The sequence below is a fragment of the Phasianus colchicus genome, chromosome 7 (assembly GCF_987193195.1).
Source record: "Phasianus colchicus chromosome 7, bPhaCol1.hap1.1, whole genome shotgun sequence".
Lineage (NCBI taxonomy): Eukaryota > Metazoa > Chordata > Aves > Galliformes > Phasianidae > Phasianus > Phasianus colchicus.
The window spans coordinates 2,890,001-3,405,000 of NC_143442.1; the positions used below are offsets into that span (position 1 = coordinate 2,890,001).

General features: G+C 39.7%; 2 protein-coding genes and 9 long non-coding RNA genes across 16 annotated transcripts; 4 read left to right on the plus strand and 7 right to left on the minus strand.

Annotated features, from left to right (window-relative positions):
- Positions 1 to 16,108: 16,108 nt before the first annotated feature.
- On the plus strand, positions 16,109 to 35,767 carry LOC149917174 (uncharacterized). The gene is made up of 4 exons (XR_016467972.1): positions 16,109 to 16,190; positions 20,206 to 20,299; positions 26,353 to 26,428; positions 35,700 to 35,767. It is a non-coding gene; the product is annotated as an uncharacterized LOC149917174 (long non-coding RNA).
- A 7,284-nt stretch (positions 35,768 to 43,051) lies between these two features.
- On the plus strand, positions 43,052 to 53,146 carry LOC149917175 (uncharacterized). Its single transcript, XR_016467971.1, has 5 exons — positions 43,052 to 43,112; positions 43,706 to 43,814; positions 47,125 to 47,220; positions 52,331 to 52,422; positions 52,919 to 53,146. It is a non-coding gene; the product is annotated as an uncharacterized LOC149917175 (long non-coding RNA).
- A 28,047-nt stretch (positions 53,147 to 81,193) lies between these two features.
- Positions 81,194 to 308,105, plus strand: LOC149917176 (uncharacterized). 2 transcript variants are annotated; one of them, XR_016468106.1, is made up of 5 exons: positions 81,194 to 81,411; positions 241,282 to 241,437; positions 298,693 to 298,883; positions 300,777 to 300,908; positions 306,801 to 308,105. XR_016468106.1 is itself a non-coding variant. In XM_090143500.1 (4 exons), the coding sequence occupies exons 1-4, from the start codon at positions 81,399 to 81,401 to the stop codon at positions 118,940 to 118,942; spliced, it is 315 nt and encodes a 104-aa protein (XP_089999626.1). In that variant the 5' UTR covers positions 81,194 to 81,398; the 3' UTR covers positions 118,943 to 119,272. The 2 variants fall into 2 exon arrangements, 1 of the variants encoding a protein (XP_089999626.1); XM_090143500.1 differs by lacking the exons at positions 241,282 to 241,437; positions 298,693 to 298,883; positions 300,777 to 300,908; positions 306,801 to 308,105 and adding exons at positions 118,002 to 118,134; positions 118,275 to 118,394; positions 118,894 to 119,272.
- On the plus strand, positions 279,162 to 283,568 carry LOC149917177 (uncharacterized). Its single transcript, XR_016467973.1, has 3 exons — positions 279,162 to 279,340; positions 279,718 to 279,789; positions 282,125 to 283,568. It is a non-coding gene; the product is annotated as an uncharacterized LOC149917177 (long non-coding RNA).
- On the minus strand, positions 285,651 to 290,542 carry LOC149917178 (uncharacterized). Of its 2 annotated transcripts, XR_016467975.1 has the most exons (4): positions 290,240 to 290,542; positions 288,637 to 288,734; positions 287,360 to 287,449; positions 285,651 to 287,249 (listed from the first exon to the last, which is right to left on the minus strand). It is a non-coding gene; the product is annotated as an uncharacterized LOC149917178 (long non-coding RNA). The 2 variants fall into 2 exon arrangements; XR_016467974.1 differs by lacking the exon at positions 287,360 to 287,449.
- Positions 303,542 to 346,696, minus strand: LOC149917179 (uncharacterized). 2 transcript variants are annotated; one of them, XM_090143499.1, is made up of 13 exons: positions 346,561 to 346,696; positions 343,926 to 344,037; positions 342,435 to 342,623; positions 336,292 to 336,382; positions 334,309 to 334,367; positions 329,815 to 329,875; positions 328,415 to 328,645; positions 327,285 to 327,432; positions 322,036 to 322,179; positions 314,915 to 315,096; positions 313,237 to 313,381; positions 312,469 to 312,625; positions 303,542 to 304,343 (listed from the first exon to the last, which is right to left on the minus strand). In XM_090143499.1, exons 9-13 carry the CDS (start codon positions 322,141 to 322,143, stop codon positions 304,249 to 304,251), a joined length of 687 nt encoding a protein of 228 aa, XP_089999625.1. In that variant the 5' UTR covers positions 322,144 to 322,179; positions 327,285 to 327,432; positions 328,415 to 328,645; positions 329,815 to 329,875; positions 334,309 to 334,367; positions 336,292 to 336,382; positions 342,435 to 342,623; positions 343,926 to 344,037; positions 346,561 to 346,696; the 3' UTR covers positions 303,542 to 304,248. The 2 variants fall into 2 exon arrangements, with proteins under 2 accessions (XP_089999625.1, XP_089999624.1); XM_090143498.1 differs by lacking the exons at positions 327,285 to 327,432; positions 328,415 to 328,645; positions 329,815 to 329,875; ... (3 more) ...; positions 343,926 to 344,037; positions 346,561 to 346,696 and having other exon boundaries at positions 322,036 to 322,257.
- Positions 346,697 to 373,079: 26,383 nt separating this feature from the next.
- On the minus strand, positions 373,080 to 390,582 carry LOC149917180 (uncharacterized). Its single transcript, XR_016467976.1, has 5 exons — positions 390,512 to 390,582; positions 389,692 to 389,839; positions 376,128 to 376,183; positions 374,486 to 374,656; positions 373,080 to 373,159 (listed from the first exon to the last, which is right to left on the minus strand). It is a non-coding gene; the product is annotated as an uncharacterized LOC149917180 (long non-coding RNA).
- Positions 390,583 to 403,537: 12,955 nt separating this feature from the next.
- Positions 403,538 to 412,804, minus strand: LOC149917181 (uncharacterized). 2 transcript variants are annotated; one of them, XR_016467978.1, is made up of 3 exons: positions 412,679 to 412,804; positions 404,624 to 404,824; positions 403,538 to 403,639 (listed from the first exon to the last, which is right to left on the minus strand). It is a non-coding gene; the product is annotated as an uncharacterized LOC149917181 (long non-coding RNA). The 2 variants fall into 2 exon arrangements; XR_016467977.1 differs by lacking the exon at positions 412,679 to 412,804 and adding an exon at positions 406,532 to 406,735.
- A 12,588-nt stretch (positions 412,805 to 425,392) lies between these two features.
- On the minus strand, positions 425,393 to 427,354 carry LOC149917182 (uncharacterized). The gene is made up of 3 exons (XR_016467979.1): positions 427,248 to 427,354; positions 426,555 to 426,703; positions 425,393 to 425,487 (listed from the first exon to the last, which is right to left on the minus strand). It is a non-coding gene; the product is annotated as an uncharacterized LOC149917182 (long non-coding RNA).
- A 9,023-nt stretch (positions 427,355 to 436,377) lies between these two features.
- Positions 436,378 to 461,350, minus strand: LOC149917183 (uncharacterized). 2 transcript variants are annotated; one of them, XR_016467981.1, is made up of 3 exons: positions 461,139 to 461,350; positions 440,986 to 441,187; positions 436,378 to 436,471 (listed from the first exon to the last, which is right to left on the minus strand). It is a non-coding gene; the product is annotated as an uncharacterized LOC149917183 (long non-coding RNA). The 2 variants fall into 2 exon arrangements; XR_016467982.1 differs by lacking the exon at positions 436,378 to 436,471 and adding an exon at positions 438,550 to 438,637.
- Positions 461,351 to 477,826: 16,476 nt separating this feature from the next.
- On the minus strand, positions 477,827 to 510,959 carry LOC149917184 (uncharacterized). Its single transcript, XR_016467980.1, has 3 exons — positions 510,724 to 510,959; positions 480,266 to 480,479; positions 477,827 to 477,895 (listed from the first exon to the last, which is right to left on the minus strand). It is a non-coding gene; the product is annotated as an uncharacterized LOC149917184 (long non-coding RNA).
- Between the last annotated feature and the right edge of the window lie 4,041 nt (positions 510,960 to 515,000).

Here is a 515,000-nt window from a genome sequence, read left to right on the forward strand (position 1 = left end):
GTGTAGCTCAACTGTAAGGCAGATGAACTTGGGCTTGAGAGCTGCTCGGTGTGGTTTGTATGATTCCCACCAACAAGGGCGGTGGCAGAGGGCTCAAAAGCAGTTTCTTTCACATTGACAAGGCTTTACGATCAAATGATGGCTTTGCCTCTTATAGCTCGTTCCTTCTGGGATAAGAAAATTGAATTTTTAGGATATATAACAAGCAGCACACGTAGCATGAAATCATGGCATTATAGGTCTGTACATATAAAGGACTGGCTGGAGTACAAACTCAAAGGACTGCTGTTGTTCCCTATCCTGAAAATTCAAATTAAACAGAATTTAAAAGAAAACTGTTCTTGTAATACTATACAAATACTCTCAAACTATGCTTAATATTCAGCATTTGTAGAAAACTCTTCCATACAGTTTTTCTTTTATTTTTTTTTCCCCTCTAAATTTTCTCTTGCAGAGAATCCTTAATTGGTTAGACACCTTTGAAGTTCAAGATATGTCATTATCACTAACTGGCATAAAATGCGACATAAAATCCTGAATTTAAAATCCCAAATGTTATAAGTTTGAACTCATCCAAAGTTCTAAAATTAATTAAATTAGGAGAACAGCCAGAATAAGGAGAGTTTATCAGGAATATTTTAATTCAAAGAGCATTCGTTTATATTAGCTCTATATCAACTAACATCTAAATTCTGCAACAAGTGTCTGGATTAGAGGACTGTATTTCTGTCTCAGAAGTATGTGCTTGGTTGTTTTTTTTCTTGAAATCCAATAGGAAACACATCCTGTGAAATAGATATCATAACTATGTGTAAACTGACTTTCCTTCCTTTTGTGTTTTCCTTGTTGTACTCGCATTTTGACTTCTCAATATGATGCAAATTGACATCTTTAGGTTCAGTGCTAAGGAGAACAGGATGCCTTGCATCTTTCAGGGCACAATTCATTTTGCAGTGTCCTACAATGGGGAGGCATCATGCACTTCACATTTTCAAGATTCAAAGGATGACAAAGGAAGCAGCATTTTCCATTTCCAAAATACTCCAGAGCATTGTGACGTGTTTTGTCTATAGGTGGTGCTGCATGAGCCTGGAAAAAGAGCTGTGTTTCCTCCGTGGTTCCCAAATGGTGTTTGCAGGGGTGGGGGCCAGAGTGCAACACTGTAGGACTGGCCCTTGGATCTTATGGGGTCCTTGTTGGGGTCTTACGAGGTTGTGAAACATTTGGGTAGTAGGAGCAGAGCTCAGAAGTTTGGTGCTGAGCTTCAGACATTTCAATCCACGGTTGAATTCCAAGCTGTAAAAGCAAAAGCAGTGGAGAGGAGTGGTCATTATGGCAGTGTGAAGAGCTTTGCAAGGGAGAAGCAAGGCTGGTTGGAGTGGTGCAGCAGTGTCTGTCCCTTGGGTTTGTTCGGAGTTGGGCGTTTCAGTCATCTGTGCAGATTTGCTCATCATTTTCTGATTTTGACCTTGGAGAGAGCAAAGTACAATAAAAGAAGGATATTTTCTTAAGGATCATCATCAAAAGCAAGAAGGGGTGAAATCAGAGGGCTGGGTCAGATACAGCAGTCAGAAACACAGCAGTTTTATGTCAGAAAACATAATTGTGGGATATACAATTGCTGTGCTTCTCTTCTAAACAAATTCATGTGATTTATTGTACTTCATCTGTATGTTGTATTTAATATTTTCATCCCCCTTAAACACTCAGCGGCTTTCCAAGGGTTGGAGAACTACAAGGCCATGTTTTTGACGTTGTGGCTGACCTCATTATTAATCAGAAAACATCTGGGCATTTAAAGATGTGTGTGTATGTTCTGAGAGCTAGGGGTGGTTTGTCAGTCCTTGTACAGACCCTCAGACTGTGCATCTTAGAAAGAGCCCTCACAGACTGTTGTCTCTGGGTTTCACAGGCATTTCTCTATGAGCTCCATCACATACAGATATTTGAGCCCATACCTCAGTGTCTGGCCCAGAATCTGACTATAGGACAAGGGCAGATGATGCCAGTTACTGTCTGTGGTTGTTGATTAAGGAGAAATCTCATGTCCATTGGTTACCTGTGTCTATGAAATCCATGATTGCACTGGATCTGTATTATGCATTCATGCAGTCTCTCCCAGAGTAAAAGTATTTTTTCTTTTGTTTGGAGTTGTTGAGCATTTGCTCAGGTTGACACATCCTACAGGGATTTGTATTAAACTTTCAGATTGCATTTTCAGCAGAGACCCCACAATTTGCTCAGTACACATCAGTGGAGAAGATATGTAATAAAAATCAGACAAGTGTACTTATTTTCCAGAATACAGACACTACCCTACCATTATGCTTTTTACATTTAACAGTATAAACAACAATTTAGTTTGCCCTTAATGTCCTAAATATGCTTAGATCCATCATGGTCAAAATTGAAGGGCAAGGCAAAAGGACAAAGAAAATACGCTAAATGTTCTGCAGAAATAACCCAAAATACACTTCTAATAGCATAAGCACATTGTTTAAAAAATGAGCAAGTAATGGCCCAGGAAAGGGTGTGTATTTATGGTGTCATGCAGAGTGGAAACAAAGCCAGGCTGTTTCTGATGTTGTTTACCCACCAATGGAGAGAAATCTCTTTCCCCCTTGCTATATATACAAGAAGAGAAGAAACACCCTGTGATGGTTGCCTTGAATGGTAGTCCTGCAATTGGGTCAGTGGGTATCAGTGCTGCTGGGAGAGCAGGCAGGAGAGAGCTGGAGCCTTCTGATGTACAAGGCAAGATGCATGTTCACAAGTTGAACCTCCAAAAAGGCAGACTTTTTGGTCTGTGTGTGAATGTTTGTCTGCACAGAGAAGATATTGCAGAGTAAGACTGAGCAAGCTTGAAGTTGAACACGAGGTGGACTCAAGGATCCTTATCAGTCCCTTCCAACTTGGGATGGTCTATTCTATGACTTATGCTACACTCACTTCCTAGGTAGACTGGATGATCTTGTAGGTCCTTTCCAACCTTGTGGTTCTATGATTCTATGACTTTTGTTTGGCACTTCCAGTGCTTATTGTGAGATAGATTAGTTTGGTTGGCAGCAGGGCTGTGTCCATGCTGGTAACAAGTCTGGGGAGCTGTTTTTCAGATGATTATTTGTATTAGAGCATTCCTTGTTATTCAAGCACCACAGAAATAATAAATAAGCAGGTTGAATATGAGCAACAAGGGGGGCTTAAAACCAAAGCTATTTTTGCCAGCTCAAAGCAGAACAAAAAGCTAGGGCTGCAGGTCTTGCTATATTTCCTTCTCCTTGATGCCCAGAGGAGCAGGGGCTCCTTCAGAGGGATTGAGCAGATGTGTAGAGATGGGGCATGGCAGCTGAGAGAGGTAAGAGCAAGCAGCGAGGAAATCTTTGGCATCAGATACCTATTTTACCACTTATCTCTGCACAACTTCTCCACTTTTTAAGCAAATTATTACATTCTCAGTGACGTTTTACTCCAGTTTTTATTTCAGGCGTCAAATACACATCATTGCTAAATACTGTTTTTATTCCTATGGTTTCCATTTGTCATGTCAGTCTTAGGTCTCCTGTTATAATTTGCATTGTAACTACTCTGGCTATGCTACGTATTCTTCCTGCTGCTTAATTTTAAGTATAGAATACTTCCCCACACAAATAATATTTTTATTGTTGATTGCTGTGAGCTAGCTAAAATGCAGATGACTTTGGCTAAGTTACATTTTTAGTATAGCTGCTTTTTATCAAATGATGAAATAGTGGTTGTACCTCTTCATAACGATGAAACCCAAAGTCCTATATAAATCCCACCTCAATAAAAAGTCAGTAAAAGTTTTTGGTCTGTAAAATATTTGCAATCTTACCTTGGCTTAGACGTCTGCTAGAATGTGGTGAAATTGAACAGCCATTTTGTGTTCTTCATAAGCATCAAAATATGGTAGTAACCTAAGGAAAAGTGTTTAAGTGTTTCCTCTTATCTTTAGATGTACTTTTAAATGTAATGCAGGAGTATGGATGCATTTTATAATATCTTTTATAAAAGGTTTGAAGTTTGTATAGTTAACGTATCAAGAAATGTGTAAATTATAAAAGAAAAAAAAACCTGCATCTTTTTTTTTTTTTTTTTTTTCCCTGGGAAGTGGAGCAGTTAATATTCAACATGAAATGTCTAATCTTTAAATACATTATAATCTAACTGCTTAGGATAATTTTTGCTTTAATACCTTAAGAGTCTGCAAAGCCTGAAGGATGGGATTATTAAAATGGAATTTTAATGTCAAAATTATCAGAGAAGAGAACATATTGCTAGTGTTCATAAAAAAATGTATTCAATTTCTGTTTGATTTGTTCAAATAAGAGATGAGAATATATTTGATTATAGCTGGTAAGTATTCTGAAAGTTGATCAGATGACTGCAGGTCATTGCAACATAAGTGCTGTCAACTAGAGGGGGATTAGTACATTTAAGACATTGAAATATGTGGTAACATATAAACATACCTGAGCTAATGAATCAGCTACAAGCTTCCGTGAAGATGCTGCAAGGGGAAAAAGATTCGGGAATAAAAATCATACAGTTACTACACTGCCCCAATGCTACAAAAAAAAAAAGAAAGAAAGAAAGAAACCAACCAACCAAGCAAAACAAACAAACAAAAAAAGAAAATCCTTAATGTAATCTTGCAAGTCTATACAAAAATGTTTAACTTATTTAAAATCTGAAGTGAAAGTTTTCATTTTTCATCTCTGTCTTGAAAGGACTGTCGTGCTAGTGCTCAACAGTACAAGCCAAGCTTCCTTGCAGCTCTGAAAAGTAATGAACATATTCAAAGACTTTCCCAAATTCAGAAATAAACTTCCATATTAGACTACCAGTAAATCTTCTGCAGATGGCCAGGTCAACCTGGAGGCTGCAGCTCCAAACTACCCTGCCTTGCCTTCAGTTGGGATCTGTTCTCTTTTTCTGTCTGTTGGGAAGGAACATCGATTGGAGGATCTAACTCAAGGATAAGAGGAAAGGATTCATGTTGTGGAAAGGAACACCAAAGTGCTTTAGAACCAGATGCTTTCAGTGACTTGGAAACCTAACCATATCAAGCAGCTGTGGTGATGTTTTTCCTTCTTGGAAGAGCTGAAGTTGATTGATGTAGTATTGCGCAAGGTAAAAACTGTTGTAGGAATACCTGCTGTATTTGTAGGCTTCTCATGCAATAAGCTAGACAGCAAATTTGATGTACTTCAAAACAGAAAGCAAGAGTGAGGAATGCCTGGTGTTTTTTTGTTTGGTTGGTTGGTTGGTTTTGTTTTTGTTTTTTTTGTAGAAGCATGGGAAAAGAGAAAAGCAGTACTGGAAAAAAAGGAACATGGAAGTTTGTCCGCAAGGGAAAGGCACTGTCACTTTGGTTTTGTTTTTATCTCAGCGGTATGAAAGAATGCTTAAGAGAGTCTAAAAGATGATTTTATAATTATTAATTAAGGTATCAAAGTCACTTTCATATTCATAAATCCTCTTCTGTTTGTCATGAGCAGCTATGCAGAGTTTTCAAAAGAGCATTCAGAGAAAACGACCATTTAGCAATAAATATATTATGAATTTACGCACATAAAAAAGACAAAATAATTTTGTGAATCCATTTTTTTTTCCTTAAAAAGTTGTATCATGAGTAATACACCCGGATCATCCATTTTTTACATTGAAAAGGATTTATTTTGTGAAGAGACAATCTATCCATCTGCCTTACAACGATTAATTGAAGACTAACCAAACGATGACAGAAAAGTACCAATAACCCAGAAGTTCAAACGTCTTTGGATAAAGTATTGAAACAATTTCAGATAACACCTGAGTTTGTGAAAAATAAAAAACATAAAAGATCAGCATCTGTTCATGGATTATTCATGAATCAGAATGTTAAAATGCCTTCAATAAATACAGTCTTCAGTGAACAGTTTCTGTGGTTCTGCTGCAAAGTAAGACTCATGCAAAAGAAATCTTAACTTTAAGACTTTCATGCAGTATAGATTCATTACTGCTGAAATTATCCTCTGGTGCCCAAATTGCCTCATACAAAATATTCGACTCAAAAAGAAGTCAATAACAAGACAGCATTTGACTGTACCAATTTAGGTTTTACATTTTATTTTTGCTTTGTTTTTGTGTGGTCCCTTCCCCCCACCAAATTATATATATTTAGCGTGCATCTGTAACTGTTTGTTAGTTTGTGAAGAAGGATTATCCCTGTAGTAATACCAACTTTTCTTTCTACTTTAGCAAATACTTACCAAGCAAGGTTCGTACGTAACAACTCACAGCTATTAATAAAAACTATAATAAGAAATCAATAGTCATTCAAACTTACAACTATAATTTTTACACAACTGAGAAAGAGGTAGGAATCTATCCTATGGTTCAGCATAAAGACGTGAAAACACAGTAGGTATCATTTTCAGAACAATACACATTTTTAATTTATGAATGTTCTTTTATATATTTGTATATACAGTCACTTTTTTTTTTTACTTTTTTTTTTTTCCTCCAGTGCTACATAATTATAACTTGCAAAATGTAAATATTTATGAATTCACAGGATGTTCGCTGGAAGAGGAGAATGTTATACTTGCAGATTTTTCTTGTACTTGCAGGATTCATATAATATTATTTGCCATCATGATGTACTGAAAAATGGGAAAAAAAAAATAATAATAATTCTACATTTGACTTTTTCTAAAAAATACCATCTGGTGTTATTTTTTGAGAGCTGGAGATTAGCTCTGTAATTGCTTATAGTTAAAGATAGACATTACTACATTTATTGACAATTTTATTCTCTACAATAATCTTACATTTAAACAGTGACTTTGTTCCTGAAGGATGCCAAAGTGATTAAACTGATATTCAAACTCTTTGGATCGCATCACCCACAAGTGAAATGCAGCCATCTCTGGGGTGAAATATTACAGCTGTTTAACAGCGCTCAACAGCACTGTATAACAGCTTTGGAAATGAAAAATACCTTATTCAAATGAAAACAGGGACATTTAGGTAGGCAGAATAATTATCCAAGTTGGTATTTGGCCAGGATGTCAGTGCTCACAAGTCTACGCTCAGAGGAGCTTACGCTGAATCCTTAATAACCGCGGTTAGTTGGGGTATGGCGCTGATGTTGGGCATTACCCAAAGGAACCCCCATGGCACTGCTTAGGGCAGACCAAGACCTGAGAGCAGCTTTGGAGCACAGACCATGGAACACACTGCTTGGTTCACTCGCATTGCTCTTCCCTAACTGGGTTTTGTGCACCAGCCCTTCTGAACCTCTCCTCACACAGATCTCCCTTGTGCTACCTGTGCAGATTTGGAGGCTGTAAGTGAACCTGTTGCTTACCAAAATGGACCGTGGAGATATTTTCATGTGACCAAACTGCATGGGATTGTGCAGCAGCTTTTCCTTTGCCAAATTTCATCACACTTCAAACTGTCCCCTCAGCACAGCAGTCAGTGCCTTTCCAGAGACCTTTATTGGCTTTCGTACCTATCAGAAGATGGCAACTGCAATCTCCTCACCGCATTGCTCTACTGTTCTGGGCTGACTGCTCTACGTTTTAGTTGGTGTTTCCAAGCTCGACAAATATTGCAGCAGAGATTTGCTTCCACCATGTTCTGATAAAACTGTCCACGTCATTACACTTTCCTCATCCTCATACATTTGTTGACTGTGAATTGAATAGGCAGCACTTGAAATGTGAATTGCAGCCATCAATCTCAGCATAACAGCGTGTGTAGCTGAAGTCCATCGTCAGCACAGAAAGAAAACGCTTGTCAAAGTCAGAAAGTAAGCAACTCTTTGGTAAGTCATCTGCCTCCATGCAAACTTCTGTGCTCGTATATGCCAAAAGCTTTCCTCACCCACAGCTGCCAACCACAGTATATTTCAGCAACGTTCTTCTGTTTGTCATCTACGGTGCTTATTGATGTGCAATTACATTAAGACACGTGCAGCCAAGCTGCACTCCTTCTCGTTGCGTTGTTGTCAGAGATGAACAAAGTATCACACCTGTGGGTCGCTTCAGTTCATGTGAGAGAACCCTTCTGTGAATATCCCCTTGCTGGATACGTACACGAAGGAGCAGTTTGGAATGATGGGTCCTCACTGTGTCACCAGACTAATTCCTCTCTGCTCCTGGCTTTGTGAGTTATGCATTTGAGGTGGGGAGAGCGCTCTATGGGAAATGATTGGGTGCTGAAACTGGATGCCATTATAATGGGAGTTAGTGGTTTTAACAAAGACATTTGTTAATCAAACCTTTTGAGTAAAGGCTTTTAATTCATAACTTCTGTTTGATCAACACTTGAGATTTTCCCTGGGAAAGAAATGTGAAAAATTTCCCAACTTAAAAAAGTTTGAGAAATTAAATTAAATCCTGGTTCAGTTTTTTGTAGTAGTTCTGGAAATGGAAATGGAAATCTGTATGATTTTCATTAGTGGGAATTGGGAGGAGATGGCATTGGTCTTCCATTTCATCTTCTAACATTCAAAATTATGGAAAGAATGATTTTTTTTTTTATCATATAGAATTATTAAGATATATTCAATTAATTCAATTAATTCATGGAAAAAGATCCATTAATTGATGGATAATACTTGAGCCTTTGTACAGAATTTCAGTTGAAAATGATTGTGCTAAAAGTTGCAATGACCATCTTCTGCTAGTACCTTCCTTTTCCATCTGGAATGCTTGAAGTCTTTCAAGTCCAAATGAAGATCTTTTGTCTCTCAGAATATGCATCCTATATACATCATATTTAAAGTCTTTAAGCACTGAACTTGCTTCTGTGCTAGTTTGATTAATCCCATTTTATATATATATATATATATATGTATGTATGTAATATCATCAAGAATTAGGAAATACATAGCAGTAATGTCCTGAGAACTAGGGAAACCTCTCATTTCTGAGCACCTCACAGTATGTAATGATAACTGCATGAGATAACTAACCTGTAACATGGAGACTGTGCTTTTTCTTGAGGTTGCTTAGCAAGGCAGTGACGTTTCTGGGACTGTTGAGAAGTCTCAATTTTTGCTGCAGTGATTGGCATCATGCAATCAGCCAGTTCTCTGGAATACTCAGCTACTTGGTGTTCTTCAGAGAAAATTCTGTAGGTTTCTTGATGTGTTATTGTTTTCCCCTCTTTTCTACTTCCACACACAGCATCAACCCATTTTCCTGTATAGCTTCTTTCAGAATTGCTTCAGAAACTTATAGAATCATACAATCACAGAATGGCTTGGGTTGAAAAGGACCATAATGACCATCCAGTTCCAACCCCCTGCTGTGTGCAGGGTCCCCAACCAGCAGCCCAGGCTGCCCAGAGCCACATCCAGCCTGGCCTTGAATGCCTGCAGGGATGGGGCATCCACAGCCTCCTTGGGCAACCTGTTCCAGTGCCTCACCACCCTCTGTGTGAAAAACTTCAGATTTTATTTTTGCTTGAAAGCAAGAAAGAATGTATATTTCCATTTTGCAAGGAAAAACATATATATATATGTTTATATATATATATATGTTTATATATATATATATATATATATATATGTTTTTCCTTGCAAAAATGGAATCCTACGTTATGATTTTGTGACGAACCAACCACATTGTTTTTTATCTATCAGGTATGGCAATAACGTGGATACCCTTGGCTTCCTTAGTTAATGGCACATCCATAAACATGAAGACCTCAAACTTCAAACACAAAGATTTTGAGAACAAAAAGGCACAATCATCTCTAAGCCAAAACACGAAGATCTGTTTGATAACATGAATCCATTCTCTTTGCTGCTGAAACAGCAGTTGCACGAATTTAGGATTTATGATTAAACACTTCAAAGGATATCAAAACTGAAACTTTTCTCTCACTCTTCCTTTCTTCCTCGTGCTTTTTAAGGAAAATACTTCAAACATTTCTTTGCGATATGTTCTTCCACATAACCTCACTTCATACTCATATTTCAGAGCAGAGTTTTCCAGTCTTGAACTGATCCTTACCATACCCCTTGGTACTGTCTTTTTTCACCTCTTATGCCAACTTCCTAGAGTTCTTTGTTGTGATAAAATAACAATTTTTCATACATCACAGAAGTACAGAAGGACATAATGAAGTTATCCACTGAAGACTGACTCTGAGTCAGTTCTTACTGCAGTTGGAATTCTTGCACATTCATCCTAGAAATTTTCTTGAGGCTGCAGGAAGGCTCTGCAATGCCAAGCACTGAAAAGCAGAATGTAAGCCTCCACGTTCACCAGGGATTGTTTTCTGAGAATGATAAAGAGACTTTTATAATGTTCATTTTACGCCCATTTAGAATGAGTATTTTGGAGATGCAAAAGTAAATGATAATTTTAGGGCAAATGAAATATGTCATTCCACTCAAAATGACTGTTCTCATTTATGATGGGAGAGTTTTTTTGAAAGCTTTTTTCTACATACATTTGAATAATATTTTGAACAAGTTGTCATTCTAAATTGAAAGAAAAAAATCTTTGTGTTTGTTATAGAAATGGTTTGGACTTGATAAAAAGACTTCAGAAAAGCCTGGGGTAAGACTTCAGAAAAACCAATTTTTTAAGAAAAATGGTTATATTTCCCAGTTGATGTATTGTATATTTTGATGAAAATTGTGAACAGAAGATGTGTCTGAAATTTAGGATCATGTTACGCTATTTATCTTTAGTAGATATTAGTGTTTTGACTGTAGGTTGTTAAAAACTTATGCTGTAGTTGGCCTTTTGTCGAGAAGCCTTTTCTTGGTGCATTAGAAGGAGAAGGCTCCTTTTGAAGGAGCAGAGTTGAATGGTTGGGCATTCACTAGTCCCTTTGGGGAGCAGACCTGCATTTCAGGGAGGTGTTATAGCATATAAACATTTAAAGAGCAAAGTATTTCCTCTAGAAATCACAAAATCACCATAAGTCCTGGGTTGGAAGGGACCAGGATCATGAATCTCCAACTCTCCCCCACTACATGCAGGGCAACCAACCTCCCCATTTAATATCAGCCCAGGCTGCCCAGGGCCCCATCCAACCTGGCCTTGAACACCTCCAGGGATAGAAGGGGCATCCACAGCCTCTCTGTGCAGCTGTTCCAGCACCTCACCACTCTCATAGTAAAGAACTTCCCCCTGACATCCAACCTAAATCTTCCCTCCTTCAACTTAAAACCATTTCTCCTTGTCCTGCTGTTATCTACCCATTCAAAGAGTTGATTTCCCTCCTGTTTATAAGCTCCCTTTAGGTTAAAATGAGCCCTTTTAAACGATATCATTCATACCCTTATGAATGCATCTAAAAAGTTTTCATCTCAGTAATTACTTTCTAATCAAATATCCTAAAAGAGATGAAGGTTACCCTTCAGGTGACAAGCAGAGTTTTTAAGAAGTTGTTATAATTGAGAAGCTGATGCATCAGGAGAACATTTTTACAATCAGTTTTTACCAATGTCGAAGAAGGAAATCAAAGATGTTTTAGGAAACGTTTTCAGAAGTTAAGCAAATTTCCCATAAGATTGAGTGCTAGTTGTTTTATTCTTTCACCTGCTTTCTGTTGGCAAGTTTTGGATGAATTAGATGAACTTAGTCTTGAAAAATGAGCAAATGATGGAATTAGATCTAGGTAAATTCCCATTTGTGTGGAAAACTGTTCGCTGTAATCAACTTCAATTCACTTAAACCACCCTTGCAATTCTGTTTCCAGTCCTCTTGAGGAAAATGTACAAGTTTATATTCTCGAGTGCCAAAATGTTTATTAGTTTGTTTAAATGGATAAAGGTAGAACAGGACTGCATTAGGAAAGCAATTATAAACCCAAATATAGCACCATGATGGACTTGATGAACCAGCAGATCCCTTTTGGCACTGAGAAGAGGTTCTAGGTGGAGTAAGGGCAGTGAATACCAGGTTTGTTTTTGAAGAGAGGTATTTACGTGAATGTAAATAGAAATGTTGTGTCCAGCAGTTGCACTTAGAGACGCCGTACAGATAGAAGTGGTGCTGGGGGGTCTGTCCACTGTTGGCATGGTGTAGGTGTAATCTGGCAGAACACACAAACGTTTCTGTTACTGCAGTATCTGCACTACTCCACAGGGAGCTGTCTGTAAACTTGGAATTATCCAGACATGGTTATTCTGTTGCCTTAGGGTTTCTAGTTACAGCAAGTAGTTCTCAGAACAGTGAATGTGCTAGAGATGTTTAAGGGATGTGCTAGGTTGGTGTTAGTTGCTGAACTGAAGCCCAAATTTGAACTCTGAAATGATTTTCTAATGCGTTGCATCCCTACAAATCTGGACAGGGCGACTGTTGTCAACTGAAATAAATGTGTGTGTAGTAGAAAAGCAAAATGCTGATGTAGTTACAAAGTATGCCTCTAGTTTAAATGGCACCACATAGCCTCCTGTACCTGCTGGGATGCAATATTGCTGTCAGTTCAGAAATGCAGACAACTGTTTCCTTCCCTGCAGGTGCACGACATGTGGGCAATCTCTAAGTACCTGTGGGGAGATCCAGATGGCTCATATCTTGCTACCTTGCTGCACCTCTACCTTCTTGCTAAGTCTTTTTAGGCTTTAAATACTCATTGACACTCTTTAGTGGGTAGAAATATTGTGTGCATTGCAGCTTTCCCATTGTGCCCTGCCTTTCTCTATGGGCAAAGAACGTGAAGCTGATTGTTCAGATCTTTTAGTTGTTGTAAATAATTAAGACTTAAGGGCTTGAAGATGGACATCATTGTGCTTTCTGCAGTGGGGGTAAATATCTCTAGATATTTCTGTGCTAGCATTCTTTCTGAAATAACTGTGTCTTCTCATTTTAATTACATGCTGACGACACCTGAATGTGTGCTCTCTGTTTTGGGACATGAATGTAGTTGTCTGTGTTCTAAACAGTTCCAAACCTGACCAATAAGTATTTAGAAATTCAGTTTAAAACAAAGTTCTAATCTAGACTTTTCATTTGTATATCACAGCTGAGTTAGCTAATCAAAGTTATAATGGCAATGAGTTTTTCAATGAAGATTTCTATTTTATATTTTCTACCAGAAGATTTCAGATTACTCCTCCAGCTAATGTCCAAAGCAAATCCTTGCAGATCTCTGTTACAACTTACTGGGAAACCTGATTACTTCTCTGTCTTCTCAGCTCAAAGGATTGCTCAGAGTCTTCCAAGCCAGCCAGAAATTTCTCAAGTCTGTTCAGTGTGAGTATATACTATAGTTGCTTGGTGTAAATACAATTGCCCGTTAAAAGAGGGCCAGAAAAACAGGTGTAGTTTCTAATTAGTTATTTTCATAAATAAGCTATTGTGACATCTCAGAATATTTTTACTGCATAGGAAATGTGTACAGTGTCTGTACATTTAAGTGATTTTTTCACAGTTTGTCTAGATGGATCAGTGCAGTTGAACCTGCAGCTGGGCAGAGCACTGCTAAGCTCAGGGTTGTTCAGTGCAGGGCCTTATGGGGGAACTGAGCAATGCTAAATATATGGGTTTAATATTATGACTTTGCTTTTGACCCCTACCTTACTCAAAGGCTGTTTACTGTAGAGTTACAGTCTGAGCAGCTCTGGAGTGCAAAAAATTAATACAAGAAGAGAAGTTTGCATAAAATGAGATTTTCCAGGGTGCCCCGTCACTGCTGATGGCTCATTACAGTGTTCAATAGTATTTCTTTCATACAGGGATAGGATATACTGGATATTATTAAAGTGTGGCTGATTTGGGAGACTCTGGAGAAAGACTTGTGCAGCGGTTACAGGTAAAATCATATACAAACACTGAAATCTCTGTCATCTGCTGAGGGATCTGTTTGCATCTGTGTTTGTGTAGCATCCTCTCTTCAGTGAGACTTCACATCGGTTTCCACTCTACATCAAAATCAGCTAAAATGAGTGTCTGTTTAACTCATTATTTCTATCATTGGCTGGAGTTGGCTTTATTCGCGTGGTGCTGGCTTTGAAAACAAAAATCCAGCCCAGAATCACTGCGTTCCCGTCCGTGGTTTAAGGAATTACATATTCTGCCTTTTGAGAGCATGAAATTATAGTTGTGTAAAATCACCTAGCAGTTCTTTATCACGAGTTGCGTTTTATTACCAGTTTTCAGATAGAGCCATGAGGTTACACCTAAAAAGGTCGCAGTGCAAATACATGTGCAGAATTTAAACGAGAACTTACTCTTTCTCCAATAAACACACACCGGATACAAAGGAAAAATTGGAACACTTTCAGAATACAGCTCGGGCCAGCATGGCCCTCATTGGGGACCCTTTCAAAGATTAGTTTCTGATGTCCATAGAAACATATTGTGCGAGGCTGTTTTTAGATAATGCGCTGTTTCTGTGCATCGCCATCTCCTGTGGAAGCATTCCGGCTGCACAGGTCTGATTGCTGGATTTTTCAGTGTCCTGTGAGAGCTGCAAAACCTCAGCAGCCCAAGCAGGCTGGCTCCCTTTGTAAAGTGAGCCTGGAAAGCTTTATTTCCTTCTGGGAAAGCAAGCCTATCTGAATATTGCCCAGATTTCAAATGACCTGCCCCAGTGCTAAACAAAGATTCAAAGGAAGAGGAAAGGAGAAATGTTTCCAGAAGTGAAACCTCAGGTGATCTGCTTTCTATTCTCAGCTCCGACACTCACTTTTTTGTCAGCCTTGATAAGTCATTTAGCTGCGCCTTTTTCCTTGTCTTTATAATAGGGATAACAGGAGTATTGTAAAGCCAAAATCAATATTGCCAGTAAAACGCTGAGGGTCACACTCATACAGGAGGCCCACACAAGTGTGTGTGCTTGTGTGTGTGCAGCTTAAGGCATGAAATACCATCAGTAAACCCTCTGCTGGGACTGAGTGTCCTTAGCCCAGATGGCTGTGGGCAGACAGCGATCTTCAGCAGCAGGATTTGCTTTAACAATGTGCACAGAACCCTTTTGGGGTGATTTATGCTGAGTGGTTTTGGGCAAGAATGGCTTCTGACCCTGACTTGCAGTACTCCTGCTTTTCCTGGTCACTGAGTGGGACGTGGAAGAGCTGTTTCAGAAAGGATGCTAGCACAATCTTGTCTTGTTAGTAAATATTAATGAAAATCAGCTGGACAAGAGGTGAGAATAATCTCACTTTTTTTCCTGCTTTATTCTTTGGTTCAATAGATGGGGATGTTTGGGTATGATTGTTATTAGCCAGCATTGTGGAGATGGGGAAGGAAAACGCTCAGAGTAGCATATTCAGCTTTTATAGTTATGGTGATATCCTGCAGGTGGTGGGCCTTCTCCACCAGGCTTCAGTGGCCAACTTTAGACCCGTGGTTGAATGTTTTCAAGAGTGAAACTTCCTTCAAATTTGACTCGGAGACTCATTTCCAAAAGCACAAACCTGTGGCTGTGAGAATCTCTTTTATAATCTGTCTGTTTGAGTTTCTCAAAGCTGAGTGACTGCATTATTGGGACGACTTGTCATTCCTGATTACATTTGCATGTTGGTTTAAACATAACAGTACATGCCAGAGCTTTCTAACTGGATGTGATGCAGCATCAAAGTGAATGTTTCATGCTTTGGGAACTTTAAAAAGTCATCGAAGGGAGAAAAGTGAGATGACAATGGGAGGAATGACAGAAATTTGGGCTTGGTACTACTCTAATCAAGGTAAATAGTAAAGCATGTTGACTGAGTTTGACACAAGACAGGGCTGTAATGACTGACAAGGTAGCGGATGTTTTATGATTTATCAGCCCTAAACTTCTGAGGAACGGGATGTCCTTCTATTGTTTTATTTTATTTTTAACATTGTGCACTGCATTGCCTGTTTCTTGTAAATACATAGAAAAATAATAATTGCTCTCTGTTTTATTTATAAAAATACTGGTGGAGGTATTCATTATAAATGACATTCAATTTGAATTATCCTCCCTTTTTGTTCAGGAATGTTTTCTACAAACAATGTAAATAAATGGAAGGAGAAAGCTTATTCTATTTTAGAAGGTAGGACGTAGGGACACAGGAGACTATAAACCCACAGTATCTGATAATGTGCAAAAGATCCTTAACTAAAATTGCCAAATGTCTTTTGATGGTGTTGCACAGGGTCCTGTGCAAACCTTGATGAGAAGCAGAAGATGACTACCCACCCCACAGCCTGGGAGATCCAGCCAGCCTATGTAAGCAGCAGGTGAGCTGTGGTTAAAGAGAAGGTATAGAGAAGGAAAGACTCCTGGAGACAGTCATTTTCACTGATTGCGAGTTATTTTGCTTTTCTACAGGTTTTTTTATACATGTGCTTGCTGGTATTTTGTTAGTGAATACTCTTCCCAAGATTCTTATTATCTGTTTGACTTAATAAAAATGTATCTTCTTCCCTAATCTGGGGAAAATAGAATTTACTGGTTATACATATTCATGATCCTTGAGGTCTCTTCCAACCCTGGCCATTCTGTGATTCTATACGTCCTTGAATACAAATACTTTTATTCTTCAATTACCCAGAAGTCACTCCCTACTTGTACCCCAAAGTTCTCCATTAGACCAAGTGTTTTCATATCTCAGTTATAAACAATGTGTATGATGGAATAGTAAATAAGAGGAGTAATTAGCTACCGTATTTCATGACAGGAACAAAATAAGTTTCATATCATGTTCACAGAACAGAGGAAACGTACCTTGAAACTAAGTGAAACAGAGCTGGCAAATTTTTGTTCTTATAGACAAAACCTAACCGAATTAACCTGAAGTAAATGAACTATGAAAAAGTAAAAAAGAAAGAATAGCTTCTTGGTTTTGGGTTGCCTGTGGTCTCTGAGTTTATGTGCAAAGTTTGAATACAGAGGGAGTCTCAAATCTTCATATACAAACTTTATAATGGAAATGCTGTCAAATTCTTAAGTACAGCGAGGCAAATGGCGCAGCTATAACATGTTAAAACAATACGAAAATGCTCTGAACATAGGGTGAAGGCTAGCTGTCTTGACACTGAATGTAGAAAGGTAAATGATTGGAACTTTAATTACTTTGATCCGTCATGCCTTGTAGCTGTATGTCAGCTAAGCCAAGAAAATTGACACAGAACAAAGGCCATGACTGTTTCAACATCTTAAGTCATTTCTTATGGTTGATTAATAAGTCTATTGAATGAAACATGTGATGAGAATTGAGAAAAACATCAAGTGTGTGATTTTTACAAACACACACTTCCCATGTACGTGACTTTTCTTCAGCGGATCTATTGGTTCCAACCATGGAGCAGTAAAAGGAGGCATACTGCTCTTACCGTGAGTGCTGTGCCTGAGAATGAAGGTCTATAGGCAGTGTATGCATGCACTTTAATAGGATGTTGTCCATGTCTAGGTTACATCTATGTTTGTGTAAATCCTCACTTAACTCCTGGAATAGTTCTGTTTCATTGGCCTCTTATTATTTATGGGCTAGCCTAAATTCCTGCTAGATTGGATGTCCACGGCCACCCAACAGTTTCTCTGATAAAATGGCAAAGTCCCGAAGATACCATAAAGCCTGTAGTATACAATAAAATACACTTCATGGGGATCTTGATGTGTAGTTTACTGTCATTTCCTTCCCTAATCCAGTCTGCTTTCTGAGGCCCTAACAGCATTTTGATCACCTAGTACAGAAGTCCAATGGAACAGCTCATGTTTATGATTCGTATTCATGTGGTCTCTTTCATTACTGAAGGATGCTACTGATTTGTCAGAATGAGGCAACAACTATGAACTTCTCACCCAGAATAATAACTTGGACCTAAAGATTTTGTTTTAATTTCCTCTTTGCACAAATTATTTCCTTCAGTGCTGATTTCAGAGGCGCTTTGATGGATATGTTAGTAAGCTTGGCATCAATAAAAATGGCTTCCAAAAATAAGATCCAGTTGCTGCAGGTATGGTGCAAGAATTTGGCCTGTGTAGCATAGCCTAAAACCAACTGCATAACTGATGTTTCAGATAGGTCATGTGATTATGTAAGGAAAAATAAAAGTATTTCCTTGAAAAACATGCAAATCATATTTTACAGCAATTGCCCCAGGAATTATATGAAAAGGGAGGAAATGTGCATGCTGCAACTGTGTGGCCATGACATTGATTTCCATGGGAGCCATTAGACACCATGGTGTCCCATGCCATGCCAGGATGGGTACTGAGTCTCACTCTCTCCACCCACGTGAACCTTCCAATGCCTTTGCAGAAAGTAACTGCCCAGTTCTCATTTTGAAGTATATGTTGAATTACAGAATCAGCATTCAAGTTTCGATATATATTTTTTTTTAATGTCTGCAACATTTCTTGTATTTGGAGCTAATTTTTAAAGCCAGTCCTTCAAGATGCAGTTGAAATAGCCTGCACTGGATTTCTCACAACTCATTTGATGCTATTTTCCAGTCAGCACATCTAGTTCAAGACCCCTCTCTTCCATCATTTGAAGCTCTGGAACATTAAACACTGTCTTGTGTTGTAGTTTGAATACAAGATTACTTAAATAGCAGTGAATATCTCAACAACATATCTGCTCTACAAAGGGAGCACACATTTGGATGCTGCCTGAAATGCTAATATTTTACAGGGAATTATATGGAGCTGTTCATTAACTACTTATTCTTGCCTTTGTGCGATATTGTACAAAATATGTTTCTAAGCTCTAGTTCAGCAACTAAACCAGTGATTTTATTTGAAGAGCAGCACTAAAGAGCCAGCTTTTAAAACATTTAGCTCTGATTTTGCATTTTAAAAGTATGCTAATATTATAAAGGATCAAATTGCTCGAATACTTCTATGAAATCAGATATTTTTTGTTAAAGTTTACATAGGAAAGTAAAATTGGGTTTAAATAGAATGCAGTCAATTAATTCTTTTGAATTTATTTATAGATTTGAGTAAATTCCCTGTCCCATGAAAGTTAATAGGAGTCCGTTTGCTTTGATTGAAAAGGTCCAGATATCATCTCCTGAGTTTGGCACATCTTTGGTGTGTGTCTTAGTGCAAAATTTGTCTGATGTGACTACATGATTGCTTTATATATATATATTTTTTTTACAATGGAATGCATTTTAAGTACAGTATTATGAAAGGGTATGTGTGCACATGTCTTTCATATCAGTTTGATATTTGTATGTGTTGTTACTGTTAGAGCAGCCTATTATTACCCAGGCAAATAGGCAGTAAGTATGGTATAAGGTAGAGTAAGGGAGTAAAATACCCACGTGAGTTCTTTACATAGGCTTCCTTCCCAGTCAGTAATAGTAGAGCAAGCTGATAAAAGGTAGATATTTTGCATTTAAATAGCCCATAGTAAATACATGTATAATAGGGGTAGTTTTGTTACGCACAAGTATGCTTGCAATCTACCTGTATTGAAAGAGATCTTTGTGACCTACTCTGATTTTCATTTTCTCTAACTGTAGAAAGTTGATGCAGTTTATACATTGCTAATATCAGTGCTTTTATTTCTAATACTTTACTAATATCATAGAATCCTTAGAGTTGGAAGGGACCTCTGAGGACCATCTAGTCCAACTCCCCTGCAATGCACAGGGACACCACAGCTAGGTCAAGTTGCCCAGAGCTTGATCCAGCCTTGAAAGTCTCCAAGGACAGGGCATCAGCCACATGCCTAGACAACCTATTCCACTGCCTCACCACCCTTATCATAAAAGATTTTTTGCTTATATCTAACCTAAATCCACCCTCTTTGAGCTTGAAACCACTTCCCCTTGTTCTATCACCTCAGATGCTCTTATCGTACATTGCTAACAACTGATAATGGCTGCCCATTCTCATCCTGAAAAAAATAAGAATAGGAAAGAAGGAGCCAAACTGTATCATGTAGATTCCTGTATGATGAAGCAAAAAGCACTGGGAACAGCACACTGCACTAAAGCTCAGGAAAATGTCAACTATATTCCCAGTTGTTATGCTGGCCTGCTGTCTGCCCTTGAGCAAGTTACATCATGAGTCCATATCTTGGTGTGATCACACAGTGCAATGCTTAGCATCCTTGAAGAAGTGTTTTAAGATTGACAAATGAAAACCTACTATTTAATGCACTATCCAATGTAATTATTATTGAGTTACCAGTTACTGTTATTGAGTTATTAACTTGGCAAAAAATGTGTCTAGAACAAAAAGGGCAGCAAGATAAAAGCAAATGCTGATAACTTGTCTGTTCTTCCCTCTGTGTAGACACTGGACGGTAAAGGAAACGAATCCTTCATATATTGTGTGAGCCCAGCAGGGAAACAGAAATGCTTTCCAAGAAGAGAAAAGAAAGAAGAATGTAAGTAAGAAAGGAACTAATCCTTCATATTTATCTAAGAACTCCTGAACCCCATTTTGATAGGTGTATTCTTTCTTGGGCAAATGACTTAATTGGAATTTATGTTATATGATCTATACAAATATTGTTTCAGATCTCTTGACTTTTCCAAATGAAAATTGAGTTTTCCGACACCTTTCTCCACAAAATAATAAGCCTATTTTTAGTGCCATGAATGCCTAATAAAGAATGTTTTGTCCACCTGTAGGAAAGTTTGTTATTCAAAACAATATTGTATATGGCACCAGTTTGTCCCTGTTACAATATAAACCTTGCTAAAAAGTATTAAGTGACATTGAAGACAAGAAAACTGGAAACTGTAAAGAGTAGAAGGCATTTGAAAACATCATCTGTTATAAATACTTACAGCTGTTAAATATACCTGGATGTTGGAATTGGAATGCAGCTGTGATATTCTTGTTATTACTTTCATTTTTGATGGCACAATAATAAGAAATGAGGTGTCTTTAGTTTAAAGCAGCTGTAATTTTTTCTTTTGAAAATGATATGAAGATTTCTTGAAGGGCAGAAGTAGTTTAATAAACCACACTGTAATACATGCTGTATATATGTGTATATATATATATATATATATGTATTTAAAGCCTTCTTTGTGGCTCCAGCTAAGACTCAACCTTATAGGAGTAAATGCAGTGATTCACATATGTTGAGTGTTTTTATTAAGAAATTGTTTTGATTATAGCTGAAACTGATTCCTCAAGCCAAGTGTCTGTACAAAGAGAAAGCATTAACTGTAGGGATAGAATTGATTAGTGAACATTCCTGTCTGGTAGCATAAGTAAAGATATGTAGGGAGGTGGAAAAGAAAGACATGAATCAGCGATCACAGAAGACAGGGCAATAGAGACCTGAGAGGTCACCTAATGCATCCCTGCCTCAAGGTAAGATCAACAATACCTATGTCAGTCTTGACAGATGTTTGTTTAATTCTTCTTAAATGCCTGCAGTAATAGAGATTTCCTCAGCATATTATTTCAGTTGGTAACTATCCTCACAATTCAGAAGTTTTCCCCAACTCCTGAGCTAAATTTTCTTTCTACAGCATAGTTTTCTCTTATTCTCCTAGTGAATATGGAGAAGAACACACTTCATTGATGTCAAGGAAAACTTTCACCTTGTGTGAAGATTGCTACCATGTTTTTCCTGGTGAAAGAAATCCGTTCCTTGTAAGCCTCTCTTATTTCTTGAACATTCAGAGTATAATCAGAGGCTTTAAAAAGCAAAAATTCCTCCTCTTTCTACAGACACAGTTCCGTTTTCTGCCCTGTTTTACTCAAAATCAAGCATCTAGAGTTTGTGAAAGGATATGCACACCTTTACCTGTAGAATTAGCTGTGAATGAGTATTGGTTACAGTAAAGCACATCTTAAGTCACTTTTGGACCCTAATTTTGAGAACTGAACAATAACATTGAAGGATCACATCCCATTTTTTTTTCCCCTCGGTGCTATCCCATCAAAGCAGCACATTGATCTCACAGATGCTCTTTTACTCTTTCTTCTGAATCATTTTGTGTTTGCAGTTGCTTTTGTGTTGCTTGTAGAAAATCAGCACATCTGAGGGGGCTGCATCTGGTAAGGAGGGCATGGATGCAGCAGGTGAGACCTGTGCTAGCCAAGGTATCAGAATCTGCTGCTCAACAAGAGAAGTGTTTGGGGGCAAAGAACCAGCCAAGGTACTGCTGTTCTCTGTTTTCCTTTTTTTCCTCCAGTGGCACCTTGGAATGGGATTATTATATCATGGGGAACTTTCATTACTTTATTGTTGCTGTCTTTTCAACAGCTGCAAGTATGTGCTGCCTCAGATTGGGCTTCACTGATTGAAAACTGGTTGGCCAACAAGATGAGTGCTATCAGTGGGAGACAAGAACTGATTTACAGCTCATTTACTAATTACCTATGAGGATTAGCAAAAGATTCTTATCAGTGATTTTATTTTTCATTATCTATTTTGTACTCAGCTGTAGAACACTGCAGCCAAAGATGACAGAGTAGAACACTGCACTTGACTTAACTAATTCAGCTGCAGGAAACTTAGGTTCAGCATGAGCAAGCAGTAGATTATAAGTTACACTGATATTGGTCTATGTTCATTAGTCTAAGCTGAAAGCCAGAGTTTATTGGCACAACTATTTTTCTAGCATCTAAACAAATAATTCTGTGTATCTGAAAGGCCTTTCAGTAATACACAGCAGATCACTGAAGAAATGGATTACCCAGCTAATGCTGGAAAGATGTTTTCTTTTTAATATCTGTGAAATTCTACACAAGAAATCCATGCTGAGTGATTTACAGTAAAAGCAGGAAAAAATATGTTGTTTTCCTTTAGCTATCCTTCTTTGAAATCATAGAAATGTAGAATGGTTTGGGTTGGAAGGGACCTTATCTAGTTCCAACCCCCATTATAGTCAAGGACTCCTCCCTCTAGACCAGGTTGCTCACAGCTCCATCCAGCCTGGCCTCAAGTGCTTCCAGGGAGGGGGCATCCACAACCTCAAGGAGCAACCTGTTCCAGTGTCTCACCACCCTCAACAGTAAATAATTTCTTCCTAATATCCAGTCTAAATCTACCCTCTTCCAATTTTTCAACTCTATTTCCCATTGTCCTGCTTACCTGTCACAGCTTGATTTTTATCAAAATTCCTGGAGCTTCAGAAGCCTTCAATAGACTTGCCACCAGGGAAACAAACATACATGCATAACATAACTTGGCATCATGATGCAGAAAGCCCAGCTGTCACGTTTCCTATGTTCTGCTCATATCTCATGAATTGTTTCCTAAATTCACCTTATCTGTGTATTTTAGCTTAATCAGCACAATGTTACTGAACAACATGCCTGAGATTGAAAGAAACAAGGTTTTCCTCAGACAAGATGTGGCTGGTAGGTCACCTGCACATCCCAAACAAGTGTGGTCACTGCCCAGGTTTTCCATTTTAAATCATTCATATTGCTGACTTGGGCAGAGAAACTGCCACTAACATGCATGATGGTGTGTGTAAAGAAGGGCTGCTCTGGCCAGGACCCATACCATTTGGTCAGAATTGGAAGGTTCTGAGATGCAGTTAGTTGGGCAATGATAGATACTCAGTCCAGCTCTGTCTGCATTCCCTTTGTGGTAATTAAATCTTACGAGCCAAAGTCAAAGCTTATCATGATGGAATCAGGATCTCATGACTAAGACAGTGCATCTTGAAAATGTCAAAAAGCATATGAAGAAAATCCTGTCATCTTGGTCTATAGTTTTCAGTTGCTCTTAGTTTAAGCCTGTCCCAATCTATGCATTCATTAAACCCCCATATATGTGAATGGAGCATGGGGTGAGTGTGGGTGGTAACTTTTTGTGAGGTGCTTATGGGACATTCAGAATTGCAGAAAACAGTCTTTTCAGGATGACACAGCCAACATTCCTAACTCCTTAGATTTCAAAAGGGCTCTGCTAATTTGGGATATCAGGAGCTTGAGCAAGCGTCCTTTTTCCATTTGAGATTTTTGCAGGACAGATTTTCATCTTCTTGTTCAGCAGATGTTGCTCTCCCCATCCCTGAAAGCATCCTAACTATCCTTCTCACACATATATATAATATATATATGTAGTGGTCTGTCCGCTATGTGTTAATGATGATCTAGCAACAGCAGGCGGGTTCCAAATGGAATTAAGAGTGTGTGTGAAAAAAAGCCTGGAAGAGAGACCTAGAAATTTCTCCTTATTGGTGAATATTAGGCAAGGATGAAGTAGTTAAAAAATTAACCTCTTTTTCTATCTGTCCATCAAAATATCTATCGGAAGGCAGAATAGAGATACATAAAAGAGCAGTTTGGGAACTTTGGAAGGGTATATATTTTGTTTGCTTTTCTCTCTTCCTATAGAAAGATGAAAGAGGTTTCGTTTAAAGCAGTGGCATTATTATGAAATTGCTATAGGGTTTAAAATACACTTTTCCCCCTACAGTCATTATTTCTTGTAGGTTTCTATGTTGATATGAGGAGTCAAACCATGTCCCTTTCTAGGCCTCACTGTATATTTCCCCTTCAGTCCTACATTAAAGATTGAAATATTCAGCTGTACATATTGTCCTGTAAAGAATATTAACTTTTAATAACTGTGAAACTACAAGCTGCCAAAGGTGGAATGGTCCTGCTGGGGTGGCATGTTGATAACAACGTGAAGACAATAAAGGTAATAAATTTCACTTACAAAAAAGAAAACGTTGTGTAAAGTGAGTCATTCCTGCAAACACTGCAAATAGATCATAGTGAGCTTCACTGTAAGACAAATGAAAGTACTTTTAACTAATTTCACCAAAACTACTGTAATACATTGATAATTATCTTTAGATGAGAAGGCTACTTTCTGAAGGCCAGGTTGGATGGAGCCCTGGGCAGCCTTGTCTAGTACTAATTGTGGAGGTTGGTGGCCCTGCCTGTGACAGGGGAGTTGGAGCTTCATGATCCTTGAGGTCCCTTCCAACCCGGGCCATTCTGTGATTCTGTGAAGGAGAAAATTCTGTCTAATCATGTGACGGTCCCAGATATTCTGCAGGCTGCTTTAGTATATTTACTGCCAAGCATTTTCACAATTCAAATCTCTTACCTACATCATGCCATCTCCATAATTATGGATGGATTCTAAACAATCCATAAGTAACTCTGTGAATGGTTAAGGACAAAACCAACTCTGATGGTTCAGTTCAGTTGCAGAAATTCTACCGCAAGGAAACTTTGGGACATCCAAATTTCAGCAGCCTTGTTTAGCTTGAAAGATAGCAAAGGCTGTGTTTTGGGTGAGGGCTGTGTGGGACAAGCAGGAAAAGGACAAGATGCAGTGATTCTCACCATTTCAGCTCCTGAGAAATTCACTAACCACTAGATGACCCCTGTACACACTGAGATACACAAGGGTGAGAGAGATGGAAATCTCAGCTGCCCCATCCTCAGACATTCTCATGGGACACTGTATAATCAATGAAAATTATATAAAGGAATATTATATAATCAAATAATATTAAGATGCTATAATAATGAAATAAGCAAGAGAGTTAGGCACAGCAAGACAAAGAGAATAAATAGGATGCTCACCCATGTTGTGGGCTTGCTCAGGAAACTCCAGCAGAGTGGATCTTCCAAAGAGAGAGAGAGAGATCCTTCCCCTCTGGTAGTCAGCTCTTAAATGGGTCTAGGAGAGGTGGAGCCAGGCTCCACCCCTTCCTGCAGCACAGGTGAATTGCCTTCACCTGTGCTCCCAGGGCTGACTCATTGCTCGCCTCAGGTGATCAATCAGAGGTTCAGGCCATGACTCAGCAGTTCCCATACAGACACAATAGATTGTCTTCATGGAAACAGGAGCAATATTCAGGCCATTGCATTGAAACCATTTTTTTTTTTTTTTTTTCTTCAGTATCCGATCTTAATTATGGACTAAATAAGGTCCTTCTAACCTGTTTTCTAAAAGAATTATTTTTGCTGTTTATTTAAAATTTTATTTCCATTTCTATTTCTGTTGCTGACCTATAACAGCCCTGTACACAAAGGAACATTGAATTGATTTTCAGCTAATTACTTGGCTTTCATTTGTAGTGTTTGTTTTTATTTAAAAACTTGCTAAAATTTACCTTCAATATCAACGGCAACGGAAAATTTTTCTGTTTCTTTGGAATTAATCTCTTCCTATTCTTAATAGAAACGTCGATACTTCAGTGGTTTTTTCCCCTAGAAAACTAGAAAGCAGAGGGAGACTCTATGTAACTCACCTACGCTTTCAAATGTCATCTTATTTTAGGACATATCTTCTCTTGGATCATACTGTATACTAATATATAATATGCTCTTTAAGGAAAGAAGACTCCAAATAATTTTCTTAGAAGAGTGCTAATACTTTTCATTTTAAACAAAAGTAGGGGTTTTATTTATATTACTTACTTATGAAGGGTAATTATCTAGTGATATATATTGCATAGATAGCTGGCTCAATACATTGCATTTCTGCTGTTACAGGTTGGCCTGTCATTGGTGAATTCGTATGTCATGGGCAACATGAATTCCTCTGAACCTAGAAAGCTTTCATTTGAAGGTATGATTCCCATTACCCCGTTTCTTTCTTTCTTTTTTTTTTCTTCCCCACAATTTCTCTGAAATAATCAGTCAAAAACCTTTGTAGTTTTATTTCTTCTGGTGAAAAGTATTCTTTCATTAGTATAGTTTATATTTCTGATTCATATGTTTTCAGTATTTTTTAAAATACATATATCTTTCATGTCAGTTCTTAAAAAGCAGATCAGAAACTTTATTTATTTTATTTATTTAGTGAGGTGGGTATGTCTGTTGCTGTTTTCATTTTCCCATTACTACTGTACTTATTACTACTTAATTTTAGTCAAGCGCATAGCATAGAACAGAGAGGAAAAGAAATATTTTTGTCTGAAGACATTGGAGTAAATCACAGCTCTTGAGACAAAATGTCATGAATATCTATGTAGAAAAGACAAGACTTAGATTTTACGAGAAAGAGATAGAGAGAAAAGTGCAAGGACTCAATTTATCTACATCTGAATGATAAAAGACTGACTGAACCCTTCTGGTATTGAAATCTATGCTTTTAGAGAGAGTATTTTTAATTTTTTAAGATAGTATTTTGGTCCCTAAACCATTTATAATTCATAAGGTCAGAAGAGACCATAGCCATGATATAGTTTGACCTCTGCAGTACAGACTATAGGGCTCCCTAAATTAATTCCCACTCAAAAAGAGTATATCTTTTAGAAACATAACTTATTTTCATTTGAACTTGTACTGATGAAGTACCCACAACTCCAGTAAGCTGTTAAAAGATTTTGCTACTTCAGCTCAAAAAACACATAGATTTTGGCCTAATCCACACAAGGATGTCTTGAAATTCTGTGGCTCTTGCCTCACCTTTCTTGGCTACTTAAGCATTTATTATGAATATCCTAGTGCTCATGTAAATATCTATGGACTGGTTGAGTCACGCCTTCATTTTCTTTGTTAAACTCAGTCTGCATCACTTCTTCTGACTCTTCCCACGTTTTCCTACTGGGATGATTTTTTGTATTCCTTTGCTAATATACGTTACAAAAATATATTTTCAATCCTTTGTGATTTTTATTAATTGAAGATAAGACAGCAAATGATAACTGTGCAGGTGGTATGCATAGACAGGGTATCCAAGATACTGGCATTTTTAAGAACACAGCATCCACTGCTTCATAATGCAGTTTGCTAATGGCTTACTTTCTAGTGTTTATGAAACAATTTCTAGTTGAGAAGTTCAGTCTGATTACTGGTATTGCATACACTTCAGGAACTAGAAAATAATAGTTTCTTCTTAGTCACTCGTCTCAGTCCTTCAACACAAGCTACTGCTATTGGCTTTAGATGTGGGGCAGAGGTGTTTTTCCTTTTTCTCATACTATGGAGATGGGAATTAAAGTTTTGTAACTAAGATGATTGGAATACATTTATTTGTGGATCACACACATTCAAATTTTCCTTGTCTCTTGGAGAAATGGCTAAATTATAAAGGAAATTGTTCAACTTTTTTGTGTCAGCACTGGAATAGGATGTCCTGTTTGTTTTTTTTTCTGATAGGCAATGAGGGTTTTTAGGCCTCCATCTTGTTTATAGTCCTTTGCAAAGAGGAGGGCATTGAGTATATTCATGAACTGAAAGGAAATCTGAAATATAAGGTAACTGAACAGCTGACTCGCTGGGACTCTATCACCACCCCAGATACCTCGCTAAGCTGGATAATTTGTCCATCACAAGACAAGTCCGACTTAGGAGGGGATTAGTGTAGCTAATGCTATAGACACTACTAGCTGAAACATCTTCTGTGTAATCACTGTATTGTTGTTTTTTTTTTTCCTTCTCTTTATCAACACATCCAAAAGGTTCAACTCTCTCTGTGTTGTCCTCACAGAGCTTTCTGATGGGCTGTGCAGGTTCTACAGCAACTGGAAATAACTTAGAAAAGACATACACACAACGAATGACAGCACCTGCCACAGTTCTCACATTTCTGTGAAAAAAAAATGTGGGAAATAATAGTGCTTTCCTACCTGTTTCTTGAATGGTTTCATTGGGAAATGGATATTTATGTGACATCATATCTGAAAGACATTTGACTATTTGATTCATAAGTGTAGCCCACACATGGGTCAGTCCTGCAGCTGGAAAACTGTGTCTGAGGAGTTCTACACTTTATATCAGTGTTTTTTTCCTTTTTACATGCAGGATACCTCTGACACACTGTTCTCTTTAGTGAGTTTCCAGCAATATGTCCATCACTGTAGTAGCACGACAGCTCTTATTCCACTGCACTAGACAAAAAACTTGTAAGAAAAGAGATGTATATGTCTGTGTGCGTGCTGCTGATGTTCAGCACTTGTGCTTCTCAAAAACACCTTGAGTTAATATTATGCTATACATAACCACTCATTCTTATTCTGTATGAGTGAGTCTTTGTTCCCTGAATTTGCCGTGGGCATTCTGGTGTTTCAACTTTATCTCTGACGTATCACTAAGATCATGTTCTTTTGCTGGCAGATTTAAAAAAAAAAAAACCAACTCACAATCCAAAAGCAGAAAACGTATGTAACTCCCTCATTCATATTAACGTAATCATCTGAATTACATTTTTAATAGACGTCAAGAATTTTGCCATTTCCAGTTTTATAACGTTTTAGTAGGTTGCTTGTTCATTTTAACTATGCTTTGTAAACTAATACTCTTTGTTTTTGACAAAAAATAGCAAATATATTGTTCTGACAGTGCTTTCTGGATGCTACCTAGTGCTCATAGTTTTCTCCTTTAGATTTCCCTTGCATTCTTTTGGATTTCTTTGAAGTGAGCGGAAGGTTTTAATGTTGACCCAAACTGAATTGGTTACAGGAGATAAGAAAAAACATTTTAATAGCGCATAGACAAAGATGATAAAGACAATTTCAAGCATATAGGAAAAGCAGAGAAGGAAAAAGAAATCAAGCAATTTCTGCTCGGGTCTGGTAGATGACTGATTTCACACGCTTTTCAGCATAGGAATGTGAATGTTCATGAAAACTTGATCAAGAGCCATATCCAAAAGAGCATTTGCATATCTGAAATAGAGATTTTAAAGGCCTATATCCAAGATCGTCATCCAGAACTTCATTTGTTCAGACGTGCTTGAGCCTGAAAGCATCACTGAACTTTAGCAAGTCCTTTGTGGGGAAAAAGAGAAGTCAACTGTGAGAAGCTGACCCAGTCACAGTCAGCCATGGGGAATGGTGTTATGCCCCTCCTTCTGCTGCCAACAAGGCTGAAGTCACAACAGTCCCAGGAGTACATCCACAGCTGCCACTCGTGAGACAGCATGGCTCATAATTACCTGCGTGGTAGAAAATCATTGCGTGGTGTGTTACTGTCATGAAATGGTAAGGAAGCCTGGAAACGTATTGTAAAATCAGGAGGAGAAAAGGGTCCCAATAGTTCTATTAAAAAACTTGAAGAGGTTGTATTCAGCACTTACTGGTGATGTTGAGTAAGTAGAGCAGACTCCAGAAGCTAAGGGGTTTGTGTAAGACAATTCAAAGTGCTCTGGTGTCTAAGGAAGCAGCGGAGTGGATAGGATATATTCAATAAAACATTTGCTATAGAATGTACTCATCTAAAGTGCCAGTGGTTTCAGACTAGATTTGAATAAGCTGCTGTTATGAAGACAAGTGTTTAAAGTAACACATAAACTGTCCTGTGTCTGTTTATGTAGTCTAAATGTTCATTTCCAATCTGACCCAGTTTAATTTTTTCATTAGAGGTTTGAACAATCCTGGGTTGAATAGTGTAGCCCACAGACAGGGGACTGTGAAGAGACAATTTAACCAAGAAATCTACAGCAGTCTTACTGCTTTGTTTCACATGGATTTAAAACTCTTCTGCTTGCCCTATGGTGAGCACAAAGCAGATTCTGTCCAGGGGTGGTCATTTATTCTCTGAAGCAGCAAATCTCCAACAATTACTTGGGTTGTTTTGCTCTGTCTTGATATAACCAAGAGAGGAAGACATGCATTTAAAAAGGGGCCACACTTCTTTTTCCTTCTGTATAATTTCTTTCTCATTTGTCAGGGTAAGTATGGTTTGGGTTTAAAAGAATATTTATGTGTAGGCAAGACGGCCACTGATTTCTAATAATCTTCTTTCTCAAAATGGAGAACTAAAATGAGGAAAAGGGATATATTACAATATAAAAAAATTCTATCGGAGCTTTGTATCTTCAGTACGGCAATACATGCTCAACTTCTATGAGGCCATGTCTGCCATCTTGCCTCTCCTGACAGCATTACATGCTTGTCTTTTAGCATAAATTCTGAAAACTTGTGAAATCTGGTACTTGTGCATCTTTGCCTCCGCTGCTAAGTCTTTATTGTCTCATCTCTCAGAATACACATCATCCAATTTCAGAAGCAGGCTTTGCATCCGTTGTTTGGAAGAAGGATGGACAGTTTTGATTGCGTTTTGCGTTATGAACAACCAACTTACTATAGAAATAGCTGGACTTATTGCAGTAAAAATCTCCTTTATGCTGAGGGCACTATTTGCATGAAAAGAAGCCTTCTGTACGTAATGTGAAAGTTTCTGCGACTGAGAACTGCACAGTAGTAGTAGTAGTTAGGGCTTTATTACTTAGTTCTAATTTGTATTGATGGCCTAAAAAAAGTAGCATGCTTTGCAGTTCTATGAAAGAAAAGATTATAAATGGAGATTAATTATAATTTTGCTAGCTCAGTACTTGTAAAACTAAAGCAATTTATATTCTTTCTCTTAATGATCTCCATTCCTGATTGCAGTAATGTAATCTAATTGTGATTATGATAGTATCTGAATTATGTGGGCCTCTATGTGATTGGAACTACTCTTTGCATTAAAAAGTAATTTTGGAGTAATGATGAAAAGTTACTGTGGAAAATTGGCAAGTAATATATTTTACTCTGTATCTTAAGTTTCTGCTTTCATTTTTGATTATATCTTATAGCAAGGATAAGTATGATACTATATCAAGGATTTATTACATCAAAGACTTATCAATGATAACTATGAGTATCAAGGATGAGCATGATATTATTGGAATAGCACAGATATGGTTGAGGCAAGAAATTGAGGTTTTTGAGATACTGGTCTGGGGTTTGTGGAGAAAAAGGGGAGACAGAGGAGGAGCCATATCTGTATTCCTGGGAGATGAGAGGAATGCTGCAAGTGTTTGGACTGGCATGGCAGTGTCAATTCTGATGAAAGTTAAGCACAATAAAGGTAGTCAGGTGGTTTTCTGAATGATTTTTTTAACTTTTAGATCTTTGCTTTCAGATGAGAGAGGCCTTCAAGAAAGCCAGAACTTTGATAATGATGGCTTTTAATTACTCTGTTATTGACTGCAATAAATATGGTGAAACTAAGGAAGGAATACTCACATCTCTAAAGCTAACATATGATTGCTTCTAGTTCCTCGATTCAATAAAGTGTGCTTTATTGAATTGTCTTTCAGAAACTATTTGAATTAATTCAAGGATTTGAGCCAAGGGTAATAAAGGGTGTTGAACTGAAGAGGTATGAAAGATCTAGTGATCTCAACATCATTTGATTTGAAATATTTTTTGAGCCTTATGGCAGGCTGACTTTGAGGGAATGCAAAGTGCGCTGAGGAATTTTTATCAGGATTTTATTATAATGTATGGTAAATCTACTGAGGAAAATTGGAATATATTTCAGAAACAGTTGGAGGACATTTGAAATTCATCCTGGTTTAAGTCTAAAGAAGGATAAAGGTAACAATGCCCAATGTGGCTAAGTAGGGTTGTGTAGTAGAGAGTAAGATAAGCAATAAGCACAAGGTGTTAAAAAAAAAAAAAAAAAAAGTACAAAATCTGGTAAGGTGAAGCAGTTGAAAGGCTATATAAGATAGGCAGAAGCAAACTAAAAGACTAATTAAAGAGCAAAAAAAGGGAATGCTGAATGCTAACCGCAGACAAAAATATTTGAGATGATAATAATATTCTGTAAATGTATTCCAGAGAGTTGAAAGGAGAAATAGATCCACAAATCACGATAGTCTGGACAAAGAGATAACGGATTTGTTTAGCAGGTTTTATTTTTGTGTACGAGTACGCAGAGGCAGATGGATGGATGGATGGGCAGATGGAGAGCTGTTGAACAAAGGAGGAACATTTTGCTTTACATTGCAACATGTGTATCTTCACCTGAGGAACTGACAAGAGTGACAAATATCGCAAAATTCATGTCATGATCTGTTAATGTGACCCAATTGGCAGCACTCGGTACAAAAGACAATCCAGTTTCAGAGAGTTAATCAAACTTCAAAGAAAAACAGAGCTATTGATAGCATTCATTTTGGGCAACACCCACAAACCTGGCAGGGTAACCTGTGCCTCTAAAGAAAGCGTGAACAGGAGGTGTGAAGAAAGCTAAGGATGTATCTCAAGTATTTGAGGTATCATTAGATCTAGTAACCGCTCGAGATTGGTGTGTTGGCCCCTGGCACTGGCAAGACTATATTTTAGCCAGGATTTTGCCACAAATTGTCCCTTGGTTACTCACTGAGTCTCCAGTGAGTCCTTTGCTCTGTCCTTGCACCGTACTTTCGACTTGAGTCACCCAACCAAAGCCAGTGTGCACTGTTGCACTGTCAGGTGGGTCTGAAAGGGCTCTGCTATGCCTGCGAGCTGTGTGCTGCTATATTTGCTTGGCCATTACCTTCTCAATTTGTTGGAATGCAGACAGTTAAAAAATAACAGTAAAAAAATTACAGAGAAAGATTCCTTACGACAAGCTGCAAATCTTCATCGTCTTTTTCAGCTTCAAGAGGGGGATCCTAGCATTTCCATCACGAGTTACAAAGAGTCACACGTTACTTTTGTTGCATATTTAAGATTTCTCCTAGCTGTTTGCCTCTGCTAATAATTTTCATAGCAAAATTTGGGCTAACCTTATGGCTTTGGCCTGGCTGGCAATAATAAAAACATAGAAGAATTGTTTTCTTCGGGCTGTCTATTTCCTTTCAGAAATGTTTTTTGAATATCCAGTATTATTGTGAATTCCCCAATGATGCAGTGATTTTTGCTCCCCCTGCTGTCTCTACAGCAGCAAATTAACCAATCCTTTTGCCCACCGTGAATGTGTATTGGTAATGTGTATGAACAGGGTATTTTTGCTAAAAACAGACTTCCAGGAGTGAAAAGAGAATGGAGCTATGCTGTATTTAAAAAGCCAGTCCAGGGAATATTCTATATTTTAGTCCCCAAAAAGTTCTGAGCAAAAAGTTGACAAAAATTGATCAGGTGGAACGATTAGTTGCTCTTCTTTGAAGATTACTCCAATAAATAAATAAATAAAATAAAATAAAAGGAGTCATGTTACTAACACTTTTTGGGTCTGAGAATGCATACCTTGGAATTGCTCAGTATTCCTGCAGTGAAATTACTGCTTTATTAAGAGCCCTTTCAGAGGTGTAGGTTCACTTTGCTTTCCAGCGAGTTAATCTGCTGACACTTTCCTTCAAAATTAATTGTATTTCGTTGGTCAGGTTCTGAAAAGACAAGGGCGACCTGTTTATGAGGGCGTGAAGTTTGTCACAGTGGTTGTGCAACTGTGGAGGAAACGCATCCTAGGTGTGGGGACAGCAGAGGTGTGGGCTTCGTTTAACATCTCTGCTTCTTAAACAATAAATGAAAAACAACAAATCTGGGCTAAAAAGCTTCCATAGGGAGCAGGCTGGCAGGAAGATGCCTCTCGTGGAGGGCCAGTCTCTGAGCTGTGCTGCCCTCCCCAGGTGTCAGAGCTGGGGGCCCTGTGCCCCCGCCAAAGAAGTTCCTCGGGTGCCTGTGAGCCATGGAGCGCTTTGTGATAGGCTGCAGAGCCTGCCGGCTGTCAGCCCGCTCCCTTAAGGGAACTTGACAGATCTTAAAAAAAAATCAATTTTAAGCTCACATGCCCCAGTGGGTGCCAAAGCCACTTCAGAGAGGCTGAAAGATGGCTGAGTCGACAGGATTTGACTTCCAGAGGTAGAAAGGTGACAAACTCCATCATGAGAAAGGGGCAGCTCAGGGCCTCCGAGGCCGAACCTGCTCCCAGGATCCGGGGCCTGGCATTGTATTGAACCTATTTATCTCTTTCATGGGCCCAAGGTACCACAGGGAAAGAAAAGTTGTTCAAAAAACGCTGGCAGAATTCAAGGGTGTAAATGATGAATTACTTTTCATCAGCTGAAAGGAAACATACTCCGGAACAATACTGAAAGGGAGCAGGAGCATCTGACCTCCTGCTTCAGAGCAGCCAATATCTTCATTCAAGAAGACAACCATGAAATTACACAGAAAATGGGATTGTCATGAACAGCCCCTTGAAATCTCAGTATACAGTCATTACTGCATGGGAAAAAGCCTTCATCCACACATCATAACTTGTAACAGACAAGGGGGGGGCTGGGGCTGGAAAACCCTGAAAACAGGCCTTGGAGTTACCAGTCAGAATGTAGAAAATATTTGTTGATTCAAACTTTTCCCCTCTAGTCTCCCAGATCACTGTAAATAGACATAACAATGTATGAGCTTCATAGCAATGCTGGCTTTCTGGCCTCAGACGGCTCATTGGAGCTGTTTTGTAAATCAAAAGAAAGGAAGAGCAAGGGAAAGCCAATCTATCGCTTTATTTATATTATCAGTCTTTGGTGAATGATTTATCATTTAAGTGCTTTGAGAAGAGAGTCCAGAAACCGTTGTCCAATTAGTGCTGCCCTCTTAAACCACGAACTATAAATATTCGTAATTATCAGAATCACAAGACAATGTTCATCAGGGGCTTCATATTCAGAGTAACAACTTATTTTCTAGGTTTGCCCAGAAAAGTTTATATTTATCCAAATTAGTCAAGCAAGAGGCTGCTGGTTTATTTGAGAGTGAAACAAATCACAGAGAATGAGAAGCCAGGAGTACAGGGATAAAATATAAAAAATAACATGTTTAACTGTTTATTTCTTCACTCTTGCACAAGATTTCTACACTGACTTTAATTAAGCTTGCCCTGGGCTAGTGGGCTTGGGGAGAATTTTTTTTTTTCTTTTTTCTTTTTTAATTCCTCATTAGACTGTTTTTTTCCTTGGCTCTCGTTGCTCTAATGACTAGTCCCATTAAATAGGTCAATGGGTTTCTTTTATTTCAAGTTTTATACAGTCTCATATTTGACAGAATCTTAAACACTGAACACCCAAGGTCTTTCTAGGCATATTTCTTCTTTCCTGTTGATGTAGATACATTTATTGCTCTTTTCCCTTTTCTCCACAGCAGCTGACCTTTCATTTCAACATACCTGCAGGAAGCCCTAGAAAGCCTGGGCCTGCCACATGCAAAACTACTTACTGGGTAAGTGCTTGGCTGAGCTTTGCAACCTGCTGGCAGCAGCAAGGAGGAAGATAAACATGGGAGGTGCTCTCTGCATCCTTGCACCACCTTCCTGCCTTTTCTTTGATGGGGCAACAATGTTGGCAGGACCAAGGGTAATGCAAGTGGCCACCCCGTATAGTTGGCTATGGAGACAGTCAATTTGAAGAGTCAAGGAGACTGATGCAAGCACAAGCAGCACATAAAAAGGCTGTTGTATCAGGGCAGGGCTTGTCTTGGAGGCTAGTGCAGAGCCTCCTGCCTAGGGGGCTGTACTGGTCCTTTGCAGGTCTCAGAGACTCAAATCAATGTGAAGAGAAACATGAAAGAAGTTGCCTTATGAGAGCTTCAAAAAGACTATTTACCTAGTAGAAAACAAATAATATAGAAAAAAATCTTCTCTTTCTAGTGGAGGGAAGAAAAGCTGTGTATTAATGAGATAAGTTTAATCAGTGTCAGTCTTGGGAATGAGAATGTGTTGCATGTGATTTTCCCTGATGGTCAGTCTGTGCTCCAACATTGCATGTAAGATGATCCTACCTCCATGTTTGTGTCTTCAAAGAAAAAAACCAACAAAAGCACAAACAAAAGGGCTATTTGTACTGTACAAATAGCTGCATGCATGTGGTTGGAAGCAGTCACTTCAAGGTGCTGTGGATATTTCGAGAACTGCTTTACCCTGTTTTTCTGAACAGAAATCTATGTGGAGCACCTTCTAAGACATCAGTGCCATAGGTTTTGCTGTGATAGAGCAGTGTCTCTTTGCTTGTGAATAATTCATACCTATAAGAGCGATGGAACTTATCTGAAGGCTTTCCAGCTTACATGAGTTGCTGCATCATGAGCAAGTTGATCCAGCAAACATTATGAGCTGAGAGTTAATTAACTCTGCTACCAACTCACCACCAGGTCCTTGATATGCATTTTTTCATATGGTCTTTTAGTAAGGTACACCATTCTTGAACCAAACCATACTACACAAAGTATTTAATGTCATTAATGCATCAGGTAGAAACATGGAAGGCAAGCATGAGATACCAGGGAAATGTTATGGTCTTTGTTGTATATGATTGCCGTGCAGGACACAAGGGGATTGAGAAATAGTTCAAGATATAAAATCAAACTCTGATCTTTCAGTACAATTTGAACAGTACAGTTTGAACTAAACATGTATGAGAGCCTCAACTCGTATGTCCTACATCTGTAATCAAATGGTTTAAATTGTGAATGAATTGGCTCATCTGCTGGCTCTGTAAGGAGCCCATGTAGACCCTCCTTCCCAGCCCTGTGCCTCAAGCAGTGTGCCTTAAGCATGAGTAGATGAATCTTACAATCTAGCTTCAATTTGTAGAGTAATTAGGACCTTGACTGTGACAACCTTTTAGCCTGTCAGCAGTCGTGGTTTAGCTCATAGTTAAAATGCCAGTGGCAGCAATATTGCAGCTATTCTAAATATATCCATATTTTAAGTAGATGAAGTGATATGTGGTTTTGATTGCCCTTTCCTCTTTTAGAACTGTGCAGTGATGAAACCAGCTTTCCTGCAGTGGGAAATTAGGGAACACCCCAAAATATAACCAAAGAGTGGCAGCAGTGTATGGTCAATACGAACCTGTCTATCCCACAGCAAAGGATAGGTTTTATTCAGATTTAAAAGATTAGGTGGGTACAATTAATCAAGCAATTTGACCACAGAACATTCTTTCATGCTTCAACAACATGACCTCAAACTATACAAACTCTGCAGCTGAAATCTAGCCTCATATACTGAGCTTTTAGATTTTGTAACCTGCGTGTGTTTCAGCACAATGTTAAGGAGCTATCGTTATTCTAATTATAATTAAGTCACTTGAAATAAATTTGGAAATAGTAAACTGTAAAAATATCTAAATAGGGAGCTGGTCCATTGATTTTATGGCTAAGTCATCACCTTATGTAGAAATGATTCTCACAAGCTACAATTGATAAACACTGCTTTTAATTCACCAGTGAAAAAATGCTTGAAAACAAAAACTGATGTAAATACCTCTGATTTTCAGCACAGTATCCCATGCAAGTGCAGCACATGGGCCAGTGTGAGGGAAAATTGAACTTTTGGCATACAGATCAGTACTGTAGATGAAGGAACTTCATCTCACTGGTAAACATAGTTGTTCCTTATGGGGAGGGGAGTCTTCTATCCTGACTAGAGTTTCTAAAGTATGAGGCACCAGAGGGGTAATTAGTGAGGTTTTCAAAACTGTCTGGGCTCTGGATGCCAATTGAGTTTCTAGGTGATTTTTGAAAACGATGCCTCGAACCCATCTGCATCCCTTGGCACCCAGATACCTTCAAAATGTCAGGTTTAGATGTCTGCCTCCATTGGTGATGGATACAGTCTGTAGCACAACTAATTGTGACTGACAGCACAAAAGGACAGGTGCAAAATTAAAGCGCAAGTCTAGAGGTTTGGTCCCATGTAGTTGATGGACATTTAGTATACTTTTAATGTCTTGCTTTCACTGGCTCCTTAATTAAATATATATATATATTTTAGATAGAGTAGCAGAAATCAACTTCTTTGACTGATATGAATCCTGTTTACTCTCCAACTCTGAACTCAGCAGGTTAAGTAATTGGGAGACAGAAAAGTTCCTATACTTCTATTTCCAGCTGGTGGTACACAAAAGGCAGGAAGTTATCTCATTAATGGGGCACCAGCTTTATGCAAATTATAGTAACAAAAAGGCTTCCCTTCATACTTTTCATAAATTACCTAATAAAGTAGGAATAAATGGCCATATTCAAGAGCCTTTGTTGTATTTTTAGCACAAGACTCTTTCTGTTACTGCAAATATGACTAAATGCGCCTTGTTCAAAAGGGATGTTTATGAAATAAGGCCACTCAAAAGCTTTTATTCCTTAACAGCCTTCAGTTACTTTTATGGCACAAAATTAACATAATTAGTCACAGAGAATAGATGACATAAGCAGCGTGCCATGCACAAAAGGGGAAACCAGTATCTAAGGAAGGTATTTTGAGAGATCAAAAATTTTCAAAGTGCTCAATACTAGAAGGTCCTTTTTATTTGTGCACAGCCTTAAGATACTTTCTTACTCCGTGAAATTCACATAATGAGATGCAGCAGACAGATGACATTAGCGATGAGCCATTAGAAAGAGGTCAGTTTCCTCTGAAAGATAGTCACTGTTCCTGCTCGTCATTAATTTGCAGCTTCAAAGCAGTGAGCATATGATAGTCTGGCATGTTAAGCAAGTTGCAGTTATCTTTAAATAACCATTTTTTTCCAGTTATTAGAAGCTAAAGTTTTTAAACTTCTGACTGAAAGCAAAATTAAAGCACGCAGCAGTGTAAAAAGGCTGTGGAGAGATTAGAAAAAGGAAATCAAATATGTTTTATAAATGAAGTTAGCTTTTCCCTGGGGAAAGGCTGTCTTAACTTTATGAAATTTTGGGTTGTATGTAGACCTCATAGAATTGATTGGTGGATAAGAGTAAAGTAGCTGCGTTTAGCTGCTACATACTTGTTGATTAATGTGCTGATCTAAAGGGCACGAATGTGCAACTACATAAATGATGCTGAAGATGAGAAACAAAGATATCAGAGAAGCTTGAGTGAGGTGAGAAAAGATAAAATGATCTACTGATCACTTGGTGTGAAGTTTGGGTACATCTCTGGTTTGGCAGTGGAATATATTTGGATATTAAAAAGGGCTTGAGAGATTTGAATAATGTCTTTGCTATAAGTGATTAGGAAATACGCAGAAGCATGGTGCAGTAGGCAACTCCAGTGCACACCACTGAAATCTTGTTATAAAAAGTCTTGTCACATCTCCAAATAATGTCACATGTCCAAGCGGGTGCTAAAAAACGCTCTTGTTTTATAATAAATATCCTTTCATTTCTAGTCTTCCCTTCATACTTAATGCTGGAGCTATGTCATGGGTGAAGCCTCAGAAGGATCCCAGTTTAAGCATTCCAGTCTCATTGTTTAAGCTCAGACTTAGTCATGGTGCCTTAGCAATGCAGAACAGAGGACAGCATTGCTAATGGTTTTACGCTTTGCCAGCGTTAGTAGAATTAACACAAGTATAAGGAAATAATAAAGTAGTAACTTGCCCTATACACCCTATTCTCATTATCATTAAGAGAGCCCTTTGGCTTAATTCAGCATGCATCAATGTAACCCTAGCTTAAGAAATGCATATGTCACCCAAATTAGGATTCACTTATTTGGTTTCTCTCCATTCTCTCCCAAGAGGGGTCCCAGCCCATGCCTACACTACTCAACCCAGTTCCCCATGTGCATATTTGGTACATGCTTACCCATCCTCTACATCTTTAGCACAGTCCATGACACAGCTCTGAACAGAACCATCTTCCACTATACAGACACCCTCCTCTGCTCCTAAGGAGACCAGGAAGCTATCAAGGTGGTATCCGTGCCACGTTCCTTGCCCTTGGAACCAAGCAACTAAACAGTTAGTTTATTAATTATAAACTAATTGGTATACAGACCCAGAGATCCACATGTGGCCAGCTGCCCATTAGTGGCATTGGCATTTTGCAGCCCATGGCTGGGGAGGTCTCAGCCTAGTACTTCTGACTGAAGTAGGATGGGATGGAGCTAGGTTAGAGCTCCTATGGAAAATCAGCTTACTGCACAAGCCTGGGGGCTATCATTCATCTGTGGTGTTTTAATTTAGACTGGACTTTCATTCTGTGCTGTGATTTACTTGGAATGAAGCAGGGTTCACTGAGCAAAGAGAAGTACAGGATGTTGTACAGTCTGACTATGGGCTAGGCTGTTTTGAGTCTCATTTGGGATTACCAGTGATGCTATTTTTTTTTTTTTTTCAGATAGTTGAGTCAGGTCATAGATGTATTATGACCAGTTGCATAGCATACACATGCAAATTTTGGATGCAGAGTTGAATCCATGTATAAATTTTCTTGAGGATACCCCAGTTTGATGTCCCAGCCTAGTTTGCCAGGAGCACTTCAGGGCAAAATTTGTGGAGCTCCAGCTGAATTAAACTGGTGCTTCCATTTGTGTGTGTATCTAATGCCAACACAGCTTCAAAATGACTGATTTCCCAACAGAGTTATTAACAATATGGGATTACCAGTATTTTTAAGAAGAACGGATTTACATCAGAGCCCTGTTTTCTGAGCAAACTTAAAGCAGAGACTTCCCTCTCTGGTCAGCACCAGGGGACTTACTGAAAGTTCAAACCTTCCCACTGCAAGGGGAAATTGGACCAGCTGAGAAATTAGGAACCAGCTTGTCGAATAGACACACACACAGTTAAGACTGTAAAATAAAGAGAAGATTAACAAACAAAATATTCCTCCCCCCTCCCTCTTTCTCTTGCAAGGCATTGCAGATCTACATTTGAGACAGTGTTCTCTCTCAGTTTGTAAGAGCCATCCTTTCATCTTCTGTGCTGTGCTTTTTAATAGTTATTTAGGTATGGGGCAATAGCATATGAAAGAATCTGTTTATAAAGAGCAAGGGGAGAGACTGGACAGATGGTGTTACATTAATCCTAACCCCTGGCCCCTACTTGCTTGGTTAATTGAGACATATCACCAGTCGTTTCCAAGTGCAGGAAATCTTCTTTCCTTTCTTAGGATGATAAACAGAACAGTATTCAAACCTCGATAAGTGGTACTGAGTTTCAGTATTTTGGCCAAAATTTTATTTGATTATTGTATTTTATTTTTTTTTTGTGGATGAAAAAGTTAAATTTTAAGGAAAAACCTGAAATCCAAAACATTTTGCTTCAGAAAGTAAATATTTTGATTTTGAATTTTATTTTATTTTTTCCCATATGAAGACGTTAGCCCTGTGAGTTATGCCCTGCAGTGATTCTGTGACTCCCATCCTCCTGTTTAAACAAACAAAAGCACATAGAGAAACATAGAGAAAAAACGTCATAGAGAAACAGCTTCTCACATCTCCTTGGGCAGAGATGTTACAAAGTCCTTTATGTTACTTTTGTAGGTGCTCAGCACCTCACACATTTATTACTAATAGGTCATAATGACTGCCAAAACCAGAATCCTCCTTGTTCTCTTCTTGGCTCCCAACCTGTAGCAGGTTATCAATAAGTTGGGACTAGGACCTGCATAAGGTTCATAATATGAATTAGTGTGTTGGCCTGCCTACCTTTATATGGTGCGATGCCACAAATGTTTGTAAAGAAAAGAGAAAGCCAGGAGAGCTAAAACTTATTTACCAATGTGCCATTTATCAACAGACCCTTGGTAAAGATTACACATGCGCCAGGATTTCACCACACATCTTCACACAATTTCAGAAATTACTGATATCTTTATGTCCAGAAAGTGAAACAGTTACTATCAGTTGTTGTTCTCAACTTGTCTGTGCCAAAATTGGTGAAACTGATACCAGCAAGTTTTCAATCTATTTTAAGATATGTTGCATGCACAATATCAAGTGGTAATGCGGAGGTGGAAGCTTATTATACCAAATCAAAAAAATATGGTTGGATGGGTTAGGAGAAGGGGAAATGCAAGCGTTCAACTCATGGTGAAATGAAGAGCACTGAAAGCTGATGAAATGCCACTGTTATTCTGCCAAATCAGTGAACAGGTATGCACATGGGCAACAAATACCAGTGCAGGGATGTGTAAGATGCAAACCTGTTCCAAAAAATGATGTACTTTGGAACGAAGGATAGGCTACAAGATCAGTTTGATGTGAATGTGGAGGAGATGGAGAAGGACTTTTCTACTATTTGAAATATTAATATTTATTACGGGCCTTTTATTAAGTTTCTTCAAGGAAAAATATAGGGTTGTTTTTTATTCATTCATACTTTTTTTTTCCTGCTATATACGTCTATGAATTCTACTGTTCCATTTCATATTCCTTATATAAAACTCAAGTAATATATCAGTATACAACCGATTCCCAAATGAAAATTTTCATCAAGAACAACTTATTAATTTTCCATTTGGCTAATTTGTTCTAACTGGACATAGTGTAACCACAAAGGTATCTTCCAAAAAGATGGATAGAATTTGTCTTGGTTCTTCATTCGAGTATCTGAAGTGCATAAGAATTAACATTTGGGCACCCTGAAAGCATTTTACAGTATATTATTTTGGTTTTCCTTTTCTTTACTTTCTTCTCCATGGAAAGAAAAAACTCCTGGTTTGGTCTGTATTTTTTTTTTTCTCAGTGAAATATAGAAAGTATCCACAGACATTCTGTTCTTTTTCAGACAATATTTTCTTTGAAAAAATATTATACACCAAATCCCAGCATGCTACTGATAAAGAGTTCAGGTTAGTACTTGACATTAAACAGTGGGAAAGGCTTTGTGAGAACACTTAGTTGACCTAATAATACTCCCACTTACATCAGTGGGAGTAAATTTAATCAGTGCTGAGAGTATTTCAAAGTCTCATACCTAAAATGTCAAAAGGTGCTATTTCAGAACGTTGCATTTGAATCTGATTATGCAATTATTTATTGTTTGGTATTTTGTTTATTTTTTGACAGTGAAGATGCTGTATGTAAGTTATAACCAAAAAGATACACCGAAGTGGAGATTTTACTGGGATGAGGGTGGTGAGGCACTGGAACAGGTTGCCCAAGGAGGCTGTGGATGCCCCATTCCTGCAGGCATTCAAGACCAGGCTGGATGTGGCTCTGGGCAGCCTGGGCTGCTGGTTGGTGACCTGCACACAGCAGGGGGTTGGAACTGGATGAGCACTGTGGTCCTTTTCAACCCAGGCCATTCTATGATTCTATGATTCTGTGGGATTGATGCAGTGATACTGGATATCATCAGGTGCTCAAATGAAAAGATTTTAATTTCTGTAATTTTCAAGTTTCTTTATCAGCCACTGTTGATAATTTTCTATTATTAATACAGTGACAGCAAAAGCAATTTTGGAAGAGAGACAGAGTGGGGAAGTGCTGTGGGGAAAAATGGAAGGCTTCAGGATGTTTTCCGAGATTCTTGTAGTAAATGGAAACCAATGGTAAGGAAAGAAATACAACGAAAGAAGATATTAGCAATTTCTACATGTCACATTTCAGAATGGATTATTTCTGCTTTAACTAATAAGAATCTATAGAACGGAATGAGAGAATTATGAATTGGATGTTCTTGTTAAGGTCTAGTTCAGTTTAATTAAAACACGAACTCTAAAGCAATATATATGTACATGTGTCTGTAGGCACGTAGTCTGGTTTATCTATCAACATGCATACAAACCAATATATGCAACACAGACACCCTTGTTCATTATACCTAACTTTAGCTCGAAACATAAAGCTTTATACATTATTTTAAACACGTTTTTAACACATGTTAATAATATTCATGCTGTTGCTTTGAAAAATCTGCGAGATGTAGTTAATGAAGAGAAACTGCAGCATAAATTGCATGTAAAATATGCAATCCACAACAACATATTTTTTCTCAGGCTACAGTTTTTTACATTAAACATCTTTTAGCTTGTTTAAATTTATTTGCTTTTGTTTATAAAGAGCATCATCAACCACCACTGCTTGAAACAAGTAGTAAACCAGGCAGTCTTCTTTCTTTAATAAGATTCTTTGGTTAAAAATAGATTTTAAGTATATCTCATGTTAAAAGATGTAAATCCTAATGAAATTGCAGAAAATGTTTTTCATTTTCAATGCTTTTTTTTTTCCCATGAAGCCAAACAGTATTCCTTTTTTCTTTTTTTTTTTCCCCTGAAGTTTCAGGAAAGTATTCATAGCTTCTTTCTGCATCTGACAGCAGATAATCCATTGTGTATTTCCTGACCTGTGGTTTACTAAATGCATGTCATCTGGAAGTCCATTTCAGACACTTGCACTTGCTCCAGTAGAGCACAAGATCATTTTATGCAGAACACGATGTTCCCTGTTCTGTATTTATTCCTGATCCATACTGGTTATTCCTAACTAAGTATAAAGCTTGCACTTTTCCTTCTATGCTTAAATGTGATTCTGTAGTTTCTGCCATTTGACAACATGTTTTGAGACCTAATTCTAGTGCCTAATGTACTGGATGTTCGTCTTTGCTTGGTGTCAGATTCATATGTTGTGCATATAGAGGAAATATTTGTATGAGCCAGTGCTCAATAGTCAGTCTAAGCATTCATGGTTTAAGAAATTAGACCACCTAACAATTGCTTAGCTTTATTAGTGTTGTTATTATTTGGGGAACTATCAAGACTATAATTTAGGACAGAGTCCTGTTGTCATAAAACCCTATAAAAACACACATGAAAACAGAAAACCCTGATACAAATAATCTGATGAAAAAATAGACGCAGTTACAGAGTGTGACAAGGTACAAGTGGTGATTTATATACTATCTCAATCACCCAATCAGTCGTATTAGCACTGTATGCAGCTTAACAGTTCTCAATCATTTTAAAATGTGTCAATAAATGAGTTTGTGTGCACCTCTGAAGCCATTCTTCATAGAGCTGACTTCCTAATGCCACCATGGAAGTCTCAGATATTGAAAAATAGGCAAAGGGAGCCTTGGACTGGACAAGACATAAGTGCACACAAGTGTAGGTGTGACACAGGATTGTGTCTCAGGACTGTGACAGATAAAGAGGCAGTGGATAATACAGAAGGAGAGGTACAGTGCTGCAAAGATAAAGCTGAAAAAAGGTATAAATATAGGCAGAAATGAGCGACCTACATGTAGGATTTATGCTGGTCCCACAGAAAAGGAGAAAATGGCAGTCCCACTGTTGATTATTTCCCCTTTTCACTGAATTGACTTGGAAGTCAATTTACCAAAGGTAGGAAAACACAAATTCTGTTGTCATTTTTTTTTTTTTTAATGTGAATGTTAATTTAGATATTATTGTTCTACTTTGCATGTCTGTATTAGCATATGAGCCCAATCTTTTGATTTTCCAAATTGGTGTTTTTAACCCCTCTGAGCTGGTGAAAGAACGGAAACCAAATGAATAATTTTACATTTGAGCTGACGCCTATGAGAGATAAAGAAGCAAGAGTTGATTCTGCGTTTTCAAATTGCTTCTTTCAATGGGAGCCCCTTTGAACTGCTTTTCTATTGCCAACTAAGGTTTCTCTTTCAGGGGTTTGCTTCTTTGTACTAAAACTACTCAGGTGAGCAACAAACTGCAGTGTCATGCAGTTGCAAATTTTTTTGCTTCTGCAACTAAAACCAGGACTGTTTTGTTCCTTTCTCCTGCTGTATTTAATGCTCCACTGCCTGATTTATTTGTGTTGGGAGAAACCTGAAGCTTAGTGGTGTAGGATAGAAAAAGTAGAGGGAACTTACCTACAGAATTGTAGGCTTTTGCTGAAGGTCTTCAGAAGAAACACAAGGCAGATTTGAATTGGAAGCGTGGTCTGCATTAAGCAGATTATTAAAAAAAGTTTGAATTTATGCTAGGAAGGGGCTATTTAAGTTGACGTAGATACCCTTAGCTTAGAGAAAATGAGCCTTCATAAGTTTATGTGAGTTGCTGTTCAGCAACATGTCCAGCAAGGCAATTTGCTGTCTCCAGAGGTACAGCTGACTTTAAGATTTGCAGTCGGACTCTAGGCCCTACACCTCACTCAGCAGGATCAAATTTGAGCAGTTTTGGCTGTTTGTACAGTTTTTGTGTTATAGTATAACATCCTCAGCTTCCTAAGGATTGCTGTCTGAAGGAAAGAAAATAATTCTTATTTTTAAAATCTGAATTAAAGGAGGGAACGGGCACTGAGAGCCACAGCTAGAAGTCATTTATAATGGAAAAAATTGCACATGCTCTCCCACCTGTAGGCTGTGGCTTAGCAGTACCTGCTGAGTTGTGAGCACGTATATATTCCATGGAATTCCCAATATGTATCTCCTGATTAAGGTACGTATGTAAAGGGGAAGGCCACCCTGAATCAGGCTGGGGAGACATGCAGCCCAAGCCAGAGTGTTGTGCTTTCCCCCTCGTGGTGACTTGTCCAAGCTGGGGGAAGGGATGTGCTTCTGCAGCAGAAAACATAGGGAGCGAAGGAAGAATCCTATTAATGCTGGCTGCTCTAATGCAAAACCAGATTTCATTTTTAGACTTCTATTTTCTACTTTAATTATATAAATCTGAACATACTTTTGAGATTATGAAATAAGAGCTGAGAAGCCAGTTATTTTTCATCATTTATTTTTAAAGCAAATTTATCTTTGAATTGTCATCTGTTAAAATTCCTGGGAAGCATACCACAAATGAGTACAATATGAACATGATTTTCCACGCCAGCCCAATTCAAATAAGTGATGTAAAGATTTTTTTTTATTTTATTTTTTTTTTTCAGGATTCCTTAGAACAATTCCACTGAATGGAAAGTGTGACCAGACCACCTGAGTGATACCTGGCTCATCCTCCATGTTAGATGTGCTCACATATATTCGTAAGTAGACACAAAACTAATGCTTAGCTCAGCCATGTATTGGCAACATACACTCATTAAATCTTCAGTATAACAGATTCAGAAACCTTGAAATACTCTGTAGAACGGAAGAGCTATGAAACAAAGGAAAGAACTAAGAAGTTATTTCTTGGAGATGACAGGGAGGAGGCTCCTAAATGCTTCCTTTCCTTTCTGATAGCCATCTCCCATTTAATGTCCTAAACTTAAAATTTTGTTTCTTCTATTTGGATTTCCAGAAAGTATTACTATCATATTGTATTAATATTGGAGAGGGTTGAGGGAGAGACTGTGAAATTTTAGAAGTATACTTTATGTTCCTTTCTTACCATTTTGGGTGAGCAAACTGCTGCCCTTTATACTGCAATTTTGAGAAGCTTCTGTAGCACTTACCCCCTTTCAGCATAACAGTTGCATTTCTTTCATAGCTCCTCTCCCCAGCAATCATTAGGGATGATTGGTACACTTTCTAAACTCAAGCTTATTGGCAGTATAGCTACCATCTGTTTTATGCTTGCTGATAGTTTCTGTATGTTTCTCTCGATAGTTACAGGATTCTGCTCTCTGTTAAAGCCCTCCAATCTCTTTATCCTTTGCTATGTCACAAAGAGAGAAAGTTGTGACCCTTAAGTCCTGGTCACCGTATGTCACAACATATAATGTTCTGACTGCCATTTGTAGGTCAACTCAGTATTTTGAACAAGATTGTTTGGTCTCCCCCATCCTGAAAATTTTGGAAATTCCAACTGGTTACTTAACTTTGAACTCAACAGATACTTTATTTAAGAATGGCCACATTTCTCCTTCATGTCCAGTTTGCTTCCTTCTGCCAGAGTGCTTTGGAGCAGTTGGTGGCATTTGTTTAACACCACATTTATCGTGATCAGGCATTGATTGTTAATATAGACACACAGCACTTTTACTCTACAAATCTTAGATTACATCTATGCCAAATATCTTAATTTCTTTTTTTGAAATATACTTTTTGCATTAATAAGGCACACCTACCTGTGTCTCACCTGGCCAAGGACATTTCAATGCAGACTCTGTACCCTGTTGTTTTCTAGCCCCAGCCAAACCATTCTTCCTCCTGTGGATTTTCTTTAACTTGAGTCTGTGCAATAATGTCATCTTTCTAATCAGGCAGCTAAAAGTGCTTTCTCTCTGTGTGGATTGAATGATTGCAACTGTAAATTAAAACCTATTTCTTCCTTTGTAGCTTAAATATTTGGCATCTAAAATATGCCAAAAAGTGATTACTTTTGGGGGTCCAGTGAAGGAATCCAACTGTGATATAAAGAGAAAGGAATATGAGAAAAACAAGCATTTATCACTTTGCAATTTACATACCAAGTTTAGCCCAGCTATGATTTAAAACAGCACATAGAGCTCCTAAATTGATCTTTGAACAGCAAAGTTGAGCTTAACGGCAGAAATGTCATAAGTATTGTTAGGAAATAGAATAAAATTACAACATTCACTGCTGATATCTCCTTGAAGTTTATTAACTCCTTGGTGCTAAGAAATATAATTTGATGTCACCAACTGTTGCAGTGTATTTTTGCACATGTTCTGATGGACTGAGTCATCCATGTCCATCTCCAGCAGGTCACAGTGACAACTTAGCACTTTGATTAAAGGTTGCACTCTTTATTTAGTCACTTTTTTTCTACTTGGAAGTCTCTTCTGGTTAATACATATTTTGAAGCCAGAACCTGTGCTCGCAGGACTCTGTTGTTAACCAACCTTCTGGGACAGAATTGAGTTCCTAAAAGTCTAAACCCAAGTACAATTATGAATCGCATAGAGAAAGGAAATTGGAAGGAGGAACTAAAGATATTTTACTCTTATGAATCAGTACACAAATATAGATTTATAGTCTGCATATGTGTTTTGTTTTCACTGATGGTTGTAACTAAGGACACCTGTAAGTCAGGGGAAAAGGGAAAGAAAGAAAAATGAATGGAAGAAAAATGTAATAATATGCGGCATTTTGGAGCTGATTTGGAATCTGTTATGTGAGACTTAAAAATTAGTTGTTCTTCTTCCTGGAAAACCTGTATCATTTTGCTGGTGCGCTTTAGTGTAAAGTATGAAATATAATGATTTTTTTTTTTAAAGATTCTTTCAGTGTTTCCAGCGGAAATGTTGAGCTAAGTGTAGAATTTGTGGGATCAGTTGGCTTATAAATAATGATCCTTTATGCTGGCATTGGGAAATCCGTGTTCCCACAGCTAGTTCAATAAAGCAATTAATATCAATGAATGCTGAAGAAAGCAAATCTCCATTCACTTTTGTCTGGATTAGTTAACATAAGAAAAATCCCATCCCTCTCCTAGAATATTTAGCTTGCTCCTAGGAAGACATGCTAATGAAAGGTAAATACAGTGATACAGCTTGACATATGTTTGCCATTCTTTCCAGCTCCTCATGTCCCACACTTTCCCTCTTATAAAACAATTAACATTTTTCTGTGGAAATCTTCGCTGTAGCAATTTTGTTTCCTGTATCCCTCTGTGCCAAACCTGTCTTGTCATTAGCCCTCAGCATTCCTGCTGGTGTTTCTAGGTTAGTTCCTGCTCAGCTGAATTTCATTACGGAGGGGCTTCACCTCCCAAACTCACAGATAATGTGTCTTAGGCACACGGGTCTGCTGAGTAAAACCTCCCTCTTTCCTTGGCACTGCCTTCAATCCAAGGGCACGTGTTTCTCGTCTGACAGGGCATATTTCTGTAGCCCGTGTAAAGTTGTCTACTAAAGGAAAAGGAAGGTCTGTTGAGGGAATGGGTGTGGTTTCTCTGACCTCATCCAACAGCAATGAATTTGTGCGTTCAGCCTCTGTAGATCAAATTTTTTGATAAAACGGAGTCATAAAACAGCCCTGAACTTTTCCTGCATTTGGCTGCGTTATCTGAGATCTCACACACAAGCAGTAAAAAGCTTAAAAGATTTTTATCTCGTAGCAGCCAAGAAGTGTGGTAATAAGGTAAAGGTTGAGAAGCATTGTTGGCATAAGAAATCCCCTGCTTATGCTGGATTTATAACACACCCAGTTTAGTAAGAATTGGCGCTGCTGAGCATTTTCTGACAGTGTTGGGATAATATATTGCAAAAGGCAGCACAGCCAAGTCTCACACCTGAGAAGTAAGGCGCACTTCATTCTGCCGATGGAGGAACCTAAATCAAACCTTAACTTTACTACAATGCAATTACACCTCTCTTAGGAGCCCCAACTGTACAGAGCTGAGGTATAAAACTTGTGATTTTGGTATTCTGTAAGAGTTTATTAACCCCTTAAGTATTAGTATATGCTCTGATTTTGGAGGGATAGCCTTTTAAAGTTTACTAGGCACGTTTCAAAGGAAAGTAATAGTTTCTGGTGGGTGATGCTATGGGTGTGAGGCCAAAGCAGGTTTTCAGTGAAGCTTAATTTTCAGAGAGTAAATAAAACAATATGTGGACCTTTGGACTGCATTTCCTCTCGTTAGTGTGTGCTGTGAGACCTACCCCAGCTTCAGTAAGAAATGCTGCTTGGTGAGAGAATGTACTTTCCATGTCTGTATCTGTGAAAGTCTGATATTGCTCTTTAACATTCCCTTAGCTTATCTGTGAGCTTCCATACCTTGCCACAATCACCTCTCCTTTCTCCTTGCAGTAGGATTAATAAAAAAGATGTATTGTTATAATGAATGTATGCTAAAGCTATACAGGCAGAAGAAAATAAAAACTTTTGTGTGTGCAGATGTGTGAGCTGCACCAAAAAGGGAGTGTTCAATATGAACTCGTGCATGCTTGTATTCTGTATGCTATTTCTGTTCATCATATATACTCTTTTTCTAACAGATCAGATTTCACAGCCTTTAGTTCTTGTGATTTTACTTAGCTCATTTTCTTTCCATATTTCATACTGTGTTACTATTCTCGTGTATGCTGTTTTGTACCTCCAGTGTTTTCTAAGCAGAAGAGAAAAAACAGAGAAGTTGAGTTCATGTGTCAGAGAAAAAACGTAGTTGGAAAAGAAATAGAAGTAGACATATTAAGGCTGCAACAAGAGTTAAACTGAAAAACGGACAGTTTTTCTTGTAATGTGGGGGTATCATTGATATGGAGACTACTGATACAGCATTTTACATTTTTATTTCTTTGGTTTCTATAAAATTGATATTTTTTTGTTGTTATGCATCACTATTGCATGATAAGGAGCATAAGATAAAAGAACCAAAACAATATTTTGCTTCCGGTTTGGTCAAACCTAATAAAAATTTCAGTTTGTCATTTCGAAGAGAAATATTTCATTTTATATCAGCTTGACAGTCATCTGTGCCAGCTTGTGTAGATACTTTTAAAGACTTATAGCTGAAGTTCCTCAGACTTTCCTTTTCTGGTAAATGCTAAATTATGATGTTGTTTATAACCTTGTCTGATGATCATCCCAACAGGTTGAGTTACTTTAATATATCACGGAGATTCTGTTATTTTAGGGTAACTTAGCAGTTGGTGTCTGAAATGTTGGTCTGCAGGAAAAGACTGAGTCATGAAACTGGATTCAGATTTTCAGCTTTTTGCTCCTGACAGCTCCAGGGAGAGCCAGAAGAGTGGCCTCTTCTCCCCACTGTACACAATACTAAGCACACTGCTGTCCACTATGGGCAAGAGAGGTCTCCTATACTGCCTGGGAAGTGTTGCTGTTTGCATGGCTCTTAAATCAGCTCTATCTGCAAAGTACTGGGACATTTTCAACAGACAACACCAGCACTCCCCAAAAAGCTTCCCAGTGTTCAAAAACTGGAAATTTGGTATTAAATAGGGCAACGGAACCTAGTAGCCTTTTAATACTTCATTGAACAGTGAATTATAATGTAATGTATATTTTGCCACTTCTATGTTTTGGCTATAGTTTCATAAGACGTTGGATCTCTTTTTTCATAGCCATGAGGCACTGCACTTCCAACACTGCTGAATGTCATGGAACAGGTTTGGCTGAAGTGCAGACAGCAACAATACAGCATGTACCATTTCTCCCTGCCCTGCAAAAGCACTGTTGAAATCTGCAACTACTGGCTGATGTCATTTTTTTTTTGCTTTCAAACAGAAAATAAAAAAGTTACAAAACTAGTCAGCACCAGAAGAAAGTATACGGCTGCACCAGAGGAATTTTGGACGTTTACCAATGTTGCTTTTCAGGTAAAAATATGTCTTCTTTTTCAGGTAAAAACAAACTAACCTTCAGATAATACAGGTAGCAGCAAACTTTGGCTGTTCTGTAATTCCCAAACGCTTATCCCCACATACACTTCCTGTTCTCTGACTCTTGTCAGCTGGAAAAGTCATTATCTGTATGGAGAGCTTTGCATCTGTCAGCTGGGAAAGTGATTACTTAAACTGATAGCAATAGCAGTTGTTTTAGCTTAAAATGTCTTGCTGTGTTTTTGGGAGGTTTTCTTTCTTTTTCTTTCTTTTTTCTTAATTGTTTAGTCGGTTTTTCTTATTAATTTTGTGAACATCAAACATCTAAACAATATCAACAATTCTGTTTCCTGCTAGGCAACCATCAGAAATAAACTTTCTCTGATAAAGCACATGAGAATGACATTTGTAGAGGGTGTTCTTTGAATTTTTACTATGACCTTCAAACATAAGTGTTTATTTGCACCCCTTTCTTTTGTCCCTTCTCTTTAAGCTGCTTCATCCCCATTGCTCTTCTGTCCTACACGTGAGAGGCCAGCACTGGTGGTGTAAATTCTGCCCTGGGGTCCTACTGCTTGTTCTCCAGGTACCATGGATTCAAAGCTGACAGGATCTGGAGCCATCCTGAGTATGTTGAGCAGACTGAAAAATGATGTTTTGTTAAAGGAAAAATGGAAGTGTAGCCAGTAACCATCCCTCTTCAAAGTCATCCTTTTTTCTGATCATGTGAATTGCCTTTAATTGCTATGAAGAACATAATAAATATTTTGTTCTTCTGAAAAGTTGTTGTTCGATGTCTCAAACTTTTCTTTATAAAAATTGAGGCCAGCTCCAAAATACTCAGAAGTATGACTTCACTGAATGCTCTTAAAATCCATATTTAGTTCCCAAATAAGTAGCCTAATTTTCCGTAACACTGTGTAATCAGTAAGTCTCATTGACCTCACTAAGAGTGTCTGCCTTCTCAGCATTTCCAAAAATGAAAGCAATTTTTTGTAGTCAAATATACTCAGAGAGCCCTAAGTTTTGAAAGAAAGTACTTTCTGAAGAATACTGAAGTTTCTCTGTTCCTTTTTTTTTTTTTTTTTTTTTTTGAGAGAGAGAGAGAGATGTAGCCAGGATGAAGAATTGCATGTGTTTGCCTTCAGATGCTTATATGTTACTGTATTCAAAGCTGATATTAATCTTTTATTAGATTTGAATTACATGAGAGGATTGAGATGTTGTGGGCTGTGCAGAAACAAAAGAACAGCTGTGGATATGGCTGGAAAATGTAGAAATTCCTATCTCCTCATTTCAGGTGATTTTGGAGTTTAAATGGTGCTTGGATTGGTGTAACCTCATTTTGGACTTGAATGCTGTCTGCACTATTACCTCAAATCCTAATTTTGTCATTTTGACTCTTATCTTGTACTTCTTTATGACTTGAAACAACTTGTTGTCATTCTGCTATCAAACAAACGATTTGTTATTCTTAGATCTGCTATACAAATAAGGCCATGAGGACTGTTAACTGTGTGTTTATCCTGTGAAATATCACAAGCTGTTACGAGTATTTTATTAAACACGAAGCTTCTCAATAAATCTTATATTTAATTTGTAACAAAATTTAACTGTGAAAAGTTCAGAATACACTCCTGTAACACCCTTTTTCCAGGCAGGAGATGTGACATTTACCTCTTCTTGTAATCTTACGGAGACAGAATTGTATTTAAACCTATATGCTACAGTCTTCTGTTTCACTAGTGATGGTCAAACTTCACTTTTTTCTTTCCCCATCACCAGCATTTCTCATTATTTATGGTCCACTTAAGATTTTTTTAGAGTGACTTGTGCATTTGCCTTGAAACTTGAAGACAGAATAGATGAACCTGCAATGCAATGCTTTATGAGGAAAGGTAACGTGCTAGGAAGGAAAACCCATTGGAAATTTGCAGCCCTAAGGCTGAGAAATATTTTAAAATGCTGACAAAGTTCCCTTTCCACCTCTGCAGAGCTGTGCAGCCTTCCAGAGTGTTTTTCTGGAGGCCTCAGATCTGGAAAAGCTGTAGTTTGCTCCTCACTGAAATCCCTATGTGCATCATCAAGAGGTGGCAGCATTACCTTTACTGCCCTCAGCTGAGCAGTTCCTACCTCCTAGCTGGGAGGAAGAGGGACCCCGATGCCCAAAGTCACTGCCATGAGTACAGGTATCATATGGAATGTGTCAGTGGAACTGCATGACTGTAAAACATGGTGATGCAGGCTGGGAGGTTATCTATTCTGGCATCTCCTGATTCGTATTTTATATTTTCAGTACCTTCTTGAACCTCATTTTACCACCCCTCCAAGTGTCGAGGTTTCCACAGTTTTGTTAGGGAAAACAGTGCTATAATAACTTCAACATAGATTAAAACAACCAGTAATTCCCTTCCATTTTAGCTGCTTTCTTTCATTTTATAATCTGAAGAAAGTTGTATACAACTATCCATTAAATGATAATACCTTCTTTTTCTTCCTCTGATTTTTTTTTTTCTTAGTTCAAGTATTTTTATGGTAATATATACAGACAATCCCTGCATATTGCTGTATACATTTTCCTAACGAGTCCACTATTCTATAGAATCACAGAATTGTAGGGGTTGGAAAGGACCTCCAGAGATCATTGAGTCCAACCCCCCTGCCAAAGCAGGATGCAGATGCAGCCTTGCATCTTTTCTATATTTTACACTCACCCAATGCATTACATAGTGATACCATGCCAGGATATTTCTGCTAGTGTAAAGTAGTTTGCACAGATAAAAATGCTGTTGTAAGAGCTGGAAGTTCTGTCGTGCTATGGAAAATGAGAACCTGTAGGACCTGCAGCATAATGAATGTACCCACTTATTTCATATGTAGAGTTCGTCATAAAGACCAGTTTCATAGGTGCTATCTACACATGTACTGCTTGCAAAATAAGTTCTCTATGATTTAATTTTGTTTAAACTCATGCTGTTCTATCATGCAGGAATCACCTGCTGATCAGCAAGGAGACAGGCACCAAGTAGCTCATCTCCAACTGATGTGATAGCTGTACCCTATCCAGTCATCAGTTGAAACCCACTGGAGTTTCAAATGGCCTGGAGTTGGGTTTATTAAGCCCATTATCATCAAGGTATGCTGGATTATATATAGAATTCAAATTTTTCTCTAATAAGATACTCTTTATGTGTCAAGAGTTATTAAATATTTCCATGTTATGAGAAGACTGTGAATGTTTTTGTTTACCAGCACTTTGATTAGCAGGCTTATGGGCAGTTGTACGGATACTACAGGTGAGATACAGCTTATTTATACTATTTTTAGAAGAGTTTTGATTGGATATTGAAATGTTTTCAGTTCTGTGATTTAAAGAAAATATTTCTTTTGCTGGACTTCATACTCACAGGGAATTAGCATAAAATTTTGTTTCAATAGTATGAACAATTAATTTGGTGAAACATTACTTTTCACATCACTGATTCCTCTGCCATTTTCCTTAGAAGTGCACCAACTGTTAAACTTAAAAATAATCACAGAATCACAGAATTGCCAGGATTGGAAGGGACCTCAAGGATCATGAATCTCCAACCCCCCTGCCACACGCAGGGCCACCAACCATCCCACCTAATGCTAGACCAGATAAGCCATTAACAACTATAATAATAAGTTGTTAATAAGCCATTAACAACTTCAGTGAGTGGAATCTATGCCCGTATGACAACTGATAGCAATTTCAGCATCCTCCTTGTTTTCAAAGAACATTTCTGATGTAAAATAAGATTGTAGAACTCATAAAGTATTGGAAATTCATTGTAGAGTGTAATTATCTGACTTCTAATAATTACCAAGAAATGCGTGTATGGACTTGAAATTTATATTGCTAATTGAATAAATAAGAACAAAAACTTTCAAATAAAAACATAAAAAAGAAATTTTAATTATATTTACAAACCAATTACTGATACTTAAATTAGAAAGTTTGGCAACTTATCAGTAGGGATCCTCAACTACCAACAGAAGCTGTGACTCTGGGTATTCACAGAAGTAGGGAGGAATTTTATCTTAGAACAAGAATGATAAATTGAGTTTTCTCTGTCTCATAAATAGAAATAGGCTCACAAACATAAAATGTAATGATATTCTGTACAAATTTGCTTTCGTTACTACTTTTCCACCGTTTTATATATCTAGTGCATCTGAAATCATCTATCCTTTTAGGAAGATAATGAACCAAACAATAGCAGACTGTATTGTGAATTAACTAAAAGGGAAGCAGTGCACAGCTACTTCATAATGAAGGACAGAAAGATTACAGGATTTACTTACATAGGTGGTTTTAATTAGTGATAAGCAAACTGGACAAAAAGGATGGTCTTTTTCAGATACATTTGTATTCCAGCACTTAATAGTTTGTCTGCAGGAGAGAAACCACATTTCATGATTGTTCACCACTACCCAGTGACCCCCATAGGGCAGTATGAGCTGAAAACCATGTGTTTCAGTGGATGTGGTATGGGAGAGATGCAAATGCTACGTTGTGAAGTGATCACAGCATCTCATACATCTTATTAATAAGAACAGAATTCAGTTGCCCAAATGAAAATTGCTCTTGACCAGACAAGGAGACTAAATGAGATTGTGCTTTATATCAGTTAAAATACAAATTGCCCCGCGATCATTATGAATTTTTAGAAGATAACTTCTGTTTCATGTGGCATCAGTGTTCTTGGCATCTCTCACCATGGTATGCAGTCCTGGAATCAGGCCAGATTAACCAGCCAAGTATCATTGCCTTTTGATCCAAAAGCACAGGAGAGTAGAAAAATAATTCTCCAATGTCAAAATCTATTTTCTTACTTTTTGCAGTAGTTAACATTTTGTGATATATATGCTCAAGCCCATAATCTTATAATGAAACACGGTATGTTTTATGAGGCTACCAGGACATATGTGGGAAAGAAATATGATGCATCTTTAAACTTTGTAACAACGAAGATTATTTATGCTTTGTGTGATGTTTGAAGTTAATATTTTGAAATCTTGCTATGGTTGTGCTGTGTAAAATGCGTGTTGCTGCTGCTTAGGTAACGTATCATCGTGTCTCATGAACATAGATTCCAAAAACTTGAGAAGTTCATCATCTCTAGCTCATCTATAAGAAGACTGTGAGTCTTCTGAGTTTGTTCACCATTGTGGGGAGATATTTTGAAACAGTTCTTGTTTTGTTGCTTTGTGGTGTAATCAAGTGAGGTCTACAGAAATTAAGGGAACTGTCCAATCTACAAATGCAAAAGAGATTATTATTTATTGTTTTCTCATTAAACCCAATATATTATTCTTTTATATTTAAGCTTCTTGATATTTCTCTTATTCTGGAATTCACAGGCTGTTTTGCTTGTCAGAAAATTTATTTCTTAAAAAATATATTACTAAATTTGTTTATGAAAGTTTTAATTCAGCAAAAGAAAAACGTTTATGAAGTTGAATTGTTCTTTGAACATTTAACAGTAAAATTTGGTATTTTTTCAATGACATTTGGCTGCCTTAAATCTGAATAACTTCTTATACTTCTTGTAAGCTCATTGCTGATGATCATTGTTTCAGAAATTGTTAATAGGCTGAAGATTAATTGGTTAGAAAAAGATTAGTTCTCACACAAGCAAGTTTAGGTTTCATCTAGAGGTGAAACCAAAAGAGGGGAAAGTCTAAATCAATACTATCCGAGGTTCAGCTGGAACTATTTTGAGTGAGGATGATGTTATGTGAGTTTTTTGTTTTTCATACTGAAATACACTTAGAATGGTCATTAAAGCCCTGTGGTGGCCATTGTCATTATTGTAGCTAAGATAGGAGATGGTGGATATTACCCTATAGCTTTGGCGTTGCTTTATTTGCAAGATTTTCAACTTGGCTGAATAATTACTGAAGTCTTTGTGTTAGCTTCTAAATTTAAAGCTCTTTTTATTGTTGATATTACAAGAACTTGAATTTTTAAACTAACTTTAAATGTGTCTCATTCACATTTCACAGTCAAGCAAAAATGCAAAGAGTCTAAGTGACTTCCCACAAGTAATGCATAAAGTTAATGATGAAAATCTGGGCTGGATGCATTTAGGAATATGGTGGGATCTGTGCAGATAGGTACGAACTTATAGGGCTTGTGACCTAACTCATGAAATCCATATAATTTCCTCATAGAAAGTTGAGCAAAATCGTTTTGAAAGATTAAGGCATGCTAAGTTCTTGCACAGGAGCGTGAGCTGTTCAGTTCTCCAGAGAATAAAGAAAAAGACAATAGTTCAAATTAAAAAAAAGTTTAAATTGCAGTTCAGTTGAATGAAATATATGTATGAAATACATACATTTATTCATGTATATATTTAAAAGTTTCTGTAGCCAGGTCTTCAGGTGATCATGGGAGGTACAGATGTTGAACACAGGTCCATGGTAGAACCTTCCAATGTTGTTGACCATTGCAAACACATGTTGTGGAGGCATGTGCCTGAAGGCAGTAAATTGGTCCTATATAAGACCTTACACAGTATAACTGAAGTCTAGATGATTACCAAAGCCTTCCAAAACTTCATTTTCAGCCATTGTCACCACAGCAAATGCATTTTTAGTTCTAAATGGTTGAGAAGAAATTTGAGTGTTGAGTTGAAGTCAGGCTGCAACTTGTGAACACTTTCTCGTCTTTCTTTGCTTTTCATTGAGTATCAGGTGTTGTTCAGGTGCAAGAAGGTTGCCATCAGAATGGACCACTGGTTCACTATAAACTGCCATGCACTTATCTAACCACTCTGAAGGTTATTACATCTTAAAGTAAATAGAACCTTAAACCATGAGGTATTCTTGAACGCTCTGGAAGTTTCCTGTAACTGAAAATACTGACTGCAGGAGTAAAAGCCTGCTGAATTCTCAGTGACAGATCAAATGTAGAGCAATGTAGTGTGTGTTGTGATAAAATAATATGGGCGTATAGTAATGCATAATGGCACATGACAGGTAAATAAATAAATTCAAGATGTAAAATAATTGGGAGGCTCTCTTTCTTCCCGTGAAGATCATCAATATACAGTAAGTGTTTTAAAGACCAGCATTTAAATTATTAAGACCGCCAGTTTAATGAAAACATAACAGCTCATTTTAATAATTCATGACAACAATTCGACACAAAGCACACCAAATATTTTTAGCATGTGTCTCAAGAATAGCTGTGTGCAGATATCCCCAGTATCAAAATATGCAGTGCTACACACAGTAGTTTCTTATCTGCTAGGTCTGGCAAAGGGAATAAACATTTTTTTCCTGATGAGAAAATCAAAGTTGTATGCCATTTCAGTGAAGTCAAGTTGACACCTGCAGAGAAGCAAGTCATGACATTTTAGCTGACTGCTTTCTTTTTCTCCCTGTTGTTGTGTTTAGTTTCCTCATTTTATTTACCCTGACAGACAAAAGAAACCTAGATGAATATGTTTAGAATTTGGTGTCCTTTCTCAATTTTTTTTCCCTCCCCACTGTTAAATAAGTAGTTCATACATACTGGGCTGTGACAGTTCTACAGGGAAGAAAACACTTGAACATATTTATATGAAAACACTGCATCCCTCCTTTCTCTTGATATCCCTCCCACCCCCACCCTGATTTCTCAAACCTAGGTACATTTATCAAGATAATAAGCTTCAGATTTTGTAATAAGAGATCTATTTTCTTGTCATCCTGGTGCAGTCTTGACTGACTGAGCTGGTAAGATTCTTTAAAAAAATATGAATTTAGGATCAATAATATTTACAGCCTCATTTATAAAGCAGAAGTCAAAGGCATGTATAATGCCATATTTATTAAGAGAACTTTCTCCAGGGACTTTATTGGCTAGCCTCTAATCCTACTTCTACTTTTTAACATCTCATTCTCTATCAAAAACCACAAAAAAAAAGTTGCAGGTGTTCATAAATGTAAAGTAGTGCATAAGAAAGTTCACAAATTTTATGTATTATGACCTAATATTGTAGTCTACAGCACTCATCAACTGGGCTTTTCCTGGCATTAGCGTATTTTTGTTAACTGTGGATACCATTAAAGAATATGTTAAAGTTATTGCAACAGAATTGAAATACCTTTTATTACATCAATATAAGTTCCATTTACTGTGCAATAAGACAGTGCTTAATAATTTTATATTGCAAGCATAATTATGATATCAAATTAGTAATTTTCACAAAGTACTTGCATTAGACACTCATATGATACGATACTGTATATTGCACTTCTCAACATGCCTCAGAATGCACATTCCTTTTAATGGAGAAAAAACTGAGATGTGGTAGAAGGAAGCACCTCATAACTCCATCGAGCAATTTCATAAGGACACTTACCTTCCTCTGGGGTACAGATATTACCTTGATTGTTTTATAACTAGATTCCACTGCACTGTTGATAATGCTAGAAAATTATGAACTCTAAAAATTATGTCATCTTCCTCTTTGACGATAATGTCAGAGGTCCCCAAACTACTGCCCTGCTATTCTGAGCAGCCTCTCAGTTTGGCTAGTTCCAGTGGCACCACTAAGGCTGTTCCCAACAGAGAAGTTTGTGGACAGGATTAAAAACTCCAATCCAAAAACTCTGAAAATGTGAACTAGTGGAGCTGCAGAATGCACTTGTGATGTGGAAAAAGGGATCAATTTGTATCCCACTGAAGTGCAATTCCTTCCAAGGTAGAGCACAGCACACTTGGCAGTGCTGAGCCACATCAGTTTTAAGGCAGGAGCTGGAGACTCATGCATCCAGGTAATGGAGCATGTGGAGTCTGTGCTTTTTTTCCCTTCTCCTGAGCATTTTTGCATGCAATTTATTTTTTATTCAGGTGCTGACAACTTTTGCAATGTAAATTTGTTCAAAGATTTGGCTTTTATCTTTTAAAATAAATGACAGAGTGCTATGAAGATTCACTACCAATTTAATAAACCTTTAGGAGTCTGCCTTAAATACAAGTTTTCTGTACTAGAAAGCTCATCAATATCTAGACAGCCATGCAAACAGCTAGGAGGCCAGTCCATTAATGAAATGTTAATGACTGAATTAGACCTGTAATAACAGAAGTAGAATGTACTGCTGTGAGTCCATTAACATCAGCAGACCCTGCTGGGAACAAGTAAACACAACATACAAAGGAAAAACTTGTGCTAATAAACAGTTTTTGTGCTGTAAAGGTGCTGGGAAGCATGAGTTGTAAATCCCACTCACTGCTGTGCTAGTGTCATTTTTTTTTTTTTTTTTTTACAAAGTTTATCCCAGCAACATAGCTTGATACACATTTCCCTATATGATGATAAAATATGTTTAACAGCACTCATGCAAAGTCCATGCCCTGATGGTAAGACAAAACCTGCTGCCAGACGTCCAAATAAACATGTCTATTGTGTCACGTTCTCTGGATATGTTCAGTGGTAATGGCAGCTTTGCATTCAGCCCAGGTGGGTAGCAGGGAGTGGTAGTTATCACCTGATGGATGGTTGACCCAAGTGAAATAGAATTTATGGACCCTAACACTGGCCCTTGTGGGCTTCACAGAAAACGCCACTGTTGGAACTAATTAGTGGTGCTGTTAAACTTTTATACTGTGCCTTCAAAGTAGATCATGCTTTGCAGAGGGTTTTAACCCTAACAAAGGAGATATGAATAGTAACATTGCTAGCAGCTTAGTTGATGACCTTGTAACATATGGTGTAAGTGTTCTTGGCTGCAAAAGTGGACTCAGGATACAGAAAGTAATGACTTCTTGGAATGAGAGCTTCCTCTTCCCAAAAATATCACTCACCTTTTTCAATAGAAGTGAAGTGAAAATAGTTGCTTTCTCATCTGGTCCTGAAAACCTCAGTAATTTCCCGCAAGGCAAAAAAGCAAACCATTTGCCACATCTTCCCACTGTGCAAAAGCTGCATGTCAAGCTGAATCGTGGCAGCTTTTATAATGTAGTTGTCAATAAAAATTACACACAAAAAGGAAAATATGTGTCCACAGTATGTCGTACAAAATACAAATTAATAACCCCCAAACTGCTATTACAATATTCGGTCTTTTATTGAACTCAGTTTGGTTCCCTCTTTTTAACTTCCTCAGATGTGCAGCATCAGTTCCAGCTTGCCACATTACTCAGCAGAAAGCCAAAGGGGGGAAATACTAAGATTTTTTTCCCTTGAGCTTTGTGGATGTTGCTGCTGTTTCTTCTCCCCTGAAGCTGTTGTAGCATCCAGTATTTTTGATCCCGTGTTTATCCCATTCATGTGACTGCTAACAAGGTTCTCCACTGCCCTCATTCCCTTTCTGACATCTGATGGCTGTGGAGGGTCCAGAATGACCTAACAGTTGGGGTACAGCAGTTTCTTCTCCATCCATCTCTGATAATACATTCTGGTGTAATTGCCTTCATGTCAACCACATACCTTTTAATTTTAGGTGTTTTTTTGCTTATCTTTTCTTTCTCAAGATTTATACTTCTTTTTTTAGTTGAATTTTTTCTTATACTACAATAACATTATTGTGGTGTTTTGTGGTCATGATGCAACTAGTAATAAAGGAAATAGGGAAATCAGAGAAATATATTTGGGAATTGTATTTGAGAATGATACTTGTGATGCTGATGCTGTGGGTGTGCTGCATGGATACTCACCTCAAGGCCGTGGTGCTCCCTATGCAGCTTTGAGCACATCAACTACATTCTGTGTTTCAGGTCTTCATCCTTAAATTAGGGATGATAACATCAGCCTGTCTTGTGGAGAGAAGGTGGGAGAGAAGGTGCTGCTAGGCTTTGGAACTGCAAGCATTTGTGACCCTTTTAAAATATTTTTTTAAATTAATTTTTCCTTTTCAGAAAAAGCAACTTTGTTGGTTTTGTAAGTTAAGTTGCACTTACTTTGCTTGTCAGCATGACACTATTTTTTTGTATTTTGATGCTTTGTTTTGTTTTGTTTTTTAATGTGCATCCTGAAGCCTTTCAAGCTTCCTTCCTACATTTTCACCTGCTATCAGACTTTCAAGGAGTTAAATTTTGTACAGTATTCACAATTGTGAACATGGTAGCAGATCTAACATTCAGATCATACAATGAAATTGTCTTTGAAGAGAAAGTCAAAGACAAGTAGCAACATCTGACACAAAAAAGAGCATTTGTTGAATCAGAGCTGATGAATTAATCTTCAGTCCTGAGACCTTGAGCACACAGTTTCCATTCTGTGTACCTGGTAAGGAAAGAGAAACACATGGCAGATTTTGTAGTTGATGATTGTAAGGTGAAAATCAAAATATTAACTAGAGATAAGCTTTTCAAGTAGTACACTCACCATAAAGCATGTTGATGCAAGTTATTCAAAATACTGATGTAACTATAGCATGAGTTATTAAAAAAACAGTGACTTCATTTCATATTGGTCAAGCTGGCATTTTTCCTGAGTTTGGTGCAAACTTAATACAGATGCAAATGGGGAACCAATAGTAGGGCCTCAATGAATGATAGAATCTTTTTTTCTTTTTCTTTTTTTTACAAGACTTCAGATGTGGTGAGTCTTCCTTCATTTTAAGAATGATAATTTCAATAACTGCACATTTTACCCATTGCATCAGAATGCCAGGGTGAAAGGATGAGTGCTGTTGCAGTGACCAGAACTGGAAATGAAAACCTCTCGAATGAGAAGTCCCAGTTCTGTGGACTGACAGAAATGATCTTACCAGCATTGGTGACCAATTCAGACCAAAACTCAGTTCTGCAGAGCTACCTGGCTCCATTGCAACATCTTACTTCATTTCTCACCTCTAATGGAGTAATGTAATTTTCTAAATCCACTTACAGCTGAAAGTGGGCTGGTAATGACTGAACATAAATTATTACATTACAAAACTGCATTATTACAGGTTGTTTATAATTAGATTGGGCAAAGGTCTTCTCCTTTCCTGTACATAGTTCTTGTGTCCTGATGCTGCAGATAGCCTAGAGTGCCTTGGAATAGCCTGCCCAGTAAGCCAACCTGTGTAGTTAATGTGCAAAGAGATTGGGGACCAAGGCTTTCCTCTGCCTGCCTTGAAGTCCTTTGGAGTGCATCAGGACCCCAACACTGAGTGAGAATGGTTGCATTTAGGCTAATTTTTGAGACTTCAGAAGCTGGAATGATTTCAGCAAATATATGTCTGGTTTTTGCTGTCTCCTATCATACAGTGAGGTTTGCTGAAGTGTTAGCTATTGCTTTAAATTCTTCTTGTCTTGAGTCATTCCATCCTGTATGTAATTCAAACAGGTTTTTGTATAATTATTTCTCTTAATAATTACCGTTATACAATTGCTATAGCTGCCAGTTTTCTTTCTCTTCTGCCAGGGAATAGAAGAAATTCATTACGCATTTGTGTAACTTAGGATCTTTGCTTCATGCTTAAAATGCATGGAATATTTTTCATTTTCTGTTTGAGGCAGTACCTCATCTGGGATCACATCTCACAGTGTAAGCTTACACTGTATAAATGGACACCTTATATTGCAACTAGGTATAATCTATAGTAAGAAAGCAAAGGAGGTCAAGAGAAATGAATTTTTTAAGGCGATGGGGGCCAGTAATACTAATGGCTGCAGGTAGAGGCATGCTGCATCTGGACAGTAATGCAGAAAGCCTTTTTGTATGGTCATTTTTTTCCCTTTTTAAATAAATTTGATTTGACCATCATTATAGCCCTTTGTTGTTGTCTTTTGATGAGGATTCTAGGAAATTGGCTTGCTGGCATGCATGGCTTACCGGCAGGGAGAGCAAACTGGAATTTGCAAGCACAAGTGTTCCTACCAGAGATCTAATTCAAGAAGTTACGTTCTCCAATTGAGAGAAGAAAAAAGTTTTTTTAGGGTTTTTTGTGTATGCCTTTGTTGATTTCTCTCCAGGTGGGAGCAGGCAGAGCAGGCTGGAGGAGAGATGCATGTGCTCATCCCCAGCACACCTGGTTCCCTGCTGAGGTCTGCCTTGGAGCTGCCACTAGGAAAGGTAGGAAATGAGCATGCACAGAGGTTGATGTGGAGAGAAGAAAACTTTCTGGTACCAAACCCAACCTGTCTGCAAACTGTCTAGGAAGGAAGGGGAGTTGTCATCCCAAGAGGTTGCTTGTGAACTGTGGAAATGTGGCACAGAGGGACACGGTCAGTAGGCGTGATGGGGGGGATTGGGGTTGTGCTTGGGGATCCTGGAAGATCCACTCTGATTCTGTGAAAGATTCTCAAGGAATACGTAGCCTTTAGCACATAATTGGTTTATGCTAACTTCATTATGTGCTTTCTTAAAGTACATCCACGATAAAACCATACCTAGAGTTTGTAATCGAATGCTGTGTGTTCCATAGTACTTAGGATAAAGAGGGATAAGATATTTTAATCTCAGTTGCCATGCTGAATGTTGTTCTGAGGGACATCATAAACTAGAAAGGAGGGGAAAAACAAAAGAGAGAAACAGAAAAACACTTGAAAATTCTTAAGAGTTTGTATGCATGAACATGAGTTTCTTTCTGAGAATATGGGTTCAAAGGTTACATTATGGCACAAACAGTTTACAACTGCAGCTACAAGGGAGCAGACCAGCCCTGTATGTCCATGGTGTGCATTTGGCACATGGGAGCTTGGACACCTCACTGCTCTGCCTTGTAATATTTTGACTTTAAGTGAGCAAACAGGCTGAGTATACAGATGCATTTGATTACTAACAATCATTAAAATGTGAGCAGCACCATGATTTATTAGCATAGTTGTTGACTGTGATTCCAAGAAAAGGTAATTGTTTCAGAATAATACCCACAATTAATTTCACATGTGTGAAGTCCATTAACTCCAGCTACAGGCCATGGGATACGTGTAAATGTTCTCAGGCATGGGCTGAGTTTTGAGAGGGAAGGATGGACCTCTGGTGATGATGGCTGATTTCAGAGGAATCTGAGTATGGGGTGACTTGTGGTGTTTTTTCCTTTGTCTCTGACTTCCTCTACACCCTATCTAATTATTCAGTTCTTCCGAAGTGAAAAAGCTCAGCAGTGAAATTAAACGTTGCTAACATGCAAACATCAGAGATCCTAAGATGCTCAGACTATGGTAACTAGCATTTGTAACTATAAGAATGCAAGTTTTAGCATATAATTATAATTTATCCTTAGTCAAGTATATGTTTTTACTTGTTTGTCCAATGACACTATAGCAGTGATAAGATATCCAACTATTGTAAGAAATTTGTATGTCTTAGCTCGTGCTATACCATGAAATGCTAACAAACATGGTGTGCCAGAAAGCCAGTAGTATCCATTCTCAGCAAGCACATCGATATATGTTATGACTTGTAATACGATTAATTTTGAACAGAATTAATCCTTACTCAATCATTAAACAATGAGAAATATTGAGTTGTTTATCTTAAGGATTAGGAAAATTCTTTTGGAAAGAGACAAACATTTGTCCCTGCTGGAAGCTCCTTCAGCTGTAATGCATCATTGTGCCTGACCAGCCCTAGAAACCTTGGAAAGACAAAATATGTACAAGCTGGTTGTTAAGCATATGTGATATGTTTTGCCTTGTCACCTGGCAACGAAAAGGTTTTTCTAAACAAATTGCATAGATTGCCAAAATTCCAACTTTTTGAAACACGTAAGCTGCTTATTTATTTATTTATTTATTTATTTATTTATTTATTTATTTATTTATTTGCTTTCCCCTTTGTCAAATGCAGCCCAAGGTACGTCTTCCTCAGGAGAGCAAATGTTATCGTTTCTGCTGGAGGAAGAAATAAATTTAATTAATTTCTTCTTGCATACTGCATGTAGGAGCGTTGGGACTGTAAAAAGACTGAAAATGCACTGCCTTCAGATCTAACTCATCATCTGTTCCTACACATGTTTTAAAGCAAAACAAACAAATTAAAAAGCCCACCTCGATTGACCTAAATTAAAAGATGAAAAACTTCTAAAATAATAGACAATTTCTGGGATCTATGCATTGTTTAGGTGCAAAATATCTACAAGTATTTAGCAAGGAAGCGATCAGCTCGTTGGCTGCCACGTCCCTAAGTGTTTAAGGCAAGGGAAAGAAATGTGGAGATGTTCTTTCTTAAGCTTGAATTAAAGCTTTTAAGCAGAATAACTGCAGTAGAAAAGCCACATTGCTACACTCTAGCAAACTTTAATAACCTAATACATTTGGTTACCTCCTTAATCCTTCGCTTATGTTTTCTATACATCTGCTGCTATCTGATTACCAATATATTTATCTTTACCATTGGTACCTCCCTTCCCTGAGCGAGATGGTGTCAGTGACGTTCCAAGGCAGCGCTGATGGGATCACAGCTCATTACTGCATGGAAGGTGATTGAGATTTGGGCGCACAATGGGGTGTGACACCATTGAGCAGAGCGGGCTGCGAGGGGAGGCAACTCGTTATAAATGGCAATGCCACGCAGAGCTGGGGAGTCAGCAATGATGAGTGGACCTCTTAGCATTATCCTCGATAGGAGGAAACAAAAGTGACACCCGGGAAATAACGACGGATGGCTTAGGTGCGATTCAAACACAACTGTGCTGATGCCAAGTTAGCAGTGTGGTCATCGGAGCGAATGCTAAAAGCAATGGGTTGCCACTGGATGTGCATGCCACAAAACGGCCATGAGCACTGGTATCGGCACAGGAAAGTGTTCAGATTTTTACTACCTTAATGATGAAATAGAATGTGTTCTTGTTTCTTGTGCCAACGAGGAGAGCAAATAAAAAGAAAGGGCTTTAAAATGATAAAACAATAGTAGCCTCCTTGCTGAATGATGTGGCACTTTGTAATAATGCGGTACGGTTTGAGACGATCTGTATTTTTTCAAAGGCAAACATCAAATAGAAGGAAAAAGGTTATGTCACCTTCACCCTCACAGTACTGTCATTTATATGCTATCAGCTCATTAAATTCACATTAAGATACTCCATGGGACTTTAGGAGCTATTAATGCACCTAAAATGGCATAACAAAATCTCAGTTCACTTTAAGAGAGATGGCATTGCGACATTTTGTATTTCATCACTGAATTATTATAGTCTCAGATGCATTCTGCTGTGATGGTAATGGAAGGAGGAATACTAGAGAGGAAAGCTGTCCATTTGTTTATCCCCAGGGAGAGAAAAAAGAAAGTTTGATAAAAAACTACAGTGAAAGTAAAGCATTAACAATTTAACCCCTGTAGCAATGCTGAAGAACATGCAGGATTTTCATATTCTGCTCATCGGGATGTTTAAGAAAGAAAAAAATAAGAATTGGAATATAGAAAGTTGCTTTGGGTAGTGGAAGGTGCAGCAAATATACTGCATGAATGCCAGCATGCAGCAGTCTTTTATAATTTTATAGGTGAAGTATTGCAGGACGGACATAAAATACCTTCATTTGAATTATCATGAAAAAAAATGTGGTTATTGTAATCAAATTCGGTTTTCCTGTTAGGTTTTTCTTTTTTTCTTTTCCTCTCTATCATCGGCATCCATACCCAAGCGTGCTGCTATAGGTAAATCTGCAGACTTGTATGTATAAATCCCATTGAGATGGTTGTTTGGACACTATGCTCAGTAAAGAGCAAAGAAACTGAAGTTTCTCTGAGTTACTTTCAGAGGAATAAAATATATTAATACCAAATAAAAACTATGCTGTTTAATCTATGGGAGATATATATATATATATATGTATATATATTTATGTATAAATGTATATATATGTATAGGCTCTGGAAAGACAGCTTGATCTGAGAATGCTTTTTCTACAGAGTACATCTTTGTAGCTGGAACTATATATTTTATACATGTACATTTTTATATGTATATACTATATACATATAATATGAATTGGAGGATAAGGAATAAATTAAATTCAGTTTTTAATACGGGCCTGTATGTACTAATGTACTTGTAAGTATGTATGAATGGTTAAAAGAAAAAGTGAGTTGAAGTAGGCTCAGTGACTTTTTGTATCCTATTTTCCTGATATCTGTTTAGAATTATTTAAAAAACATTGTAATTCCTTAGAATTCCTTCCCTCTCTAATCAACAGAAAAATGCCATAACTCGAGAGCTTAGCCTCATGCACAATAAGAAGCCATCAGAGCAAAATGACAATTTGTGAGTCTGAAACATTTTAGAGCCTTCAAAATGCACAGGGAGTGAAATTCTTTCCTGCGTGGAGAGCCAGGACAAGTGTGACTTAAGCCTTCAAAATAGCTCTTAACTCCAATTATCTGATGTATGGGCCTTTGGTGGAACAGCAGTGAATTTCTTCAGTGGAGAGGAGCTCAGAGATGTAGGAAGAGTCGTTGCCAAAGAAAGCTCAGGTTTTGAAAGTAAGGAGGAGGGGAGCACCAGCACAGAGAATAATCACTTAATAAATGCACGCCGAGCACCTGCTAAATTTAACACAGCATTTTACTACATTCCGTGCTTCAGAGCGTAATCTCTTTAGCACAGGGATTCTGCTGCTTATTAGATAGTTCACCTGTTGAAAAGCATTAGATAGACACCAATTTTATCATCAGTAACACTGTTCTTGAATGGCCAGTCTGAAGGCTGAATCCTGATTGCATGGAACATATGGTTTTCTAGCAGAAAAAGAGCTGTGTGGCACATAAAGCCTTGCTTTTTGTGCAGCACTCACTGGCCTTGTCCTGATGATGTGGGATGCTGATGTGAGAGCTGGGCTGCCTGGCTGATTCCCATTACTGGCTGCTGGAAAACGGGATTTAATAGGGAAATTTGTTCATTCTGGGACAAGTGTTTAAGAGGTCTAATGAAGGTTTGCAGTAATAGCGTTATTGTTGAAGAACACTGAATTTTAAACTACCTTCAGGCATCGGTAAAGTGGAAGCCATGAAGAGAAGCACAGTGTAAATATGGAAACTTAACATTTAGAATAATAAAAGAGAGAGAGATCAGTAGTATTTGTGCAATTAGTCTGGGGATGACACAGGTGCAGGGGGTCTCCTCAGTAAGCAGAGGGAAGATGCCAAACCCGATTAAAGCAATGTGTTTACTGATCAATTAATCTGATAAGGGTGGCCATCACTCTATGTATATCAAGCATTCTGTTCAAGCCTCAACATGCAAACTAATTGGGTTAGAGAAAAAAACAACCATATTTAAGCTTGATTGTATATTTATTTCTGTAGAAAAGCAGCTACCGTGTGAGTAACTAAATTTATATTTATCATATTACCAGAAACATAGTGACATATTTTGGAGTTATAAGTAACTTAGCATGCATAAGATCTCTATTCACGCTCAGTTCATCCCCAAGTGTATTCTCCATTGTAAAAAACGGAGATTTAAGCCTTGAGATTGTGCCTGATTTAATCCAAACACTGCAAGAATCCAGTGCATTTGCACCAACGCTCTCATAGCTCAAGCTGTAAGTCATGCTAATATCTGTAACCATGGCATTATAGGCAGTCACCAGGAAAATCCACAAAGACTTGACCACCTATGCAGAAATACAGTCTTATAACCCATTCTTACATTTACCCTTTTTTTTTTTTTCCTAAAATGTATCTCCTATTGCTCTTTCAATGGTATTGTAGTTGACTTGGAGCCAATCATGCCATCAGTGGGTGAACCAAAGCCTGTCTCCATCTCCGAGCTTAGATGGAGGATTTCTTCTGATCCATGCAGCTTTAACTCCAGACTAGATCTTCCTTCTAGAAGTATATATGTATCTTGGTGGGGGATGTCCTACGGCCAAGGAGCTTCACCACACGAGATTCAAAGCAGAAAAAGCCTCCATTGCCATTGGGAAGAGTGTGGGAGAAATCTTTGTCATGTTCGTTTTCCATCTGCATCCCAGCATAGCAGTCAGGTTACTAAGAATCACATTTGGTCCAAATTTAATGGGAGTTGGCTAATACTGTCTCTTTCAAAGTAGATGTCACAGCAAAATAGACTCAGCTGAGAGCACACAGCTGAGAGCTGTGGATGAGGACCCAGGGGCCAGCACTTGCCTTCTGCCCTGTCACCTTTCAAAAAGCAAATAAGTGGGCCAGTTTATCTGCTGCGTATTATAAGCTTCATCTGCAAGATGGAAATAAAATAAGTGTTGACATCATTACCATCCACCAGAGAGTCTGATTTTGCATTGAAAGCACTATGTAACCTTTTAGTAAATTTGCCAAAAGATCCAGTAACTCTGATGTTTAATAGCATTCAGGGATATCTAAAATTTATAATCTTCTCATCAGCTCCAAATAATTCATGTTATTTGTTTACTGTAAGTCTATCACAAAGCAGATTATTTTTCATATCTCCAGCAGCTACCAAAGCCCTGTAAGTGCCTTGCACCACGGCTTACTGATCCTTAATGTTTGTTTTATAAGGTGAAGCAGAGTCTATCCTTTATCCTTGCATAGACACCTAAACGAGAAATCTCCTTAAGCTAGTAAAGAGCTTAATTCTGCACTTTAGTTTTTCATCGCATCTTATGACATATAGTAGATAATCATTGTTGCCACTAATGGCTTGTCTACAGCACTAATCCTTTCACAAGAATTAACTGAAGCGCTTGAAGTAAATATTGCTTTGGTTATAGATCTACCTATGGCTCAGTATCTCACTTTTATGCAGCGTGTCAAGAAAATAACCGTGACTTTGTAAATTGCTCTTCCAGCTGCTCAGACCTGCCCGCCTCCGTGACGTTTGCAGGAGGGCTCAGCAGTTCCCACCTCCTGCTCCAAAGCTCCTTGGCCAAAAGTTACACTTGGACCTAGAGAGGCTGCTTTGCAGAATCCGTCCCAGTATCCCACTCACAGAAGCTTTTAATTTCCTCGCTACCAGTTCGAGGGGGATGGGAATAGAATAAATTGAGAGCAGAATAAATTTACGCTCTGTTAAAGAAACTGACAGGCTACAATGTTAGTGTACAGTGATATTATTCTAAGTACCCACGATGCTGTTTTTGGCACCAACACTCTGCTCCAGTGTGTAGGAGAGATCCTGACCTGCCTTCCTTCTATGATTCCGTGATTCCTCTTGTGGCTGCACATGAGGTACTGTATCAATAAGAAAATTATTTGCGTTATCTCAGTCAATTAAGGAGTGTATTTTGAAATAACGAGGTGAAATCTAGAGCTGCAAAGTGTGGTACGTACTTCAACCAAAACAATATTATATCCTATAGAGATATAAGGGAATCCCTGGGCAGCCTGGTCTAGTATTAAATGTGGAGGCTGGTGGCCCTGCATGTGGCAGGGGGGTTGGAGATTCCTGATCCTTGAGGTCCCTTTCAACCATTCTGTGATTCTGTGATACATTTTTACTTGCTTAAATGTTAAACATCAGCTCTAGTGTTTAGTTTAATAGTAAGTAGTTAAATACGGCGTAGAAATATAGAATTAAAAAAGACAATCTCATAGTGAACCACAAGTGCATTTCTTAAATCAGAAAGGAAAAAAGAAAAAAAAACAAACAAACTGTGTTTTTTGTTTGTTTGTTTGTTTTGTTTTCCATGCAGAAAATAAATACAAAGGGGGGTTCTAACTCATCTGGACATAGAGGGGAGAGCCACATTTGGAGAGTTCTCTCATGGACAGCAGGCTTCAGTTCAATGTGGTAATTGGGAGTGATCAGTCTTCAGTCTTGTGCCCTTATCTAAGTAAGAAGATCCTGAATATTCTGCACCTGGAAAACTCTCTGTGAGAGAAATCCACACTGTCACAGCATTTCTGCCACAGAGACAGGTCTTTTCTGTTGCTGCCGCCAGCCCCTACCAGCAGTCACCTCCTGCCTGCGTCTGCTCCCTGCTTTGGCAAAGAGGGATTGCTGCTGTCAGTGGTGAGATGTGATACGGTGTTGGAGCCAAATCCCCCACCGGATCCTCCATCACCAAGGCATGGGAAAAGCAAAAGGTTCCCTGACACATTTTCCAGTGTTTCTGTTTTAACTGAGCACAGCTTCTAAGATGGTGCATTAATATCTGTAACTGTTTTGATTGCTAGCATAAGGCATTTAGCATAATGGCAGTGACTATTGCTAGGGGTTTGAGTATGTGATTGAATTACTGTGGCCTGACAAATTAACAGACATCAGCTGAGCCCCAGAAACCAATCTGGTGCACTCTCATAGCCTGTGGCAATGGGAAGGTAAAATACATTATCTTTAACTTGAAAGAAAGAAGTCTAATCTAACTTGTTTTCTCCTTGAGATGGCCCAAGAATGTACAAATTGGGCAGAGCACCTCAGCAGATTCCTAGCAATTCCTCAGGCTGCAGCAGCTCCTGAGTCTCAGCCGTGGTTCTCAGTATTAGGTCTGTAGATTTGCCAGCACCGTGCCTAGGCTGCCTTGAGGACCTGAACAGCTGATGTCAAATCAAGAAGGATATCTGCGTGCTGCCTTCTGCAGGGTTGATGTGTCAAGGAAAGGGCCATCAGGAGAGGTGCTGTAAGGAAATGAGTGCAAATAAACAGAAGGAAGGTAATGCCAACTGGAACACCACTGCCTGTTAATACCACCTCTTTCCATACAGCACCTCCGAAGAGTTGAGACATCTGTCAGCTTTGAGATTCCCATCAAATTCTCACTTCTTCATTTTTTTCCATTTTCTAAAGCACAGTCCTATATGAGAGGAAGTCTATTGTGAGCAAAATTAGGAAAGATTTGTTAAGATCTGAGGTGAATTTCTGAGGGTGCAGTTCTCCTACATTTGCTTGCTTTCAAAGAAGGTTGATACGCATGTTGTGTTGCACTCAGACACACTTAATTTTGTGTGGGACATATAAAGTAGACTTTAGGGATGACAACGTTGTATATTTGCCTGTTTGATATTACTCACAGTGAACAGGCTTTTGGGAAACTCACACTACCATGACCTACAAGAAATGTGGAGGTGCTCATGCACATGTAGTGGAGAGAAAATATTAATGTAATGGCTGCTTAAAAATGCCTGTTTGTAAGTTAATTGGTAAAAACGTATGTTAGGCCCATAGTACAACTTTCTCCCCTCATAGGACATCACACAGATCTTCTCTGTGATTTAACAATTTGTTTGTCATGTAGTGATTTACTTCTATGAGGTCCAATTTCTTTCTACTAACTTAAACTCTTGGAATGCATACAGGGATGTGGGGGAGGTATATGATATGGTGGTCTGCAGTCTCTGGAAGGTTGGAGAAGATATGGACTTCTGTCCTTGAACTCTTAAACCCAGAGAAAGGACTACAGGGGCATAAGGGGAAGATCGACCACTTGGACTAAGATCTTATGTGAAAACAATTTACAGATAGCAGAAAAGTAATGTCCAGGCTCAGGAGAGGTTAAAGTACAGTCAGAACCAAGGCTTTGATGAAATGCAACAGAATGCACACAAGGTAGAATAATGATCCACATGCTCAAGTGCACAAAGAGAAATGGTTCCATAAGTAAAAAGTCGCCGCCTTACTGGACACAAAAGCGCTTTCAGAGTGAGTATGAAAAAGCTTTTAAATTTTCATCCTAATGTTTAACAGCAGTAAAAAAGACTAATGAGGATTACAAATCAAGAAAATAAAATAGAGAAATTGGAACAAAACAAAACAAACAAAAAAAGACTAGTTGGAGAAAACTGTGTTATAAATCTGTATAAATTAGCAGTTGACCAAGCTAGCCATGGATCTAAGAGTGGTTTCAGGTCTTGGCAGTTGCGCTCCTTGCTTGATCAGATTTCAAAGCAGAAATGTTTATCCCTTACATCACCAGTCCTGGTCTATAGTTACTTATCTGAGCTTGGAGTAAGCCATGAAGAACCAAACCTGCTGTTCGTTCTCAAATCAAATTACAAGTAGGAAATTGTACGAAATAGCACAGATGAGTGACTGTGTGACAGCCCTGAGTGACTCATCCCGTGATATTTTTGAGATGCCGTTTTCTCAATCAGAATGTTTCAGTGTATGGGAAAGATGGCCTGGAACATATTTATCAAAACCCATTCAATGAGCAGGCATCATATTTCCAGAATTTTAAACCATGCTTATATGTTTTTGAAAAATAATTGTTCATTTCAGTACCTGACCCAGATACATATGAACAGATATTAGCTCAGGTTTGGTCCAAGAGTGAATATAAGTGGTGCAGCCAAAAAAAGTGTAATTCAGAGCTTTTGGCCACAGGCCAGAGTCCTATACATATATATATATATATATACTGTACCATCCACTCTTATAAGCATCCTTCTGATCGGATAAAGCATAAACCTGAAAAATGTTTAAATTGATGAGGTGAGCAGTGCCACTTACTACATAAAGTGTTTCCTTGGCAAGCCGGCCTGGTGGAAAGATTTGGGGCAAGTCAGGTCACCCCGGCTGTTTCTCATTTTACTCATAAAGTAGGGATATTTAGTTATACTTTTCCTTACTGTGAAGTCTGGATGTATGCTGCTGAGTTGGATATGCTTGTTCTTGTAGGTAGGGCTTTAAATCTAGTTTGTAGTGAAGGAAAACATATAACAGAAAAAAATCCAACCAGTTATGTACACTAATAATTATTCTTATAAATATTGTTGGAGAGGTGGAGGAGAGTTGGCCAACAAGACTATGCAGGAATACTTCACTATATTCTTAGATCTGCCTAGCAATTTTGCATGAGTTGTTTTGCAATAGGAGTTAAAATCTGTATTATACAAAGCTTGCTGTCTGGTCCAACCTTCCAGCAGTATTTGCTTGATAAGAACTTAGACTCTCACTAGTAGTGGGAGAAACTAATCCTGAGCATATCTGTTGTGTAGGAACTGCCCCAAGAGCATCCAGCAACTTCTCATCCAGACAGCAAGGTTTGAAGTGGATCTGCCAGTGCACTGACCTTGACTTTGCCCTTATTCCAAGTATATGTATTGCTAGATGTCAACAATCTAAACAGAACTAAAACCCTAAGCAACCGAAATATAAACAATCAAAACAACAAATGCATTTGTTGTATTAGCTGACAGCACCCATAATGTCACTGGACAAATATGTAAATACTGACCTAAATCTCTTTGCTAGAGACTTTGGATTCACTTTAAATGTTGGAATAGACAGCAGCCTAACTAGCCTGCAGCCCAACCAGAAACCTCTATGCCCACGCAGCCTCGGGTGCAGAGCTGTGCCATGGTCCCTCTTCCTGAGAGCTCAGGCCTATGGGTATACTATGGGATGCAGGGATCTGTGACAGAAAGAGGATTTAATTCTTGTGAATTTGGCACTATTCATTAGTTGTCAATTAATTGAAAACAAACCTGTAATATTTTTGGCTGAGCAGAAAAAAGTAGACAACTAAATATGCAGAATACTGAAGTACTGACCCCAATCCATCAATTAGTTGGACATTAATTGCATTTTTTCCCACTGACTTCAGGAGCTATGGATCAAACCAAATGTGGTAGACTGCATGAAATCAGATTTCTGTTGCTGAAGCCAAGGACTTTCATAGGTGTTTCCTGGAGCAGGTAATTAGTCACTTTAACCTTCCTTTTCATTTTAATGGTTAAGGGCAGGAAAAAAGGTGGCGATGCTTAGTCATGTTGGCCAAAATGGGACAATCCATCCTCACCAGTCCTGAGGGACAGAACTCAGATTGGTACCTCCATGGAAACTGATCAAATATTCTAAAAAGTTTATTATCCATCTAGTAGAAGGGTTTGGTTTTTGTTTGCTAAGGACTAGACAATTCTTAATATTGAAAATTTCCTGTGTTAATAACTCTAACCATAACTCTTTGCAAGTTGATAACTCCAATTCTGGAGCATGGCTTCGTTGCTAAAGTGTTTTTTACCTCAAGATAGGCAAGGCTTCTCTACTGCTGGAGTGCTGTGATCTGGCTTATACACAATGCTAGGTATCTGTAGTATTTCCAGATGCTTAATTCAGATTGATTTCAGCAGGAGCTATGAAGCTTGCTGCCTTGTGGGATCCCTGGTGTAATTTAATATGTGTAGAAAGGCAATAATGCTATTTACCTGTCTCAGTGAAATTTGATATGTATAAAACTAAACTTTAAATCATCTTTACCAGCATTTCTGACACTTTTCAAGTTTTTTTGAAAAATGTTTCCTGTTGCTGCACTTTCTGTTGAGGGATGTGTAAGGAGTTACCTCTACTGCGGAAGCATCAGGAAGAGCCTACCTAAATATTGTGATGTGATATTTTTTGCTTGACATCATTTTTAATGATAATCTGGATGATAAATATCACAGTTTCTCCTAATGGAGGGAGATCCTAAATCACAGTTTCTCCTAATACAAGTGGAGGGAGATCCTAAATGCAAGGCAACCTCTGCCTGTTTTGCATGAGGGTGCACTTTCCTACAGTAATTTGCACTTTTTGCATATTCCTATGTTAATCCCCATTGCATCAGAGCTATAGATATAGGACAAACACAGTATTCAGAAAGTGAGTATTACACAGTCCGATGTTAGGAACTTTACTGTCAGTTATGTGAAATAGCCTTAGTTTTCCTTATTTTTTTTTTTTTTTGCATCACTACATTAACCAAAACCAGCACTTAAACACGTTCTCATCCATTGAAATGACACATGCTTACTAGAAACAAATTGCTACACAATAGAAGAAGTGAGAAATCAAATATTATAACATTGCCCATATTTGGCTTTTAATGTAACAGCAGAAGTGCAGTAAGTCACTGCTATTCTACAATACTAAAAATATCATTTTAAATACAGTAGTTATCTGCTGATGTGTAATTTCTTCTAAAATAGTGAATAACCAAGGAAATTTTTCATTTGCAATGCAATTTAATTCTGAATTTTGTTTGATTGTAGTTGAGGTTAACTTTGATGTTTTCAACATGAATTATTTCAAAGACCGTTTATTCAGCTAATTTTGAAGGCAAAAACACACAGAAACTTTTATCCCAGTTGGTAAGCAGCTATCCCTTAGTTTTATTCAAGTTTTCACATAAAAATGTCAGTCGGGAATAAAACTGACAAATATATTCAATCAAAGATGGAATATTTTTTCCTCTTAAGTTGCAAATGGCTTCATTAAAATAAAAGCACCACCTTAGGGATTGCATAAAGCAGAATATTGGTACCTAAATGGTATTTATGACTTGGCTAAATGTAAAGTGAATTAAAATTTAAAGGATTGTAGTCAGGTAGGCCACAGACATTCATAGAGGAATGTCCATTAGGAAGATGAAAGAACCTGCTGTCCCCAGCGACAGCAATATGTTGGTTCGCAGTCAGGCGTACCTATGCATTCAGTGGCACCGTAAATGAGCGCATCATGGCTGAGCCCCAAGGTACTCGTGTGGTGCTTCCTTCAGGCAAAGGGAACAAAGTAAACCTCCTGTAAACATCTATCCTTGTGTATACATCTGTCTACGTGTGAAGGAGACGGAGTGCGTTTGGGTTGTGTAACGTGTTTGCTCACAGCTACGGTACGGGTCGCGGTCCTGCATTTCCCGACTTCTTGCCTTTAAGAAGCATGAAATAATTTGCTCAGTTCTTTTGATTTGTTGAATTGAATTCTAGCCTTAGCGGTCAGTGTTTTACACCGCAGTCAGCAGATGATTGACTGGAGTTCTTGGAAGACTTGTTTTCTTCCCATCCTTTTGGTTTCTTCATGGAATAGCCATTGTTCGAGTTATTGCGCGGTGGGGAGCTGGTCAGGAAATAGCTGCTCATTACTCAAAGTGTTTGTGACCAAACAATAAAATATTCTTCAAGATGTGTGCTTCTAATTTACAAATGCAATTCAATGAGAACCAAGATTTCCAGTTACAGTTTTAAAAAGTGTTGAAAAACATATTCAGTCATCTTTAATCGAATGCCATTGTATGACACCTATCTGTGCACTCTTCTGGCCATCTTACTGGGGCATTTTGCTTCAGGCATTGGGCTTGTTTATCTGAAAAACCACTTACATCCTAGAATCAGTCAAATAATCAGTCCTGATATTTATTCACCCAGCATCAGCCCCTTGAATATAGTGTGCTCAGGATCTTGACAATTATTTGTGTTGAGAAATAGATATCGTGCATTTCGCTGCCTTTTAAAAAGATGTGGCAAATTTGCATAGCATTAATTTACATAATTTTATTTATTTCCTATTGCTTCTTCCCAGCTACTCCCTATTGTAATGTGGTTCCTGGCCCTGTACGTTGCCTTCTCTGCTGCAAGTTCCTGGAGCTTGCACACACAAACCAGTGTGTAATTTGCACAGCCATTTGTGTCACCTCGCTCTGTGGCCCTGCATGTTTAACTTAGCATATTATAATACCACAAAGCTTTAAATCCAAAGGAATGTGAGATGGGATATATCTATTTATTAGAATATTAGCATTTCTAACATGACACGTTATACAATGCTTTGAACCACATGGTGCATATTCCTTTATTTAAATAGTACCTCCGAGTCTGAATATCTCCTTTCCAATTTGGACAGATTAGCTAAGTGGTTAAGTGGCGTCCTTTTATTATCCATCTGCTCTGTGCCTTACTTGTATCTTTGATAAATAGGTGAATAGATGGATGTTTTTTTTCAAAGTAGGTGTCTTTATAGCTGCGCTGTTATTTTTGTTTTTATATGCTTCATTTCCCACTTTTTAGAAAATTTCAGAAAGTCTTTTGGGGGGGAAAAAAGAAAAAAAAAAAGAAGGATGAATAGTAAAAAGTAAGCAAGCAATAGCAAAAAGTAAGTTTCAGTTCCAGAGTAATGTTTTAAGATTTTTTTTCCTGTCTTTCTACAATTCTGGGAGTTCTCAGAGAGGTTCCAGTGGGTAAAAGCAGATGCATCACCAGAAAGCAAAACTTCTTCAAGGCAGGTGATTCAGCGTGGTTACTGAACGCTGTACATTAGGAGCAAATGAGCGTAAGGAAAAGGAAGAAAATCAAAGCCGCTTTATTTACAATGGTAACTTCTATAACACTGCACTTTTTTTGACAGTTTTCAGTTGGTTTGAAGGAAGATAACCATAGAACTGTTGCAGAGATTTCGGCATAATATGCTATGTAAAAATAGTGTATATGAGAAATACGTCTTTAATACGAGGTGCAAAAATATAATGAAACCGGATGCCTTTAACTGTGCTAATTGCACTTTGCCATTATGGGGATCTGACTCATAAAAGCACCAGACTGACACCATCCGAAATCACACCAAAAATGCAAACAGCACATTTGGAATTAGCTTTTGGAAAGGTTAAATACTCCTAAGGAAGGGAAAGCCCACGTATCACAGTGAGGGATGTGCAGAGTACTCTTGGAGCAGAGAGCTCTTAAGATTCATCTTAAAGGTTGAGCTTGGACAGTCAAAGACATGGAGAACATACATGATGTGATGTTTAGTCAAATGCGGGTAATCCTTGGTTTAGGAATGCTATACCAGAAATGCAGTGGATGATATAGTCGTGCTACAAGCAGATTGTATGAAGACGTGTAAAAATCTGTATTATTTGTTTGAACGAGCTCATTATGGGGAATTTGTTCTTAGAAGAGTGAATCACTGAAGCTTTTGGTTTCATTTTCTTTTAATTGAAAAATTATTTTTGCTTCTAAGTAGCTCAGTGTTAGCAGAAAACAATGAGAAATGCATGGAATAAAATAATATTTTGTACTTTTTTGTTTGTTTTAACTAACAATTGTAATTGTAGTCCTCTACAGCTGTATAAACACCTGAAGGCCGTTTGCTGATGGCTGTTAGAATGAAACACGTGGCTGGTAAAGCCTGGAGCTCAATACTGAACTCGGGGAGGGGGTGGGTTTGGGTTGGGTGAAGCTCAGCTGAGGGAGTGATTACTGATGTGCAGCACCTGGGGCTGGAGGTAGGCGGTCACCTCCCACAGTTCCTTCTGCCTGGCCCCAAGAAGAGAGGCTGTATGGTCTTTCTGGATAGCTGGGAAACTCTGCTATGTGTTACTTCAGTTCCCCCAATGCTTGAGTAATGGGGTTCTGCAGAGCCACCGTCAGCTCCTATGCATCACTTGCAGCTCCATGGCCTATGAAGGTAAGTACAGTGTGGATTTTTTTCTTTTTTAGTTCTTTGATGGTTTTGGCATATTAGGTGGAGTTTAGTGTGGTTTTTGTTGGTTTTGGGGTTTTTCTCGGTCTGTGATCTGGTGGGTTTATATCAAGTATTGGTGGTAAAAGTGAAGAGTGATGAAGCTGTTCTGGTCTTGTGTCAGAGTTCTGTGGTGGCTTTGTCCTGGTGTTGTTGTTGTTGTGATCCTTGGACTTCTTAAATTCAGTAGATCCAGGTTTTCTGGAATAAAAGTGGAGGCAGTTGTAAGTGGAGAGAATCTGCAATGGCCATGGGAGGCAGAAATAACAGTCTGGCGTAAGCTTCAGTCTTGCTTCTTATATCTAAGCTTTGTTTTGGCTGAGTAAGTGCCATACTGAGTTATAGCAAATTCTGTGCATGTCTCTAAGTGCATGTTCTTAAGAAGTTTCTCTTCTATCACTGTTTAGTCTTTCTTCTTGGGTTACTCCTCCATGCTGCTGTGTGCCCTTGGGATGTCCTTGTCCTTAATGGCTGCTTGGAGCTCCTAAATGCTTTCTAGGGGCTTCTCCATGATGTTTCCCTTTGGAAGGACGCTTCTTAATTGTGGGCTGATGTTTGCTAACAGAGATGTTGAAGTATCAATGAATCCAATGAAAAGAGTGACTTTTCAGGTATTCTTGTAGTTCATAATGTAGGTGCGAATGGGCAGTTAAAGGTGCAAATGGGCTCAGGAGAGTTTTAATATGAAGTTAAAGATCTGAAAAGACTCGTCTCTCTAGCAAGATCAGGTTTGTTTGCCTTGGACTAAAATAAAGAATTAGCCTGCTTGTTCTTGTTTTCTTGTGGTAGACGTGGCTTCAACGTGGATGAGTATATTGATGTATCTGGTTTTGCGAGATGTGACATAAGTGATAATGTATTGGTGGATCAAATATAGGCAAGAATTTGCACAGCTTGTGGTGACTGTGATTTTAAATGCATTAGTGTTTGTTACTGCTAATCGTTTCAAAGAAGACGACGTTAAAATCAAATGGCTTAAGAAAAAACTGAAAAGTAATTGGTTTAAAATAGTGGTCTAACAGTGAGATACGCTTCCTAGATTAGATTTTGTCAGCAACAACCAGAACAAGCACTGTGCTGTGACAGAGGCAGGAAAGCTGCAACAATATAGAAGATGTGATGCTTGATAGCAGGAGCAATGACTTCTGGGTCAGGGTGTTACTGTTTTCTTGAATATGATGCAGTGGAAGCTTTCAGAAAGCAACAGGAGGCTACGAGAGCTCTGAACAACTGGTTTAGTTTTCAGTGCCTACTGTTTTGTGCCTCTGCCAGACTAAATGGGCTATTTTGGAAGGGTTCAACTAGTCCTGGTGCAAACCAGGTAGTAAGTCTGAGTGCTTAGAACAGGGTTTTTGTGATGTTAAGTGTTTAGATTGCTGAGCATTGACTGGGGACTTGAGGGGCATGGGTTAGTGAGAACTGTGGATACACTTCTTGCGTTCAAATGGGTAAGCATGTGAACCTGTGGGTCCCTGAAATTGGCATCAGCTGCTCTGTGTGGTGGTAAAGAGATGCACCTGGGCTGCTACTGCAGAATAACCAGCTAACCTGTATTGCCTTTGGTTCCAGTTGGTGTGGTGACCTGCTGGGCTGACTGAAGCCCAGGTCTTTTGTTCTGGACTTCAGGATGCTGAAGGTCTGTGGCAGATCTATTTTGTAGAGGGCACATATTTACCTGGAATCTCCCCAGTTGGGGAGTTGCTGCACTGCACCGAATTCAAAAAGAAAACTGATTGCAGCAGTTGTGGCTGTGAAAATCATTTCTTTTAATCATTTATACCTGCCCAAGCTTTTTCTTAAGTATAGGGCAGTCAAGAGAGTTCACTGAGATTCTTGGCTGCTGCTTGTCCATGCTAACAGTCTGAGTAATCTATTTATTATAGCAGCACATTTCTGATCCTTCTTATAAGTATCCTGGACAAAATGTGCCAGCTAAACTGTACCCAGCAAGAATGGGGGAAGAAGGAAAGAGGAAGGAAAAAAAAAAACCCTCAAAACCTGACCTGACTGTTATGGGAGATGATGATTATAATTCTTCACTTGCAAATTTCCCATTTATGTTCAGCAGCTTCCCACAGTCTCTCACTGTCACATTCATTCAAAAGCCAGAATGGCATTGATGGCGTTCAGCGTTTTGGCTCGTTCTTCCCAGTTCTGCCTGGAGACTGGGTGTACAGTATGTAACGGAAACCTTCCACCAAAGTTCTGCCCTCCCAGTCATCCCTTTTCAATTGAAAACTCCGCTTAGACTTTCCTCATCCTCCTTTTGTTCTCAATCAAATCTGTTTTGAAAACAAAACAAAACACTTGAAACGGCGCTTTTGGAGCTTCCCCTTTGCTAAGCTGTTCCTCCTTCAGATTATTATTATTATTTTTAAAAAGCGAGGCAGCTCAGAAATCATCTTTTGAAGCTCCCTTCACCTATTTATCTTTAAAGCAATGCAAAGTGTGGCTATAAAATCGTTTGGAATTAATTCGTTTTGTTTGCAGCTGCTTATCATCCAGCTCAGGAATATTTCAGGGATGTTCATGTTACTTTTCAGGGAGAACTGTGCCGTTTTCTAGATGTTATCATTATGGCCTTTTAGTAAAGAATTACTGCCACTATTACAGCAACTACAAGGAGATACACTCCCACTCAGGACTGTGATAAGATGTCTCACATCCTCCTCCTTGCAATGGCTTCCTTAGTATCCCACTTCTCCAGTGGAGACATGTTTGCAGCAATGATAACAATTTTCAAAAAGAAACTAATAAAATGTGCACTTTTTTTTTCTGAGGATTGTGATTTCCTCCCAACAAAACTGTCACTGAAGCTAGTAACCACATTTACTAGAAATGATTAGAGATGTGTGACAAATTTACAGCATAATGCACAGCGAAACTGGAAACATTTTTCTTTTCATCAGCTATATGAAAAGCAAGGGGGGGGCTGGAACATGTTTCTCTCCCTTTCTGCCTGACAGAATATTCTGAATTTTAAGATGTGGGAGTATAACTTCTGAATAATGTTTCTGTTAAAGCATTAGCCAAGTTTTTAATAGAGAAAGCACATTCTCGATGGTAATCAGATGTCGGTGGCCACTGGCTAGCATCATTAATCAACAAGGATGAGAGATCTTGGCTTATCACAACAAAGAGGTGGAAACAAATACTGTTGGTTTGGGGTTGTTTTTGTTTTTAATGATAATTTTTAAGTAAGAATTTGTGAATGAGAGAGGAAACGTTTGCTTCCATGGGGACAGGTTGGGCTTAAAACTAAAAGTGCAGACAGATAAATCTAGAAATGTGTAAAGGTTTATATTTAGGCTGTAAGTCACTGAATTGGTAACTGTTTAGGCCAGCTTGAAGCGTAAAAGAAAAGTAGTACATGGCTGTGTCTGTGTCACATGCTAGATTTGGTCAGCTTAAGGAGTTCTGAAAGTATTATCTTCTGTCTCTGTTTCTGATTTAAAAATAAAACTACTATGGTTTGTTTTGTTTTAACTCAGTGGCTGCTATCCAGGTAATCAGAAGGGATCAGTGTTCTAACCTTGGTACTGTCTTCTGCTCTTGAGTGTTGTTGAAGATGGAAAGGTAGATGAAAGATTTCACACTTGTTGCTTCTCATTCTATGCAGTCCTATTCACTTACAGAAAATAAAAAATGAATTTGGAAATAGTTATGAGATGCAGTTCTCTTGTTTAGAAACGTTCAACCCTTGACCCAGCCAAACTCTGTGCACTCTGAGTGCAGTAAAACAGCACATTATATGGCATAGGATGCTTCTGGCACCTCTGAAAGGTGCATCCCTGCCTGTGCAGATCTTACTCTTCAATGATGGTAGGTAGTTGTTTGGTTTTTTTTCTATTTCTGTTTGCCATTTGAATCAAGTGTGGGAAATTAGGCTAAGCCTAATGGAGGCTTTGAGCATCATCTGCTTAGGACAGTGGATTTGAATTCTTTACGTTGCCTTTTAGTGTCTCTTCTTCATTAGTCAAGCAGTGCACAATGTGAATATGTAGCTGAAATCTCAACTTTGGCTTCATAATGTGGACCTGCATGCTTTGTCTGTGTAAAGGTGAGGGCCTCTGTGTTCCATGTGCGGAAAGGAAATGTGAATGGCGGATAGAAAAAGAAAGCTTGAAGTTCCTCCAGAAACAAAGAGTTCTGAGCTTTGTTTGTTCTCTAGCTGTGATTGTTATCCTCTAGTTTATGATGAAGTATTAACTATCATTCTGCTTGGATCCAGGAAAAAAAGAACAGCAGTAACTGTTTGATACCTGAGTAGTGCTTTTAAGGGCGAGCACTGTATGGAGTAATTATTTGGCTATCACATGCAAACTACAAGTTTTAAAAGAATAGTATTTGAAACTGAGATTCAAGGAAAAAAAAACCCACCAGATTTAATGTTGGAAATGAATAGACTTATCTCATGTATTCAATATAAAAGCCTGAGCAGAGTTAATGAAACACTGCCTTTCATAAGGAAAGGTACGTCCTACATTTGGGTGAGGTTATCAGCAACACAATGGAAAAAAGATTAGGGGTAAAGTATGTACAGGCTTCCAATCTACTGTGAGTTAGTACGAAAATAATGTCTGGAAGTAATTTAAATCCCATGGTAGTATTTAGGTAGAGGACAAGCTATTGAACTTGAGTTTTAAGGAGCACATTGACCTATTGGATGTTGGTTGGTGGGAATGTAAAGGTGTTGAATAACTTTGGGAACATACAGCATGCGAATACAAAACTAGATTATTAAATACCAGACCTTCCATAGAGGTGCAGTGCTTTGTTGTTTTCCAGGAATTATTTTTAATTCTCATATTTATACTTTAAGATATTTTTCAACAAATATTAAGTATCGTGGCGATGCAAGATGCTATCGTGACTTAAAATCTTGGCACAAATAGTGGAGTATTACGACTGCATTTTCTGCTTAAGATTTTTCTTTCACTAGATTTTCTGGGGTTTAACTGCCATAGGAAAAGTTCTGTGCTTTTCTGTGAGCTTAGGGATGTTTTGTGTCATTGGGAGGTTTATGGTGATAATGTTAGCTTTGATTTGAACAAGCCAGAATGTATCTAAGTGTAGGTACTGCATGATTTTATTCTTATAGGTTTATACAGGTAATGAAAAGGACACGAGGGATGGTGATGATAAAATGAAAGAGTGTGTATGACAGTTGAACATCTACCATTTTGTTGGCTTAGGGACACAGAAGGAACTTCAGCATTTATCTTCAGGACTGAAAGCAAAGAAATGCCCAGCTTTCCCAAAGGTGCTCTAGTCATGACATAAGGATGCCTGATGTGGCGTCTTTAATGTGCTCCCATCAACACCATTTCACTGGTGTTCAAATGCTAGATTATTCCTGACTCAATTTCCCTTCCTGAAAACCATGTTACTGTTCCTCATCTGTTGTAGTAAGTTGTTGTATTTACCAGGGAATGTGTGTACAGAATTATTTTTGAACCATGAATGAAAGATGCTCCAGAGTGCAAAGAATTATTGCATTGTTTTTATTCATGACTTGAGCTGGGTTTTAGTTAGTTGTGTGCCTTTGTATGCTGCGTACTGGGTTTTTATAGCAGTGTCTATGTTCTCTGGGTACCTAAGCAGAGATTTTCATTTCAATAGTACATAATTCAGATGCTGGATTCATACCAAATTCACCTCCTCTGCACATTTTAACTGCATTATTAATAATAATATGGTTGATTGCTGATGCTATATATTTGTTTTCTAAAGAGCTTGTTGAGAAGCTGGGCGTGTTAATAAGGTATGGTGTGTTTCTCCTGTGTTCTCAGCAAGGCTCCTGCCTGTAGCATGCAACTGGCACTGCCCATATTCTCTTTTCAGTGCTTCTAGGCAGAGTGCGCAGGCATTTCCAATTCACTAGATCGTTCACAAGTTACCTCCAACCCAACCTTGTCATTGCAATTCGTCACACTTGCAGTGTATGCTTTTATCTGCTGTATTTTGCTGAAGTCTCATCACATCAGGCCAGTGCTGCAGGGTACTAGACAACAACGAAGATCTCGAGTGCAGTTGAAAAGGTAGCTCTATGAAAGAGAAAAATAATGGCTGTGATCACTGCTAGATATCCTCTTTCCACAGATCCTGCAGCCTTTTTGCCATTCCAAGCTCCAGTTAAGTTGTATGACTACCCTCCCCATTGCCAGTATACCTGGCATCATCTTCACCATGGTGGGGAGGGAGAGTAGAAACCCTGACAGAGTATCTCTGGAGGGAATATTGGGCACTGTTTCAATGGGAGTCATTTTAGGGGAGTCTTTCTCTCTAATCACCTTTTAGCTTGCTGATCGTGGGAATTAGGATGGAGTCATGATTGAACATCAGGCTGTGCAGCACTCATGGCTTTACCAAAAAAATCTGGGCTGTCCTTGGGCAAATCATCAAAGGTTGCTTTATCTCATGTTGGAAGCAATGAGGTTACGCTAATACCAAAATTAAAAAGGTGAGAACAGAATCGGTCTCCTTTGCTTCAGTGGGAAAATATTGGTGGGAGGTGGATGGTTGGACTGGATGGTCTTGGAGGTCTTTTCCAACCTTGGTGATTCAAAGAAAAAGTCATAGTTTTCTCATGCCTCTCACATTCTAAGTTCACTTTTAGAACTTGAGTTTGTTCTTTGTGTTTTTTGTGCAGTCCCTAACATGAAGATTCCTTGGTCCCAGCTACGGTTTTGGGTTCATAGACACTGCATGGTGATTTCTATAGAGAGACGATGCTGCGTTGTTAGGTACCTTCCTTGAAGAACGAAGGTTAAATTGCTGCTTCTACTGATATTTGTGGTTGTGTGCTCCTTTATAGAGCTAGGTAAATTTTCACTTTCTGTAAGCATGAGTTACAGTTGGTCGTGATATATATGTGTATACATCCTTATGAATTTTGGTACAAAACTTAAACAAGTGGGGAAAAAGAGCAAAAACAAGAAAGCTGCAATTCCAGGTGAATTCAAAGGTGAGCAGAGCTTCACTGAGCTTCTCTTTCTCAGTTTGTCGTTTTATTAACATAGAACGTTTCCTCAGATATACTGTAATAAATTCATGCTAGTACTATGCATGTTTTCTTGGGAGAAAGAGATGAAGCTGCTGCCCCACAAAGGTGTATGGAGGGCATCACAGAGGAGTGTGGAGCTCCTCTGCCCTTCATCTTGCTGCCTTTTTAGATTGGTCGTGGTAGTTGGTGAAGCTTTTGACAGAGTCTTGTGTCCTACTGGGAGAAAAATGAATGCAGGGACCTACGCTTGGGTATGGCTCCAGCATTGTTTTGTTAGCAGACAACACAAGTGTAGTGATATTTCCCAATCTCAGCCTGTGGAGGGCAGCATTAATCCTAATCCCAGATCACCCAGCATACACACAAACTATCAGACAGGAGATAAGTCTGAGGAATGCTGCATCATCTTTTGAAGATGAGACCATTTTACTTGGGATTTTGGTTAGATCCTGATAGGCAGAGGTGGGAATGTTGATGTTACAAACTCGATTGTTGCTATTATCTCTTGTCTCCTCAAAAGGAGGAAGGGTGGTCTGAGATGCTTCATAGGCTGTGCTCGTGCTCTGCTTTAAGCTGTAGCACTGAGGCTCCTCTGCTGCATTTGTTCTGCCCAACTCGTGTTTTAAGCATCCTTCCTCTTGTTTAATAGCGTTGCTGTAATAATAAGATTAGGTCTGGACTTTTCATTGCTGCCTCTCAAGTTTCAGTTAACGTGTTCTCAGATTGCAGGAAGCATATTTGAGCAGATGCCTATAAATAAGCTCCATTGCTGTCCTTCCTTCTGAAAAACATTAAAGGATTGGAAATGACGATGCCATTGAAGTCTTGGAATCAGTTTGCCTAAGCGATGTAGGACCTCATTTCAGATAATATTCTGAAGATGCATTTCTGTTTTTAAGAAGATTTGGTCAACAATTGACAGGAAGAAAAGGCTAAATAGTAATGAGAAAGTACTGCAATTGCACTTTTTTCAAGACTGGTGCTGTAAGTGATTACATGCATGATTGCAAACCATACGTTGGCTCCACAAATGCAGTCTGACCTACCTGTATATTTTCAATAAGAAGTGATGTCTCCTATTTCTAGGAGAAGGAAAAAAATCTGCTGTTTTAAGCTATATACAAATGATAAAAGCGAAGACATCAAAGTGTGCAGCCTTTCAACTCATGCTCAATTAGAATAAAAGTTTGGTAGCTGTTTTAAACATTTATGGCTAACTAACTGTGACAGCGTCTCAGCTCTGCAAATGGGATGATTTTGGATTGACTTTTGATCTGACTGACAGTTCCTTATATACTTTGGTGTTGGTTTATAGCACACGAGTCCGCATTTGAATCCACATGTGACTAATTAGGAGCTGTTTATGGTCTGTATGTACACATTCACACAAGAAGAAAAGGTTTTTTTTAACTGGAGCCACGTTATTAATGGAAAAGTTAATTTAACAAGGTGCGTGACCTGCTATGTTTAATGCATCTATAACAAAGATTAAAAAAGAAAAAAAAAAATGTGTGTTTTAGCATAAACCAGTATTAATAGTAAGTGTGTATGCCGAGAGGAAGATGCACTTAAAATCCTTCTATATCTATGGCTATTACACTGTGAAGTGTCATTCAGGCTGTTTTACTGTATGAGTATCTCAGTGAGAAACTTAATTTGAGTGTAACTTCTGGCCTTTCTGATAAAAAACAAACACGTATGTCTACACCCATCTCTTCATCTACCTTTGTCGTAAGGGCTCTTGACAACACGAGTGCTCCTATCCTGTGTTTGTGCTGCCCAACACCCCTGGGGTTTGCAAAGAGGCTGCAAAGAGAAGCACTAAAACGAATACGAACATAATAAGGTTTTGGTGATAAAATAATGCTTCCGTGTCACAGAAAACGAAGCTGTCAGCATTCCTTTGTAGGCCTCTCTCAGGCTTAAGAAAGGGTCCTTGACAGTTTCAGCATTGCCTTTAAATATCTTATTGAAATGTAGATTAAGACTGTACATCTTATAATGGTCGGAAAGCCTTTTCATTTTAAGTCTTGTAGAAAAGCAAGTATTAAGTAAGTATTAACTTCAGCAGCTATATTTTAGCATTTTTCTCAGGTTGATCCTTCCTAGACCTAATATTTAGATTTATTTAAAGAGGCAGTAGATTACCTGCCAGTACAGTAGTACGGCATTGTGTGCTGTTCTGAGTCACCATGAAGTCAGATTAGTTCTGTCTTTTTATTAGTGCCATCTTTCATGTTTTACAAAAGCATTGTGTGCACACTGATACTATCATCAGCGATGTGTCAGTGTTCTAGGTTAATGTGTACTGTTTTCAAACATACTGTAGTTTAATGTTAGCTTATTGGAAGTGGAAATGACGTTGAAATTTTCTTCTGTGAGCCGGGCTTTTTCAAAATATTTTGTAATTCAAAACTGATCTTTAACTTTTAACTGCTTCTTCTGATGAAATGTGAAATAGTGTTTTGTGTTTTATCAATCAAGATTTCTTTTAAATTACTCTGAATTTCAGTTTTTGAGTGCTAACTTTGGACTCGTTTGGTCTAAATTGGGAGGAACTTATCTTTCAGAAGGCTCTTAACTTAAGAAAGTCAGTTTCTAGCAGTTGTTGGTCTCTTGCTGTGAAATGGCCAAAGCTGAAAGTACCAAGAATCCCAAATCATTCCCACATCTCAAACATGCAGGTACAAATCTCCACCAGGGCTTAAGATAATGGCTAAGCTCATAGGAATATCATCTCAAAGGTAACGACCTGGATGTGATGAGGTAGACTTGTTGCTGTTGTTTCTTATATAACCCATACTATGTATATAATGAGCTTGATTTTGCAAAGCTTAGCTGTTACAAGGACAACTTTCAGCTGCACGGATGTGATGTAGTTAATTGGAAGCCAATAAATGTACTGTTTATACACACTGACCTTTCAGAATGGGTTCCTGCTTTAAACAAGTGCAAGAAATATAGTGCTTTAATGATGGTAGATTCATGTTTGCTGAAAGCATATCAATAAATATTTGAATGTAGAAGAAAATAGTCTGGCTCACATGAGATGGGAATGAGATAGCATGAGAAAATGATTCACGAATGAAAAAGATGTAGTGTGAGGAGTAATGACATGGGTGCTTTGTGAAGTCTGATAGTGGTAGTTAAGCTTCTGAATAGCCAGCATATAAAGTACTTAAGGTGTCCAAAAAGTACTGCTAGTTACTTCAGTGGTCTCTGTGAATGCTGAAATGTTCAAATACTCCAGGATATTTTTATTTCTAAATGGTGGATTGTCTTTTCTAGGACTTCTAGTATGAGTTGGTTGGTGTATAAGGAAATCATTGAATGGCTCTACAGAGGTTTAATGTGTGCTAGACTTAATATTTGAAGCCAACTGAATTTTTTTTGATTTCTTACTCTCTTCTTCTTTCTTGTTCCTCCACTCCTATTATTCTGCTATGATACATAGTATTTAATGCTTCATATCTGAAAAAGTAGGAAGTAAAGCATTTATACACCTGGTTTTACAAATAACTGATCTGGAGAAGTAGACAAAACTGTCCTGATTATTTTTGGAGTGGGGTATTTTACTGTTCTTAAACCGATGTTTAATGATAAGAGGGACTGCAGAACTTCCAGTGTTGATTAAATAACAGTAACTTGTGTGATTATTTTGAGATGACACGGAGAGCATCTCACCTGCACTTAGTCACAGAATTGCACTCAGCCCTCTGGTTGCATTCAGATGCTGCTTTTTGTGCAGTTTTCTGCACAACAATGAGAAGAATGTTCAGCTCAGCAAGTTGTTAGGATTCATGGAAAAAGTTTTTTTCCTCTTCGGCCTCCAAAATCAAGTTAAAGTATCCATCTAAAATGGCATAATGCTGGAATAACTCCAACAAAAATCTGGTTTTACATTCATAAATAAAGACTTTTGTCCTCCTGATCTTACTCTGAGGTTAAAATGAAATTGAAAAGTAGAAATGAAGCTTGCTTAGAAATGTGATGTTGTACTTGATTGCAAGCCAAAACCATGAAAAATAATTGAATTTCCCTTTTTGTAATTTAAAAAAAAAAAAAAAACAAACCCAACTTAAATCACACAAAGTTCATTCAAGCTGAATCCAGGGATTTCCATCAACCAAATGTGAGAAATTCTTGAGGAACTCTGGAATTTTAGCAAATTTTAGATGAACCTGAAATTTATTTGATTGCAGTATTCATAATCAAGATTTTGTCTTGATTTATCTCAACATAACTGATTATTCACTGGGATCAAATGAGATTTATGCTTAATTTTTTTGAGTTATGTACTGAACATGGTCAAAAGATGTTGCAGCCATTACAAAAGTAGGGAACTTTTCTACATTGCGTTGATGATGTCTGTTTTAAGAAACAGTTGTTTTTGTGCCCTTGTGAGGGCTTTCCAGCCCTTAATCTCTACTTTCTTTTGGTCTGGGGTTATATCTCAAAGCATTATGATGGTCTTGCCTGATTTTATGCATTTGCATTCTGGTGGGATGGATGGTAACATTGAAGAAAAACAACTCCCAAACAATCAGCGTGTTTGCTCTTTGTAGCTATTCAATACTTCTTTGTGCTCTTGTGCTCCCTCTACTGACTCTGAACCTAGGAATGAGGTGCCCAACAAGTACATAGAGAAGACCATGTGTGGGTGCAGGGACAGGAGTTAAGAGATAACGTGTCTTGATTTGGTGTTAAAGCCTCGATTGCAGCCTGGTAAAATTGGAACCCAAATTGTGGATATCTTGTGTCTGGTCGGAAGGGAAGCAGAATACCTCAGTCTCTTCCAGAGGGGAAGTCTGTCTGTAAGTTGGTATTAATAATTAACCTTGTGATCTTTGAGGAGGATGAGGAATACAGAAGCTGTTGAGAGAAGTGCACGTAAAGAACACCCCTATCTTTGCAGCTGTTTGACAGGACTCAACTCCAGGAAATTCTTTAATACAGTTGAAGTTTGGGTGTTAATACAGTTTTTTTTTCCACTGCTGTGATGGAAAAGCTTCAAATTTTAAAGCATATGAGGATGAATTAAGTATTAGCTAACTTGTAGACCTGATCTTTTCTCAGTCAACGACCTTACACAAAAGGTACATGTTGAACAGACCAATTCATCATCTTATCTGAATGCAGTTCTGGTATTTTCCTCAATGTAGTCAAAAGTGTGGAAGAATTCATATCTTCAATTCTGATAAAGGGAGGCAGAGTTTAAGGTATCTTCCATCTGAGTAATTCACTTCACTCGTGACAAAGCATTTCAGTAAGGTGAGAAATCAAGCAGTTCTGCTTTCTTGCTTCCTTTTTCCTTGGATTTTCATATGTTTGCTTTCCCTTTGGTCAGTGATGGGTGATGGACCCTCCTTAGAGTAAGGGCACTCCCCTAGAGGGGAGATGGTCAGTCTATCCTTAGACCATTGGTGCCATATCTGAACTTCCACTCACTGCCATGACAGCTTTCTACAGATGATCTATTTTTCTGTTCAATTTATTCCGATCAATTTATTAAAACCCAAGTTCATAACCTGTCAGATCATGCAAAACTCCACTTTTGCTTTGCAGATCAGTTTGCTGAGATGCGTTGGTGCAGGAGGCATGTGGGTTGGATTTGCTCTTCTTGACATTACCTCTCTTATACTGTCTGTACCTGGTGACTGCCTGTAAATGAATCAGTCACTTGGGGTACTACCCTCTTCAACAAAGAGGGATACTGAATTCTGATATAAAGCATTTAGGGGCTGAGCTGACTGAAAACAACTGTCTTAATGAGAAGCTGCTGTCAAGGCTCACATTGCAAATTTGGAAGATTTTGTCCTCTCCTGTGTCCTGTAACATGGAGGACCCACTGAGCATCTGAAATGGCACTAGAACCTTGCTGGACAGCTGAATTAAGCTTTATATTTCTTCCTTGCAATTAAAGAAATCCCACCTTAGTGTGGGACCTGTTTCTCTTCCTTGACTATTGAGGACATTGTGCATATGCAGCTTGAGACATGAATACATCTGGCTAGGTAAGGCAAATGTCATCACTTCAATCTGTTTTCCTGTGGTTGATGTGTTATGCTTATTTTTATGTAGATGTTGTTCCTTTTCTTAAATTTTAAAGTCAATGTAAGAAGTACGGAATGAACTTTAGCTCTTTCTGATGATTCATTTTCTTGGTTGTTTTGGGATGTTCAAGCACCAAATCATTGGTCATGATTTTTATTTCTAAATGCACTCCAAACATTCATGTGATGGATATACATGGCTATGGCTGACAGTAACCACAAGTTATACAATTATTGGATTTCTGTCATACTGCCTTGATATGAGTGTTAAAATATCCCTAATGTCGTAACAGAATCAAATTCTCTCTCTATATATATATGAGTATTTGAAGCATGACCTCCTAAATGACTTTAACATTGAAGTCAGTTTTGCTTGGAAATTTCAAAACATTCAGCATGCACCTTCAATTTTAATATAGGAAATATTCAAAGGCTGAAGCTAGGTGATACAAATGGATTTAGAATATGAAGTTTATCTGAGACATCATAGAAAAATGTGAGAGAGGAAGTCTAATCTGCACTCTGAATTCTCAAGGTTTATTTTCCTAATTTGGGCTCACTGCAAGTTTCAGTCATCCTCAGTCCTGCCATGCTGGGACTGGGGCTGCCCAGAGTGGTGTTTCTTCAACCACAGGTGAATGTTCAATGCAGTGGCTGTATGGGCTCTGATCAGCTTTGCATGTGAATCTCTTGCTTGAGAATTTGCCAGACAAAAAGTCTTCCTAGATTGCTTTCTCTTTTTCCCACTTCTCCTGAGACCTGCAGGGGTTACTTCAAACTGGAGCCAAGACTGGACTCACGACTGCATCTTTGAATTAGATCACCAGGCATGAACGGAGCAAAACTTTAACTCCTAGTGCTTCACAATGTTCGCAGGATTTTTGTATTACTGGAAGATTGAAACTCTTGTTAATATTCATTTACATTTTTCTAATGTTTACTGCCTGGCTTTGAGCTGAATTAGTGATTTATTAGACCACAAAGTATTACCCAAATTTTTCTTGCTTCTGATGTGAAACAGCAGTAATAGGCAAGCTTTTAGATGGTGAGATCCTGCACACCTGGAAAGAAAAATCTTCTGTGAAGTGGGGGACTGAAGTATTCAGGTTTAAAACAACTCAGCTGGGATGCCTGAATATGTGCTCCAGTAGATGGATTTGGGACATCTCAGTCTTATTTTTCAAGTGATAGCATTCTCAGTTCTGTTTTCATTCTCCTCTCAGTTCAAACTGGGATGCAGAGAGGTATCAAAAAGGAAAAGGGTGGAAATAAGTGACAGAGTAACTTTGTATTGATTATTGCACTGGAATATAAATACATTTTATTAGTGCATAGATTGAAGCAAGCTTTTTTCCCCTTGTTAGTAGATGAGATTGTTCTCCTTGATACACCTTAATGGGTTTATTTTAGTATTACTGAGAAATCCCAGTTTTATTTTCTTTTAGAAGAATATAATTAAGCTGTGATGTTCCTATGTGTTCAGGTAGGTAGGTATGTTTTTTTAATTCTTGTATACTTTTGCAAGTATTAATACAGGAAAAAAAGGGGGTTCCTTATTGTTTTTTCCCTCCATTAATAATCTGTCTCATAAATAATAAGGAAATCCTCGATAATCTGCAGTTTCTCAGCTATAAGGTGCCAAAGAAGTCAGTGTGTTGTCCCAAGGGAGCAGATGAAAAGGAAAACGAGTGTGTTTCTGTTTATTTTCTTGGCTCATTGCTTTATGGATATGCGGGACCTAAGAAATAAATGGTGGTCAGAAATGAACGAACACGTTTATTAGGGCAGTTAGAAAAAGATGCTGTTTTTTCTATTTGCCAGGGTCCTTCTGAATAGTATGTTTGGCAGCTACCAAATGACATGGCCTGCACTGAGCTGATTTTGACGAAGCCTCTGGGATGTGTTAAAAAGTAAACCGGAGCAAATCATGTACTGGAAAGCATAACTCAATCAAGGAAAAATGTATGATTAAGGGCGACATGGGCAAGGAAAGCTTTGTCAGAGCTCAGGGTAAATATTTGTATCAGTGTGAAGTGAAAGCTTCACATTGCTGATGTCAAGCAGCTGGAATTTTCATTGTTTATAAACTTTTGTTGTTACAGTTGGGTTTTGGCAGAAAAGGTAGCAAAGAGTGAACAGTTTCCCAGCAAGCAAGTCTGAATTTTGATAAGGCAGTTTGAACGGGTAGAAATACTGCATCTTTACATTCCTGTGTCTCACAGCATCATGTGTGACCACCAGTTGCTCTGACACGCGGTTGACTTGCCCTGTTGGAGTTGTCCAAGCACACTGCAAAGCTGAAGAGATGCTGCAGATGACTGCTATTCCTGCGAGAAAGCAACGAGTAACTATCAGCTCACGAGACTTAAATAGCTGTTTTAACAACCGCAGCTCTGTCTTGTTCAGAGTCCAGAGTTCATTTGTCTTCAGAGCGTTGCCAGTATGAGTCAAATATTTTAAAGAGGAAAATATATGACTTATTTGGGGATTGAACCCAATTCTTTGGATTCTGCCCAGAAGCCCTAAGATGATAAACTAATGCGCTACCTTCCCCCACTCCCTAACCCTAATGTACTTAAACTGCAGAATGTATTTTGCAAAGTACAACACTTTATTCTGCAAGTTGTTTTATTAGAGCATTCCAGGGATTTGAGATTTAGTAGTTAATCTGTAGTGATTTCTTTCTCGGGGTAGAATTTTGGATTCTGGTCCTCTGTAATGTGAATTTGAGTTGATTTTGGTGGGAGCTCCCAGTATTGGATATATTTTGGTAAACTGCAGGTCAGCTGCTGTGGATGGAAGTTTTTAACATTGGTGGTTGTTACGGTGCCATTTGTCATTAGGGGCATGATCTCAACTGCCACTTCAGGTTTTGTCTCTAACCCAGAAATGGGAAGTAAGGTATTGCAGAAGCAACCTGGGGGAGAAAAAGCATTGCAAGAAAAATAGGAAAAGCTCTGAGAATGGTAATTAAATTCCCAAGGAAGGAACTATTGCACTCTACAAGAAGATAGGTTCTGTTGAAGAACTGGCTGGGGGGGTGACTGGAAAGTGTGTGCTCCTCTGCACATGTATGTGGAGATGCTTCAATTTAAAGAGCTCTGTATTTTAGTCAGAGCAAACCAGGGGCTATCCCTGCCAATGAAAAACGGTGCTCGGCAAGAACCTAACAACATTACCCAGCTGCACTAAGAATAGAAATCAAGCCCCTGCTGGTATAATTAAGAAATCTTCACTTCCAGTCCCTGGGCTTTAGAGACCTGGATCACTCACTAATTCCAATTTAGAGAGCTTTTTTGATAAGAGCTTTTGTAAACTAGGAAATAAGCTGAGAGTGAAAACTTTTCATTGCAAGTATTTTAGTTACGCAGTCAGGCTGTTCAGTGTTATTGAATGTTTGGTCTGTCCTGGAGGGAAATCAGATATCAGCACTGAATTGAAGAAATACAGTGTACTCATCTTCCTAAGGTTTTTTTTTTTTTGGGGGGGGGGGGGGGGGGTGAAATGTGGCACTCATCCACAGTCTGTTGTCTTACATTTGGAGAAGACATCAGTTTCATTCATAAATGTGTAGCCTGGCTTGGCAGTAACCTCCTGAGTCTCCTGGCTGCTTGGAGCTGTGGATAATGTAGGGGCAGAAACTCAGCCTGGGCACGGATGGATGTTTGGGTGAAATTAAATTAAAACCTTTCTGCAGCATGGACTCTGTAGTTGATTTTGATCTCGTTTGTGTTGGTCTGGGAGCTGCTGAGGGAGTTGCTCTGGTTGGCAGTAATGGGAGGGTTCAGTGTCTCACCTGTTTATCTCTAAATAGGGTAGGTAGACTAGTGATATCTATATATTGTTTCCCTCTCTACGTGGGAAGAAGTCTGTCAGCCGTAGAAACGCTGAGAAGCTTGACTGAACATCCACTTCTTTAACACAGGTGGATATTGATTTACTTTCATGTAGCTTCTCTTTGACTCATCTCTTGTTCTTGTTTGTTTCTTAACATTCTTCCTTCTCACCAGGCTCTCTTCTTCAGTTTCTTTGAAACAGCATGCAAATTTCGTACTACTTCTGTGTGATTCAAACCTTGTAACCCACACATTCCAGGAGGTTTAAAGACACGGGTGAGATCACCCGCCCACTCATTACTTATTATTTTATGCATGGTAATGGAACAGGTCAAGTATATGCCTTGTAAAAGGGTGCATCATAACTATTACACTGCTCAGAAGATGGAACAGCATATTCTGTTTCTAATGCTGCCACTGACATCGAGTTGCTTTTCTACTTGCTTTCTCACCTGGGACACAATTATGATGATTTTGGACGTATGAATTTTGAGTGTGTTGGACCAAGTGAGATGACGATGCTTATCAAAAGATTTTGATGGAGAATTTTTGTGCTTGTCTGCTGTTTTCCACACATTGAGTGTAAGAGCTCTTTGCCTTCTATGACAGACCTTAACAACACTGACAATCTATTCATGGAAGGGTTTTTAGTTAATGATCTCTTATGCTATTGTGCCTCACTGTATTTTCTGCTCGCCTCTGCTTTCTCCAATCATGGACTGAGCCTTAGTCACCCCCCCATTGCTTGTACCATTTCTGTGCCTATTTATTTTATTTTTTAAAACAACAGCTGTAGTAGTAGATCATGGTCTGAATTTTCCTGCTTTACAGAAGTTTTTTGGTGGCGTTCTTGCTGATGTAAGTCAGATTGTCTTTGCTGTCTAGGATGAGATGATGCTCATGAGTTTGGGCTCTCCTCCTTTCTTCCTTCTGAGAGTTGGTGTTCATTCTGACATATTTGTCTTTACAAACAATACTGCGATAGGAATCCAAGCATAGGAAGTTCCTCTAAAGGAAGAGGGTTTCTGCTTCTCAACAAACCCGGAGTTGCTACTGTCAGAAGTCTGAGTATCAAACAGAGCTCGGTGCTTTAATCTAGCACTGGGCATTCTTGGAGTCTGAGTTAGCCGATGAACACAGTGTGCAATAAATGTCTATCTTCCTCCTTTCTTGATTTCTCCCCCTGCTTTAGAGGCATGCAGCATATTTGCAGAGCTCTTTGTATAAGTACTTTAACCAGGTGGCAGAAGATGAATGATGGTGGTTCCAGCAGATTTCTTCTAATCTTCTTGGGATTTGGGGACACTGAGATTTGTGTGTAGATATGTGCCACTTGTACCATGATAAGAGATTTGATCGTACAGTGGGGAGGCTGCTCCCCAACCCATGTGCAAAAAACCTGAGCAGATGACTTCCTGCAGCCCGATGTTTGTTTTGATCAACTTTATTCCCTGGGGAAATAAGTCGTCTCTGCAGAAGAGCTGCACCCTGGGCAGATAAGCAGGAGCTGGGCTCTGTGGGACCTGATGAGGTTCTGAGGATGGCCCAGGCTTCAGGTTCTGCTGCAATTTACTTGGGTGTGCAGCCCCCCTCCATGAGATCTGCTACCTTGCCTCAAATGCACATGGTGCACTCTGCAGATACACTATTATATGCCACCAATAACAAAGTTTGAATTAGTCTTGAAAGGTTTCATTTCAGCAAACTGAATATTGGGAGGATTGCATTCGATGCTTTCAGAGTCCGGCTACTGCTTTTGCAAGTTACAATCCCAATCATGTCTGAAGCATTTTTTTTTCCTTCAGAAGAGTAAAAACACAACTTAGGCAAACTTGTTTTTAATGGAATGATGAAACTACTGAACTGCAAACAGCAATAAAAACGGCAGATGCTGTCCGATGATACGAAGCCGGTGCAAACGAAAGCCAGAGAGAGGCAGAATCCTCAAACTAATTCCAGGGAAAAGCAAGCTTTGAAAATACCAACTAACACGAAATGTACTCTGACAACGCAGTCAATTTTACCCACTTTTGCATTTACACAAAATGTAAGCGTATATCTTGAATTTCCAGCAAAGATAGGAATAAAGCCGAAGCCAGGCGTTAGAGCAGCGCAGAACCAGCTCTGCAGAGGGGACTGTAGGTGGAGCTCGGCTCTGCGATTCCTCACTGCTGCTCCACAATGAAGCGATTGTTTCCCGTCTCCTCTCATCAATTCCTCCTTCCCTCTCTGTGCTTTCTGGTCGCATGTTCTATTTATTTTAATGTATACCTTTGTGAAAAGCCTGTCTCTGAGTGGTTAGATATCCCGTTGATATGTGGCCTTCTGGGGGGGGAGCTGGGGGAAGGAGTGCAGTCTATTCCCATGACATCCGTGGGCTTTGGAGAGCCAAAAAAACCTTCTCGGGAACACCTAATCCTTGGGCTTGCTCCAAGGACCACAATCTCTCTGTACAACTGACATGGGCCGCTTGGGACACTTGAGGGCTTTAGGTGTGTCTCTCTGAAGTCAGCCACAGCCAAGCATGAGGCAAATGTGCCCAGACCAAAGAAAATAAATTATGTGGGCTCCAATTTTCAGCAGTTATGAAGTATTAAATTACACATCTGAAGTATTCACTCTGGGATTAACCCTTTGGAACTCACACTGCGTTGTGGTGATTCCTCCTGGTGCTGGCATTTTGAAGGCACGTGGGTCATCAATCACTGGACTGCTGACTGAAATATATGTTGTAATTAACAGTTAATACTAAAAAGGGAGAGAGGGAGCAATGGAAAGAGCTGGTACCTGTGCAAGTGGAGGTGTGAGGAGCAGCTCTGGTGCTTTGCTGGGTGTGTTCTGGGAGGACTCTGTGCCATTGCAGTTTTAGGGGAAAAAACCCTAATTTTTTAGACTTCATTTGGAACTACAAACACAACTTGCAGCACATCATTAGCATATGCTTTAGCACAATTAGCATTGTCCTGGTGGCTGCCTCTTCAGTCAGGTTTGGAGAAGTGGTTGCAAACCAATGCGATTTTGCTGAGTTTCTTGCGAAAATCTACTTAGAAGGCATCAGCTCTTAGTAAGAGATACAAAAAGTACATCCTGCCCTGCCTCCCTCAAGTATTTCTGGTTCCCCACAACCATCTGTAGCATCAAAAATCTGGTACATTATGTTGCTGCAACTTAGTGTAAACCCCACTCTGGAAAAACAAACCACTGACTTTTATCTGTGTATTTTCAAAGGTATTTTCTGAAGCAAATAATTGGCTTTTGGAAATGTTAATAAACAAATAGTTATTCAGAAGGAGACTTTGGGCATTTTCACATCCTCCCCTCTTCCTGCACTGATTAAAATTTGGAGTCTTCCTGCAAGCCAACCCCTAACTAAAATTTGTAGTTGGCCTAGGAGCTGCTCCTTCACTGAGATCATTGAACCCGGTGCTGTCATGCTATCTCCTGACATATATTGTTTTCTCAAAGATTAAAAAAAAAAGTGAAGTACAACCACTTGAAAATCGTGCAAAAAAAAAAAAAAAAAAGCTGGTGTGTTTTGTGAGCCTGTAGGACAGTTCTGGGAGATGCAAGCTTCAGGATTTAAATATTGCTTGTAATAAGCCACCCTATTGTTCTCTGTCCTGCTTTGCCAGGGCTGTGGGTGGCTGTCATGGGTTCTCTTGGGGAAGGGGTGGATGATGGGGGCCTGTGGGGTGCTGGGCTGGAACCTCCCACCAGGAGCTGGGAAGGGAATGGAAGAACAACAAGCAATCTCTTGGAGGTTGGCTTTGGGGTTTCAGAAATCACTTTGGCCCAATCTTCAGTCTCTCCTGTGGTAAGGAGAGAACTTGGGTATCAGGCCTACAACGCTCTGTGTCGTGTGTGCATGAATACCATGTATGTATTTTGGAGATGACAAGTTGACGCAGCTTGTATTAGGGATGAGTATCTCTGGCTTGAGAGTGTCTTTCCAAAGTTCTGTATTCCCCCTTTCCCTACCTTGCTGACTTAGTAGATCTCAAGTACAAGTTGGTTTTCCATCTCTGTATTTTTAGGAGAGCTTTCACAAAAGCGTAGGCTTGGTGTTTGAGGGGGAGGCAGTTGCGAGTTATCAGTAAGAGATATCAGGAAAAATGGAAGGAGGTATAAACAGGATATTTTTGTATATTTTTAAAATGACCTTGCCAGTAAAGATTTCTTCTGTAGTACTATCTCCAGGTCTTTAAAGTCTGTTGCATTAGAAGAGAGGGAGAACAAATTAGGGAATGTGTGTAGAGGGAGATTCTCTTTAGCCACTGGACCGGTGCCCAGCTGGTGGTTGCTGCAGGGTGATGGAAGTGTGTGGGGTCACACAGTGCTCTGCTGGTGGGCAGAGACTTGTGAAGGAAACATCCCTGCTGCTGCCCCTAGGTAACATCGCTGTCTTTCCTTAAACCATCAGCAATTCAAGGCTTTAAGCTTAAATGTCTTGTCTGGAATACAGTGCTGAAGTTTGCGTGAATGCACCTCTCTCTTCACTCCTCCCTCCAGCCCTCAAGAGCACGAGCAAAGCCTATTCTTAGGCTTAACTCTGAATGTGTTTCCTTCTGCGGGTTTAAGTCAGGCCCTTAATACTCCTTATGTCATTTTTGTGGTCAATTTTTTCTCCTCTCGTGCTCATAAAGTTCAGAGATCTATGTGGTGTACATGCTGAAGTCAGGTCTCTATTTATACCCATAAGCCCCCTCAAATTGGAATTTATCCTTGAAGACCCAGGAACTGCAGGAATTTGCCTTGTTATACTTTATTGCAAGGACATAAATTGCTTCCAGTAATCACACTTTTCTATGCAATGGTGTTGTAGCTGGTGGTGTTTTTCTTTTTTTTCCAGGTAGCAATAAGGTGAGGAGGTGTTTGTTTTTTCTCACCTGATTCTTCATTGATACGTGACACCTTGCTGACATCGAAAAAGTGACAGTAGAGAAATAGTTGCTTTTAAGATCAAACCTAAAGCATTTTTGGCGTGTCTGAAAATCAGGGGTTTTGCCTGCTCAAGAGAAAAGAGGATTTGGGAAGTGTGGAATAGAGCTATACGCAAGGGCTTTAGTGTGGATTAGAGCACCAAAGCATTTTGGCACGTTTGGGTCTGGGCCAGCGCATCACTGAGATGAGGCCAGATGAAAAACTTGGATCTAGCTTCTTTTCCCAACACTCTCAGATTGATGCTTGGGTCACTGGTTTGGTTCCAGCTCTAGAGGAAGCTGGTTTTCTTGTGTTCTGGTTGTGAATACCTTGAACGTATGAATTTTCTAGCATACATATTTAAGACACTCGGTTGATTTTTCTGAAGCTTTCCTGTGCTCTGCTTTTGAACCCAGTCAAGCTCTCTTGTAGAATTTAGAGTCAAGTGGAAAGTGAGAAAGCTGGATTGTAATCAGAGAAACCCTGCGAATGTATGAACTGGGAGGTAAGGGGTAAGGTGCCTCCTGTGACTTATTAGATCCAAAACAGCACTGAGGATATTTGCTCTCCTGTTCTAGGGAAACCAGATCCAAGTGGTTTCTTTGCTCTGTTCCCTCTGTAAAGTAGCTATGAGGAAAACTGCAGACAAGTCTCAGCCAGAAAATCCATCTGGTATGAGAAGAAGGGGCCAAAGTACAGCTCTTTGAACGCTCAAGTCTGCCTTCTGTCTTGACTAAACTGTCTCCTATCCTGTCTGTTGATGCGGTCTCCCGTTCACTGGTGCTCTTCACATCAACTTTACTATAGCACCTTCGCTATCCACACGCAAAGTAAACCTGTGTTCAGATTTTGAAGGATTGAGCATAGCACTCAGTGACCTCGCATCCTGCTCACTTTCCTCCTCACGCTTCTCCTGTAGCAGCCCCATGTCTGTACGATGGCAGGGCAGTGATGGGCCGTCAGGGCTCAAGTCTGGGGAGCGGAGGAGGCTCTGACACACCTGTTCTTACAGATGATGCTTTAATTCATGGGTGGTTCCAAAATCTTCCCCAAAATATTTAATATTCACTTTAGTTTGCAACTTTCAACTAACTTGAGAAGAGGAAAATGTAGTTTGTAGTTGAGCTTGGTGTTCAAGCAGGGAGAGAACATCCCATGTGACAAGTTGAAGTGAGAAGATAATTTTGAAACAGTGAAGATAAAGCATTTATTCCTTTGTGGAATAGAATTCTCTATTCATGTGGACTTATAGACAAGTTCACAAAATATAACACTTGCAAAAACAAACAAAACCTATATATATATTCATTCCTTGGATCAACAATATATATATATCTTCTTTCCAACCAGAGCGAAGTCTGGCAATGGCAGCCACCTCTAGCTAGTTACAAGGGGATGCTCTCAGGCAGTTTCAGGGCAGCAAGAAAAAGTGTGCTCAAAGGTAGGATCAGGCACAGCTGCAACAATATATCCCTGAGGGCATCTAATGTGCATGGAGTAGAAGTTAATGGATGTGTCTAGAGATGGTTTAAACCTCTCCTTTTGCTTTTCTGTGATCCAGCTGTGAAGAAGATCACTCTAATTTTTACGTGGCCAAAAATGCATCCACAAGTTGCAGCGGGAATCACTTCTGTGTCTTTTCTGTGACTATATTCTTTCAAATGCTTCACAAAGCAAGGTTTGGCTTGGGTGTTACCCAGCACCCAGTTGGTGATAGTGTTCTGCAGCCATCCTTCCTCTTTGTGCTGTGTGCCAGATGGAGGCAGGCATGCTGGGGATGCCACACAGCAGAGAATTCACACCTATCTTTGTGGGGAGATGGGCAATGGGAGGGCAGGAGGAGCTGGAGCTTGGGATAGCAGGAGGCTTGAAGTTACAATGGGCACATTGTGGGCTGCCATCTGTGCCAGGCTATCCAAAGGCTCAGAGCATGGGGTTTAAGAAGCATCTGGGCAAGTCTCAGTCATATGATCTGACTTTTGGATGGGCTTTTGCGGAGCCAGGAGCTGGACTTGATGATCCTTATAGGTCCCTTACAACTCAAGGTACTCAGTGATTCAATGTACTGAAGGTGAAGGTAGTGTGGGACTCTGGGCTGTGTCAACTACATCCCCTTGAGAGCCGCTGCCATTGCTGCAGTGACACTTGTGATTTGCAAACCATGCTGGGTTTAAAAGCAGAACTTGTACTGTATTGGTTTTTTTTTTTTAAGAACAGAACTCATTTAAAAAAGACAGTTTCTCTAAGGTTTCTTTAGCCCCATTAACACAGCTGTTAAGAACATAACCACCAGACTGTGTTTATTTTTTTGTGGGAATTCTTGGCAATCACTCAAGAGATGCTATTTCCCCCCATTTATTTATTTATTTATTTGCTTCTCCCTCCACTAGAGGCAGAAATTCAACTTTCCCTCTGTTGATCCGAGTAGGAAAGCTGCCATCAGGGCTTTCTGCTCAAGTTGGCCATGGGTGTAGCAAAAACAACTATTTGTTTCATATTAGCAGAGGGCTGAATCTGGTGTTTTGGATGACTTGATGTGGTTCTCTTCATGAGAGAAGAGGCAGATTAGGGTTTTAGGCTCTGAGTGTTAAGATGTGTCTGGTCTTTGATTCTAGTGCATTCGGCTGCTATCTGCGCCTGCCTCTCTGAAGTTGTAATGCAAGGTATTCATGCAAACAGCAATGCAACTTCTATTCTTCTACTGTTTCCTGGAATAGCACATGAGAATTAGGTGTCTCTGTTTGCTGAGCTTCTGGAGGAGCCACACGTAAATATCAATAAACCCAAAACCACATAAAACCCGTCCATCTATCCCTTGGTAGAGAAGCACAAGCATTAAAAGTGAAATTCTGGTTTTTCTGATTACTGTAGTTCTAATCAGTAAGGATCTTTCTTTCCTTATAGAACTTTTCTATACATAAAAATAAACTTTTAAAACCTGAATGCTCTCCTTTCCTCATTTTTTTGCCAGTTTTGACTCCATTCAATGTGTCACCCAGAATCGGAAGCAAAAAATGTTCAGTTTTTCTTTAAGTACGGTGTATTGGGTGGACAGAAACGTTCTCTTGTAAATGTGTTAATTCTTCTCTCAGTATTTCTTGTGGTTTTTTTTTACAGCATGAAGTATGTTTACTTCTAGACTTGAATGCACGATATTGTGTCAGTAAGAGGAAAGAACAAACTGACAGCAGATGCTTGAAAAATAAAATGCATGCTTCTTTTTTAGTTACCTAAGGACAATTAGTAAGGTTACTGTTAACTTGACCTAAAATAACATTTTTCTGATGTTAAAGAAAACAAAACAATCCTGCTATTATAAAATGTTGTGTTAAAAGTTACTCATGTTGTTTTTTACAGTTTCTCTGGGAGAGAAATTGCAGTAGTGATGAGAGCTTAATTTCATTTCTATTTCCATTATCTTATATATTCTTAAGTGGAGAAACTAGTGTTCTAGCTAATAAATTTGTCTCTTGCTCATGGAAGGAATGGACACCTAAAAAAGATGGATTCAGCACAAAGATACTGTTTCCCCATTTTTAATCAGGTGTTGGGAACAGGATTTCCCACATGCGTTACTGTCTTCATTAGTAAGTATGGATTTAGGACTGCTGTGAAAGGTTAGGCTAAATTGTCTATTGCAGTTCAGCAGCTTGAAGAACCTTAGGAAATAAAAGTCTTTTAACCTTCGTACAGCAGTGATATGACTTAATGGTGCTGTTATCACCTTATAATAACGCAACTGCATGTGAAGTAAGTTGTCCATAGGCCGCTGTCTCCTGCAGAGATGATGGCTGGCAGTAACGCGGCCCAATGGGCAATCTTGAGAGAAACTGCCTGAGATCTTAAAAAGGGCCGGTCAATTAATTTGTTCCAGCCCTGCGGGTCAGGAGAGTGATAAAATCGCTGCTGTTTACAGCTGATCATCTTGTATTAAATATAATTATTTTAAGCATTCAGCTCCTTTTTCCATGCGGTGTGCTGGGGCAGGGAATGTCCAGTCTCTGTGGCTAGCTGGGGCTTTGCACTTGCTGCTCATAAGAATAAGGCATCTTGTCCTTGTAATCTTGGGTTATTGGATCTTGTGTGGGCATCAGTTCCCATGCTGTTCTGTTTTCCTCTTGGTGTTTTCCTCCATCTTGCCGTTTACCTGCTTGCTGTTTCGCCCACGGTTACTGGTGGCATTGCGGTGGTGCTGATTTTATGTCCACGCAGCTCTAGAGTTCCCTTACCATATGGTCATCCTGATGTTACCATTTGCCTCAATCATCCTTTTTGTAGCTGCATGAACATCTTAATTGATCTCATGAGCTACGTTAAAGATTTATAACAGACGTCAGTGTAGTTCATTTCACAAGCACGTGGAATGCGTTTCCATTTGATTGGGGCGTTCACACCTCTTGCATATAAAAATGTGTATAAAGTACATTCTTCTGTCTGTGTGGAAAGATAACGGTCATCTCGAAGGATATGAGACACCTTGCTTGACCCTAACCCTGGACAAAAGGATAAGATGTGGACTCCTGTGTTGTTGCTTCACTCTATTAAAATAACACTTAGGAATTCTTCACTTCTTCCCTTCTAGTGGAAATAGAACTCTTTCTGAGTAAGATTCAAAACCATGTGTTGATAATATTGTTAAGCTAAAATGCATATATCAGAATGGCAATGGTGCCAGGAGCTGCTTTTGGCCAGGCCTGTGTTTCTTGGTATATGCAGTAGAGGCATGTGCAATTAATGATGTTGGCAAAAGGAGCACTGTAGGAAAAGCACAAAATAAGAGGTTTGATGGTTTCTGCAAAGTACTGTGCCCATTTTTTCATGCAGAAAATGAGTAAATCATTACTTTAAATATGATTGGAGCATAACATAGCACTTTGTGATGGGGCTTGTCAGAGAGCGTTTAGAAAAAGCTGCATGTTTGAAGATAAATTTGATCACGGAGAAAAGAAAATGTTTAGGGGTAGATAGGAAAATGAGAGAAAGCATCCTTTGTGCCATTAGAAGGGTGTTTGGAGATCCAGATTTATCTCGCTGAGAATTTGTTCACCATTAATCTGACAAGATATCAAACTATAGTGCTGTTGTTGGAAATCATCTTTGGACAGAGGCTATTTTCACTGGCTGAAGCCTGTGTTACCTCCTTTCTCACCTGTGTGATTGTGATCTTGAGCTCAAGTCTGTGACTACTTTTGGCTTAAGTTTTGATTTCAGAAAAAGGTGAGTGGCAATCCAATGCCCATGTCTACCTGTGATTTCTGGGATGGACCTTTGTGTAATGGCATGCAGCCCAAGTCTTGCTGAGTATTGGCCATGCTGCTCATCAAAATCAGATGCAGAATCCTCTTAAAACTGTAGAGAAATTAGTTGCACGTAACTGATTTACCTAGCCACTCCATTGTTCACATCCCTCACCAGTGTTTGACTCCTTTGTTCTCATAATGTGGATATGCTTAAATGCTTGCCCTGTATTCATGGATTACATGCTGTTTCTTTTTTTTTTCCCATCTCCAGCAGAATCCAGCAGTAGGTTGTTTCTAATCTGAAGTATCTGTGACACTTTGCTCTCAAGTACCTTTAAGAAGCCAAGGACTCTTTAGTGGCAAGATGGAAGTACTGAACATGTTTGGGTCATGTTCAGGTTCTGGATGAATATCTTAAACCCTGTGCTACCACAACTATTGTAAAATAGAACAAAAATCTTTGTATTGAAGGAACCATAATCTTGGTTCTAGATTTCTAGTTAGCCTTAAGTCTATTCAGATATGTTAGGAAAAGCTATAGGAAGCTGTGAGGTTTTTTTCCTAACAGGTGGACTTAACCTCAGATGTTCGTTTAGGGTAGCAAGATGGGGGGAAGGCAGGAAGGAACTGGGTATTTTCCTTTTTCTAGGGAGTACAGAATAATTTATACAACAATCTGGAGATAGATACAGCTTTCTTTCCTCAGTCCCCCATACTTCAGTTTTTAAAGTTTTGCAGAGTTAAATAATGAGAGTGAAATTATTGGACCTGAGGAGCCCAATAAAAACAGATCTTTCTTGACTGTAGGAAAGCCAAGATATCCCTGGTTCTTCAGTCTTGCATCTCTTCATCTCCAAACATCTTTACACAGCATGTGGTCAGTTCTTTGGGGAAGGCAAGAACAGACTAATTCTATGGGTTGTTATGTAGGAAAGGACCTGTCCAGCCAAGACCAAGTCTTTCATATGCAGGTTTCTATACCGTTTAGAAGATAACAAAGGAAAAATCTTCCCAGTTGGTGGCAAATAAAATAAATGAAATGAAACTTAATAATTGAGAGTATCAATGAAATTGCAGGAGCTAGCATGTAATTAGATTTTGTGTCCTCCTTGGCAAACCAAGAGTGATTGTACGTTATCCACCTTTGTAGCCTTCCCTTCGTGGAAGCTGCATGTAGGACTGGCAGCTGAGCACTGGTTCTTGAAACCAGAGTGAACCTCAGCACTAGGCCTGTGTTTGTACATAACATTGGAACAGCTGGTTTGGATTTTAAAAATTCTGTTTTTATTAGAACGCTGACTCTTGTTTATCGTTATTGATTTTATTGGGTTATTATTGACTGACTACACCCCATGGGCCTATTAGTGAAGTGCTAGTAAAGCATTAAAGGAAGACTTAGGCTTTTCAGTGCTTTGTACTTACAACATTTGCTTTTATCAGTGATTTTTAGCCAGCTGCTTAGCTAGAGATGTGGGTCGTTTCACCCACCAGATATTGGAAAGGGGACAAGAAAGGAAATGATGCTGTTCAACATATAGAAGAATAGAACTTTATAAGATTTATTGTTTTGTTGGAATAATTCTAGTTCTTTTGCATCCTTCTTGTCTAGTTAAGGCTTCTGGCTAATGTTGGATAGCGAGCAAACTTATCGGTCTTGTTTGCAAATTAATAAGAATAATCTACCATAATTTTGTCATTTAATCTTTCCATGTGGAAAAGGAAGATTTATTTTCTCACTCCTATGAATCAAATGATGCATGTTTCTCTGCTAAAGCCCAGACGAGAGTTGAGTGGAGTTGTACGTTGGTCTACATTCTATTTTAACTAAAGCTTTAGGAATCTGATTGCTCTCTCTTAATACAGTGCATCTTCATATAGCACTCCTGACTGTCTTACTGATCCAAATCATCTTTCACCTTAGTAGACATTTCTTTTCCTTGCTCCATAGAAATGAAATCTCCATTTACCTGCATACCCCAGTGGAGAGGTGTGGGGTGGTCCTACATAAGTTTAATGGTATAAGCAGAGGAAACATTAAGCAAACGATTGATTCCACTGTTTCATTTCTAAAGACTCAACTGCTGCAAATGATCAGCAGATGGGATGGCAAAGAGGTCTGTCCCAGTGACACCCTCTTTCCTATTAATGGTAGCCAACTGCTGCTGCTGACTAAGAATGTCTGTTAGGGGACAGCAGCAGTGGGATGACAATGAGAGACTTTTGTAGCTCTGTAAGAGCAAGAAGGTCACCATATATTAATTATGAGAGTAATACTTTTCTTTGACAAACCTACTGCTGTGAGTTGGACTGGCTTCCCCTGTAAGCTGTCATAAAGTAAAAATGATGGCAAAGGGATGGCTCTGCAATGTACTGTCAACCAGTGAGTCAACTTTATTCTGTTTGTGAACAGTACATCTTTGGAGGGGATTATTTAAAAAGAAAAAGACAAAAAAACCTCTGGCATCGAATATACAAAAACCACAGGTAGGTGAGCCATAGCATTAGTCAGGTGTTCATCAATTTTGAAAACATAACTTAAAAGTTTACTGTGCTGTCTCACTCAGAAAGCAAGTAAATAACTCGCCAGTAAGATCTGATTTTACCTCTATAGAGAACACTGAGGGCGTTAAGGATAGCGTGATCAGGATGTAAGTGATGCTGAAAGTCATCTAGTTGTCTGAATTGTATGCAGAAGAAAGACTCACATTATAACTGCAAATCAAAAGTAAGGCTTTTTTTTTTTTACTTTTTTTGGAAAGATTTCAGTGCAAGTTGAGTTCACAAAGGAATCTGTTCTCTACTTTCAGCCAATCTAACATGTGAATGTGTCATTAAATGCAGGAAGTATACTCATAACTTTGTTCAGATACGCACACCATTTTATTTTAAAAGCAATCTAATTTTGTCTTTGAATTTCACGATGGGTGCAGCAGATAGCAGCCAGGAATCAACAGTTAGTATTTAATTTGCTGGTACAATCAAACAGCTAGATGCTCTTACAATTGACTGTGCCCACAATTTTGTGCTTGACTGCAGGTGCAAAATCGCGGATGCAAAATCAGAGCACAACTTGATGGTTTAAAAATTTGGTCCATTACCGTTTGAAAGCCTTTAACTTCTATCTGTCAGGAGAATAATGTATTTGGGGTTTTTTCTGCAAAGCGGGAGTTGTTCACCGAAATTTACTCTCAGGAATAAATAATCCTTCTGTAAACAGATGCTATATTTACGCTCCAAGACTGAAAGACAAATAAACGGTGGTATTACTTCAAATAAAATATTTCTGTAGCATTGAACAGGTGTCTAGCCCCCCTAAAATCTACCTTGCTGTCATTTATTATGTATAAAATATTGAGTTTATTCTTTCTTTTAGTTTTTAATGTAGTCTGCACACCTTATTTATATAAGTCCTGTAGCAGAAATATGCGTAATACAAGACTTCTTAAAAACAGCCACTCTTAAAAATTCCAATCCACATAGTATTTGTACTTTAATTTTCTTTCTGATAAAATACACGAATCTTTTTAAGATATTGTTAGACATTATGTGAACCTATACCTTGTCCAGTAGCAGTGATCTTTCAGAAAGATTGCTGCCCCGTATGTGGTAGGGAGCCCTTAGACTTCTGACAAAATCAGATGTACTCATGTTTGGCCAAATTCAGCAAAGCCATACTTCTATGCTGGCCAAGCAACACAGCTCTGACAGCTTCCTTATAACAGCAATAACAATGATAAGCACTTCAATTGTGTATTGGAGGAATGACAAATAATCTGTCTCACCTCAGATCGAGAAGTTAGCTGCTTTAAATCTAAATTGCACTAACTAGTTATTTCTGGAGTGGCCTACTTCAGTAAAGGAAATAGTCAGAAAACTTTTTGTTAAACTAAGATTAGTACTATATTTTTTCATAACTATCAAACCCAAGCACTGTCTGCTCTTTCCAGTTTTTATCTCCATTACTGAAGTATGCTGGGTGCATGCAGCAAGAGGCCAAATCACTGGTCTAACTGTTCATTGAAATGTGACTAATAACCTCTCCTTTATGCCAAGGGACACTATGCTGGAAGATAGACCAGAGATGGTTGGCACACTTAATGCCTTGATATTGTGTTAAGTATTACAATACACCTGGGGTGATGTATGACAACATTTGATTAGAGTTCTTTTAAAAGATAAAAAATAATTGGGGAGCTAAGATCAAGTTTGTACGCTTTGTGCCTTGTTTCATTCATTATTGCATTCATTGGTGCAAATTCTTTTTTCAAAACTTAAGGTTGTGGTGTTTTGGAAAGGGCAGTAGGATACCTCAGTCCTTCTCCCTTCCTGTCAAAATGTTCCTAGGAATGGAGAACAGGAGGTAGGGAGGGCAAAGAAAGTCGAAACCTGTTGCTGTAATAGTTCTCAGAAGCATGCTGGAGGGTAGAATTAAGGCTGAAAAAGACCTGTAAGGTCAAGCCTTGTCCCAACCATGCCCACTGACCACGTCCCTTAGTGCCACATCCCCATGGTTCTGGAACACCTCTGCAGATGGTGACCCCACCAGTTTTCTGGTCAGCCTGTGCCAATGCACTGCTGCTCTTTCTTTTTGACCGACTTCTAGGCCATGGCTGTTGAAATGGTGTCAACAAGAGTCCTGCATTAGTGGAAGATGTTGAACCTTTCTGTTTTGTTTCGATTAATACAAACCAGAAATCATTTTGAATCCCACACAGCTCCTGAGGCTTGACTCCTAATGAACACCAGTATTTTCTCAACAAATTCCTTGTAATACTGACACTTTTACCTAAAACAAATAGAACACCAATTCTACTTCTTTAGGACCAGGACTTCTTTCAAAGTAAATAATGTCACAGCTGCTTCTAACCAAATGCATGAATGAAAATACATTTGCATATTCATGATCTTCCCAGGGTCCAGCTCTTGTCCTATTAATCCTATTCCTATCAGTAATGCTCATTGGCAGATTCTCTCTGGAAGTAGCCAGTCCTGGAGTTCAAGCTCTTGGAAGTCTTATTATTCCCTTCATGTTATCCATAGCTATTTTTTCTCCAATATTCCTTTTACCTTTATCAAAATCGCTGAAGTTTTCTGTGGAGACCGTACAACTTTTATTAGGGGAAAATCACTGCTGTTCACTTAGAAATTCCTCTGCAGCTTTTCTGCATCTTTTTTTACTTTCCTCTTTCTAACGTTTCTCTTATTTCATGTATTATTATTACTTTTCCCTCTGTTTCCTTTTCCTAGTTGCTTGCTTTCTTCTAGATGTTATTCCTCCCTGTTTCTTGATTAATTCCTCTTCCTCACATTATTTTTCTGCTCGCTCCTCTCCGTTCCTTGCCAGTTCTAACAGTCCATGATTTCAGATGGAAAATTTGTCACCAGAGCCCCTCCTCCACTAACGTTAATGGCCACTCTAGAAAGCCTGCCCTGCCCTCCGTCATCTAATTTCAGGCACTGAGGGGGCAGACAAAACAGATGGTTGGCACAGGGAAGGATGATTCACCGCTTGAAATCACGGTGCAACATTTCTGAAATTGGTGAGAGAGAAGGAGGTCTGACATTTGACAGAGCCATGTAAAAATTGCCCGATCCAGACAAAGTTCAGGCTAATCACTTGACTGTTATTTTCCAGATGCACCAATCGTATGAACTATAATTGTAAGGACAACAACGTGTATTGACAATACCTTGTTTTCCAAACGTGCTGTAGTTGTCCTTAACAAAAATGTTTCTTGCAGGATGCTCAGGTCAGACTGATGTAATGAACTGTGAGTGCTCTGCCATTTGTTTCAGCCTTGAGTTGTTTTGCTTTGGTTAATTCATCTACTTCCTGGCTCTGGAAGGCTGTACGTTTCCAGGTACACCATACATTTGACCAATTTGGTGCTGATTTCTTTATGAATTGATAAGCTCTAAAAGAAAAATAAAGACAAGGCAGAATTGAGCAAGGAAAACTGTAGAAATCAGCTTCTCTGAATGAATCTGACCAGCATTTTGTACATTACTGTGATTATGGAGATGTGTGTGTAAAGATAGTAAGACCCTACTGTAATGGTAGCAGGTATTAAGGCTAGGTAGATTCTGTGAGGTGTGCATGAAATTGTGGAGGTGTGCATGGCATTGGCCTCATTGACTTGTTGGTAGGTGCATCCCTCACCCGATTGCTGGTGTCTATTTGGATGTAAGTGCCTTCAGCTATGCTTTGGACTGAGCTGAAGCAACAGAGTCTTCATACAAAGCTTTTAGTCAGTAAATGGACACAGATCTTGAATGCCACGGTGGAAATGTGTAATGACACACAAAAAAAAACCTCCTAACTATGTGAACTAAAAAGTGTCTTAGGAACTAGAAATCCTTGCTTGTCCCTGATGGCAATTAGTGTACTGCAGCTTTAAGCATCCAGCTTAATGAGTGAAGTTGCTTATAATTAGTCTCGCTAATTTTTATGAATTTTGGGGGTAGCTTTCCAAATGTTCTCAGCCTTCTGCTGTTCCTAGTGCTCTGAGCACGTCTGCAAAATCTTGCTATTTGTTTAGATATCAAAGTGGTAACTGAAATATTCTTAAATGTCAGTGCAGTTTTTGTTTAACGCTTGCAAATTAGGCCTTTGTTTTATTGTTCACTTTATCATTCTAAAGCTGAGACTGAAGGAGGAAAGCAGACGTAGATAATTGAAAAGTGCAAATTAAGTTACTCTGAATTAAGCTCCTTTTGAATTCCATGGGTTAGGGTGAACCCTGACTAGAATGGTGTAGGTACATAAGAGAACTGGCTAAAAATCTAGATCTGCTCTTATGTTTTCTCAGCTCAAAGCTCACTTCTGTTATCTCAAATAACACCTGGAGAATTCCAAACACAAAGGGTGAAGTTCCCATGGGGTTCAGATGTCTTGGTTTTCCTGCATCATCTAGGATGGAGTGCGTGGTTTTATTATTTTCTAAGAGGCACTGTTAGTATTTTCTAATGAACTTGTTGCTCCTGACTGGGATGGCTAATTTCTGATACCCTTGTATGATCTTAGCGTGCAAAAGCCTGCTATGGCAGTGAGACCTTGTCAATATAATCAATCAAAGCTGAGAAGGCACTTCAGGTTGACGTAAGGCAGATACCTGATTTTGACCATCAGCATTGTTTTCTGCACTGCATGAATTCCATTGACTTGCTCTCCTTGACAGTGGCAGGCACGTATGTGTATGAGCAGATGCAAAAATGTCAGGCCCATCCTCCTGGAGCTGGGTTCCAGCCTGCGTGTCTCAACTCTGAGCATCTTTGATAAACTCATGTCCTCTTGGCAGCAATGAGAATTAGCTTTCTTAGGGTGAGGAGCACGAGGACCCTGTCCAGGATACGAACCAACTTCAGCACCTTGGAAGAAATCACTACTTTTTACTTAACTCTTTTTGGCCTGAGAATGTCTTTGGAATTTAGGTAATTCAAGTTGGGGTGTTTTTATTAGGACTGCAGATTCCTCTTTATTTTAGGGTAATTGATGGGAAAGATGGAGAAATAATAATAAAAAAAATATTGACTTTCATGAATTTAAATCTTATTAAAGTGATGCTGGTCCAAAGTCACCAAAATAACTCATACTTTATATATACATATACACGTGTGTCGGTGTGTAACTTGCCTTGGGTCATTTCTTAAAAATGTAGGCTCCTGTCTCCTAAAATAAGCCATCTTTCTGCTTATGGGAAAGCCATAGCCATGCAGGTGTTTGTCCTTTCTAGCCAGTCCAAAACTTCAAAGGCTGGATCAGACTTCACATGAAATGTGGCTTAATGACTTCATCTCGCACTGGATTCTGGGAAACCTCTCTTCTCTGATGCTCTTAAATGTGATAATAAATACAAGGAGTTTTTCTTTTCTCACATTTTGCCTTTCTGAAGAGCCTCGGAGTAATACTGCATACTTATCCACCTTCCTCCCCTCTGTTTTTGCAGAGAACTAGTTTGGTTGAGATACTGATACAGTTGGGCTTGACAATGTTGAGCTGAAATTCAGTCTCATTTAATTTCCAAGAATTATCAAAAGTGCATTAAAAACATGTATACTTCTCCAGGTTATTGCTTGTTGCCCTATCACTTATATTCCTGTTGAACAATAGGTTCTTCTGTCATAATAGGTAAATGCTGATACAGGCTTATTTGCCATTCAAATCTTTATGCTTAAAGGAATTGCTGTGTAACTTCAAAAAAAACTAAAACTAAAAAAAAAATTAAAATCCCCTTCTTTCCCAGTAGATCATGGAAGAATATAAAATAGCAAAAACAAATTCAGTATGATTTGGGGAATATTTGCATGTCAGTAGGAACTCTTATCTTTGGAAACGATCTGTACAGAAGTCTTGCCGTAAGAACTTATGCGAGGTGCTCGTGACTAAGCAGGAAAAACAGGGCTTGATAGCTCTTTTTATGGCTGTTATATGTACCAGGCAATCAGGTGGAGGGGGGAACTGCAGTCCAAGGAGGGAGAGGTGAAAATTAAAAAATTAGAACACACCGACAGCAAAAAGTGACCTGAATGTATTCTTTTTCTTGTTAGAGCAACGTCTTATGTTTGTTAATTTTTTCCTGATTAATTGTGGACAACTCCACACAGACTAGCTGTGGCTTTTTCATTAGTCATCAAAATGCCTTTTTTTTAAAAAAAAAAAGTATTCATTTAAAGTTTAAAGTGATGTTTAATGTGGAGAAATGGTTTTTCATAAGAAAACTTATGAAAAAGCAGATAGTAAATCCTGTTTTTTTCTGAAAATTGGTCAAGAATTTCCACCTGTGTGTAACTTGAGAAGAAAAAAAACTGTTTGCCAATAAAGGAAGATGACCTTTTGTGCTGACTCTGGGGAAAGCGTGTGTCCCTCACCATGGGGTTTGTAAGCCCTGTACCACCCAGCAGCTTCACTCTGTGGCTCTGCCAAAACGTGTTGCTGGACACCAGTGCCTTGCCAGAGATCTGCTAATGGGTGTGGGGCCAAGGTCAGGTTGGATGGGGCCATGGGCAGCCTGGTCTGGTGTTAAATGTGGAGGTTGGTGGCACTGTCTGTAATGGGGGTGGGTAGGAATTTCATGATCCTTGAGGTCCCTTCCAACCTGGGCCATTCTGTGATCATACGTGGGCAGAAGGGCTCTCCTTCAAATGTGCAGACTGACCTTTAGTTTCTGAGGTTAGGGGTATTCCACGGTAGGGCTGAAGCTGCTTTCCCACTTCCTGAATTGTTGTTCAATCACATACAGGAACATTTAGTCCTGGTTTAGATCTTGGAGATTGTGCTGAGCTGAAATGCCCACAGAAGTCTAACTGGAGAACAAGGCAAAGCAATAGCACTGCGGTGAGACCAGTTCACACTGCAGCACCTTTGTCTTTTTCTTCCTTTTGGAAGCTGGGTTTTCCACAGTAAACTCAAACATGTATTTTGCATCCCTATCTCAGGCAGGGTGCTGTTTTTAGCTGTAAATGTGCTTTTTCCTCTGTACAGACTCTGAGCTATGGGCACGTCAGCGTTGTGAATGCCCTTATCTCTGCTGCTCCCTGAATGAGGAAGGTAGAGCCCTGCAAAGACATGTTGTCTGTTTTGGGTCGTTGATGCCTGACAACAAACTGTTTCATAAGTAAGTTCAGTCTGGAAAATATTATTTATTCACTGAAATCATGTCTGAATTACCCAAAAGTCAAATTAAGGAACTGGAAAAGCATCTGCTGTGTGGAAGGATGTTTGTTTGTCCCTCGTTTTGTGTTTCTGGTTTACCAGGATGATCAGTAGAGCATCTGTCTGGGAGGAGGTCTGTTTGCAGAACTGGGATGCAAAAATCTCGAGCCGAGGGAGTATTACAAAGAAATGGCACGCCTTTCAAATGAAGGCTACAAATAGGTTTGCAACTTTCTTCTGTCTTTGGTAAATTACCCAAGTGAGGCGAAATCGCATTCCTAAAGACAGTCCCCTGGCATCCTTCAATAAACAGATTTTGCCCTGTGTATAAAATGTTGAGCTCAGTGCTTTATGAAGTAAAGGTCATCTGAACATAGATGTTGCAATAAAGGGCTGCCTGTAAGTGCTTCCACTGAGCGTGAACAGCAGCAATATTGCCTTCAAAACTCTGTGCTAATTGATTAAACTCCCGACAAACTAATTTTAATGAACCATACCAGGTTAACTTTGTTCTTCCTTTTTACAATACCAAAGGTTTGTTAATGGTATGCGTATGGTCCCAGTTATTTATTACTGAAAAATATTAAGGCATTAAATAAATGTATACATTATAGAGTCTGATACATTATGTGTATCTATCAATATATATAGCATAGGAATTTTCTGACAAAATGTACCTGCTTTCAGCTGATAGAATAACCTTTTCTTTTATTGTCCTCAGCATTCACACGTTCACCCTCAAGCTGCTCCTGGATCTGGCATTGCTCTAGGAGCTTGTAGCAGGCAGTCACTGCACATACTGCAGGCACATGCAGACCTTCTGTGCTTCTCATTTAAGGCTGTGTGTAATGTTTCTTGAGGGTGAGGAGCATCCCTGGGTTTTTACGTAGCATATGTGTATATGTATGTATAAATGTATATGTACATATATATTTAAGTAGGATTAAGCTGCCTGGTAATGAGTTATCTACCCTGCTACTGACTTCCCTCAGACATTTAATGTCCTTTCATATCTTGTAGAGTGAAAGCTGTGTGTGCTTTGAATAGTTCTGTATCAATTCCTTATTTCCATTCTGTAATGGTAAAGTTCAGAGAATTTTTATGTGTACCGGTGGATTTTAGCTATAAAACGTCCACGTAATGGTTGGAAAACTGATACTTTTGTCAGCGTCAGCCCATTTCTCAATAGCTATTCATTTGAAGTTCAGGTGAAAATGGGATAAGTGGCATGTCAAAGATTGGGGTGGCTGCTGAGCTGCGTGAAGGTGCCACTGTTTCTTAGTATGACTGAACACTTCTCTATCCACATCTAGCTAGTTTTCTCCATTAAACTTGATCTAATATGTCACTACAGCAGGGCAATCCTACCTTATGTTTGGAGCAGTGTGCCTTGCAATCTACGCATGCTGCTCCAATTTCCAAAATGGTCGTTCTAGGGTGACTAAGCAGTTGGGAGCAGGGTTTGTTTGCAGGCACAGGGATCACTTTACTGGGGTTTGACCCTCTGCTCTGGTGCACACATTAGGTGGTTCAGAAAACCATGTGTCCACCAAGCACTCCAGGTGGGCTGTAGGTCTGCACCTCAGTGTACTGCTGCAAGTGAGCTGTCACCAGTGTCTGGCTTGCATTATTCCTAAGTCTCTGCTGCTAGAATGCTTTAGGGAATCTGTTGCTTATAGCAAAAAAATAAACTTGTTCTAGGACTACATTGTCACCTGGGCTTGAATCTAGCAGCAATAAAAAGGAGGATGAGGAGTGAGGGAACTCTTCAGCACAGTGTTAGCTCTATTCTGCTGTGGATAGTTGGAAGGCTCTGAAGATGCTCGAGCAGTTTTGAAACATGATACGTGGACAAGATAATCTCCGTACTTTGCTATCAGATGTGGCCTCTTTTTCCTGCAAACAGGTTACAGCCAACTTGTTTCTTGAGAGCTGGAATTAAGAAAATGTTTTGATTTATTAGAATAGTCCCGTTTACTTAGGTGTTGCAAATTTGGGGCAAAGGCCACCAACTGTCTTTAAATTAGAGACTGTAGTAGGTGATGATTGTGCAATATGGACTTGGAGCTTAGTACGTGAGCATTAAATTTATTTTTGGTATCCTCTAAGCGTGGATCTCACTTGCCAAATAGGCTAATCTGCTAATTCAGTGTTCTCCTAGCTGCTCTCAGAACAAAACCAACTTTCAAACGTTTTCCATTTGCAATTTTAATCAAAGGACAAGCAGTGATACAAGAAATGAAGCAATGTGGGTGAAGTAGAACAAAATCATTTAGTGGGCTACTGGAGGAACAATTAAAAATGTTTCCATGTGCCAAAACAAAAAACAAAAAAGCCAAATTCCACTTTCTTGAACAGCATATCAGGAAATGAATGAAATCATAAAGCATTGGATAGAAATCAGAGTGTCTTTTTCTATTTATTAAAGAATTTAATGTATCTGAAGACCTGGCCAAAAAAAGTTCCAGTACTGAAAGCATGATATAATATTATGTGTTATTAACGCTGTTCTTCATGTTAACTGGCACAGAGAAAGGAGTGGAAATCAGTGCTGATGGTGCTAAGATCCACTGATCTGAGACAAAAGTATTTTTTGGTAGAAACACTGAGATGGGGAAGAGTTGAACCTGAACTTCATGGCCAAGTTGGAGGAGAGTAAGGCAGTGGGATTTGGGGCTGTTGTGGAATAGTAATTCATGAGTCAACTTCAGCCTCAGGTGTTTTGTTTCTTTTATTTCCCCCTCAATCAGGTTTATAGAATGCTCTGAAACTAGCTTCATTTTCCATCTATTTATTATTACTTTTTTAAAATTTCTCCTTACAGAAATATCATATGAAACCCTCTAGCTCTCCTCTCCAGGCTCAATTAGTGCTTTCAGTTTGCATTAGATTTGAGTATGCATCTGACCCTCCTGCGGGGTTCCATGGCCCCATGTAGTGTAGCCCTCCTGGCCCTCCCTCCCACCAGCAGAACTGTGCTCCCTGCAGGTCCCTTCCCAGTCCCACAAGGCATGGTCGGCATCTCCTCTTGTTTTTAATCTCCACTAATTGCAAACTGCTTCTGTAGAATGGAATATTTCCATTGTGAGGGACCTTCTGATATCATCTTATCCAGCTGTCGGACCAGGCAGTGCCCTGATGTATCAATGCTACCTTTTAATCCTACTGTGTAGGATTTGCTGTTCTGACAAACCTGCTTTGTAGGGAATGGGGCGTGAAAGAGTGGTAAAATATTAATCAGCTGTATTTCTGGTGAATATCACTGTTATGGGTTTTTATAGTTGTAAATAAACCAAACGGTTTATAACAAAACCCTGTGGTTTCTTTATGTCTAGCTATCTCTTGTGTTATTTCTTTTTCTCTTTTTCTGGTCATCTTTTTCTTACTAGAAAACCAACTTTCTATGGTGTGGTCTGGAAAAATGAGTTCAGATGTGGGCTGTTAGGAAGAAGAATGAAGTAGTTGCTGAAAATTCTTCATCCTTCTTCGATAGGGGATGAGGAGGTGTATTATGATTTATATAAAAAAAACCTTTTAGATATAGGCTTATCACCAGAGAAGGAAAAGACCTTTAAATTAGGGAGGAATTCAGCCCACTCAATTCAAGCTATGAGAAGGCTTAGCTTCTGTTTCCCTTATATGAGTGATAATGCTTACCTGCCTGGTTTTTTGCTAGTGAAAAGAAGGTCATTCTTGAATCTAGATATGTTGTTTGTTTTAGCTTTTTTTTTTTTAAATCGTTATCAGGGTGATCCTGATCCTTTATCAGGATAGCAGAAAGGTGTAGAAGCTTGGGATTATTAAGGATGGTCTCAAGGCTGCTTTAAGTTTTAGGCTGCTTTAAGTTTTTTGCTGCTAATTCAAACTGGATGGGGAAAAGTTTTATCAAACTTTTTTCTCCTTGCTCCATTTTTTCTCTGTGCCCAACTCAGGGAGACCAGTGTATGTAAGTGTGTATCAATACTTGAAACAGCTAGATGAATGTTAAAAGCTCCTGGGCAGTTTCTTATCTGCAAAGTGTTACAAAGATGTAGAAGCCCTTATAAGCAGCCTTTAATGGTGAGTTTGGACTTACAGGCCCTGAGTTACCCTTTGACTTACCATCTCCTCCCAGGTGATCATTAGTTCTCAGGAAATGCCCTGCAAATTCCTTGCTATTATTTAAGTAAAGATATTTTGCAGTTAAAAAAGTCAGTGTTCCTCTAGCACACTTGTCCTTCCAAGGTGTGTGGCAAAACAAAACAAAATCTTCTTTATAGCACCCTGGTTACCCCTCTGTGTGCTGGACTGCAGTGGAGCTTCACAGCCTGTGCAGTTCTTCAGTTCGTTTTATTTTTTTAAAATGGAAAAGCATATATACCTAATATTGCATGCATAATAGATGGGAATGGTTCCAAAACAATCTGTTGCATAATTACCTAATTAATACAATCTGTAATAATTAAAAATCCTTTGGAGAATTTGTGAAAACATTTTACTGTGTGTGTGTCATAGATAATCCTTAGACTCAACGTCTCATCTGTTTACTTTTATATGAAATATAGAACTCTGATTCTGTCAGTATCAGCTCTATGGCTGGTGGTAGTGCCTGTTTATACACTTGGGAGGTTTTTCCACTGCTGTGTTTGCGTGAGCACCTCTGTGTAGCTTTGCACATCGTGGTATCAGGAGGGATTTCTTAGCCCTAGGTTGTCAGCAGACTGCTTGGCAAAGCAGTACCCACTTCAGCAAAAATAGGAGGCACAGATTGAACAGCCAGGAAACTCTAGTCCTCTCTGTTAATGGTCTTCTGCCTTCTAACCAGTGCCCATCCTACAACATTCAGCAGGGTAATGCAGCTGAATATAAAATCTTGTGTCCTGGAGAAGCCAAATGTCTGCAGCTGATGCTACAGGCAGACCGTTTGCCTTCATTTTTCTTCATCTGTGACACCTAAACTGAAACACTTTTGATTTGTTAAATGCAGTTGAAAAGTCTGGGTCTGCAATACAGCTGAAAAGGCTGCCTTGATACTAATGATTGAGGTATGCCAGGCTTGGTAGCATTGAATTTGCAATTGCCAATCACTGATGGTTCAAAAACCAGGCAGCAAACTCCTCTGAAAACAAGACTCGTGGCCTTAAAACGAATGCTGATTCCTTGTCAGCAGGAGAAATTTTCTTTGAATAAATGATTAAGCGTAGTGGACAGCATTAAGTGTGTGGTCAATGCAGGAGATGCTCAATGAATAATTATTAGAAAATAAAGGATTTCTGCTTTGTTTGAAGTGTGGGGTTGCATCAAATTGATTCTTAATTGTGAAATCCATTTTTCACCTCGAAAGCGCCACTTAATAGTTGTGTCAGCTTGGTTTGTTATTTAACTTTGTAATAGGACTGACACTGGAAGACATCTACAGTACCTGAAAACCTTCACCTTGCTGATGCTTTTGGTCTTCATAAGGCTGATGGAACAAATTAATTTATCAATACTGTAAACTAGATGATGTTAGGGGATGCTGGAGTGGCATTTGGCCTGACCATGGTGCCTGAAGCCTTGCCCAGACCTGGTAATGAACAGGGCCTCACCAAGACAGATGGGTGAGATAGATTTTGCACATGTAATCCTTCAGATGAAAACTAGTGACCAAATCTGGGGTTAGGAATGGGTTCAGCTTCACCTGGGCTCCTTCCCTCTGAGGTTCAAGGAGTTTAGAAAGCAAATGGGTCCGCTCTGAACTTAATTACTTCAATGGGGGAGGTTTCCTTGTTGAGTGTTTATCCTCTATTCTCTACCTTGCCATGTTAAATCTTGCTAACTTGCTGTCTTGTTTATGATTAAGCTTTGTTAAATGATTATACTCTATCAATAAGTATATTCCCTCTTCTCTCTTACGAGTAAAGTGAAGTTTACATCTATGGCAAGTATGTGATGTTTCTTTTCTGGAGAGCACCTGTAATTTGGAGCCATAATTTAATTTGGAGTCTTTCTGATGGCAATTACATTCTACAAGAAAACACTGTGTTCCAATTTCCTTGTAATGAATCACAGAATGGCCAGGGTTGGAAGGGACCTCAAGGATCCTGAAGCTCCAACCCCCCTGCCACATGCAGGGCCACCAACCTTCCCACCTAATGCTAGACCAGGCTGCTCGGGGCCCCATCCAATCTGGTCTTGAACACTTGCAGGGATGGGGCATCCACAGCCTCTCTGGGCAGCTGTTCCAGTACCTCACCACTCTCTCTGTAAAGAATTTCCCCCTGATGTCCAACCTAAATCTCCCTTCCCTCAACTTAAAACCATTTCCCCTTGTCCTGCAGAAGAAGAGTGTGAGCCTCTCTTTTGGACTTAAATTAAGTACACAGGGCCAGAATATCAGCCCTGTGCATACTATTTATTCCTCCAAAGCACAGCACTGCTGTGGCCACCTCTGCTCTATATGAGTGCTGCTAGAAACCCCCCCTCACTCAACATGTTGCAGTGACTAACTTGGCTTGCTCTAAGGTCAGGAGGATTCATGCAAGTTAAAGAGCGGTTGTGTTTTCCCCAGATAGATTGTGTACCTAAGATATCTAATTCAGGATGCAGATGTTAAATAACTTCTTTATTTTTCATAACTCAGGTTCCTAAAATACTTTCATTTTTTTAAACTCTGTTTTGCAATCACTGTGAATCATATGAGCTGCCTAAGGATATACATTTTGCGAATCAAACTAGATTATTATTAGGCTTAGCTATTTCAGTGTGAGCAAGGAAGAGGAAAAGCTATTCTGTGTACATGTTGCAGACCAGTTGCAGTTCATTTGAACGACTTTTCATATACACATTGAGGAAAGGAGTGACTACCTAGAATAGTTTCATGTGTGCAGAATGGTTTGTATCAGTGATAACTTTGAGAAAGCTAGAATGAAGCTTTTGGTCCAGGATTTCCTGTAAATAGAATTAAAAACAGAACAAACAACAACGAAGAACACAACAAAACACAAAACATACTTGGGGCTTAAATGTAAATGAATACAGACATTCAGTGATCTTGGTTGTTTGATGGGTTTGTTTCTTTTCCCTCACTGGCAGGAAATTTCTTGAGGGAAATTATGCCAGCAAATTACCATTTCCAGTTATTTAATATATATTCCTGGAGGTATTCTTTTCCAGAGAGAGCACTTCTGAGAATGACAGCAACATGCCTGGGACTGCTCCAGCTGCCTGGCAGTGAGGTGTGCTCAGTATCACTTGCTGTTCAGTGGTTGTGGTAGGGCACCTGTGTTTTGTTTGATGTGTTATACCTTTGAAGTTTGGCCTCTTTGACTTCTTACAAAGATAATGTGCCTGCCAGGCACTTCTTGGTAGCCTGCCACAGCTCAAATGCTAACCTGTAAGTTCTCCTGAAGTCACTATTCAGGTGTCACGTAACACTTTCATTAATTCTTTTGATAGCCGTAATATGTTTGTGATTAATGTTGTTCTTCCTACACCCTTGTTGTTATTTTCACATGCCTCTACAAACAGTTACACTAATTCAAAATGAACACCGGTTGTGTAAATCATTTGTGACCTGGTGGTATAAGGGAATGTAGCACATCATCCGAAAGGCTACGGTATGTTTTGTGACATCATCGTGACATGATGTAAAACATCATGTGACAGCTCTTATTGCACAGGTGTCATTACATTTTGCGTCAATACACTGAAAATACCTTTTGTCGTTTTGCTAATTGCCTTGTATTCCTGCCTGGTAACCTTCAGCTCCATCACCTTGATGAAATGGAGAGGTACAAATGCAGTGGCGCTTCTACCTTTGTGCCCGATTTTACTGGGGAACAGAAGTATGGAATGGCTGAGGTTGGCAGAATCTGCTTGAGTTCATTCAACCCAAGCAGGAGATGCTCAGAGCAGGGTGCCCAGGACTACGTCCAGGCAGCTTTTGAAAGCCTCCAAAGAAGATGCTGCTACAGTCTCTGGGCGATCTGTGCCAGTGCTCCATTACCCACGCAGCACTGAAATGCTTCCTGATGGTAGGATAGAACCTTCTGTGTTCCAGCCTTTCCATGTAGGAGAGGTGTTCCAGTTCCCTGATTGTCTCGGCAGCCCTGTTCTGTACTAGTTAAAGCTGTAATTCATGGCAGGTTGGAATCCTATGCTGTGTTTGACTGTTGTAGTACAATTACAGGCTCTCTTTTGACTTTCTTAATTCAATTGTACAAGCAATTATTGGAAGTACTCTACTCTGAAGTATGCATTGTATCCACCAAAGGAAGTGCTTCTATAATGTACAAAGAAACCCTCAGCCCCTCAAAAGCCTGGATTTCTACCTTTCTACAAAATTCAAAAACATTATCTACTGTAAGTTGTGAAAGAGGACATTCTCATGTCATTCATTACATGTCCAGACTATTACTTAGAGTGAAGCAATGGGAGTGTTACACGTGGATCAAATATTGCTTGCAATTAACCAATGCTAGCATTATGTCATTGTTGACAATTTACAACTGCAGTTCTTTTACACAGTGCTCTGTGATTATACTTAAGAAATTTGTGATAAGCTTTACCGGCCTCACTGATAATTGCATTTAAACTTTCTAGCAGCCAAGCATGAGGAATAAGAGTTAGTAGAATTTTACAAGTGTTAGGAAATTGGTCAAGGAATTATCATTGATATGCTTATGATTTGTCTTGTTCCTCGCATTCTCCTTTGTGTAAGAGGACTTCAATTCTGCATTATGATAAAAGCTAGCAGGTGTTTAGCAAGCTATGACCAATCACACTTTTCCCTTCAACTCTGACTAGAATAAAAATTGAAGACAGCTTAGGAACTCGTACTGCTCTGATGGGGGCGTTTATGGGAATCGTGGTTTTAGGATTGAGGACTTTGATTCCAGCTTGAAGCAGAAGTTTCTTATGCTTTTAGGTAAACAGTCTATTCTTTCTGCAGGCAGGCTATGAGATGGGGTGGTGGTTTACCCACATATTGCAGGAAAAATTTATTTTGTTTACTTTTAGTAGTACCAATTCAAGTTCTGCTGTTTAACAGTTAAACAGGTCCAGTGAACCTTCAGCTTGGGCAGCTCAGTGCTGGCATCCTACATTGCAGATAAACTTCCACAAGCAAAGTTTAATTTAAGACACGGCTCTCTCTGAAAATGAAAGCTTTGCTTGCAGTACTTAGGAGGTATTTTTCATGTGTTCATTCATATGTGTCTAATTTCATTCCTGTTAAATTTACTGGGAATTTAACCACAGCCATCAGTTGGAGTTGAGTTAGTTCAGTGCTGATCGCTTCAAATTGTCTGATCAGAATGTCTTTGATGCCTTTATTGAAAACATTAAGAGAATTAATACCTCCCAGAATCTCAACGTGAGAAAAACTGATGGGGATGGAAATGGTGGGAAAGCCAGGGATAGCATGTCAGAAGCTCAAGAAATCTTTAATAGAAATTGTAGCACAGAAACCTCAAGGAAATCGCATGCAAATAACTCATGGGCAGCATTTATGTAGAAAAAGCATTTTTGGAGGGGAAGTTACAACCTCTTTCACACGATCAATGTAACAAAGATAATTTTCACCCCCCCTCCTTCACAAACAAACACCTTTTGCACTCCCTCCGGGCTTGCTTTCTCTCTTTCCCAGCGATGAAATATATCTATCCCTTTCTTGTGGTCTTCTCCAGCACACTGAAGTTACCCAGCATCTCTGGGACATTCCCACCCATATCAGAGGATCCTTCCCATGTCCGCAGTACAGAGTTTCATTCTTAAAAATCAAGCCATTTAAGGTTTACATGTCCACAAACAGGGAAGCAGTTCAAAGAATAACATAAAAAATAGAAAACAGGATTTTCATCGTCAGCAGTTTTAAGCAGTGGCAGAAGTTTTGCTGAACCACTGAAAGGAACTAACTCTAACAAGAGGAAGATGAGCAGAAAAATGCATTGCAGTAATCAAATCACATTGTAATAAAAACATTTAGAAGAATCTTTGTCAGTTAAGCAAGAAAATGTCTTTTTCTGGAAACACTGCTTAGATGAGGAAATACAGAAAGTGCTGGTACTGTGCTCAGCTTTGGAATGCCTAGTGTCAAAAACGATCCCAGGTTTGCTGAAATATTCAATTATCAATAGATACGTTGTTGTAATTAAAAATGAGTATTTCTGTCAATTATTAGTTATCTATCTTTCTCTGGATTCAGTCGAGCCTTAATATAAGTTTCCTGAGCCTAAATTTCAAAACATTTGAAAACAAGATTACCATACTAGAATTAAAAAAATTAAAAATAGGTTAACTGTTCAGTAAAGAAAACGTGGTAGGAAATACTGGTGAAACTGGAATAACGCAATTTTCGGTGTGGCTGGAGGTATGCTAAAAGACAAAGTGAAATCTTGGCGCCAGATAGGACAGAAACCAAGCACAGGACATTAGACAGTCCAGTCAAACTGCACGGTTCGCAGAACTGAAGGCAGCTGCAGTCTCTAATAACATGAGTACAGTCAAAAAGACCCTGCAACAGAATTAATAAGGAGATCATTATGGGCTCTGACCAAGGCAGTCTCCATACTGACCTAATCGAAATCCAGAATGGACATTATGATAATGTGGATGATGAACTAATTAGCCTGGAGCTGGGTTGCCTCTGCTTGTTCTAGCATCTCAGTTTAGAGTGGCACATTAAGACCAAAAAGGGAGCATATGGCAGAAGGTGATGTGGTTCTTTACCATGGGAAGATAGCACAGACTTGAAGAAAACTGGTCTCTGTTGGCAGCAGCTCATTGTAGCTATACAGACTAATTTTTCCTTTTGGTCTGCATATTCCAATTGAAAGGGAATGACCAGTCCTCCAAAGAAGAAATTATTAATCTAACATAGGCTGGCTGCAGGGATGTCATTTAAAAACTGTGATCTTAGAGACTTTTCTCTTTACCTTTTCTAAATCTCTCCTTGCCTGGCATCCCTGCAGCTTTGCCCTGGGCTTCTCAGAGCTCAGGTGTCAGCCTCACAGTGGTCACCCAGTTCCCATGTCTGCATCCGTGAGTAAAGGTCCCTGGGAAAATAGGGATGGAGTGACAGTTTTCAAGCAGGCAGCTGCCAGTCTTCTCTGTTCCTTTCTTCTTGCGTATGAACATTGTGGCTGGGGCTGGAGATATGAAGCTCTCACCAAGGTGGTGGGGGTATGGGGAAAATTTTATTCCTAACTCTTCATATGATGTCAGTCATTATATCATATAATGGAATAGGTGATGGAAGTACGCTGTTGGGAGAGCTACCAAAAGGAGTTGAAGAGGTGGCCTTTGGGTCCTTCTGTCTGTTTGTGGATCCACCCACGAGGACCAAAGTGATGTGTACATCAGAGATTTAAAGAGTTCAGAGGTGGGTTGTTAGCATAAGTCCCATATGCAGGGAGATTTAAAGGACCATGAGAGCTTAAAAAAAGAAAATAAATAGACGACAATGTGATAGAAGTGGACCTTAGGGTAATATAGATGATTCTTCTTGGCTTGTTTTAGATAGCTAGAGGGAAAAATGATGCATCCTTGAACTGGTCTAGGATACAAAGCCATCAAGTAATTTTTTAGAATCTATGCTTTCTACTAAAGGGAGTATTTGTGGATATATTCTACCATAATCCAGTGATTGGGAATTTCTTGTCTTAAAGCTGAGACGAATGTGTCTGTCTTAATGGTGGTTAGTGAATGTCACAGTTATTACAACATTTGACTGTTTCTATAATTAAAGTTGATAATTTTTGTTTCTAATATTTCATCTTTCTTTAGCTCTGGTTCAGTATTCATTTGGTGAATATTTTGCTTATGTACTTAAAGATCTGCCAAGTACTTGAGATCCTACTGAATGATGTCCCACCTCACCTGCTTGCATGTTGTTGATGCATGCGATTGATATTGGGGAACAATGAATTAATCTACTGGTAGGTTCTGCAAAGCTTAGTTTTTCATTGTAGATTTCACTAGTGACTGGGAAAAGGAACAGAGGAATGGCTGCAAACAAATGCTGGAATATTTTCTTGAGAGAAGAAAAATGCAACTGGTGTAGGAACTAGAAAAGGAGATGTGTGAGGGAATTAGGATTGTTCAGGCTGGAGAGGAGGAGGCTGAGAGGATTCCTTACTCTCTATAAGTATCTGAAAGGACGTTGCAGTTAGGATGGTGTTGGCTTGTTTTCTCAGGTTAGAAGTGACAGACCATGAGGAAATCACCCCTTGTTGTCCCAGGGGAGATTTAAATTGGATATTGGGAAGAACATCATGGAAGGGGTGATTTGGCATTGGGACAGGCTACCTAGGGAAGGGGTGAAGTTGCTAACCCTCAGGGTATTTAAGGGACACGTAGATGGATGTGGTGCTGAGTGATGTAGTTTAATGGTGGACTTGTAGTGGATGTGGCTGGATTTGATGATCTTAAGAGCTTTTTGCATCCTAGATGACTCTGTGATAATTGCTCAAAATGTCATTCTTTAAATGTGATTCTCCTCTGGAATGGCAGATGTTCCTTGCTTTGCAGATTGCCCATACCAATAGCCTCTTGCATCAAGCAGTACTGCTGACTCTTGTGATTTACTGCGAACCACATGATTCTGCTTGTTTTTCCCTTGTGGTTTTGGAAGAAAGTTTGAGAATAAGTGCCCTGAGATTGAACAAAAACAAGAAGTAGGAAAATAAAGGCACATAACTTATCAGTTCAGAAGAAGTCCTTATGCTCTGCCATGCAAGCTTGTGGTTTGGGATGGGAGGTGGAGGGTTGGCACAGGCTCTATGAGCACTGTCAATACTGAGCACCCCATACAGATGAATCCGCATTGCAGCTGCCGTCAAACTGAAAATGAAGGATGCAAGAACCAGGATGGTTGTAGAGATCTGATCTTTTAAATGGGTGGTGAAGAACAAGAAGCACAAAGAAAGGTTCCAGGCTGTGCAGTACACACACATCCCAGGGCCTTGGCTTTAGTTGGGAAATAGGAAAGGTTTTAATTTAAAATTTGATTTAAGGGAGAGAGTCTTTTTCATTAGCGTTACAGTTACTCACTCAATTGGGAGCTATTGGAAGAAATTAAAGTAGATTTGGCAATCTGTATGCTTCAAGTGGGAATGGGGTCTGTCTGTTCATCCACCTTTCTGCATCATCGCGTGAATTCAGTGGTACCTAATGTTATGTTTTCCCTTTGCTGTTGCAAAATCTGTGCAACCTGCTCAAAGGAAAAAGTTACCTTTAATACAATCAGGCAATCAATCTCTCTAGTTTTTTTTTGTGCTGTTTTTATTTTTTTATGCTTTTTTTTCCCCACTCGCTCATAAGTGAAAAAAAGCCACCCTGGAAAAGATTCGTACTGTCTTTGTTTTCAAAAACATTTTGCAGGAGGGAAGAGGGGGAAGCAGGCAAAAAGAAAGCAAGCCAGGCAAACGCTGACAAAAACAAGAGGAAAAGTGCTTTGGAGAAGTGTGTTTCATGCATAGCCTTGTTGTTGATATGCAGTTACCTTCTTTCTCATAGAGCTTAGCATAAAGTTTTGAAGGTTTTTTTTTTTAATATATTTTTTCCCTTTTGTCAAAAAAAATTATGAAAGTGTCACTTTTCCTTTGCGGTTAATTCAGGAGAGATCCTCAATTCGAGCAGGGCACATTTTCATGCAAATACAGCGGCACAGTTTCCAGCCCCCTAATAGCTTCTTACAAATGATGTGCCATTACAACGAGGTTTATTTAAACAAATTTAATACATCTTTAATCAAGCTGGAGAGCATTTTCAAAGGTCACGCTCCAAATCAGGATCACTGTTCAGAGCTTATCAAAGTATTAGCTTAAGGGGGAGGGAGAATTATTTCTTGGACAAGTAATTTTAGGCAAATCTTTATTTACATTTTTATTCAGTTATTAAATTTTATTCCTTTCCCTCCTCCTCCTAGTCTCCATTTATGAACCTATAAGAAAGTCTGTAAATGGAGCCATAAGCATATCACAGCAGCTACTATTTCCAGGGGCTATTCCTTTGAATCTAGAGGGCCTATAAAAGCATGGATGAAGTCACTTTTTTAAGCACAGGCTGTGTGTGCCCATTTCCTTCAGCAAGCTTTTGCCTGAGGATCTGATATTAGGACAAATATATAGTTAGCTATATTTTAAATTAACAGAAGTTAAAAACAAATTTTGGGCATAATGTATTTAAGGATGCTGTATATTCCTGATGGGAAAGGAGGATTGTTGGTGCAAGTCCCATTAAAACTAATGGGAGCTGCACTAATGTGCTGAGGGAATCAATCCCAATTCACACCTCAGGTATCGTTCTTTAGGTGGAGATCTTTAAATAGATGGCAAATGTTTTAACTTGGACATGAGCGGGCTTTGCTTGGAGGGATGGTTGGTGTGTCAGCTCCTTACCACCTGTTCTGCTATGTGCTCTCAAGTTAGTTCTCTTAGAGCTCATGCTTGTGTTCGTAAAACTCAGTCCTTTGGCCCTTGCTTTATAGGAGTAACTAATGAGGCACCAGGATTAAAGAGAAGTGAACTCTATAAGTGCACAGACAGAAATACTCCTGAGATTTTTAATGCTCATTAGACTGAGGCACGTTCAAACTTTGCAATACAGGGAAGTAAAACTAAGCATCTGAGAAAATAATGAAAAGAGCTTGTGTGGGCTCTGTTAATTCTGCGTTTGAGGCTCACCTTGCAGTGAACGTTTGATAATAGGGTTTAAAAAGAAAAAATGTCAGCCTAATGAGAAGGCACTTCTAGAAGGCTGGTTCTGCAGGTCACTGGTGTGGTTGGCTGGTGTGAAGCATTTTGTACCCAAGTCTTCAATCCTCAGCAAGGAAATAGTTGCATCTAGCACCTGTGGCATTGTTTGCTTGACCAACCTCATCTCCTTCTAGCTTGGCCAATCTCATCTCCTTCTACGACTGGGTGACCAGACTGGTAGATGAGAGAAAGCCCTTTGTTGGATAAGGAACTGGCTGGAGGGCTGTGCCCAACGGGTGGTGGTCAATGGAGTGAAGTCCAGCTGGTGACCCATTTCAAGTGGTGTCCCCCAGGGGTCAGTGCTGGGGCCCATCCTGTTTAATGTCTTTATTGATGACTTAGATGAAGGGATTGAGTGTACCCTGAGTAAGTTTGCAGATGACACCAAGTTGGGAGGTGGTGTTGACCTGCCTGAGGGTAGGGAGGCCCTGCAGAGGGATCTAGATAAGCTGGATCACTGGGCTGAGTTGAATGGGATGAGGTTCAACAAGGCCAAGTGTTGGGTCCTGCACTTTGGCCACAACAGCCCCATGCAGTGCTACGGGCTTGGGGATGAGTGGTTGGATGACTGTGAAGAGGGAATGGACACGGGGGTGTTGGTTGATGCTCAGCTGAACATGAGCCGACAGTGTGCCCAGGTGGCCAAGAGGGCCAATGGCATCCTGGCCTGCATTACAAACAGTGCAGCCAGCAGGAGCAGGGAGGTGATCATCCACCTGTACTCAGCACTGGTGAGGCCGCACCTCGAGTGATGTGTTCAGTTTTGGGCCCCTCACTACAAGAAAGATATTGAGGCTCTGGAATGAGTCCAGAGAAGGCAACGAAACTGGTGAGGGGTCTGGAGCACAAGTCTTATGAGGAGCGGCTGAGGGAGCTGGGATTGTTTAGTCTGGAGAAGAGGAGGCTCAGGGGAGACCTCATCGCACTCTACAACTTCCTGAAGGGAGGTTGTGATGAAAAAGGGTCTGGCCTCTTCTCATAGGCAAATAGTAGGACCTGAGGAAATGGCCAGAAGTTGTAGGTTTAGGTTGGACATTAGGAGAAACTTTTTTTCCAGATGGTGGTCAGGCACTGGAATGGCTGCACAGGGAGGTGGTGGAGTCGCCGTCCCTGGCAGTGTTCAAGGGGTGCCTGGATGAGGAGCTACGAGATATGGTTTAGTAGCTTGTGGTACTAATAGGAATGGGAAGGCAGTTGGACTAGATGATCTTGCAGGTTGTTTCCAACCTTGTGATTCTATGATTCTATGGCATTCCTGTGGTTCCAGAAATACGCAAAGCAAACAAAGCCTTTTGATGTCACACAATTTTCACTGATGTATGAACATGTATATTGCTGTTCTGCTAAAAGCCTCAGCAGACATTCACATCTGGCACCCTAAGTGTCAGTATGGGTGCAACTAGTGATAAGGCATGAGGCAGTGGCCTTCAGCTGTTCCAGAGGGTGTTCAGGTTGGGTATTAGGAACAATTTATTGTCTGGAAGAGTTGTGATGCACTGAGACTGGCTGCCTAGGAAGGTGGTAGAGTCCCTGTCCCTGGAGGTGTTCAAGAACCATGGGGATGTAGCACTGAGGGACGTGGTCAATGCTATGGTGGGGGTGCGTTGGGTTGGACTTGGTGGCTTTAGAGATATTTTCCAACCTTAGTGATTGTTGCTTCTTGACAGGGTCTTTTGGTGATACACAGGAAACTGTTTGGTACCACTGGGCCTTTTGAATTGCAGTAACTCAGAAGTCACTATCAGTACGGGCTGAGAAATAACAGTCCAGAGGTTTGTGTGCAGCTAAGCATCACAAAACAAATGTTGCTTCATGTTTGGGAGCTGAAAAAAGTAGGCTTCAGTGAAAAGGGAAAGGAAATGATAGTATGTGAATTTTTTGACAAAAATGAATGAACAAATAAACCTGATGCAGAGGCAAAGTAAGACACTGACCTGGAGGAGGTCAGTGACAGAACGGCCAAATTCTTGCAGCAGACTGTTGGTTGCACACTGTAGGCAACCAGCCTCTAAAAATCAGAATCAAACAGAAGTTTGGTCAGCTGAGGGTGAGGAAATGCATTATCATATCCCAAAAACAGATGTTTGAGAAATGCAGGGTGTATGCTGCTTTTTTTTTTTTCCCTCTATTATTATTTTTTTTTTCCTGTGGACTCCAATATGATGGTTACCCCTTCTTTGCCCATGTAAATTTTAATTCTGAATTCATTCTTAAGTGACAGTGTTCGAACTATGAGCGCACACCTATGAAAAGGTAAAAACTCAGAACTAATTTACTTCCCACTTCGTCTTGGGAAATGTACAGTGGAAATGTATTTGTTAAATGACTGGAAATTCTGTTTAAAGAGAGTTAGTGGTATGAAATTTTCTGTTAAATTATATTTTTAAAAGGAAGTCAGATTAGAAAGTTAGGAGCTTTTAATATGTTGTGATATTATCCAAATGTAATGGAGCAATTGGAACAATATGAATTTCTTCTTATATTATAGAGAACAAGAGAAGCATGCCCAGCTAGGGAAAGGGCATTTTTCTAACAGCTCTCAACTCCAGGTTAAGATGAGAATTTTTTCTCCAGCTCTTTTTTTTTTCCTACTAAGTTATTTGAAATCCTTAAGAATAAAGGTAGGCTCTATTCAGCTAATGGAAACTGTAAAGTGGTTTTTGCTTTCTGTATTAACGATGTTAGAATTCTGTGATTTGGGTTTGAAGGTAGATTGTATATAGCTGAAGTGAAATGTTGGGCACACACTTGATGCCAATGAGTTGTGTTTTCCCAGTGGGTATACGTAAGTCTGGCAACATTGCTGAGATTTTCTTTCTTTTTTTTTGTGCTGCATAACAAAGTATGATGTGAATTAACTAAATGCTATTTTGATCTTGTATCTTGCTGCTGTTAAACAAGTAGCGGTTTGAGAAGGAAAACAAACCAAACAGGACTGTTGACACTGTAAACCCTAAGGGTTCCTTGAAACATACACTTAGTTGAAACAGCAAATAGGTCAGCTGCTAAGCAAACTGCATCCAGAGCCTTCCAGGGTGTTCACGACCTATCAGACAGTAGATAATTTTGGCCAGACAGCATCTCGATATATTTGAGAGCCAAGAAGGCTCTTCTTTAAGAAATAACCAAAGTAGCAGAGACGTAATCCTCCATATTTGTGTTCTGAGGATAGTCCTCTGTCATGTAGCGTGATGAGGGCTGTGTGAGTGCTGTAATACTGTCATTTTTCTCTAATATTCTGTCAAAGCAATGCTTATCATTAACTGAAAGCACCAAATATCGTAGCTGAGACAATTTTTATTGTAATGTTAAAAAAAAAAAAGAAAAAGAGAAAAGCAAGAGTGAAACATAAAGAACAGAACAGGCATTCTTTACGTTTGCGATGTTAAATTCACACAGCTGGAAATTGGGAAATTTGAAGAATGAAAATAAATTTATCAGCGCTAACCGGAGTGTGTTGCACACCATGAAAAAAAAACAAAATGGATGTTTAACCAGAAAGAAAGCAATGGTGCTGTGAATATATAAATTTTCATCAAGGTACTAAGTACGTGCATAATAAAAAATCATGCTGATTTCCTGAAAACAAGCAAAACACCTCTGAAATAACGATATTGATCTTGCACTGACATTTTTTATTATTATTATTAGTGCCTTCATGTATCTACTTGGTTTGGAAGTTCCAGTTAGTAGCCTATCCTATAATGGAAATTTCAGGATTTTCCCCTGATTTTCATATATTTTGTTGTAAAAATGGCTGCCATTGCATTTACTCTTGCAGCACACACTTGCAGAAATGAGATAGTGACTCAAGGATCTAAAACCAAGTTTCAATACACAGCATGTAATTAAAAGAAACCAAGACACCTTAATCATGGTTATAGTATTAAATAGTACTATATTAATAGAAATCTTTCACAAGGTGCAGGAGGCTGTGCTTACTCTTTAATCTTCAGCTACTGGTTGTGTTCTGAATTGCCACTTTATCTTACTGGGAAACTGCCTTCATGTTCAACATATCTCTAGGAGCACCTGTCCTTAGAAAAGGGGAGTTCCTGCTTTTTCTGCAAGGGCACAGAGCAGCGTGGGTATCTGTTCTACCATGTATTAATTGGGGTAGGATTGGTTGTGTGATATACATAGCTCTACAGAGTAGGACAGGTCTAAATAAAAGACAGATTATTTTCTTGCTGTAGTCCTACCTGTGGTCTTAAGCATCTTCCCCTGGCCCAAGCCCAGTTTTACAGCAATCCACAGTGTTTTCTGAGCAGGAGCTAAGATCCCACCCCAGACTTAACACACCAAAATCTCTTTATAGCTGCATTTGGGGAGATGGTTTAGTTTACCACGAGCTCATCCAAATAGAGCAGCCCAATACCCCTTACCATTTAAAATATCTGGGGATTTCAGATCTCTGCCCACAGCTTTGCTCGCCCCATCCCTGCACTATTATCTTCACAAAGCTGCTGCCTATTTTTCCTCTCCTTCTCAATGCATTTTGAATTACTGGGTGTTGGTTGTGCTTGTGGTTTTTTGTTTGTTTGATCTCCTGTCCGGGAAGCATAGGCAAGTTGCCATTCTGGTGATAAGTATTGCATTTTCAGGATTCTTAAGAGCCTTTTTTTTTTTTTTTCTTGCAAATCTCTCTGGCATTATTTAATCTCCCATTTGGACTTTCTAACATCATATTTAACATTTGTTTGATGCTGTGCTGCTGAGGGGACGTGTCCTCTATTTATGCAAACCCTTCTGCTGTCCTTCAGCTGGAAAGTGTTTCCTCTGTAGGTTCGTGAAGCCCCATGGGCAAACTGTGTGCTGGCATGCAGCTGAAGGGAGGTAGATGGCAAGAGGCGTGATTCCCTTTTTGCCTGTCAGCCAGAAAAACAACAACAACAAACCCACAAACAAACAGATAATCAGTTGATGTCTTTACTGCCTTCAAATCAGTAGCAACTTGCTGTCTCTGTGGTGTGAATGCTTGCTGAAGGTGCCATGCTGAGACAGAGGATGCTAATAGGCGGGAGCAGGCCCACTTTTTATCCACGTTCTGGCATCAGTGATAAAGTAAGGGAAAACATGGCCTGAACATCCTGGAAACTGGCCGATGAAGCCTTCAGGAATTACTGAACGAGGAAGAATTGCCCTTTGGTGTAACCAGCCTTCTCAACCAGATTCTTGGGCACACCTCGCACGTAGGCATGGGCATGGCTGCGATGGCGCAAAGAGGTGAAAAGCAGGCATCCCGAAACCCAGCGAGGAGCAAAGGGAAATGAGGTGATAGGGAACAAGAAGAATTAGATGGAATGAGGTTTTTTTCAAACGTGTTTTCACTGCACAGAGATTAGAGAAGACAACCCAGAAAAGAGGAGTGAACTGTCGGCGGTTGCCCTCTCTAGGAGCTGGCATCCAACGCGGTCTGAGTCATGCTTTGCTCGGGGAAATGGTCCCTGTTGTTACTGTATATGGAGAAACAGGCTCCGTTTCCCACATTTTAAATCAATCTCAGGTTTAAGTGAAGGTGCAGGCTTAAAAGTTATTACAGCTCCACTGTTTCCCCTGATAAATTACATGAATAACATTTGAGACAATGCATTGTTAAATATTTATGTCTAGTACTATGGAACCAGAAAAAGCACAAGAACCCCTAGAAGAATAAATATATTTACCTAAATAAATTACTAAGACAAATATACTCCTATGTGCTCTGTACCAATAAACAGTAGGTATTCACTAAATTGTGGAATATAAATGGCTCATTTCCTCTAAATGTACACTGAAAGATCTATAACATGTTACACGTTTCCTGTGCTTTGCATATATATTTCAATATTCATCATGAAAAGGCTTGCTTATGTGTCAATATACATTACTTTGCATACATTAAGAAAATATTTTTTTTTAATTTTACTGTTACAGATGTGCTCCACTGGCTGGGGGGGGGGGTTGAAAGTGAGGGCCTTATTTTGTGATTAACCCTTTCCTGGCTCGTCCTTTTTCTTCTTTATCAACGTGACATTTGCACAAAATGAATTGCTTGCTTAGACACAGCTAACTAAATAAAAGCAGGCCAGAGCTGATAGTATGAAAAATGGATTTTCATTACTGTTTCATTGATTCTTGTAAATAAGGGCCTGAGGCCTGCTCCAAAAAGGCTGCAAACAGTAATAATTTAATCTGAGGTGACATAGACCAAAATGTATGTGGACAAAAATCATCCTTGAATATTAAACAACAGCCTGAAGACAGAGAAAAGTGTTGCAGGCGAATTTAAATGTATGCAGATCGGTGGGTAACATATTTAAAAACAGAAATTAAAGATTCCTGTCATAAATCACATTTGCTGCCATGGATATGCCTTGTTATGCTGGCGTTTAAGAAAACCTGAAAGGTTAAGGCAGTTGGTGCATTAAATCGTACAAGGATAATTAATACTTTTCTTGTGGCTATTTATAAGAAATGGAAAATATAGTTAGATCAGCTGTGGCACTGTAGTAATTTGAGGGGGAAGAAATGAAAGTATGAGTCAATAGTTTTAACTGGACAAATGTCAAAAGCTTAATGATGCAGTATCCTAATTTGGAGGCTGTCTGAAAGTTATATATGAAGAAAATAAGATAAAATAGTTCATTCTTCTACTTGCACATATGATTTGTTTGGCTTTCAAACCTCCGACCTGTTTAATAAAAATAATAATAAAGAACATATCTTTGGTTGCAGTTGAAAAAAGAAACCAAATCTGTTTCATGGAAGCGAAGTGCAATTCAGGTCTCGAGTCCAGAATCCTAACTTTGTTGTTTTTTTTTTTATATAGATCTTCTAATTAAAAAGGCCACTCTGTTTTGCCACCAAATAGCCTGAAACTATATGTAAGAACATTGTTTCAGTTGTGGTAGCTTGACTTACTGCTATAGTACCAACTCAGGATGGCTCATAGCAAGACTAATGTAGAAAATATGTTCTTCCTTCAACCTGCTAAAGCATTACTTCTTTTTTTCTTCTTTTTTCCTTAACTTGGGGTTACATTCAAAGAAACCCTTCCGAGTACTGCAACTCCACAGAGGAAAACGTTCCTGCATCACTCATTGAGCTCAGGTTTATGATCAACCTATTATTTAAAGTTCTTATTTTCCTTTTTTTTTTTTTCCCCCCCCCTCTTTGCTTTCATGAATAAAAACAATAAACTTTCGTGGTATCAAACATTATTAAAGAGTCTCAGAGCAACAAGACAGAAGGTTTATATGCTCAAACTCTCTCGATATGAAAGAGTTGCATATTTTCAGATGTCACTGCCATTCATCTCCTCTCTCTTTCTCTCCTTCTGCTTCCCTTAAGCTAGGAATAAAGGTCCTATTTGAAAAAATCTCAGCAACATGTAATAACTTTTCACCTGTTTTCATGAAAGTTAAACATTTGGGGACCCAATTTGCCTCACTATTATTTTTTTATTTGAAATGAAAACAGGAAGTGTTTCTTTAGAGTGAGGCAGATTATCCACAAAAGATATTTTCCGTCTGAAAATGATATTGGGGGGTGGAGGGGAGAATATTTCTCATATCTCACTGAATTTCTGATCTCTTTTGAGAACATTTAAAGTATCCCTGTAAATTATTATCATTATTATTTTTATAATTTTACCCTGTTTTCAATTTGCAAATATCCAGAAAAATTACCATGGCTGCATGCAGATCTTTGGAAACAAAGATTAGCAGTTTTGTTTTTTTTTTTTTTTTCTTCACAGTTCTAGCTGGAACACGCTGTCTTTGGCAAGTTTCTGTTTGCAACAAACAAAATGTGATACTTTATAGGTTATAATATTCATCATTGCACCGATGTGTCATTGGTATGCGGTGTCACACCCTGCTACTTTCTGGACAGTGTTCCCAATTTGATTATGACAAACCTTTTCTTAAAAACTGCACTTCTGAGAAAAAGGAAAAAAAAAAAAAAGAGAAATTAACCTGGTCTGAAATAAAGGGAAAAATCTGATTTCCTTTCAGAGGAGTATTGGATGGAGGAAGGCTTTGGCTTGCTCACTTCGTAGGAATCATCTGGAAAATAAACCAAGTTGGAAGGGGACAAAAAGAAAGAGTGCAACTTCAGAAATTTCATAATCAGAAAATCTCTTCAAAAGCTTCCATCAAAATAGGAGAGAGATGGAATAGCAGTATTCCTTTGGTTACAGCACGGACTTTGTGTAATAGTATTCTTTTTGTTTCGATGTGTATATTTTATTTCTGGAATATCTAAATATCAGAAGCTGAGCTGGATGTGAACTTCTTTAGTTAATGCCTTAAAAAAAGGAACAGTGTAATGATCTGTTGAATGAAACAACTTCTGTCCTCTTACAGCCTACTAATTCATGAACCATATCTTGATGGCTGAGTAATCTCTTACACTGTAGGCAATCAACAATTGCTTGTGTAGGTCAGAGCTTTGTGGGTTTACTTATATTTTTAAATAAAAGCAAATTGTTTCACAGCCACTCTATCAATAAAAGCAGTATAACTTTTTATCTTTGGTACAAAGCTTTACATACAATGACTATAAACTGTGTGCAAAGTTATTCTGACAGCGGTATGTACAGCAGAAGGAAAATGTCTCAGACATTATACTGCGATCTGAAGAAGCACTAAAGAGAGCTAAAAAGGGAAGATGTTAAGGCTCATGTTCACAGAGCAAAGCATTTTTTTTTTTTCCCTCTTTAAAATGTTTTAAACCAGTAGGCAAATAGCAAAAAGTCATGAAATCCAAAAAACCAGCAAATTCCATCCTAGAGTTTTAAGAAGTAGATGGGACGAAACTGTGGTTATCTTCACTTTGCCTAGACATCTGCTGGTGTATTTTAAGCTGCTGCCGATCAGTAGAGCTGAGCAAATAACTTGTAACTATTAATGTTTTCCTTGAATTTATACTACTTTTTCTGCTTGTGAAACACGTGAAGAAGATCATGACGTTTCAAAATGTCTTTGTTATTCCGAATTATTTATGATTTTTTCCATGGCATATTTTTTCCTGTGGGGGGTATTCGCTCTTGTGCATGCACAAGGACGAAGCAGTACTGAGACCCCACTTCAATCTTTGAAATATGTCTTCTGCAGAGGATAGGTTTTCTTGCAGAGAGTTGTGTATTTGATCAGATTGATGCTCATTTTCCTATTCAAACAGAAGATAAGTTGTAATGCAGCAGTGCCATGTAAACAGCTGGGTATGAGTCCAGCAGCTGTAAAGGGACTGCGTGCAAATCAGGCTGTTTCTATAAATAATATACAGTTCTTAGAAATAAAACCTAAAAATGTAGAGCAGCAAATTAAGCTGTTGTTTCTAATACCTTAGCTCTCAGCAAACACCGAAACTACCTGTGAGCTACAGGTTTTTCTACCTAATGGCTGCACATCTTTTCTCCTCAAAGTCCAAACAGAAGATTTGTCATTGTCAGTTACATGAGAAAGTACATGTTGTACTTTTTTGTTTGTTTTTCATACAAATGCTTCTTTCCATCATGTGGCTGGAAGGTTTCCAGACTGATTGACAGGCTGTCAATTTTGGGCAAGGAAATAACAAACCCAAGTGGTGCTTTGAACCTTTCCTTTGTAACGTGGATAGTCTGAGTAGTATGCAGAAGATGACAACACTAGAAATGCAAAAACTCTGTGCGTGATAACCCTTTCCAAAGCTTTAGTTGAAGAAATGGAGGAGAACCTTTGGCCCTGAATTCCACACTGCCAGTCCCCAAGTCCTTTAATGGAGGAGCTGCCGCTGCTGAAACCATTGGGTTCATACAAGGGTAAAAGGGGCCAAGGGATGCATGGGACAGGAAGAATTTCTCTTGTCCAGAAGACTTTAGGTCAGGCATGATTTTGACCATGTCAGTTTCTCTCTTTGCTTAGGCTAACTCAGGCCTCAGTTTTTCATGCCAAACCTCCAAGGCTTACACCTCTCCCTTTAATCCTTTTTGGCTGTTTCTCCCTCATATGAGAGGACTGCTTAATTGGTTATTTCTTCCCCAGGCCAAATGTTGTGAGCTTTCTCTGCTCCCCTAAGCAACAGAGATGTTACTTCAATGTCCACTCCCATTAGATGACTCCCATTACTAGTTCCACCTCAAACATGATTCATAAAGTTTAAAGCCAGAAGGAATGATTAGATCATCTAGTCTGACCTCCTGTACATCACAGGCCATTAAATTTCACTGAGTTACCTCTGGATGGAGCCCAGTAAGTTTTGTTTGTCAGAGGAATATCTTGGAGAAACCACCCAATCATCATTTGAAGTGATCAGGAGCTGGAATGCCCCTGTATCTTCTTGGTGGATTATTCTTTTAGTGAATGGCAATCAATTGTTAAGAAATGACTCAGAAGAGCGTTGAAACAGTCTGGTAATTTCTGAACACTAAGTGGCATGCTTCACCTAATGGTTGATAAACTTCTGGAGTGCATGTCTTTCTCAGGATGTCCATGGAGACATGATAAATTGTATGTCAGAGGATGGTTTTGGCTTAAAAATTGCTATTTTTTCATGACATTCTTACAGTAGTTTTTTTTCAAATGATGCAATAGACCAAATCCAGGGAAATGCCTTGAATTTAGGATTGTACTGTATGTATGAGTGGGTATATTGTCCTACTTCTGTGTAAGAGATTGCTGTGCGAAGATCAGCCCAAGGGTTCCATAACACATCTTTAGTAGTGGGCAAAGTAGATGGTTGTGGGAACGTACAAGAACAGGCCGGAGTCTCCTAGGAATGCCCTCACCAATCCTCAGTTTCGAAGGAAAGTTATCATAATCACTGTATCATCACATATGATTTACTTATGGCTACTGATTATTGGATGAGTGCTCCACTAATTCATCTCATCTGATTTAAAACTTGCATTTTGGCTTCTGCACCTTCCTGATGAGTTTTGTGCTTTGGTTATGCTCAGTGTGTATAAAGTACTTGAAATTGTTTCATACAGAAAATAATGTAAAAAATGGAGATATCTTAAGGGTACATTTGACACTACTATAAACTCTTTGTTTACTGATATTTCACTTAACTAAATATTATCCCTGTCCTGGATTTCATCCAAAGAGAGCTTCAACATATGACCAAAAAATTCTCTTAAATGTTGGTCTTACGTTTACCGCTTCGTTTGAAATGAAACAATTTGATGTTTAAAACACACATTCCGAATAAAACTCACAGAACAAAGCCAGAAAAAATATTTAATTGTCATCTATAAATATACCAGCTAGCAATGAAGATAGTATAATACATTTTTTTCCAGAGAGGAAGAGGGGGATTGTTACACTTTGGTCTCACCCCTCATTCTAGACCTTTACAATATTAGTGAAAATATGTGTTAAATAACCAACCACACCAGCAATAAACTCTATTTATATTTTATATGAAATAATATTCTGGGCCGTGGTACTTCGAATGGTTCACAGAAGCACAAGAAGTCATTAACCTAATCTGCAACATAACATGATGTAAATCATACAAGATGTCATGCATTTTTAGAGGAAGTATTATTTTGAGTGAGTACAGACATAGCTATTTGGCATGATGTCTTGAAGGGGATGGGAGTGTTATGACCCAGAAAATGTGCAGCATTTATTGCTTTGACTCAGGATGTCATGAAGCTTCACATAAAAATGGAAGTTTCAAAACAACAACTTGAGAGGGAAAAAAAAGTTAAATACCAGGAATGTCTTTGTCTAGCTCTAGATTTGGGCTGTGTTGAAGTGAGCATTCCAGTAAGTCATATTCATGTCTTTTTAAAGAGTTACTTCAAAGAAGGCTTGTACAAAATAAAATTTTCTTCTTTATTGAGAGAAAGAGTAGCACTTCTAGTACTATTAGGTTTATTTTTGTTTTTGTTCTTCTACTTAAGTGAGGAACAAGAGAAGGAAAATCTGAGTAATGACTTAAAGAACAGCATATGTGATTCATTTCTTGTCATCACAGCTGTCTACACAAGGTCTAGAAGTCTACCTACTCTTGTAGATGCTTTGGTAATGCAAATCCAGCCCCTGTAAAGCAAAATCTGGAGCTTGCTGTAATTGTGGGGAGGCTTTGTTGATATTCAGGTGTTTGGATGCAATCAGTAGATTTACTCCTACAAATAAGAATGCTGTAGTATCTTTCACATGATCAAATCGAGTAATATTTTTCATAGAAAGAAAGTAAAAAGATGCTGCATGCCTGGAGTGTCAGCTCAGAGAAATGGAGCAATTGTAAACAAGTCCCTGGCTGCATCCCAGATGGAAACAAGATACTTGCAACCTCAGAATCGTAAATGACACACATTATAATATAATTTTTTTTGGAATAGTTACGAATCATTGGGTTTGTGTTCACCTGGGAACTCTTAACAACAACAACAACAACAACAACAAAAGACCTTAGAAGACTTTTATGTTCAGAGAAAAAGTTCTGATAACTTCTGCGAGCTTTACACTTGGTGATTCCACTTACTCCATCGTTGTAGTAATATTGGAAATCAATGTTGTGTAGTGATAGCATGGAGGCAATAGTCCTATTGATTCACAGTGATTGCAACAAGGTGGGGAACTTGGGTACAAGTCATGTCCCTTAGAATTCTCTGTGTGCAAATACATCAACAGTTGAACTTAGAAATATTTGTCATTCTGCTCTGCTTAGATTGTGAACGATAGGTTGATCAATTCACTAATAACTGACACGAGCTTCTGCCAATCTCCTTAATGAATTTTTTTTTTCTTCCTGTTTGGAGGCAGTTTACAAAATCCTGGTATAGCTAGACTTGTGACATGAAGGGAAAAGTTGGTGCCATGTTGTTCTAAGACAAAAGCAGTGGAGATGTAGTCCTTGTGTCCATTGGCAGCCCACTTCTGTAGGCTTAAGTGGTTTCCGTAGTTTAGGGCTCTTAGCGTAATGTGCAAGTGCTCAGCTAAATGGAACCTATGATCTCCTTCGAGGTTCATCCATCATTATTCAGAACCTCTGCTTTGTGCCGTCATGCGGGCAAATGCTTTCATGTATTTATTCATCTCATTGTAAGAATTTCTGTAAGCATATGCAGACCACTGAGGCTAGCAGTGATTAAAGCCATGCAGTCTTGAGCAGATGTAGACACTTTAGTTCGCCCTATTCATTTTGCTGAAAGAGTATAAATCAAGTATTTTCGGCACCAGGAAGAGAGCTCATCTGTTGGTGAAGATCACTGCTCTCCCCAAAATGTCCTTCTTAATTGTTTGCTTTTTATAACATTTGCCTGTATCACGACTCCTTTGTACGTAACAGAGCAGTAAAATGGATGCTGAACTTTTCTCACACTTTGCACGACTGCAGTAAAAGCTTGCTTGTAGGGAGGTAATGGGAAGGATCTGTGATTCCTGGAAAAGAAGTCATATCATTTTAAGAATTTGTAATCTTTCCAAATCAGTGGAGCTGTGGGGGGAGAACGTGAGAGGAATCATCATCCATGTAGAGAAAGAATTCAGCCAAAATAATTTTAATTTTAATAGGTGATAAAATCCGAGCTGAAACTAGCCTGCAACAAGCACAGCCGCTGTTTACAGCAGCACACTTTTAACCGCAGCTATAAAATATATTTTTTGTCTAAGGAGCATTTCTCTACTTGGTTAATTTTTGTGCGCCTTTCATTTACACAGTAGGTCATCCTCCCAGACAAGATTTCTGCTGGCCCTGAAGCTCCAAAGGAGCATTTGATTCTCGGCTTGGACCTTGTCCTCTACCTCTGTTCCTTACCGGCCCAATTAGCCTTATGCTACAGAGTTGTCAGTAGCCTAACTACCTTGGAGCCATCAGATAAAAGTTTCTCTTTCCCGACTAGTCTATTCATCAGGAATCCAGCACAGCCAAGGTTTGTATAACCTGCTATGACAAACCCTCCCACTCAATTGATTTCTGGTCCCTAATGAACCATAGGCTGATGGACAATTACTCATCTTGCTGAGACATATGGGGACTTTTAAAGGCAGGGTACTTGGGAGCTTGTAAAACTATGTGCTTTCTTATTTAACATTAGCTATAATTTTTGACACTGGAAGGATTTTAACAGTGACTGTTAAACATCATCCAGACGATCTCAGTAATGGCAAAAGCTAGTTTTTAAAACTCTCAGGCCCTTCATTATGTACTTGCTGGTAAACACATAACAATGATACATGCAGACAAAGTTCCAAGCCCCCCAAAATACACTGCTGTGGAATTTGACATTAATAGCTCAGAACAGTTCAGTGCTGCTGATGGGAACTGTAGTGTGTTTTACTATAACTCAGATGGATACAATTAAGAGTATGATTATTGCCGTTACTGTATTGTGCTATGACTGCTATGAAGTGTTTCAACAGCCCCAGTGCTTTCAAGTCACGCCGAGTGCTTGAGCTGAATCTTAGCACTGGTATGTTGATGAGGATACTGACTGAAATATAAAAAAAAAAATAATAATAATTTATGCCTGTACTTAAGCGTGCTAATAATTAGCTAAATTTGTTATCCCCAGGGTCATAAAACTCTTCTGGGAAATAAATTATTAAAATCGCTTGGTTTGTTAAATGTAAGGTACGCGATATGTGCTGTTTTCTAATGTAATGGCTTGAAAAATGGCTGTCTGATTTTTAAGTCGGTTGAAACTTGTTGATCATTTATGGTACAATAATGTGAATAGGAAATACGCCACTCATCCCTCTGATTTCAATTCTGGTGCAAGCAGTTGGCCTATGAAGCGTTAAGAGAAGGGTTGAAGTGTGTATCTGTAGAAGTAGCTGTGTTCTGCAATGTAAAATGAATAAAGTGATGACAGCGACAAACACCTCAAGGTTTTTGGTAGGTCTTCAGTACTCTTTTGAATCTGCTATAGGAACAGAAATATCAGCTCACGCTCTCTTCAGAGAAGTGGATTAGATGCTCCAATATAAGTAATTTTGGAGAATGTTATCATTCATTTTAACTGTTGGTGATAGGTGGATGGTTGGACTGGATGATCTCGTAGGTCTTTTCCAACCTTGGTGATGATTCTATGAGTTCTATAAATGGCAGAGATGATGGAAAAGCGTTTTTCTTTCATTTTCCCATTTTTTCCATTTTAATTTCTTACCTCCCATCTTTATCTTCCTCCTGTCTGCCATGGTTTCTGTAGAGTTTGAAGTGGATTTCCTTATGGCCTCACTCTCTCTCTTGAAATCCCTTACACTTTATTCCCATTTTCATTTGGCAGCATACCTGCAGAGCTGAAGTAGCTATTGCTTAAGACTGGGCACGTTCTTCTGCTGTAGAGTGTTTGGTCTTGAAGATTCTGTGTTCCCATTTAAAAAGCCATTACAGCTATTGCTATATTTAAATTATGTATAGGACCCCCTATAGATGGATACTGGTAAATATAAATAGATAAGTTGATGACTCTTCTCCAACCACACAAATTCTAAACTAAGACATAAGGAGAAATATCACAGTTAATGGAAGCAGAGTGGAAGAGGAGAGCAAAAAAAAAAGCAATACTTTTCTTTAGATTGGTATTGAACATATCTTGGAAACAGACATAAAAAATATCTTAAAGCCACTGCTTCAACAGCCTGTTGTAATCTTTTTTGTACATTTAACAAAACCTGCCTTAAAACTAACGAACCTAAAACCTTCTGCTTTTTGTTGTTCCAGCCTTTTACTCCTCTAATACATAACTTTGTGTCTCCTTTTCATCTGGGTCAATCCATGGTGAATTGTACACTCGCCTCATGCTGACAATGTCTTTAACAGGTGATCCCCATCCATGGTGCCATTACATATACTGATGCTCTTTGAAACCCGGATGCTGTTTGTGGGTTGAATTAATACCCCTCAGTGAACTGTTACTCCTAACCTTTTCAGAGGTGCTTTTTCCAAGGCAAGCACTTTAAGTCTTGACTTTGCTTGGCTGCCAACAGCAGCCCTCCCCTCACCCTGCACCCTTGCACCATTATTTCTCATTCTCCCTCTAGGGTTGCACACATGAGTATGCTGACATAGGCTCCAAGGATGGCAAGGTGTGGGCAAGAGGAAGGCTCTTTTAGGGCTGAAAACTACAAAACTGCACAAGGGATGGACATTACTGGCTTACACACACATATGAAGAAGCAAGCAAAAACTCTGCCCAAAATGCAAACTAATTTTTAGGCATTTAGAATGTTTCATTAATATTTATAAGGGGGTTTTGATGTGGACTTTTTTTCATCCTGATCTTGCTATTTTTTCATAAACTTTTAAATTTCTGTCTTTTGTCTGGGCTCTGAAATTGAAGCACTGAAATGGCAAGGCAGAGAGCAGGCGGAAATGGAAATTTCTCTTCGAAGTTTTCTAGCTCAGACCTCAAAAGTTGGAAGATGTTATTTAAAAACACACTGCTGTTCATATCAGCTCTTCCAGCTTTTTCAAGTGTGTCACTTGCTAGTTCGTCCCTTTGAAACTGTCTTTTTTTTTTTTCTTCTTTTTTTAATTATTATGATTGGGACCTGGAGCGTAAATGGCAATTGCAGTTCTAGTAGTCCTCCCTGATATTCTCAGATCATGTTGTATCATGAGGAATGACTGGTAGTGTCCTGAGTGACAATGGTGTCTGGCCCTTCGTGTGTGACAGCTCCCATCTAACAATCTGTGTGGGGTATGGAGATGATGTCACCTCCAGTCCTCAGACTGGGATCAACTCAACTCATCGCTTCATTTCTTTTTGTTTTGTTGCTTTAAATCTCTCTGGTTCTGATGACTCTGAAAACAGAAATGATTTTAGCAACTGGTTTATTACAGGTGAGGCAGTTTCTTCTGATTTTAGGGTTGTTTTATGTTTTTAAATCTGTCAAGAGGTGTAGGTAGGTAATAACGGAGAGCCTGCGGCTGGAAATGAGGACAGCCTCTATCACTTTGCTCTGCTGCTTAATAGCAAAGGCCGTGGTGTTATTGATGGCTGTGATACCTTTTGCTTCTGCTGGAGTATGCCAAGGTGCTTTGCTCAGTCTTGAAATAGTGTGAGGAAGTCTGTACCCAGCCCTGAGGAACACTTTGCTGCCAGCAGACTGGTTGTGGCTCATCTTTGCCCATTGTTTGGCACCAGGCTTGGGTGGAAAGTGTAGGAAAGGGGAGCTGGTATCAGTGACCAGTCCTGTGGGAGGATGGAGCTGCAGGATGGTGTATCCTCAGTATAACTGATTGGAGGGCAAAGAGAAGGCAAGGACTGCTTCCCCTGGGAAAAATGGAGCATCTCTTAGGCTGTTTCATCTTACCAAGGGTCCTCTATCTGGTGGTGAGGAGGCTACCTGTATTTCTCTCCCCCGGCTCATGCAAGGACGTGTGACATTCTTTAAAAGGAAATGCTTTCACTGAAAGCAGGCTTAGAGACCGCCTGCAAAACAGCAAAGAGAAAATCAGATGTAGTTTGAAAATACAGGCAACAAGAGCCTGCTGTTTATTTTTGTTGTTGTTTATTTTTTTTCCATCTCTTTTCAAAGGTTGAATATCTGCACTGCCAGGTCAGGTTGTGATGCGTGTGCTGAAAATGAAATACATTCATGAAAATCAAATTTGTTAAAAAAAAAAAAAAAGTTTTTTTTTTTCTTCTTCTCTTGTGTGCACAAAGAGAAAAGTGCTTTGGGGAGCAGATAAATTGTGAGGGAAACTAATTTCATGTAACCATATTTAAAAATGACTGCCATTACAAATATATTTTGAGGTTATTTCTGTCATATGGACTGTAGTTATTTGTTTTTAAATGTAAAACAGTGAAAATTTCTCTGAAAACTGAAGTTCAAACCATCCTAATGGGAATTTTGTATCTATGGAAAGCTGAATTATTAGGGAGAGCTGGATGGCAGCTGACCTGAAGCCTGGGGCACTGAGGCAGAAGATGCCAGAAGGCCAGTCATGGTGATTTACTCTTGTTAAGGGGTATGGAGAGGATTAAAATGCAAATTGCACGTGTATTGTGGAGATGGAAGCTCAAAAGTACCTGAGAGAGAGAGATCTTTGCCTAGGTATTTACTAAATTGATATTGAAGAGTTCCACTGTACATTTCTAGATCAGCATAATTTTCCTCCTTCTCCCATCTGACACAGTCTCAACACTTACTCTGTCTCAGCTGTGGCTCCCTTCCTCTCATTCCTCCACCATCTGCTCCACATGCTTTCCCATAAATTCCTGACTTGGATTCTGTTTCCCAGCTCCCAGCTTATCTATCCACTGGAGCCATCATAAAACCAGCTGAGAACTTTGTGTCAAATGAAGGAGCTTCTAAGGTCTGTGGAAGTGTCAGAGCTGAATTTTTTTTGTTTATTTTGTATTCTTTGTGGTATGGGGGGACAAGAGAGACAGATAGCAGACGTTAAGATGATGCTATCAGACAGATAGCAGAAGTTAAGATGATGAATATTTTCGTGTTTTGAATATTTTTCCCAGAGTAAAACTTTTCTTTTTGAAGTTTTAGGTAGGAAAAAATAAAAATAGTAATGAAAACATTACTAACTGTTCACTCCTATTACAGTTAAAATTGATCCTGTTTTACTTTCCTGGCCACTCTTTCTTTTTATGAAAAACAAAACTATGGAGGCACGTTTTGAGAAAATATAAAGAATAGGTTTGTTTCTGCTACTCCATTAGTAAAGAGGATGGACACAGTGATATGGTTAGGAACCGAGGTGTTTCTGATCACATTGTGCATCTCTGTTTCACAAGAGCTCAGAAATTGACATAAGTAGAGTTCCTGACCTCTCTGAGCTCAGTTTTTATGGAGGCTGTTTTGGCAGTGATCCCATTTTCGTGTGGGAGAAACACCTCTAACTCTGAATGTTGAAATTTGTTCTATTCTGCTCGGAAACGGTGCGTATGATGGAGGAATCCACCACTATCTGCAAGTTGTTGTTTGTTTAGACACTACTTCGGGAAAATGAAAAGCAAGGCTGATTTCACTGGAAATAAGTCACACCTAATTTATAGTATCTGGGTCATTCTCCTTATAAAGAGCGCGTTGTTAGAGAAATATCTTTTCTCCTTTGCAGAAAAGAAAGTATTGAAGCAGTAAAGCTAAAATTGAGTCTAATTAAGACAAAATTGAACTTCACAACTTTGCGTGACCCGGTAACCACCTTCACCACAGTGGGTGGCCTGGACATCCCAATTGTGGTGAATGAAGCCACCCTAAAGAATTGATAAGGAGGGTGGAGAAACAGCTACCCTGCTGAATTAGAGAATATTAAACAGGCCAAGATAATACAGAGCATCACAGTGATTTAGGTCGTGTTTGGGCTTTGCAATGCTAATAGCTCATTTGCCATGATGAGGGTTGGAGAAGGAATAGGAGCTGAACACAGAGGCAAGGAGGCTTAAGAGGACTTGACTCTTTCTCAGAGCCCTGTGAAGAACCTCCTTGCTAGACTTGGTGTCCCCAAGAGGATAGAAGCTACGATTGACCCTGTGATTCTGTGATCACTGTTAGGGCATAGCGCAAGCGCCTCCGTGTTTCGAGGCAGATGCAAGTGTGAGCTGGTTTATTAAATTCAACAGCAGTCCTATTTTTATGATTCAGTAAGTTTGGGACTAATAAAAAGCTTTTATAAATAAAAATTATATCTACTTAAATAAATACGTGACTATGCTGGGAGGTGATGGGGATGATGTGCACAGAGTGCAGTATAGACCTCCTTGCTGAGGGGAGCCAGGTCAATAAGTGAGTTATATCAACATTATTTAACTTTTAAAATAGCAGTAGACTTTTTGTTTTCTGAGATGTGAAAATCTTTAGGTTTGTGTATCTAAGAATAAGTCAACTGAAGGAATAAACAAACTCTCCCTGAATAATCTTTATATCAAAAGCTTCAGTCTGTCCTTATTTCAACTCTACAAACAATATGTGTGCATCCCACCATGCCCAGAAGGTCATGAAAAAGGCGTGTTTTGCCCAGATAAAATGAGCTATCAGATACTGAAAAAAATATATTCAGGAATTGATCTTTTGTGGGCTTCTGTGAGCAAGAAACAAGGTTATATTAATTTTAGAACCCTCTGAGCTTTGGGCACTGACTTTCATTGGCTCAGATGTTAATATTTTATGTGAGCCTAAAGCATGGCCAATTAAAGTGAGATCAGAAACATCCACAAGTATATTCAAAGAGAAGTATTAGAGTTTTAGACAGTGCCATAAATTCATACGCCAAAAAGCTGCAGTGGAATAATGGTAAGGGTCTGGTGAGTAAAGAAATAAATAAAAGCTGGGAATGTCATTTCTGTAGTTCAAGCAAGTCTCGCAGTATGAAAGCAAGCCTTGTTATAAATCCTTTAAAATAAATTGCCACGCATGAACAGTTGATTTACAGACTGTGTGATGCTGGCATGGTACTGGAGGATGAACCCTGAAATAGACCTTGAGTCTGGGCATGGAGTTCAGTTACTCTGCTTCAGGGATGCCATCTTTTCTTAGTCCCTGATTAGTAGTGGCTGTGGAAATGGTAGGATTCTAATCAACTAGTCACCTGTCCCAAAATAGGACTCTTATTTTTTAGAAAACAAACAAAAACCCACCATTCAGCAGATTTCTGACAATTCCTTTTTGCTTTCTTGAGACATACAGGAGTTAACCCAAACATACTGCAAACACACCAAAGGGCTTGGGTGACCAACTTCACCACAACGCAGTCTTTAATATATTTATTCTTGCAGTAGTGCTGTGAAAGGTTCTGGGAAATTCTGGTTTCAGTGGAAAAGGCATTTATGATCGTGTCCACTTCTTATGTTGCCTGCTAGTATATTCCCTTACTGGCAATGCTTCCACCTCTCCTTCACTCGAGGCAATCTCCTCCATTCATGAGGTCTTAGCAATGTCCATCTAGCCGTGACTCCGTCCCAAACAAATGCAAACATTTTCGTGTCTTTCCATCAAGAATACCTTTACATCTGTCCAACTAAAAAATGTTATCTATTGCTCGTGGTCCTTAAGGCAGTTGTGTGACTGATGTGCAGATTCCCCTCTGCATTCCACTTAGCTAGAACTTCCTAATTGTGTGATAAAGGACAACTTGGAGACTTGAGATTGGAATAAATCTGTAACAGTAAAAAGAATTTACCCTTTGCAGTTCTGTGTGACCTAACTACACCCAGAACTTACTTTCATTTGGAGGCTTTTGCACTTGGATTTTTTCTTGATCGGTTGGTTGGTTGATTTCCTTTTTTTGTTTCATGGGATGAAAACCTCTGGCCGCTGAGTGTCAAAGAACCAGGGACAGTTAAATCAGTTAAAATAAGAACTAGACGTGTTTTTTTCCCCTTCCCCTTCTCCTTCTTTCTCCTTTTCTCTTTCCTCTCCCCTTCCCTTATTTTTTCCTTCTCATCCCAGTTTTCTTTTCACTTTTTCATTCTTCGTACCAAACTCCTCTGAGGTTTATAGCTGTTTTGAAAACTTTTTCCTGTTTCTTTTACAAATTATCGCATGCTTGAGCCCTTTTGTGGTTGTGATCTGGGTCTGGAAAGAAAAAAAATGCAACATGGTGCTTAAAGAAATGCCTGGTATTTGTTGATAAATATCATGGGAACGCTTCCCTTCAAATTTTCAGCCATTTAAAATATTTTATATTTTTGCATCCATGGTCAGCTTAGCCTCATGTTGCTGGTAATTATAGTTAGACGTTGGTGAATATTGAATATTACCTTCACTTGCATATTTATTGGTTCATTACCATTTCTGTATGAGTTAGTGTGGAGTTAAGGGATCTCTTAAGCCTCATGAAAGCTAAAATTATGTTCGTATAAAATTATATTTACCTTTGTTACAGAAAAAGAAACACCGGCTCCTGGTTACTGGTGTGCCCTGGGAGCAGATTTGCTGAAATTTTCACAACGCAATCTCCTAGACCTGCTCATCTGAGGCTTTTTGTAGTAGAAAACCTTGATTTGCTTGTTTGACTTGGAAGGGTTTTTCGAGAAACTTTTGAGATTGTTTCACCCAAAGTGGGCATTTTAAACTATATACAGGTGATACAAATTGCTTCCACATTTTTCTTCTAGGTTTTGGTTTCCTTAGATTCAAAGTCAGTAGTGCAAAGGTAGGAAGGTCTCATAGTCTCCTGGGCTTCTCATCTATCCATGCAAAAATGGCATTAGTTGCAAGAGTGAATATACTTTATGTATTTTATGCAGCCAAATGAAAAACTCAGTTACTAACAACCTGAGTCAATTCCCAGTAGTTGATTTAGGGCTGAAGGGCTTGTGTCCCATCACCACTCCCTTGAGCTATGCAGTGCCTAGGGAAGATCTGTTGTATTTTTCGTTCCCCCATCTGGTCATCTGAGCAGAGAAAGGAGGGCAGAGCAATGATGTGGCATTCACATCTGTTTTATATATCAAACCAAAGCTGTGAGGTTCAATTTTAGTTTAGGTTTTTATCTCAAGCCATGCTACAAGACCTTCAGTAGAGAATAAACGCAGTTTGTGAGTTGATGGAGCATGAAGAGGTTTTGAGTCCCTTGCTCTTCAGATATGGAGATTTTCTCTTCATTTGCAGCATTTTGCTTATCTGTTGCCTTTATGAGCCTCCCATAAGGTCTAAACCTGGCCTGGATTCCTCTGAACTTCCAAATCAACTGAGTTTTGCACAGACAGTTCAGCTCAGGAATTCACCTTCTCTCAAGGACCCAAGGAGACTTTAGCTACAGGTTCTATTCTATCTTTGCCATGCACAGCTATGGGAAGAACACAGTAGAGTCATTCCTGATGTGTTAATAACCAAAGAAAAGGATTCAAAGAAAACACATGAACATGCCTACTACTTGCCTCTTTGTAAATGCCTATCACCATGTAAACCACCACTTCAGCTTCTTTGGTCTCATAGGTTATAATTTCCTGTTATCAGGGTGAGGATGTTTTAAACAGCTTTTTGTAGATGATTAGGTATTTGCTGATCATTCAGGACAATTTACAAAGATAAATATATGTTAAATGGGTTTCTTGTTAAAACCAATGTAGAAGTAACCCCTCGAGGCCAGACAGTAATTACTCCTAATAACAAATTAGAGCATTACCTACTTCTTTTCCGTTTTTCATTTTGAAGGGGAAATTACCTTACAGAACTGAATGTATTCAAAACTGCAGATTCATATTTTTTTCTGATAAAGCCACACACACACACACACAAGAAAATTCAAGGGGTTTAAAATGCTTAGAGAAAAGGATGGTCTCAAAGACATTTATTTTTGCAGTAACTCCATGTACCTTTGACCTTGCCATGGCCATCCATACTTCTGCTCACTCCCTGGCAGTGGAACAGTTGGGGTTGGGCTGTGGGTCACGAAGTCTCACTGTGGGTCCTGTACTCAGTTGTTTCTGCCTGTGATTGCATGTTTGCATACAGGGTATGAGTGACAAACCTGTCTTCTTAAAGCAGAGTTAGCGATTAATTCAGTCTCAATAAATGGGCCAAGACTGTCAGGGATATTTAGACAGTATTACTTCACTGATTTCACTCATATCAGCAGGAATTAAGTATCTAGATTCCAACTTGTCCAACTTTTTTTTTGTCCATTAGAAAAAGAGAAAAGATTTTACAACAATTGTTAACTGGTGTGATCTTTGCTTAAGACTTACTACTCCCAGTTCCTTTCTCCTTCATACATTCCATAGATGTGTGCTTGAGTTCTATCCTTGTTCCTCCTAAGATTTTGTCTTCTCTTGAAGAGGAGTCTTATTTTAAACGCTATGATGGATTCTTTCCTAATTCTTTTGCTTGATCCTTTAGGTCCAAACTAAAAGGCAGACTTGCTTAGAAATGGCTCAGCCATTGGCTCTTAATTTTCCCTAAAGTGTTTGCAGTATAGAGGTTGCATTCCACTTTCTTCATTTTTTGTTGCTTTTCTTATATTATCCTATTACACTTACTAAATATTTTCTGGTTATGGACATCATAATTATCAAGACAGTGTAAAATATTCTCAAATAATTCCACGAGAGCTTCTATGAGCTTCCTTGCCCAGGGTTTAGCTGTTAACGTGGGGGCTCTAGGGGATACAAGGATGGCAGCTCATGTGGTCTTTTCCATCAATGAGTCAGTGTGTATGAAAAAGGACTTCTGAAGTCTTTGGTGCTTTTTGACTTTTCGAATAAACATCTAGGACTTAATGACTGGGACATGTTTTGTAGCTTTCATACGTCTCTAATTTATACTGAAATAAGGGGTAGTAAACGCTTCATGGTAAATCAGGGCAGTGTGTTTGACACAATTCCTCCCAAGTAAAGATGGCTTTGGCTCATCTAATTCATTTATGTATGACAACTACTTCAGATGTTTTTCAGGGCTCCATAGAATTTGTATGAGTAAGACATTTTTACATGAATTTCTGTCTTTTCACTTAAAAAGCATTTTCTATCTGGGTCTTGCCATCTGTTTGCATATCTGTCTTGCTAGACACTCACTTTAAGCAAATCACTGTGCCTTCTGAACCCAATCGTACCTTTGTAACTCAGTCAGAATTCATCCCCAGTTTGGCCAGAAGCTGGCAAAAATCTGCATGCCTGGAGAACTAATACTCAGTCCATCAGTGCACACTAAGATGCACTAAGATGTTACGTATGGAAAGAAAATTGGCTTGTAATACATAAACACCATGCTAGATCCATCTTCATCAACTAAGATTCAGCTTTATCAGCTGTTCGTAGTTAAATTTTTAACAGAGCTGAGATCTTTCTGTAAGCAGTGCCCCGTGGTTCATGGGCTCTCCACGTTGATAATGTAACACATTATGCTTATTGGGCAGTAAAATAAATGGTCATTTCTGACACACGTTGGTCATCGGTAGCAGAGCACTTGCAGTGTTCTCATTATATCTCATGTATGATTGCTCGTGGAAAAGTCTATATGGCAGTTCATAGGTATATGCTTTTTAGTGATGTCTCGGTATGGAAATGGAGATTTTGGAAAAAAATATTTGTGCTAGAGTTGGAAATGCACATTTCCTTCTCATGAAGTCTTCAGTTTAACGGCAAGATCCTCAGAAGTAATTTTCTCCTTTCTGAAACGCTCGTGTTTTGAAATATGCTTGCTAAAGCACTGAGGAATACATCTGTGTATCTGGTAAATTCTTCCTAGAGTAACTGCAGCTTAACCTGTATTAATGGATCGGAGTCTTCTGATCAGAAAGTCCAGATGAGTGTGTGTCGTGAGTAACACAATTAGTTATTTTCTCAGTTTGTCTTCAAATGTACCATTTTGTTTGGGAATATTGCAGATATATGTCACTCATTATTGATAGATTTGTCTGACTTCCTGTCAAATCTATGTACATTGACAAAAATCTATTTTGTTGTTTTTGTCACAGAAATCTATACTGGCATTTTTCCCCATGGAGATTTGGCTAGTCATTGTCAGCATGAGGTGCCAGCTAGAGCTTTTACTGTTTTTATTGTGCCAGCTGCTTTCTTGGCTTCGAATCTTTTGGTTCAGATTGTAAATGGGGGCGAGACATCCGTATCTAGCCAGCGTGCTTGATGGAATATGACAGGGACTTGATTTTTCATTTCTTGCTGCCTTTCTTAGTATTAGCAGAAGATGACATGGATGGCTTTATCTTCTGACCAGCAGAGATTGGTGGTGAAGGAATGGGGAAAGAGAGCGCATGCGCATACATGGGCCATGGGAAATGTTAACATGTGAGTTTAAAGCTAGCAATTCCTACTGTTTTTCTGTAAGGATCTCTGAGGAGATCTTGGAGTTCATAAAAAAAAAAAATAATTTCCAAACATTTTGGCTGATGTTAAATCAAAATCATCATGTTCTTTTCGTAACAGTTTTGGCCTATGCTATTATAACTGAGCACACACCCTCTGAGAAATCAGGTCTTTTTGAGGTGTCTGAAGTTTGTTTAGAGGCATCCAGAACCATCAACTGGCTTGAAAATTTAGGATTGAGTTAATAAACGGTTCGTGTTTTAAGCCAATTTTTTTGCTGTTTTGAAGCACTGGCAACTTTTGCAATTTTAACACAAATCTTGTGATATTTGGTGTTTTCCCCAAAGCCCCAAGTGCTGGAGTAAGGTTGTTAATCTGAACTTTTAGACCTTTTAAAAGTGTGTTTCCAACCCATGTGTTTACTAGAAAAAAAACTTAAATTGCCTATCTAGTACAACAAAACAATTACAGCCAATCAGATTCTTGAACTACCGCAGTTTTAAACCCAATCTTCTGACTTTCTGGATTTGTGACTTTCAAATATGGAAAGCTAGCATTCCATTTGCATTAAACTCATTTTAGATGGCAGCCTTGTGACAGCCATCCAAACCATCGAACTGGGCCGTATATTACAATACAAATCTATATGATGGCAGAACCAAAGGATCATTTTAACGCGCTGTTGCAGGGATGAGATGTTGCAGGGAGGTTTTCTTCAGTGACATCTTCTTACAAGCTGAAATGGGAGCCATCCAATGGCAGTGGGATGGATGGGAACGGACCTCTAAAAGCTGTTGGCTTCACATATGGGGGTATGGCATCCAGGTGTGACTAGAATTAAGACCCCAAATCATAACAAGCCATTGCAAGAAAAAGATTTTATTTTCTCTACTGGGCTTCCTTACATCCTCCACCCTATCAGCCTTGCTGCCCTCAGCAGGAAAGCTTGCAGGAAGGCCAGGAGCAGTGTGGCCATATCAGCACAAACTTCAGTTTGAGCCAGTTACCTAAGAAGACACCCAGGGTCCCCCACAGGCTTGTAAAGCTCACACTGAAGCCTGCTGTTGCCACTGCTTTTCTGCTGTTGGTACCCGAGGTAGCTTGATTAAAGCTGACTTGGATATGTAGATACATGCTGTAATCATTCTCTAAATGGTTGCAAATTTGGCCTTACTGATCTTTTAAATCCCAGCATTTTCAGAGTGCCAGCTCACTGTAAATCACAGGCGTTCTCCATTTTCTTTATTTGATTCCAGAAAGCTGTCTCTATACTAAAAACAAGTCTTTGAAAAATGCTTGCATATCCTGCTGTCCTCTTGTACTTGGGGTGATTGCATAATTAACCTGGCCAAGTATCAACCATACAAGAGTTGAATGCATCCCAAGTTCAACTGGGGAGGTTTTTACCATAAGAATGTGCCTGTCCTGAGACTAAAACACAGGTTAGATTTCCAAGTTTCTGAATATTGCTCAATGAAAGGAGAATATGTTGCCCATGAGAAAAAAATAAATAAATCAAACGGTGGTGTAATCTATAATCAAAAGCCCTAATGGGCACAAAGCGTTTTAGAACAAAGGTTTGCTGAATCTGCAAGGATATTAAAAGTGTTAAAGCCTGAACAAAGCAATGTTCCTATTTACTAAGTATAAGGAAGTTACTAGAGCACAGATAAAAAGCTCATAGGGCAGACAAAGCTCTCTGAATCCTTTTTCTTTTCCTGCAGTCAGATATGAACATATGATACATGAATATTTATCAGAACTGCAGATAACTAGTGACTACTGTTGGATTTAAACTCAGCAAACCATGGCTTGCAGTTTGCATTCGCAAAGGCTTCGTGCAAGTTGTTGTTGGTTGGTTTTTTGTTGTTTTTTTTTTTGGTATCTTTTGGTATCTTTTTGTATTCCACATATGCAGGCTTGTCTCCCCTAAGCTGTCTTTTGCTTCGAACTGAATGAACCTAAAAATACAGCGAAGAACTTTGATAGCAAACATCCAGTGTATATCAACTAAAGGCTGATGGGGTTTTCTCCATTCAGGGTTGACACAACTGACTCTCAAGCTGTCTGCAGTCAGATTCAGAAATGTCCAGACTTAGCCCAGGTTTCCTTTTAACTCTGTTCAGGTTATGTCGAAACAGTCGTGAACCTCCCAGAGCTTCATCTTGCCTCGGTTTTGTAACAGCGTCTGCGAGCCGGTGATGCAATGGCAGTTTCATGCTGGTATAGTTGCAACTCAATTGTCTGCTACCAGCAATTTTGAGCAGCAGAAAATTGGAGTTTCTGCAGAGAGAAAAAGCTGTTTTATTCACATTCCTATCTGCAGGTAGAGCGATAGATGGTAATTTCCTACGTAGCTCTGTGCTGTCCTCTTCCCTTGTATTCTTGCGCATGTTGTAGACTCCAAACAGGGAGCAGATTAACAGAAGGGAGCATTAGAGAATGCAAGATGGTGTGGGTGTGAGGTTAAAGCAAGTGAGCAGAAGTTGGTTGTCTGCATGGCTTTGCAGGGCTGCTCTCATTAAGGATTAGCGAGAAGTCTTCAGCAAATCCTACTAATGTAAGAAAGTCTGTTGTGGGCCAAACCAAAATTCCCTCTAGCCCAGTACCCTGTCTCTGACAGTGGCTAGTTTGGGAAGCTGTATAAGAATAGGACGTTGGTATGCCTTCCTGGCTTTTGGTAACTTGTGTCTCAGGGACTTTCTGAGTTTGTGGCTGGTTGGGGATGGGCTGCATTTTCTGACTGATTTTCCATGAGCTTGTGTAATCACTTCTTGAATTCACCGATGTTTTTTGCTGTTCTGTTTCTTAATCGGGATTTACTCAAGTGTAACACAGGTTAATCATCTTCCTGCAATCTCCTCGTGTCCCTCTGAGCAAAAAAAAAAAGCAGAAATGTGAAACAAAAGCCAGTTCTGTTATAGAAATGAGTCTGTCTCGTTAAGCCAGGTTGGATCTTGATCTGGAGCTGAACTTGTGATGACTTCTTATTCATCTAATTATACTAAATATTAATTTTCATTTCATCTGGTTGGTTTTTTTTTGCATGCATTTGTGTGTTTTTCTTTTTTTTTCTTTTCTTTTTTTTTTTTTTTTCAGTTATTACTTTGTAATGTAGGACAGGGTGTCCACAACTACACTGTTAAGGGGATAGAAAGATCACCAATGTGGAATTTATTATTTTTATTGAAGGGCAAGGTGGACAAGAACTGCAGTTTTGAATTCAACCCTTTATGAGCCGTGTAGCTGGGGATGGAAAGGTAGTTTTCTATCTCTGATTTGGAAAGCATTACCACAGTTTATACTACGAATGTGATTAAAAAAAAAGAGCGAGTCTATTTTCTGCTTTGGTTTCCAGCGTGACTGAAATCTCTCAGGAACTCAAGGTATATCTCTACTGAGGGCTTTAAAGCAAATAAAGCGATTTTGGCTTGGGTGGGATGTAAGCCTTATGTAACAACAGACAGGGATGCATATAGTGGTATTCAAGAGTGATAAAACAGGCTCAGAGATGGCAAAGAGGAAAAAGAAGGCATAAGACAAGGGGAAATTACAGAGCATAGGCGAGGATTTACTCAGAGCTGAAACTCAGGAGGGAGGTATGCATGGGAAATGTTGCAGCAAAGGTAATAGGCAGATTTGCAGTGCTAGGAAATGTGAGAGGGTAAGGAGATATGCTGCATAATGTAAGAAAAGTTGGCCGGGTTGTGGAGGGGAGAGGCTTTTATTCACAGTCTTAAACTAAGATAAGGGTCATCTGATTCATCGTGACCTGACTAGAACCAACTCGGAGAGCTGGACAGCTTCCATGTGAGTCATTTTCCTGCGTCCTGAGCCATTATTATTCTTATTAAACCCAAAAACTACGCTGCGTTCACATGATAAGATTTTGGGAGAAAGAAATAAGAGAAGCAAGAAGACTTAAGAGTTAAGAGATCCAGTTTGTTTACTCTTCCTTCTCTCCCTGCCCCAGACTGAAAGAGGATCGGCCGTCCATCGGGGACCCCAATCCTCCTGTGGGTGGGATGGGGCAGAGCAGGAGCAGCACCTCAGCACTGAGGTGGGGTCAGATCACGTAAATGCAGCAGAGCTTTCTTGTTGTCCTGGGCAGCTCTCCAGAGGCCTGGATGCCAAACTGAGCTCGGAGAAGCACCCAAATACGCAGATGTTTTATATGAACATGATTTTAGAGCGGTGAGCTTCACAGAGGCGCAGAGCTGGGTTGGAAAACTTTCTTGTGACTCAGCACTTCACTCATGTGAGAACAGAAGCACACACACACACAAAAAAAAAAAAAAAAAAAAAAAAAAAAACATGATCAAAAAAACCCTCAAAAAAACAAAAAACAGCAAAAAAAAACCCATCACCCAAACCAGTGTTTTTCAAAACTCAGGGGAAAAAAAATTTCTGGTAAAAGCTTTGGTTGGTGGTTGTTTGACAAAGCTGGGTGTGCAGTCAGATTTCTTTAGATCTGGCATCTCTAGAATGAATTGGTGGCACCAGTGCTGTCATAAGGTTGACATCTGCCATGGTCGCCACTGGGAGGAGCAGACACCCCAGGTCAGCAACTGTGCTGAATCTCCCGGAGCTTTTTCCCCTTGGGATTTGCATCTGCTTGGAAGCTGGTTAGGGATACCCTGGGGATGTGATGTACCACCTGGGAATTGGGAGACTGTCACCCCAGGACCCTGTTCAGGTGGCTCCTCTTGGCAGCTCCTTGGGAAGGGGTTCATCAGCTGAGGACTCACCAGGGAGCACAGGAACCATCCAGGTCTCAGCACAATTCTTGTGCTTCTCCTTGGCTGCTGTGGCAGTGTTGAAGACCTGGATGGGGGTTGTAAAAGGTTGCTACAGCAAGGCTGGGAAAGGAGTGGGAGATTTTCTTCCCCTTATCTGCACGTGTTTCCCCTAGATCCAGAACTGGTTTTATCAGTTCTGCTGTGACGCATCCTCATCCTCCCCCACTTTATATCCCACCTGATAGCAGTGATTTTGAGATCCCCCTGTACAGGAAAGAGGAAGGCCTTCTGCAGAGCTCGCAGAGTCTCAGAGCACCCAAATTCAGCGCCGAGCAAGGGTGACTAAGACGCATCTAAGGTAAATAAATGTGACATGCACCCAGCTGGCTGCGTGGGAGCCCTGCAGATCAGACTTTGGAGACAGAGATCTTTCCTCCTCTGCAAAGCCAGTAGATATTTAATGCCTTTATTTCCTACAAAAATATCTTTGTGTCAAACATTCCCCCTTCCCTGACTCGTGTTTTGCACTGCTGTGGTCAGGCAGCTTGCTGCTGTCACCAGTTGAAGTCTGAATTCCCTTTGCGTAGTCAGAAATGCTTCACAGACTTTCACAGACTTTCACCAGTACTACCCATATTCATTTGCAAACCAAACCCAGCTGTACATCCAGTCTCACTCTGGAAGCAATGCACTATTTTCACAAACACTGGACCCATGGTTTGCAAATTATGATTTAAAACATGTGAGAGGTAAATGGAAAGATGGAGGGAGATGATGTGCCTCTGTCAGAGGAGGTGTGCAAACCCATGGTGTATCCAGGCTTCACAGGGTTAATAGTCCCAATTTACTAATGCCAGTGCTGAATTCATAGTCATAAGACGCTTCCTCATCTGAATGTAGTCACTAAATTGGGGTTAGTTAATTGCTCTATAAAATTTCAGCGATGAACCGCATGAGAAATATGTTACACAGTGTAATCTCCAGAAGATCTCAGAGTGTGGTCACACCTAAATTAGTAAGAGTCTCATTCACCTACCTTTTCTTTAGCATATGCTGGAAAGACATATGTTGCAACATCAAGATGATTTCTCCCAGACGTTTATTTTTAAGCTTTGAGTTAGCCAGAGAATTATCAACGCTCCATCCATTAAGTGTGGGTGTGCAGCACAGAGTACATCTCTGCCACTTCTCCATCTGTGTTATGAAGTTACTGAGTCTATTTCAGAGTGCACATGCCCTACAGCTCACCTTAGCTGAAGTTCTCTCATGCATCTTGGGGTGTGATAGGCCAAAGCACAGGTCAAGCTCCTTGTTGTGACTGTTTCTGCACAAACATATATTTAGTGTTTTACTCAGGGAAAAGGGAATATTTGCAGGGAAATAACTGGGAAAATGAGGAAAGATCCATAATTTTATTTTCCACAGCACACAGCAAGCTTTAGGTTAAAGCAACTAAGGTTAGTGAAACCTAAGATGCATCAGTGTGCAACTATTTGTAGGATTTAGCCTTACCACTTTGAATCCATCTACCAAAAAGATAATTGTTTGTTGTTCAGAGAGTACGAGCTATATACAATAAGGAGATCTTTGTAAAAGGAGACTGACGCAGGTGACTGTATGACATTGATACATTTCTTCTACATTGAAAGAACTACTATATTTGATACAACAGCTCAGACTCCACAAATATAGAGATGGTATAGCTTACAAATGCATTATATGTGTGTTCTGACGTAGCTGTTCAAACATGCTTTCTTGGTGCACAGTCTTTCTTTCATAAATCCTTTTCTTTCCCTATGGTAATTCACTTTGGGCCAGATTTTGCCTTTTTTATTCATATTGTATAGTAGCTTGTTTTATGCCTAACCTCCCTGAAATAACGAAGACAGAATGAAGCTTAGGTTTACTTGATACAGGTGAACGCTTTGTCTCAGTTTAAAAGTGAGGCAGTGATTGTCCAGAGCTTGATTTTGAACTGAAATGAAGCAGACAGTGTAAATACCCACAGTGTATCTTACCAAGCTGACTTCTGTGTGAATAAAAGTTGGAACTGACATAAAGTCATGCATGCAGTGCATCCGAGGTAAGGATGCTGCTCATATTCTTAAAGCAATTACCAAACAATTTAATGTTTTTTCCTACACCAATACCAGAGAAATTTGTTCTGTTTGTCCTTTAAATATTGAAGTATTACTTGAATATGCTATAAATTCTAGACTAGCTAAAGTGCTTGAATTGCTATGGTCTTTAACTTGCATTCATTATACCTTCTATGATATATAGCTTCATTTTATGCAGACCATATGCAGTTAAAAATAACTGGAGTTGCTGTATTTTATATATGCCTTTGTAAGCATTTCCAACTGCAAAGGGATTTTTTTTTATAAATGCAGAAAAACCCCAACAAGCTTTATGTTTTCATTTCACCTCTTCCCTTTTTATTTTTTATAGAAATGCTACAAAGGGGAACTTTTGATAAGTATTACCAGCAAAGCCCAGTGTTGCAACACAGTCAACTGCTGCAGAGTTTCTATTTAAGGTTACCTGGCATAGTCAGCTTGGCCAGATGTACTTCTGCTATTGGATAATTTGATTTGCTGACAGTGTGCACTGCCTTAAAACAAAAAAACAACACACACACATACAAAAAAAGGAAGTGCCCAGCCTAGGTGACTTACATCCAAATCACACATATTCTTTTAGTTAAGATGAAATGTGAGACTGAATTTAGCCTTTAATTACATTTCCTTTCTTACCTCCAACAAACAAATTTTTATAACCTTTCCAATGAAGAGAGTCATATTTTGTGAATTAATTGCTTGGAAGCTTACCAGGAGCAAAAGTTATTTAGGAAACGTTCTATTATTTGTATTAATCAACTATCATTCTCTAGGTTTCTGAATATTCCATATGATGAATGATCCTTTTCAAACAGTTTTGTGTAGAAGTTTATTTTTATTTTAGAGATTTTATCTGAGTTGCTATCTGGGAAATGGAAATTATACTTGTGAAGAAGAAAACACAGTATAAAGATAGGATCCATCACACTGTATTTGAGGGATATACACTTGAGCTCTTACAGTATCATCTTAAGGACTTAAATCAACTCCAAATCTTATTTTTATAAGAATCTGTCCAGTGCAAGCCCTAGTATAAATCAGCAGTGGAAAGAGAACTGTTTTGTGTGTGTTTGAAGACATTAAATTGTATTGCTTAAGCGAAGCATTAAAAATAAGTATTACTTAAATTATCTTCCCTAATAAGATATGTCTGTCGTTTTTTCATTTAGTGCTGGCTCTGAGGAGACTGCATTATTCTGTCAGGATTAAAATATGAAAAACCTGTCCACATTTGAGCATGTGCTTAAACAAGCAAGACTAAATATTAAATCTGAGTCCTCTGTACTCTGAGAAGTACTTTAACAAGTGGGAAGTTGTTCGGCTTAGATAGTTCATCCATTTTCCAGAGCCTTTTAAAGCTGCATAATATATTGAACGTCAGAATGCTATAAAATATCTTTAACTTTTGATATCTATGTGTAGATAGCGATATAAATTCTGCCATGAATTGGAATGAGCAGATGACTTGATCTAAACAAAGATGTGGTATGCATCTATATGGTTACTATGACATTTTTGGCTTAGCACGGTGGGGGTAAGATTCTGTTTTTTCATAGTCAAGGCTTCCAAATTATCACCATAGGAAATCAGTGTTGCTAAAAGTAGTCAGTGTCATGATTTAGCAGTCAGAGTTGATGGTTTGTCCGAGTATCAGGATATTAAGGATTGCCCAATTCCTGTCCCAGAGGACAATGCACATCACTTTACCCACTGAAGGCTGCATCTTGATGTTTGTATCTGATGGGGAATTCATGTTGCCACTCCATGGACTGCCATTTTGGACTCTGTCCCCTAGTGGTGACATCACATGTTGTTGTTGGTAAGGATGTGATCCAGGAAACTGTCACCTTCAGTCCCATATTAATTCAGTAGATCCTGACAAATTTCAAACGGTTGCATTTGATTTGTCCGTGAATAAAATCAGTAACGTGTTAATAGTTGCATTTCTATAAAAAAGGCACTAAAAAATGGCTGCTTCTGGATAACCAAAGTGAAAGAAGACACACAGTCCGTGGGCACATTCCTCACTGACCCTGCACATCACCCGCTTCCAAAGTCAGAAATCAGACATCCTTCATGTTTCACAATCCCGTCCACCCTCTGTTACCAGGAAAGCAAACCCTCTGTTTTTAAAATCACTTAGTGTGGCAAAAGTGTATAATAAAACACAGCGGAGTGCAGGAGGCTGGCAGGAAGCTCTTTATCCTTTTACAGCAACTGCCTGTTTGGCTGGGCAGCAGCATTGCTGGACAGCTTGAAACATTCTTACACGCAGAGGCTCTTTGGCTTCGTTTCGGAGCAGACCAGAACCCTTGGGTTTTTCAGAGCTGCAGCCTCCTTACAGCATTCGGAACCACAGCACGCAGTTCAGATGCAAGGCCTGTGCTTCACAGATTGTGGTTTCTGATATTGTTACCTTTGGGACGCTGAGCTCTTTTCAATCTCTAAAGAAATGAGGCTTGAGCATCCTCGTTACTTAAGAATATGTCTGAATACCTCTTTATGCTTCTTTTTTTTTTCTTTTTTTTTCTTTTTTGCCCCATGCTGTCTGTTCGCACCCCACCTCCACACACTTTTCTTTTTTTTTTTTGTCCCAGACAACAAACAGGAAAACCACAAGCCTTCATCAGCAAGCTGTGCCTTCCTCTCCCAAGCCAAAACGCTGGAGCTCAGCACACGGATCACATGTTCAACCCCTCATCTGCAGTACGGTTCTGATAAAGTGCAGTGGGCTGAAACCATGGGGATGGCTCCCCAAGGGCACAAGGCCTGTCCCTGTGGCTGGGACGAGGGAGAGTCCAAACGCAGTGCTTTAAAGATAGGGGAGGGGGAGCATGCAGAGCCTCAGCAGGGAATAGCAGGCAGGAGTTACCTTGCACACAGTTGTGAGGAGTTTATTACAAAAGTAGGAATGAAGTTTGTTGAAAAAATAAATAGGACTGAGTGGATTTGATGATGGAGGAATCCACCGAGGCTCTATAAGAAGTATCTGGCTGTTCATGACGGCCCACATGTATGTGTTGTCCTGGTGTGGCTTAGTATCTGTTTTCTTTGGGTATTTGTAGAACTATCTATCTGACAGCTAATTTCAGTGCATTAGTTCTAGGTGGTGGTGATCAGACGTGGAAGGAAGAGTCAGAGAGGATAAGGCCACACAACAAAACAGTGTCTTGGCCAAAACTACAGTGTGAGCCTGGCTGGTCTTCTGTCACGTGCTTCAACTTCTGTTTGAAAATTATTCCTGTTCGCCTTCTTTCAGCCAGAAAGCCCACCACCCCTCTTACAATCACCATGCACTGCAGCATGTCTTTGGGACTCTCCAGCACTGGGGTGTTTCGTGCTATGCCTTAGGATGCCTTGGTCTGCTCTACACGCCAAGGCAGGCAGAGCCATTTTTTTAATTCATTCTTGATTTTTTCCATATTCTGTTCATGGTGCATTACCTTCCCTCTCCTGCGTTCAGGGACTGTGACTGTGCCTGGCTCCTGCTACAAGAGCTGGGTAATGGAGAAGTTTCATCACCTCTCCCCAAACTACACAGCCATGCAGAACCCATGCTCAATCTTTCTTCTGTCAACACGAAAAACATACTGTTATGATTATAACATGAAGACAAGGATTCTGTTTTGTCTCAGAGTGGAAAGGTTTACCAAGGGTTAAAACAATCTAACCTCTTCTTTTTTTTTTCTTTTTTTCCTTTTTTTTCTCCTTTTTTTCTTTCTCTCTCTCTCTCTCTCTCTTTTTTTTTTTAATCCATAATGGCAAATGTTATTTATATTAAAGGGAAAACCAGCATAGCGTTGCCAGATCGAGCTCACTTTTCTTTGCCAGCTAAAACACAAAGCAGAGTTACTGCATTTTTCGTACCTGCAAAACAATCTGAACACAGCGTTCTGTCATCCTTTGAAATGGCAAATGGAAGTCATTTAAACCAGATGAGTGACTGAGTGGGGAATTACTGCACCTACAGCACAGGATATACAGTACCGTGCACCTATTTCAGGAGTGCTAGGGTGGGTGGCCGGAAGAAAGGAACTTTTTTCCTCATTTAACCTGCAATTTGACAACATCTGCAAAGAATTATCCCCAGTACTGGCATTGTAATTGTTGTATCTAACATCAATCACCGAGTAGGAGAGGTTGCTTTAAATAGATGTTAGCTGTATTACAGTTTTAAAACATGAAAGAAAAAAAAAAAAGAAAAAGAAAATGAAAGGAACGAAATATGTAAATTGGTAAAGAAATTAATTACTGGAAACTCTGACACTAATTTATTGTTTAAGTAAGAAATGCAACTGGCCAGTGTGGGTGACTGTTTCAGTTTGACCTTGTATGCTTTGGCAAGCGTTAGGAAACAGAGGCCATTTTATTCCAATTTATAAAAGTTGTAACCCCTTTTCTCAAGTCTCTGTGAATGTACAGAAGAAGGACGGGATTAGAAGGACAGCAAGTAGGAAAGGTTCCATCAAGTGCAATTCTTTAAAACAAAGTTCTTCCTTCCCAGCTCTTTCACTGGGATTTCTGTCTTTGACTTCATCAGAAATATGATTGCAAGGAACAAAGTATGCACGTTTTTGGAAAGCAAAAATTGTAATTCCAAGCATGCTCCAGATTTCCAATAGCAGCTCAGCAACTACAAGAGTAAATTCGTATTCACAAGTTATCAAATTTCCAGCGTGCATCCAATTTTGTATTGGGTTTTGATTCATATTTGTGGCTAGATGTGAATCAGATCCAGTATTTGTTTCTCAGAAATGTCATGGAAAAGGAAATCATTGGGTGCACTGGTATTCACAGCCAAATACAACGCGCAGTACCACTATCCAGTGTGAGAGCCAGATGAATGATTACGATGGTCATGGGAATTGTACTTAACCTGGGAAAATGTTTTAGAGACAGAGAGAAGAGAAGCCTTGTGCTGTAGTTTCTCCAAAAACTACCACGCTCTATATGTATACGTACACGTTCAGCCTGAAATGTTACACCATATTTTTAGAAGTTAGGCAATAATTTTTTTTTTTTTTTTTCCCTTTTTTCTTTTTTTTCTTTTCCATTTTATGTCTCTCTGTCTTTACTGAGCCGTTACAAAGAAGGCACTGATAGGGCTTCTTGAATTTCTTTTATCAAACTCAGGCTGGTCATTACACTCTACCTGAAGAGCTGCCTGTAGGCACATCTCCCAGCTGAATCTCACATTTATGTATTTACACAATAGGTGACCTCTACAAACTGTCGCTCATAAGGAACCCATCTTCAGCAGGACCATAAAACTTTTTACATGCATGTATAGAGGAAGAAACTCTTAATGATGGTTCTTCCTGTAACGTCTCATCTCCTGTATTTTAATTTCATATCATGGAAGATAGAATAGCGTTCCTATATATAGTTACTGTTGCCTCTATATCCAGTAACGTTGAATATTGGTTAAAGATGATGAATTATTGTATGACAAATTATATTATTTCTTTTGGTTCAGTCCCATGCAGATTTCTTTCTATTCACATGAAAGCTCTGTAAGATTTCTCCTCTTTTCCTTGAATAGGATTTACCTTTAAGTTAAACTATTTTTTTGTCTTGGATTTCCTACCTGAAACATTACCCTAGTTGCTCATGGGGTGTTTTTCTGTCGCTCCAGTCTGTGGTACTATAAGCTAGTTTTCTGGTTTAACCTAAGCAAACATTTTGAATTTCCTAATGACTTTTCCTGCTATTTGATTTGTTTCCTGAAATGAAAGTCAACAAGCCTGTATACATATAGTTATCATGTACAACTATATGTAGGGAAACAGTTGTTTTATGCTGGTCAGCAGTAAGCTTATCTGTTGTGAAGATCTGTAGTAGATCCTTAGTAGAGTTTGACTTAGTTGGCATGTACTGATATGTGTGCCTCTACCCTGCAGAGACCAGCCCTGCTGCATCTCTGCTAGCACAGAAAGTCCTTTCCCCACATGGGCTAAAGGGACCTTATAGAAGGAGGACAGTCTCCTTTCTCCAGATGACAAGAAGCATCTTGGGAAGAGACTGGAAATGAGGATAGGGTGGGAGTGCATCAGAAGGATGAATATGATGGCCATGACATAGTGGAGCCATCCATCAGTATCAGTTCAAAACAGAGGTATCCAGAGAGCTGTGGACAAACAAATGCTGATAACACCGCAAAAGACCTTGAAGTAGACTTACTTATTCCTAAGTCCCATTTATCTACTCAGGGAACATAAATATTGGGATGTTCTCAGAGTATCTAGGAACTTCACCACCTTCTGGTATTTTTATGTACTGGAGAGGACTCTCCACGAAGGTATAAGCAGCTTTGGGCAGAAGCCCTGGAGCAGCATGGGCTACGTCCCAAGCCTCTGACCCAGCAGCACCACTGTTCTTGTCCCTGCATGGTCACTTGGGGGGAATTTCCTTTCCTGAGAGCAGCACCAGTTCCTGTACATCTCTTTCTCAAGTGGCTCTAAACTTTCGAAGAACACAGTTGCACGTATAACCTGACTGTAGTGCCGATAAGTGATTTATTTTCTATACTATCATCATAATTCATAAAAATTCTCTCCCTCCTGAGGGAACATTTTATCATCTGATAAGGGGCAAAAGCAAGCCAAAAATATAGGGCCTTAACTAAATGATAAATACAGAATGACATAAGCTATAAAACATAAAAGGGTGAGTGTGTGTAATACATGCCAAGGATGGCTGAGGATCAATTTAAACTAAACGTTTTCTGTTAACATGAGAATTTTTTGTAAACTGGAGAAAATGAGAAGGAAGAAGGGAACGATTTATGGTGTAATGTGTGGGAGGCATGTGGTGTTAAAACAGCTAAGACTGGGGCATGTTTGTTCTACTGTCTCAGGAGTAGTTTGTCCCATCCTTACTCTCTTTCTGGCAAGCTTGCTGATGCCTTTTGTTGGACACATTTGAAAGTTGAGGTTTGATGTATCTGTATTTCCTTTTTTGGATGAACTTGGAAGTGGAAAGCATTATTCAGTGAATCAAACATCCACCTGACATCGCCTCGAGGATTAAATCTATCCACTAACATCCCTTTCTGGTGCTCACGTCAGTGCCTTGCTGGATTTATTTTCCATTCCTGTTTTCTGTGGGATGCTCACCTTCTCGGGCTGCTCCAATGGCACCATCGTTACTCATGGTGTTGAGCAATATCTGTCTGACTCCTCGAAGAGCCTCATCCTCTGGCAGCAGTGTTGTACATCCAAGGGAGGTAGAACCTGGCCATTTATCGCTCGGGATTTTCCAGCAAATTCATCATCATGCTTTAGGCTTGCAGTCCCCTCCCACCCCCAAATAAAATTCATTTTCTGATCCATGACCTCATTCCACATATAATATTTCAGCCCAGCTGCGTGATTGGGTCCCGCATTTGCAAAACTGTAGTTTCCTGGCCAGCTCAGTGCCTTGCTTGGTTGTTTTGTTTTCTTTTTTTTTTTTTTACTATTTTCTTTTCAGGCTCATCACTACTTTGGCTACTTACATGGATACACTGAGGCATATCACCAGGGCACAGACTCGAAGCCAGGAGAAGAAATCATGCGACCTCTGTGAGGCCGTTTCTCCAGAGCTTCCCAGTGGGGAGCACAGATCACTAATCACTGCAGGTCTATTTATGAGTTTGGAGAGCTTTCCAAGTTCTAAAAACTTGCTGAGTTTATTTCAGGTATGTGTATTTCCAGGCCTGTAAACGTTCAGTTTTAATGTAGCTGCATCAGAGAAGAAAGTGAAAATACTGCCATGTAAACAGAGAGCAGTAATTCAGCCCCACATCTCCCCTTTTAAGTGAGTGCATGGGCACATGAAGAGCGAGCGATTCTTAGATATATAGCCCACCTAGGTAAAGCACTTTCAAATGTACTTCATTTATTTATTCTAGACCATTTTTGGCCCAAAATCATCAAAAATTACTGTCTCTAGTTTCATTCTGCCCTTTTGAAATTGTCCAGATTTTGTGCTAAGAGTCTAAAGCCACAGCAAAGAAGCAGGCCAAGAGGGAAAGCTTTTGAAGAGTTCCCACAGCTGTGAAAACACGGGCCTCAGGCTGTGTGTAGAGTTACTTCAAACAGCTGCTTCAGGTGACTAAACACCTTGAGTCTCATTCATCAAGTGTTGTTTATACTGGCTGACAGACCAGACTTGGAGAATTAACTCTGAGAAAAAAGATGTACTACATACCAAGTATGGGAAAGGAACTGAGTTCCCTAAATAAGAAAGAAAGGGGGAAAAAAAGGAGGGGGGGGGGAGGGAGGAAAGGGGGGAGAAGGAGTTGCTTTAAAATAAAACAGATGAGGACTAATTTTATTTCACGTTAATAGGCCTTTTGATGCCCTTTGCACGTTTAAAATCAGAGGAGAAACAATATTGATGGTTTACCACTTCATAACCATGCAAATAAAAGCAATACGAACGAACGATCCCTGTACACTGGCAAAAAGCTCAGCTAGCCTGATGTAAAATCTTCATGTTAATTAGTAGCCCTGAAGAACCTATTAAAATAAGACCTTCCTAACCATCCTTCACAAAGAATATCAAGCAAAAACTCCCTGTGCTGCTGCCTCCACGCTCCCATTTAGCGTCAGATTGTGCAGATTCCACCCGTAGGTTTGGTGCAGGACTTATCACTCAGCTTGAGATAATATTCTTTCATCTCATATCCATATGAGAAGGTGACATGATAAGATATTTGCAATCGTGTAACCGCTTTGCATGGATCAAAAGAGGAATGAAAGAAAATGACACGAGTCAGTGTCAAGTGAAGTGCTACTAGTTAAGTAAGCTTTAAATATTGAAAGGGATTTTTAATATTTCCTTTTAATCTTGAAATCTGTCACTTGGTGATTTTATATAACGTTGGAGTTGTTACTAACAACATTTTCCATGGTTTCATTCAGCCCAAATGCAAAAACCCACCCCATCTCGGTCATGGCAAATGTTGTAATTTCTACTGGCAATTTCTCATCCGCAACGCGGGCAGATTTCAGAGGGAAGGATGTGTTTTTCAGGCACTGGGATTCTGTTGGGATCCTGGTGTTTGAACGCTGGCACCAGAACATAGGCCAACAGGGAGATTTTACTGTTTTTCTTGTTTTTTTTCTTAACAAGCAGTCAGACTGCGAGGGTGAATATTCCTTGAGACAAAAATAGCGTTCAAAGGAAGAATTTAGCAGCAGAATATTATTTTTAAAGGAGATTGTTTCAGATGCTGTTTCCCTGACAAACTTGGTCAATAGTTCGGCAGATACTTAAGCTTTTGGATTTGCATATGCATGTAGAGGCGCTGAAGAAAAATACCAGGTGGCTGACTTCTTAGTGCTTCTGAAAAACAGAAAGTTGGTGGCAGTAGATTTGCATCTTGCTTTCTGGGAAAGTTGCTCTGCGAGAGGATTGCAGAAAACAGAAGAGCTGCAGGCTTAACATCCTATGCGAGCTATACTGGTGAAATAGATTCTCTCTTTACTTGGGATATGTTGTTCGTGGACCTCTCCATTGATTTGTACCTAGGTTGAAAGAAGCAGGGCTAATTGGATTAAGAAGAAAACCTAAGTAATCCAGTGTATATCCAAAATAAGAAGATCAAATGACTGGAAGAATATCTTATTCTTTCCACTCTTGAAACAGTAATATCACTTGAAAGGATTAAAAATTAAGTTGTTTATGTCCCTGGCTAACATGGTTTGGGACGGTTTGTAACACAGCAATATTGGGTTTGTGGATGAAACCTGTGTTAGGTAAGAATTTGGGGATGTTTCATCCGGAACTTAAAAAAGGCATGGAAAGTGCAAGGTGGTTTGAATGGAAGGGATGCTACAAGGTGCTGCAGCTGTGGCTGAGAGAGGGCATGGCTGGGACCAAGCTATTTGCAAACCAGCAGCTGGAGGTGGGCAGGAGTGGCTGGAAACCTCAGTAAATGAGCAGCTAAGCCCCCTTCCAAGCCAGTATGGGTCTAGTGCCTTGGTGCCCCTTGCTGTGCCAGCTCTGCTGTGGTGTTATGGCCAAGCATCAGGGGCTTCCCACTCTAGACTTGCATCTGTGCAGACTTGCTCTGTGTAGGCAGAGGGCATTTAGGCAAAGCTGCGGCTTAAATCGTAAAGGTTAACGTATAGCTGTGATGTTATATGAAATGTATCAGATGAATATTGGTTCTTTTTGCAAGGCTCCAGGGGGAAATTAAATTGATTTGTGACGTTTATTTTTGATAAATTACTTTTTGGGTCCAAACAAAATATATATATATATTTCTGTTTTGCTCATAGTTTTGAACTGTGCAGCTCCTTGTAACTTGGAAAGGAGGACTTTTGGCAAACCTTGGTGGCTCAGCTCGTATTAAAATGTAACAATCCTATACACTTTAATCAAAGTTGGGCCAGTTTGTGCACGGAGATGCTGTGCGTGTGGCCCTGCTGCCTCCGCTTCACCATCCGCACTCCTCCTCTTGTCCATTAGTGAGTCTCTTGTACAGTGTTCCTGCATGCTGGAGGAGCCCCAACCCCAAGCCTTTGGAAAGAGAGCGGGCATGCCAACACATTGCCCAGGTGCCACTGTTTTATTAGGTGAGTGCCTCTCCTTCCCATCAGTGCTGCTCTCCCTGCCAGGCTTCGAGTGCCGCCATCCCGTCTCCTCATCCGGACGGGGCTGCCAGAAGCCACTTATGCTCCTGTCCCTTGCTGAGAGTTGAACTCCCTCCAGGTCCCTTGATTTCTCCCCTCCTCCCTCTTCCAGCTTGATTTTTCTTTCCTTTTTTTTTTTTTTTTCTTTCCCCCCCAGTCTTTGGTCTCCCTCTCTTGATGTTGCGATCATCAAGGTGGGTTGGGGTGAGATGTCAGCATTGATATGCAGAGGTATTTCTCCTGGTGTGCAGAGCGTAGCCAAACTCAGGACACTGAGATAATATAAAGGTTGTTTGTTCCTTAATTAAAACTGAAATTGCACTGAAAAAGCAAGAGTGCCTTCCAGGCTCAAAAAACACTGCTCCATTTTACCATTGCCGTGAATTGCAGTCATGGCTTTTCTATGAATCTGAACCATGACATTTGCCTAAAAGAGGGAATAGCCTGCCCACTGGAGTGAAATTAAAAGAAACCAGTGATAACAAGAATCATCATTAGTCACAACTGAGTAAATGTGATATAATTTTATAGCGTGTGGCTGAACATTTTGCAGTGGCAAGAAAAAAAGGTATCTCTTCTTCGGACAACTCAGAGGTAGCGATAATCTGATAGGTAGTAAATAATCAGCCAGAAGGAATTAATGACCTCCCACCCTTTATTAACATTACAAGAGTCCTGGCATCATTTTAGAGCAATTCAGATCGAATTCAAGGAGATTTTTTTCCCATGTTTCATGAGGCTGAGGCTGGCTTGCCGACCGAACAAAGAAAACACAGTAATAAATTATCTAGACTATACCTGGGCTCATGAGAGGCCACAGTCAGCTTCCTAGCTTGGTATTTTTTTCACATAAATTCTAATTTATTTTGTACTTTAAAAGTTTGTTTTGGCTGGGGTCGAAATTTAATTTGTTCTTCAAAGAAACGTAACAATGGAAATACAAAGAGGAAGCTTTTGTTCTCTCCCTGGGAGTTCTGAAAGGTAATAATTATGAAATGATAAGATTCTAAATGAAAATGTCATTCGCAAAGGTTGAGGTTGAAAACAGCACAGACCTGTGCAAAGCGAGAAAAGTCACATTTGATTCATGAACACAAATACAACCAGTGTGATTTAATTTTAAATCGCCTAATGATTTATTGTCTAAATATTTTATAATTTTGAAAGGGAATTCTTCAAAGCACGGGTGTCTGAGGACGTAACGCGGCGTTGGAGAAACAATGCTCTTATATTGTTAATAGTAATAGTGGAAAGATTAATAAAATATCATAAACACAGACTGAACAACAGTAATTTGTACAGGTTCTAACCTATTCAAAATACCTGGAATTTCCCATGAATAATATGTACTGGGCTCTCCCTTTAAAACCAGGCACATGTTGTGCAGTGAAAATGTTGTAGTTAGGAGAAAGTGACTATTACTTCTCAAGAGATGGATCTGATAATGTTTGTGATGAATTGAAGGGTAAATCTGCTAGAGAAGGCTGAAGTCGCCAAGGGTCGCCAGAAATGCCTGGTTTAAAGAGAAGAACATGGTCAAATTAGACTTTCTTCCTCCATGCCCTCTTCTGGGGGAGCGGCTGTAAAACCCATTGAACACTTCATGAGGATTAAATAACCTTTGAGAAAACGCCAGTTATTTCATTTACTGAGCACAAAACACAAAAATGAAACCTGAGCACATCTGTGCCAGTGGTAGTCCATGGCTTCCCAAACTGGCTTAACCTTCTCCTTTTGAGCTTTTCTTTAATCCCTTGCTCTGATTTCGTTTATGCACATTTATTTTTAAGTGTTTGTGCCCTGCGTGGAGGTTCATACCAGTGACTCCTACTGTCCTGCAGTGATACAGTGTTCCCATACAGGTATTAAGTATTTTCACTTGGCAAGGTTTCCAGGGAGGGTATGTTGCTAGAGGATGTGAAGTCAGATGTGAAGGAGGAAAAGACACGGTGGTCTGCATTTCCTTGCTGACAAATCTTTCTCTCCACTGATTGCTATCTGCATCTCATTTCATTTTTTTTCCCTTTGAAAGAGATCAGACAATATTATCAACTCCTTTTCATTTGCTTACTTCCTCTGAAGTCAGGGGGTAGCTGGCTGCCCAGCTCTCCTCCCAGTGCTTCAGCCTTTTTTTGGCTGACACACATTTGTTTTGTCAGTCGATGCTGTGCAATCAATCAGTTGGGCCGAACAAGCGATCCTTATTCCTGAGCTGTTTGCGAGCTAAGATTTTGGGATATCTGGCTCACATTTGAAGTTTCTTATTCAATATCCAATGTAAGATGTCCTGATAAGTGGGCAAAGAAAGCTTCAGTTTCTGTTGCTGAGCTGGCTGAATAAGGAATCTAGAGATAGGTTTCCAGTGAGAACATTCTTAGTTCTCTCAGTTCTGAATTAAGTCCAAATCGTAAGCTAACAGAAACCACTAGTTGTTTGTGCATCAGCTTTTATTCCAAATCTTTTTCTTCCTTATACTGAAGGTTAACAAAGTTTCGCAGAAACACCATACCTTTGTATTACTTAGAAGCTGGAGTTTTAAATAAGTTGTGTTGTGGGATGCTGGCTGTTCACCTTAAGTTTGGTTACAATTCATGAAAATGAATGAGTCATAGAATCAGTCGGATTGGAAAAGAACTTAAAGATCGAGTCCAGCCACGACCGCAAAAACACTTAGGAACACCTGAACTAAATCTGCTCTTACGGTATTTTCAGGCAGTACTGACAAAACAAACAAAAGGTAACACAGATACTCATCTGCATAAGAGCATTTATGCTTTTTGTATTCAATTCTTAGAAATATTCTAAAAGCAATTTACTAGTAGGACATATCATAGAAAATATTTCAGAGCGTATACTCAATAAGAGAGAGAATTTTGTAGAAGTTGTATCAGATACCCACTTTTTAAAGGTTTTCCAGTCCAACCTCATTACTGGAAAACTCTGCACTATGACAGCGTCCTATGTCTCTTGTGAAAAATTTATTGGATGTACAGTGAACTGACCACAAATGACCACTGATAAGAAGTACAAACACAGAAGACAGAAAGGTTAGAATTCGCATTTCATTTTGCTTTCTCTTTCAAATTTTTAAGCTACTTTAATCACAGTTATTACTTCACGGATCATCAATCTCTCTCTTTTCACCCATAAAGAGGACAGTCTCTCTTGAGCCCAGGTCAACAAGTAGGCAATGGTTAACCCTTCTTTTGCACATTAGAACATGCACGTTAAAAGACTTCTGCTGGTTAAAATGGTGGAGTCTATACTGGTGGATCTTACTGTTATTCCCAGTTGGAATTTAAAAATAAGAAGCAGCATAACTTCTCCTACTGCATGTGCTTTAGATCTTTTTTGCGTCGGTTATCAGGTCAACAGCCATTCAGCTCGTCAAAGCAAAGTGTTGTGCAACATATGTACGTATTCTGGTACAGCCATTCCCTTCTAAACTGAAAGCTAGTGGCAGATTTATGAATGCACAATTCTCTTGCAGTCTGAAGAGTGTAACTTAGGAAATACCTCTGCAAGACTTTTCTCTGTGCTAGGATGTTGGTCCTCCAGAAAAATAATCATCATGATCATTTGTACCCAAAAGAAGATTTTTAGTGGGGACAGAAATTTTGCATGAGTTTTTCTTTTATTTCACGGAAGAAGAGAAAATCTACTAACCCTCTGTAGGTCAATAGGAGAATTTCTTATTGACACCACTGCATTTTGCAGGAGATTACAGAAGTGGAAGTTTTTATGTGGACTGTAGGAAATATTGCTCCGAGGAAAGGAGCAACTTCGCATTCAGATGTAGTCATATTAACTCATAAGTATCTGACGCATTTAAATAATGCAGTAAATCTATTTCTACATGTGAAGAGTAAATAAATACTAGGGAAAAAGTCTTTGCAAGAGAAGATGCTAAAGCAGACATATAGGTATTGTATTTTTACACTGGTTTTAAAACCAGCCCAAGGCATTCTCCCACACTTTTTTTCAACATTATCTCCACCTGTAATAATAAAACATGTCTTCCAATTACTGCGCTTTCTATTATCTCATGTCTGTATCTAATTTATTTGCTATCCAGGCTTACTTTTCCTGTGTTAAAGGGCTCTTTCTTTTTTTTTTTTTTTTTTTTGGAAATGCAATCCAAGGATCCAAGGTTTGATTTAGTAGGTGGAAATCACCTAGCCCCCCAAAATGTTATTTTCTTGCTGGAAAAAGAAAAGAAAAATTATAGAGCTGTTTAAAACAGGATGTGTACCAAACTAGAAAACGAGACTTCATTTAAATGGTGTGTTTTAAAATTCATATACATGGTAAGACAGAATTGCTACTTTAGAAATATGCAATTGTAAAAGCCCAAAGAGTAGAATAAGTTTTAATGACCTTCAAAGCGTAATAGTCCCACTACGATTTCTGAAATATTAAAGTATGCAGATTGCAAAGTAACTTATAATTTTAGTGTGTATGTTCTCAAATTTAATGGGACTACATGTGCTCCAAGTTAAACTCGTGTATATATACATATATGTATGTATATATTTATAAAAACTGGATAATAATTCGCACATATAAGAATATAAATTTGTCAAAATGGACACATCCGTTTTTTGTACCAGTGTTGCACGTTGTTCTTGCATATGTCCTTTCATTGTATAGAGTGAAAACAAAAGACTCATAACTAGCAGGAGCCTCAGTGGTTTCTATATGTTTCTTTGGTCTAAAGCTCACTTGCAGGCCCTGTTTAAGAGCTCTGTGGTGTTACACCCAGATGCAATATTCATCGCTTTGCATCCATGTCAACAGGAGTCTTTCCATTGTTTTCCATGGATATTGGAGCAGGCCCTTATTATTCTTCTAAGGCTCCGTTTCCTTTGTTGTGATCCAAAAAACATGCGATTATCAGGACAGAGGAGATAGTGTATGTGAGTGAGTGATTTATGCTTTGCTTGTTTCTGTTGCCTACAGAACATGGATTTGTTACAAGATGAACTCTGATTTCAGGAAATTACCCACATTGTCAGCAAATTTGCTTGTCCTTCTTTAGCATTATGAACAGCCCATTTTTCATGTTTTTAGAAATATTTTAATGCTGGACTTTGATATATTATTACCACATGGTCATATCACAATAAACTTTCCACTGCACACACACAGACTTGAAGATTCTTAAAAAAATAGTATCAAAGGAGCAATACCCTCGGGTCCCCGCGGAGATCCAAAGGAAAGCTCTCCCTAGAGCTGGCTCAGTTTTACTTTTCCCATAGATAATTACAGTACACAGGAGTCAGAGGTTTCAGTCTCAAATTTACCCTGAAAAATGAGGAATTTGGGAAAAGCAACATACAGAGGGCTTAGGCGGAGAGATAAATATTCAGAGGAGGAAGTGCCAAACTGCAAAAAAAAAAAAAAAAAAAGGCAAATAATGTCATAAAAACTCAAAAGCATCTGTGTGCTTTTTCTAAAAGCAACATGAATTGACATCACGGGGAATTTCATATAGTAGGCACTTAAGTCCCTGATTTGTTTCATCAAAGGACAAATACACATGAGAGAAGCAGCATTTAGGGTCTACTGTATACTTTGTGGATAATTTTTAATTACCCGAAGGGAAATGAACCTGTCCTTGAGAAGGAGGGGTTTATCATTTCCATTGGCAAAAGCAATAGAGGTTTACCTGTGAGTTCAGTCTAAGCAGGCAGGAGTAGAAGGTGGTCTAAGAGCAGAAGAGTTAGTCATGATCCAAATCAAATGGCTGAGTGTGTAATTTCTGTAATTTCTTTTTTTTTTTCTTGCAGAATATTGGCTGAGTTGATTTGGATCAATGTTGAGAACAGAGTTCTGTCTGGAGCTAAGGGCTTTGTTTTCTGCTATTAACTGCAGGAAAGACTAGCATGCTCTTATGAACTTAACTTTCTTTTCTATCCAATCAAGGTATCAGCTCGAGAATCTAAAAGCAAACAAACAAATGAAGAAAAAAAACCAATATGTTGTATCAAAATTGAAACTCCTCTCTTTGAGACTAGTGAATGATGAACCCTGTGGAGCTGGTAGGAGAGGTTATCTTTGGAGATGTTCCAAACTCAGTTGCAGGAGGCCTTGAGTGACCACCTCGGAGTTGGCCCTTTTTAGAGCAGAGCTTGGGCCAGTTGACTCCAAAGATGTCTCCCAGGCTTAATTTTTGTGTGATTCCATGATGAAATGAGCTATGCCAAACATAGGCATTTGTACCTGAAGTTTGTGTTGATCATTCCAAGCGTTTACTGACTTCTAGCAATTGACAAAAATATGAGACAGAATATGACTCATATTTTCACTTCTGAAATGTGACCTAAGGAGAACTTTTCAGCAATTGTAAATTAACCTAATAGAAGCACATTGTATTAAAGCTTTTGCTTCCTAATGGCTCTTTATAAATACTAGAAAATACTGGAGTGCAGCAGAGAATGACTGAGGCAAAAGAAATTAACATAGTATGCTGACTGTTGCAATCAAAGAGGATCTCACAATCTCCCATAGCATGCAATCTCTGGGTTTACTTCTGAGGAGGAGTTTACCAAGAATCCTTCTTGCCATGTTTTTCTTCCATGTAACTTCCCATGCCTTTAGTGTTTCCACTCAGCAGAAACCAAGGGACCAACCATTCTGGCAGTTACTATCTCCCTAAAACTCTAAAGCCCTCATCCACCACGTTTCTCCATCTCATGTGTAATGGGGATAAGCTTAAATCAACTCATTGCATTAATTCTTTTAGACCAGATCTGCATATTTTTCTGTTTCTTTGGTGTCACGAAGCAAATTTGCTTTGTTACGATCACACAGGTCTCTCATCTTCCTGTGTTCCTTTATTATGAGATAGAATAATGATTTTGAAATGTCACAAAAACTGCATGAAGTCCAAAGACAACTGACATCGCTGTTGTAGTTCTAGACTGTAGCATGTGAGCAGATTTTATTTATCATCACCCAACCACATTCTTGCTAGTTGCTATCACTTGCAAATGGACAACTCATTCAGGTAACATTTCTTGAGAAGTTCTGGATATTTTAGTTCTAACTTGTAAGTAGAAGCCTCCTCCTCCTCGTGGTTTCTTTGTACTCCTGGTTCTGTTGCTTGATGTGGCCAAGTCTAGGGTTGTGGAACAGGGGAAGGCTGACAGGATTTGACCACATCATTTTATCTGATTCAACCCAGCTCAAGAACCCCATTAAGCTAGAACTTGTACCCAGCATTAACAGGAGCGTTATTACTCTGTCTTCTCCCCAGGAGCAGCTTCTGCTTTCTGCAAGCAAGGGCAACTTAGGCAGAGTCTTTAGAACCTTTTCTTAACAATTCCCCCTTTGAATCTTTATTGCGGGCTCGGTAGCCTCCCTTTATTTGTGCTGAGCTGCCTTTGCCATATACTTGCTACTTAAAAGATCTAAATCTTTCAGCGTGATGCCAGTGCTGTTGATCCTGCTGCATGGATTAGCTGGTTAAAAGTGCCTTCTTGGCTGTGCAGGTTGGTGTATCGTATCCATTTCTTCAACGTTAGAAACACCACCCATTGACAGCAGGCCTCATCAACAAGTACAGTCAGAAAATGGCCAGGAATGTCAAATATTTATCCCTTTTAAAAAATTTAATATGTTCTCCTGGGGCCTGATTACAGAATTTTTTAATGCTTACAAATTTCTTTAGTGCAACAGTACTAGTTTGTTTCCAAGGAAACAAATGTACTTATACTACACTGCACACATTCTTAATCATTAAATTCTATAATCTCCCTGGCTCGTTCTTTCTTTTTCTCTCTCTCTCTCCCCCTTTCTCTTTGAATGGGCTACTTCTAAATTTATTGGTCTTTTTTTTTTTTTGCGATGGAGTCTCCAGATACAATTTAACTGCAGGTAGATTTTCAGATATCTTCTCACCAAAGGATTGTTTCAAATTACTGAAAAAAAAAAAAAATAATCCCTAATTGTCAAGAGCTTTTATGAAATCATCTTAATCAAGATAAATATGTATTCTTCATTCTTCTGCTATTTAATGTGCAAATTCATTTTTCTGAAGCCGATCTTCAGCGTGGTTTGATGTGCGATGTCTGGCTACAAGTGATATTTAGAAATCAGTCTTAAACATGTATGTATTTTTTAATTCACGATCTGCAGATTAGGTATGTTTACACAACAGAGTTTCTGTGGAGGAAAGCGTATGCAAACCTATAAAGTACATTACAGATATTCGTATTTACATATAAGGCATCGACTTTGAATTTTTCATTCAGAATATACTAAATATTAACTGAGAACTAATAGGAGCTCACTGGAGGGACGACACATTTTTAAAGTGACATTTTAGCATTCAAACCATTCATATTCTTCAATGTGAATGTAATTTTTATCTAAATGATTTCAGAGGAAAATTGATTCATTTGACTATAGTGCTCCTAAGATCAGTGGGAAGCTCATCATCTTAATATTGAATCTGTAAATCCTTTCCACTAGGGATGATTAACAGCTTTGTCAAGTGTTTATTTTACTTTAAGAAGAATATGTAATTTCCTGGCATAACTCAGACAGATTTCAGTCTATTTCTTCTTTTGCATGTCACATTCATGCTGTAGGTTAGCATGATCTAGCCTACCTCTATTAGACTTCTATTTTGAGCAGTAAAAGGATCGCCTAATAAGTTTTCATAGTTTAATGAGCGTACATCAGATTGCCCTATGATTCATTTATAGTTGATAAATAAAAAACCCTCAGCAGTCCTGATAAGAAGTAATAACGGGGAATTACTTCCAGATGGCACTTTTGCTATACTACACGTGTGGTCTCAGCTACCCATGGGATATAAACCTTGTATTAGCACAGCGACGTGCTGCTCACATGACTGCTGGCTGGGAAGCAGTGGTGAACCCTTCCCAGTGGCAGGATGAGGGTGGGCAGGAGGGTTGTGTGGAAGACTTTAGCTGTGCAGTGACATTTGCATGCTCAGCTCTGCACACGGATTCCAGGGGCAGGCATAAACAAAAGCTAATGCGAGACAATGCCCTATCCGCAGCCCTATTGTTGCAGTTTAATTAAGATGCCTTGGTTGGCCGAGCTGATCATTTGTAGATTCTTCATCGTATACTGTGTTAGGCAGTAAAAGGTTGTTGGAATGTACACTTCTCCTCCAAAAAAAAAAGGGGAAAAAGAGATACGCATTCGGACCTACATAATTTCCCATCCCTAACAAGCTCTAATATCATTTTTGGAATTCATTTGCAAACTTTTCCTCCCGTAGCAGCTCATACAACATGTACATCTCTGTTTTGGCCACAACTTCAATGCTGACTAAGGTACTATGTAACAAAAAGAATGAGAAAACGTATATAAAGAGATTCCTAAAAAGCTTTCCAAATCGGAATTACTCAGTTTTGTAGGAGATGGGGGGAAAATCGTGTCCTTGTGTTCCTCTGCTCTGGTGAAATCTCAGCTTTTTGCAGGAGCGAGGTGGGAAACATTTTGACTTCAGAGTGGTCAATAATGAGCTGTGTAGGGTTTGCGGACCAGCAGAGCACCAGGCTTCAGGGGGAATGAAAAAAGAAAAGTTTGCTCAAATCCATGGGTTGCTCTTCCAAGATGAAATTAATTACAGCCAAAACCGACGGCAAATGCTTCTGCTTTAAAAATAAATATTGTGAGCGTGATTGCCTTCAGAATGGGATTGACATAAATCTATTCTGTTTCTGAAACGGTATCATCAAGTTTTGTTTGGTTTTGGTGTTTTTTTGCAGCAAGTGCTGCGTGCTCTTTTCTCTCCAATTTCCTGGTCAAAGTCTAAAATAGAAATTGCAGATTAGAAAATCCTTTGAGAATGGGGTTCAGCAAGTGAAACTGTTTGAAGGTAAGTTTCATACTAGTTTGACTGAATTTAATGAGCCATTGTTAGGAACCAAGCAAGCAAGTATTCTAGTGAGGCAGGAGGTATACACAAGCTGTCTTTTTAAGAAAGCATTGTAAATCTGATAACAAAGAGAGCCTGAATTTCTCCTTGAATTACCATGTTGACAAAAAGTATACTGCATGCCCTGCTAGCAAACGAGATACGTTTTGCTAGTAAAGAAAATTAGACCTTAAATTTAACTCTATCAATCCTAATGTCTAGGGCAAGGGAAAAGCCAGAGTCATGCTGAAACACAAGCTGTTGCACCAGCGCGGAGCGAAGCACAGGCTGTGTGCGAGCCCTTGTTCTGAAACAGAACATTTTGTGCAACTTTGCTGTACGATTAACGAATGTGTTTTAACAGGAACTAAAGAGCACGGGGGGAAGGAAAACGTGTAGCAAGCTGTGTCGTTAACCAGTAGGGATTAAACAATTTGCGTTGTTACCTAGGAGGCATCAAGGTAAAGGTCTCCTGTTTGGCGGGGCTGTGCTCGCTAACCTTGGGCTGCCTGTTCCAAATGTGTGGCTTTGCTTCAACCTGAAAAGGGGTTTTTAATATTTAAAATTATTAGTTTATGGTATCCGTGTAATTTCTTCAGCCATAGGGCTTTAATTTCTTTGATGTGCATCTCTGTTCCAGCTGGTACTCCTACCACTCCTGCTGTCTCTTAGCCCTAAGTAAGGTTTCTCTCTTTGTTAGAGCTGGTGCCACTGATTTGTCTCTTGCTCGGAGAAGGGTTTTTATCCATTTTAAAAGTGATGCTGCTGAGATAACTTTCCTTTGCCCCGAGAAGAAGATTTTTTATTCATATTTGTGCGTTTTCATTTTTGGGTGATTTTATTTATTTTTTTTCCTCTTTTATAAAGAAGTATCTTTACGGAGACATGAACTTCTCTCAGGTTGTCTGTGGGTTCCCTTCATCTGGGGGAAAGAGCAGATCTCTCCCTTGCTGAGGAATGTAGCAGCACAAGGGGGCACATGCAGTGTTACCCTAAAGAGGGGTGGGAGGTTAGGATGGAGAGTTTTCTCATTCAGGATGTTTTGTCAGAGAAGACCATTCCCCTAGAATTATTCCAACGATGTTTCCTTCGTACATGTACTTGAGCCAACAGTTTCTTTGTGAATCTGGCTTATTATTTGTTATTTGAAATAAATGTGTTGAGTTTGCTTCCTAGACTTGCCTTCTTAGACCATTCCTCTCTGCGTCCCCTTTTAATGGCTATCATATGCTCAGTGCTTCACCATTTTCTGGAATTGTGTCTAAAAAAGGAAAATGCTTTTAATTGTATGGATTGCTAAAGGCACCTTCCGAATTCATCTGATCTAGGCTGGTGAATTGGGCTGTCGGATCCCATCAGAAATATTTATTTTATGTAGCATTTTCCACATTGACACATCCCAAAGCACTTTGTGTTAAATGTAATTAAAAAATAAAATAAAAATTGGGAAGAAAAAAAAAAAAACACCCTGAAAATTAACGAAATACAATAGCATTATATTTAAAGCATCCTGTAGATAGAAGATAACTTTGAAAAATAGAAACCTTCTTAGCGTGGAATGCTGGATAAGAGACTGGACACCGAGGAGAAGGGTTTCACAGGATCATGTAATGTCTGCTGTTGCATTAAAAATGTTTATTTACTATTAAAAACTAGCAAGGCGTTCCATCAAAAGCCAAATTAACTTGTAACTTGGTATAACTGAAGGCCCTGCTGCCATCTATTCTGTCTACATGCTGGGAAAGTCTTTGTCTTTTTAACAGTTTTCTTCTTTGGAGTCAGTCAGAATTATGAACTATCTGGAATATCTTATATTGCCCGCAGACTAGACAAAGTGCTGTCACACAGACCAGCAAATAAAGCTTTACACTAAGCAAACGCTCTGCTGAATAAAATATGAACAAGTTATTTTGCATAATAAATAGCAAGTGAAAATATAAATTGAACAGTAGTGCTAATAAATAAGTGAGATCATCTAAAGCCAGTTTTCAGAAACAAAAGTTTGTGCCTCCATCCTTTAAGTACATACGCATGTATGTATGGGAGGGATGAAAGAGTGGCAGCATCTGAATTTTCTTCAGTGCCTCTGTGGTGTCTCTCTCACTTGGCATCATTGGGAGGAGTAAGCTACAAGAATTTTTGATAGAGATTTTTTTGTCTGTCTTCACATTTTGCTGCAAATGGATCAGGGTGGGATTTTTTGTTTTGTTTCTTTTCAATTATTGCTGCTTTTATTTTTTCAACTAAGAGTAAATCCCTACGATTTCTACTATCTTTATAGCATGAAGAAGGTGGGTAGCTTTTCAGCCTTGTGAATACAGAACAAACCAGAAAAGAAACCCTTAATACTCCTTGCAAAGCCAAAAGCTTGCATTCAGTTTCTACTTTCCCCAAACAAGCCGTATCCTCTTGCGTAGATGCTGAGAGTCTGTCCTGTGCATCTGCATAGAAGCAAATGAAGAGAATGTTGGGTAGGCAGCTGCCTGGTGTCAGTGCTTTGGGCATGTTTCCAGATAGGGTGTTTTCAACCACTTCTAGCATTTGTTTCAAGGTTTATATCCTCTATCATTCCTACCAAAAGTAGGTGAAGATATTTATGTGGCTCAGTGGGAAACAGGTCCTTAAATGTTGACTACAGGTCTATGGGGCATAGGGGCTTTGCAGTACCCTGGTTGGAAACACCAGTTGGAACAAACACAAACAAGGGTTCATATTTTCAAAAAGAGGTTTGGGGAAGTCATGTGTCACCTATCACCACTGGCTACCACCAAAACAGCAACAAAAATCTGAAGATGTTGGCAAATTTTCAGCTACCTCATTTCATCTTCCTCTTTTTGTTTCCAGTTATGGGAAAGCGTCTTCTGATTTTTTGGAACAGAGTCAGAAATCTGCTTCGTCTCTCCTCTTAGCTCACTGTTCCTCCCCTGAGACTGTGGTGAAGGAGAGACTGGGACCAGGCTGGGGTCTTCCTTTGGGGTGTGCCAGGTAGGGCAGCCCACATCTTGTCCTCATGCCTGTGAAGCTCTCACCAGGTTAATGGTGCTATCTCCAAAGATGGAGACAGTGGAGAGTGGAGGAAATCTCAATCTGTTCCCAAGTTTCCCCTCATAAACAATCTGTCTGTTGACACCCACAAGACATATGAACCCATGTTCAAGACGTTTTACCATTTTGTATCGATTAATTTATGCTTATGTTATTCTTATCTACTTTTTTTTTTTCCTATAACTAGTGCTTTTAATTAAAAATGGAGCTTCAAATTTTTTCCTTTGATCATCACCACCACCTCTCCCTCTTCTTAGTGCTCATTCCTCCCATATCTTCAATGGGTACTCGTTCTTTCCACACATCCTACATCTCCCACCTGACATCTCTTACTTTTTCCAGTCCATCCCAATGCAACAATTGAGGAATTGTCGATGTCTTCTGTTCTGTCTTAAGTAATGCATCTGTTCCTCAGGGGAACACACTTGCCCACCCAGCAGTTATTGTCGTGGATATCAATAGATAATTTAGCATCCAAATCCCCCAAGTGTTTGAATTTCTGCTTGGAATCCATGGTTTGCTCTACCAATCATATCTATGCCTATTCGTATTGCAGATAAGTGATACTGAAAGCACAGTAGTAAAGTGGCTACTGCATAATTCTTGGTTTTCTGAGAAATCATTCTATGAAACAACACTCTGGGCCTGCATGCTTGGAGCATTACCTAGACAGATGTTCCAGGTTTCCCCAGAGCTTCGTGAACTCGTTCATTTCTATATAACTTAAACATTGAAAATTTACAATAGGGACAAATACGTCGAAACTAATAAAAATTAAGAAACTCTGCTGTCAGCAACCATTTTTTGAAGTCGAGGATTCTTCTTTTGTAAACTGATAGCTGTAAATGAACACACTAATAAAAGATATTACTTATTTGTAGGTAACTCGTTATGAGGGAACAAGGTCTGTATTTGTCACATCAGTTATTCTCAACACTCAGGCATGTATTTTTTTCTCAACCTCTACATGTGCTAAACAAGAATAACAAATCCTGTTAAATGAATGGATGCCTACTGTGGATGCTTTTGCTGAAACCTTCTTGGCTTACCTATTGGTGTTGGGTGGCACCACATTTTGTTAAAGACCTGTGAAGTGTTTCCTAAGATGTTACATATTGTATTTATTTTTTTTTAGACAGTAAGCTTTACAAAATCTTCTTGGCTTTGCATAGGTGATAACAGAAAAGCAGAATAATGAGATAAAACCTCTTCTTTTTTTTTTTTTTAATTGAAGAACAAATTATTTCATAGTTTCTCATTAGTTATTCTCATGGATTGTAATGACAAGGTGCCAACTTTCACACTTGAAACAGGTTAATTAATCAGGTAGTAATGAAATTGGGTGATACCTGCGTGTTGGTATGCCACAGCTCCTAATAATGTGCTCAAATGTCTACAAACCTTGAAAGGATGTTTTCAAATTCAGCTATTCTCAGCACTGCATAAATAAATGCATATTTCCCAGTAGGCAGACTATTTTTAAAGTCACACTTTACCATTAGTAAGTTTTAAGATCATGAAGGAGCACCAGGAAAGCTGGAAGACCTCACAGTTGGTATATTTATTTTCTTTCTATCCACTGGCCATATGTGTTAAATATTTGTAATGCTATTTTCTTTCCCCCATCAAATACATATAAAAAAAATCTTAAAAATCCTGATCTTTGATAAAATCAATGCAAGCAAGTAGAAGAAATATTAATAATATAGCAGAAGGAAGTAAAAATGTTTGGGGAGAGGGGCAAAAAGAAGGGAGAAAAAAGAAGTTTCAGGCTTCTTAAGAACCAACATAAATATCAGTATGAAATATATAATTTGAGAAATATCTTGATAATATTTTAAGGAATCCTATAGAAGGAAGCTTAGCTTATATCCAGCTGTACTGGAAAGTATAAAAAGAAATAAATTGGTTGCATTTAATTTCTGTGTTTGAAGTTCAGAGATGCGAATGGTCAAATTTTCCACAACAAATAAATTATTCCACAATTTTTTTTATTTTTTTTTCTTGTATTGTGATATGCCCACAGAGCTATTCTGATTTCTAGGGATCTTTTTATTATTTTTAAATATTTACTGGCTGGCTTATGCAAACAAGCGTTGGGCTTATTCACGCAGTGATCATTTCTGCTAGTCATTGTTTATCATACACAATTTGTCATCAAAATCACATGGGCATTGTATTCATTCCTTAACAGGATACTTGACTGTTTTTGAATGGAGAACAGCTCAGATGGAAAGTGAGGGAAGAATAACAAATACAGTCTTTCCTCTTATGAATTTTTTAGCAAATAAACAGTTGGACCAAATTTCAAAGGTCTTGCAAATATTTGTATGAATGAAGCAATAAAGCAGTCAGGGCTCATCTGAACACTTGCAGAGAGCAAACAACAGCACCCTACCGAAAACAGCAGAACATATTTCCAAAATGTATTTGTAGAAGTTGTTTTCAATGAGTATTTTGGATTGGTTGACCACACAGGTCCCAGTATTTATTCACAGTAAGCAGACTACTGAACTTGAAGGCAACTTCCTAGCAAATAAGTTTGAATATGAACGAAATTGGTGGGTTTTTTTGTTTGTTTGTTTGTTTTCTAGTTATTATTTTTAAACAGTATTCAGGTTAATTTCTGGGATGCTTTTTGTGTCTTAGATGCAGAAGATTCGTGCAGAATTCTATTGACTGATGAGAAACTCTTCTATGGAAAACACCAGTAACTTTTCTCGCTTGCTCCAGTGCTCTCTACTGATAGTGTTCTGATCCCTATTTTGCTTTGTTTTGGTGAGGATCTCCGTTTTGCTTGTTTTCAACCAGTGGGACCATCTGTTGGGAAAGATCTTCTTTTCTGGGATAGAATGCAGTGCAGTTGGAACTGTGGGGTACTCAGCAAGTAACTGAAAAATGCAGTAAGTAAATGGAAGCTTATTTTAAACAAGAAAAAAAGAAAAAGAAAAAAAAAGAAGATCTCAGGACTAGGTGGTCTAAAAAGATTAAACTTCCCTCCACAACGGTATGCAGAATAATGACTCAACAACCACTGCATCTCGGCCCTGCGTCTCCCACTCTTTATTTTACACATTACAATTGCAAGGCATGATCTTCATTCATGACTTATTGTGGGTGACAGGCCATAATCCTCATTCATGATCAGCTATAGTTAAAAAAAAAAAAAAGCACAAAACAAAAGCCCTTCATGCTACTTAGACAGAACATGGCATTATGCAGAGTTTTCCTTGTCTTAAGAGCAATACAGAGATGTAAGAAATGCTGCAGCACAGATGCTTTTAAAGCATTTGTTTAAAAAGATGCAGCTTCCCTAAGTTGTTGTTCTGGGGAAGAGAAAAAGCAGGGTAGAATTGCAAACGTGTATATCATTACTGCAACTGCATTCCATTTATTTTCCTTTGCAAAATAAATTACATAAATGGGGTTTGTATTGTAGGCTATTCTTCATTCAGAGATTGGGATAATTAGGTTTCAAATACGGTGATGTTTTAAAACACATTTAATTTAGTAAAATTGGTAAGGAAGCTACTGCAATTAAAAATAAAGGACAAAAGTTTCTTTTGCCTTCTTGGGTAATTTGGGATGAATTTAGACTATGGCATTAGAAGTACAAAAGGTAACTAAAAATGCCATTAAATGAAATGTTCCAAGTCCAAGCAATTTCCTTCTTAACAGAAAGTAAAATGCAAACAGAGATTACTAAAACCCTGCTGTGTTTAATTTAAGTGTATGTAAGCCTTTTACTCACAGTTATTTTGTCTGGAGATAATCATGTAGATCCTCAGTGGTCAGAGCTGTGAAGCGTGTGTTGTCAAAAGTTGCTCACTCTTTGATTCCCTCTTGCTTCTGTCAGCCATGGTTCACATCATGCAAGCTCAGCTCATTCATCTTCCGACAGGGTGGGATTCTCCCATTTCTGTCTCCATCAATTTGTTCCTGTCGCCTCTGGATTGCTTGCAGAAATACTGAAAGAAGTGTGTGAGTTGTGTGTAAATTATTATTATTATTTATACGGCTAGCAGTAACGGACTGTAGGCATGGAGCATATTATCCCTTGCAGCAACAAGCAGTGGTTTGTTTTCAAACTAAAGGGAGAATTCAGCATCCATCGTAGACTCATTATTCTACAGAAATGAAAGAGTGGAAGATGCATTAGATACAGAGCCATATGGTGACAAAGGCTGTGTTCTGGAGAGGTTTGATATGGGCATCTGAGGAGCAATTACGTGCAGCAAAAATGGGGGGCCAGTACCTGCACTGCCATCCTCTCTAGGGCAAGGAAGTCCATGGGGAGTTTGCTGGCAAAAAGGGGTGCTGTGTTGGAATTCGTTTTGTCACAGAGGTTTTTGCATCGATGCTTTGTATCAGTACCTTGAATCAGGTTGAAAAGCACTCCAAGAGAAGAGAGGGGTTTTTGTTACCTAGTGCTGAAAATTTCTTGATTGTTAACATGTTATGATGCAGACACTGTTTAGACAGTCACTATTCCTTAGGGAATAGAAATTGCATTTATTGAGAAGCAGTGGAAGTACAGTGGATGCAGAATGGTTTGCATTTGCCAGTAGTGGGATGTTGAATAATTACAGGGATGAACAAAAAGCTGTGATAGAGCAAAGCCTGATGTGCTTCTCCACCAACAAAGGCAGAATTGCTGTACCCAGAGGTCAGGATTCAGACAAAGCCAACTGAAACCAGGAGATTTCACAGCACACAGTGTCCCGTGCCCTCGGGGAGCACCCCAGACCCATCAGCTGCTTGTGGCTTGTCACTGTAACTTACTTTGCCCTTCATTTTCAGAGCATTTCAGCATTTCCTCTCCTGCAGCTGTCCATGGGTTTTGCTGCTAAGTACAAAAAATGACATCAGTTTTGGAGTTGAGCTCCTCTAAGGATGGAATGAAAAGAGAGCACCAAGTGGTGATCAAGCAGGTGGTTTTCCAACACGTTTGCATTTCATGTAATAAAGCCTCATTCCTTTACTCACACAAAGCACTTTGTACATTCCTGTAATCATCATCAAGTGAGTGAAACACAAATTACTCATCTGAGTAATACCTTAGAGCAGCAGATGAAGTCTATTGAAAGTGAGCCTTCCTGTATATATTTATTTCCACTCCTATCTGTGCTGTGCTAGTTGTTTTGCAGACTGAAAAGGAAGAACCTTTCAGTGTCTCACCAAGTCATGTTTTGCAGAGGGATGGGGAGATGGTGCAGGGATGCAATATGCCTTATCTTGGCACAGCTGAAACTGTGGGTCTGTGTGATGTGTTGTGGTGGTGTCAGTATGTAACATGCAATAGTATGAGCACAGTTGGTTTTGTAGGCTTTTCGTATTTTTAAGCTGTACCTTCTTGTAAAGGGCATGTTTTTATTATTAGTAGTATTACCATGTTGATGTATCAGAGGATGCTCTGATAGTAAAAAGATTTTCACATCTTCTTTTCTTCTTGTTGTACTTGGCATGTGGAGTAGCTCTGACACATCCAGTTCTTTCATGGTGAGAGTAACCAGAGACTGATGGCGATTCCCTCTGTTCAGGAGGTGCCAGGAGTCCTGCTCTGACTCTTCTGTAACGTGCTCTGGAAATTCACTGCAGGTAAAAAATTAAGAAAACGAAAAAGGGAATTGGTATACAAATGACAAACAAGGTCTGTATCAGATTAAGTGGGTATAATGCATTCCTAAATCACAGGATCATAGAATGGCTTGCGTTGGAAGAGATTTAAGGATCAGAAGTTTCAACCCCCCTGCCACCAATGCCCTTTTTTTTTCCTACAAGTATTTTATTTTTTTCATATTTTATTATATTTTTAGCTTGTCTTTGAATGGACCAGGACTTCTTAGCTGTACCTAATCCTGTTTCCACCAACTTCATGCTGTTTCAGACAGGAGACTTTTCTCAGCAACAGTAATTTGTCCTGTAGTAATGCAAGTGACAGCAAAGCTGAGCTCCCTGGCATGAGGAGGCACCAGACATATGCAATAGCTGCTTGTTAACTAAGGAGCATCAGAATTTGATGTGAAATCTGTTGAGGAACTCTCATGTCTTAATACCACTGATGTCCTATACGAAGATGGTTTTATCTGCTGTCTAGAAGCCTTTGTAGAAAATCCTATTGACGTAATGACTGCAAGCAAGTGCTCCTTTGTTTTTCGTGTGTGTGTGTGTGCAAGGGGAAGGACAGGCAAGTAAAATAGTTTCTTTCATAAATCATTACGTGGTTATGAACAGGAAAGATTTTGGTGCCTGTGCTGGTATGTTGTCACGATAACTTTGCAGGGAAGACTTTCATTGTGTGTCAATGAAAGGAATGTATTGCTAGCCAATTAAAAAGAAATCATGAATGCTTTCAAAGTGTACAGAATATTTGCCAACCTTTTAATATTAAGCAGACTAGCAAGGTGGGAGATATGATTTTATATGGTGCAAACTTTACACTATTATTTTTGTCTGTCCGTCATGGTCATCTGAGCCCTGTTTCTACATTTTTATGATGTATTTTATTTTTGTAGAGATTTGACAGGAAAGCTAGTATCTGAATTCAATTATCTGCTAGAGAATGCAAGCCACTTGCGTGTTTCAGGAAGATTTTGGATTGCTATCAAGATATGTCCTAACCATAAACTACTGGGTTACTGAAAAACTAAACTTGGAGGAGAGTTAAAGCTTAAGGTTAGGAAATGATCACAAGTACAAGTGACTACCTTTAATCATAGCCTAGCTTGCCAGAAAGAATTTCCTTGGTAGAATGTCTTTTCTGTACAGAACTACAGAAGATTATAGGCTCTTTTACTTAAGCAAAGTCTTGTTGTTGTTTCCCAACATAAAATATTATTATCTACCTGAGAAGGACTGTCTGCATGAAAATACAAATGCTGTACTATAGAAATATTGCTTTTCATTAGATCACATATCATTACGCACGTTAGGCTTATTTGTGTTAGCCTAAAAAAAAGAAAAAAAGAAAAACAACACTGTATATTTCTGGAAATGAGGTTTTATGGAATGATATGAATTATGGTTATGTGCAGACGCTGGGAAGAAAACTTTCTGAGAAACTGAAAACAAAGTTGAAGTTTGCGAAAAGCACCAGTCTGGAATTATAACAGTCCTTTCCCTGCTTCCCCAGTCATTCCCTCTTAGTCTCCATTTGGAAAATCCTCGTGATGAAGGAAGTCATAGCGATGGCTTCCCTTGTCATGCCAGGAAGTCTAGCAGATGTCATGTGAAGAACTCGTTCCTCTTTAATTCAAGTGGGGATTACAGTCAGCTCTGGATGCTTTGCAAGCTACCTTTGCTCTGTATCAGAAACAAATATCTCCCTCTCATCACAGACACCTCAGGATAGCTAAGCTGCTAAATATCCTTAGAATTAGGTGAGTTTATGTCCAATTCTGCTCCTTCCCAGATATTCCCTGTCAAAATATTCTTTGCCAGTCCTCAATTATCACTTTGCTCAAATCGTCGTTTTCTGAATCAGAGAATTGCTTGGATCCCTATTGAATAGCTGGTTCAGTTGCTCATTGTGAACAATTTTCTGGTAAACGTTTCTTATATTTAGGAAGCAGCCCTGATTCCTCTGAATGCCTTAGTCATTTTTAGACACTTCACCAGCATTAGCTGTAGGTGTTCATATATTTTTCATTTTGACGGTTTCCTATTCAGCCTTGATTCTTCATGCTTGCTACAGGTCTCCTAAGACACATGATATCTCCCCCTTTCTTCTTGATTAGATTGTTGAAGCTTATTTTTTTTTTTTTTTTTTTTTTAAGAGGGTAGTAATTAATAGTGCTTAGTGAATAATCAAATGAAAAGGCAATTAATGAATAATGCACACCCTACGCGGATGTTCAGACATCGATCATCTGTTCCTTTTGTGCAGTCTTCTGAGTTCACATGCATTTTCATTCATAAACTTGTGGTCACACGTGGATGCTGGGTTTGGATGTTGCTTGCCAATGAATGGCAGAAGAGCAAAATCAGTGTATTTCTTCACACACGTGCACACAATTTGGCCGTTTCATTGTTCCAGCTTTTCTTGCTAGGCTTTTGTGACTCAGTTTTTCTGTCCCCATCATCACCTCTAGAAGCTTGGAGTGAAGAAATTCATTTTACAGTGTGTTGTGCAGCCACTGGCTATCTGAATGTGCAGTCCTGGTGCTCCAAGGAACTTTGTGGTCGCTGGTAAACCTGAAAAATAGCACTGGGGCCAGAGTTGCCTCAGAGCCTCTGAACATGCCTTTGGTTTGCCTTTTTTGCCTTGAATAGATGAATTTTCAATGGCCCGTGAGTCCCTGCCTTGTGATGCAAGGAAACTTTGAAGCTGTTGTCCGTTTGTTGTTGTTATATTTAATTTCCACTTATGTGCAGCAAGGTGGAGAACTGGAAAGGTTCAGAAATAGGTACTGAAAAAATGATGCCACGCTGAATTTTTCATAGTTGATCTTGCAGGGTAGGGTTTAGCAATGCTGTCTTGGCTCCTCCAGCTCTTTCCTTGCTTCTCTCTAGAGAAGCAGCTCTGTAGATGGGTTGAAATGTGTCCTCTGGTGCATGGTTTGCAGAATGACTTCTGAATTTAGGAATGTGGCCACCAAGGACAATTGATGCCCAGAATTTGAGCTCCTAATGCACTGTTTTTGCTCTCTTGAATGTGACACAACAGAAAACAAAGCTTGTCCCTTTAGCTCAGATGAGTTCTAAGACTTTTGAATAAAGTTGTATATAGCTCTTCACTCTTGAATGATTTTATGAAAAATATATTGCAAAGCTTTAAAATCCAAATAAAAATACTTCAGAACTTTATTAGTTGTGACTAATCCACGTAGCTTGGAACATAGATTATAGTGAATTATGAATAGACAATTTATAGGTTTTGTTTATTTATCATGCTCATCTAAATGAACAGTATTTTACAAATACAATAAAAACATAATGAACAAATGGAGGAAGTTTGTTCATTTTAACTGACAAATATAATTTTTGTGTTGCCAATGCTGTTCACTCATTTACTTCTGTCGGCCTGAAGTTACGTGTGTATTTATGTGAGTATATACATGTATTTATGAAGTAGACATGCACACAGATACATATACATACTTTTTTTTTCTTTTTTTTTTCTTTTTTACTGTTGTAATTCATATCTAGTGAGCTTCAGTTTATTGTAAGGTTACCAAAGACAAACTTTTCCATTTCCTCTATTATCCAAACAGAATGGTTTATGGTCAGCCTGGTCAGGATCAAATTCAAAAGGCCTCAGAGTTCAAAGGAATGGCGATGACTCAAGCAAACCATTTTTGTAATTTGTAAATTCCATTTCTACAAAAATAAATTGGCTAGAGTTCGTAATGGGTAAGGCAAGATTTTGCAAGGACGAGAGAAAGGAGTGCTGAGAGTTTTGATTCAGGACGGAGAGCACATGTTTGTAAATCAGTTCATTTTACAAAGATTTTGAGGTTGGTTTGTTATTTTCATTGTTTTTTTTTGTTGTTTGTTTTTCTTTTCTTTTCCCCTTCTTATTACTTAATGCATAAATACATGTTTTGCATGTACTTGTTCCACTGCAGGGAGGGTATATAGTCTCTGATCCATGTCCCAGCTGAATAATCAGGGGTCTTTTCATTGGGTTTTATAGGGAGAGTCATACACATGGAGGAGAAAGAGCTGTATGGAGATGCTAAGACTTGTTATTTTTGTGAAAACATACATATTTGGGAAATGTTCCTGGGCAGGACCGAGGCAATAAGTCATTTCCCACTGAGACAAGCCCACCACATTTACCTGCGGGCTTGGCCAATGTATGAACCACCCCAGTGCCCACAGCCACACATGCACAGATGTTTTTTCCTACAGTGGAAAAGAAAGAAAAAAACCCACCTTATTCTTGTTTGTCTAAAACGAGATGATAAATTGTTCTTTTGTTTTCTGTGGCTGGTCTCAGACTTGGAATAGGGAGTCTACTGTATGAATGCACCTTTATCTTGAAAAGATAAAATCAGGATGCTGTAGAAGGAAGAGTAATCTTGGAGTAAATTCTCAGGAGATCGCCTACCAACCAAAGGAAAGCTCCTTCTGGAATGAAATCCTTTCTGAGATCCACATGACTCTTTCAGCCTTCCTGTTGAGCATGAAGAGGTGATACGTGTGCATTGCTTTAAATGAGAAGGATTCAAGATCTGATATTTAATATGAAGGAGTGGTGTCATGTCTTGGGGGTTGCATATTGGGCAAAGAGCAGAAGAAGGGATCTGATTGTGCCATTTAAGGGGGCTGTGCATTCTGCACTGTGTGATGTGCTCGGCAGGTGAATTTGGGGGAGCAAGCAGCCCATTCCTACAGCACTGAAGTCCTGGCTGGACAAAGGTCAGACCCCACACAGTCACACAGACTGAAATGCACGTTTCCAAGGGTTAAACATTGGCATATACAAACTGTGTGTGCCAGAGGTGGGTGCAATCTGAGTGGGGAAGGAGCATGGAGGACCACCATTTTGAAGATCCCAAAATTTGCTTGTGGATCAATCGAGGCACCTCTGCCTATCTAGCTTGTGAGAGCTTGTCATGTTGATTGATGATTGCTGTTGTAACGTATCAGATTGCACTTGGTATGTTGGTATGATATATTCTTCTGGAAGCAAATCTCCTTAAGGTGTTACTCGTTCAGAGCTTCTTTAAAAGTTGCACAATCAAGCCATCTGCGATAGACGAGGATTTTAAACATGTTTATCAGATATTTGTGGATTTAGTATCGTTGCATTGCGTAGTTTATAACAATGATTTACATACCAGGAAAATTAAAGGAGCCTCACAGCGCTGACACTGTTAGAAATAATATAAATGGCATTCTATCAGTTGTTGTCTCAGCAATTTTAGACTTGCTTAGAAACCATGCAAGAAGACAAAAAGAAAATATTCTTAAAAAAAAAAAAAATGCTATCTTTGAGTTAAGAAGCATTAGGATGCTGTTGAAAAATATTTCTGAAATTTCCACAGCTTATCTGCTAGTGTCTTATTACTCTATTTTGCTAAATATTTTTTTTCTTTAATAATAAAAAGAAATGATTTCAGCCCAAGTTGTTTTGCTTTCCACTAAGCCTCATGCATGGGGTTTGTCAGGCTTAATTTTCTCAGGATAGGTTAGACGTTGCTGAGATTCAACTCAAAAGTTGACTTATCTCCATTTTTTTCATCTTAACACCTAATGACTACATTATAAATCTGCTCAGGATAAGAAAAAAGTGTGAAATATGCCTTCTAATTTATAATGCAGATTTTTGCATAGCAGGATCAAAACTGTTATCCTGTTGTGAATGTAACATCAGAGTAAAATAACAAGCATTTTACCAGTTAACAGGCAGGCTAATGTGACAAAAGCATTTTTACATTCATTTACAGAGTGACTATCACCCTAAAGAACTCTTGGGAGATAAATGAAACAAAACAAAACAAAATAAAACTTTAATCATTTCCATAACAAAAATTAAACAACTGTGGCATACACCGGGTGGTTTAGAAGGAAGAAGAAAAGGAGAAGGGATAAAGACAGAAGGATTACTAAAAAAACTACACTGAAATTCAACAAAGGCTGTCGTGTTAAGAAAACAATGGTGAAAAATTACTCATTTCTCAGGAGAACAATTGTAATGAGAATTGGAAACTGGTGCTGAACCAATTCTCTTCACAATCTTCAGATCTTAATCATGTGATCCTCTTAGGATGCCAGAATCTAGTTTTCCTAAAGGCCTGTATAAGCATGTTCAGTGGAAAATCTATCTACCAGCAGGTGTCTTTTAACTTTATTTTGTCTTCAACATCAAACAAAGATTAGAAGAATGGCATGAATTAGTTGATAAGTATTAGGAAAGCAGGTGAAAAGCAGGAGGATTGTGTCACAGTAAGGTTTCCAGCTTATCCACAGGCTGCAGCATTTAATTAGGGAGTTGGCCCTATCTTTGCAATGAGGGACGTAGCTCATTCGAAGCTCATCCTAATAAAAAATGACCCAAAATGAAACTGTATACATATAACTTTGAGTTTGGGATGCAAGGCTAAGTCATAATGAGCTTAATGAATTAATTGCATGAAGGTCTGCAGTGGGTATCTAGGAGTGTAACTGATGAGTTCCAAAGCAAACAGTTTTGCTGGGAGCATCAGGTCACTGTGATTATTTCAGGAAGAGCACGGCTCCAGCAGCTCATTCTGGGGCATTTTTCCTTGAAGAAGCAAACAAATGACAATTTTTTTCTGTCTGTGTATCCAGCAGAAGGAAAAAGGAACACCGTGCTATTCTTCTTGTCCTCCAGACCTTATGAATATTCCTCTCTCTATCCCCTTTCTGTTGACAAGTTGGGTACTTTCATCGAGAAAGTGAATCAATAAGGTGGACTTAAACACAATATTTGTTTTGGCTAATAGCACAAAAAAGCAGCTCTGTTCCACGTAAAACTTGTAAAGATTGTTTTACCAGAAAACTGGCCTTGGAATATAAACAAAATATATTAAAAGGAGATGGCAGGACATAAATATATGACTGAAACCATAACTGCCAAGTCTAACAGCGGGATATAGCAGCTTAGTGTACAAATTGTTTCGAACTATAGAAGCGCAATGGTGAGCCTGTTTTATTTTTGGAAGCAGGATATTTTCATTGGGTACTGGATATCTTTGGGTGCATGGATTTGAAAGGACTGAAGAGTTGAAAAACGAGAATAAAATCCATATGCTGTCATCTCGCTGTAAAAGAAAAGATGTAAATAACCACGACTCGGTATCTGGAGGAGCGAACACATGATTGTTATGCTTTGGTTGTAGAGAATAGCAAAGGTGAAGGGGTTTGGCACCCACCACACTGGAGCTTGCCTAGGAGGAAAGAGCACAAATGCAGTATGCTGACCAATTTCCAAGAGAAGTTGATCACGATTAACACATGCAATGCAACAGCAAGCGTGAGCAACAGCAGAACGAAGCTTTTCCTTAAGAACACGTGTTTAATCAAGACATTTCTGCACCAGCCATCCATTTGCATAAATAGCCATTATCCTCCGAGGTGCTCTGCTGCAGAGGGCCAGCTTGTGGTCAGGGCGGCTCTCCTGGCTCTCTTTCTGAGTGTGATCAATGAACTCAATTACAACCCCATTCTGGGGACTTTCAGCCTTAGTTTAAAATGATGCATAGTCACCGCCATCCCTGACACTTCTCCCAAAATCTCTTCAATAAATAAGAGGATACTGGAGAGCTCTGATTTTGTTTCTTTTTTTCTTTTTTCCTTTTTTTTTTTTTTTTTGTTAACAGCTCTTCTGGGTCCCCAGTTGATTTTCTTCGCAAGGTTAGTTGCTAATACATTCCTAGCACCCATGCATTATTAATGCTCACTGCTCTCCAAGGTGGCAGTGACAAATAGGGAGCAAAATTCACTGACTGGTGGGGAATGTACTTTTTAGTCATGCTTGAATTTTTCAATCCATTCTGCTCGTTGAGGATTTTTCAGTGGAGGTACTGTAGCAAAATATGATTTTTTTTTTAATTTATTTTTTTTCCCAAACCTAAGAAGCACTCTAGTAACCAGTGGAAAGCTTATGAGTCAGGGCTTTTCCCAGGAGGCTTTGAGGGGGAGTAGTGCAAAAAGTACCTTTGATGTTTCCAGTAGCATGGAAGTCATTGTTTTTCCTCCCATGTAGTAAGTGGCAGTTTTGACTGCAAATCGACTATGCATGCAGTCAAGTAAATTATAATATTTTAACTAGGCTGTGCATGCCAGCTGTAGCATTCCCAGAAATAATACCAAGTGTGTATCATGAGAAACATTGATTTTTAATGTGCAGATTTGTTTCTTCAGATATATAACTCTATTCATTTTGCAATATAAAGAAGCAATCTGTGAAATACATTCTTAGACTGTTATCGGTTACTATAAATCTCACTAGTAGTGCTAGCACACTTGTTTAATTCAGAATTACTTCATTTAAAGTACAATTTTGTGCATGTGGTGGAGGTGCTGAAGATTTGGCAAATACCTCTTTAATATAACAAATAGCTGACTGTAAATATTAGGCTAATTCTTCCTAAGACTTAATAGAGGGATAACTCACTGGGCAGAATAATGAATTCTTTGCTAACGGCTGTACATAAGGGATTAACACCTCCATGCTGCTATCCAGAAAAGCACTAAAAATATGTATACGTCTATTTTGGTGATTCTTGATATTTGTTCAGCTCTGAGCTGTATGCATAGTCTAAATCGGGCATCCTTGGTGCAAGGTTTACTTTAGGACAAGAGTCAAGAATCAATCCTAGGTTAGAGCCAAGGAGGGCACGGCATAGTGAAGAGCTCATAGCTACATCTCTTAGTCCTTCCTCAGACAGCCGTGGGCCTTTTTAATAGTAAAAAACAGATTGTTTCTCAGAGCTGTTAGCCTCTGGTCCCAAATCACCAGTGTGGCAGCTGGGAGTAATCCAAAGCTCCCACTTCCTTTGCAGGTCTCACCATGTCCTTCTTCCTGATGGTTATGAGAGGCCAGGATTGGGATACAACGCAATAAAATCTGACATCTTCTGCAGTATGGCAACGTTCTTTGGGGGCATATATGATATCTGTAGGGTTTGATTTTTTCCCCACTGTGATAATGGAGTATTGGGATTAACCTCCCAGTCTTTGCCTTGACTCCTTCTTTCTCTGCAATCTTGTTTGCAAACTGGCTTTTCTCTTCACTGTTGACCTAAAACTGCTAGCTGATTTATGTGTGCAATTATAATAACCAAACAGGGCCCTTACTGATGGGTAGCACTTGAGGCTACCTTGGCTTTCTGTTTGCTGTCTGAGCTGCTGCACCTACACTGAGGTCTGCAGCTGTGAGTTTATGCAAAAGAAAGGGCTGTTATGGGGTGAGTGGGAGCTGAAATTATGTCACTTAGGAGGATCCATGAGGAACTGGAGACCAGTTATTTTGAAATATGAGCAGGAAAAGGGTTATATTTTTTAGTACTGATTCACAAAGATAAAAATGAATTTGAGGTGTGAAGAAAAACCCTGCGTTCTCCTATTCTTATACACATTCTTATGCAAACACATTTTAATACTTATCATAAAGGCTTTTCCCAGGAGGGGATTTTCTCTTGGTCCAACATTCCTCAACATTTCCTTCTCCAAGCCATGTTCTCTTGAGTTTCCCACTCTCTCATCTATCAGGTTCCTGGTCAGCCCCACTAAACCACACTTCCCACTCCATCACATCTTTCCCATAGTGCAGAGATCATGGGGAACTACAGCAGCTGGTAAGACTGAGAGGAGGCATGAAATATGAGGAGTGCAAGGGATGCAGTCAATGAAAGTTTTCTATACGGTCTTTAGAATGAGGGAAAATTCTTTTCTCTCCCATGCAGAGCAATTTGGCTTCAAGATCTCTTCCCTAATGATGACTTTTTTCCTTCTGTGATACTTTCTAGTATTCAGTTCAAAGCCATCTGCACGTTGAAACCCAGATTCGGGACAATCATAGTGCATTATTTCCAGCAGGGATCCGTATGAAATAGTTAAGACCTGTAAAAACAAAAAGATTCACCACTTCAGCAGATCTCCCATCACAGCAGTTTTGAAGAAAAACAAAATAAGACAAGGAGATGGGAGGAAAATGCAAAGTATGGAAAGTGAGGATGACAGAGAACAAGCCTGTGGAAATGAGAGGTGATAGCTCAGGGAATGTTATATTAGAAAGGGATGGAAGTGTCAGAAAGGAACCAGAGAGCAGCAGATTGGTTTAAAAAAAAAAAAAAAAAAAAAGTGTGTTCAGGAGATGTTGATGGAATCCATCCAACATCTGAACGACTCAATGAATAGCAGACTGTTGAAACTAGATGAGACGCTAACTAATTTAGTTCAGGCTGTCAATAATTTAAATCAGAATGTTGCTGTATTCAATGCTAATATGAAGACTGATTTCAGAAGCTTAAGGTTTTAAGAAGCTGAAATGAAGCTGTGCCGTCGTTTTCCAGTTGTTACTGTTCAGAAACTGTTGGGAAAATGCTATTGATTCTTTATTACTATTGTCTGTGATTTTTAGTACTTAAAGATGTTGCTTACATTTTTAAGTGATGAACCTGCGTTCATCACTTTGAAGGGTGCCATGTAAGGTGGGAAAGGGCACAGCTTTAGTATTGCAATACCCCAGTGTTGCATATACTGTTTGGTATAACTCCTCAATTCCATACATCATTCCTGTGAGGGGAAAAAAAATTGAAAGTCCTGTCTTTGGCAAATTCCCTAGCTGCTTCCTTCCAATCTGCAGTGTCAGAAAACTCAAATACTTAACGAATCCTCTCATGTCTGTTGGCTTCATTTAGCAAACGTCTGTTCAGCTATCATGGATTAGAGTAAAATATTTATTAAAAAAAAAAAAAAAAACACCAAACCACGTTTTCCTCATTTTGGAGATATAGCAAATATGAGTTTGAGAAATTCAAAGATAGGTTATTATTATTTTTTTTTTAACAGTAATTTATGTTAGAAGGACATGAAGTAATGTAAACGTGACAGAAAACAGTTTGTGGATGGGAGATTTTAGGAGAAAAGCAACTTTCTCCCGGGGTAAATGTCTACCAATACAGAACAAAAGCTACACAGAAAGCATTTTTAGGCTCTAAGTTGTATGTGTGGTCAAAGCAAAAAAAAAGAAAAACTTTGTCCAGTAGTGAGCAAAAATTGCAGCATTGCTGTGCCAGTTCAGCACAAACTCTGCAACTGTAAGGTTTTGTTCTCAGTATCTTCATAATGCATGAATTTTCTCAAAGTTTCTTCCAGGGCACAAGTCTGTTGAGTTTCTTTTTAGTGTCCGTCTAAGCTGGATTTAGAAGATAGATTTAGAAGATATAGCAGAGAGATGACAAATACATAAAATACTGCAAGTATAAAGCAGCAGGAAAAAGCTCAAACTAGGGGCTACAAAATAGGTGCATTAGAAAACTGTATTTTGTGCTTTCTGGGCAATAGCACGCAGTATAGACAGCCTCCAGAGCCACTGGACTGCAGTGCAAGGCTCCGTGGTGAAATTCTACTCTGATGAAGTCAGCTGGGGTTGTGCTTACCTTGTAGGGCAATGTTTCACCATCAGGTTTGCTCCCACCCAGACGTCACGTTTCCCAGCAGAAAGTCAGGATGTGAACGTGGAGCAAGATTTTCTTACTTACACAGAGCCATGTGGATGTGTGAGGGGGTTTGTTTAATGACCCAGAGAACTAAACATTTAAACGAGACACTTGGAAACCAAGGGCTTTGTGGAAGCACAAAGCTGAAAGGGAAGAGAAGAAACATTTGCCTGTTTGTAGAGCCATAAGCTGCTACTTTTGGCTTTTCTCTGATGCACTTGGTCTCTGCTTTCAAAATAATGTTTTATCTCCTTCGTGCATCCACCTATGATAAGGTGTTTTCCTAGCGCCTGCGTCAGTGGTTTTCAGAGATACATCACACATACGTTGGATGAGGAAGGAGCTCCTTTTGGAGCACTTTTCTGGACACACATTATGCACAGGAAGAAAATACCCTTAGGAAGAATGCATAACATATTGAGTACTTTGACTTTTTCGTGTGTCTGCTGTATGTACCACTGGGACCTGCTGTTCCCATCCATATGCCAGGACTGGGGACTCGGTGCCCATTAGGTGCTCCTCATGGCTCTTGTCGCTCACAATTTACTTGTAAGATCCAGGCTGCTTTTATTTTATTTTATTTTTATATTTCCGGTGCATGAAAGCCTGCTACGTGTTTTCTCACAGGTAAAAAATAAAATAAGAGATGAGCTGACACCATTGACAGCTGTGCCTGCGTGTTCAGCTCGTGAGTCAAGAGCTCAGACAAAGGTTTGCTAAGGGACGTGGGTTATGGTGACAGGATGAGGAAAACCCCAAATTCAAACCAGTTGTGGGCTGAGTCACCAGCACAGGAACACGAGAGCCTCTTTCCTCTAAGACCTTGTTTGTACAAGAGGTGATAGTTTGGAGACACCAAAGTCACCCAAAAGGCAGTGCAAACAAAGGACGGGCTGCTTAGTTTGCTTTGTAGAGCCAGTAAAGTATCAATGGTCAGTGATAAATATAACTTCTCTTTTTTTTTTGGGGTGGGGGGGGAGGGGGGAAGGAGGGGAGAGGGGCAGTTTGTTCTTTGTTTTCCCTTCTGCTGGCTGTAATAAAGTTTTGCCAGCCTGGCTTAATCTCTTTTATGAAGAGCAATTTATCTTACTCCTTCTGTCTTCATCACATCACAGGGACAGGTGAAAGAGCTGAATTTCCAAAGGCAGCAGTGATGCGCACCATGTCTCATAGGGCATGACCTATTCCTAGCTCTGAATTTCTCATTTTTACCAGCACATACATAGCTGTGGCCCTATTTTTCAAAGGCACTTTACTATAAACATACAATTATTTAAACAGTTTATATTTAATACAACTTTACACTGACAAATCTCTTGAAATCCTTTGTATCCATATATCAAAAAAGTCTGCCAAAAGAAAATCTATAGTATCAGCCTACAGTGTTATAGCTTCCAGTAGAAGATAATGCTATATCCTATGGAAGAATTCCTACGGTGATTTGAAAGGCTGCTGTGCAGTGCTACAAATACTGTTCTATTGATGATCAGATTAAAAAATAAAGGTATGGATTAATAATGGGATGGTTGAGATATGGACCATGTTTTTGCCTAGGTGAATTCAGTGGTTAGGGGATTATTCAATCATCTTCTTCATTTTCTTCCTTTAAGCCATGAATTTTTGGTTACAAAACACTGAACATGTTTACTGGGAATTACCATTTCTTGGTCTTGCCTACTGGAGGTTGTTCTGGGCTCATATATTATTTAGCCAAGTTCTATTCAAGATGTGTTACACTGTTGATAATTCAAGAATTACATACTCAGAATTTCCTTTCAAAGCTGAGTTATTTGCAGAAACACTGTCAGTTCTCTCCTGTCCCCTCCTAATTTTTTCTTTTTCAGTCACATTGAAAAGTTAAAAAAAAAAAAAAAAAAAAAAAAAAGCATTGTAAAATTTTCAGTCTCCGACATAAAACTCTAAAAAGTAATCTGTTTGCTTTTACTAGAAGAGAAAAAAGTAATTACTGAAGGCTCCTTCTAACTTCAGGTAACACGAACTGTTGCATCTGTATTGTGTGTATGAGCTGAATCATCTTGAACCCAAATTAAATTTCCATTCATGTCTTGCAAAACTCAGTGAAGACCAAAGACGTGCTAATCCTGGCCAGATATCTGGCATGCCAAGTTCCATTTGGGAGATATTTTTTTCAGATGTGGAATACACTCCTGTGAACCAGGATTTATAACAGAAATGCTGACAGACAGTATTGGTGATACTGTTCTAATTTATTTGTGTTGAATGGTTTTTTCATCTCTTTCCCTTTTAATGATCTAAGTCTTTTTGCATCTGGCAATATGTTTCCTCACTGTTTACCTTTCCTGCCAAAGCAGTATCATCCATCTATGACTATGCTTTTCTTGGTTTCTTGCTCTCTGTCTATAATATTTGGAGCCAATTTTCCATTTATTCTAGGACTCCTGTGCCTCTGATGTTGCCATTAACTTCTAAAGTGGAACCTTGTCAAAAATGCTTTCAAGATGCAATTTTTTTCATTATGAAATATGTGGTTATGTTCTGGTATATTTTTATCATAAATGCTGAAACATCCTACGTCTACATTTAACTGGCATTTGCCATTAAAAAACAAACAAACAAACAAACAAAAAAACCACAAGGCTGTTCTGACAGATGCTGAATGAGAACTTTGTGCTGCCTGTGTTGAGGAACACCTTTGGGCACTGGTGCCACTGACTGGTGCTCAGCACCACCTTGTGCTGCTGTACCAATCATTGCTGACACTAAAGGAATAAGTCAGGGAAATTGACTCTTCTATTTACCTACCCCCAAAATGACCCAATGATGATGTAATTCAGCAACATTTCAACCGAAGGCTTTGGTGAAGAGGCAGCAGGACTTAAGGGATATCTCCTGGAAGGGGACTAGGGCAATGAGAAACTACTTCCAGCCAAGAAGGGGAATGAGGATGAGGCAAGGGAAACCTCTCTCCATGAGTGCCTTTCTGGAGCTTGCTTCTCCTGCCCTAGCTCTAGACTCAAAACACTGCTTTCCTCCAGCATTTCACATGGTGGATCTCAAAGGATCCCACACCTGTGCCTCCCCAGGGTTTTTCTGCCTTTCTGACTGGATGGAATAAGTTGTAGGGATCTCCAACAGCATCTACATGCTCAAAGAGTTTTCCATGCACCTGTGCTTTCAGGCAGCATGTTGCTGTTTTCCAGTACAGCTAGGACAAATGGCCATGTTCAGGATCTGGCATGCTGAGGAACTGCTTATTTTCCTTCAGGTTGAATAAACTGCAGCATCCTAAAGGAAAAGCATGAATTACAGGTAGCTAAATAGCCTGAATAAGTCTTGTTTTCAGACTCTTGGACCAAAATTGAGACCTAGCATTTCAAATAGGGCTTTTTCAGCTTTCGGTTTGCATGAGCTGTATTGTTTTTTTTTCTGGTTATTCTCAAGTATTGGCCTCTTCTTGTTGGACACAACTCTCATAGACAAGCCCTTAATTTAACAGCTCATTCACACTACCTCATTTAAATAAAGATTATAAGGGAAACTGTAATCCTACTGATTTGCAAATTGAACTGTTTTGTAGATATTATTTAAACACTGCCACTATAACTGTCTTTCATGAGAAACATGGTACAGTGAGAGAGATCAAAGATTCATAAGGAAGCTCTTTTTCTGAATGCTGATGCTCCTGGCTTCTTTAACTAATTGAAAATTTTTCTTTACAAGAACAGACCTTCAAGCACTCTGGCTGCTGCCATAAGCCTTATCATTACAGAGTTGTTACTTCCTCCTTTAAGGGACTAAGCTGGAGATTAATGGAAGCCTGTGCTGGCACTTTAGAATGAACTTTGTCTATTTTCAGTATGCTATACAAACGCTAAGACACAGGTGATTATCAATGGCCTTAGACTGAAAATAAATGAATGCATTTTCAGCTCAGAGGCAGTGCTATATGATTTCATGGGATGCCACAGTACTGAATTGCATTTTTCCCTAACTAAGGATGACGAAAGGGAACTGTACTGGCTTGATTTTTGAAGTGCAAGCTTTGAATGGGGTTACTCCCAAGGCTGACACGTTTGCCAAGGAGAGAAATTCCAGCTCTGACGTTGGCACAGTTTGCCCCTTGGATGTCCAAAGAGTTCTGCTGTCTTCTAGAGCTACTTCTGTGGTGCTGGAGTGCTGTGCATGAACACCATATCCCTCTGGTTTGCTATTACAGATCACAACTCTAGACTGCAAATAGCTCAAATTTCTTTAAGAATGTGACTCGTCTTTTTCCTGCTGGATTGGAAGGTGGACTTCCAACTTGACGCTTCACAAGAGATGCGTGTTGTTGAGCAAAGCCTATCAGCCATCAAGCTTGCCTAGTTGTTTTCTAGAATCAGAAAAGAGGCGGTGAATTACTGTGATTTTAAATAGAAAACCAGCTTATATGTGGCCTATGTGTTTTATGGTACAATGGGATATTTGTAAAGCAATGTATTTGTAGATTTGGATTATAACCATGGAATCCTTTTGACTTCAGCTGACAGAATGCTGACAGAATGAATATCAGTAGCTAGCTGTGCTGTATAGGATAAACTCAATGGTAGGAACTCATCAATGATCATGTATTATACATTGCCATCTGAAGTCAAAAAGTGCCCACAGCCATAAGTGAGAGGCTGATTTGGCATTAAGTGTGTCTTCCTAGCACCATCAAACAGTGGATAGGCCTTCAGGTGGTAGGCACTGTCCTACTAGGAACTGACTACCAGCTTAGGTGCTAAAACCTCTCTGTTACATTTAGTAGCTTGTAACTTGTCAAAACCTTTGCATATCATGTACTGCAGGATTTATTAAGAAGTGTTACGTTCTTAGAAATTGCTGAGAAATGAAAAGGAGAAAAATTCCGAGGAAAATAAATTGAAGATTTATTACTGATTTTGACCTTTATTTGTCTATAGCTGTATTAGAATTGAAAGTCTGATTTTCCAAACTGCTTTGGAAAGAGGTGCCCACTTTACAGCTGCATTTTGCTGATTTTCAACTCTGCATCACTGATGCTCTTCAAACCTTCTGTAGTTGAACTGCACCATGCTGCTCATTACTATTCTGTGTGAGCCAATGTCTGAGCTCCCCTGACCCCCCACTCTACATTTTGGGGAGATTTGAGCTAAATCAGCCTCCTTCCAGGTGAATGGTCTTTGAATTCCAGGCATGAGTGAACATCACCCTTAGCAATGTTCTAACTCTTCCCTGGTTAGTGGGGAAGCAGGTGTGAGGAAACCCACTTGTAACCTTTCACACGTTGCTTAATTAGGCTAGAGGACTTGATTAAGAAAAGTACATTTGCCTGAATTCACATCTTGTGCAACAGAAACTGAAGCCGTTTTCTTGGCAGCAGAGCTTTTTCTTGGGAATGCAATGGGATGTTAATAGCCATGTTCAACAGCAAACTTGTGAGTGGGCCTCTCTGGCAAGAAAGAGCCACAGAGATTATGTGACACTGTGTGCCACTGAGGAAGGTGTATGCAGAAATAAACACGTATTCCTTACGTGAGGCTTTTATCTATTTATAACCCCTCCCACACAGAGCTGCCCCAGCCAAACTCCCTGGGCACCTTGCTGTGTGTAGAGAGAGGCAGAGCCGCCAGGAAGGGCAGAGCATCTCGTTAATTCAATATATCCTTGTTCTAGTCTAGTTAACCAAGTATCTCAGGAGCACTGTGCAGTAAATGAAAACAGACGTTTGAGTCAGGCAGAGTAACCGGGATTTTTTTTTTTTCTTCCCCCCCACCTCCCCCCCCCATGCTGTGACTGTAATTTTCCAGCTCAATTAAAGGTTGGAAACTTAAGCAAGGAATCATAATTGCAGCAAAGGAGGAAAAACATAACAGGCAAATTCCCATCCTTTGGGGAACGCAGGGCTGTGTGCTTCTACTGCAGCAAAGGGACATCTCAGGAACATGATGGGGACATCAGGGCCCAGCCTGAGCTGCTCAGCCCCTGGGTACCCAGAGCTGGGAGAGGCAACTTCCTCTGCTCAGGAAGATGCTCATTAGAAAGGTGTTACCATACACGCAGACAGCGGAGGCCTCGGCTGAGCAGATGTCTTTCCCCAGTTGCCAGAGTACCATGCTGTACAGCAGTGATACACCTTCTTGCTGGATTTATTAGTGAACTGATTAACAATGCAACACTTGACTCAGTGCTTCCTCCTGAGCTTTTTTTCCCTCAGCAGAACTTTTTGTGCTGTGCGCAAGTAGGAAGTTGGATGCCGTGGTGTTCCTTCCAAAGGAAGACAATTTGTCAGCCAGTTAAGGATGATTTTGGGGTGTCTGGTTCTGATCCGTGTCCCTCTATCCACCTCTCAGAGGTAGTGCTGCTCATGGGGCTATGTATCTGTAGTTCCCCATTAGCTACCTACACTTGCCAAGAAAGAAAACCTCCCCAGAATTCTTATTTGCTTCCTAAGTTCCTGCCAGCAGAGGTTTGTTTTTCAGATAAATGGTTGCTATACAGCTCATTCTCACAAATTACAACTCCTGACTTCCTCGTTGGCTGAGAATGGGTGGAGGATACTAACGAAACTGATAATAAGATGCCAGTGGGTGGATGTGGAGGCAACATCTGTACGTCTGATCTCATGTGCTGATCTCGTGTACTGGCAGGGACGTGCATGACACTTTGTTATTCCAGAAGTATCTCAAGGACATAAAATTCCGACAGCTGGAACCTGGTCTGGAGCGTCTGCGTTATAAAATTGCTCTCTCCTGCAGCTATGTTGGGGCTTTCTGGCATTAGCAGAAGAGGAAAAAATGTCCTTACTTTTTCTTCAGTTAGCTTACTATGCAGCATGGGTGTATGTGGTGCTTGAGAAGGATGTGTGCACGCGTGTCTGTATGCATACAAATATGTGTGCATATAGGTTCCATGTTTTAGTGCAGCTGGGTGGTGTGGACTGTTACCTGAGAGTAAGACAAGCAAGAGTTTCCTTCATGCGGATGAAACACTATTCCACCTGGAACAAAAACACTGCCAAGAAGGAAAACATACTGCTGGCCATGTGAGTTAGATGGCCCCCATCCATGGGTATGGTTCAATGGCTTTGCACTATTCCAGCACCTGGAAAAGCAACTTGACAATCTTCCTTGAGCGTCTTCCTGCCTAAAGGGAAGAAAAAGGCCTTGGAGTGCATGAGCAGTAAACAACGTGGATTTCTAAAGCAGAAATCTTGACAAAAGCACCTTGTATTTATGTAGAGTGCAGAGTGAAAACGCAATGGCTGTAATACATTTGTGTTTTAGTAGTGCTTTTTCGTGCCTCATTGCTCAATATTAACTTGAAAAAATCACTTTGGTTGAAAGCTCCGAGACTGAGTGCGCACACAAAAACAACAGTACTGAAGGGTGGTAATAGCAAAGATACACAGGGAGCTGAGGTAGATCTGATGTTACTTAAGGTTTTAATTTTCTGGACACTGCCGTGGTGACATTTGCCAAAAACACAAACGCAAGTGTATAAAAGAATTAGCAAAATAAAAAAGACAATCTAGAGAAACAACTTCGCTGCTTTTAGCTCTTATTCTTCTACACTTTGTAATTTGGAAAACAGTGATGTCACTGGAAGCATTAACAGCAGTAGTTATAGTGCTGCAGTTCATGCAAGCTGTTATGCTGCTTGTTCAACTAGAGGCTTTAACTGGGAATTTCCACAAACATTTATTTTAGCTTTTTTGGTTTTTTTTTGGCATTTTCCAATGGCTCCTCAGGGGCTGTCAGGAATGAGGCCTTGCAGTGGCCCCTGCCATCATCTCACAGAGCTGGGACACCAAGGGATGGGTGGGCAGGAGCTGGGAAATGGGCCTCTGGAGGGGAAGGCTAAAGCATTGCTGCTTCTCCACAGGGAACAAGGAGCTCTCCTAGCTGCTCAGGGGAGAGCTGGCCATACTCATGGCCCTTGCAACTGGGAGGGATGTTTCTGACCTTCCCATATGGGAATCAGAAAGCTGCCTTGACCCAAACCCCATGGTAACTTCCAGAGCAAGAGGGAAGAAGTTATTAATAGGAAAATACTGAGCTCTCTGCAATTACTTTGTTCCTCTGAGGTGCCAGTGACAGATACTATGTGGGATTTTGTGCGTGAGATGGTGGTTTTGTGATGGAAAAAAAAAACTGGGGAGTTATTTAAATATAGGCCATGCTGTGAAAAAAGTTTGAGAAGCCAGCACTGAATCAGCCTTCCAAAGCCATGCTGTCCCCTCACTTATTCCTGCTGAGAAGCGTTCCCAGCTCAGGATGGAAGGAGTTGATTGATGGGTGGCTCCTGTGTACTTGGCATCAGTGGGCCTGAGCTGCTAGCTGTACTGGCAAGGGTTAAGCAGACAAAGAATCTGACCCTATCTCTTCCAAACAGGCAATTCTGGTAAAAAATATGCTTGCCCTTAATTCCTGGGGAGCCTGGAAGTCTTTGTTGTTCATTCATTGGGAATTTAACACACATAAAGAGTCCCATGATAGCACAGATTTTGGGGTGGAGACAAACCATTTGGTTTGTCTTTAGCAGGAGACCAAAACTTGGAGCTCTCTCCTGTTCTCGCACTCTCTTCCCATCAGCTGAACCACAGATGCTTTTTCGGCAACAACCTCATTTACCTCGATTGCTTATTCCTTTCTTATTTCTTTCAAATGTCAACAAAATAATAACCATTCTAATCATAACAAACTGTGATCCAGTGCACCAAATCAAAGAGCGAAGTCTGGCTCTGTACACAAAGTAAAGGTCTAAGACCACGTTGTGCTTTAGTTGCACTATCTAGGTTCTCGCAAAATGCTTTAATATCCTTTTTGTGTTGTTTTTTTTTTTTTTCTTCTTTCATGTCGCTTTTTTTCTTTCCTTTTCTTCCACTTTTTTTTTTTCAGTTTCGTATAATTAACATGGAAGTGACTGTTTTGTTTGAATAGTGTTTGGCTTTTAGAAGAAAAAATGGATACACTTAGCCTGCTGTGACAGAAAGGAGCTGAATTGGTATTTAAACGAGGACAATTTCTGCAGATCTTTTTGACTGTTAGATGAGACATAGTTTAATTTTCATTGCTCTCAATTAGTCCTGGAGGAAGAAGCCCTCTTTAAAGGCAAGGCTGATAATGAAACTCAGGGCCTTCTAATTCTGTCACATAGGGCTACTCTTGTCGAGGAGCTGCTCCCCAGTTTTTGAAAGACTCTCGTTTGACTCCCTAAGCTATAATAGAAAAAACTGAAAACCTCATAAGCCAGGAGCTAGTCCAAGGAAATTACGTAAATCATTAAGAGTGGAATAAATTGTTTCCTGTGATCTGCAGACAGCCAAGAGGCTGTTCTTGCTGGCGTGGCTCTGGTGCTCTGCCATCATGGTGACGTCCCCTGCATGACAGGTACCTGCTGTCCCCACACCAGCACAGGGAACCAACAGGAAACTGGGGAAAACCCATAGAGGAGACACAGATATCTGGCATTTGTCCTCCTTTGGAGACAGATTAGCCTGCTTGATTAAATTGGTGTGGGAGCTTTTATTCAGCGCCATAACGCAGTGTGGCCCATGGTTGTGGAGGTGTCTGAGGCAGGGAGTGGGTATGTGGGTATCCAGGCCTGTTTTGTGGCAGCATTGCACTTTGTGAAAGGAGCCATCAAGGATTAGGATCTGGAAGTGTCCCACATTTGCTGCTGTACTATTGTGATGTGCATTTATAGGTTCCTGCAGCCTTATGAATTCTTACATTTTATCACGGCTAACCAGCTTTTCCATTCTAGGTAGTAGATAATAAGTAACTCCTACATCAAATAGCACAGGGAAATATTGAGTAAAACCAGCAAAAGAGTATCAGTTAAATCACAGAATCAAAGTTTTTAGATGTCAACAAACAACCAGAAAGTCTACATTATGTAGTGGCCAGAAAAAAAATTGCTGTAAGGAATGTATCAGTTCCTCTTGAGCTGTCCATCTACATCAGATCAATAGCCCTTCCAAGCATGGGACATTCAGACTTTCAGCTTGAGAAATTGAAGTTCTCAAAATAAGTCAGGGTTGTAACACAAGTCCATCATTGCGTGTCACAGAAATGAAATGAGTTGTCTCCTGTTCGATTGATGACTGACATAAAGCTGGGAGGAAGAAAGGGGAAAATAAACGAGACGTGTGGGTTTTTTTTGAAAAGTTGTTACAAACTCTTTATGTCAGAAAGTTTAAACTAAGGGCTCTGCTTTCTTTTCCATGTACATGCCTCATTCCTGTCACCGATAAAAGGAGTTACATGGTGGGGAGTGGGAGGAGGGATGTGCTGGGTCCTGCAATCCTGCTGCTACCAAGAGTATGAGATATAAGGAAAAAATGTAGATCAAGCATCTCTTAGATTACAAACAATCAAACAGATGGTCAGGTTATGGTGACTCTGGGAGTATGTAATGGGTGGCTTATGATACTTTTAATTTAGCATCAGGTGAGGACAAATGAGTAAATTGGAAGTTGAAATAAATAGGCTTGAGTATAGCAGGAAGAAGCCCCCATCTGAATCTGCTTGTGTGTTGAAGCTCTTACCCAGTATCTAAGCTGCAAGTCTGGAATTGAATGCACATTTACAATCCCAATAGGAACCAGGTATAGAATTTGGCTTGAGATGGAAGTTCGAGCTTCAGTGTGTCTTAAAACAAGGAGACTGCAATCCAGGTCCTACAGATGTTCAACTGACATTCAAATCAGAATGGTGAAATTAATATAGCCTCTCCTGTCAGCTCTGCTCTGTAAAATAATACATATGAAGAATGATCTGCAAACTTTATTATTTTTTTTTAAGTTTTACCAGTTAAAAAGGCCCCTACAGTGCCTGCAAACAAGCTAACAAAATCAATGCCTGATGCAGTTCCTAACTGAGCTGCTTGTTGATGTTAAAGGAAATAACTTTGTTATCCGAAGTACAAGTGCTCCTCTATTATCCAGGCTTTCAAAGTGATTGAGCCTAAAATGTATTCGACTAGTGTATATAGATACCCCTGCTACCTTGGAGACCAGGCAGTTTCAATACATTAAATATAGAAACTACAGTTTCCATTGCCTAGAGCAATAAAAATGGAGACAGAAACAATGGTGATGCTTAGGTACATGCTGAGAAATACTGAAACTGTGTTTCTAAATTTCTCAGAAAGCGATGATCCCTTGTTTTCCTTTGATGTTCTTGTTGTTTTCTTTTTATTTACTTTTGTTATTTTATGGAGGGGAAAAAAAAAAAAAAGAGTTTTGATTCTCATAGAGAAGTAAGAGCAACCTGCTTGCTAGAGCAGGATGCTGAAAAGCAAGGGCTTGTTCTGCTGGGATCCTGCATGATGAAGTCTTCAGGGATGTTGTTGAATTTCTTTGAGTATATTGGTCAGTAGGTTGGGCGAGCTGTTGCAGCATCTGTCTATGAAGAGTTCCAAAACATCTGAATCAAAACACACCAGTTTGACCCAGACTAAATATAAGGTTTGCATCAATAGATGTGTAGGCAGTATCAGCCTACCCCAGAGATGTAAAAGCAAGGAAGAGATTTTCTTGTGTGGAGAAAGTATGTTTCTAAAATGTGATGTACACCTGAAAAGTAAAACATTCAAAATAAGTAAATTCAAAATACAATGTAAAATATTCCAAAGAGTGCTAAATTTGATAGCCTTAATTTAGCCAGAGGTTTGCTGGATTTCATACACCAAAACATTGGTCAGGTGCTAGAATGGGCTGCCCAGGGAGGTGGTGGAGTCACTGTCCCTAGAGGTGTTCAGGAAATGTTTAGACGTTGTGGTTTAGTGGGGAAATACTGGTGGTAGGTGAGTGATTGAACTGTGTGGTCTTGGAAGTCCTTTCCAACCTTGGTGATTCTATGATTCTATGATTTGAGATTACGTAGAAGTGAAAAAACAACTTTATGTACTGTATTAGAAGATGTATTATGAATGACAGTCCTACAGAGGATGAAGTTGATGTAGTCCGTTCTATTCACTTAATTAATTGAAAACGGATTGCAGTGAGGCTAGAGGAAAAGCATCTAGATATTTTAGTTTGCCTTGTTAAAAATTTTGAGTCCAGTTGATGTGATATTTTACTGAGAATTTGAAATAAATTTCTCCTTTTTAATTTGAAAGGAAGATGCCTACACGGGGATAGGCAAACATCTCAGGAAGAGCAGACATTCTTTGGGGCAAACAACCTTTTGTTTCACTCCCATTTTGTTTATAACTCTACTTTAACTTTGAAAACATATTGTACGTTCTTGCAAGATTTATCACATGCATGTGTTTTTTAAGTATATTCTAAAAAAGGATTTTAAACATCATAAAAGTTCATTATAGGTGTAGTACCAACTTTCAGTGGGAATACATTGTGTGTTTGTTCACTTGTTTTTTCCTTATATGAGGTCACACAGGAAATAATGCCTTGTGGGTGACACAGAAATACGAAGGAAGGGACTTCAATCTTGTCATTTTCTTGTGGAGCAGAATGATAGCTCAGCTCTCCTTGGACAATTAACTCCTACAACGTGGACATGGTGGTGATGGCTTGGCAGTTGGATTGGATGATCTTAGAGGTCTTTCCCAATCTTAATCATTCTGTGATGCCTAGGTCTAGCCTTAAAGATACTTAAACTACTCACAGCTTTGCACGTTGATATAAATAATAATAAAATCAGTCCCTGTGTTAAGACCAATGCACGTTTTCTAGTCCTTGTGTTAGCTCTGATGTGGGATACTCAAGGTCTTATTGTGTCCCATTCAGTACCTGGCAGAGTGATTACTGCTTATGAAGTTTGGGTGCTGGCACAACACACTGCACCACTGTCAAGGAATAGAGGTTCAAATCATTTTGCTTAAAAACAAAGATGTTCTTGTGGTTTTCTCTTGCTTGCCATGATCTGCTGCTTGTTTCTGAGCTGTTCAGCCACTGATTTTCTGCATTTGACTTCAGACACTGCAGAAGCAGAACAGCTGGGAAATCAGTGGAGCAGCATAACAGAGTGGTTACAATAGGAAAAAAAAAAAAAAAATCTTACTGAAAGAAAACTGTCCAAGGCAGCCCCATGGTGCCCTTTCACACGGAGACAGTGTCCTGGGGAGCCTCCTGGGAAATAGCAAGATGTATTTTTTCCTGATAACAATGTAAAGAAGCACAGAAGTACACATGGCATCTCGCCACGTTGCTTTCGAAAAGCAATACGATGAGACTGTGCACTTTGCCATCACTTTAATAATAATATGTTCCATTCTAGATAGAAAAAAAAAAAAAGGAACCTCATACAAAAAATGGCCAATGTCTCATAGAGGACTTGTTTGTTAAGCACTGATGAGATCCTGTGTACAGTCATGCTGCCCTGAGGAGCTTATAATACCAGAGCCTGAGCCTCCAACATTTCCTAAGTACTGCTGTGAATAGCCTAGTGGGACTGCAGTAATTGAGGTAACTGTGTTACTTCTGGACTAGATCATGCAACTCTTACATCAGGCATTAAGCACTTACAAAAGCAGCCCCATTCACTTAACTGATGTCTTCTAGGCTAGAAAAATGTATTGTAATCACAAAGTTACTTACCCTTGAAAACTCAGGATACTCAGCTCCCCAGAGCAGAGGGAATGAACAATATTCAAGATAGCAGAGGTATCTATAGGAACTGTATAAAGCTGATGTCTTTTGGTAATTTTGCTCCCACTTCTGGATGATCAAGCCCAGTTTTGCAGACGACTGACAAAAGACAGTGCTACTGTGTGTGCAAGTAGGGTTTAGCTCCAACACGCAGTCATCCCTCAGTGATATGGCACTCAGACCTGGACGTGCCTATGGAACACCTCTTGCTTTAACCAATGCATGGACCCAGAAGCTGACCAGGACTGCTTCATCCTGACCAACAGGCTATTTCCCATATTAAAAATCAGCTTCTTGGCAGAGGAGGGCTGACTGTGGAAATCCATTAAGATTGCCTGTGTGCTGATGAAATCCTGGCACTGTGCTAAATGCTTGGGTGTTCTCTTTTTTTGAGAGAAATGTCACATTTGTGGTTCCACCACAATCACAGACTTGTATATCCTTGTAGTAGACAGTGCTGTTTATATCGTTTAGATGTCTAGATGTTGTACAAGGGGACATAGTTTAGTAGGGAAATATTTTTGTTAGGTGGACAATTGGACAAGACCATCTTGGAGGTCTTTTCCAACCTTGGTGATTCTGTGATTCTATTAGAAAATTGTTGTAAGCACCAAGAAGATGCCTTGGGCAGAATTCACCTATAGATTCAGTCATATTTCTGTTTAATCAAGCAACACAATGTGATCTCCACGGTGCGAACCTGAAGGGACTTCTTTGGGGTTTTTTTTTTTTTGGAACCACGGGTATTTATTAATGCTTATCTACTGAGGTAAACTGGATTGAAGTGATTCATCGCAGCTGTTAGATGAGGGCACCTTTATTGGCAATTGGAATTTTGCATAGGCCAGTCGAGAGAAAGTCTTCAGAAAGTCATTAATTCTATCATCTTTTCTCAGGAACTTAGTTGTTTCCTTAGGAAACCTGAAGGTTTTTCCGGACAGTTTGCTTGCACAGTCCATTTCCCAGCAACTGCTATTGCTTTGCATCCAAGGTTCTGCTTGTTCCTCCCTGTTACCAGTACTGAGGACAGACTTTGTTGGCCTGAATATCCTTTCACCTTCTGGCTGTGCTGCCTCCAGCTCTTGGAGGTCTTCAGGACCCAAGCCCTGAGCAGTAGGGTCAGTGCCCAGCACTGGGGCAGGAGGAGCAGCCAGAGAGATCCTGGTCCCCCTTCCCACCTGGTTTGTTCCTACGTAGTCTTATGATTATTTCACTTGTGTAAGTGAGATGTATTGGTCACTTGAAAAGCTAGATTTTAATGCTTTGCTTACTGGATGGAACGTTAGCCAGAATCCATGGGAGTTTGGACCCTTAAATCTTGAAATGCACTGCAAATTATTCATGTGAGAGCCAAGCATGGACAACCCTGGCGATTTGTCTCTGGCTGCTGTGTTTAAAGGTTCTTTGTATGTATGTCAGTGTAAAATACTTAATTCTTTCATAGAAACCTCTTTTTCTGGAAGACATATCATCCTCCAGTGGATCAATTTGTCTAAGGGAATGTAATCTATATTTACTTTGCAGTAGGTACTGTAGCTCTCCACTCTTCTTTCAGCTGATTCAGCTCCTATTCAGCTTGCTTTGACCTCAGAAATATTCCCTGCTAACTGTCCTCCTGTTCACTCCAATTTGTACTGCCTAAATGCTTACTGCTGAGTGTCCCTCTGGCCATTTTGAAAGGTGTTTCATCACACTACAATAAACGTGAAATACTGATGCACTCAAAACAGCAAAAAAAGAGAAAAAAGAAGCAGCTGTATATTGACATGGGACTAGACGGGGGCATTTATTACACTTTACTTTCATACCATTGTCTACCTTTGGCAAAGGAAGACTCTAAGTGTCCCTGGTGGTCCACGCCGATCAATACTGCACGGGAGTTAAATTAGACCTCAAGTCAAGCACATATCTACCTTGGCTGAGATACCTCCAACCTGAAGTCCCTGGAAAATTTACATTTTTCCACTAAGTTAACCAATAACAGAGTCAAATGAGTGAGAAAAAAGCAGCTGTCTAGCCTACATCTTGCATCATTACCAAAGGGATGTTGTCCAAACAGCAGCTACGGTGCCTTTTGAGCAAGGCAAACAGACTGATGCCTAAGCAGGGCAGTAGTTATTAGGCACATTAAGTAGCAATGATAGAAAAAGAGTCAGTAGGCATGTAGTAATATTTGTTAAAGGCATTTTCTATGCCTATTGTTATCCTGAAGCCGTGCGCTCTTTTTTTTTTTCCCTCTCTTCTTATTCCCACAGCAACTAAGCTGGCTTTTATTGCTAGCACACATGCACAGAGATCTTAGTACCATTAATAAAAATTAAATTTTCTTGTCAGTGTAGAGAACGCTCACTCAACTGAGGTCCCTAATTCAGAGACCTAAAAAGAAAAGAAAAAAAAAAAAGGACCCCGAGTTGACTTACTGGTTTTATACTCAAGCTACAGTAAACACTCAAGAGTTGAGGCACATATGAGGGTGTAACCCTGTGGGTTCAGAACTAACATTTGCAAAGTGATCTCTTTAGTTGTAAAACAGATTAAGCTGATTCAAGGTCTCGGTTGCTGGAGATATGGACAAACCCCACCAAAAATATCCTTGAAAAAAACTTGTTTTACACAGTCATCTCCAATAAGAGGTCCACATTTGTTAGATTCCCAGTTAGGAACGCTGGTCTTTCTCTGTCCCTTTAAAATAATATCATAAAATTGGAGAATCCTTAGAGTTGGAAGGGATCTTGAAAGGTCATCTAGTCCAACTCCCTGAAATGAGCAGGGCTGTTCACAGTTACATCAGGTGCTCAGAGCCTGGTCCAGCCTTGCCTTGAAAGTCTCCAGGGATGGATAATCCACCACATCTCTAGGCAACATGTTCCAGTGCCTCACGACCTTCACTTTTTCCTTATATCCAACCTAAATCTACCTTAAAATATGTCCGTGTACTATTAAGCTAATAGCTTAACTGGCTGTGGTAGCTTTGAATGTAAATAGAAACATAAGAAAACAAATAATTAATGAATAAGAACTCAGGAAAACAAAACCAAGCCAACAAGTCGTCTTTTTTTTTGCACATAAGCTCTATTGCTAGTGCCTCTATATTTTTTCATCTTGTGAGCCAGGTATTCCATCCAGCGTGAGCTAAAGCAGGGTAGAGGGGCTTAATCTTTGCGAAATTGACGGCTTAATTATTTTAATAATTTGAAATGTATTCCTCAGATGTCAGCCCGTGTTCAAACTTGGACATTGTGCATAAGCGCATCGCTGTCTTTTAAAAAGCTGTGCTTGGTTTATTGCCAGAAGAGCTCTTTCCAACCTATTTGATGGTGGAAAAAATTATTTTGAAATATGAAGCAGGTAAACCTTAACCTGCCAGATGTCGTCTTCGTGTAAGCAATTTAAATTCAATTTGTGGCAGAAAATGCAGGCAACTTGTGGATCAATAGGCTGCATTCAGCAGAGCTGACATCCAACACCAGATCCATAGCCAACCTGGCTGGGCTCTTATTGCTCATACCTGAGGGACTTTCCCTGGCTTTTATCACACGGTACAATCTCCCAGGATTACAGGTACTTAAGGCTAATTAGGTCTGCTCTGTTGCCCTCCATTTGAATGCCCTCTGTTTCCCTAACAGCCAGTTTACTTTCCCAGTTCAGGGAGATAATTGTGGTGGCACACTCCGGCGAGGTAAAATGATAGCCTTGCACACACACACCCCACATGCTTTCCCTTGCAGGAGCAGGGAGGTGATGAGATAATAGCCAGAACAATGGCTGCTACCAGTTTACCTTAGTCACTCTCCGTGCTTTTATCAGATGTCTGCCTTCAGAGGTGTAATTATGTGATTAGGAAGAAGGGGCTGTAAACAAACAGGACTTCACCCCTCCCCACCCATGGGAAGAGGCCCATAAATCTCCTTCTCTTCCTGGGGTACCTCCAATTCTCCATCACCTGGAAGGCGATGCAAACCTCTGCTGTGCGTGCACATCAATACTTCTCTCCCCTGTTTTTGTTTTGTTTTTCCCCAGTGTTAACAGCATACAAATTATCAACACAAAAACTGTTCTCTGTGCACACTGAAGTAAGGTTCAGAATGGAATATGATAGTTGCTCGGATTTGCAATAATTATCATTATATGTAGGGTTAAGTGCTGGAAAAGCGGAATTCTTATTTGCCGTTTAACAATTCCCTCTTCTGTCTGTGAGCTCTGATTCTCCCATTATTGTTTCCTACAAATATCCCAGATACTTATAAATATTCTATTGCAATGAATTTTATATGACCCTTCAGTTCTAACAGCGGAAGCTGCATTTTGAACTTAACCTAAAATCCAGTGCAGTAAAGCCAATTTTTGAATGTAACCTTTCTACCAAGTGGTAAAGACAGTAATAAAGTCACTCATCACCATTCAAGTCCCTCTTGACATATGATTAATCCATCCAACCCCCCATCCAAAAATCCAGAGGCAGCAAATTTGCCTTTCCTGCATGCACAATGCACAGATACTGAGCATCATCCAGCACTCCCCAACTGGGTGCCACCACAGAAATATGCATAGTAAGAATACGCAGCATTATTTTTGGGAAGGCCCCACAGTGGGCTGTATGTGTGGAAGTCCTCTGCTTTATTTTCTTTTCTGTGTTTCTGTGCCTCATCTCTCACTCTATGGCATCACGGAAGGAAAAGTAAGAAATTAGAGTCCAGGTCAGTTTTAGCTACAGATGGACACTCTTCTTTCTTTGCCGTTGAATCATAGAATCGTTGCATATCCTGAGTTGGAAGGGGCTCACAAAGCTCTCTGAGTCCAACTCCTGTCCCCACACAGTCCCACCCAAATGCTATGGCTGGGGTTGGTGTCCCAGCACTCCCTGAGCTCTGGCTGCCCTGGGAGTTGTGCCATGCCCACTGCCCTCTGGGGCACAGCCTCTCCCTACCCCCTCTTGACCCTCCTGTGACACAGCTCTGTGCTTTTTCCTCGGGTCCTTCCCCAAACATATTTGATGTCCATCTCCTCATTTATGTGTAGTCTCTTTATAAGGTGTTCCTGGATTCTCAGCTATGTTCCTTACTGCCTTGTGGTGTGCAGCACCTTTCCTTTTATTCAGTTAACGCTGCCAGGAGAAGCACTGGCTCTTCTTGCCATGCCAGTGTATGCCATCCCCCACTGGGTTAGCAAATTGCCCCTGAGGCAATCTGTGCTGTCCTGTGCAGGCTGCATCCTTTCCTTCTACCCTTATCATCAGGCTAGGAGACCTTAACACCTTGGAAAAAAAAAGAAACAACAAAAAATCCACCCTTTTCTTCAAACATCAGGCTCTGGATGTCAGATAAATCTGTATGCTGACAGCTATGCTTTGCAAGGACGTGTAAATAAGATTAATATGTGCCTCTCATTACAGCCCTGGGGTAAGCAAAGTAGAAAACAGTCACTTTGGGGTGATTATAGGCTTGAGCTACAGAGATCTCTATCTGCGTTTTAGAGACATCCACACATAAGACTCCTGGAACTAAGATTAAACTAACAACAACAAGTCCTTTTTGAGACTGTGGCATTTTCCAATAAATGATGCCATCATCCTGGGGAAACGGTAAGGTAGCAGATGTCAAAACATGAGCTTAAATAAAGTTTTAAGCAAGACGTAGTATTTAAACTGGGCTTTGACCTTTGTGCGCACTCAGGAAAAAAAGCAGACAAGCTCTCAGAAAACCTGAACTCAAGCTGCTGTAGGCAGGTTCACTGCAGTCCTGAATGTAGCCCTACAAACTGCAGCCATATCTTCCAGCATCAACCAAAGGATGCTAAATGCCACAGTTGTGTCTCTCTTCTCATAACCAGCCTAAACTGAAACTCTGAATTTCCCAAAGCACCAAGCAAAGAAGTTACGACTCTAGGAAAGGGTGAAAAAAGGGTAAGAATTAGAAATAGTCTGTAATTTTACTTATTTATTGTTAAAGACAAAAATCCAATGTTACTGTAGCTCCAGTCTAAAAATACTTATATCATAGAATCACAGAATGGCCTGGGTTGAAAGGGACCACAGTGCTCATCCAGTTCCAACCCCCTGCTGTGTGCAGGTTGCCAACCAGCAGACCAGGCTGCCCAGAGCCACATCCAGCCTGGCCTTGAATGCCTGCAGGGATGGGGCATCCACAGCCTCCTTGGGCAACCTGTTCAGTGCCTCAGCACCCTCTGAGTGAAGAACTCCTCCTATATGGTGTTTCCATCAATAATCATTGCCTGTCCCTCTCTGTATCTCTCGAGACTACCAATCACTGTGGCAACTACCTATTGATATTACATGAAAATATGCTTGAGTAAACTGTAAGTTGGATCTATTGAGAGTAATGCAGTCTTGCCATGTGCTTCCTTTCAGAATAATCCTTCAGTATATGGCACTATCCAAACTCATTACTGGAAATCAAATTAAGTTTGTCACTGTTGTATCCACAGTTAGGAATTTACTGAGATATCCTTCTATGAAACATTACCTCTCATTTTTGTATTGATCAGAAATGTTGAAGTATAGAAAGATTAAGATAAACATTTTCCCACAAAACTGGGAAATCAAGTGACCGAATCAAAGCATTTTCAATGTAGTTGAGTGGTTTACATTTCTCAGAATGATCAAAGAAAGGGGAACTTGGCATTTCTATTCAGAAGGGTCCTTGGGGACGAGGGACAAGAACACACAGTGTTTTCTTTTGGAAATTGGCTTAAATGACTTGCTAGCCTTCACTTAGGAGATCTGCACAGGCAGGAACCGATTTTGTCTCTCAGTCTTTAGTAAATGTCAATGCAAATTCTGAGCGTATTCAGAGGTCTATGGTTTGAGGATGTTTGGGTGAATTTTCAAGAGAACAGCAAAACAGTGCAAACCAGGCACTGCAAATGCTAGCTATATACCTGTAGGACCCAACATTGTAAGTTAATGTTGGGGGGAGGAGAGTGGGAGAATTAAAAAAGAAATGTAAACCTTTTTTTTTTTTTTTTTTTTAAATAAGGAAATATTTTAGGAAAACAAACTGTCTTCTATTAGACCAAATCAGATAGCTGAATAAAGAGAAAAGGCTTTGGGTATGTAAAACTTCATCACTTGTCAACTGCGTTCTGACCATGTTGTATACTTGGCGCAGTAAGAGCACTGTCATTGCTATAAAGATCTAACGTGCAAAAGAAAAAGGAGGAAAGAAAAAAAAAAAAAGAAAAAAAAAAGCTTATTTTCCCTACCAACAATCTGAACAAATAGTTGAATTGTTTATACTGAATTCTTCCAAAAATTAGCCCTGACATAAGCGCTCAAGATTCAGCCCGAGCAATTACAAATCTGCAGAGTTGTAAGTGACAGAAAACAGGGTTTTATCCTGGAAGGCGTTAGGCATCCTTACGTACACATGCAGGGAGAGAGAAAAAAAAAGAAAAGGAGAGGCAGAGAGAACATATGTTGTAGACAATCCCGCCTCCCATAAAATCGCTGTTGAGTCAAGTAACCTGTTTAAAAACAATGTATTCCTCTAACTACAGCCACCTGGCTTGTAATTATATTCCTCATTAGAAACTGCTACGGGTCTTGAGTGATTAGTTATTGTTTATAAACTGTTCCACTGTAGACCACCTGTTTTCATATACTGCTGCACCTTCTTCTTGCCATGCTGCATCATATCTATTAATAGAAAAGCACCTGTTTCCTGACAGTGCAAAACCAGAGAGGAACACGTCTCCGTAAGCAGCTGGGGGAAAGGTCTTGCTGAAGGACGGCCCGGTCTGTTTGTTGCTATGAGGATGCCTCCGGTCCCAGTTCTAGAGCTTGATGAGGTTACCCCACCTCGCATGACGCTGTGCTGGTGGAGAACATTTATAATTAGCCCTCAGGAGAGTGCGGAGTCCGGATAAATAAAGCACAGATCGTGGCACTAATTGCCAAAGAGTTAAATGATTCTGTGTAGAAAACACCCATCGGACAGGGAAGGTGAGGGGCACGACGTGCAGATGCAGGAGGTGAGGCATGAAGGCCGCATTGCCTTAAATAAACCCACGGATCGCTGCGGCCCCAATGGCAAAGGCAGAGAGGAGACACTGAATTTCTTAAGGCGATTCAGTCATGTAGACAACAAACTCATGCTGCAGTTGAAATATTTCGAGCCAAATTCTGCTCTGAGTCACGCTGACTTCGGCTGATTTACCCCCAAGCCCAAACAGTGTAACGGAGAGCAGGGTTTGGGCCCTAAATTGTTAAGCTATAAATAATTATCCCGCCAATAGATTTCACAACTTACCACAAGCGGCAGTTAGTACTTTATTTTTAAAGGACATTTGCCCAGCATTGAACTGAAAGCTCCCTGAGAGACCACTCTGTTTCATCAAGGGGAAAGGTGCCCCTTGCTGTGGGTGTCTGGAGCACTTTGCATCTTAAATCCATGGGTAGGAGCTTGTGGTGACCCAGGGTGATGTGTTGGGAAATGCTGCTGGGAGAGGGAGATGCAAACTTTCTGGCCCCTTAGCAGCGCTTTCTCTGTACTGCTTTAGACACTTCTGGCCACATCTCCTCCAGTTTAATGTTTGCTGTGGTTGTTTGCAACAGCACAGCCTGTGGCAATGGGCGTCCCCACCATCCAGATATGTTTTGGGAGTCCCCAGCCTCCCCATGTGCTGTTTCTTTATTCTCACAAGCCAGGCCAGAAGCTGACTGTGCAAGGGAAACTTAAGTGTTCCCCAGAAACACAAAAATCATTTTCCCTATGGTAGTTTTGGGATTCGCTGATCACCCTTAAGGACTCATTGTTACTCACGGGCATTTGGTTTTGCTTACTCATTTATTGGGTAACTGATAGTTTCCAGTTTGAGATGGCACACCCTGATAGAATGGAGGATAACATAGCCAGGAAAGTTTTTTCTTAATAAGACACAGTGGTATGATGAACAACCTCGTCATCACCCTGTGTTCCCACACAGCAAATGTTAAGCACCTGTGCATAGCAGCAAATCATCGGTTGTTTATTCATAACTGAACATGTTCTCAGACCTAATTCTCTGCATTTATCCATCTCACATACATTTTTTGGAGTTACTTCACACCTTAAGACACCAGAATTATGCAAATGGATTGAGGAGAACGTGTTTCTCTGATGAACATTTAAACCCTAGCATTACTCCCCATCAGTACTGCAAGGATCCCCCAGAACCTGTCCTCCAGCAAAACCTCAGAGCGTGCAGCATGAAGCCTGTCCACCCAAAGTCCCCAGGGCACATTCAGCCAGTGAAAGACTTACATACGTCTGGCGAAATGAATGACAAACTATTGCATACTTTAGAGATTCAGCTGTGGGACTGAGATGTTTCTGGATATCATCACAGTCCACTTTTCTGTTGTTTTTTCAGCTGTAGGTGTGTTGGAACATGTAGACTATGAGAGAGGGGGGGGAATGTTAATGGGGCCCTGGCTGGCTTCACTTTGATGGGGACCTCATTGACAAAAACCTAAAAACATCTGAGGTCCCTATTTTTAAAGTGATGATATTTGGCCTCCATCAAAGATCATCATCTTTTGAGTACTGAAGGCCCTATGTAAAACTGACCACATTCCTATCCTTTCCTAAATTCAAACAGAAGTAAACAAACAGACAAATAAAACAGCCCTTGAAGCATAATTCCCAGTCATAAATGCTTTTTCACACAGTTTTTATCTATTTCCTATTCCAAACATGGAGATAAAATGTTATAATGTCAACATTATTATCCTGGAACAGTTGCTAAAAAATGTAATAATAATAGTTATCTCTTTATTGCCCTATTCCAGCTTTTCTACTAGCATTTTGGTAGATATTTATACACTTTGGTATCTAGCAATAAGAGCACGTTAAAAAAACCAAAACCCAACAAAAGACTGAAGGGTTACAGAGAAGCACAAAGGGGTCTCTTTTTAAAGTGACTAACCCAGTTGATTTCAGTAAGAGTTTGGAACATAATCAAAAGTTCTCAGTTGTGAAGAACTGGCAATAGGGTCTGCAGGAAGCACAGATCTTCCTTGCCCAGTGGGTTACTGCATGTTTGGAGAAATCAGAACTTTTCTGAGCTGGTGCAACCTCTCTCTTTGAAATCTTTTGCTTGCTTTTTCTTTTTTAAAGGTGTTAAAGAAATATGACTGTAATTAACAACTGACAAAAATATCTGGGTTTGAACTGAAGTGGGAAATCACAGAGGTTACTTATTTCCTCATGCTTTTACCATTTGTTCTCTTTTCTCAAGGAAGTTGAAAGACCCGAGGTTCAAACTTAATAAGGCCCCATGCCGTTTCTAAGAGTATTTACAACGTGCAAAAAATAAGCCAGCACATTTCTTATATTTAAATTTGTTTTCAGTCATCTGAGCTATTACACAGTATGCCATCCCTAAACCTTTTGTGACAAGCAGTAAATGTTTCTCAGACAAGGGAAAGAATGATGTGTTCAACTACTCTAGCTGCTTGAGTCCAGGAAAGTGACAAAACATTGGTATGCGAGCAATCCCCACATCCCAATTTGCTTCAACATCACAAAAAGCAGGCTGCTTCCAGCTCATGGTTTGTGCCACAAATGTGTACGTTTGGGGTCAGTCCATGGAGTGCCCCATGAGTGGGTGGCAGGAGCTCCTCTGACAGCTGGAGCTTTGGATTACTATGGAACAGGCAATTAGATGGTGATTATTACCTACAATTACTCAGCATTTTCTATTATCTGTCCTAAGCCCCTTTGGTCCAGTGGGAAGTTTACAGTTTCTGGCAGTGCGGATGGAACTGGATTCTTTTGGTGCTGGTTTTATAAAACTTGCTCAAGAAACTATCATCTACCATGATTAAAATCTGATGTCTGAAGTCTTGGTGTGCTGTGGACAAACTAAACCGGCCCAGATCCCTGAGTCCCTGGATGCAGCAGTCATAGATGCTAAGCAAACTCATCAGCGCAGAGTTTGTGTGTGAGATAACCAAGCAAGTCAATATGAGTTCTTGTAATGTGTCCTCATACATCCCAAGGAAACAGCATTACAGCAGCCTTCCTGGTGAAATTATCTTTTGGATGACTTCTAGTTCTGGAGAATCTTGATCTTTTTAAGCAAATACATGTGGAAGGAAAACATGAAGGTCTGGGTGACACTTGTTAGTGTCCTTAATCATCCTTTGGATGGCGTAATGGAGGAAACTAGCATTTTTCTCTATTATTCCTTTAACAAACAAATGCTAGCACCTACAAACACCAAATACACCCATGTCCATCACAGAGCTGCTGGAATGCAGTGAGACATTTCACTCAGCACTCTACTGAGTCACTGTAAAAATAACCCCGCCAAGAACAGCTGACCAACACTCACTTTTATGTCCATCTCTTAAAAAAAAAAAAAAAAAAAAAGATTAAAAAATACTTTTTAATGAAAATTTGTAGATTGAGAAAGGTTCTTAGATGGAAGATCCAAGTCATTATTAAAGAAAAACAAAACAGTTACTTGTGCACATGGCTCACCATGGAAACCATGGAAAAAACATGAAGATGAATCATTTTCAAACTGAGTGGGCACAGAGTGGTGTTCAGGGTCCTGTTTGGCAGCCTGAGCTAAGAAGAGCTGCTCACCATCCACGCATAACAACCAACAGAGAACAAGGTGCTGGTCTTGCCGAGGCCAAGGTCGCATTGCCAGAGACATGGCATCCAAAAGACGTGCGGTAGGGTAATAAGGGGCTAAATGGACTTGTCCTCAGCTCCAGGGCTGCCAACAGTGATTATTTTTTCTCATAATATCATATTTTCTAATGGACAAAGTGAACCTCCAGCCACTGGGCAGTTACGCAGCTGCAACTAGACTGCGTTTAAGTTGATTTATTTGAGAAGCATAAAAAAATAATCTCTAGAAAGCTTCTAATCGGCACTTTCGGTGTTTGCTTTCGTCCACTTTTTCTGGGCTTGTCTTTACTCTTGGTATTTTGGCCAAGAAAGTTTCTGAACAAATCTGCTTGCAAGAGTTTCTTTAGAAGCTGCTTACATTTTCTTTTGACAATAAGGCAGTTTAATGTCTCATTTTTGTTGTTCTAGGGAAAGAAAACAACCTTCCACATTCCTGCTACATCTTCCTTCAGTCAACCACCTTCATTCTTTTAATCTTTGTATATTCATTTAATTGTCTTAGTATCTGAGAGAATCATTCAGCTTGAAACTTCCATCTTGAATGCCACCTGGAAAGATTTTGAGATCAAAGAGATGTGGATGCAGATAAGCATCCAAAATATTGTATCTTCTATCACTCATATGACTTCTTGTGGATAGAGATTCTCCAGCCGTGGTGTGATTCCAGACTGGAAACTGTTTTCTAAAGTGGCTCAATATGCTTTGATATTTATCATCTCAGTTACTTCCAGCTATGTGCAGTATTGGCCAGATCAAGATGTGTGCAGGGGTCCATGGAGCTGCAGGTATCAGACTCAGATAAAACAATCGCTACATGACTCTGGAGCATAACTACCAGATTGTTTATATTCTTTCAGATATCCAACTCTACAAACTTACTTGCAGGTTTTATATAATTTGATCAGGTGGTAAATGTTATACAGAGACAAATAGCTGTCTCAATATCCAGGCATAGGTCAAAGCCAAGAGGTTCTACCTTCCATCACCAAGACCAAGCTGCTGTCCTTGCTTGTTCTGTGACACTAGAAAACCTGTGTCTGTGTCCGAACCCCAGGAATTCTGCAGCAGAAGGTTAAATACTCTGGTTGCATTTAATGCTAATCTCTCTCTGCAGAGCTGTATTTGTTTTAATTTAATTTATTCACTGATATCACAAAGAAGTTTTGGATCCAGTGCGTATTTACCATTATTCTGATTTAAAGTCTAATCCTCCACATCTGGATGACACATTGTTTTATACTTTAATTATTGAATAGACAATTTCTTTTGCTAGATGAAAACTAAGGCAAAAGTTTAAAAATTACAAGAGGATGATTTTAAAATACGGTTGACATAGACTTTCTGTAAGTGTTGCTTACATACAGAAAATGAGAGATACCATCCCTTCTGTGCTGGGATATCTCTCATTGAGTGCAAGGGAAAGGAGGTACAGATGTTGATTAAAAGGCAGCTTGGACTATACCAAGGATAAAGAAAAATTAAATCTCTGTATACTGAAATCAATTTTATTTTATTTTTTTTCTCTATGGATTTGTGATCTGGGTTGTTTTCTTTGATGCTTATCAGGGTTGCACTCACCCTCTACCTTTTTCCTCAGCTGGGATTTGGTGTCCTCCCATGTTAGCTTGTTTTTATGTGAAATATAACCGTTTGTTTTGTTGTTGTTTTTTATTTTTTTACCAAAGAGGGAAGTTGTTAAGCAGAGAGGAAAAAGCTTACAACTATTTTCCCTCTGCTTAGGAAAATAGATCAAACAGTTTAATCAATAAAAAGAATAAAAGAGGTTAGGATCTTTCAGAAGCAATTCATTCAGTCAAAACTGGATGGAATTTAATCATAATTTATTCCTCCCAGATGTAAGGCCATGCTGTGACATGCCATTTAGCCCTGTGTTCTCTCTCTGCTCATGGACAGCAGCAAATGCTTTCAGTAGAGGGCTGACTTAAATTCAGGCATCCAGGAATGTTCCCCATTCACCCCTGATCCTACAGAGTTTATCCATATAGCTGCTTTTTATAGAATCTTGTGGACCATTTTGTGAGTTTTCCAAGTTGTTTTGTGAAATCCCTTTGTCTCCACAGCTCAATTATGAACCATTCAAAGACATTATTTTCATTTCTGGGTACAGTATTCAGTGAGAATGCGAGTAGAAATGGAAGAGCAGTAGTGGAAAGTGGAGAAGTACAAGTGGAAATAGGGACTTTTGTATTCTGATTCCATTGTACCTGTCTGGAAAGCACCTGAAGGCAGGGAGCTGAGCTAATAAAGCCCTATATGTCCCATATGCTCACTTCCATGACAGGTCTCACAAACAATTCAGAGGTAAAATTGTCGCTACATCTGTTTGACCTTTCATGTTGCTGGGGTGGATGAGTGACTGAAATGATGTTGGTCTCAGGGATTGTCTTTTGGCCTCCCATTTGGTTATGGTTTTGTATTTATCTTTTTTTTTTACACATCTTCCTGAGATATATGGAAGAGCGGCAGCCTCCATTTCCAGCTCCTCTGATTTTGAGTCTGTACCATGTCATGGTGCTCTTTCCATCTTGTCAAGGATATGCAGTTAAGTAGTGCTTATTAAAGGAGCAAGAATAACCTTTGCTATCAAGCTGTGAGCTGAAAAAACCCTCGGGTTTGTGGAAGAGACATCTTATTGTAGGTGGTAGCGTGAGTTCTGAATTTCTGCAAGCTCCTCTACATGTGAGTAATTTACTTTGAAGTCCCTTTAAGCATATCCCGATACGAATTAAAACTGGAAACAGCTGAGTTCCAGCATTTATAGATAAAGTCAGTATTCATTTAGAACACATAAACATGGTAAAATAAACATAAATCAGTTTTGGACATTTGCTTTACCGCATCAGCTGCTTCCAACTCTCTTGATGTTTTAAGCCAGAATATCCAAGTGAGCATTTGTTCCAGCAGGTCCTAATGGATGATAACTTGCAAAGCTTCGGTTGGTCACTGTGGTGTGAAAGACACCTAACTTCCCTGTTAATGTGCATCCTGTGCCCAACAAAAAACAGTGCTTACTAAGAACACAGCAATCGTTGAGATGTATTTCAATGCTGTGACATTTTCAGCTGGAGAAAAACTACTTTTGCTAATTTAAAATAATATTTACTCCTTCCTACTGTCTCTTTAGAAATGAATGTGAATTCCTCTTTCATATTAACATTTTGAGTATTGCCAGCTGCTGCCAACAAAAGAGACCCTTCAGCTTTGCTTCCTGAAAGGTCTTGGAACTCCAAAGTTGCTGAGCCCATGCCCTCTCTGTATAGGAGAAAACCATTTCCTCTAAATTATATATGCATTTTTACAGGCTGCAGTCTTTATGGAGACTTCTCCCAGTTATGCCCCAAATTATCTGGTCCATTAAAAAAAATTCACATTAGACATTCCTTACTTATCTCCATGAGATTATATGATGCATGCTACAATTTTCCTGAAGGTGAACGCATTTCTGATTGGTTTATTAATTTGTGTTTATTGTAGGTACTGTGGTATAATGTTTTATCTTAATTAGTATTTTTATGCCCACTATATTAAGCACGTATGTGGCCAGTTTTTTATGCTGCATGTCTTTCCAGTGCAACTAAGGTTTAGTGTTTTCCTTCAAGAAGGAAAATTTATAATCGAATTAAAAGTAATTACATACACATTTTGCTTCAAAACCAAACTATATTGTATTCGAATGAGACAATACTTGAGTTTCAAATCCATAAGTTTCTTGGTAAGACTCCTGTTAACATCTGTATGATATCAACTAACCTTAAATTCTTCAGATAAAATATGTTTTGTTTTTCTTTGCAGAAATAAAGCCTAATCTTTGGCATTCATTGCAAACAGTGTTTCACCCACTTCTTTTTAATAAGAGATTTTTTTTGTTACTAGAAGGCTGGTAGAGAGGCAAAAAAATGTATATTCTTTCAGAGTAAATCTTTTGTGTTTTAGGTGTGGGATAGGATTTTGTTCCCCACTGTAACAAAAATATAGAAATACTCCAGAAATATTATGAGCCCCCTAAAAGCAGGTCTGGCAGGACTAGCAAAGCATTAAAGCTCTGCTTTTTTTTTCTTTTTTTGGTTGGCACCAGACATTCAGCCTTTGTGCTCATTGGTTCGCAGTGGTAGACACCCATATAATTAAAAGGCCACAAAGTAGTGCTAGCTTTTGTAACTTTATTCAGGAAATGCTTTTCAGCTTCAACATACATCAGTTGTTGTTTTTTGTTGTTGTTGTGCTTTGTTTTGTATTGTATTTTTCTTCTGTTATTTATTCCTGATCTGGAGAGATGTAAGATGTGTTTTAATCTGATGTTTTCATTCTGGGAATGCCTAGAAAATCATGTTGCTTGTCACTATATGCTGTTCACCTTCTAACCTGCAACCTGCAACCTGTTGGCTATGCATCCTTGCAATAACATCTTAAGCTTGGATAATTCCAAGCAGTTAATTGTCCAAATGAGAAGTATTTCAGCATTTTATCCTTAAACAACTTCTAGTTTTGTCATCTGCTGCTTGAGGTTGGTGTTACTGCATTTGAATTCAGCAAAGGTTGATGCAGGAGCACTTTGGTTTGTAAGCCAGCAGTTCTGTTGAAACGAGGAGTGAGCTGTAAATTACCCACCACTGAGTTGCTGAGTCACTTGAACACTTCAGACTGCTCTAAATGCAAGATCCAGTGGGGCTGCTGAATTATCCCAGGCTGTTTTTCAGAAGACCTTGTGTCATGATCTCATTCTGAATATGATTTTTTTCCCTGATAAGTATTTAATTTGAGATTTCAGTAGTTAAGAGAATTGAACAGAGACATTTTAAGTGCTTCTTTGTCTATCATTAGAGACACCAAGTGACACAGGAAAGGATAATGAACATAGAAAGAGCCCCCAAAGCACTTTTAGATCGTTTCTTGAGAGTCAGCAGGCCGATATTGACTTTGATTAAGCACTCTCTCTGGTCCCATTAGTTTGGCAAACTGTGAAACAAAAGTGAGCTTCCTTTCCAAGTTGGTTTCACATAAACTCTTTTACAACTTCAGTTCTGAACTTCTGTAGAGCATCTCTAGTTTGCTTTTGTTGTTGTTGCTTCTTTTTGCTGCAAGAAAGCGTTCTTTTTAGTTGTAAAGAATTCATAATCTCAGACTAACAGTTTTTCATGGTATTGAGGCGTGGCACAACAGTCTCATATTATTGTATGTCTCAAAAGTGCAGAAATGTGTTTCCTTCTGTTCCTCTACACAGCATGAGTGTGTATGGTTTTCGTTTAATTGGCAGATTTTAAGTCAACGGATTAAGTTTAGACAGAAATTTCTGAGGTTGGTGAATATTGTACTTATCACAACAGCTCTACATATGCCTTCTTGCTGTCTGCCAGTTGCCAGCAGGTCTCTCCCACACCTTTGCTGTGAGTTGTAACCCTGCCAATCATGAGGGGTCATGGGAAATTTGAAAGATTTGTGACCATAAGGCCTTCAAATGTGTATTTGACCTTCTTTTCTCTTAACGAGTCCATAAGACAGCAAATTCTTGTCCATTTGGACTGTTATTCAGCTTAGCGTGAGGAAAGAAAGATATTGTGACAAGCCTTGAGCCATTGGTTGCTGTAAACCTCTTTGGTCCATAACGTGGTCCCCAAAGGCACCCAGGTAATGATTTGTTGTAACTTCCAGCCATTTCTCGTTGCTTACAGGTTGAGAAAATCATCACAATTACCCTTCATTATTTTTGTTTCTAGCACACAAGAAGATATATGGGACACATAAATGAACAAAAAGGGGGTGTGGAGGGGGAAAGAAAGGAATAATTCACTCGTTCTTAACATCCTTCAAGCCAATTAGCAGTAGATCCCAAGAATAGACATCTGACAGATTGGCTGTAGTTGGCAGCTTTTTCTGTGGCAGTTTGCTGCCACTCTCCTGCTTCACCTGGGAAGTCTCAGAAGAGGTTACATCGCTGAGCTGCCATTGTAGCAGTCCAAGATCACATCCATCATAGCTTCTGTTCAAGTTAATTCCGTGCAGGAAATACTGTACATATTATGTCACATATGCTTGGCACTATGTGCCACCAGAAATACATATTAATACGTTGCTAAATATTTTATAATCAAACAGTATATTATCATAAATAAAAGTGGAAAGTAGGTTATTTCCTATCCCAGTATTAGAATTTCTCAGATCATTGTAAGGGCAGATTAATTAGCCCAGCTGAGGCACTCAGTCCAAGGTACAGTTAGGTATTTTTTATCTCAGTTACCTTCTGTCAAACCTTAAAGGTAGTCCACATTAAAGTTTATATCTCCGTGTATATATAGACAAAAACACACACACCTACAATCACACGTGTGTGCACACATGAACACAGTGACACGTACGCAGGCTGGGCACACAGAGAGTATAGATTTCTACATGAATTTGACATTGATTTCTGGGGTAAACAAATGGTTTTAAGTCTTTACTTGCCCACAGCTAGATCATAATATTCTGCATTTCAAAGTGTCCAAGTACCTTTAAAGTGATGGCTGCAGAGTCCCCCAAGGCATAAAGCAGATAAAACCTTCTTTTAAAAGTATTTTGCTCACCTTTGTAAAAAAAGGAACTTGGGGTTTATTGAGTGCAGGAAAGCCTCATTCCCATAGTAACCAATGCACGGCTGATATTGATCAGTGGAGTCAAAGGCAAAACCTACTGACAGGAATAAAGAGTGACTATTTCTTATCCTCATATGTATTCTTCCTAGAGTTCCTGGAGGTAACTGATCCCACAGGCATGTTGTGCTCCCCGGGAGTGAGAATGCTCCTGGTTGTGTCAATGGCACACAATAAATAGGGATTTGCACCCAAAGATGCTCAGTGCCTCTGTTTCTGACTAGATCCCAGCAAAGTTTCCTGTGATTTTAGAAAGATTTTGCTCAAGCAAGGTGTGTGCAGAGCTGCTACCTCCACACAGTCTGTTTGGAGGCCTTTGAAATCTCTTCCCCATTTTTTTTTTTTATTTCCCACCTCAATTAATGAGACCTCAAAGGTTTTTTAAGTTCCCGTTCTTTGTTCACCATACTTGTGGCAGGTCCAAAATCTGATAAATTAACATTTGCAATCATGTCTGATCTCTCTTTAATGATTTCATTAGGTGTTAAATACGAAGCTTAGCATCTTTTTTCATGTTAAGGCATTCCTTTTTGAACTGCAGAGCTTCCCGGAGAAGATCTTTGAAACCCAGAGCTCATGAATTATTAGCATTCACCACAATACATATACATACCTTAAATCCTCATCACGATTAGATCATTCCCAGAATTGACAAGTCTATAAAGATGAAGAAAGGGGACCTGTGAGAGCTGTGCAAGGAGAGATATTTTGTAAAACATGATATCACATAATAAAGAATAAATTCTCTCAAGCCTGATAGTTTTACAAGGTTTTACATACTCCTAGGCAGGTAATAATCTTCCTTAGGTTTTCTGGACTTGCAAGGAGCTTTAACATTTATTTTTTTTTCCCTGACAAAACTGTTAGATAACAACTGAGCCAAAATTAAATAACCCCAAAAGTCTTCCTCTCTAATCCCTTCTGTGCATGCTTAATGTTTCATTCTCCCACTTCAATTATGCCATCTGCATTATGTCTTTCGCTCCCCACTCAAAAAGTTGTTAAAATGAAAAGTGTCACAGCTCCATTATGCAGGCCTATACCTGTGCTGGCAGCATGCTCTTCTTCTCACCTCATATTGCCTTTTGCCTGGGAAAGAGATCCCCGTGGTGCATATGAAACTGGAAACTGAAATGAAATTAAGTTGATATGCAGGAGCTGGAGTATAGGTTACGACAAGCGAGCAAAATGCATAAATCTGGGGAGAATTCTGAACTTAGTTAGTTCTTTGGGTCAAAAGTGATCAAGCCTGAGTGGCCAGCCCTCGTCATGTACACCAGCATCCCAGCTTCGCAAAAATAAACGGTGGGACTGGACTCTGAGGCCTTAGTAACAAAGATAGCCTGGGTTTTACAGGTGCGAGGAACACACAGCTGTCATCAGCTCCAAATACACAGTCAGAAGTCAGATTATAGGCATCAGTTTTAACATACTGGTTGTAGACCGTTTCATTTCCTGTTGTAATCCGTCTCCGTACAAGGTGTCATCACGACTTTTCCTAAGAACTCAGCTGAGAAGCAGATCCAGTAGATATTTTTGAGAGAACATATTGGATTTCCACTGGAATCAATTCTTCAAAGCAATAATGAGTAACACGTTTTTATATATTCCCGAAACGTTCTCCACTTTCAGGGGACTCGCTCAAGAAGGATTGCCTTGATGAGTTTATGATTGTTTGGAGGATATAGGTGTATTAAATTAGAAATAATTTAACAACAAGGTTTGGAAAGATGTTTCAGATTTGCACCTTTTAAAAGCACCTGTGTAGACAGTAGTTTGGTTCTCTGCTTCATGTCTTTTCATAAAAACCTGTTTTCCATTTATTTCTAGTTTACAACTGTAATACATCATACGTTAGCCTGGCACCACAGATGATTTGAAAATTTGGGAAAAAAAATGCACAATATATATTTATATACATGGGTGTACTTCAGGTTAAATCATGCACCAAAGTGCAAAAGGATTTTTCACTGACTTACTTACAGAGCAGTACCCTGGAGACAATTTCATGTTTAATTTAGAATGCCTGCAATATAGGAAATTGTAGAAAACAGGCTGTTGTTCACAGCGTTTACCACCACTATCTTTTCAACAAAAGATGTCACCCAGGTGTTTAGTTTGCAGGATTTTCTGACTGTGCTTGAATCCTTGGCTGGATATTTCCCCTTCAAACCTATTATCAACAGGCTTTCCCTTCAACCACATTACCAGTAGATCCATTACCCTCTGAGTAGCGATCACTACATAAGAGGACCTCAGGAGCATTTGCACTAGCACAAAAGTCTGTCCAGGGGACCTTCAGTGCCATTTTCTTTAAGTGATCTGTAGTCATTAGGAAGGTCTTGAGGCACAGCTGGGATGAGAAAAAAGGTCTTCTTTGCAATTCAGTGCTACCATTAAATGCTCGTTTTCATTTCTGGAGCCCAGAGAAGTTTTAAGTTAGCATGGAAGCAACCTTCAGAAGTAGATGTAAACTCCCACAAGCTTTTTGAAAAACAGTTTGAAATGGTTTGAAAAGCCATCAGAATGGTTTCTGTAATTCTAAAGTTTTAATTAAATGATAGGTGTTCATTAATTTATCTGCTTACCACAGAATAAAGTTAAACTTAGGTGTTGTTTAGTTTTAAGAATAATTGAAACATTTCCCATCTAGTTCTGTCTCTTCAATGCAGAAATCAAAAGCTGAACATCCAGAAGACTGAGCACAGTTGCTGGAGCACTGGTAGTTTATATAACAATCCATTGTCTTTCCAAAGTAGTATCTCCAGGAGATACTAAAGACCTTCCAGCACTCCTAGAGATGCAGAAAATTAATTGCAAAACCCTCAGACGGATTGATCAGAGCAGTGGCATGCGTATTTGCAGCCAAATGTGGGTTTGCAAACCATGCTGGAAATTCTGTATGGGGAAAAGAAGGGCAGAAGGGATCTCTGGGAACTGCAGCTCATTTCCCAGACTGACTGTGTCAAGTACAGTGGGGTAGCATTGGGAGCTTATGAAAGATGGGATGGGAAGAATCCTTACACACCAGCAATGGCCCATAAAGAGAAATAACAGCTGGGGTGCTTGTGGTTAAAAGTTTTTGCTTGTTGTAAGAAGTGTCTGTGACGTTATTAAAGCGAGGTGGTTGGACTGTGTCTTTTTCGTTGCATCCTTCAGAGGTAATTAGTGCCACATCACAACTTACCTGCTAGTGGGTTCAACTGATTGATTTGGTGACCTCATATGAAATAGATTATTCAAGATCACAGCAAAGAAAAACAAATTATTTTCTCTTCTTTCTGTTGCAGTCTGCTTGAAAGCTAATTTTCAACTCCATCCTTTCATGTGCTTTACGGGAGATTAAAATGAAATTAGTTCAGGAAGGATACTGCTCAAGATCATTTTAAGATTTTCCAAAGCTCACCAGCTTGTTGACCTGTAAACCACCTTTAGCTGGACAGATGGTAAGTAACGAATTGATCTCAGCCAATAAAAATCTGTCAGAACAATCTGCTGTTGGCAGGTGTCAGATAATTATCTCAATGAATAGATAAGCAAAGTAATAAGCAAATTAGAAGCATCCATTGTAAGTAACAGGAGGAATTTTATTTATTTATTATGTCCAGGCCCTTGATCATTTGTTGGAAAAACAGAAAAAGCCCATGCTGTGTCAGGAAAATCACTGAAATGTTGTACAGGGTTATAGGTGGTGTCACCAGCTCTAAAGATTTTGGTTTTCAGCCTTGTGATTCCTCTTTACTGCTTAAAATTTCTGAAAAAAGACTTGGCTGAGATGCAGCAGGAGCCCATTGCTGAGCAGTTTTATGATATATTGTTGTAGTTGCAGTTATTGCTTACACAACATGCTGTCAGAAACTTGCATGGGAACCAGGACCCCTCTGCCCTTGGCACACTGATAAAAAGACAGTCCCTGTCCCAAAACTCACAGCCTGAATTATAAGACAACAAAAGATAAATTGAGGATCATTGGGCCAAAGAGAAAAGTGCTGTGCTTAGAAAGGCGGGCTTGGAGCATGTTGCCTGCAGTAGGATTGGAGAGAGCCACAAGACAATGTTCTACCACCAAGGCCAGAGGACCCACTATTAAGAAATGATACGAATAAACAAATACTGAGATGGCTTGCTAAGATGTTGGTGATTCCAGCTTGGTTGGCAATGCATTTCCACTTGAGACACACAAGCTAAGCCTAACTGTTATACCTAGGTGGGAACAGTGCAGAAGGGGTGCTGAGGTTTAGCAGGCTACAGAGGCTTGCTTATTGTTACTGATTTGTTCCATGAGGAGATTTGGAATGGTCTGCATTCAGGAAGATTTAGGCTTTTTGTGAGATGTTGGGTTGTTATACTATAGGCATACATATGGATGTATATATAGCACAACAACTTGGATAGAAAAGGATATGGATCCTTTTTTCCATCCATTTGTATACATAGAAATATATGCACATATATATAAATATACATATAAATATATCAATAATTACAGTATATACAGTATGCAAATATGTTGTTAGCTCAAGCTCCTGGACCTGAGTCCTGGAGGCCAGCATGTGATGACTGCTGTTCCTCTACATCTCCTGCTGTTGAGTGGTGTGCAGGTCTAGGATGTGCCAGAGGCAAGTGATGACTTGGAATGCCTGCTTCTGCAGTGTGCATGCCTCACCCAGCCTGTTCCTTCCTGTGCACAGCTTTGTAAGAGCTCCTAATTGTTCTGTGATATCCGAATGTGAATTTCTGTTGCCCTATAGATATCAAGAGGAGACTAGAATTTTGAACGCATCTTAATTGCACATTAATGAGATTGACTTCTAGTATGCATTCCTTTAGGAGAAGTTTGATGGCAGTGTAACTTGCATGAGTGCTGAGAGGACAGGCCAGATTCGTTCCTCCTCTCTTGTGTTTTTCTGTAGAGGCAAATGTGGAGCCTGATGTCTTTCCTTTACCAGTGATGACCCCCAGCAGGGACAGAGCAAGAGATGGACCATGTGGGTGTTGTGCTAACCACACTGAAAGGCTATTTTGCCAACAAGCATTTGGGGTTAGATTGGGGCTCTTCCCAGCATTTGCAAAGAGTGAGGAAGGAGATAGCCTGCCTTTCCACCCTCACGGAGGGGGTTTGCTTTTCCCTGTTAACAGGAATTCAGGAAGATGTGGCCAATGTAGAATGCTTATACACCAGGGAACACATATCTGCTGCATGCAGTGCATCTAGTGTTACCCATCACCACAGAGATCTTCTTCCACACCACTCAGCCTTCGGCCAGGGGCTTTAGCTGCACAAGAATTATCCCTTATAAATGAGAATTAATTACTCTATTAGCTCAGGCATCTAGTCCTTATTAGTCCTGATCCTGCAAGGCAGAATCATAAGGACCAGCACTACACTTGGTGGTCGGGTTTGGGTGGCCATGGGAAATTTAGATTTGAACGTTCAGGTTTACCACGGGTTAACCTAACAGTCTGAATACTAAATACAGCACACTTTGTTTTCTTCCTCTAGGAGCCACAAGTCTATAACCACTTAGACACCTGATATCCCCTTTTAAAGGGGTTTAGAAGTCTATCCTGCCTTAATATTTTGGGATATTCTACTAGAGACTGGGACATTCAAGGGGATTGGATGTCTTGATGTCTTCTGTAGTGAGATTGCAGGGCCAGACTTTACCAAATTATTGGTGATGAGAGCCATCACACCTTGACATTTTTCATGCTGACAGGGTATTTTTAAGACCGTTTTGTAGGTAAATGGGGAACAAAATGTGATTCATGTCAAAAAGGAAAAAAAAGGAGAAATCAGAGATCACTCAAAACAGTTGCATAAAAATAATAAATGGAGAACAGCAGCTGGAGAAAAGCTTATTTTGATTAACTATTGAGCCTATGTCTTCATTCTTAAAAGAGGAGAAGAGAGTAGTTCAGAACTAAGGGCTCCATGCAGCTCAGTTGTGAGATATGGATCTGGCCCATGTCACATAAGAGAAATATTTTATATAGGAAGAGTTGGACAGTTTTGTCCCCATCCTTTTTAGTCCCAAAGAACAAGCACTGTCAGTGTTCCTAATTGACAGCCTTTTGTGTAGGAAAACAAATTGTAATTTATTTTATGGACCATCCATTTCATGTTTGGAATAATCTGTCTGTGAACCTGGTTTTGTTTTTTTTCTGAAACAAGTTCTTAGATCAAGATCACTTTAGTAAAAATGATAACTAAAAGTGACACACAGAATCAAAATATTCTGCTATGTGTTTCAATTTAGTCAGGGCAATGCCATCACACAGGCAATTCCAAAATAATGTTTAGACAAAAAGTTCAAAGCTCCTTTCAACTTGCTGTGGATTTTACTACGTATTCTTAATAAACCCTCTTCATCTGCTACTGTTGAAATATAAGCTTTCAAACAATGTAAACCTAGCAAAAGCCTTTATGTTTTTTTACTTCCTTCTTTCCTTACCAGCACTGCTATTATCACATGGTGTGTTCCACATGATAAGCCATTCATTAAAGCATCACCTACTGTTTTTTTCCTCCTCAGTACCAGCTAGAACATGATCTGTCTCTGCAGGAAGACATTGGACCTCTGACCTCTTCTGTAGCTATTCCAGGCAAATATAATAAACAGGGTTCACTGAGTTTGTGTAAATCTCTGATTATGTTTACTCTGAAATCCAAGTGTTCATCTCAGGCAGAAAAATTAAGTCTGATTTTCAAATATTATGTACAAACTCTAGCTACTAAGCATTCCATAATGAGCACTTTGGCAATTTAAAGCAAATTAGGGTTCCCACTAGGCAGAGAAGATATACAATATAGTCAAGTAAAGATTGTATGTTGTTTGATGAAAAATAGGTATGCAGAAAAACATGATACAGATTTCTGGCTCTAGATGAATTAAGAGAGTGCTAGTGCACTTCATTACTGAAACTCTGCATTATTCCTCACTTCTAAAAGCTTAGTTTCAGTTTACTAATAATTTCTCAAACGTAGCTTGAGTAAACATCACCCTAGAGAACCTCCTGTTGTGGCAGTACTACCCTTCTGCTGTGATAACTGGGATATTTGGGTGTTGCTGTACAGAAAACAACGGATATATAATCCTTACGTAGTAAAATTCAGCTCTGTTTAGTGATTTGGTGACCCACATTCACCGAGAACTGGTGAAAAGCACTGAAAATGCCTTTACACCTGGTGGGAATTCCACTATCATGGGTCTTTGCTCAGATCATTTGCCTTTGTCAATACAAGGCAGTGCATTCCACCAAACTTGTAATATTACAGGGAAATACTTCAGGCTTCCCAAAGCAGTGGCTAGGGCACCAAGCATGCTGGAGCTGGGTATTCAATAAGCTCAGTCAATTTCTGGATTTGCCTTTGGAAGAGGAAAAGGGATGTCTGGGAATCCAGAAATTGAATGAAAATTGGTGATACTGTTAATAAGATCATCTTTCTGGCCTATTTGTGAAATAAAAACCATCCCAGGTAGATCTTTTCAATTCTGCTTTACAATTTCTGGCTTTGCTAGATTTTTTTTCCCCTCATTTTGCAGTTAATTATTTGTATTTGGAGTTTATATGTATTTAGTACAAAGGAATTATGTCATCTTATGGAAAGAAGGGATTGGGTCTACTAGAGACATTTTCTGTGTAAGATGGAAGAAAAAAGAATGAGTTAATGCTCTGGAAGAAGATAGTAGACATAATTGTGCATTGTTTAAGAACACTGAAATTAGGGCTTACCTGGTTTCTCTTGGTTTTACTTTTCACCTAAGAAGGTGTACTTTCACTTGAAAAGCAATGAAGCTGACCGTGGAAAAAAAATACTACATTATATTTACTTAAGAAAAAAATTGTAACATTCTGAAAATTCTACTGTAATAATAATCTTGGCAAGCAGATTTTAAGTCCTTCATTGCTATTGTAATTGAGTAGAAATCACAGAATGGTCTGGATCATTACCAGTGGCTGGATAAGGGTTTTAGCATCTTTTATCTCCTTTCACTCTGGCTAAAATGTGATCCTCACTAGCAAGTTAAACAGCAATTTAGCAGATTGCTCTCTACATTCTGAAGTTCCCTTTTAGTTTGATTTCATTTCTCCAGTCCTTTTCCTTCAAGGGTGACTAAGCAAGCAGTATACTCAAGTTCTTGCAACTCACTGTTTTCTCTTTCCCAGTGGGATTACTATGTGGTATTACTGATTTAAAGTTTTAAGTGGCTTTATGAAATTTACTTTAGAAAAGCTGAGCGTGAAAGAACATAGTTAGAACCTGAGCAAAAGCAACTAATGATATTAACTGATCGAATTTCCTTGAATTTCAAAGAGTATTGGTCATAACGTTGTCACGATTGATGTTTCCAGTGCAGCAGACAGAGGGAAAAAAAGGGGATTTTAAGAGCTTTATGATACATATAGAATGATCTGAGTACCTGTAGTAAGGATGTGGAGCATCTATGTGCCTCTTGCAGAAGTACTATGGTAAAAGGAATGAGTTATCATTACCAAATGAAGGCATTTCAACAGGTTTTTGGTTTTCATTTATTTTTGTATCGCTCAGTAAAAGCTTTCTGAAATTTCCACACAACGTTGCTTAGAAAAGGAAGTAAATTAAATACTTATTGTAGAGATAAGATCAGAGTCTGCTTCTGTCACCTTTAAGGAGTTTATTCATTAGAAGGGTAAGCCCTGTAATGGTGTTGTTTTGTGTGAGTATGGGTGGGAGAAGCTGAATCATTATTAATTGCAAATTGATCAGTTGCCTTTTTTTTTTTTTTTTTTTTTAATTTAATGAATTATTCATGAACAGATCCCAAACTTCTGTGAATATATTCAGTATTCACCTAACAGTTGGGATGAACAACTTTCAGAAACTAGTGATTGACAGTGAACCTTCTGGTACACTATTTAAACAATATTGATTCATGGGCATGTTAATATATTTGTCTTTATCTTGAATCTCTATAAAATCATATCCGTTGGCAAATGGACACAAATATCTGGTTGTGTGACCCCTCAGCCCTGGATAAAACATGTTGTACTTCATCTCACTGTAACATCTGCCCTTAAAAATTATAATGCAGTTCATAAAGATGTGTTCAACCAAGTTAGCTCCTCACATATGATCTACAACAAATGCTTTGCCATACTGTGGATGGAAAAATTACACTCTTGTCTTACTACGTAACAAGAGCATTAAACACTGTATTTCTTGCTGTTTGCTTTTCAGAGTTTTCAAACCTATATGGACTTTCTGAATTCTTTTCCTCCAGTATTTTCTTTCATTAGGAAATACCAATTCAGTGAGAAATGAGGACTCCATGAACGAAATGCTGACTCAAACTGTCATTTATGCTGATAGCTAAGTGTATTTTATCCCTATATCATCCATTATATGATATCCTCTGTTACAGTCAGTCTTATTCCTACATTTATTTCTGCAGAACTTTATAGAGGTCTTTTTCCGGCCCACCACCTTTCAGATCCTTATATTGATTGAGAAACAAAGCAGGTCAGAGTACCCTCTGCCCCGAGGTGTTGTCTCAGTATGTGCTGGAATTGATGTCAGAGCAACAGACTGAAAATGTCCTCAGAAAACGTGAATGTCAACACCAAAGGAGGGTTACTACAGGCAGACTGGCACTTTATCCCCAGAAACTCGACTCTGTCTCAATACAGAGTTCATTACAGCCTCAAGGCCCTGTAGCAACTTCCTATGTGGAAAGATCATATATGTGTAGGAACATTGGGTATGACTCTATGGCCAAGGTCCAAATGTTCAGGGATGGGACACGGTGGGAAGTCTGCTCCCACTCTGCCTGAAGGAATGATTTACTTCCCATTCAGCTTTAAACATGCCTTTTTGTTTTCCAGATAATTACAGAAATAATGGATAGTGATTAATAATGCTGATTGAATAGGATGTTCTACCTATGTCTCACATACTAGGAAGATTTTAGAGGGAAAGCAACCTGATTGTTTGAGGCTATTTGCATCTGAATATATGACTTCTTTAACTTATGAATACTGCAGTACTCTTCAACTTCCTTACCATATGAAACTATTAATTCACAATCTGATGGAGTGAGATGTGTGTGAAACTTTGGCAGAGCAGTCAAAGCCCATAAATAGCAAATACCTCTAACGCAGAAGTGCTCAAGAAAATGGAGGCTCACCCAGTGGAGTGGACCTTGATGAAGGCCACGCGTAGGAAGGGGTGGATCAGAGAAGGCTGCTGCCAGTTTTCTTGTCCTTTTGCTGGTTTTTGCAGACCCAAATTGCAGAGTTTCTCCTTAGAAAGGGAACTGCACTTCATCAGAGTGAACAATGAGTGCACTGGGGGTCTTAGGAACAGGTATTGCAGACCTTTGGAAAACCCTGTAGTCCACAACAGTGCCTAACACAGGAGAAATATATATTGTAAGTGGATAGATGGAAAATTGTGTTCCAACCTGTAATTGCCATGGGGCTACCAACCTTGCAGTTTTGGCTCTTCTGACCAAGAGCTAAGGGGGTCCCATCAGTGGGGTCAAGAAGAATGTGATCCGTCCATGTGTGTGCCATTGGCAGTGACCAAGAAATCAGTGGGCTAAGCAAAAGCTTATGTGAGATGAATTATATGATGCTGAAGACAAAGGGAGAATCCAAAACAGTAATAGCAAAGGACACTGGATGGATTAGGGAAGAGAGACCTACAGGGAGAATGTGGGAACCCCATGAACCCTCATGGCTCTATTTAGAGCTTGCTATTTACCTCTAATTTCCCGATTCTTTTCAAATTGTTTCATTAGAATTAAAATAACCAATCCTCTCATTTTGCTAAATCCCATTTTAAGTGTTCCTCTTATCATGTCATGCACTACAGCCATTTTTGATCTCATTCTAAGCCTTGAAATAACTAGGCATGCCTCATAACAGTAAGCATGGCTTTGGCTTAAAAGAGAAGGCCTACAGTACCTGTGCTAAGTGTCACAATGCTAACAAAATATGAATGAAAAGTCATTTACTCCTTCCCCATTATTGTTTGTCAAATGCATGCATCCACAGTAAAGCTCTAGCAAAATGCCTTTAATTGTATTTTGCATTGAGCACTTCTTATTTTGAACCTGCAGCTCTTTTTCAGTTCTCATTCATGATACATAATCATCATCATCATCATAATCATAAATACGAACGGAAAATATGTCTGAATAGTAAATTTTGGCCTACTGGGACTGTCAATCGTGGATGGGCTCTTGATTGATCAGAATATTACACAATGGCATGGTGTAATTCTTTAGTGTGATGTTGTAAAATGGAGTATTGCTTCTGTTATTTTATCCAGTTTGCTTTTATATGACAGGGTTTATTGTGCGTTATGTTGTAGCTCATTCCTCTGTTCACAATGCCTACTGATGTGTAATTATGACTTGTCTGAACTGTAAGAAGGAGCAGTAAGTGAAAGAAAATCTGCAAGCACACTTGATTTATGAGCCCTGATACTATATTACAGTCCTAATCTGCCTGCTTAACTTAGCTTCAGGCAAACTTACTGTATAACATGCTTACGATTAGCACTGCAGCAAGTTGTAGAAGATTTACTCTGTTGGAGCTATGAGACTTTTTTAAAAATGATTTAGTCGCTATTTCAGTTACAGGTATGGCAATAAATTACTTCACATATAAAGACTCTGTGTCAAGGAACAGCCCTTGCAAAAAGGCTTTTTATGCGGTAACAAAGAACAGTGCTCGGAGTGTTTTCCTCATACAAAACATCTTAATGTTATTGGTCATTTTTTTTATGATGAAACTTCTTACACATTCTTCTCACATTCATACAATTTGTTTTATTATACTGCAGCTTTTGTAGCTCAGTACAATCTGCTTATTATAAGAATGTCTATTTGGATCCAGTGAATCTCATATTTTCAATAGTGTCCAAAAATAGAAATTACTATGAATGTGCAAATGAAAAGAAGGCCATAAAGCAATGACTTAATGTCAGGAAGAAAAGATGTAAGGAGATTTGCATTTTTTTTTAATCACCATTCATGAAGACAGATGCATTCGTTCAGTCTGCTTGAAACTATAGCATATTCAGAGCAGCTACTTTTGGTAAACCAGAACGCTACATTCTTATCCTCGAATAATAAAGATCAGTGTTGATCATTCAGGGCTGAGTCTTGGTCTCGCTGAAATCATTGCATGGCTTGCCATTTGACTTCCCCGGAATCCCTATTATACAGCATTCTCTATAGCAAATAAGCAAGAGATCTAAAGCTTGACCCAGGGAAATACTCCCTTTGGTTACATGGGCGGTTATCATTCACTCTTTTGCTGAACAGGACTGCGTGCCTTTAAGTAAGGATAGGTGTTCATGCAGAGATTTTGGAGTTGATCATTAGAGTGGAATTTTTCCCAGGCATAAAAGAAATAAAAAAAGGAAAATAATAGGTAGTTTGTGCCATAGTAAGGTCCACATCAGATCAAAAATAAAATGTACATCTCAAAAGAATGGTAAATGTTAATAAAAGTAGCTGCATGGGAAGAGCCCCCAGAAAACTACTTCCAACCAGACTTGGCTTTGTTTTTAAGTCTTTATTCGGTTTCTATTCACTAAAGCAGACATTGTGAATGCTTAATGTTATTTTTCTCCTTTAAAAATAGCTACTCACACCTATCTAAGGCTGTTATGATTACCAGTGAAATGTGGACTGTTTGAAAGAGACCATACATTAGTTATTTCTCTGTTTCTGCATTGCAGTAGCAAAATGTGAAGGTCTCTGAAGGGTACAGTGGGACTGAAATCGTATATGTGGAGATTTTTGTTTTCTATCTTGTTCCAAAATATGTTTCTATTGCATACTATAGAGTCCCCATCCAGCGAGGATGTGGCTTTCCTACAGCCAGATGTACAGCTGTAATCCTGAGCACAAACACAAAGCTGGAGGTGGGGTTTGGTGATTCCCACTCACCCACTTCTGTCATCTGCACTGACACCATTTGGTAAAACATGCCATTTGCAAGGGCAGAATGCACAGTCTGGGGCTGGAGGTAGCAGTCATCATATTACAGACATCATCCACAAGTATGTGCTGATGATATTGACTGAACAAAAGGTTTATGAGGCAGAAGATGTATTTTTTTCTAAATGCTCCTGTGCTACCTATAACCTAATTAACTTTACTTTAGCCAGCTGAGTATACCTGGCAACAAAATATATCATGTGGCAATTAGTTTTCCTCCTTCTGGCTTAGTACACTTAAGTTGTTTATTGAAAAGGTTAAATATTGATTGAAAACGGATAATAGAACCATATTACAGTTGTATGCTAAATGGCAGAAGTTGCCTGTAAAACATTTCCAGTTACCCCACAGTAATACAGTTACAGAATGGCAATCTGCTGCTAAGCACCCAGGCAAAAAATCAGAAACAAATATAAATCACCCACTATGCAGCCATTCTTATCAGTACACTGAATTCACACAAACATGTTTGGAAGTTCAGTCATTAATTATCATGATGTTGAAATAATATAATAAAAATAATAATTGCTTGTGAAGTGATCTGTTGACTCCCTCCTCTCTCGGCGGAGGCTCCTCTCTGTCTCTCCCTCTCTCCTACCATACCATGTGAAGCCGCACAGACAAAGTATCAAGTGATCACATAGCATGAACTGCAGCCCGAGGCAAAGCTTGTTATTTTACTTGAAACGGTGATGCATTTAGGACCCAGAAACTGTCAATAATTTTTTCTGACTTCCAGGGGATAAAAATCCCAATTACGGTAACTTTCCTGTGAAGCTATAGAGTGTAGTGCCACCACATTAATACTGCGATACATCCTTAACACCTATCAGCTCTGTTGTTTTATTTGTGCTGTAGACAAAAGCTATGCAGATCTGCAAGGTTACGTTGATTCGGTCTAATTGTTGCTTGCTTTAAAAAGTGGAAAGTAGATATTCCAAGAAGGCCGGTCATAGTGGGGTCTGGGGACAGAAACGCAATGTGACTTGGCATGCTTCAGCCAGTTGACTTTGATAAGACTGTTAATGTAGATTCAAAGATCTTTGGTTTTGTTTTGTTCTTTTTTTTTTCCTTTTTTTCCCCCCCCCCCCCCCTATAAAACATGAAAACAAGACTGTTTCCAAAGGAATGATCTGAGAAATTGGGTTTTAGGATCAGCCCCTATGATTCAGCTGCTTCTGGAGCTCTGTGGTGCGAGAGATGAATCCAGAGTCATGCATAAAGAAATATCAGTCCTCATGCAGGAGATTAAAAAATATAGAGAAAGTGTGAAAGAATGAACCACTACTTGGTCTTCAGTGAGGAGGACCACCAGGAGACTTGGCAGCTGCATTGTGTCAGTAGGAAACCATGTGGGTGCTGGGGACACCATTGGGTGGTTGAGGCTTCCAATCCCTTGGGTGATGTTTCTGTCCTGCTACCTGCGAGGAGATGGCCCTCTCTCCACACCTCACAGAGGGATGCATGCCAGCATTATTCCTGGTGCACTCCCACCACGCGTTCCCATCTGTCCCACTGCTGGGTAGTGAGAAAGTGATGATATAACTCAATTTAATGCCATGATAATGTAACCACGCCAGAGAGAGACACCCACTTTGTACTTCTGCACTCCTTCAGCTGGTGAATACATCTCTGACTCTCAACTCTCTCTATCTGAGGTCTGATCCTTTTTTTTTTTTTTTTTTCTTTTCTTTTTTTTCCACTCTCATAGCAGGAACAGGCATGTGCCGAATTATTGGTATTTAATAGCCTGGTGCCAGTATGTGTTTTAGAAAGGAAAAGATGCATAGGCTAGACTATACGATAGCTAACAAATGTGTTTGTTACTGACAGAATAAGAAATGCCATGCTGCAAGGCTAAAAATGAAAAGCCTGAGGTCTCCCCCTCTAGTTAACATAGCTCTGTTATTTCAGGTCAGGGGCAAAGGAAATGTAAAGACGTTAAGGAAGAGTCTGAGTGAGCACAGAGGTGAGTCTGCAGCATTACCAGTACTAGATTAGTTCTGCTCATTGCATTGCTTGCTTCCTAAGGAAACCCTGGGTTGGAATTGCTATAAAAATATGTTTTACCTGATAGTATTTTACAAAGATGTCTTATGTGTTACTCTGTGGTTTCCGAGTATCACTACTAAATGCAAAACTGCATGTTGTTTCCCTCCTTCTAGTAGTTATAGTGCTACAGATGTGTGCTCTCAGACTGTAAGGAAAGTATTGCTTATAGGGGTAAACAATAACTCAGCAATGAATATGACTATAAGCCCTACTTCTATATTTTAGTATTCAGTTTGTTTATTTATATTTCTTTTTATGGTTCTCTAGTTTGTCTTTGGATCTGATTTACCTGATATATTAAGATAACATACAAATAGCTCCACATTGTTTGTGTGACATCAGCTGTTCATCTGATTCAGTGGCAGATTTGTGTATTTACAAAAGGTTACCAAATTGCACACTCTAATTACCTTTGGAGGCAAGAGTAAAGTAGCTTGTCTAATTCAATATTTCTGTATTTTTTTTTCTCTGCAGTTCAGTATCAGGGTTTAATAGAAATAATAATCAGACATCTCAGCTAGCGTTATAAAAAATCCTGGTGATGTGAGAGATGCACAAAACAGGCACTGGTTGTACAGTCAGGTGCTGAAATCCTAATATAAATAAGGAGAGACAAGAGAACATGTAAGATGTATGAGTGTTGATACACAGGTCAAGGTTTTTGTTTGTTCAGGAAATTATTTTAACAATTTTTTACACCTATTATGAAAGCTTGGCATTTGGGGAGGCACTTAGTTCTGTGCATTTTAATTTTTCACAAGAAGCATAACAGCTTCAGAAATACTAGAATTGCTGTGTATTTTGTATTTCATATGATTGTAAAAGAAATGCCTTCACTGTGGTTAATTATTAATCTTTCCTTGTGTATAATGGCATTATCTTAAAAAAAAAAAAAAAAAAAAAAAAAGGAAAAAAGGAAGAAAAGAAAAAGGAATGGCATGTTTTTCTATGTTATCTCCTTGGTTGGTTGCTTTTGGTAATGAGGATCCAAAATGAACCTTTGCAATTTATACATTATCATGCTTAAACCTCAACGTTGTGCAAAATACTTCAAAAGCTTCCTTTGATCAAAATATAATGCCACTGAAATATGTTGGGCAACATGTACCCTACCTACGCACATCATGTCAAATGAACTGCAGCATTCCAATATGGTGCCACATGTGCATGGAAGCCCGTAGCGCTTGGAACAGGTGCTGCCAGAACGCGTTTGACAGAGACAGCAACAGGAAGGTCATCTGTGAAAACAAACACCCGAAATATCAGCGGAAGGTTTCCTCTGCACATTTTAGGGGGGAATAAGGGCTAAAAGGGTGCTGTGTTTGTTTGTATTTTTCCTGGAATGCATAGGCAGTGCGATGCTTTGGGGATAATGTTGAGATGGACGTGGTGAAGGAGAGGAAAGGGGAGCTTGAAAAGAGATAAATGAGACTGGGGCAGCTTCATCTCTGTAAATTTCGCAGCATTTGCATAGAACTAGATGATGATCTGACTCTTCTTGCGTGGAAATATGCTTCTTCCCAGGTAACAGGGTTAGAAATACAGAGTACAGATCAGAGCCTGACGGTACAGTGGTGTTGCTTAGGCCCTTTTATGAAGGCAAAGGTATTTTGTATGTTAGCATTGCGTTTTATACTTCCTCCCATGTTTTGTGAAAAGAAAGCCTTCCTCCCACTTTGGTTGGGTCTCCGTCAATCTGTCCTCCGTGATGCTCGTGGCCTTTGTCTGACATTTATGGTCCTGTGTTTATCATTGTAAGCAGAGACCCACTTTGCTCCCTCTCCTCTCCCCCGCTCCTAAAATGGCATCTGAAGCTGTTAAAATTATAATTAACTGGACTGCGTTTATCTGGGATTGATTCCCATGAAAGGGCTTCAGCAGGTTTTCCTACAAATGCATGCGGCACAATAATGCATCACAACACATTATATCTTATTTGTATTTAAAAGTCAGATATTTTGTTCTGGATAAACTTCAGAAATGCTCTTCAATTCTCAGTGAGGCAAGCATTTCAATTTTCTGCAGTATTAGCAGCAGTAACTAATGATGGCTAATTTTTGCCTGTAGTATTTCCCTCAATCTGCTTGTGCACTTTCAGTTAGTCTGGCAGCAGCAGCATTTGTACATTTTCTGGTCACTAAACACTCAAGTACAATTGTAAGTGATCAGTTTACAGTTGGCCAACAAAAGAGCTGCAGGAATGTCTAAAAGAAAAAGAAATGTGAATAAATACGCTTGCGTATATCCCATATTATGTGGGCAAACACGCAGCTCCTGCAAGAGAGGAGGACGGAGGGCAACTTAAATCTGTTTTAGCTACAAGAATATATTTTGAAAAACAGGATCATGCATTTATCCTACAGTGCCAGGGTGCGGGATCAATCCTAACCGTGCAGCTCTTGAAAATGCATTATTGTGTTTCTTTGTGTTGAATGCAGATCCTCTCCTTCACCCTTTTTTTGTCTTCAGTTCTTTATTTTTAAAAATGCATGCAATCTATAGGTTTGAGAGAGATACTGGCTCGGGTTATACTACAGTATAGCACCCTCTTACTTTCAGATTTGAAAGCTATCTTGTTCAAAGAGAATATTTTAGATGGGGAGATAACATTTTCATAATGCATTACAAAAAACACACCGTCATAAAACTGGGAGTCTTTTTACTGATAATGCTTCTAAAGTGGGAGACTTCAGTATAATTTGTTAATCTTCACAGCCCGTGGACTACACAGATCAACCAAACAGAACTGGCAAAGAAGTATTTTTTAAATGAAGAGGCAGCTCACTTGTGCCCTTATTAATTATTGTTTCCCAGCAAAATTTAATTTATTGCCTCGTATTTTGGATGGTGTTGTTTATGACAGAGTGGCAAGAAGAGTTTAAATTAAATCAGAACTCTATGGAGACAGTTCAACAGCTCATGTCACAGGGAAGCTTTCGTTAGAAATCTCACATCCTGCAAAAGATATTTCTCTGTTTTTCTGTGAAGAGGTGTCATCGTTCGTGACACTGTTCTGCAGACATAATGCCAAAGAAACAGGGGGATGCACCATGGGATTTGCATGCTTTATACTGAGATCATCTGAGGTGCAGGAAACCTGCACAGCTTTGTGCCTCAATCAGAGCAAAGAAATATGCACTAGAAGGGAAATCCGTCAAGAAGTATCAAAATATTAAAGGCTGAATTATGGCATATGCAGAGCATGCCTTGCAGGGCACGGAGGAAAGTGGTGAACAGAGGTGCAGTGTTAGATCATCCGGGGCTGGAGGCACTGCTATGTGCAGAGGTGGGCAGATATCCTCTGGGGAACTTGGAGATGCACTTAGGAGCTGCATCTCCTGAAAAGGATGCTGCTGCTGAGCATCTCCTCACCATGCTTGGTACCAGAGGCAGAATCTGAGTCCTGAATGTGTTATCATTTGCTTGTTGCTGAGGGGAGTGCTTTAAATGTCAGTTGTTTTTATTCTTTTTTATCAGGGTACAGAATACCCTTTTGCCCTGCCCTCTTGCTCCTGTCCATGGGCATTAGGAGATGCCAAGGTGGGCTCCTGCCCCTGCTCTTGCCAGCCATGGTCTCATGGATTGTGAACAGGCCCTGCTCTCCCTGATGACCTCCTGTTGTGGGGAAGTGCAGGGAAATCAGCCTGACTGCATGCATTTATAAAGGCAGGAGGCAGAGCATTCTACTCTCAGCATCTGTTGTTTTCAGTAAAGGCCACTGCATCTGATCCATAGTGTCAAGAGCAGAACCTCAACTGGTAACCTCAGGTAGATCACCGGACCAGAACTGCAGCTGTGTCTGATAGGTGGCCCTGCTGTCCTTTCCCACCTCTTGGCGTTGCTGATGAGATTGCAGCCAAAGGTGAAAATTCAGCTACTTTAAGCACTACACACACACACACGTCCGGGCAATAAAGCATCCGTAGTTTTAACATACTTTTAAAGAACTGTAACATTATAGATGACATTAGAAACAATACAAGTAAGGTTTAGAGGCAGATTTTCATCTATTTCAAGAAGATGGCTGATTTGGGGAGCTTTGGGAGCTCCTTCCTGCTTTGACGCAAATAGTCACAAGGGGAAATGGCTTTAAATTGAAAGAGGAGAGATGTATGTTATGTGTTAGGAAGAAATGTTTCACTCAGAAGATGTTGAGGGACTGGAACAGGCAGCTCAGAGGGGTTGTGGATCCCCCATCTATGGAGGTACTCATGGGATCCTGGGCAGCTTGATCTAGTGTTTGCCAACCCTGCCCTCAGCAGGGACATTGGAACTAGGTGATCTTTAAGGTCTTCTTCAACCTAAGCCTTTGTATAATTCGATGATTCTATGACACAAACACTGGCAGAGCTGGGAGATCATCCAGACCTCCTGACTCCCAACCCACTGCCTTCACCCGCGGCTGCAGGATTCTTTCTAAAGTGTGGTTTCACAAACGAACTGTTCATTTTGGGTATAATGTGGCATCTATATGTGGATATATTTACGTGCATTGTTCAAAGAATTCCAGCCCAGTCAGCATGTTTGGAGTGAAACAAAAAGTTGTGCCTAATCCGATGACAGAAGGTCTCTGTTGAAATCCAGATTCAGTGAGTCACCAAGAGGATAGTGCTTCTCTCAGCAGCAGCAGCTCACCCCTATCCTATCTGCTGAAAACGTGGCACTGCGACAACATGTGAACCATTAGTTTTATTTATTAAGTTAATAGCTATTTTACTGTGTCAGATTCTATGACCTGCTTTCATTCACGCCTCTCGGAAACGTGTACAAGCTTTGTGCTGCTGGTAATTGTATGCAACTTGCAAATCAGGACCCGTATCCCGGTCAACTTCAGAGTTGCTAAACTATGATTTGGTTTTCTCTGAGTTCTTCTGGAAAAGAAAGTCTCTGGGGAGCCATAAGTAAGAGGAGAGCTCAGATTTATTTTGGATAAATGTACAGAAGTCTGTGTGCTTATCTAGAGCTCTTGGTTCTCAAAGCCCATCAGAGTAGGCTTTCTTCTGATATTGTCAGTGTTTCAGTACAACTCATTGAATATAAATATGTATATATATAGAGAGAGAGAGAACAGAATGGATTATTGTATTTCATCATATTGAATTCTGAATTTGAGTTGGTAACACAAAATCAGGATAAAAGAAGACAAAAATCATGAAAACATCCGAACTTCAGTCTAGCTGGACTCTAGAACTGACTGAAGTTCAAGAGATATCCAGCACTTTACAGGTTAGATGACAATTCTAGCTCACTTGGAAAGGATGAGGACATTTGCAGACGAATTTGTGGTTGTGATAAAATTCCTTGGCCAAGAGGCTGGAGCAGCTTACCATTAATAAACTTAGGGGAGGGAAAGCCCTGCACAGATCCAAGCTCAGATTTCCCTCTCTGCCTCCAAGCCAAGAAGGAAAGTGATCTTTCCCAGGTTTACCAGATGACAAAATGCCTAATCCTCATTTCTACTTATCCCAATGGATAAAAACAGGTCAGATCTATGAAAGCATGTGTCACTAGCAAAGGTTTGCTCTGTATTGCATATGGTGCTTCATGCTGGGACCTAGATCAATGAAAAGATGAAGTCTATAATGGAGAGATCTTCTAGGCTGACAAGTTACAAATGGGGCTTATTTCACTGATGCATCTTCAAGCATCTTTTGTAGTAAGTGATAGTTAATAAAACGATGCAAATATCTTGATAAAATGTTGTTATTGGAAATAGACTCAGATTTGAAATTACTGCAGTCTGTTTTCACTGTCCCTGGGCTAAGAGAATACCAGAATAAAATACATATAATATATGCATTTGCTCCCTAAGGAAAAGAAATTAATTACAAACCGATATTTAAAATTAGAGCAAATATTTTTAAAAGAAGTTAAAATTTCCTTTTATCTGTTGTGTAATTATAGATCAGCACTTTCAACTATAGACTGACTATAGTGTAGTACATGTAAATAGATTGACAATTAGAACAAAGGGAAACGCTAATATTTGGTGATTGTACAAATGAGGTCATGGCTGTTCTTTGTGGTTTACCCCAGTACAAGTGTGGTGCATTTACCTTCTAATAATTTCAGGGGCAGTGATACGTAGATGGCTCTATATTGCAGTCTTTCTTACACTGTTATTTGGAATTTTGAAGTCTAATCATTTGAAAGTTGTTCTTTTTTTGTTTATTATTCTTTCTCTCATCTCCACTGTAGTTTTATGCTTGATGGCTGATTTACACATAAATTCTTTCTGCTATGTTGAAAGTCACACGGGATCTAGCCCTTAGGGGAAATATTCATAAGGTATTTGGTAAAATATTGGTTTCTATTCCTCTGATTTTTCCACAGCAGAAAAACTATCATGTGGTTATGGTCATTTTATTTCTCTCTGTTAAGTATCTGATATATGTGAAAAACATACAAGATCTTGCATTATAACTCAGTGGATAAATGTTTTTAAAAACACCTGAGGACATGAACTGCATTCATATATATATATATATAAAACCTTAATCAGATTTCTGAAAAAAAATATATATATATATATATATATATATGTATAAACAATCATAAGGTAACATCTAACCAGATAAACCTGGAGCTGTCTGGGTATTTTTTCTTTAATTGACAGAGCACTGTTCAGTTCTGGGAGGAAGATAAAATGAGCTAAATAAGAGCAACACTGAAATTTCCTTGTATTGAATGTCTGATAAGTGAGATACTGAGCTCTGGTTTAGGATGGCATTTAAGCACAGTATGTAACATAAACAGAATTGCTTGGGAGGCACACATGCAAAAAGATAATATTTCTGTTTGAGTTACTAGTCTGAAATCAGGGATTCGGATCACTGTCAGAAAATATGAGATATCTAATGGATGCTTTAGTTCACTAGAGATCTCATCCAAGCAGACTAGGATTTTCCTAAAGCTGGAAACTTCCAGATGTTTCACATCCAAATAAATTTTGCTGAGCAGCAAAAAAGCTGATACATATTTAATGGAAATGAAACTCCTTTTTTTCCCCAGTAGTGTCTATTTTCCCTTCCTTCCTTCCTTCCTTCCTTCCTTCCTTCCTTCCTTCCTTCCTTCCTTCCTTCCTTCCTTCCTTCCTTCCTTCCTTCCTTCCTTCCTTCCTTCCTTCCTTCCTTCCTTCCTTCCTTCCTTCCTTCCTTCCTCCCTCCCTCCCTCCCTCCCTCCCTCCCTCCCTCCCTCCCTCCCTCCCTTTATTTGATGAGTAGGGAGAGGGGTGAAGGTGAGCAGATAGGAAGAAGATATAGGGAAAAAAAAATACAAATCAGGTCATGTTCTGCCTATTACATTCAGGCTGCAAATATATTTGCAGTGAGTTGTAGTTTGAAAGTAATCTGGCACATAGACACCAATAAATGTTAGGTTTCCATTGGCTTCCACCTGTTAAGGACTTACAAGACAGCAGTACCCTTTTTAAAGCCATTAATAATGCAGAAGGTCAATATCTAAACAGATATATTGAATTACACACTGTATCATTATAATAGCAAGAGTTTTGTATTGCAGGTGATTTTTCTCCCTACCACTTGACATTTTAAACTAGTCACAGTGCTTTCTTTAGATTTTAATACTGTTTGGAACAGTGTTGTTTCATATATCCAGATGGTTGGACTCCTCACAGTGGGTAGAAGTATACAATCCAAAGGTAAAGGTAATGCCTTATTCAGTGGTGTGGGCTTCTGTGTTGGTTTGGTTTGGTTTTGTTTTTTTTTTTTTGGTTGTTTAATACTAAAATCAAATTGCAGTGCTATGAAATCCACTGTCAGTGTCTCCCATGGACGTTTTACATTTGCATAAAGTAAAATCAGGACAAACCAAGCCACCACCAGCATCCCAGCCTTGTTTCTGCAGAATATGTTGTCACTACAGAATGTGGTGATTTCATCTCATGTGTGCTAGCTTTCTGAAATTAGTGGCTGATCTCAGGGCACTGTGGAGCTGAATCTTTGTTGTCTGAGATCTGAAAAAGAACGTTTATGTAAAGGTTTCATTCAAACCCCATTGCCCTTAGTGGTAATTTAATCCGATCCTAAATGCAGATCACATAAACTTGACTTACACAACCAGGGACTGGCTCCTTAGTTGTCTTCAAAAGAATAATGATGCATAAAACCTGAAATTTAGAAAACAAATCAAATTAGATTAAATCCTCTTCTCTTCTTATATTCAAAACCGTAATTTCAGTATGAAGGTCCTTCAAAATTAACTCATTTTCCTGTTCAGCTAACTTATTTGGTTTAATTAGCAGCAAACACTCTGTTGATTCTGGTCCAACAAAGGAAAATTCCATAGTTCGAACCTCTCTGAAGGAAAATCTCATTTATTTAAATATAGGAATTACAGTTGCAAAACGAAGCAATTTTCCCCAGTAATCTCTGAGCCAAAAAAAGTCCTTATTTTAAGTTAAACTACCTTGAGTGGAAGATTATTTTTCCCAAACTAGTATGCCTGCTCGCCAGGAATAGACACAGAAATTTCCTTTGGAAACTACCCTCTAACTGGGTAGCAAAAAAATCCACAGTGATGATGATTATTATTCATAATATTAATAGTATTAATAAGGAGAAGTAGCAATTCAGATCTTGCTAAGCAGGAAAAAGATTGGATCTAAAAATACACAGGGACATTGCCTGCCCGTTTTTGAAAGGCACGGAGAGCTGGCAATAGGAAGGAGAATGCTGCAGCTTCAGCCTGATTCTGTAATTCAGCTCATGGATCAAAGCAGATCTTACAGGCAGATTCCTCATGCGAAAAGCTGGATTGCACAGAAATTTCTTGTTTCTCTTGATGTGATCTGCTCAGCCAATCCCGTATGTGACGTCCAAATTCGCAGCCACAACTTGCAGCGAGCGGCTAGCTCAACTGTACGATGTGACACTTTCTCAGATTCCTACTGACGTTCGGATATTGCCAAAAATATCATGTCCAACTTAGCACAAAGCTCCACAGGCACAGAAATATTTATTATAAAACATTTGTGTTCGGAGAAAGGAGAGTGGGCTCCAGGAGCGCGGGGTTTTATGTTCCAGATTTCACTGTCAAAGATTATGCGGCCTCGCAAAACGTGCGCTGAGCCTCTCCGGCCAAATCTTTTCTCCTTAATATTTGATGTTTGCTTAGTTTTGTTTGTTTGCTGGGTTTTATTGCTGTCAGTGTTATTTCTGGTGACTACATGACTCAGAGGGGCTAGAAATAAAATTAGAGACTTTCACCTCCAGGTCAACAGTTTCATTCTGGCCCAGGATTCAGGGACCTACGTAAAATAACTCATTGATCTCACTCCAGTTCCCAGTTGGCAAGTATGCATATCGCAAACTGTATCGTTAAAAAGGGCAATAAATTATCATCCTCTGCAGCAGCCCCGGCAGTGAGCTCAGTGTTTGAATTGGCGGTGCTGCCGGACCGCTCGGCGGCCAGGAGATGCATTTCTCCTGAGCCTAGAGCACTGGGAGCTGAGGGGGCTGGAGATAGTTTACCCTTCCCACTCCCCATGCTCTCGGCTCAGAAGCTGCACAGAGGACTGCATGTCGTGGCATAGCACCTTCCCAGAGAGATAAGAAATCCTTCAGCCAGGTAGATGGAACATGATTTCATACGCACTCGTCGCCTTGCTTTGTCTTCCAAAGGATGCAGTCTTTGGAGAATCAGAGAACCATTAAGGTTAGACCAGGTTGGATGGGGCCCTGGGCATCCTGGTCTTGTATTAAATGTGGAGGTTGGCGGCCCTGCGCGCAGCAGAGGGGTTGGAGCTTGATGATCCTTGAGTTCCCTTCCAACCCAAGCCATTCTATAATTCTATGACAAGACCACTAAGATCATCAAGTCCAACCAAGTCTTAGTCCAGCAAGTTCTTTCCCTTCCCAGTAAACACTGTTGGCATTTCTCTATAGCCACAAAGGTGCTGGATAAATCGTCTGATTCATGGAGCCAAAGACGCTGGAACACAAAGGGTTGAGTAGCTCCATTTTCAACATTACCTGTTTGACCTGCTGCTTCCAAATGCATGGTTCTCAAATAACAGCTCTCTTTCTCACTGAAATCCGAGCCTGGTTCTCTTTCCTCAAATAAAACGCAAAAATTACATTGCTATGATCTACAGCAGTAACAAATGCTCTTGATTCTATAGGAAAACAACAACAACAACAACAAAACCCCTCCAAAACGATTATATTTCATTTTGGCATTATTATTGATCATAACAGGTGTTTTGAACTGAAGACCCCCATGGCTTCCAGGCGTCTGTATGAACTATCAGTTTAAACTACAACAGAGACGTCACCAGCGCTCACTAAAAAGCTATCTAACCCTTTTGTAGATCCCCAGATACTTGTAATCCTCCATTCTTCAGCCCATTGCAAAAGCAGGAGCATTTACCCTCAGATCTTAGCAGCACAGCTCATTGCTGGATTAATTTATTTCTCTTCCCTATCAATTCTCTGGGTTTACAACCACTTTCCCGTCGTCTTTGGAGCCGGCGTGCTCTGCTCTGCCATGGTACAGGTATGACTAAGTACTGTCTGCTCCCATTGAATATGGTATCATTTGTCTTACGTGATGCAGGCTGGCTGCACGACACGACAGCACACAGTGACAGTAATTTGCACTGATCTGCCCCCACTGCTAGTCCTGCTGCTACAAATAGCAATTGATTATAATGCTGTAGTGTTATTGACTGTCACTATGAACACAAGCTTTATTTCATTTTTAAAGTAACACGCCGCAGATTTACTTAGCAGACATGGAGCAATAACAACAACAACAAAAAGAACAAAACCAAAACAACTCAAGGCAAGGAGGAGGCAGAGGCAGCAGTACATAAAACATGGGAAAAAATAGTTAACTTCCTTAGTTGATTACGGTACCGCAGATGAACAGCAAAGCTGTAGCTGCTATGAAGGGATGAATGCATCCATATTTCAGAGGAGCGGTCCCAATTTGCATCACTTGAGGGTCTTGGCTCAAGCATTTGGGTCGTGGAAACCTCCCAGTTCTGCCAGAATGTGGGGGAGGGGGGAGAGAGCCAGCCTTTAAAAATCATTGCTATTATGGTCAAACCCAGAATGCGCTGATGCAGCAAAATGCATTATCACTGATACGGATTTGCCCCATCCTCTGATTCTCCCTCCCTTTGGTTCAGGATTCAGTTTTTGATCCAGGTTGTTAAAACTGATCCTATTTCATTCATTCCATACGTACGTTCTCTTTCTGAATCCTATGTTCTTAGAGCATTAATCTGTGGGATTGTCCCTTGAGTCCGTTTCAAATGGGCACAGAAATTTAGTTCAGGTAATTATCCTTTCTTTTCAAGTGAATTAAGAATCCGAGGATTCCTGCTTATCAGACAAAGTGTAGATTTTCTTCCTTAATACTTGTCACCTGCAAGACAAGTCGCACAGGTAAATCTCAAACTGTGCCTTTGTGCCCAATCTAAAGTGGATTTTGGATGTCTCTGTGGAGTAATACTCCAAGGACATTATAGTTCAGAGAAAATGGTAATGTCTACGTATAAAACGTGAATTACTTTAATAGGCTTTGGCAGCACAACTCTCAACAAGACGATCCACCCCTGCTAATCTACTGCTTACGGTTCCTCTCTCTCTCTCTTTCTTAAAGTCTGAATATGATTTCTGTAAGCTGCAATTTATAATGCTAACGTTTTACCTTCATTAAAGAAGGGGAGACAGCTTCTAACTGACTGTATTGAGCTGTTGAATAGCATCTTATGTCGAAATTCTGATTTAGCGATACTTACAGTACATCTGCTTTGCATATCTTTGCCCTTTAAGGCGATATTTGTGACATAGCAAAGCACACAGCTTGCAGAGTGGCTGGTAAGTCTCCTATCTGTGGGTTTTGAGCCGCATGCGTGTACAAAGTCAAGTTTCTTCCCTTCTCTGTTCGGGTATGAAGAAGTATGAAGTCTTTACTCTGAAAGACTAATTTATTAGGAATGATTAGTGTGTTGGTAGCGATGCTCCTCATAACAAGGCTGGCTGTGGGAGATTTATCTTATTTGGTGCTTTAGATTCCACTTATATATTAATGGATCCTTATTTAAAGGAAAATGTCTAATGTCAGTTGTCTGTCTGACTGAATGGGAAATGAGAGACTAGGGTTGGACTGGCACCTCAAATAGTTCGCAAATCCTGCTTTGGCTTGCTTTGGGTTTGAGGTTTTGGTTTATTTGTTGGTCTGGGGTTCTTTTCTGGCTTTTTGTCTTTGCAGGGTTTGATATCTGATTAAGATCACATAGCAATTTTGTGGTGCACTGTAATGAACAGGAAACCGAGTCTTCATTCCTTGGCTGTTTCTGTATTCCTGTGGCCATGGGGTTCATATCTGTGCAGGTCACAGGATCTTACAGAAGATGTATTGGTTCCCATCCCAATCTGGGGTGCAAATCTTCATGTATAAATTATAACATATAAAAACTTTCAGGGCCTGTTTTTAAATAATTACATTTTGCTACAGTAATGACCATTGGTAGAGTGCAGAAAAGACGTGTATGAGTTTGAGTTTTTCTGGAGGTCTTTCTCTTATACATGCATTTCAAACTGATATTTTTTTTAGAAAAAAGAAAATTACAGGTATCACTTGTTCTACTATTCCACAGCTCAAATTAAAGCTTTAGCAGCTCTATATTTATCAATTAGCATTATTTCGCTATCCCTGTCTGACTCTCTGTATTGTTGTAACTCCATCAAATAGTCATTTGCTTTTTTATGGTAATAATCCCTTCAAATTCACTCCTTTCATCTGGATCCCTGTATGTTATTTGTTGTTTTACTAAATCCCTATTACAGAGGCCTAGGAGTTCCAACGGTCTGATGAATAATTAGAAATGTTTTATCCCTGAGCTTCAAAAGGGTGCTAGAAATAATGATAAGCAAACATTTTATATAGCATTTCGTATTGATCCAATCCTGGCTTTATGTTGTTTGTAATTTAGATTGCAAAGAAGAGGGAGATCTTGGTTACCTTTTCCACTGGCATAAAGAGGGCAGATGTTGAAGTTGCTGCAGCTTTCATCTTCCTTGCCTCTCCATCCCTGGCACTGGGATGCTCAGTGCATCCCAGGCTTGTGATGGCTCTCAAAAGGGTGTAATTAATCACTAGTCAATCAAAATGATCTTCATTAGCCTATCAGCGTCCTCTACCGTCATCTCTTTCCTGCAAAGGCACCTTCAGGCCTGCACCACTGGATCAAATTGGAGAAGAAAGCTCAGATTTTGGAAAGAGAAATTTGCTAATTTAGTCAAGACTAGTGTGTTGGTTCAGTCTTATTCCCAAGAAAATGTTGAGAGCCGTAGCACTGGAGCTGTCCTTCAGGGGAATAGACTCTCACCACAAAGTTTTTACACATAAGGCAAGGAGAGAGAGCTGTGTCTTGAAAGCCTACAAAACTAATTGGAACACACCCAATGTCATTACTTTTGACAGCATTTTGAGAAATACCCAATCACTTTGTCATCAATTTTCAATTTTGTCAAGAGAAAGTAGCTTTTCATTGGCAAACAACCTGCTGTCCCCACACTATTTGTGAAAGTGTCCTGGCAGAGAGTAGTGTCATCTCCAAGAACATTTTTCAGGCTCACTTTATCTGTAAAACTTTTATCAAGGAGTTTTTTTTAAATCCTAGGAAACTGTGTTAAAATGAAGGGATCTCAACCTGAAGATACTGAATGTTTATGGCCCACTACAACAAAGGACATAAATATATGATTCACTTTAAACTTGTAAGCTATCCTACTGGGTCTCCACTAAAACCAGTGCGAGTTTTAGTGATAAGGAATTTTATCTACTGGCTTCAAAGGGGCTGTGAAAGTTTAATGCTGAAAAAGAATGAATTAATAGAAAAAGAGGAAGACAATAAAAGAACATATTTGCAATCAATATGGTGAGGACTCGTGTGAAAAGCAATGAACAATGTGGAGATCAGGGGTAGCAAAACATTACCTCTCTACCAATCTGCTGCTTTTGTCTTCCTTCCCTCTGCAGTGAAGTCTCCATCCTTTCTCTTTTTAAGAACAAAAGGCAATGTGGCATCACTGCTGGGAAGCCATATTTTTTGCCTATTTCCATATTTTTATAAAGTCGTTGCTTTTGCCAGGAGATCTCTAATTTGCTCATGTTTCCCCACCTTCACATTGTGAAGTCATGCTATGAAGAAAAATGTCAAAAAGAAACTGGCCTGGTTAGATGTGGCTTTCAGGGTGTCTGCAGCACGTGGGCTTCTGTGAACTGCTGAAAACATATTGTGCAGCACAGCAGGGAGATGGTGGCATGTTACTGGAAAGCATCCCTCATGGCTGGCAGCCTTGGGTGGTGCTCAGCCCAGGGAAAGAACCGCAGTGCATCTCTGTATGCAAGTCCACCATCCAGTACAACAAAGGAGAACTTTCCTTTACTGGAAAAGATCTTTCTGCAGAACTCACGTTACAGAAGATGTGCCAAGTTGAGTTTTTTTTGGTTGTGCTCTATTGTTTCAGTGAGTAATGAAAGTGGGCTATTTGTTCTCCTGGGCATGCCATGCACAAGGTCTAATGCCAACATCTTGCCTTGTCTCATTCTTCTCTTCTTCCATCCTAGAAGAATCATTTTGTCTGCATGGTTGTTTTTGAAAGAGGCATATACTGCTTTATGCTGAGATCCTGCCATCAGAAAATCAGCCCCATTGCCTTAGAGTCCCAAAATAGAATAGATCACATGCATCACTGCCACTCTTCCTGTCAGTCAACCGTTCACTATGCTTATAGAGCACTTTCTGCTCATGCCACAAAGTGCCTCATGCTACCCAGGTCCTTTCAAACAGCCCCAGGAAGATCCAGAACTCACAAATGTCATCTGTATTTGGCATCTGCTTGGCATGGCCACTGTCCTTGGTGAGGGTGACTTGCTAGGTGTAAGGTCTTTCATGCTCCACATTCTCCTGTCATTTACACCAAAAATCACCACCTCCCTATAATTAATTGTTGCAAGCCTCATCCTTCACACCAGGTGACTTGGGGCTCTGTAAGAACCAAATGACTTGTCAAAATCACAGTCCACAGCATCCACAACGTTTCAGTTTGGATTCAAATCCCATTTCCCTTAAAAAATAGAACTTTAAAAAAGTTACTGTTAGGAAACACTGTAAACTCACCAAATTATATTTTAAATATAATTTGACTGCAAAGTGAGCACTGCAAAAGCTTACTTGTATTTTTGATTAACATGCAAATGATGTGTGCTTCTAACTTTCATCACTGCTTAAATGCTATAGAGGCATCGTAAATAACCTGCCTATTCAAGTTTTATCTTGTCCACTTTACATTGCACTGCTCTTGTACAGGAAATGGACTGTATTTAATATTGATGGCTCTGTACGTGTCATTTAATCGTCCGTATTGATTGGATTTCATCAGAGTGTGGGACTTGGACAGAGGCTTTGATTATACTGTAAGGAGTCTTTGCAGTTTTCTGTTACTCAACACCATATCAATGCACCTTCTGGTGTGATATCACTTTCACAATCAATACCTGGGAAGAAAATAAAAAGGAGGCCTCTAGGAAAGGAAAGGGAAAAAAAAAAAAAAAAAAAAAGCTGAATTGGCTTCTAATTCCCTTTTTGCACATAGATTAAACCTCTCCAATTCAAAGGATGTTTACTGTGTGGTTTAACGTTAAGAAGCAGGGTGGGGGGAGGGAAAAAACCTGAAAGGGTCTCCGTGGGTTGTTTGTTTAATTTCTACATCATATTTTATTTATAAGCTTCAACTCCTCCTTCAAATGTCCCTAGCTGACATCTGATAGAGGATAATTTCTAACAGTTACATTTCATTGTTTCTGTTAACTGCTCCTCATGATCTAATAACTGTGCTATAAACACATTATTTGACCAAACTGATACTCTGAGAGGACTTTCTCCTTTTCAAAACTTGTTCTGCTCAGAATGGGCCATCTGAAAGCTTTCAAACTTCCTTCATTTGCCACTGTCCCACAGGGACTCAACCTAAACTCTCACCCCAGAGCCGTGTCAGTATGTGTGCCTACATCCCAGCTTCCCAAGGCCAACCATAGCAGAGAGGCAGCATGAAACAGTAATCCCTTGAACAGTATTAATATGCAGCAGATGGGTATTTCATAGTGCTGGTGAGAGGGTTTCCCCATCTGGGCATCCTCAGTTTAAATGGATGTGCTGATATTCTCATAAATTCAGAGCTTCAGCAGATGACAGAAAACATCATTCGGAGTTGTATCAAAGTAGAGAGAACATAAAACCTTGCTCCAAATGGTTGTTTGTACTCCGGTTCTGCACATTCATTGTCCTGTGATGAAATGCACGGACAATTTATGTTCTCTGACAGTGTTTCTCATCTTTTCCAGACTGGTGATCCCTTTTCAGAGATACTGCTGATATTTAAGAATAATGATAATATCAAGACTTTTTTTCTAGGAAAGTTGGGACTATAACATATATTAAGTGTGACAAGGCTTGTCTCAATAAGGTCCCTATGGGTGTGAGTGGGTGTGCTCTGGGAGAATGGGAAAGTACAGACTGGACCTTGACATACAGAATGGTTGAGCGGGAGAAATTATTGTAATAGTGGTTTAGATTGCAGTGACATTTTCATCCTGTGGTACAGACTCTCAGTGCATTTTCTTGGTTCTTCCAGGTTAGTGGCAAGTAGATATTTAAGAGTATATATTTTAAATAATTACTTTTCCTGGAGAGATCAGATCATTTCTGTTCACAGGAGGTGAAGCTGAAGCTCTAGCTTTGTACAAAAATACCACTGTTTGACTCTTTAAAGCATGGCAAAGGGATTTCTTTTCAACAGAACAAACAGTAACAAGCTGAATTGCCATATAATGCTAAAAAATAATGCTTCTTTTGCAAAATTATGTTCATCAAAGAGTGTCACAAAGCCAGGTCTGTACAAATGAGTTGCTCTACCTGCCTGTTGTACACATCCAGGGATACCTAGGAAAGAGATGGATGCAGAAACTAACTGAAGACGACAGAAGGGATAGTCCATGTCCCTTTGTTCCATCAAATGATCTCAGGAGTCCTTTCAGTTATAAAAGCAAGAGAATACAGTTATCCCCTTTACTGGAGTTATGTTTGAAGTCTCAGGGTTGGTGGCATTGGCCATGTGCCAGAGGAGAGAAAGCAGTGTACTGTGGGGCAATCTGATCTCACTGTGGAGGAGATCATCAGGGAATTCTGCCTAAAATGACAGGTATTTACCCAAAAGTGTACAGACGGATGCAAGCATCTGAGCTGCTAGACTTGAAGGATCTTCAGTCTAGAAAACAAAACTATGGTGTTAGCAAAGTACAGTGCCTGAACAGATGTACCTTACTCATAGAAAATGCCTGTAGGTTTTCTCCTCCCAAAGCCAGAAGTAACTTCTAGCCCTGAGCAGATCTCCAGTATGAATAGTCACTGAAATTTTAAAATGGTTTTTCTCTGCTTTTCTTTGATTGTACTTCTGTAGTTGGATAACCTTAAAACAACAGCGTTAATGGAGATGTCAAACACAAGTAGAACCTGTATGTTGATTTCCTAAACATGAAAATTTGCATAAGAAGTGTAAAGAGTTACACCACTTATGGAATGGGACAATATTGAGTGTGCTCTGTTCAATTCCATCCGAGTGCAGTAGTTTGAATTCTCAGTGCTGAATTTTCACAATGAACTTTCTTGGGAGTAAGTTCTTTTTGTGGTTATGAAAGTTATAGAAACTGGGTCAGTCCATTCACAGAAGAGCGATTAGATCAGCTAGAGTAAAAATGTTTTATTGCATGTCTTTATCAACATGCATGGTTCTTGTCAGAAAGATGCCACCATTGTCAAGTACAGCTCATTATTAACACTGTCCAATTCAAGTCCGGTGGAATTTGATGCATGGGAAACAAACAACTTGGCAATTTTAGAGAATAACTCCGTAACAGTATTAAATACAAATTTGAGGTAGGAGAAAGCACTGAAAACTCTAATTTATAACCTTCTACATTAAATGACGCCCACTGAAGTGAGATCTTTGCATTTCACATACTTCTGCCATCTGTTGGATCAGACTTCAACCATGGCACCATTTTGTCCTGAACTGCCCACTGCAGTTGAGGTATGTTCTCATGCTGGTTTCTGTTCAGAGGTTGCTGAGACCACAAGCCCATGCCAGATAGCCTTGCCAGTAATTACCGGATGGCAATGACAATCAGTCAGAACCAACCTGTGCTACATTCCAATTGGTGACCTAAAGGCAAAAAGCTTTAATTCCCATTAATAACACTTTGAGCCTCTCTGACCCACCCCCAGGATGTGATTAAGAGCCTGTTAAATTCACCCAGTAGCTTTGGATCATATTGTTTGCATTTTGCATTATTGTTGCATACTGTTTGATAATCTGATTATTTTATTTGATTACTTTAAGGTGTGTTTTTCTGTTTTGTGTTCAAGAATGCACCGTGTTAAGATTCTCTCCTCACCTAGGAAATATCTTTGTTTTGCTTGTTGTTTTGTTTTTTTTTTTTCTCAGCGGGTGAGCAAACTGCTTTCCTTTTTGTATTTGCTCAAAATAACAAACCGTCAAAAGCTTGGAAACTGGTAATTTGGCAATTTTAGACAATCGCCTCATAACCACATTTTAGTACACCTTTGAAGCGGTAGAAGTTCAAAGGCTTTGAAAAGACGACTATTGCTTTGCCTGTTGCTATGAGTCATTTGAAGTAATTGGTCCTGTCTGATGTATGTTTTGAACTGAGGAAGTAGTGCTTTATTACCACAATCAGATACAGGTTTTTAGCTAAGGAAGTGGAGTTTTCCTCACAGATGTAGATGTCTGCTTGATAAGGCAGAAAACAGACAGATGTGCCTCTTTGCGCTGGGGAAGAGGTGTGGAGAAGGAGCAAATACAAGAGCTGAGAAAATTCCATGAGAGTGGTTTTGGAAACCTTCCCAGTAAGAAAATTTCTCACAAGCAAGGAAACTCATATTTTAAAGAGATACTTAAATTCTTATATATCAGATAAAAGTGACCATCATAGGTTTTTCAAGTGCTTAGACTGCAGCTATAATGAAGATGCCTGAACCTTTTTTTAAATACAGAATCATAAGGTATCGCTGTCATTACACATTAAGTTGGCTTAGGATTATATGGCTAAAGATTAAAAATTGGGGTTGATGTTTATCTGTTATCATGGATAATGCATGGCATCCAGTAAGGAGATGTGGTTCTCTCTGCTAAGTATTTTACTAAAACTGAAAAAAAAAAAAAAAAAAAAATGAGAGTGCAAGCACCAGATCTCCACTGCCCGCCTCTCAGATGTGCATAAGAGCATCCTGCAAAGCTAGAGCTTCCTTCTGCTTCCATGGGGAAGGGCTGAGTTGTTATCCCAACCTGGGGCTTGCCAGCTCCTGGAGGCAGAAGCCTTGCGCTCAGATGTGCTGGAGTTCAGTCCATCCATCTGTGCCACAGACACGAGTGCAGGAATTGTTTTTGGCGTGAGGGAGGATTTTCTCTTTCAATCCCCCATTGTATTGCCTCCACTGGCTATGCTGGGTCTGCAGCACTCACCAGAGTCACCATGCAGTTTAAAATGTGTCTCCACATCCAGGGGATGTTCCATTACTGATCAGAAGAAGCAGTGGTCTGAGCACAACAGGCTGATGATGTGAATGTTGATGCTTTTTCATGACAGAAAGAAAAAAAAAAAAAAAGCTAATTGTTATCTCCTGGTAAAAGAAACCCTAAGAAATCCTAAGGCAGAATCTTCTTCCACTGCTGCATTGCAGTGGTCAGAGAAAAACAGTAAAACAGTGGCATGTAATAGTGATGTATGATATTTATTTCAATTTGTGAGTGCTGCTGAGAACAGTCTAAGGAAAAGAACCCTCATTTCGAAGGGAAAGGAGATACTGGGTAAGCTGCTGTATGCTGTTGAGGGGAAATCCAGTTGATGAAGACGTGCAGATGCAGATATGTTATAGCACCTTTGTTTTTATCTTGCTGATGGCGACAAAATACAGAGGTGGTTGAGTCTTACCAGCTTCAACAGGTCAAAGTCTCTCATTGGTTTTACTATGTTGAGTTTACCTAATGTCACAAGAATCAAAGTAAATGCCTGTTAGGCAGGACTGGGTTGCTGCTTAGCCAACAAATAACGCTGTCTAGTGTTTTGTATCTGCTCTCTGCACCCACAATGGGAATTCCCTCTTCTCCTGTTTTGCCTTAGCCATGCATGCACAGCCTTCCCCACTGCAGTTCCAACAGCCCTGGAAACACGAAAGAGAGTTTGGAAAGAACATGTGTGTGGCAGAGATGTGGAAGGAGGGTTGGAATGTGGGCCAAGCCTAATGTCCACTGGAGTCAGTGGAAGGTGGTCTTTTGGGTCTTGATGGGGTTTGGATGGGGCCCTATGTTGAGTGTCTGTCCGGACTATTGGAATAAACTGTTGGTCTCAGTCTGTGTTTTGCCCACACATATATTCAGATATAAATATTTGAAGATCTTTCCTCCTTTAAATTAATTTTCTGTTTTGTAGTAGATCAATGCAGAGGGAACAAAATGATCCTAGTAGAGATTGTGAAGAGATGGGTGCTGATAGCTTTGATGATGTCTCCAGACTTTTTTGACTATTGAAAACATCGCATTTCTGTTTAATCTAATGTAATTGGGTTTGGTGGTCTGATCTCATCCCCCATTTGTGCCCATCACAAGGCTGTCACATGTTCCAGTAGAATATGAATATTCTTAGGATCACGGAAATTGCCAAATCAGATTATGCCTACAGCAGGTTAACCCACTATCCTGCCCTCTGTTACAGTCAAATACAAGCAGAGAAATCTGGCTTTGGAGCAGTGGTGGCTATTTCTTTATATGCTTAATATATGTGTTTTGTCCTTTCATTTTATTTATTTGCTTTATTTCATTAGGAAAGGGCAGTGAACATGGTTAAGTAGGCAGAAATGAAAATAGTTTGGCAGCACTGTTTCAGAAGTTCCAGTTCCAGTTTACCCCCATTTTGCCTGGCAAGGCACGAGTATCTTCTGAAAAGGAAAACCTCACCAATAACCAATAGAATAAATTCATGAAAAGAAAAGATCCTTGGTCCCTGCCAACCTCAACAAACTAGAATATTAATGAAATATGGAACTTTACCTTTCTTACAGAATAAGCTTGACATCCGAATCTGGACACCAAACCTACCAGAACTCTCCTTAGCCCACAGAAATCCTTGTATTATAAAAATAGCATCACATTTCAGCCTTGAGTATGTTACACAGCAACAGTTCCTGTTGAGAGCATCTCTCGGCATCCAGCTCAATGATTTAAAAAGAAAAATCCTATGTAGTCCTGATTAATGGAGAGGCCTAGATACACGGGTGGCTCTGGAAAGCATCTCATAATATTTGACAGAGAAGATTGTTTTACTCTGAAGGGATTTCATCATTGTTTATGAAATTATGTGACTAACACAGCATCACTTCAAATGCACTGTTATTTTTATACTAGCATTACAGCTGGTCTAATAATTTGGATAATACATTTATTTTGGCAATAACTCATCAAATTTATTGAGTTCTTATCAACATGTTCATTTATCAATATTCCTTATGAGAATTCTTATCAATATTTTTCCATATTTGTTTTCCTTAAAACATTCCTCAGAATTAAAGTTGCATTCCACTTGTATTAATGCAAAACAAAAGGAGTTGATTGATTTGAAATGGTGACATCATTCTACTCCAGCCTGGGAAGGTTTACACTTGGCTTAAATTTAAGCAGAGGAGCAGCCCCGCTGCCTTCAAGGAGAGCATGTCTAGGTTAGCATTTCCCCATTTAGGATATAGGTAGAGCCAGTACAACATTGATCCCCACATATAGAGGCCTTGGGCTTGTGTGAGCATACATATGTGCTCCTCTTCTTCCCATGCTCGTTTCTATCTCTTCTCTTCTACATTACTTCCCTCTAAAAACGCCACCTCCTTTCCTCATTCTTTCGTGTTTTCACCAAAAACTGTTCATTACAATGGAGGAGAAAAGCACAGGAGGATTTGGGCTTCTACACTATGAGTATATGCATGTACTTCAGCTTTGAGTTGCCATTAATTGTCTTGAAAGCAATGCATTAATAGGAACAAGCCTGTAGAAGTCTCCTCATTTGCCTCCCTTGAGTCACTCACTAAGCCCAGCCCCTGCTTCTACCAACGTGTAAAATTGTCACCAGAGATCACTCAGACAGATCTAGATGTAAATAGATAAGCTCCACTGAAATACAGCAGAAGCTGCACAAACCTCAGCACGCTAACATCTGTCACAGCTACTTCACATTTAGATTTTCAGAAACTTGTGTTATAGCTCAGCCATCACATTTGGTTATCCTATCACCTTAAATACCTAAAAAGATTTTGGAGGCATATATCTATCGTCTTACAGATACATAAAGTCATGTATTTAAATTGATGTGAGTGCTGCTGGTTGAGCCCTGATCTAACTCATACATAAGCATGGGTTAAACTTCACCACACGAGCAAACCCAGCATTGGGAGCAGGGCTTATGAATGCTGCTTTGTACCTCTAAATGTTGAAAATAGGTCTGGCTTAAAAATATCCATCAGTTGAACCAGCATGACACAATGCAAAGCATGCATGCAGTCCACTGATAGAGAGCCTGATGCAGGGAAAACGTGTGCAGAGCATTGCTTTTAGTGAACACGATGGCCATCAGAAGGGTTAATGGGAACTGCTGAATCACAGTCTGAACCTCTGATCACCTGAGGTGAGCAATGAGTCAGCCAGGGGAGCACAGGTGAAGGCAATTCACCTGTGCTGCCAGAAAAGGTGGAGCCTGGCTCCACTCTCCTAGACCCATTTAAGAGCTGACTACCAGTGGGGAAGGATCTCTTCTGGAGATCACTCTTCTGGAGTTTCATAGTGAGCCCAGGATATGGGTAAGCACTCTATCTATTCTCTTTTGGTATAATAGCTGCTTAGCCAAACTCTTTTGCTTATTTCATAATTATAACATCTGTACATTCATTGATTATACAATGCCATTCATAACATTGCTCAAATACCCAAGTTTGTTTTAGTCTTTGCTTGTGCCACCTCTCTCTGTGATGATGCCGTGTCATGAGATGTGTGGCTCTTCCTTTCCCTCTCTTCCTTTCTCTCAAAGAGATGCGTTAGCAGGGAATAGAGCTGAGATATGGGAGCAAATAGCAAGCCATGCTCATTGATAAAATAAGGAAAACACGTTTAGCATTTACAGTTTCTTCAGTCATCAGCTACATAAAAGGCGTTTTGAAAAAAGAAGCCTAAATGCATATTTAACCAATTGACCAGAATGGCACTGAAGGAATTTTAACATATTTTGAAAAATTGCCTAAATACATATTTACCCAATAGACTGGAACAGCTCCTTCAGAGTCTCTCTGGTCTCTTGGGTACGTAATACATGTTTTTAAAAACTGCCTGACTATATATTTACTCAATAGACCAGAACAGCTATTAAGTAAATAATACACATTATATAACTATGTCGATGATTTTTTTTTTGTGTGTGTGTGTGGCTTTTTAACAATGATATTTTAAACAAATGCAAAGAAAGAAGACAAAGAGGTAAATGTAGGGTATTTACTAAGATGGTAAAAGACCATGGATGTGAAGTTAGCATATGTATGTCACACGACAGCAAATATCTTCAGTTGCTAGTGTGCTATTGTGTGTGTTTTTAAAGTACAAGGCATTGTCAAGTACATCAGAGCCTGAGGTGCTTAATATAGAAGATAGAGCAGCAGTTGGGAGTTGGAAAGGTCTGGCAGGAGAGAGGGAGAGGAAGAAAGGGAAGATATGAATCATAAATTCCAAGGAAGAATGGGTAAATCAAGCAGTTAATTTTGAGAAAGCCTAAAGATAGCACATGAAACACTGAAAATATATATTAAAAAAAAAAAAGAGGAAAAAAGCCCAACATCATAGCATGAGAGACCTGTGTACCCCAGTACAGTGCACAGGAGGACTGTCTCACTGAGTACAAATGGTCTCCCCCACTTCATAACCACCTTAAAAGAAAATTATCAGTTCAATTTGTTGACCCTTTGAAGGGTCTGAGACTGATAAAAGTTTCTGGGATGACTTTTCATTAATTCTCCATACATTTCTAAAAACATTAAAATAATTGCAATTGATCACATTCTGATTTTTTTTTTTTTTTCCCCCCCCCAGTGAAATAATTTACTTCTGAATATAAACATGAACACTTAGTGATTTCTTTTGGATCTGACTGCATTTTGAACTGTTTTGATATCACAGAGGAATGGATCTGTCTCGTTCCCACTCTGTCCCCCTGCACAGAGAGGGAAAAACAGCAGAAATTTTCAGAGAGAAATAACATTATTTGAAAGCAACACACTCATTTTGGCATTGAAGAAACACACTTCTGTACTTAATTTTTCTTTTCTTTTCTTTTCTTTTTTTTTCCAAGTTCAAAAGTTCTGAATGAATGAGACAGTAAGGAGGGCTTCCTATACTTTGCACAGAGCTCCAGGTTGGCAAAGGATGAAAAATGGCCAGGAAGTGGTGGAAAGCAGTGAAGCCAACTTTTGTTACAGGCATATTTTTTCCATATACAAAGATTCTACTTCCTGGCCAGGCCTCGTTTCTCACTGAAATCTCTCTGCCATCCATACACATTGAAAATATCATGTTCCCTGGTTGGTCAGCAGACACAGATTTGTTGGCACTGGACACAGTCTGGGTTGGGTACCTGAGGTCCCACAGTGGTGCTGGGTTGATGCTCTCCCTGGCTCTAGGTGATGGTAAAAAAAACTCAGCAGTGAACGAGATGCTCTGGGGCACTTTACCTTTATTTCTGCTTCAACTTTGATAGCCAGGCCCATAAAAGAAGTTCATAACACCACCGCGACTCATCAGTTCAGTATCACTGGCGGTGCAGTCAGCAAGAGGTTTTTGGCTATTTTGCTATTTTACCTCATTAAACCCTTAACTACATCAGCCAAAGCTCACCTCTTCATTTATTTAATGAGCTACTGAGTGTTATTAATAACATAACCCTGGACAGCAAGCGGCAGCTCTCAGCCAGGAGCCTGCTGGCCGTGCTGACCCTGTGGCTTTCCCAGAGGACTGAGACCCTTCTCGTGCTTCATTCCACCACTCAGGCTGCCTGGTTTGACCACACATTCTCCTGTACGTACCCCTACAGGGTGCGTTCCCCCCACTGCACACAAGCATCTTGTTGGAAAGGGACAAACAAAGGATAATACTGGACAAAAATCCAAACCCACCTTCTGTTTTCCATTATTTCATGTTGCATTTGCTACTAAACAACCATCAGATAATTTTTTTTTTTTTTACTTATTACCAAACTCATCCAGGCTTTGACTCAGCAGCTGATGGGTGTAAGCATCAATATCCCATTGCTATCCCTATACTTTACAGCTCTCATTTCCTGAGTGCTGTTAAGTGAAAATCTGCTGTGCTAGAGACAGTAACATGAAGGTAGCATTAATCAGTGCATCTGTCATCTCTGTAAAGTTTAGAATAAACGTATATTTACATCTGTATCTCACTATTTGTTTTTAAAATCAGGCATTACTTTGGTTGCATCGTTTCCAAACTCACCATTCACTATTTAGCAGCCTTCCTGCAAGACACAAAATCCATTGTGCAATAATTTCTAGCAGACTGCAGGAGTGTAAAAGTAGACAGTGCTTCCTTCAAAAAATGGAATCATCTTTCGCAGATGTAGATGTGTACTTGTTATGCCAAGATGAGACAGATGTGGCTCTATTCACTCAGGGACAGGTGCGGAGGAAGAAGAGATAAAACATTTGTAGAAAGTGTAAGCAACTGCATTGCTGTTGTTAAATAAATAAACATTCTGCCAAAAAAAAAAAAAAGTTTATTTGCTTATTTTTTTTTTCCAGAATGTTTATTTTAAGCTGCAACTTAGCTGTGATTTATTCAGATTTCTGTTCCTGCATTGATTTAGATTTATAATATGCGTTCTATATAAAAACATCTGTTTGTATGTAACTGGGGGAAGGTACCTTGGCACACACATGAAGAGCACATATGCACATGCAAACACGCAGCTAGTGTGTAGAAAATAGACATAGAGGTACATGCACAAAGGTGAAGGGTGGAAAAGTATCTTCATTAATTTAATGAGGCTTTGTGCATGTGTGTGAAGGGCTGGGAGAGAGAAGAGAAGCAGATGCTGGTGTTGTCTCCTGTGGATTAAGCCAGTTCAAGCTCTGGATTGCAGGACTGAAGTAGGTAACTGTTGAAGAGCCTCATTGGCCTTTGACCAAATGGACACTTACAGGAAAGCTCTGTACAGAGTCTTCCTCACTTACCCCATGGGAAATGTGTGAAATGGTTTGGAGCATATGAAAGAGCTTGAAACTGGATAAAAGTTGGCTCCTGTTATCAGTCCAGAAGTGGCTGGGGAAAGAGGGTCTGCAGGCAGATTGCTGGGGTTGAGGCTTGGGCTTTAGCAGAGAGAGGAGGTAACTCAGTTGTTGATTCACTTGTTAAATATATTGCTGCTTAAGTATATTGGTTGCTTGTGTGTTGTTTTGTTTTTTTCTTGTTCTTTTTGTTTGTTTGTGTGTTTTCATTAATGTTGTTATTTCTTACTGGCCTTCAGTCCAGCTCTCTGCAAATTTGCCACGGAAAGAGCTAAACTGAAACGCATTTGGCAGCACCTCATCCAAACAAGGTGGGAATGAATTGCAGAAAACTCCCCAGTAAAAAGCAAAAGACACCTTAAAGTTGTAATGATGGACAGTCCACATTGCAGACCTGTCCTCCAACAATAATAAATCCCCACGCATGAGTGCAGACAGCAAATGCTACCACGTTTCCCTTGGAGAATCCTATATTTTCCTCATCTTTGAATGTTGGGTTTAGATGATTTTTATGGTCCCTTCCAATGCAAGCCTTTCTAGAATTCTGTGATCTTGGAGACATCAATGAGGGTTTTGTGATGAATGGAAGAGCATAAAGTCAGGTCATCAGGGAGATGTTTGTCCAGGGCTTTTGCTGCATCACCTGGGCCCATGCATTGCCTGCAAAAGAGTTCTTTTGAGGTATTGATTGCTAAGGTCTGCGTTGCCTATTTGGTGCCCTGCTTTGTGCTCGTTTGTGGCCAGGTTCGTTAGCTAGACAGCTTGTAGTGTGCCAAGGACTTTGTTTCTCCTAGGAACAGCAAGTGAGAATGAATGCAGACGAGAAGAGAGGAGAGCCATGAAGCCTGGATGGAGCTGGATTGCTTTTCTCTGAAATATTTAAGCGAGTCAGGGGAGGGAGGAGAGCTGGGGATGATGGAGATGGTGATGGAAGGAGGAGTGAGGATCTGCAGCTGTAAGGAGAACCAGGAGGAGGGGGAGCAAAAGAGAAGAATGGTGTGAGTTGGGGGGGGGAGGGGGGGGAAGAAAGAAAAAAGGAAAAAAGGAGAAGAAAAAAAACAGGAATCAGGGTGGGAAACAGCAGCTGGGTGAGAGAAGGAAGATGGAAAAGATGATTTTTTTTCATTTAAAATACATTTCTTCAATCATAACACTGCAGGAGAGTGGGAATTTGCAGCTGGGCAAATTGTGCCAGAATTGTGGTCCCTGGTCAGAGGGAAGGGAATAAGCACGGGGCTCCAGGCAGCACTTTGTGCTCAGAGCAGGGAGAACTGCATGGGGTGGGCAGGGCAAAACACACCTGTGTCCCACTTCTGTGCAGCACAACTGCAAAAGGGTTTGTTTCTGTGTCAGAGCACGGAGCAGGAAGCACATCTCTAAAGTCAAGTGACTTTTCTATTTCTACAGCCTTGTCAGCTTAAAGGTTTCTTCTTTCTCTCTCTTTTTTTTTTCCCTCTTTCTTATTTCTCAGCAAGAAGGGCCAAAAGAAAAATAGCAAGTTTGTTCACCATGTGAGGTTTTTTTTTATGCTAGCTGTTATAGCTTGACCAATGAAACCAACTTCACAAAAATATTTCCCTTTGTAGGATGAACATTCAAAGACTTCACTGGTCCACGTCCAAATGTGAGATGCTATTTTGTTTGAATGCCAAGGATTGTACAAAAAAAAACCACAGTTACAGAGGGCATAATATTAATTCTCATGAAGTCTTGAGGAGCAGCAGTCACGTACTGTTCAGTGAGACTCAATGAAATTTCCCTTTTTGCATATTTCCATCACTATGTGTATGGGTCTTCCATGTATGTCAGCAGGAGTAGGGGAAAGCAGACTTCTTGTTTGCTCCCCAGGGAAGCTGGACATGCAAACTGTGTTGCAATGATACTATTACTTCCTGTACATTTGTATTTTCTACACCCAAGCACTGATTTGCTCCTTATTTAAGCAACATTTTCTTGATAAATTAAAAAAGCAGCAATAGCCATTACTGCAGGCTATATACAGCCTCTAATATCACTTAAGCATATTACAGAATATAATATCTGGTACTTAACGACTAACTTGCATATGAAAGCTCACATAATGTCTCATAAAACCCTTAAAATGGCTTCAGTTTAAGAGTCTCTTTAAAAAAAAAAACACCTTCAGGGAATATTGTAAATGAAGTAGCACTCCAGCCTTAGAAAAAAAAAAATCACACACTTGCAGAAATTTTTAATATAAATTGAACACATTAAAAATTAATTTTGCATGACCATTTCGCATTGCAGTGCCAATGCATAGTTAAGATAAGGCCTTAACTCTTCTTTGTTTAAAGTAACATGGAAACGTGTCTCGCTCTTCGTTATCTGTCCATAATTAAAATTTTCATTAATCAGAAATTGGAACCCCATCCTCTTTAATGACAGCCCTGGCTGGAGATCAATGAGACCCTACCTGTTTCACTGAGGAAACTTGGTGTAAACTTTTAGCAAGCTCATTTAAAAAAAGGCATGACCTTACAATTAGATATGGCTGTGCAGAGTTGCGTGCATGTTTATGTCTTAGGTTAGTCAGGGAGAAGAATTTGGTTTGCTGGTCTGTTTTATGACAATTTGCTCACAGTAAACTTGTAGATTCTCCAGTAACGTCAATCGTCATCTTTGTAGATTCATCTGACGTAAGTGCTGGCATCAAAAATGCTATACCAAGAGACAGTCTGAAGATACTACACTTCAGTAGGACGTATATACAGAAGAGAACTTTGTCAATTTTCCTCTTCTTCTGCAGTTTTTTGGTTAGACTCATGGCCATGGTTTCATGGCGAGGAGTTCCCCTGTGAGGTGTGCTGAGCTCTGTGCTCCATACAAGTGGTGACTGCTCCTAATGGCTGAGAAACACCCTAATCTTTGAGATGTCACTGTGTCACGGCAGGCAACAGGATGTTCCCTGGTTGGCCTTTATTGAGAGATTTGCTTGTTTTAATACCCAAAAAGTGTGATAACTTACTCCTTTCTTATCTTATTTACCTGAAGGACTTAAGTTTACAACCACATTCTGAAAGCTTATGTGTTATAAAAACTAAAGAATATTACAAAATTATAATTCCTGACATTCATCTATGTCAGGGATTAAAATCTTAGTGAATGTTCATCAATTCCATTGGAGGTGTAGAAGCAAAATAATTTGCAATGTGGATTTCATCACTCCTATGGCTTCATCGCTCTTATGGCTTCTTGGTCAATAGTGCCTTGTTTATATATTTCTTTGCAAGTTTAAATACAGTATTTAATTCAAACTCAGGATCCTTAAGGCTGGAAAAGACCTCTAAAATCCCAAGTCCAACCAGCCCCACCATGTCCACTGTCCATGTCCCTCAGTGCCACATTTGCACAATTCTTGAACAGCTCCAGGGATGGGAATCCACCACCTTCCTGGGCTGGCTTTGCCAGTGTCCCACCACTCTTTCAGAGAATAAACATTTCCCACTATCCAAATGTCACTTGGCTAGTGGATGTACCTTCAGAAGAAGTGCACAATAGAAGTGCTTCCTCCTCCCTTCCCAATTTCATCTCTTTATGTGTTTTATGCCTATAGATTATGAGAACCTATGAGGTAGAGTGATAAGGCTGGAGGGCCATCCTCACCACACTTCATGGCAACATGGTCCAGCACCTGGGACACAGGGTGCTGAAAGACTCTGTGGTTTTAATTGACCTCTTCATCAAACGTACCCATCTACTCTCAGAGCTGATTTCAGGTTGGATTTGCGTGTATCTGCAGAACTGCCACAGATGTACGTGGCAGGAAGTTCAATGTGAAAATTGTCACGTTGTTCTTTATGGGAAAGATTCTTTCTACTGCAACACTGCAAGAGAATAAAAAGAAATTATCTTTCACTGCAAGTCAATTTGTGGGACATAATGGCACAATTTAGAAAGGAATATTGCAGACAGTAAGACCACTTGGATTAGAAGTCTTGAATCAGTTTGCAGGGCTATATATTTCTGTAGCGTTGTGTTTTGTTGTGTGGGGAATTTAATAAGAGATGTAAATCTAAAAACCATGATGGTATTTCCATAAAATATAAAAGATTCATGTATTATAAATAGATACGATAAATAAATTATTTATGTGAACGTATATCTGTGTGTGATTGTGTGTATGTAGGCACACATTCACTTTTCTTTTTGAACTAATTAGTGGTGAAGTCATCTATCGTGCGTTGCCCTGTGACCTGTGCAAGAGCTTTAATGGCATTTCCTGCAAAGAGCTGAAGGTAGAGCCTGCTTTGTGCTGAGCAGCTCCAACTCATTCAGGTGGGGAATACAACAAGCCACAAGCAGAACAAAGCTATCCAAAGTGCCGAGGCAGCCCTGAGCATCACGATGGCAAACCTGAGCCCCAGGTATGACACACAAGGCATTGCATGGGTTCCTAACATCACCATTCTAGCAATCTGCTGCATGTTCCTCTGCATCTTTCGGCGGCAGCCGCACTGTGACAACGTTTTTGCTGCTCTGATTGACAATGTTCTGCACAGTGTGCCAGCTCCCCAAAAGCACGTGCGCTGCTCATTAGGATTAAGTCACACAAACTATCTGGTAGGCACTTAAGGCTATAGATTTCTCCTTGGTAACCTGTTCATCTAAAGATATCCAGCTATACAGCCTCCTATTTTTAGGATGGGTGGGACTTGTCTAAATAAAGGCATGAGCAAAACAAAATTGGAGGAGGGCTCCAGAACATTAGAGAAAAATCCTGTGTGACTTCAGTTATGTTATTAACTTTTCCACTTTTGCTGCAGAAGTTGTTTCTGTCAATATTTTACTTTAGCTGTGCTGAATGGGAGGAAGGAGCAGGGTCCAAGCAGATGGCTGTCAGCAAACTGATGATGGCAGTTGAGAATTAGTGTCCAAATACAGTATTTAAAACTTGCTACAGTACATAGTTTCCTGCGTACGCATGCCAAAATAAATCTGGTTTGGAGAACCTTTCGGGATCTTTATTTTATTTTTATTTGGAGCTTATTCTATTAAGAACAACTAAGCAGCAGCATACCTTCGCCTTGCAGGAGGGTGACTCCATCAGATATCAGATACTGAATCAGATGAACCAGAAAGCCCTCCCCAGCGTTTCCTCGCTCCAGCTATTGACTATCTAAGCATCTCTAAGCGTTAAGATGAATGATAATTGAGCAGTAGTATTAATTTGCACCCGTTTTTTTCCCCTTGCTCACTCCCCCATCCACAGGCACTGTAAAAACCTCTCCTTGTGCCTGCTGCTTTTTTTCCTCCTCCAGGCAGCCCTCCTGTATTAAGGGATGGGTACCATCGCTTTAGGAATATCTGACTTTAAATTTCCAGGATGCTGAGCAGAAAACTTCCAGCACCTGAAGCACCTCTGCCTGTAGCAGATGAGTGCTGCAAAAGGCAGTGGCTATTTTAGCTTCAGGTCTGCGTGTGACTAATATGTTGTTGTAGATACCTGGCTGCATTGAGGTCAGAGCAGGGGCAAGCTGTCTCTTCTGCAGTGAATTAGAGGCTTACATTCATTATCTTCCAATACCTCATTAAAACAGCTTTAATGTGGTGAACATTTGATGGTAGACAAAAGCTTTAATCTTGCGAATATCAAACACACCTGTGTTACATTTCCTCTTGCGAGCAGTTAGCAGAAACAGGTTAACAAGCTATTTTAACTCCTTAATCTGCTGAATTTGCGTGGAAACCAGACTTTCACCAGTCACCTGAGTTTGAACTCCAAAAAAAAAAAAAAAGCAGCCCGCTAACACCCCTAATTTATCAAGCTCTTTTTTCAGACTCTGACTGCTCTAGACACTTTTAATCATCTGTTTAATTTTGCACCTTTTTTTTTATCCTGATATATTATATGCAGGTTATACTTAAGGCCCAGATTTGCCCTATTTTTCTTCCTCATCTGACCTAGATTCAAATTTACACACTGTGAAATAGCTAATAAATCCCCATTAAGGTTGTAAAAGGTGAAGGTTCAACCAATGTGCAAGTCATCAAGTTCTAATGTAAAACTGAATGAGCCTTGATATTAGCAGCAGCCTCAAAAAGTGAGGCTGAAAGGCTCTACAGGTTTCCAGCTTTTTTTTATGGGAGGCCATGCTTAAATCACCTAATCCGAGACAGCTCTGCTAAGCCCATACGACAACAGTGACAACAACAGACCCCAATAACAGCAAGGAAAAAATAACAGCTTCTCCGAACACGAGATGCTGGTGATTTTAATTTGTACCACCAACACACTTTTTATTTTCCAGGCATTCCATATATTTTACTGCAAGTAAATACGGTTCAATAAATATTTCCTAATAAATGCTACGACCTCTAAATACAAACATTCACGCAAAGCCATCGTAAAACTTTTCTTTTGTGTATCAATCCGTGTTTCTGAAACAGAGGTGTTTTTAGTTTGCTGTTGGAGGCTCAGAAAAGTACTTTGTCAGTCCAACTTGAGAGCACTTTTTGTCTTACTAGCCATAGAAAGTATTACAGTGATTTACAGAGACATGCTGAAAGTAAATTATGTTGTAAACGCCTGTCCCTTGGGCCGACAAAGAATCACAGGGAAAAAATGCAAAAAGTTTGAAATTCCCAACAGCAAAGGTTGACAGGAAAATATGGTGTTGTTTTTCTATGAGTAAAAGTAACTTTTATGTTGTGTTTTCCCATGAGAAATTATAAACTTTCAAAGGAATTTTAGTCTCTTGTATGCACACATAAGAGCAATTTATCTGGTACTGCCCCAGTGAAAACACTGTTAAGACTTTAAAGCTGTTAGAACTATGGCTGAACTTCATCTAGACTGCTACTACTTATTTGTTCTTGCTGCCTCTTCTTGTCAAAACATTTACTCAGACTTCGAAGAGTTGCAAGTTGGCAACGTGTTAATAATATTAGAATGCATTTGTGTCGGCCATGTGGCTGCAATATTTGAGTAAATTCATCACTTATTTAATGAATAATGAATTCACGAGAGTAGCTATGGAGACGTAGAACCATATGTAGTAAATTAAATGGGAACTTGTCAACGTACAGTAACAGCGAATGTCACCAAAGTAGTTTTGTCTGTTTTATAGCAGCGGTGATGCACTTACATTGAGATTGGTGTGTGTACTTTTCCTTACTACGTATAGTTCACTCACATTTTTTCACACCTAAGTTGTAACAGTGCTTTCCAACAGGTGTGACGACAAAGTGAGAATTTACACGAGTTTCTCTTTAGGAGCAAGGGTGGAAGAACGTCAAGATATTCAGCCTGCAAGTAATTAACATTTTGAAAAGATAGTTACACAACTGCAGAGGTTTGTTTATTTTTTTTTGAAAAAGTCACAAAAGAGGTGAATGGATATTACTCAGATCAGTTCTCAGCTGCCCTAGAACACAGTGGAAACTCCAGATATCAAGGATGTCTTCCAAAACAATCAGCAGGGAAAAATCAGGCCTAAAGAATAGCAACAGTTCTGCAAGAAATTAATAGGAAATTATGAAAATAGGGTAGTGAATAATTTCAGAAAGTTGTGCCCACATTTCTGTTTGTATTCAGAGCTGTTAGCAGTTTTTTGGACATCACATCAGGTCTCGCTGGTGCTGTGTGCCCCACTTGCAATGTTCAGTGGTTAGCAGCACATCTAAGAGTTGGAGGAAGTTTCCAGCTGGGGATTTATAAGGAGGGATTTCAGGTTGGCTGATCTTCAGCTTCCAACTCTGATAGTATCCAAAGATCTTAGAGAATCCACATTCATAGGCTCCACCAACAAAGCTGTGAGAAAAACAATGTGTAACTAAACTGCGTTCATGGAGCCCTAAGTTTGGAGCTGTGTAATGCTAGCAAGCATACCATATTTGTGTGCATGGCTAAATTTAACTAACCTGGAAAATATCTATGGTGCAACCCAAGTAGCTGTAGAACTTGAGATCTTGAAGAGTTGACCAGACAACTTTGTATTCTGCGCTGATGTTCTATTTTTGGTGTAGAAAGAGAGAACTTCCTGTTTATCTAGCCAAAGGCTGTTTGTGTTTATAGGAGGCATAGCTTCATTGCTATTCATCCAGTTCCAACCCCCTGCTGTGTGCAGGTCACCAACCAGCAGCCCAGGCTGCCCAGAGCCACATCCAGCCTGGCCTTGAATGCCTGCAGGGATGGGGCATCCACAGCCTCCTTGGGCAACCTGTTCTGGTGCATCACCACCTTCTGTGTGAAAAACTTCCTCCTAATATCCAACCTAAACCTCCCCTGTCTCAGTTTAAAACCACTCCCCTTTCTCCTATCACTATCTACCCTCATAAACAGCTGTAAGAAGCTGTTAGAAGACTGCAACCAGCAAATATCTAGCTTGTAATGGGTTCTGCTTAGGACATCCTTGAGGCTGCAGAAATTTTAAATGCTCTAAAACACCCGGAGATGTTTCAAACCATATAGTTCCAATCTCGTCTCTTGTTGGAGAGTCTTATGCCTAAAAAGTAGTTCCTGAAGAGCTAGTTTGTGCCACTGAGCCCAGTGAGACTACTGTCATGACTGTATTATCCACTTACTGCCCCTCTGTGCACAGTAACCCAGACCTCATCCTCCTAAAGACACAAGTCAGGCAATGGATCCATTTTTACAAACTTAGCTCCTGGGATCTTCTATCTAAGATTCATTACAATGGGTTCTTGAAATTACGTGTCACACCTACAAAACTTTCCCTTTATTTTTTCAGCTGTTGAGTTGTGTTACATCTCCTCATGTCACGTCATGTTGAATAGCATTATTGCCTTCAGAAATGACGGGATAGAGCGTGACTTAATGTGTTTTGAATGATGTGACACTATGTGACATATGTCATAAAATCATTGTCAGCCATCAAAAACAGTGACAGATCAAATTCAAACAAATCTTACTATATACTTTTAGTGGCTACCCAATCAAGTAAAAACAAGTATTTCAAATTGTGAGCCAAAAGCGTGGGAGTGTGACTCATTTTCGGTCAGTCCTTATATGCTTAACTTGTTTTACATTTCTTCCACATTTCTTCACAGTGTTTTATCCTTTTGGTGGGGAGGAAACTTGTCTAGTTCATTTATATTATTCAAATATTGTTCATATTTGTCAGTCCATTATTTCTAAAAAGGTTTTGTAGTCGTTTCCATGAATCATCTCCATTTACCTTATCTTTCCCGATGCCTTTGAGTTATTACTGTGTTATGAAAGTAGCAATATTGTGGAAAAGGTTGAATTTGTCATCTTGCAATGCAGCAAACAGAACTATCAAGGAAAAGGAAACAATTTTCTGTTATTCTACATCTGACGAATACGATATCTATTCAAAAATACCATACTAGTTTGTTTCCACCCTATAGATCTGCTCATTGAATGTTAATAATAAGAGATGTAAGACAGGAGGGAGAAAATTAAAAATAGCTTTGCAAATGAATTGCTTCATCTTCAGACATCTCCCATCTTCAGGATGGGAATAAGCCCAAACTAAGCTTTTCAAGACTGGAGTTGGGACAACTGGCAATATCCAGCAAGTTAGACCATTGTATTACCATTGCACTATTTGCAGATTCAAAGGCTGAAACTTTTCAGAGGGGAAAGGCATCGTCATACAAGTGAAGAGATGTGAAAGATTGTGTGGGTGCCATCCACCGTTGTGATCACATAAGGGAACCCTGAAATGTCATAAAATTCGACTTTGATCTGTTGTCACTACTGTTGGTTGTATGGAAAATTAACACATTTAATTAACTGCCTGACCAAAGCAGCTGTTACCTTACATAAAGCCTTGAACACTGATGCCCAGCATATCCCACTAGGTGTTTGAATGTGCCAGTGGCATAAGACTGATTATATTTTTACTGAATGACACAGCATGATTCCTCTTGCAACACGTTCAAGTCAAGACCATCTTTAAATTCTTCATTGCCCATTGATGCTCCAGACCAAGTTGCTTAATAATGCTGTTGTTCAGCCAACAGGATACACCACACATCAAAACGTGTTTGGGCCAAACCTGCTCCTTTAGCTGCTTTTGTTCTACAAGCCTTCCTGCTGCCTACACCATGGGTACATTTGGCTTGTGATTCCCATCACTGGTAGTAGAAATACTATTTTATTTATATTCAATTTCTATCATTTATGGCAGATTGTGCCCTAAATTTTTAAAAATTATCTTGGCCACAAAATTTCAAATTAGAAGTAAACTATCCAAGTCAGAGGCAACTTGAAGTTCAGTTATTTTCACCAAAGTTATTTTCATAACAGTATTCATCCTGTGCAGCAAACATCACATTTTTATACATAGTTTTCCGATGTTTGGAAGTACTTTTCTGCTCTACATTTCTGTGTATAAATCCCATTATTTGTATATAAATATATAGAGAGTAAGCCTTTTCCACGTATATGAAATATTTCTGAGTTATTATGTTATTTAATTAATGAGAAGGATATGCTGCACATAACGGAACATTTTCTAAATGCCATTGTCAAGTTATAAATCAAGTTTTGAAATACAGCAACCTCTGGACATGGAGAATTCTCTCTCAGTACTTTTACTACTGATTACCACTCCATTCCCCTTTTGTAGTAATTGAACAGATCAGTACGATGGGAAACAGAGGTGTAACGATAAAGAATCAGCACGATAGGAAGGTGCTATATAGGAAGGTGCTATATAGGAAGGTGCTATATAGGAAGGGAAGTGCTATATAGGAAGGGAAGTGCTATATAGGAAGGGAAGTGCTATATAGGAAGGGAAGAAGATTGCTCACCTGTATCAGAAGATTCCAGGTTCAAAGAGGAAAGCTCCACCAGGAAGGGATCTCTAGAAAGAGATCCTGCCCAGTTGCAGTCAGCCCTTAAATGGGGTCTAAGAGAGGTGCACCCTTCCAGTCATAAAGGTGAACTGCCTTCACCTGTGCTCCCAGGGCTGACCAGGTCCTTTCCTCAGGTGCTCAATCAGTGGTTCAGGCTGTGACACAGCAGTTCCCATACACCTTTCTATGCTGTAATAGCCACTATGTGTTGTAGCAAGCTAAGAGTGTACACTGTGCACAGAAGAGGGCAGTTTCTCAGGCAGAAACAAAGTGGCACAGCCTCACCGATTTCAGAAGAGATATTCAGGCTTAATATGTGGCCATTAAATAATATCTAACTTGCATACAGTATTTTCTTCCACAGGTTTCAAATCATTGCAAGAGAAATAGACCCCAGTCCTGCAAACATTTATGTGTGCGTAACTGTGCATAGGGGAATAATCCCATTAAATCAATGGGATTACTCGTGTGCATAAAGTTAAGCATGTGTGTAAGTGCTTGCTGGAGCTGGGCCTGAGAGAAATGACAGGGTTTTTGAGCCACTCATACAGCGGGTGTGAATGTTCCTATTCTGGTTGTGTAGCTTCAAACACTCCCCTCAAAGTCAAGTGATATTGTGAAGGAAAAAATTGCCCTTTTTTCCATCGACTCAGGACATTTTAAGAATCTGTAAACAATCTACTGTCATAACACAAGCACAGCTTATAGAGAGGTCTCAATAAAGCTGAACAAATCAGTTATGGGCTGAATTCACTGACAATTTGGGTGCCTACAAGGTCTTATGACATATCCTTTTGTATTTGCAAGTTTATATAAATGGACTTGAATCTAAAGGTCGTAAGCTATGTGTACATGTGAATCATGCTTTATTTCTTGATAATCTTGATAGTCAAGTGGAAGTATAATTGAAAACTAAAAGAAGCAAACAAATAGAAATAGCAATTATGAAATCAGGGGGAAAAAAAAGCGGTCCTGTTTGTACATAAAGAGAAACCAATTCAGCCTAAGTCAGGGGACACAAAAGTTCGCTGTGTAGGCAGGAGATGACTGAGTCAGAAATATTTTGGGAAAAGAGCAAAGAGAATGCAGTGCTGTGCCTAAAAAGTCCCGTTATCCATCCGGGGAACAGCTAAGAACTTAGGAACAGAAATGGAGAGAACTTCTTTTCTACAGTTCCTCTTTCAAAGAGTCACAGAATGGTTTGGGTTGGAAGGGCCCTCTAAGATAATCTAGTTACAATCACCTGCCTCAATTCTCAACCAGAATTTAAACAGTTCTTAGAGCTGGTCAGAGGTAGATAAACCCAAGCAAGGATGTATCTGCTCATCATACTCATAGCTCCATAACTGCTACATATTAGGTGAGTACCCCCCAGAGATCAAGAGCAGGTGATTAAAACTGGAGAAATTCAATTTATCCTTTCAGTATTTTGTTTGTCGAATAAACCAGTGATTTACAGTATATTGACTCAGACCCTCGTGCTGCAGAATAGACCCTTGAAAACAGCCAGTCTTTGAAATAAACACAGAAATATTAATATATAAATTATTAGTATTAAATATCAAATATAAACATATACGAAATAGCAAATGTGAGTAAGTGACAGTACAAAGCATAGGGACTAAAACTAGCGTGACCCCTATATATTACAGAAATAAAAGTAGAAAACTGTGTGTGGTCTCCCTCTGATGCCATACTCAGGATTTTTATTGCAAACACCTTTCTTTAAACACCCATTCAACATGCATCCATCTGTCAGGCAATGTTTTCCACAGCAGTGTTAATGTGCATGTGCCCCCATCCACTTTGGTAGTTCACACCTTTAACTAGGGCTGGAACCAGAGTGAAATAAATAGGCTTGCACAGTTTGAGTATGAAAGGCTCAAAAACGTGAGAGACGCTCCATCACAAAGAAGGAATAAAACAAAAAACAAAGGACTGAGGAAGGGCAGAATGCAGGTTTGAAAGGCAGTGGGCTTTAAAACCTTTCTTGCAGATACCTCTTCCAGAAAGTAAGAATGACTGATCGCTCGGAAGCAGAATAGAAAGTAGTACCCAATGAACACATGCATTGGCTGAAAGAAGAACCCTTTGCTCAGCTCAGCTGTACCTTAGCTTGTTTGAAAGACATCTGGTTTTAGATTGCGTGTCCAGAAAGGCTTAAGAAGGCTTCTGCTTAAAAAGACTTCAGTTAGTTTTAGCAAGAGCTCCTCAAAGAATGCATCAATCTAAGCTCTAGGTTTCCCTACAGCATTTTACCTTTCTTCTTCAGAAAAAAAAAATAAATCAGTGAGATATGAAACTTGAAAAAATACACTATGAAAGTTACCGCCTTAATGAAATATTAAAAATGCATCAGGAATACAGTTCTGGCATTAAAAATAAACAATAACATTTCCTCCTCGTTACGGTTCACTTCAATTCTTTAAAAATTAATTATTACCTCTTTAAATATTTGATTAAATTAGATTTGGGTGGGTTATCACTATCCACAAAATACATGTTGTTGTGTATAAATTTGCTTTCTTCAGTTTCTGACATGTATGGGCGTGTTGTATGGCTGTATGATTATTAGAAAACTAAATCCAGCAACTCTGTTGTGGCAGTTTGCAAAACATATACTGCAAAGTATGCACTGAATCCTGTCACTTTGGATGAAAACGCAGTATTATGTTAGAAATCTCTAATAAAAGAGGAAAAGTAAAGCAGCAAAATTACATTATACTTGGAACTTTCACATCGTATCTTATCACGTTGGTATATCTCACGTGGTAGAAAGGCCACATTATTTTTAATAATGGTTAATTAGGATTTGGGGATAATAGCCTAGAAATCATAAGAAATTGCTAGACACATAAAGCCTATTCTGCTCTCAGTGCATGAGGATTTATAACTACGTAGATAGCAAGGAGAGAATAAACCCTGTAGCATGTCCTAGGAGAGGTAAGACAATTATTTCCCAAGTATTTTGATAAAAGCAAATTAGTATGTCCAACTGGATAAATAAGAAATGCTGTTGGGTGACTGCAGTGGCTGATATAGAGTTATAAAATATTAATTTAAGTGAAACATATATTATAAAGGTAGTCTGTAATAATAATAATAACAATAAATCTTTCTTTTCTCTCCTTTCGCCTATATTTTACACAGAGATTTAGGGCTACTGGGATGATGGCTTGGCAGTCCAGTTCCCCTTTATGACCAAACAACCGAACAATAGCAAAAGGTTTCTCAATCATTTTCCTTTTTCCCTGTTGGAGGAGAGGATTTTAGAATTAAGAGAAAGATTGTTGGTCCTTGGCCTCCATACCAGTATTGCTAACAAGAAAACACAGAGGGAAAGGGTTTTTCTTGGCACTGGGGATGAGGACGTGTACCAGCAAAGAGCAGTGTTGCGACTCAGTTCAATCTGCCTGGATCAGAGAGGAGTCAGCAGGGATTTTGGTCTGTGAGACCAAAAGAGACCCAAACTAAGTTTAAATACGTGATTTAGGAGATAAAAAAAAAAAAAAAAAAAGGATTCAATGCTACATGTGCTAACACCTCAGTAACTCAAATTTTACTCATTAAACTTCCCTTTATAAAGATAGATTATGCATAAGCTTCATTTTAGGAGGCTTAGGCTAGATATTAGGAGGAAATTCTTCACTCAGAGGGTGGTGATGCACAGGTTGCCCAAGGAGGCTGTGGATGCCCCATCCCTGCAGGCATTCAAGGCCAGGCTGGATGTGGCTCTGGGCAGCCTGGGCTGCTGGTTGGGGACCCTGCACACAGCAGGGGGTTGGAACTGGATGAGCATTTTAGCCCAGGCCATTCTGTGATTCATAACTGAAACAGCCAAAAAAGTGCATGTTTTCAGAAAGATTAGCTGAAGCAAAACTTTATATGAAACCAAAAGTTCTTTCTGTTTTGTGCTGCTTTAAGAGAGAAAGGAGTGAGTTATAGAACCAAACAGAATACAAGAATGTCTGTCTTTAGGAATGTAAATTCTTTTTTCAACTACATTGAGAATATTCAACTTAATCCTTGGGAAGCCAACATTAAAAAAAAATGAAAAAATTCTCCTTTAAAATTAATATCACAATATCACAATGCCAACATCTGTCTCCTGATGTTATACATGTCAGATGCCTGCTTTGAAATGGTAATTGACTTTGTAGTAAAAATAAAGAGTAGGTGTCTTCAGACAAGTGTTCTTCCACATCCTTCATTGAGATTCCATTGGTTATGCAGAGTTCAGACTTCAGTGTATAAATGCCTGTTGAATTGGTACAGTGGATAGGATTTCATGTCACAATATTCATCCTCTCATTCATTAAAATGCACAAGTAAACATTGCCATTTCTCTCTGTAGGAGAATGCCTATCAGGATATATACTTTATGCCATATATATGTCTGATAACAACTCAGCTTCATGCACTGCTTCAAACAGCTTTACCTTGTACTTATTTTTTCAAACTGAGATGCCTAACTTTGCAGAAAGACTGAGCTTTTGGCATGAAATGCACCCATCTATCCAAGCAGCACAGTCTTCTCAGCCTAAAATAGATCTAGAGTGGACTGAAGAGGCTGCACAAGGCATTCATCTGCCCTTTGCTGTGAAGTAGAGACACCCAAATAATAACAGCAAAATCCGGAGGAATATCAACCATCTTGTGGAGAATGAGAAAGAAAGTGCCTGGAAAACCAGCCTGCAGATTGAACTCTCTTCCTGCTTCAGAGCCATCCTTGGGTGCTTCAGTTCAACAGCTATATACAGCTCTGAAGCACTCAGAGTCATAGGGAAGGAAGCTGGGCACAGGCAACAGCAAAGGAAAATCATTTTCCATCATTATATATGTAATAATCCGAGCTTCATTTGCATACTTTGATTTTCCTGTTTGGTAAAGTTTGGTCCCTGAAGCACTCAGTCAGGTCACTTGAGGGGCGTTGGGAAGTAGCACGGAGAGGTAATGGGGAGAGCTGGCCCTCAGCCAAGGAACCTGCCCAAAATTGGAAATAAGTTGTTCTTGTTTTTTGGGGGGGAAAAAAGGGAAGAAAAAAAATAAAATTAAATTTAAAAAAAAGACAGTTTTGGATGGGAAGGCTGTTTCCACAGCCAAGAGGAATTATTTGAGTTGGCTAATGTAACACGGCCAGTTGAGCCTTTGCCTTTCATATCCTTACTTGCCTGCCTCCCTTCTCCTCGGGGCAGTCTGAAGGAAGGGAAGGAACAGACAGATGTTCCTGGCCTCTGCTTCTGGGATGTGAGAGCACATCCAAGAGATTTGTCATTCTCCAGAGGCACCCAGGTGGGAACTGGGACTCACTGCTGGGTCATGAGGGTCTCGTTGTCAAACTGGGAAGTTGTTGATGAAATCCCAGAACTTTTCCAACTGCAAAATAAATGGGAAAAATAAAACAAAATAAATAAATAAATAACGGATTTATGTGAAGGGAGGAAGGTATTCATCTTTGCCATTTTTGTTGCTTTTTGTTGCTCTTAGGAAGGCAGGCTGGTCCAGACAAGAAGGAGGTGGCTTCTGGCCATTCATCTTCTTCCCTTCTTAAGGTAAAAGAATTAAAAGGGAAAAAAGAATTTTTAGTCAACAGTTTTCACAAAAGACTAGGATCCTGTCCTTCAAACCCCAAATGGGATGCCAGGCAGGTCCCTAAGGGATACCAATGTTTCAGTGGCCCAAGGTCATTGGAGGTTCGGGTTAAGGGAATAGGAGGCAACAAGTTGGCATCAGTTTGTGCTGGCCTTTGGGTCTCTTTGTCTTCTGCAGCCCAAGAGTACTTACATCCACATAGTAATGATGAAGATTCATTTGTAATAATGAAAACCTCATGTATTTTGGAGTGACTTATTCACTCAAGCCACACAGACCGTGCAAGATAAAGTCAAATCATACAATCTAATGAAAAGTAGGTACTGGCATTATTCCATCTATCATAGAACTGTCCTCAGACTGGAAATAAAAGGTCACAGCATTCTGCTCCTCAAGGGTAAGCACCAGTACTTAAGGAAAAGGAAATTAATTGTTTAGTTTTGGTGATATCAAAGCTATAGGTCATTCGCAAAGAGACATCTTTCCAATTTTTAGGGGACAGTGCAAAGTTGAATGTCATAAGTGCTTGGGAACCATCAGCAAATATAACTTGCTACAAAACAAGAACATGGTTGACATTAATGGCTCAGGATAGAGCAGATTCTGTATTTTTTTCCTCCACCTTTCCTCTCTTCCTGTTGTCATGTGAAGCAAGCTCCCAGCCTGAACACATCACATAATTCCTCTTTGGTTGTCTCGTTGCAGCTCATATGTCCTTCATTCTCACACCATATTTAAAATCACAACATAATTCAGTTTTTGTAGGAACACTTTTACTCCCCTGTATTCATCCCAGAGAAGGAAGAATTTTTTAATGATTTTTTTCTTCTCTTGCAATTCTCATTCTTATGCCCTCTTCTCTCTACAGTGACCATTGGTCTTCCTCTGGTCTACTCAAAAAAAGAATAAATGATAACATGTTGCTGCTGTTGCTGTATTTCCTCGTTATTGATACATCTCCTTTATAGAGGTGTTCTTCTTTTGGACCTCTTTTTCAAACGATGTGGCCCGCTATCAACAGGTTATATTCAAGAGCAAAAACATAGTTAAGACTTCAGACCTTAAAGTTACCAGTCTTTAATAGGATTGCAGAAAAGAAATTGTGTTTCATGATATAAGAGACGTAGGCCATTTAAAAACATGTGAAAAAGGTAAAAAAAGGTCTTTTTGTGCAATAATTCTGCGTGGGTCATACCCCATGATGTTCAAGAGCTTTTCTGTCTTATGCATTCCCAAATAAGTTAATGTATTCACTTAGATCTCCATGCTTGCTGTCCCTTCTGTCCTTTCAGCAGAATCTCCTCCTCCACTTTCCAATCACCAAATCTAATCTCAGTTATTTCTGCTTCACCTCCATCAAGCACATCCACAACCTCAAGTCCCCAAAACCAATGAGAAGAACTTTCTCTGTCCTAAGGATTAAAGTATTTTAGTATTTATTTTTTAATCTATTTCTGTACGCTTGAAATTTGGAGCTCTTGTTGGGATATCGCTCAGTGCTATAATTAATTACCTTGTTTACTTTATGCAGAAATTTTCTTTTATTGGATAGTAGTAGTCAGCAATTGGAAGTGAACTCGGAGATCTAACTCGGTGTCTTCTGGAAGTGATCTAACTGTTGGATCAGTGTGTCCCTGGCACATTTGTAGAACAAATTCATATGTCAGTTTCCACAAAGTACTGGTAGTGTCTTAGCTTGCCAGCTCTTCCGTTCTCCTGCAAATGAAACAAAAGTCGAACTTTAAATCCATCCTCTGCAGCCTGTTCCAAGATTGAAATTCAAATGCACAGATCAGAGGCCACCTCTTTAACGTTAGTTTTGGTTAATCAAGAGCTTAGATGGACGTGCTTTTTTAGATGTGAATTGGTATTGTGGGAACCTGACAAAATCATATCATTTTGAAAATTTTCAAACGTGCCAGTGATGTTTTGAGAAGTATTGATCTCTTGTGGTTTCCATAATTTAAAACACCTTCTGGATCAGGTAAACTCAACAGACTGGCACACCCAGTTGAGCCAAGTTTTCACGTTTTATATCTTATATACTGAATAAAGAGAAAAAAAAACGAAAATGTTCAAAACAGATTTGCTTAGCAAGCCCCACATTCATTGCTGTAGTGCCTGCAGAAACTTCACCAAAAACAGTGGACCAGCAGTTCTCTTTTAATCAACCCCTTAATTTGCATCCTGTAAAGGGTTTCAGATTTTGACTGATCTGAAAGCCCTGCCCCAACAGGGCTGATATAAGATATTTCACAGTGTATTATAAATAATATTTTTAAACTCAAATAAAAATTACTAAATAGGCTTATTACAGAGTCATTCTGCTTTTTCATATACCTACAGCGAAAATGAATAATATTTTAATGCAGGAAAACCAGGTGACAACATATTTGAATTCTGTATAAGATAATGAGCTGTATTTTCATTTGAGATGTGTCAAAATAAAATACCACTGGGAGAAAGTGTGTCTTACTGAATCCTTTATAATAGGCAACATAACCAGCAATGTGTGAAACCAGAGAAATTCAAAACCGCATACTAAGAATCACCTTTAAAAGGTGGCGAGAATCTTTTAAATTCTTTCCAGCTCTTCTTTTTGGGATAGATCACAGAGAGGAGAACCCTCACAAAGATTTTAGTGTCCATTATGGGAACAATTCTTCCACGGCAGATATTGATGTTTTTGTTAATGAAATGCCCACCTGATGGTGCAAACCCTGAGCTGAGCTGTCTGAGATTTGGACAGTGCGCAAACAGACAGACCTTGAAACTCGCTCTAATAAAACCAACAGTTTTCTTTTTTCTCTTTTTAGGTATTTCAATCACTGCTGAGTCTCCGTGGCAAAAAAAAAAGAAAGAAAAAAGAAAGAAAAAAGAAAGAAAAAAAAATATGTTCTTTTTTGCACATGAACATATAAATGAATGAAACACGAACGTGCCTCACTGCTCTTCCCAGGGTGGATAAATGACCATCATACGTCACTCTGAAATGGAAAAGTCCTAGGTACCTACAGAGTCATAGAAAGGCTTGAGAAAACCTTAAAGATCACTCAGTTCCAACCTCTGCCTTGGGAGGGACACCTCCCATCAAACCAGACTGCTCAGGGCCCCATCCAACCTGGCCTTGAGCAACTCCTGGTATAAGGCACCCAAAGCTTCTCTGGGCCACCTATGCCAGGGCCTTGCTATCCTCTGCATATACAATTTCCTCCTTACATCTGATCTAAAATTACCTTCTTTCAGTTTAAAACCGTTACTTCTTATAAAATGTTTCCACGTTTATTATAAGCCCCCTGTAAGTACTGAAAGTCTTCCTTCTCTTTTGACATGAGTCTGTTCAGAGCAAAAAAAAAAAACAAAAAAAAAGGGCCTTGGACACAGACTCTGTTGCCTTGTAGCATTGCACTGCCCTCCCTCAATGGCAGCCTCACATCATGTTAGAGATGTTCCATCATCCTCCTGCACTTCTCATCTCTCTCCAAACTCAGATGGGTGACAGATGCTTTTTCCCCTCCACCCCATTTTTTTTTCAACAGGATAAAAATAAGTGATTTAAGGGAGTCTTTCTCTAGTATCCAACCAGCTAGCCCTGCCTAATATTTGCAGTCTAAATAATCGCCATATGTGGCAGTGAAATACAAGTTTGTGGGCATTTTTTTATATTTTTTATTTTTTTTTTAAATAGAAGTTAATCCAGCTTTGAGCTGGATTAATTCCCAATGAGGCTTGGGGACAGACAGCTGTTTCTCTTCTTTTGCATGGGAGTATTGCCCTCAAAAATCCACCTATACTGATCAGCTTCCCTGATGCACACAAGTTGTGCCTATTTTTGAACTCTTGGTCACATTCAGGGACAGCATTGCAATAATCTCTGCTTCTCCAAAAACTAAATAATAGGAAAAAATAAAAAAGTTGTGACATTTGGAAATCTTTTGTTGACTATTTAGCCATGGAATAAGAAAGGCTGCAAAGCTCCCATCTCATCTGGAGAGTTGGGAAGGAGGAATATTTGCAAAGGACACACTGGACAGGAAAATCGGTATTAGTCTGTAGGGGAACAGCAGAGCCAGATAAATCCTGTGCTGATTCTTAAGACTGAAATCGCACAGAGACATTTTTAAGGAAACAAGCCTTAGAGTGCTTATTTACCCTGCAGCAAGCATTGGTGAAAATAGCAACAGGAAAGAAGAGGGGCAAAAGACTAAACCAGATGCTATTCTGAATGAGTAACTTGCATTTTCCAACTTGCTAGTACTAAAAATTGAGTGACTGCTCTACCAGAGTTACACATGCTTCTGTATTATTCCTTGGCCTGAGTACTCCCCAAACCATATCTTCATCCAAGCAAATTATATTTTGCCCAACAGACATGGAGGGTGTATAGCATCCAATCAGCTAAGTTTGGTCAGAGAATGTTATTTCCAAAGTAAGGCTAAAAATCATACCTGAGGCTTGAAGGTAGAAGCATTTGCTTGGCAAGATTTAAATATCTGTCTCTGCTGTTTTGTTTTCTCAAACAGATTATGTAAGCAAGTCGACTTATACCTAAAATGTGTCTCAGTTTGTGTTTGTTCTGCTTTTTTATTGCCACATTTGAAAATTAATAATTCAATGTTCTAATATTAGCTGTCATCTTAGCTGTGATAAAATTAATAATTCATCAAACCGATATCAAACAAATGGCACCTTTTTATGCTGGATGAGAAATATACTTTGCTACATTGTGCAGAGCTAAATTTGGTGAGATTCTCCACTTTATTTCAAATGAAATCATATTTTACCAATTAGTGTATCATTTTATCATCTCTATTCACTTTAAATTATCTGGAAGAAGACTTGTAGCAGCATAGTTTGCTTTTTTTTTTGGCAACCTGTTTTTTTTTTTTTTTTTTTCCAGATGAGCCACAAGACAAGAACAGTGTTTTCTGACCAAGCAATTCAATCATTTATATGCCCTTTCCTTCCAATAATGTGCTCCCAGGGAAAGTATCCACCATACCTGCAGTGCTCTGGCCAAATTCCAGTTCGGGTAATTATGTTCTGCCTGTCTAAACTCTGCCTGGAGTTTCATTTGGAGGAAGCATTGTTTGCTCCCTGCTCATTGTTGTGGGCACACGGATCAGGTGCTGGGCTCATCTCTGCAGGGGCTGGCTGGGCTCCAGCCCTGGATGAAGCGAGATGCAAGAGCAGAGCAGCTTGTGCTAAATTTGCAAAGCGTCAGGAGATCTTTGGAGTGAGAGGTGCTGTGTAAATGGGAGGTCACCGGTGCTATCTGGGGTGCAAATGCATCCCTGCTCAGAAGCTTTACGGGGAAAAAAAAACCCAACCAACCGACCAAAAAAAAAAAAAAAAATCAGAAAAAGCTCTCTTGAAAATATTTCACGTGTATCCTGACACATGTTTGAAATTCATTTTGCTACAGCATGTGTCTTCCCCAAAGGGTGGATTCGTAGCTTAAAGGGTGTTCAGGAAAATGTCCTCAAAAGAGGGACAGCATCAGAGGCTAGAGCATGGAAAGGCACAAGACAAGAGGTTGGGTACTGCAGAGCCTGCTCCTCTGAAATACTAATGTGCCCTTGGGCAGATGTGGCCTGCAGGTGTGGGGACAAATGGAAGACAATTACTCACCACCAGCAGCCCTCATCTTGCAATAATGGATGTTCCCAGCTTCCCAGGCCGCCTGTGGAAAACACCCCCTTATGTGTCCTCACTTATGCTGCCATTACACATTCAAAACTGGCCCAATCCCTTGCATCTGAGCTGCAACATCCCAAGGGTGCCAGGTGATGCCCTCAGCAGAGGCCTGAGCCCATCCGTAGTGCTACCAAGGCCTGGAAGAGCAGCCACCTCTTGGTGGCTAAGCCATGGTTGGGGAATTTTATAGACATGACAGGTGCCCATCAAAACAAGCAGTATGGTGACACATGAAAACACCAAACTAATTTCCAGCTAGAAGAATACTGATATTATATGCTGCCAGGATGTATTGGGAACAGCTGCAAACCAACATCCGAAATAATCTTCCCCACTGCATCCCATTTGTTGCAATGTTAAAATTACTGACCCCTCACTTTATTAGCTAGTACCCAGCCTTCCCACAAGTTCACCTCCACATTCTTCCATCCTTTCTTCATGTTTGCATTGCAGTATTGCATTACTTATATCACGTTACACATCTGCTTTAGTTCCCATCCTGCTTCTTTTGGCATATCTGTGCACTGCCATTACTCACCTGCCTCCTCCTAACGCCGTGATCGAGCTCCTGCGACCAACTTTTTCTCACTTCATCTTTCTTTCCTTTTCTTTTCACTGCTACCCGGCTATCATCTGGAAACCTGATTGGGTGGTGGGGGCTCGTGATCAGTCACTTAAGCAACCTTAAAGGGACAGAATTTCTAATGGAAATTGAATCCAAAAGGTTGGATTCCGTTGGGAAATTTCAAATTGACAAATTTTCTGAATGGATCTCTCCTAACCTTGCTGTATATAATATATGCATTTATTGAGCTTAATTTTTGGTTAGTATCAAAATGTATTGATCTGCAAGATAAATATTGACTTGACCTCGCTTTCTCTCAGTCTATATTTACTTCTTGAGTCAATAAGTCTAGAAACTGATCTGACAGGAGTCAATAATGGTTTAAAATTCTCAAAATAGCAGCTTTGCTCTAAGGTTGCAATTCCTTACTTTACAGTTACTGCCTTAAATACATAACCACTCAGGAGAAGTTAACACTTTACTGCACAAAGCCACTGGGGAAACACGCAGATGCCAGGAGACCTTGAAGAGACTTCAGGCCAACTGTGCCATTTCAGCACTGGCCAAGCTGGATTTCAAATATTTTAATAGTGACCTACTGCAGTCCATCTTTTGCCCCGTGGATCCTAAAAATGTGAGCTTATTTCTGGAGGTTACGCCTGCATATCACTGATTGGATTTGTCAGGGCTAAACTGTCTTCAGCCTTGGGAAAATGCAAAGCTTGCTAATGGGTAAAGGTTGTCATCATGAACATGCCCTCTCTGCCTTAATTTCTCTGCTTTGTGAGCTGGTAATTAGCCTAGAAAGATTTTTAGAGTCAAATGGGATCGTATTCTTTCAATTTCTTACAGTGTGGTAGGCATGTCTCCAGTCCATGTCTTCATCCAGATTTTTCTTATGCTGTAGCAGTGCTCTTCAGGATTCTGAAGTTCAGCTTCCAGGTCCTGGGGCTCCTGTCTGAGTAACTTCATTAGTAGATAGTTTGATCACTCCTCTTATTTGAGTCCAGTGCTACTTTAATACCTGAGAAAATACTGTAATGTGATGTAAGGAAAACTGTAAGCATCAGTTATTATCCCATTCATTAGATATTTTCCACTTCATTAAAGATAAGCCAAGGAATGAAAATGGAGAGAAACCCCTCCCTAAAAAAAGAAATTAAAGATCACCATAAAATATAAGGAAGCAACAGGGTGGGTCATGTATGTTTAAATATACTTGAAAAGTTGAAAGGGTTGGAAAGCAGAAGGTGGAGGGTGAAGTCCAAAAATTTGTTATAGGAAATTTTCTTTAAGACTTATTTTCCCCAGATCTTAATACAGGTCGTTTTTAGAGAAGATAGTGTGCAGGGCAACAGGTTCTAATTAAAGCAGTCTTATCCTAATATTCACATATCGACATATTTTGCTAGGGAGTGAAGCAGGAAGAGAAGCATATGATATACATATAATATACATAGGTATGACTGAATGGGAAAGAAAGCAGTTACTTTTCATTCTCTCTGCTAATGTTACACAGAAAGGACTAGCAATGGCAGGAAAACAGGTTTCCAAATTGAAGAGGGGAAAAGGAAGAGCAGCGTTCCCACTTACAAAGAGTCAGAACCCCATGCTAAGAGGCCAAAATTCCTCACGGCAGAGAAAAACAGCCACGCCAGAATATTAACAAGCCAGGAATCACTGCACAAATAGTGTGAGATATTGTTTCCATTCCCTGGTCTCAAGGAACAAGAGGAAGGTTCAAGCATCCTGCAGGCATTCTGTCCTGCCGTTACCTTTAATGAAACACAGAGTCAGCCATGGAGATTCCCCAGTCTTCAGACTAGAGCTCCTGTTCTGGGCTGTGCAAATAGTTAATGGAGTCAGACATGGAGCAATTACTGCTGGGAATACAGAGAGGGGTGGAAAGAGATGCCCTGGCTGCCACGGTTGGGCAGCCCTGCTGCAAAAGGGGAGTAATGGTTTGCCGTTCCTAGCTGGGATGAGAAGTCCTTTCCTAGAACTGAAATCTCATTCCTGGTGGAAACGGAGGGATGGATTTCTATGAAAAGAATGTTGTGATTTTGAGAATCGGTGTTCTCTGCTGTGAAATCACTCTGCTGAAAAGTTTTCAGCCAGCTTCAGTGATTTTAATTAAATAGCAACGGCCGTGTGTTGAAATTCGCAGTCGCCGTCCCCGTTTGCTCGTGGATGTTGAAAAATAACCTTAAAAAAAAAAAAAAAAAAGTTTACTCTTTACTCAGCAACTTGAACAGATTTCAACTAATTTTGTAGTTGGGTGGAATGCGCTCAAAGACAGAAATTTTCTTGACTGAGATCATCAGAGCCCCGAGCTGAAGCAATTGTGCAACTGAGAAAAGTATTCAGGCTTATTTCACAAGAATTATTTACTCTTTATGCTATTAATTCACACCTACAAGGAAAAAAAAAACAAAAAACAAAAGGTTCAGAGAAACTCCCTGTCTCCCCTGATAACTTCAAGATGCTCATCTGAACCGGGGCCTGAATTTCTCCAGTGCTCATCCAAAACCATTTAACCCAGCAGTCCTCGATTTGTGCCTCTGCACCCGCGTGGAGATGCTTACAGAGGGGAGAAACTGATTTTCCTTCTCCGTGTTCTTTCTAATAAACAAAAAGCAGCTCGCAGCCTTCCTCTTTTGTGTGAGTGAAAACAACCCCTTTTTATTAGCGATATTTTTTTAAATATTAGAAAAAGGGACAATATGCTAAAAATATGCAGCGAACAAATATCATCTGTACAGACTGGAAGAGAACCTTCATAAATTAACCTTATTAGTGCATTACTGTAAGTGAATGCCAAAAAAGCTCCTAATTTGCATTAAGATAGATTTTTCAGGTTGGCTGCATGATTTAATTAAAGAAAAGATTAAGAATCATTAAACAAGCTGCTCTACCTTGCAATAACAGAATTCATATCTGATTCAGGTTAACGAAAACACAGATGGTGATTCAGTAACTGTTGAGTTGCTGTAACAGAATGAAAATGATCCCATTAGTTCTCTGGAAATGTGAGGGAATTTGAAAATTAGCATGCAGATACATTGTATGGTGCTAGACAGCTTGGTCTGCTTGGATCATCACTGATTACTCTTTGTTTGGGTTGGCAACACTGAACTTAATAAATGAAAAAATGTTCCAGTATACCACAGTTGGAAACTGTTCAAGGTTGAAATAGGTGTGCAGACTTTCAAGAAGAGAGAGTTAAGTAAACAAATGTCAATCAATTTGGGGCTGGCAATGTTTTTTCCTTCCAGAATGTCTGTTCTTGAGAAGGAAGTGTCATCAAAATTGAAATCCTTTCCTTGATACATATGTTCGTGTGGTATTTATTATTACAAAGGTATTTTAAATGCATACCGTTCATTTACAAAGAAACGTTTTGACACCAAAAGAGGAGAAGAGCTCAGAGAAGAATGGATCAGGTTATGTGTATTATTGACGAAGAAGTCAAACTGTTGCCGCAAAAGAAGGTTATAACAGAAGGAGATGTAAAATATAGGTAGAAACCCTTCTAAATATTTCAGTGAATTCAATAAGGCACATAAAATGATCACTGTCAGCCCATCTGGGGAAGCAGCGCCTAGGCAAGTGCAGGAGTCATTTCACTCAGCACATGAAATTTGCGAGGCACTCTCACAGAGATAACTGCATTATGTAGTTTATAATACCTGAATCACAGCAACCTTACGACTCCAAGCACGAGATTTTGATGACGAATCTTGCTGAGAGCAGTGCACATAGGAAGATCAGCACTGCGTTTCCCAATGCATGCAGCCACTCATTTTGTTGCATTATCTGCTCGACAGCGAAATAGGAATGTGTCTTGTCTTTTCCAGAGGTTTTTTTTTTTTTTTTTTTTTTTTTTCCCTTTTCTTTTTGACTTCTTAATTTTATTGCGAGTGACTTCAAGGCCAAAAGGTTGTGGGTAGGGTGTTACAACAGAAAAGGAGGTTGTAACACTCAGACTTTTAGGTTAAAATGTTCTCTGCTTATCACGTGTTAAGATCTTTCAGAAATGATGTAATGCACCAGGGACTGTGGTGCTACATTTGCAAACCACCTTTTTTTTTAATCATTAATTGACATCATATAATAATGTCCAGCTCACTACTCCCAAAGTGATGGTAATTAATCTTGTGGGAAAAAAAAAAAAAAAAAAAGACATTTCTAGCTTTTAACATGGAAAGGTCATAAACAGGTTGTCTTAGGTTTGACTGGATTTTAACCATCTGATCAAACTTTTCTTTCTTTAGGTTGTTTTTTTTTTAACACATTACCTTGTTTGTTTTTTTTTTTAACACATTTTTCATATAACAGAGAGATCCTCAGCAACTTGGCAATGTTTGAAAGCACATGTTATTACAAACAAGTGTGTCTTAGTTACAGAGGAAACCTTTTCTGTTCTTCCATGCCCAGCACTTTTTTAAGTGGCTTTAGAAACTCTCTGCTATGTGATATATTGCAAAACATCTTTTTTTTTTTTAATTCTCTCATTACAGAGTAATAGTACGGTCTCAAACAAGGTAAATCAGAAGGAAAATTATCATTAAATATTTTCTCAGTACTCCAGCTTGTTCTATAGCAGCTACGTGTTCTGCTTCTTTACTGATCGTACTGTTTGGATTTTTTATCTGCTTGCAGCTCCAGCTCCTTTCTTGGCTCTCTGAACAAGAATGAGAAGGAGAAAGACTGTGAACTGTGCACAGAGTCTTCCCTGTGAAACTGTACAATCGAGGAAGATGTTAAGGGATAGTAATGCTGCGCATGCCAAGGCGGCGTTGGTCGAAAAGGATTGGATTACTGACTAAAGAGAATAGATCAGGATATTAACTGCCAGATATCAAATGATCTCAGGATATTTTGGTAGTTGCTGCTGCAAAACGGAGCAGACCTTTTAAATATTCTGTGTTATTTCCATGAAAGCCAGACGGAGCAAAAGAGGATATTTGGTTTGGTATTTGATTTATATTAGTGCATTTTTGTTTGGATGAGAACTGTGAGAACCCGGTGGTTTTGGTTCATGGGAGATCTGGCGCATCACTTTTTTGGTTTTGATTCAAGCGGGTTCACATCCCCCGAGTTTCACTTTGACTTTTGAGTTTGAACAAATCCAAAAATTTCAAAACAAAACCCTGATGGAACTGCTAGCTTTCACATCGTTTCCACCCAAAATTGTAAACTCTGCCCCCTCTGCAAATGGAAGATCATATTCAAAGAAATACGCATTCCAAATTGCATTAACAGAAGTTATTTTTAAGTCGAGAGGAAGATGACCCAAATTCTTCAGATTTCTCCAGAACGTGGGGCCCAAAAGTCCAACTAACCTTCTCAGAAATCCAGATTGCAATGAAGGTAATCACGCACGCGGAAAATATCGTCCCAAGGGTTTGAGTTTTCTTTCTTGAGAAAACACAAATACATCGTCCCTATCTCTACCATTAATTTGCATTGGGCATTTCAGCTGTGGGTTAAGTACAGCAGACTTTCTTTCTGGACACAGCTCTGGTCAGAAGATGCCATTCCCCTAAAAGAAGGTTTTCTCACATTCTGTGGGGTCATCTAAAATGGAAGCTTCAGCAGAGACATTTGGATGCTTGACAGGACCTTCTTGTAAATGATGTGTCCTTGGCCAGTACGAGAAAACCTCCCAAGTGAATATATCACAGAAAATCAGGCGTACAGTTCTGGCCCTTGTTAAGAAAAATAGATAATGAAAAGCAGAGAAACCTCTGAACATTCAGAAATAACTTTCATAAATATCCTCAAAGGAGATGATTATATATTCCAAATCAAATACCTCAGAGACATAGAGACATACGTATTCCAGTAGGCTCCCTTTTTAAAAGTATTATTCGCCATTTTCAATTTATGCTTCCACTAAATCTTATTTATCATCATGCTTTTCTCAGCTGATTAAATCCAGATAACAGTAACTTTTTTTTTTTTTTTTTTTTTTTCCCCCAATACTGGATTTACATACATCTTCAAAAATATTCAATACTTTTCTACTGAAAGTTTATTATGGACATCAATTAACTTACAGTTCTTTGGTATAAAGTAATAGCATTGCATTTACTTCTCTCTCTCACTCCGAGTCTCCCATTTGCTTTTTCCTTCCTGCTTTTGGAAGATTTGACTTGGTGTCTTTAGGATGTTTGGTACTTCCAAGCAAGAAATTATAGAACCTAGCAGCTTTAACCAGGTTAATGCTGCACATCTAGCACTGGACACAGAGCTGACATTTCACAGGAGGCTGGAATGTTCTCCATTATCTCTGTGGAAGCACTTTGTAACTTGGATGGGATCCAGTTAAGGAGCCAAAAACAATACTGTGGAAATTACCTGTCCAGTCAAGTCTATAAAAAGTGAGTCACAGATAACATAAGCTAAAGCCAATAATTCCTTCAAATAATCCATGAACGTACTCTAAGTTGAAAATGAAATAATTCAGAGTAATGAGGACATATTAACCTTTCAACGTGAATAAATAACAAAAACCATAGATATGTCTGTCTGAAAAATGATCAGCTTTTGATACTGGAGCCAGTCTGATTCGCCATGTGTCTGGGACCTTGCACATGGCAAACATGCATGCAACTTTACACCGCATCCTGAAACACCCTTGGGGGCAAACTATGGGACCTGAGAAGCTCCCAGCAGCACCACTGGATCAGACCTCAGTATGTGTTCCCATGACACTCCAAGTAGGCAAAAGAGGCCCGTTTTCCCAAGTTTGTAAACAGAATGCAACTTGCTTCAAGCAAAAACGGTGAGAAAATTTCAGAGAATTTTTTCAAGCATCACGCCTTGTCACTCGTGGGATCTGGGAAAGTAACTGTGTTGCAATAAAGTGGACCTTAGGCTCTTTATGAAACAGGATGGAATGTTTATATTTGACTATTATGGTGATGGCTGTTATTGAAAACAAAGAATGAAAGAAAGCAAAGATAGATAAACATATTAATTACGTGTCAAACCACAGGATACCTCTTAGGACACTGTGATGGGAAGACTCAAATACTGCAGCTAACTTTGCTTATTTGCAGTGTATTTCATTTTGGGCTTTATATTAATCTTTAGGGAGAAATGAATTTCAGAATTAGTATTTGATGTGGTGACTTTCTGAATTTCCTCCTCATGTTTAAAGTGAGGGTGATATCCATCCAGCAGAGAAGCGAAGTGGTGACAGCACCTATGATCCTCACTTACATGAACCCCCATGCTTAGATGGGCTCTGGGAACAAGTGTCCCTATGTCTAACCTGCACTGGAAGCTATTGAGCTATGGAGGGACAAGTATTTCCCTGCCTTCATACCCTACTGAGAGAATTTTAAATTCACTCAGCTCATTCCCTGTAATTTCTCTCAGTGGCCCAATAAAAAGCATCATTTTCTGTTTCTCAAAATCAAAATTCAGAGGCAGAAATGCAGCCACATTAGAAGGGCAGAAATACCTTTTAGACTCCGTGTTCCAGCATATAGAAGAAGACCTCCAATTAAAGCTACTCTCTGGTCAAGCTGGCGCTTCTGTTTTAATTGCACCCTCCTGTCACCTTGGGTATTATTTTTATTTTTTCAGCGCATGTGAATGTCTCAGAGCTCCCCAAATGAAATTGGGGCTGTCAAGTGATGTGATGCTGTGTCACCATGTAGCTGATGGCCAAGAGCCAGCTCTGCCAGCACTCTGCTTTGTACTGTCCGGGGGAGAGAGCTGATTCTTCAGCAGCGTCTAATCAGTTTAAAACAAATCTGGAAGATGTTACTAGTAGACGAGATGAGATCCAGACCACAGCAGCCTCTGCATACAAAGAAGTGAAGGATTTCTTCTGAGAACAAAATTAAAGAGGTGGAAAGAACACTTGGCAGTTTCAACACGATAATGACTGAGAATAAGAAGGAGTGTACTACTGGTTGAGGAAATGGGACTACTGGTACCTTGAGAAAGTACACAGAGATATCAAGATCTCAGATCTGGTCAGCACTGGAAAATTTCCCATAAATTCATCAACTCCTGCTTAATTCTTGAAAAGAAACCAAGGCCAAAGAAGTTAGAAGGTAAAGATGACACATTTATCTAATAAATCACAGGAGGTATTAAAGAATTTACGCTTTGGATTTGTGTAACATCTTCCATCTGAGTTCCTCAAACGACTTCAGAAGCTGTGTGCTTTCTGCCCCATCACAGATAACACAAAGGTCCCCATTTATCTTACCAGTGCCTCATCTAGAAACCTCACAGAGGCCTGGATCACACAGACATACTCACAAATGAGAAACTCCTAAGATTTTCTTCGGGCTGTTTTTCAGGAAAAGTTCATTTCCTTTGGACACCTTGCAGTAAAGGTGTGACACAAAGAAGTGATGGCAGAAAACCAAATATTTTCCTGCCTGCAGGCACCTGACCTGGCTCAGACATCAGTATGCAATGTAACATGACCAAGACCCACGTTTTAGTTCTTGCAGGAGTTGACTGAGAAAGCAAGTATGAAACATAAGTACCTAGAAGGAGAATGGAAATAGAAAAGTGGCAAAGGAGCTGCTGGCACCTCTCACTGTTATGGGAAGAAATGAGAGAAGGAGGCATCTCTGGAGACACATTTCCCAAACATAAAGACTTAAAGCAGAAAACAGAAAGTAACTGCTAACTTCCATTTGAAACAATCACAGATAGGTTCTATAGATCAGCTATTACCAGGAGGGAAAAAAAAAAAGAGTTGTGTATCTATAGGAAAAGCTTCTACCTTCAGCATGCTGTAATTATGAGACTGCATTTATTCTCTGCTTGTGACAGAGAGGAACAACAGCTCCGAGCAGAAAGGAAATGCTTTCCTTATTGTGGAGGCAGAGCACCAGGATGTATCCCTCCTCCTCTTGAGAAAAAAACACCTCTTCAGACATTTTGCAGCATTTCGTCCCATCGTTTGCCTTCTCTCAGAGATCTATTCCCTTATTTCCTTCACTTTATTATTACCCACATTGTTGATCACATAGGCAATGGCTCAAGTGAGTGAAAGGGAGCAGAGTTTATCCCTCAGCCTGCAGGGCTGCATCTATTAAAGCTTGCCAACTTCAGTTGAGCAAAACGTGGTGAAACATTCTTTCACCTTACATGGGAATTAACCCAAGATCTGAGCCGAGAGAAATTCTCCCACTTCTCTGTAAAATTCTGTAATTCATCTCTTTCACTTTCCATGAGGATTTTTCTCACGGTCTGTGAAGCAGGTCAGATTACCTTAGATATTCTGTCAGTAGCTGAGCGGATCGGGTATTATAAGCTCTAATTTATGGTCTCCTGTAACATACTGTATTATAAAATACTGAAAGATTACAGATCCACTTCAGTTAAACCCCTAAATGTCTGCTTGCTTAGCCAAGCGTGGCCATGGAGGCTTTTAGTCCTGCGGGGACCCTGGGCTGACATCTCCTGGGAAGTGCAGGGCACAGAGCTTAAGCTATCCCCGTCCACCCACTGAGGACCTGAGGCACACTGTGCTGTTTTGGACTCTTGGATTTTTCACCTTCTCTTGTTCTACCCTACACTGCACACTCAAGCCCGCTCCACCAACCCCGATGGCCAGAAGATCCAAAATTTGAAGGTTCTATTCCTGCAGTACTAAATATCAGTGTCCTAGCATCTCTGTACAGTCTTTCTTTAGCACAGGGCATTGCAGTGTATGTTAAGAATTGCTTACTGCACCATGCTTTATGAATTTCTTTTGGCCTCTTGACTTCATCCATTCTTACTTTCACATTACTCATCTCTTTTTTTCTCTTTTTCTCTTTTTCTGCTCTCTTACTCTTTCCTCACTTTATTGCCCCATCAAGGACAATGGGCAGGACATGGCTATTGAGAAGATCTGAAAGTTTTTGTCCCCTTCTACTTCCCAGGCTGCTTTCACCACAATATCTCAGCAGGGCTCCCAGCCTTTTCCACTGCTTTGGTCCTTGCCTGTCCCAGGCACAAGATGTGGCCCCTCAAGTATAAAATATCCTCTAGCATTTTTGTTTCAAAACACAGCATCAAATCAGCTCCGAGTCCCAGAAGCTGCTGTAGTGGCTGCAGGCAGAAGGGGGAAAGAGGACAAAGTGCCAAAGCTCCCCTGGGAAGCGCACATGGGGAGCTCAGCTCTGTTCTCAGCAGAATCTTCCCATAATAGCATCTAACACCATCACTGACACTAATTACTGAGAAAGCAAGGGAGGAGCAGGCACATGCTGGGGCAGGAGAACCCTTGGCTGCTCTCTTCTTCTGTTCCCACCTCAAAACAGCCTTGGCTGAAGGCACGAGGCCACGCCAGCTGCAGGCTTACCTTGGGAAGCAGCAGAGAGGATGCTCCAAGCTTGGCTGCGTCTCTTCGTTTGGATTAACACATCTTCCTCATCTCTGGGAGATGGTCTCAAAGAACAACTGAGTTCATGATGAGGAGCTGATGGATTCTGCATACAGTTCCCTGTGTGACGACCTGCCTGCAAATAAAAACCTGAGTCTGCAGCATCTTGTACCAGCACAAAACATACAACTGCACAGAAATCCTTTTCATAATCAGGAGGAAAAAGAGAGAGAGGGAAAAAAAAAAAAAAAAAGCAGCCCAAATTCTTAAACATATTCAGACTCAGCTGGAATTCGGACCAAGAGATGGACTAGCTCTTACTTATCCCTGAGGCACATTCACCCCTCCATATAATTAAGCTCTTGGGCTGTTTTGTTAGTGTTGAGAAGCAGGCTTTGCCAAAAGTCATCTGGCTTTCTCGCTTAAAACAGTGACAGGTTTTTTCCCCTCCTTGCTAAAGAAACCTTTCAATTTCATTGCTTGTGTGCTTTAGGTATAATTTTTTTTTTCTTCACCTTTCACAGTGTTTTTTCCTACCCATAGAATTACACAAAAATGGTCATCAGTGCTCCTGCTGAGAAGACCAGCCACTGCACACTGCAGAGAATAACTTTAATATTTATAAAAAATAAAGACCATACTTCTTTTAAAGATCTTGCTCTAAACAAACTGAATTATTCATGCACAGAATTGTACAGCATTAGAACACCTGTTTTCAATCATGCATAATGTAAAATCACTCATTACCTCACAAGAGCCTCTACATCTCCAGCAATCAAATGGCATTGAAACAGCGGAACAGGTGCTTGGCAGGTGGATGCAAACAGATGTTTTGGGCTTGCTTGTCTTTTCTTGTACAGGTGTGGTGATCTTGTTTTTAGCGGCGTAATTGCTATTTAAATAGGTGATATTTAATTCTTACGTGATTCAATATTTATTTTTGCTTCTTCAGTTCCTTTTTCCACTCTGTGAACTGTGTAGGCTCCAGGCAGCCCATGCGATGTGCAAAAGCTCTGAGCTGTGAGGTGGGGTGATGGCACTGCATTACAGTTACTCTGACTTTCAGCCCACGGGTCCCTTGCCCACCACTTTTACCCCTTCTCTGCAAAATCTGTGCTTAATCACTGCAAAGACCACCTCGCTCTCAGCTATCTGATAGTGGACAGGGGCCAGGGTATGTTTCCTGAAGGAAATCTGAACAGTGGGTATAGGAGACAGAATATTTTCAGGCAGTGAACCAGTAGTGGTCCAAAAGTACTTTGGTTCAATGTCATTCAAGCAGTCGTTACTAGTTGGCCAGAACAGACACACTCCTAGGCTTACTTTGGATTTCACCAGTGGCAAATCATTACAAACATCTTTAAACTTGACAGTCAATGATGAATAAAACATGGGGAGAGTTTATTACACTACCAAGTCACCTGTACCTGTTCCTGCTTTTTGTTGTCCAGCATCTTAGGGAAGTAAAGATAAACATCAGATGCAGTGAGCTGCATCAGTGCTTCATGCACGTGGGTTAAAAGCAGAACAGGTTTTCATGGTTAGCATACAGTGCTAATCCATATGTAGGGGGACAAATGGTGTAGCATGGACCTGAGCAGTAAAATTTTTGGACTAAAACATGCCACCATAAGATTAGCCCTAATAACACCTACAGAGCATTACTACTAAAGAGTTGTTTCTTCCTTCTGTTAACTTGAATTCCTAAATAAATAGAGAGAAAATGTTAATCAGAGCTTCTGTATTTCTTTTCTCTCCTCCTTGTGATCTAGCTGACTGTGGATAGGGCAGTGAGCAATCTGATACTGCTACCAGAGATGCTCTCTCTTAGACAGTCTGATATGTTGGAAGCACAAATACATACAAAGCAGTTATGTATGTACACGTTTTAGGTACTAAACATGATAATAACTGTGCTCACAGAATATGGCCAGCATCAGTTCTTACGCCAGCACAAAGAAAACAATCTATACAGATAAACAAATTCAATAATTTCACCTCGGTATACCTAAATAATTAACTTGATTGTATTTTTCAGCATCAGATACATCATTTTTTTTCTTTGAATATAAGCATCTCATTATTTCCAAGCAAAAATAGCAAAAGAATCTGGGAAATTAGGGGATTCATTCTGGTTTTACCTCTAAGAAACAGGTGCTCAGACGCTGGAGTAATAAATAGGAGCAGTTAATGAATCTGTCTTGAACCAAGTATGACAGAATTTAAATGACACAATTACCTTAACAAGTAGGATACCAAGGCTGATAACTATGCCCATATTTGTATGTGTATCTGTATACATACAGCTCACACTTGCATGGATAAGAAGTACATCTAGCATTAATTTATGTGTTTATTCATGTGTAGCTTTTCAAATATGTAGAAACCAGAGGGAAAAATATCTACTAGTACAAGATAGCTTTACCTATTCATCCTGAGGACATGCATTGCCACAGGAACTCCTCCAGAAGCAGCAGGTGCTTGCAGTGAGCCTTCACACCAGCATCTCCTGGGCTCCTCTTGTTTAGGCTCCAGAAATCCTCCCTTCTGCACATGTCCTGAGAGACTGTGAAATTCCTCTCTTTCTGGGTCAGAAACGTGTGATTTCTAATGTAACAGAGGTTACTTTAAGTGAAAGAAAGGCACAGAGAAAACGAGGGTTGAATCAGTGGACACAGGATGAAATTGAAGCTCAACAAACGCTTCCCAGATTCCATTTGGGAATCATTTCTGACCATTTCTTTGGTAGGAAATGTAAACACATTTCACAGAACAGGTCCACCAGCACTCTTTCTTTGACCTCCCACCCAGCCCCAGGTGCTGGAGCTCATCCTCATCCCAGGATGAGTGCGTTTTGAACCTTTCCACAAAGGGCTGTTTGATGTGGAGTGCTGCCTTCAGGAAATGGAGCCGCCCTAATCCTCACTGTAAGAACTTTTGACCACTTTTCGCTGCAGGACCATTTCCCACAACCTTGTCTCCATGACTGGGCTTCAAAGGATGCTGTGCTGTTCTTCCCTTTAACATCCTCACCAGCCATGCTGCTTGGATTGGGAGGGGGAGCTGCACTTTTTTTTCTGCATTATCTTTCAGTTCATGCCTCATGTTTTGTTTCTGTCTCAGCTGATGGCAGAGGCAGCATGGATTGGTCTCTCCAGGATGCTCCTGATCAATTTTCTTTTCACGTGAAGTATAAATTATTAACAGCTGCCAGGCACACTGAACCAATTCACTCCCCAAAAGCTTTCCCACCAAATTTTCCCCACGTTTCGTAAAAATTCTGCACAAGTTAATAAATACCTTCAAGCTTTTTCCCAAAAAAGATTGATAGAGATATAAAATCAAAGTAGGATCAGTTTGGGTGGGCATAGAAGTCTTAAGCCACTGTCAGAAAATATTCTAGCTGGGGTTACACGGGATTTTTTTCTCTGTAATTTTAGATACTGGGTGTTGTGGGGAGCTCAGGCAGCATCTGGGAGAGGTGTAACCTTTTGTGCATGCACTGCTGGACCCCATGCACTCAAATCCCCATTGCTTGAAGGAGTGACGTGATTGCAAACCTCGGTGGTCTCCTGCCTTGTGCTCCCAACTCCATGCACAAAGTATCAGCTTTGCAGTGGGATGGATCAAGCCCTGTGGATTTCCCACACTGCAACACCATCACTCCGCTACAACATGTGGGGAAAAGAAATTCTGTGATCTATGTAACTGCTTAGATATGGCCTGTATTCCTGAAACATGGTTTCCTCCTCCCGGAGAGCACAGAAGATATAGCACTGCAAAATTTGGGCAACATCCCAGTATTGATTCTCCCCTTTCACATAGATTCTGCACCTCCCTAAATACGGCTTCCCTGCAGGGAACAAACCTGGCATTGCAAACAGGTATCCCAGTTACCAGGTGTGCATATGTATGCTTGCATGTGCACACATACGCAATTAAAATATACGTACATAAAATGGAAGGAGGCACTGAACACCGTGCCCAGCACAAGCCCTGCAGCCTGAGCTCGGTGGGTTTTCACCCAGCAGCTCCACTTTCAGCCGACAGCTGCAGATCCCAGGTGGTCTGACATTTGAGATAGGGCTGCAGGGAGAGTGGAAGGTGTTTGAGAGAGAAGGGGGCTGTGAACAGCACCGAGCCCTCATCCAGATGGAACCGTTCACCAAATAACCTGAGATACTCTATTACCGTCCATATGTCTCCCAGGTCTCCAAAGGCCATACTCCATTGATTTATTAGAAATCTGCTTTTTTCGGCATGGGTTCTTTCCAAAACAGAGTATAATGTGGGATTTAGTATCATCCGAAATGCTCTTTCTTAAAAATCAGTTCCTCACTTTGGAAACGTTTCACCAGACTAGAAAGTAAATATTTTGGGATGGGAGCCCTCTCCTCATGTACCCTTTTAACAAGTTTCTTCCTGCCACAGCAAAGAATAAAACATTTTCTAGGGCATTTCTGTGATAAATAAATGACTGAAGGCACAGTACCAATGGAGCAAAAGCCACCATATGGATAGAACCACGCTCACAGTCTGCCTTGAGCCTATTTCTTCCTTAGCATATAAGCCTGGCAGAATTATTTTATTGTTTTAGCACTGCAAACAGTTGTTATTAGTGTATCTTATTTATAGTCGGTTCTTTGCAGCACTGTAGTAATATAGAAAAATATCAGTTATTTCATCACACTGGTGAATTTAATGAACCTGAAGGTGTGTGTTATTTTAGCACTTGCTGCAGCTCCTGTGAAAACCCAATGGTGCTAAAATCTGTAAACCTGTCACTGCTTAAGTAATAACCTTGTTAAAAGCATCTTCATTTAACTTATTTCAGCTTTTGCAGAATGCAGGTTTTATTTTATCAGTGCAGGGAATAGGTGTTTCCAACCAAACCACTTATTGTAAATATATTTAATTGTAGTTCATTAATTTATTCACAGTGTTATTGCTTTTATTTTAACACTTAGTTTAAATTAAGCGTTGTCTGGAATTGAGTTCCCATTTTCGATTTTTTTAAACAAACTCTTAATTTATATGAAATATCTTTGGTTAGAACAGTAAATTTTATTCTGCAATATGGAGAATGCTCTTTGCATTCATTAATATCCCTTTATGCTGCAAGAAATGAACTTCCTTTCTTAACGCTACAGACAGGAAAACAAAATGAGATTTTTTTTTTAATCTTACCACTGTGAAATTGGACTTATTTCTTTCATTTAAAAATATAGAGAAAATGAAGCATTGACAGCATATGTTCCAAATTATCAGTTGATCCCCACAAATGCGCATCGACAGTTATTGAAATTTTGTCAATTAAAAAAAAAAAAAAGGCAACTCCCTGCTACTTCACATCGTTCCTCAAAAGTGAAGTGTAATTTGCACCATCACTTCTTTATAGCATCAGTGATACTTCCTTCATTATTACACTGTGGCGTTGTTTGTGACAAATGATAAAAGCATCAGGTTCCCAGTAAATTTTTACAAGGTCGGCAATTATCCATCCATTAATACTCTTTCTTTTAGACCTGCAATGCTACCGTGTGCTGCTTGGCACACTGTGCATCCCAGAGAACAAATCCTCAGAATCTGATATGGCCACCCTGAAGGCAAAGATTGCAGTAGAAACTCAACTTTGTTGGCTACTTTGAAATAATTACTGGAGTTACTTAACCAGAATGCTTCCATTCAATTGCCATTTTGGGGAGGGATGTGTTATTCTTTTTTGTTCCATACTTTTGCTCTCCTGCTCAATGTGGTTCTGTTTCAGTGTTTATTGATTTGTACTTTGGTGTAGGGCTATGACTAATATAAATCAGAGCACCAGCATCCAAGAGCATGCAACGCCCCTTGTTTGCACTGCACATGAAGATGACCTGGCCATGTAAGTGCTTCTGGCAGCAGAAGTTTCTGGCCTATCAGCCTTGATTTTAGCTTGCAAACAAGTCAAAAGTGTTGTTTAATGTCATCCCTTCTCCTAATTTTGGTGTTGAAACCCCTATGAGGGATGGCAGTGCATAGTGCTAGTAACTCTGGCTGTGCTACATACGCAGCAAGAGCGATGCAATAGGAGGCATTTACTCCTGACCTGAAAATTAGGGAGCAAGGATGGATGAGAAAGGCAACCCTTGAGGTGGGATTAAAGAATAAAAGTGGGATTGCAGCAATATCCCAGAGAAAAGGCACACTGTGCATGCTGTGGGGTCACCACTAAATTGTCGTTCTTGTTGCAAACCCAAAGAGTGCAAACGTGCCCCAAGAAGAGAGAAGGGGATAAGGAGATAAGCCAAGCCGCCAGCCCTGTGTCTGACTGTTGGACTGGGATTCAGGGCAGGAGTTAGGATGCTTCACATCCCAACAGCTGCACTCTGTCTTCAGGATCTGAGAAACTGGACAAGACAACTGAAAAGGAATCCAGTTGTTTAAGCTTCGGCTGGGATTGTGTTTATATTTGTTTTGCTTGTAACCTTTCGTTTCCAGCCTTGCAACTAAAAGCTTGACCTTGTCTTGCTTAATAAACCTCGTGCAGAAGCTTTATTTTGTCATATAGCCTGTTCCATGCCAAGGGGAAGATGGGTGGGTGGGATCAGTGGGGCTGCAGTGCAGTAACACGTCCCATGGGCACTCATCCTGCCCTGTGCTGCAGCCCGACCACTGAATGAGGCTAGAGCCATGGCACCTCCTGGCCAACACATCCTCTGCCCGTGGGTGTGCTTAAGTCTGGAGTTCCAGGGGCTTCACCACCACGAGTGTGGTTTGGGGGCTCGCAGCAGGCCACCATGCTTAGCTCTGCTCTGTTCCCCTCCAGCCATACGTGCAGGGTTGGGTTATGAGATCCCACCTGCCCTGACTTTAGCTGGGTGTGCTGCTAAAGAAACCTTAAAGAAGACCTGCCAGTTCCAAGCATCTCCTTACAGATCTTCTGTTGACATTGGAAGCTACTGCAATTCAAATTGGAAAAAAGAAAAGACAAATCCAACTTTCACGCAGCACTGATGAGCCAGCATTGACTACAGCCACGGTTGGGAGGGAGAATGGAGAATGGCAGTACTGGTATTGCATGTCTGAACCCTGAGCACTAGGGCAGTCCAGCTGCCAAGCTGGAAGGGGAACTTCCCTTTCCAAAAGGCAGCATAAAACGGCCTAGCAATGGGTTTAATACACATCTACATTGTGTTGACCTGAGTTACTTCATAGCTAACGCTCCAACTATTCATCTCTAGACAAGATAATTCCAGGTAGGGTTTCATGTTAATGACCTTGTCTTCACATTATACAAAACCATCTCACTGTAGTTCTCTACCCACTGCTAGTACCAAACCAGAGCTAAGTCAACATAATATTTATGACCATCGTGCTAAAAATGTGAGATTCAATTTTAAATTACTGAGCAGAAATCAGAATTTAGTAAGATTTCTCGTTAAACCAGAATCCCACACATTGACACAACAGTAAAGCAATTTGACCCACATAACTTTTTTTGTTTCTTAAGTTCTACTATTACAGACCAATTATACATTCTTTAAAGAAATGTTATTAATTATTGAAATATTAAAAGCTGGAGTCATTGTTTTTCTCCACTTAGCATGCCTTTTAAGAGAGATTATATAGAGAGAATCTTTTGATAGTCTTAAAATATTCACCAGTGCTAGAACAATTTAATGAAATTCACATTTATTTCAAGGATTTTTTTAATTAAATCTATTGGTTGTTGGTATCCGTAAACCCTTAAGAATAAACACCTGCAGTGTTTTATTATGTAAAAAGGTAGTTTAATTGCATCATATTTATCACAGACAAATCAAGCCCTATTCAGAAGATAATAATGACACAGTAATTGGACCAGTAATTGGTTCAGGATGATTCAATATTGTACTAATAATCATAAATACTACTGTCTCCTGCTTTGGTACAAGGCTGACACTATATTATAGATTGGATTTGGTGCAATAAATATTCGTGAACTGGGTCCAGTAGTGCCTAGGTCTTTAGTTCTACTGCGTTAGTAAATAACAGGTATCAAATAATAGTACATCCTACACGAGCAATCATTCCTCACACGTGGCACAGAGTACGATGTGCTCTTTTCTGCCTCCAAAAATGGCTGGAATAAGCATCTGTACAGTAAAGAATCTCCTTGCATTAAGCATCAACATTTGCCTCGAGATGTTTCCACTCCAGGCAAACCTGGTCACACTCAGAGCCAGTTGTAAAGTAGACTCATTTGGTTTAAATCTTGCTTTCTTTGGCTTTTTGCCTGTTTGTTCCTATTTATTCTTATTAATAACAATGGGATAAAGGGCACTCTCCAAGGGACCGAACTGCAAAACGAACGCTGAGCATTTAGCATCAAAGAAGACATAGGAGAACAGATAAAGTAACCCAAAACTGATCACTCCTAAGCTCCACAGTAGGTCAGGGAATAAGTATGGTGCACAGAAACCAGTACCACTAGTGCTTTCTTGGAGATTATCTCCTTTTCATGCATTTGCAGTATTTTCTTTGTTTGGCAGCTCTGGAATACAAGTACCCCATGAGAGGCATTGCTCTTGTCCCTGCTGCTGCAGCCTCTCAGGGCTATATGTTTCCAGTATGAATGGTTTGTTTTTGGAAAACAGGATTATTTTGTGCACGAGAATACCACCTGAAAGTAACTACACCATCACAATGCTAATTGGTTGCTCCTTATTACAGTCTGTCACGTCAGCTATTAGGCCTGAGCTTCCCAAACACAGGTAGCCCTGAATGAAAGGACTCAGATTCATCCTTAGGCAGACAAAGATGAAAGGGATGGCAATTTTTCAATATGCTTCTTCCCTGGCTTTCACCTGGAGCTTCAACCAGAGTTAACATCAGACTGCCCTGATGTGATCCTGCTTAGTATTGTGCCACTTCAAGTACCCTATCGTGTCAAGAAAAGCCCTATTCATTCCAGTTGTACAATATAAGTTGTCTTACTGGTACCCAACTGTAATCTACTTTCTTTTTTTTTTTTCTTCTCTGTTTTTATTTGTGTGGGTAAAGTTATATGCCAGTTTTATTATTTTCTTTCTCGCCTTGACTTGTGGAGAGGGGGAAGAAATCGAATCAATCAAACACAATACCATTATGGCAAAGGGCGGATGGTAGGAGGTGACATTCCCGTACCAATTGCTTGTTTATGGTGCCTTGATACAGTATAACGTGGCACACAAAGCCACTCACATGCCACTTAATGATAACTGTGAAAATCACGCCTGTCACCGCCGCATTCAGGGGAGGCTTGGCGGACCCTCAGCACTGCTCCTTCGCCAGGGCTGCGAGCTTTCAGAGGGAGCCAAAAGGGAGTGGAGCCTCATTATCCCCGAAACAATGATCCTTATTCACTACACAGAGAAACTTGCTTTTCATTGACGTATTATACAGCTCGGAGCTGGAATAGAGATAACGTATCCCCTTTATCACTGGAACAAAAGATTGGGGGTCTTTGCTCCTTTGCTTGGAATAATGCCCTCGGCAACCCAAACTAGTGTGTTGTTTTTTGTGGTTTTTTTCTTTTTGAGAATTTACCTCTTTTCCTTGAATTGCTTTGCATTCAAGAGATGGTGCAGCAAGGCCCAGGTACAGACAGCAGCCAGGCTGAGTACAGGATTGAGATTTCATCTCTCTGTCCGTCATGTCGCTCGCTGACACTGGCCCTCCCAACCAGAATACCTGAAGGGTGGAGGAAGGGAGGGAGATGTGGAGTGCAGACAACCAAAGAGACATCTCATATTGCAAAAGGTACTTAGGGAAGCCTCTTAAGATTATATAGTGAAGGAGACATAGCATAGGCACTAAGGCTGAAAGCAGTCTGTAAAATGAAATGCCATTGCTGAAAGGCATCAGGGGACCGGTTCACTCATAATGGAGTCAAAGTAATGGAGCCCAAACACACCCCAAGACAGTGGCAACTCTGGGAAGGCATACAACACCCAGTCATCCCTTTCCATTTCTTTTTTTCCTCCTCAAAGCTCCATCACAAAGTCAGTTTTTCACTTAGCCTAACTCTCTCTTACCTTTGCCTGTCGCGGGGAGGAGGAAAGGTGAGAAGACAGGAGAGCTATCACTGTGCACAGCCAGGCAGGCAGGCAGCAGAGGTAGCAGCAGAGGTAGAGGAACAGAATGTGTTGAAAGCATCATGATCCAGTGCCAGGAAATAACAGTTAGCATATCCCTGAATGACATTTACAGGAAACCTATGTTTCCTTTTCAGGGCCATAAGCTTCAACAAACTGGTGTGTTCAGTCAGCCCTTCCCCATGTACAGTATGGATGCCACAATTTTCTCAGCATATGCTCAGCTGCGTCCTTCTGATGGCATCCATGTTGGCGCTTTTCCATCTATAGGCATGGAGGGATGTCTTCATCTTCTGCAGGAGTCTGGGGCTACTGCCAAAGGCAGGCTTCCAAGCACCGCAGGCAAGGAGAGGGGAGCGTTTTGGTTCCTGAATAAGGATTAGGCTTTGCAACACCTGAGCAGTGAAAATCCTGTGGAGCTTTGGTGGCCAGAGCCAGGAACCGCCGCAGCTCTGCTGAATATTGCTGAGTCGAGCCCCATTTAACCAAGGTGAGCGTGTGCTGCACAGCAAATTGTAGAAAATTTAGGAAGCAAATGGCAAATAGGCAGCCCCATGAAATGTCCGTATAAATGCCTCAATGGCTTTGGCTCTGATACATTTCTAATGTGGAAGAGAGAACAATTTCATTAGCTTAACTCACTCCCCGTTCTCACCTAAGGAAAAATTGGGCCACCAGTGCTCCTAGTCCTAGAGCTGATTTAGTTGTGTGGAGCCAGGAACCCTTTGATCTTTTGTTATATGCTCCTGAGGAGCCCAGTAGTGCACCATCCTGAGCAACAATACTAGTTAAATCCCTTTATAATTTGCTTTGTTTTTAATCACAAGCAGAAAAGGGGGGAAAAAAAATCACCTCTCCCTTTTTTTGCCCTGGAGCTTATCTACTTGTCTTTTCACAGTATGGGCCAAAATGTGCTCTTCTTTCTTGAGAAAGGAGGATTGCAGTGACATAAACAGGAAACCCAGACTTAAGGGCAGGATTTTGTCTACACACTCCTTTTATCCACTGTACATTTATTGCACCTAATACATTTAGGAGAAGAGAATGGAATTTACTTAGATATTAAATGGCCTTAGAAATCATTCCCAACAAGGAATAAAGCATTTCCTTTACAGAAAATCACACTATAGAGTAAGTGCTTAAGTTAATTTAAAGAGAAAATTAGGAAAACAAAGGCGGAGTGCCGGAGATGTGGATAGGCATGCACCAGCTCACACCTCTGTGAGTTAGAGATGCAGAAATCCTCCCTCCCCTCCTGCCTGACCCATGTGCTTTGCTGAACTGAAAGGTAACCGTATTGATCGGCGGCCATAAAAGCCCAGCAAACACAAAGCAGCCAGAGGTGATAGAGATGTGAATTAAAAGCTCTGTTATGGCTCTCCACCTGATCAGGAGAAACCTATTTAGCTCGGCCCCTCGAAAGAAGTTGTCTTCCACTTTTGAGCCATTTTTCTTCTCCTCTTGCTTTTTCCAAAGAAATGATGATGGTGCACGGCTAATTAACAACAAAGAATAATTGAACTAAGACTCTAACTATCTACCTTTAAATCAAAGGAAGGAGGCAACCAATAGTAAAATTTAATCTGTCCTCTGGGGCAGGAGACAGCTTACAGGTTCAAGTCAGATAGCAAATGTAGCTAAATGGCAGTCAGAAAAGATCATGTGACTGGGGGCTAAAAACTAATTAATCTCCATAAAGCTGTAAGTGAGGTAGGTAAGATGACTTGAAATCTGATTACATTATTGCATTTAAGGAGGGAAAATGCAGCATGTATTTTTCATGTTGATTTTAACCACCTGAGCCCTTAATGACATTTTGTACCTTGAAAGAAAAACTCATATTTCATCCATATTTAAAAAGATCTACAAAGACGCTGTTGTCGGGAGCAGAGACTTTACAAATTTAGCCTAAATAATGGTGCAGAGTGCATTTCTAAACTTTTTTTCCCCCCTGTCAGCCAGGCAAAGATCCCAAGTTAACTATGGGAAGACACAGTGCCAAGCACGGAACAAAAACTATAATAAGCCTTAGAGCAAGGATAATTTTACTGTATGCTCCATTACAAGGAAAAGAAAAAGGTGCTGCATTCTAACTGACTGCTGAGGATGCACGTGCTTTGCTCCTTTGATTTGTAAACAACCTGTGATGCTAAATTCTGAATTAGTGGGAACAGAGCACTGCTTAGGATTTCTATTATTTATAACCGGCTACAAAGCAAGGAATACACAAACAAGCACCAAAAATAAGACTGCAGGCAGATGGCAGACCTCAGTTCCATGCATCCAGTCCAAATACACACTGAGCAGACCCACTTACCCTACCCTATGAACCTTGATGTGCATTTTTCAGGCTTCAGTCATAGCTATGGGCATAATCTTTGTCTCTTGTGTAGCAGCAGCCATAGTAATAACACAGAGTGGGATACACCACGCACACATACCCCAAAGATAGAGGCTTTCTCAGAGTCAATTAGGGGTTCCTGCGTGGCATTAGCAGCAGCACCTGAATAGGGACAGCTTTATGCAATGAAAAAGTGTACTTTTAAAATGTTTGTAATATACTTGATATATACTGCCATACAAGTATATAGTGGCAATAAATAAATAGCATTTAAGTTTATAGGTATAATAATGGCATTTTGCACTAATGCAACACCTTTGATCCCAGAATTTCCAAGTCCTTTGCGAGGATTAATTAATTAAGCTTCAACACGCCCCTGCACAAGATGTTATTAAAATACCTTTATGGCTTACAAATTCCACAAAAGATGTGCTTGTATTTCATGTCATATCGTGCCTCCCATCCAAGGCAATTACTTTTCTCCTCACTTGGTTCTGCATTGCATGGGAAATGATGCTCACATGGGCAGCAAGATTCCCCTGCGGTTCACGTCTGCCCCTCCACCCTTCCCTTTAAACAGCTCCCTTGCTATGCTTATCATTTTCTCCTAAAGCCTCAGACTTTCTCTGTTCACTTCCCATGTAGTTTTTTCGCTATGACCAATCTTCCTCACCCACTCTGAGATTTTGCAAGTTGCTCTTTAAAGTTAAGCAGACATTTTTCCCACATGGTGAAATTGTCGTGTGGCTGAAAAATGTTCTCACACACACACCTTTTCTCTCAGGAGCCAAATCGTTACACGCCTTACATCTTCATTCCTGTTTTTGCCAGAAGCCAACATGAGTTCCAGTTCAGAACCTACTTGCAAGAGACTTAAGGTAGAGCAACTTGGCAGCCAGACTTGTTGGATGAAAATGTGTGTTTGCAAAGTCTGGCACAGATGGAGGCACCTCTTGCATGAACCCTTAGTCTCTGGGGAAAAGACAGCACACAGGAATTAGCTCTCAAACCTAATCCTCTGCTTATCACTCTTATCTAGAGCTGGCTATGAATCCTTCCCTGCACTCCGATTTGTAAGAAACTCCCACGCAGAGCAAAGTTTGGCTTCTTAACTTACTAGACTTCAGAAAAGCCAAACAGACACTTGAATTTAATTTCTGTTGGGCAACTCTCAAGAGAAATCAACTCTCTTCTCTCTCTTTCTTCCTGCTTCCAGAAGTAGGCTCTCAGGTACCTGATGAGGAGGAAAATCTCACAGTGCTGCTCTATAAGCACGTCAGTTCACAATTCTCTACCTGATTTGTTATGTGCTGAAACTGCTTGTGTCTTCTTGATCATCAGTCAAACCTGACCAGAATTTGGCCAATGAGTTCAATTTGTGGATGGTATAACTGCACACGTGCATGGACAACCTCACTTCATACACATTGTGCCCTAGAAAACATCCAAGAAAATGCTCAGATGGTTTTAATGTTTCACTAAATAAATGCCAGCAGAGACCTCATGTTGACTCTATCCATTTGTATTTTCCCCTACAAGGTAAAAGACCACATCACTTCTTTTTGTAGTTATGGGACTCTTCGTGATAGGGACTCATATGTCACAGATAAGCTTCAAACTCTCCATAATTTTACCCCTAAGCATCAACAACAACCAGTCCCCATCTATGTATCATTATTATCCAAATTCCTTAATGCACCGAGATGGACCTCTTGGAGATCCAACAGATACAAACACAGAATGACCCTCCACAGTGCCATAGGTCTGATGTTCCCTGGCTGCAGGTAGTTTGGACACACATTGACATGGGTCACTTCTACGATGCCACTGATGATGCCACAGGCCTTCACCAAGTGAAGAGTTTTTCACTTTTCCTTATTGATACAATTTGTGGTAGTTGCCATAAGTCTTGGAATTTTCTTTATCTGAACTCTATATTTTTTGCCATTCAAACAGCTCACGAGAGGCCAATTTTAAGCATCCTGTACTATTAGTTCTTGCATGGCTTTTCTATAGTGCTGTGATATACAATTTTGTGCCAGCCACTTTTGGGAAATGTACTGACTGACCACCATTGAGTGGAGCCTTTGCTGTTCCTTGACAAGGTACTTTACAGCTTTCTTTTTGGAGGAAATAAGATCATTCCTTTTATGGCCAAAGGAGAGGGAATCCCCATGCCAAACTTCAGATTCCTGACATAATTTTCCACCTACTCAGCTGTAACTGTGTCCCAGCACAAGCACATTCCCACACATTCGAGGACATTGAAGTTTTCATGGACCCCTGGAGAGCAGAACCTACCAGGAGAACACATTTTCCTTAAATAAAAAGGATCCTTTAGAAACAAATAGCAATCTTACCTTTTCGGGTCACAGATAATGCAGCTGAGTCCAGTTGGACTGAAAAAGTATTTGTCCCATACAGATGTTGATACCACAGCTCAGTGTGCTTCAATAATTACATGAAGGTACTGAAGAACCAAAATACCTTGGCTGAATTTAGGCTTACCTGCAAAAAAACCATATCATGTCATTTAAGATGCCATAATGTCTCATGCTTTCTATTATTTTTTTTTCATTTTACCCTCTTACAAATCTACAGTTTCTACCCATAACTTTTAAAGCCTGGAGAGATTCAAGCATTTTTTAGGTAGAAGTGTTGTATTGTAATCAAAGGATTGGCCCATGGACTGGGCAGTCCTTGCTTTTAGATACTTGAGACCAGAAACTGGATACAAATCTATCTGAAGGTTCTTTATTACGAAGGATGGCAAGGAAATTCTGGTTTAATATAAGAGCCAATTCAACTATTAATCATGATTATAGACAATTCCCAGTGTGGCCTGATATCATTTAATTTCCAAAAAAAAACAGAGGAAGTGGCAGCACTGCCATGTAATAATATCAACCCCCTCCCCCCAAAAAAGAAAAAAAGGCTTTATAACCTTTTCTGTGCATAGGTCATAAATTACCAATCAGACATGTAGATCCCGTTTAATATTTTAAAGTCTTGTTGTATATACACTTCTTCCTTGTTCATGCTTTGTCTTTACAAATACACTTGGTCATAATGAAAATAAACCTGCTGAAGTCTCTGTGGCCTGAGACAAGCTATAACACATTTCTGCACCACGGGGTGGGCTCATGGGATACCTACTGAGAAAATGCATCCCCTCTGCGCATGCCCAGACTATTAAAATGAATTGACATGTTAATGCTGACAGGAAAAGAGCACAAGAGAGCTTGCTAAATTACTGCTCAGTCAGGCACTAGGAATTCCTGAGTGGCCAACTCCTGAGCAAAACCTGCAGCAAGGAGACGAGGGGGGAAAAAAAGAGAGGAAGAAAGGAGAAGGGGCAGGGGGGGAAAGCAGAAAAAAAAGTGGGTGGAAAAAGAAACTTTATTGTCAAACGCAACAAACCAAACAAACACTGAGGGGTTGTCATGTTAGCGACGCACCTACTCATAAATCATATGGATTTTAATCATACCTGCCACCTCAGCTTGCTTCTCCCCTGAGAAATTGTTTTCTTTTTGCTCCCTCCTTCACTCGCTTTCAATTATCTGGAAGCTGTTTCTCGTGTTTATTTATTTATCTAAAGTTCATATACAGTATGCATGCAGAAATTTCCTCTGGGGGACCAAGCCTAGGCAGATCATACAGGGATGCGGTGGAGCGTAGCAGCTAACAGCTCAGATGAATGTACTCAGTCTCAGAAAACCTGCTTTGGACCACGGTGACAAGAGAAGGGGAGGACAGAAAGTAATTAGTGTGTGTACAATGATGGATTATGGCTTAATATTCAGGCATTTCACCTTTTGACTGTTATAGGTAGGCCCACAAGCTGACAAAGAAAGTCCACATTCTTGCCAATAAGGGGGAAAAAAAAAAAAAGAAAAAGAAAAAAGAAAAATAAAACACTCTTTTAAACAAGCCCCGACTTCTGTTTGGTGAGAAAATCGCAATTAGTTGTTTTATTTGCGTTTCAGACCTTTTATAGTTTTGAAAACATCATATATATGCTCATATATACAAGGGGAACCTGAGGGACAGCTGCTTGGCACATTTCTGACAAGCTGGCATAATATTGTTTTTATGTCTCACAGCTTCTATATGTAACTTTAGTACGAAAGAGCAACTCAGTCTCTCCAATTTTAAGGAGGGAGTGAACTGCCAGTGACCTTTCCTCAGCTCTGGGAGGTGAACGTGTAGCACAGATCCATCAAGACATGAAGATCTTATAGACAACTTAAAAAAAAAAAAAAAAAAAAAAAAGCCATCAGTTTTTTTAAGCCAGACCAAAGGAAAAACAGACAAGAAGAGTTCAACAGTGAGCTGCAACTACAGGTGAAATCGAGTTTTAACTCAAAAATGAGTTTAGAGCAGGGTGCAAACAGGAGATCTGCATGTGGTCTACAGCAGCTTTTTTAGGGATGCTTGAATCTACATTCGCTATGCAAGTTTTACTCAGTTAAAGGACCATCTAGACAGCTCTCCCATTTGGAACACTTGTAGAAATAAAATGGTAAAGAGATTCAGCTGCCCGTGCTTTGAGGTGGAGGGTGAGCATAGCATTCCCAAAATCCCCAGCTCCTTTCCCAAATCCAAGGAGCCCACACTTGCAAGTTCTCTGTTCCTTTGCAAACTCTGCTAAAACCAAATAGACCTTGAGAGCAATCCAATCTTTTTGTGTAAAGAGAAGGTATACCAAGGGCAAAGCATCCCATTCACAAGGTGAGGATTCACAAGCATTTCTGTCTGTGTTGTCCTTAAATAAACGTGTGCAGGACCCACATGATACACCATAAGCACCAAATAATGGCCAAAACATATCCCACTGACATCATGCTCCACAAATAATGATGTTACCGTATAACATTATTATCTGACCTGGATCATGGCCGTGGCCTGGCAAGGAGCCCATTTCTTGACCTTTGTCTCTCAGATGTACCTAACCAGAACACAAAACAGGTGGTTTCTTGTGAGCAAAACTTATTTTTGAAAAACCGTGTGCTTTCTGCCTGCAGCTTCTCCGACCTAAAGATCAAAGCCCTACGGCGTGTACAGTTCACTCCTCTGAAATGCCAGCTTCCTTGTTATAAATGACATGTTGCAGATTTGGTGTAACTTTCGTTTCATTTCATATTTTAATTTGCAATCTCAGATATCAAAGAAAGCTAAACTGACAAAAGACAGCTTGTAAACCTATTCAAGTGGAGTTTTCAATGGTTTACATAAATCAACCCATAATCTACTTTATTTAAATCTCTGAGTGTATAAAAGGCTGCAGTTTGTCAGAGTAAGATAAAATGCATATATTAATGAGAATGTAGAGGAGCAACATGAAGCAACATTAAACAGTACACAGCAGTAGGACATAAGCAGACTCAAGTCTCTGTTAGTTACTATGAGTCACAGAATCACAGAATGGCCAGGATTGGAAGGAATCTCAAGGATCATGAATCTCCAACTCCCCTGTCACATGCAGGGCCACCAACCTCCATATTTAATACTAGACCAGGACTAGTAGACTAATACTAGACTAGACTTGCAGTGAATCCTCGTGTCTGGTTGGGTTCCACCCACCAGGGAGGCGATGGTTGGTCTAAAGGACTTGTGCTGGAACAGGCTGCTCAGAGAGGCTGTGGATGCCCCGTCCCTGGAGGAGTTCAAGGCCAGGTCGGATGGGGCTCTGGACAGCCTAGTCTAGTATTAAATGTGGAGGCTGGTGCCCCTGTGTCAGCACAGTGACTGCTCACAAACCAGGTACCCAGAACCATTCGGGATTTCCATCCAACAAACTGGTGTTTCTCCAATCTGGTTGGTATTTTCTATATGCTCTTCCACCACTTCACTCCAAAACCAAGCACGTCACAAATTTGTGATGGTTTTATACCTAGGGATCTACAGGGAAATGTGAGTTATTCCTTTCTTTTCAGTTCCCCAAGATTTTGCAAAAGGTTAATCTCTGGTAAATGGTCCAAATAAACAACCTTGTGTTGTTAGCAATACAATTATACTGTGTAGGACCTGTGTGAGGTAAATGGATCTAGATATAACACTAATATATTACTCTCGGTTTCATGTTACTCAGATGACAGGAGTAAGTGCCAAAGTTTTGACAGATCTTAATTTAAAACAAACAAACAGATAAACAAAACAAACAAAAAACCAAACAAAATCCCTGAGCTCTTCAGTTAGCTTCACTTCCTCGCAACCTTGCAGTAATGTGAGTTTTCCTTATGCAATTGGGGGAAAAAATGAATAGTTACCATGGAAATTGCCACAAATCTTTTTATTTCAGACTCCTCCAACAGAGGAGCATGTTTATGAAGATACACATAGAATCCACTCATCGTTTACTTTGGCAGTGAGATAAGTATGATTTTTTTCCCCAAGTTTTACGAGGTATTTCACAATAATTTGCTCCGCTCTTGTTCTCATTACAAAAGCAATATTAGAATGATAATGACTTACATGCTCTGTCATACTATACTACCCTGACCTTTTCAGTATGCTGCCTTTTGAAAGCTTGACAGGGCCACCTCTCCTGCACACACTAACATGGCAGAGAACTGTGACCGGGGAACGGGAAGGAAAGAGAAGTGGATGACAGCATCAGACAATTTGCCAAATTCTTTTAAGCTTTAAATAACCTTTCTCTAACTCATCATTTTTTTGTATTTAAGCAGATTTCCTGTCTCTCACCAGCACTGCATGTCCCTGGAATTGCACTGGTCATTCAGTGCAATGACTTATCCGCAGTAGGTGCTCCGCAGAGCGAGAGGTCTCAACCCACGCCCTGCTGCTTGCATATCAGTTTGGCCCTCTGAATTATTCATCAGCTCAGAAACAAAATCAGAACTTGGTCCCGAATGACCAGACATCTCTTTTCTCAGCATACACAACCTTTATTTTGTTGTTTCTTTTTTTTTTTTTCCAAATGTGCATCGTAGCGACCAAGCCTGTCCCTTTAGACATGTGCTGTGCTTACTTTTGTAGGATAGGAAATTTTCTTCAGCTGCATTCCCTGCTGCAAATTCCCCTGTGAAAGATCAGGAGAATGAAGGCAGCTCCACACAATGGGGCCAACTCATTGCACAGGCATGGAGTCACTGGGGGACATGCTCACACAGAGCACGTTCCTCCTGCTTCCTCACTTGCTGGAGCAGAAAGCATCAAAAAAATGTCCCAAAAGAGAGCTATTTCAAATCTTCTGCCTCTTGTGTACAGTTATTAGTGGGACAAGGCTGCATCATTCCTTGAAATCAGTATGGAAGAAGGCAGGAGTTTTTACACAACTGGAAACCTTGAGATGCGGGAAATAGTCCCAGAGATTTTAGGATGGATTTGGTAGGTAGTGCTCCTCTTGGTCATCACTCTTTACTGTTACCAGCCCAGGCTTTGATTTGCAGTGCTGGTAGCCATCCAAACAACACTTGTGTTGCTGCTAATCTCTATTTTTGGAATTGCTGTGGTTCAAACGGAATCTTTTAGAATTCAGCTGACTTCCCTCAGACATTCCCTGATACAGAACACTCCCTATCTTTCTGCAGCAGAGGTGGAGATTGAGAGGTGTTCAGCCTGTAATACCTCCATCTCACATCTGTCCTCTCCAACACTCCTTGCAGGTGTGCTGAAACGACCTATAAACCCTGACAATATACCTTCAATTTCCCTCAATTTCTCTGAAGCAAGCTGCCCATTATGTTAGATCTGCCTACATCATAGTCCTCCATGACACTGCTTTGCTTGGGCTTCAGGGCTCCCACTACTTTTCTGAGGCCCTATCCCACCATTTTCCCAAATTCCCTCAGAGGGTGACTAAAGAGTTAATTACCTCTAAGACTACTGCTTGAGGATTATTTGGCACACTGGATGCTGCACTGGACAGAACATGGGAATGGATGAACCACAGCTGCAGAAGAGTGGTCTGGAAACTGGTGAAGGACCACCAGCACCCACAAGGAACCCTCCTCTTCTGATTACCCAGATATGTAGTACGTATGTCAAGCAAGCTGGAGCAGAGCCCTGATGTCCACCTTCTGACCACACAGCCTGGCATTGCTCAGCACCAAGGGCTGATCTTCTTGGGAACACCACATTGGTTGTGTCAGTCCTCATAGCATAACAGTCCTCAGATCCCTGCAGGTGCTTATCACCACCTTTTGGATAGTGCCATTAAAGTTTCTCTAACTGATTTTGAGGACTTTCTGTGGCTGTTGAGAAGGATAACATTTCACCATGGCTTTGAATTCTTCTAATCTTAGCAAAAGAGCCAATCCCTTCAGTCTCCTAAGGGCTACTGTTGCTCTTCATCACATGCTCTTCTTCACACATACTTTTCGCTTCCTTCAATGAGTAGCTACTTTTTCTCGCACACACACAGAACAATATATTTTGATACAGCACTAATTCCTTATTGAATTTTCATTTCACACGGGAGTGCAGAAACCAGGGGCAACCCGGTGTGCAAGAGACCCTGTCCACAAAGAATAAAGATGAACAACAAAGATACCAAAGATATGGTGATGGCAAGCAGCTGGCACCTTCTGAAACACCAGCCTCAGGCACAAGGAGCTCGAGAGAGAACTGAGTCATCCCAGGCCCATCTCAGGGAAGCAAGACTTCACAGTATCTTTTAATCAGGATACATGAGTTCTGAGTCAGCTAAAAGCAACACTCAGATCCAATCCGGGATGGTTTTATTTGCATAAGTCATAATGTAAACAGCAAATAGATCTGCAGGATTTCAGTTGACTTGTCAAAGAAAATAGATCTTTGTTGAAGTAAGCATTAAATGGTAACCGATATGGAAAACACATTGAACCACTCACAGGACAGACATTTTTGATCCTCCGAGCAGCTTTCCTGTATTTAGTCATAGCGTAGAAATGCCTAGTTATAACAGTTCTATTTCCATAAAAAGTTTTTTTTTTTAAATGAAACAAGCATACTTTGGTACACCACCTCCCTCGTCCCACACAGCAAAGGCAATACACCTCCCTTGCAACTAATGGCCTTGCAGGAGCATCTCTATCTACAGCTAACGAAGAGGGTAATAATATGGATTTCACCCCAGTGCTCCAGGTATGTGGGAGAAAAACTGTAACAGTCCATCTCCACTCTTATCTCTTCCTTCTCTGAGTTATGAAACAGAAAATGATAAATAATTTAAAAACAAACAACAAAAACAAAACCCACTCATTCCTCTCCAGAGGCTGAAAGAGCACAAATGTAGGTAGCAGCATGATGGCAACAAATCCCACAGGACCCCTCATCCCAGCCATGGACTGACTATATGTGCATCTCAATGACATATGCAGCAGTCACTGCTCTTCTTCATACCTGAGACTGGGAAAACATCTCTGGCCCCCTGCTCACCTTCTCCCAGGATGCTGCATCATGCACTGGATCTTTTGTTGAGTAGAGCCAAAGAGCTGCTGCAGGAAAAAATGGCACAGGAAATAAGGTCAGCATCCATGGTACTTCCTAAAAGGATCCCTGTGTGACTCCTACTACCAGTATCCCACATCCAGCTTCTTTCCCTTTGCTGTTCTCTTCTTCACGAGTTTCTTTTCACTTTCCTCAGTGTTTACTGTACTTTGAATAGTTATGTGGCTACCATCCATAGGAGAACCATGGGAACTGGCAGGCAATGAATGACTGGCATGTAAAAGTTTTTTGGTTTTTTTTTTTTCCTTCTTCTTCTACTTTTCCTTCTTGAAAACAACCTTGGCGAGCCATCAGATGAAAAAAATCTATTCTTCTGCCAGCTCCTACCCAGTGCCAGTGTCGGGCTATTTAAAGCTCTCTGAGAAGTGGTATGGGGGAAGGTTGCATCAAACCAGTGTAACAAGTTGCATCTTTTCCCTCCATATTGAAAATAAGAAGACGCTGAGCTCTCTTTTCTACCCAGACTTGACTCAAGTTAAACATCCAAGCCTCTGACATAAATGTACACTGTAGGAATCCATAATAAAGTACCACAGTTAAAACTAGCAACTGCATTTTCAATGTGAGAGCATAATCCTTATTGTTACTGGGGAGTCTGGATCCTGCCACAACAGAGGTTTTTTTGTTATATTACATGCCTACCAACCAAGACCTTTTATTTTATAGCTCCCTATGGTAGGGAGAGGAGAAAGAGTGGATTTAAGTTTCCAGGGAGCTGTCGGCCTTTGTAATAAGGTACATGGCTCACTGCTAGTTCACAAAGGGGGTTAGCACTAGAACTGCGGTGAACTATTCATCCTGCCAGCAAGCTCAGGTGAACACAGTGCTCGGAGCCAAATGGGAACGCTCAGTCCCATTCACCCAGTAGCTATATAATGTACCACAAGCTGAAAGCCGTTCATTGAGCCAGCAGGAAATTCAGATGTTAGCAAGAACTGGAACTAGAGCTGCTGTGATGGATGGCAACATCCAGACCCTGGGAAGCGTGTAGTAGTGCTGGGTTGCGTGTGTGTGTGTGCCATAGCATGGGAGTGCATCGCTTTTGAGATCAGTGAGCAAGTCTGGGAGTCAGAGCACTGAGGTGTTCCTCCTCTACTTCTCCCTGGGAAACTGTGAGCAAAAAATGATGGGTTTGATTTATTTCCCATTGTCAGCTACGAGGAAAGGAATGAAACTAAGAGTAGAATGAAAAGAAAAAAAAAAACCCACAAAACAAAAGACTTAACTCTAGGAGGAAAAAGGCCTGTTCCCAGGGGAGAAATGTGATACTCCCCAGCTTGCCCACTATCAGCACTCCAAGACCCATTCCCAGCTGCTCCGCATTCTTGGGTTTCATCACTCAACTCTGAGTTACAGGGGAGCATTAGCACTGGCCACTCTGATCCTGTGGCTCTGCTGGTGCTGCCCATCAGGGTGATGCTCAGCCAACACCAAAAAGATATGACCCGGAGAGGCTGCTGCTCACAATGGAGATAGCACTGGAACCCTCTTGGTTCCAGAATGCACAGAATAAAGTCACTTCTTGCAAGGTGAAATTATGTCCAAAATGAACAAATAGGAAGCTTTAGCATTTTTCATCCTTTTTTTTTTTTTTTTCCCTTTAATTTTTTTTTTTTCCTGAAATGACATTCCAGGAAATCCTTCTGAGTCTACAGAGCACTTCAGTTCAATGGGTGTGGGAGGAGAATGGGTCCATTGGTAGCCCTGAGATATACACTAGGAGCCCTGGGTGACATAGCAAGACTGCTGCAGCCCACTGAAATCTCCCGTGCTGAAGTTCCACTTCTCTCTGGACACCTTTGCTTCAGTTATGGCTCTTAATATAACATTAAAAACCACAGAATCATTAAGATTGGAAAATACCTGTAGGATCAAGTCCAACCGCAATCCACTCCCACCATGTCCACTCACCACGTCCCTCACTGTCACATCTCTGTGGTTCTGGAATACCTCCAAGGACAGCGATTCCACCACCTCCCTGGGCAGCCTGTGCCAATAATACCTACAAGGCGTGTAAGATATTAGCAATTAGAGATACAGCACCCTGATCTGTATTTTTATCTTTATCATTTGATGAAATCAAATAACTTATTAGTAGGAGAAACTGAGGCATGGTTGCATTAAAAGCCTTCTGAAAAAAAAAGGGGATAATCACTTGGCTATCAATAGTGGTCATCAAGTACAAGCTGGTGACATTCCCAGTGCTCCTTTCAACACACCCATCTCAAACTGGGCCCGGCATCACACCTTTGCTGCATACACCTAACATGGAGCTCTGAGTGCAAATACTGTCCATACTGGCCCAGAATGCTGCCAAAGCTCTGAGATTTCCCCTAGGAAATCTCACAAAACACACCATAGCTTCAGCACCAGCCCTCTAGAGACTCAGCTTCAAGGGCTGGTGTCAATACAGACAGCAGGGATGGGGCTCATCCACTCTCAGCCATCATGGCCTAGTCCTGCCACCAGCTCACACTTAGCAAGAAGGGCACAGAAAGGTTATTACAGTGACCCTGAGCAAGCAGAGAGCATGGAGATGTGGTTCTGATCCACACTCCCAGCCTGCAGAGTAGGATTTCCATAATGATCAACTCCTCTATGCCTTGGAAAACTCACTTTTTGTGCAACAACTGCAGACGATTCCCCCGTACACCCTTAAAAATCTGGCTAGCTAACAGATCTGAAAACCCAACACCTGTGTGTCAGCACGAACAGCTGTACACTTGCCACTGCTCCTCAAGCTGCAGAGGATGCCACATGCCAGTTGCTTTACTTAGAGCAAGTGGGGAGGCCAATCCATCGGAGAGAGAACACAGCATAATTAAGAAGCAACATGCTCTCTTGCTCCTGCTGCCCTAATTTTATTTTCCCCCTCTCCCCCACTTACTCTGTTTAAACAACTCCATCAATGTTAGGATGCTGATCTCCGTGCTTGCAGGACTGTGAATTTAAGAGGCAGGAGTTCTCACAGCACTCATCAGCTGGTGTGTTAGGATAGAGATGCTTCTTCCAGTTCAACTACATTTTTGCCTTTTTTTTTTTTTTTCTTTTTTCTTTCTTTTTTTTTCTCTCTCTTCCCTGAGAAATATCCTCACTAAGAAAACTTTTCTTGGAATAAATGATGGGAGACACGAAGTGTGCAGAATCCAAACACAGGCATTCCGCACGCTGTGTGACGGCAACAACCGATTACATCCACCCCGAAACATTCGCAGGCAGTCATGTTTGTTTTCATTGCATTCCAGATATCAGTTGCAATCAGTCTATATATATTTCTTTCTCTCCTGTGTGTGCGTGTGTGTGTTCCCTTTATATACAGAACCAAAGGAACGTTTTGCTAAATCAAGCAAAATCTTCAAAAGCCTTCAAAACCTGCGTTCTGAGCTTGTAAAAAATGCAAGGAGAAAAAAAAAAGAGGGATTTTAAAATGGAGTTAAATGACTCAGGGTCCAGTTGGAGCCATAATGTGAATTTATTATTATGAATAATTTGCCTTGGTATTCCTAATTTGGCAAGTAAAGAGTGCAGCGCCGCTTCACAGCCATAGTACCTTTGTGCTCTTAATCCACCAGAGGCTACCTATACTTGTCTGTCTGTACATTGGATCACTGCTAGTGGAGGTCTGAAAAGCATCTCCAGCAATCTTTAATTCATGTGATTAAAAATTCAAAAGAAGCCCTTGTACCAGCTGTTAAACTATGTTAGTAAGCTGTAATTCAGAGTTCAAATCCCAGCAAATTGAAGGTTAGGTTAACAGGATCATTCAGTGGAACTGCATTATGTCGTAGCAACGAGAAACAGTAGGTGGACTGTTTTATACAGGCTCATTTGCAGAAGATAAACTAAGGATGAGCAAACTCATAGCACTGCAAACCTTGCCCTGGATTTATTCTCCCCCCCCCCCCCCCCTCCCTTCTCTTTCTGAGGCATGATTTTTTTTCTTAAAGTCTGGCAGATGAAACCAACTGTGGGTTTTGTTTAATCTTTGCACAGATAGAGGCAGAATAAAATCAGCATGAAGTGTTTTGTTTAAGATTATCTGGAATCCGAGAAATGTGTTTTTCATCTCTGAGACTAATTAGTTTAAGTATAACAAAGGTGAAATGAGTCTGATGGTCTGAAGTCTACTGTTCGTTCTCCCTCAGTAAACAGTGAAAAAGTAGAAGAGAAAAGAAATCCACCTTATTTAGAAGAGTTTGGTGTGATTTATTCTTTGCTCAGTTTCGTCCCAGCGTAAACTTACAGGAAGTCTGGAAGAATCAACCTTAAGTGCATGTAAGGCCAAAAGTATTATTCACAATTATTATTTATTATTAGCATTACAATAGTCATTAGTTTTCAGCTGCAAGTGAGAAGCTATTGTGGAAAGTGCTGTGTATAAAATGACAGTATTTGCTCTCCAGTGCTTACAGCCTTCCCAGCTTTACAGAGCTTGCAGGGAGAAGGTGAGAAACAGGATGTAATATCATCTTTAGTTTGCAGATGGGGAATTATGGCACAAAGTGTCTTTCCCAAAACCACACAGGAAGCATGCAAAACTAGAAGCTGAATCCTGATCTCTTGAAGGCTTTAACCAAAATACCATCCTTCCTGTCTATTGAAAGACTCTACTTACTATATAGTGGGCTGTAGAGCAGACCTTTAATGAGCCCACACTCAGAAACTAGATGTGATCCCATGCCCATAATACACATGAAAAACTGAAGCCCTTATAAAACACACTGATAATATCATTATACTTGTGATTCTGGTGACTTTGATAAGGTAGGTTTAGTGCAATAGAGAGCAATTCTGAAAAGGGAAGTCAATGGGAAAGGCTAGGAAGGACTGACGGTTTGCTCGAAGTGGCAGCAAAGGCAAAAGGGAAAAATGGCCTGTTGGGGTTGTTGCTAGGATAATATCAGAGGATAATAAAATATTTAGGAAAACTGGCTTTCACATTTGGAAAAAAGAAGCCAAATGAAAAACAGCGCTGAGTATGAGTGCATCTAGATGCTGGGAGAAGAAACCTTGAGCTCAAGAAACAGGTGAAGAGAAGCTTAGGGAAGAATGGAGAATTTTAGTAACAAAGCACAGGAGTTTGCACAGGTAGCAAAGGAATACATATCTGTAGCTAGGAATTTCACCTCCTTGTTGCTGGTAAGAGACCCACTAGTGAAAGCCTCAACAGATTTTGCATGCAGTTCTTCCAGTGATCTATTCACAGGTCTGAAGGGAGAACTCATGCATCTTTTGGCCATGACACTTACAAACATGAAATTCATTCTCATTTCCTACTTAAGAGAATATTTCTTCTGAAATTACTAAAATTCCTTTTCTAAAATCCTTAATTCCTATTTAAAGGAAATAAATATACATTTTAAGTGATTAACATGCGTTTGCCTGTATGTGATCAACCTGTGGCTGGTTTCTTCCCTTTAAATCCCTATTAACAAATCATTCCTGCTGTGGGTCAGATGTCATGACTAAACACATGGCACTCCCCAAACCCTTTTAATGTTTCAAGAAATAATGTTTAAAAATAACATTGTCTGACCAAGGACTGTGTAAAAGTTGTGAAGGACTTGGCCTCGTAATTTAGAGTCATCATCATCAGCAGGCTTTCACTTGGATAGCACCTTTCATTCAAAGATCTCAGAACACTTAATTTAATTAAGCCTTTCAACAATGCCATAATGCAGCCAAATGTTATAATAACTGCTTGTAGAGGTTTGAATCTGAGACAAAGAGAGGTTAAATGAGTCTCCCAAGGTCCCAGAACAAATTAATAACATCGCCAAGAGGAGGCTGCAAAGCCAGACCCGCAGCCCTCTCCTTCACCATCAGCTCCTTTCCTCCTCTTTCACCCCAACACATGGACATGAACACTGGGGATTTCTGAGGACAGTGGTCTCATCTTCCTAGGAAGCAGTCTGTGTGACATTGAGCAGTGTTTCAGGCTCGTGATGAGGACCACATCCCTTATTTAGGCTGTTTGGAGCCCTGCTTTCACTCCCCAAACAGCGAGCCACATTTCTGGGCAGGGTTAGCTGCACCATATAATGGGTGATAGTAACAGGAATATTTCCCCCCAAAACAAGATTAGGATAAGTTTGTCACTGCTTCCCTCCACACCAGCACTTCCTCTGGGCTACCTGAGGAAGTGGGATTGTTTGCAGCTTTCCCATGGCTACAATCTGCACTATATTCACGGTGCACCGAGCGGTCAATTTTGCAGCCAGTGAAGACTAAAGCTGGGTGAGCTCTTACCACCTGATCTGTACTGAAGGACAGGGCTCAGCAGGAGGAACACCTCATCCTCACCACCGCACAGCATGCTCTGATGTTTTCTAGGAGGTCCCTTGCACAAGCTGCCTCATCCTGATTCCCTGAGCCTGGGAGATCTGAAGCACATACAGGCTGCAGTGGTATGGCTCCAGGCCATACAGCACGCACTAAGCACTACCATATGTCACAGAGGCAGCTAGACAAAATCTTCCCTGAAATGTGAAGAGGAGTGCTGGATACACGCGAAACTTCGCTAGTTTCAAACCAAACAGCAAAGGTTTTGTAAAACAAAACCGGTTTACTGCTGAGCTTCAGCAGCTGCTTTCAAATTTACAAATACATTTACATTCTGCAGAACGTAAATGAGAAGTGATGGCTTTCTGAGCTGGCTGCCAGGACCCCGAGGTGGGGATTTGCCTTTTCCCAGGTGCTGCTGCAGAGTTTGATGCCCTACAATATGCAGGTGGAGTGGCATGGGACGTTCGCTCAGCCCACAAAGAAGGCCTGGAGCTCCTTGGCATGAATGGCCACAGACTTTACAGGAAGGATTTGGTCATTATTACATTCAGTATTTTCCCATCATGGAGGGGCTCCAGAATTAAATATTTGACCCTCTGGTTTTGGGAACTGTCGGCAAGAGATGCACCAGGCCCACACACGCGTGCAGGATGCGTGGGGTCCCGTCAGAAAGGCCTCATCACGCACGCCTTCTACTCTATAATCTCATGAACACAAATATTTAGTGTCCATCCCAGCCCCAGATTTATAAAAGGCCATCTGTTAACTGCTTTCACTGGTTCCCAATTAAGCTATCTCCATAGTGGGATTGATGCCACTCACGGATGACACGATACCTTCAATTTGAGGATAAGATAGTTATTTGGACTGATGTCCTTATGGAAAGTCCTTGTGTAATTGAACAATGGTGAAAACAAGCAGGGTTGGGCAGAATTACAAGCAGGGCCTGCCTGTGCTGCAGACAGTACCCATTACACCAGTAACATCTAACTAAAGCACAACCCCAAGAGCCATATGATGCTTAAGAACACGGACTTTTGCTTTCTAAAACCATCCCCCCTGTCTTTACTATTGAGAAGTTCAAAATGTGAAGTTGAAGGCTGAAAAATAAAAAGACAGAAAACAATCCCAATTGTATTTTTAAAATCTAATTATTTTATGCATGATTTCAGAACACTGGGAGCTGGATACAGCATGGTAAATTATACAAATTCCTACAAAATTATGTGAGTTTAAACTACCTTGGAATAGTTTAAGCTTATCTACGTTAATTAAATGAATTAAAAATTTGTGACTTGATACATTAAAAAATTTTAAATATATGATCTAAAAAATATAAAAAATACATAACCTTTTATCTCAGAGGTTGAATGGGCTCAATTCTCTGCATGTGCAAATGAGTGCCATTCTGTTGCTTTCATCACCATACTTTCGCTCACCTACATTTCATAGAATTGAACAGATGGATACTTCTGGGGTGCAAGCTTACTTTTAAATTCTTTCTCCATGAAAGACAGAAATCATCGAATCATAGAATCATAGAATGGCCTGGCTTGAAAAGGATCACAATGCTCATCTAGTTTCAACCCCCTGCTATGTGCAGAGTTGCCAACCAGCACACCAGGCTGCCCAGAGCCACATCCAGCCTGGCCATGAATGCCTTCAGGGATGGAGCATCCACAACCTCCTTGGGCAAGCTGTTCCAGTGCATCACTACCCTCTAAATGAAAATAATCTGGTGGGAACATTCTACTGGTGGGAGAGCTCACCTTGGCATTACTCCATCATCCATCCTTAGTAATGGCACATGGACACGACGACTCAAGTAGAGCAAAGCACACAGATGGAATCTGGCTTGGCTCAAGGCCTTGATGGAGAACTCCAATGTTTTCCTCCTTGTTCAAAGCGTCACGAAGCTCACCTTTGAAGTTTCTTTTTACGAACTGAAGTTCACTGCCCTAATTGGTGCACACATAACACGTTTTTAGTCACGAGATAAACAATTTACTACAGCATCAAGAAAACACTGGGTCAAAACTTTATTAGGTACGTATGATAAACCCACTCCTCTGCTTGTTTCGATGGTAAAATAAACTCCCAGCATGGACGGTGGAGATGGAGCACAGCAATTTGTTTCAGCTCAGGCTCTGTGTCCTGCTCCCACCCGCACCACTTGGCGAAAGCATGGCCTGCGCTCCTACAGGTGTTACATTTTTTACTCCCCCAGTGACCAGTAACAGTGCTATTGGATGAACATAATATATCTCAAAACAATGTGCTGGCATCGCTGAGAACGTACATATAAGGCCACTGAGGTCCACACAGCAAGGATTGCACAATAACCCATTAAAATAAACATTTGCAACCACAGATAGCTGGCCTGAAATCCCTGCTCTGATACAAATAACATCTGGACAACTTTTGTATGCATCTTCCAGCATAAAACACCCTTGAGAAAAAATAGAAGGCAAGCTAAAAGACAAAGGACCACTAAAGATTTTATTGTGCTATGGGTGTGGTGCCATAAATTTTAGGAGATTCAGGCAAGAGTTGCCAAGCCTGAATTTAAACAGCATGTTGTTTTTAAAAGTTGTAACATTAGTGACGAACAAGTCAGTATTCTTACATAATTAATCCAGTGTGAAATAGAGTGACTGGAAGACATCCAGTGGTTTAAAAATAACTCAATCATTTATAAGATCCACAGCACTATAGGATTTAACATTAAGGCACAGGAAGTGAAGGCATCTTGGTACAGAGCATGCTGTTTTAATTCCACAAAAGCTTTGTGAATTCGGCTTAACGGAGCTCCCTGTACAACAGCCCCGCGCCGCGCAGAAGCGAGGGAGGTTCCTCTCAAGTGATCACAGGTTTAACGTCTGGGTTTTTGTCAGCAGGATTTGATTTCATTTTTCCTCTCTCCACCATTTGGAGATGTCTTTGGCTGGAGATACCATAAAAGAGATGAAAATGGCATATATATATATAAATAAATATATATATATATATAATATATAAATAAATAAAATATATATATATATATATTTTTAATGGTAACGCTTAACTGGAAAGACAGGGAGGAACAAAAAGCTACACAGGGAGCTAAGGAATGTCTTCAGAAGGTAATCATGGTATGAATTTGAATGGACTACAGCCTTTAGTGTCATTTGTGAGTGGTGTTTTCAACTGGCAAGCTGCACTAATAGGTGCATATGGGAGACACAGCATGAGAAGGGCTGCATGTAAAGACATATACATACCGCCAGGTGAAATCCTCAGCCATTGCTGACCAGAAGTCATCATTTATGTTTGCAAACTGAGGGCTCGGTTCTGCAAGTCATTCTGACACAAATCCCCACCCAGCAAAACCACCTGCAAGAGTCAGACAAGGTGACAATCAGTGTTTCTGCAAGCTGGAAGAAAGCATCATGGCTAATTATACTGCAGCCCACCCCTTACATCTACAAAACTGGGGGTGAACGGTCCATACAGAGCTGCTTCTGGCTTTGCTATTTTCCAAAATTTCCAACTAAAACTGGTGGCAGTGCCATGTGGCCCCTCAGCCCACCATTAGGGTGCCAGGCCAATGGCATCTCATCGCTCACTGCTTTGTTCTGCTCGGTGAAAGCACTCACGATGACACAGTTTGCCCCAAAGAACATTAGGATTCTTGATAAAGGGAAGTAAAGAATACAGCAGGTGGATATAAGGTGCCTCTTCCTCGGCAGTGCATTTCCCCTTTGCCTGGTTTGACATAGAGGATGAGAGCAGATACATCAAAATTGTAATCTCGAATGATCAAAATAAATCACATACAATTGATTTTGACTAATGTAAAACTAACTGAATACATTTCTGGAAACAGTACTTATGAATTAATAATAGTGATTAAGATGAATTAAACACACAGACTAAATTCTGCTCTACAACATGCTGACTTCCATGGAAACTGTGCATACAGATAGGGTCTGAGTATAGCAAGTTAATTCAGAATTATTTTTATCTGTTGAATCAAAGTAGTATGTTAAAAAGAATTTATGTGACTAAATAACATGCTAAACTTACCAATGTTTATTAAGCTTTGAATATTGTATTCTCAAATTATCAGTATATCTGCTTAAAAATGCAGAAAGTAGCTTTGTGAAATCCACCACTGCCAGACTGCAGAGTCTTAAGGTACAAGAAATGTGACCGAAAACAGTATTATCGTTTCATTGGATAAGGATAGATTTAAAGAATCGTTAATCTCATTCCCATTCAGTTCTTGGACCCATTCACCATTTGCAAGAACGAAATCAGATCCACAAATGCCACTTCTGCTCATGGCATCTGTCTCGAGATGGACCCAGCAACTGTAATACAGTTTTTCTCTTGAAATACAGTTATAATGGTGTTACATATTTTTTTCTATAAGCTTGTCTTTTTCATAAAAGCATATTAGCTATATTCCACGGATGTACACACATTTTTATGATTGTACATTTTACACACTCAATTGCTATGCTTACATACGTATCTGTTTTTCCTATGTTTGTGTCCATTTGCTTCTGTAACCATTTCGTAAGTTCTTTATGGCAAACTTGTTCTTGGACAGAAATTCTGTGAAACTTGGACTAAGGGAAGTGTACTCCACTGAAATGCACCATGTGGTATCGCCTATGAGGATTTAAAGATGTACACTTAGGAAAGATTGATTCAGTCAAGTTCAAATCCATCAGGTGCTTAAGATGGTGAGTAAGAACTGCAAGGAATATGGATAACTGAAAGGCAGCATGTGTCAGGTTAAACTCTCATTGCCTGGTATCAGTTCAGATTAATTCTGATGAGAACATGAGTAAAGAATGTGTAGGTGATCAGAGGAGAGCCTGTACTGCTGGAGAAGATTAAAGTAGTGAGGTACACTAAGATCAATTAAATGAAGGCTGAGATGCAACTTTTGTCTATGAATAAGCCAGTGGGGGTTAAAAGAAGCTGTGAGATTTGCTATTTAACACAAATATGAATGGATATCATCTGGTTGTTAATGAGCTTCAGGAGAAGCTTGACAAAGGGATGTGACCATGAGAACTCTCCAGCAGCCATCCCACAAGAGCATGGGGACAGGGGAAGTAAGAAAACAACAACCTCAGAGGCTGGTTAATATGGAGCTTGCTCAGTTCTCAAATGGAATTTGGGCAAGAAGTTCAGTGCTCAGAGGATCCCTGCTAGTACTGTGCTGTGAAAATGAAAGGAAAGGGAACAGGTGAAAGGGAAAAGGCAAAAGGGAAAAGGCAAAAAGGAGAAAGGAAAAAGGAAAAAGGGAAAAGAAAGAAGGAAAAAGGGAAAAGGAAAAAGGGAAAAGGAAATCATCTCTAAATGTTTAATACTTAGAAAAAAAAAAAAAAATAGGAAGATTTACCAAAAGTGATGATTTTAAACAATTCCCATCAAAATATTCCCCCAAATAATTTGATCACTATTAAATGGTTTTGCAGTAGAAAACTCTCTCTTACATTGTTTTTCTAATGGCTCAAGGCAGAAGCAGGCAGGATGTTTGGAAGGGACTTGAACATTTATGCCTCACTGCCACTGCTTGACCTCCTCCAGAGAAGGGAGGGCATGCTTGGGTTAGTCTTCATGTTTGTGGTGATTAAACAGCTCCTGGTCTCACCTCTTGCTGAATCCTAATGAAATATGATATGTTGTCTGTTTGCTAGATATTAACAGGAAAATATTCTGTTTTCCCATCCAAAGATGTTTGCCAAAAGAGAAATCACAGTTCTCCTTTCTAATGCGGATCTTGTAAGGTCTAGCACTAGGCAAGGACACTCAGGCACTGAAATAGTTTCTTGGAGACACTGATGGCTCTTCTGAATATGATAAGTTTAAGTAAATATCTGCTGCCAGGTTTCTTACCTTAGACCAGCTGCATACACCAGATGCTCTAGTTAGTTGACCGTATCAGAATTTTTCTGTAGAAATTTCTTTTGTAGAAGAAAATATCCTTTCCAGGAAAAGGCTGCTGGGAAAGCTATAGTTGGTTTGAAGTGTTTTCTCCCTGTGTTGTTAAAATACAGCGTTAGTTAAAAAAGTTTTAATCAATTTCATTTTTATCAGCAATTTGAAAAATCATTGTGATTTACTAAAAATATGGTATTTTTGGAAATCCTTTTGCATGAAGAATGTTGTGGTTTCGAATTTTCATCCAAGAGCTGGATTAATTTCTTTTCTGAAAACATAAAATATGTGATGGGAAGGGATTTCCATTTTCTACCCAGCCATGACATTTAGTGGTATTATTAAAATTAGTTATTTTCATTCCTTTTATGTAGAACCATTCATAAATATTGTACGTCGTAGCAAGTTGAACTTGGGCCTACACACAAGCTAGTCTATACAGAGTAAGGCAGTCAAAATCAGAATCTGACTTTTGCAAAGTATGTATGTGTGTGTGTATATATATATATGTATATACACATACAATGAATTTGTATGAAAATATAATTACAGGACAGGTCAGAATATGTTAAAAATCAATTTTTAATGATCAAAGAACCAAACTAAAATAATTCAAGGCATATAAATATTCCAGCTTTCAGAATTGCTATCAAGTAACATAAAGAAAATCATACAATCAAAACTTGGCCCTCACTCTTCAGGATGCTGAAGGCCATCCAGCCCAGTCATTAGGTGGATATAAGCTATATATAACATGGGAGTTTGCAGCTAATTGGTAGAGGTCAATTACAAATTAATCCAGCATCCTGGTAAAATAATCTTCAATTTTCAGGACTCTGATTTTTATTATTCCTTCAACATGTGAAAGGAAAAAAGAATTTTCAATTGCATTGACGTGGACCTTGTAAATAAACAGCATAAAGGAATGGTTTGGAAATGAAATTCTTAACATTGCCAATATGACCTAGAGAAGGGACACTGGTTTTGGTACAGGTTTTGGTGTTTATATCATTCACTGGACCTACTATAGATCAGGAGCTAGCAAGCTTCGTGCCCAGCAACAAAGAGGTTGAGAAAACTGCTGAAGATCAATCAGCTTTAGATGGCCAACCAACTTTCTGGAGTTGTGAACAGTGCAGAAAAGCAGTTTGTTCATAGGGAAGGTATAAATCTGGCAGCAGTTCTCCAGGTAACAATGTCAATAGTTCCCAGAATATAGAGAAAATATTTTTGCCAGACACTATAATGCCCCTTACATTTGCGATAGAAAGATACATCAAATGATTTGAGCTGTAGCATCCCTGATTCATAGAATCATAGCATGGCCTGCGTTGAAAAGGACCACAATGCTCATCCAGTTTCAATCCCCCTGCTACATGGAGGGTCACCAAACACTAGACCAGCTGCCCAGAGCCACATCCAGCCTGGCCTTGAATGCCTGCAGGGTTGGGGCATCCACAGCCTCCTTGGGCAACCTGTTCCAGTGCTTCACCACCCTCTGTGTGAAAAACTTCCTCCTAATATCTATAGAACTTCCTCCTAATATCTAAATTCAGATTCAATCTGTAACATCCCCGTACATACGTATTTTAAATGTCCTAACCTTTGCTGCAACCTAAATGAGGAAAAAGAAAAAAAAAATAAAAATCAGTCCCATCACTTACAGATCATGAACCTTTAGAGAAGATACCTACTGAAAAATGGTGACATTATGCTCTTTTCAAATGGATGCTGTGGCTTTTAGAGATGCTCTTGCTACAATCCGTTTCTGTGAACTGCATGTTAGAAGGCTTTACCACTCCATCATAGATAAGTGCTACGATTGGGCTGGGAACACATGCCTTGGTGCCACAGCATCTTTTGGACTGCATCGCCTAGATGCAAGGGAGAATAGCTGCAGCTAAGCTTAAAGTTAGGTAAGAAGGAATGATAGGATTGCTCCTGCCTGGAAGTGAAAATCTGAGAGCTCTGAGCACAGAAATGGGAAACAAATTTGTCCTGTGAACAGGAGGCCCTGAGATTTGCAATCCCATCCAACCACCTACTGACAGCAATGTTTCAAACCTACCTCTTTGTCTCTGTGTATTCCTGTGTTTCTCTGATATAATGCAAACATTCTTTGTATATAATCCAAATCCAAGCAATAAAATCACATATTTGGCTCATATTTAAAAATTGCCCAGAAAAGCCATGTTACTCTTTTTAAAAGTAATAACTTTTTAAAAAGTAGAATTGCATTATTATTCTTTGACTTATTCATAGTTAATAATCAGAAGAGATCGTTTCAACTCCAAAGCTGACATTTTTGCACTCTCTGTTTTCAGTAATATTAAAGTGCAGTCCAGCCCACACAACTTAGATGAAATATTTCAGGCAATATCAGCTTTTTGGCAGCCATTGGATTTGTGTACCCATCAAAACTGCATCTTCTGAGAAGAGAAAGAATTAAGAAAAAGTCATTTACTCAGTTAATTCTGTAACTATCGATTTCAGTGTAAACCCCTTCCTCTTTATAAGATTAATTTTGTTCTTCCCATGTCCCACAGAAAAATCTTGTGCCCAGAGAAAAGCTGCTATGAAAGGGATACAAATGAATCTACTTAGATAATTGTAATTCCAGTCAGACACTGGCACCATGTAGTTCATGTTTTATCATAAGGGACCAATTTCTAAGATTCAGCCATCAGTCTAAAGAGTACAGCACAGCACTTAGACCCCAATACTGCAACAAAGACAGAGGTGACTGTAGTCAAGGAGAGTATACCTGGGTCTTTACTCGAGATCTTCAAACAAGTTGGAGTTTTTTGTGATGTCACAATAACACCATCTGCAAAAGCCTCGTGGTTCTAACATTCAACATATATTTATCTATAAAATGAGGACTTTCGGCCCTTCAGCCCATCAGTGGTGGGTTTGGAGGGATAAAAAAGAAAGAGAACATGGAATCCTGAATGCTGCCATTGATGACATCTACCCTACATTTGAGAAGCAACATCAAATAAAAACCACACCAGTTTCATATGTTTTGTAGTGGAATCACCACAAAAGGATTTCCCCCCTCCTCTTTTTTTCTAATCAAAGACTGATTAATTAATTCTCATTATCTCCATCTCTGTCACAAAGATAGCATGGTGACGCTGTCAGAAAGCTGTTGTAATTTGCCTCGGGCATGGCTGTAATTTGGTGGTGGTTGAAGTGATCACTTGTTATTTTAGTAGGTCCCATCATCCCCACGCCCACAGAAAAATGCTTACAGGCAGGAGACGTGTACCCAAGTACGACAGAAATAGGTGACAAAAGCAGAATGAGCCTCACCCTGAGCAACCCTCAAAAGAGTAGAGCAAATAAACCATGGCCGCCTACTTCCACAACAGCACCAAAGGCAGTTTCAGACCAAGTTAGGACAGAAATCAGTCTGAAAAACAAAAAAAATCCTCTTTCAAAGATCATTGAGGGAAAACTTGTGTGCAGCAACTACTACTGGGGCAGAGGGAAGACTGAAAAAAAGCCTCTCCTAGAAGACTTGCAGAGCAGCAGCCTGCTAAATGTGACCACATCAGGAAACAGTCCTTACCGCAGCTTCATCAGGGTGACTTGAGACAACACCATAAATGTGGGAGACCAGTAGGACCAAGTGTTACTGGCAGCGTGCAGTACAAACTGAAAGCATCCATAGACAATTGAAACCACATTGCATGAATCCTCCTCAAATCACAAGGTTAATGCAGATCCAGCTTTCAACTCAGTGAGCTACATAAACCAGATGAGGTACAGCGAACAATGGCTCATGCGGGTGTCCCAGTTTCCACCAACAATGTTAGCCACATTGGTGGTGACTCAATTTGTTTCCATCATATGCTCTTTAGAGTCGCCTCTGGCGGCTTGAATTTTCATACTCCTTTTCCAAATGAACATTATCCAATTGCAGCAAGAGGAGTTGGCACCCAGCAAAAGGCATGTGAAGCTCCATTTTCATAACATACTAAATGACACAGGGTTTAAGGGTTGCTCCTCTTTCTCTTGACCCTTATGGCTCAGATTAGGAGTTCAGCTCAGAACATGATATCTTCCTATGCCGTCATACAGTAAAGCAAAAGGAGTCAGCAATATCCAAATAACCATATATAACATTAAAAAAAAAACAGCCAGGTTTGGAAAAAATGAATGGTTATCCTATGTGTATATTACCTGCCTTTTATATGGCCTTGTACTACATCTTCTTTAGAGAAGAAAAACAGGAGAAATAACATAAATCTACATCTGACCTCAGCAAAAAGATCGTCTTTCTCAGTGTAACATACTGCAACATGAAGTTTGCTCTCCCAGCATTATTTGTTTAATAGAAATATTTTCCATACCACCTGGTTCTGGCAGAAAGTCAGAATTTGCATTTATATGAGGTAGTTTATCAAATACAACATACAGAAGTCTGTTAAGTACACATTGCATTTTGTTTGTGAGAAAATCTGTTTGTATTTAATGTAGTTTTTAAATTAACCTTAATGAAAGCTTCTGAAAATTGTTGTTCTAAGCATTTGAAATATGCAACAAGAACTAGTGGAAGACATAAACATGTTTTCCATTATATGTTATCAGATAGTCCAAAATTACTACAAAAAAGAACGTGGGACTATGTTAAATTAGAAAGATAAGCAAGCATTTAGTTAAAAGGCAAAGGTCTTTAGAAGAGTAAAGCATCTGACAGTTAACCCCAAAGTCTTACTATCTCCTACTAAGAGGAGTACAGCACTTGCAGAATACAGTAGGGTGTTTTAACCACATCCACAGCTCAGATGAAACACAGGGCATGTTTCACAGAAATTCCATGCTGGGTGTTTGTTCCAGCCAATATTTATAGAGTAGTTGTATTCCCATGGTCATTTTGAAGATCTTACTAAAAGAGTATCGAATATGATTTGCCCACAGCTCTATCTTTTGGAAAGAACCAACCTAAAAACCCAACCTTTATAAATGGCCTTACTATACATAATCCCTTTAATTATCAAAATACTATTTTCTGTTGTCCTCTGCTGTTTGCTGATTTAATTTTCTCCCGTAGCATAAGACAGCCTGCTTTCAGTTGATAGTTACACTGGTGGCTTCACAAAGAACATAACATGTGAAGGAAAAATCTTTGACATTATGACTTTCTTTCCAGCCTTTCCTCATATATCAGATTAAATCCTTTATAAAAGAATAAGGGGATAATGTGGAAACTTGCCAAACAGGGACAGGTATCAACAGGGCATTTAACCTATGTGATCAGTGAGATTAGAGGGAAGCAGTACCTAAGTACCTTCATGATGAGTTGTTGGGACAAAAATCATTCAAATAATAGCAATAAAAAGTATCACTGGTAGTGATCAAGTAAGGGAAGGAAAATCTGACTAATGACTTTGTTTTACTATTCTGGTAACCCTTTGCATAAAGAAAACTCAGTAAAATCAGGTTTTAATCAGGGTGATATTTTTCTGGAAACTCTTTCTTCCCAACACATTCTGGCACTTAACCAGTGTTTGAATAACATTCCCACAGTAAGTTTTGAGTCAAACTTCTTTTTCGCGAGCAACTGCTCTGGAAAACAGGAAAATCGAAGAGCTTTTCTCAGAAAGTCATTACTTTTCTGAGAGAGATATAAAAAGGCAAATACTCAGTTAGCTGGTTATATAGTCACAGATTACAAAACAAAAAATGTTAAGTTCTACAAGAATCCATCCATTAAGAACCTAGCCATAAGTAGAAGGTCTCGTTGACATGTTGCTGTGAAGGTGACCGAGATGTGTCATCATTAAAGACCATTTGCACACACTGAGATTCAGACTAAGTCTGCATCTATCCACACAGATCACCTCCAGCAAGCATCTGAGATTTCTCCCTGACTCTGTTTAGTTTATATCCTCTCACTGTTGTGTTGGAAAATTGGGGTATTTTTGGTTTTATTTTGGAGCATAATAGAGGCAGGGCAATCTAGCTGTCATCTGGGTGGAGGAATACTGGAAATCCCGTTTTGGATCACGTTCTCAGTCTCTAGTTTAAAGAGAATGATTTCCTATAACTGAACTACAGATCACTGTGCTTGTAGGGTGGTCACAGAACACCAGCTCTGCTTTGCATTAGAAGTGGAATTTGTAATAGCTGAGGAGGAAAAAGAAGGAAGAACTGAAAAGTTGCAATATGAAAATTTTGCAGGAGGGACTATTCCTAAACACTATGCAGTCTCATTGACTACATCGACTCATTGATTTCCAAGATTTCTAGGGTCCTTTCCTGCCAGATCAGACTAAATGCAGAACATTTGGGAGAGTCAGCCTCCCATAACCCTTCACCCCTTGGCTTCCCTCATATTTCTGTGAGATTGTTAACCTACAGCCATGAGAAGCCTAATGAGTTCTTTGATTACCTTACCCTACAACTTGCAATTTTAATGTAAAGGGCATAGAAACTCTAAAATTTCAAATTTTTCATGTTTGTGGCTTCATAAATGGGAACTGGGAAGGTTTAAGAACTTGACTGCATTTTCTGTATTTGCAGTCCATAGATGGGATGGGGGATGTTGACTTCTCGGGTGTTGCGAGGAACAGAGCTGTTGTAGGAATGCTGAGAAGCCAGTCTGGGTGAGGGGAAGACCTCAGAACAATAGTAGAGAGCTCGAGGACATCTTCCATTAATAAGAAAGTTCTTGGTGTACATAATAGCTACACTTATGAAAGTTTTCTCAGCCTTTCCTTAATAGCTAAAGGAGAGTCTTTTTAGGTTTTTTATTTTGAGAGATGGAATGAACAGAATGTGCACAGTCTTTGGACATGATGGTGAGAGAGATGGAACTGCGCATTTGTGCCTAGGCCAAAAAATAATTAAGGCAATAATACACTGCAAAGGAGTATGTTATGAAACTCCTTAAGGAGGACTTTTAGCCAGATACAACTGATGACAAATATTTTTTTGCGTTAATAACCCTAACAGGCAGTATTGTAAATACCTATAAGAATTTATAAATGGTATTTTAGGGCATCATTCTGGTTATTTTTAACATGTTAATATATTACACATTTGGTTTAAGAAGATACTGAACGCTATCTGATGGCAGACTGGGAAAAATAGCATGAGTGGAGGTTTAGGGCAACTTTGGAAAGATCTGGGGTTGCATCATGAAAGCCAAATAATGTAAGTTTATTGTAATGGGATAAATATACCTTTGAAAAACACTAGAGCTACAGGGTCATGGCCCATGACACAGAAGGGATGCAGAGGGTCTCTGGAGCAGGAAACTATTTGGCAACCTTTCTGCCTTAGCTGGCTGGGAGCAGTGAGAAGCTAATTTAGTCAGTGGGTAGGAGAAGCAGCTCTCAGAAAAAGAGTTGGGAAACCAAAGGCGGCCGCACTGAACTATCAAGAAATGCATTTTGAAAGTTATTATGTAACATTACGGTCAAAACTGAAGATAAGAGGCTGATGCATCACAGCATTAGTGAAGTCAGTGTTAATATGTTTGCATAGATAAGGAAGATTTGGCGTAGTATACAGGCATAAAAATGAGGAGCCAACATTAGCTGAAACTGAGCTGAAAGCACCATTGCCAAGAGATGTAATTCTTGTCTTCATCTTCTGGAATATCAAGGTTTCTATAGTTTACAAACATATGGGTTTTCAAAGCTATTACAACTGTGACATCGATTTAGAAGCTACAAATAGGCAAGAGGTTAAGATTAGAGCTGGCCAGGAATTTTTGTACAAAACAGAATTTTGCTTTTTAGCCAGGATTAGTTAAGATAACTGAGCTTTACAACATCATACTGCCAGGTGAAAAAATGACTCACTTGACAAGCTCAGTGCAGCTGGGATGAATACTTTTGAATTGTGTTTTCACATAAACATTCATAAAGCGTTGTCATTGTTAAGGAAAAGATGCACTAAGGAGAATTGTACCTTCAAATTGTTCAGGCAAGGGAGGGCACTTCGGGATCCACTGCTTTCCTTGGATTTCACAAAGCGTTGAGGTGGATTTGGCTTCTCTGTACAATAGGACAGCTTAACCCTTTATGTCATTCCCAGGGTCTGGAATAACCTGTGCTTTTGAAAAAGGTCATCAATATTAAAGAACAAATGTTGTACATCAAAACGTATCTAAAATTAGCATCAGAAAAAAAAAAACAAAACCAAATAAAATCTTGCTTCATCGGAAATTTCTCCTTTGGACATGAAACCAGTAGCCAAATACCATAATAAAAAGGAGCAAAAGAAACAAGCAGATAATATATGAGCAGACAAAAGGAAAAAAATAAATGATACCACGCAGTGGACGTTTTTGCACAAAAAAGCTCTGTCACAGAAAGCGTAAAACCAGACAGAGAAGCAGTGCAATCCTTTACCCAATCACTACGTGCTCAATCAAAGAATTCTGAACTTCAGCGGAATTCACTTAGACACTGGGGATTAAATGGGCAGAAACCTAGATTACAAATCAAAGAGCACCGAATCGCGCTTGTATATGTTCTGCTTATGAAAGCTGCTTAATGATTAAAGTCATCTATGCTTAAAAAAAGAAATAAAAAACACGAAAAAGCAAAACTGTTGAGGTCTGAGAGCATGTTTCTGGATTGACAGGTCATAGGTTAAATCCAGATGAGGGTCACTCAAGCCTGTTGTTAGTCTAAATGAGTACAACATTAATGCCGAAAAATCCTTGCGATGAGCTCGCCACCTGTCTGCTGCAGAAATCCAACCAATCCAGGCTCAGTCCAAACTTGATGTGTACTTGCATTTACAGTACTTGCGTGCTGCTAACTAGAGAGAATGAAGTTAGTAATCTGGCTTTTGATTTCAATCACTTTGTCTATCCTTAACGTACTTTTGTCTACTGCCATATAAAAAGGCTCTATTTTTCACTGCAGATACGACAGGATGCTCGTACTTCAGGACTTTTATTTCAATGAGATTTTAAATGTTGGAAAACAGACAGGGAACTTCCTTTAAAAGAAAAACCTTTTTTAGAAGATGCTCATCTTGAATCAAAACAAGAGAAATCTGGAAAAGGCAAAGGAGAATTTGGGCAGTCATTGATAGGCTGATAACACTGACATTTAGGTCCTGATCCCAAATCAAAAAAATACCCTATTGATACAGAGCTAAGCCTTGAAAAACATCAGAGGGTTAAAGCAACCAACACTTAATGGAAAGAGGAATAGATCACTTGCTACACATATTCCATTATATTTTTAAAACTCGTAGGGTTGATGTGAGCTTGTTATCATTCATTAAAAGATAAAAATTGCTGCAAAAGGTACATACTTTGCAAGTATATAGCAGCTAATCTCAGACCTCTAATAGATTTAACCTTGTATATTCATAGATATTTAAAGTGTTATGGTTTGAAGGTCATCTCCTCTGTCTTACAGTGAAAGGAAAGCAAAGAAAGGAATAAAAATTAGACAGAATTAATTCTTCAAAAAGTTTTTACAAATCAAAACCCTGCAGTTTCACACAGAGAACAAAAGAAGCATATTAAACACCAAAGTTTATCAAGACAAATTAGGTCCCAGTTTCAAATTTTCTTTAATCTTTTGCATCTGAACTTTTTTTTGCCTCATGCTGTTTTCCCTAGTTAAATGTTAAAATGAATTCTAGCCAATACCATTGACTTCCTCCCTTAAAAATATTGAGACACATAATAAAAAATTAATTACTTCCCCTAATTTCCGTGTGATTCTTTAAAAAGATGTAAAATTCATTTAAAGTAAGTGGTGACTTTGTCTTTGAAGATCACGACAATTAACATGGATCAAAGCTTAGGTTCTGTAACGATGATAGCTTATTAGCATAATGAAATTAACTTAGAGACAAGAATCTTTAATAGGTACAACAAAAACGCTTTAATAATACTTGAAGAAAATTATGTATTTGCTAGAAGTACAACAGTTTCAGACTTTCTATCCAATTAATAAGTTGTTAATTAACTCCTTTTCCAAACAATGTGCACTTTAAGTTAACATCTGCCCATTGGATAACACTTTCCTATGGTATTTTTTTTTAATATGTTGTAGGACTGCCTCACTCTTTTACTGGGAATTCCTTGTAGGACTATTCCTATACGAGGGAAACAGGACCCAAATTTAGTAATACGCTTTCTGTATCTAGCCATTTAAATAAAGGAGAAGGCTTATTTCAAAGATGAGGAGAAGGAGTGGGTAATTCCTTAATTATGGCTGCATTGTTTGTGGCAGTGCTTAGTTTCAGATTTCTTTGCATTTTCAATAGAAATTATTTTCTGCAGTTTATATGTCTCCGTAAAATGGCTCTCTGCTGACTAGTGCCATATATGGACTTGACTTGGGAGCAATTTTCATATTTTTTCAAATATCTATTTATAGCTCTGTGTTACGAGATTTTACAGCCTTATTTATAAGATTGTAAATCAATAACTATTGTTTTTAAAGATATGGAGAAGGAGGGTTGCTCACAAAAAAAAAAAATTAAAACAGAGCCGCATGTATAAAAATAGTATTTTCATAGTCTTTGCTTTGTAGTGTTGAATAATAAGGGCTTTCAGGACTTTAATTTTTAATTACAATGACACATTTTTGTTTTAGGAGCTTCTGCCTGCATAGTGGCTTGGGGATCAAGAATTTCACAGAGCATTTTGCTTTTTGCAAGTGGATTTGGAGAACATGCTGGACTGTGCAGAATGGATAGGGCTCAAAGCCTCAGCACGAAATGTTCAGGCCAGCGATGGAACAATTAAATAGGTCTTATTTGAAACAAATGAGTTATTATATTCTATCAGGTCAAGGATCCATGTTTTAATAAATCCCTAATTATAGTAACTTTTCATTTAATCTGGCAAATTCTAAGCAAATTAAGAATTTATGAGTTGGAATCGGCAATAAAAAATATGCCCGTCTCCTCATCCACTCAAGGCCACACAGGTTGATCTCATTTTGAGTAACAAGGAAGCCAGGAATGTATCTCCTAACCAGGGCACTGTGACATTTTGTTTTTGCAGAAAAAAAAACAAATCTGGAAATTCTTATTTCCCTCTTTTCAGAGATAACAAGCAAACAAAAGCAGCACAAGAATAAGAACATTTCTGAGGTCATCCTATACCTTGGAGAACTCTTCTACCACAAACCTAAGAGTACGTAGGCCTTTTTGTGCAACATCCAGCCAAAATTCTTCTATCCAGCTGCTGCTGGCTATGGTTATGTTTTCCATTTCTGATCCAGCACAGCTCTGTACAGTCAAACACTACAGTCACCTCTGAAATGAGATCAAAATGACAGAGAGCAGAGTGTAGGTAAGATCTGGGGTGCACCGTGAGTACCAATGGTGTCCACACAGCACCGAGGCAGTATGGAGAGTCACGTAGCCCTCTCCAAAAAATGCCTTCATGTGGCATTTTTACCATTGGAATTAAAAGGTTGATTACCACTTTGAGTACATCTCCTTTAGCCACAGCCACACCTTAGCTCCTTTGGAACAACATCCTCATGAGTGATAACTAACCAACACTCAGCACATGAACATGGTGAGCAGCACTATCCACCAAGACCATCATCTTTAGGGTGGAAATGAGATACAATTATTAACTCACAGGGAAAGTGCATAATCATGAAATTAAGCTGAGAAAACCACTGTTTTCTCCACATAGATAGACAATACTACTCTGCTGTTGTCTCTTTGATGGGCACAAATACATAAAGTTCTGGTTATTACAACTATAACTAGTTTTTGATTGCTTACTTAACTTCTTGCAGAAGTTTATTTTGTCATAAATCAGAATAGATCTCACTCCATTTTTTCTTTTTTAAATTTATCCTAAAATGTCAAAGGCTAAAAAAACCTTGTTTGGAAAATAAAACTAAAAGAAGAGCAAGAGCTGTGCAGTGCAGCATCTCTAGAAATTTGGAAGTGGCTGCCCATGGGCTCCTGAAAGCCACATGCTATTCACTAATAACAAGTTAACAACTGGAACATCATGAGAGGTGGGAGATGTGACCATCATTTTGCTCAACCATTCCCAGGTATACCTTGTTCCTGGAGCAATTTCGACACTGAAATTGCTTCTGGACCAGTAATACAAAGCCCTCTCTAACTGGTGGGTTCCTCTTGGAGTATGCTAACTCAACACTGGGAGAATTTGGAACCGTTTCTTTGAGAAGTCCCCATCACTGACTGGTGCAAGTGGCTGAGCTCTATAGAAACTAAATCCACAGGCTCACAGGAGAATCTGCCTGGAAAAAAAAAAAAAAAAAAAAAAATAGAAAAAAAAGACATTTCCTTTTAATGACTTGCTTTTGGCAAATCAGGATTTTGGGGGGTAAAATGCTTCCAGATTGTAAATCCATCAGGTAATTCCTCATTTGCAAGTTCCTTGGTATCATATTCCAAGAAATATGATACTACCTTGGCTGGGAAGTACAGTCAAAAGAGCATCGTCACCTACTTCTTTGCTTTCCTGCAAGCTTCCATAGCCTACCAATTTTTCCTTGGATTACTCCCAAGCAAGAAAAGGTCTCTCTCCTTGCTTATGAAACTCAGGGTCTTAACTGCACAAGATGCCATGAGTACAAGCCAGAAACATTAGAGGTTCCTTTAAATAAGACATTACATTCTTTATGAGAGTAAAAAAAAGCAGCTCATCTTTGAAATGTACTTATTCTTCCAAATTTTGAGCCAAAGTTCAGAGTTAGGTTATAGATAAGGTATTTCTAGAGCTTTACTGGTGCTTGACATAATGCCAGAAGACACTAAATTCTCATTTTTAAGTGAATGACCACTGCATTGAGCTGCCAACCAAGAGCTTCCTTTAAAGTAAAAAAAAAAAAATGACGCTGATAAATGCATCAGTTTAAAGATAATCAATACAACGCTTCCATTGCTTATGAATGGTTTTCTTTTTGGTCAGTATTATATTTTTTCACCCAGCTTCTGCTTCTAGTGAGGTCCTCCTGTATTTTTCTTGATTTTGAAATAGAATACACTATGATTAAATCACGAGTATACATGCAACATATTCAGTCAGCATAATGCCCTGGAAATAATTGATTTGGTGGGTAAGATGGTGGTGCAGCATGTTTCTCAAATGATATGACAGTTTTCTTTACCAATACTATTCCAAACTATATCTATAGAATAAAATACTATATATTTTAGGTCTATTTTTAATTGATTATTCCCTCTGAAATAACACCCTTCCCTGTTCACGTGGTTTTAGTTCCAACCTTACGTGATGTCTCTGTTTTGTCCTGGGTTTGGATTTCCCTGGATGGCCCTGTTGCTGTTCCTTTCTATTTTCAGAATTATTTATGTTTCACAATTTTCTTTGTATGCAATTCTCATTGCATGGATAACATAAGTACAGGCTTCCTTGTCTGCAGCCTCACTAAGGCTAAGCAAAAAATCTTCTCCCCTTCTTTCCCATTCCCCACCCTGCTGCAGTCAGTCCCATCACTGCAGACATTCACTGCATCATTGTTGAGAGGCATCAACAGAAATCACAATTATGAGGTGGGAAAGCACAAGCAGGTGAACAAGAAACGTATCATCTCTGTACTATGCCTCTTGTGGGAGTATTTTTTATGTCTTTTTTTTTTGTGTGTGTTTTTTTTTTTTTTTTCATGTCATAAAGGTAGAAGACACAGTAGTTGAACCACAAAAGACAGCGACCTGAGGACCACATACCACTAAAACAACATAAAGTCGTAATATAAGAATTTTCACCTTTTTCAATTCCTGTTGCTTCAAAACCAAATTTACTTCTAGATTTGGATAATCACCCACTGAACTCCACCTTTTAAAACACATGGCTCAGTCATTACCTTTACTTCCATCAGCAAGTTGAACTTCAGTCTCAAGGTAGGACAGTAGAGGCAAACTGGCCTGAAGCAAAGGATGTGCACAGCACTGGAGTGACCCCCAGTTATTTTGATTGTGCTTACTGCTTGCATTTGTACTCTCTCCATATGCTGTTGTACACAACTAAAACTTCACCAAGTCAAAGATCTTACACAGCTTTAGGAAAATTACATCACGTGTTAAGAAAAATCCAAATCTAGAACCTAAGGCACGGTGGAAGTGCTGTACATAAAAATTGTTGAAAAATCAGAAAAGAGAGCATAAATATGAAAGTAAGATTCTGGTGCTGAAGCAAAGCTGCAAATGTCTCAGAATTACAGTTTAAATTTTGGGTGGTCCTGTGTGGAGCCAGGAGTTGGACTCAACAGTCCTTGTGAGCTCCTTCCAACTCAGGATTCAATGAATGTATGATCTAGCACTAGCAAAGGCTGTCCAGAGAGATTATGGAGTCTGCTCCCTGGAGATCTTTATAGGCTGTCTGGGCATGGTCCTGGCCACCCTGCTCGAGCAGGGCTTGGATCAGAGGGACTTAAAGGTCTCAGCCATCCTGAGATTCTGAACAGGCTCTCTAGAAATACTGCCTGTTTCCTTTCCTTGCCTCATTTATAAACCTTCAGGAATCACTCTGAGCAGAGAATAACTTCATTAGTTGGTCCTATGCAGTGGATATTACTCGTTATTTGTTAGACCAGCAACAAAAAGCAGAGAAGAGTGTGCTCCATATGCACCCCTGCTCATGCATTACAATCCAGTAACACAATCCACAATATGACAGCACCCCTTTTGGACCTCATTATTGACATTCACACCACAGTTAACTGTTTTTAGATATATATATATATATTTTAAAATAAGAAATTGTTTGCTTATTTTGTACCTATCTCTAGATTTACAGAATTCCATCAATTGTTGCCTTACTTACATTGACCTCACTCTAATTGTTGGGATCCTAAATTTGGCACAGATGCTATTACTGTGAATTTAACTTCAGATAGCAAGAAATTCAGGACTGCCATATGCTGTCTTTTATGAGCTTGCAATTTGTAACAAATATCCATGGCTAATGTTCTTGACCCAGGTAAGCCCATGATTACAGAAAGCAAAAAGTTGACTAAGTTTTATTGCTGCACTTTTACTAATACTGTCAACAACAAATGCATAGGAACTCCCATGCCTGTGTGTTGATCTGAAAGACTGCTTAGTTCCTCTCAGCAATGTCTGCAACCAATGCCATCTGGGGATTCTGAAGAGATTGCCAAATTCTTCCAGATTCATATATATTTGTATCAATGCTGATAGGATGGTTGGCTTTAATATTCAATACTGTTCAGACATCTTTATGTTTTGTAGCTTGGATCATTTTTCTTGGCTGTTTTTCTTTCTTTTTAAAGTCAATTAGGTCAAAGCTATCTAGCAAGTATTTACTTGCTAGAATTCAAACACATTTATTAACGACATAGTTTCAAGTATTTTAAACAATTGCTATATAACAGTAGGGAATACCTATTCATAAGTAACTCAATCTTTATTAATCCTCAAGGATATGAAGCAGATATTAGTTAACATCCAAATTAATTTTCAAAACTACAACCAGTCAGATAGCAAATTTAAAACTGAAAAATTTACCTCCAAAAGGATGTAAGGGAGCCAATTGTATGGTGCAATTAGCTATTCCCCATAACACAGAGAGGATTTATCTCTGCACAGAGGCACTGAACTGTGGCTCACATGCACTGTGGGGTCTAGCAAAGCTTGTGACACTCACAGTGATGTGAAAGTGTGGGAGATACAAAGTGGCATGGGTTGCAAGGCCTTGTTGAGGTTTAAAAAGAGGGCAATCTTGCTTAAGCAATTTGTTGCCATACTGAAATCTATAGCTAGAGCCCCACTGGGGAGAATGTCCACTCCAAGGAAGGAGGGACTCAAGGTGACAGCAGAGGTCCTGGTCTTCAACTGGAAGCAAATATTAGGTGAGATGGGGAGAAGCCACCTTTCTTCAAGAATGTTGAAACTTATTCAAAAGGCAATGAGCACTTTCTTAGAGAATTTTCAATCAGGTAATTAAAAATCATTAAATCATAGAATGGTTTGTGTTGCAAGGGACCATTAAAGGTTGTCTAGTCCAACTCTCCTGCAACGTAGAGGGACAGCTCTAGCTCCATCTGGATGCTCAGAGCCTGGTCCAGTCAAATGCCCAACAGCAAATAGCAAATTAGGAGGCCTGAAACCCACTCAGTGTTAATCCATTGACATCCAAGAGTGCAGGAGGTGACTTACCCAGGGCAGCCGAAGGTCACATCCCATCTGCAAATAAAATCAAGCATATTAGCCACTAGAATTCACACTGGCAACTAAAGTAAAAGTGTTAAAACTCTTCACTATGAACAGTTGTCCATGCAGCAATTGAATATTGGCAAAGCAGAAAAATAACAATGGGGAGAAATTTTAAGTATCTGTTAGAGAGTAAGAGATTGAAGGTGAGCAGATTGAGTAACCTGTTTATTCAGTGCTGAATAATATTTTTCATGTAAAATACCACTGAAAATAACCTAAGCAACAGCAAAGGAAGACTGGTTCTTCATCATTAACTTTTTGTGAGCCTTGCATCAGCAGATCCACTGCTGCTTTTTTTTGAGTGTGTTGAATGTTATGGAAGGGGTGGATGCTCATCTCACTGTACAGCTAGCCAAACTCACCTCATAATGTACAATGAAGCAAAACTAGTGTGAGGCAAGAATGAAGTTTTCTGGGTATTAATCTCCCATCTCCTTCCCACATAGTCATTTTCACTCTGCATGGTAAAAGCAATGCATGACAATGTGAGAAATGAGCCTGAGTCCTCACACACAACCACTGAGCAACGGAGTCCCTCACCTGATCTGAGGGTACAACCCACAGAAGGTCTTTCATTTATCTTCTGAATATTTTTTTTTCTCGGAGTCAGATATTAGCACCATAGTTTTGAAAAATACTGGAAAAGAGTTACCAGGGAAGAGTTACCAGTATGGCACCAGAGACATGGCTCCCCTGGAAAGGCATCACTGCAGCTGTATTCAGGCATCCTCCACTGAACTGCACCATCCAGCAGTTGGGTATAGACTCCTTAATGCTGATTCAGATAACCACTTACTCTAATTTTAATATATTTTGTTTTGTTTCATTGTAAGTTCATTTATTTATTTATTTATTTATTTACTACCACGGTATTGTTTTCAATTCAAGATATTTATGTTCAGTTAATTTATTTTCTTGTGAAATCAGCAGTCAACTGTAGCAGAATTAGCTAATGGATGAGGGATGTTTATGCTGTTCAGTGCTAACACAGTTTGGAGTTAATACAAGAGGAGTTTATGCAGGTGTCTATCACCATAGCTATGGTTTAGAAACTGCTTTCTGATTTTAGATAAAACAAACAGCAAAACACCTAGATCTTTATCTGGAGCTCTGCAATCTGGAAAGCTTAATAAAAAGAGGAAACTCCCTCATTAAATTCCACTGTTTTAGTTTTACTGCATTATTCTAAAGCAAATTCTACAGCCTCTCCTCAAGGCCCAATTATTCTTTTTTACAGATTCTTCCATCTCTAGAGCAAAAATGTATAAGTTCTCTTACATTTTTGATGGTGGGGAGATAAAAATGAATTTGATGTCCCTCTACAGCTGACAGAGTCATGTAAACCAAAATCTCAACTCTGCATTTTGCCTGCAACATTTTTCTTCACCTTTGGAGAGCACCTTTTGGCAATTTTCTACAGGTGCACATGGGAGATACCAAGAAGGAACAACAGTGAGCTCAGCTTAGGGAAAAGCAACCAGAGAAGTGCTACGCCTGCAGGACCAGGAGAAATCCCACTTTCCACAAGAAAGAGCTTTATGCATTTCATAGCCCTTGATGGAAGACACACATGCAAGAGCAGAAGAAGAAAACATTGAAACTACTGCTTTATCCTGCCTCCTGGACTGATGAGTGAAGCTGCTGCCAGTTTAATATGGGCTCAGATTCCAGAAAATATCTTGGAAGAAAGGGTAGCAGAGATTTCCATCAACTGTCCCCATTTCAGGTAAATGTTCCTTTGACCCAAGTGAGCATTTCATCTGAAGAAGGAGCTCCAATATATAGATTGCAGGGGAGAGATTTTGTTCCCTTGCTTTCAGGCAGAAGTAGACAAATCAGAGATACGTGAAAAAATACAAAAACTTTTATGATCTACGATGTAGTTTATAAACTTATTAAATTTCATTGTACCCAAGACAAGTGGGAAGCAACAGGGAGAACTACATCTGAGTTTATTAGCTGATAATTTTAGCCATTAGCATAACCCTGTGAGAAAGGCAGCATGGTCTCAGGTTGCATCAGGTGAATTATTCCCAGGATGAAGCAGTAGTGTCATGGTAGAGAGGGCTGGGAGAGCTTGCTCTGAAATAGAGAGGATGGTGAATTCAGTTGAGTTGAAGCTTCAGGAGAAGAGGATCACTGCTTGCTAGTTAATGCATCAGTCTGTTAATAATACAAAGGAGAAAACATTCCAGCTAAAGAGCAAGCTGAAAAGGAAACAGGAGGAAAAAGGAAAAAACAAAATCAAGTGGTATAAATTAGTCATACATAGATTTCCCATGTAAATTAAAAAGTCTTTAAATAACAGAGAATTGCATGAATCATGGAGTCAGGAAACCTCAATTATATCAGTAAGCAATTAGTTAAGTTTTTGAAAAGGAATAAGGAAAATGCAGAAGAGATGGGGGGGGGGACCTAAAAACCCAGAAGTTCCCTGACAGTAGAATTCCTATATCTCTACCTGGCCTACTTCTCTTAGTCAAACAATAAGAGTCTCCCATGGGCAGGAATCACATCTTTAACCAGGAAAGCAGAAAAGAATGAAAGTGTAATGAATCTGAAGCACCAAAAAGTTAAAGTTGCTGGTGAAGAAGCAGCAGCAATAAGTTTGTAAAAGATCCTGTGTTCCCAGCAACTCAGTGCCTATGTAGTGAGGCAGCTAATGAAACAGGAATGGGAGTGCTGCACTCATGAGTCACTCTGTTTGGAAACCTTTACGTACTAAAAAAAAAAAAAAGAAAAAGAAAAAGAAAGGAGGAAAAAAAAAAAAGCCATGTGTTAGAAGTATCTTAGCCAAACATGTTCTTTCTCTTAAGCATACAACAAAACACAACTGTCCTCACGGTAAATATCCTCCGTTTTATTACTTGAGATCACTTTTCAGTGCTGTAATCGTGTCATTAGGTTTGCAATTGGCTCCAAAAGAAGCAGCCATCTAAATATAAACTTCTTGCTTCCCAGTTCACTTTGTCTGTGTTACTTTGAGGAGGACAACCAGAACTCAGAGGGTCTGAGCCTACCAGTGACATTGGTGGGAGTAGACTCAATTCTCCTTGTCAATGTCATGTCTAAAGAGACTAATTTTCTTCTCCACATTGCAGTTTTTAACACGTTCAGGCAGTTCAGATCTTTTTCTATTAACTGAATTAAAGATCTGCAGCAGAAAAAAAAATATTGTGGCAAGTCTATGCGAACAGCTGATGTACCACCAGCATTTTGATTGGTAACATTAGTTGTTGGTATCAACAAATATTTTCTTTTGCACCCTACAAAAGGTAGGAGAAAAAAAAAATGAATTATTTTGCTTATAACTATAGAAGAATTTGAATAGTAGACCACTGAAATCATTCTTAAACAAGTCTTTATAGGGTCACTACTGTTACTCCTAGGATCATATTGCTTCTTAACCTTTACTCTAAGATTTTGTACCTTACTGTGCAATATCCTTGAGGATAACAGCTCAGAAGCTTGGTTTCAGCCTGTTACAGATAGAACAGAGACATAGCATGGGAATTCCAGTTGTTTTGTTTTCATAAGTTTTTGCAATATGTAATGGTTTATTTTCACTACCTCTGGAGCCAGGAAAGTTGCATCTGTCATGAGTAACTTCTGCAAAAAATATGATGGTAGAGACTGAAGAATAACAAAAATGCTTTCACACTGAGAGGCCTCTCCCTATAATAACAGCATTCATCAATAATTGTAATAGCAAGTGGCAGCAAGACTTAAGTGTCCTTAAACTACCTTTGTGCCTCTACACAGTTACACTGTCCCATCCTATAAAAAAGGCTAGAGACTCCCACATGATAAGACAGGTCTGGGCCAAATAGATGGAAGCAGTAGGAAGACCATCTCCCAGGTGGTTCAGATAAATATCTAGACCAAAACAACAACAACAACAACAACAAAACAACTGGGAATAGGTAACCTGCCCATAGAGCAGATCAGTGCAGCATAGCCCTGAAAGATGCTCAAAGCTGCTTTTAGGCATAGGCTCCACATCTCATGTTGGTCTGCCACGGCCTGCATAGATTGACTGACCAGAACTCCTACAGCCCCTGTGTAATTTTTAGTATCTCTTAGGAAGGAAACCATAGATATAAGACAATACATCAAAAACTTTGCAGATTATTTTCTAACTCTCAGTTACATCTCTACATTTGTCACATTTCCTGAGGTCAAACCGGTGGTAGCTTTAATTGTACTTACAAGGAATACTCTAAAAAATGGGCACAGAATTCTAAACCCAATGTTTACTTCATTATTTTGCAACTTTGGGAGTGGGCCAACATCATTGCAAGATTTGGCATGCATTTACCTGGAAAGAATGAGAAGGTCCATATTTCATTTCAGCTTTGCAAGGTCTCCTCCTCCCTGCACCCCCTTTCCAAACAAAAACAGGGCAAGCAGAGGAATTAGTCAAAGGGCAAAGCTGATTGCTCTGACGTTGGTGTCGATCAGCATGGCTCAGCAGGCTCCTGGGGAACAATCCCTGAAAGCAAGGTTGGCTCCATACTGCATACTTTGTAGGCAACCATCTCTGTAAATGTGGGGGCATAGAGGATATTTTTGCCCTCTTTTCCAGCTAAGCCCAGTTTGCTATGTAAGAGATGCATTACCTTGGGCACAGAAGTGTGAACTCTGAAGGCTAAGCTGATAACCCTACCTGCAACCTGGTGCCCTCATAAAGATCTAATGAAGGATCACGTTTAACTCCTCTATTAGAACTTTAGTACAGAAAATCATCCTCATATATCAGTTACTTTGAGAACAGAGCTCATAGATGCCTTAGTTTTTACACATAAGTTTGTCAGGCAACTAACAGAGTTCTTAAAAAAATTACACAGTGCTTTAAAGTAAAATATTTTAACAGCCTTGAAAAATGGATGGAAATAGAGATTACCACCAGCTCCGTCCCACCAGAGCTGTGTCCCTTAGGGAGTCCCAGATATGGAGACGCTGCTTCTTCATGTTTGGGACTGCCTCAGGAAGGATTTAGCTACCTCCACATAAAGCAAGGCTTTCACAGACAGAAATGATTGATGTCTTTTCTTTTACGGCCCTCACCTCCCTGTTTCTGGGTTAAAGTGAGGGCTCCACAGGGTTGAGTTCCTCCAGAAAATCACAATAAAATCATGTCTCTTAGCACATGGAGTAGGACTTTGTGAAGAAGACAGTCACCATGCCTTGGGGACTGAAAGCCAAAGGTTGCCCACCAAAGTGCCCCTTCTCTTTTGGGATGCTTTAGGAGTTCAACAGAAGCATTTTGCTGCTCAGCTTCCTGGAGCTGTGCTTTTTGCCATGGGATATCTAACTTTCTCCATGCACCCTGCAGAGTCTCGCTACCTTCCATCTCAAAGCACAGCAATGTACAGGGGAAAAAACAGCCCAGCACAGAGGAGAAGAGGTGGGGACAGCAGAAAGAAGCAGCCCCAAGCTGGGCTGGGAGCAGCTGGGAAGGAGCCAGATGGGCAATGAAAGGGGCACAGCCAGCTCCTCAAAAAAATAGGCTTTTAATTGTAGGGCATATTGTAAGACACCCGTGACATAAAGTTGAATTATTTTCATTTTTTGCTCAAACAGCAAAAATGTAAATGCTGCTGTTTGCGCAGAGAATTTTTTTTTTTTAAGTTGTTGTTGCAAGACAGCACTTAAAAGGAGGCTAATATTAATCATCTCCACGTAAGGCAAGTTTAAAGGAACACATCAGCCATTTCCTGGGAGCAGCTGATGGGCAGTGGCCTGTTGTGCTGGCTGGTGTTTCTTCTGAGCGGGTATCAAATGGGTCCACGTGGCAGGAACAGAAGAGAGCTCCAGATGGGAGAGCAGTTCCCATCTTTTGCAAAGTAAATCTGCTGTTTGAGGCTATATTATATGACTGAAATTTTATACATATGACTTTGTTGGAGCTGAGATCTCTTCCTTTGAAAATGTGCTACAATAATAATTGCATTTACCAGTTGCCAGTCCTTCTCGCAAAACATTTTTTTTTTTGTTGTTCCGATTGTGAAATTAATTGTCTCTAGCTAATGTAATTAAAAACAAACACTTCTGATTTCAGAGGAGGGAAAGGGGAGAGAAAGAAGAAGAAGAAGAAAAAAAAAAAACAATAACAAAACCAAAAACACACAACTGCAGTCCTGGTTTTCTATTGACAACAAGAAAGCTCTGCCATCCCTGAACTGTTTAATTATTGAAATGAACTGTAACAGTACACTGGATTGTTGCCGAGGTCAGCAAGCAGTGCTGGATGTCAAGAGGAAAGCAGCAGCTCTGAGAGCCCTGCAATGCCCCAGGCTCCGTCTGAAAGCCCACACACTTTTTCTCAGGCATTCAGCCCCAGATAGGTAGCCTGATAGCACGGCCGATTTGCTGGTGTTACAGAAGTCCGACGGTGCTTGCTTGTTTTAAGACAAGCCAAACTATGCTCTGGTGACCACCGTGACGCTGTGATTCCCATGCCCTATCGCATTCCTCTTTCTCAGATCCCAGGCATTTTTTTTTTCCCCTACGTGCAGTCCAGGATGTAGACAAATGAATTCCAAGTGACCTATGTGGGGGTGGACTCTTTGGAAACAAACAACAAAAATAAGATATCTCCTGTCCTCACTTTTTCATTTGCTTGTTCCCTGGATACAGTTTGTTCGTGGCAATGAAACACACATTGTGTCTCTGGAGCGAGATCCAGCAGCAACATCTTTACCACCCCCTATTTTTTTTTTCTTCCCTTCTCCCTTTTTCTATTCTTTTCCTATTTCAGTCCTTACAAAAGGAATCTTGTTTTACGTTATCTGCTCCTTTAGATGCCAGGTTGCCCTTTAAAGCGTATCATACCAAGGATTTCTATTCATATAAATGCTTTTTTTTTTTTTTTTCTAGAAAAGTTTAGGAAACTTCAAGTTTTGAAAAAATGCATGTGCATATCTGCACTGGCAGCAGGATCTGCTTGCAAATAATCACTGTGTATCCAGGGAAAGGGAAAAAACTTCTTTTGAAACTTTCGACGTGGAGAAAATTCTGTCGATAGAAAAATTGCTAGAAAGAAATAAAACTGCAGTTGGGGGAACAGACAATAAACATTTCAGATTGCTTTATGGCTCACTATTACAGGCAACTATCTTGCTTAAGTAGGCATAACATTTTTCACAGTATATATTTAAGGTTTTATTATGGTTTGGATGAACAGCAGGAAACCATCGCTCTTGAAGGGAGGGGGGAAATAATTTTTACCAGCCCAGAGGTCTGGCAGGTAGCAAAAGGCACTTTGTAAGCAGGACATGGGTGCGTGATTCAATGCAATGCCCTGCGTTGTGTCCAGCCATGTGGGCTGCTTGCAATGTAGGATGCATGCATGGGAGTGATGAGGTAGAATGGATCCTGGGGACCAGCACCACTCATACTGGGTTAGTTGCATTAGGGCTTTTACTGGGGCACCAATGGAGAACACCGCCCTGCAAGCAGCCTAACATTAGGGGCAAGCATCGGAGCATTTGGGGCCACTGCAGGCTCCTCTGGAGCAGCACTCCAGGACAGTAAGTTACGCAGAGACATCCACCTCCAGGCTGCCAAATCCTGACAGCTCAAAACAATGGAACAAAGAGTAACAGGAAAAGAACAGTCCACACCAACGCATCCAGCATTGTCCTGGATTCCCTTCGGCTTGCTTACAATGAGTGACGTCCTTCGGTCTGGGGTGCACCACTTCTGCCAGGATCGACCCCAGCCCATGCCCCAAATTTGGGAACCATGCCACAGCCAACAGCGACCCATGTATAAATCATTATGCAAGACAAATTGAAGTCACTTGATTTTTATCATTATTATTCCCCACACAGCAACAGCTTGCCCCTCTCCCCAGTTTACTTCTGCCTCCATTTATCCCACCATGGCCACCAGTAATCCAGACCCTTCAGAGCACAGGATGGGGACAAAAACCTTCCAATAAGCAGAGTTTCCCTGGCAAAGCCAGGCAGAGCCATGAGGAGCTAATCTCTGTGTACGTTATGTGAACTGAAGTAAGTAATTTTGCAGCTTATTCCCCTAGGTAGTCAGTGACCACTGTACGTCCCTGCTATTTAATTTGGCAGTTAACCTTCTGAGGGCTAGTAGTCATTTTAGATTAACCTTTGTATCTTAAAAATTAGTAAGCAATTTCCTTCGGGTTATTATTATTATTTTTTTAATTGTTAATTTTTCCACCTATTTCCAATGGTCATCTCATCTCCCACATTTGTTTGCCCTTTTCAATGCATCACTTTGTGAATCAGAGTTGGTGGAGGGTAGGGGGACAGATTGCTAAGAAATTGGAAAACATTTTAAAAGAAGTAAGATGAAGCATTTGTGCCATAGCTTACAATTATAATAAAATAAATCTAGAAACCATTTCATGTATGAGAGCATGTAAATTAGAAAAAAATATTCCTTTCTATAATGGATAACCATCTTAGGAACAGTAGAATGTGAGTAATTTGTCAGTTTTTCTTTTAATTAAAACTGTGAAGATAGTTCATGCACTGTTTGATTCAGCATCAGCATTTTGGATGGGGGCTAAAACTGATTTCCTCTTAAATCTGTGGGTTTCTCAGGACAACTAGTGAAGTGTGCCTTCATATTAAGCTCTTGAACCCAAGAGAGGTTGGCTTGTTCCAAGGCCAGTAAATCAACAGATATTGGAGTAATAGCTCTAATAAGGGACTTCTAACACTTCTGTAAATGCTCTTTTTACCAAAACAGCATCCATTTTTCCTCTCAGACAACCTGTTTTAATTCATTGCATCATTACCAAGCTGGTCCACTGTAAAATGAATTAAAATCATGCTAGTTAGAACAGATTCATTCTAGGTATTTTTCTCAATGCAATCCATGGAACATTTAACAATTTTTTCTTTTTTTTTTTTTTTTTTTGACAAGCAAGAAATCTGCCTGACTGAACTCTGAATCATATTTCTTTTTATCATTGCTACCTTGAATCTTCCTTGGGAGATGATTTAAACCAGTGTGAATTGAGGGTGGTCTATTCCCACCTTGCGGTGGGCAGGCACACGGTACCCGTGCCCATTCCAGAACTGTATCAAAATCTGCCTAACCAAAATACAGTACTGGTGTAAGTCCAAGTGGAGAGGAGCAATGTGTTCCTTCTGCAGAAATATGAATGCATGAATGTATATTTTTTTGCTGAGAAGAAGAGGATGAGCACAGAATATCGTATGGGTTGGGTATCAAAGTTTGCATCCCTCTGATTCTGTGTTAGACTCATCTCCCACATCTCCCTCACCATAGCTTCACCAATCAGGGGGCAGAACTCACTGTTATGGTTCCAGGAAACTCTCATCCCCTGCAGTATTCAGCTTTAAGTTTTAGATCCTGCTACCTTGCCTGTTTTCATAAATACCCACAGCACTCAATAAAATTAAAACATCAATGAACAAAACAGATCCATATGAAGTTTTCCCCACAGATTAGGAAAGGAGAGGAAGAACATCTGGTAGAGGAGCGTCGTGTTGCTAAATATGTTCAAGTTCCATTCTGATAGGTGAGTATAGCCATCACCTAACTTCTTTAATGTACCTGAATGCTCCTTGGATCAAAGCCTGGGGGATGTGAAGGAAAAGGCTGAAGACTGAAAAAGTGCAGCCAAAAAAAAAAAAAAAGGAAACATTCAAATGTATACTGTAAGCACCATGGTAGTCCCCTTTGTGAGAAAGAGCTCTTACTTGATTCCCTGGGAATTACTTGAAGACAAACATGGTGAGAATTACTTAGGAGAGAATTTGAGGGGAAGCACACCATGAATAAGAGGAGCAGATGCATCTTGAGAGTTCAGAATTCTTCCTGCCTCTAACTTTATATGCCCTTTACGCAATCTTCCACTAATTCTTCTACACTGATAGTCTATAGAACTTAATTACACAAAGTTTTTAAAAAATCCTTATATAAAATGCATAATGCCTGATATCTGAGTCACAAGCACAGTTAATGTAATCTAACACATATTGCGGGAACCTACTGCACACAGATATTACCAATTAGCACATGATTTTAACAATCAACATTCATGCAATTAATAGAACACTTCATATTCCTTCTAATTTTGAGCTCTGCATGAGCATATGTTATCATGACGGAATGTGGGATCATTTATTTATACTGGAAGCAAGGCTCCACACAGAAAGCTGAGATGCTGAAAGTTAGCTTAGAAGGGAAAAGGGTTCAGTTTTGCATTGAGAAATAAATACTTGCAGTCTGATTTTAGAGAGTCGAGCTGCATACTTACCTTCTCCTCGATTCTAAAATTCTGAAGGAGAAACTGTGCTTTGATTGCAGCCAGGGAACACAACCAGCAGTGAATCAACAAGCAAGTGAACACTTCTCCCTAGGAGTGGAGAGCACAGTGTCATCAAGATCCATGAGAAAGAAATAACCATATTGTCATGTTGTATTACTTAGATATTTTTGCATTTAGAGATTATAGTAGCTGAACATCTTGTTTTCCTTAGTATGTTTTTTGTAATATTTTACTGTGATTAGGGGGGAATTATTATTCTTATATGCCAGATGAAGAGCAAAGGTATAAAGAGATTAAGTCATATCCCCAGAGTATTTAGGCACCCATTCCCATCAAATTCCATAGGATTAAGGCATTTAATACCTTTAGAGTCTGGTCCCATCTCCTTTCCTCACTGCAGAGGAAGCAGGGAGCTGAATCCCTGTTTCTAGCACCCTGCTAATTGCCAGCCTACCTGACTTGTCTGCTGGTTCTAACATAAGCTAACATAAGCAAAAAGCAATAAAAACTTACTTTAATTACTGAAATCATAGATGCATTACTAGCTCATTAGGGAGAAAAGCTGTTTAGTACAGAGGTGCTTTTTTTACACGTAGGTTGAAAAGAATCACAGTGCTGTTGCTGCTGCGTTCCCAGTCTGTCACCACGAAGAACTTCAAAACACAGAGGTTGCACGAGTCTTCCCTCCTGAATATCCTCATATCTGCAGCTTCTTGCAGAAAAGTCTCACATGTTCCCCACCAGTGAAAACATTCATGCAGCCTTCACACCCAGCAGCTCACCCTGTGAGCTTCAAACCAAGGGTATGCCAAGGCCACACCTGACCTGCACCTCGTTTAGGAAGCTGCCTGCTCTAATCTGCCTTTCTAAAAATCTTAAATAATCCAACAAGACTGACATACAGCCCTCTTCCACTTGCAGGTGATGCATCTGACAGCAGAAGTGACCACACTGCACAGTGGCTGCCTGCTCCTCGCCTGTCCAATGGGCAACTGACAGCATTGAGCCCAAAGCCCTTGGGCCTTTACTTCAGGAACTGCTCTAAGCCTCTGCCTCAGGAGGTTGTTGCTGCGGGGAATTTTCCTCCAGCAGCAGGAACCGAAGCAGCTGCAAGAGCTGCAGATGTAGGCTCTAAATCATCGTGTCTTTCCCTCTTTCAGGACAAGCTCCTGAGAGAATTTGGTTTACCACACATCTGACGTGCGTTTATGTGTTGCGGAATGGGAGTAAGGCAGTGATTCTCAGGGCATAACTATTGTGAAAAACATCAGAGGAGTTTTCATCTCCCTCTTCGCTTTCCCCCCTCCCCCCTCAAGGTAGCATTCCCACAGCATCACCTTTGGGCTAGCTGCTGTTCCAAACCAAAACATATCATGGTAATCTATAAGTGGCCAAAGAAATGAGAGATTTCACCTGTGGCTGCAGTGTTCCTATACTTATCTCAAGGGCTCTTCAACCAAATTTAGGTAAGCAAGGAGGAAAGGGTTCTGAACATCAGTATCCAAGTGTCTCGACTGCATGCCTTGAAACAAATGTGCTGTGAATGCAGTCTCAGTTTTCATGATGATAACAGAGGATACACAACTGTAAAGAAATAAGAGAGGGGGAAAAAAAACTCAGTTTGCCTGAGGTAACTTCAGTCCAGGTAATTGGAGCCTCACTGGTGTCCCTGTCAGAGTGGGAAACTAAGGGTAAAGGCTTTCATACTGACTAAATATCAAGAGATACTCCCCTTTTTGTTGTTGTTGATATCAATAGTAAATGTGCAGGTTTTTTTTAACCATTATTTTTACTGAAGGCTTTACTGCACAAAGAATCCAGGGGGAACAGAAAATCATATAATTGTGCAGGTTGGGGAATTCTCTAAAAATACGTAACCATGACACCCTTGTCATTGCCAATCAAGTAATCTTGAAAAAAAAGTAAAGTAATTAGCCTTTGAGAAGAGCATAAAGCTAATTAAAAATGACAACTTAGTCATCTCCACAAACAGCACAGAACCAGTCAGTAGTTCTTAGCTCAGTGTGATGCAATACCTTCACCTGCCAAAGGGGCCTTTCTTCAAGCACATCAAAAGAAACTACTGTCATAGGATAACATTTTTCCTTTGTTCTAAAATTTGGATTTGCTTCATCTACCATACGGTATGTCTTTCAGTTCTGTGCGTGTGTGTGTGTTTTACTGTCTTTTACTAAGACTTTTGCCACCTATCAGTAATTTTTATAATCTAAATGACATTTAGGAGCATACAAAGTCATATAAAATGAGACTATAAAATGTGAAGCATGAGCATATGCATTGTCTGAAAGACTTACAAGTTACAATTAATAACTTCATCCTCATAACAAAGTTGGTTCTTCAAGACTTTCTAAAAAATAGCCAAAATCAAAAAGAAACCCCCAGCCCTTCATTTATGCAAATATTTGGGGCAGATATTTCTGTACTCTCATAGATGTTAATAGCAATGGTTTAATTAATATTTTGGGAACAAGAGTGAATATTTTTCTGTTGTCATAAAAAATGCTTGAGGAGAACACATTTTCAGAAAGTTATCACAGTTGCTAACACTTTTCTGTACAGATATCTTGCAGGTATAGAAGACAACAAATGCCTATCCTTCCAAACCCTAGGATTCTAAGTATTTTCTAACATACGCATACAATGTAAATACATATAATTACATATATTTTCTACAGCCAGTAGTCCATGCTGCCTTATTGCTTAAAGCCCATCTGCACTGAAGGATTAAGGTGTGCTAACAGAATCACAGAATCACAGAATTGCCAGGGTTGGAAGGGACCTCAAGGATCATGAATCTCCAACCCCCCTGCCACATGCAGGGCCACCAATCATCCCACCTAATGCTAGACCAGGCTGCCCAGGGCCCCATCCAATCTGGCCTTGAACACCTCCAGGGATGGGGCATCCACAACCTCTCTGGGCAGCTGTTCCAGTACCTCACCACTCTCTCTGTAAAGAATTTCCCCCTGACGTCCAACCTAAATCTCCCTTCCCTCAGCTTAAAACCATTTCCCCTTGTCCTGCTGTCACTCACCCTTTCAAAGAGTTGATTCCCCTCCTCTCTGTAGGCTCCCTTTAGGTACTGAAAGGCTGCAAAAAAAAAAAATACAGGTTTGATCCTCAGAATAGGAACTGATGGGCAGAGGAAAAGAGGTTTTGATCAGATTTTCCCTGCTAGTGTTTGACTATAGTTTAAGTTCCAGCTTGCTAGAATAGAATAATGATTTAGGGAAGCCCTTAGGCTGCAGAAACACAATGCACTGGAAACAACCTGCAAAACAGAATAATAGTGACTCAGAGCAAGAGCTGAAAACTTAAGCTCCTTTGACTTACCGGACGTAAGAGGACATGAGTTGGTAAAATAGTTACAGATGTGTATCTAGATCAAATAAAAAGACCTTGCAGCCATACAGAAAAAATGTATCTGCTTGTGCTTCCACTCCTATGAAAGCCTGAAGCAGAAATAAAACGTTTGCTTATATTTTGAACAAATGTTGGATAAAACAAAATTCTGAGCAGTGTTGAACCAGATAAGGACCTTGATCCTGCTCTGTAATGAATCGTAAGGCGCAGTTCAGAGAGGCCAGCTCTGACTTAGGAAAGCAAGTCTCCTTAAGCTTCCTCTGCAGTCAGAGGGGATCATCCATCTTCAGCTGTTGCAAAGAGGCATCATTCTATTCGAGTACATGGAAACAGACCAACATACACAGGCTGACTATCCCAGGCTGTTATCCCAAATGTACAAACCTGCACTTCTTAATATGTAATTCTTTACATGCCAAATGTAACGGCATTGGAGAATCTTTCTGAGCTTCGATTTGCAATCTTCTCATTGAAAACATTTCGCCTGTCAAATGGGCCCTCTGGCTGAGGTCTGTATTTGGTGCAATTCTGAATGATTCTAAGGTGTTTTTTTTCAATTTTCTATTTATTTTAAAGAAGATTTTATATATATTAAACAAGTTTTTACAGCTCCTCAAGGAATCAGCCTTTTCAATAAGCTTACTGGACAAGCAGGTGGTTTGGTCTCTGGTTTTCTTTGGTGCTATAGAGCATAGGGAAGATAAGGGAAGTGTTGTTTTCTCTTCCTTTTTTTGCTTTCCCCAAGCAAAAATTAAATTTTTACAGGAATGAAGTAGTGATCTACAACACCTGCAAAGAGAAAGCGTCTACTTGATCTTTTGACATTACACTTGTTTCTGAAGGGAAGGTGGGAATGGAAATAAGATATCTGTGTAGTAAAGAGAGGAGAAAAGAGTAAAATCTCCACTTGTTCTTGTACCTCTCACCAGGCCTACAGACCTTAAACTTAATTCCAAGTTTAACCTGCACAAATAAATGGAAAAAATACACTGTGAGGAACAAGTCTACACTGGCAGTGGAGTGGGTTTGATGACGCAACAGTTCTTTTTCCATCTCTGATTTCTTTGATACTATTTATAAAAGGGAAGCAAAAATGATGGGCCACTCCAAATAAATCATTAGCATAAACCAAGAGCAAGCATCAAAATTGGCAAATGCCTCTTTAAGACTTGTGTGGATCATGGAGCCAGGGAAAAGACTAATAACACACCTCTCTGAAGGTCCTGGGCTATGTTTATTTCCCATATTTATTTAAAAGAAAATCAAAATACTTTTAAGCAAGTCAGCTGGTTCCAAATTTAGGAACAATTGAACAAAGAGGAATCTGCTAATTCCAGATGGAGTGCATATAGTCCCTTGGCACTTATTACTTACCAAATGTTTCAGAAAGCAAACACATGACCTAAAGGATTTTGTGAGTGTGGGGTCCTCAAAAATGCTCTTAACAAGTCATGTCTTTCCAACCATATTTACTTTACCCACACACAAAAACCCACTTAGTTTTTCCATTTTTTTTCGGGGGGGGAGGGGATGTGGGGAAAGAGCAGACAATGCTCCCTTTAAAGACTATTTACGTACAATCCAGTTATTCTACAAGGCCAGGGGCTCTGTAGGTGTCTCCTTTGAAAGGCTTCAGCTGTGGAGCATCTGCTCCCCGTGCACGAAGGCCACCTTTCCCTGCACTGTGGCTGGTGGAGGTGTTAGCTAATGCAGGAGCCCTCCCATGCAGTGGTGTGGGAAACAGGCACCCACAGCCAGCTCCTTGTCTCAGAGAGCCAGCACAGGTTTTGTTTGATTTTTCTTACATCTGGTCCTTTTCATGCACCCACTTGTATCCCGTCGTCCTGCAAACAGATGCTGTAGGAAACTGAGTCTGATAAACACAATTAGGATTTTATTTTTTTTTTTAATGAGTATTGTGTTTCATTATTATAATTGTTTCACCCCCATGTTAAATACTTTGGGGGAAGTATAAATTAGAAAAAAAAAAAAAGAATTTGAAACAATTTTGCCCAAAATAAAATAATCCTGTGGAGATACTTCCCTTTGCAGCAGTGGTCCAGCCCCAGCAGCACACCAAACCTTCCCATCTTCTGCTGTACATATGGGAGCATTTCCTACAATGGGTCTGTCCTTTTTAGCTGGTGGGACAAGTCCATTCCCACCAAAGGGGCAGAAACCAAGAGACCAGGGTGTGAAATAAAACTCGGGCTTATCGTTTTCTATTACTATTATTAGATTTGACATCAGGATAATATGGATAATATACTGATTTTTATATAGGCATATATAAAAATATATGCATATTTTTTAAAAAGTGAATCCCCTCTTCTGCAATGCCAAAAACAAACAAACAAAAAAAACCTACATTTAAGAAAATGAATTGAGATTAAGAGAGATCTAAAAAAGATTTTTTACTGTATTAAAAACAGATAAGTATAGTTTAGTTACAGGTTTTGTGTGAGATCTATTTCCTTAAGGCTTCTCTTTTTTTTTTTTTTAATAGAATCATAAAGGTTGGAAAAGACCACTCAGATCATCCATTCCTACTGTTAACCCATAAATATCTAAGGGGAGGCAGGAGGCAAATGGATGAGGTCAGGCTCTTCTTGATGGTGCATAGTGATAAGACAAGGATTAATGGCCTCTATGGTTGGACCTGATGATCTTGACAGTCTGTTCCAACCTGAGCAATTCTGTGTTTCCATGATTCCAATATTTGAACATAGGAAGTTTCACACCAACATGTGGAAGAACTTATTTACAGTAAAGGTGATGAAGCACTGGAACAGGCTGCCCAGAGAGGCTGTGGATCTCCTATGGAGATATTCAAGACCTGCCTGGATGCCTTACTGTGCAACCTATTGCAGGGATGTTAGTCTCAATGATCTCCTAAGGTCCCTTCCAACCTCTGTCGTTCTGTGATTACATTAAATTACGTGATTACACACGTAATTTAGTTACACATTTGAATGAGGTCTATTTCCTTAAGGCTTATCTTTTTTATTTTTTTTCTGTAGAATCATAAAGGTTGGAAAAGACCACCAAGATCATCTCATCCAATGTTAAACACATTGACCCATTCTCTTTTCACTCTGTCTCTTGTTTTAAAAACCCTCATTTACTCTGCAACCCTCTCACCAGGATCTGAATAAATGCCATATTTTCACAACTGTGGACTCAGACCAGAAAGAACCTGAGGACAAACGCCCTTATTTCAGTGCAGTGCCAGCCCCACATGGGCTGCCTAGTGACAGAAATGTGTGCACCCAAACCACGCTACCGCAATCCCCAAAGTTTTTGCACCGCCACCACTTCTCTGCAAATCCTTAAGCTGCACCAGCTGACTCCACCGAACAAATTATTTTACATTTTTTAACTGAAATGCTTTTTGTTTTTATTTTAATGAATCCCCTAACTCCGAGTTTAATTAAACTCATGTTTTTTAATTAATTACCAACAAATGCAAATAAGGGAACCTACACAAACATGCATTCACCGTTCACAGATAGATACAGTTGCTGGTTTTTTTTTTTTTAATCCTCAAGAGTCAGGATTTGAAAATCTTTAAGTCTTGAGGGTCACAACCCCCAAATTATTTTCAGTTGGGGATTTATGAGAGTATCTTCCTAGTGAATGGCAGGGAGCTCAATTGCTTAAAGGAACATAAAGCAAACTGCAGTTTCATTAGCTTAACCGAGTGTTCTAGTTAAACAACGGTACAAGTCAGCAGAATTAGGCTTCTGTGTAAGTTATTAGAAGAGAAGTGTAGAATGTAGGAACTTCTCCATCAGAATTGTGTACAGTTAATAGTCCTAAATGCTGACAAACGCAAATGCAGGCTTATTAAGTACTCTCTCTGGTTATCCAAGTTCAGATACAACGGAAATCCTAAAAGGAGGAAAGCAGAGTTCAAGCAACAAAACCCAAAGCTCTGAAAGCCAGGAAACACAAATTTAAGGCATGGAATATGCTCATGCTTAAAGCTTGGAAATTGCAAGCACCTCCTGGTACTTGCAGTGGCTGCCAGTGCCTGAGGACATTTCACAGGGGGTTTACCTTCTTTCCTGTATAAGAATCATTATTTTCAGCATGAAATATTTCAAAATCTCACGAAATATTACTCTGAAGAGCTTCTCTGATGACTTTTTAAACTTAAAATGCCATAAAAGCAGCCTGTCCTGTTTCCAGAGCTAATACGTAGGATTATTTAAATTGCTACAGCGAGAAGCCAGGAATCTTTGTTTCTGTTCCCTTCTAGGTCTGACATGGATGAATTTGGCCGTGGCCACTCGTCCCATTTAGACCTCACAGCCCCAGAATGACTTCAGTTCACATACAGCGTTCTCCAGCTTGCTTAACCCTGAGCTGGGCAATGAGTTCTGACCTTGCTGGAACACAGCCCAGAGCCCAGCTCAGCATCCCATCCCTGGCACCAAGCACAGCCAGCAAGAGGCCCCTGGGCACTGTGCTTTCACCTAAAAGCAGCAGGCAATGCTGGTTTTCCTGCAAGGCAAAATAATTTTTTATGTGCAGCAAAGCCACATACCTATGGAAACTGTGTTCTGCAACATACCCTTCATGTTTCCACTTCTTTTTATTTATATGAAATGATATTCAGAGTTTTTATATGTGTATACCCATACACTCTGTGTCAGTCACTTCTACTTATCCCCGTTCCATCCTCCTCCCCAAAATATCAGGCAGATTTCTCCGCCATTTACTGTGGAGCAGGTCAAGTGTTTTTTTGACACCAAAGTATCTGCACTTCCTTAAAAGGCTTTACTGCCCCACAGGATGCAGTGTGTGAATGCACTCGTTTTTGGTGCTTCTTTCCCCACCAAGAGAAAAAATAATATCTTAGAGGCATGCGTATGTCATACAGCTTTGGGGCAAGTGGGAATTTTTCTGACTCTGTGTCCCCTCTGCATCCCCAGATGAAAAATGGGAATCAGTCACCCTTAATGAACTTATGCAAAAAAATGTAATTATGTTAAGCTTATCTAACTGATGTATTTTGAGGAGGTTAACTGAAAGATGTCAGACGTGCAAAGTTATTTGTTGTGTTTAAAGATACTTGTGCTCTCATCCTTGGGAAAATTCTTCACGTTCCCTGTCCTGCTGCACTTAGCAATGATCCTATCTTGATTGCGTTCCAGTTACCCCGTGTCAAAAATAATCAGGAAGAGGAATGATAAAGCGCGAGAGCGTTCTGAGGAAGGCTGCAATCCCAGAGACACCTCCTTCCCCTGCTTGCCCAGAACACATGCAAAACAAAACAAAACAACAAGAAGAGATCTGTGTCCACCCACCTCCTGAGCAGTACGATGGTCTGAGTACAAGAGGATGGAGTGCACAGAGCATTGCTCCAGGCACACAGAACCTGGGCTCCCACCCAGCCGTGCCTCGGCGAGGTGGGATTTTCCTTCCTTAAGAAATATTGCAAACAGAAGATTCCCATGTTTGAAAGGTCAGAGGAAAAAATATAATGCACTCATGAAGAGACAACCTCATTAATCCTGTTGTTCTTGGCCCAGTCAATAGAAGAAACATAAATGCTGTCAGCACTGCGCCGCTAGATAAAGGATAGAAAGTGGGAATGAAATGTTTTACTGCGAGGACTGTTCTGATGGTTTGAGAACATTTCTGGAAATAACCTGAGCTGAGAAAATGTTTCCTAGGAGGAATACATGCTGTGGGAAACTGGGTGGAAGATAAAGTTTGGTCAGTGACCTTCTCACTATCCTCTAATCACGCAGCATGCTGCTCAAAGAGAGAAAAGGGAAAAAGAAGGGGATATTGTGCAGGCTGAGATGCTGTACCTTCCTGGCACTACATGAAGTGAAGTGGAAAACACAGTGGTATCATAAATCTCTATTTCATGCTCTCGGATACTGTAGTGAAATAATAATCGACTGTAGCTTGCAGGGGAAAAAAAAAAAAGCATTACTTTTGTTTTAGGGCACTGTAAGAGCACACAAAATGCAATACACCTTCAGTGAGCATAAAAACAAATGACAAAGTTGCCAAAAGGGGAACACGGGAATCTGCATAACATTACAAATGGAGAGAGAGCATCACATCTCCCCAAAAGCAACAGTGACAGAGGGGACCTCTTCCATACAGGTGGCTTCAGGAGCCGTCCGTGGCCAAAAGCTCTGCTTAAATACACACACAAGTGCATCAGCAGCGTTTGGCTGCTGTCTGTGTGCAGAGTGAGTAAATATTAGCATACATGGGTACTCTTGGGAAGATTAGGAAGCCATCAAATACAGCTATCCGCAGCGCTCTGCACACTGAGAGAGCATTAGAAAACTCCTTGCTTTGGCTATTTGCAGGGAATATCACTTTTCTTTTCTTTTTTTTTTCTTTCTTTTTCCTTATCTCTTTTTCCTTATCTCTTTTTCCTTAAAAAAAAAAAAAAAAAAAAAAATTCCTGTAATTAGTATGTCTAAAAAACAGTCGTTTCAGGACTGGTGCTAAAGAAATGCCAAGACTGTTCTGGTTTCTGTATCAAGCCTTTGAAAAACACAGTGCGGTCCTCTTGAAGCAGCACCATTGGGGTAAAGCCACAGTACAGAAGTTGGGTAAATATTTTCCTTGTGCTCATCAGTAGCTGGCTGTTGACAAACATCCTCCTAGAGTGGTAATGCAGGATAATGCTGTCATTACCAGGGAATAAACACTGCGGTTGTAGCACGTCTCCATTGCTCTCTCAAAATAGAGGGCATGCAGAGAATTATACAAGATCTCCCAAATATTTCACCAATCAGCACTGAAATAATTGCAGAAGTGACTGGTGAGGTAGTTCAGAAAAAAAGCAGGATGAATCAATGCTCAAAGTAGAGATAAATCTTCCAATTTTCATTTTTATTTATCTTTTTTTGGGTGTTCTTAGAAAAAAAAAAGGAAATGGACTGGACAGAACAAGATTTCTGTCTGTCTTCTTCACTTGCTGGTTTCCTATCAGACATGAAACAGAACGGGTGCAATAAGCTATTCTCTTATTTTTCTTCCATCCATCTGGAAACAAGAACTAGCAGAAGTCTGACAAGAAAGCCTGATCTCCAGCCAGATTTCTAGAAATGTTAATAGGAGTTCCTTATTCAAAAGTCACCTTCAGAACTTTTGAGTTTCTTTTCCTGATAGTTCAGATGTCTCATCATTGACCACAATTATTTCTGGAAAGGGACCAAAACATGTCCTTCAGGATTCTCCTCCTACCATATATAATGAAATATACAGCTCTGTAGAAATGTATCTATATATCATGCATTTACATGATAATGCTGGTTACTCGAGATGAGATTAAGAATAAAACCTTTTGAAAAGATGATAGACAGTAACATAGGAACAAGATGAATATTTCACTCATGGGCTTTGCTCAGAAGAGTTTGAGATGGAGAGAACATTTCTTCTGCTTAAGAATCAGCTTGGAGCTTTCTGGATGCCAACCAGAGAGGTCTCATAGATACCCCAGTGATGGGGAGCATCACTGTAACTCATGCGTGGCTTGATGAGTTGGATGGGACCTTTAAAAGCCATCTAGTCCAACTTCCCTGCAATGAACAGTAGAAACAGCTCAATCACAGAATCACAGAATCACAAAATTGCCAGGGTTGGAAGGGACCTCAAGGATCATGAATCTCCAACCCCCCTGCCACATGCAGGGCCACCACCATTCCACCTAATGCTAGACCAGACTGCCCAGGGCCCCATCCAATCTGGCTTTGAACACCTCCAGGGACGGGGCATCCACAACCTCCCTGGGCAGCCTGTTCCAGTACCTCACCACTCTCTCCGTAAAGAATTTCCCCCTGACATCCAACCTAAATCTCCCTTCCCTCAGCTTAAAACCATTTCCCCTTGTCCTGCTGTCAATCGGGGTGCTCAGAACCTGGTCCAGCCTGACCTTGAGATTCTACATGGATGGAGCATCCATGGAGGTGTATCCATGGTCGGGGCATCCAAAGACTTGCCTGGGGATGATGTTCCCAATCCCTCAGAAGCTGGAGATGGTGATTCAGACAGAACTTGCTGTGAGCAGGAGCTCAGAAAAAACAGCAAAGACCATAGAGGCTCAGACAGATCTCTACAACCAGAGCATTCATTCCATCACTTCTACTGGGTGAACTTCAGGACCAGGTGGGACCTACTGATGCTCTGAGCAATGCCACATCACAGCACCAGCTGAATTTTCCTTCTCCATTTTGTACAGTGCAACTTAATGGCCCTATCGACATCTTCTGTGATATACGTCCTATGATCAGTGCAATTACTGCATGTCATCACCACTGTAAATTTACCCAGCCTGAAACCATTTTAAACTTAAACTGCATACTTAAGAACTACTATCCACCTCCTCTTTGTAAATTAGCTATATGATTTATCTGTGGGAACCATTTCAAAAAGTATACATTCAGAAATACATATACCACATGATGTCTTTTCCATATGGCATCTCATAATTATTTTGCTGTGTGTGAACATGATGAAAACAGTTTCATAATTCTCTAAGGGTTAGGGTAAATTATTTCAATTAGACATATTTCAGAGCAAACATTACCTTAGGGTTTATTAATAATAGTACCTGAGAAGGAACAGCTGCCTTTTAAGCAGTGAGAGCTGTCAGCTTCTCACTGCCCCCCCTGTAGCACCCCTTTTGTGACTCTAAAAAAATGGCAGATTTTCTCATGCTTTACCTAAACAGAGAACTTGGCAGCAGAGACCTGGTTGTAATCCTCAGCAAGGGAGCTGGTGGGTGGATTTTTTCCCTATAAACTCTTGTATAAACCACACCAGTCTCCTGGTATTTATTTTGTGTAATGCTGGAAATCATACACAGATCCAACAGGCCATGTAAAAGAGTTTTGTAACTTCCTGAAATCCTTTCAGACGAAATCTTTTCTCCAACAGTGGTCCCAGGTCATGGGGATATCATCACCAGTTTTTAAGGGCAAGGTTCCTCAGCCGTTTGTAAGAGCAGAACTTTGAAACTAGGCAATGAAAATCTAAATTAGATCAGCTAATTATTAGGAATTGCTAATGGAATTATTAAAAAAGGAAATCAAGTTGTTGAGGTATACAGACTATTTTGTAAGCACTGAGCTTAGAAGCAGCCTGTATCACAGTTTTTAGTGCCCGTTCCTCATCTAGCTGTTTTTATGTATTAATATCATGGTATGGTGTGCACTGATTTTGAACTACAGCTTCTGTGGTTAAGCCTCCCTGCAATTAATACTGCTGTGTTTAAAGGCAAATGCCTAAGAATCACTTAGGTGCATTCAACTCCCTAAAAACCTGAAGGTGAAGTGTGCTGAGAATCGATTCCTGTCTCTCCTCACCCCACTCTGCTTGCAGGGCTGAGGAAACTGACCTTAAATACACAGTCATTACAGCTGGGTTGAAGAAAGGGACAGAGTCTTCAGGGTGATAAATAATATGGATACAATCGTGGAGAGGGCTGGTGTGACTGACTCCTTGCTACAAACTGTGGGCTAGAATAAAATCTGCCATGGAGCTGTAGGTCTGAGTGGGAAGTAGGCAATTAGCTCCCACCAGCTCTGCTTATCCATGAGCACGCGTGAAGGAGAGCTGGAGGCACCCAGTCTGGATTGAAAAAACTGAAACTGAGAACTCTCTAATATTGTCTGTGAAGACCTTTTAGAGTAAATATACTGAGAAATCAACCCTCACCATCAGGTGTGGGTCCTCCATCCCTGGAACTGCTCAAGGTCCCATTGGATGGGAATTTGGGCAAACGCATCTAGTGAGAGGACATCCCTGCCCATGGCAGGGGGTGAAACTAAATGGTCTTTAAGATCCCTTCTCATCCAACCCTTCTATCGTTCTATGATGGTCAGTCTTTGAATCCTGCAGTCCTTGGGTAGCTATGAACTGAGATGGAGCAGGCATCTAATTTATATCGTGTATCATTGCCATCACCTTCAGATACATATTTACTTTTATATAAATACCAAAAAAGGTACAAAGGGAATATACATACACACATAACTGTTGGTATAATAAACACATACACTGTCCATGATTGCTTGAAAGCCAATACCAGGATATCTGAACTGCTTAGTTATCACCAGGCCAAACACGAGAGTTACACTACACCATTATCACATTTAAATCTTTGCATCTTAGCTGTAAGAGGCAAAAAAAAAAGCATTTCTAAAGAGAAAAAATTGATTGGTAGAAGGCATTCAAGCTATAAAGTATTTCCTTTTGGTTCAGGTCCTAGTATTTTTGCCTGGCTCAGCTTCAGGCAGCTCTATAACTCTGCAGAATGAATTCCAAAGGGCCTCTTGCCTATATCTTTGTGCAAGAACACTCACACTTAGCCATGAAATTGTCACAAGAGAAACTGCTTGCTTCCCTGTTTTCCATGGCATTTTGATTTCCCTGAGACTTCCCAAAGAGGAACCTTGCATGGTCCCCACCCCACAAAGACATTCAGTATTGGCTGCCACCAGCTGAAAGCCCAGGCATTTTTCTCTCACCCACTTGTTCTGCTCCTGTGCATAAAAATCCAAAGGAAGAGAATGACTGAGAACCCAGAGCCTCTGATCCCTGTAATATTTTGAAAAACAAGCCAGTTGTTTCACATTGGGTCTACTATTTCATTTGGGGAAAAACATATTCTCAGTGCTGGAAGCATCTAATCTCTTTCTGCATGTCATGCAAAGAAAGGACTGCTATTCTAAGACCTCTAAACTGTGCTGTCCTCTCTGTTTAATCCCATTATTTATTATTCTCCCCATAACTAGACAAACATAATTACAGTTCATATGGTTTTACACTTTTCAAAATACCACACTTTGCTGAGTTCAATTCTTGGAACAAGTGTGCTGAAGAAATGATGCTTACTTGTTGGTACTCTCTGCGAGACCTTTCCTTCCTTAAGCGTTTGCAAATCCATTGGTTTACTTCAATCCAATTCAATGGAGATAAAAGCCCTGGAGATAATTAAATTCCTGTAACTCTTGCTAATATTGGCAGCTGGAGACAGGTAGGAGACTAAAAGGAGTGCCTCTGCTGCAGGAAGACTACAACATGAGGCTCTACAGCACCATTTATGTTGGTTTGGCCATAGCCAATAGGTACACGTGGGGTTCTGCACAGCACCCAGCCTCTCATACAAGCAGCAGCTCAGGGAAAATGGAGGCATCGTTTGAAAGCTGCATGAGGGGATGGGAAGTAGTGCAAGAAGGTGAAAAACTAGTGAGAGTCAGGAGATGGAGGACCCAAATTCAAAGGAAATGAAGCTTCAGTAATTCTATGTCTGAGGAAAAAATGTTTATGCTGTTGTCCTCATTTCCACAATGTCTTATTCTCAAAGCATTGTTTCAGTCATTTCTACACTGCAGTAAATTGAGAGCAACCAAACTGACAGGACTGCCTGATACCCAGTGTGCAGAATTTTGTATCCAGTTCTACACCCAGGCACAACATCTTGCCAACTGCTTATTGCTTTTGGACCTTGAAGATTACAGCAGCAATGCAGCAAGGGCTTATATTGCCATTCATTTGTACTGCAACTTCTTGCATACTGCAGGGCTCATGCTATTCTTATACCTGTTTGCACAATTAAATCCTGTGTACACTTCTGTTCAACAATTATGCAATATTCTCTATTGGCAATGGGACTAGAGTGGGAGTTAAGAGACAGACTTCCACCTGGTAGTAAAAGGTTGTGGGACTACAGAAAGTTGTGTGGTTTTTTTCTCCCCTCTGTCCATTTTTCCTCTTCCACACTTTGCCTCACTTATTAGTTCAAACTAAAAGTCATTGAGCGGAAAGGCCTAATTTCACCAGATGTTCGCATGAGCCTAGCATTAGGTGGGATGGTTGGTGGCCCTGCATGTGGCAGGGGGGTTGGAGATTCATGATCCTTGAGGTCCCTTCCAACCCTGGCAATTCTGTGATTCTGTGAGCCTAACACACTGGGAGCCCTTTCTTAGTTGAAGTCCGGATGGCCTATAGCAAAGTAGATAATAACAAGACTCACACATTGGTTTTCTTATATCTGCATGACAACATCACCATTGAAATGGGAATACTTGACTATGCTGTAAGAATACATTTTCACTTGTGTGTTTAGCTGTAACAGGCCCACTAACATACAAACACGGGAACTTAAAAGTGCCTCCATGAGAATTAATGGACAGTCTGACAAAGATCAGATTTGTCTTCTGCCAAGAAATGAATAATCTTAAAGCATCAGAGATTTTGCCATGCCTGCCTAGTTCTGAGTGCCATGCCCAGTCAGTGAACACATCTCTAACCCTGCCCCAAGGGAGAGACCAGACTTCTCCCAAATGTTTTCTACCACCTACAAGCCTGTCTCAAGACCCATCCACAAAGTTCCTTTGCTTTTTGAAGAAAAGAAATTTTCCTTGACAGAGGTGATTATCAGGCATTAAAGGCTAATCTTAGGTTTACTAATTCACAATTTTATTGTATTTCTTAACTAGTCAAAAGCAAATCCCTCTTGCTCATACCTTGTTATGTTAATATTGCATGCTACCATCACTGCTATTTTATCGTTTATCAGGAAAAAAAAAAAAATCTCAAGCAGAGATGTTAACATGACCCAAGGTGGTAAGGTCATGCACTTCAATGTGTTTTTCAGGTTATTTTATTTAATCCCAATGGGCTTTTATTTTGTCTGTCAATTTGTATAATAAAGTTGTTTTATGAGATTGAGCTTGCTCATATGTTGTTAGTGCACTTAATTAAACTCAGAAATGCTTAATCCCTTCTAGGGCCCTGATTCTATTTTGAAACATAGTGTTGTGTGGGCTCTTATTCAGAGAAAGTCCATGTAATTTGACACAAATTACAAAGGTCTCCCTGAAGTGTTTCCTTGTATGTTGGATGAAGGGAAGAAGAAGGATGTGGACGAGCATCAGCTGTTGAACTTCCATTTTGAAGGGAAGGACAGTAAGAAACACTTGGACCCAGTTCTAACACCGCTGCAGTCTGGAGGCACTGCTTGATTTGGGACCATCCGTACCCAAAAGCAGTAATAAATAATACATAAGGGGCTGCAGCTGCCTCCCCATTAAACATTGGCCTACCAGCCCTCTGCCACAACATGAGCCCACACACCTCCAGATCCATGGCAAATCCCCATAACTACAAGGCTTGACTGCCCCCCAATACAACCTGAGCTACAGACACCCAAGATATATCATTTTCTGCCCGTTCTGCAGTAGTTCTCTTACCTCTACCATCTCCAGATGTCACTCCACAAGGTACATGGTAAGACTTGACGCAGACCCATTTCCAGCCCTCTTGTTTGTCTAATCCACTGGTTGCTACGTTTCCCAGTAAAGGTGCTGACATTTGTTTGAGGCTATGACTGAATCAGACCTGTGAGGTATAAATAACAACGAGTATTAAGTAATTTCTCTTACAAGAAATAACTGTAAGCAATTTTCCCAACATTTCTTAGTTATGCCCAGATTTCTATGGTGCAGTGACTCATATAAAACAAGCCCAATTATCTTAGAATTAGGCAACTAGAAATATTCAAACAAGCATCAAGCTAGCATGACTGTGTAAGAAAGGCTGAAAGGGTGGCATAGTCAGAATTGAGATCTGATGTTCCACTTCAGCTAAACATTAGGTAAAAGGTAAGACACATATTACAGTTGTTCCACACCTGAAAACATGGATTATTGTTGGAAATCACTTACTAAAGGTTTATTGTACTGTGGCCATCGAAATCAGACAGAAAACTCTTACAAACTCAGCCTTAACATAGTTCCATTTTTTAACAAATGCAGCAAAAAAATTGTGGAAAATAACCCAACGAAAATTAAGCAGAATGTTCTTATTTTCACAGGAAGATTTGGTTTTAGCTTTTGGGAGGAGATTGAATTCGGCTGACATTTTCATACAACCAGTACATCCTTTCGTCACTGCTGAACTGAGCGAGTTCAAAGTCGCTGAACAGAAATAACTGGCGGGCCAGTTGTGGATCTGACATTCAGAATTAGGCAGATGGTAAGCACGAAAATACAGTCTGGGTTAAATACTGACCACATTTGCCAGAAGCACAGACAGAGAAACCCTATCCACGTCCAGATCATAGGCGGAGCACATCCAGATCTACCAAAACATTAAGAGCAGAATTCAGTATAAATTATTCCGTCTTAATAGTACATGGACATCTGACAGTATTTTTCTTTCATGCACTTTTCCTTCAAAAGGATGGAATTTCGTTCTGTGCTGGACACTTTGGCCAAGTGCTTTTCCCAAATGGATGCAATCTCCTTTCTGATCTGAGTGCCTAACACCAGTCTCCTACCATCTCGTCCAGACACTCTGCCCCGCTGCGCTGACGGCTAGGAGGTGATATTTAAAGCCATGCCAATTGAGCACAACAGGGGATAGGCAGAGCAGAAGCAACAGAAGGAGGATTTTGCAAGAGCTCTCTAGGTCACGTTAAACTCCTTCTCTGGCCACATCAAGTGTCCAGCCCGTATGCCTGAAAATCTTGCTTTAAGCTGTTGTTATTTATTTGGAAATTTACTGTGGCTGTGGTTTAACTCCGCATTTCAGAGCTATCCTTTAATTGATACAGTGCTCTTCATCCTTCATAAACAATAATCAAAGGCGCCAATACCTTGGAGGACAGAGTGGCAGGTGATCAATACCAGAGGATGACCAGGTCTCTGTAGGAACGTTATTTATACATCAAAATTTATACCAAAGAAGAGAAAGCAAGTCTGTAAAAGCTGTATTTCTTCATTAAAAGACTCGTACCTTTGGCTAAGCTTCAGTAAAAGCCTCGCAGACAAACTTCTTTGTTTCTGGCAGAAATAAATATTTATTACTGAACTGGGAAAAATACTCTTACAAAGTCTAACTATTTTAATAAAAAATTTAATATGTTTATTTCTTCCAGACAGCAGATAAAAAGCTGTCAGACAAATAATGGTTTAAATTACAGTGAGATGTTTTCTTTACCTAATCTTTCTTTTTCTTCTTCCTTCAAATCTATGCAGCATGCTCTGAATTTTTATTTTTAGTAAGAAATGTCAAGGAAACACTTTATAGTAAGTGGCTGTTCACTATTAATTCTTTTGTTATTAAACTTGGGAACATTAATTAGCATTAATCGCTTTGGCACTAATATAGATTTCCCACAATAAATTCTTTACACACATATACAGACCCTATAATCTAATCAAGCAATTTTCTCCTACCTACTTGGAAGGGAGAAAAAGAGCAAGGCTGTTCTCGTTATTTCTACTTTTTTTTTTTTTTTTTTTCAATTCTGAGAAGGAGGTGGTGCAGGAGAAATGGAACCTGTACACAGAGAACAGAGAAAATAACTATTGCCACACTCAGTGTATGTACTGCTCAGTCAGTAGCTGCATGCTATAGGTGACATCACTGACATTTTGATAAGGAAAATAGATTTATGCAGCTCACAGTCATCAAGCAACTCTATTTCTTTGCAAAAGCTGAGATGATAATAAAACATTGCTTTTTTCTTAAGAAAGAAAATAACATCTCAAATAGTTTAGTAGTAAATAGCACGGTGATTTCTAATGTTATTGTGATGCAGCCCAAATTTCCAGCATCGTAAGTGAATGCTGCTCTTTAGACAAACATAACAGAAATTTATCAAAAAGTCTTCGTCATGAAGAAGGAATTCAAAGTTAGAAATGCTACTTGCTGTGAACAAGGTGATCACAGGAGTATGTCCTGCTCTGTCAGGCTATGGAGTTTTACACAGCAGAAAACTGAGCTGCTGAGCTCTTGTCAAACAAGCCATGATCACATCTACTAATTTTCACACTGGCAGGTACTTTCTTTAAAGCACTGCAGAGAACTTTGCAAAATAAGGTTGTCATTACTTCTCAGATGCCCTAACTTGAATAAACATGATGAATGAATATGCTGTATTTCTCAGAACAAACAAGCTGCAAGCATGGAAGCTACAGTGTGACTGATTAAGTATGTATGTTGCTTGCCAAATCTCTGCAGATCAACGCAGGACTTAAATCTCACTTTCACTTTTAGACTTATAATTATTCTCAGAATAAAGTTTCCATAATGAACACTTAAAACCATTTATTTCAGATATTGATTTACAACTGGAGGCCTTACATTAATACCTTTCTTGGTCGCTGCAGGCCTTCACCACTAATCAGGCTCTGAGCAGGTAGAGGAGAGAAAAACTACTCCATGATACCCTTCATAGGTATAAGGTCCAGACATAGCATCTGAAAGTCCAAATTCATTCATCCAATATCCAGCAGCAAAGCATTACAGCCCCAAACCAGCAGCTCCTGAAGTCCTTTCCTCTCACTTCATGTTAGATTAAATTTATTTAGCCCTTCCTTGCAAAACTTGAACAAATCAGATTGAACTTCTCTTCCTATCGAGCTCCCACTCTTCCTGTCTGAACCTTTGAGCTCTTCAATGTATTTCCTTTTATTCCCAAGAACTCAGCTGTCTTTTGCTATCCTTTAAAATCATTCAAGGAAAGCACATTTTGATATAAAATTCAGTCTTTAGAAAAATGTTTTTTTCCCTTTTTTTCCTCTAAATTAATTAATTAATTAATTTAAAAAAAAAAAAAAATCACGGAACCAACAATCCCAACTTCATCAATTTGTACATCCTGCTTCCTCAACCTAAACCTTACTATTACCCTCACATATTGCAAACTGCTGCTTTCAGTAGGCAGCTCAGAAGTATTACATATATATATATATATATTTAAGGAAACAGCAAGCTGGAAAGATGCAGAGAAGACATGCTGGTTGTAGGTCATCTACCAGCAACACCGTGTGGATGCACTGAGTTCACACACCTTCCTTCCCATTTTAAGAGGCAGAAAGGTTGAGACCTGAGTCTCTGTGGCCTTCCACAGCAGACGAGACCATCCTTGCTGATGGAAATATTTCAAAATTATGTTTGCCAGTATTTCAGTAGTTCCCACAGGTAGACAGGAGCTGTATGGAGAACACAAATGCAGCATACAAGCATTCTGATCTGGGAAAATCATGGGTTTCACTTACAAAATAAATACTTGCAATCCACTTGGCTGAATTCTTAGCATCTCCTGGTTTACTCCAGGTGAGGATCTCATCTTTGTAAGCACAGAGCTTTTCAGAACAACATTTATTATATAAAGACATTGACTGTATTTTACATTGTGGAATACACATAAAACCACCATAAGGACAAGTAAATTCCTTGCTCGAAGAACCTATAGCTGTAACAGTTCCATCTAAAAACACCCATCTACGCAGTGGATAAACTGCATCAAGTTCCCCACAGGTAGCATGCTAAAGCATAGATCTAAGCAAAGGTAGCAGAACAACATGTCCCTTTTTCATTTCCCTCCATCCATTCTGCCAGGAAGGCAGCAAATCTCTCAAGAAGCCTTTGTCTCTCAAATGGGCATCATCCTACCAGCAATTCCACAGCACAACGCCATGGAATAAGCAATGCTACCTGCAACATTCATCACTTCATAACATTTCAGTGCTGAATTTCTTTTGGTACCCATCAGAGAATGGATTGGATTTTCCTCTTCCTAGGACATCATGGACTTATCAGTATTGACAGAACCAGGTTAACAGCAATCAAATAACACTATGAATTCCTGCCCCTAGCATGAATGAGCGTATAATTGCTTTCCCACCTCTCTTTTTTTTTTTTTTTTTTTTCCCTTGAGCTTAAAATTCACAGATTTTGGGTTGCAATACAAGTTACTGTAAAAATTCACAAATTCTGAAAAACATCAGGTTGCAATACAAGTTATTGTGAACCACGCCGTAATGGTGCATCCCTCTTTGCACCCTATCCAAGGCCTGCAAAAAAATGCCATTGCAAACAGGTAAATTCTGCTCAGTGATGTCTTTCAGCTGCACAAAAGCAGTGCTCATAGAAAAGGCAAGCTGAGGTTGCATAGCATATCTCTGTAATAAGAAAAAAAAACACCTTAGATTCTGAAAAACGCAGAGCTTTTCAGTTTATGCCAGAATTAGGGAGAGCTACCCTGAGCCCTATATTAGTCTAACAGCAATAACAAAAAGTCCAAACACGAGAGGCTGTCAAAATTTCCAGCGTTGTACTTCCTCATTTTCAAGCAATTCCGATACAATTCACAAGCTTAAGGTTTACCTTCTGGCAAAAAGACAGTAAATAAATAAATAAATCCAAACCTTCTCAGCTTCTACAATAGGAGAGACAAAATGCCTGTGACTTAGCCAACCTGTCACAAGTTATAAGCATAAACACCACAATTTTATATCTTCAGGAGGAACTTCAAATACGCAGAACAGCCTCTGGTTTTAATCTTATTTCTTTCCCTTAATGATTGACCTACATAAGCAACCAAATCCTTGACACTTTGTAGTGGTGCAATATATGTTTCCCTTACATGTTCTTCAGTCCAAAGTCATTAACCAATAATTACAAAAGACTGAGGACTGGAATATTACTGTGGTTGCTGCAGTATTTCGGAAGAAAAAAGAAAAAAAAAAAAAAAGGAGGAAAAAAGATTAAAAAAGAACAACCTGGTGGAGATTTCAATCCATAAGCAGCACTGAGCTTGCCAGTTCTTTACTGCAGCATTTGACAAGGCTGTGAGCCAGAGATTAAGGCACGTCTCCCGAGGAAGGAAAAGAACAGGAGCTTCCACACTTCATTAAGGATACGTTTTATTTGCAAACTGCCAGCCCACGGAGTGGCACTGACTTTTGGGTCATGGAAAAGGTTGCAGTTGTGCACTTGAACTGTGCCAAGCTGAGCTAGATAATACCCTTAAAAAAGCAAATCACAGAAAAAATGATAAGAAAAATAGGGAAATCTATGATTGCAAATGACCTAAAATAGGACTTGAAAAGTACCTTGTGCTCCAGTCAGGTTTTTCCTCCTCAAAAATTGTACAAAAGCAGGAAAAGTGCCCAAAACAACAGGGAGCTGTTAGCTACAAAATACATATTCATGCTGTATTTTTTATAATTTAAGCATACATTCTCAGATTTATTTCACATAGATTGCTTTAAAAATGTTAATGTCCCTATAGAGTCGAGCCTTATCATTACTTGATCCTTTGCCAAAGACTGTACTGGCACTCCATAACCGTATACATTTTTTTTACTAAGCTATTGTTGCTTTTTCCTGGCTTGTTTTTCAAAATCTGAATAGAAATGCATAGCTTGTACTGTTCAAAGTATAAATCATAAATCACTCATCGTAAAGGGCCAATTCTTGGAGTCTTTATTTGGTATTTGCACTGGCAATTTCCCAATCATTTTCAAATGGAGTTGTATTTGAGTACAGGCATGGATGCCAGTAAAGGTAAGTTTTCTTTGCTCCAGGAAAAAGAGGCTTAAGAATAAACCTTTGTGTTCAGTCCCAGATCTTCTTTGCACTAACATCAATAGTATCGTTTGCAATGAAATGTGTTCAATACCACAGAAGTGCCCAGAGGAACTTTACTGTGAAATTTGACTAAAAATAGGTCTTGAATTCACATGTGTGCATTAAGAGTGATCGCCAGCAGACTTCTGAGCTGCCCAGACTGGACATGCAGTTGATATGTTTGCAGTCATCACATGCATCATCACAGCTATTGCCCACTGAGTCAAGTACTGCAAGAGTTTTTCACACACTCAGAACCCAGAGGAAGAAAGAATAAACAATTATGATGCCTTTATGTTGTTTTGGCATACCCACTTCTTTTGTAAGGATATAAATAATGACAGGAGCTGGATCTGGAAGAGTCTGGATTTGAACAGCTCACAAATATAAAGGAATCTAAAAAGGAATTGAAGGCCTACAACAGATGCTGATGTTAACCTACAACTACAACTCTCTCAACAACATTCCTCCCACCTGGCATTGGATGGAGGTCCTTGGGTGCAATCTTTACTCCAGTAGAGTCTCTTTGCAGCTGGATGAGTGCAGCAAGTAGTACTGGCAGAAGTGAAGGTGCAGGTACAACATAATCTGAGATTGTGGCTGTGTACCTTCATCAATACCTAAAGAAAATAAAAGTAATTAATTTTTTTCTTAATCTGTAACTGAACTAAAGCCATTTATGGGCACAAAATGCTCCTGCGTTCTCTGTTTTTCTTCATTACCAATGAAAATATGAACTTAATGAAATAAAAATACATAAAGTAGCAAGAATTGTTGAAGTATTGAAGGCACAATGATCTCAGTAAAATTTGTCTTTCTTCTTCTTTTAAATGGATGCTGATCCTAGAGTACTCAGTTTTATTTCACATACCTATAGAAGGGTCTATCTTACTCAACTATAGCTGAGTGCTGGTTCCCCTGTTGAAATTCCTGGTCCTCCACAGTTTTCAGCCCCTAATGAGCATTAGTACCACTACTTTCACTCTAACACAAGATGTCATGATGTCTTGACAACCATAATTAGCAGCTTGGTCTAAGCAAAGATGACAATCTTGGGTAAGCATCATTAATGAGATCAATAAATCTACTTTGTTCCATTCCCAGAGCCATATCTCCTCTCCTTCCTGTTTTGCTATTCATGGTCATACAGCAAGGGAAAAATCAACAGCTGTAAAGAATTTCCTATTTTTTATCTTCTTCTTTTAGGATAACCGAGTGTGTGAACTTTGGAGGAACAGTCGAACTATTTCTTAAGCTGAGAGTAAATCTCAGTTCTGATTCAAGTTTCATGATTAAAATTATCAGCCAAAACACAGCATTCATCTAGGGAAGAAGAATGTCGTTACTTACAAGAGAGAACATTTGAACTGTTGGCCAACTTTGCTTTATTCCTATAAATTTTCTTCACTTGCCATGTTCCTTTTGCAAGAGAAAAAAAAACAAGCTATAAACATTAGTTAGCTTTGTGGTGAGGTGTTGTTCTGCCAACCTGAGGTTAGAAGTGGAGCTGAGATCCCAAGAGCTACTCTTTGTATTATAGTATTGTATTTTTGATGCGGTAGTTAGAAGTCAATTACTGTTTCCATTATAAACCCTGTTTTCCAAGGGTTTATACCTCAACCATTTTCATTTCCATCATGCTGAACTTGGCAAACAAGCAGTATGAATACACAATTTTTAAATAGACTAAATGAGGCTGGCTCATTTTTAGATACAGAGTAGTCAGAAACTCTATGTCAGATGATTTTTATTCATTGAATTTAACAAACTATAGTTTCACTTTAAAAATTGGATTTTGTCAGTGAGTTGTCTCTGTGGTTGGGCCTGATACTTTTTACACCTTCGAAGGAAAACAACTGCATTAAAAATATACATATAAAAGCCTGCTGACAAAACACCCTCTTTAAGATCTGGTTTTCTTGGCATTTCAGATGCCAAGACTCCCACACCATATGTTTCATTGGAAACCATTGTGTATCAAGACCCTTATGGCTCAAAGGTGGATTTTATCCCAGTAAGTTTTCCTCCTTTTGGAAAACTAGATCAAGGCAACAACTCAAGGGTCAAAGTCATCAGTGATTACATCTCTGGAGACTTCAGGAATCTTTGGAGTTGAAGTGAGCAGAGGAACCATCCCTGCAGGTCTCCCCACTATGACTCAAAGCTGACAGTGGCAGGAGAGACAGATGGAGGGCTGTCCACAGGCCAGGTGAGAGCCAGAACACAGTGTACCCTGTAAAGACCAAAATCCAGATGGCCACTGGCTGTTCAAGTCCTCCATCTGGGGCTGCATGTCACTCGGTAATTTCACTCAGCAGATACTAATTGCTTAAAAGCTATTTCAGCTTAGAAAATTCACTTTGCCAAGGCCACAACAAATATTTTCTTTGACTTCAATTTCCATGCATTCCTTCCACCTGATTTTTTTTTTTTCTCTTAATTGAAGATAGTTGGAATCACAGAGTAGTAACACAAAAGTTTCACAATTCAGCTTTAGCACAGACTCACATGCAATTCACCCCTGTGAATGTCTATTTCTATAAAAAAAGGTTTGTTTCTTACAAAGAACTCAAACTTGATTTTTACTCTAAATGTTTCTGTTATTTTTTCCAACACATCTTCCCTGTAGACCAAAACCAAAAATGAACCAGCTACTTATTTTTTAAGATGAACAATATCACCCTGAACTTCTGAAGTATCATCTCACAGACATTTCAAACATTTTCTAACACATATATTTTTTTAGAGCATTCCAGTAAGATATGCAAGTTTACCTTAATTTTTCTTTTGTTTTGGAAAATAAATTACAGTAAAACTGTGATTCACCAAAATCTCACAGAAGATCGGGGTCAGAAGCAGGAATAGCACAAACAGGCCATGGGACAGACTTCCTGCAGGTTGCTTTCCCAGCACAGAAAATAAGCAAAATCCAAATTTTGCTGACGATGATGGATTACGATAAGCTTTAGATCAAAATCTTATTTCTCACCTACTTTGGAGTGAGAAAGAATCTAGGCTGATGTTTGTGAGATCGCCCAACATCGCTACCTCTCTGCACATAACCATCACACCAAGGTGAGGTGCCATGTTTGCTAAGCAAAACACTGAGCTTTGTCACTGTTGCCATTTCCATTGCATTTTTAGGTCGACACGTTTTTTTTCTCCTGTGTAATAGATAGGCCATAACACAAAGGTGGAATACCCAATATTGGGTTACCATCTTCCCTTTTACAGTCTATCTGCAATCACCTCAACCCGCTTGCTCTGAGTGCATGCTCAGATCATGTTTTTGTGAACACTGACAAGAACAACTTTCTTGAAAGCTATCAAAGCCATCCTCATTATCCTTTATGGGCTGTGTAGAAAATGTCACCACTATTAGACATTTAACTGGAGTGCAGCAGAATGGTTTTGCTGGCCCCCTCCAGTTCTTCGGGTAAAAGCTCTGTTCATAATCAGTTTCTGCTTTTTTTAATGACCCTCAAGAGGTCCCTTCTGGTACACTTCAGTTCCCTTTCTAGCGTCCCATTGATTTTACAGACTTTAGGAACTTGCTCTTAACCTTCTGCTTTTTCCTGGATTGCTGCTGAATGATTAGGCACTACACAGCCTTTTGTTACCCTGAGCACCAAGAGATATCTGGAGAATTAAAACACCAGCTTCAATAACATTTGCTAGAGAAAGAGAGCACTCTTCTCTCAGGGCTATTCACCCTATTTATGTGCATGAATTTTTTTTTTTTTTTTGAAAGAATGACTTCAGATTTTTTTTTAAATTATTATTATTGTAAGAAACAAAAAAGATAACAGAGCTATCTTCTTGAACAGAAGAATAAAATTCACTCAAGAGTTCACATTTGTACCATGAATTCTAGCAGCAGAAGTAGATGAATTTAGTGTTGGGAAAGGGAGGGCAGAGTGTAAGCGTAGAAAGTAAAGGGGTTTTCTTAAAAAAAAAAAAAAAAAAAAAAAAGGATTTTAAAGGCTTTTCCAAACAAAGTCTTTCCACTTATCTGATTTGATTCACATGGAACCACATCATTGTGAGAAGTACATGCTTGGGGGGGTGTGGTTTCTCTTTTTTTTTTGAAGTTAGAGTGGTTGGAGAGATACCTCTCTTAAGACACTCAGGTAAATTCAAGGAGAAAGAGCTTGGTGCAAGGGCATGCTCTTAATCACAGCACAGCAGAGATGCAAAGCTGTGATTAAAAGTGGTGTTCCTCCAAAAGATCTGCCCCTTCTCACATGCTCTTGCTTCAACCAGGGTCCTGCTACAGAAAGGACTGCTTGCCCTTGTGTGATTTTAGGGCCGCTTCAACACTGTGTGGTGCCCGGGAAATGCATAAAAATACATTTAATTAAAAAAAAAAAAAAAAAAAAAAAAAAGATAAAGGACGGAGCTCTGGGTCTATGAAACATCCCCAAATTCTTCCTGGAGGGTGAAGTTCAGGCATTTGCACCAACAGGTTCGGAGCAGCGTGCAGGGATGGCTGCAGCCCAATTACCACCCGCTCAGCTCTCGCTGCCTCTCTGAAGGATGCTGGGGGGAGAAAACAACCTTAAACCCAAAACAGAAATGGCATTCTTCTGCTTGTTGTCGAGACGCCAGCTGAAAAGGAATCATTATAAAGAGGTTGATGTTTTCGGGGGGAGACAGAGGACTCACCCGAATGATCCCAGTTAAGGGCCTTAACAGAGAGGCGGCTTAACTCCGCTTTGGAAGTGGTGAGCCGCCCTGCTTGGCTGAGCTTGGATTGTGTTACTGCAGGAACATGGCACAAACAGGGATACCCCCTCCTTTTAAAAACTGCTCGCTCCCAAAATAGCAACACAATTTAGCAATATTTTGTATCAAGACAATTACACTGTAGCATTATTGTAGTCTTAGTACCTCATTAAAACAAAAAAATGTTAAATCCTTGTTTTGTTGAACACAAGAGATGAATAGTAAATATTGATTTAGAATGAATGCAAACATTTCCCTAGGAGTGGATAATTACAGCCTTTCTATGCAAAACACTTATATTTGAAGAAGCACTTCACTTACTTTGCCATGTGGTATACATTCTTTAGTACATTTTAAATTATACGTTGTCCTGGACAGTGTCTGCTCTATAATTTCTTGTGTCTCTACACCAGAGTCAGTATGTAATTTTAAACTGCAAACTTTCTGCCAACTAGGAGAGGAGAACAGGCTTAACTCTTTCCCGGAGCCGCGCTCAGGAGCAGCCCAGGCTGCGCATGCAGACGCGAGGCCGGTTTGCTCAGGGCTGGAGCAGCACTGAACGAGTTTGGTTTAGCTGGAATCCCACAAAGATGCTACTCCCAGCAGCCTTCGTTTTTCACACGACATTTTCTGATTACGTACGAGGCCTGATGTGCTCTCATTTCCAGCCAGATCAAATGGAGTCCAAAAGTTTGAACAAACCGGAGAATTTGCAAATGAAGAGCTGAGCTTTGGAAGAGAGCATCTAGGTTGAAAGCTCCCAAACACATATTTGAAGCAAATTATTTATCCTACTTATTTTGGCATTCAGACGCTCGTTTGCAGACGGAATGGGACGCACTCGGCTCTTTCTAAGAAGAGTCAGACGTGCACATGATGCTTCATGAGAGCAGAATTTACGCACAAAGCCCCTGCCATGCATTTTAAACCATATAGGTTTATTAGGTTGCAAGGCTGGGACGTAAATTCATATGCAGCTTAATCAGGCTACATGAACGCGAACACAATATGCCCCTGCAGTAACTCGGGAGATTAATCCTCATGACTTGTGCATTTTGTTATCTTATGCAACCACAAGCACCCCTAGTGCACACATTTTATGGGCCAAGTTTTCCAAACCTGGGACCTTGCACCTAAATTATTTCCATCAGTATTCACATCCTCCTCTTCCCTTCCCCAGAACAGAGAAAGGCCTCCGTGGGTATTTAAACACTTCCCAACCCACACAGCATTTACAGATATGCTTACATCCCCTTGATACATCACACCAGGAGGGGCTCATGAGTTTTCATGAGTCCCACAGCAGACTCTGGTTAATTTGATGCAGTAATGAGCATTGCAACGGCACTTGAAGGGAGAGCAAAGAGGATCTGATTGTGATTCCAGACATGGGCCACGAATTGCATCAACTAACCTAGCACCAGCACTGTGAACAAGAGCACAGTGCTCTGTTTGGAAGCCATTATACTTGCCGTATACTCTGATTACCTCCAGTATTTTCAGTAAACCTGAACTACAGACTACAGCTCCAACACTTGTATACACACTTGAGTTTGCTCACAAAGCAGATTCCAATGTGAACTGTCCTGGATTTTCAGCCTGGAAACCCGTGGAGTATCTCTTACTGTATATTAGATTTAAATGTAGAATTAAAAAGATTTGAGTAAAGCTTGCATTAAGAGGAAGAAAATAGAGAAATGAATAAGAAAATGGAATTCGATATTTCAAAATACATCCATTGTCCAGGGGAAGGAAAAAAAAAAAAAAAAGAAAACAGGCAAGAATGAGAAAGAAAGACTAAAAGTATATCAAAATATGGAACGTGATAATCAAAACAGAGAAAGTTTGCTGGAATGAGGTGTTAATGCCCCATATTTTCCTAAAGATACTTGTGATGAGGCCCACCTTCACCCATTGCCAAACCCCTCCATGTAGAGATTCTACTCAGCAGCCAATTGCGCTGAGGTACGTTTCACCAACGCGTGCCTCCTAAGTCAGCTTTGTACTTCCAGAGAAGCTTAATGGAGCATTAAGGCAAGAGACTTCAGTCCTGTGGGCAAAGCTATGTGTCTACAAGGAAAATATTCAGCCTCCCCACTTGGCACCTATCCCTGTGTTATTTGGAGGTAGCCACAGCCCTGCAACAGCACCCAGGATAGTCCCGCTCAGAGCGACTGAAAAAAATCTCCCACTGGAATTTACTGGCTTTAAAATTAGCTTTTCCCCTTGCCCCTTATTCCGAGGATTTGCATAACCATAGGGGAAAAGACAACATGAGATAAAAATAAATTTGGCCGCCGCAGATCAGAAATCAAGGGGAAAGTGTCAGGGCAGTGTTTTGCTTTGGGTTTTAGTGGAGACAAAATAACTTAAACTACTAGGAAAGATAACGTATGAGTAAGAAAATTCCCCAAGCAATCAGAGGATGTGTTTTCAGCTTTTTTACATTTCGGTTTTATTTTCTCACAGCAAAGAGAGAGGATGAGATTGAAGTCCCATAACCACGCTGGCGCAATCTGCGCACCCTACCTGGATCATCAGGGATTGTAAATCATCATTTTATAAGAATTTAACTTTTCTGCTTCCAACACAATCAAACGCAGTGGTGAGGGGGCCACTCATCATGACAAAAAATATACTTCAGAGTCTTTCTTGAAGTGCCAACTCCAATAAGTTCTCCGAGTGAAATTAAATGTACGCTGTTCTTCCAAACCACAGTTTCCCCCTGGGATGGACGAATCTCAAGTGGGGGCTGAAAGGCCAGTTGTACCAGAGCCATGGGTTACACCCATTTTTGCAGGTTTTTTTAACTACTGCATGTAGCATAACTTGTATTCCAGCCCATTCGGTGACTGTGCTTTCCAGCATTGGTAATAAAAAAAGAAGCCTTCATAGTTTCCACATTCCGGCACTAATGAGTGGGCCAGTCCATATCTTCCCTTGGTTTCTCATAGTTTGGTGTTTGTTTGCTTTAAAGCCTTCTCCGTGAAGCAAACGGCAGAAAAGAAAGAAAAATCTTATGTGTGGCGTAAGGAACGGTTGGTGCTGAGTCTGAGAACAGCAACCAAGAGTCATTTTCAAATAGAAATTAAAGTGGAAAAGCCCTATTAGCTCGTACACTCCATCGTCCTGCCAACACGATGTTGCTCCATGGAGTGACTTTTTTTTGGAGGCTCAGCATTGAGCGCTTTGCTCCCACCACCACGGTGCTCCCAACCTGAAACCCCACCACCTGGGATGTGCTCTGCATCCCAGCATCCCCAAACCACCTAGGACTGAGGGCTGAACATCCCCATTCTGCACACTGCTGGGTATCAGCGGAACCCCACCCCTGGCTGAGGAGCCAGTACTGCCCCATCAGCCAAAGCAAACATCGTGCCATGCAAATGGATAACAAAAAGCAGAGCAGAGGCTAAATGTAATGCCCTCCTGGAGAGAGAAAGTATGAAGACAAAGCTCTTTTCTTTTTCTCCTTTTTTTTTTTTTTTTTTTCCCCTTCCCCTTCTTCTTAGAAGGGAGAAGAAATATTTCTTGGCTTTTCTCTGTAAAATATAGTGCTGGCAAGGAAGAGGAAACAATCCTGGGCACTGGCTTCAGCAGATATCGATCTCTCTACTCACTGAAGTGGATATTGACCTCTGGCAACCTCGCCCCCAGTCAGAGAGTGGGGTCAGGGAACGCTCTCAAAGATGGGAAGAGACATTTTCACCTCTTTTCATTCCTGCCATCCCTCTCAGGAGCTTAAATCCTGGAGAACACACACATTCTGGCAAAACAGGGGGGTGAGTGAATGCTTCAGCAGGGCAGGCAAAATGGAAGGGAAGGGTGGAGTGAGGTCAAGATTTCCCATCTCAGTTCCCACACCATCTCCAGAAAGCTGGTGGTCTAGGAGAGCACTAAGGAGGGTAAAGGCCCCTACCCATGGTGTAAGTCAAATATGGAAGCAGAACAAAATAGTACAAGCACAAATGGGCTCACGCTATTTAAAAGAAAAAGGAATGATGCTTTATCAATACTGGCACTCAAGAAAGATACCTTTTTGTGAATGCTGCCTTGTGCTTGGGTCTGCAGTATCCTTATCCAAGCTCATCCATCCTCCGTTTATTTTGTGGCCAACATCTCCATGATGCTCCTGATCTCAGTGTGCAGAAGGGTTTGGGACAGCATGCAGCTGATTTGTACACACTGTGGGCTCTGCTCAGGACTCTTCTATGTCCACATTGGAGCTGCTGAGGCCTGAAAACAGTCCAAGCAAATAGCCCAAACACTCTTTCTCTGTATGCAGAGAATTTTGGAGTAAAGTGCCCTCAATTACGCTGGCTGAGAAGGGGCAACCATCTTAACATCCCCAGTAGGAGCACAGGGACCCAGCAGGCAGGCTGGTTGAGCCCGAATCTTGGTACTGGATGATAATCAGGGGCAGAAGAAACAAATCTGCATTTCCTCCACACAGAGAATACTAGCAGAGCTGGTGGGGACCGCGCTTTCCATCCGAAAGTGTTAACAAGCAGTGAAAGAACTGAAGCGCATCTAATTAAAAATGCATACCAAGGCATAAAGACAGAGTATAAGAGTAAACAAATGGCAGAGACCAGATTTGTTTGCAATAAATGAAGAGGAAAACACCACACAATGCAAACTCATCCAGCACGGAAACGGAGGGAGGCGAGCAGGCGAAGGCAACATGCTGCAAAACATCTTGAAACAAAGTACAATGCAACAAAAAAGCAAGGCATGCAGGGCACGGTAGTGATGGAGGGGCAAAGGCACAGTCCATGGTAGGAATACATTTGCCACTGCAGACATGGCATTGCCCCATCCCTAGAGGTGCTCAAGGCCAGGTTGGACGGAGCCATGGGCAGCCTGAGCTGGTAGGGGGCACACAGCCCATGGCAAGGGGTTGGAATTATATGATCTTTATGGTCCCTTCCTACCCAAGCCATCCCATAATAGGATTGCATGCAACATGGATAGGCTGAGGAATGGTGCCAAGCAGAGTTCCAGCTCAGCATATGAGCAGGCCACCATGGGACATAGCACACAACACCACCTTCTAAGGGAACGAAAGTACATTTGGAGATTTGTGCTGACGTACCCAGGGAGAGGCAGACAGACAGGGCTTTGGGTTGAGGTCTCTCTGTCTTGTTGAAGGGCTCACAGCTGCCACAGTGAGAACAGCACACTCCTTACCCTGAGTTCTCAGAAATAAGGTGGGCCAATTGCAGTCAGGCAACGCTGACACCCAGCACTGCTAGCACATTAATCATGGCTCAAAGTCCAGCAGCAATGGCATGCCTTGTGTTGTCACACCTTCACTGCAAGGGCAGCAGTGCTGTTTGTAGCCCAGCAGGAGTTCACCATCATCTTGCCTTGCTGCAGGAGGACCTTCCTCTTTCCCATGATTATCTTTTCCTTAATTCCTGTTGCATGATAGTGCAACTGCATGATAGTGATCACACCATTTCTCAGAAGCCGCTGTTTCTTGATGGCTGCAGATGAGCCCTGTCATCTGTTTGGTTTTTCAAAGCACGATAGGCCACTGTGCTCATCCCCATGGGATCTCCAGCCACGCACAGTTCCCATCCAAATGGGGATAAAAGTTCAATTTTATTTCACAGTTTTGTCTTCTCTACCACAAATCTTTTCTGACAGTGTTTTCTGACTGCTAAACTGACCCGTTTTGAGCAATTGATCTAAAACATCTGTCTGAGGGGTTGAAAGCAACGCAGAGAGGACACTGCAGCTCTCCTCCAAAGGTGTGGAAGAGACAAGCACCAAAATATTAGTTGATAGGAGGAAACTTTTAGGCAAATGAGTGCCCTATACCACATGCATCTTTCCCCTGAAAGTTTTGCCAACTGCCATGCAAACCAGGAAGTCATGCTTCCAAATATTTAAGGCTGCATTTCTCTTAATTTCTATCTTATCTTTCGTAAGACTTACATTTTCAAATGTCAACCTACATATGGGAATGTTTAATCTCAAGGATGCCGATCCATCAGGAAACTTCTAAAATCTTCTCCAAAAATTGTTTGGGTTTTTTTCTTCCTATTTTTTTTTTTTTTCATAGAATCATCAAAGTTGGAAAAGAGTACTAAGATCCCCAAGCCCAACACCAACCCATCCCCACCATGTCCATTGACCACATCCCTCAGTGCCACATCCCCACAGTTCTGGAACAGCTCCAGGGATAGTGACTCCACTATAGGGCAGGCTATGCCAGTGCTTTCCCCTTTTTTTCTTAACGTTTTGCCCACAGCTTGGTGAGGGGACCCATACAAACTTCAGGAGTTGGGAAAAAATGCACATCCTGACCTGTTTCAGTTTTCCAAGAAACACAATAAACTGAGAAAAGAGCAAGCTTCATTAAGAATGTATTTTAATTGTAAAAAATTGTGTGCAATGACTGCATAGAATATTAGTTCTGCAGTAAGTCTGAATACCATTCCCAATGCTTGGCATTACATACATTTTTTTGCTTAAATTCCACTGCTTACACTTTTGCCATGTCCCTGTATTTATTTTTGTTATGCACGTTCCCTACTGCCAATGTAAATCCATTTAATGTTAGGCACACAACAGTTTTCAATACCTTTCTGCTATTTGGCTGCACAATTAGCTTCCTAAAATATGATTTATTTTAGTTGAGCTAAGTTTTGGCAAGGAAGTGGGGGCATGAGAGGGGGATTTTTAGTGCAGGCACAAATTTACTACTGGGAACACTGCTATGAATGGCATGGAGGCCAACATCAGAAATCCATCTTACTCACCAAAAGGCTAAATCTACTGGGGATTAAGCACGGCCTCTCTTCACCCTCCCCTTCTGCAAACCTCGGGCCCCCCTTCAGCACTCACCAGCTTGTGGTGGGCCTGGGACTTGGTGTTTCCTTCAGAAAAAGGGACTATTGCAGAACAACACCAGTTCTGGGTGCGCTGGATGGCATCCAGGGCAAATTGGTTCATGTCTTAATAACGTCACATCTTTCTAGGTCATTAATAAATAAAGAGGTTTGAAGGGGGGATAAAAGGACTTTTTTTTTTTTCTTTACTAAATTGAACTATACTGTATAGCCTCTACATAATTTGCACTGATCTGTGTTATCTTAATATGCTGTGTTCTTTGGCCCCCAGCTCATATATGCGCTTAAGAATATGCCTAGTTTTAAGGCCAAATGTGGCTCTCATTTAAATAAAAAAACATTTCCCAGCCTCTCTGGAGGACTGTACATGCCAATGCCTGTAGATATTTAGGCACCTGTGCACTCTGACTCCGGGAAATAACCATAGTGAGGCCAGTGGCAACCAAACGCACCAGACCCTGAGTGCTGCAGATGCTACTTTACACACTGTTATTCCATACATGGTTACTTCTGCTCTTTGGAAGGCGTTTCAGTCTGGGTACCTCTACCCCAAAGCACCAGTGGACCAAAAGAAGCTAACAGAGAAGTCATCTCTAAGCGCAACACAAGTTGAGTGGTTTCATTTCCCACCTCGAAGCTAAAGGAGCTCTGTGTGATTTAGTCTCCAAAAATAAACTCAATTTCACCAAAAAGCCAATCAGCAATTCCAAGTCATAAGGAAATACATGTTGTCTTCTCTAATGGAACTAAAAGAAGCTATGATGGCAGGTACATTGGTTGGGTGTAGATAAGGCATCTATTTCAAATATCAGTGTTGTACTGGTACTTGTTTCTAGCACAGATTCAAGAGAGCCTATTGCAATAGATTTTTTTTTTTTTTTCTTGCTATGAACATTCTTCTACTTTTTTCCAACTGCTTTGCATCATACAGTAAGATGTACTAAAATGCCTTGGCAGCCTCTTTGGGACAGCAAACAACATAAGGAATACTTATCTAATGCTGCACATGACTCCGCTGCCACCCCTTTTCCACTCTATGTCTTAATGCAAATGATAAATAGTGAAAATATGTGTAATTCTCTAAGTGTGCTGTTTGTACTGCCTGAGGACATTGTGGATGTAATGCAAACCTTGAAGCACATGCCTTTCCCTCCCTTTCCTCCCATGATGAAGCATTAACAACGAAGACATCATATATTTTGGACATCTTTTTGGATTATTCTGCACACAAAAGTATAGGGCACAGTACCTCAAAGCAGCGCATTCATTACATTAAGATGCAGGATGGCTCTCGTGATGCCTTCCCTGCACTCAGCTCATCAGGCCCTACAGAGACAGGTAAGGTTTCACAGTGCCAGATGGCCAAGGAATGGGGATGGCTGCAGCCTCTCTCCGGCTCGCATTTCCCACCTGTAAAGTGGGATGGCAGGCAGGGATGCTGCACTTTGTGCCTTTCCCCCAGACAGACTGAGAAATGGGGACACTACACATCCTCTTACACCACTCAGCTATGAAACTGGTGCGGGGCTTTGAATAATTAACAGCACCGACCAGCCTCGCCTGCTTACAGGAGTCATCAGGAGAGATTAGCTGGAAGCAAGCACTGATGCTCTTAAAAGTTCTTATGTCTACAGCTGGCCTTGTTTTTCTCCCCCCATCTCATTTAGCACCAAATCCTCCAGGTGCTCGCGGGACGAGCTGACATGAGCTGTGGTGATGGCTGCTCTCTGGAGCACTGCTCAATGCAGACCCTGGGCTGCCTCAACCCCTCCCTCCATGGTGCCAAGCTCAGGTTCCCCAGACTTTGCTTGTCATGCCAGCAAAAGGGCATGAAACCCACAGGCCATCCTGCTAAATTACTGTAGTACCTCTATTATCCTACATGGACTTCCAGTACTGAGAATGCATTTGTATTTTCCTCCTGCAACTTTAGATTTATACAAAAAAATGCCCCAATTTCCATTTATTTGCAACAGAATATTGCCAGTCTTCTTGTTTTATCTTTTCAGCTTAAGAAAAATAACATGGGACGTGATCGCTGCTAACGAGATGGCACATTCCATATCACTTGTCCCACTGTGTTGTTTTATTTACCAGCTTTCAAATCCCTAACCTTCGTCTCTCCAACCTCCTTTTAAATGAAAGGATCCTCTCGTCTCTGTGAAGTCCCTATCATCTACACTGGTTTGCATGTAAAAGTTTCAGCATCCATTTAGTCAGCGATGGTTATTCTGCTTAATGACTCCTATACCCCTGCTAATACTGTTTTATCTGGCTCTAATATTTTAAGATCTTGTCTAATATTAATGCTAAATGCTAATATTAAAGGTTTGCTACTAATATTTTAAAGGTCTATCTGCTGGTGCACTAATGTTTTGGGAGGTGCTTGAGGGTTTGTTGTATTGGTAGGAATGCCAGGCCAATTTTAACATCCTCTGTGACTACTGCATAGAAATCTAAGCAAAGAAAAGTGAATACAGGGACAGATTTTAGTAACTTATTTACTGAGAATTGAACTCAGAATCGGGTTGAATACATATGTATGTGTGTGCGTGTCTTACCCTGCATTTTCCAAATAGCCCCAGGATGAAGCAGTGGTGGGGATACCATGAAAGATCTCCCCCGTGGGGCTGTATGAGAAAAGGAGCTGGGAGACCCCAGAAATCCCAGCCCCCAGTTGCAACCCCCCAGTATTGCCATTTGGAGTACACCTACGTACATCCACATTTATCTCACCCTAAAAATTTGAAGGAGGACAGAAGAAAAATATTCTGACTTTGCATCAGTTAACACGAACCTCTGCCATATGCAAAGAGAGAATAATAGAACGCACTCCTCCTTTGAGAAACAACATCTCCACTAAAAATAAAATACAGTGCAACGTTTATTTCACCACTGTTTAAGAGTTAATGAAAGATTTGCACCTGTACAGCTGTTGCAGACTGAAGCGAGCTTGCGGAGCAAATGTGTTTTCTGGTTGAGACAGTTGTAAATGCCTTGAGTAAAAACACTGAGGACTGCTAATGGATAGGTTTATTTTAAAGCATGCCATCTGCTATCAATCATAGAGAAGTATAGGAAGCAAGTTTGGCTGTGCTCCCTCCTTGTGAGCCTGATAAAGATAGGGCTGTGGTACTCTGGAACATTTAGTACTCAAGAGAATAAAACATCAAACCTACTCAGCAGCTCCACTAACAATAATAAAAATGCCTCTGCCTAAAGGTGACATTCTGAATTTACGATTATTTGTGTCTATAAAGTGTATTCTTTGGCTCCTGACTCATTCTGACTGTCTCACTACAAGAACAATACATTAAGCCTGCCTGAAGTAAATGGAAATCCTATCCTTTTATTAAAGCAGCAGCCAGTACCTGAGATGTTCTAACACCCTGTAGGACCCAAAGAAGGTTTTCTGCTCCAAGCGTTCATTCTTTTGGTCGGATTAAAGTCAACTGCAGAGAAAATGCTTATTTTGGTGCACTCCGAATGAAGCCCTTCTTCAGGTAAATGCGTTTTTAAAAGGAGGAGGATAAAAACAAGAAGACCCAAGGCAGATTCTGAATATGCAAATCATCACAAAACAAAGGCTACAAAAGCTGCAGCTCACCCCGTGACAGCTCGTATTTTATGCTACTTAGCATTCAATACAGGAAAAACTTAATGCTGGAAGAACCTGCCCAGGAAAACCATGCACAAAATGTCCAAAAGGTGTGTGCCAATCTTCCTTCCTAGCAGCTGACTTTACATGTGCTGAGATTCTCCAGAAATGAATCCAGGGATTTATTTATTTTTCTCTCTCTCTTTTTTTTTTTTTTTCCCTACTCTGCATTTTCCTCAGCTGGAAGATACAGAGCTACTTCCCTGAGACACACAAGCACTTGGTGAGCTCCAGAGGTATGAATCATTCCCCTGGCTAACGGCCCTCTTCTCTCATTGCCCCCCGATGCTGGTCAAGGGCCCTCGAGCCTGTCTGCTTAAAAATAATCAAGCCAATAATGCTTCCTGGCAAATTCAACTGATATAAAACACACTTAGCTCTGAAACACTCTGTATCCAATAACATTAGGCTCCTCTCTGAAGCTTTACAAAATTCCCTTGCAAGTCTGCTGCTGATGGGAAGTATAACAGTGGAAGCTTGGGGAAAACCCACCTGGTGATCAAGCTCATGAGCCTAATTAATGTTAATAGAGAAATCAAAAGTGGGCAAAAATTGGAGCGGCAGCATGGAAAAAAAAATGAAGTATGCATCAGAAATGGAAGGAAGATAAAAAGCATTGGGAAAAGTGAGTTTGCCTTTGATGTCCGCTCTGGAAAGTGACGGTGATTTCTCTCAATGCCCCTCAAACCCTAAATGCTGTACAGTAGGCCATGTCCAAGCAGGAAAAAAAACCCAGAAAGCAGAGGATTAGGCTCATTAGGTTCACAATATTAAATCAAGGCTGCTTCTGTTCTGTATTCACTGTTTTGGTCCTCAGGAGCTTAACTGTCTCCAAAGCCCATGGTCAAATGACTGCTGATTTCAAAGTGTTAAGATCAATCCCCTTATCTGAGACCAAAAGGGTTGAGAAATAAAAATAAGCTCTTTGGTAAGGATCAAAACTAGTGGATACTTGAAATGAGAAAGATGAAAGATTACAAAAAAATTAGGAAACTATAGAGACCAAAGGAAAGCACAAAGGTAGAGAAGGGATGTTCTGTGGGAAGATGGACCATCTCTTAGACTGCATTGTCACTTCACTGCAGAAACACTGAACTACTGGAAACAACCCCAAACTACATGAAAGCAAAGCTCATGTGAACAGAAACCACCCCAAAAAAAGTCAGTTATTGAGATTTCCATGCTCAGCAGCACCAGGGGAATAGATCTCTGAAGGTACTCATCACCTCTAGATGAGGATTTCCAAAGAACAAGAGCAACACCACATCTCATAAGGAAAGAAATACCAACATCAGTCTCTTACTCCAAACCCCTCAGGTACAAATTTCAAGTCAATCACAGAAGAATGCATCGTAACACTGAGCACTCAGACCAGATATGGCCATTGCAACTGCCAGGAAGATCAGAAAAACTCCATTTGTCAAAAAGTTGCAATTGCATTGAATCTTTAACAGCAGAATATCTGTTTCTCCACTGAATATCCCAACCAGGGATATTCTATACTGCTGGAAAGACGTGAAGCATTAGGGATGGAGCTTTTGGGTAGATGGAAGAAAGTCATCACAGACTCACCCATAGCCTGAAGGTCACATAATTGGTGGGAGGTTCAAGTCTGAACTGGGGAAACCCACGATTCTCCACAGCCTTCACCCATAACACTTCGTAGGGAAAAAGAAGAATCGCAGAGGTTCTGTTTTTTCCCTCCTGAGAAACAGAAACAAATTAAAAGGTTTGCAAATTTGTCATGACACCAGATGCTTGCTCCTGGCCAGCCCTTATCACCCTACCATGCGGAGGCTCAAAGGCATGCTGTTCCTACCAGAACTGCTGTTGTGAACTCTCCAGCTTCTGCACAAACATAGCAGGTTCTTTTTAGACTTGTTCTTTAATACACACAGTACATTTTCATATGAAAGCTTGCAAGCTTGGAGCAGCTTGCTCACCAGAGTTCAAGTCCCTGGCACACAGTTCATAGCAGCTCTAATGAAAAAGCACAATGATTGGGCCTGCGTCGCTAAGATTAGACATTAGTGGCTGTATCAAGAAGAGAAATACCTGCAGATTAGCACAGCAATTTGCTGCTCTAAATCTGAACCTTCTAATCTCTTTTTTTTTTTTAAAGTAAGTAGCAGTCCATGAATATGGGAAAAGAATTAAAACTACATTTACTAAGTGATTTCTAAAATACTTCAGCATGTTTTAGAAAACCGACAAGTCATTAAAATATAGTTAATAAACATTATTCAGGACTCACTGCCTGAGATTAACGCTGCTTTAAAATCACAAACGTTCATTGGTTCAGGCAACGCACTGCTGCAAAAGTAACTGCAACTCATGTTCTTTGTTTAATTACACACCTAATGGCCAACTCAAAGCTTACCTTGTATTTGTCTTTTCTTAAAACAGCGGTGCAGTATTCATAAAAGACGATCCAGAGAGGCTGTGGATGCCCCAATCCCTGGAGGTGTTCAAGGCCAGGTTGGATGGGGCCCTGGGCAGCCTGGTCTAGCATTAGGTGGGATGGTTGGTGGCCCTGCATGTGGCAGGGGGGTTGGAGATTCATGATCCTTGAGGTCCCTTCCAACCCTGGCAATTCTGTGATTCTGTGATCAAACCTTGTGCCCAGGCAAGCGAGGTTACCTCCAACACTGCTGTATTTAAATAGGTGTTTGCAATATCAGCATTCCTGGTGGAATGAGCTGCATCTTCCAGGTGTATTGGCACAGTGCAAAGGCTGAAGTTAAGGGCAGCTCAGACTCACTTTGCATTGTGTCCCAGCACTCCTTGTATTTTTCCATCCTTCTGTATTTTTCCATCCTTGTGCACACTCCAAAGTTCAAAATATGGCAGGAGAGGGCTGATAGTGTGGAGAGACTCGACTTATTTAAAAAATGAAAACATTACTATTCATAGCCAGCCTAGTAATGCAGTTTAAAAAAAAAATCATGGCCTAATCGAAATTATGTCCATCTAACTTAAGCTAAGCTAAACATTTGCAAATGTTCCTAATGACCATTTTTAACCACTTCCAGGATTTAACAGGCAGCTTTCTTTTGTTCTTACTTCTTTTTATTTTTCTTTAAACAATAAACTATTTGATATTCAGAGTTGTCTGTAACCTGATGGATGGCTTTGATTTATGCCATCTCTCAGACATCAGAATTCTGGATTTGAAAGCCAAATCACAAGGGAGATCCAGGTCCTCCAACTGGTTTTATTTCTCAGTCTTTTAATGTTATTTGGAGTTCAAAGTCTTTCACTCATTCTCCCTTCATGCTGCTACGTATACATGAGACAGAATAACACTTTGCACCAAGCAACTGAGATCATTTGAATGATACCAGAAAAAGTGTGTTTGAAGGTACTAATGAGGCAGGTGTGACTAAATCTATTTTGCCTACTCTACACTAGAACGCTATATTTAGTGCCATGGCTCTGACCAGCTCCAAGAAACCCTATAAACCTGCCTATCTTCTTGTGGGACAGCAGACACTACCACCATGGCCTGAGCATTCTTTCTCCATAGGTCCGGGCAGAAGAAAGCAAAGGAAAGCAAAGCAAAGTGAAGAAATATAACCTCAGTATGGGGGGAGGAGCAGGGGAAGGAGGTATGGAGCACAGGAGAGAGCTGCTTTAGAAGGATGTACTCTGAGATGTAAAGTGGGATGCTGAGGTCCACTAGGACCTCTCTGGAGCAAAGCAAGCTGAAGGGGACAGAGTCTACCTTGAGCCCATTTTGAGGCAGCAGGGACGGCTAGAGGCTGCAAGCAACTGTCCTGAAAAATGAAAGAAACATGACATGTTTAATAAGAAGGGAAAAAAATCCTTAAGAGCGAGGTCTTGTTTTCCTTAGCCTACTAGTGAGAGAAAACCACTTCCAGAAATAAAGTATTTAAACGGCCTCTGACAGCAACAAAGCAAAAGACTCTTTTTTGCCAATGACTGAGGAGAGCTCAGCTGCTTGCTGCAAGCCAGAGGGATTTGCATCCAGCCCAGAGCTGGGAGCACTGTTTTGAGCAGAAATCCCTCTCCTTGGCCACCCCAGTGCCTGTTGCAACAGGCATTAAAACCAAAGCCCCTCACTACGTGAGCATGTTCCCATTTGGATCTATCACCCAGTCCCACAGGAATGGGAAGGTAAAGAGGTGGCAAAGGTGGACCTGGTTGGCCTGGGGTCATAGTCCCATCTTCTTCTTATGACTGCAGCAGCACAGGATGCTGCCACTTCCAGCAGATGAGAACAGGACATGAGTATAGAAATATGTGAAAATATTTATCGCCCACTCTTAGCCACGTTGAAAAGAAACCTGTTGTGGTTAAATGACTCGGTCAGTTCTACAGGGATTTTCCAAAGTTTCCTATAAAAAGAAATCTGTGGGAAATGAATGATTGCATAATCACTAACACATGCCAATTCATATAAGCCTATTATCTTTTATGGCATTTTGTGCTCTATTGTCCTTACTCTGGTGAATTGCTATCTTACAATTCTTTTTCCCCATTAAATTATTTACACATTTTGCTCTTTCCAGCCCTTTTGCACCAGTATGATACTTAGCATCCACATTAGGAAAGAAAGCAAAGACAAAGGATCCCTTCTCCTTTTTTCACATCATGTTTTTCCCACCTTCACATGAATACTGAAACAACAAACTCTTTGAGAATGGGAAGGGCCTTTTCAAATGGGAGGAGGCAATAACATTAGCTGAGTTTTAAGGCCACAAGAGATTGTTTTTGCTTAAAGAACATACATTTTTACAGAAGCTTGCTAAGGTCCCGGACAGAAATTACCAGCATCCATAACTTTAAAATTACATAGTCCCTTGAAAATGCTGAAAATTGCCTACAGGTCATCTAAGAGCTTCTTAGAAATAACCCCCAAGTGTCTTGGAAGCCTTAATTACGCTGTATTTCAATTGGATTCAGGTTGCTGGCAGACTTTTTAAAACCTGTATTTTTTGACTTATGGGAGTCTGACCTTGCCTGAAAGCCAACAAGAATTTCACCTTTACAATTAACATTTAATCATGTTTCTGTGGGTTGGTTTTTTTGTTTTGATTTGATTTTTGTTTTGTTTTGCAGTCTTTTCCTAGAACAACTGGTTAAGAAATGTATGAATCACAGTGAGGGATTCACCTTCCCAAAAGGTGAGGCCTCCAGCACTGCTGCATTTTTAAGTAAGTAAGGGAAAATTAGAGGAGATTCGTGTGACTGAGGAGCTACAAACTTTTTTCTAAAATAACCCAGATCCCAAGAGCTGTTATCTTGAGTTTTTCTAACAATGAGCCTCAGGACCAGAAAAGGGCCCAAATTACCTGCAACTACCTTAGATTAAACCGAGTTTAACATGTGAGAGCACACACTGCACTGCTAAAATGGCTCCTATGGAAGTCCATATGGAGAGTCCGTGAGCTACAGGTTCATAAGTAAAGTTTCCAGTCCTAATTATGTGCTAGCATAGCCATCCTTTGGCTACACTGCTCTTATTCATCTGCAGAGCAGACTTATCCAGTTCTTCAGAGCTCATTTCTGTACATTGTTCCAAAAAGTGCTGGAAAGAGGCCTCACATCTCCTGGACATGGTGATGCTCTGCCTCCTGGGAAACTGTCCTTCGGGACAAAGGAACAGAACAGAGCTGGCAGCACTTCAAGGATGCCTTTCTAAGGGTGCAAGAGCTCTCCATCCTACAGAATAAGAAATCAAGCAGATGAAGCAGGAAATCAGCATGGCTGAGCAAGGACCCACTGATCAAGCAGAGGGAAATAAAGGAAAAGTATAAGAAATAGAAGTGGGGATGGGTGTCCTGGGAAGAATATAGGGATACTGTCTGAACATGCAGGGATGGAGTCAGGAAAGCCAAGGTGCAGATGGAAATAAAATTGGCAAAGGATGTGAAAAACAGTAAGAAGGAATTATTTAGATACATGAGGCAGAAGTGACAGGCAAAGGATTATGTACCCCCCTCTGATGGAAAGGGAGAGCTGGACTCCTCAGACATGGAGAAGGCTGAGGTACTTAATGAGGTTTTTTTTGCCTCAGTTCTCATGATGAATCAGGCTTCTGATGCCTTTTGTGTCCCTAAACTTCTAAGGAAGGGTTAGGGGGGCAAAATACCTCCTAGTGTAAGAGACCAGAAAGTCTGAGAGCACCTCATGAGGCTGAATGTTTACAAGCATATGGATCCAGACAACATGCATCCCAGGGTCTCGAAGGAGCTGGTTGATGTGGTTGCTAAGGCAGTCTCCATCATATTTGAAAAATTGTGGCAGTCAAGTGAAGACCCTGATGACTGGAAAAATGGAAACATCACTCCCATATTCAAGAAAGAGAGAAAAGAAGACCCAGAGAACTACATGTTGGTGAGCCTCACCTCTGCGCCTGGGAAGATCATGGAGTGGATCCTTCTGGAAGAAATGTTAAGGCACATATGAGATGAAGAGGTGTTCCAAGACAGCCAGCACAGCTTCTTCAATGGAAAATCATCCCTGATCAATCTGGTGGCCTTCTATGATGGAGCAACAGCATCAGTGGACAATGGAAAGACAACTGATGTCTTCTACCTGGAGTTGTGCCAGGCCTTTGACATGGTCCCACATCACATCCTTATCTCTAAATTGGAGAGAGATGGATTTGAAGACTGGACTAATAGATGGATAAAGAATTGGTTGAATGGTCATGGCCAAAGGGTTGGTGTCAATGGCTCAATGTCCAAGCGGAGGCCAGTCACAAGTGGTGATCCTCAGGGATTTGCCTTGGGATCTGTGCTTCAACATCTTGATCACTGACATAGATAGTGGGATTGACTGTACCCTCAGCAAGTTTGCTGATGACACCAAGCTGTGTGGTACAGTTGAAACAATAGAAGGGAGGGATGGCATCCAGAGGGATCTGGACACGCTTGAAATGTGGGCACACAAGAATGTAATGAGGTGTAACAGTACTGAAAGCAATGTTTTGCATTTCGGTTGAGGCTATACCAGATACAAGTACAGACTGAGAGAAGAACTCCTTCAGAGCAGCCCTATGGAGAAGGTCTTTGGGGTCCTTGAACAGCTTGCCCAGAAGGGCTGTGGATCCCCTATCCCTGGAATCATTCAAGGCCAGGTTGGATGGGATCCTGGCAGCCTGATGTGCTGGGTGGAAACCGTGCCCATGGCAGGGGGTTGGAAGTAGATGATCTATAAGGTCCCCTCCAGCCTAAGCCTTTCTATGAATCAGCAGGACAGGACAATCTTTGAATAAGCAGCATCTCTTTGAAAGGGTAGCCTAGGGGTAGGGTTTGGAGGTTAACAGAGGTCAGACCTGGTGACTCTGAACACCAGGAAGCAGGCAAGCAGTGATCAATTACTGAAAGAGAGTGTGGACAGGAGAAATTTCTGTTGTTACACAACATCCTCTCAAACACACAAACCCCTGGTATTCATGCGGTAACTCAAACAGTTGCAATAACAAAACAAAACAAAACAAAAAAAAAAGGAAAAAAAAAAAAAACAGCAGCTTTGTACTCTCTTTTTGTCCATTCCTGAGCTGTTCCTGTAACTCCATTTCCCTCTGAACAGGGAAGAAACGACCAGAGCCGCCCCATTTTACGTGGCACATTTAACAAGGTCTGTCAACTCCACTGAGCCAATATGAACTGCTCTTCATTAACCTCTGACTCTCAGCAATATCACCAGGGGTGCATCTATAGCAGAAACATGCCAGGCCAACAAACAAACCCATGCAAACTATGCCATCCCTACATACAAAACAAAAAGTTCTTTCCACTGTCTCCATGATCTGGCTTCTACAGACAAAGATACTCATTTCAGACCTCCTGTGCTAGCCCATTAATCTTAGGTGTTTTCTCTAACGTGCACATTTCTGAACCTAGATTTCTTTTAATTAGAAATAATCTTTATAACTATTTGCCATCATTCACGCCCAGCAAACATATGCTTGCTGTCAAGGGTTCCTGCGGACCTCCAGAATTTGTCATCCTCTGCCAAGATTAATCTTTTCAAATGGGCAGGTGCCCAGAAAAGTTTATGGACGATTATAAAGGGCATCCATCTTAAATTATTCTCTAACCTGCCTCAGATGGAGGGTCTATTCTTTTTTACACTGCCTGAACCTTCTCTCTTGATTCTCCCCTCATCAGATATACTCACTTTTCTATAGTGTAGTAAGATCCAGTTCAGTTCTACACCCTTCCCACAAAACAGAAGACCAAGCTAGTCAGTCTATTGCTAATATTTTAAAGCATTTTGTCAGCCTATATAATTTTATAATCATTTTGTTATTTTCACTTAAAAAAAAAAAAAAAATGTAGCTGATCAGACACCTAATGCTACTTAAGTGTGCATAGATTTTTTTGTGGTTGAATAATAACATCTGTTTTGATTTTCCAGCCACAAAAGTGCATTTAATCTGGCCTTCCTTTATTTGAACTTTTCACATCTGCTCAGGCCTGCTTCCCATAAACTAAATACCAGATCCTTTCCCAGTGTAGGAAATTTACCTGCACCAGTTGTTGTCCCAGCTCCAAAGATTTCTTTATAGGAGCCAGATAAAAATGTCAAAAGACTAATAAATACATTCTTAGTGCGCTGTATATTTATTAAATATTACTGTTTATTTTCTCAGTCCCAAATGGTTGATATTCACATGCTTAATCCTGCAAAAATTTTCATGAATGAACTCATTTACTTTAATTGAATAAAGTATATATGTCATAGCATGGTGCCCCATATTCAAGACAAAATTTAGAGATAGACTTGTCCCCAGAATATTAGAATATTAGCTACAAATTCAATCAATCCAAACCAGCAGGGATGGTCAGCTCCAGCGTGCAAAGCAAAGCAAGCAAAATTGTAAGGAGTTTTGTGTGTGCCATTTCCAGGGTTATCTCAACATTTGGGTTATGAATTAGGCTTGATTTATCTGAGAGGAAGAATAAACCTAATCAGACTTTCTTTTTATTTAATTATTTAGCTTCAACTGCAGCCCAGACCTCAAAACTTAAATCTGTTTAGCTTAAAAAAGTTGAAAATGGAAAGGGTGTGAAACTTCAGTTGAAATCACACAGGATGAGGAGCTTTACCATTAAGGCACTCTGTGTGTCAGGCAAATATTATGGATCATTTTTTGAGCTCAGAGCTGAACTACAGAAGAGTTTTGTTCTGCTGATGTGACCAGGAAGAGATGCAAAAACCCACCCTCCACACCAGCCCCTATGGTGATTGGTGACTTTCCTCTAATAGGAGCTCTTCTTCTATTGTCATAACAAGACAACATTATTTCATTAATTTACATTTTAAATCTTTAACAAAATTTATGCTCTATGATTTGGCGAATCTCATTAGAAAATAGGTTTATCAAGCCAAAATATCCAGCAGCAGCAGTATCTTAAATAGATGTGAGATAGGAAAGCACAATGACCACAGTGGCTTTGGGAACAGTTAGAGACAAAAGGCAGTATTTACTCACTGCCCTTGATTTACACCTTGATTCTTTCTCCTGCACAAAGGATTGGAACTGCGTCATGATGGAGCAGTTGTGAGAATCACAAAGAACTTAGCAAGTCAGAAATGGATTAAAAACACACTTTATGGCTTGTTAAAGAAATCCCCCTGTTCCTCAGAAGCATTTTTAGCATCTTATTAGTAGTATTTGATCTGACTAACATATTGACTAGTCATTTGAATAGGAGATGAATCCTTTTTGATGGATCACAAAGGGAGTATAAATTCAAATGAGGCACTTCTCCCAGTTTTTATTTTAGTATAACCCCAAAGAGCCAATAACATCTGTAAGAGTTTTTTCTGTGTCCCACAAAAGCCTATCCTAATGATATTTTAAATCATGCATCCTTTTTCTTCGTTAAAAGTAATCATTGCATTTGTATTTAAAAGAAGTCATATAATCATTAAGGTTGGAACGGACTACTAAGATCCATCTAGACCACAAGCAACAGCAAACTCAAAGTTACCTTTTATCCACTATCTCAAATGTCCAGGACTTATCTGAGTTACAAAAATGCTCCAAGTCATTACCTTTTTTTTGTTTGTTTTAAGCTGCATCTTCCATGGAGGCAGGATTTCACCATCAGTAGGTCATGCAGTCAGTATCCCATATGAAGCAGTCCACAATTTGATGAATGAAAAATAAGTGACATATTTTTCGTATCAGGGAAATTTCCAGAACATAAATAAATAAATAAATAAAAAACAAAAAGCAACACAGTTCTTTCTGTTGATCTCTGATCTGAAATGCTTTTGATCTATTCAAGTATTCTTTATGGGACTAGTTTCATTGCTACACATATGGGCATTACTAGAGAGTTACTGGGCAGATCCACAATTCCCTAGCATTTGGAAAAAGCCAGAAAAGTTGCTTCTAGTCATTTTTGAGCAGTTTTATGTTATCTAACTTTTCTGCACTTGGGAATAAGTTGGAGACCTCCAGCTCATTTTGAAAACAGTAATTTATAGCTGCACAGGCATTATGATTTTACAGTGTTTTGATAGCTACGCCTTCACTATCCAAATGGAACATTTAAAAACAGATTAGAAACCATTAGCCTTATAAATATGAGGGGTTCTCAGCCTGGAGAGGAAGTCAGTGTGTTTATAGGCTAACTGTCTTTCCACACCTAGGTGTACAGTTTTACTAACATTTAATATTCTATTCTAGGAACAGGTCGATTTAAACGTAAGTAAACATACTGGGGTAAAAGTGGTAGATTATAAATCAGGATCTGAATACTTTTGCCATAGGTACCCTTATTGACTTCAAACATATTTAGATTGGAAACCACTTTAGTATGCCTCTTATTATAATATGCACCATATTTAACTGTCATATGTAATTTGACCCTTCAGACACAATAATAATCGTAAATACAGCCTCCTGCTTCATTAGAAGTCTCTCACTTTAAATTTAATTAGAGATCAAGTTAAATGAAATCTTTGTATTTTCTACACCTACGCCTCGACATACAGGAGAGATCTACTCAATCAGTAGGTGCTTAATTCCACAAGAGGCTGACCTCAAATGCTAGGTTCAAATATGCTTGCACTCTGATGAATGTCAGGTCCAAGCCCCAATCTGGATCCCAAACTTTCGGTATAGGCCCATCTGTACTTGAAAGCAGTGTTTTGAAGAAAGAGGAAAGCTAAGATCATGAAAGTCTCTGTTTGAGTACTGCATACAAACAGATTCGTGGACCTAAAGAACTCCTTCTTTTCCTTGCATAAAATGAAAACTACCACAGGATTTCCCGTCCATATATCCCATATGCTTTCTCCAACTTTGTTTAAAATTCTTACTGTCACAATACCCCAACCCTTCAGAGCATCTGCCATTCCTACAAGCATTATCTACTCTTCAAACAAGGCTGTAGTCAAGAATTATTTTTACTAGAGAAAGTGATTTTATCTATTTACTTTTGCAGTATGGTTCTGGCTGGTAAAAGCATTGTACACAATGAAATTCTTGGGCAACAGCCTGAAATATGATTAATACTCTTAAACGACAAGTGCGTTTATTTTGTTGTAACAGACTGTGTGTGCCAGGTCAAGACACGTGCAAAACCAAGTCCCACACTGTCAGTGCACGCCTTGCAGGATCTTCTGTGTGCAGTCTTCATTTAGAGAGCAGTCAGAAGCATGTCAAGTAAAACACCAACAACACGAAAGGGAACTTATAAACGTTTGCAAATTCATTTTATGGATTAATGACCCTACATATAAGAATTGACATTTCCAGGACAAATCACTTCTTAATCCTACAAATATTTCAGCAGTTTTTGCTTACACTAAAGCAGGGGCAATTTTTTCCTTCTTCAGGATCAAACAAGACCAAAAATCTGGGAAGATTTAACAGTAAAATAAAAACAATGGGGAATGAAAATGTTAACCATCTGCAATCGCTGTTACTGCTATTCCTTATTACACGATATCTCTATCAATGGCATTATATTTTTACTTTTGTTCTCTCTCACAACTTTTCAGTCTATAATGGTTAATCAATTATAAACAAGCACTTTGACTGACTTAAAAAGTGGCAATCATCTCCTCTAAATTTAACTGTGTAAAAGTCAAACACCTACTCTAAGCTACTCGTGAAGGCTCCTTCTATAGATAGTGGTGACAGATTGGCACTTTCAGAGAGAGAGACTTATCCTACCTGTCTTACACACTTGTTTTAAGATGGGACTAATTACCCTCTGGAAGTACTTTCTTCTTTTCCTTTCCTTGGACTGACTTCAGTAAAAAAAAGTAACACACCTGTTTGGTTAAGAAAAGAAGGAAAGAAAGACAGGCAGAAAGAAAACCATGAGATTACTTCAGGCCTTGATCTCAAATCCTTCTAAAGTGCGATTTCCCTAGGATGCAGCAAGTCCTCTTAAATACAAACGGGAAGGGGTAAGAGAGGCAGGAGCACAGCCAGTCTTTTTAGTTAGGCCCATCACCTGTCCTGACTCACTGCCTTTAGGGTTGGGTGTAAAACGAGGCACAAGAGATGACCAGACCCTGTTAACATGTATTGCTCTACCCATAGAAGCCATGGGGCGTAGCACTGCTCCACTCTCAGTGCAGTTCCAATGACAAAAACGTTTTTCAGACTTGGGCAGGAGAACGGGACTGGCCAAAAGTTATTCTCCTTCAGCAGGAGAAAAGCAAAACCAGCATCTTCCTTGTTTTACATGAGATCAGCTCCAGCTCAACACAGGGAAGGACCACACACCAACCACTGCTTCAGGACACGAGCCTTAGGAAGCAGTTCAACGGAAACATCTAATGCCCTAAAAGTCATTCAAATGAAAAGATGCCGATGCCGATGAGGGAAGAAACATTCTTCTTGGCGTCTCTCCATTTTAAATTCTGCTGTAGTTACAGTATCTGGATTAGACTCCAGGACAGTATTTCTGAAGCAGCGGGAACCCTGCTTACTGCATCAGTTTTAAATTATAAGCCTTCCAAAGATGTCAACACCACTTTCCTGTAGACTTTCCTGAAATTAAAATGCTGAGCTTTTCCCCCGAGCCTTCACCGATTCATATGGATCCATCGTCCAGTGCCACCATTTGTATTATGATTTGCCTGTGTTGGGTCACTGCTATGTCTTCCTTTTTGCTCTATAGTCAGCCTCGCTCTTTGATGTTACTCAGTCACTATTTCCTTTCCCTTTACTTTTATCTCTGTCCTGGCACTTTTCCTTTAAGCATCCTCTCTACCAGATGGTCTCCATCTCTCCTTCAGAAGTGCCCAAAATATTCCTACTGCCTCCTCTTGATCTTCCCCCAGCAGCAAACCTCTTCATCCTACAGAGCTCAAATACCAATGGATTTCTCCTCCTTGCTGCTCTGCATCTTTCTTACACTTTGAAAAGGAATTCATTGGAAGCTGCTAACCTCCAATCCTCATTATGCATGATACACTCATTTATAAGACTTTACCCAGGAGAAAAATTCAGACGGGATATATGCTGGTACAACAACGTTTTTTCAAGTGGAAGCACATCTGATGCCTCCATGCTGAGCTGGAGTTCAAGTTTTATACAGGAGTTCCAACTTTTTCATTTGGAAATCCATATGGATCCTTTAATCTGAAGGTCAAAACAGCTTTCATGAAAGATGCTGAAAACAATGATACTTTATATTCACCAGCATAATTATATAAAGATGATTCGATACTGTAGTATCATCAGAGGACTCAGTAGTCTCCAAATTATGTATTTTTAAGGTGGGATTTACAGACTGTAAGATGGGCCTTCAGAAGTCTCGTCACAGCTTATATCTTCCTAATAGGTCACTGAAAATCTGAGGGTAATAATTGCTTTTGCTTGCATTGGGAAGTTTACTATAATCAAGGGTAAAGCTCAGATTTCTTGTGGAAGTACAAACACTTACTAAATGCAGCATAATAATGTATTATATGTTATACGAACACAGCGAGGTGGGATTTGTGTTTGTGTCTTTGCAGGAGAAGAAAGAACTCTGAAATGACCTTCTGTTCAGAAGTTGCTTTAAAAAAGACTTGGCCCGAAACCACTTCACTACTATTGATATAGCCTGTTTTCGTACATAAATCTTAAATATAAGCATTACTTCAAAACTAACTAAGCAATTACAAAGCTCTGCTTTTCAGATTCAATTGCCATCAAACCCTTTACTGAAGTCCCCTTGGCACTGTCACTTCAAAATCGGGATAATGCTGTATAGTGTCTCTTCTCAGTAAAACAAAAGCCTTATTGAATACATATGTGAGAAAACAGTGCAAACAAAACCATCTCAGCAGACACCAACCTGACTCACTCCCAGTGACCCTCCCCAGTGCCCTGCGTGGGCTCAGCACTCAGCTTCTTGTCATCGCAGCACTGTTCTGCTGTTTTTGTCCTTAAAATCGAAAAACAGCAGTGATAATCAAAAAATACTACGAGACACTGAATACTAATTTATATTTCCTTGCAGAAACCTGGCAGCAGACTTTAGACATCAAGGAACAGCAAGGTGACCTAAGATTTCCATATGCAGGAAACTGCCGATCAAATAGTACATCCTTTTCTAAGCTGCCCACAAACTTCATGGTTCTGATAATCTTTCTGCTCTCAGCTTTGTCAGGAGAGCTTGCAACGATGCCCTGTCACAGAACGTAAAGGTAGGATGAAAATCCAACATTGTGCTTTCTTATGCTCAGGAAACAGGATGACTCAGGAATGTTTTTCTTCTTTCCACGCATCATCATCCCGCACATCCTACACTTTCTTGTACTTAAAGCGTTGGCTCAGCCCTGAGAATCCCATTATTGCAATAAGCCAGCAGCACCATGGCCTGGTGGTCCAGCTCAACTTCTCCTCTCCTTCCCACCCCATGGCTGTGGTCTCAGGTGTCCAAGTCACTTAAACTCTGCAGCATTAAGCACGTTGGGCACTTGCTGATGGCAGCAAGCATATATCTGCTCTGGTTCACAGCTGACTGCACCAGACAACTGCCAAGCATGGTAAGTCCACTGAGTTAGGTTTTACTTTCAAAAGGTTTCTCATTCTTATTAATCTGCTGCAACCTTGCATTTCACTTTGCTATCAAAGAGCCTCAATAGTCTTCAGAAGCGAAAAGCATCTCATTCAAAATTATATTTTTGTTAGGAAGGTGAGCTAACGGGAATTTTCAGTTGTGAAAGGCTAATTTCAATGCGTTTGCACTAAAAAGCAAGACTCGCTGCTACTTCTATTTCTGACTCATGAAGCCCACGTTAAAAAAAATAAAGCACACAGTAGTTATTAGAAAGCAGCTAATTGAATATGAAAGAAGGAACAGCAAATAGGCTGATTATCACAACTATGAAGTGTGAACCTGTAGTTCAAGCGCCAGTAACACAAGGGACATCAAGTCTCTATAGAAACAACCATCCAGGACAACGGTACAATTGGGAAGTCAGGCGAGATAATGCACTTTAATCTCACCTGAAGACAAGGTGCTCCCAACACCTTCACTTCACAATGGGAAGCTGTGAACACTTGATGCTCCACACTTTGGGTCCATGATGCGCGGCAGATTTCCATTACAATGGGCAGATAACGAAGGTACACAACAAATCGAAGTAGGGTCAGCTCTGCAGAACAGGAGATCAGGCAAGACAGAAGTAGAAATAGTTTACTCACAGATCAGAAGCTGATAAATGAGTGAGAGAGAAAAGGATGGAAAATGCACAACAGAGGGGAAGGTAGGAAGGAAGCTGTTCATCTTATGCGTAGCAACCAATTTCTGCATATATACTTCCTATGTAATTTTGATATCTGATAATACAAAACACTTTGTGGGAAGTAGACCACAGCCCAGATTTTCACACCCAGATGTAGGCATCTTGCTCAAGTAAAGAAATCCTGGGAGTTCTGGCTAAGAGCTCACACATCTGAACCCTGAATCATTTGAATTTGCACACTTAGATGTTCTTGTAATGTAATTATTGATTAGCTGTACCAAACACAAAATTTAAGCCCAATTACACCTGTGTTACTGTAAGGACAGACAGTAGTCCACCACAGTTAGCAAGGGTGAGTAAGTAGTAAGCCCAAATACCATTTTCCGATGTGATTAACATAACAACAAATAACCTGTAAACTAAAGTGACCACTTGTTCATCAATTAACACAGACCTGCCTGGTGGGAGCACAATATGTGCACTGTTCACACGTGGCACAAGTTTTCAAGTGGCTGCATCCATCACAAGGTGAGGGCTGTGTTCCCACTATGCACATTTTCATCTGGCATTAGTCTTAAAAATAACAGTAAAAATCAAACACAAACAGTTATTTTCATTCTTTTGGGATTTGGCATCTGTGCTGTAACAGAGAGAGATGGAAACTTCTAAAATAAATTAAGGAATGTACTTGTCAGTTTATTAATCAAAGTTTACCTGCTTCACATTACACAGAGACGAATTAAACAAGCTACTATGGCACTCAGAAAACATCTGCTAACAAAGTCAGAAGTAACGATAAACAAACTTGAGTTCCCTTTGTGGTTGATTTTCATCCAGCTGCATTTAATTATAAAAGAGCTATCAAAGAAAGCTCCCCATTAGCAGCAAATTCAGAATGACTTCAGAAGAAAATCCCAGAGCCTCCAGTGATATCTCTCGAACAACTTTCTCATCTCTGCAAGTGATTGAGAAGAGCTGAATGAGATCAGCTTGGTGATCAGTTCTCCTGCTAGCTGCCAGAGTAAAATGAAGATGATGTATCCTTTCAGTACCTGTGATTGCCCATTTTCAAAGCACTCCTACTGGTAGGACCTATAAGATCTACCAGACTCTTCTGCAGCCGATCTCTGCCATATGCATTGGTGTCAATCAGGAATACAAACATAACCCTAAAAATTGCTGTATGCATTTTCTAAAGCGTAGCGTCTGCTCATTTTGCTGAGAAAGTGAACAAATTTGTTGTTACAAGCTTTTTTTTTTTTTTTTTTTTTTTTTTAATAAAGTCTTATTCATTTTTTGGTATTTTCCACAATGGAATTAAAGATGTGGTCATTTATGAATACCTAATTCTGGTTTACATTGATCAGGAACTTTTGCACTGATAGTGCACCGAGTCTGAGACTGATGCTCTAAATCAGCATGACATGCCTGAATGTTACTAGAACATAACAATTATGTTTTGTTTTCTTTTTTTTTTCATTAAAAAAAAAAAAAAGAGAAAAGAACTGAAAAGCATGTTCATCACAGTTCTCCTGAAACATCTCACATTGGTAATATTAGTTATTCCATGAATAGGTAACTTAAGTACTGAAGTTAAAAGTGACATTTTGTAAATGTACCCAGAACTACAAGCAATTACAATAAAAGTCCATTAACTCCAGTGATAATTATGAACCCTCAAAGGCATCTGTGTACACAGCAATGCACAAACAACTTGCAGTATTCTGCTACTGGAAGGTTTGGATAATGGCACGAAGGCAAGCATTATTAAAAAAAATCAATTTAATTTTCCTTCTTCCTTTTCTTTAAGAAAGTAATGGGTGATTCTTCTATGAAACCTAGCTGCTATCTGGCCAGCAAGTAAACATGAAATCAAAAACCCAGTGTGCCAGATATGCACAGCTGTATTTGTGCTTCTGCAGCTCCCAGAGGAAAACACGCCACATGTCGGTTCCTTGACTTTAGGGTGGGTTGGTGAGGTGTAAGTTAAAAGGGCAGCTGTACACTCTGGGAAAATTTCCAGATTCATTTTCTACCAATTGCTTTAACGATGCCACAAGCAGTGGCAAAGAGGTAGGGATATTGGGCAACACAGGTACAAGAGAGGAAAACTTTTCCTACAGCTTACTTCTTACCCAAGTCTCCAAGTTCTCTTGAAAAATCTGTAGGCACTTTATAGAGGATTTTTTCCTGCAAGAATAAAGGGGTTGGCTCTGACTGCTGCTATTCTAAGAAGTTAGGGAAAGAAAAGGCATTATTATGTATCCACATAGTAATCAACCAAGGTCTCATGCAACTATTGCCGTTGATGTGGTTCTTCCTGGCTCTTCCAGAAAAACCACTTATTGGTGTACCTGGCCTCGAAGTTTGAGAGCTGAAGGAAGAAAATGATAACACAGTTTAACAGACCCTTTGTTTACGTAAACATCCATCCACAATCTGTGTCTGATGGGGTGAACATACGGCTTTAATTTTACCCTTGGCACATGGATCAAACAACGTTGCCAATATCTATTGTTCTCCTCGTAACAATATGCCTGGTGGTTTCAACATATCCTCTCCATTAGCTGGCTGCAGATCAAGCATTACTGTGTATGTGCTTGTGTCTTCATAAAACTGGAATATGGATTTTTTTTTTTCTTTGTACCAAATGTGTAAAAGAAGGAACACAGTTAAGAATGGTGGTCAACCGTCCCCGTGAGTCATGAGAACAGCTCGCCTCGGATCACACAGCACAGCCAAGTGGGAAGATGGGCTTGGGTTGTGTTTGCAAAGCCCAGGCCGTAGAGCTTAGCTCTTTCAAAAACCAGAGGAAGTGGTGATTCAGATCTTTATCCCATTTTATCTTGGCTTTAGCTAACCTTTCTGGACTTGGTCCATGTCTGCCCTACACCAGCCCCACAAGGACACACTCAGTAGCTCTAAGAAAGGTAGTTTAGGTGCCTTCTTATTTTGTTTTTGCCCTCCTTATTTTTTTCAGTTTAACTTCCTATTTCCTGCAGAAGTGCAAAGCTAAGGCACTTTTTGAAATATTCAGCATCCGTAAGGGAGAGTAACTGAGGAGACTGGGATCTAGTGAACGGCACAAGGAAAAACCTCAGATGCTCTCCTTGAGCCAGAGCAGCTTGTCATCTCCATGCTAATCTCCCCAGCTCCTGCCTCAGCCCCTGGACCAGCAGCACTGCTTTCTTATGTTTCCAGCAGCAATCAAACTTGACATTTCTCCACTACATTGTGCTACATTTCAGCCTGTGCTTCCAAATGTTTGATCCAAAATTCATTTAAGTCAATGGAAGGAATCTCATCGCCTTGAATGAAGTTTGAATCTGGCAGCTTCTTTGCACCTGAGCACCAATGCTTGACTTTTCCCTGCTAAATTTGTGAGAAATTACAGCTTGCTACCATTTTCACCACAATGGAGCAACATTCACAGAGAAAAATGATGCTAGTAAAGACAAGAATCATATTTGGGCCATTCTTGGAACTTACTCCATGTTTAATGGTTTCTTCTGGGACTGACATTTTGCTTTCTGCAAGATGATGTTCAAGAGGCACCATCTGCATCAGCTGAAGTTGCGTGGCCCCAGCCATTTGCTCTGCCCCACGCCAATAGCTGCAGCTGTGGGAGGAAACAGACATACACTACCAGTGCTACAGGGTCCTCGTGCAGCACAGAAACAGAGTGAAAGCTTGCAGAAGCACTGGGGAAGGAGGCAGCTCTGGGAGATAACACGGTCGTGATTAATATCACCATAAATAGGGATCAGCAAACCTTTTTTTTCGCCCCATGCTCTCACGACACTCCTCCTCACTGGAAGTAGTGATCTTGAAAAGTTGAGTTCTTGATTCAGTATTTCTATTTTCTTCCAGCTGCCCTTTCTCTTGTTTCTCCCTCTAATTCTCTCTGACTTCAATATTTTTACTTTTCAAATGTGCTGAATCTAAGCCCAGTGCTTTGAATGATTTCCCTGACCCTGCAGTGCTGCATACCAACACAGATACATATCTCTTAGGTTTGCTTTTATCTATGCTAATTTGGCTTCCTTCTCACATTTGCAAGTAGAGAGCAGCTACAAGGTTTCCTGTGCACTGCAAGATACAATTTACGTAAATTTTAAGAAAAATTAGTCTAGAGACTGCTTGTGCTCTCCTACACATGCAGCATAGCTTTCTGATCTGCATGCATGTGCTTCAGCTTCTTCTTGACTGTCAGAGAGCTAAGGTTTCTATATAAACTGCTTCATTAAGGCTATGAGAATGTAATTATCACTAGTGTACAGAAGGAATGTAGGTTCTGTTCTCATAGTAGCATGGCAAGAGAAAGGAAACAGAGGTGGAAGAAGCATTCTTTTGTTTTCAGAATTACTGTTTTAAATATAGGGCCACTATACCACTTCTACCATCACTCTGAACACACTGTGAAGCCTAACAGTGACAGGCAAGTCATAACCACAAATGCCTTATCTATCTACAAACAGAATCCTCCACAGAACAAATTCTGTACACATATATTTTTTAATTTTGGGGGTCAGACTAAGGATATGAAATTATTCCCCAAGAAAACCACCTGCAGGAGGTGAGGAGACTGAGTGTAGCCAGAATAGACTTATGATTCCAGCCTTATGGAGAAAAAAAACTAGGCATTAACTCTGAAACTGTCTAATAATACAGTTATTAGCTTATTATTATAGAGTAAATTACCTTACTTGAAGGGGAACTTATGTGACACATGATATTTTCTGTAATCATAGAATCATGTATTCCATTGTGTGTAAAAAAAGCAATGCATTATACAATATGCAAGCAGCAATGTAAGCAAGTGGCTTTTACATATGTAACTATAGACTGATTTCTACTTTTTCCCTCTCAACATTTTGTGCTACAAGTTTCTCAGCTTTACTATCACTTTGGCTTCGTATTGAAATTGCAAATTATAGCCATAAAAATCCTTTGGTCCAAAATGCATCCAGCTTAATCCTTCCTGGCCATTGTCCCATTAGGCATAAGAACAGAGTTTGAAATCTGAGGCAGTGAAAATCATGAGCATAGCAGTCACCACAAACACCTGGGTCAAGCAACAGAGTTATTGCAAGTTGCATTTGATTCACCTCTACCATCCATGCCCAGCCTATCCTCAGCAGACACTGAAGCTGTGCTTGGGCTACATTTGAAATAACAGGGAAAGGAGTTTCTAGCTAAACATCTCCAGTTTGATTAGAAGAAGTCCTGTTACAGAGGGAAATAAAGCAGTATTAAGCCAAAGTAAAGTGAACACTGGCACATAACTAACACAGCATTGTCAAAGACATCTCAGAGTTTAATTTTAGCATGGAAAATATGGCATCTCAGATACCATGATATGGGTGTTTGTTCACAGCCACTGTACCTGTCAACTATTATTATATTGATGCTGCCGTGTTCCCTGAACTGCTTTGATTTCTCAACAAGAAGAGAATTTTCTCTGATGTGCCATCTGTAAGGTACAGCTTAGGAAAGAAAAACTTTATCTCAAATTTTTAATAATTTTCAGTCAATTCCAATAAAATCTGATATATTTTTATAATACTTACAAAATAATAGCAAATGTGACTCACCACATGTGCCACTATTTCATTTGATATTCCTCTTCTCCCACTGACTTTTCTTTTGAGCACAGAATGCAATTTAAATGTCAACTTGAACTAAAAAAGTTACATTCCTGTGGAGATTGCTGGTATCTCATGCAATCTCAAATAATTGAACTGTTTTCCAGCCCTTTAACTACTTCCTTCTATTTTAGCATCTCATCATGCAGAATAAAAAAAAAAAACAACAAATGGTGGAAGGAACAGTCTATCACATCGTTTTTTACAGACATGTGACAGGACAAAATGGCTTTTTGTGCCTAAAAAGGTTCCCAGTTCATCATAGGGCTCAACGTTCATATATTGAGTATACCAGCACAGACTGAAGGATTATGATGTCTCCAGCAAGGCCACTGCCAACTAAAAAGAAGAATACAAGCCAAGGAGGAACAAATGGTAGGAAAAGAAATAGTAAGAAGGATATTTATCTTGTATTTAACATCCACTTGCTGATCATGTGTATAGACAGTAGGGATGTCCAAGCACATGAAACGTTTGGAATCATAGAAGCACCAAGGTTGGAAAAGACTTCCAAGATTGTCTAGTCTGACAGTCCGCCTGCCACCAGTATCTCCCCACTAAATCATGTCCCTCAGTACAACATCTAAACACTTCTTAAACACCTCCAGGGATTGTGGCACAACCACCTCACTGGGCAGTCCATTCCAGTAGTTTCACTTTGTTCTTTCAGGAAACCTCATGTTTAGGCAGTTCATTAAAGATAAAACTCATGAGGGTATTTAGAGTATTAGATTTGGATTTAGGGATCACTGAATCCATACACAGAGGTGTCTGTACCCTTCATAAACTTGTCTTTGATTGGTGCACAGCAGCTAACAGGCAATGGTCCCACCAATACTCAGGTCAGGCACACACTTTATTTTCAACTCCAATTCATTAGGTTAGGCAGTAAGCAGTGATGCCAACTAACAGCCCCATCTTAATGCTAGAGTTCAAATCCCTTCTTTCATTGGGTAAACTTATGCCTGCCTTTTTCCACTTCCATAAAAAACACCCTTAAGACCAGATAGCTTTCATGATCTTCCTAGCCTAAGGAGTGCTTTTCCATTCATTTCTCAGGAAGAGTGCTGTGTGGCATTCTCCACTCCTTGTAATGTTGCACAACAGACATGGGAAATATGAGGAAAATAGCTCTGTCTGTTGACATCAGACAGACGTCACAAAGTTTATATTACAAAAACTAAGCCCTGAGATTTAGCTGAAATTTCCAAGTCTTAGTTGACTGAGCTGGAACATTGCTATAACACCAGTGCTGACCCTTTTACAAGGACATGCTAAAGATTCAAGTGTTCATTTTCTCCATTAGTGGAGTCAGAGAAACAATTCAAACTGAGCTGCTTAATGGGAAATAAGGCAAAAAGGACTTCAGTATCAAAATACACCAAGAATTCACTCCTGGTCCATTTTGAAAGGTTGGAATTGTCCCAGGCTGAAGGCAAAATAAGGATAATTGATCCACTGCTGTCAGGTAACTGCTGCAGTAAATAGGTTAGGACATCATTAGCTCCCCATTTTTCATCTGTTCCCACAGCAAAATCCATTCACTGCAGGGAATAGGGAATTATCCTGCAGGAAATGTCTGTAGGTAACATTTTGTAACTGCATCAGATTTTAGATTTGACAAAGATAGCTCTGCTTAGACCTTAAGTAGTCTCCATCACTGTATGCTGGGTCTGGATTCTGATCAGACTTGCACCAGTTTGGTGAAACTTCAGGAAAGAGTGCTGTCCCACAGCAAGCAATTCCATCTACAGCCAGTGAATTTCGTTCACCTCTTAAACAACAACAACAACAATTTTAAAAAAAGAAAACAGAAACATTGCCAGCATGACAATGGGGGAAGCATGGCCAACTCACTAATGCACCACTCTCAGCTTAGCATCTCAACTGTTACAATGATCATATAATCAGCAAAACCACACAACCAGCAATAAATCAAACACAGTGTATTACCATTAGGCATAGGTCTGACATCCCATTGCAGCCTCTTCAAGTCTAACCATGAAGAGTGCAGCCCTCCTGCAGCCCTGTATCCTGCACGATGCCCCAGATCAAGGCTTGGTAAGGCTGCTCCTCCACAGGAGCAACTGAAGAGCATCCTACAAGCTGCATTTACCTCACAGAGGTGTTGGAGGCCATAATTAATTACTGTTTGTAGAACTCATTGAGATTGTTAGAGAAAGGCACTAGAGAGAGAGAGTGGTGTTATAAATTATTACACTTGAAAACATTCAAACTCCTCGGCTTTCCACTGCCTGCCTCCTCACCAACTTGAAGCATTTCCTTTTCTCCTCCTGAAACTAAATTTGCCCTCTTGACACGCACAAACCATTAGAAAGACTGTATTTACAAGCACCTAGCAGTATTTTCTCAAGTTTATTTTGACATTGACTTTTAATCAACTTGATGATGATTGAAAAAGCTAGCTCAATGTTTTGCTAAAGAGGAATATTAAAAGTACATTGATTGTGTCTACAAAGATATGCAATTAAAAAGTATGAGTCAAGTGCTGTTATTTAACACTTGACTTTACTTATTTTGAACTCTCGTGGCCCTGTTGTGTACACGGCTAAATGTGCAATGCTGTGTGTTTCAACTAAATCGGCTGTAAGCAATTTTATATTTTAATGAAAATAATTAGGGTTTGAGTAATATGAAGTGTATCTGAAGTGTAACCCCCGATGCTACTGCCTTAGAATTAGCTGTGATATAAATTATCATGATTTATTATGGTTACTCTGTGCTTTACGCGTTTGTAGGGGATCCTGGCTAGCAATGATGATTCTTAACTAACAAAGAATTGCATTTCAAAAGCAATTTTTTCTTGGATCTCATCTGTAATTCTTCCACAAAAGTGATATGATTTAACTATGCTGCAGTATGTGATACTGCAAAGATGGCATTATTGTGCTGTCATTTTGACAGCTTACTTTAATTTACACCATTTAATGGATGAATACATTTATTTTTTTTTTAAATCTGGTGTTACTCTTTCTTAATATACCATATGCCATCGATCCCACATGCACTTCTTTGCATAAGCACACTAAATTATATGGTGGTATAAAGCAACGTATGTGTCATATACATCATATCTGTTGAGTGACACATCAGAAGCTGAGGCCCTGTTTGCTCTTCAAGGGTACCATGGATCCTACGACATTTTCAAGCCCCGAGCTATGTTATACAATACCTTGTGCACTGATTGGCATCTGTCCACCTCAGAGATAGGCACATTTCAGATACACTGTATGAAAATAAACGCATGCAAGTCGTTTGCCTTCGTAGTAGCAGCACTATAGAAAGTTTAAAGATTATAATAATTACACTACTGCAAAAGCGAGTATCTGTAGCAGCTGGTTTCAATTGTGACCAGTATTTTAAACTGTTTTGTCAAACAAAATCTTTTCCAGTTCCCTAAAATGTTTTGCCAGCTAATGGCAAGTACCTAGCCATCAACAGGAGTAAAGGTTGGACAATTGTTCCCTTTGTCTTATTTGGGGGGAGGGGGGGGACAGCTGGATCATCGTCTCCGAAGTCTTCAGCAAATATGCTGTCAGATATCCTCTCATATGGTGAAAATGTCATGGTTAGTGGGGGAAGAAGGCTGATTTAAGACAAAAACGATAATAAGGTAGCTGAGTAGAAAGCTGATGCTATACTCTAAGACATCACTTTAGTTTGGGAGACTCCTGCCTACTTTCCAAGGACAGCTAAGAGTTAAATACTCTAAAACTGTAACAAAAATAAAATAAAACAAAATTTAAAAGACAGCCTAAGCATTCCATCATTCCATTTTCCTGTTACAAATATTATTTTTGGACAGAAATGCTGCAAATAAAAACGCAGCAATAGCTAAAGATTTTTAAGCAGAAGGTATCCAAGGTTGAAAGGGATTTTGTTGACATGAACTGAAGAAATACAGCATACCTTTATACTTACTTAGCTCTTTGATGTTGTACATGATACGTAGTGTGGCATTACAACCAACTGTACATGTCATAAAAATACAGGGATTCCATGTGGAGTAAACCTGCAATGAATTAATACCTCTGTCAAGGTGTATTCACAGAATCACAGTATTCTGCTATGTATGCTATGTATTAAGCCATCCTTGCTTCATTCTCAACACTTCGTATGACTGAGAACACGCAAACATTCCAGCAAAACAAAGACAATCTATTTTAAATTACGTCACACTAAACCAATATACTTGGAATAGGAGAATGAGATAATTTAAAAAGAAAAAAAAAAAAAAGTTTAATTATAAGAGTTAATTTTTGCAGAAAAATAATTCATTCATTCTTTTTTCTTTCTTTCTTTTTTTTTTTCTTTTTTTTTTTTTTTTTAAGTGAAGGGAGTAGCTATGATTTTGTCCGTCATCCAGGAAACTTTTAGGAGTTTTGTATGACCAGAAATAATTTTTCTGTTCATAGCTAGGGAACAGATACTGTTAATGGATACGTACTTCCAGCACCTACTGAATATTATCAAGACTCCAAATGATCTTCAGGTGCCTATTAAGAAAGCTACAGACCACTGAGCAGTGGATTAAGCTGAGATAAACTTTTTTTTTTTTCTCAAATTACTTTGAGGGGTCACATCATTTAGAAGAAACATCAAACCTAAAAGAAAAGCCAATAAATACTTATGTGTTAGAGAAAACTATTTATTTGATGAGAGACTTATTCTTTTATTATTCCCCTCTAGAAGAGATTCAGGATTTTCATTAGGTTTTGCTGTAGGAGTTGAGAAGTTGCATGTGTAACATCTCTGGCAGAAACTCTACAGCATGGAGGGGGCAGTGAGTTCTTCTCCCCTTCAACAACAACGAACAAATTGATGAAGTTTGCAAGCTGGATACGTGGCTCTTTGAGAACATTTTACAGTGTCAAGCAGTGGATCACCTTAACTGTTGCCCTCAAAAAAGAACTCTCCTTATGCTCTGAAAAGGACACTTGCCTATTTCTGGGGTGGATCTTCTCCTGCCCTACTTTTCTTATAGAAGAATACAAAAACAGAATACAAAAACAACAAAAAAAATTTAGAGAAAGCTGATTAATCCAAAAGCAAAAAATCAGTATTACTCAAACCAGATTTTATAAGGTATATTTCTGGATACTTCTACACACCTCTTTCATCTGTTTTCAGGATGGGAATGGAGCACTGGAAAAACTCAGCTGGCTTAGAAACCATGATGGAAAGAAGAGGGCTTCTGGATGCTGAGAAAAGCATTGAAGCAGACTGGTACTGTATCATATTTGTTTCTGATGGATTTTGTTGGTCAGCCCACTTCCTCTTTCCATATGATACGTGCACACTGATCTAAGAACATACACATATGGACACCAGCATATAGGCAGCAAATGCCAGATCAGATATAGTAAAAGTAAATTTAAGAGGTTATAAATGTTTTTTGTAATAGTACGTATTCAATATTGTCACTAATGTAAGAGTCCACCATCTGAAAGCTTTTCTCCTCTTTTTACATGATCATAATATAATGAAGGAAAATCATTTCAATTCAACACGGTAACAACTTTGGTGCATTATCACTAGAAAGTGATTAAAAAGGCAAAACAAAAGGCAGTGTTTTTGCAGAGCCACTATCATCATAGTGCAGATTAGCCAAAAAGGTTCAATCCTGCCATGAGCTCACAAAAAGGGATAACATTTTCAGTGGGGAGGAGGAAGTGGGACCAGGGGACCACAACGTGGTCGGTACAACGCATACTATCTGTCACATCAAAGGAGAGACTGAGGTCTCGTGAAATCAGTGCTGTACCACCTTCAAAGCCACGTCCACCCCCTCTGCATGGTTTCAGACACAATTCTGGCATTGTATGGTTTCAAGGAGCATTTTGTTCAAAGAGATGGTGAGATTCGCTTCATCAGATAAGTGCTAAAACCCTATCTAATGTGGTACACGAGGAAGAAGACACAACCTTAAAAACACGCCAAAATTTGTTTTTAATGCCACCCACGTACACAGTCACTCCTTCACCATCCTGAAAGACAGAAATGTGTGCTTCTTCCACATGCTGCAAACCACCCTTACCAATTGCATGGCCACTGGAAGCCTGTGGAGGGATGACACCATCACACAGTTGGATTTCCAAAGGACCTCCATTCCCTTTTCAGCAGAAAGCTGGGTGTGCAGCACACTGAGTGTCTTTGGGTGCTCAGCTGAGTGAAAAACCTGGCCACAAGATTGGAAATCAAAGATGTCGTGCTGAAAATTTGGCACTAGCTGAGATGTTGGATTACTTCTGGTCAAAATATGGCTGTAACTACTGAAATATACAGTCGCTGCTTGTAATCAGCAGTACTTGCTCACACAGATAGTCTCATTGACTTCAGTCACAGGAAATACTAACTTATCTGGCACTGGAAAGTACTCCTAAGACCTCGAAGACAATAGCATAAATATTATTAAGACAGAGCTATCTTTGTCCAGCAATTAATCATGTATCACCCTATCCTCAACAGACACAAACCAGAATCAGTGTTACTTCTATAAATGTTTCTGCATCACCTCACAAGTTTGGGGGAGTGAGAGATGGGTTTATTTTTATTCCTTAGCATAAAATAAAGAAGTAATGAGATGTTACAGGGAAAGATGGAGATCTGTTGGAGTATAGTAATGTATTTGCAAAGCACAGAGCAGCCACATAACACCCAAGAAAAGATAAACCTATTACAACCATTTAAGATACAGTTTTGTTCAATCTCAAGAAATAAAAGACAATCATACAATCATAGTACTCAATATATCTTAAAAAGGACTGCTCTGGGATGGTTCCATATTACGGGATCAGCTCTATAACATCAGCTAACAGACCAGCATGCATAATCAGCTGGGTGACAGATATACTCCATGTCAAGCATACGCTTCAGTATTTCCTTAAAAAAGTCTTTTGAATATAGGCTCAGGGTCTTGGGATAGACTAGGCATAGCAAAGTCTTACAATATTTTCTTAAAGTATTGCCCAGCCTTGCAAACACAGCTTAGCGTCTTGGGCTCGTCTCATAAAGTGAAAAGGGCCATGTGTCTTGTAAAGACTGGCCCCGAGGGAACTGAGGTAAAGTATTTTTGTAGCCTTAACACACATTTTCCTTGTGTTTATGGCTTCATTATTTTAGTGGGTGTGTTATTTCAGCATGTTTTCCTGCTACTTATTTTCTATCTTTCTTACTGCTCTTTTTTATTTATTTATTTATTTTTAAATGGGGTAAAATGGACTCAACAGATGATGCAGAAGTATTTATAGCAGAGCTACTGGTTTTCATTTCTGTTTCCCGAACCTCAAAAAGTCACACACATTATGTACTCTAAGAATATTTCTGTACAGTTATAATATTAGAGCTACTGTTAATGTCTGGTCACTGGAAAAGTTCCCCTCCAAAAGAGAGGTGAATATTTTTAGGCATTTATCTTTGATAAACAGATAAGAGTTAAGACAAAGTGAATGAAAGTAATACAAACACAACAACAACAACAAAAAAAACAAAACAGAAAAAATGTTTCTGATTAGTAGGATTAGGATGTGGTTACTTTGTAATTGCAAAATCTGATCTCTGGCAGAGGGAAGGGAGAGAAAAAAAAAACAGCAAAAAAAAAGCCAGTGACACCACTGAAAATTACTATTTGGTAAACTCTTTTAAAGTATTGATCTCCATAGCCATGGAGATGGTCCCTACCACTGAAATCAGCAGGGCATATGTAATTCAGCACTTTTCTTTCTGCTAGAATCAGAGGTATGTGAATGGATGCTATTCAACATAAACGCACAAAGACAGTAGCTATTGATCAAGCATGGCTAAACTAATATATTTTCCATTCTGATGGCCATCCAAATTTCCAGTTTATTAATTATCACATGTACTTTACCTAATGTCAACTCACTTGCCAGATCTGCTTTACTGGTTGCTTGTTTGTCTAATTAGCAGTAATTTGCATATTAACTGGGCTTGTATATTCCCCTGTGTTTAGGGACTCCAGTGATCTCCAAGCTGCTGGTCAAAGTTTTGATAAGAACTAATGCCTAAGTAAATTCTGCAAGCTACCACCCTAAGGCAAAATAAGTTCACAGTACGGATGAATGTGAATGAGTAAAATAATAGGAAATAATAGGAAGTCTGAAGCTTTTCTCAGACCACAGCCAAAATCTGGAGCCAAATCTTTAACAAGACATGAGGTTTTTTTTTGTTTTTTTGGTTTTTTTTTTTCCTTTTTTTGTCATAACCTTTTGTTCTGTGAATTAAAAAAAAAAAGAAAAAGAAAGAAGGAAAAAAGAAAAACTGAAATATCAAGACAAATGGCTATTCTTGGATTGTGACATGAGAAAATCCAGGAAGGAAAGGAGACCTCATGAGAAAGCCTGTTTTCACAACATTATTACATAGCATTCAAAGCGTGTGAGTACGTAGGGATAGAAAATGGTGAACTGAGCTAACAAAACAAAATGTACCATAACATGATGAGTTACTCATCCTACCAAGTCAAAATAGCCAGTATGTTGCATTAAAACCTGGCAGAATCCTTACGTTCCTCTCCCATGATGTGCAGTCTCCATCTTCAGCTTGTCACTGCCTTGCATAGCAGGAAGAGCCTGTTAATTTCGAATTGTCCACCACAAAGCTCTTCCCTTTAAACTTTATCTCAGTGGCTCTCTTTGATTTTATCAAAATAGTTGGAAAGTACGGTGGATAGACATGGACGTGGTATAGCCATAGTTGATTTGAATAGCTGAAATAGAAGACAGAAGCATGCTCAACGTTAGCAGGTTGCTGTAGTTAACAGTTTACTATTTCAAACAAAACAAGAGATGCAACAAAAATAAATACGTAGAGAAGATTTGACACACAACAGTTTGGTAGGAAACAAAACGTGTGATTGACGCAGCCATCAATGAATACATTTTACCAGATTATTATAAGGAGCAACTGAAACCTCTTCTTCACCCATCCACAACTAAATGCAACATGGTAGAATTTACCATGCACACCACTGTACTCAGCATGGACCGCAAAAGCACATGACAGCAATTAATTAAGAATCTAAAGTATATCATTTCTCTTTAGTTTAATTTCTCCTTTTGTTTTTGGTCGTTGTTTCTTCTGTTGGTTTTTGTTATTATTTTGGAGTTTCAGAGAACGCTTGAGATTAAAATTCTCCTCTTATCCACAAGACTATATATTGCACTTGATCTGTGTCACATTTCTGCTTATATACCTTAGCCTTCACCAAATAACCTGGTTCTGTTTCTATGCCTGTTTGATTAGACAGTTCTTGTGAATTAATGCTAATTAGTGGAAAACTAGGGAGGACAGACAAAAAGACATTGCTCACTGACAAAACTGAAATTGCAACCAGAAGCAACTCCCTACAAATACTTTATGCTCATAAACCTTTCATCCTACAAAACCATTCTTACAAGCTCACTTGGAGTCTGGGCAGTAGAGCTGTGCACTTGCTTTACATGAGTTTTCTACAGGTGATCAGGATCCACCCAGTGAGATAACTGGACTTTGCCATCCCTTCCCATGCTGAGATCTTCTGAACTTGTTTTCATACTTCATGTGGCTGTTCCAATCTGATCACGTAAAGGACATTAGCCATGTAAAAGGGGATCTAAGTGCCCTTTACACTCACTCTTTCAATAATTTTTCTAGAAGACTGCCCATGCAGCCTAACAATCTAGCCAAGGGCCAAAACATCAGTTTTCACCTAGAATATAACATTGCTTGATATGTTTAATCAAGAATGCCATTTTCCCTTCAGTTCAAAAGGCTTCTCTGAAAAGTAAAAACAGAATAAAAAACTAAGGTCACTACTAATGTGTAAACTATGCCTAAGTAAAGCAAAACAGCAGAGAAGAAAAGGCTTATATTGCTAGCACAATAGAAAATTAAACATCAAATTTAAACAAATTGGACCATTCATTTTTGCAGCTCCAAAGGAGTTTATTATTTCACTATTTCATCTCACCTTGTGTCATTAAAATATAGGACATAAGTAGTAAAACACAAAGTAAATATGCACATATCTTTACACCATGTAGTGTAGCTATAAATCTTACTCTTTGATAACAGCTGTACTATAGCAATCATTTGAGTAGTGCAGCTGCCACAACAATATCAAATTTTATAGTTAAAAAGCAGTCAAAACTTTAATGGTACAGTGGAGGTAGATATATATTGTGCTATAAATAAACATTATCTAATGAAGAAATGAAACATGTTTATTTTTCCTTGACATATCGTTCAATATCATATATCTTTGCTCCTGCAAGCTGCTATAATAGCAGCCATTATACTTCAGCATGTATAACAACAAAGTCTGTAGTTGTACTAATTATGCTGGATTTAAATGAGCAATTGAAGAACTTCAGACAACACGGCCTTGCAAGCAAGACCTTCATTTCATTAAAGCTGTATCTTGAAATGTTATCAGAGTTAACATGTGCTGGCAGAGGTTCTGAAGTGGTTGGGAATGCAGTGAGAAACGAGTGGGTTTTCCCCTTAGATGATGACTTTTGCTCTGTTTGTCTGACATGGTGTAATCGATCCGGTGAGCAGGAGACCATGAGAACTGACGTACTACTGAAGACAAACAGTCACAGCCACATTAGCCAAAGCCATAAAAAAAAACCCCTTTGAAAGGATAGAGAGTCCCGTGGAGGCAGGCTTACGTCTGTCCCAAGTCAATACATGCCTCAAACACAGTCTCCAAGAATTGACTTGGCCTCTGGGAGCGCTGGGGTGGTCAGCTGAGCTTAGGGATGGAGACAAGTAATGGTCACGTTCTGTGCACTGCCCTACTGACTGCAGTGAATGACAGCGTGGAATTATGGAACGAATCTTCAGCTAACATGCTAAGTACACCTAATTTTGAAGAGTCAACAGAATGTGGCCAGTCCCACCAGTAACAGGGAGCAAGCCCATGGGATCATGCCAATCTCAGTCCAAGACTAACTCCAAAGCAGACACTCAGATACGAGTTCCTCAGCAGCAGCTGAGCTGCAGGTCCGTCCCTGTCGTGCTGGATTTATACATACACAACCTCAGACCAGAACGTAAGAGAGCAGACACCACCATGACAGACAGTATGCCATAAGAAGAGAAGGAGAGGAACAAATATCCCACGTTCCTGCAACACCAGGGAGTTTGGCAAGCAAAATTCATCAGAGCTGTTCTCTTAAAAGTCACCCCTGAGAAGCCAGGCTTGCACTCTTTACATCAGAGAAGCGATGCTCAAAGCACCTCTGTCAGAGGGGAGATTGAAGCCCATCTCCCTGCTTGATGTGGGCACTTTGCAGGTGACACCTTGGTGAGAGTGCAGTGATTAAATCCCCAACAAACAGCTTACTGCAGCTCAACCTGGTGTGCGCCCACCATCAGAGAACCTCAGGGTGCCTTCACTTGCCATCAGCACTGCATTTATCTGAAATACTATAAAATAAACCCAACAGCTGCTAGCAGAAGATGACAAATCCTGGATACCTTTTTATCACACTGCAACCTATACAATTCACTCCATGTTTACAAACAAATTGCTACAGAAAAAAATATTAAGTCCTGGCATTTAGAGAAGCTCTAGAAATTACTCACTCCCCTGGAATTCTGCATGACAAATTAAGACTATGCTTCAACTCCTAATAAATGTAGCTAGAGCAGAGTTTCATAAACATTCTTGAGATTTCTTCTGTAACAGCTTTATTTTGGCTCCCCACTTTTCTTGCTTAAACAAATGGAAAGGTTGGCTGATATTGTCAAAATACAGCACTTCTTGTGAACTAGGAGTCATTTATTAATGTAATTTATTGAGCCTGCATTGTAAAACATAAAATCATATTTCTGCAGGGGAAAAAAAAAAAAAAACCTTATTACCCTAAGCTAAGATTATTTTCTTTTAGAAGACAAATTATTGCAATTGTGGATCCTGTAAGTAAGATGATGTGCTTCCAGAACTGGCCTTTCAGGGGCCAGCAGGGTAAGTTTTAATGAACCGTGCAATGTTGGGTAAGAGCAGAACAGATGTTTGCACAATCATCAGGTAGACCTTTGTTTATACAAATACACCATGGTAGATAGTATCTAATACCTTTCTCATGGCTTAAAATAACCTTCCCACTAAAAATACAAACAGGTTTTTTCCCAGTTGTGAACATGCCTAAAATCTAATTAATACACAGCCCATTGCAAAACCAAACTGCTCACAAAGGGTCGGACCTGTCATACAGCATCACCTCTTTCCTGACACGGTCTTAACACAGTCTTAATCTCCTCCTTTGTCGTTATATTGCAGTTTTTGCTCTAAAGGTTTCTGCACTAAAAAGTGGGAAGGTGAAGCCATAGTTCAATTCAATTTATTTTTATATTGCCTCTCGCACAAAGTCTTTCGAAACGCTTTATAGCGAGAGATAAAATAATCATATAACACTTGCCAGAATTGAGCGTGGTGACTTTCATACACTGAGGCAGGGTGTAGCTATGTACCAGGAATGGACTGGAGAAAAAAAAGGGCAAGCAGCAACACAGAGCAATAAATACGTATTTGTTCCATGCTGCACAGCAAAGGGAGGGGAAGGTATATGCTATGGTGCACCTATGGAAGACGAGTAAGGAGGAAGGCATCACCCAATGTGTGCTGGTTGTGGGAACCTGCTTTCACCCATACATAAGACACATTTTCCATTCAGAAATCTAGAAGAAAACTACAACTCATTTTGAAAAATGCAAGGAAAAATAATCATCACACTTCGACTAGCGTAATAACCTGTAAGGATAACCCCAGATCCATGTGCAAGACATGCAAAGCAAGGAGCAGCCTATGCACAGCACAGGGGCAGGCACAGCAGTTGTGGAGGCTTCATTATTGGGTCCAGAAAACAGGACTCAAGCTCCCTGTTTCTGGGACAAGGTTTTCCAGCCTTGTGTTCCCAACATAACACTTCCTATCCAAACCATACCTGAGGGTCAAAACACACAGTTTATTCCAGTATAACCTCAACAGAAACAAGAGAAAGATGCTCCTAAAAGTGCCTTGATTGATAAACAAAGTGTCTGATAAATTCTGTGGTTTATTCCTAAATTGTTGTTCTAAGTGGACATGGAAGTTTACTACATCTCTGAGGCCCATCGTTCCAGTAGCCAACACATAAAGAAGCCTGGTAAAAGAGCATTTCAGAAAATATTTGGACAACAGCTAATATTTCTTCCTACCTATCTTCACGCCTCCCAACACAAGCCATATCTTTATAATGCACAATAAGAAAACACAATATATAGTAACTCATTTTCTGACCTTTTAATATTTCTGTCATTGATTGTCAGAAGTGAGGACTGCTCTCTATCCTAAGGTGATGGATTATTTAATTAACTATTGACCTTTTCAGTATCAGATGTTGACAGTGAATGCACTCCTATGTAAGCTGCCTCCTCTGGATGCTGTTCAGCAATACGTCGTACGTTCATTTGTCTTACGGTTTGTTTTTAAGCATAACATTTCTATTACGTTGACTCAAAAACAAGTCAAAGTCTTACATACAGTGAGAAATACTTTTATGATCAATCGCTTTGAATTTTCTTTTGAACGTTGGTTGTTCTTATGGCAGAATTTATATGAATATTAACAGATTTAAGCCTTTTATAGATAAAATCGTTGGTGCTGCTTACCTATTACTAAGGTCTCTGGCATGCTTTCAGGACAATTTCTTCTGCACAGAAAAGAAAATTGCTCATCATCTGTGCACATGGGTCAAGAGACATCCTCTCTCAGATTTTGCAACCCAGACTAAAAACTGCAGGAAGCATATGATATTGCTGCTTGCCTTTGGGTCCAGCACTGATTCCTGCCAGGAACATGACATTTATGCTGAGCACCTTGAAAAACAAGTGTTTCACTACTTCCCTGCATGAGTGGCTTTCTTACTCGTATGCAAACAGAGACTCAAGACTTTTTCACCTCCAAAAAATAAGGGATCCAGACCGTTTTGCTGGAACCCCAACATCCCAGGGTTGTACTCTTAGCAATAGCACATTCAGCCATGCTCTTTTTACAAGCAAACAGGGTATTTTGCTCTGTGAGCTTGTTGTTTTGATATGGGTATTCTGCTGCCACACTGGGGCCGAGCGTGCTGATCAAGCTCACATATTCCTGGGAGAAGGCGAGAAGTGATTCTCCAGGAAAAAAAGTTTGTAGCCTGGCACACCCTCGCAACAAAGAAGGTTCATCTGTCTGCTTAGTAAACATGGGTGCTTTTTTTGCCAAACGCTGTACCTGTTTACTGTTTATTTGGCATGCTGAACAGTCACTAATACACTTCGGTATGTTCCTCTTCCCTAATTATTTTGGTAAGTGTATAAGCGTGCAATCACTTCACGAAAGCATAGTTCATAAAGCATCCCAGCACCAGCAGAGTACAATGATTCGTGCATCTCCAGAAGGGCTGTTTACAGCAAACCGTCATGCTCCCCTCGTGTTTTTTTTTTCCCCTGCAAAATTAGCAGCAACCCACACAGCAGCAGAGACTCCTTTCCCTGACGGATTCAGAAGTGGCTGCAACCAGCTTTCCTATCGCAGCAATCCTCTTCCTCCCATTGCCTAGCAGAGACCCTCCATATGTCATCAACAGACCAGACAGAGAAGTTCTAAGCCTGTTTTTGGGGGGATGTTAATACAAAATGATGATAGATAACTACTAAGCGGAGCAGCAGACAGATTCAGCGCCTCTGACAGCAGCTGCTCTTCCTTTGTCAGTGTCAATCGGCGCTGGCATCGCGGGGAACGAGCAAAAGTGACAAGAGAAGAGCGCACCAATTATGGATGAAGGGATACAATCTACTCCCACTGCTTGATGTGATTTATTCGACGGTCCTTCTGCATTTATAGAGCAGCAGATTGTGGCTGCTTATGAAGTGACAAATAGTGCTCAATGACATTGACTGACTGGTCTGATCAATTTAGCTTGGCTGAGAACTAGCCACGAATCGCTGTCCCGATTGAATGACGTACGTACCAACCCGGCTCCGCTCGGCTAAGGCAAAAATCTCCAATGCTGTTTGGAAAACTGATAAAAAAAATGACTCCTTTCAAACAAATAGCACCACAGTCCCGTACAAGCAGTGAAAAATTGCAACCTTTCCCATAGCTTCGCTTTGAAATGCATCTCACTTAAAGAATGTTTCGTCTTTGAGACAGTGACATGGGAACATTTTTATTCTCTTATAAGTTCCTGAATATTTGATATATTTTGCTGGAGAAGCAATGTATCTGACAGAAGGGAAAAATGTGGAGGTTTCCTTGCGGGAACCAACAAAGCAACTCTTCACGTTTTCTAGTGAAGTTGCCAACTGCCCTGATTTTAGTGAGTCTTGAGTCATTGGAGTCATTTTGAAAGTCCTGGAATCTGGTGATGATGTAATTCAGCTTTTGCCTTAAAATAAAGAAAAAGGGGGGAAAAAAAGAAAGAGAAAAGGAAATTCCCAGCCTTGTGGTCACAGAACAACTTGAAAATGTGATTTCAGTGAACCCAGCAGGATCAACAGCCAAAGGAAACTAGGCCAACTTATTAATGCAGAGGGAGTTGGAGCTATTTTGTGGGTTCCTAACCGAAAAGTAACCTTAGGACTACGGGAGCCTGACAGAACTTTTTAACACCTAGGGCTGACAGCACAGAAATGTCTGGCTCGTTCCAGCAGAGCTGCTGTGCTAATAAACCAATACTGAGAACTGTTGGACTGCAGAAACTGGTAGGCCTTCTGGCAGGAGGAGTTTCTACACGTGCAAAGGTGGCAGAAGCAGGCTATGGGGTGCCATCCCATTCTCACTGCTTTTAGTGAGCCACGCACGACCCTTCTCATAATGCTGGAGTTACTCAATGAGGTGTGAGCCGGCACCAACAGAGGCTGCAGATTGCAGCCATTAGGCAAACAAAGAATTAAAACCCATCGAGAAAGCATTAGCAAGTTTTATCATTAGATTATTTTTATAAAGCCATAATTTCATGCCGCACCTTATAAATAATACTTAAGATATTGCTTAAACGAAGCAGCGCTTGGGTTGCCTGCAAAAGGTAATTTCGTGTATAAATATAGACAAACTTGTGATCAGGTCTACATGTACGTATCAATATATATGGACTTACATGTGTATAAATCAATGTCTGCACGTGGGGGGGTGCGCGTGTGCGGTTCAATATATATTACAATATTAAACTGTTATCCATGCACAAGTATATTTATGTATATATTTCAATTTATTAGAGCTAGGCAGTCCTTTACAGACTTAATAAAGAGCACCAGCATTATAAGCCAAGAACCATTTTTCCCTTTCCCTGTATTATTCAAATTTATTAAACAATATTTCACATTTGTTTGACACAATGTCAAACTCGGGACTCCTAAAGAACTGCTGCAGCTTTGGAACTGTTATGCTTTCTTGGACTTTAATCATTTTTGGCAAGGCTCCATTTCCTGTCAGAAAGTGAAACAGCTTAGGAATGTCATTTTCACGAAAGAAAACAGAGAGAATCCGAGAGGAAGTTCTCCTCCACTCCAGAGCCCCTAAGATACTCAAACACACTCGCAGGAGGGCTGGAATACATCAAACATTAGCAGAGGGAAAAGGACACACTTTTCCCACATTAAAATACATGGATAAAGTTGAACTTTTGCTAAATATAGTTCCCATGACTAATCCTATTAAGTTTTTAAAAAATTGGGCCGTATCTCCCTTGAAGTCAAATTATTTTTTAACTTCAGAATGACATTAGAAAAAGACTCTAAAGTGCCTTTGCTTAACTCGAAGTCCCTGGAAGATATTTTTCTATTTTTTTTTTTTTTTTTTTTTTAAGTGAGATATGAAGAATGAGGACAGGAGCACAGATCGCAATCCTAACAGGGCAATTTACCTATTGAGGAGTTGGGAAGTATCAGGCTCTCCCAGATCGTCGCCCATGATTTACTTTTTCAAAGAGAGGGTCCCTATGGAGACAGGGGGTTAAGGGAGCAGATTAAAACCAGCCCTTGGCTCTGCCTGCTTGCTGCATGCTGAAGCTGAGCACAGCCTTGCAGAGAGAACCCCGCAGTGCTTTGGGGCACAAACCACCTATTTGCTTCATTCAGAGGTTATTTATGTAAAAACCACCTTGAATGCTCGTCAGTGGGGAAACAAGTTTGGTCAAACTGCTTGCAGTGAGTTACACTTTCTGACATGCAGCAGATCCACGTTCAATTTATGAATGCTATCTGAGGCTCATCTGGGTGGTTTTCTATCAGCCACTCCAGTGTGTGCTTACGTATCAGACAGGCATCCCAAGCTGTGGCAGCACCAGTTGTTTTAGAGGGAGAGCAGAAGGATGCTGGCTGAAAAGGAGGGCAGCGCTCCATTTCTGAAGGAAAAGTCATTTGCTGCAGGAATCCAAGAGAGAAAGGGTGTTTACCACCTTCAAGGAATTTGACCTACATCCAAACAGCACTCACACAACCAGGACAGGCAGGTAGGTATACCTTATTCTGTTGCACTTTCCCTTGAATTTGGCTAAACTCTGAGTAGCAGGATTTTAGGAGACTTCCAAATGTCTTACCCTGCTTGCTTTGTCTGCAGTGTCACAAAGCCCAGTAGACAAGTGATACCCACGGGACCAATGCTCACAGCATTAGATGAAGGAACCCAACTGGGAGCACCATGGTCTGTGGGATCCATGTACCCAGATGGTAAACACTGAGTAGAGAGTTCAAGGAAAAAACAAAATCCTAAAGGTAAGATAAAAACAAACAAAAACAAAACAAAACAAATCCAGTGCATGTGCTACAAAATGTGGGCACGTTGTTACCTCAAACAGGAAGACTGGCCATTAACTAAACATTTATCCAGCTGAAGCATTGGATGAGGCTGTCAGAGAAGGGACAGCAACACAGAAATAAATTCATGAACTAACAGTAAATCAAAACTCACTCCTGCATTTTTGATTTTTCTATGAATGGATGAGAGCACGAGGGGAGAAGGAATGGAAGAGTCACATGAGTTGGCTGTTTCCATAAACCTGTACAGTTCATGGTTTACATGCATTCTCCATCTACCTGCTGCTCAGCACCGAGCACAAAGCAAGCACCAACAGCATTCAACTTACACAGGTAGGCACATGCGTATGCCCTCAGGAAAAGAAAGAGCAGACCTACACAGTAGAAAAACAAGCCCCTCACATGTGCTTTCTCTCTGCCCCTCCCGCAGTGCGGGTTGGGGTGAGCGGGTGGTCTGAGCATGTTACACACACACACCAGGGGACTGTAAAAACTCTCAGCGTCAGGCTTGCATTGAAGTCCTGTCCATCCCCTACCTGACAGAAGGGAGCTGGGTCAATACTTGACCACTTGTGAACATGTTGCCCCCCGCTCTGCTCCTTCCCGTCTTCCTTGCCTTTTTGCACCCCACTGGGCTCTCAGGGTTCTCTCTGATGTCCCACCCCCAGTTCAAATGTGCTCAGTAAATACCTTTGCTCTCCTAGCAGCACCACTTCCAGCCATCCCAACATTAGCTCCTACCTCGGACCAGCTTTGCTGCCAAGGAAGCAATCTCTAATGCAAAACTAGGACACAGCATTTGTTTGTTGTCAAAAGCATAACTTTGTATGCACTTATAATAACGTCTTGTAGCAAGTTAGTCACCGAGGAACATTTCCAGTCATCTATTTTCCAGCACAGACTACTGGTTTCCATGGCTATGTTCCACAGGAAAAAAAAATTTAAAAAAATTCCAATTTCATGTGTAGATGAAATACTTCAAAGTCTCAACCACTCAAGCTATCACTAACACATACAATAATATAAACTGGAATGAATTTTCAGGATGTAGTAGGCTAAAATGCAGCATCTGGAGCAGCAGGGCTGAAGTGCACTTTGACACTGGCTCTCTCTGTCCCCTGCTCCCCACACCCACCAACTGCTCCTTACCTCATCTCCTCCTCACGCTTGGCTCCATCTGACAGCAGTTGGCTTACAAGCTCTTACTTTCAAGCTCACACAGCCACGACTCAGCCTATGCAGCTCATGTGCAGCCTTCACCATGCCAGAGTGAGCTGTGATCCTCTGAACTGGGCTCTCCATGACTATCACTCCTCAGCATCTTCTTTGTGTTCTCCCCTTTGGTACTGCTTTGGCCCATGATTGAGAGGGTGATCTTTATTTCTTCTCTGTTCCACTTTATAACAATCACATTCTCCTAAATCTCTCCAGTTTCTCCTTTGTAGTCAGAAGGATCTGGATGCTTGCTTCTGGCTGTGGGGCTTAAACTCTTACAAAAGCTGTGACTACTTGAAGAGGATGGCATGCAGCATTTCACACAGTCCCTGCTATCACTGACATCAGTCTCCTTCAGCTCATGCAGAACACTGCATATCTCCCTGCATATTCCTCCATCTCTTGTGTTTGCTGCCACACTTGTTTCATCGGCTCCATTCACTCCTTTCCCTGACTGAAAATAATTGAGTTGAAGTTTTTGCAGTTGTATTCAGATAACTCTTTAACTCTCTCTTCATTCATAACTATCTTTAACTTCATAGTGCAATGCATAATTCCCTGACCATTAGGGCAAACTCCAATACTGTTCATCTCAAAGACATCCATCACTAGAAAGATCACCGTGACCTCTTCTTGATACATTGCATCACGTAAGTCTCAGCCATTTTGCAACCCCGTTGCTAGATGTGCCTATAAAGCAGTCAGGCACACATTACGCTCTTCGCCTTTCTCTTAGCCTTGTACCTCTTCAAATGCGTTGCACGCAGCCATGCATTTACCTTCTTGGTTTATCAACACCCTGAGAACCCTCAAAGACAGTCAGAAGTTCTTGTTCTCCCCATCTCCTCAGTTGCCATTTCCATTCAGATCTTTGCAAGTCCAACACAATCTAATGGGTAGAAGAAGGCCTGATCCCATTGCTTAACAATGCCTGGAGGGGCTGATTCACCAAAGTTCGATGCTCTGATGAACAGCTTGCTGCAGCTCTAATGGTAAGGCATATAAAATGCATCATACATTAAATCTAATGTTGCCTCATTAGTCTTAATTAGATTCCTACATTACACCAGGATTGTAGTTTCTTCAGGTTTATGTTTGATTCTACAATAAAACCTACACAAGACAATAGTTTGGTGTACTTTCCAACCTTTGAATAAATATGCCCTGAATTGATACCTATCAATATCCTTAACCTTGAAGAAACAGAAAGTACAATCCTACAGTTGTCAGTTCTGAGACGCAATGGAGAGTCAGTCACAAAGAAAAAACTTAAAGAAGTACAGTACACAAATGTGAAAAACTACTTATCTTGTGTTTTAAAGGAGTGACTCTTCCAAAGAACTGGTTGGCTTTGTCCTTTCTGTTGAACTTGATTTGATAGGTTTCTCTCACATTGATAATTACTGCCTCCTAGGTTAGGGTTTTCACAGTTTATTTACTTTCAACAGTAAAATATGTTTTAAGAGGAGGCCACTAATTCAGCTTAGGAGTTTGGTTGAAGGTTGGAGGTCAAAGTAGGAGTAAAGCACAGCCCAGGATTAGACATAATGAACTATGCCAGGACCATGGCACTTCAAAGGCTGATAATGAATAGAAAGAAGATGACCTGAATCATCCTATTTCCTAAAAACAAAAATACCACTACCTGCTGAATTCCTAATGAGAAGTATATAATGACAGTCCCAACTGAAATAGCATTTATATTTGGAATAAATAAGAATTAATATATGGAATATATTTTTATGGTAAAGTATTGGGGGATTGAGAAGATAAAAACCAAACGGATCTTTTAAGTGCCATTACTCCTTTTTTTTTTTTTTTAATAGGAGAATGGCTGATTCTGCCAGAATTCTTTGAAAGTTTGTTTTCAAGACCTTTTTTTTCCCAAGTTTTAATAAATTGTTGGATTTATCCATTTTTCTTCTTGCACTTAATTTAACAAGCCATCTCAAAACTCCAAAAAAGTTGAAAACATAACAATTTCTTTTTTAATGTCAAGCTAAAGCTTGACTGTCTCAAACACTGAAAGGATGATGGCTGGTTTATAAAATGCTGTAATTCTTAATATTTTGGCCCAGTTCTTGCCATGAAATAGTTCGGTCTCTTGAAACAATTTCTCACCCAGCACAGTCATACATGTTTATCTTTTTCTTTCCAACTGACTTATCCAAGCATCCACAGTAGTATGGGAGCACAGAGAAGCCAATTAACATTATTGCCAGTTAGTGTTCCACTGATATTTTTAAGACCATTTCCTTTCATGTCCCATACCATTAAATAGATAAAATTCAATAACATTTCATTTGAATTAAAATGTGCGGCCAGACTTTCTTGTTAATTGAAATTTGTGTAATATTATAACAAAAGACAGTGCAATTATATGTATTACATAGAGATCTTTTGTCCTTTTTAGATTTTTTTCTTTAAGCAATGTTTGCTGAAAACTGAGCCTTTGATGTGTACTCACATAGAAATGCACATATTCCAGTGGTCTAACCAGGTAGACTGAAATAACATTATTTTCTCTGAGATGAAACAAGCTGACTTAGGCTTTGGAAAAAATCCATTCCTTGGCTCAGGAAATGGGGAAATACTATGAAAATTTTCAAAACCTCTATGGCTTTACAAGTAGATCAAAGTCTAAATATTTGTATCACAGACAATACCGAAACAGTCATCTAAGAAAGCCAGAGATTTGACAGCATCCATCCCCACGCACATTAGAGTGCTCAAGTAGCGATTTCGTCCAAACTCCAATTTTAACTTTGCATCCATTTATTCTACAGTCACACATTTTCCTTGGGACTGATATCTTCAGGAAGGCCTATGCAATTCAAAAAGGAATACGTTTATATTTTCTAAAATCCCCTAATCCTGCCTTTCTGCAGTCTCTCCATAAATTGCTACCTTTTCTTGAGAGGATAAAAAGCTCAGTAGTTTCTTCAGTGCTTTGAGGACTTTGCAGTATTATATTCACCAGTGAGGAAAGAAGAAAAAAAAAAAACAACTGGATAACTCTTGTGGCAAAATGCAGCTACGGAACTGCTTGAATTCCAAGAAATGAACAAAATTCCCTTCTCCAAGCTCACAAAAACCCTATTATTCTTCATGGAGTATTCAGAAAATAATAAAATCTTTCACTAAACATGGATGCGGGCTATGTCCTTGGGCTATTCGTGGTTCCATGGAAAGGACTGTCAAATACACCACCAAGTACCTGTCCTGAGCAGATTATATCATGTATAAATACAGTATGGAATTGAGCACTTGAAACAAGTGTAGAAGAGGAGGAAAAAGAGTGGCAACTGGATGATGAGCTGACAGTTAAAAACAATAAGGAGATACTGAAGAATAAATCCATCACTTTCATTCTAAAACTAAGAAAAGTGCTCCAGGGTTAGTAAAACTTAGCAGAATTGCTTCTTTTGCTAAAAGGCCTCTGAAAAGTCTACTTTGTCTCTAGTTTCTTGATGTGTTTACCTCTCCTGACTCTCGCTAACACAACCTCAAGCAAAAAAAAAAAAATAGCATATATTATAGACAGGCTAGGAGAAGCTTCTTTTTGTCTTTTTAGCACCTTGATGCCCTGGGACGTGAGCCCCAGGCACTCCATGCAGCAGAGCAGATCTCCAGATGTTGCAATGAGGGTGGTGATCCCACCGCAAGGAGCTGCTCTGCGGAACAGAGCTGGCAGAAGATGAGAGGTATGCAGTACTCTGGGAAGAGCTGGAGCAACTTCCTCCAGATCAACAGGGAACTGAGTACAAAGCCACAGCATGCTAAATCATAGCTCCCTCCTCCAGGCTTAACAGGTGAGGAGCAGCTGAGCACTGTTCTGTGTCACAGAATCATCTGAGTTGGAAGAGACCGTTAACAGTTATCTAGTCCAAGTCCTCTGCAACAAAAGGAACACTTACAGCTCAATCAGGGTGCTCCAAACCCTGTCCAGTCTGACCTTGAATGTCTCCATGGATGGGGCATCCACCACCTCTCTGGGCAACCTGTGCCAGTGCCTCACCACCCTTACTGCAAAAACCTTTCCTTATACACAATCCAAATCTCCCCTCTTTTAGTTTGAAACCATTTCCCTTTGTCCTGTCCTCTTAAAAAAACTCTTCTAGAGAGTCCTCTTTTTATAGTCCCCCTTTAGATACTGAAAGGCTGCTATGAGGACTCCCCAGAGTCTTCTCTTCTCCAGGTTGAACAGCACCATCTCTCTCAGCCTGCCCCCATAAAGGGAGATGTCCTAGGATAGTGCAAGCAACAGTCCAATCCACCCATCACTACCACTTTATATATCTGGTTTGATCACAGCCTTCTCCTTTTATTGGCTGTAGTAGGTGTGATCTATTTTCCTCTCATTGGGTTTTGTCTGAGACATACGGACATCTCTGGGAAATTACCCAGAAGCTGATTAATTAAATTATTCTGCCATTCCAAAGAGAGTTTGAATGCTTCTGGGATCAGCCTCTCTCCTTGCGTTATACATTGGCAGGATTGCCTCAGCCCAATTTGGTTTGAGTGACAAAAGTTAATTTTATTGATGCACAGCCTTCTGTGATGCTAGGTAGGAGGTCCGACGATGCAAATCAAATGACTTCTCCAAAAATATCACAGTGATTGATAATGAGGCAGTGATGAAGATTTTTGACACCTTTGGTCCTTCCCCAAGTAAACTCTAAATTTAGACACGAGAATTAAAAAAAGAAACTAATGCCATGTTGCATTAAAAGTGATTGGTGAAAGATACACATAGCTTGACAAAGATTAGTGCTGTTCAATGAAGATTATGTTAGACACAAAACGGAACTGTAAAGAGCAGGATTTTTAAAAAGGGGAAAAACCTCACCTCAAAACAGGCGTAGGCAGAGAAACATGCTATTAAAGTTTAATTTCACTTTTAATGGAGAGGTCATACACTACAATTTGATTTCACTACCGTATATTGTTATATGCATATAGATACATGTCAACGATTAAGTTAGGTGTATAGGGGACATATCTGGAAGCATTTGGACAAGGAAGATGACTGACAGTTACAAGAAAAGCCTTTATTATATGCCTATGTTTTGTTTCATTAATCATGCATGTTCATTAACCAATCATGATAATTTAATATTCACTGTTTCAAGGCATCTTGTGCTACAATGGTGTCATTTTCACTTTGATCATCTAAAGATCTCACAAGATGACATTTGCAACCAAAGGACTTGGCTCTTCTGTGCGTGCTGCATGAACATGTAGGAAGGGATTCTGAAGTGTTAAAAAAAAATTAAAACAGTCCTACACTGCTACACAGTTTGCAAGATACAGAAATTAATTATGTAGCTTGAAGATAACAAACCCACAAATTAGGTAGAAATATTCAGGTGAAGTGATACGCGCATGATTTTAATTGTGGATAAGCAACAAAAGGAAATGTTATTCATTTTGTCATGTAATATTTGATCAGCATTTTGCCAGGTTGTATCACAGTCGATCTATGCGACAGTCTGAAAAACATACTCTTTGCAAAACAATCTAAGAATGTTCTCAAAAGTCTTGGCTTTCATCAGTCTGCTATGGCACACAGTGTGAAAAACTAAATATACATTTAACAAAAGATATTCACGGGTGCCATTACATAACACAGTACTTCCTTTCCCCTTAGTCTAATGGTCACTGAAACAGACGTTGTAAACCTAAGTATTAGATAGAGGCTGGTTTTATGGAACCAAGGTTTACATCATCTTTACCATTTGTTTCTGCCTTCTATTGCACCTTTCATAAACCTACTGATTAATATCAAACAGTGAACAACTCTGACAAGCGGGATTACTAATCCAACATAACTGTTTATAGTGTGAATGAAAAAAGTGCTCCATTTCCAGCCACTGCACTTAATAATAGATTCCTGTTGTACTTAAACGTTGAAGGGATTACATAACTGTCAAATTTCCCTTAAATGTTAAGGGTAGTAATCATATTAAAGACATACTATACAGAAGCAAAAGCAAATGTCAGTGTAGTTATTATTACCACATTTGCATGGAGTTTTAAAATATAAGGGCAGATTCCCAAACACGTCAAATTTGCGTTGGTTACAGAAGAAGAGCGCACCATGAGGTGCTGGTAGCTGCAAGCCTCACCAGCCAGGCTGCAGTCGTGTGCCATATCAGGGGCAGAAAAGGAGCTCCATGTGCTGTAGCATAGCCACAGGCTGTTCTTGATTACACCCACTGAAACAGTACCACCAGGACAATTGTGCCAGAAAGGCTCAGAGGAATGCCACACATTCCTCTTCCCTCTCTCCTTCTTCCGCTGTGCATATTTCATGCAAGAAGGCTGTTGGATTGGCTCGATACCATCCCAGGACAATTCTGAAGTAACCACTTAAGACATGCTTATGACAACTGTGGCCCTCTTAGGTATCTGAAAGACAGTGATAGCCAGGAATCTGGAGCAAAAAAGTCAAACATGCAGATGCTTGTATAGGCAGTCTTCTGATACTTTCCCTCTGACCTATGCTGTTGCTCCATATTAAACACCTTGGAGACAATTGCTTAACAGCAAGCATTGCAATGAATTGTCCACTGTTTCCACAGATAGTTCTGATAGATTAGTTAAACCATTTATTTAGAATAAAAAAAAAAGAAAGAAAAAGAAAGAAAGGAAAAAGAAAAAACAATGAAGACCTCCATCTCGAATTGCACTCTATATTTGATTCCTTCACTGCATTGGAGTCATTTTCAGGATTAAAGCCTGAGCCTGGCATCTCCCCATGCTACGGTTATTGGCAAAGAAACAATTATTTGACTGTCTTCCAGCCCTCTTTCAAAAAGCCGAGGTTATTCACGCAGAACCACACCCCACATGCAGCAAGACAAGAGGAATGTTTGCCCATGGAAGTTATGTGCATGCAACGAACCTCTTGTTCCCGAGTTAGAAATGGGACCCCATTATTAGCATTCCTGATATTCATAGCGCTGCTCACGTTCCAGGGCACCCAGCAGTGCTCAGCCAGCAGCCTCAGTTAAAAAATGTCTAAGCATGATTTATGCATGATTATAAAATCACTTGTTTTCCAAATTGCTCACCTGGGGAGCTCTGCTGGAGTTAGGGATCCATTCACAGCCTCGACCAAAACATGGATGCCAGAGGTGCTGGTTGTCACTAACACCCTGGTGGAGCATCAGCCCCATGGAAGCACCCAGCTCCTTTCCTCCTTTAGAAATTACCCATTTAAACGCTGCCACAGATGACAGCTTTGACTTATGATAAAGACAACAGTGACAAGGCAATGAGGAGCAATGTTATTAATTCATGGCACAGTAAGTTCTAGGGATAGTTACAACGTTCTTGACACCTAAAAACTGGTGTATTGTCTGGCAACCTATTTAGTGCTGGGTGGAAAGCAGTCTTCCATGGCTTGAAAATCCCTGAGATGTCGAACATTTTCCTCTACAAACTCAAAAATTTAAAGCATTTGCCAATAATACACATGTAAGAATAGAGATGGCTCTGGACAGGGTCTGGAGAAGGTCAAATTGCATTGAAACCTCATCTCTTTTTTTAGGTTAGTTATTGCTATGGCAGTAGTGATAAATATTTTGTGAAAAATATAAATAAAGCAGGCTGGATGTTATATACTCAGATTGGGTGTCACAAGAGAATTTTTTTTTTTTTTTTTTAAGTGAAATTTCTAGGAAGGATTTTGGCAACAGTGGTAGTGTGGAAAGCACCATGGGAAGCGCATTGTCCCTAATGCACGATGAACTGCAGCGGGTTCCCTGTCATCATGGTTATGAGCCTCTTTCCTCTCCCTGACTTCTGACTCAGCCTCCACATCAAGCTCTTCCTTTATGGGAAGTTTGAAGGGGGGATATTGCCCATGCTCTTATTTCTCAACATTCTTTGACCAACTGTCAAAACAAACTGCCTTTTTCAAATTAAGTTTTTATTTAGTACTCTTTTTTTAATCTCCAGTTTGGTGCCTGTCCACAAACAGTGAGGAGGCCTCGTGGCTTGGCAGAGGGTTACTTGTAGATGGTTTTCTGAGCTTTGGGAAGGGTCAAAGAGAGAACCCCACACTCCTTCACTGGATGGAGGTCTCTCCAGTCCATTGACATCTACGACCTAACACCTGATGACAGTTCAATGGGAACGATGTGTTTCAGCTACATTTCTAACACTATCAAAGCCCCTTTCCATTGCAACTGAACTGTTCTAATTATACACATTTCCCTTTGCTGTATTCCTCCAGGTCTTGTCTCACCAAATGATGTAACTCTTGATTACAGATCTTGTATCCAGCTTGTACAATGAGGCTGAAATACTCCCTAACACCTTGATGACAAGTACACGGATTTGCCTGGCAAAACAATAACCACGCTAAAGCTCTTTTAACATGCTGGTTTCTTTGCTGAAAGCATCTGCCTATACTGTCAATTCATCCTGTGCCTCTTGGGTGTCTGACTTTAGCATAAGTATGCAAGTCCTATAAATGAATACATGCCGCTGGGGGTAGCACTTACAGTAGAAGAGTATCGTCTCATGAGTGATAAGGGTGACAGAAGTGCAAAGCAGAGCTGAGTGGATCTGGCACTCACATTGCAAGCAACACAGCATTCGTACTGGAAGATTTTCCCACAGAATGACATGCAATAATTTATTCTAAGCCCTTCCAACTTGTGTGTGTGGTTGTTTTTTGGTGTTGCTTTTTTTTTTTTTTTTCCTTCTTCTGTGAAGTTGCTATCTTCTGCAGCTTTTCTCTAAATAACTACTTAAGAGAAGGTGCCACTTCTAAAACAAAGTACCTCATTTGGAAGAAAATTAACTAGCATGTCCAAGTAAATAATTGTAGCAAATTTTTTTCTCGCATGGCTACATTCTACAAAAGCATGCCAATGTGGAAAAAAAGGTAGGTTTTTATACTAAAATTTGATGGTCTAAGGTACACATTTACTAAAGATCCAGCTTCTAATCAGTAGTTATAAAATAATACACAAAATAAAAATATGCTCCTGAAATGTTAAGCAGGAAATGCCATTTACCCAATGACAACCCTGCTCTGAGCATTTCAACTTCCTAAATGTCAGAGCATGAAAGACTTCCAGATCCCCCAGTGCTCTGCAGCACAGGGAAGCACAAGAACTCTCATCCTGAGCCAGATTGGTTCTCCAGCACGTCTACTGTCATGTTTCCAACATCAGCCACCACCAGATGTTTCAGCAGATGCAAGAATGGGTGAAATAAAGATGGCAGCAGGAAACTCGTCTTCTGTAGGAGACCAAATACTTTCCAGCCACATATGAACCTATATTAGCTATCTAGGCATAGGCACTGTCCTGTCACCATTTTGAGCCATTAATCACAACAGGACTTGTTACTCTAAGGTGGTGTCCTACCTTGCACTTTTGATGAAAAGAGCATGAAACCAATGAATCTCGAGTCTGAAGCCATTGTATAAAGTCTGAAAAGTCCCTGGCCACCTATGAACAACCATTTATCTTCCCCACATTTCTTATCCCCCCAATTAGATCCCCTCCTGTCTAGGTTACTCCTTAGCTGCACTGTTCAAGTCTTTGGTAAAAAATGCCTGTAAAGTAAAAACTACTTACTTGCATTGGGATTTTTTTTTTTTTTCATCTACTATATGCAGTAGTAGAAATTCAACTAAAGGCAACAGAAAACTGTACCTTTCCCCTGGAAGCTTTGTTCATCTTCATGCTTAAGCACATGCTTCCTTGAGACGTGCTTCTCTTCCCTCTCTTCAGCCTGGTCTCCAGCTGTTGGTGGTTAGCACAAAAGAAACAGGGTGGCAGATACTCATCTTCTGATAATTCCTGCTCCTCTGTCAGTGACTTGCTGTCTTCAGTAACCCAGTCAGATAACAACTCTTGGGCATGCATCTTCTTCTATACTGCAATTCCCAACAAAAATAAAATCATTAAAACATGGGACGTACTCACAATTACAGTCAGTTCAGTAAATCTTGATTTTCCTTACAAGCAACCTCAAAATACAAGCACAACATTCAAAATACAAGCTAATAATGTCAGATAAAGGTCACCATTTTATTATTTTTAAGCTAGCTAAGTAAGAACCTTAAAATATACGAATGAAAGAGAACAAGTAATGGTATTCCAGTTTTAAGAATGTAGCAAGTTTGAGATATGGAAATACTTTAGGAACTAAGAAATCCATGTAGCGAATGACCAGCCATCACATTGCTGTACAGCAGTAGGGAGGGAGATCTATGTAACTTTTAAGAAAAGTAGAATGCTATATATATAGCTACATTTAGAATTGAAAGCCTTGCTGGTAACAGTCTACTAGCAATTAATGCAGTTCACAGCTTCTCCAGGTGGTAATCCACATGGCAAACCACATGGTAATACACATGGCAACCATGCCCACGGCATCATGGTTGGAAGTAGATGATCTTTAAGGTCTTTTCCAACCTAAACCATTCTCGGGTTGTATGGCTCACAATCATAGCTCCCTAACAATAATTTTAACAACAGAAAAAAACAAAGATCAAAACAAACAAAAAACAGTTAACAAAGTAGAGGAAACACGCACACAAAAAAATTGGTTTTGGAGTCAATCTCTGAGATCATGAATTGGTATATTCCCACAGATAGCTACGATGCTCCCAGGAGACAAGCTGCAGGAGCACATGAATCATTGCTCTAAGCATACGCAGGTCTTTGCTAGACTGAGTCTTAATAGATTTCTGTAACACATGTGTGATTTAAAAATATGCTTGCACTTAAAAGTTCAGTTTTGTAAGCACATCAAAGCTTTGGAAATGTAGATATGTGTCTTTTAATAGTGCATATTAATAATATTGATATAATTATCACTATTCATATTTGAAGACTCCTGAATGAAATTTTTTTCAAAGACTACTTGAAATTCAGAGTCAGGAGTAAAGAGATCCATAATTTAGTGGGTAGAAGTAGGAGTCAAGATTTCAGGAGCCTATTTTTTGCTGGTATTAAAATACTGCAAGAGAATCAACGCAAAGCTCTGAAATGAACCGTGGACTTCTCATTACTACATTTATCCAGAATGTACACTTGATAGACTGATATACTTGACAAAGATTTGGTGTGGTTTAGTTGACTGCTTTGAGATCTCCTGGTAAAAGAATTAACAAAAGTACAAGCTATATACTAACATTAATTAGAATTATTACAAGTAATATAGTAAACCTATAAGTAAGCAGTAGGAATCAATTTATTTATGTGTGTTTAATATGGGGTTGAATGTTAAGAATATTAACTTGAACAACTGAACATATAACAATTAGTCATTTTGTTGCCATAAAACAGGAATATACTCTAGTCTAATCGAAGTGTAGAGACACAAGATGGCCAGCTAGTACTCAACAGCAAGTGCTACGTAAAATTAGTCTTTCCCAGATCAACCAGTGAAGTAACAGAGGGAAAGTGACTTTTCTCATGTCAAAGGTGGAGATCAACAATCCTGCTTCACTGGACATCAGGTTGCAGCCCTGAGGAAGTAAACAGGTGTAATATGCAACGCAAAGCCCTGAGGAAAGGTAGTGAGATAATTCAGTAACTCAAGTGTCCAAAGGAAGCTTCACCAATGGCCAAGCCAGCTATCTGCTGCCAACCTGAGGACTGTGACTACCACACATACATTTGCACAAGTTACATAAAAACGAATATATAAAGTTATATTTATCTGTACTTATATCTTCTTTGATATGAGTGGATGCTGCTTGTCCACCCACAGTAAAAAGTTACAATATTGTAGGCTTATAAATACAGAAAGAGGGAGAGCAAATTACAACAGATTTCTCCCAAGCTACACTTCAAACTCCGTTCAGAGGAATGGAACTGTGGACAGCAGTTAGGGCTCATAGCACATCAATAAAATGGCCATCAACATGGCAACCACTTCCAGTGCCGCTGCATTCCCACAACAAGGTGTGCGTGCAGGAAGATCTGAGGAGGCGTGCTACATGACTCCTTCACCTTTGCTTCCCACTGTGCCCAGGTCCTTGGACCAATCTCATTAGTTACAGTTATCTGTGTGCATCCCTTCACATTCTACCCCAAACAGACACGATCGCAAGCAATAAGGGAGTGAGCCAACTCCTGCTGAAAGTTGGTGGGAGTCTTCCCATCGACTTCAAAGAGAGCTGAATCAGGTTCTCACCGCACAGAGAGGAAGATGTTAGTTAAGATTTATAAACATGATTTTCTGTTCATCTTTCTGCTTCCTAACTTCATAATCTCAGTTTCCTGGACTAATGCCATGGGTTGCTGTTCTGTAGTTGATTTACAATAAACAGAAGAGAAACTCTGTAAGCTTGTATTTTACTGCCAGTGACACACGTTTCAAATTCTGTCTGTATTCTCAATGAAAGAAAAAATAAAAAAAGAAGAATTACTTTATTTTCTCCAGATCTGTGTAGTATCTGGCTTAATCCCTAATTGAAGAAGAGTAGATTGTTATGGAGACACAAATTATATTGTACATAATAAATTTCATCAGAATACAAATATAACAATATTGCTTTTTCCTTTCAACTAGGGAACATCATATTTTAAACTTGGGAATCATTTAGCTTTCAGATTTCTGAAAGTAGTTGCAAGGAGACTTCGAATTTCAAAGTAATTGCAAGGGTATGTGAAGCTTAAATCCAGCTTAATGACAAGGAGGAAGAAAAACTGAGAAATCTCAATTAGCACAACCAGCAATAACTAGATTCAGTTTCTCAGTGAACAGTATCAGATCAGTACAAGGAAACAAAACAGTCATTTAGGAAATATCAAGGTTTTGTAGGAAAATGGGAGAAAGGCCAGGAGGTTTCAAGGTCAAGTTGCCATTACACCTCCGAAACATCACAGCTCAAAGAGAGCCAAATTGCCTGAGATAACAGAGTGACAGCCTGAACTTATCTCATTTGGGATATATTTATCATAAAACCTCTGTTTTTGCATTAAAAGTTACCCAGTGGGTAAAGCTAATACAACTACTTTTGGTAAGAGAATTTAAAAGGAAAAAGTTCCACTAAAAATATACAACATATCTTCACCTGTGTTGTATGCATACAATATTACTGACTCTCCAGGGAACACAACATAGAAGGTAGTTGTTCTAACACATGGAATGTATTTGTACTTGTTATTCTGCATCCATGCACAGAAACAGAGAATTAAAACATTTGCCTTGAAACTTCTAGTGTGCACCCAAATAAAATACGAACATCTTCATTGGATAACACACTATAAGTTACCTAATTAAGACACATGATTCGTGTAGCAAACCCACTTATATATAACATGTGTGGTAAACAGTTGTTCAGACCAAACGTGTCATTGGATTGTTGGTTGTTGTTTTTTTTTTTTAGTTCTCAACTTAGGAAAAAAGTATGCCACATGAAGACTAGTCATCTCCTAAGTACCCTTTTTCCTTTTTGTTTATACTAAAAGAGCAGCATCATTACACAAGTCCAAACCCAAGTTCCTCATGCTGGGAAATGTGTGATCAAATTTTAACCTCCCCCCCCAAAAAAAAGACGATATGTTCATCTTTAGAAGGTGGTAGGTATCTATGATCTCATAAAGTTACGCATGACAGCAGTGTGTATAGTTCTATATGACTCTTGAAACTATTGCTGAAGGAAAAATTAGCATAAAATAGAGCAAGCACAGCAGCATGAAGTTCTGAAGGGTGCATGTTATGTATGAGGACATAAAATGGAGAACAGCATGAAGCAGCCGAGAATTGCTGTCACCTTTGTGCACAGCACTGGGGAAGTCATTATGGGAAGGAAAAAAAAAAAAAAACCTCCAGTTCTTGAATTCACAGAGTAAAAAGTATGGCAAAAAAAAAAAAAAAAAAAAAAATACACACAACAAAAAAACAAAACTGGAACTGACTTTGAAAAAAAAATTATTAAGAACAAGCCTCACAGATTTAAACTCCATCTGCTTCATTTATAAAAGAGAAGGAATCTGAGAACTTCTCATCAAGCATAAACAAAATCCTAAGGTTGGAAGTTAAAGCTAAAGAAATTTAAATGAGAAATAGTTTAAATACTGAAGAAATTAACGACATATTAAAACCAATTCTTTCCTGAGGAGGAGTATTTCTTGAGTTGAAGCTTTAAGTGATATAAGTTGTATTGCAAATTAGAAATCTCATGTCAGTATTACTGGACCCTACAGCCTATAGAACAAAAGGTCAGAATAGTCCCTTTGGATCTTTAACTGTAAAAGCAGCATTTTTATTTAGCACTTCTATTACTTGTATTCTGTTAGTTCTGAGTGCTCCCAGTCACTATTAAACCCCACATTTTGGAAGACCCCAAATCTCGTGACTTGTCTCCAGGAGTTTATAGTCTTAAGGCTCAGTTTTGCAACTTGCAGTGAATATAGTTCCACATACGTGGGATAATTTTCCAAAATTCAATGATAATACAATTCCAAAATTCATTATAATGGCATTTCTCTCATTTGGCCATTGCAGTTTTGGGGAATTTGATTGCATTCCATGTTAAGTGTCTATTCTGTTTTGCACATGCAACACTCCAAACTGCCATTTAGAATTCCTGACGTTATTAACCTTAAACTTTTAGTGCCAGCTATTTTATACAGCAAGCCAGAAGGCAGGAAGAGCCCCGTGACCTGTATGACAGATACATGTTCCTAGGAAATGCACAGGAGAGTTTGTGTTAGAGAGGTTCAGCCCAAAGAAAGGCTCCTCACGTCAACCAGTCAGACTCTATTTGCAGACTTGGCGACATTAAGGTTACCCAGATTCGCTAATCCTTATTTTGGAATAGCCAAGCTAGCAGAGTGTCCCAGTTTCAAAGTCATGAGATGGAGGAGCCGCGTTTCCAAGGTCTCTCTTGTTTGAGGCCTAGTGCTGATGTACATGATTCTGGCTGTGGGTGCCAAGAAATCACACATGCAGTGCCTAAGCAGTGCAGTTCACGTCCCCAGAATTGTTATTTCTGATCACCACAGTAGTTACTAAAAGCTTGTGCTCCAGACTGGTGGGATTCTGTTTCAATTTTTAGCACACTATTTTCACTGCTTCCTACACCCAGCCATAGCTTATCTATCATTTGATTCTGACAGATACATATTTTATATTTTGACAAGCAACCCACTTGACTGCTTCTCTGTGACATCATCTTATCTCTGAGTGTACCAACCTGTTAATAACTTCATTTTCTGGTTGAATTTTTCCAAATTAAATTAAGCAGGCGAAACATGTTAAGCTCACCAAGTCCTCTTAACACTTCTGCTGAAGGGCATCTTCTGATAGCTTGATTTTGAAAAGGGCAGCGTACAACCTGTTCAGAGAGGGATCTGGTCCAAAATATCAGGTTTCTGGAAGGTGGGTGATTTATTCCTCCGTTAAGAAACATAAAGAGGACAAAATGCAAACCAAACAACAAAAATTAAATATTTATAATCTGTTAACTAATATTCTCAAGATTATATCATTATTTAATGGCACTTGAAGGAAGCCCTTATAAGATAAAAAGGAGCAATACAATCTAACAAACTAATTTTCAATTTTTCTTCTGTAGATAGCGAGATGGAAGCTAAATATAGTCCAATGTTAGCATGAAATAATTTTCTCTATATCTTGCAACAATAAAAAGTCAGCAGAAGCTTTTCTTTCATGTTAATTAAAACAATTTTAGGAGGAAAAAAAATCTTCTTCCTGGATATACTATATAATGTTGTTAATTAAATATGGGCACTTTTGTACTTATCTTACTCAATAATTAGCTCTTCTGTGGAAGAAATACTGCACTGGACATGAAATCGCAGGACAGTGACAACATTTAATTGGATAACATGGACACGAAATCAGAAAATCGGGCTCTTTTCCCAGTTGTGTAGCTCAGAACATTATTTCCCATTCTGAGCCTCAGCCTTCTGCCATTTAAATTGAAAATGTTGCACCACAGAGAAGGAAAATCAATATGAAAACATAGCACAACTTATTTTTTCCACTTCTGTTATAAGCCGAAACACAGTACTCACAGTTCCTGATTTCCCCATGTACTCAGGTTCCTTCACAGAGAAGGTTGGCACCCGCAGGGCCACAAGCTGCCAGCATCTCACCACATCATCTCCCCATCCTGCCTTCCATGCAGACCCGGTGCTTGCCCCCAAAGCTGTAGGGACCACAAGAGGTAGAAGAGCCAAGAAGCCCTGACCACTTTGTTGTCACTTGGCACCTGCACTCTGCTCTGCAACTGGGGAGCTGAGAGGTTGATGCTATCCCCCCTGGAGTTACATCTTTGAAAGCCTGCTCAAAGACCTGAAGTGCACAAAACACCATTGCATACATTACTGACACAGTGGGGATGATTAGCATCGGTGGCTTGCACCGCATGATATATTGGAAAGCATCCACTTAGGTCTAAACTCTCCCTCTGTTGAATTCCAGAGAAGTATAACTTTCAGTTCCAGAAGGGTGTCAGACTCAAACAGGGAGTTCTGAAAACACAGTGCATCTCGTTGGGCTTCTTACCAGCACCTTTCAAAGATGCGTGGTGAGAAGCAAAACCCAGCATAGAGAAAGCAGAGAGATGCACGAGGGGCTGCCAGAGCTCACCGGCCTCAGCCCTTCCCATTCTGCTACCAGCTTGGAAGCCAGCCTTGTATTTACTAGAAAATACATTAAGACAAATTACTGAAGAGCTTCAATTATGATATTTTCATTTTCTTTATCAATGCTAAGAACATTTCCTGACAACGAGCAGTCAGATCCTATCCATTGAGATCCCCTAAACAACATATTTCAACTTGTTGCAGGTTTTGCATAGAAAAGATGTCCAGAGACCTGCAGCAGAAGTAGCCTAGAACTATAGATCTGCCTTTCAAACACAGGTCTGTACTAGCTGGGAACTCTATAACACACCCAACCCAAACACCATTGGATCAGGGAGTTGGAATAAATAAATAAATAAGATCTCTAACTTCAACTTGTTTAAAACAGATTTAATTAGAACTAATACAAATGCATCTTTCCTACGTGGTTGATCTAATCAACACTGGCAGTTTTAATTATGAGCCTATTTAAGGTGAACATATTGCATTACTGTGAAAAAGATGCATTATTTAACGTTGTAGGTGTACCTCCTACTTCTCTAGCTGTCACACAGGCAGCGTCTTTAATAGCTGTTAATGTTATGTCTCATTTTCTGACTTCACTTTTTGAAGTTCCTAAGCACAATCTGATGGAATCTAACCCAAATCTAATAATTGCAACCTATTTTATTTTTGCCTCACTATTTAGTTTTCCCCACAAAGAGAATGACAGGTCTAATATGAGGCTCCTGAAATGTAGTTACATCTAAGCTTCAGCGCTCCAGAGCACATAAAATAAATATATGATCAATGAAATGAAACATGACAAAATGTTTCATATTGATGTTATTTTTCTTTTCAAAACGTCTTTTATGGTTAATGCCCTCAGTCACTTTTTCCATACATTTTCTTTTTTTTGTAATATATAGCTTTCCTAGTTCTGATTTCAAGTTCAGGGTGCCTGGGGAGAATTGGAAGATTTCTTCAAACCAAGACTGTTCCTTCAGCCTTTCACATGAGAAAATTGTTAGGCGCATTAAAGTATTCCTGACTATGTTGCATTCCTTTGTTCAGAGTGAGTTTTGGGAACACATCCTTTTCTCATTATATTTCCATAAAATATATTTGATCTATTCTATTCTTAGAATACCTCTGATGTGGTCTGTGAATGGAGCACAGTATAAAAATATTTCTTTTTTTTTCTCTCTCTTTTTTTTTTTTATATGAGACAAAATGTTTCCATTTCTTAGACGCATAAAAAGTTGCTATATAGCACTCCACGAAAGTAAAACTTCACAGAAAGTTTTGGTATAACTCAGGGCAGATCACAAAAGGAATCCATCCCATCACGTCCAGTTGCAACTCAGAGCCTCGTCAAATGCACACAGACGGTGACAGAAGGAGAAAGAGGGGAGCAGGGAAGAATAGAGAAATTGAGGAGGAATGAGACCTGGATAATACTACTGGGAAGCAAGTTTATATTTAGAATCACAGAAAGATGTTAACCATGTGCCTCCTAGGAAAAAAATAAATCTGCCGTAATAGTAGTTGACAATAAAATCACCTTTGGAAAAAGCCTAAATACTTTCAGAGCGCAGCAGCCCAGGATATTTCCAAATGCAGACAGATGTTTGAAATGTTTACACAGACAGATCGCTGCAGCAATGTAGGCATTTTCCCCCTTCCCTTCCCTATCTGCTGATTGTTGTCTTCTTTAGGACCTTGGGAACACGAAGCAGCAGCTGCCCTGCGCGGTGCTCTGGCCGCTCAGCCTTGCCTTGCCTATCGCTACACCCACAAAGTTATGGTTTTGATCAGTCTCAGGATCTTGCTTCTCTGAAGTTTGCCTCTCCTCACCGCTCCAACCCAGAGTGCAGAACCCACCAGGACTGTCAACAGGCTCACGGGCACCTCCGCGCGTCCCGACTGCCACAGGGGCCGCGTTGCAGGCTGTACCCCAGCTGCACGGGGACTGACCACAAATGACTTAATCCCCAGCACAAACATGGCCTAATGCTCCAGCTCCTCCACTGATTCCCCGCAGCTTCCCACTCACAGCTCAGAGGGGATCGCCTCTCCTCGTTCCCACGGCTGTGGAGTTGGGATCAAAGGCTTAAGGACGAAAGAAAGCTTTCGTGTTCGTTCTTCCTCTCAAAAACTCAGGTTGCAAGCGTCTTTGCTTCACTGCATTGAGAAAAAAATAAAAGCCACGGAATATGCTTAAACCTTCACGCAGTTACAGGCTATGTACAGGCAGCAGCAGCTGCATGGGATGCGGTTTGTGCCGCTCGCTGTCCCCATAAGTACACGAATTTATTGTTGATTGTTTAACAGGCAAACTGGCATTCCCTCCAGATGCTATTGCACAGCCGTGGGAAGGCTCGAGATGGCTGAGCCAGAAAGCAGGTGAAGCAGCTTTCTGCTGTTTGCATCTTTTTTTTTTTTTTTTTAAACTCCTGTTTGAGTTCTAATCTCAGGAGAATTGAAAAATATCAGAGGAAAAACATGCAAACTGATGTGCACACAATGCTGGTTTTTTTTTCCCTCCGCAATTACCCTTTGACTTTCTAAGACTGACACACAACTCACGGTCTCAAAACCAGACCAGTGGTGTCAGAGACCCCTCCAGCACAATCCCTGATCCTGCACAAACAGCAGTGATGGAAAATGTGGGAGTTATTGAGGGAGGTGTGTTGGCAGAGCTGTGCTGCTCACCCCACAATGCACCTGGTTGCTATCACTTCTGCTTTAAAGAGCCCTAAAATGCAGCTAATAAAAATTTGAAAAGAAAATCATATAAAGTGACATAGAAGCAGGTTTCACATGTGAATAAAAAGAGCTTTAGCATGTTCTTCGACACGTGAAGTGTACATTCTCTTTTATCAGGCTTTTCCTGATTAAAGTAATGAGAAACATGCACTACCTAAAAAAAAAATAAATAAATAAAACAACCAAATTCACTCAGATTAATAAGAACTGCATGTGTAACAGGATCATTCTGGCAATAGCTTTTTCTTCCCCCTCTCCTATGAAATATTCTTGGGTATCATGCAACGATACATTTTCACCACACTGTCCACAGATCTGCACACGTAAAGAGACTTTTACGGAGACAAGCTATTTTGCACCAGGAACTCTTCATTTCCAGCAGCTATCTGAACAGTCACCTGGCACTCATTTCCATTTGGTGGCCCTTGGGTCTTCTACCACCACCCTAAGTGTCCTTCAGCGCCAAGATCTCAACTCAGGAGGGTCCAACCATGCAGTCAGAGCCACCCTAGGTTTATGGTGCAGGTAAAGACGTTCACATTAAGTCCAATATCACAGTGTAGTTGAATTTCAGACACTTTTTACGTTAAAGAATCCACCAAGATCCAGCATGCACTACAAGGAGCAGAAGAACAAACAGCTGATGGACACATGGGCTTCACCTCTGCATTCCCTCCTCTCATCTTTGCCCATCATCAGCTGCCCCCAGCTTGCCCAGAGATCAAGAGTGCCTCACCATCTCCATTTCCCTCACCAAACACTGTACATCTACTTAAATGCCAGCTAGAGGCAGGTGATAGAGCGAGCACTTTATTGGCATTACTTCCAATCAACTCACAGATCTAAGGATCAATCCCTTAATTTGCAATGTCTTTTAGACAAGTCTGAGATCAGAAATGAGCCAAATCTTCCTTCTTAACAAGTTTCTATATAAATCACTACCTTATTTAAAACAAAACATATTATCCTCCACCAATGATCAAATTCTACATTTTAGCAATGTTAATGACCCTTTCCTGTGGAACACCAAAATATTTTCATATGAGGTGCACTGTATTCATTACAAGCAAGGGCTTACATTTTATGTGTGTGTATATATATATATATATATATATATATATATAAAGAGAATCACAGAATGGCCTGGGTTGGAAGGAACCTCAAGGGTTATGAATCTCCAACCCCCCTGCCACATGCAGAGCCACCAACCTCCCCATTTAATACTAGACCAGACTGCCCAGGGCCCCATCCAATCTGGTCTTGAATACCTGTAAGGATGGGGCATCCACAGTCTCTCTGGGCAGCCTGTTCCAGCACTCACCACTCTCACAGTAAAGAACTTATTAGTGTGTAACAACAAAATACATGGCTCTCCTACGGCAACATTTCAAAGGCGATGTGTGCATTTTACTTTTCACTCTTCCTTTCTTTAACAACAACAACAAAAGAGTAAACTAACTTCAGAAAGTTGTAAGCATGCTAAAAAGTAATCACAAAATAATGTAAACTGAAATTCGTTTGGGGTATGTGGAACTTCTGTGATTCAAACTGCCTTTGTTTCATATACGCTGGTTCATATGTCAGCATGCCAATGCGTCATGCCTGGTTATGTTTGTCTTGTTGTAATAAAATAAAGTTCCTGACATAATGGGGCTTGATGCCCTATCTCCATTATGTGTTGGGGTGACCATTTTAAGAGCATCAGCTTTTAGTGCCTTCATAGTTCTCTACTTGTTGCATGAGTTTGCCGACTAGTGGGTAAGGCTGATCCCCACTTCACTCACTGATCCCTGCAGAGACCGCCCAGCAAGATGCTCGCACCCACCAGGACTCCAAACACGCTTAAATCATACATGGCAATTGTCCAAGCACAAAGGAGAGGCTGTACAATAAACAGCTGTATCAGCTGAATGTGACAGTACGGCTCGGTATGTATCGCTTTCCCAAAGCCCTCCCTGAAAGCCCAGCTCCTCACAGGACATATAATAATGAATACTTGCATTTGTCATTTGTGCAAATTATGCTCAAATGGTGAAATCAGCTACCCAACGAAAGACCACATGGGTACAGAACTGACTGTCTTCCTGAGGGGTATGTCCAGCAACTTTGTGCTTAACCAGATATCCCAAATAAAAACTAAGTAAATACAAGGTTTGAGCCCGCTGACAATCCTTTAGGTAGGATTATTGCTCTACAACACAACTCTCAGCCAGCTGATAGAAATTCAGATATGTGACAGCCTCCAGTATTAACATTTATTTCCATTAAATTCACTTAAATCATCAAAATATTTTTCCTCTCTCTTCCTCTGAAGTACAGCATAACAGTCAGCCCAATACAAACAGCTTCATTTGGGATAGCTGGAAATCAGCAGTAAAGAGACATTTCCCTACAAAGACATCTTTTTCTTCTTAAGTTGCACATTTCTGATTACAGGGCTCAAGATTTCAGTGTAGATATTACTAAGATGATAACACGCTGTGTGTTACAGATGTAAAATGCATCAAAACTATCAGACTGAATTTGAATAGGGCTACAACCATAACGATGTGCCAAACAATTTGTGCTTCAGGGTATGATTCTGACTGTTTTCAAACTAGGACACAAGGTAGGGATCACTGTATGATGCTTCATGGTGTCCTGTAAACACCCAGCCTTCACTCTGTCATGTGAGAGTCCTCTCTGTACAACTGGCAGTGATCAATTGAAAGTCTTTGAGCATCATAGCCTAGAGAGCATTCACCTGAAGGGTACAGCTCATTTTTCCTGTAACATTCATTGTTATTATTGATCACTTAACATCATATCATATATTGGGCCACACAATAAGGAGCAGAAGCAGCAATGTACTAATTTGTGAATCTTTGTACCAGAGCTATCTCTCCTTTGGTAAAAGGATTCTGGACTTCAGAAATTTGTATTATAAATTATTTATACAAACACAAGAGTAAAGTAAATGTGTTCATTAAGTGCATACTTTGGCACAGCTGACTTGCATGTAACTTCCATGTTTGGATCTCGAGGTAGCAGATTTCACAGCTGATAGAAATAAATCTTATAAAAGCAAAAGGTAACAAAGCAACGATGAATCAAGCTACCAAGCATAATTATGCCACAAGTCAGTGCTTCTCCAGCACCAGCAGTGGATGTAGACTGTGCTGTGGTCATGCATACGTAAGAAGCAACAAAGATTATCTTTTGGTGAAAGAATTTAGCAGCAATCCCTGACTTTTGGAAGCTAACGTGTATATAATTGCTGATGATAAAGGTATCTGAGCAATTAAATATGAATAAACCTGAAAATGTCACCCAGTGACAAGACACAGATTGGACTAAAATACATAGAATATTTCATAATTCAAGATATAACTTAGATTACAAGGCTCAAACTCCCCATATATTAATAACAAAGTAGTCCACTATACCCAACTTCATGTATTTTTCAAATATATTATGAAGCAGAGAAAGACTCCCCACAACAGGGTTCTAGTTTGGGAGGTTTCGAACCAAATTACAGCTTCTCAGAGGAAAATGTGAAAGGCAAATTTCTTAGACTGAAGCAAAACCTTTTTTTTTCTTTTTTTTTTTCTTCTTTTTTTTTTTTTTTGGTGAAATTGACTGGTTTACATCTTGAAGCATTCCAAAAAATTAAAAATAATAAACATCCCAAGGCTTGCTGCCTCTTTAGCTGGACAGGTTTCCCACAGCTGAATCCTTTGATGATTCTCTTTGGACTTTCTATTTTAAGAAATCATCCCTTTCTGCTTCTCTCTGGAGAGAAAGTCTTTTGCTCTCCTGCCAATCTTCTCTCAACCTTTCTGTCCTGCTTACTTGGCCTTTCCTTCTCTTAAGTCCTCTTTCTCCCTTCATATTGCAAGACCCTCTTCATTTTCAGTGCCAGTAATTCTCTCAGAATTGCCAGGAGTCTCCATCTTTTGCCCTGGATGCCAAACTATTTCATGTTCTAGTCCTTCTTCCTCACTTTTGCCAGAAGATCTCTCCAACATCCAGACAAAAAAAACATATTGCCAAGACCACCCCATATATTTGTGGCAACGTAACATCCATTATTAATACAACTGGATATATTAACTGCAGAAACCACACAGAGTAGTAAAAACCTACGTTATTATGACACTGAAGTTATGTGTAAACACTGACCTTAATTGCACATCAAGAGGAAATTACATTTCAAATGCCATAGGTAATATTTTTTTTAACTCCATCTCTAATTTCCAAACCAAAATATTACATTAAAGAACATGTAAAGATATATCGGACACCACCTTTTTTGTGTGTGGAGGCCTGTTTAGTAAACACCTCCTTATCATGAATATCATAAAAATAGAGAGAAGGTTAAATCCGCTGATTTGTATGAGTTTCGTGTGCTCTGCCTAAAAATGGCACTGTTTATTGCAGTGGCTACAAGACAGTATCCAACAAGCTCTTCAACAAACTCCTTGACACAGTTCTCAACAACAACCTTCTCTAACTCTCACTGGAGATGACCTAACAGACCCCTTCACACCACAAAGACACGTCCACACCTGGGACTAAGACTGATGCTAGTGATGCTCTTTTTGGCCTTGAACAAAGACCTTATGTAAGTAGGCATATTATTCTCTTTCAGTTATAGAAACATATCTTTATCTACTCCAGCCAGATTCATATTTAAACATGATGGCATTGTCATTCAAAAACTTCAGGCTTGATTACCACGGTTCTCACAGTCACAGTAGGAAACCCCTAACTATAAAGGAATTACAGATCTCTTGGAGTACAGCAAACAAAAAGCAGACGAGACCTCTAAGCCCACCATCCTTAGTGACAGCCCTCCTCCCTTTAAATGTAAAGCAAGTCACTTTGCTTCATTTTGGAAAGTCTCTGAAGGACAGACCAACTCTGTGGGCTCCATCACCAACATCAGTGCATTCCCACCTGAGAACTTCAGCAAGACATACTCGTGGAGATGGATAAAGAGTATCAGGTAACAAAAAGAGAATCATTCCTAAAAATAAATTATAAGACAAATACACAAACATTTCTTCATGTATTGGGAGCAATAGTGGTCAAAAGAATAGGTGTCTCTTCTGAAAAATTTTGAGGCAAAATACAGAAAACTGTTGTCCAAATAACTGCTCATACAAAAATACTCAGAAAAATACTCAGAAAAAAAGCTGTTGTCAGCTGATACAGAACACGATCAAATACTGTTTGCTTGGTACAAACTCCTCTCAATATAAAGACATTATTTGTTCAGCTTAGAGCACTGAAGCCTACGTACCATTCTTAACCTCTGAAGTCTTTAAAGATTATTACAGCTTTGAGGGCCTTCAATCTCCCCATGTCAGTTTTACCTGGCAAAGGTACCCAGCATCTTAATCTTCCAGCTCACATTTTATATGGTAAAGTAGAAAAGCTTTCAATTTAGGGAATAGAACACCCTCCAGCTGAAGAAAATTCTCACATTACAGTATGTTAAGAAGAATCTACTCCAATTGTGGTCAGTTGTCATGGAGAAAGAAGGTTGGGGGGGGGAGGAATTATATTCCCATTTGAAAACATCTCATAAAAAAAAAAAAGGGGGGTGGGGAGGGGAAGAGAAAAAGAAGAAAAAAAAAAGCACAAACAAAACCCCAACTCCCCTAATTCCTGTGTTGGACATTTTATGCAAAGTAGGTGAATCTGGAATAAGAGATCATTTAAAAAATACTCATTATGCTATTTCTGTACATAAATGTGGTTGTGTAAAAGTATAACAGGAATGCATTCACAATTGGTTTAAGTAATTTTCTCTTGGCAAACCACCATAAAAAACAGGAGCGTCATGGCGCCACCAGAATCCTAAATTGTGGTGGAGAATCATCAGTACACATGGCATTAATCTCTGTCTCCTTGCAAGAGACACCCTTGCTTGCATTACTGGCCTCTCTCTTAAATCTAAGGCATTGTAACTTGAGTTTAAAATGACACCATAAATAAGATATACTCTCTCCCTCCCCCGGCAAACAAACAAAAAAAAAAAATTACCCACTTTATTAAAAAGACACAGATTTCAGTTTACTGCAGTTAGTGTTCCTCATTGCCGAAGCTCACCAAGAGTGCAAAACTAATGGGTTAATAATGGATCGTGTACTCTTCAGGCTTCACATTGGACATGAGTCAGACTACTGAGAGACTTTTTAAATACATACGTATAATTAGTTAACCCATTGGTATTACATTCTTGTTACTTTGGATGGATCACAAGACTTTAGGGATCTCATTATACCATACTAGCTTATTTTCCCCAGTGACTGAGAACGCTTAGCTGTATTTTAATATCTTACTATTAAATGCTTACAGAGTTTTCGTATCTCCTTTTTTTCCTTCTCCCAAATTTAGGCAGAGCACAGTTTTGTTAATAGAGCATTTTAAAATACCACCATTCTCTTTGCAAATTTCTCCGTGACCTGTAAGCTGTTTTGGAATGTTCTACCAGATGAAATTCATGTCTTTTAAAGGAAACTGTCTCTCTATTTTGGTGGAAAAAAAAAAATAAAAAAATAAAAGACTGATAGTTTGGGAACACCCACTCAAGATAAAATAAGGATTCTGAAGATTTCCTGTGGGGGTTAATGGAGGCCAGGCCAATGGTAACTGACCTTGAAGTCTCCACATGAAGCTTCATATTTGTCCTCAGATTATTTATGTTTTCTTTTTTTTTTTTTTTTAAAAAAAGGATTCTTTAGTATGCAAAGCTAAGTTTGTCAACCCTGATATGGTGAGAGTCCAAAAAATGTCGCTGATAAGTGCCACCTTTATATGCACTTAAGAAAAAAAAAAAACAGTAGGGAACTAAATATGGAAATATTTTTAGTTGATTTACTTATAAACTACTCACTGCAACATTGCCAAAAACATGCTAAAATAATTCAGAGATAGTACAGCAGCACAGTATTAGCATATCAAATAATTAGCAGCATAGGTATTTTAAATGACACTTACCCACAATGACAATGTTTAACTCAGACTGTGAGCCATGGTATGCTTTTCCCAACAAGTTATGTGACCGTAAGACTGTCTTAAAAAGCTATTATTTTAGGTACCTCGGAAAAGAAGACAAAATAAAATAAAGTAAAATAAAGTGTTGAAGATCCATACACAGGGTTTCTGCAAATGAATATGATGTATTCCAGAAACAACATGCATTCACACAGACACTCAATAAGAAAGGGACTGTTTACTCAGTTTATAGCTTGAAAACCACTAGGGACTGTGTTCCAGTATGGGAAATTTTAGTACAGAGCATTGTTAATACAAAATAAAAAGCAAGCCTGGGAAGTTAGGATTATATTTTTTTGAAAATACTTGTTTGGACCATTAAAAAAAATATTGCCTTCTAATGTCAAAGTATGAACAAATACTTTTTCAGATGAATAAAATCTGTAATCTGTTAGATAAGAGCAATATGCCTTTTTTTTTGTTTTGTTGGCATTTAATCAAACAATGAAATCACATACACATTTCCTGACACAAAAGACAAATGATGTAATAATCCGAAGGAGTTTCTCTATCTCCTTGGAACTTTGCATACTTGACTTGTTTTCCATATTTTGTGACTTTAAATGGTGGGAAAATTATATTAAAATGCTTGTAGCAGTTCCTCTAAACTAGCATCCTTTTTGTTTTATTGTATTTAATATAAAAGCAGCAATTATTTGATTTCAAAGTTATGAAAATATGTACCTTATGAGAAAACAAGCAATTTAAGCTTTAATTGGTGTCATTTTTCACAGAACTGGCAAGATTCTTGCATCCCTGGCATGTTGTTTTCTATAAAACTGCAGAGCTGCTTTCAATGAATGTTTTACGAATGTATAAGTTGTTACATGAAGGTACGTGAGTGGATGCCTGGAAATATAAGATTTCTGAGGGGATTTATTCACAAAAGATGCATTTCATTTCATAGCATATATACTGTAATTTTTCCTTAATATTCCTAATGTGCTTTGCTTCCCATTAAGAATTTCTTCCATTTTTCTATGGGAAGAAAGGGGAGGTATGCAAGAGGGATATTTTGCACAGGAGAAATAGAAATAAAGATGGGGGAAAAATTGTTTTGAAATCAATTTTTATGTATGGCTCTCGTATAAAAATCAGACACCCAAACCCGTGGGTTTTTCTTTGTTTCCTTACTTGAAAGGGCTCAACCCATACTTTACATTTCCTCTGTGAAGTATGCAAGTCATACCCTTAAACAATAGGAAAACATAGGTGTATTTTTTCTTTAAAATGGTACCCAAAAGGTGTGTGCTAGAGGCCTACAGCACTAGTTCCTGTAAAGAATGTACTGCAGAAGATAATTCCAGCTAGAAAGCCTGACCTGTTGTGCAGCTGTCCATCCCCATGCCAGTCGTGGCAAGGGGTGTATGGCCATGAATAATGAGACAGCCAGCAACGCCTTGCAGCGACCTCTAGACACAAGAGAGCTTGTGCAGATTGAAATATGGCCACAAACTGGAAACAAAACTTTTGATGATATTGTGGTCTTCTTTAGAAGAGGAAACCCCATCAACTCAGTCTTTTTTGTCAGCATTTTGGAAGACTGTTGGCCCTGGGGGCAGCTGCAGCAGGAATTTGTGTTGCAGGAGCAAATCCCTTCAAGCAAAAGAACTTTGCTGCTTTGCTTTAGCAAGATATTTAGACACAGGGTCAGCCAAAACGATTTCAGGATTTCATCCTGCACATGGGTTGAGCTGGTCAATTTGTTTATATATATGCTTTTAAGAGGAATCTAGAACACTGGGAGCTGAGGCAGCACAAGTTACTACGCTGGGAACATCAGCAAGTCTCAGGCTCAACCAGGAGGGCCCATCCATGCTGAGCAGTTAATCGTGGGTTTGTGGGCCATTTAGTCCGTAATTTTTCTGTGCTAGATTTTATGAGGTAGACACCAATGTGTTTGGGTCGCAAACATACCTACCCAGCCATGTGTTGATTGGAACCCACTAACACTCCAATGCTGTGACAAGCCCTGCAACCCCTCCTCTCTCTATCCACCTTCTCATACATTCCCTCATATATCAAAACACCTACTACCATGTCTTTCGTTCCTGCCTGTGACCATTCCTTCTTTACACTTCAACATTTTAATTAAAAAGCAATAAAACACTTTAATTTGAGGTTTGTACATAAAAATACAAGTAAAATTGTCCGAACACTGGGCAAATACTATTGAAATCTGAGCTGAAAGGCAGTTAGAGTAACTTTAACCACCTGAGAAATGCAATAATCACCCTGAAATGCACAGCCTGGAGTGTTTTATTGCCATTATAAACTGCAATTTATACATTAAAATAAGGAAAACAGTCAGACCCATCCATTTATGAGGTATAATAAATATGGTTATGACATCACTGACAACCAGTCACAAACTTCTAAACACATCCAGAGCTCTAAAGCAATTTCACAGTTACCTTTTAAATCTGTTTTCTATCAGCACGTGTGTATTTCTTGGGTGTGCACACAGCCATTGGCCCGACTCAGCAGCAGTGCCTTCATGGGTGTGAAGGTCTCCTGGATTCAGCAGGATTTGGGATTGATTTCCAATTTCATTGCTTGTACCCATCCAGCCTTCCATTACACAGACAGCTATTACACCATCACGTACCTTTCCCCATGACACTCATCCTAAAATAAAACAAAAAATTTCATCTTTAGAGAATTGCCCTCCCCCCCCTTTTTATTTCCTATCTCATAACATCACTTTAACAGAAGTTAGAGATAAAATGTTCTAAAATGGCCATTACAGATCATAGCAAAGTCTGTCTGTATTCATGCTAAGTGGTAGCACCCCAGAAGAGTCAGCCTTTGCATTCCCCTTCGGATCCAGCCATTCAGTTGCTTTTGCCAGATTTCTTCTTCAAACATCCCCAACTTTTGTTCTTTCCACTGTTGCAAACTTCTTGGGGGAGGAGAGTTTCTAAAATGGATAAATGGTACCTCAGGGAACAGCTCTTCTCTAAGAACAAGCTAACAGGATAAGCCCATAATAGAAATATAAATCAACTGCAGAATTTTTTTTTTTTTAGCGTTTTTCTCTTATAACCACCAGCAAGCATTTCTCTTCCTTAATGCTCAGCCCTTTTCCAGATAAAACCCGGTCTCTCTGCCTTCCAGCTGCTGTTCATTTGTCACATGCATGGCAGCCATGGGCCTGAATCAGTAACGGTGCCTCCCACTTGGTACTTCTTGTATGCTTTACATTCCTTCTTCGTAGCCCAGTAGTAATTGCTCTTCATCTCCCCAACATTTACCCTTAAGTCAGCCCAGCATTTCTGCAGAGGGTATTCCTGGTCAGCACTCTGCTCAGGACATCACCTTCGCTTGGAGGCATCACTCTCAATCCTCAGTGGAAACTTCTAGCACAGAAGTAGCAGCAAGCACACTTAAAAACAGTATAACACCAAGGTATCTTGAAGTCAGCAAAGGCAGAACAGCGTGGGTAGAACAAGACAGCAGAAGAGCACTCAGCCTTTATAGAAATTTGCTGGGAAGGTGCACCTTGGCTGTTTGCACACAGAAGGATCTTAGCTGTTGGCAAAGCTCAAGATATTTGTCTTTACAACACCCATCTAAAGCAGTTGAAAAAAGTAGCCTATTTTTATCAGACTCCGAATGTAAAAAACTGAAAAACATCCATATTGAGAGATTTTCCCATAGTTTCTACCATGGAAAACAGAGTCAATTATGGCAAATAATTTTAAGTGACATTTTCTATACCATCTCTGTTTATACCATAGAGTAGCTCATGAAGAGCAAGACATACTTTTGGACTGTTTTGTCTCATCTCTCTTCATCTTTCAAAGCTACATGGAAACTTTGTTCTTGAGCACAGAATATCTTACAGTACCTGAAATGCAAGAACCGAGACATTCACTCTGAATTTGGGGCTTGAAAGAAAACCACAGAGCTCCTAAACCAGACTGAATATTTAAAGGTAAGTTGAGAAAGAGCGAAGTCAAATCAAACATGCCTTCAGTGTATCACATCACTCTCACTGCAACAACTACATAGAAAAACAAAGCAAGCATAACAGATGAAGTCATGCTTCAAATGAAGTCATCTCTCTACATAAGAAAACTTGTGATCAACTAGAGATGGCAGAAGTTGTTATTCTTCACTGCAGTATAATCTCTTCTGTTCAGTCAGGTCCATCACCCGAGCCTAAAATGAGATTATAATTTCTGTTCCTGTGACTTCGCCTGACCATCAGTACAGGACACAACTCTCTCCAACATTTGCAATTTTCTCTTGCCTTAAGCACTGTTGGCACAAGAACATTTCATTTCACTAACATCTTGCTTTCAAATTAAGGAAGATGCCACTCAGGTCTTTATCTAGATAAGGAAGTTCCTGCATAAAAATAATAATAATAATAATAATAAAGAATAAAAAATAAGAAAGCCAAACATGAGAGAAAGAGGATGCAATTACTCTTCTGCTCCTTTTGCTGCAGCACACAAAGATACATACATTTTCCATACCATCCAGGACTACATCATAGCAGTAGCATCACATGGAAGCTGACGGAAGCCTTCAGATTTTGGCAGCAAGCCCACTGGCACAGCTAAAGGTTTGCAAGGAAGACAGTTTTCTTGACCACAGAATACTAAGATCTCTGTCCACTGGGAGAACAAACAGCAAAGCACTACTCTGCAAAGGAAGATTGCTAGAAGATGTTGACCTTTGGTGGCAAAAGCTTTCATCAGCCATGTAAAAGTAGGCCAGACTCTAAGGAAGATTTTTCTTTCATTCTGAATGTATGTTAATATTTGAAAACATGCGTTTTGAATAACTCCAGTGGATTTGGGTGACATACTGCTGGGGGGGGAAAAGGAGAGAGAAGCAAGTAGTTAAAAATAGTCAGTGCTAGTGGTTAGTATGATGCTACTGGAAGATGCTGATAAGAAAGGAAGGCAAGGATGATTTCTCACTTTCTCTTCACCATGTAAGAAAACAGTAATGAAATATGTTTTTACATTGTAAGCCAGTTAGTATTGCTCCTCCTGGTTCAAAACCGAGCAAAGGCAGACAGAGAACCTGGCATATTGCACACACCCCTCAACACTGCTCAGCCCTGTGTTTATGATCCCCGTGCTCCTACCTTCTGCTAGCAGAAGTAATTCCTTTCTTGGTATTTATTTTAAGAATATTTATAACACAAATTCAATATTTGGAAGGGTGACAATAAGGACTGGTGTGCGTGTCCGTCAAGTACAGAAATTTTTTGATGAAAATCAACCTTATTTTTATAAACTGGAAATTTATTTACCTTCGTGCACTTTTCAGCATCGACACTGGTACAGAATAATTTCTCACCTTCATCAGAAAATCACTCCTTAGTTGAAAAAACCTCTTTAGTGCTGCTTATTTATATTTTTAATAATTAAAAATGTTTATCAGTTTAATGCATCTTAGATATCTAATTATTTGCAGACATTCACTTACACATTGCTAATGGGACAAACATCTTATTGCTTCATTCATTTTTATTTGAGAAAGTATTCAGTTACAAAAAAATGCAGCATGACCTAAAATGCAGAATATTTGACTGCTTCATCATGGTAGCCTGATAAGCAGGGATTACTCTCTTTCAAAACACTGAGACACTGTCCCTCTCAGTGTCTGATATGTATTATTTGCTATTTGAATTGAGTGTCCCATCACTGTAGCACTCGTTCTTTCATTAGATGATCTAAGCCACTAAAACAGGTGGCTACTCTTAAATTGGTTTTGGCTTTGCTTTCCTCTAAGGGATAGTGGAAATACATCTGCTGGTGCAAATGAGAGGCTGAGAGAGGGTGGAAGTCAATGTCACAGAATGATAAAGAATTTAAATCTTTCCTATGCTCAGAAGCAAGCAGCGTATGTGTCTTAGCATATGGAGCAACAGGTTGATACGTCCAGCCTTTTTCTTAAAAAATAAGGCAATAGAGCAGTGAAAGCAAAATATATTTTTAGCTTCGATTTCAAGCCTTTCTTTTTTGAGATCTCTATTGAAAATGAAACTGTGCACCTGTAAACCAAGCCTTCATTGTATAAAGACACATTCGTATGTTTAGCTTTGCCCTAGTTGAATAGCAACATTTTCATCAATGAGATTCATCATGGGGCTACCTATAGACATTAACAGCAATTAATCACAAGTACAAAATTCTTCTCAGGATTAGCACCTAAACAACTTCAACTTCCACTAAAAAATATTTCCATCTCATAATTAAAACAAATTTTTGCTACTGGCTTGGTATCTGATCTCCACTTAAATGTACAGAGATAACGCTGTTAGTGGAAACACTTTCAAAAAGCCAATAAAATGAACATATCTACACTTGTACTTCTAGCCAAGATTTGGTTTCCAGGTTAATCTCATATTACACAAGTTCTTCACCACTCCTCATTATTACTAGGACCCCACCACTAGCCCTATCTGCAGTTTGATTACCATTTGTCTTGGTTTTGGGTCTTATGTTCTAGTAACTCTTCCAAAATTATAACAGACAGAACGCTCTGCATTTTATAACTCATGCAAACAGCTCAGGACTACTGCCCCAAGCTTTATAGCATCCCACATACCAGAACCCACCAACAATATAAAAGCTTTACAGACAGTGTGAGTGGTCTATTCCTAACCTGAAGTTACCTTGCATGATACAAGCTCCTAATAGTGAGTAGTTTGATCAATTCAGACAACGCTATTATTTAGGTGAGCAATGTCGTGGTTTGCTTTCCATCACTTACACTGAGTGTCTTCTGGAAGGTTACCACTTTTAGGCCATGACCTATACATTTTGGAGAGTCAAGGGGACAATTAAAAAAAGAAGGAAAAAACGGAGATAAAAGGAGTCAGTATTACTGTCACATTATGGTACTCCCATGGAGCCTCCCTTACAGAAAAGAATTCTATACAAGGATGTTACTGAGCACAGGCAGCGCGCATTTTTTGAGGTCAAAATCTTGTTCCTCCCAAGTTTGAAAAGTGAATATTGGACTCATGATCAGTCTCTTGTGGTTTAAAACCCAAGAATCACTTAGCCAGCTATTTCCCCAGCACTGTTAACCACAGCAGTGAAACACAGCTTAGGACTGAGACAATTGTACTACTAACAGTGCTAATGTGGTTTGGTATTCATTTTTTCTTTTTTGGAGGGGCGAAAATGGTGGTGAATCCGAGGGGGAGGAACTATTGACCCCTACACTAAAAGCATACTGCATGGCTCAACAGAAATAAATAAAGCACTTATGAGATTATAACATTTCAGATTATGAGTGGAAACAACTTCAGTATTTATTTTTTTTTCTTAATCTCAAACTTCAAACTTCTGACTGGCTATTCCAAGGACTTTTCTAGAATGACGATAGCAAGCCAAGGCCAAAACCTTAATATGCCTGCTTCAACCAACAATAAAAATCTTACTATTTCCATTGATAAGACAGCTAGGAAAGCTCATCCTGGGAGCAGGGAGTCCAAGCAGCAGCAAGGTCCTGGCAACCAGCAAGGGGCAGAACAAGGGCCACTCTGCACCCTGATCTCAATGCTATTTTTACCTATGAAACCTATTTTCGGTATTTTGAGGTCTATTTTGAGGTTTTTGAATGCTGTTTTTGCTCTGATCTACGCATAATTCGGGAATATCAGGAAATCGATGTTAAACAAATATCACTTCAAAAATAGCCTTTTAGTGTCCTTTCTGAATCTGGACTGAGATGATCTCATGAGACCCCTGCCATCCCCTGACATAGCCCACACTACTAAGAGTTCAGGGCTCTGGAGCCTTGGAACAATCCCCAAATTTTTATAATTTAAAAATGAGGGAAGCTGAAAATCTCATGCCACTGAGGCCTGAGGGAAAAGCGTTGCTCTTTAAGGTGATAACTTCATCCCAGGAATGCCTGAAAGGAAGTCCAGCAGAACCTTTTAGTCTAGGAAAGGGTAAGGGACAGAGTCTGCTCACTGTATCTGAGTTATAACTTTCTAAGGCATATTTACAAGCTAAATTTCTGCAGTAATAAATGTCACAGCACCCATTTCCTTTTCTCTGTACTAAATATTTCAGTAACACTGGAGGGCTACTGTAGCATCATACAGAGACTGATTGGACCCTCCACAAAGAAACGTCTTCAAAAAACCTTGGGTAGCAGCAAGAGATCCCAACCAGCATTCTGACAGTCACACACAGTAGCACATCTCTGGCCAACTAAACTTACTGAACTCTCCTCTATGTTTATTGCATGTTTCAAATAGTTTTCTAAGAGCTCAGAAAGTAACCAGCAAGCACAGTTTATTTATTGAAAAATTACTCTTCTTAGAGTTAATGGATATACTTGATCTTATTGATGGCCTACATTGCTGTATGAAAATTAGCAGTATTAGGGAGGTGTATAAAGAAAATAGGAGGTATAAAAATAAAATACATTTACCAAGAAAACAAAAGCAAATGTGCAAGCTATTGGATGTCCTCCTGCTAATTCTTAGCTGCTTCTTGTCTAAAAGACAAAAAAATGCCCAAAACTTACTTAAAATTGTGAACACTGAACATAGCCTTGGTATGTCATAACACCTTGCTATGTTCTTCCTCCTGACATATGAAAGTAGGCTGAGTGCTGCAATGTCAAGTGAAAACCTATTGAAAAACAAAGGCAAAGAAAAAGGCCGGCCTACAAATCTGGAGCCTACCTTCTCCTTGGCCTGTAAGCATCACAGAAGTCATTTGTGGCTTCTCTTGCTTGGTGGCAAGCACAGGTGACAGCACAGGGCAGTAACTCCATTTGATGTTGCTATGTGGGTCCCTGCTTTTGGTCTGAACACAGCCCCTAACTGTTGTAAAATAATGAAGGAAAGCTATTTTAACATCTACTTATATGCTTACAAAAATAAATATAAACAATGACAAGGCTGAGGAAGAACGTGTTTCAGTGGAGGGAGCTTCCAAGCAATGGCCACTCCTCCACCCATCATCCACCCTTCCACCAAATATCTACTGGTTGTAGATTGAGCACTAAGGTTGTACCTCATGGAAGCCATGCCTTGGAAATTCATGCAAGAGTTGATCACAATTACTCAGGATTGTGTTTTGGCAACCAAGATCTAACAAAGAACAGGAGATTTGCTCATATATGTACTAGTTAAATTTCAAGCTCTATTTTGATACGGAAAAATGGCTTTAAACTGGAAGAGGGGAGATTCAGACCAGATGTTAGGAAGAAATTATTTACTGTGAGGGTGGTGATGCACTGGAACAGGTTGCCCAGTGAGGTTGTGTGGATGCCCCCTCCCTGGAAGCATTGAAGGCTGGATGGGGCTGAGAGCAACCTGGTCTAGAAGGTGATGTCCCTGCCTACAGCAGGGGATTGGAACTAGATGGTCTTAAAGGTCCCTTTTAACCCAAACCACTCTATGATAGTTTTCAAAATTTTAAGGGAGTCCTCACACTACTGAGCCTCAACAGCTTTTCAGCACGTTAGCAGTCCATCTAGATTTGGATAAAATACTATATATAGCTACTTAAACTGCTGGATGTAAAATACTGTCGTGTAAGAGCTTGAAAATAGAATATAATTTTTAAAATAAATAAATACTCTTCGCATAAACTTGATGATTGCCAAAAAAAAAAAAAAAAAAAAAAAGAAAGAAAGAAAAAAAGATGAAGAGATCCCCAGTAATACATTTGGAAAGGAAGTTATTTTTGGAAAATTATTTTTACTTAGAAAAGAAAGAAGTCCAACTGAAGTAAACAATTTAGATTTTAATCATCAACACTTTTCATAGGGACACTTTTCATAGACATTTTCTTTCATAGGTCACTACATTTGTTGGATTTGAATTGGTTAGAGAGTTTCAGATTGAATTTCCCCAATGAAAATAGTAAATGACAGGAATTACTGGAACAGCTTATGAAGAAAAATGCAGTCAGCTGAAGAAAAAAATGAGACATGGTTCTACTGAACCTCATTCTACCTATTCTGTAATTGAAGATCCAGTTCATATATCTACAGCTAGTGATAACATAAGATTTATTAATTACTTCAGCTAATGGGAAATGATTTCACCTTTACAAACTTCTACAAAGCATAAAGAAATGAAGGAATTTCTTTTCTTTTGGGTCAAAATCTTTTTTGTTTGTTTCCTGTTTGTTGTTTGCTTATTTCTTTAAAGTGTCCTCTGCATAGCACTGACACTCGATAATACAGTGTAATGCATCAATACACTATAACAAATTTTCTCTGCTTTAAATATCACTCCCATTCATACTGAGATTCAATTTAAAGAATCATTCAAAGATAAATCTAAATAAATAACAAGCTAGCTTTCAGGCAAACAAATGAATTTGCATTGTTTTATATTCATCATAAATATTTCACTTAATTACTGAGGTACTACGTTCAGAAATACAAAACAACATTATAAATTTATTAGCACTGTCCCTGCTGATTTTACAGAAGTTCTGTGGAATGTAAAAGCCAAAAGTAGAAACAGGCTCAAGAGCATAACCAAAAGAGCACATGCTGCATTCAAATGCTAAACAGGATTGACACACTCTGCTTTGCTCTGTGTATTTACAGCAAGGAAAGCTTCCTGTCTTGAATCAGGTGTTATCCTATTTATTCTCAAAACCCAAGGTCAACAAAACCCTTTTCCTTCTGTTGATTTTTCCAAACCTAAACATCTGAATTAGAGCCGTTCGGTATTATCTCGAAAACTATCACAGGAGTTATTTTTCCCCTCATTGTAAAATTGTTAAAACGTGAAAGGATGTAACAGCATTTTTCAAAGGTTTAGCAAGGTCAGCTATGTGAAGGAAAAATAAAAAGCGCAACCAAAACATAAAAGCTCCACTAAGGAGCATTTATCATCAAAATTATTTAAGTTCTTTTAATGGCTCTGAAGGCTATGAAAAATATTTTTAAAATGTAAATATGTGGGTCTTTCAGAAGAAGTTATCCTTCTTTGTAAACCACAGTATCACTGGTGATTTATAATTTTCAGAAAATCTTAATCCCCTGGGAAATACAGAAGAGTTCCCCTTTATTTTTAACCTAATGCTGGATCTGATATGGAATGCAGTTTTTATTATTAGCAAAAAAAACCCCTATATTTTTATTTGCTCTTAATAAGTTAAGATAAAATCTGAAGCAGTGAAAATATGAAAACATGTTAAAAACAGATTTTTTTTTTTCCCTCTTTACATTCGAAACAGCTTCAGATGTAAACAAAATTGTGGCTATCACGTTTCCCCAGGGATTAAGTACTCTTACTGTTCAAATGTCATTAATTACCCTTAATGCCGTTACGAACTATTTGGAGATTATCATTATTAAAGTGTTAGAGTATTTCTTAATTCCTCCCCAGAAAGCCACAGAGGAACAAGCAAAGCCCATCCTCCCTTTTTTTTTTGTTGGAATGACATAGCCTGGAGGAGCTGGGTCTAAAAGGAGAGTCAAGAAACAACACGAGACAATATTTTGTTGGACTAAATGACAACAAGGGGGAAGATTTGGGGTTGAAACCATTTTCTGTTTCATAAACAGAGTCTGTGGGTCTGATGCAGACCATTGCAAGAGGCTGGGTTTCTCCAAGCAGCAGCATAAATCCCTCCTAATGCAAGTATCTTATCTGTAGCATGCCTGTGCTGGCAATACTGGACAATGTCTAATAACCCCCTCAATCCCAAAAACGAGCATCCCCTGCTCATAGCTGCAGAGGGCAGCTCTTATGATCAGCGATTGAATTTTAAAGGAAAGAATACAGATCCTAAAAAAATAAAATAAGACAACTGAAAAACTTAACAGTAAGAAGTTTTGGGTCAAGGAGAAAAGTCTGAGTGAACAGCAATGCCCTCACTGATTGCCAGAATCTTTAATTCGGAAGTTGGGGGGGGGGGGAGGGAAAGGATGCTTAATTGCTCCCTAAAATATTCACTGGAGCGCAGTATGAGTACTAGATACTGACTTCCTATTAATATATTTCATAGTTGCAAATTGCAGGATGACAAACCAATGAGAATTTCAGCATAGTTGGCTTTTAAAATGTGTCACCTGGCTGTTTGTTGCAGGGAGGACGAGCCCTCCCCACCACAGCACTCACATGTTCTCGCCACAGCTCACACACACCGCTCCTCTTCCAAGATAAATCACAGTTGCTTGAATTCATATTCTGAAGCATATATTTCACTTTGTTATTCTTACTCTCAACTTCCATTTTTCATTCGAATACAAACCAACATTTTTACAAATGCATGTTTAAAAACTCAGTGTATTGACTTTGGCTACTGGCAAAGTTCACTGCAAACTGCTTAAGAACTACCTGAAGAGATAGGAGTGGACACGTCTTCAGTATCTACGTATTCCTCGTACTGAAAAACAAGTTATTTGTAAGCTTGAATGCAAAGCTTTTAAAAATACCTTCCCTTACACCTTGTGCTTTCAAGATGCTTTGGGGAAGGACTTTCCCCAAAGAGCCAAGCAGAGGACCTCAGCTCTCTCCATTTGTTTCTTGCTCTCCGTACCTCTCCTCTGGAGGGGTCCCCAGCCTATGTCTGGAGCACAGCTGGCCAAGTTTGGTATTTAACAGGACAGAGGAGCTGCAAAGCAGCTTAAGAACCCAATTGGGTCATGCTCAGGGCCATTTGTGCTAATGGAGAAGGAGAAGACACCAAAAAATGGGCTGCTGGGATGAGAAGTGGGGAAAGCCTCAGGACCACTCCAAGGAGCAGCGATCATCACTGTGGGAAAAGCACACAGCAGTGAGATGGAGATGTCTGACAGGAGATGGGAACAAGCTTTCCTCTGTCCTATTTCCAGATCCCATCTGCACACTGCCTCTGCTAAAAGGTAACGCAGCGCTCAGATCTGTTCTGAGTTATTTCGGCAAGGAATGTCTGGCTTTTTATGGTTGTTTAATTGGTGACAGTACTCACTGCTTAGTGTGCTCAGTCTGGCATCATTGCTCTCCCATGTCCTGCTCACAACATCCCCAATGCTCGCCTTGCCTCACGGCTACTGCCTCGTCACCACCCTCTCCCTGTCCAGAGAGTTGAAAGAAGTTGAGAAGTGAGAAAATCTTTAAAGCAAAACTGAATTCCAAACACTTTTTATTCTTTCATTCAAACCAGTAACAAACAGCTCAGTCTGTTCTTTCACACACAAAAGATTTTGTTTCGGTGACAGTGTGTGCATGCAAGACACCAGGCTGTGGCAAAAGAAACCAAGTTACATACCTTTGCACAACATTCCTTCCAAGTATTCCAGAGAAATTTTACTACCAGTAATGATACTTAACTTGCAATACATCCAGAAGAAAGCAGTTATTGTGTTTTTATAAGTGAGATAAGCAGGCTTATGAGCATGGCAAAGAAAATACGTTGGTAATAAGGTCAACATCTCTTGCCCAACAATTTAAACACAACTCTTCCAACCCACCAGGCAACAAAGGTATCAGCAGCCCTCAGGTCTAGTGCAGGCTCACCTCAATGTGCACAAAGCATGTGAAAGAACCTATGGGATTTACTATCCTCCTCCTTCATTTCACCAGACATCCTTGTCTTTTCCCTCCCCATACTACAGATGGAAGAACAAGCATGAAGTAAACTCAAGGGGAAGGTCTTCTTTATCAAACAGCTCCACATGGCAACTTCCTCATTCTTGCACTGATCCTACATTGGGCCACTTTCTTGATCCACTCCCCATCTCTTTCCCCAAAAGCTGCAGTTATTCAGCAATCCTAGCAGTGCATGGAAAAACCCATATTTTTCTTCCCCAACTTACACATTCGCTATGACACAAGAGATGCTACCTGAGGATGACACATGTCCCCAGACATACAAGAAGTGGTATTTTGGGCCATCAGTTGCCAGAAAAGAAGGGGAAGGCTGAGGAGGGTAATGATCATCTCCCTCAGCTTGCATCCTTCAAGGCACCATGCCTCCATCCCTTCTTTAAGTCACCCTCAACATCACCCCATTGCTAGAGCACAGTAGGCTGCTAAACTTCTGCGTCAGTGATGGAAAAAGGACTTTCCTTTCATCCCTGCAGGCATTCTTTTGTGCAGAGGCCAGGGAAACATCACAGACAGCACTGTTTCTATCAGCAGAAAGAATCTCTGCTGCTCAGTGCTCCCCTTCTCCCACCTGGCATTGCCACCAAAACCATCACTCCAAAGAGTAGGGAGGTTCCACAAGACTGTGAGGTGAGGATGCAACTTAGAGCAGTCAGGAACAGTGGGAAAGACTAGCAGCTACTCTTCATCATTCCTAGCTGGACTGCTAGGAAAAATGGGTCAAGGTTTTCCAAGGTAACCAAGGTGTGTTCAAAAACCCCAGAAGGATGGTTTTGGAAAAAAAAAAAAAAAAAAAAAATCACTAGTTATCTGGTTGCAAGGAAAAAAAGAAAATGAAAATAGCTGTGACTTCCAAGGTGCTTGCAGTCAATCACCTCAGAAAAAAAAGTTATCTGATATCTCTGAAAAAAAATCCCAAGCATGCTGTGCAAAAACCAATGGAGGAAACCTCATGGGTAAATAACTATCCGGCGCGCACAAGAGCACGGCTCTCAGGATGCATGTGTGTTTCTACTGCGGGAGAGAGAACAATTGAATTACGAGGAGCTCTTAAGCAAGTAAAGTAAACATCTTTTGGCAATTTAGTGCTGCACTTTGAAGCGTGGCTATGTCATACAAATGGTGAAATAGCACGGACACCCTTCTGCTGGCTAGTTTGTTTAATATGGTGAGTTGGGAGCTTGGGGAGCGCAGCGCTCTTTTAGGAGCTCAAGAGCCGGAGGAGGAAAGGTGTAGAAGGAACAGGAGAGGGATTTTGGAGAAAGCTACAGCTACCCAGAGCCAATGGGAAGGATCCACTGTGGGAACCCACAGCATCCATGGGGCAGCCGCTGCCACCCGGGGACCGGCCCTGAGCAGGCTCTGCCATGGGGCAGTGGGACAGGGAATAATCACACACGAGGGGTTAATTGCTATAAATATCAAGAATCAAATCAATATGTCAAGATGTGTGTTCCACTTTTTGCATGTATGCGGCGTGTAAATGAGAAACGGAGAGAGAGGGAGGAAGAGCTAGAAAGAAAAAGGAGAGACTACTAAAGAAATAAGCCCCCCTGTACAGACAGCCTGACGCCAGATGGCTTCTTCTAATAAATATTCAACCTTAACTCAGTTCCCATGTAACTTTGTTGTAAAGCTGCCAGCACACCCACACAGATCTGGGCCAGCAAAATGATTACAGTAGTACAAACAAAATAGTGCAATAGAGGAAACAGGCAGACAGGGTCCTGTATACAGAAAGACAGAGCTGTAAAGATGTGAGTTGATGAACCTTTAGATTTAATACCGAGAAACTTAAAATAATGACTTGGGCAGAGGGGAAAAAAAAAAAAAAAAACCTAAAAAAATAATATACAGGACTTATTTTTTCCTCACTGTTACTTTTATTGTTGGGTATATGCAGAACATCCTTCTGTCAAGACAGAAAACGAGGCACTGCACATTAGTTGCTATTCTGCATGTTTTCTGCATTCAGCTGGGATTCAGATACCTGGCCTGAAATCATTGTCCAGCTTAAATTTCCCATTGCCCATCCTGCTCACACAGGGCGTAAGTTTAAAAGGAAGATTTTCTCCGTGTCATTTGTTATTATGACATTTGTTGTTATTAATTGGGAAAAGGAAGAGATTTGGTGTATTTTTATTAGGAAAACACTGGCTCGGTGCTCAAAAACATGCAATATTCAGTTGTGAGAACGTTTTTGCCTAAAGCTCTTTAATTTCAAAATTGGATTATGAGATCTGAATATCAGAGTACACCACGTTGGCAACCCCAAAACTGTTTAAATAGGACCCTGACCAAATTCACAATCGAGTGCTGAGATTAAGAGGAGGAAAAGGGCAATGAAAAAAGTCCAAACTGAACAGGCAGATGCTTTGATGGAAGACAAAAACAAAAACAAAAAAAAACCCAAGATGCAAATAAAATAATTTTAAGAAGTTAAGGATTCAAGATACTGTTTTCTTGGATCTGTTTCATACAATAGGGTCTCAATTTTAGTGGCAGGGAAAAAAAGTGCACGGTCAGCTCTAAACTTCTACCTGCAGTTAAGGTGGTTATTCAACAACCATTCCCATGCCAGCAGCCAGTCAGGTACATAAAACTATGCATTTACATTCCTGAGAATGCAGCTTTTGATGTTTCAAGCTAACTCGTGGCGCTCCTGGAAGGGCATCATTTCAGATGATACAATAAAATAGCAATAGAATCAATAAGACAGAATTTAAAAAAAGAAAAGAAGTGATGGCGGGGGGAAGTAGGCTGAACGTCAGAAAGTATTTCCTGGTTGTGAGCATTTCCCTCTGCAAAGCAGATCGACAAGGAGAGGCTGTGGAGTCAGGCTTTCACTACTTCCCTCGGGAGATTGTCACTGTGGAGGTTTAAAAACAAAGCTGAACTCAGCACTAGTCAATGTGCTGCAGGGAATAACCCAGCATTGGGCAAGAAGTGGACAAGATCAATTAACAGATCTCTTCTATGTCTACTTTCTATTATTTCTGACTGTTAGAAGAAAACTTTGCGAGGGAAGAGCCCAGAGCTCCCTCCCTCACTTGTCTGAGAGCAGACTGCATTACGCTGCACACTCATGTCTGAATCTCTGTTCACTGCAACTGCTAACTCTCTCCCATCACTTTTGCTCTTGATTCCCACTACTACTGAGAAGCACTGGAAAGAATTTCCCAGAGAGAGAGGAGATTAAAAAAAAAAAAAAAAGGGGGTGAGGGGGGGAAGTAAACTGATATGAATCTCTCATTTCTTATCTTCCTAGGCCTCTTTATAGCATTCATCTATTCTGAGCAGTTTGACACTTCTTTCCCACCCACCCCCGTTACAACCAGCTGCGAATCATCTCCTTGTGCTCCTTCTCCCCCAGCCCCAAGGTGTGCTTTACAAGTCCACCCCCTACCACAACATGACAGCGTCAATAAGGGGAGCAGCTCTGGGCCTGGGGAAACGCACAACTTTTGTATGCAAGCAAGCAGGATGAAAGCAAAACAATGGAGCTGGACTCCAAGCTGTCAGCTCTTGGGAGAACAGGCCTGCTGAAGCCACTAATGACACACCTACCCAGCACCACAACACATCAAACGAGCCCTTCATTGGTTATGCTGGCTTGAAGTTTGAGAGATCTGTCCTCACCTTAGTAAACTAGGCAGGCGATGTTGAGAAATCCCTGGATAAAGCTTAGGGGTTCAGAGTCACCACTCTGCAGCACTCAGCTTCCCTCTGCAGCCAAAATTGGAGGAAAATAGGGGAAAGCTCAACATCAATTTAAACCCTCCCCAGGATCTTTTTGCTTAACAAATAAATAAATGTTTTGAAGTGTAAGGGGATAAAAGTGATATACACAGATTTCTTCCCCATGGCAGCCGTTTTTCTGCAGGCCTTGGGCTGCCTATAAAGGCATCCTCACAACATTGCTGGACCATTGGTTTTCAGATCTGCTTGATTTAATGCTGTGCCAAGTTCCCATTGGTACTACACAGTTTAGGAAAGGAAGGAGGCAAAAAGAAACAGAGTGAAGAAACAAATGGCAGAGAGAAGCTGGAAGAAAGTTCAAGATGGATATAGCAGGGTTTACCCATCCTGCTGTGTCTCCTCCATCTCTCCTTCTAGAGAGGATGTTGCCATCGTGGCGTGGATGCTTCTCAGCTAAGACCCAAAATAAATCAAAGCAAGGAAAGAACAAGGAAATGAAATGTGGGCTCCAGGTGCAGAAAGAAGAATGGAGCTTTGTAGGGCTAAGAGCAGGAAGCTGCAGCCCACCGCTTCTTACTGTACCTCCAGTGAGGGTAAATCCCACCGTGAAGAACCTACTCACCCAGGTCCCTCCTCTTCTGCTGGGTAGCTTTGCCCCTCATCACAGCCAGTATGACCATAGGAAGGGGGGAAGGTAGGAGCAGCAGCCTCAGTTTTCCAGAGGGAAATAAGCAACATTGCTGCCCCAACAAGGTGCTGGCAGGGGCCAAGTTCTGAGCTTTGCTTTTGAGCTGTGACATCTGCCTTGGTCCTGCAGCTGCTGGGGTGCTTGCCCAAGTGAGCACCGTACTGGCACACTCAGTCCCTTTGGTGGCAAACATCAGGGTTCGTTAGGAGGGCACACAGCCAGGTAATTAATGTCCACACATTGCAACTCCCATCACGTTAGCAATGGATTTCTTCCAAGCAGGGTATTTGTCTGGTTGGAACATCAGCAAATCTCACTGCTGCAGTCAAACAAGAAAAGAGTCAAAGGTGATAAAAACTGGTCGTATTTAACACATTTCTGTTCTGTAAAATTCTGTGTTGTCTGAGAAATGCATGCAGTGATTTTGGACAAGAGACTGAGCAGAGCGCAGTGTTGATGCTCTCAGCCATTAGTTTATAAATTGAATAAGATAGATGTGTTCATTCATATGAACTAATGTAGTTTTTCTTATGAAGGTTTCATATTATACAAATCCATTAGCATATTTACAAATTAATCTTCCCTTAGGAAGAAAAAAGATCAAAGATTTACAGAAGGAAGTGCTTTATTACTTTTAAACTGCCTTTTCTTTTTTTTAAAAAAGAAAGAAAAAGAAATGAAGGGAAATTATGTTGAACCATAAATGTTTCTTTATGACTACTGTACAGCAGCTTTGTGGGAGATTTAAATTTACTAAAGGGCAAGGGGGACTTTAAGCCATCTATACAAGTTCAGTATTAAAAATATATATACATGACAGGTGCCCATATAAGTTCATGCAGTACAAAATATTCCATAAATGAGCTCATTTATCTGAGTAATTTAAAAAGAGCTTCTGCACGAGGGGAGATATTTAGTTTGAATTATAGTCAGTTTACCTTTCATAAGTTTTTTCATCATTTCCCATACCTCCTTTGGTGCTACTGAGACTATAAGTAGTTATCAAGCATTATGCTCAACCTTGCTATTCCCTATTCCCAGCAAAGCCCTATCGTTGAAGTGTCTCCATGTTCTCTTCAAGATATGCTGTTTGTTAAACCCTGCATGCATGATTATTTCCACATCATAGATGCCAGATAAAACAAGATCAGGCTAAGAAATCTTTTATCTAAGCAAAGAACTTGAGTAATAAAGCATTACAGGTAAAGGAAAAAGCTGTAGGCTTGTCAGCATCGTTTAGATTTGACTCTGTTGTAAAACAAAACAAAAATTCAGATTTTCAGAATGACTTTGTACTGTGGCTGAAAATACACAGTAGTGGAACAGCATGGAAATGAAACGAGATGCAAACCTTTAATGATTTATTAATAACCACTTTCTGAGACATTTCTAACTACTAAAGAGAAATCAGATCACTAAATACATTAAGATCTTTAGGAAAAAAAAAAAAAAAGGAAGGAAGAATCACTCTATGATTCTATAAACCTTTGAAAAGTAATAAAAATAACAGCTAGATTTCCAAGGGGGAGAAGAAAGGAGGAAAAAGCTGGCAGTTGAAGCACATTTTAGGTTGAGCTGGTCCTACTTTGGGACAGGAATGTGAAGGAGGTGACCTCTAAGCCCTCTCCTAGACACAAATTTTTTACTTCTATGCTGAAATATTTGAAGATCTTTTCCAGTAAGTGCCTTTTTTTTTTTCCCCTTTCTTTTTAATACTTTAGGATATGTTCCAAAGAAAAATGTCATGTATATTATGAAGACTAAGGTTAAATTGCTATTCATCAACAGAATAATTCTCATTTTCTCACGATGATCATATTCACTTAAGAATAACTTCTTCCACTTATGTGAGCTCCCTTAAAAATTGATGTTATATTTAAAAGGACCTGTACCTGGATAACCTCTGCCACTCCTCCTCCTCCTCCTCACTATACGCCTGACAATGAATGAAGCCTTTCTGACAACGAATAAAGCCTTTTCCCAGCAGGACAGCTGTGCTTTTACTGTGCTGAAGGCACAGACACAAAGAAGCCAGCCATGCAGAGGTCAGTGCCAGACAGTAAATGGTTCTGTAGAAAGATTATCCCAGTGAACACATTGCTAAGAAAGCAGGTATTCTAAAGCTGCTCAAATAGCTGTATATTCGCTCTTCACACATCACACCAGCCAGCATCTAGTCTGCAGCCTTTGCTGGGAACAAGACTGGAGCCATTCTCCTCCTCACCCATTTCTATCCCACCTGTCTCCTAAGAGAACACATGCCTTCAGAACGTTTTGAAGGAGAAATATTCTACTCCAGAGATGACTTTCATTGTAAAGAATCACTGCTCTTATTCAAGCATGCTCTCCTCAAATAACCAGGCAACTTCATTTCTTTGCTCTTTCCCTCTCATTTCCTGAAAGCATCAGAGGGAAACTCTCAGGAATGTTTCTCACAACTACTTAGAGGGGAAACTCAGTGTTGATTTTTGTTTTCCTGTGGACGCTGCATTTGGCTATCAGAAGTTCATGGGTAACAAGCCATAATTTATCAATGTCTCTATCTGTCCATTTGGGAAACCACAAAAAGATAAGTCTACCTAAGCTTCAGGTCTGCGAAGGCCGGTAAATGTTTCTGAAGGTGTGACACTGCCCCAGCACCATTAACACTTTGTAGTTGTACATTATTTTATTTCAAGATTCAAAGATTCTTCCAAATCAATAACCCTAACAACTACGACACTCCTATGAGATATTTGTAAGTAAATATACTGAGGATAATACCTAGTCACTGCATCATAGCTTGAAATACCGACACCAGATTCAATTGTCATTCATCTGATCCACTAGTCCTGCTGAAGTCTGTGAAGCCTTTTTGCTGAAAATATTATTGGCAAATCTATTCAGAAGATTAATGTTAATTAGCTTAGGGTGGGGGAGAGTTTCATATTACTTGAAACTTGGCTCACAAAAAGAGAATGGCAAAGAAAAGAAGCATGTCCGAGAGCCAACGGGACAGAAGTCAATGACTTCTGAGATTCAATTAAAGAGAAAAAAGCCACATCAACAAAATAACCCTTAGGCCAGTATACCACTCTCACACCAAGAGGCATTTAAGGTTAGCACCTCACACTTTCCAAGCACTCAGCTCTCCAGCCATCACCACCTTGTTTAGGATGCTGACTGCGACGCAGATGGGAACAGAAGTTTGGCACCACGAGTTTTTCAGGTGAAAAAGTGTGCCATTGGTGAAGAATTACAAGTCATTAAACTGGAGCACATGCTGTGTGTGCCTCTTCAATTCAATATAGGGAATTAAGAAGTCTAATGCCTGTGGCATTAAATATGAATGATGAATGTGAGAAATAAAATAAGTAGAAGAGAAATCTATGTGTTTCATTACACAAGCTAGCTATGCCACTGACACCTTTGCTTCTGCACGAAAAAAAAAAATCTGTCTAAAATTAGAAAGCAAAGAAAACCTGAAAGCTTGTTTTTAAGGAAATTTATATCAAATTCTGGTGAGCTTAAGGAGAAATGTTTTCCTCCAGTTTCAACACCATTCTGATTATTAACCAGGAATCAAGAAGGGTAGCACAGTTTTTCTTCAGAACAGATTTGTAAATGAACAGGCAGTATTTAAAAGAAAGATCACAAACTTTAGAAAGAGAAATGTCAGAAGTGACACATTATCTCACTTGAAGGCATGCATCTGACTCCTTCCTGCAACATGAAGGATAAACATCATGAGCCACAAAGGCTTCTGTGTGTATCATAAACCGCACTGTATGGGAAAACAATTCTCCAGCTTTCCAAAGGAAAAGGTTTCTTTCATCTCTGATCAAGTTTCAGAGGTATTATTATTTATTTTCACATGAAGGACTGTGAAAAATTCACCTCATCATTTTGTGCAATGAGTTGGAGAATACTTGGGAGCCTCACTAAGGCATCTAAACTTACAGGCATATCCGAGAAAGTTACCCTTAACCTCCTCTGGAGATAATGCAAAGAAAGATGCTCCAGAACAGGGTTCTGCAGCGAGCTCCTAACACAGACCAAGATGAGCAACGTGTTAGAAAGGTCACCTTAGAATCAGAGAATCATTAAGGTTAGAAATGACCACTAAGATCACCAAGTCCAACCATCTATCCATCCCCACCATGCCCACTAAACCGTGTCACACTCAATGCAACACCTATCCTTTTCTTGCAAACCTTCAGGGAAGGTGACTCCACCACCTCCCTCCTTCTCCCCCTTGCACTCAGAAGCAAAAGAAGATTGCTGCTATCTATACCTGGTACATCTCACTTCTTGACATCAAATATTAAGCAAAATTATCTGAATGTGGTAGACCAAAGGACAGCATTGAGAACAAGTTACTATTGATAGGCACTTAAAAAGGAAGCATGGCAAGTAGTTGGATGTTAGGAGACACTGAAGATGATGAAAGAAAAAAATCCATGAACTGATAATGAATCTCCACCAGTGAGACTGAGGTAAAAGATGAAGGAGTGTTGGGATCTACTGGAAAGACATTAGTTAAAGGAAAAACTGTGTTGACTTGTCCAGAGGGTTCTGAGACAACATGGTGCCCAAACAGTCAAGTATCAAACTCTCATCTATTTTATATTACACTTATGGATGCTTTTGGACACACAATGAAAACAGCAACTGTTTGGAGACCTCCTAAAGCATCTGTTCCGACTGAGCTAATTTTGAAATTATCTTTCTTAGGCATAACTTTTTTTAGTTGTTGATAAAAATGACTTTTTTTTCTTTTTTTGGGTATAGAGGCATGAATTATGCATATATATACACATACACGCATGCATAAATAACATGTGTATGGTATATTTTGGCACGTATTTTAAGTCCTATATATTTTCATCCAGATTTTTCTCCACTTGCGTTCAGGCACCAAACAGGAGATGTTTTCATCATGTGATTTCCTGTTAGCTATATTTTTTACGCAGTGGATCTCAACATAGATGGCATGGATTTCATCCCAGTCAGCAGAACTTCTATGGAGGTGGGGGGATCTGAAATCAGCAAGTGGAAGGAGAGACTCACCGACCACAGAGCAGCTGAAAATGGGGAACTGTTGATGCAGCCCAGCTTCGTGTGGACATCCAGAAAGAGCAGAACATTCAGATTAATCCCCCAAATTTCAGGAGGGCAAGCTGAGTTGGTTTGGTTTTGGTGGACATTTTGCACATGCATATATGTGGGGACTGGGTCATAGGCACTAGAAGTATTCACGGGTTTTCCCATAACAGCTCTTTTGCCAAATCACAGTTGTCAATCAGTGCTGTCACCACACACATAACGTGGTTGCTGGAATAATTCAGGTGGCAATGGGATCCTGGAGAATTTCAATCCGAATTCATCTTTTTGAAATTAGATTTCTTTTCCCCCCAGTGCCACAAACTAAAATGATGTAAAGTGCAAAAATCTCTGTAGTAAATTAGGGATAAAATAATAAAATTGTTCAACGAATATATTTTTCATGCTCGAGGGCTGTGTGTTTTAACAGTTTTCTAACTGTTCATTCATTTATATAAAAATACTTCAGTTATTATCTACTTGAGTTGAAATTAGATATTTAATTGACTGGAGGGAATGAAATCCGCTCACTTTTAAATAAGGCAATGATTTAAAAATATTCCTGTAAAGTGATTTGTAAGACCACACCAGCACTAGTTCTTGGCACACGTCCTTGTCTGTGTATATATTTTAAAAGCACGGTTGTTTTTACAAACGTAGTACTGTGAGAGCTAACTTCTTCAGAAACATGTTTATCTTAATTAGGAAAGTCAACAGACTTCTAATGGGAAGAAATGGGTATTTTTCTCTGTGGTATCTAAAGCATCAAAGGCCTCGTTCTCATGCCAAACCAATCTTCCTTCCTGCCTGCCTTTCAAACCCAGGTGATTGCAGACAGCTGAGCAGACATTTTCCCAAAAGCTTCTATTGACCTGGCTCCAGTCCTTTCCCGTGCTCTGTCTCCTTTTCTATCCGCATGTCACTTCTCTTTCTCTTTCTGTGTATTTGTTGTATTTTTGCCTGAGGAAACCTAGGGATATTCATGGCACTGAGGCAAATAATGTGGAATTAAAAACTAAATTCTTCAGGCCTTATCCTAGCAACAGGACCATCACCATCTGTTCAGAGGACAGGACTGCCATTATCTGCTGCATTCTTTGTACATACTCCATCACCTGTGAGGGGAAAAACATTGCCCCTTATCCTGGGGTCTTTGTTTAAAAACAAAGTCGTCTGCTTCTTTCTGGTACCAATGCATTTCATAAATGTGATATACAGTACATTTAAAGAGATTAGACAGCAAGAAAAGCCTTAAAAGCTTTATATATTAAAAAAAAAAAAAATCTTGGAAGAACATCTGCATGATATACAACAAAAGCAAATATTGTTTAATTTAAATAAACAGCAGAGATTCATTGGTAAAAGTTCATCCAAATTCCTCAGTCTACTACAACTTTCAGTAACACAAGCACTGCGCATTTGACTTTAGGGCCATTTTTACAACAGCAGCAGGATTGTTATTAATTTTTTTTTTTTTCTTTTTGAATTTAAACACCTAATTTAAAAATCTGCATTCCCCCATGTGCTGTGAAGGCCATTTTTGCTTCCCACAAGCACATCTACTTAAAGAGCTGCACGCTTTCTACCTCAGGAAAATGTGAAGTTTATCAAAGAGCAGAAACACTGTATAAATTAATTCAAAGTCGTCTTTTTTCTACTCTTTATGAATCTTGCTCCTTTTTTCCCCCCGTTTCTGTCCTCTCTGTGCATTAGAATGAGGGAAGGAGTGAATGTGGAAGTAAGGTAAAAATTAGAGAAATTAAAAAAAAAAATCCTGGAAATCAGAAGCAGCAATCTTGACCTCATTATGTTTTCAGTTAAAAAATGTAATTTATAAAAGCTGGGTGACTGGCTGTCTTTGTTGGTTTTATGCCACTTATAAACAAAGCTGCAGTCATACTCATTTCTCAGCACTTACAGACACATTTGTGGTATGTAGCTTGGCAACATAAATTGGTAAAATCTGCCTGCTCCCACCAAATCTGCTAAGTGCTTTTTTATCCCATGCAGCCAGCAATCTGAACACCAAAGCTGCCCTATCCTCTCTGCCCAGAAGGAGAACAGGGCAGAGCACAGGAGCTGGAGCAGATGGGCTTCAACCTCATCTCCCTCCTCCTCCTCTCCTCAGGACGCCAGCAGCAACTGCCAGCACAGGAGGAGCAAATTCAGTGCAGACATAGCAGGACTGTCCAAGGAGTGTGGGAAGGGATGGGAAGTCAGGCTTAATAGAACAACTTCTCCTTTCCCTTCCCATATCTCTATCTTCCCTTAATTCCCCACTTCCAATCTCATTGATTACCTTAATTTGTTTGCTCCTGCTTTGTTGCTGGCTGGGTTCTGACAACAGGTGCTGCCACCCTAATTAGCAGATCATAGAGTTACTCCATGGGACAAGAGCTGTCCCACATAAGCCCTTAAATATCACCTAACAGAGGCTGAACTGAGCACCTCCTCCTTTCACATTAAAGCTCATCTCCGTTCAGTTACTTTCTCACAAATGTGTCCATGGATTGAGAAAACAGATCAAAGGGAAGTGAAGGATTGGTCTACAATGTCAAAAATTAGCTAAAAAGCATCCCGGTACGATTAATTGGTTGCACCAACAGCTTTCACTCCTTGGTCAGACAAAGACTAGTGGTTTGGCTTAGGCAAGCATGGAACAAGGTGGCCAAAAACAGAAGTTGAGAAATGCCATCTCAAAGGGCTTGTACGACAAAGTACAACTCATCCCAAGTGCCATCTGCTCCTCTGCGAGCTTACCTATGGGAAACTGCTGGGGAAGCTGTAGAGATGAAGGCCCCCAGGTAGAAGCTGCTGCTTAAATTTAGCCCAAAAGGATTCAGCTTGCTCTGCATCGAGGTGGCCTCAGATAGGAAGACACTTTGGCCAAATCTGAATATAATTGTGTTCTTTAGATCTTCTTTCAATGGACAAATCAATCTCAAATGGTACTACTTCAGTGGAATTATCCATAGATTTGTCAACACAGACAAAGATTTATTTTAAAAGCCTTTGAAGCATTGTTTGGATTCTGGCTTTCTTACCAAGCACTAAACTTCTCATCTTTGCATTCCTCCAATATTTCATGAAAGTAATAAACTGCTGTACATATTCTGTAAAGAACCAAAATGATGTTGCCTCACTGTGGGGAATACAAAATTCATATATTATCATTCACACAGTCCTGTCATCGTTATGGACCAGGCTTTAAAGAAAAATGAAAGATGGATAGAAATACTGTATTTTACATGGAAAATCTGGTGGGTGGGGTGTGGCAGGACATAAAAGCATGGTCCTGAAAGCAAAGGTCACATTTCAGTAACAACCTAATATCTCTAGAAGTGCAGAAATGCAGCCTAAGGTCAGAGATAAAGATGCCCTCTACAGTTTCTTGGCTTCAAGTAGGAAATTGTTCACAATTTAAAACAGATAAAAAAGTACATTAAAGTATTCTGAGATGAAAGGTAATTTCAATTATTTTCCTGAAGTGACACAGTCTAGTAACAGCACTACACGACAATATTTTATACAGTATTGATCTGGTAAAAAGAGACTACAAATTGAATTTGAATTTTGAGGACAACGATAAGAGAATGGTTGCAGACTAAGCCATTGCTAGATTCATCACACTCAGTTTAAATAAATACAGAAATAAAGGAAATCCTCATGTGGAGGAATAGCTGACATTGAATGAGAAGGTTGCAAGGGAGAATATTAGCGAGGTAAAAAAAAAAATTTCCTCCCTTTGGAGGAATGGCATCAACTAGATACTGTGCACTTTTTTAATTCTCTAACTTCTCAGTTTTTTACAGGTGCTGGTTTTCATGCCATCCAAATGCATTTTATTCCTACTTCTAAACAACAAAAAATATGTGAAGACATAAAGCTAAACTTCACAGAACAGCAGCAAAGAGCCTGCTCTCCAACTCCATATCTGAATACAAATAGCAAAATCAGCTTCCTCTCATCTCAAGAGTAACATAACATAGCACCACAATACCCACCAAGATGCCCAGGGTCATCTCTAAGAGAACTGAAGTAGCTGCAGAGCTTAAAGTCTTCCCTCTGCTGTGATGGGGACCTCGCAGGGCTCTCATCTAGCCCAGAGAGCTCTCTCACAGCATAATGCACTTGGGTTCAGCCACTTAAGGCATTCTGTATCTCAGTTTCACCATTAGTAACACAGATATTAAACATTTGTCTCGATCCTGAGGTACTGCCAGACGTTTATGTTATAGAGGAACATTTCAAAAGCTATTGAGGAGCACAGATGATCGCTGTGACTATCAAACCAATGCTGAGCTGCTGTTGTACTATGTAAGCATAATGATAACAGTGAATGGTAATGACGTTTTAAAAGCTGCTTACTACTTCAGCAAGTTGACAGCTTCAGGTTTTGATTCAGGTCTCCAAGCTCCCCAGCCAATCACTAAATGAAGAGTGGAGAAGGAAAAAAAAAAAATAACAACAACAGCAAAGAGCTCTTTTTGTCAAACAGTTTTCCTTTGGATAGACTTTATAGTCTTGCAGATTAATAGGGCTCATAAACAGTGGGATGAGGAAGGGGAAAACAAAGGTAAAACTCTTAACGAGGGAGCTTATTGCATGGAGGTGACCACAAGGACCAAATGCAGCAGCAGCTCGAGGGGCAGAAGCCCCAGACCACACATGGAACACTGTGCTGGAGGCAGCACTGAGGGCATCACAGAGATGAGGAGCCAGGCAGTGGGTATTGCAGCCCCAGCCCCACAGCAATCACTTCTGTTGCTGCTGCTAATGATGAATACCATATGCTTGGCTCTGGCTGTTCCAAAGTACGTTACATTGCTACTGCCAATGAGTCAATCGACTCTTTTCTTTCTGTAAGATGTACAAGTTTATGCCCGTGCATATTTCCTCAAAACTAGTATGTGGGCAATAATGTCATAAGACTGAAACATCCTCCAACAGTGCCTTTTTTTCATTGGTCGGATTGCCTTGTTCCAGTCAGGTACAGCATTTACTCTTTCCCTCTCCCCTTCTCCCAAATAATTATCCTTAAACAGGAGAGATGGAGAGATAATGTGATTATTCAGATCTTATTTTTTTCCTTCTGTTGTTTTGAACCAGTTCACTTCACTGTACTTAGAAACATGGATTGGTCAGTCATTTTTTGGGAAACCTAGAGATGGGGGGGAAAAGCAAAGTTCACATCAATTTTTTTTAAATTTTTTTTTAATCACCTTTCCTGTATCACCCTCCCACTACCAGAAAAATCAGTTTTATTCAAGTCATTTTGGCCAGCACATATTAATTTGTCAATGAAAATGAACCTAATGGATCCTCATTTTCTTAATAATTTACAGCTTCCTATCAAAACAGTTTATTTTGTGGGTGCCACCGCAGGGGATCAAGTCCATAGGCATGCAGTTCATGTAATTAGCATGCAGCCTGCAGCCTTATCTGCTCAAACACTGTAGGAAAGTTCTCAGGTTTCTCTATTTAATCTGTTTCCTTCACAACTATGTACTCTGAGCAGCTGTGAAACATCAATTTATTTATTATTATTATTTTTACTGTACTTCTGAATCTATCAACTTTTACCTCCAACTCTGCAAGTATGATGGCATGCACATAAATACTGCAACAAGCCCTAGCTACAGCATGGACACCAAACCACAAGAGCAGAGCTGATTTAAGGCCTTGCTTTGCCTGCTGCCACTTCTGGGCTTTCAGTAAGAGCAGTTTCACTAGGCTGCTGTCAGATGAACAAAGCTCCCAGGGAGCAGCACAGTGTCAGTGCAGGTAGGACAGTAACACGACTGGATGCCTCAAAAGACCGCTACTCTTTCTGACAGAAGAAACCTGCACATTGTTTCAGAGCCAGCTATAAAAAGAAAACGGGGAAAAAAAAAAAAAATAGACTGGCAGCGGGCCCTTAACAGAGACAATCCATTGTAGCACCTCTCTCCATTTGTTCTATGCCAAAATGATTTCCTATCCACCTGTTCATAAAAAGATAGAGCTAAAAGTATCCAGTCATTGTGAATCAGAGTCACAGGGAACATTAATACCTTGGCACTCAGCCTGTAGGAAAAAAAAACCCACAATATATTACTTCCGTCATACACGTAAGAACTACAGGGAATCATTTTCATACACTTGAATAGGCCACTGTTAGTGATCAGCAGTTGTTTGGCCAAATTAACCCCAGGTCTACCTCCAAAATGATTATGATTACATATTATAATTAATGATGACACTAAGGATATTAGGCTCCAAGGGGGTTTTGTTTGTTTGAATGAATGATAGATTTGTTCTATTCAAAGAGAAGTGTTCAAGGCACGCTTTTGGCTTAATGCATCTACATGCAGCCCTTCAAGTGATCTCATGGTTGATGGTAATTTGGGAGAAATTAGATACTTTAGGAAAGAGAAGGGGGTCCTTTCTGGATTTTAACTTTCTGTCTTCTCCTAATGAATAAAAATGGTCACAATGCTTTTTGGTCAAAGTCTAGTCTATCATCTTAGTTAAACGTATCTGAGAAGTCATCATGAAGCCTAGATAAGAGAAAGAGGTTGGCAAGCTCAGTGTTGGCATCTAGGGACAGCAGGAAATGTCTGTAGCAGGTATTTATGGTGTGTTTGTTGTAGTAAAACATGTGAGGATTTATGCACGTACAAAGTGGTGGAGAAAGACAAAAAAACAAGATTCTAAATTAACAGACTAAATCCATATTTAGGAGTCTGAGTGACTACAGATCTAAATCTTGCCTGTCACTGACCACTATCTCTAAAATAAACCAGCACCTGAAGTCACATTCCTGGAAGTTAAGGAATTATGAAATGTAGCTCCATTATTTAAAACTTAGCTACAATCGCTTTATTTTCTTTCTCCAGCCCTCCTACCCCCCTTCCCCTCCTAAGCACTAAGTGCAGAAAATCTGTGGGTTTGGAGCTCAGTCAGCAAACAGCCCTGAATACAGTGCTGGCTTCAAGTCACTGCTCCAACAGAGAGGCCATGCACATTGCTTTAAGTGGTTGCAGCAGCAGGCTATGCAAACCTGAAATGCTGCAAGGTTTTACCACCCAACTTATGTCTGAAGATCTGGTTATAATATTCCCTTTACCCTTTATTCTATTGCAGCAGGATAAGTCACACATGGAAAAACTAGAAGTGAAAAATGTTAACGCAAGACTGCAATAGAAACTTCATCTCCTTGTCTTTTTTGTTGTTGTTGTTGTTATTTCCTTCAATAGCCATATAGTACTTGACATGCACCAAAAAATTTGAGGCTTACAAGACCAAATAAAATCTCTATGAGGAGCTATTTGTTCTTTGGTTTCTCTTTCATTTTTATAAAAGCATTGCACTGTATAAATACATTACAGATAGATTATTTATAGCCCTCCTATCTAGCCAAAAAAAAAAAAAAAAGAGTAATTAGTTTACATAGCCAATTTTTCTATTGCTAAGATTTATCCACCTGTAGTTTTAAAAACAGCAACTACTTGACAGAGTATATTGATGTGCTTTAATCACTGCTGAACATTTCCTGTCTATTTGTAGGCACTCAGAGAAACCCAAGGGGCATAATTTACTAGAGTCCAAACTGAAGTCGTTTGACAGGATGTCACAGGGAATAATCCTAGAATTATGAGCGTAAAAACAGGATATTCAACAGCGTGAACCAGTCCAACCTTGGCAGTTTAGTAATTTCTATACAACCAGAGGAACCACAGTGGTAATCTTTTACCAACTTATCATAGTTAAAATGAATTATTTAAGAAATCTTCATGGAAATGTCATATATTACTGATCTCCAATCAAAGCCTGAGAGTTTGAAAGGAGAGGAGAGAGAAGAACTATTCATGACCTTAAGTTCCCCCATTCATGAAAAGTTGGTATTGCATTACAGTTTTCCAGTTTGATGTTGCTTCTAAAAGAAACAAAGAAATTAATAATAAGCCCCTTACTTTGGTCATCTGGCCTTGTAGAGGAATGGAAACAGTGGTACATGTTGGAAGAGCAGAATGACTCCAGCCCAGCCCAGGAGCTGCAATGAGCTGTTTGCATCAAGACCTTCAACGGGGCAGAACTCGAGGTGGACCAGATGACTCAGACAGGCCCAGACCAGGACAAATATCTATCAGAACGGAGTAGAGTCAGAGAGGTCACAAAAGAGTTCGGGAGCTGGGAGGAAGTGCACAAGAAAGTCTCAAGAGGAACACTGACAGAAAACTAGGCTGACAAGGTAGAAAGGAAGGAACGAGAGGGATAAAACCAAGTTGAATCGTATTGATCATAGAATACGAATATCATTTGCAAACAGTATGAACACAGAACACTACTATTCCCCTCTGTCCTCACCACCTAAATAAACATGTATTCCTGACTGCAAGCTCACAGATATCAGGTGAAAGGGAGAAGGTGCTGACGGCATGGAAGAAAGGAAAGAGGTTGTGGAGATGCATTAGCGAAGCTGAGTTTTGACAGCATAATTATGCTTAATTCAACATGGAAATGCTCTCAACAGTGTCTAAGCAGAACCCAAAAAAGCCTCCATGACTTCTTCCAGTTAGGTACTCAGCTTAGCAATTTGTTAAGCCAGGGCTGTAGAGAAAGGAAGCGGAGTCAACTGATAGTGAAAAACGTCTGTGAGGAAGGAAAAGACATACGTGCATTGTGAGGAAAGACTACAGCCCTGGATTTATTATATACATAGTAATTAATAATGACCCATTTTTCCTATTCCAGATTGCTAAATTCCTTACTCATTTTAATTAAGTTCACTCTAAAAATAGGATGCTGTAAGAACAAAGAACTTTTTACTACTTCAAAAATGCAAGCTTACTCTCCAGCCAGGATTTTCCCAGCTCTCAGTGCTTTGGTACAAAGAGCTATTATGACACGACATAAATGCGCTATCAGTGGAAGACATTTTTAGATAAAACTTGATAATGTAACATTTACTGATTCCGTCTGTCAAGACAGATAAAGAGAATGAGACTTCATAGCAAAACACACAGGAAACGTAATGGCAACAACAAAAACAAGTATAGGCAGCATAGGCACTACTTGTTGACCTACAATCTGTATTCGTTAAATTCTTTCCCATAGACACAGGAATTGCTTTCTGCACCAATGTGGCTCTAGGAGCTCCAGTTCTAACAATACAATTACATTTACTTGACAGCATTCAGAACTTATTTCTATTATTTATTTTAAACTTCCTAATTCCATCTTCTGTACACAATTTTAATGATACACAACAATATGGGGCCATATAGTTGCCTAAATACATAGCCAGTCTGATGAGATCTCCCTCCTTTCGGGCACTGTGAGGCCCATCAACAACACTCAGCTCAGAAACACAGCCCAGAAGCTTTACGTTTCCCTTCTGCGTCATGAACCTGATTTAAATTCAGAGCAAAGACAAGCATCCCTGGTGAAGAGCAATTGCTCTTTAAACAACTTTCATAAACGCTTCCTGTGCTAACAAGGGAGCGTAGAGTTTGCTTAGGTGAAATAAAGCAGACAGACAGACCTCCCCATATCCCGCTTTGGTTCCAAGTTTCAATAATGAACAAGGGTGTGCAAAGAAATGAGAGCAGTGGAAGTGCCAGAGGTATCCCTTGGAGATGTGTATATCGTGTTGTCATGTAAAAGAGCTCTTGAATGATAAAGAAGCAGAACCCAATTTACTACCAGTTTCATGCTAATCTGAACCAATAACTAACTGCAGACTTTGGACAGTATCATGATGCCTGCAGTAATTAATTCACCTCTTTATTCCCCAAACATGCTAGGAAATTAATTTCCAATACTAGAATTAATTTGGCGCTAGAAGATATGAAAGCATTTGGAGTTACCTGGCAATCACTTGGAAGTCTTTTCTTGGACTCAGCACAGTAGAGTGCGTGGCCTTACAGAGGCACAAGCTCAGAGATACCATCCCCACACATGACAAGTCTGTTGGAGAGCAGAGCTTATCCCAAATTGTGGTCTTCCCTTGGGCAAAAACCAGACATGGAGGAGAAAACAGAGAACCACGGTTCAGGCAAGTTTCAAGGCAGTTGAATGGAGACACTTTCGATGTTCTGGTCTACAGAAAGAAGTAGATAATATCCAAATTAAAAGTGATTAAGCCCTTCTCAGTGCATTATACCACCAAATGAACATGAATATCTTTTCAGCTTTCTGAATTAGCTGGTATTAAGAATGAAAACAGAGGTGTCAAGTAATTATCTACATCGTGATCTAAAAGTAAAGTCTACTCTGCAAAGCAAGTGAAAGCCAAATTTAAGTGATTTTGCATTATTTTCATATATTTGGGCACTGAACTATTCCTGAAGCCATTTCCACTGAAGCTTGAATTCCAATTAATGAGAAAAATTCTGCATGTAAACAATCTTAAACTTTTCAGAAATCTTCACACTAATTACCTTTTTATTAAAAAAAAAAACAACTTGTAAAGCCAACCTTCATAAAATTATACTTTATATGTCATCCACAAAAATATCTCCAAATTTTTAATTATTTAAGACTCAAAAATTCTTCCTTACAGATGACACTGACAGAACAGCAAAGGGCTGAACCTGGCCTAGGATTTCAGGTATGCAGAGATCATCATAGTTGTTAGATAGAAGCTTTTTTTATTTTAAAATGTTTCTTAGAATTAATAATGCTCTAACACCGCAGACATGTTAGAAAACAGATTGTTAAGGCTAGAAGGAAAAATAATGTGTATGTAATGAGGTCGATAACCTGAAATATACATAAAGTTGTGAAAAAAATGGTTTCTCTCTCCATTGAGCTCTCCTTTCAATCACTCTTGCAGTCTCCTCTTCAGCCTTTACGAATCAGTGGTTATTTATGAGTCAGTAGGAGACAACAGGAAACACAGTGTTGCATGGTATCTTGGAAGGATGAAGAAAATTTTCCTCCCCAGACCTGCAGCTGGTGACGCTGGGACACCGCAAGGGGCCACACTGTCGTAGTCTGGATGTGGGACAGCAAAAAAAAAAAAAGAAAGAAAAAAAGCTACTATTTACTACCTTAAAGAAAAAAATAAGAAAGGTATCTTGGACTAACTTCATTTTGTGAATTACAGCTTTTTTTTTTTTTTTTTTTTTTTTTTTTTTTTTTTTGCTCAATAAAGAGAGAAAAAAAAAACCAACATTGAGAAATGGAATTTTGCCCATAGACTGATGACTACAGATCACATTTCTAGTGGGCTTATAACCTGCTCCAGTGAAAACATAATTTTTAATTTGCTTTTAGGGTTATTTATTTTTTTTTATTATTACACTAAGGGTTTATAATTTAACGTCAAACATAATTTTGCACGAATTACGAGACTGCACTATGATGCTGAAGATAAGATGTATGTGACTGGTTGGCATCGCCTCAAACTGGGCTGCTGAGAAAATGGATCACTAATTGGCAGGCTGCCATCCCATGCTCTGCTCCGTGCAGCTTCAAATGGAACGAGCTATCTTTGCAGAGTTACTCACAACAACCTCTCAGACAGCGCAAAGAAAAATAGGCATCTTTTAACCCTGTTGTATTCACCATTTCACATGGCGCAGGCTACACTTGATTTTAGCAATGGGTGATCACATTCGTTTTTTGTAGTTCTATTTAAAAAAAAAAAAAAGAAAATCACTATTTCTAAATGTTTATGCCTTAGAAGAGACATTTCAGGTACCAATTAAAACTCTAAATTATTGGTTGTATCACTTCATAAAAATCACACCAATTTTGATTAATTGTAGTTCAGCCATTTAAGAGCTGAAAAAACATGACATTTTACTATGATGTCATTTTCTCGTTCATTCCAGTGGTAAAAGTCCTCTGCTACAGCTCCAGAAAGAATAATATAAAATTAAAGCATGGAAATGATCAGAGGAAATAATTTTGACAATGAAGTAATTTCCTAGATTGGTTTTAAGTATGACTTCTTTGTCAGCTTTAAATAAAAAAAATAAAAGATGCCATAATTTTATTGAACTTGCGTGGTGAATGAGTAATGGGCATATGTAAGAAATGCTGTAAGTTAACATAAAATCAAACCATATGCTTGAGCCCAACTAGAAGAGAGCACCCCAAGACTGAACCCAAATCAAACATATACAAGGGAATCCCAAGCCAAAGTACGATGTCTTCAGAACCGAGTATTACTAAACTTAAAAGCCACAGAAAGCGGGATGATAAGATCAAAGGCAATTCCTTTGACAAATAGACAGCATGGCCTACATTCAAGTTTTCAGATATACTTGACATTCAAAGCTGTTAAGCAACAACTTAAATTTCCTATCAGAAACTTTTGTACATTCTGAAGAGTTTTTTTCCCCCTCTAAATAAGTAGTTTCAGAATTTTGCCATTAGATTTTTTTTTTTAAATATTATTTTTGAGTGCAGTTGAAAGTGAAGCCCTTGCATATGTTTGTGTTTTCATAGGTGCCAAACTGATGCTAGGATACAATCCAACTTCTTTTGAAATCAATTGGAATTTTTCACTTGACTAGAATTCAAGCATCTGTTATTAGCAATTTCAGAGAGAGAAAAACTTCAAAAATAATGCAAAATGGGGAATTGGGACACTGTCAGTTTCTCTGTAGTCATCGTTCATTTAGAAATTGAAGTAATTTGTAAACTGTGTGACTTCCCGAATTAGAGACCAAGGCTGCCCAAAGGAAGCAGCGACAACAACCTTGTAAAAAATGTCAGTACAGAAATAGTGGCAGCATTCCTTGCTAGCGCCTTCCTGGAACTCCACCATTTCAGATACAGATGTACAGTCCGGTGCAATCCAGAACCTGCAACAGGATCCAAGAGCAGATCCATGGAATGAATTTCCCTTTACAGCAATTTACGTCATCAGATGCCATTTGGCTGGGAACAAAACAAAAGTTCTGAATATAAGGAAAAAGAAGAGAGCTGAGAAAGCTGACAGATTTTCTCAAGACTCAGTGTCCTCAATTTCTTCAAGCATCCTTGAGTACCATCAAGTGCTATCCTTCCCAATGCAGAGTATTTTTTCCATTACCAACCTCCATGCTAAGAGGAATGTGAATTCAAACCTGTGTCTCCAACGCAATGTGCGAGGGAAAGGGAGCACCCACTGAAAAGGTTAAAAGAGTACTTGCTCAGAAACATCTCAACTGTCAGGAAATGAAATTTTTTGAGGGGGGGTGTTACTCAGAAAAGAATCACTGCCTGTGCAAAACTGCATGGAGTGAATTATCAGTGCCAAACTGGTTTTGCTTTAAAAGCATGCAATAGTTTGTGTATCTAAGGGGACGTTCGTTTAGCAAACAGACGTCAACAACAGGGACATGGCCTCCCCAGAAGAGGAGAAGCCAGGCTGAAGCACTGCAGGAGGTGCCTGGTCCTGCAGGAAGGACCATCTGCAGCCCCTGTGCGAGGAAGGATTTCCTGCCTCCCACATCTCATTGAGATCTATCAGATGGAATATGGAGATGGAGAAAAATTTAAGTTTTCCATACAGAAATGTGACAGCAAGACAATCAATACATTTAACCTTAAGCACAAACCTAAGCATCAAAAGGCCTAAACCCATGAGCCTCATCACCTTTGAAGTCCAATCAGAAGTATAGGCAACAAGGGATGTTTCTGAGTTTACGATCATTTGATGCGTGCAATATTGTATTTAAATCACTGACTCCCAATGGTGTGTCACAGCCACCAAAGGCAATGCAGTCATTGGTCAGTTGAGCATGTAGATTTGCCCAAGTACAAGCCCTGGTAAACAGGATGCCTGGAAACACAAGATTGGTGGAATGAGTCCTCTACCCTTTTAAAATGTATGCATGCTTTCTTTATAAAAAAAAAAACATTTTGCATCACAGACTCCCATTAGTCTGCATGTACATGGGATATTGCTTTAGATGATTTTCATGTCCAGTCTTACATTAGTAGGAGTTACCTAGTTAGAAAGCCACTTTATCATCCAATACGATGTGGAAATTCTTGGTAAGTGATGTTTAGCTAGCTCTATAAATTATTTGCCATCAGACCTTCCCTTTTTCCAAATTTCCCCATTTTCCTGTTAAAACTCTAGAAATTGAAAGTGATGTTTCCACAAAACTGTTTCACGTAAATACATAAATGCAAGGTCAGGAGT

Coding starts and splice junctions, on each gene's coding strand:
- LOC149917176 (XM_090143500.1), top strand. Junction 118,135..118,274: donor GACAACAAACTGTTTCATAA/GTAAGTTCAGTC, acceptor CTGGTTTACCAG/GATGATCAGTAGAGCATCTG. Junction 118,395..118,893: donor CAAATGAAGGCTACAAATAG/GTTTGCAACTTT, acceptor TATTGTCCTCAG/CATTCACACGTTCACCCTCA.
- LOC149917179 (XM_090143498.1), bottom strand. CDS start 322,233: ATGTCTCTTTGGTTGTCTGCACTCCACATCTCCCTCCCTTCCTCCACC. Junction 315,097..322,035: donor AAGCAATTCAAGGAAAAGAG/GTAAATTCTCAA, acceptor CTGTTACATTAG/AAATCACACGTTTCTGACCC. Junction 312,626..313,236: donor GATGTAGAGGCTCTTGTGAG/GTAATGAGTGAT, acceptor TTTTATTTGCAG/GCAGGTCGTCACACAGGGAA.